This window comes from Oryzias latipes, chromosome 24 (assembly GCF_002234675.1).
Source record: "Oryzias latipes chromosome 24, ASM223467v1".
Taxonomy (NCBI): Eukaryota; Metazoa; Chordata; class Actinopteri; order Beloniformes; family Adrianichthyidae; genus Oryzias; species Oryzias latipes.
In genome coordinates, this window is record NC_019882.2 from 2,511,384 (window position 1) to 3,088,099 (window position 576,716).

Consider the following 576,716-nt stretch of genomic DNA (forward strand, 5'->3'; position numbering starts at 1 on the left):
ATCCACAGTTGTCCTTTTGCCTTTTTTTGTGAACTTGGCTGCTGTTGTTCTGCATCAACTAAAGGTAAAGATTTTTGCTTTGTTCTAAAATACTATATCTACTCTAACTACATTTTTTATTTTGCTTTTGCAAAATTCAAATATAGCGCTCAGCAACAAATGCCGGGAATGTGTTTAGTTTTTAACGAGGTGCTCAGTGTCAGTTTCAGGAAAAAAACAACGGCCTGTTGTAAAAAAAACTGCTGTTTTTTAAGGAACATAAACGTTTTGTTTTTTTGTTTTTTGTTACCGTCCATATCTGGTTATAAAGTAACACAATTAAAGAAAAACAGCATATGCCATTCAGATCACTTGGAAAATTCAAATCCTGCTCGTATAGAGAATAGGCCACCTTTTTTTTTGATCCTGCATTCATTTTGACCACTAGATAGAGCCAGAAACATACTTTTGGATATGAATAGCTTGACTTTAATGATGCCAAAGTCATTCAATTTATTCAACTGAATTATGAGAACAGCAGCATAACAAACATGCATATTATTAGAAAGCACATTCAACATTTTATTTTATCATAATTATACAAAAGAGGAATGTTTAAAGCTATCTGTTTTGACCGTCTTATAAGTAGTCTAGAACCACGTCTTTGCACATACAAATTTAAATAGGCAACAATTTAAATATCTATTTTTGTGAACACAAAACTTCGAAAATCCTTTTTCATGTTGAATGCCTCTGCCAATTCTGATTTGGGGCTTATAGGTAAAATTCAAAGCTGCAGTGATTTGGAAATTAACACTAAAACATTATCGAATTAATTTGAATAATTACTTATTTTTTTTATTTTCCAACAGAAAAACAAATGTGTATGTCGAAATTTTATTTATAAAGAAAAATTAGTGTTGCTTGTCATGTATTTGCACGCCATTTTTTTTTTAATTAAGAACACACTAACTACAGACTTTAATTTTTTAAAATACTGTTTTTAAGCGAAATTACACTGGGGAGAAATGGCCAAAACATGGCTGTATATTCATTTAAACTTTTAATTTGGCGTGGGCTTGATTTCTAGGCCAATCCGTCTGGTCCACGTTGGTTCAGCACGTTGCCATAATGTTTAGTTCGTCAAAGTGGAGGATCAAACCCTCCGTTTCAGAAAAAGCCTCCAGGCTTTTGTGCTGTTTGTCACGCAAACCTGTTTCCAAGAACGCAGCGAAACTGAACCGAGCCGCAGATCCGGCGCCGGCCGGTATGAACCGGTCTGAGGAGAGGGAAGCCGGAAGTCTGGATTCCAGACTGCACCAAAACACTACCAAAATAAAGTACACATAAATAATGTCTAAAAAAACGCTATACTTTTAAACAACCTTTTTCGTAAACCAACCAAACCAACTACCCCTGGCTGCAGCCTGCAGAATGGGTCATCATAGTGGAATGCTTTGATTGCAGAGGAATGTGAACACGCTGTGGAATGTTAGCCCCGCCCATGCTGAGGCCGTCTTCTTCTTTGGTGGTTTTACAAGTTTCCATGTGCAATATTGCCACCTACGGGTTTTTAAGGAGTTTTTCCTTACTGTGAAGGGGGGGTCTAAGGGCAGGAATATCAGTTTAGCTTAGTCTTTTTTGTTAAAGTTTAGTATTATCCTAATGCATTCTTTGTATTCATGATCCCTTTTTCATTGTATGTGCTAAAATAAAATACAAATATTTAATTGAATTAGGGAATTTCTACCATGATTCCTGCCTTCTTATGCCTTTTACAAGTTTCCATGTGCATGTATTAGGGAGTTAATAAATTCTGTCTGGCCTCACAGACTCAAAAAAATAACTCATTGGATGAACTCAATTTAATTGTTTTGTCAGGATTTACATCCAATAAATATGAGTAACCCCACCTCAAAGAAAATTCTTCCATGTAATGAAATATAATCGAGTTAGTCGAACTAAATTTTATCAAGAAAGGCAAAGGAAAAAAAACAAGCAACAGCGGTTTAATGCTAGATTCGAACTCAGAACCTCCGAATTGTTATCCCGCTATCTAAGCCACTGAGCTATCACTCCGGTGATGAAGCAAGGCCGCCGGTATAAATAAATAGATTCCATATTTTCATAAATGAGGCTCTTCGTGTATCGCCAAGTTGAAACGATTTCATGCCACAGTTTCGTTTTTTACGTGGAAAAAACGAACTAAAGTTTTCACTTTTGAAAAGTCGAAGGATTTGAAGGACTAATAGTCATACCAGGCATTACATTAGATGAAGGAGTTGAACATTTTAATAGTTCAATGGTTAAAATAGGTGAAAAATTGTAGCCGTGAGACGGCAAAAAGAATAAAGAGAAACAGGAAAACAGCATTCAACAGCATGCCCCTTACTTGAACTCAATTATTTTGGATTACTGGAGTTATAGGGGAAACTATTTATACATTTTGTGTCAGGTCAATTAAATGTAGATACATTCTTTTAAAATAAATATTTTTAAATAAAACAAACAGAATTTTATTGTGTTACATGAAAGAGGGGCTTGAATCATTTTTTGAGTTATACATAAAAAAATTGCACCATTCAAATTTTCCTCCTTCTGTTCTCTTTCTTCCTCATACAATTCACAATGTCACAAAATGTGCTCGCTGATTCTTCCCCTTTCCTGCAATCACAACTGCTGTGACAAAGGTGAATCAAATGCACGGGCTTAGCGTGGGCGGGGTTAACATTCCACAGCAGACGGGCTCAGCATGGGCGGGGTTAACATTCCACAGCGTGTTCACATTCCTCTGCGTTCAAAGCATTCCACTATGTTGACCCATTCTGCAGGCTGCAGCCAGGGCTTACTCAACCAAACTACGGTATGTGGGATTACAAAAACTACTGTTTTAACTGATTTTTTTTTTAGTTTACTATTAATTTCACTTTTTATGCTCTACATCACAATGATACTCATGTATCTGTCACTGTTAAAATTAGTAAATATAAAAATCATGAGTAAACAGATAAAAGCTCATTTATATAATATATTTATATGTAATAAACTATGGTTGTTATTGCAATAACGACGAAAAATATACACTTTAAATGCTTTATTCCGATAAAAACAAGTAACCTGCATAAAACTGTATCAGTAAATGTCATGACGTATTTATCTATTAGTAGGGTTTATAAACTAATTCGAACGTCATTGTTTTTTGATCGTGTGAAGAGGACCCACGTCAACAAAGAAATATTTTATTTTGAAGATATTTACCGGAAGCCAGACTAGCCCTTTGTTTGTGATTGGCAGTAAGATCTTTACAAAAGTACTTCGCGTCAGAGTCTCCGTTCCATCAAACGTTGTTGCGAGCCATCGCGTGTGAAAATTATTTTTATTCTATTTACTCTCTGGGGAAGATATATTTTCGTTGTATTTCCGGTGTTGTATTCTTTTTAATTGAACCCGGTATTGTTAGATGTTGATGTGTATATCACCAGATGGCTGTCGTTGAACACGAACAGACCGGTTTCTTTTGCTCGGAACGATCCTTCTCCGCGGGATAGTCGAGCCGGGATTGGCTTTAATTTGGAGCCTTGCTGCTGTGAATAACTGGATCAGGGTTTTCAACACTAAGGTAAAAGAAATATATAGTTTTTTCTTCTTTTCCGCCCTCTTGCTTGTATTTTTGTTAAATATGCAGTAGTTACCCATCATGCCACGAAAGCTCTCGTGCGGGTTTAGGTCACCGAGTTCATAAATTGTTTTTGCGCCGCTGGATGGCAGAATAAACAAGGGTCGTGTTGTGAGCAGCTTGAGCTGCAGCTGCCACCTGGTTGTTATCACCTGACAGATTGCTTAACCCTCCAGATACATTAAAGTTCACCAGAAATGTCAACACAGCCTTCCTCTCTCTCGTGTTTTTGCCTCCCCCAGTCTTTATTCGGTCGGGCCGGGGACCATGGAGACCACTCAGGTGTCCCTTACAGTCAGGGGGGAGACATCTCCAGGTATGTCCAAACCTAAACTGAGCTGCAGAGTTCCTGGAAAGTAGCTGCAACATGAACCTTGACTTAAATGTAGTAGCTCTGTGGGCGGTACCTTCTGGTTCCGAAAATACTGCTTCTTGTCTTTAGTACTTCATACTTTCTTAACTCAATTTTTTCAGCTATTAGTTGGGAAAATTCTGCAGCAATTTAGTTTCTAAATATATTAAAAGTAACTATATTTGGCTGTAATTTACAGTGTAAATGTACTTTTGAAGGTGATTTCCGTAAATGTTTCTCCACCCTCCTAGGTGAGGTGATTGCAGTTGTTGGCAGCTGTGAAACTTTGGGATGTTGGGGCTACCAACGCGCTGTCACCTTACATCCTCTTGGAGATGAAGCGTAAGGCAGTTTCAAAGACCCGCTCCGATGAAAAATGTTTTTGTCTCATCATGGAGGACCTTTTTTTAAGGAACCAAAACTCAAAACAAGCATGTCTGAGCAGATGAAAAAATGCAGTTGGAAAAAGCTTGTGGTTGATGTTGAAAACACGCCACAAGCTTCCTGCTCCGCCCATTCTGATTCATCCACTGTCAGACAAATAGATCCATGAACGTCTTTGTTTTCCTCGTCTGAGCTGGAATCTGGATCCAAACTGTACAGCTCGGATTTTTTTGTTGCGCCGCTAATTTCATGCTACATGCTGGGATTGTGAACGAGCTTTCAGTTTATGGTGTTCACACTGGACACGCTTCTCCATACCAGCGCATGTACTCCTACTTGGAAGAGGCTTTGTGCGACATGTCGAAGCGGTGCAAGTCCTGCAACTCTTGCTCCGACTTGCTCTTGACTTGGTGACGTAGAATTCCGTCCGGAAACAAACTGCAATTATTCATTTTTCCTCCATGATCAAGTACACCATCCATGTTTAAATGAACAAATCTTAGTCCTTGATTAGTGAAAGTTCAACCAGTTTAACTGTCAATGCACGTGCAGTGGTGGCGCGTTTTGTACACAGAGCCCGAACACGGACTTAAACTCGTGTAGCGACACGTGAAAGCTTAGAATGCAGAAGACTTGCATAGACTTTTATTTGAAAGTGGTCGCTTGAAGGTGCGCTTCCGTGCCTGGTGTGAACAACGCAGACGGTCGGGGTGTAAGGTGGCGGGAAAGTGCGTGAAAAGATGGTTGACGGGAAGTGAGGGCGGTGTTGCTCCACTCTTCTGCCGCTCTGCAGAGACTATGTCCTAGATTTTGTAATTAAAAGACCGCTGCTTTGAAAATGGATGAAAAGATGATCAGAGTGGGCCTGTAAATGTTGTTCCCATTCAAGCTGCAGGTAAAGGCTTGTTTCTGTCTTTGGTGAAAGCTAAACTTCTGGCTTTCCTCCGCAGACACACCTGGACCGGAACCGTCCCAATTCCTCATGGCGTCGAAACCAAATATCGTTATTTCAAAGGCTTCTTTTTGGAAGCGAAGGTACGTGGGGGTTTTTTTCTGACTTTCATGCCCAACCTTTTACAGATTCATGTGATGCTTTAACTCTAGTCTGCAGTGGATGGTCAGATAGTTTACTGCATGTTAAGGCTTGTAGGACTCCGCCTTAAGCTGACTGAAGTGTAGACTTACTACTCCATCTACTGTCACTGCTCTCTTGAGTCTCTGTTACATAAAGTATGGACATTTACGTCATTATTAACGTACACGTCAACCCTGCTCAGACCTGACGTCTCAGCACATTTGAAAACAATAACAGTGCTTTGCTGGATTGTGGGCCGTGCTTTTCTCAGATTTACTTTTAATTTGGAAAGATGTGACGACATTACTTCAGACGGACGTTAAAAGCAGAATTTGTGCTCATGCAGTCCGATCAGCCGTGGCACATTGATCCTCTTACCCCCCAACAAACTGTTCGCTTGTTGATTTGAATCCATCGCTGAGCTCCACGTGGGTCTGACCATTGACTTTTTATGAGAACTGGACTGAGTGACTCCTCCCCTTTGGTGCTCCAAACAGGAAGTGGCTCCAACAAGCCAAAATCCCATCTTCTATTGAGAAATAAACAGCTTTTACTTAGTTATGCTCTAATTCCTTTTTATGTTCTTGTTTTTTTCTGTAGTTCATGTTATAAATTGACTAATCAGGTGTCTCAATTAAAAGTGGGTGGAGCCCCGCGTCCGGTGTTTAAATCGATTGATGGACAGATTTTTATATAGCCTGCTTTTTTAAGTGGTGTGGGGGTGTGGTGCTCCAACAAGCTCACTGCTGATAGGCAATACAGGTTGCCATAGAAACATCGACTCAGACCAATCACTGCTTACTGACGTCGTCCCGCTCCAACTTGTGGCTCAAAAATTGAATTGCCTTCATTTGCTGGGAGCTTCATGGGTGACGTGACGCTCCCTGACTCCAGGTCCCAGATACAGTCAGTGGGTTTACTTAGTAAAACACAGAACTTTAGTGACTTTATTTTGATAGTCCTGCTCGTTCCTGTTTAAATCTGACTTCCTGCTGTTTGTTTTGATCGTTATTCCTTCTGATTGTATGAACTTTTGTGACAAATATCTGCATAACTAACTTTACTCCCTTTACCTTTCTTTTTTTTTTTTAAATTGATGTAAAAGTCATATTAAGTTTTCAAAATATTCAATTTTATATGCTTGAAAGAGGAATTTTGACGACGCTGAAGTTGGCTTCCAATTGGCGAGGGCACTAAAGGAACATTCCACTATATTCTTTGCACCTAAATAACCTAGAACCGGGTCCTGTTCAAAAACCACACGACCTGGACTGATCAAACCTGGACTAAATTATGATTTAGATACAAAAAGAACACATTAAACACAGTTTCTGATTTATGAAAACTCTCTCTGCTTTGTAAAAATGTGAAATAGGATGATTGTTGCTGCATTTTACGCAGCAATAACCCAGTCCAGGTTCAGTGGTTTTTGAACAGGACCTTGTCTAAGGTGGACCCGGTGTGTAAAATGCAATAAAAATTATCCTATTTCACATTTTCACAAATCAGAAACTGTTTAATGTGTTCTTTTGTATCTAAATCATAATTTAGTCCAGGTTTGAGCAGTCCAGGTCGTGTGGTTTTTGAACAGGACCCGGTTCTGGGTGATCTTAGTGCGAAGAATTCAGTTCCTTTAGTGCCCTCATGAATCGGAAGCCAACTTCAGCGTCGTGGAGTTTTGAGGGTTTTTTTCCCTTCATGAACAAATCCACATTGCAGATTCAACCTTGTTGGTGGCTGACTGTCCTCCTGGCAGTTTACGTCCTCTTAACTCCTTTCTCCCCCCCCCCCTTTAGTCCAAAGAAGTGTCCCGGGTCAGACTGAGTGGTAGCTCCTATAAATGATCTAACATTGTACCCAACATTGGAATTTCAGAGTGCAGGTGATCCCTGTCAGGTGATAGTCAATATGTGGGAGACCCATCATCGCCCCCGGACGATGAGGCCCACAGGTATAGAATCAGCGCACACAGATCTGCTGCCTTTTCCTGTTTTTGCTTGTTTTGGGCAGTAGACATGTTTAAAGCACGGCAGTGTTTCCTCCTCCGATCAGGTTTATCTCCTTTTTTCTCTCCTGGTTTTTTATTTGTATTTGTATTTAGGAGCGCTGTGTGAAATCTCAGGGAGGGGATGTATCTTGTGGGATAAACTGACAGTAAAAGAGGAAACATTGCAGTGGAGCTGACACAGCACCTATCATTGTCAGGACGCCATTGTGTTAGTTTTATGCAAACAAAGCCCTTTTTTCAGTTTGAGCCTGATGAGAAGAGTAGCTGCAGCTTAAAAAAAACTGCTTAATAATCTGTTTGATCCTGTAGTTCTGGGACTAAAGCTTTTTGAAAGGTAGAAATGCTTCAATCAGAGCCGCTTTCTGAAGTATCCCCATTGTCCTGCTAATACTTTACAAAACACTCGTAATGTTTAACCCAAAGTCAGATTTTAAGACGAAAGATTCCTCTTTTTTTTTCACAGTTTAAAACAAATACTTTGATTTTAACAGAATTTTTTTTTTTTTTTCTCATTTTAGCACCAAACCAGGAAATAGACGACGGCCAGTTTGGACTTCACAGTGAGTGTAGCTCTGTGCTCCGGTTCATCATCAGGGAACAATCCGCTCTCTGTTGTTGTAGCTGGCGCCTCCTCTGTGGGTCGCCATTCACGGCGGACTAACGGCACGCCGTCCTTTTCCCCCCCCACAACAGACGGGGACACTTGTGTCGACTCAGGGTGGCTGACGTGCCAGACGGACGTCCGCCTTCGTTTGCACTTTTCCAAGCACGCTCCCGTGTCCGTGACCAAGAAGAAATTCAAGAGGTCTCGCTTCAGGTAGGCGTTGGTATGGTGTAGAGCTTTATTTGTCACCGGTACAACCAAATTTGAAACCTGCTTTTTGGTCAAACCTGCTTTTTTTTACCTGCCCTCATTGGCTGAGTGGCTACACACCCCTCCTTCTTCCCCTCTGCCCCGCCACCCTGTACAGAGCTGCACATGACAAATGCTTTAACAACAAGAAACAACATCCCTTTTTTCTTTTAGCTTTATTGCCATAGCAACCATTTGATTTTTTGTTCTCCTTGACTTGATGAACAGGTCGACGTCATTTTTAGAAGAATCGGACGAAGTAAATTTTTGGATTTCCTTGGCAACGGAGGGTTTTTTTGTTAACCGCGCCCAGATTGCTAATGCAATCACATCCTTTGTCGTATCATTTTGTTCCGCTTGAGCCAACGATTCATGTGTTCAACTTTCACAATATCCCGCTAAAAAATGTGTGAGCAACAGGGAACGCCGCTTTAGCACGCCATGCTAATGCGGTTAAAAATCGACATAACATTGGCTTTGCAGTGATGCTCCAGGAGGTATGAGGTGATAGATCCAAATATTTAGGGGGGGGTTTACATTTATGGGAAGGTGGTTTATTTATTTTAAGTTTAAGATGATAGCCTCTTTCTTAGGTCAAAGGTCAAAAAAGCTTCTGAAAGACGGATTCAAACAAAATGTAGAGTGAGAGTTTAATTTGAAGGATTCGTGGGTATCAAATATGTCTCTTCTGTTTGTAATCTGCTCACACAGGATCAAGCTGACGTTGGAAGGCTTTGAGGAGGAAGAAGACGAGGATGAGGAGCAAAGTCCTTCTTGGCAGAAGATGACCACCATTCTGGGGATCAGCAAGATCAGCGCCAGCGGCTACAAATCCCGTCACTCCCAGCCGGAGTGCGGATACGGCCTGGATCCCTCCCAGTGGACCGAGTACAGCATCCACACCATGGATCCCGACAACCTGGAGCTCATGTTTGAGTTCTTTGAGGTAAGCGTCCGTTAACGAATGGGCGGCGAGCGGCGGTGGCGCCCTGTTACTCACGGAAAGCCTTGACCACAGGAGGACCTGAGCGAGCATGTGGTCCAGGGGGACGCCCATCCGGGCCACGTGGGGGCCGCTTGTCTGCTGTCCTCCTCGTTTTTGGAAAATGGGAAGGACAGCGGAGTGGTCACGCTTCCCATCATGGGCCGGAATTCCAGGCAAACCATCGGAAAAGTAAGAGGTAGGAGTTTTGGATTAAATAAAGTGAATGACCAATAATTCCCCTGAATAATCCCTGTTGTGCGTTTAGTGGATTACCTGGTAATCCGACCCATCCGGGGGCTGCAGTGTGACATGAGCTCCTCATACACCAAGTACTGGAGGAAGAGGAGCGCGGTGGATGTGGGCCACAGAGGAGCAGGCAGCACGCACGCAGCAAAGTGAGTCACGTGACCTTCTCCACGTCCACCACAGCTCCCAGTTTGGAGCAAAAACAAAAAAATCAGATCATGAGAGAGAGAGACATTTATTTTGGTTGTGTTAAACACACAAACTTAAAACATCAACACTGATACTGAACCACATTTACATAAACTTGAACAAAAATAACAGAAAACCCCAGATTACAAACATCACATCTACCTACACATTGATGGAACCAAAATTTAAAATAAAAAGAAGAAAAAACAAAAACACTTCAAAATTACTTCACAACCACCAGAGTCTCTCGGTCCAGAAGATAATTTGGATATATTTTGGCGTAAAGGAGACCATCTGATTGGTCAAATGCGTACAGGGATTCCTTTGATTTGTTAATGGGAATCATTTAAGTTTACCTTTCATCGCCTGTGGACTGCACAGCTTGAGGCCTAATGCCATTGATTAAATATGATAAATGAAAAAAGAAAAGAGTTTGAACAACAGATCTTCAGCAGCTTCGTCATCCTGTCTCCATTACCTTTCCACACAGACACCACAGAGTCAGAGAGAACACAATCGCCTCGTTCATGAGCGCAGCCAAACACGTGAGTGCGCCCCGACCTGCTGGTAAGCCCCGCCTCTCTGCACGTCTCTCCCTCAACCGCCCGTGTGTGTGTGTGCCCGCAGGGTGCAGCCTTTGTGGAGTTTGATGTCCACCTCTCCAAGGACGGCGTTCCCATCGTGTACCACGATCTGACCTGCTGCATTTCCACCAAGAAGGTCCGTTAAGGGCCTTTTTTATCTTATTTTTCTTTTTTAACACTCACACTGGCGCTCAGTCATTTCACCTCTGATTTAACAGAAGAAAAACGACAAGGAGCTGGAGCTGATCGAGGTCCCGGTGAAAGATCTGACGTTTGACCAGCTGCAGCTTCTGAAGGTGACGAGAGGAACCGTTTTCTAGCTCAGAGCTCATGCTGTAACAGATTTGAAGTTACCTTCACACTGAATGCACCTCAAATTCGCCGCTCGACGCTTTGCTAAACATGTGTAAATATATCTGACGCTCCTGATGGGTGTGGGAGGAGCTACTGTCTGTGTTTTTAGCCTCATTGGCTCTTTGTCTTATTTAAGGCTTGGAAGGAACGGAGGATGTTGAGAGATCAGGTTCATTTATTTAGAAGCACGTCGGTAATCACGTCTCCGGGTTCATGAGAGGTTCTTCCAGGGCGGCGACTTTACGGCCTACAGGAGGCGCTTTTGGCGCTACTTCCGTCCCTTTGTGACCCAGTTTGATGACTTGCTGTCCCGCATTAGACCAAGGAGGAGGAAACGAAAAACTAAGAATAAATTTACCCACCAAAACTAAGAATACAGCTTTCCTGTAAAGTGAACTAGAAGGAGCTGCATTTTTTCCAGGTTGGATGCTATATTGTGGAATGAAAATGAAACTTGGAGGGTAATAATTGGCAAAAAGAAGAAAGAAATGATCAAAGTTGACCTTAAATAAAGTGAAAACAGCACAATAACAAGAAAATATATTTTAAATACTATTTAATGGTTGAAATAGATGAAAAACTGCAGGAGTTAAGCGTCAAAAAATGGAGGAAGACACCACAAAGTGGGATACACTAAGGAATTGAACTTTTACAAAAAGTCTTCTGATTCGCAACGGTTTGAATGAACAAAACTCGTAATTTTGAGCAGAATTTCCTTTCAACATGCCCTCCATCTTCATCAGGACATGTTCATTTTCACTGAAAGACGTTTCCTCATCACTAAGTTGATCTTTTGTCTTTCTGAACAGCTGGCTCATGTGACGGCAATGACAGGAAGTGACCACAAAGGTATGCTTCTTTGTTTCTTCACACCTTTTCTTTTTGGATTAAAGTTTGAGGCAAAATTCCAAAGGATTATTGATCACATTTATATTATTTGCTATAAATGTGCAGACCATAACATTCCTGCAGAAGTGTGGTGAAGTCCAGACCCTTCTGGCTCAGGAATGTTCTGTGAGAGTCAGAAAAAGAACGCTCTTCTTGTGTTTGCAGATCTGGAGGACGAGGAGGAAATAGATGAACATCAGCCGTTCCCTTCGCTGTCTCAGGTAGAAGCGACACTCATCCGGGAATGAAATGTCATCTCCTGCTCTCCCGCTGCCCATCTGCTGACCGTCTGCCGCTCCACAGATCTTCCAAGCCGTCCCGGAAACCGTGGGCTTCAACATTGAGCTGAAATGGATCAGTCAGATGAAGGTTGAGGAGTGAAACTGAACTTTAAGGAAGAAAACATGGTCGGCGAATCAGCTGACGAGGGTTTGTGTTTTTGCAGGACGGATCGTGGGACGGAAACCTCTCCTCCTACTTCAACATGAACTCCTTCCTGGACACGATCCTGTCCTGTGTCCTGCAGAAAGCTGGAAAAAGACGCATCATCTTCTCCTGTTTTGACCCCGATATTTGCACCATGTGAGTTCGTCTGAACTAATCGTTGAAGGAATCTGTGTGCGACCAAAGAAAGGCTTCTTCTCGTCTTTCCACCAAGCAATAAACTGTAGAAAATTCCCTAAATCTCCCTCCAACGTTCCAGCCAGCTTTAGTGAGCCAAAGCTGAAGGATTGGAATGATCAGAGACGGCGTTTGCACATTGTGTTAGGCTTTTACTGAAAGAGAAATATATCCCACCTTTTTGTTGTCCTTCAGGGTGCGTCACAAGCAGAACAAGTATCCCATCCTCTTCCTGACTCAGGGCATCTCAGACAAATACCCCGAGCTGATGGACATTCGCTGTCAGAACACTGAAATCGCCATCAGCTTCGCAGAGAGCGAGAACATCCTGGTGAGCTGCTGGGGTTTTGTGACGAGCCTCTGATCTGTGGTTTTTCCTAAAGAGTGGCGCTTGCTCCTCCAGGGCATCAGCGCTCACACCGAGGAGCTCCTGAAGCACCTCAACTACATCGAAGAGGCCAAGTCCAAAGGCCTGGTGGTCTTCAGCTGGGGAGACGACAACAACGACCACAAGACCAGGAGGAAGCTGAGGGAGCAGGGCATCGATGGGCTCATCTATGACAGGTGGGTGGGTCACTTTGACCCCCATGTTCATGACGACGTGATGATGAGCGTCTGTTGTGTTATGCACGTGGATTGATAAAGAGCGATAAGATTATCTGGAGTTTGGTTTTAAGCGCTCTCAGAAAGTCCAAAGGTGTTTGCTGCCAAAACAATCTCCGTGGTTTTCATTAACTGTCTTAAGCTCCGCCTTCATCTTTCACTATTGCCGTCTGAAGTCAGTTTTGTTGTGAAGCCTTCCCAGACTCTGCAGAGCGTGGCGCTGAAGGCAGACGGCGCCGCTGCGGGAACCAGAAGCTGTGTGTTCAGCGCTTTCACTTCCACGCATGTCTGAGACTCCTGCTGAGCCGTCTGCAGTCAGGAAGTCACTGGCGTTTTATGACCCACAGGTGCCCGCGGCCCCCCCTGACCCTCTGACACGCCCTCAATGGGCTCCCCGCCCCTCTCCTCTTCTGCCCCTGCCAGACTGGCCCAAACGGCACGTGACCTATTAACGAAAATTAAGCAAATTATGGGGGAAAAAAATAAAAATTAAGGAAAACACTCCTTTTTGGTTTTATATCCTTAGCAACCATTTTATTTGTTGGTGGCCTGGGGGGCGTCGAGCAGATCTGAGGCTGTGTCCGAGTTCCCACCCTAACTACTAAAAAACTATATAGCGCTATGAAGAGCCCTGAATTTAAAGCACGCTCACTGCTTTTTTGTTTTTTTAAACAGCGCATATGATGTCATCGAATTCAAAGTTAAAATCTAATTAATATGAGCATTTAAAAAAATGATTCCCACGCAATGCATTGTGGTCTATATTTGCCGATCCAGTGAGCATTGATGCACACTGGTTTTTCGCAGAGACTTCTGGGAAATTTTTAGGGCACTGGATTTTGGAATGTAGATTCAGACTGAACTATAGAATGGAGAACGCACCATGTGAGGGTCAGGGGGGGGGATTCAGACTCAACCTTTGTCATTTTTGGAGAAATCTGCAAAAAACAAAATTTGAATTTCTTTGGCAATTGAAATTTTTGGTTAACCACGCCCACATTCCTAATATGTTCACGTCATTTTGTTTGCATAGAGCACAATATTCTGGTAAAGCGTGTGCGAGCAATAGGGGAAACGCCACTTTTGCCAGCTCGCCACGCTGACGCCGCTCAAGATCTACAAACGTTAAAATCCACAGCTTCCCGCTGACGCTCGAGGAGTCTGGAGGCGAAAGATCGGAATCCAGAGGAGTTTAAATCTGCAGCGGGGCGGCCTCCTCCTGGGTCAAAGATCAACAAAGCGGGCTACATGAAATCTGTTGCATTTTTGGAGCATTGGACGTGGGGGGCCAACAGGCTCCGCCTACTTTTATTAAGGCATCGCTTTATAACTTGAATAAAAAATGAAAAAATTAGGATCATTAAGAAGATTTTTAAAGAAAAAAGTATCAGATACAGAATGGTTCTTTCTCTATGGAGCCAGCAGGTACTTCCTGTTTGGAACGTCAGGGGGGAGGGGTCATTCAGTCCAGTTCTCAAATACAGTCGATGGTCACACTAATACTAACAAAAACCATTTGAGGGGGAACGTTTGTGAATCCGATGGTGGAAAAAGGTTGTTGTCCATAACTTTGCCTGTTCTTTTTTTTAACAGAGTTTGTGAAAACTTGGTTCCATTTTTTGACCCGACCTCATCAGGTTTCTGTGATCTCCCTCCTGTTTTATTTTACTCACCCCCCCCGCCTTGGGTTTGTTGCCTTCAGTCGCTGCCTGAATGCGATGCTGCAGGAGCAGCCATCCAGCTGGATCATGATACATGAGACAGTTGACTTCAGACTTTCTTGATGCCCCGGTCCTGTGGTCTCCAAACCTGTTCCAGGTGAACCACAGCCAGCCCCGGATCAGGTGTGTTCAGTCCATCACAAACTGGGCTCGCTCCATCCAGGTAGGCAGTAAGGGCTGGAGTGAGGGCAGCTACAAATCGAGCAGGGCAGTAGTTCACCTGGAACAGGGTTGGAGACGCCTTGGTCATATCCCGTACAGGTGCTGCGGGTTTTCGGGTCGTCCTTCCGTGTCACACAAGCGTTGACTATGACCTGCATGGAGCTTAGACCGCCTCAATAATCAGAAATGCTCACTACCTGTTTCACAAATACACACACTGATTCACAACTGTAATTCTATGCAATATGCACACGTGTTTCACAAATTCACAATAAGTGTTTCACAAATTCACAATAGATGCCTCACAAACAGGATTTTTAGCTACACTTGTATTATGAACTCACTGCGTGCCCCGTACAGGTTTGAGCCGCGGACGGCCCGTATCCACCCATAGGGCCAGCTGGGACTAGGGCTTTAGTTCCATCAGAGACGTGATTGGTCAACTGCCATGTTCATCATTCTGGAGGACCGTTTTGGCCCGAAACCAGCTTGTGTTTTCTGCCTGAGCTCTGGATGTTCTTGTTATTTAATGACTGACAAACGTGGCAGAAACAAAACAAACCAGTGAACGGATGTTTTTTGACTGCATGAGGATTTCTGCTAAAGTGTGGAGCTGCTAGGCTGCTGGTTCCGATGCTTCACGCTGGTCCGTGCAAACCCCCCAAACTCCCTCTACCGTCCGAAGCCTTCTCACGGGCCCAGCGCTGAAATATTTGGAACCTCCCCAACGATATTAGGAATCGCCTGCTTGTGTTTAGAGGCACCATCATTCCCCAAAGGTAAAAAACGCTGCTCATTCAAAACAGCTTGAGCCATCTTAGCTACAGCTCTGGTTCTGCCGCGGTTCTTCTAAAGACCCGCTCCGATCACCTTTAGATCTACTGTCAGAGCAGTGATCTTTGATGATGATGATGATGATGATGATGATTTTAGCCTGAATAGAAGAACGTGTCAGATTTTTTTGGGACATACAGTATTTTCTGAAGAGACGCAAGAGATCTTTACAAACTCACCTCCGAATTGTAGGTGGGGAGCAACCCCGCCCCCCCTTCCCGTCACAAATACGAGCTTTTTCAAACGGCTTTTTTTTGTCTGTTCCTGATTCACAGAGATCTGAATAAAGAAACATTTTGACATCTTAACACATTGAAAACACCAAAACCCCACTTACGTTTGTTTTGAAAGAACCCCCCCCCTCCCTTTTTTTTCACAGAGGGATTCAGAGCAAAGAAAGAAACTAATGGAACAAATCCATCTAAACGCCTTTTTTTTCCATCTAAAACAGATTTTTTGTTTGAAAAAAATTGTTTGTTTTTCCAGAAAACCCTTCAAAAAATCCTTGAGTTCAAATGTTTGATGAATTGACTTGAAACGGTCAAAGTAAAGGTCGATTCGACCGGGTTGATAACACACTTTCCAAATGAATGGCATGCTGCTTTGATGTTGAGCTTTTTAATTGGTTCTGGAGGCTTCAGAGCAGAACGGCGATGTGGGAGGAGCTTCCTGAGGCTGTGGAATAACACCTCTGTCCTTTTCTCTTCTAGCATCTGTGACGTCCAAGCCGAGCAGCCAAACATCTTCCAGGTAGAGGAGCAGCACTCCCTGCAGGAGGTGATCACGGAGGAGACCCTGAAGAGCTCCGCCTGCTCCTGCTACTCCATCCCGTGCCCGCCGGCGCCCTGCGCGTCCTGCGGGAGCGCCGAGTCCGACTCGGGCCTCAGCTCCTCCTGAACCGAGGTTGCGCATAAGTGACCTCCCCCAGACAAACTGAAGCATGTTCTTCCTCACGATAATCAACTGCACGCTGTCGCCACCCGTCCCACCCGAGGGGGGGGGGGGTTCCCTGTATTTATTCTCCACATTTGCAGGTTTTGGGCGGACGTGAAGTCTGGTAAACGCTGCACCTTATCGGTCAGGACGATGCAAGTCAAAGGATTACGCAACTAAAACATTTATCTCCTTGATTTAAAAAAAAAAAAAAAAAAACCTCAGGTAGATGATGCTGTCATTAATGTTTGACCAACTTCACGAGGAGAAAAAACATTTGAGCGCAACACAGATGCATGAAAACCAAAAAACAAAAGAAGCTTACAAGCTGAAGAGAAGCCATTTGTGAAACAAAGCAGTGTTGGTGCTAGTGTGGATGGTGGAGCGTCCCACCGGATCGTGAACCGGAACTCCGCTTCCTCTCTGCTGTCATTGCCATCGTTTTGTGTCTTACTGTGCTGACGGAGTGACTGTAGAACCTGATTCAAATGGGGGGGGGGGGGGGGGGGGGGGTAGAAGAGGACGATGCGTCTCCATGGAAACGGGAAGAGGTTTAGCTGAAAGCGCCTCCTTCCTCTTTTCACGCCTTCGAAGCGATGAATGTTTCCTTCAGCGGCCGCCTGCCTCCACAGCCTTTCGGAGGGAAATCGGCGGCGTCTCTCCTCCACGTTATCCGCCACCAGCTGTGTATCCTCCAAACATCCCACCGTGTTTGTGCCGTCGACGTCTCATCGCACAATCCCCGAGCGGACGATTGTAGTAGGCATGTTCTGTCCGGTGAACGGGGTTCTCATGTCGTGTAGATGAAATAAAAGATTATATTTGATCTGTTTTTGGGAGTGTTTCGACTTCATTAGGACTTTTCCATCGTTATAATTCCAATTTAAGTTACACTTTTGACCTTTACCTGTTTCCGCCTCTTAGTTGTTGTTTGTTTTAAACCCTTTTTGAGCTTGTAATGTCAGCGCAGCCTCGTTTGATTAAACGACCTTCACACAAATTTCTAAATATAAAATGGAGTTGAAATGATGAGTAAAAGGTTGTTTAGTCGTCCACAGTAGAAATTAGAGTAAAACCTCAATCACGTTGCCTTATTTGGGTCTATGATGGGTCATTTTTGACCCATAAGTCAAGGTGGGGGGTTAAACACAATCACAGAAATAACCACTTCTGAACATCAGGAGAACGAAATGAACTTTAAAACAATGAAAGCATCCAAGCCCTGTGTAGAAAAACCTGCTGTTTCATGGGTGCAAGTGTCCGGGTTGCCGGGTTCTTCTTTTACTTCTAGGAAGCTTTCCAGTTTGTTGAGATTAATGCAGGACTTTGTTTGCTCTAAAACATGGGAGCCAAATTCCATTTCAACGCCTCATTTACTGCTGCAGAGCTCCAGAGAGTTTATGACTTACAGGTTTCAACCTGAAACTTTGAAGGAAAATCCCCCATTAATTTATTAAATATGTAAGAGTTCTAGTCGGTACCTTTTCATTACTTTGACAGTAAAGCAGCTTATAGTAGTTTTCTAATCTAACAAAATTCGTTGTTAATTAAAGTAGTAAAAATACTACTTTTTTTTTTTACATAAAAAGCTTTTATTTACTGGCTTTACTATAAAAAGCATGCAGGTCAAGAGCAGCTTTGACATCATCACTACATGAATCATTAATTACAGTCAGCAGTGAACAAGAAGCAGAATCAGTTTCCTGTTCATGGAGTTGCTGTCTGTGCAATATCAGCATGAACTTTGGAACTTTTACTGTAATCTGTTCATTTCCTGCTGCTTTTTGCTGCTCATGTGAGAAAATGTTTGACATACGTACATGGAAAAAAGGTTTAACGTTCCTCTAATAGGATCCTCTTGTCTAAAAATACATGAAGAATTAAGTAAAATTTACAAAATACTGCTCGATTTTACTATGTCATTGTAGGGACAGAATTACAAAAAAATATTTAGAAAAATCCACAGTTTTGAGTATTTATTAGAGTGCTTGATTGGAGTTTTGGACTGACCGTCATCTGCCTTGACTATCAATATTTAAATATTTCATTATCCATAAAAAATGATTTCATTGTCCGTAAATAAAAAGTTGTCAGTTTCAGTTTTACAGGGACAGTGAAATTTAATCTGACTCAAAATCCAGCCATCTAGTTTTGCAGCTAGAGCGCCCTCTGGTGTGCAGACGAGCGACATGCACTGCATTTGCGTTTTTTTATTTTTTACTTATGGATGTGTTTTGTTTTTTCATAAACACATCTTAGAATAAAGTTGTAGTGCAGTACAGTATATCTAGTGTAACATACAAACATGTCAGAACATTTTCTTCAAACTAATGAAAAGATGAAACAGTTTAACTGAATAATTAACCGCACAAAACAATGAGGAAATTAAAATAAAAGCAGTGGTCTGCTATTTAGAAGTAATGAATTTAAACACTTTAAATATTTTAGTTGTTTTTTTATTTATTATGATTAGAAAATTTTAATTTTTCTGTTGGCCTAGAAGCCAAATATACTTTTTAAATCAGTTTCTTTAAAATTAATTAAGAGGGGCCTTTTCCTAACCAATTTCTCTGATGTATAAACAAATTTTGTTTGATATATAACTTTATGACGTTGCCCTTGTTGATAAACGCTTTTGTTTTGTTTTTGTAACTTGGGTTTATTTATTTTTTATTTATATGAAAAAATGTCATGATTGTTTTTAAAAGGATTGTCATTTAATATATAAGTTAAAACATGAGCAGTGTGATGTCCATCTGGTTTTAAAATGAACTTTGTTTAAATTAGAAAAGGATTTTTTCCTTGAAAATTTACATCTTCTTTAAGCATAAATGTACACATTTATTCTTGTGAATTTTATGATTTCATGACTTTATTCTAGTAAAATTGTGACTTTTTGTCTCACATAATTAAGTTAATTAATTCTTCTTTTTTATGTTGGACCTGATATCCCATCATAAGGAACAGAAAGAAATTTTTTAGAGGGAATTCCAAATGTTAAGAGTTTTTAAATTATGTAAAGATTTAAATGAACATCAAATAACATTAAGCTTCAAAAAATGTGTCCAAATTGACAAATATTTAAACATATATTATTTTATTATAGTAATAATATTTGTATTAGATAGTAAAAATATTTTATTCTAAAATACAAAAAAAGAATTAGTTTAAATGAACCCCGCTGAGAAAAACACAGGACTACCAAATTCTCTGGGAGTTGTAGTTTTATTGGACTGATGAGCGTTCCTGTTTGGGAACACGAAACTCAAACTCCCACAATCCCCCTGGATAGCTTTAAGTCTGCGGCTGGGTCACGCCTACGCTAAACCGACTGTAATCCTCACTGGACACAACAGAGTCCTCTGCGGGCGTTTTCTTCACTTTTCCAAGTTTCTTTTTTTCCTCCCCAAACACAAACCGGAAATGGACAATTCTGGGAAGGAGAAGGAGGCGATTCAGCTAATGGCGGATGCTGACAAAAAAGTCAAATCTTCTGGTTCCTTCCTGGGCGGGATGTTTGGAGGGTAAGACAGCAGCAATGCACCAAACAGGGCAGCTAGCTTAGCTAGCAGCAAAGCGATGTCAAAGTTACAACACAACACGTTTCTGATCAAACCCCGCTGGAAGCTTCCACTTTTACCTTTAGAAACCTTTCATGTTTGAAAAGTTTACCTTAGAAGTAGAAATAAAAAGGAAGATCAGATGTTATGAGGTCAGTTAGCTAAAATAGCTGTTTATCAGCTGTGTAAACAAAGATCCCATTTTTATCATTTAAATCAATGTCTATGTAAAAATGTTGTAGTTTTCTTTATTAAAGGGGTTTTAGTATCACTTATCATAGTAGAAAGGTGGAATATTTAAAAAAACACACATTTATAGATTTTTCCTATATAGTTGAAAGTCTACGGAGCCCCTAAAGGGCCATTGAAGAAAAAAAATTGAAGCAAAAAAAAAAACCAAAACGAACGAGTGCTCACCAGTTAGTAACGGGTGCAGTTAGTTTTTTTTTGGTTTGTTGCTTTTTCACCAGTTACTAACAGCCATTAATACAAATAACAAATGGCTGTAGTTTGTCGTAAGAATCCAAATGCCAACGGCATGCGTCATGCGGTTTGAAACAAACCGCATGACTTTAAAACTCGTTTAAAATGACGTTCAGAGATCATGTAATTGTGATGGTAAGCAAGCAAATCTGCATTCTATTTGTGGACAAAGTCAAAAAGCAAAGTAAAACTCAACTAGATCACGTAATGCCGTTTCCAGGTAACTTGGGAAAATTTCTCTGTGTGCAAATTATCTAGTAACAGGTGCGCACCTGTTAGTTTCTATTTTTTAACTTCAATTTTTTGTTTTTTTTACTTCTAAGTTTTTATTTTCATCAATTGTCCTTAAGGGGCTCTGTAAAATTCAGAGTAAAAATATGCATTTTTAATAATTTGATTTCAAATGTAAAAATAATCACATTTTGTGCATTTTGATACAGATTATTTGGCTTAGGATGAGTGAAGTGCATGAATTCATTTTGTTGAGCATCAGAGCAAGACGTGATTTAAAAATGACGTCATCATCATCACCATCATCATCATCATCATCCTCGAACAAGCCGGAGTACGTGAACGGTGGATTGTTGATTCTTCTTTGTGTCTGATTGCAGAGGACCACACAAAGTGGAGGAGGCGTGTGAGATGTACTGCAGGGCTGCTAACATGTTCAAGATGGCCAAGAACTGGAGCGGTGAGCAGATGCTCCAAAACAAATGGAGCAAACACTTCGTTTGATTTGAAATGATTTATTTTAAGCAATCAAAGCAAGAATAATGCACAAAACAATACAATCATACAAAGACGCATCACATTGCGATTTTATATAATAATGATACTTAATAATATTGAAGTATCAATAACATAATACTATACATGACAAAGATGCATTACTTAATTACTATTTAAAAAAACAGACAAAACTCTATTTTAGAAATCACCATAGCACATGCAGACCAGTTATCTAAAATATATGCAGGTTATATTCATTAGAAAAATCCTCACTATGATTACAAATAACACTATGCCAGAAAAATAGACATAACACTGTTTCTGAACTCTTCATTACATGTATTGATCAAGTATGAAAAGTTTCTAACTCTGTGCTCCTCACACCGACACGGTGTGGTCTTCAGCTGCCGGGAGCGCCTTCTGCAAGGCCGCGCGTCTCCACATGCAGATGCAGAACAAACACGACTGCGCCACCAGTTTCATCGACGCAGGAAACGCCTACAAGAAGTCTGACCCCAACGGTAGGACTTTCAAAATAAAGTCCCAAAAGGCTTTTCTCTGTTCTCGTTTTCTTGGTGTCTGAATTAAAATTTTGAAATGTAGTGGAAATTCTTATATTTTTATCTGAATACAAAGGAATCCACAGTAGTGTAACGTTTTGTGCTTTTATTTGTTTAACAGGCCTTTTTTTGAAAAACTAGATTTTTTTCGTATTTCTATCATTTTGAAAGATTATTCCTTTGGGATCCAATCATGCGAAAAGTTTGAAACTCAACAGTACACATTGTACACGTTAATAAAATATGGAAAAGCTCCTCTGATGTGGCAAAACAAAAAAAAAACAACCTAAAGATGAAATTAAACAAACAGCAACTGATTTGTAAGTTTTCGGATGTGTACTTTTGAGTCTAAAACTGCTTTTAAATCTGATTTCTCGTTGACTCTAAGGTGACCCTGATTGATCTGCTGCCATGAATTTCCCCCCAAACACGGTTCTGTGCAACAGTTTTTGTCTAACGTTTTTCCTCCTTTCCCCCTTTTTATGCTGCTAAAAGAGGCAATCAAGTGTTTAAATGCTGCCGTGGATATTTACACAGACATGGTAAGAGGCTCGGCTGATCCGGGTTCGGATCCTCGCAGACGTGGAAGTGGACACGACCGGAATGTCATGAACAGTGCATGAATGTTTCTTCTCCGTCAGCTGTTTGTCGACTTTCTGCACTTAGAAACTGAGAAAAACCCATAGAAATATGAAACGCAAAGAGAGTTTTGTTCCCACAATGCACCATTCCTCTTAATTAGAGCTCATCTTTATCTCATATTTACTTAAACATTTCAGGAGATATTTATGAGAATTATTGCAACGCATCAGTAATGATTTTCCCATAATCCCACAGGCTGCAATCGCCTTTGTGTTCAGTTTTATTCCTTTTTTTATATTTTAGTAAAAACCTTCATTCATCGACCAATGTTTATTTTCAAAACAAAACCTTCCAGTGGCTTCCCCCCCCCCATTTTCTTATTTCTGGAGCGCTTTGTTTGGCTTCAGTCGGTCATGGTTTCACCTCCTCCTCCTCCTCCTCCAGGGAAGATTCACCATCGCCGCCAAACACCACATCAGCATCGCAGAGATCTACGAGTCTGAGCTGGTCGACATCGAAAAGGTAGAAACGCTGGTTTGAAACCGCAAACTCTTGTCAGGATTGCTGATCGAAATCCTGACTTTTATTCTGAAAGGCTATTGCACATTATGAACAAGCAGCAGACTACTACAAAGGAGAAGAATCAAACAGGTACTGGACTTTGCTAAAACCTCTTTGAACTCTTTTAAATCTGCATTTTGCAGAATTTCATTTGGATTTAGAGTCGTTTGCTTTGCATTCAAGTTTTCCTGCTTTTCCTCTCAGCTCTGCTAACAAGTGTCTGCTGAAGGTTGGAGCTTACTGCGCTCAGCTGGAGCAGTACCAGAAAGCCATCGAGATCTACGAGCAGGTTCGTCATCCTCTCGTGCTCTCCCTCCTCCTCTAACCCCCTGAACAAAGCTAAAAGGAGGGGGGGTTCCTGGAATGTCTCTGCAGGTCGGAGCGACCACGATGGACAACCCGCTGCTGAAATACAGCGCCAAAGAATACTTCTTCAAAGCCTCCCTCTGCCATTTCATCGTCGATGAGCTCAATGCAAAGGTAAGGGTGCTCGTCTGCGGCGGCGGCGGATGTGGCGTTCACGCCTTCCTGTTTCCCGCAGATCGCTGTTGAGAAGTACGAGGAGATGTTTCCGGCTTTTTCCGACTCCAGAGAATGCAAACTGCTGAAGGTGAATGGGAGCAGATGTCTTCGGTTTCTGATTTATGTAGAAAAACATCGGCAGTGCTCACAACAACGTGTGTGTGTGTGTGTGTGTGTGTTTCCAGAAGCTTCTGGAGGCTCACGAGGAACAGAACAGCGAGGCGTTCACTGAGGCGGTAAGTTCTGATCCGGTTCTTCTGTGAACTCTTTAGGAATCCTCTGTGTGCGAAAAGTTCTCTCCTTTAAGATGTTTGCATTGAGAAATAATCGGACTTTACCTGCAAGTACAGTCTCGTAAATCAAATTAACTTTATTTATAAAAGCAAAACAAAAACTAAAGAAAGTTCATAGAAGATCATAAGACACTACAAAAATCAAAGATTTGATTATTCTAGCACATTAAACGGCACACCAGGGGGGGCATTTTACCTGCAATATGACACACCTGCTGACAGCTTATGGGCCTGAAGAACCAACCAATGACTGAATATTAGGGGGATTCATTCTCCATTAACCGGTTTATATTCCTACAATCAAGCAAGTTGTTCATCAAATCCAATTGAACTTTCCCAATAAAACAATGTTTCAGAATAAAATAAATCAATCATTATTGATCCTGGAATAAACCATTTGGATTGAGGCGGGTTGGTTTATTTTACTATAAAGTAGAAACCTGTGGCTGCAGAGCCCTAAACTAAAATACAAGGATGGAGTTCATTCAGTCTCACTAATCAGAAAAGCACACAACCTCTTTTACAAATGCACACGCTCGGATTCACAACTGTAATTTGATGCAAACGTGCAATATAAATTTGGAAACGCACACCGGGTGTTTTTCACAAATACACACTAAATGTTTCACACACATGTGTGTTATTTTTTTGTTCTTCTAAATGTTCATGCTGTGTTTTCAAAATTCATAAAAAATGTTTCACAAATGCACAATAGATGCTTTACAAAGATGATTTTTAGGTACACTTTGCTAATGGGTTTGATTGACAGATTCATTAGCCAATGACATTAGTTGACCTGCAGTGTCAGGAGAGTCTCAGAATTCCCCGCAGGGGTTTCTCTCACAAATGTGGGGAGATGCACAAATGAGAGCGAGTTTGTAAATGCACATTCTGCAATTCATATGATCTGCAAGTTCATAATATTTATGTTTGTGAATTATGTTTGTGAAGCATCTATTGTGCATTTGTGAAACATTCAGTGTGAATCTGTGAAACATTTATTGTGTTTTTGGGAAACATTTGTGAGAAACACTGATTGTGCACGTTTGAAACATAATGTGTGTCCTTGTGAAAAAGTCAGTGTGCGTTTCCAAATGTATATTGCACGTTTGCATCAAATTACAGTTGTGAATCAGAGTGTGTGCATCTGTGAAACAGGTTGTGTGCATTTCTGATTAGTGTGACTGAATGAACTCCATATATATCCATATAACTTGACTCTAATGTCCTCCTTTTGAAAAAAAACAGGAAGTGCGGTGTAAGAAAAAACTGTTTTCAGAACATCATCAGTTCCAAACTACAGAATAAATTAAAAGAAAAGATTTACCTGTCAGACATATTGTACTATACCGATAATGTGACCTGGCCCGTATCATACCCATGCCACCTCTGTGCTTGATAACTGATATTTGTCGCTCTTTGGATTTTCCCTTACCTATTGGGAACATTTTAGTGTCAAGCCTTGTTTTTGTTCTCCTCCTTTGACTTGACTTAAAGAGCAGAATACCTGAGCGCGCGTGGCTCACCTACATGTGTGTGGTGTGTGTTGAAGGTGAAGGAGTTTGACTCCATTTCCCGTCTGGATCAGTGGCACACCACTCTTTTGTTGCGCATCAAAAAGACCATCCAGGGCGACGAAGGCGATCTGAAGTAACGAGAAGAGTCGAGGCGGGGGAAGCGGCATGAAGGGAACACGCCATCATGCATGCTTTTACACACACACACACATGCAGAGTTTATTACACGAGCTACACACTGATCTTAATTTGCATTGGAGTGTTTGTTGGGAGCGTAAATCCTCTGGCCCTCACCTCTGATCAGGGGGTTGCTGCAGATTCTTATGTTGTGGACTGAACTAGCAGGAGCTGCATGTTTTTTACGGTTGATTCTTAGATCGGCCGGCGTTAATTCCAACGTAGTGTTCTCTTTTTTCTTTTCTTTTCAGAACCAGACGTTTTTTTTTCTTAGAGCTAAATAATTGACAGAAGCAATCAAGAATTTTGATTTTTTTTATGCATCGATTTCACTTTTCTCAGAAAAGGGCAATGCTATGTAGACTGTTAAATATTTGTATTCATACACGCTGTCTTGATTTGACTGCTGTTCCGCTCCTCCTTTAGTAAGGTTCTTAATGCTTGCATGTGCAAGCGGCAATCTCTGACCGTGTTCCTTTGTATGATGTGGAGCTCCTTCCTGTCCTCTTGGAGTGTGGTGTGCATTATTACTCTCATTTTGTGTTGTGGGTGTGTCACTGAAGGGCCATTTCTGCACCGCACCTTTTAAAACGGCCAGTTACCGATCATGTGTGTCGTTCCGTGTTGTGTTCATGCACTAGTTTTAGACCAAAGTTCCAGTTCTTTCCTGCTGCACAGACAGCAGGCTGTGGATCTGTATGCTTTTTCCCAGGTCATCACTAATAAAAGTATTATACCCAGAATGCAGTGCACTCTTTAAAGTCTCTCACAGGCTGTATTTTTTAATTAAACTGAACCGTTAACCCTTATGCTATTCTAGGCAGTTTAACATTGGGATTGGGGTCATCTGGACCCCACTCCCAATGTTCCTCCCACACGCCACGAAACCATCTACACATTTTTGGACGAGCACCGACAGAGGCCGCGGACACAAAAGGGTCAAAAAAGGGACAAGAATTTGAGTATAAGTCGCACTTTTGAGGGCGACTTATACTCAAGAGTGACTTGTATGCCATTTTTCTTCTTTATTTTGTCTCCGCTGACTTGTAGTCCGGAAAATGCAAGTATTCTAGTTGTCTTTTGGACGCAGCCTTCATCTCTTCATGCTCCGTATACACCGGCATGCGTGGTGCGACACTGGACTGTCGCTTCCTGACACTGGAGCATGGAAGCTTGGTGTGAAATATCAACATACGCACGCGTGTTTACATAAACCTTTCAGTGGAAGTGGAACGCCAGTTGCTGAGACGAGTGTGTACGTAGGGCTGTGGCACCTTTCGCAGCGCCACCTACTGGTCCAATTGGTAGCAAACTTGTTTAGTTTTAGATTATCAGGCTGTTGATTATTCACTGGTGCAGGTTTTCTCATTTAGATCCAGATCATTAAATCAACAAATGAACCCTCAAATGGAACAGTTTGACATCAATAAACCAGAATGAAAATTTGCTTGATAAATAATTTTTTTATTATTTTGAAGGTGGCTTCATAGATCAGCTTGTAAAATTATTCAGTCAGACCAGACTGAGCGTACAGTATTGTAGGGAATGCTGGATCACCGTCGTCTATCGGAATTTACTATAAAGGTCTGTCATCATGTTTATCACAATAAATACATCCTTCAGTCAGCCAAACATGGTGATTACAATTTAAATATAACATGATTCTGGAATGAGTTAAACTTTGGGACATTGATTTTTAAAATACTAATTATTGAAATAATAAAGAAAATGAGGCGACGAAAGGTTAAGAATAAACTCGTGATTACAGTTATGACTCAAAGCTGATGGAAATAACTGTCAGGGTTTTTTCTAAACATTAATGGGACCAAAGAATCATTTAATTCACTCACTAGGATTAGCGCTAAAGCTGGTGAGGCGTTCAGGGGCTTTGGGTTGATTTGGTGAACTGAAAACACGATTTGAACGTCTGTGATAAAAGGCCTGATCAGAGCGGCCTTCAAACCCTTTGGACGTCTCCGTTCAGAGTTCCTCGGCGTCACTCTGAACACCGGACTTTTCATTTCCACAAGCCTCGTCGCCGACGATCACGACCTGCACGTCGCTGCCCAAACTCGTGACGCTTGACCTGTGCTGGTTCCCCGCCGCTGCGGATGGAGCGGGGGGCGTAGAGTCCGGCGCAGACGACGTGGACCCGGTCTGGACGTCCGTGACCGACTGAAGCAGAGCTTCGGAAACGGGACCCGAGATCGTGGCGACAGACAGGGGGGCGGAAGGGGCGGTGGAGGTCAGAGACACGGGATGCTTCACGGACACTGGGATGGAGAAGGGCAGCGGGATGCCAGAACCCTCCAAGGAGATGAGGCTGCCTCCTGTGCCGTCACTCGTCACTATGGGCTGGAGTTGCATTCCCGCTGGAACGGCGGTGTGGATGACCGTGATGCCTTCCAGGTCCCCGTGGCTGACCAGAGCAATGGTTCCATGGCTGGTCCAATCAGAGGGGAGAGTGACCGGTTCCGCCGGAACTACGATGGAATCCAACTGCATTTTGTCAGCGCTGCTGGCAGAACTGGTGGAACCGGCGACAGGAGCAGGACTTGGAGCAGCGGGACTTTTCCTGGGCGTGCTCTTTTTCTCTCCGGGCTCAACCTTTTCTGCCTTCTCCCCTTTGAAAGATCTGGGCTTCCTCTCCTCCAGGTTTCCCTCCAGCTGCACCAGGTAGGTCTTCCACGGAGAGTCCGTATCGTGGACCTGGAGTTTGAACGGTATCCTTGTTATCGCCGCGTTCACAGACACAACTCAAGCATTCGTCATTTTTGTCTAAAAGGCAGCATCGACAATGACCAGAACAATTATCAAAAGATGTCCAATCTAAATGTACTATGGTTTACATTTGACAAAATATCTATTCCTAATTTTTTTAGGCTGAAGTTACGTCGTCTCTGTGAGTCTTTTTCAGGTTCCGATGTTAAACTTTACATGCTTTACAGCTTAGAAAAGCTAATGAGGGTCTGCAGAGGCCCAACAGATCAGGTTACAGACTTCACGTGGTTTCCATCAGTGAGCAAAGAATCAAGAAAAAAGGCCTGAAAATGGACCGTATGGAACCATCAGGAAATTGTGTCCTACGTCCTGATTGGCTGGAGACCTCGTCTTTCAATCTGCCGTGTGCCGTGTCTAATACCAGCACCTCTCTATCAGATCTTTTCTTTTCATTCCATCACCATGGACTTATTTCTTCTAGGAAGGTTTAAGTTTTGTGAGTTTAAAAAAAGAGAGAAAAGTGTGAAAATGTCCACGTCTGTCTGAGAAAAGGGGATAAAATGTAAAACGGTGAGGACTCTTGCAGCCTAAATACGCCCGTAATCCTATTTCGAGGATATTGACGGTTATTTTTAGAACGGGGAGACGCTATTTTTACCAAAGATGTTGAGGCTTCTCCCTCAAACATGGACTTTCTTGGTTGTGTGTTGGCGACTCACCAAAGTGTGTCTCCGAAAGGTGGATTTATCTGTGAAGGTGCGCTTACAGAGGCCGCACATATAGGGCTTCTCTCCCGTGTGGATGCGCTGGTGCCTTTGGAGCGCGTTCAGCTGGGTGAACTTTTTATCGCAGTCTTTACAGCAGTACGGTCGCTCACCTGCAACAACAGAAAGGTCGTTTTTCCTTCAGGAGAGTGAACCGTCCCCCCTCTCATCCGACATGTTACCTGTGTGTATTTTCAAATGCTGGTTGAGGGAGTTTCTCTGGGCGAAGCCTCGACCACAGTGCACACACTTGTAGGGTTTGAATCCCGTGTGGATGTTTGAATGGTGCTTCAGGTATTCTTTGGAAGCAAAGCTTTTACCGCAGGCCTCACACATGAAGGGTTTTTCTCCTAAAAGCAAAAGATGAGATTAAATAGAGACAGGAGTCAGCAGTCCTGATCACACAGGGGCTGATGGAAAAGGTCGCTCACCTGTGTGCGACCTCTTATGATAGGACAGCATGTGTTTCTGGGTGAAGCGGGCGTCGCATTCGTCACATGCATACGGTTTCTCTCCGGTGTGAGTCCTACACAAATGAATCATTTAATTTAAAAAGAAATAAAAGTATAATTCTTAACATAACAGGGGGGCTTCTATCATCTCTACCTGCGATGCATCTTCAAGGCCGAGTTCTGCGTAAATCTGGCCCCGCAGTCGGCGCACTCGTAGGGCCTCGAGCCCGTGTGCGTCCTTTCGTGCAGCAGCAAGGCCGCTTTGGAGCTGAGGGTCTTCCCGCAGTCGGGACACACGTGCTGCAGGTTCCGCTCGTGCACCTGGGAGCAAAGCCGGCGGTTAGCGTCACGGCTTTCACGTCAGGTCGCGGGAAACGGCGGCGACCCACACCTGTCTCTGGTGGCGGATGACGTCCTTCTTCCGCTTGAAGGTCTTGGAGCAGGAGTCGCAGGCGAACTGCCTCTCGTTGCTGTGGACGTGCTTTTCGTGGATCTTCAGGTTGCTGCGGTTGGCAAAGGTCTGCATGCAGATGTCGCAGCGGTGGACGATGTCGGCCTGGACTCCGTGGTACGTACTGACCAGTCGGGGAAACATAAAAGCAATTTGTTATTTCTGTGTCCAAAACCTCAAAAGAAACATCTTTTTGTTTACCTGATGTGCTTCAGGTAACTCCTCTCATAATGGAAGGTGCGTTGGCACTTGTTACACTGGAACTGTGCTTTGGAGGCTTTTTTTAATTCCTCCTTCGACTGCCCCTCGTCTGCCTCTTTCCCCTCCTCCTCCTCCAAGAAGAACAAGGGATCGTGAGGATCCTCACTTTCCTCATCCTCCTCACATTCCCAATCATCTCCATCCGAAGCAGCTTTCTCCAGGGACATGTCGTGCTCTTCTGTCCCCCGTTGATCTTCCTCCTCCGTTCTGTTCTCTTGCTCCCCTGCATCTTCATCTTGGTTTTCGTTATCCTCTTTTAAAGAAAAATACCAAGACTTTTGCATCACCTTGAGTCCATCCAGCTTCAATTTCAGCTTTTTCGCCGGCCTTTTTATATTCTTCTGTCTGTTTCTCTTCTTCAGCAGTTTTTTGGAGCCTTCTGTCTCTCCAGGAGAGAGTTCTTCCTCTCCTTCTGGTTTGTCAGCTTCCTGCAGTTCGTCTACAGCTTCAGCTGTCGCCGCGCACCTTTTTCTTCTGGGTTTCTGTAAAACTCCAGCACTCAAAGCCTCACTGCAAATGTTTGACAAACCCTCACAGTCCAGAAACTGTGCCATTGCCTGAACGTCGCCGATCTTCTTTCTGACGACCTCAACCTTGCCCGTGTAGGCAAAATCTAAGAACTTGGAGAAATCGTGACAGTGCATATTTGACAGCAGCAGTTTCTCCTCCGTGGCCCCAGGAGTCAGAAGAACCTTCCTGAAGTATCCACTGATGGCGGCCAGAACGACCTGGTGGGCCCGAAACTCCTGCACGTCCCCCATACCTTCCACCTGCACAGTGACATCACAGAGGTGCTCCTGCAGCTTCAGGTCGTGCAGCGAAGCCAGAAGGTTTTCATGGTGGGAACTCGAGGTGAGCTGCACCACTTTGACCCCCATAATGTAGCTGTGCTGCTGCAGATAAACACAGGAGACCACACGTGTTACATTTAAACCGATACGTGTTTTTATTAGGATTTTTTTTGCCGGGCTGATTTTGAGCGGAAACTTAAGAGGATCTCACACAGCAAAATACAAGACACTATAATAAGAAGAAAACCACACAATAACTGAGTCATTGCCCCAAATGATCTTTGAACGAATTTACTTCCAAACAAAATAAACTGGAAGTATTAATATTTAAAGACAGTGTATTAATACATGATCTATTGCTGCACTGATTTTTTTTTTCTTTTCTACATGAGCAACAAGACATTCTGTAATCTGCTACAGAAATAAATCAGTTGACATTTTCTTATCATAAACCTGTTAAATGTGTGCCTTAGGTTCAGCCAGACCTGAAGGAAGACTTATTATTCACTGCTGCAATACAGGAAGTCTTACAAAACAAGCCGTCATGGGTTCTGTAGTTAGTATCAATGAGAAAATCACACTCGAAAATAAAACCGCGCCTTCAAGCAGCGGGCTGCATTTAAGCTAAAATTGACTTTCTGGTGTAAACGCTTCAGTCCGTCCAGCAGCAGCGGAAGCGTTACATGTCCATGTTCTCAGAAAGTACACCCAACAGCTGACACTTTTTATCATTTATTTGGTCATTTTTAAAAGTCCTCTTTTGGACTTATTCCCAAGATTTGACAAAATCCATGCAGCTCAAATTCTAGTTTAACTGTAAACATTCACTTAACTTAAAAATGTCACTCACTGACAACAATATATCTACTTACTTATTTTATATATAATTATATATATATATTATAATATATAATTTATCAAAACATGGCCAATAAAATAGCATTAAACAGAAAAAACAATCACAAAAAATAATTTAATGCTAATTGTAAATGGGTTTGCTTGTTTTTAACTGCTTTAATGCGTCACTTCTCAAGAGATTTTGCTAAAATAACAGAAAATGAGGTTTATAGAAACGTTCTCAATAATGTTGGCACTACATTAGGAGCAAAACTTTTCAGAAACATTTCTTGGTCAGATAAAACTGTTCCCTGAGAGGATTAGTGGTTCCAAAATCGCTATAAACAGTTAGGTCACGCGCTAGCAAGGTCTATTACATCAAAAAATAATATTTATAAATAAAAAGAAACCCAGGCACAAACAGACACATTATGCTCTACATAAATTATTTATTATTTGCCTCCACATCTTCTTAAGCTGCTTGATGCTAACATTAGCTAACATACAATGCTAACGAGCTAAGTTGGATCAAATCAAATGCTTAAAGAAATGTCAATGACGGGTATTTACAGTATTACGAAATCAATGTACATTCCGCCACACCATACATGGTTTACTGTCCTGCAGTCTGCAAAACTACACCTCAACACGAAACTAGTTTTCTTACCGTAAGCTCGCTAAAATGGCAGCCCTGAACAAATGCTATAAGCTGGAGCAGCAGCGAAGCCCACTTCCTGTTGAGATCTAACTTCCGGTTTCGCTCCTGCTGATCTAGGATCAGCTTCTCCCTGTTTTGCGATGTTGCAACGCCCGATTATCGAGTAAGAAAACTGATTTCAGGTCGCTTCAATAAGCCTGTAAAACCCTGCGGGCGAACCACATTTTTAGTAGACAAAATTCCATTTTTTTTCCTTATCTTTTTTTTTGCAAGAAGTTGCGACATATGTGCTTCTATAGAAAAACAATCAGGCGATGCTGTTAACATTTGTTGCCTAAAACAAAATGTGGTTAAGTTGATCGAAGTGGACAGAGAAAACTCTATCAACTATAAAATGTTCCCAAATCAATCTAAAATTTTAAATATTCACCTGTTACCGTAACACAAATACCACAAAACGTATTTTAAGGCATTACTCACCTATGTCCACACGGGGGCGCTACTGCCAAACCATTTTTTGTGTTTAAGACATGACAATCCCAAATGTACTTTCTCCACTGAATTAATTTCCATCTTAGCTCTCTTGTTGACATGTTATTTGGTGGTCATTTGCATATTTCTTCCATTTTTTGCTGGCACAAAATGCAGAGTTTAAAAACAAGGTTTTGTTTTGATCCTGCAAGGAAATAGCAAAATGCAAAATATGTATATGAAAGCTAACCTGGATCCCCACAGGATTGCTGTTCTGCGAGGTTCTTTCTTTCTGAGGAAATTCATGCACCCTAACCCTGGTCTAAATGACTCAATCTTCATCATTGCTGTGAGACATCTTGCCTTTGGACCACCTTGCAGATTCCAGCTGTTCACCTGGCTTTTCTTTAAATCCCCCTCCATAGACAACATGAGTTACAGACCCAAATGTACGTTCACAGCGACCATTTAAGACGTGTAAAGTTTATAACATCCTGGAAAATCTTGCAGTGAATATATTCAGATTACTGGAATGCAGAATTAGCAGTTTCATAGAAAACCGTATAGAACATCGTTCTGCTTCAGGTTTGCTCTTCTATGGTAAACTCCTTTGCATGAGCAGAAACATCAGTGCAAAACTGTCCTGTTAAAATGAGCAACGTGGAAAAAGAAACCACTAAAACCAAACAGATGACAGTTTGTTGTTTTTTTTTTTAAAGGATGCACATCAAAATGTGAAACGGACCGATGTGACGCATAATGTTTGCTGTGTCAGATTGTGCATTGGAGCGTTACTGCCACTTTGAATGGAGTAGGGTTAGTCAGTCAGTCAGTGAGTGCCCTTACAGGACCCCTGCAGTCCCTGAACAGGGGTGAATCATACACCAACCAATAATGGTAAACACCAAAGCGTTGCATGGAAGTTTGGACAGTCATGATCCAAGAAAAGCCGCAAGAAAAAAAGCAATCCCTTTATGTTTGCCCAGATCACCGCACAGCGGATGCCAGACCGACACGACTCCTTCCAGCTCAGTATTCTGCGGTGTCTTAGCCTTCCTCTCCACTCAGTGAACTCTGGCTGAATTGTACACAGTTAGACTTGTACGGTACTTTTCTTTTTAGAGTGCCATAAAAAAAAACACAATGGGAGGATATATATTTGGTGTTCACTACTGCTCTCACCCTAGAAAAAAGCTCCTCTGCAGCACTTCACCAGACAAACCCATCGAAGAAAAGTGATTTGCATTATTACTCAATCACCAACCTGTTTTTTTTTAGAAAGAACACGGATCTCCACCCGTGTTGAAAGTTTCTGTACATTCCCCTAAAGGCTTGAGCTGCACTGCCAGAATATACGGCACGCTAAGCCCGCTCGTGCTTCTCTGTCCTCCGTCTTTGATTCTTTTTTCTTGACCTGGATTTCAGCCACACCACAGTCAACCCAGCCAGAGTAGTATCATGACTTCTAAAATCTCAATGTAACCAAAAGAATGCATTCATTCTGGAAAAAATGCAAAGAGGAGAACTGTTGTTAACCCCTCGCTTGTCTTTTCTCTGTTTGTAGGTTAAATAATTATTATTTTAAATTACTTATGCTTTTTGGAAAATGGGCAGAAACTATGACAAATTTTTTTTAGTAATTTTTGTGAGTTTAATCCATTGACTGTACATGAGAACTGGACTGAGTGACCCCTCCCCCTGGCATTCCAAACAGGAAGTACCTGGGGCTTGTAGTGGTCAGAATTACTATTCTTGCTCTGATACCTTTTTTTCTAATCTGTTCTTGATAATCCTCTCTTTTCATTATAGTTTTGTCTGTAGTTCAAGATATAAACTGACCAATCAGATGCCTCAAAAAAAGAAAAAAAAGCAGGTGTAGCCTGCTGGCCCTCACCTCCAAGGTTCAAAATGTTTGATTACCAGTTTTCCTATATACCTCTTTCAAGCGAAGGGGTGTGGCCCTCCTTCAACCTTACCCCTGATTCGCGAGAGTTGCCACAGAAACGATGACTCAGAGCTACACGGACCAATCACTGCTCACTCACGTTGTCTGGCTCCAATGTGGTGTAAAAAAAATGGCGACTGGATTGAGTTCATTTGGCTGGAGCTGGAAGTAAGCCATTTTCTGTGGATGATGTGTAACAAGCCCCCTGTGGTTACACAGTGAACTGCACTTTATTTCATCTTTAATCACTATCTCTGCATCAGCAGCAGTCGTTTCCTGTTGTTTCATGGATGTGGCATAGGCTTACTTGGGTTTTTATCATTTAGGTTAAATATTTCTTTCATAAAAGATATTTGGGCTTTTTTAGACATAAAAGAACGCAAGATTGTGGCCATTTAAATGGAAATAACGTACTTCCTGTTGACTCATATCAATATACTCATAGGTAAAAAAAAAAGTGCTCTTGCCCACATTTGTAACATATTTATTTCTCATTAGTACGTTGGGAGGTAAAGACTGTAAAAGTGAAGAGAAAGAACACAAAAATGCTTCGTTGAATTATTTACCAACACAGAGATTTATCTGTGGAAATGGAAGCGGGAGTAAAATTAGGAGAGTCAGCTTTCAGAGTCTGATAGCTTGTTACATGACACAACGACTGCTGCAGTGAATGGAGATGCTGGAGCGCTTATGCCAACACATTCAGAAAAAACCCACAGGTCATCCTCTGCGTCTCTCCATTTGTGGAAAGTGTGTTCTGTGAACATGACTAAACAGGAAGCTGAGAGCTCAGCCCACAATGGCTGCTGTCTGCTTTCTATTTGCTGTTGTGTACAATTTGGTTTAATGTCAAGCTACCAAAAAATAAAATAAAAATGGACGAGTTAGTCAAAAAGTAAAAAAAAAAAAAAAAAGATGAAAACATTTTGAACGATAGTGGAGTGAAACAATGTAATGTCTGGTAATCCTTTACTGCCCAAAGACATCTCAAAAGCAAACAGCAGCGCCATCTGGTTGGGAATTAAACCAAAAACCATTCAATAGAAACTTTTGGTCACTATATTGTCCACAAGTTTACACTTATTGACTTTTTTTGTTTAATCTTTTGGACCAATCCCAAAGGCCAACTCTTTGACTTCCTGTTTGAAGCAGGTTTAAAAACAACCAAGTCAATTCATTACGTGACCACTAGGCGACTTGTTAAAGACGTAAGTCAAATTCCATTCACTTTGATGTTTGACAGCCTAACTTAACACTTCATATATATTTACATAGATTAAAAACCTTTCCTGCGTGTCTTTTCTCAATTAGACAATAGTTTCGAGAGTATAATTTTATATAAAATTAATTTAAAACTGAAATATGCATTGATTATTGGGTCCTTAGCTCGGAAACGACCTCAATGAGTTCAGCTGTTGACCTTTTTTTGGATGTCGTACCCGTCCAAGTTGGTGATAATTACACAACTGGAAAATCAGTCCATGATAAATCAATGGATGATGTCATCACTTTCTTTAAAGACCCACCCATTGGAAACCGAGATATTTTGGAATCTGGCAGATCATTGCTTTGATTGATTGATTGGTTTATTTCAAGCAATTTTAGCATTAAAAGTAAATGAAAAACACGGAAAAGAAAATAAATGATACAAAGAAAAATTTAATGTGAAGATGTGAATTCAGAAAGTGATTAGAAAGTAAAAGAAATTTTGGCTTTTTAATTGCTCCTAAACATAAATGGGTATATTTGCACAAACAAGAAAAAGAAATGATTGTTAATTAGCTTAATTGTTTGATTTTATTGCCCAATTGTGTTGCAATTTGATGTTTATCTTGTGAGAATCGACGTGTTATGACAGAACTAACCCTGTAGAACCGCTTGAATGAATCCGGATGGATGAAGTCTCGTTTTACACATCGCAGTGACGCACAATTATAATTCTAATTACACAAATTAAATGTCAAAATAATACCAGTATAGTACGTCATAATAAACTAAACAAAATTATAAACACAACACTTTTGTTTTTGCTCCTATTTGTCACGAGACAAACTCAAAGTTCTGAAACATTTTTTACAAACACAGAATACAAAAGCACTTCTCTGCCATGATAATCCATCCCACCTCACAGGTGTGCTGTATCAAGATGCTGATTAGACAGCATGAATATTGCACAGGCGTGCCTTACACTGGTAGAGTATACAGTATCTGGTGTGATCACCATTAGCCTCATGCAGTGCCACACATCTCCTTAACATGGAGTTGTTCAGGTTGTCCCATCCAACAGGTGTGCCATATCAAAATGCTAATTTGACAGCTTGATTATTGCACAGGTGTGCTTTTAGACAGTTCTCCTTTGCATGGAGTTGATCAGGTTGTCCCACCTCACAGGTGTGCCATATCAAGATGCTGATTAGATGGCTGGATTATTGAACAGATGTGCCTTTGAGACATCTCCTCCGCATAGAGTTGGTGAAGTTTTTGGTTGTGGAAAGTTGGTCCAATCCTCTTCAGTGGCCAGGTCAAGTTGCTGGATGTTGGCAGGAACTGGAACACGCGTTGGATACGTCCGGTAAGTATGCTGGCTGCGCAAAGAACTGGTGTATTTTCAGCTTCCGGGAATTGTGTATAGATCCTTGCAGCATGGGGCCGTGCATTATCATGGTGCAACATGAGGCGATGTTCTTGGATTTATGGCACAACAACAGGCCTCAGGTTCGCGTCACGGTATCTCCGTGCACCCAAAATAGCATCATAAAGTGCACTTTTGTTCTTCGTCCATAACATACGACGGTCTAAGGCACACCTGTGCATTATTTATGCTGTCCAATCAGCATCTTGATATGGCACAACTGTGAGGTGGGATGGATTATCTCGGCAGAGAAGTGCTAATTGTCACAGATTTAGATATAATTGTGAACAACGTTTGAGAGAAATGCTTATTTTGTGTTTGTAGAGAATGTTTCAGATCTTTGAGTTCATCTCATGACAGATGGGAACAAAAACAAGTGTTGCATTTATGTTTTTGTTCAATATAGATTCTATTTATACAATTTGGAAAACATGTTCTTTGCAGTAACGAGAAGATTTCCAGCCTTCAGAGATGAAATTACCTTCCAAATGGCCTCTGACTCACCGTCCCCCTCACTCAGTGCCCTCTCATTCTCCTTCCTTCTTCATCCTTCCATCCAGCCTCCCCGTCTCACACCTTCACTTGTCCTTGTGGAAGTTCTGTCTATTGTAAGTGTATACAATAGACAGAACTTAGCACTCAACTCTACCGAGAGCAGACACATCCGCTGAGGGGCAGCTGCCCGATCTTGCCGAGCTCCTAACTTGCCTGTTTGTCCGGGCCTCACCGAGCGCCATTCCCAGCGTGGCTGTGTGTGGGTGCTTGTGAAATTGTGTGCAGAAATAGAAATTCATTACTTCTCTGTGAAGTTGGACTTCCAGTGAGAGAAACCAGTTCATGAAAGACACTAAAAGAAGGATGGCTGTGAGGCTGGAAATCATTTACAACCACTTAGAAACTCCTTTATAACAGAGGATTTCATCAGCAAACTAAGGCCGGTGTCACCTCTGTGGAGTTTCTGAGAAAGCAGCCGCCCTCCCTGACCGTGTAGGACATGGCCATCGGCACATTCCTGGAGAGCTGGATCCCCAGAAGCAACAATTCCTCCTTCCTCCCCTGCCTCCCTCCCTCGCTTCCTTCCTGCCGCCCTCGTGTCCTCTTTGCTTCCGTGGATTGCATCACTTGTCTGCCTCTTGGCCTTTCTCGCTTGGACCCTTTAATCACACAAGTAGTTCCTGCTCACACATCAACTTTGGGCTGAAGGCGCTCGCCCTCGTAGGTCCTCATCCTGGTTTTGTGGCTTTGGTTGGAATTTTATGGTTGGTTTGAGCCTAGGATTCTGGAGGTTTTCCAGCTGCCCTCCAAACTCCATATTTTTTATTTTTTTCTCTCCTCTTCTTAATTCCCTTCCTTGGGGTCAGAAATATCCTGCGGTTTCGGTTTGATCCCCCCGGATCGGCCTTCCCTCCCTCTGCCTCTCCCTTCCTTTTTGTCCCGTGCACAGACCCACACACATGCACGCTGACTGGAAGCATGCCGCGCATTCCCACACAGGAAACACATGGCGGGATCAGCATAGGCGGTTCTGTGCCTCGCGGCTTGTTGCATACACAGGCCTTCCCATCAGGGGTCAACAGGCTTTCCTGTTAGCAAAAGCGACGTTGTCATTCTCAGGGTGAGAAGTTATCGCTTAAAGCCAAAGTCATCATAATCCTGCTGCTGTTTAGTGACTGTAAAAATAAACAACATTGCTTCAGCGCCGGCCAGGTTACCTGTCTTCCTGTGCTTTCACCTTCTGCCTGAGTTGTGCAACATGGCAGAGGCCCAGTGCTTGTGTAATATCCGGGCCCCTGACTGATGGGTAGAACACAAGTTCAACTGGTTTGAGCTTATAATTGACTGACTATCCATCCATCCATCCACCCCCCATCTATCTATGCAAACATTACGATGGTGTATTAGGGCCACCACAAAAGAAGAAAAATTAAACGAATATATATGAGAAAAAGTGGTAAAATTATGAATAAAACTTTACAAACAGGAAGTTGTGCAATTATGCCTCATGAAGTTACAATTTTCAAGGAAAAGGTTGGGCTGTTTACCAAAATAAAATCTTACGTTTACCAGTTTAATCAGACCATTCAGAGAAATCTGTTGGATTTCACACTGCTCAAGAGTCTCACTGAATCGGCTTTATTTTTATTTATTTTATTTGCGACTTTATTTAAAAAAAATATCTTTACGCTCATATTTGTGTTTATCTCTATTCTTTAATTTCAACATGAAAACCTGCTGTCTAGTTTATTACATATAGAAACACTGCTTTTACCCGTGTTTGTGTTTGTATTTTCTACATCTTAAAATATGTTTTATTTCTTCATTAACATCGGCCTACATGGTGACTAAAGATGGACATTATTTTATGGCTAAAAACAGTCATATTTACATCAGTTTTTAATGGTAAGTAATATCCAATGTCCCTTTCCTAAAGACCCACTTGGTGTTTTTAACATGTTCTTGGCACATTTTTCTCATAATGGATGACAAAAGTCCTACCCACAGCTCGACTCCTGCCGCTCTGCAGAAACTATGTCCTACAAAATGACACAGGTTTTTGGATTTTGGCTAATAACGGCATCATCATCATTAAATGACCATTGGGAATACTTAGAAAATAGATAAAAAGATGACAGGATTGGGACTTCAAAAAATAGAGCCGTAAAAAGAACTGAAAACAAAAGAAAAAATTCTGCTAACTTTAATTTTAAGGCAATTCTTCTTCAAGACGAGCCCACCCCAGCAACGCCGCCAACTTCTCCTTTCACTGGCATATTTCTCCAAATGGGTTTTACATTTCGGAGGGCTTCCCAGCATGCCGCTGACATCTGAGCTTCAGCAGAGAGTTCTGCAGCGGTTGTCGAGGCGAGGGGTTCGAGAGGAGCTGGTACCTCCGATTGATGCTTTCAAAGGGAAGAGGAGAGACTCTCCCAGTAAAATAAACCACAGACCCTTCCCAGGAAAACCTGCGCCCCGCTGGAGGATTTCAGCTTGTTGACACAACTGCTTGAGGCCGATTGCTTTTCAAATATGTACGTGGTTGTCAAATATACAGTGTCAAATTAGCTCCAAGGCCACCTCCCAAAGGTTTGGGTTTTACACGTTAAATTTGTCCATTTTCCTTGGGTCGTGTCCCAGAAATGTAGGCATGAAAATACCTTAGTGAAGCAAATTCTAACCAAGCCGCCAACTGGATCTGTGAAGCATGTCTTCATCATCTGGTAATGTTTTGAGTCCAATCATATTTTGTTAATTTTTCTCCTGGGCTGTTGTCGATCACTTGGCTTCTGTCTGATTTGTGCCAGAAAGCAACAGCTGACCTTGAGCTGGGATGGAAACATTAGGGTATTTACTGCTGAACAGCCAAACCCTTCAAGTAAAGTCTGTAATTCCTTCATAGATCACCTCAAAGTCCAGATAAATCCAACAAGCACTGCTTTCCCCTCTATTGAAATCTTTCACACAAAATGACCAAAAAAGGAAACTAAAACAAGAGCTTGCGGTTGATGAAGCTGCGGCAGAGGTGATGTGATTGACACGTTTCTATAAAACGAGAACAGAAAGGACGAAACGTCCCGCTGCCCTGCACGTGCACATGCACACCAACTGAAACGGTTTATATCTGACAGCTAAGTGAGTTAACTGGACCGAAGCTTTGCTAATTTCCTGCAATGACACCAGCATGGCAGGAAGACTGCAGACTTTTTCTTTTCTATTCCTCTGACTGTAAGCCTTGCTGCAGACACTGATCTGTCACTTTTTCCGTAATGAGCGCTCATTTGATCTGCTGCCATCAAAATGGCCTTCCGTCTCAGACAACTGTCATTGTTTATCCGTTTTATGAAGATAACAGGGCCGTCTTGTGCGGTTTGGCTGTGTCAGATGAGCTGAGTGTGGAGGAGATTGTCAGAGGAGAGGAGAATGATTCATTGTGTTGCTCTATAATTGAATGAGCCGGCATTCATCGTGGGCATGATGGTGAGATCATCCTCCAGCATTAGACCTGCAGGTTTTTTGGAACTGAAAGTGCGGGACAGAAAAGGCCACACTGGTGGTTTTCCGTTTTTAGCCAATCCAGTCCAAAGAGCTTCTCTGCAAATGTTTCTCTCTAAAGCCAACTGCACGTGTTGGCTTCAGCGATGTGTTTCCATTTGTTTCCCTTTTTCTCTCATTTTTATTTTTCCAAATCCGTTATGTATTTAGAGCTCAATCTTTTGATGGTCCTGCATTTATCACAGGAAAGGACAACCTTTGAGTGTTGTTTCTCAGCTCTTTCATTCATGATAAAATCATGACGCTGTGCAATCTGAAGCCTTAGTCCTAACTGCTAACTGGAGTGTCTGTAGGAGAAGAATGCAAAAGGACAACAAGAGGGTCATTAGTGACGTTTGAAACAGAGGTGAGATATGTTATATTCTATCCTGAAAAGTGCCTTAAGCTTTTTCGTGTCGTATAAGTGTAGGCAAAAAAATGTGCATCAACATTTGTGCTCCCGCCGAGCGGCCTCCCACGCCACATTTCATGTGGGTCACCTGCGTACAGGTTTGACCATTTTTCCCCTGCAGACGGTCCGTATCTACCCGTAAGGGCAGTTGGGACTACAGCCTAAGAGGTACATTTAACCCCCCCCCACCTACATCAGAAAGTGCTAAAACTCAAATTTGATGTTGGTGAAATGTTCATAGTGTCCCCCACCCGTATGGTAGATTGTGATCAGTTTTATTGGAACCTAAAATGTGAAACTCCTCAATGTTTTTCCTGTGGCTGTTTGCCAGAGACGGTAGATCACGGAAGGGGCTAGACATCCCATCAGAAGGATGTGACACAAGCGCCTGCAGCACAGTTCTGTACACCACAGAAACTCCAGCAGCTCCGGAGGCAACAGTCAAATGAAATTTGCCCCCCTTTGAGGAAGCGTCCTAATTTTCGGCTTTTATGGGGAGCAGCGATGTCTCTGCTGCGGGAACGTGTGGTTCCAGTTAAACTGCGTTTAACTGAGTCAAGCTGTAGGTTCTGAAGGGGTCACCTTGATCTCGCCACTGCAGTAAAACCCTCCTCGACTCTGCAGGGTGGTGTAGAGTCTCAACAAAAGAAAGTTGGCTTATTAAAATAAATACCCCGGCTGCATTCATGACCTGCCCTCCTCGTCCTCATCTCTGTGTGAGAGGGGAACAAAACGAGCGCCGGGGAGGAAGACGGCCGGGTTGCACAGGTAAATGGAACAAAATGATCCGGTTTTGCCTCATTAGAGCGAAACGTTGTGTCCCCGCCCGGCGTTTCCGGCAGAACCTGGTTGTCATGGAAACCCAGCATCATTGTAATCCGGCTGCAGTTCGTTGTCTGTCGTTCCAGGTTTGTTCTCCACCATCGGGGAAGGGGGGGACACTCAGACGGCTGATATTCTACACCAAAAGGCTATGAGTCATACACACCATCCCTTTGCATCTGGAACCAAAAAAACAGGAGGGATGGGAGGAGGGGGGGGGCATAAAACACACAGAGACAAAGAATGCAGTCGGGTGTTCTTTAGGCTCAGAACTGGAGTGAAGTTCTGATGTCATGCTTGCTCATGTGCTTTTATTGCACCTCCTCAAACGTCAGCTGATCGCTATCGAAGACACCCGGTGTGGGACTGCACAGATGTGTGTGTGTGTGGGGAGGGGGGGGTTGAATGTCAAGCCCTTGTTCAAGGCATATCAGGACGCATGTGTTTGCAGGAGATGTCATGAATCACTGCATTTATTTTCACTCGAGCTCCAGGATAGGTCGGCCGCTGCAGAGCTTCAAAACAGGACAAGCACGCCGTCAGAGACGGGTGACCCACTGTCACGTCACTCTCCGGCTCTGCCTACAGCTATTTATTCAAAGTCTCTCATCTGGCAGCTACATGCTAAAGTGCTTACATGCACATACACTCGCGCGCGCACACCCACACACACACACATGTGCGCTTGTCTCATGGCCGTTTATCTACCCTGCCAGCTCTGTCTGGGCGCTTATCTCTTCAATCTTTTCCTAATTCAGATGGACACGCATGCACACTCCAGCCTCCTCTTCCTCCCCTTATCCTTCCCTCTCTTAGCTGTTGTTGCATACAGCCTCATATGCCTCACATATGGATGAGCATAAGAAAGATGAAACATATTTGAGACATTTAATGTGGTTCTTGTCTCTCGAGTCTCTCCGCTGAGGCGTTTTTTTAACAGATGCAGCGCCTCTGCAGATACGGACGATGCTCTTCCAATGCAAACGATTCAGAAGGCTTCATTTCTGGACATGTTGATCTCACCACCACTAATATGCACTCGTTGCTCAAATCAACTGATGCTGTTCTTAATCCTTGTGCTATCCTATGGGGTCCAGATGTGGAAAGTTTTCTTGTAATCCATGGACACCAGTGAAGATCACAAATCATTGAAGAAAAAAGGTTCAGAGCACTGTCTAGTGGGTCTAGATGACCCCACTCCCAATGTTAAAGTGCTTAGGATAGCACAAGGGTTAAGCTACATTCATTTGGGCTTGGAAACGCACGTACAAGCCACTACTTCCAACAAAAAGTCTAAGTAACGTGCGTTCTCGCTACGCAACGTTTTAAGTCCGTTTTTGGGCTCTACAGACAAAACGCCAGCCCATTGATCAAGCTTTGACCAATCAGAGACTCAGATTAGGCAGTGATGTTTGGGGAGTGTCCTTCTCAAAACACAGAAGAACTAACCAAATCTTTCATAGGTTGAAGCAGAGCTGTGAAAGAAAAACTCTGGAACAAGATTCACGAGACTTGCAACCCTTCGACACCCCTTCATAACAGTAGCATTACAGCTATACTGCAAAAGAAAATAAAAATAAAATAAGTAGCCTAGTGCTACGTGCACACCGGACACTAGTTGTGCGTTCATGAACGTGCTAAACGTTTGGGACGTGGTGTTTACACTGGACTGTCCCTATTCAATAATAATTCACTCTCAGTTGGAAGAGGCTTGGTGCAAATCTCGCGTATCAAACCACAATTATTAATTTCTCTTCCATGATCAATTTTGATCAATTTCAAAAGGTTAACACGTCCGTGTTTTAAAAAAGGACGCTGCCCATCCACCACTACCTTTTCCCGTCCCTGATTGGTTCAAGTTCAACTAGTTCAACCTTCAGTGTTTGTTCAATGGCTGCGTATTTTTTACATAGTTAAAAACTTCTGTAGTGACGCATGAACAAGAGAGTTTTGATTGCGAAGCTCGAAACCTGCATTTATGCACGTTTACACTGAAAGTGGTCGCTTGGACGCACGTTGTGAACGATGTGAACGTAGCATAAAAATAAGTAACCATACTTAACGAGACATTTTTAAATCTAGAAACAAATAAGTTCCACACAAGCCATCAAAAAAGGAAAAACTAAGCTGAAAAATCTGTCAGATAGAAATACTTCAAACTGGTTGTTAAGCTTAATGTGTATTTTTTGGTTCATTTTCAGTGTATTTTTTTATTTTTATAACCCTAATTGATATTTATTACAGTGTAATAAACTAGTGTAAGAAGTAGAAATGACTCATTTTGGAACAAAATGAAAATCTTAGTACAAGTTGATCCATCTTAAAATATCCTCGTAAAATCTAAAAAAAAGCACTCATTCCCAGCACATAAATCTACATTTTTGTTTCCAAAATAATGACAAGGAATTCTGTTAACATTTACAAACATTAAAATAACATCATTAACCCAAAAATACAGAGAAAATTGAGTCTTAATTTCACGTTTTTCTTTTGTCTGGAGTTTGGAGCAAAAGGATTTTTGAATTATTTTAATAAGAATCTCCTTATTTCTAGATCCTAGCTCTTAATGAGACAAAAAAGTCTGGATTTAGAGAAAAGCTTCTAGAAAAAGGTTTGAAATCTTTGCAAGGATCAATTGGTTTGCAGTGTGGAGAAGATCAAGGATAAATTTCTGCAATAACTAAAATAGCTTTCACTTTTTATCCTAGATTTGAAACCGAAGCTTTTGTCCATTTTTTATTTTGGTTTTAAAGAAAATTGCTTGTTGTTGCCCCCATTTATTTAGGAGTTTATTTCCACTCTTACTTTAATGGATTGTTTTGTTTGATTAAAAAAATGTAACTCTGAATACTAATCAACCTAAAAAAAAAACAGGGACGGCAGCGTCTGCATCCACACAGAATTCCCTCATGACGAGCGGTTTTCCTCTGCAGCCCTCCTCCAATGCATCGAACGGACTAACGGGGTGTGAAAACGGCTGTTAAAGTCCCTGATTGCAAAGAGCGTGGTGCATCAGAACAGCCTGCAACATGGAGGAGAAAGAGGGGCAGGAGGAGGAGGAGGAGGCTGTTTTTCTGCAGCCAACTGCCGATCAAACTCAGAGTAAAGTCTGGGAGTGTTGTGCCGTGTTTGATGGCGCATAGCTGATGAGTTTCCTGCCTAACTGCTTCCAACCAGTCAGCGAGCTGCTGGCTGGCAAATCAGCCTGCGTATGACTCATCACTTGGAGCATGTGATCACACACACACACACACACACATACAGTGGAGCTGTTGGGGGGCTTCCCTCCCAAAGATGCATAGACTGAAGGGAAACCTTGTGTATTTGTCCTTAAAGGGGGTATATTTTTCATGCATTCAGTGGAAATGTTAGCATTAATGGAATGGGTGGAGGATGTGTGATGCTTTTCCTTGCAGGCTGCTGTTTGATGAGGTATGAGTCATTGGGACAGAGACCCCGAGGCAGGCAGCCAGGCAGGCAGGCAGGCAGGCAGGCAGGCAGGCAGGCAGGCAGGCAGGCAGGCAGGTTGGTGATTCACCCTGCAAAATGAGCAGAATGGGGGGGGTCTTGTTACAATGGAGAACAGCTCAATGCATATGCAAGAAGCATGCATGAAGTGTGTGTAGAACGCCTGTTGTCGTTCATCTCCTGGCAGAGAGGAGAGCGGGTGTGTGCACACATCAGAGAAATGCCAGGAGGGCTCGTTGACTCCATTAATCCTGGATGCATGACACTGTTTCTCATTCCACACCCCTTAACTCTTATCAACTCACCGAAACAATATGAATGGCAAAAAACAACATGAGTGCAGGCATTTGTGATTCATGCGCAGATGCGGTTAAACTGATCTCATTATTTTCCTGTCAGATATCCTCAAAGCGGGAAAAAAAGAGGGGCTGCTGCAAATGCAGAGATTAGGGCGTCAAAATGATGTTGCTGGTATCCAGGCTTTAAAAATGCAAACATTGCAGTTTTTTCATGTTTTTTTCTGATGAAAATTGTGTTTTTAACTTGTTTTTTGTGGCAATTTGCTGAAGAAAGTTCATCTCAAAATTGCATTTGCGAGTATTCATGCTATTTAAACTAATTTGAATCGGGAACAGACGGAAAATAGCAGTTTGAAAGAGGTTGTATTCAGGACTCCTGCCACTCCGCAGAACCTACGACTTGCAAACGGGTCAACTTTGACCCAAACACCAAAATAAGGGTTCCGACGTCTTCGAGATTTCCTGGCTGTAATTTCTCCAGCCAAGGAGAATTTCTGCGAATGTCACAAAAGTGTCTGCGGTTGGAGCAGACAGACTCAGCCTCCTTGCATTAAGATGATTTATCAGCAAAGCAGGATGCTTGGTCGATGATGAGGCAGTTATCTGGAATGGACAACTCCAAGGTCATTAATCTTCCCCGGTGACGACGGTTTGTGTGCATCAGAATGTGTAGCTTTTACTTTCCCGTCGGCGAAAAGCTTCTTTCTCTGTGGGGCTTTTGAGGATTTGCTTTTATATTTCCTCGTTGGTCTGCAGAGTCAAAGGAGTTGTCAAATTATCTCTGCACTTCCTGTTTTTTTATTATGATCATTTTTTAGCTGTTCAGCTATTTTGTGCGGTGGCCCAAAAAAAGTAACTCTTAATTTTAAAGTTTCTAAATAAAAAGAAATAACAATGGTTATTCGGATGAATGGGCAGTAGGCTGTTAATTTGAAGTGTTTCTTTTAAATCGCAGTCTTTTCTTTTTATCTGCAGCAGTGTTTCTGTTTGTTTGAAGTATTTCTTTTTTGGTTTTTTAACTTGTGCTGTCCAACAGCTGAGCAAACAGATGAGAGCTGAAGGCCACAAGAGAAGTATATTTGAATAAACCCCACTCGCACGGTAGCAGATAGAGAACAACCGCCCGCCGGGCAATCACATCCGCCACCCAGCCCAGGGTCAGCAGGACCGCCACTGGGACCCCCAAACCCAGAGAGCGGGGAGGCACAGAGAGTGCAAGCCCCAGCCCCACCAGAGGAACAGCATTTCTTATATTTGTTACATTTAATTTCATTTGCAGCAGTGTTTTTTTTTTTTTTTACCTCCTTTCCTTTTTAAATAATAAACTATAAACACCGACTCTTTCAGAAGGTCAATAAATCAACGCTTGAAATATCATTTTCATATGAAACTAATCAATGTGACTGGGCGCGTTTGCTTGAGTGACGTACAAGAACTTTAGAAAAAGCTGTGAATGGACGCCGCAGTCACTGATGCTGAGGATTTCCTCATTTCCACCTGTTAGTGGAAATGTTGAGACTGAAGCTTCTCTGCAGACGATGGAGCATCAAAAGCATCACTTCAACCAGTGCTGGAGTGAAAAATATGATCATAATAGTACGGAACTCACTTTTAGCTGCTTCCGTTACAATGCTGGCTTTATTTAAGTGTTGGTTTACTGTGGAAACCTTTTTTAGAAAAAATGGGTAACATTCTCTCCACAATTTACCGTTTTTGAATCTTAGCATTGCTTCAGCTTGTGTCCCACCCAGCGTATTTTCTACGACACAAATACGATCTTTTGCAAGTGGCATTTTCTCGTCTGCTCCTGATTCACAGTGATTCAAATAAAGAAATACCCAGAAATTCAAGTTAAGCTTAATCGTCTTAGTATACGTCCTAAATCCTGAGATAAATTCAACCAGAAAATGTTTAAAACACCCAAAAGTCCATTTTCATTGGAGGGGGTCTTTGAAACGACACAAGCGTGTCTCGGCGTACGTGTTTCATTTTTTTTGTAAACTATATTTTTTGTTTTCTCAGGAAGCAAACAGGTTCAGCATATGTGATTGTTAATCAATCTCAGCCAATTTGACAGCAAGCCTTTGATCAATTTATCGTTTTTTGGTTATTTTTTCTTGAATAAATCTCAAATATCTAATTAAACTTCTGAATTACAAAAACTAAATTGCAGTTAAGTTTGCCTTAGACACTAGTTTAGCTTTTATAACTGAATTACTGTTCAAATCAACTGTCAACAACATTTATCATCAACATTAAAGGAAAAAGGATCCTATAAAACCATCCTATATTTTAAAATCTTTAAATCAGGGAGAAATAAAAAAAGGCTGATTTTAAGATTTCACAAAATTAAAGATTTTCCATTCAATTAAATATTCAAACTGTCAAAATTCACTTTTTTTCTTTTAATTTCCAGCTGAGTTTTCAGGATGTTAAGAAAGAAAACTGATGAGGATTCTAAAATTATTTTCTTTTTATGTCTCTTTTTCTGATTAAATTGCTTTTTTAAATACTTATCACTTTTGTAATGTATTGTTTACATTCTTTATGACAATTATTTATTTATTTTTTTCAAGTTTTTAACTTGTCTTAATACAAAACATGGTTCTTTCTATCTTTACATAATAATGTGTAGTTTTAAAGAAGAAGAAGCTCATTAAATAGACAAAAAAAAGGTTTACCTTCACAATGTTTTACGTCAGAGGAATTGAAAAACAGTGTTTCCGTGTGAATGTTGCTTTGGAGTTAACTTGCACAACAGGGTCGCATGAGAAAATCTGATGAAAAAGATCAGAAACAATTGTTCCGCAATGTTTTCTTTTCTCATGTCTCAATATTTCCATGGAGTTTCAGCACACACAGCAGACAACAGGCTAAAAAAAAAAAGAAAAGTGCCTCCCTTTGATCTCCACCAAGTGCGTCCTCATCTTTTGTCTTGCCACTGGCTGCGTTGGCATGGAAACCTCGACAGAGTAGCGAACGCTGTGGTCGATCAGCAAATGGGTCACATGCAGCGGAAAGTGAGCAAAGACCCACATAAACTGGAAGACAGATGCGGCGATGTGGGGAGGACACCCCTCCTCCATCACCCCCACATCCCCCCACCGCCTGCCGCTGCTTTGCATCCAGTTCATGGTCTCAACATCCAGAACCCTCGGACTCATTTCACCCCCAGCAGGTGCACGCATGCATGACAACGGCGTGCTTCTGAACAACAAAAGAACACTTTGAAATGACAGCACTTGGGGTTAGGTCAACCGGCTCCACCCCCTCAGCCCCACCAAAGGTGGGTTTCTTGCGGAAAAATGTTGAAATTAGAAGTTGAAAAACGGCGTTAGCCGGGCGAGTTTGCAAAAGTTGCGTCCCCCTGTTGAGTGTTGTGAAAATGTAATACATGAATCCCTGTCTCAAGCAGAATGCAAGAATTTGACACATGAAATGAACATATTAGGAATGTGGGTGTGGTTAACAAAAAAAACGCCGTTGCCAAGGAAATCCAAAAAATTACTTTTGCCGATTCTTCTAAAAGTTACATAGACCTGTCCGTCACCCCCAGGCGACCAAAAAATGTGATGGTCGCTATGGAGATAAAACCAACAGAAAAGCAGCCGTTTTGAAAAAAGCGTTTATTTCCATGATTTGGTCAGAATGGACCAACATGGAGCGACGCAGCCACTCAGTCAACGTGGGCAGGTAGAAAAGAGGCTTTAATTGGATTATTTCACTTGGAAGATTCACAGGGCTGAGCTGTCTTTTCCTTTTCTCAGATTCAGGTGACTTTTTTGTGATAATGAAGTCATCCAGGTGAGGATATTTGAAATAGTTGAAAAAGATGAAACAGCTGTCAGATATTTTCATCTCCCAAGAAAATCTCATCTCTGTGATTCTGCAGAGTGCATCCTTCCAAAATGCTGGTAATATTTTCTGTGAATAGAAAGACAGGAAGTGAAAAAAGACAGGAGGCAGCTGATGGCAGATCATTATTCAGATCTTTGATCACGTCCCAGCTCAGCACAGCGTGTGATTGGCTAAAGTTATGATCCATAGACTACTCAAAGAGAGGATTTATTTCACATTGGGGACTTTGATCAACTTTCTGATCAAATTTTAAGAAATACATTTGCAGTTTTCTTTAGTTCTCAATGTGAAGCAATTATTGGTAAACAGTAGGAAGGCGGATGTAAGGAGATGTAAGGAATGTACAGAGTTGTGCTCATTCCCGAGTGTCTGGCTGGTTCTGGCTCTCCTGCACGGTTCAGGGCTGGCATTCAGTTACATCACCCTCAAGAGAACCAAATCTCAGATTACAGGAAAAGCAAACATATGCCTCTGGGGTCTGTACGTGTGTGTGTGCGTGTGTGTGTGTGCGTTCCTCTCAAACCACCGATGAAAATGTTTGGTGCATTTCTCTAGATAGATTCAGTTTTGTCTGGGTTCAGATTTCGTCATCCGGAGCGGCACACTTTCAGGGCTGTTTGCATAGCGAAGAAGCCTCGCCTTCATGTGCGTCTACTTCACTTTCTGCTTGTCTGAGTCAGAAAACTCAACTCTAAAGGATCTCGACACTTCATCTAAAGATCTGTTCCGTTTTTCCTTCCCTACAGGATGTCAACTAGATAGCTAATGTACTAAACTAGATGTCTACTGGACATCCTCTGTGTTTTGGTACTCTATTAGAGATATTCCAATAGTTTTCTGAGAGATATCTCCATATAGACGTCTTCTTTAATCTTTGAACAATTTCAGATGTCTTTTAGTGTATTTTTACAAACATTTACTGAATATTAAAGTAAACTCTGCCATTTTACAGTGAGTTTTATCTGTCATTTTGTTTACAGAAACTAGTAATCACAAACTTTTACATTCCAAGAAGAATCAAACATGTCTACTGAAATTCAGAAGAGTAAAAAGGCCTCAGAGACTCGTATTAATAACAACAATCCGATAACTGTAATTCAACTTTATGTGTGAAGAGCACATTTATTCAGAAGAATCAGAACAGCACTTCTTCATTTTTAAACACCCAAAAAACTCTGAAATGACAATGCAGACAGAAACAGAAACAGGGAACAGCAACCTCTGCCAATATATTTTAATATATGTATATGACTAGTCTACTTTGAACAGTCACTTTCACAAAGTAATCGCGTTTTTAGACTCCATCAGATTGTCTTTTAGCTTTGTGGATCTTGTCTTTGTGATTACTGTCCTCTGTTTCACTATCAAAAGTTTGAAAGATGGCCTCCAAACCACACAAAACCACCATAAATGCACCTTTTATATTATGGTTCATTTTATTTAGTTAACCCTAACCTGCCTCGAGACAAATGGCAGCATCTTTCAAACGCGCAAGGCGTGCTGGGTGGCGGTTAGCTGTAGGAAAGTTGTCTGCTAGAGATGTAAATGGTGTTGTGCAATAGACCTGTATGAATCGATGTCCATGGGTTGCGTAATGCACATCTGTAGCAATAAAATTTAGAACAATAAACAATAAACATTTAGATATCTGAGAACTGGACTGCATGGCCCCTCCCCTCCTGCATTCTAAACAGGAAGTACCTGCTGGCTCCAGGAAGCCTATAGAGAAATGAATAGCTATGACTCAGTCATTCTATTGGTCAGACTAACCATTCTTACTCTGAAGTTATAAACTGACCAATCAGATGCCTCAATGAAAGTAGCCTGCTGGCTCCACATCCAACGTTTTAAAATGTTTGATTGAAAGATTTTGCGTGGCCCGCTTTTAATGACGTCCATTGAGCTCCCTTCTGGCTGGTGTGGTTGCTACAGAAACGCTAAAGTGCACCACCACTGCTTACTGACGTCATCTGTCTCCAACATGTCCAAATCCTAAGAAAATTGCAACGAAAAAATGATTTTATGTCGTTGTGGCCGGAAGTGAACCATTTTCCATTGATGGTGTCACACTCAAATATACAGCCAATGGGGTTGACCCGTACGGGTGCTTCAGGGTTTTGGGCTGTCTGGATCTGTGAAGGGTCGTAGAGAGGAGCGGATGCATCTGAAGGGGAGTGCAGGACGTCAAGAGACGCCATGAAAATGGAACGTACCATTGTCCTGCATGTGGAAAGTGTATCATTAGGTATTTGTTAGGATGATGAAAGTTGCACACACGGCGTCCTTACGTCACGCTTCAGTGGTTAGTGAGGTGTGAGCACTGGCTCCTTGCCGACTCTGCTTGAATGCTGCTGGCATGGGGTGTGCACGTGATACGCAGGTGTCCTTACACTGAAAAACAGGCGCAGTAAAAATATATCTTAAAATAGTCTGATCAATTTCTCAATGAATAAAACTCTCTCCAAAATATACAAACTTTTATGTAATTTAGATAACAATATTTCACTTCCGACAACAAAATGGGATGCGGATTTGAGCATCAGCACAGATGAAAGTTTTTGGTCAGAACTTTGTCTAAACACCTTTAAAATGACAAAAAGTCCAAATCTGCAGCTAATCCATTTCAAAACTCTTCACAGAATTTACTACACTGGACAGAGGATGTTCAAGATGGATCTCAGTAACTCAGACATTTGTCAGCACTGTGACGGTAATCTACCCGACAATTACATGCATGCACTATGGTTCTGCACGCCTGTCCAGGCTCTCTGGCAGCAGGTATGTGCCGATCTATCAGTCTGGCTTAAGGTTTCAATCACAGCTTCACCGTCACTTTGTGTGCTTGGTGACATGAGTGCCATCGATGTAGAAGGAGGATTAGGCTCTATCATTTTCATAACTCTTTGCATTGCTAAAAAAAACTATTTTAATAAATTGGAAAAGCAAAAAATATATAAATATAAGTCAACACAGAAATCTGCTGCTTGATCATATCAGCTTGGAAAAAATGTCAGCCCAAAGTTCAAGTAACTTTGAAAGAATTCGGTCTCTCTGGTCTCCCATAGCTAACTCCGTGACTTAGGGGGTGGGGGGGGCATGGTCGTCGCTGCTCCTTGCCCTTCTGCCGTGGGCCGGGGTGGGGGTCGGGGCCTCCGGTGACTGGCCGGGGGTGGTGGGGGCTCCGTTGGTCGGGGGGTCGGGTCCGGCGCCTGGGTGGGGCGGCCTGGGGCGCTGCGTGGTCCTCTGGGCTTGGGTGTGGGGGTGCGTGGTGGGGGGGTGGGGTGGTGGTCTGGCTTGGCTTGGGGGGGTGGTCCCTTTGCTTGTGCTGGGGGGGGTTGGCGGGGGGCGCTGCCCGGGGGGGGGGGCCCAGCGGCGCTGGATGGGCTTCCCATCTACACCTGGGGCTGGGATCGGCCCTTCCCTGGCTCTGGGGCGGGACGGGACAACCCTCTTGGGGCCCCCGGTCGCTCTGGGTGTCATCCGCTTCGGCTGCGGGGTCTGGGGGTGGGGTGGGGTGGGGGTCTTGTCGGCCCTGTCCTGTGGAGGGGCATTCTGGGGGAGGGGGGGGGGGCAGTATTGGTACGGGGCAGGGGGGGTTGACGGGTCGGGGTCTCCGCTGAGGCCATCGGCGGTTTCCCCGGCCGGTTGGCTGCCTCGGTCCCGTCGAGGCCTGACCAGAGCTCTTCGCCGCCCCCCCCCTTGCTCCGGGGGGGGGCGGCGCTTTCTGGCTCCCCTCTCTCTGTGTGGGGGTGGTGGTGCTGGGCCTGGGGTGTCTGCGCCTCCGGGGGTGGGGCCCCGGGGCTGGGTGGGCCTGGCCCCCTTGCTGGGGGGGGGGGGGGGCGGGGGACGGCTGTTTGACCACCGGGGGACAGTCTATCATCTGTCCCCAACTTACCCCCTTCCTCATATAACCTCATAATAGGGTGAGGGGGTGGGGGGCTTAGCCTGCGATGAGCCTTGGGGGGGGGTTTACTAGGCAGTGGCCCCCCTCCTGTGGTTGCCGTATGGAGTGGGCCCCCCCTCTTTCGGTTTTATTTGCACCTTAGACATCTAGGGCCCTTGGTAGGGGGGGTGCTTGGACATCACTGCCAGCAAGCAGCGGATGTCCTCCTAGCACCCTACCCGCCAATTTTAACCGCACCTTAGACATTTAGGGCCCCTTGGTGGGGAGGGTGAGGGGACGTCACTGTGAGTAATCAGGAGATGTCCCCTTAGTGCCCTACCCGCCAATTTTAACCGCACCCCCCTTAGTACAGACACCCCTCCCCCCTCAATATATACATCCCAACATAAACACACACACATGCACACACACACTCTCTCAAACACACATACACGCACACACATTTTGCAAGGAAGGTGGGACCTAGGACCATCTGTCCCCTGCCTCTTCCCTGGTGGGGGGTACGGGCCCCTTTGCAACGGCGGCTGTGTCCCCGGGGTGCCGGCTTCCTGGGCCCGGCGGTGCTCTCTCCGCGCGGTGGGGGAGTTCACATTACATCTGAGCCGGGGGTGTTCGTGTCCCTGGGGGGTGGGTTCTGGTCCTTGCTCCTGAGTGCTGGGCCCCGCCAAATTTCCAACTGTGGCCGAGCCTGGTCGGGCCATATTTACAACACCCCTTGTGGGCCCTCTTTTTTCCCCGGAGTTCCCCCCTCCTGGGCGGGGGCGGCGGGCCCCTGCCTCGCTCCTCCCTGGACCAACCGTCGGCCGGGCGGATGGCTGCCTGGAGTGCGGAGTGGGTCTCCCTTGGGGGGTCCTGGCTCGTACCTGGGGTTGGGGCGGGGGGATGCCCGGAACTCCTGGGTGGTGGTGGGGTGCTCGTCTGGGGCTGTGGGCGTCCTTCTCCGGTGGGGCCCTGCGTTGGGTTCTCCCGGCGCGGCGGGGGGGCTGCTCTCCTGGTTGGGCTGGGGCGGCGCCCTCTTTCCCTCCGTGCCTCCCTGCTCTCTGGCTCTGGGGGCCTTGCGGCGGCCCTGCTGGCCCCGGCCTGGGTGGCGGGCTTGGTCGCCCGGGCGGCGGTTGTTCCCTGCCGGTTCCCGTGTGGCGTTGGGGGGATTCCGGCTGCCGCTGCTGGTGCGGTGGGGGTCTTGGGGTGGGGATGGCTGGGCACTCTCCCTCCTTCTTTTCACGTTCCACCATCCATTTTAGAAGAACATAAACACTCACCTGAGCACAGGTGTTAGCTCAACAGACTGAATGACTGAAATATTTCACACTAGTTGGTTTTAAGGCATAAGTATGCGTGTGAACACTATCTGTTTTGTGTACATGTCGACAGGTGGACATTTTTGCAACTAACAGGTGTGTTTATAACATTTGAGTGTGTGTGTGGACAGGCTCCGCCCTTATTGTACTACACTTGAACCTTACCATAATGATTAACAACCAGTAAACTTGTTGCTTTATGCTGCTTCATGGTCTTATCCCCCTTCCCCTCCTATTATCACCCCCTACCCCCCCCTCTCTCTAACGTCCCTCTCTCTTCTTCCCCTCTTTCCTTTCAGACATACCTTTGGTTTGTCTGAAGATTAATAACCCCTCTTGTTAAAGTAAAATATGTCCAACCCAAGAGGCCCTCAGCTCTCATCTGACTGCCCAGCTGTTGGACAGGACAAGTTAAAAAAAAATATATATATATATATATATCTTAAAATTTGAACAATTATATTTTAAATAAATGACAAATAAATTTGCCAGTGGGGTAAAAAAATATTTTTTTTTTCCAGAAAATAAATCTCGTTATTATTTTCCTTTTGAGGAACTTTTTGAATAGGATTATGTTTCTTATACGACAGGAAAAAATGGTAATTTTTCTTAAAACGTGTTTTTTTTTTCTTTTCTTAAGATTCACTTTTTACAGTTTAGGTACAAAAAAATGAAAACTCTGTACGACACGCCTGCGTCTCGCCCACTTCACCCTTACGTGTTGTGTAAGTGTTCACTACGACCTGTCGACCGCAGCATACCTGCAGAAAACAAAGTGCATGACCATTCTGTCTCTACGGGTTCACGGAGTGATCAGTGACCTTGACATTTTGTGTAGGCCACCCACGTGTTCTGTACAGGTGTGAGCATCTCTCACCTGCAGACCGCCTGTGTCCACCTGAAAGGCCGGTTGGGACTGAGGCAAACAAAAACGATGACTGAAAAACACATTTGTTGTGTGTTTTTTAACTCGACGTGCCTAAGCGCTAAATTGTATCCCGCTGTATTTGAATAAGCAAACATTGGAGTAGTGTTTGCATGAAAGGCGGCACGATTACCAAGAAAGATCAATGAGAGCCGGACACGGAGCTCCACAGCTCAAAGCCTCTCCTCTCTTGTTTCTGCCAATAAGGTGTCAGAGGTAAATCAGTCTGTTTAATTAACCAGACAGAGGGGTCCACGGTTCCCCCTCTGCCAATTTCACATCGATGAGTCCGGTTGAGGTCGCTGACGTCTTGTCTGCTTAACTGGAGACTCTCCCTGCAGTCTGGCTTTCTGCAGTCAGTTTGAAGCAGCTGTTTCTGCCGCCGCCGTTTCTTTTCCGCAGCATCTCAGGAGCGGGGAAGGCTGTCGTCTGCCGCTCGCTGCCACGCCACGCTTTCACCTTCTCATCTCATCCATCTCCTTTCTGATCACCAGGACTGGAGCTTTTAGACAAACGCTTTGAATAATCCCATAATCTCACACCACTGTCAAGATGTGCCCGACAAAGATGAACATTCAGAAAAGTCCATTCTAGGTCAGGTTTCTGGTTGTTCTAAGCTCCTGCTTTGTTCCATAATCTGTTCTGGATGAGCAGAATAGAAATAATGCTGCTAAGGCACAGAACTCGTTCTCCAACTTTCTGATAAATTACATGAGGAAAAAAAACAACTTTTTTTTGCAGAAAACTTTCCCCAAGAAATGTTTTCTTAGTTTAAAAGTTTTACATCGGATGTTATTGGAAGGTGGAGGAAGAAAACAACTCCATCCTGGTCCTCCAGAGCTTCTACCCTTCTGGGTGTTTTTGTCACCAGAGTTCACCAATTTTTAAACATATTTACTTTATGATTTATTTAAAGAATTCCTTTATCAACTCTCTCAAAACTAAACAGCCACTTTGGGCTTTAAAACCCTCGAAACTCATATATGCAAAGTTTTCCATAAGGAAAGTATCATAAATATTATTTTGAAGCTTTTGTGTTGTTTAATAATTTAAAGAAAAGTAACAGCGTTGATTGTATTGCATTACTACTTTAATGTAGCTCAAAATATTTCATGTTAAAACAATAATTTTCACTGTATGACATTTGTCTGTCTCTGTGTCCAGGAGGTGTCTAATAAAGTGGAGTTTTTTTTGACAGTGGGTTCACAGACTGTTTAGCTGTAAACTTCTGCCATTCAATGCAATCCTCTTTGTTCGGTTTCTGTAGTCGCCTGGTTTTGGTTGTTATTTTTTGGTTACTTCCTGGTTCCTCCGGATCACTTCCTGGGTCATCCAGTTGACCCACATTTGGTTTGCTTTGAGTTGATTAAATGTCGTTTTTTTCCTGTTATACTGTCCCTAAATGGCTCATTTTTGTCGTGTTGCCTGAGAAAAGAGAGAAAGAAGAGAACCTTAACCTTTTTTATTGTGGACAGTAGTTTGCTCGTCTTCACCCTTTTAAGGCCGATGCAGGAAATTGTTTTCCACGTTTTCTTAGGAAAACAAAGAATCCCATTTCCTTTACTTTTGTTTTTCCTTCAAACTAAACTCTGATTTTCCAGAAGTAATGAGTTGAAATTAACATTTCAAGAAAATATTAAGGCTTTCATTCTGAAACTTACTTAAAAGTGTTACCTACTAAAATAATTAGTTGAGTTATGATGGTTTTTTAATATAATCTGATTTAATCTTTTTATTTTCTTTCGTCAAAATGTTCCACAAATTAAGCATTTTTGTTGAAATACTTTATTCCATCCCTTGACTGATTTTTGGTTTATTGAACACATTTTTGTGGGATTTTTCTGATGATGGAGGACATGTAAAAAGAAAGTCAAGATCAAAATTGCATTTCTGAGCTTTTCTATGTTAGAAATTAGAATCAAAATCGACATAGGTTTTTGATTTTAGCTAAAAATGACAAAATTATAAAATAAAAACCACGCTTTGAAAACAGATTAAAGAGACATATTTATTGGGTACTGCATGGTAAATCACAAATCAACAACCAAAAATCCAAACAAATCCAATTTTACAGGGTTAAAAATGTGAAATCAATTGAATCTTTTGAGTAGGTGGCAGATTGCAGAGAAATGTGGGGTATAAATATGGATGTATGTCGATTAAATGGAAGTTTTAAAGTTTTTGCTGCAAAGATGTCAATGAGAACTAAATCAGAGGTCCTCTGGAGTTGAGAAAATGATCAGCAGAGGACAAGAACAACCTGGTTTAGGCTGCTTTGGGTTAAACTGACACAACAGGAGGATGTGCTCCGTGCATCTTCGGATCAGGAGTGCCTGCAAGCTCAGGGCACATAGAGGGGGATTATGAAAAATTCTCACCTCACCGATTCTGAGCTATTTTGGCACAATTAAGGGGATCTAAGCCACATTCTGTACACATGGATTTAACTCTGTGACCGGTTGGGCCAGAATAGAAATCACACAAACGAATCAAGTCAACATTCTAGTTGTTCTCTGCCTTTTTTCTGCCTGCAGTTTCACAGCAGACGCTTCTGTGAGCCGGCGCTGTATGCAAATGACCGAAACTCTGCAGGGAAATGATTTCCGTGATTCTGGCTGGTTGCAATCTCTGCAGAAAGATGATGTTCAGCTTTTGATCTGCCCCCTGATGCTTCTCGTGTCGCTGATGAAACGCCAGTGTCCTTCGCTGTACTTGGCTCCTGGCCGCATCCTCAATTTTACGGCCTCCAGAAAAAGAAAAAGAAAAAAAGTCTGGGTCTTGCAGTTACACACAGATGTTGCTGACTTAATTTTGTCTAAACCAGGCAGAGATCCCGCATGCACTCCGAGGCTCAAACAGAAAAAAAAACATTTTTTTTTATCAGCTAGAAAACCATTACAGATTTTGACTAAAGCAGCAAGTTCTGTGCCAAATTACTTGAGGAAAACAGCCCACTGTTTGCCGTGAGGCTTTATTAGCAGTGAATCAGACTGAGCTGAGATTAATCTGCTCGGTGAAGCTGCATGTGCTGAAGTTTGAAGGGTAACACGACTCCCGCAGGAAAAAAACTGCCTCTTCCTCGTGTTTTTGGCCGGGCCGAATGTTTTCTCCGTGCAAAAGCTGCCGGCCGTATGCAAAAAGCTGAAGGGAGGGCAAATATTTAAAAACGTGTGAAGCAACAACACAAATATTTTAATGACGCTGAAATGCCTCAACAAAAATGGTTTCCAGTCAGGTAACAGTTGATAGACTTCTAACTCCTGGGTAGTGTGAGGTTTATCAGGAATGCAATAATTTGATAGGACAAACATTTATGCAGCAAGTCTGGGCAGACCTTTTATTCTGATGTCTAACAATATGTTCCAGAATCTTGAGGCAAAAACGATGCAGTGCAACCCAAACAATCAGCTTCTCTAAAGTAAAGTTACTTTTTATTCATATTTTCCAGAAGTAGGGGACGTTTATCCTCTTTTTTTGTCAATTTTCTGTTGAATTTTGTTTTAGGAAGTACACGACAAAAAGTCTGCAGAATTTAACCAACAACCAAAAAAGGAACTCTGATTCTTATTTTAAGTATATAATTCTAGTCAGTGAGACCTGTTTTTATGAATCTAAGATTGTTTTAAAAACTTTGTTGAAATGGTTATTTTTCTAGCAAAAAAGATAATAAGACAATTTTTCTTAAAATGATGGTCTTTTTACTTTAAGATTCAGCTTTTGCAGTAAAAACCTTGATTTTTAAAGATTTGTTGGCATAATTTCTCGCCTTGGTTTGGTAAAATGTTCATGCTCACACCAGCTCTGGTTGAAGAACAGAAGCAGCCACTTCTATATTTCACAGTTCTTGAATCAGCAGTGCGTTTTTTTTCCCTGCTCGGGAGACTGGAAGACTATAAGATTGCATCGCGTTGGCTAATCTTGTGACAAAGAAAAAAAATGCCGTATGGATTCTCAGCGACGTCAGAATTTCCCCCTGAGGTCCAGGACGTGATGGACAAACGACAGGATGACGTTTACTTTTATCATGTGGAATAGAAAAGTGGCTGCCAAAACTGAGCGGATGGAGGATTGTATCACAATGCATCAAAGTTCTGAGCTTCTTTTTTAGAGTTCAGAGCAAAAAAAAAAAAAAAAAGGCCAACTGGGAATCCATCAGCCTTATGTGTGGGAATCCAAAACCTTTTCCCTATTAGAGTTTCTTCTTTTAGCTAGTTGGGACGATCCTGCCCCTAATGCAAGTAAAAACATGACTAAAAAGGGTTTAATTAAAAAAATAACCACAGAATGAAACATTTCCACATTTTGTTTTTGAAAATCAATAAAGTTTGTCTGGAAAAGGCCTATAAATGAACCTTTTAAAACGACATTTTCTTATTATATGTCCACAATCATGAGGAAAATGCCACAAGAACATGTTAAAAACAGCATTTTCATCTCTCAGAGTTAGTAGATTGGCTTTGGACGGATCACAGAGGGCTCCCTGGACTGCTTCCTGTGTCCTTTCGGCCTCGTTTGATGTGTGAGCAGCCACCTGGAACGCTGAGAGGAAAGTTAAGCGGACAGAAAGGGAAATGTATTGACCTCCTGCAAACGCCCTCCAAACCTGTGCTTGTTCTTTCTGAGGTTATTCAAACACTGTTCTGCTCTCCTACCAAGTTACAAAAATATATCAAAGGTCAGACGAAGAGGCGATTCCAAAACGCGAATTCGGACCAAACTTCCAAAAGATAAACTTTTTGTAGGCTGAGTTATTGTTCTGTGATGGTTATCTTGTCTCTTTGTTTGTTTTTTATTTTTATTTTTTAATCGAATTAATGTAATTGTTTTTATTATTATTTTTATAAAAACATATTTAGATTACGGTCATATTTCCTAAAATGCCACTGCACGCCGACCTTAATGCAAGTTTTTCAGGAAATTTGGCAGGTTGGCAGGTGGGCCTACACCATGATATGCTTTAGAATTTATAGAGAAATACATAAAGTCATTTTACTTTTGGCACACAAAGGAATGCTTTTTAAAAAAATAAAATATAAGTTATTTTCACAGTTCATTTTCCAGTAAGATGACTCGACCTCTGAAGCCCCGCCTTTCAGTCCTTGTGGGTTCCGCCCTTTTCATGACATCATTCTAGAGTCTGCAGCGTCGGCAGCGTGTCTGCATTTCATCCACGAAAAACAAACAATATCCGAACTTTTTAGACAAGGAAAGCGTTTTAGCTGATCACCGCTAGCTCCCATTGTTTTCCCGTTTCTCTTTCTTTATTCTGGCATCTTCCGCCATTTTTTTGCCGCTTATCTCATTCTACTTTTTTTCATGTATTTCAACCATTCAACTATTCAAATGTTCAGCTCTTTCAGCTTTTTCCAGCTGTGACTTTTGGTCCTTCAAATCCTTGAACTTTTCCAGATATTCCAGGATTTATTAAAATCCATGGGGACTCCTTGGTGCAGAAACTCGCTGGTGAGGTACGAGCCAGGACCCCCCAAGGGAGACCCGCTCCGCACTCCAGGCAGCCACCCACCCGGCCCACGGTTGGTCCAGGTAGGAGCAAGGCAGGGGCCCGCCGCCCCCGCCCAGGAGGGGGGAACCCCGGGGAAAAAAGGGCGGCCCACAAGGGATGTTATAAATATGGCCCGACCAGGCTCGGCCATGTTGGAAGTTTGGCGGGACCCACCCCCCAGGGACACGAACACCCCCGGCTCAGGTGTAATATGAACCCCCCCACCGTGCGGAGAGAGCACCGCCGGGCCCAGGGAGCCGGCACCCAAGGGACACGGCCGCCATCGCCAAGGGGCCCGCACCCCCCACCAGGGAAGGGGTAGGGGACAGATGGACCCAGGTCCCACCTTCCTTGTAAAATGTGTGTGCGTGTATGGGTGTTTGAGAGGGTGTTTGTGTGCATGTGTGTGTGTTTATGTTTGAATGTATATATTGAAGGGGGAGGGGTGTGTGTACTAAGGGGAGTGCAGTTAAAATTGGCGAGTAGGGCACTAAGGGGACATCTCCTGATTACTCACAGTGATGTCCCCTCACCCTCCACACCAAGGGGCCCTAAATGTCTAAGGTGCGGTTAAAATTGGCGGGTAGGGTGCCAGGAGGACATCTGCTGCTTGCTTGCAGTGATGTCCAAGCACCCCCCCTACCAAGGACCCTACATGTCTAAGGTGCAAATAAAACCGAAAGAGGGGGGGCCCACTCCATACGGCAACCATAGGAGGGGGGCCACTCCCAAGTAGCCCCCCCCCAAGGCGCATCGCAGGCTAGACCCCCCACCCCCTCACCCTAATATGAGGTTATATAAGGAAGGGGGTAAGTTGGGGACAGCTGGTAGACTGTCCCCCGGTGGTCAAACAGCCGTCCCCCAGCCCACCCCAAGCAAAGGGGCCAGGGCCACCTAGCCCAGGGGCCCACCCCCGGAGGCGCCGACACCCCAGGCCCGGCACCACCCACCCCACACAGAGAGAGAGGAGCCAGAAAGCGTCGCCCCCCCCCGGAGCAAGCCCAGGCCCCCACCCCCAGACGCCGGCCCTAGAAGAGCTCTGGTCAGGCCTCGACGGGACCGAGGAGGCCAACCGGCCGAGGCAACCACTGATTGCCTCAGCGGAGACCCCGACCCGCTAGCCCCCCCGACCCGTACTAATAATGGGCCCCCCCTCCCCCCCAGAACGCCCCCCCACAGGACAGGGCCGACAAGCCCCCCACCCCACCCCACCCCAGACCCCGCAGCCGAAGCGGGTGACACCCAGAGTGACCGGGGGCCCCGAGAGGGTTGTCCCGTCCCGCCCCAGAGCCAGGGAAGGGCCGATCCCAGCCCCAGGTGCAGATGGGCAGCCCATCCGGCGCCGCTGGGCCCCCCCACCCGAGCAGGGCCCCCCGCCAACCCCCCCCAGCACAGGCAAAGGGACCACCCCCCCAAGCCAAGCCAGACCACCACCCCACCCCCCCACCACGCACCCCCACACCCAAGCCCAGAGGACCACGCAGCGCCCCAGCCCGCCCCACCCAGGCACCGGACCCGACCCCCCGACCAACGGAGCCCCCCACCGCCCCCGCCAGGCACCGGAAGCCCCGACCCCCACCCCATACCACGGCAGAAGGGCAAGGAGCAGCGACGACCAAGCCCCCCACCCCCTAAGTCATGGAGTCAACCACAGGAGACCAGAGAGACTGAATTCTTTCAAAGTTACTTGAGCTTTGGGCTGACATTTTTTCCAAGCTGATATGATCAAACAGCAGATTTCTGTGTTGACTTATGTTTATATTTTTCTTGTTTTTCCAATTTATTAAAATAGTTTTTTTGGCAATACAAAGAGTTATGAAAATGATAGATGCTAATCCTTCTTCTATATCGATGGCACTCATGTCACCAAGCACACAAAGTGACGGTGAGGCAGTGATTGAAACCTTAAGCCAGACTGATAAATCGGCACATACCTGCTGCCAGAGAGCCTGGACAGGAGTGCAGAACCACAGTGCGTGCAAGTAGCTGTCGGGTAGATTATTATCACAGTGCTCGCAAATGTCTGAGTTACTGAGACCCATCTTGAACATCCTCTGTCCAGTGTAGTAAATTCTGTGAAGAGTTTTGAGATGGATTAGCTGCAGATTTGGACTTTTTGTCAGTTTAAAGGTGTTTAGACAAAGTTCTGACCAGAAGCTTTCATCTGTGCTGATGCTCAAATCTGCATCCCATTTTTTTGTTGGAAGGGCAATATTGTTATCTAAATTACATAAAAGTTTGTATATTTTGAAGAGAGTTCTATTCATTGAAAAATTAATCAGAGTGGTAACTACATCTGGTAGCTTTAAATCGTCGTCTTTAATTTTATACTTTTTAGTAATACTTGATTTAAGTTGCTGATATTCCAAGAAGTTATTTATTCCATGTTTGTCTTGAAGTTCCTGGGGGGTTATGAATCTTCTATCAATAATTACGTGCTCTAGTTGTTTTATGCCCCCTGCTTGCCAAGCTGGGAAGTGAATCATTTTTTTGTTAATAAGGATGTCCGGGTTGTTCCAGATGGGTGTCATTTTGCACGGTTGAATTGATGATTTTGATATTTTGAGAAATTCCCACCAGGCTGTTAAGGTGGCATTTATATTAATGCTTTTGAAACAATCCTGTTTTTTAACTGTTTGGCTAATAAATGGTAGCTGTGACAGGTTGATCTTTCCACATAACGCCTGTTCCAAGTCTAACCATGAGTTGGTTTCTGGATTATTTTTTAACCATTTTAAGATGTATTGTAATCTATTTGCAAGAAAGTATTTGTGGAAGTTAGGTAATTCTAATCCTCCACAGTTTTTTGCAGATTTTAAAGTTTTTAGACTAATTCTTGCAGGTTTGTTGTTCCATAGAAAGCTTGATATGGGTGAGTCTAATGTTTTGAACCATTTTAATGGCGGTTGTGTGGGAATCATTGAGAAGAGATAATTAACCTTGGGTAAGATTTTCATTTTAACCGTGGCTACCTTGCCCATAAGGGACAAAGGCAGGTTGGTCCAGCGTGTTAGATCGTCCTGTATGCTTTTCAGTAATGGGGTGTGGTTTAGCTGCACCAGTTCTGATAGTTTGGGGGAAAAGTAGATACCCAGATATTTGATATTTCCTGTTTTAACTGGAATTGTGAGTCTTTGTTCCATATTCCTGTTGAGTGGTAATAAAACAGACTTATTCCAATTAATGGAATAGTCTGATATGGAGGAGAATTCATTTATGATCATTGCTGTTTCATTTACAGAATGTAAATTCCTTAAAAACAGTAATATGTCATCCGCATAAAGACTAATTTTATGATGGCTATGTTTGGTTTTTAATTCCTATAATGCTCTCATTCTGTCTTATTGCTGCAGCTAAAGGCTCAATGAATATAGCAAAAAGAGAAGGAGAGAGTGGGCAGCCCTGTCTGGTTCCTCTTCCAAGAAAAAACCTGTTTGAAGTCTGTTTATTAGTTCTAACTGATGCATTGGGGTTGTGATATAATATTTTGATCCAATTGATGAATGCTTCTCCAAAACCAAACTTCTGGAGGGCAGCAATAAGGAACTTCCAATTAACTCTGTCAAAGGCTTTTTCAGCATCCAGCGATAGTACCGTCATTTCCTGGTTTTTAATGGTGGCAAAGTCTATTATATTAACTAGTCTACGGACATTATCATCCGAGTGTCTGCCTTTGATGAATCCAGTCTGGTCGAAGTGAATTATGTGAGGAGTGATTTTTTCTATTCTCTGTGCTAGTGCTTTGCAGATAATTTTTACATCTGCATTGATTAGAGAAATAGGGCGATAGCTTGAAGGACTAGTGGGATCTTTGTCTGGTTTTAGAAGAAGAATTATGTTGGCTGAGTTCATGTTAGGTGGCATTGATTGGCTCTCATTAATAGATGTGACAGTTTTATAAAATGTTGGTGCCAGTTGTTCCCAGAATTCTTTATAAAACTCAGCAGGAAAGCCGTCAGGCCCTGGTGCTTTACCATTGGGCATAAGTAACAGAGCTTCATGAAGTTCAGACGGCGAGAGCGGAGAATCCAAGTTTTTGATTTGATCCTCATTTAGCCTGGGTAGGTTTACATTATTAAGAAATGAGTCAATACTTTGCTCTGACGGATTGATCTGCGGTGTGTACAGGTTTTTATAAAAGTTTTCAGATGCGTTATTAATTTTGACCGGGTCATGGGTGACATTTCCTGTTTGGTCCATAATAGAGGTGATTGATGATTTTTCTCTGTTAATTTTAAGCTGATTAGCCAGAAATTTGCCAGATTTATTAGAGTTTTCAAATCTTTCAAGTCGTAGCCTTTGTATTTGAAATTGTGTTCGTTTATTAATGATGTCATTTAACTGCAGCTTTAAATTTTTCAGATCTCCCAGAATGTGTTCCTGTGCAGAAGCAGCATAAGCAGTCTCCAGGGTTTTGATTTTATTTTCTAATTCTAATAAATCTGCTTTCTCTTTGCGTTTTTTGTGCGTTGAATAAGAAATGATTTTCCCTCTCATGACTGCCTTTGCTGTTTCCCAAAGAACGCACGGTGGGATGTCTGGAGTATTGTTGAAGTCTAAGAAGGTTGCCCACTCTTTTTTAAAGAATTCAATAAATTCCTGGTCTTTTAACAGAGATGTATTAAACCTCCAGGTTGAACCCGAGGGTCTGGATTTTTCCCTAGAAATGTTTACAGAGACTGGTGCATGATCACTGATAATAATTGGATGGATATTGGAGCTTTGAATATTTTTTAAAAGAGAGTTACTGATTAATAAATAGTCTAAACGGGAGTGTGAATAGTGAACTGGAGAAAAAAAGGTGAACCCTTTAGTGTTTGGGTGACATGAGCGCCACGCGTCGCAGAGACCCAGATCATTCATGTACTGCTTTAGAATACTTGCAGATCGCCATGTACGCTGGTTTGCTGCTGTGCTGAGTCTGTCAAGTTCAGGGTCCAAAACAAGGTTGAAGTCTCCTCCTATAATGATTGTGGAGTCAGAGTGAACTGAGAGTGAGGTGAAGAATCTGTGAAAGAAGGAAGAGTCGTCAACATTAGGACCATAAATACTCACTATACAAAAGTCCTTATTCTGAATGGATATATTAATGATTACAAATCTGCCTTCTGGGTCAGTAACTGTATCCTTATGAGTAAAATTAAGATTTTTATTAATTAAAACAGCAACTCCTCGTTGTTTGGAGTTGTAACTGGCAGAGTATATAACTGGAAATTGTAAGCAGCACATAAGGTGATTCAAAGAATTCGATAAATGGGTCTCCTGCAGTAGAGCTATATCTGCTTTTAGACCATCCAGGTGATTTAACACTTTCAGTCTCTTTGGCTCAGAGCCAAGTCCACGCACATTCCAGCTAACGATGTTAAGACTGTTCATAACTGCTCTGACTGAAAAGGTGTAAAGCTAAGTGGTGCTTGTGTACCAGTCCGTGTGCGCGTGCCCGCATTGAGAAGCGCTGTGCGCGTGAACGTGTTCTGGCTATGTGAGCTGCGTGTCGCGTGCGTCCTATGAGAGCCTGTGTGAGGTGATTGCAGTATGTCGGCGTGTGTGTGCGGGATCGCATGTGCACGCCCCTGTGTGCGCTTGTGTGTGCGCGCGCCCGCTCCGTGCATAAATAAATACTTACCGAGGATGAGTTGCTTCCAAGTGATTTACATATAATGAGGGGGGAGAGGGGGGGGGGAGAGTAAAGGAAAGAAAAAAAGAGATAGAAGGGAAAACGAAAACAACAACAAAACAACAATAGAAACATCAGTGGGACTGAGGTGACTGTTTTCCTGCGATCGAGGTGTGGATTATTGATGATCCGGTTTTCCATTCATTGAGGTAAATTTAGCGGGTTTCTTCTGGGCAGCGCAGATGTTCTCAGCGCGGGTCTGAAAGCCTTCAGCACAGCCAGGGGGTGATCTCCGGGTCCCGGAACAGCCGGCCGTCCACGTAAAGTTTGTCAACGGCCACAATCGCTCTCGAACCAGCAGCAAGATGCTTCCTCCTCAGCGGGAACAGGATCTTCCTTCTACGGAGGATTTCTGCCGGGAACTGGTCATTAACGCTGTAATGCGTGCCTCTCAGTTCCCGTCCGCGGCCCTTCACCAACTCCTTCTGTTTGAAATGTTCGAATTTAGCCACAATAGGACGCGGGCGCTGGTGGTCGGACCTTCTTCCTCCGAGGCGGTGAACCCTGTGGAAGGAGATCTTCTGCACCTCCTCCTTGGGGAGTTTCAGGTGGACCTCTAAAAAGGATCTAACGGTGGCCTCGGGGTCTTCTCCTACCTCCTCTGGAACCCCCGCGACCACTAGATTGTCCCTCATGCTCCTCGACTGAAGATCCAGGAGGGTTTCCTTGATGGATCGGTTCTCCTCGGAGAGACGGGCGGTGTCATTGCCCAGGGTCTTCACGGTCTCTCTGAGGGCCTGGTTCTCCGCTGCGAGCTCCCGCACCTGCTGCTGGCTGAATTCCAGAGACTCCCGCAGACCTTGAAATTCTCTATGGAGGATCTCCAGCAGATTGAGGCGGCCATCAAAGCTGGAGAGCTTTTTGTCAATCGAATCCAGGATATCGCTCATTCCGCTGCCTGGAGAGGACACAGCCCCGGGAGAGTCCTCAGGCCGTTCACGCTTGGCGGAGGGGGTGGTGGTGGCGGTTCTGGGCTTCACCATGTTGCAGGTATTAAAACACTCGTCAATGAATTTCTCCAGGTCCTCCAGGCTGACAGAAGCTTAATACTCTTAACAGGTTATGTTAGTTAGCAGGAAATATTTTAATATGGCGGAAAAATGAAACAAGATCGAAAATGTTTGTTCAAATGCTTACGCGCCGCCAAGTCGACTCACCACACTCGTCTCGCTGGGTCTCGCGATACTACAGCATCTCTGCTGTTTGTTTTTGTTTTTCAGTTCATGGCTGCAGTATGATTACAGAGGTCAGCAGTATGTAATCTTCCACTTTGTTTTCCTTCTCTGCTTCACTTCCTAGTTCCTCTGCCCTCAAATATGCAAAGGATGTGTTTCCTCTCGTGCTGTAATTAGGTCAAAAATATCTGCAAAGAAGATGAAGAGTTGGAATTTAACTCCTATTTCTAACGGGTTTTTCATTAATGCACCGTCTTCCCCCTCATGGCTGCATGTTTGTGAGTTTGCTCTAATTTAATTGCTGATCCCCGAGGCCGACCTTCAAACTATTTACATCGCTCCGACGTGGAAGCGGGTTCCTCACATTCCTCCAGTGACGGCGTGGAGGAGTCGGCGTTTAACCTTTCTGTGGCCCGACAGGTCTGCAACTCATGCTTTCAGTCTCCGACACCCACAACTTTTGAATTAGGTCTGAGAAGTCACACTCCCCCCCCCCACACCCCGGGGTGGTTTTCCCCCCACTGTTTACGATCTGCGTCTGCCTGCTGGTGAAAGTGTCTGCGAGCTTGTATGCACACGCATCTGAGCCTGAAATCCTGAGGAGTCACCATGAAGGCTCACTATTAACGTGAACCCGGCGGCACAACACATGAACTATAGGATGAGGGTTTCCCCTGGGAGAGGCGTTCCAGCCCGCTTTCTATTTCAAATTAAAAGTTATGAACTTACTACTGTCGCCTCACAGGGGTTTCATGTCGGCGAGCACAGAAAGGATGACCCCTATCAGACAACGTTTCCCGCTGATGGCAGGAAGTGGCCACAATGATAATTGCCTGGTGGAAAACAGGAGATGCTGCTGCCCGTCCGAGCAGGACAATGGGCTTCAAGGGGAGACGAAACAATAACCACTAAAGCTGCGAGCGGCGTTCTATGGCAAATTTTTCAATAGCTAAGGAATCTTAGATTCACACAATGTGTCTCAGTGATTAGAATTTAGCTCTTATAACAAGAATTCTTGAGAAGATCCATTAGATTTTTTATTTATTTAAAGGAAATGTTAAAAAAGTTAGATCAATTTTTGACTTATTTTTAGAGGGCTTGTTTTTCGAGACCCTCGCCGCCTCCCCTTTGACCCGCCCTCACACCTTAGTCTCCCCCTCTTCCCCAGCCACCATGGTCAGAGCTACACGCCACGAACTGAGGCTGCATTTCCATAGCAACCTTATTGTTTTGTATTGTGGTCGTCTGGGGTGACGAACAGGTCGATGTTATTTCTAGAAGTAAATTTTTGGATTTCCTTCAGCAACTGAGGTATTTTGTTAACCACACCCACATTCCCATTATGGTCATAACGTATGTTATATCGTTTTGTTCTGCTTTATACCATATTCCGGTAAAAAAAAATATGCGAGTGGCAGGGAAACACATCTTTGGCAACGTCGTCACGCTAAAACTGTTTAAACTTTAAAACCAACATTTGTAGCTGGACCCAAGTCTTTTTTTTTTTTTTTTTATTCAAGATGGCATCTTCTTGTTGAGGTCAAGGATTCTGGCAGCATGTGAGTGAGAGTTCGTGAAGAAACAAACATTTTCTTTTCCCATATTATAATTAAATGTGAAAATCGCCAAATATCACACTTTGCCACAAAATCGCCACCAAGCCAAAGGTCCTGTGGTCATCCCATAATAATTTCCTAACTACCGTTGGATACCCCCAAAACGTGTGTTTTGGTTTTGTTAGTGGACTTTAGAAAAAAAATTTTTTTGTTGCTATAACACATTCTGGCCCTATTTGTATATTTGATGGCTTCTTCTAGTGTGATGTCATCATTTTTGGGAGGGGGTCGTTTACCGGATTACTGGGTGTGTGTGATTTTTTGGGAAAAGAATGGGGGCAACATTTTGGGCATATTAACAAAGAATTGCAGAAACCATCAGTCCTCAACCGCTGCGGGACAGAATTCCTGGATTACCAAGATACTTTTAAATGAAACAAGCTTTTTAAAAAAGTGGGTTTTTTTAACCGTTGCTCTGCTCTCTGACGTGTTCACAGTCAAACTGAGAGCTCCATCCGGATCTTCATGACATCTGCGCTCTCGCTTGATGTCACTGTGGCAGCAATTTGTTGCGGAAAGTTGCACATGCAGCAGCAACCCCATAACGCTCTCTTGTTTCTTTTATGAGCCCGGACGCTCGGTGCCCCCCGGTCGAGTCGCTTCTCATCTGCGACCGTCAAGGTGAGGTCCTTCTGCTCGGGCTGGGATGAGCCAGCCACCGGCTGTTTCTTGCTCGCCGCCCCTCTTTGCATCAGACGGCCACAACAGCAGGCTTTGTTTGGGGGAGCCGCACAGCTTTTTTTCGGTGAGGCACAAACTGCCCAACTTTGCATCAGATATTTGTACCACAGTCCGGCATCGGTTTAAAGAGATTAGGACCCCTAATTGGAGGTGCATTGCAAGTTTTGCTTTTCCCCCCCTAATGTTCTCTATCATCCGCCGCCGTACTGGCTTGCAACAAGCTGCATCATACATCTGTCTGCTTTAAGTTTGCAAGCAGCTGTGATGAGTGCAAAACTGCCCCCCTGTGCACACACACACACCCACACATACACACAAACACAACAAGACAGGCTTTCCTGTGGCCCTGTCTGTTAATGCATTATAAATGAGCCCTCTTGCATCTTTCGAGAGACACGTGAGGCATGTGAGGCAGCACAGACCAGAGTTTCCTGTCTTCCAGTAAGGATCGCCATGTGACCTGGCGAGCAGGAAACCATGTGATGCAGCGGTCCAGACCACCGGCCCTAAACCTGCCCACCAAGTGGAAAGAAGCTGCCATCTTTTGTTTCCTCCTGATGAGACTGCATCTCCCCTTGTCCAAAATTCAAAACATTTTTGTGCAAAGGTGTTTTTTTTTTCTTTCTCATGAAGAGATTTTGCTGCTGACTGCAGAGGCCCAGATCATGGGGTTCATTCAGGATCTTTTCTCCTGACGTTAAGCAGGAAGGAGTATTCAGTCCTTCAGATCTGCAGCAAAGTTACAGTGATGCGGCGTTTGAAGTCGGAGCCAAAAAGTCTCAGTGAAAGCCGTCCTCTGAAGTTGCTCATCGCACAGGCACAGTTGAGGATTCATGCGATGTTCTGACGGTGGCAGCGTGTCACATCACGAATCGAGGGCTTGAAAGTCGACCGTCTGACAGGAAGGGAAGAAAGATCCCTTCTTTTTAAACGTGCGGCTCTTCTGCTCCTCCGTGCGCTTTGTGGTCGCCGCCAGCGATCCTTCGCAGCACACCCAGCAAAAATGGAGCGTGCAGAGTGTTGGTTTCACAAAGAGAGATGGCTGCGGCACGAACGCCCCGGCGAGGGCGCAGCAGCAGACATGCTATGCACACACCTGTGCACACGCACCGCAGGTTGCTATGGGAGAAGCTGGAGTCACAGTGGAAACTCTGAGTCACCAGCAGCCTCTCGCCGTTCTGAACCTAAAGCACTGTGGCGTTGAGTCACAACAGAGCTTCCTGTTTGCTTGTTTGTTTGTTGGGTTAACATGTAAATAGAAAAAAAAAAACTTTGTTTATGGCTTTGTTTGGATATTTAATAACTCAATGCACAAAGAGGCAGCCTAAAAATAGGAAAAATAATATTAACCTTAAGAAGAAAATCACCAGAAAGTTGTAAAATAATAATAAAAAAGAAATCACCTTTGGTACCTTCTACAAATTTAAACTCCTCCTAGTGATTTCGATCTATCGCCTCCCAACTCCTCCAGCATAAAAAACATTGGATTTAAAGTTTGTAGATTTTAAACAGCGTTAGCCTGGCGAGTTCGCAAAATCCGCTGTTGCTCGCACATTTTTCACCAGAATGTTGTGAAAATGTGTCACATGAATCGCAGACTCAAGCTGAATGAAATGATATGACATACGACATGACCATATTAGGAATGTGGGCGTGGTTAAGAAAAAACCTCAGTTGCCAAGGGAATCCCAAGATTTTACTTTTGCCGATTCTTTTAAAAAATACATAAATCTGTTTGTCACACCCAGATGGCTTAAAGTACAAATGGTTGCTATGGAGATAAAACCAACAGAGAGTCACCATTCTGAATTTCATTTCTTTTTTTAGAGTTAGAGTTAGGGGCATGTAGCAGGATCTCAGCCAGTGAGAGTGGGTCAAAATGGGACACATTTTCAATAGAAATTTCCTGTAATGCTGTAGAGTAAAGAGCTTTCAAGTTGGTGGAATATTTGTCTAAAAAACAAGGTTTGTAGTGCAGAAACGTACATGTATCTGCATTACTTCTATCTGTACACACTGTCCTTTGTCTACGCTGCAAAGTTCTTGTGATGTGGCACCAAAGAAAAGGAGAGAAACCAACATGTTCTCTTAAGAACAGCTCAACTCTGGTGGGCAGAGCGTCTCACAGATCCAGGGTGTAGGCAGGAAAGGATGCTGCAAATAGAAACAGCATGTGGGGACTTTTCTTTCTCTCTTATTAAGCAAGTCTCACATATTGTTCCTGCGCTTTTTCTTCAAACGCACTGAGGTTGACATGTCAACATGACTCTGGTGAGCAATCGCACTTTTTTTCCGAAAGGATAATGAGGGCTTTTGACAGACTTGCTGCATCAACAAGTTTGTGCAGTCGATGGCACATGCAGAAGGCATGATGACCTGTTGCAGCAAGGAGGTGCGCATGTTCTCCCCGTGATGAGAAGCAGGGAAATTAATTCATTGTACATTGTGTTCCGAGTGTCGCATAACACCAGCCAGCCAGCCTGCAGCCGTGGCAAAATGCTTACCACAGATTTAAAGATAGCCTTTATGGATAGCCGTCACCGCCCAGACACATTGCAGTTTGTGGAGACGAGGACAAAAAAAAAAAAAAAAAAAAGTCAGAACCTGAAGGAGAAACATAGTCCCAAAAAAAAAACAAGTGGGGTATGCAGTCTCACCATTATTAGGAAAACAGCAGTTGATGTGAGCAGAGGCCAAAGTGGATTTAAAAAAATAGTCTGCAGGAGTGATAATGAGAGAGGAAGGTGGGAGTATTTGAAACCGAAACCAGCCCAAATGGTATCAGATGCATGTTCAGTCAACCGCCATCAGCCCACTGCTGTCTGCAGAGGAGCTTCTGACCTTCGACAATTACACCGATATGAAAATAGTTGCTTAACAAGTTTTGGATGCTCAAAAAGTGGTGCGACACATGGTTTTCAAGCACTGCTCTGTAGTAGATGTTTAAAATATTATTACGCGCTCACCCTCGCAGGCATTATCCACCAGAGAGAGCCGACAGCTAGTGAACGCTTTGACTTTTCTCCTCTTCAGGCAGGCAGGCCAGGAGGAATGAAGCGGCTGGCTGCCTGGGATGACTCATCCCCATTGATGAGTTTAACAGCCATCAATTCCACTCAAGGGAGTAGGGTCAGGCACTTTCCCCCCACCCACTGCACTCCTGCCCGGGGTAGGCTTCCTCTGCTCTCCCACTCTCCGAGCAGAAAGCCTGGAGCTTAAATTAGAGCTCTGGCAGTGAGCCACTGGAGAGAGGAGCCATTCATTCCTCTGGAAGCCTCGGCCAGATTCACCGGAGCGGGGCTCAGATCGAGCCTGATCACTTCCTGGAGCTCGCAATCGTCCAGCTAAAGCCAGGAGAACTGACCGGCTGAGGGGTCAGAAGGAAGGAACAGACAATGGCCGCAGGAGGCAAATGTGCGGTGGCCAACAAATCATTCTATGAAAAAAAGATCTCAATTAAAAAACCAAAACAAAATTCAAAAAACCTGAGATGGAAAGTGAAAATGAAATATTTCAGAAAATGAAATGTTATAAAACACATCGGCTCCGTCCGAATCTACAATTCCAAAATCCAGTGCCCTAGAAATTTCTTGGAAGTCTCTCCGAAAAAACATCGAACATCGATTCTGATAGATTGGCAATTATCAACCACAATATAAGCCTTTCAGAGAAAACTACGTCCATATAGATGAACTTCGGCACACTAAAGAACTATTTTTTTGTTTTAATGATGGACAAACGTCTTCATCAGCGATGTCCCATATTTTCTGGTTTTTGAAAAGAAGATTAAAAAAATCAAAAAGAAACGCTAAAAAGTCAAACAAAAGTAGAAACCAGACAAAGGTACTATGGGACATTGCTGATTGGATGAGGACGTTAGTAGTAGATGTAGCAAATGTAGTGGAATGATGAGAAAAAAAGTTTATATTTTACGGTAATAAAGATATAATTTTATAAATTACCAGCTGAAAATCTACAAAATTTAAGTCATAAATTTATGAGGTAATACACGATCTACTTGGAAAAATAAGTAGTAGATTTTGGCAGGCATGCCATGCTTACGCTGCAGGGGTCCAAATACTTGATGGGACATAGATTCCTATAAATAAAAACCTTATTGAGGAATTAAGTCAGCATGTACAGTACTGTGGATGGCTTTATTGACATTGTTCTCTTTAATTTTTTGGACTTCCTTCTCAAAAATGTGTTTGTTTTTTATTTCTCAATACTCCGTCTCCACTGGTACTAATCATAAAACTCAAATGTCATCGTCCAATCAGCACCTTTTCTGGTTTCTTTTTGTGTCTATTTTGATTTATGAAAATCAAAAATATTTAGTCATTTGTTTTTATAATTGTGGTCTTTATAATGTTTTTGCGTTGTATGATTTGTCGTGTGATTTGGACTTCAGGGCCACCGTCCAAGTGAATTTTATGCATAAGGTTGGTAGTGAAGATGAGTTCATGCTTGCATTGTGTTTCGTGGACTTTCAAAGTCTTTTCTCAGACAAAAGTCCTCTCAAGCCTGGGAGCCAGACACATCCCAGTGCCCTTGTTTCTTTAATTCTGGACAAAAGCGTTTGGCGCTCCCTCCACTCCAACAGATTTCCAGTTGCATCATTTAAATTGGAGCTTCCTGATACAGCGGCACTGTGAAGTGGAGCCGAGGTATTTTTGCTCAAAGTAGGTTGCACGTTTTTTTGTTTTTTTTTCCCCCTCTCGTTCGATGCAGATCTATCCAGCTGCACCCAGAGGTCTTCTGTGTGTCACTGTCAGCAACCTCTGCAAATCAAAGAGGAACTGGGAGACTAAACTAATTTGCATTTGTGAATTTGTTTGAAGATGAGCAACATTTTTAGTCATGAAATTGATGTAAATTACATTTAAAATGGGTTTGAGCCACTCGAGGAAAGCAGTATGCTTTGTGTAAAGCATGGGTACACTGGACATGTCACTCAGGCACTATGTTCATTTTGCACAGAGGAAAATGTGTCATACGCTACTATAAAAAGTGTGAAAAGTTGTGGTGAAATGTTCACAGATGTATCACGACTGAACCACGTTAAAACCACGGACGAGGTACAAATAAACCACTCAAAGAACATGTAAACCAACGTGGAAAATGAACTGTAATTATTGTGCTGTTTGTATGCAATTCATTAGTGATTCGTGCATCAATTACACAATTTCAACATATGTGCGCCGTATACGCGATATAACAGTTAAACACCCGTGGTGCATGCGTGCAAAGTCTGTTGGACATGCATGGAATGGTCGTGGAAAGCCACAGATCTGCGTATGCTTCTCGTGGCAATTGCAAAAGATTTACATTACAATTGCGTATAAACGACGTAAAATACACATAAACCGAAATTCTCAACCAACCAAAACTTTGAACAGCTCAAACTGAATTCACATAAAGACCCTTTGACTGAAACCCTCAATGGACATCTGCGCACATCCACGAATGACAAACGCAAGAAACTGTTATGAATATATATCACGCATGTATCAAAAACGGCTGAATAATGCCCAAAGTGTATGTAGAGTCTGTGTGATGTTCTTGATATATTTCCATCATAATCTTGTTTTTGCTCTACATGTCAAGAACTGCAAATGAAAAACCTCTTTTAGATGTTTCTCCATGTTTAGGATCATTATTCAGCTGCAATCATCCAACGGCTTATTGCATCTGCAATGCTGTTGCTGCACAAGTCCCTTCTAAGCCCGTGTCTACTGTTTTCTCCTTCAAAACAAGATGTTATCTCCTTCTGAGAAGATTGCGTTTTTGTTCAGTGTCATTTCTCGAGCAGATATTACAGCAGTAATCAGCGGGGTCGCCACACAGGTTCTTGCAAGCCATCTGTTAGTTTTTTTCCTGTAATGCAGTTGCCTGCTAGCTCTCAGAGCAACAATACACCTCATCCAGACAGCGTGTTGTTGTAGCTCTGCCTTACTGATATTGCACCAGCACGCTCTTCACTAAATGAACCCAGGTGGTAAAGACACTTCTTTGCACCAGAAGACTCTTTTAGCAAAGGTAAATAAATGTCTTCAAAGGATGTACAGGCAGTTTTGATCCAAGGACCTTTTGCCGTGTGCGCAAAAACCCCAGCCCCACTTCCTGTCACCCATCTGTTTATACACTCTTCCACACTCAGAAATGCAACGCTGAGTTTACTTTTCTTTATAAATGTCCTCCGTCATCAGAAAAATGCCAAAAATACATGACATCTTACGTTCTTCTTTTATCAGACAGGGTTGTGTTTTTCACAAACTTTACATGTTTCGAAGGATGTCTTCCGTCGTCTTCCAATGGTAGTGATGGGACGTATATAAAAACAGATGGTTGTGACTCAGGCGGAGTCACCTGTCAAAGTTTGACAGGTGACTCCGCCCCTTGTTGTCCATTTTCTGCTGGATGTTACTCCAGGTATGACAGAGCAGGAAGGCCCCATCATCCCATTTCCATTAGTCCAATTTTTGTGAAAAAGCGATTTCAACAGAAAAAATAACAAGAATAAAGTAGAAAAATTGATTGAATACTAATTTCTTTAGTAAGTAACTATGGTACAAGCGGAATAATGGTCTTCGGGGTGGCCATTATCAGAACTGAATGGACAGTTCTGGCTTTTGCAATCGCTTTCAATGTAAACATTATGTGAACGTGCGTAAATGTGAGTTTCAGGCTTTCAGGTTCTAACCTCTCGCTTTTACATGTCACTATTCAAGTTTCTCCAACGGTTTTCCGGCTCTAGGTACAAAACGTGCAGCCAAGTTTGAATTTTTAACCAATCGGGGACGCGGATTTGGTAGTGACATATAAATGATGACCCTTTTAATGAATGGAAGTGTCAACCATTTGAAACTTGATCATGAATTGCAGAATTATATGACACCAAGTCTTTTATATGTCAGAATAGAGCTGTGAAAGAAACAGCCTGGAGTAAAATTTGCCAGATTTGCCCGTGTCAACACTTAACACCAAGCCTCTTGCAGCTGTGGGGACATGGGCTGATATCGAATAGCCACTGTGCAGTGACAAACACAATCAATAATACGCATCACATGTAGGCCTGCACAATATACCGCAAATTTATCGTTATCGCGACATCAAGCTGTGCAATATGCATACCGCAAAAGACGGCGAAAATCGCAATAAATGGTTACCTTGACCCTTGTGCTATCCTAGGCACTTTAACATTGGGAGTTGGGTCATCTAAACCCACTAGACAGTGCACTGAACAATTTTTCTTCAATGATTTGTGATCTTCACTGGTGTGCATGGATTACATGAAATCTTTCCACCTTTATCCACCTTTGTCATGGTAGGGAGAACACGTAAATGGAAGGGGGGGGGGTCATCTAAGATAGCACAAGGGTTAAATGTGCTAAAACAAACTCATGGCAGCTTGAAATATTGAATAAATGAAATAAATCCCTTTATGGATTTAACCAATCAGAAAGACCCATTTACGTTGATGATCAATCAGATGAGCCCTTTTATGTTTGATGTTTGCCTCCTATGTCGACAAGGGTCATTTGGAGTATAATTTTTATACTGTTGCATTGAAATGGAAATTATGTTTTTGGTTGGCTTGACATTTGTTTATATACCACAAATTATATCGTTATCGCAATATTAATCACCAATATCGCATATCGCGAGTTTTCCTCATATCGTGCAGCCCTAATCACATGCAAACGTGGCATTAGTCTTTAAGCATTTATTTTCCATCATTGTTCATGCTGTACACAACTGTGGTCAGATTAGGCTTTATTTTGGCGGGATGGACAGAACAATAAAGGAATTTCCTGTCTTTTATCGAGTTTTCCCAACCTCGGATCTGTCCTAAAAAGCCTCCCAACGAGCACTTTCTTTCCTAGACTAAAGGATTGCCCTTATTTTTGTCTTTAATTATACCACGCTTGCAGGTCACCTTTCAGCAGGAAATGGATCAAATGCTCCAATGTCGCAATCATTTCATCACATTCCTGCAATTTGTGCGCGACACGTGAACATGTGTAAACACGCATGTGTGCACAGAAAAGACGACAGCAAAAGGTAATGAGATTTGGTGAAACGAAAATGGAAGTGCATCAGTGTGAATCTGTGGCTGAATAACTCAGCGGGGAGGCTCTTGCATCATCTTTTTGCTTGCATCAGGAACGCTCTGTTTATTGTTGACAAAGCGCGGTGGATCTTGATGGGGGCTGTGTGTGATGACATTCAAAAGTAAAAGCAATCAGGTGGGAAAGCCTGCGTGCGGCACCCGCCTCAGTTTGGCTGCAAACACACAAAAAAAGGGGACAACATTAAAGCGGAGCACAGCATAAAAAAGGGGGCAGTTGGAGCGCCGTACTGAGAAAGTGGCTGGTGAGGCGTTCTCAGGTTTATCTGCTCATCTGAGTTTCACATGTCGACGTGTGCTGCTGCAGTGGCTGTCACGCTTTATGCAGAAAAAAACATCAAAGCAACAATCACTGAGAACTCAAAATGGGATAGCGCTCCACTGTGTTCGCACCCCATCTTCCTGCCACTTGTCTCGAAAAGGACTTCATGTGTGATACATTGCATGTTTGACCTGAAGGCTTGCAGCCTCCATCTGTGGGTTTCTCTGTAAACCACCATCATGAAAAGGCCAGGAAAAAGAGCGTAAGCATTTTTCTGAAATGGGTTTCCCAAATGTTTTGGTCAAGCCTACGGTTGCTTGACATGCAATGGGATGTTTGACTTGCCAGAAGCCTCGTTTAGACAAAATTAGCGGGAAAATCAGTTAAAAATGCCAACATTTGTTCTTTTTCTTTTCTGACTAAATTCGGACTAATCTTTTGTTAAATCTTTGCTGGTCTTGACGCTGGCAGTTGTAACCCTTACACACTAGAGAATTAGCTCCATTTTTGACATTCTTTCGACTACCGTAACTCTCCAACCGTTTACACAATTGGCATTATTCCAGTGGACTTTTCATTTAGGCACAAAGCCGCTTTTCTCTGCATCAAAATCTTCTGATTTACGGTGATCATTTAAACTAGGGGTGTCCAAACCTTTTGCAAAGAGGGCCGGATTTGGTGAGGTGGAAATGTGTGAAGGCCAACCATTTGGCCTGGCATTCTTTGACCCATTGTAATAGGTTAACCTTAATAAATGAACAATTTAATAAACATGTTATTGCAATGGCACACTTTTCATTTATTCACATAGAACATTTTAGATAGATTTTTACCAAAATCCATCAATTGGTCAAATTTAGCTTTAGCCCAGTTAGCTTGTCGTAGACAGCATGTTTCGTCTGGTGGTGCCCCTTCATGGTGAACAAACAAACGTAATTTCACCAACTACAATTAAACACACAGCTTTTGGAAAGTGCTGGGGAAAATATTATTGTTTTCATGGGCCATGACATTTTTAGGTGGGCCATATTTGGTCCATGGGCCGGTGTAGGTACCAAAAGCTTTCAGTCTGCAATAAGTGTTCAGGGGGCCTGCGACTAATGATGACGTCACACTATTTGATTGGTCTGTACGTTGGTGCGATGACGTGTAAGATTGGTCTGGATAAATTACGCTACAGCAGTAGAAGAAGAAATGGCAAGTTCCGTTCTAAACAAACAAAGCTGCGACATAAAGCGAGATGATCTTCCAAACAAGCTTTTATTATTGTTATGATTATTATAAAGTGCTTTACGCTCATAGTTTTTTTAATCCTTGCAGCCAGTCCTCTATTCTTGGCGGAAAGGAGCCGGAAGAAGGGTTCGGATTAGGCTAATACGTGCTAACAACATTTAAACGTGGATGAACTTTAACTGGAATAACATAAGCCTTTATTTTCGTCTGGAACCGACTGGAAACACAAATTCACATGATTGTTTGCACGGTACCTCAGGACTTAGGGGGTACTCCAGGTTTTTGGATTGTCTGGGTCCGTGGACGGTCATAGAGAGGAGCAGCTGCATCTTCAGGGGAGCACAGGTGTGTCTTGCAGTTCCCTTGAGGCTCGTACAGTCACCTCAAGGGACGTCATGAAACTGGAACGTACCATTGTCGTGTGTGTGGTAAGTGTAGCATGAGGTATTTGTAAGAATAATGGAAGGCATGCACTTATGATGTATGGGTGATGCTGTTGGAAGGGTGTGCTGATGCCACAGTCTAGTCCAGGGGTGTCCAAACTTTATGCTGAAAAGGCCAGTTTTGGTGAGGTGAGAAAGTTGTGAGGGCCAACCATTCAGCCTGACATTATTTGAACTATTTGACTAACATTTTATTGCAATCGCATACTTTTCACCTCTTCACATCAAAAATAAAGATATCTGAGTGGGTTTTTACCAAAATTACTGTGAATTTTTCAAATTTTTTTATCGTTCATTCCTAGTTAGCTTGTCATAGATAGTAAATTTTGTCTGGTAGTCCACTTTCAGTGGAAGGGGTGTAGCCTTCTAACATGCTCACTCCTGATTGGAGAGAGTAGTTGCCATAGAAATGTGGACGGACCAATCGGGGCTTACCTAAGATGTCTGGTTCTGTAATGGCGATTGAATTAACTTTGTTTGGAACTGGAAGCAAGGCATTTTCTCGCCTTCTGTCCAGCTATATATTAAACATTCAATGATTGGAACGCAGGAAGCATTGGGTATATTGGCCGGACTTTGGACGTGCATATTCTAGTCATTAGCAAGGTGTGAGTGATGGTTCTTCGCCAGTACTCGCCCACGTGATACCTAAGTCCCCATAGGACGTCCGTAGGATGTCCACACAATCTCCATCCACTCTGTCTAATGTGCTTGTTCTTAACAGGGTGCATGCGAGGAGCGTGCACAGATCACGTGAACAGCACTAATGAGTTCTATGCACACTCCACAGGATTTAGGGAGTGTTTAAAATCCGTATGACACTCCTGCGTCTCACCTACTTCACCCATATTCTTACCCTTACTAGTTTTATACGTGTTCCCCTTCGACCTGTTGCCTGCAGCATGCGCGTAGAAAAAAAGTGTGCATGAACATTTCCCCTTTATGGGTTCACCGAGCTCTCTGCGACCTTGAAATCTCAGCCTTCATGCCCCGTGTAGGTTTGCCCCTTTTTTCCGCCTGCAGACAGCCTGTGTCCACATCACCTGCCCTCCTCCTGCCATGCCCTAACTTCTCATTTACAGGACAGGAAGGTTCTTCTCTGTAGACCTGACCTTAAAGCAAGTTAACGATCCAGGCGGAGAACCCTTTTGAGTCATCTGTCAGGTTGCAGTCATCCCACATGTGTAGCATGAGCAATGAATAGGTGCATGCACCAAAGTGTCTGCAGTGCATCTCTGAACCTAGCACAGACTAGGTTTGTCACATGAGATCCAGATTAAGCAGGCAGAGAGTTGAGATAAGGAGACGGGGGGCAGCAGCATGTGACGTCCTCACCGGCAATTCTTCCATGCCTCCTGCGTCTTGAACCTGCCTGATATGAACTGATATTATTTTGTGAACTGTCTTTTTACTGTTGTTTGTCGTGTGTGGTTGTGTGTTTTGCTACCGGACACCTGAATTTCTCCTTTGGGAGATTAATAAAGTTTATATCTATCTATCTATCTTCCACGTGCAGGATGGAGAACCCCCCATAAATGTTATTGTTCTCCATGTGTAAAAGCTGAAAAATAATTGTAATAACCATATGCATCTTGTTTGTGTCTTGGTACCAAGAGATGAGAGAAAAGGAGGAAAAACACTGAAGATTTTGCAATGAATAAATAAATGAAGTCCAATGAAGATTTAGTTCAGTTTGGAGGATGGAACTGCTACAACTGCATTATCCAAATAATGCAAAAGAGGACTTGAATCATGACTTCCTGCCTTCATGTCCTTCTTTTTTAACAGGCATATAATGTTCATTTCTGGCACAAAATGTTCTTTCCCATGAGGTTGAAGCAGTCAGTCTTTGTGTGTGCTTCACTGAGTGTGTGTGTTAGCAAGTTTTGTGTCCTGTACCATTTCCCCATGGAGGATAAAAGCTGGTTGCCATGGCAGCAGCTTCAATGCTGCGCAAACCTAAATATGAGCATATATTCATAACTTGTTTTCCTGTGGTGGCCGGGCAAGGACAGTGTTTGGTCCTGGTCAATTAGAACTCATCACATGAATGTTTTTGTGTGTGTGTGACTAAAATGTACATCAGGCACACAAGGTGGTTGCATAGTAACAGACGTTACATAAAATTTGGGAAGTACATTCAGGTTTCATTTAGATTTGTATAAAGTCTGAGGGGACGTCAGAGCAGACGAAGGAACCGGGATGATTTGAGCTTGAGAATGTGCTAAAACTATCATCAGCTGAAGCCACAAGCACCAAAAGAGATCATGTGTCTTTGTAACTAGCTGGCGGTAACTCAAAGACCCCTCTTCATGGATCAATGTCCCTAAGCTAAACTGAACTCCATGCTGGTGCCTGACTCTCCTGCCACAGGCATGTTAATGCATTTATGGGAATCTGTGAATAACAGACATTGTAAAGTTAAAACATCAAAATAGTTCTTAGAAAAGTAAAGGCGGCTACTTTTTGCCAACAAAACTGATATTTTTGGTGAAAAATTCCCAAAAACTGCAAATATTTCATTCAGTTTCTGTAACACCGCCGGAATGATTAGTTCTCTGGACCCATTTGAGGTTTAAAACACGCATATAAAGGCTGCCTTTCACTTCATTTAACCAGTTCTTGATGCATTCAAAGAAACGGACTCACATGACATGACATTACAATAATTTGAAAAGGTTTTGAAACTTTTAGGACCTCTGCGCTAAAACTGAGAAAAAGAAAAAAACACTTGCGTCTTGCACCACACACACTTCAAGGTTTAAAGCCACACGAATATTTTCAAGTGAAATCCAGATTCCGCCTGCGCTACTATCCTCGACTGTACCCACAGACTACTGACAAGACTCCCCTCTATCCCTATTCCATCTAAATCGATTCCAGATTCCGTGCTCCTGTACTTGGCTGCGAACCTTACCTCTGGCTCGTCTGTGCCCTCGTACCTGACCATGCAGTATGCGCCAAATGTACGTAGTGGCTGTCGACCTTTAGCACCTTCTACCAATTTAAACTCCTCCTAGGGATTTCAAACTATGGCCTCCTGAACCCTCAAGCATTACTGGGAAGCTACTTGGGGAAACATTTTTGTTTCAGAAGCTGTAGATTTTGAGTGGCGTTAGCGTGGCGAGTTCACCTGTTGCTTGCTCGCACATTTTTTACTGGAATATTGTGGAAATGTCATATGGCTGACGCTGAACTAAAGGATGTGACACGTGCTATAAACATATTAGAAATATTGGCATAGTAAACAAAACAAAAAAAAAACCTCTGTTGCCAAGGAAATCCAAAAATGTATTTCGGCTGATTCTTCTAAAAAATGCCATAGACCCGTTTGTCACCCCCAGGTGACCAAAAACGAAAGTGGTTGCTATAGAGATAACAGGAAGGCCGCCATTTTGAAAGATGTGTTTTTTAAGACGTTGTCTCGTGCAGCTCTGACCAGGGTAGCAGGGGCAGAAGGTCTAGCAGCCGCTCAACCAGAGAGGGCATGTAGAAAGAGAATTTATAGCTAAACGGAAACTCCTTCTTTTAGCTTTAATTTCATGTCAATGTGTCTTTTTAGCATGACTCAGCTCCTTGGAAACTTTCACCAAGTCTTTGCTGAGTTGGTTTGTTTAATTCATAGTTATGATGAGACCATCTGAGCAATAAATATCTGTGTTTTTGCAAGATTAGCCCAAAAAATGGGTTTAGATTTCAAGTTATTTTGAGTCATAAAAATGGAAGTGTAGCTGTGTGTGGTCACATAAAGCAATGAAAAATATGAAAATTAAAACACCCGGTATTGAAGCTGCTGAAGCTGTGTGATTTAACTTTAGAGGCTCTAATGTACGGCTATTATTAACCTCGCCACTTCTGCCTGGAGTGAGTCACCGCGTCTAGTGACTGGGCTGCCACAAGTCCTCACTCAGCCGTCTGACTAGAGGAAGGAGAAATCCAAGCCAGTGACGCCAGTCCTGTCTACCCCTCAAGCCAAGATGCTTTCCCTCCAAATAAGGGAGGTCGGGCCTTCATGACCTGTCACTCAAAAGGCACTTACATTTCCTGTTGCCTCAGAGTGAAAAGCAGCAAAACTTCTTTGGGAAAATATTTCTTTGGAGTCTGTGTAGGCTGCTTGTGTTCTGATGGGGCTAAAAAAAGGTGTCAGAGTTTGTTTGCCCCCTGGGCTCGTTCTGCTCCTGACCGGATGCTTTTTCCAGTAGTGTGATCATTAATGCGCTCTTCTGCATTTCCTGCACTACTTAAACTGGGAAAAATGTGGAGGAAAGATAAATAAAAAAGTGCTGCAGTTCTGTTGCTTTGGAGGAACATTTTCAGATAATAATCACGTGTGGTTGGATTTTATTTAAAAACATTTAAATTGTGGTCTCAAGTAATCTGTTTATAGTTTAAGTGTATGATATATATGTTTAATATTTTATAATCAATTCTCTTTCCTTTAGCTTTTCAGTGGCCTGACATACATAAGAGCACGCTTTATATGGGTGTTGCGTATATATGTGGCCAATTTCATGACTCATCTGAGCTATAAAAGTAAACATTTTCTCAACTCAACTGATAAGACCACAGATAAAATGTTAAAGTTAGACCTATTTTCCTCTCTTCACTGATAGAGAATATTTTTCTGGGACTTTCTGTTCGATTTCCACATGTCATTTAAAAGTTGTCTGTGGTTTTTTTTTTGGTTTTTTTGTTTTTTCCTTTGGTAATTTTTACACATTTTCCTCTCACTGAAGCAGGTTTTTCCAATACTTCAGCCTCAAACTTCCCTCACAGCATTGAACTGCCTCCACAAGATGTTACCTAAAAACACTAGGAATTGGAGGCTCTGCGGTCAGAGCAATTTGCAGACTTTGTAAATTGGGGGATTTTTTTTTAGGCAGGATTTTTAGTAGGAATAACATCAGAGATGTTCCATTTGTGCTGCACTGCAGCCTGTTACATCAGAAGTAAAGCACATTATTCGAGACAAAAGTGAAGCCATTACACAGAAGGGAATGTTCCAGCTCTGAAACAGAGAACAAAGTGGGTGGCTCACAGAGATTATATTGCAAAAACTTGCATTCTCATATCATATGCCTGAAAAGCCATGTGGGTGCAGCCGCAATCTGCAACTGTGAGCTACTGTTTCTGAGATGGGAACCCACTGTGTGAAAAGGGCATGTCAATGTTGTGGTGGCAAAGGCGGGTGGAGTTTAAAACAAACAAAAAAAAAAGATGCACTTGGAGATGTGCTGATTTATGTGGCTTAAATAGATCTTCTGATCTGTTTTCAAGGCAGTGGTCTTCCAATTGTGATTATGCTGTTTAATCCACAATCAAAAAAAGTTGTGTCGTTTTCTTGGACATAGTTTCTGCAGAGCAGCAGGAGTTCATTAGAAATTCGCCTCTGAGTTGTGGATGGGACTATTAGCGTGGAGCAACCCCGTCACCCCTTCCCATCATCCCTTTGTTTACACTCTCACCCGCTAGCTTACAGCCCCTCCCACCCTCAACCTAATACTACTGCTGCAACAAAAATGACTAGCAATATCAGTTGTACAGTTTTGATGCAGATTCCAGACGTTCTCGGATCTATTTGTCTACCAGTGGATGCATCAGAATGGAGCAGAGCAGGGAGCTTTTCAACGTCACAAATTAGCTCTTTTTCAAATGGCATTTTTTTTTCATCTGTTCCTGAGTCTTTTGAATTAAGAAATACTAAGAAATGCAGCGATTGAGCTTAATTTTCTTTACATATGTCCTCATCGCCAGAAAAATTACGCAAGAACATGTTAAAAACACCCCTAAAACACATTTTTGTTTTTTACCAGAGCTGAGCTCTTGGCGATGCACGTTCAAGCAACCGCTTTTAATGTAAAGTCTATGTAAACGTGCATTTAACGGCCTCTCAGATTCGAAACGTCTGCCTTCCAGAGCCACTATGCAAGGTTTCTACGTTTGTTTTCAGGTTCTATGTTAAAAATTAAACCATGTTGAAATGGGAATGGTCATGTCATGACGAACGGGTGACGGCCTTTAATTCATGGATTAATCATCATAGTAGCTTCTACGTCACGCTTACAAGCTTTTTCCAAATGCATTTTCTTCATCTGCTACTGATTGTAAGTGATGATTAAAGCAATACTAAAAAAGCCATTTTGAGCCTAATTCTCTTCATATATGTCCTTCATCATGAGAAAATGTCACAAGAACGCATTTTTACCATTTTCATTGAAGTCAGTCTTTAAGAAAGTCGCCTATAAACCCTATAGACCTGGTTTTTGTAAAGCAGTATAACTATTTCATGTTTACCTCCTTTTAAATGGGATGATTATGCCTCGTTCCATAGTACAAAATAACATTAAAATGTGTTTTTTTGTCTCGATAACTTTCATGAACACACGTTTAATTGAATTTATTTATTTTTTTAACAATTAAATGCGTTTACAGACGTTTTTGTAGAGAGCAGTGAGCAGGGATCCCCCTGCTCTCCTTTGAGTGGCATTTCAGGAGGAAACACGTTCGCAGCACAGCACGTACAGCCGTAGTCGACTCCGTTTCACCACGCGCTGCATTTAGATTCCTGGGGGCGCGACCACAGCTTGTTGCTTCCACGTGACTTCAGGGGAGACTGGCAGCCAATCAGGAGGCGAGTTCTCCCTGACGTCAGTGGGCGGCCCCCAGAGCGCTCGCGTATGTGAGCTCGCAGAATCCCCCCTCCCCTCCCTCGTGCCCTCCTCCCCTCCCTTCGCCCGGTAGGAAGGCTGCTCGCTGGCTCCGTGCAGGCGCAGTGCGTGCAGTCCGATCCGCTCAGCTGGCTTCCTCTCCGCTCTGAGTGGACTCGATTCCCCGCCACGTAAGAAGCACAGCGGTGTCACGGGGGTGAGGATGTCCTGCTAAATCAAGGGATTGGCCTGGGAAATTCGCCGGCCGTCCCTTCATTCCTTCAAGCAGGAGACCCACCGAGAAAGACGGAACATTTCTCACCCGTTGGACGAACGGAGACTCGCTGAAAAGAACCAACCAGCAGCAGTGACTCTTTCCGGATGGGGGTTTCTCCTTTGCGGTCGATGATTTTCACCGTGCACGGATGCGAATCTGGAGAACAAGGCCGTGCAGTGAACCTGGTGGTACTCGTTAGCCGAACAAGCTAACTAGTTAGCTTTGTGTGTGTGTGTGTGTGTGTGTGTGTGTTTTTTGGCTAGCTTTCATTTGTTCGACAAAATATCAAAGCAACTCTAATTAGTCCACATGTTCTTTATTATAGCCATGTTCAGATAGTACATTTCCTCTGTTTTTTGGAGCCAAAGCTAACATATTGTTTCCGTTTTACGAAACGTGTCAGAACCGGCGAGATAAGCTAGCAGACGAGCGGTCTTCATTCATTTTGAAGGCTAACTTTTTGTAGCCTTTGTTGCAGCTTTGTCTCTTGCTCGTTCGTGACATTGCAGCACATTGCTGGGAATATTAGTCTCAATTTGCATTTTTTTTTGAGATTCAACTAAATTTTTTATTTTATTTTTTAAAAATTATTATTTTTATAATTTGTAGATTAAGAGAAGTGAATGAATTGTAGTGAAAATGCAGTTTTTGTTGTTGAATGAAATCGAAGGGTCTGTTTGAGTATAAGTGTTTTTTTGTTTGTTTTGTTTTTTATATTTAATTCAAACGGACCGGTTGAAAAATCGTGAATTATTGCTAACGACCCCCCTCCGTGCCCCCCTCCTCGTTGTACGGAAAAGCCCCCCCCCGGAATTCGCGGCTCCATCACACGCAGTTCCTCATGAACATACAGAGGTCAAATCCTATCAATATTTCACGCTATGGGAGGTCGCGACACAAATCCCACGATTTCGACAAGTTGACCTGCTTGAGGACCACTGAGTCTCACCAGAGCTTCAGCCCCAACCTCGGGTCCCCCAGCCCGCCGGAGACCCCGGCCTCGTCGCACTGCATCTCCCGCATCGGGGACTACCTTTTGTTGGAGCCGCTGGAGGGGGACCACGTTTTCAGGGCCGCCCACCTGCACAGCGGGGACGAGCTGGTGTGTAAGGTGAGTACCCCCCCCCCCATTATAATGCTTTAATTTTTCCCCCCTTCGTTACAAATGGGACGCAGATACTCTGCTCACGCGGGATGTTTCCATGTTCTGCTGCACATCCGCCAGCTTTTGAATAATTGCTTGGGCTGTAAATAGAGCTGACAGAGCAGCCGAATGGAAAAAGTGAATGGGGTGGGGGTGGGGGGGGTGAGCTTGTGTTGCATGATGTAACGTTGACAAAGGAATCCATAACCACACACACGCACGCATGCAGCCCTTTCCTCTTTCAGATTTCCCCCCTTACCTGTTAATCTGCTGGGATTATAACCTTGAATTTAGGACGGCTGTGCTCTCACAAACATTTCGTGAACATTTTATTTTTTTTCAGTGCAGCAGACATTGACTTTTGCATATTCCAGATTATGTCCCTTAATCTGGGTTACGTGACTTGATCATTTGCAGCGATGGTCGTTCTCATGACACGGCCTGCACCTTTTCTTTTTTTTTTTTTTTTTTTTTTTGCCTAAAAATGGCGTTTTATACCCATGTGGCGGAGTTGCGGCCTTTGGCACCGCCAGTGAGCTAACGGGCGCTTGACCCCGTCTGCTTAGCGCTGACCTCGATACGGCAGCCATCGATTCTTACTTCCGGGATTGATTTCTCAGCTTGGGATGAGCGGAGTGTCTTTGTATTGACTGAAGGGAGAGAGAAAAAAATGGTGGAGCCCTCTCACCTGGTCGTAGGGATAGTCAATTGTGCGTTGCCATGGAAACAGGAGACACTGCAACCCCGGGCTGCAGCAAAATGCCATCCCCTTATATCACTAACAGTCAAAAACAGTTGTCGGGGGGGGGGGGGGGGGGGGGAGGAAGCGAGGTCTAAATATCGACTGCCTGTTTTTAAATTTCCAGGTTTTCGACATCGGCCGGTACCAAGAGTCCCTGGCGGCCTACTTCGCCCTGGGCCAGCATCAGCACATAAACCAAATCCTGGAGATCTTGCTCGGGGAGACGCGAGCGTACGTCTTCTTTGAGCGGAGCCATGGCGACATGCACTCTTTTGTGCGCACCTGCAAGAAGCTACGGGAGGACGAGGCTGCCAGGCTCTTCTATCAGATAGCCTCCGCCGTGGCGCACTGCCACGACAACGGACTGGTGCTCCGCGACCTCAAACTGAGGAAGTTCGTCTTCAAAAACGAAGACAGGTGAGCGGCAGCTTTCATCCGCGTCATGTCTCCGCTTACACCGAGGACGGTGTAAGCGGAGACCGTGCACAGAAAGTGACACGCGTCTCCCAGATGGTTTTTGGGAATGTAAAACAAGATCTCCTGCCCCAGTCGACAGGGTTTATTAGCGCATACGTTACATGCACAAAAACAGATACCCGGTTGGTTCTGTAGGCCCGGCTTTGGTGAAGTTTAGCATGCAAAACGTGCTGGAAAGGGGAGCATTTTGCATGGCAGATTATCTGTCAAAGGCATGCCACTTTGTCAGGAGGTTGCAGAAAAATCACAGGGGTTGCAGCGACCTCTGGTGGCCGCATCTGATAACTGCAGCATTCAAACCAGCTCGCTGTAGATCCTAACCATTTTTCATACTTTTAGCTGCAATACTACATTAAAAAAGAGATGTTAAGTGGTTAATATGTCTGAAAATATTTTTTCAAACTTTATGACTGAGACTGAGTGCCGACCGCACTTTAATATTGGAGAGAGTGACGTTATGCTTTGGCACACGCTGTGGAAAAAGAAGTTGATCTCCTTCACATATTTACTGTGGGTCCAGTTCCCTTCAACGCTCATGGGTGGAGATGCACACCACCCTTTTTTTTTTTTTTTAAAGATTAATGTGGTGTGAGTTATAGGACTGATGGTGCCGGGCAGTTCAGGGCCACATTTATTTTATGGCTTGTCAAAAGTAGCCTTGCACCTTTTTTGTCTTCCTGAATCATTTACGGCACAGAAGTGACTGCTAGGAGAAAAGAGGACAAGGTTGCTCAGAGGAAAAGGCCTGCGCTGGCTTAAATCCAAGTCTGTGAGGAGATGTATGGAACGAGAAGCTGTTGGTCCATCTTTGTGCACCCGTGATGTCTGCACGTCTGCAGAGCGTTTGTGGGGAGCGCACAAAGAAAACGGCGTGCTACTTTGAAATTTCAGTTAAGCCCCTATTATTTTACCTTCCAGATCTCGGCTGTAATTACGGATTTGAACATCAACCAAATGAGCGGTTATCCAGATGATAGTTTGCCGTGTTTCAAAAGCTCTTAATCTTACAGACAAACGGTAGGGATTAAGCTCAGCTGCTTCTCCGAAAAGCTTGGCTGCATGTCATTCAAATCTGATTATTATTGCTCATAATTACTCAGTAAATGGGGTAAATAATTGGCTTTGCGTGTGACGCAGCAATAAATCTCTCTAAGCGGGAGTTGGGGCTTCCTGAACATCCCATAACTTAATAATTTCACACATTCTAAGCATTTTTTTTAGGACCCACCCTGAGGGGAAAAAGTGAGTTTTTAACATTTTTTGTTGCATTTTTTTTCTCTGGTAAAATTGTGGAGATTAAGCTCAAAGTTGCATTTCTGAGTATTTCTCTTCTTCAGATTCATGTGAATAAAGATTAGACCACCCAAAAAAACTGTTTGGAAAAGATTGCATTAGTGAGGTAGATGACACGCTGGGCGTGTCACAAGCTCCCTGCTCCATTCTGATCATCTACTTGCAGACTTTGTATTTCTTGCCCGAGCTGGCATCTGGCTCATAACTAAATTGTTTTTTTTTTTTTTTTTGGGATGTAAAAGTGTGAAAAATGGTATCTAAAGTGTGTGCCGGAGGCTTGAACGTTGCGTCTGTCTGCCTGCAGGAGCCTGGTAAAGCTGGAAAGCCTGGAGGACACTTATATCCTGGTTGGTCACGACGACTCCCTGTCAGACAAACATGGCTGCCCGGCGTACGTCAGCCCGGAGATCCTCAACGCCAACGGCAGCTATTCAGGGAAAGCGGCCGACGTGTGGAGCCTGGGTGTCATGCTCTACACCATCCTGGTGGGGCGCTACCCCTTCCACGATGTGGAGCCGGGCTCCCTGTTCAGCAAAATCCGCAGGGGCCACTTCAACGTCCCCGAGACGCTGTCGCCAAAGGCCAAATGCTTGATCCGCTCCGTTCTGCGCCGGGACCCGGCGGAGCGCCTGACCTCGCGGGAGATTCTGGAGCACCCCTGGTTTGCCTCGGTGGGGCTGCTGGGGGGCGCTCCGGTGCACAGTAGAGGGGAGAGGGAGCACGAGCAGGTTGTGCCCGAGGTGAACATGGAGGAGGAGCTGGAGCAGTTCTTCAGCTGAGCAAGCACAACGGCCGGCTCGCCGCGGTCGCCAGTAGTTTAGAGATCTATAGGTGAAGTTGTCGATCATCCTAGAAGGTGTTTCCATCCCGTCTCCTCTTCCAGCATTTCATGGGAAACCAGACGCTCGGCATGACAAATGGCATCTGGACACCACCCGGCGACGCACGCCCCACGCCAGGACGCGGCCGCCACACATGCAAGTTGCAAATAATGTAGCAAATGTTCATTTTTTTCCTTTTTTTTTTTTGGGATGTGTTTGTTTTACTGTGGTGCTCATAAAGTGAACACATTCACCGTGTTTTTTTTTTTTTTTTGACACTATGGAAAGCATGAAGGGACAGCAAGGATTTGACAAAGCACCGCACTTCTGTTCCCAAACGACCAGCCCTGACGGCGGCGGGGAGGGAGGAGGAGGATGGCCTTTTCCACATCCTTTTATCATTTACCCACAATGCCTCTGTGTTGGGACGATTGTTTTCCTGTTAGCATTACTCTGACGTTGTCACTAACCTCCTCAGTGGCCTTGTTTTCTGTTACGGCTCTAAGAGTTGACCGTTTACTCCTTTTTGTTTTTTCTGCATTAAAACCGTTTTCTTAAATAATATTCCCAACATCACATAAAGCACTTAGGCTTTTTGTTCATGTCGCCTGTTCAAGTTTAGCTTCCTCTTATTTAAAAGCATTTTCCTTAACAAAAATGTAACATTTATTTAAAGTGTAATGGCTATATAAGAATATATGAGTATAAATATATATTTAAAGCTAAATTTCAGGTTTTTTTTTGGTTTTGTAATCCAGAGATTCCTTTTTCATGTATAATGTAGGCAATATCTGACTGACACAGGACAGAACGGAGGGAAAACGCCGTCTGTCTGACGTTTGAGACGATGAAATGGTCTGTGCCAGTATTCCTCCCAGCCTCCATCACCTCTTTCCAAAAACGTGATCTCTTTAGTAGGAATGACAGCTTCCCGTCACGGCCTCCTGCCGGTTTAGGTTCTGTAAAACAATCATGCTCGGATTGGGTACCAGTGGTTTGTTGTGTCTCTGTTACTTGAAAACCCTTTTATTTTTATTATTTTGTGGCATGTGCCCCGTGACCTTCCTGTCGTGGGTTTGGGGGGTAAGGAGGATACTTTTTCCTTTTTTTTTTTAAAAGAAAAGCCAAAATAAGCAAAAAAAAATTAGTTTTTTTTTTTTTTTAGTTGCTTTACAATAAAAACGCCTTTCATTGTTTTTGTAGATCTTTTCATTTCAGTTGGTGCTAATGTTTAGTCCTTTTTTTGGAGGGGTTGGTGCATGGTGGGATATCTGCCTCACATGTTCTGATTGTATTGTAACAGATTCTGGTGTTTTGTCCAAATTTATTCAGTAAATAAATTGTGAACTGATGACCGTTTGTCACTGAAGTCATTCATCGGAGAGCATTTGAGTTTTTCGTGGCATGTTTGTGATGTCTGAGGACGTAAATTCAGATTTAACAATTGCTTTTCTTTGAGAATCGTCTGAACTGGATCAACTGTACGGCTGGCTTACCCGATGTTAAGCCAGGGGTTTGAGGTAGAACATGTAAACAGAGAGCTCTCACATTTAAAAGAGGGTGGAAGTGTGGGGCTTTAAATATTTACTGAAATGCCAAACATGATTTAAGTCAGTGTTTGGGTCTTTAAGCTCCTCGAGTCATTTGTGTTGCTGTTGCTTTTGTGGTGTTTTCTTGTTGCTGCAGGAAAACGGCGAGCTGTTTTTTTTTTTAACACTAAAAAGATGGATATCTAGCATTGCTACGTCCATCTTTTTAGTCCAACTCCAGCTACGTTTTGTTTTTCATTATATGACAATAATTCCAGAATAAACCTGCAACTGTTTTTAATGCAAACATTTTAAATGTAAACGTTTTTGGGGTTTTACAACAAACGATCAAATGTGTAGACACAAAATAAAAATGTATAAATCCGTAAAAAAAAAAAAGTGAAAAATGTCTATTTTAAACCAAAAATTTCAAAACTTATTTAACACGTTAATTCTTCAATGTAATCATTGTAAACAGCTGATGTGATTGACAAACTAGCTGCTCTCTCCAGACTCACCTGAACCAGGTGTGTTCAGTCAATCAGGATGCGGATCACCAGTCATTTTCAGAAAGGAACACTCTTTCTCCACGCCAGGTCTTGAAGGTATGGCAAATACACTTTATTTATGGCCATTTAGCTATTTGTTATGAATTGTAGCTTATAAACTGAATTGTCATTTTTCTATATATCACAATTCTAACTTGTACATAAAAGTTCCTTTCAAAATAAAATGCACTGAAAATGTTAAATAAGATTCTTCTGCTGCAGGAAGGAAAAAGCAAGAAAGCCAAATGAAACAAGCATTATGTCAGCCCCCTTTGCATATTGTTTGCTTTTACTATAGACTATAAACAGGACAACTTTGGTGTAAGATCATTGTTTTTATTAATATATTTTTGCTTTAAGCGTCTTCTAACAATAAGTCAATTTACCGTCATTTTTCTCAGCTATCTTGACATGTTAAAAATCTAATGGCATACCCTAATGGGGTTTGCCTTTAGGGTATGCCATAGCCAGACAGCCGAATGTCGGGATGAAGGAGCTGCACTCGGATCCGGAGCCTCAGGATGCAGACATCTGCAATCCTTCTCCTGTTTGCCAAATCTGAGGCTTCCAGAGCATCCAAGAGTCCAGCTCAGCTTCAGCTCAATAGATGATGAAAGTGTATCATCTAATCCAGTGTTTTTCAACCTTTTTTGAGCCACGGTGCACTTCAACCTCGACAAAAATCCCGCGGCACACCGGCATTCAAAAAAAAAGAAAAAAGGAGAAACTCGGTCTGTGTTGATCCACAGTCCCTTCATGATCTCACATGCATTTTTGTGCTAATTGTGGCAGAAAAAATTGTGGCAGCTGTTTTTTAAAGATGTAATAAAAGTTAAGTTAAAAGATTTAAAGACTGTTTGATTTGTGGTCGTTGTGGTTTCACGACGTTAAGAGGAGATAGTCGTGCACCCAGACGCTCACACTGTCACTTTAATAACCAAATGCATCATGGGAGATGTAGTTCAATAATCCGCCGAACGCAGACAGACTAGCGTCTCTGAGCTTCATTGTTTTGTTCACTTTTTCCACGGTTCGACACCGGATTCTGTGGAAAGCTACACCGCTAAAGACGAGCTTTAGCTGGTATTTTTCTTAGAACTGAGAGACTTTTTCAGCAGAATTCAGAACAAGGAAGTGAAGACTTTAACCACTTCTGATTGGTCAAACTGATGACATGTGATTAAGATCCCAAGAATGATTGGTGGAGACAGTTAAAGGGGCGGAACATTTCCTAACACAGCTAAAGCTGCGGCTAAATCGCGGTATCGTCATCCTTATCAAAATGTATTTAATAGAATCAAATAAACACAAAGAAAAAAGTATTTTATGATCTTTCATATTCCCAATTTCTTAGTGTTTTATTGGGGCCTGTTGGGATGAACAAAGAACTGAAATCCTGGAGATGGGAAATGTTTTTAGATCAGTTAATGAGGGCAATTTCCCAAGGCACACTTGACCATCTCCCACGGCACCCTAGTGTGCGCGGCACACTGGTTGAAAAACACTGATCTAATCTCCTCAAATTTGAGTTAAAATCAGAAAACAGAAGGTTGGTAGATGAATCTTTTCGTCTCAGTGAGTTGTGGCGTCGCAGTGACCTTCTGACCCGGAAAACCCTGCTGCCACAATATTCTCCTGTGTCAATCTGTTCTCTCTAACCTATATCACATCAGAATAATAAGAGCAGATGGGGATGTTTGAACAGGAATAAAACTCGTTCAAGGACAGAATGGAAAGAACCAGATCTTTTATTACCTAATTTTGACAGAATAGCAGGTTTCTGATGAGCAGAAACCAGAGGAAGGAAGAGCCTGGCGTGGATTCACGTTTCTTCCGGTGGTTTGTTCTGTCCAGCACCAAGCCAAAGACGGAGCTCTCACTGTTCAGCACAAGAGACGTTTTTTCTGCAAATAAAATTAATTCATCCCGTATGGACTTTTTGCATAACCCAGGGGAGTTTTTCTGTGTTAAACCAAGCTGCTCCAGTTAAGGTTAATAGCACCGTTGTGTAACGATCCTGTTTCAACAGGGCCCTCATTTTCTTTATTTAATTTTCCCACACTGCCCCTGTTGTGTCAAGACTTTGGCAGAATCCAGGAGTCCCCCAGCGGACCCAGTCAGCTATAAAGGTGTTCCAGAGGCCCGTTGGAGCTGCGCACTGCGCATGGGTGCTCCTCCTGGTTCTGGCAAGCAGAGTTGTGTGGTGGCAGGGCACCAAAGAAAACACGCAGACAACAGATGGCCTCTGTTGTTTTCCATCCAGCCATGAGGCTCTCGGCGGCTCAGGATTACAAAACCCACTGAGCAACAAAGACAGAGAGAAGCCCGGCACGACCATCACTGGGATTCCGACTCACATCTAAGCAGACGTTGTGTTTTTAATTACTAGAATTTAGTCCCACAACCGCTAAAGCGATATTTATTAACGTGCACCTGATTCCAGAAGTTTTTTTAGTAGAACAAAACTGCAGATACGAGTATTTAACACTAGATGGCGCTAACCTTTTATTATTCGGACTCAGTTTAAATGGGAATTCTGTTTTACCTATCCTTTGAATGGATAAGCAATCAAAAACACTTTTTTTTTTTTAAATTAACTTACTTGTGTTGTTGGGTCAGTTAATCCAAATTTCAACTAAAAGATCACACCTATCATTGCCCCTCAGAAACTTATTTTCCCCCCCGCTTATTAACTCCTAACACTCAATTTAGTGTCAAATAATACCCACAGAAGCATGAATGCCTCCCACACTTTAAAAGGGAGCACAGTCCAGTGATTAATAGTGCATTAAACATGGGAGGGCGAGTCAGGAGTCTTGTCAGGGCTTTGGAATCACTGCAGGAGACACGAAAGCACCATTTCAATTAAGCCCTCAGAACATTTCTATGCTGGTTCCTTGCATTTGCAGCTCCAAAATGTTTGTTTTTATCGAGCATCACACCAATTATATGGTCAGTAAGCAGCATAATCAGAGCCTGCAGATGACAGGCTAAACTGGAGAGTGGTCTTGCATGCTGTCTTTGCTTTTCACACTCTTTCGTCAATACCCAATTATCCTCTCTGTTGCTTTTCCAACAGATAGTGTCTGATTTTTTATTTTTTTAATTCAGAGCTTCATATAGATCCAAAGTGACTTCATTCACTAATCAATCATTAAAAGCTTTAAAGCTTTATAGACAGGGTCAGGCTGAGACACAATAGAGATCACGTCCCATTGTCACGTTGGGTCTGGACGCTCATTTCTTGGACTTGTTGTCGTTTATCTTGGGAATGGCGTCGCATAGAAGCGGCGGCAGACTCTTTTATTGGTCCTGACATCTGCGGCTTGTTTGGCCGAATCTATTGACAATAGTCATCAGATAAGGCATTGCTTTTTCTGTACGCCCCAAACCGCATACTGTAATTATTGGAAAGACATCCTCAGGGGATGGCATGCATGTAATTACCTCCACATCTGTCAAGGACACAGCCACTGTCTTGGTTCTGATCATTACGCAATAACTTATTTGAATTGATTTTGGTGGTTTTAAAAAACAATTTTTCAAGACTTCCTCGCTGTAAATCCTCTAGAACAATCACTTATTTGAAGGCCGTGTCACACGCACATTTTGCACGTTTTCCACCTGTGAAATCTCGGTCTTTCCTGATTCATGCGTGATATTCGTCATTCAGAAGTGTTTCCTGCGCTCTTAATTCGTCGATGTGCACAGTTGTCCGTCAACGGGTCTTTACGTGAATCCGGTTTTAAGCTGTTCAAGATTTTTGCTTGGTTGAGAATTACTCGGCTTATGTGTATTTTACATAGTTTATACGCATTATTTTTAACTGCGACAGACTGCCTTCGCCCACGAGTGGTCAGGATAGGCTCCAGCAGCCCCGTGACCCCGAAAGGGTAAAAGATTTTACATATTTATTACGTAAATCTTTTTGTGAGATGCCTCTGCAAATTTGTGTCTTTCCACGACCGTTACACGTATGTCTAACAAACTTTTCAATCACGCACGGCTCATGTTCTACGTTGCTTTATGTGTTCTCTGTGTGGTTCATTCGTACTTCTTCAGTTTGTTTTAACGTTGTTCATTCGTGACACGACCTCTAAAGACCCACTCTAAACAAAATGTGTTTTTCATGTTTTGGCGTTTTTCTTGATTTCTTTATTTAAATCGTTGTGAATCAGGAGAAGTTGAAAATCTGTTGTTGCAAAAAGATAGAAAAAAAGTACTTCCTGTCCAGGTGGGTGGGGAGCTGCCACCCTGAGTAGAGGAAGTGTCTTGTTCATGAGTGAAGGGAGATCAGCGGATGAGAGCGACAGGTAGATTGGTGCGGCGTTCTGAGCCGGTCTATCTTTGTTCCAAAGAATCCCAAAGAACAAGGTCCGGAATACGGACCCGAATGGGTTTCCTCTGCAGGGAGGCTGGTGTTCCACTAGGCAGAGGCCCTGGGAAGACCCATGACACACTGGAGAGACAACGTCTCTTGGCTGCCCTGGACACGTCTCGGGGCGCCCCCAGAGGAACTGGAGCAAGTGGCCAGGCAAGTCTGGGCCTCTTTGCTGAGACTTCTGCCTCCGCAACCCGGTCCTGGATGAGGGGACCAAGATGGAGGGAAAAGCTCCCTGCACCACTCCATTCCAATGTGTCCATTTGTTGGAGGGGGGGTTGCTCAGCGCCAATGGTCCTACCCGCAACAAATTTCTAATTAACCCCTGGCGCTTGGCAGAAACTATGTCCCACATACGACATTTTTTTTTTTTTAGAATTTGGCTTAAATTGGCATAATCATTATTAAAAGACCACTAGGAACACTCTGAAAATGGATAAAAAAAATGATCGGAGTGGGACTTTAAGGCAGATAAATCTGAACTTTCTCACCCTGAAGCAGCTGGAGCTCCTGATGTTCAGCAGTTTGAGTCCTGGTGGGCTGACATGCTCTCCCCGGAAGCTTCCCATCAACTGGCTCAGTGAAAAGACGTCCTAACTGAGCCAGATATCCTGACTGCGCCCTGTGGGAGAGATAATTGAGTGAAACAGGTTGTGTTTGTGCCGTACAGACGTACAAAAGTAGCAGCAGAAAGAGAAAACAAGGTAGGCTTCACACTTTAGATGAAGGCTCTGAAGCGTGCACTATCTATGTTTTTTTTTAGGTTGTGGTTTGCCAGAGTCCTTACATTGTTTGCTAGTTTAAAAATAAATATACACTTTTGCAATAATGAAAATACTTTCAAGGAGAGGTTTCAGTTCAACTAGTCTGCTTAATTAAAGTTGAAGACGATGACATGTATAATAACCTAATGTGAGAATTGATCACTTGCAGATTTAAGTAAAGACTATTGAGGTTTTGCAAAAAGAAAACTCCTAAAATCCTGAAACCTCAGTGAACTTGGTCAGATCACATAATGACACGATGACCTCTTTCTTTTGAAAATAAATCTAATCACAGCAGAAAAGTTCAGCTTGTCAGGGATAAAAAAAAAAATTTTTTGTAAATTCATGCATGAAAAGATGTGACTGTGAATCGGATTCTAAAACTTTCTTTCATCCTATAGATGTGATATAACATATATGATGCACAAAAACCAACTAAATAATAGTAACAATGAATGGCACTTTTATTAGTCTTCAAGACATCTTTACCGATCCAAACTAAATGTAGAACATTTCCTTCTAACCTCGTTGTTTCTCATTTGATTACCTGTTTAGAACACAACTACCTGAAAATAGTCTTCTGCTGTCTGATTTAGTTTCATTGATTGAAGTTTTTATCACAGATTCTTTAAGGAAACTTTGACCACTTTGTGTGTGAAGGTCTAAAGATAAATGTTATTTAATGCTTTAACGTCACATCACCTCCCGTAATGATGAAGTATACCCGTGACCAGCTGAACGAGGTTTTAATCCCGATGTGCTGTTTCTGAAATGACATATTTATGTTGTTATTTTTTAATAGAATCCTTTTCCTCTTCAGACACTTTAGATGCAGTTCTGGGTACTGTGTGGAAACTCTAAAGTACAAAAAACCAAGCAAAACAGCCAATTATGAAGCATTGCAGAGGCAAAGAAGACAGATTGAGCATTCGTGAGGTGTAAACCGTTTTTTTTAGCTGCTGTCATTTCATTGTAGACTCTATTTAGTTACTTTTTGTATTTTGTATTTGGTTTGTTAGGATTTTCTGTTCTGGTTCATTTTTGTGGTAAAATCTGTTTGAACTGGAGTTCCTCAGGGTTCTTAGCTGGGCCCCTTTCAGATTTGGCTAAATATATTCTTCCTTAGTGAATTTAGCCATGTGCCACTTTGTGATGTGAAGTCCCACTCCATTAATCTGTTAATCTATTGTCAAAGTGTTCCCAGTGGTCTTTTAATTATGATTATGCTGTTTTTAGCCGAGATAAAAAATGGTGTGTATGATATAGAACAATCAAGCTATGTGACTTGTCTAATTCTAGGACATAGTTTTTTGCAGAGCAGCAGGAGTTTGTTAGAAATTGAGGGTGGGACTGTTGATGTGGAGTAAGTCCACCCCTACTTTCCCTCATCCATCTGTTCACATGCTGTCCCGCAAGCTTTCAGTCCTTCATACCCCCAAACTAACATTACCGGTGCAACATAAATGGTGAGCAATATTGGAACTATCCAGCTGTACAGTTTGAAGATGTATATGGATATAGAAGCTAAGAACCACTCTGACCAATCACTGCTTACTGACGACGCCTGGCTCCAACATGGCGTCCTTTGTATCATGAAAAAGTGGCGACTGAATTGTCTTCATTTCGCTAGAGCCAAAAGTAAGCCATTTTAATGCTTTCAGTGGTTCAAAACATTTAACGTTGAACGTTTTTATGTTGTTTCTCTTTCAGCTTTTCCCATCAGGGGTCGCCACAGAGAATGAGTCGCATGGTAAACTTGGCAATGTTTTACGCCGGATGCCCTTCCTGACGCAAATTTCTCAAAGCAACCGGGCTTGGGACCGGCACAGACGTAGAGAAGGGAACAGGGAGCAGCCCTGAGTCGAACCCTGGTTTCACGGACGGAAGGCGCCGCAAACCAGCACGAGCTAAACTGGCTCCCGATTAATTGATTTTATACATTTTTAAAAAGCTTTTTTGTGTTTTCTCTCAGTACTCAAAAAAACAGAGATAGCCTTTTGTTTTTTGTTTTTTCAATTCAAAAATCTTAAGTTTCAAACTATGACCTTTTATCTTGTCTTTTAGATAAATGTATTTTTTTTAAACGTTTCCTCAAAGAGAACTTCTTCGTTGTCCTGCTGGAGACGTATGCTGAGTGAATGGACCTCACTCATTAGCCTGCTGAGTAATTTTCAAGCTAATTATCAAGCCAAGTTAGGAATTTCACAATGTCCCTTAATCCCACTGATCGTTTTGCTAAATTCCAGACCTCACACTCAGAGATGAAGAACTGTATACAAGCGCGCACAGAAAAACACCCAAACACAATCGATGGAGCACAACTCTGCAGAGCTGTGATGTAATTAGACTTGTTAATTGGAAAAGAGCCTTCGGCCACCTGCGGCAGTAGAGTGTGATAGTGTGTTTTTGTGTTGTCTCCTCTACAGAAATAGTGCTGACAATTGATTGGAGTCCAGACACCCACGGCGGGGGACGAATGTGACGCCAGAGTTTTTACAAAAAAGGCAGAACCTGCTGGCAGGAAGGAGCAAAGAAAAACGGTTTGCTGGGCCTGCATTCGCATTCCATCCGTGTAAAGCGGCCGCTCGCACGCCAAAGATGAATGACAGCCGTGCAGGACGCACCTGCTCCACCAGAGCAAGGATGAAAAATAGTTCAACACCTGACAGTCTCTCAAAGAAAGTCAGATGAGACGCGCTTTGATCACTTCAGAAGCAGAAACGTCACAATCAAACACAGACTCAACACTCAAACCCAAAACTCCTACTATTATGACAACTGAGCATCTGAAACAAAATTAGAATTTCAAATATACACTAATTACTCTATGAGGTGCACCTGTTTAACGGTTCAATGCAAATTTCTTATTAGCCAATCGCATGGCAGCAACTCAATGCATTTAGTAGACATGGTGAAGATGTTCTGCTGCAGCTCAAACTGCATCAGGAAAGAACGTGGCATGGTCTGAGGATTTCAGAAACTGCTGATCTACTGGGATTTTTACCCACAACCATCTCTAGGGTTTACAGAAATTGGTCTAAAAAAGAGAAAATATCCTTTGAGCGGCAGTTCTGTGGACAGAAATGCCTTGTTGATGCCGGAGGTCAGAGGAGAACGGCCAGACTGGTTCCAGCTGGTAGAAAAACAACAGGAACTCTACGAACCACTGGTTCCAGCCAGGGTCTGCAGAAGAATAACACGTCCAACCTAGAGGCAGATGAACTACAGCAGCTGAAGACCACACTGGGTAGCACTGCTGTCAGCTAAGAACAGAAAACTGAGGCTACAATTCACACAGACTCACCACAACTGGACAATAAAAAGATTGGAAAAGCGTTGTCTGGTCTGATGAGTCTCCATTTCTGCTGCCGCATTAAGATGGTAGGGTCTGAATTTGGATCCATCCTGCCTTATAAATGGTTCAGGCTGGTGGTGGTGGTATAATGATGTGGGGGTCACTTTGGCACACTCTGGAACCCTCAGCACCAATTGTGCATGGTTCCAACGCCACAGCCTACCTGAGTATTGTAGCTGACCATGTCCATCTCTTTCTGACCAGTGTACCATCTTCTGATGCTACTTCCAGCAGGACAATGGGTTCTCTGGACTCAAACGGCCTCCACAGTCACCAGATCTCAACCCAATAGATCTCCTTTGGGTTGTGGTGGAACGGGAGTTGGCATCATGGATGTGCAGCCGATCAATCTGCAGCAACTGAGTGATGCTGTCATGCCAACACGGGCCAAACCCTCTGAAGGTAAGAGGAGGTCCAACCCGGTACTGGCAAGGTGGGCCTAATAAAGTGGCCGCTGTGTCTACTCATTGACGGTCTGAATGCGCCCCAGTGGGGACTCTGGGATTTATTCACATTTTCTAATGCAGTTGATCAGACGTGACGCAGCTTATGAATCATTAAGCAGGTTCTTTCCTGCCCATGTTTTGAAGAGGATGATGTTCAGGGACTGATCCATTTCCAGCCAGATATGGATTTCATAATGGATAAACACAGACTCTCTGTCTCCTTGTTTCCTTGTAATGGGATAAATGTTTTGACCCCCCCCCCCCCCCCCCCCCCCGCCGTTTTCTGTTACCCTGGTCAAAGCAAAGTTGCCACCACGAGTTTCCCACATGTAAGCGGATGTTTGTTGTTTTTATTTTCCCATTTACAGCAGGAAAATAGACAATTATTTCACGGATTTGACAAAGTAACCAAGTGGCAACCAAAATGTCTCAGGGAGTAGGGAAAAGTGGCACCTGACGGATGAATGGGAAAAAAAAGAAGTTTACACTGTAAAAAAACAGAGGATAATACAAGAAAATTGCAAAAAACACTTTTTGTTGTTCCAAAACTGGCGTTTATTGTATAGAACATTTAGGCTATGTGACCGGAGCATCTTTTTATAGTTCTCCATTTTCACTTTTCAATGGACACCCTGCAGTCCATCAGAATATCGAGTATTTACCGAAACCACGGTAAAAATTATGCGTAAAATCAAAATATATTTGGCTTAATTTTGTTAAAGTCAGAAAACAGTCTCTAGCTGGAGTAACCTATTTTTGTTATTAAACGGTCTGTTTGGGACAATAAAGGTTTACCAGTTCAAACCAGTGACCTTAATATTGTATTTTGAGCATTTCAGAGGTGTATTTCCTTATTAGACAGGAGAATTAATGCTTAACACTTGAGTGTATTATTATTGTTATTATTATTATTATTATTATTATTATTATTACTACGTAACTATTGGGTCATTTCTTTAACTCTTGGGTTAGTCGTGTATTTTTGGGTTACTTTTTGGAGCAAAACTAATGTTTTTTGGGTTACAGTGATGTCATTCTCAATCCCAATTTTATGGTCTTTTTTCACTTTTTTTTTAACTGAACAAAAAAGTGAAACTCCTCAGAAACTATCTGTTCCAAAAACTAGTGTATTACATTACTTGACAGGAATTATGAAATTAAAAAAATTAAATGAGCTTCCTGCATTAATAATAATAATAATAATTTGAGGGTTTAATAATCTACTTTTTAGATGCATATGTGTTTTCAAAGAAAAATGTTTTGCAAAGTCAAATGAAATTAAAAATAAATTCTATCATGTTTCCATTTGAACAACATAAAAAAACATTGTTTTAAAACATGATTAATCTAATGTGTCACAATCAAAATCTGGTCAGAAAAGATTGTTTAAGTGTAAATATTCATTATTCATGTACTTTTTTATTTCTATATATATTTAGGCTAAACATCAGTTTCCATGAACACTTTCCTAAGAAGCTTCGTGCCTTTAGGTTTAACTCACAGGAGGCTTCACAGTAATTCACAGAAAATCCTCTGTTTACATCCACATTATGACTTTACTTTACTTTTTCAAACTAAAAAAGGGACTGCAGTTTTGTTTTTTCTTGTGTAATTGTTTTTTAAATCTGCGTCATGCAACAGAGAGCAAAGACTTTCCCAGGATAGTTCTGAACATAAAAACTGTTGGTTTCATATTTACTACACCACATTTCTCAATTTCAAGCCCACATGAGAACTTAATCAAATAAAAGGAGGCAACTCCTGTGGAGCTATTTTTTTTCTTTCGTTATTTCTTCTTTAATTGAAGATATTTGACTTCTGAGTTAAATGAATGAAATCTACCTCCCTTTTCCTTCTATCTCTTGAAATTATGCAGAAAAAAATATATAAATGCATGCAGGAAAGTGAAGGGAAACTCATATCCGCCATTTGTTTTTGTGTCCACTGCCCCCTGAGCCCAATTACCGCTGTTTACAGGTTGCAAACTCTGTCGGGCTCAGTAAAGGGCATGAATAACACAATGCTGTGCTGAATCTCAAGCGCTCTAGGTAAGAAGTTGCAGAAAAAGGAGAAAAAAAGGTAAAAGCAAAGCAGACATTAATGTCTACACAAAATTCCTTGTTTTGTTCAAGGTCAAATTGTTTTCCATATTTTCTCATGGATGGCCAGCTTAGATTTTATTAGAAGTGATGAGCTCTAATATTTTTTTGATGTTCGTTTACTCATTTTAACCCTTTAGTCTCCAAGTGCACGAATGAAGCTAAAGTTGTCCAACAAATTTGTTGATTGGCAACCATTGCTTCCTGCTTTTTTTGCACACCTTGTCAGTCGTTTTCACATCTCCTTTTTCTCCTCTTGACTTGAGTCAAGCTCCCGAGCAAACACCTATCATGACCAAATGTTCTCCAACACCTTGCCGCTTCACTGATCGCCACTTCCCTTTGGAAGTGTCGCTCCACAACACAAAGATCTCAGATTAAGGAGGTTTATTTGCGAAAAAAGCAAAAGCCCTTTGTCATAAATTCAATCTAATACGAGCAGGTTTGGTTTTGGCTCTGGAGGCTCTACAGCAAGTACATTTTCAGCATTGCGTGCCGTCTCACACCTTGCGGTGCCTGAAAGGCTTCAGAATTTACCTCCGAATAGAATTTGACCCTTGATGAGGCCTGCTATCTATTCAGCCAAGTGTGACATTTTGATGCAATGCCTGATGTCTCAGGAGTGGAGAGCAAGTATTTTACCCAAGCTGTTCGGAGTGCATGCGCTTAAACCAGTGAGCGGAACACCTATGGTGTGCTGCTCTATTTGTGAGCACAACCTGGCAATTTTGCATAAATGAGACTGTATGAATTCCTAATTAGTCTTCAGTGTTTGCAAAAATGTAGGTTTACTTATCTCTAATGCAGGGAAAATCCATTAAATCCAAACTGGAAGTGGATGTGCCCCACCCCCAGAAACAACTGCTGTTTAGTTATCGGTCCTAACCAAAAAAACTGTTTTCTGTTCTGGTTCTGTTCTTTCTTTTTCTGGCAATGCATGTATAGTGTTAATAATGAGAGATTTTAAAGTTTGTATAACTTTATTTTATTTTTCTTTCTCCTTGAAGTGTTTTGCACATTTCAATTTTTTCCCCTTTTTGCCCCGTCATCAAGATCTTATCCTGGAATAAGATTCTTGTATCTTCTCCTTTCTTGTTGCATCATATCTTTTTGTATTGTATTGTATCGTGACGTTTCATATCTTAAAATATCTTATCCTATCGTTTCCTCTCAACATTTCTCTTATCATATCATGTCGTGTCTCGTCTTATTATATCTTACCGTACCATATCGTACTGTATCTCACTGTAACTTATCTTACTGCATTTATTGTATCGTGTCTTATCGTAGGGTTTTTTTATGTATCATAACATATTGTATCACATAACATCCTATCGTGTGGTAATGTGTTGTGTCTTAGCATATCCTAACATATCTTATTATATCGTTTTTTTTTACCTTAGCCCATCATATCCCATGTTATGTCCCATCTTATCGCATCGTAGGTCGTGGGTTCAAATCCGCAGTCGAGAGACTCTATAAATGGGACCCAAAGCCTCTTGACGGTGTTGGTTGAACCACCAAAAATGGTTCCCAACTGTGCAACAAGGGTGTTCTAGAGGTTTAGAGCTATATTTAGGTAGTTATGAGATGGGACGTTTTGCTATGCCATGACCTGCATATTTGATTGACCAGGCTAGGTCAGGTTCTCCACTCAGCTTGGTTTGCCACTTGGTGAAGCGTTAATGTGTGAAAGATCTGTTTGTTCTTCAGTTTCGCGGCGCTGATATTTAGATGTTAAGTCAGTAACCGAATTCTAAAGCAATATCCAAGGTGAGCTGCCAGTGAAAGCTGGATTATTCACAGAAAGGGATCTGGTCTCTTCATTCCTGTGTTCTGACCATCATTCCGTGTAGTTCACTGCCAAAACCTAAAGATACGTATACACACCGGACATGTGTGGCGCGTTCAAGAATGCTCTTTGTGCGCACATTTAGCATAGGGTGTGCACACTGATGTGCCGACACCCGATACCAGCGCACAAACTCACAGTTGAAAAAGGCTTGGTGCAAATATTGTGACCCTTTTTCCAGACTCTTTCTTTCACAGTTCTATTCTAAAATATGAAAAACCACGACTGAGGTCTTGGTTCTTTATCAGACACGGGTTCTTTTTTAACATACCAATACATATATATAATTACATGCCTATACGTCACACGCTACCATCTGATGACGACTCTGACAAACATGGCCGTCAAACATGTCAGACATCTTAAAACACAACCCGTGTCTGATAACAAAAGAACCAAGAAGTCAGATAGTAATCACAGACACTTTAAAGTTTATTGCACAATGAAAGAGTATGTTTCATTTAATTGTCTGTACAATTCGCAGCTATTAATTTCTCTCGTTCATAGTCAATTTTCAAATGGTTGGCACTTCTGTGTTTTAAAAAGGACACTACCAACACGTCACTACCAAATCCCTGATTAGTGCAAAGTACAACTGGTTTAATTTTCAGAGCGCATTTAATTGCACAGTGTTTTTTTCGTAGAGCCCAATAATGGACTTAAAAACTTGCAAAGCGATGCATGATCATGAGAATTTTGTTCACGGAAGCCCAAAACATGCATGTATGTACCTTTACTTAAGGTACCTACACGCCGGCTGCATTTGGCGTTTTCAAGAATGCTTTGTGCGCGGTTACATGAACCTGCATTAATCCCGTGGTGTTCACACACGCAGCGAGCAGCAGGGAGGGAGATTCTTCTTCTTCTGCTTTTCTACTGTTTAATAGCGCTTGTCCGCCTCCTACAGTTGGTAGAGGCTTGGTACATAACGCCGAAGCGGTACAAACCCTGTTCAAGGTTTTTCATTTCACAGCTGTATTCTGTTATGTCCAAGATTGTGGTGACAGCCGAGCAGAAACCGCAATTATTAATTTCCGTGGTGCAGCGGTAGGGCAGTCGATCTGTGTTCGTAAGATTGCAGGTTTGATTCCTGCCTTGCACGCCATTAGTCGAAGTGTCCTTGGGCAAGACACTGAACCCCCACCTTGCCTCTGGTGGAAGGTTGGTGCAGTGTTCGGCAGCGTGTGAATGTGTGAGTGACTGGGACTGTGACTGTAAAGCACTTTGGGCCTTCAAGGAAGGTAGAAAAGCGCTATATGAGTATACGCCATTTACCATTCCCTTTGTCATCATGTTCACAATGGTTGGCCCTACTGTGCTTTGAAAAGGACCCTCCCTACATGTCAATCCCAAAACTGAGTCCCTTGTTGGTCAAATTTCAGCAATGTTGTGATTTAACAGCCAAAAACGGTTGAACTTCCAGCACGCTATCAATGAACCCTCGTTTTGTACATATAGCCGGCAAAAAACATGTGTACCGACGAGTGAACATGAGAGTTCTGGACGCAGAAGCCTGGAAAAAGGGTTGATGTGTGTTTACAGAGACTTTTCATTGGAAGTGTGGTTGTACCTTTAGACCCTCAATAGAAAGCGTCATTCGAACGCGCATTTCCAAGCCCGGTGTAACGGTATCATCAGACGAAACAATGCTACTTCCTTTTCCCTCCTGACAAGGACAAAGGTCAACCGCAGAGAACAAATTCTACACACCCAGGTGGGTGAAGACTAAGTGGACTTTAAGTGTAGAAATTGTGCATTTTGGGTTAAAGAAAATCACTAAAACACAAGCTCTGATTAGAAATCATTGCAGTACCATGGCTCAAGCTCAATGAAAATGGTTCCATCTGCAATAACTTCAAGGGTTTGACCATAGATATTATAACAATTTACCCTTTGGTGTATCACAAATATGGTCTCACCGTGTAACCAACACAAGAGCAAGTCAAAACCATGGCGGTAAAGCACAGGTCAGGTAAAACTGGAGCATAAACCAGCTGCTTCACAACATCCATTGGGTGAGCGCCACCAACTGGTTGAAATGTCTGCAAGGTTACAGTCTTCACAGAAGACCTCCTGCTGCTCCAAAGTTTCCTGTCTGACTTAATTGGAGGCAGGTTATCTCCAGAGCATGCAGAGATAAGGCTGAACCATCTGAATGTTAACACAAGAAAATCTGCTGCATTCATGCATAATTAACTGTTTACTCCAACAAACGTGAAAGTCCTCTGTGGAGGAGCCACATTCTCTTTACAGCTACATCAGCGTCTATCTTTTCTTTTTCTCCTTTTCTTAATGTCTTTGCTCTTCGGCATCCCACTGCTAGTGCTCATGGGAAAAAAGCAGGTCAAAGCAAAAGAGGCATTGATTTTGTGCTGCTTGTTTCTCGCCGGAGCCATGCTGATTTTCATTGCTGCCTAATCAGGCTTCATTTGCTGATGCAAATTAAATGTGATTACCAGCATTTGACCAGAAGGTAGAGGCTTTTGGTCTTTACATGGAGTCAGCAAACAATTATTTTCAAGATATTTATCAACAAATTAATGTAAAAATCTAACTTATTTGTAAATGTGCCTCCATTCTAATTTTTTCCAGCTGCTTATGAAAAAGTTGGAATAGTTTATTTAAATTTGTGAACTTCTCAACTCCTCTGATGGCTGCTATTGATCCAGACTCCCCCGGATAGGAAAGCTCCGTGGACTACAGTTCTGCAGGAGACTGCAGTTGCACTCCGTGACTGGTGGGAGGCGCTGTAGGGCTTGTCAGCAAAACAAAGTGAAAGGGGAGGAGCAGCATCGGGAGTAAAGTGGCCACACGGTGTGCCAGCCCTTCCGAACAGCCGGATCTGCCGCCGCGCGCCGAGCGCAGAAAGACGCGTCAGTCCCCCGGTCCGCAGCGTTTTGGTGACGTGCGGAGTCGCGCGCTGTCAGGCCACTCTCTGACCAAACGCACAGCCCTGCGCCACGCTCCCTGCTGTAAAATGCGTCTGCGGTCTTTGCGGGATAAAGACAGCATCCGGGCATAAGCAGCGCCGAGGCGAAACAAGGACAAACGCGGAGGGAACAGCGGCTGCGAGCGGCTGGAGAGGTAAGCGCGCGCACGCAGCGTCGCCGGACAGGAGTTCCGCCTCTGAATGAATGAGGATAAAGAGGATCAGTCCCAGTGCCAGTCCGGAGCGGAGTACCGGAGCGCACCGAACGGTTTGTGCGCAAGCGCTCCTGCGCTTCAAACTCTACGCTTTAACTCTCGGCTCTGACTGATGGCGCATTCCTGCAGCCTGAAAGAGGGCAAATCGTGTGATGATCAAAACTATGTTTGCACACTTTCTGTACAGTGTATGCATGATGCATTATTGAGAAAAAAAGACGCAAACAACTTTATTTGTCCTAAGTTTGACAGGTAAACGTGACACCTGACTGTCAGTTTAATCCCACCATCTTCATCCAGAGAAAGTTGGTAAATGGTAAATGGCGTATACTTATATAGCGCCTTTCTTCCTACAAGGACAAAGCGCTTTACAGTCACAGACCCATTCACCCAGTCACACACACATTCACACACACAGTCTCACACTGGTGGTCGCTCCGCTGCCAAACACAGGCGCCCGCCTACCACCAGAGGCAAGGTGGGGTTCAGTGTCTTGCCCAAGGACACTTCGACTCATGGGCATGCAAGGCGGGAATCGAACCTGCAACCTTACGATCATGGGACGACCGCCCTACCGCTGCACCACGGCCGCCCTGTTCACCTGCGTTTGTCTGCGCTCTGGTCTTGGCAGAGACGCCTGCTTACAGGCTCTGCCACCAGCGTGGGCTCCTCTGTATTAATAGATGTGCAGCCGGCTGACGCGGCTGCGTTTCCTCTCCTGAATGGATGCGCTCCCGGTGTTGTTTACTGAAACGGGCTGAGCATGTGCAGCAGGAGGCGGGCGCTCTCCTCCAGCAGGCTACCGTAAATGAGGGCTGGGATTAAGGGCTTTAGTCCTCCTTTCCGCGTGCAGACAGGGAGCTGTGCGGTCAGGGATGTAAGGCTTCATAGCTGGAGCCATTTGGAGGAGGGAGTCCTCTCCCCAATACCTGCGCTCTCCCTCTATATGTTTGGAGTAACCAGTCTGGATGGAGGCGGATGACCATCCAGCAGCAACAATGGCGCTCCAAACACCTGCTTTGCTCGGCAGATCTTCATGGGGATGGGTTGTAGTTTCTTAGGTTTTTGGAAAAGTCAATCAGGAATAATTATTAAATGTGGTTTTTGCAAGAACTGCTTTGGGCTGAGGAATTCATTTAGAAATTACCCAGAGGCCTTTATCCTATTAGCAAAGGCCACCCGAGAAATGACTCTTTTGTTATGGTCAGCAAATTGCAACCAGCTCAAGGCTGTTTTTATTTTATTTATTTATTTATTTTTCATGCTTGACCCCAGAAAGCAGAGGGATTCTGCAACCTAAGGAGTGTCTAATTTGACCACGGCGGCACCTTTTGAAACCACCTGATCCTAAAGGTGTGGGTCGCAGGTGAGGCCGGAGCAGCTCTGAGCAGTCAGCGGGTTGTTGCTGACTGCTTAAGGCTTGCTTGGGACTCTTCGCAAGCAGAAGCTGTGTGGGGCTCACAACAGCAATAAGCCAGGATCTTGTATTTTTAGTTTTTCCATTACGGCAAACAGAAATACTTCAGTTCACGACCACATCCATTCCTTTTCAATCTGAAGTACTTGCAATTCCTTATTTTTTTTGTTGCTTTAAACAAGAATATAAAAGTGGAGAGGCAATTACGTTGATTCTGTTGGAGCTGTGGGCATCAAAGTCAATCTGGACCAACACGCTCCAATCTAATAGAAATGGAAGAGCAGTTATGTCTGGGTTTTTTTCTTCTTCTTTTTGCGCCTTTGGTGGAAGATGAAATCCATTTTGCTCACAAGGTTAAAGTGTTTCCTTTCTGTAGGGGGGTTTTTAAATCTGCGCCTGAGCTCCTTCTTACCCAATTTTCCATATAATGATTGTCTGTTTCCCAGTTTATTTAAATGTGCCTCTGTATTTTTTTTAATTTTTTTAAAATCTTCCTCTGAAGGAGTTTGTCAGCAAAACAATCACAGGGATTCACAGAAAATGGGATTGGAAGCTGGTTAAAGAGTTGTGCAGGGGTTTGCTACAGAAGCACTGAAATGCGGCGGAGGGCCCAGATTTCCATGGCCGATGGGTTTGACAGCATTCTTCTCCAGATGATGGAGGAGGACCCCCCCCCCCCCCCCCAAAAAAAAAAAAAAAAAGAACACTGCTCCATCTCTGAGGTTTTTTCACCTGATTACAGAAAAGTGTTTCTGAGGCTTTTCTAATGGTATTTAGTGACACTACAGGTAACTAAAACCCCTTTGTCTTTGTTACCAGGCTGCCTATTAAAGGCTTTTCATACGCTTTCATTGGCTCATGCATTCAAGTCCTCAACGGCCCCTTAAATAAAATAAAAAAAAGCTTTTTAATCTGCAAATCAAATGTTCAAAAATTTAGAAAAAACAATTCAATAATTATTAATTTTCCTTTTTCTTATTATGAACCACAAAATCATCTGCCATCATCTTTTGTGGACAATAAACTCATCTTTTGCTTTGTGCACTTTTGCAGAATCAGAAATTGTGGCATTTGTGTTTCTATGAAATATAAAAGATCCTTTTGTAAGATTTAATTGCATATATATTTTAACCAGAAATGGAAAATAGCAGAAATTATCGTTAATAGTTCTACCGAGCTAAAAAAAAAAAATAGATAAAAATCTTTTTTAATCAAATACAATCATGACTGAAAGTGACGGCTACATATAGAAATTACGTTAATGATTTCTCGTGATTTTATTAATTTTTCAATATACTGCAGTTTGAAAGAGTCTGAATACTTTTGTAAAGAAACAACAAAAGAAAAAGCAAAGTATTTTAGAAAAGTTTATTCTATAGGATTGTGAAGAAACACTAGAAGTTTTCCTTGGTTTTAGCTGCATATGCTATTATTTTGCAATGTTTTAATTTTATAATCTGGACAATTTATATTGAAAAATATATGTCAGCTTTTCACTGTACAGTAAGACGATGGGGCTACGGAGGTCATAGATGACCTTTTATTTCATTTATTGTTGGTGTAATTTTTCCAGTTTTAAAAATGAGTAGAACTATTATATTTTATTTGTGTCGCTTTTTTTAACTTTTGCTGACTTTGCAAATACCTTTTCATTTTGAAATAGCTTTGAATCCATTAATATGATGTGTTTTTAATTCTTTCCATTATCTGCAAGGACAGATAGAAAAAAATGGCATTTTCATCCTCATTGTTCTGGCTTTCCTTCAGTTTATCCGCCATTTGAATTTTTCTCTGCGTTAGCGTAAATTAGAGCACGAGGGGCATCTGAAGGGCATCTGAGGGCATCTGAGGGCACAGCAGCCGTGGGGGCTGAGCTGAGGAGAAAATGATTGACAGACAGAAAAGCTGGACCGTCAGCATCTGCTGGAGACACCACTGAGAAGCAGCAGATGGTCCGTTTTTGTGAAGCTGTAACTGCTTTATTGGACAAGAATCAGTATTTATGTTGTGATGCTTTTATTTATTGATTTATTTTTAGAAAAAGTGCTTATTTAGAGTTTGAAATTGATGTTTGCAATGTAGAAGTAGGAAGCAGTGGTTTTCTTTTTCTACTTTTCACTGAAACACCATTCAATCCTTGCTGAAATGAAATCCTTGTTGCGGTTGGTTCAGCTTCTGCAGGTGTGGCTCCTTTTTCCCAGGAAGCACAGGTGGACGCAGGTCAAGAATTTCTCTGCAGCTTCGTCAGTCAGCGCCAGCGCGTCACCTGCACTTGCTGCCTTTTTGCTTCCTTCCTCTGGTTTCTTTCCTGCTATATCTCTGCTTGAAAACTCTCCTGAATAGTTTGCACCACTGGTTAATATAAGGAAAAATGTATTTGCTAAGACACGGGGCAAAAGGGCGCGAGCGAATGCAGCGCTTTCTAAGCTCCTTAGAAATCAGTGAACTATGAAAAGCGTTTTTTTTTTCTCAGCTGCCCTCTTGAACGCAGTCGCTGAAGGGATTCTGATGCAGGTATCATGTTTCTAAAAAAGCCTGCGGTTTCATTGTGCACAGAACCAAAAGCTCTCAAAAAACACTGAAGCCGTGAATCCCTCACATCCTCTGAGACGTGAGCGGCCAAGATCACCTTCAGGAAACACTTTGACTTCAAACTTTCAGGTCTGGTAATAGTTAAAAAATGGGTTTGACGATAAATAACTGCGTCCAGGAACGAAGTAGGTGCTGACTTTGCTGCGGACTCAGCCCTGTGAGGCCACATCTGCATGGGGAGGGCTCCACAGGGGGCAGGATAAGCCTGTTAGCCGCCTGCGTGGGGGGGTGGCCGCAGGGGCACGAGAAGGAGGTGGACACGGAAAATCTCTATCATCTTGTATCCCATCACAGGCGTAAACAAATCCACCGCTGCTTCCACTTTCCTTTATATCTCAAAGCTGCAGCTTTCCACCCAGCTTCTCTGCTCTTATTTTGAAATGAATTTCCTCCATAAAATAATATAAAAACCCATTCTGAGTAAGACGGAGTCACTGAAATACAGAACATGGCGTTTATTTAGTGAGACTATACTAATCGCATTAAAACACAGATCTATGAGGAAATAATTTATTACAAGTGGAGTAATTGAATCTGAATAATTTAGTCAGCCTTGAGGGGAAGCTGAGCTCAAATATTGTGGCTGGAACCGGGTCTCAGGTGGAACGTCAGACCCGGGTTTGACAGTGATGACGAAAACCTGAACTTCTGTTACTTTAAGGGGAAAACATTTCACCCCTATCTGATGAAAATTATGTTTTTAAAGTGTTTTTGAATCATTTTTCTGATGACAGAGGATATAAATTAAAAGAAATTAAGCTTAAAATTCCATTTTAGTTTTTCTTAGTGTTTTTTGTTCACTTAGTGTTTTTTTCTTAGTTCAAATTGTTGTGAACCAGGTGCAGATGAAAACATGCAGTTTGAAAAGGAGCGTATTTGTGACGTAGAAGGCTCTCTACTCCGAGCTCTCAGCATCAGGGAGGGGAAAGGGGGCGGGGTTGATCCACAACCGTGAATCCCGCCCACAACTCAGAGGCAGAAACTATGGCTATGTCCGAGTCCCCTTTATCATAAGGGCCTATATCATGCAAAATCCTCTTTTTTGAGCTTTTAATTTTATTATAGTTTTCATTCTTCCTGTTCCTCCTAATCCTTGAAAACAAGTGGGTCCCCACATTGTGACATCACAAATTGGGGAACCGCCCCTTCCAGGAAGTGTCTGCGCTGCCAGCTCCGCCCCTAGGATAACACACCCACTTTCTCTGTGGCGCTGGCGGTGAACGCTTTCCTTTTATGAGCTCAATATGTGCGTTCATCCTTGCAAAAGTTTGGATGTTGTTTGCTTTCCTGAGAGAAACGCAGACACGCTGCCTAGGCCGACTCTAGGTTAGCGTCATAAAATAGGCGGCAACCACAAGGAGCAAAAGAGTGAGCCTCAGAGATCGAGTTGTCGTACTTCCTGCTAGGAAAAGAACTCAGGAAAAAAACGAATATTTTATATAAAAATCACTCTTTAGTGTGCCAAAGGTTATATATGATCATATATATAGTATGGATATAGTTTACTCTGAAAGGGGTAAGAAAAGCAGGATATAGGCCTTATAAACCTCAAATATGACGTCACTGATTTGATGAAGTAAAAACTTTTAAATTTGAGCATTTTAGGAAGATTTATTTATGAATCCATTGTGTTCTGAGGATGATCAAAAACCTTAATTAAGAACATATTTATTTGCAAAAAATTGTTCGAACGCAATGCATTGTGGTCTATAGTTGCCACTCTATTGAGCATCGATGCACACTGGTTTTTCGCAGAGATTTCTGGGAAATTTCTAGGGCACTCAGTGTTGGAATTATATATTCAGACAGGACTATAAAATGGCAATTGCACTACATAGTGAGCAGTGAAGGAATCTGGACACAACCTTTATCCTAGAGAAAGACATTTTTATTTGAATTTTGGCTAAAATCCTAATTAAAAGACCACCGGGAAAAAATAGATCAAATTTCAAAATAGATCAAAATTTGAAAATAGATCAAAAGATGATGGGGGTGGGACTTTAAGTGCTCACCAAAGTGGGGTGGCTGTGGTGCAGGGGTAGAGCAGGTGATCAGTACATCGCAGGTTTGGCTCCCGCCCTGCCTGCCCGGTTGGCGCCAGAGTTGGACAGCGAAGCCGCCATCAGTGTGTGACCAGGACAGTCACTGTAAAGCCCTTTTGGCTTTCTTAGAAGGTGGTAAGGCGCTATATAAGTAAACGTCTTTTACCAAAGTCACTTCTCTTACAGAAAATGCAAATTTTTTGCTTTTGTTATCGCCAAACTGCGACTGCATAAAGGTTTATTTTAAATGATGTCCCGTAATGAAGGAGTCGTGAAAACTTGGTGAACGTTTTCATCCGTATCTGTCATCCAACCTGCTCTCCCAGTAATCTCCTGAAATCACTCCAACCTTTATGCAGAAATACGAAGCCGCCTGTGTTTGGCCTGCAAACACAAACATGGCTGCCCCCCCCCCCCCCCCCCCCCCCCCCCCCCTCCTTTTTCAGATACGTTCTGCATCAGTAAAAGCTGCATTCATCTCCAGTGATGGCTTCATATGTAAACAATTAATGAAAGCACACAGCGGGGGCTCGCAGCCACGTCTGATTTACATAGTCCAACAGTGCAGGTTGAAAGGTGGCTTTTGAATGAAGAGGATTCATAAATCTTGTGTTTGCAGAAGGTGTGATGTGCATCTGCAATAGACCCTGTTTACCGCCTCAGCTTGGATGTATTCTGCCCGGCACTAGAAAAGCCTATAAAATATTGGCTCCATGCTCTACAGTTTTGATTAATTTATGCTGGAAGTGGATTGTTCTGCAATGACAAGGATTATAAATGGAAGTTAGGAGTTACTGTGCAGCGCGTGGCAGCAAATCAACGAGAAAGGCCTGCTGATTGCTGAAACGCACTTAAGATATTTCACAGTGTTCGCATGTTATCTTTAATGCGCAGTGATTGATGGGAGATTTGCTCCAAACTACCTCACCAAACCTAACGCTATCAATGCTTACTTTAAAAAAAAGTGTTGATTAAAAACACAAGAAGGAGGTTAGGCCTCTGAAAAGCTTTTGATTTACTGTTTGCTCTGCAGGCGTGAATACAAAGATCTGGTTGACACAGACCAGTTAGACTCTGCTAATCAACCTGAAGACACCTGTTTGAACTAGTCACCAGTCCACAAAGACCCCAAACGTCCTGAATACTGAAGAGCTATCAGTGGATTAAAAGGGGGACGATCGTAGACCTGAACAAGACCGGAATGGACAACAAAACCAGCAGCAAGAAGCTGGAGGTTAGGTACCAAAATACAACAACGTGATCATCAATTCACCTTATAGGTCTGGGGCTCCAAACCAGATCTCACCTGCTGGAACCACAGGCACCAAAAATAACCATTGGGAATACATTACGCCACAATGGTTTCACATCTTGCAGAGTTCGCTAAGAAGCCCTGCTCAGGAAGGCACATGTGGAGGTCCGCCTGAAGTTAGCCAATGAAAACCTTCACGATTAGAGAGGGATTGGGAGAAGGCGTTGTGGTCACATGAAACCAAAATGGAGCTCTTAGGCATCAACTCAGCTGTTTGGATGGAGAGAAATGTAGCCTATGACCCCCACTGTCAATCATGGAGATGGAAACATTTTGATTTGGGGTGGGATGGGATGATGGGCGGAGCCACGTACTGTCAAATGCTGAGTCAGAACCTCCTTAATTGGGTCGTGGATGGGTCTTTCAACAGGATCATGACCCAAAGTTTACAGCCTATGGGAAACTGATGTTCACACTGAACAAACAGGGAGGGGCTTCTCCTTTTTCTTTTACTGCTGTTTATTATGTATTCAGTTGGTAGAGGTTTGGTGGGAAATGCTTTAGTGGTATAAATCTGGTGAATCTCGTTCCAGACTCTTTTTTTAATTATATATATATGACTTTGTGTCGTATAATTCCAGCTTGATACAAAATGTAATTATAATTTTTAACTCCATGATCAATTTTCAAAGTTCAAACTGGTTTAACCTGCAGTGCGTTCTCCGTGACCGCACTTTTTGTACGTAAAGCCGGTTGTAAAGAGTTGCGTATCGCTCCACCAAAGTGAGCGTTTTGAACGCACAAACGCACACGTTTCAGTAGATTTGTCAGTGGAAGTGGGCGAGGGCGATGTGAACACAGTTGCAAGGAGAAGTGGAAAACATTTTTCCAAATATGTGCACACGCTGGTCTTAAACGACAAGAAAACGTTGGACCTCTGTGCTTGATCAGAAGCATTTTGCCACAAACCGGGTCCAAATACTTATTCTTTTCCAATTAGAAATGCAAATAAATGTATATAAATTCTTTAAAGGGGGCTTTTTTATCTGGCTGTTCAAATGAACCGACTATTACGATGACAGACTGTCAATTTCTGTTTAAGTGGGCAAACCTACATACTTATTAACTCTCCGCTGTAGGTGGAGGTTTTCAAAAAAAGAAAAAGGAAAAAAGCATCAGTTTCTGATAAAAGAAGCAGCTTTAAACAGGAGTTTAAAGGAATCCAACGATTGCACAAATGCCTGCACTCAGATGCCCTCCCCCCTAATTACTTAACCTCTTCATACAGTTCATTGGAGTTGACTTTAAAGTCAGACAAAGAAAATGAAATAAATAATGACACTTGTATCTGCAGCCAAGGAGGAAGAGCCTTTAAACCCAGAGAGAGGTGAACTGCTGCTTGGAAAAACATAAAGGCCAAAGTTTCTGTCCGCTTTCTGCACATTTTATGACAGTTTTTTTTTTTTTTTGTACTGGAAGGCGTGCAGACTTTCTCCACAATAAAACTATCCATAATGTTAATAAGGCTGCCGCTGAAGGTGGCATTGTAAAGATACGGCTGAGGGCCTCTGGTTTTGTTGCTCTGCGGAGAGTCCTGGCATTTGTGAGTCAAGCGTCTCCCTTTGTCCCCTCTGGACAAAAATTAATCTACTCTGGTTTTTTATTAACACTCAGGACTTTTAAAAAGGTGATGCTTTTGTGAAGTTTCTCGTTGCGGCGACGGTGAGTTTTGTTTTGAATTACTTAATCCTAAAAATGATTAAAAAAAATCACTTCTGTCCTCCAGGAGAACGAAGGAAGCCAAGTTTGAATATTAATGCTTGCTGGGCCTCTATCTCTCAGACCCTAATTGGTCTCTGCTGATTGCTCAGCCTTCTGATTAAGAAACGCCATTAAAATTGATGTATAATGCCTCCAAGTGCTTTTCACAGTTAGATAGCTGCTTTCAATCAGTTGATAATAATACAGATGATTTGTAGCTGGGCTCCATTTTGACAAGTTTCACAATAGATGTCTGGATGGAACTCTTATTCTGTCTGCGGAGATAACGGACAGACCAATGCCTTTGATGCAGAAGTTGCTAAACATTCAGTGTTTCACCTTCCTCGTTCATAAAATGAGGATGTTTCAGGGTGTTTTCATGCTAATTCGTTGAAGGATGGCTGGTGTGACTGGAATTGAGAGCGCTCGCTTCTCCGTACGTCTGATATTAAGGAAACGGGACAAACTGGGAGTCGCAAACATTTTCCTTGACTTTAAATTCTTGGAAAAGAAGCCTTCCTCAGTTTCAGGTTAACTACTGTGTGGAAATTCATGAAAACAGCCGGATTATTGAGCATTCGGCTGAAGCAAACGGCAGCTTCCACGCTCAGCTGGACGGTTCGAACTCTTGATAAGACTCAACTCTGGATTATTTTAGCCCTCTTACATAAACAAGCATGTGTCAGGATTTTATTTTTGGACTGCAGCTTCACGAAGGAGCTGCTTTCATCATCCCTCCGAAGATGGTTTGGCAAGTCCCTGGTTTCCATTTTTGCACAATCATCACATTGGAAATTGCTTTTTTTCTTCCCCCTCTTCTTTTTCCAGAATAAAGGAACATGTCTACACATTCCATAGGCTATTAAGTCCAGGGTGATGTATATGACACCGAGGTAGTCGGCAGAACAAAGATAAATGAGCGTTGGGCACGTTTCACTTCTTAAAGAGTTGCCGTTGTGCTCTGCAGCCCCGTCCTGAGAACGTCCAGATCAGCAGAACGCTGCTTTGAAGGGGAGCAGATGCTTCAATTTTCTACCGCTTTAAAAAATAAAATAAAAAGGAGAAACATTTTGGCAGCTTACCTTAAGGAATGAGCCAGAGGAGAGATAAAAATGTACCTTCCCATCATAAATCGGCTGTGATTATTAGCTGCCCCGCACAGTGGGAGGTTGTCAGTGCCTTGTTCAAAGACAGCATGTTTTTTTCTGCGCTGCTTTGATCCAGAAAAATACAAAATAAAATGCCATCCTTTGACTTTCTGTTGTCCAAAAAGGGAGTTCCCATGAAGACAGTTTTTCTGTTTGACAAAATAAACCGGATCAAAGTCTTGTTTAGTTTAAAGAGTTACATTCTGAGGTTTGGAGCATTTGGGTCGAAAAGATTTCCATCCTAAAGAAAAACAAAATTCAGGCTATAAAAATTAATCCTCAATTTTCGTTTGGTGGTTTCCAGTTTTAACAAAGGAAAAAAATTTAACTTTAGAACGAAGTTCCAAAAAAAATACAAATTTTGGGGTCTTTTTCCTCCTTTTTAAGCAAATAACTTCTTTTTTAGACAAATTTCACATTTAATGGATTCAAATTTTCATATCTGGTTTGTACAAGGACAACTATACAGTATATTTTCATGGTTATTGTATAATCATAAGTATTTGCAATCAAAACACAAGAAAAACTAAGGAACACAAAAAAAAGAAATGTTATATAGGTTTATGTAAAGATATTTAAATTAGTTTGATTAGTCAAGAATTAATGTTAAAATTAAAAAGTGAAAAGTCACACATAAATGGTCAAATTTTTGTTTTATTTTTTAACACAACTTTTTGATTACTGAAAGTCTCCCTGTGCCGGTCCCCAGCCCGGGTAAAATACAGGGCAGTGTCAGGAAGGGCATCCGCTGTAAACATTTCTAAATCCCCGTGTGCGAATCAGCGACTGCTGATTTGCTGCGGCGGCGGTTGAGGGGGATATCACAAAAGGTCCCAAAAATTGGGACGTTTGTCCATCATTTCGACCAAAGGTTATTTGAAGCAATGATCTTAAACTTTGTGGACATTGAAGATGCATTCAAAAAAACTCAAACGTTAAAAGTCTGACGCCATCATCTGATCAGGGATGTCCCATAACATTTTTTCCATTTTCTTTTTTAAAACTTTATTTTTGGAAATTTCGTTATTTTTCCGTAATGTTTCCCTTTTATTTATTTATTTATTTTATTTTGTTTTTCTCTAAATCTTTCTTTAATCTGGTATCTTCCTCCATTTTTTCCCGCTTATCTCCTTCTACAATTTTTCATCTATTTTAACCATTCAACTATTCAAATGTTCAGCTCTTTCAGCTTTTTCCAGCTATGACTTTGTGGTCCTTCAAATCCTTGAACTTTTCCAGATATTCCAGGATTTCCAGGATTCTTGCCTCCATTGAAATCCATGGGGAATCCTTGGTGCAGAAGTTCGCTGGTTCTGCACAGTTTCTTCTGGAAACGCAGCTCCTTCTAATTGTGTTTTGGTTTCTGGAATTTTGCTTTGATTTCTAAAAAAGTAATGTTGTTATTTCATGATTTTATATTAGCTGTCGTCGTGATCTTGAATACGTTTTTGGGTGGACTGATTTGTCGGTGGGAATTGCACTTCAGGGCCACCGTAGTTTCCTCTCACCTCTACACAATAGGTCGTGTATGGAGGGCTGAAGGGACAATGCAGAGTGTTCAGTGATGAAGCCAGACTCAGACAAAGGAGGCCGAGGCGGCAGAGTCAGATGTCCCCTGTTTTTACCAACACCAGCATTGTTCGGCCCACAACGGAGCCTTTAAAGTGCCCCCCCCCTTCCTGTTTTGTCGTCATCTTAAATCAAGCTCCTCAGTCTTGTCGCCATAAAAAAAAACATTCATCTCGGCCTTTCATTTGCTGCAAGGCTTTGCAGCTGTTTGCCGTCAGCTTGACCTTACGTTATCTGAGTTTGACCTCTGATATCCACACTGGACAGGTGGTGCTGGTGGAGGTGGGGGGGTAATTGGCAGGTTCCTGTGTAGTTGTTTGTCTGTTCCGCAGACCCCTAAAATGACACGCGTGATCTGAAAGGAAAGGCATGCCTGATTTTTCATTAAGCGACGGCGCGCGCCAATACGCTCCTGCTGCATTTTTAATTTTCTCTGTTAAAGCCTCGCCGTGTTCACACTCTGTTATTGTTTCTGCAGGTGTAGACGGCAAAACTCAAAAGATCCAATTTGTCTGTGATGAGAATCCCCATCCACCAGAGACCAAAGGTGCGGTAAGATAAGGAAAAGCTCATTATCTCATATTCCAATAAACATCCCATTATGAGACTGACAAGACAGCGCGATGCAAAAACCCCACAATAAAACGCCAGTCATGCTTTCTCTGCTTCATCATTTTCACGACTGCTTTCCAGAATTTAATCAGAGCAATTTGATCAATCCTATTATTGAAGGGAAATTATTTTTGGTACATAAAAAAGGTTAATTTGATTGTAGTCTTGTAATTAAATTTGATTCCTTGATACAGAGGTGCACATGTGGCGTTGGCCCGCCGCGGCGGGGGGCTGATCGCCTCGTACGGCTTGAGATATGGCATCGTTAATTCTGCCCGACTTGCTCGCCGTCTAAATGAAAATGAGCTTTGTCTGTCTTTGTTTTGCCCACCCACGGAAGCATTTCTGTCGGCGAGCAAAGCCGAACTGGTCTTGGAGCAATTATGGACTCGGACTGGTCATTAGGAGATAGGATTACTCCTGGACCGCAGGAGCCCCGGAATGCGCGGGGCCCCTCTGCTGGTCTGCTTACAGCTGATGAAATAAAATTGAATTAATGGGGTTACCCGCTGTGAGGACTGATTAGAGCCACACACAGCCTTTGATCCCCAAGCGGGGTGACCAGTCGTGGGCGCTGCAGGCGTCGGTGGGGGTCGAGCTTTGTGTCTCGGCGAGTGCATCATCATGTGCCAGTCCTGGGTCAGTGCATCACTGATGAACACCACTCATTATGCATGCTCTCTGCTTCAGCTCCCACCGAAGGTGGTGGTGGTGGTGGTGGGGGCGTCAGGTGTGCTTTATCCTTTTTTTTGCACATACGTTTGAAAGCCGCATGTTTGAACCGTAAAGCAGTGGGTGGTTTGATTCGTTCTTTTATTCATCCATGTTTATGTGGTCAAGTGGAAAAATACAATTCATGAAGCTACAAGTGTTGCCGTTTACCTATGGTGGTTGCCACTTAGTGGGATTAAATATTATACAAGTTGATGAGGACCTCTTCAGTGTATCATTAGCCTGTTAGGTGCCGCGGCTTTGGACCACGGGGTGCCGCTTGTTCCTGCAGAAGCACTTGGTGGATGTAGAAGTTGTCTATGCACCCAGAATGCATTTGTTCACTTCAAGCAACTTGCTGTCTCTTCATTAAAGGAAATGTACTTTTAGCTTTTGTCAGAGCTGCAAAAAAATCACTAAATAAACTTTTTTTTGGTTTACAGTAGCGGGTAATGGGAGTTTAATTGTAATTAGTGGTGTGTATTGGCAAGAGTCTGGCGATACAATACGTATCCCGATATTGTACCGGAACACGTTTTCTTTCTTTTTTTTTTTTTAAATATGACTTAGAAAAACTCTACCTGAATTTCAATATGTCTTCCATTGTAATAAAATTGTAAAATTAATTTTATTTAATGACCCAATGTTAAGCACTGCAACTGTATCTCGTACATAAGTTGCTTTTACCCAGGCAAACTTGTGGTGCTTTTATTTTGGTAACTTAAAATATTGAAAGGGAAGAGTCAACAATGTCTGATTTCAACAACAAAATATATTTCAGTATAAGAAAAAAAATGAATGTGCTCAAACCAATAAGGTTCTAAAGTATGATATAATTTCTCATAAAGTTTAGCTTCTCCAGTACTTTCAAACGGAGCGTGAAACAGGAGCCTGAATGGTGCTTCAAAGATAAAGAAGGGGGGAAACACAAATTCTTTGCAGAAACAATAAAGTGTGATGATGATGCAGCAGCAGCAAGACAGGATGAAGGAGACGCTTAAATGTGGCAAAGATGCTTTGTTTACATATCAGCTCCACTTTCTCACACACACGGAAGTAGACTAACGCTTGTCGCCACGCCGTTGCCCTTTTTTCAGAGCGTTGTACACATGCCTCTGATCGATCTGGTCACTGAACTAGAATCCATTGCTGGGAGGTTCTGCAGAACCTTGGCCCGCTTTGCCAATAGCCGCTGTGAAGCTGCAGTGCTTCACTCATTCTCATTTGAGTCCGCTAAAAAGCACCGCAATCCGCGCTTTTATATGTTGCTGGCAGCAACTTGGCACAGAGTTTCAGTTCGGTACCCATCCAAAGTAAAAACTAAGTAGTAGACCTCTAGCTGAGGTCTTCCTGTTGTCTTGTGTGGTATAGAGCTGCTCAAAGAGGCTCCATGTGCTCTGCTGCCAACTAGTGGTCAGAGGGTGAAGTGGAAAACAAGAGTCAAACTCAGAAATAATTAAATAAATATCGTCCTGGCAGCATTTTGAATCCATACAAGTATTGCCAAATGAAATATCGCGATACATTGCAGAACCGATTTTTTTCTAACACCCCCTAATTGTAATGGATGCTTCAAAAAGAAGGAATTTCAGTGTGGAACAGAATAAAGAATGAAAAAAAACCCTATGATTTCCTACATTCTTTCATGGCCCACTCCAATCACTCTGATTACACATAGGACATAGTTTCTGCAGAGCAGCAGGAGTTCATCAGAAATTCACCTCTGAGTTGTGGGCAAGGGCGCCCTTCCCATCACCCATGACTAATAGTCGTTCACAACCCCAACCTAACGTATCGTGCAACAAAAATGGCGACCAGTATCAGTTTGGATCCAGATTTCAGCTCAGACATGGAAAACAAAGACGGACACGGATGCATCAGAATGGAGCAGAGCAGGGGGCTTATTTTGTATGAAAGAAATCATTTTCAAACTACTTTCTACTACAAAGAAATACTCAGAAATTCTTTGTTGATCCTAGTTTTCATTACATAACATAAATTCATTTTACACCGCAGTGGGTCTTTAAGAAATAATAATTTAAATAGATTAAATAAAATGTCTTAAACAATCTTTCTATTTTCATCCTGTTCAAATTGGAAAATATTCAGAAGAATTTTGTTTATTTTTTGGGAAGAAATTTACAAAAATGATCTGGATCTAAGTGGTCATCAAGTTCCGGAGAGCTGTTGACTCTGCAGTTCTTTTATCCTGGTCCTCCAGATCTTCCATCCTGTCTGTTTCCCAGCTCTCCTTGCACTTCTTGGTGCTCATGACCTGGATCAGGTGTGTTCAGCCAATCACAATGCACCGGAATCACCTAATCAGCAGAAAGCTGTGCAGAGAGAACTGTCAAACAGGTAGGATTGGGCAGCTCTGGATTACACTGTTAGTATTGTGGGTGGGGCCCACTACAACGCTGATCGTTGAGAAGAATCAAAAACACGTCGGAGTCTCCAGAAGTAATAAAAATCACAAGATTATGTGGTTTTGATGTTCTGAAGAACATCAAAAGTCAGTATGGCAACATTGCTGTTGCTGTCTGGTTGAGGAGGTCGGCCCTACATGACCCCCCCCTCTGGATTTCATTGGTCCTAATGTGGTCTTGAATAACCCTGGTTACTCAGACTAAATGTGGTCACCGCTACTTAACCACATGTTTATCCTAAGTGAACCAAACCTGCATCTTTCCTTATCAGGCACAACAAGTTGGACATCTGGGCCCCATCTGGTTTGAAAAGAACATTTTTATGTCTTAAAGAAGACCAGAAGCTGCATAATGTGCATTTTTATAATCAAGAGTATTAAAATAACCAACCCATGTGCAGTGGAAATGTTGATGACACAGCATTATGTGACCTACGCACCTGGAAGCAAAGAAAAGCAGGTGGAGCAGATCTGCGAAAACTATAATTATGTCTTATTTTGGTTCATTTGCATTTCCCAAACTGAAGGTATCTTCCTGAAGTGGAATGGGTTTTCATTTATTTGTTTTGTGTGCAACATCACAGTACGTTCAATATTGAAATAAAAAAGGTCTTAAAACTGTGGTTAAAAAAAAAAGAAGCTATTCTAAAAAAGAAAAAAGGCATGAAGCAGTTTGTGAAATTTCTCCCAATTGTTCCAGAGCCAAACACTTTTTATTATTTAGGTCCAGCTAGGCCATTATTTCTCTGAAACGCTGTTTGATTTAGACCCCTAAAAATGGAAGAATTTAAGACGGTCATTTATTCTTGATGTTAAATTGCCTTAAATAAAAGCAAAAACAAGAAGCAAGCTGCACTCTTTAAAACGTAATTCTGGTAGTCTGACCTGGAAGGCATTGATTTATTTTTGATTGTTTTGAAGCGTGCATCTTAGGGAGCAGCGGTCATCATTGCACCTATTTACCCATCAGTTGGCTGTTTATGTTGACGTCCCCTTACGGTGCGAGGGAAGCTGCCGGCCTGAGTCCCATTCAAGGCCGGCTCAAACAATGATGGATGACAAGCTTCTGCCAGGAGGAAAAGCGGGTCCCCTGGTGGCTCTACAAGCAGCCCCCTTCCCCTCCCGCCGCCGCGTTTTGAAAGAAGCAGGTAAACACACGGCTAGAGGAGACTCCGACAGTCACAGGTTTTTGTCAGCGCTGGATGGTAAACCCCAGAGGTGCGTTTGAACACGATGCTGTCACTGTCTGGATTTGTCTTTAGACAACTGATTCAGAGGTGGAACCGATTCTTTTATTCTTTACTCATGACAATCCCCACCTGTAAAAGGAATAATCTCTGGATTTGTTGGGTTTCAACCTTTTTATTCTTAACAGAGCGTCGTAGCTCACCTTTTGATAATGGCAGAGCATCATCGGTGTATTCTTTAAAGATGTAGTCATTAACTCTCTGACCCCATTTCATAATGGAGACGATGAAAGCTGTAAAAAGCTTAAACAAGGTCAGAAAAGTTGATCTGGAGTTTGGATTTGTCCTTTGAATCATCAAATCAGAGCTAAAATAAATGTATTTTTCTTAAACAAAGCAAAATATAATTTGTGTGCACTGAAGAACAAAATCTTCCATTATGTTCTACCCTAAGACACATTAGCAGCCTTAGGCCTCATGCTATGAACACAACAGGCTTTCAGGTTCTTGATCGCACTTTTAGCGTACGTTCTACCCGCTGCCCGAGCATGAACAGTTGGAAGAGGCTCGGTGCGAAATGTCGTAGCGGTGCAAATCTGTTGAGTTTTGCTCCAGACCTTTTCTTTCACTGCTCTATTACGATACATGAAAGACTTGGTGTCAGTTTATAATTTCTCATCCTTAACCATTATTTTCAAATGGTTGGCACTTCCGTGAACTAAAGTAGACATCATCCAGCCGTCACTACCAAATCAGAGTCTCTGATTGGTCAAAGTTCAACTGGTTTAACTTTCAATGCGTGTTGAATTTTTGCACAATTTTTATGTAAAAACCAAATACTGACTTGTGTATACATGTGTAAACATGTGTGTTGATGTGTTAACACGAGAGTTTTGAACACAGAAGCCTGAAACTGCATTTATATTTTCATTGGAAGCAGTTTGAACATGCATTACCAAGGGCGGTGTGAACTTGTCAACACATACCGTTTATATGGGGTTAAACCGTTAGGAGGCTGCAAGATTTTTTTTTTTATGGTCCTCAGAGGATCGTAAAAAGGAGCGTCTTTCTTAAGGGGAACGCAGGTTTGTCTTACAGTTCCCTTAAAGATCGTGCCACCACATTTTGCTCAATTTTGGTCTTTCATGATAAATGTACGTAATTCATAAATGTTTCATGCATTCGTCCTTCGTCGGTGTGCAAAGATATCCGTCACGGATCTCGGCCGATGGGTCTTCATGTAAATTGTTTTTTTAGAAGTTTTAAAGATTTAGTTGGCTTAGAAATACGCAGTTTACGTGGTATTTTATGTAGTTTATACGCAATTATTTCTTACGCAAATTTGTGTCTTTCCACGACTGTTCCACGTATGTCTAATGGACGTTTGCCGCTTGTACCACCGATATATAACCTTTATATCGCGTATACGATGCACATATTATGTCAAAGTAACGTAATTGATGCACAAATCAATAATGAATTGTATATAACACACCAGTAATCATACACATCATGTTCATGTTTATGTGGTGTGGTTTATTCCTACTTTTTCTGTGGTTTTTAACGTGGTTTATTCTTGATACATCGGTGAACATTTCATGTAAAGACCAAAACTTTTCTCACTGTTTCCACTCAAATTCATGTATGCCCCATTTAAATCTGCGCAATATGTACATAAAGTTTATCGTGGCTGTGTCACATGACCTTAAGGCTTATTCAGACACCTCAAGGAGCGTCATAAAAATAGAACACGCCATTGTCATTGGTGTGGTAAGTGTATTGTGAAGTATTTGTCAGGCTCATGGAAGTGTCATGCACTGTACTGTCGTGCGGTGTCCTTACGCTCCCGTAACGCGCCCGTAGGACGCTTGTAGGACGTCCACACAGACTCCGATTCAATTTTTATCGGACTAGATCATCATCTTTAAGAGATTTTAAAGAAACGCAGCTCCGACCAGAACCCTGTGTTTGCAGAAAAGCATCAAGCTAGAATAGTTTTTTTCTCTTTATGAGCATGATCACAGCTGGTTCTAATCACTGCCTCTGCCTAATGGACAGTACTCCTGTGAGGGGATAAAGGCATTCATTCAGAACTTTGTCATCTTTCCAGAACACCATTTTCAACGTGACTAAACACAACGGACACGGCTTTGCAGTGCAGGAAGTTCAAAACTCTTTTAAAGTTTGAAATTGGGCCCCCACCCACTCCATGCAAATGAGAGGGATGGAATGAAGTACAGACAGAAAACTAATGGGGTGTATTCAGGATCTGTCCCCTGACCCGGTTCTGACTCAGTCAGGTGCGCAAGACTTTTTAGCATTGATGGGACCTCCCGCCTTCCCCACATCGGCTAAAGATGGCATCCCATTCACATGCCGTTAACAGACCACGGCGAAGGCGGAACGTAAACGCACAATCATAAACAAGGAATGCGACCTGCATTGTCCTACGCACCCCCTTATATTCTTGTCACATAAACGTGAGGTATTGTCTCCCCCAGTGATTAGGATGTAAGGCACAGCAGGGGGCCGGCCCGTGGTTAAAGGAGCATAGAATTTGAAGAGGCTGACACACTCGCACACGCACAGCGGGGGTTTCAGCATGGCATCTTATTCGGGCCATTGAGGCTAATATCTGTGAACGGGCCATGCTGGCACTTTGAGCTGCACTATCAGCGCCGTCTCTTCTTTCTTAAAGAGTCCTCGGGGACACAACAGCTTGAACACGGCCTAACAGGAGAGGAAAAGTACGCAACAACTTTGCTAGTAAGGACTACTGAAACATTTTTCAACCAGGAAAACCAATCAAAACTAACAAAAACTATATTCTAGACCAGGGGGGTGCAAGCTTTTTGGCTTGTGGGCCACAAAGGGTTCTGAAATTTGACAAAATTTCCGGACAAGGAAGAATGGAGTGGAGTGTTTTGGTAACCCAACTCATCAGACAAAAACAAAAAACAAAAAAAAACATGGAATCTGAATGAAAAGCGAGCTTTAATTTTGATTAAAATCAAAATGTAGTTTAAAATAGATTCTGGAGTTTTTCTGTTTCTATTAATGTCATTTTAATGCCAATTCCACCGATGGGTTGATGTCCCTCTGGGAAAAACGCAAATTTAGAGGAATGCTGTGTTCGTGTGGTGTTTGATTGATCGGAAAAACACTTCTCCGACTCGGAAAACACGCATACATTTCAGAAAAACAACAAGTCTTCCAACCACCATTTGAATTCCAAACAACTTTCTGTACCTAATCAAAGGCCAATTTATTTGTGGAGCATCATCTAAGAGGAGACACCAGAACTACAGGGAAGATAAAACATTATTAAGTATCATCAATATTATTTATTCCAGTTTGGCGGGCCAGATCTAGACTTAGCCAAGGTGTCGAGGTAGAAGTGGTCAAGCCCTGATTGGACCTGGTTCCTGCCATGTATGGAAGTGTCCTTGGGCAACACACTGAACCCCACATTGCTGCTGGTGGTTATCGGTTGGCGTGAATCAAAGTGTGCACGATCAGCGCTTTGGGCCTTTAAAGGAAGTAGATAAGAGCTATAAAAGTATACATCATTTAACATTTAGCCATTTTAAAGTCTTGGCGATGCAGCGGGCGACATGTCTGAGTGAACACATATACAGAACGTAAGGAGGAAGTAGATGAGGCGCAGGCATGTTTTTCAAAGTCCTTCGAACTGCGCAAGGAGCCTGTTAGTGCTGTTCACGTGATACGTGTGCGCTCCCTTCATGCAACCTGACTGTTAGAAAATATGGTATTTGACCATCTCGGGTATCACGTGCACTGTGCGTGCAGCATTTGCCTGCTGTCAGTAGAGTGTGGCGTAAGGACACCGACCCACATTACATCCATTATTCTCACAAATACTTCAATTTCAATTTCATTTTCAATTTGATTTGCATAGCCCAAAATCACAACAACAGTCGTCTCGATGGGCTTTGGGCAGATAAATGTAGGGTAAAACATAAAACCAAAAGGATCATGAACACACAGAATTCAATAGAAAGATTCTAAACTGAACTAACTGGACATCCCTGCCCTTAGATCCTCCTTCTTGGTAAGGAAAAACTCCTAAATAAAATGGATTCCGGAAAAAACAAAGAAACCTCATTGGTGTCCACATGAAGGAGGGATCCTCCCCCAGGACGGAATGGCAATGCCAGAGCTTATAGAGAAGAATTAACTTATCTAACTCTACAACTACATATTTAAAGTCCAGCAGACGTGCTTCATCTAGATGGACTCAGGGGATGACTTGGGGGGCGAGACGAGCCAGACGCAGGATCCACAGCCAGGTGCAGGAGCAGTAGTAGTAATTCACGATACACTTACCACTCACACATGACGTCCCTTGAAGTAGCCGTACGAGCCTCAACCTGCGCTCCCCTGAAGATGCGCTCCTCTCCACAGACCCGGACAACCCAAAATCTAGTACCACCCATTCAGGTTCATGTGACTTCGGCTAAACATTGTCTAACTTTAGCAAATCTTTGTGACAGTAAGGTCAAACTTGTAAATAAAATAAAAAAACAGGACATTTTAAAAATGGGCTTTTTTTTTTTGCAGCGCCATCTGTTATTCATTTACAGAACCGGGAGCTGAAGAATTACAAAGATTTATAACAGCAGACATCAACACTCGCTGCATAACAGGTTGTAGTTACCCAATTCATTTCAAAATATCTCCTTCTTTGTCTGTTTTAAATTGGCAGTTGAAGGGAGGAATGTGGCGTTGTGATAAAAATCATCAATGAGGAAAAAAAAGCCTGTTCATTTCTTCTTCTCATCCTTCCTTAACCAGAGTATTCTAAAAAAGTGTCCGTTTTATTTACTTTCTTCTAAATATTCACATTTGAGTGTCTGTAGCTCAGCTTCCTTCAGAGACGCGACGTGATTCTGGGCGGCATGAACTTTTTAACGCCGTGTCATTAAGTGTCAGGATGCTCCTCACAGCCGCCGACGTCTGCTGTTTAGTTTCACGTCTGGAGGTGCACTCAGCTGGACAGAAAACAATGTTCTCTTCGGGAGGACAGTTAAAGGTAATTTCATCCTTGCAGATCATAAAACTGCATTATTAATGCTCTCCATCCTCCAGCGCAGTGTATATTCCTGTTATTTTTTTAAAGATTGGTTTACTTTAACAAGACTGCCAACTGGAAAACACCAGCTGCAGTTCCCTTAGCTGCTTGTAAAGTTTTCACATTGCCACGAACGCCCCAACGTTCTGAGACCCGGACGCCCCGCCGCTCGCCCGGGCCGCCTCAGCCTCTGTTAGATTTACAATGATGCATTTGAAAGGAAGCAGTTTCCACGCTTGTTATAGAAAAAACTCCTTTTTAACCTTAATTACATCCAACTCAGCAAGGGCCAAATGTTCTCTGCTAAAATTAATTTCCCACCAGGGGCTCCTATCAGAGAATTCACATGTACCCTCTTATCATCTGTGGTCAGCAGCACTGCGTGGAAATTTGCTCTGAATTAATTGCGAGTATCATCTGCCAAAGTTTCGTTTGGATATGTCCCTGGTGTTGACACAAGCTCTAACAGCCTTCAGCAGAGAGCACCTTATTATGGTACATATCTATATTACTGCATGCAGAAGGAGTCATTTTCCAGAGCTCCTCACAAACACGGCATTTCCCTGTGAAGTGGCTGCTTTCAGTCCTTCAGCAGAGATGAAGAGGCCGAACACAAACAGAGTAAAGCTATTGTTGGCTAACTACAGGGCATTTGCAGTTGTGCATATAGCTAAGCACTTGAAGATTTGTGCTTCTTTTTTTTTTTTCTGGAGATTGCGCCTGCAGGAATGAATGGATGGCACACATGCCATGCAGATGTTGCGGTTCTCCTCAGCAAAGGCCGTCGCGCTCATAAATGTGCATTCTTTTTTTCTCCATGTGTATTTCTCTTCATTTCTGCTTTTTTTTTTGTGTGTGTGTGGAGGAAAACAAATCCTCCCTCCATTTCTCTAAAACATCAGTTTACATCAGCTTCCATGGCGTCTCAAAGCCCCTTTTGTCCTCCAAAACAAACAAAAAAACCAAAAGTAATGCTCGTGGAATTGATTTGTCTGTGTGCTGATAAAAATACTTGACTCTGTGACTCTGTGGACGCTCTCCACTGATTTAGGTGTATGCAGGTGGTGCTTCTATACCTTCTGACCTTCTGTGGCAGATGAAAGACACGCATATGTGGTGGGAAAGAATGCTTTTGCAGGCGTTACATCAGAGAAACCACCTACCACAGTGGGGTTTAAAAGCTTCCAGCATGTTTTTCTCATCGAGTCTGTCACAGACCTTTTAGGCTCTCCGTGTCAACAATGGAGCTCTTTCGTGTCGTCTGCGCGTCCCTCTCGTCTGGATTTTGTCAAACCACCTTCTGAGATCATATTAAGACAGACCTGTCAAGTGCATGCTGGGAAAATGGAGTTGGCTCTGCAGCAGCGGGGATGGACGGTGATTTTTTTTTTGAAGTGGCGGTGTCCCCAGTAATTGCTGCAAATCCAATTTGCTTATGGTTTGTGTCGCAAGCCGATGCATCTGCACAGTAATCTGCCTTTTATGAGATTTTTTTTTAGTTTCTAATCTTGTTTTGTCTGCAATCAGTACGACACATCTGTCATTTTGTTTTTGATTTTTGTCATTTTGTGTGGAGATGAGGTTTCTCACACCTGGGATGGGAAAAAGTGAAATCCAGTGAAGCTTTTGATGAATTCAGAATCAGAACTAAAAGATAATAATGAGAGTCCATCAGTGCCAGCAGTTGGTTCAGCGTATGAAAGACAAAGTCACATTGGGGTTGTCTGCTTAATCCATGTCCCTATGTCGTCCAAATGTCTAACATATGAACATGAAGTAAAATTGATCATATCATTTTTTCCCACATAAATTTATCTGTTAAAGTTCCAAAATAAAGTGGTGATTTTGCTGTTTTGAACACGTCCTTGTGGGATTTTTCCCTTTAACTAAGGACATATATTAAGAAAATTACGCTTAAAGTTGCGTTTTTGAGTATTTCTTTATTCAACTGTGCTTTTAACCTGACATTCTAGAGCTTTAAGGTCTGTCGACCATTATTTGCTTCATGTGTCGATGTCACAACAGAAACACTGGGGTGACCGTGCTTTTTCCACTGCCAGTAATGGAATAATATTCCTGCAGAATTGTGCATGATATCAGACCTTAGCAGTTATAAATGTCAACTAAAAATGTACCTTTTTTAGAATTTAAAACTTTATTTGATGGTAAAGTAAAGGTACCCTGAAGAAATGCTATATAAATGGAGCTTCATTCATATCGCTGTGAATCAGGAGCAGACGAAAAAAGTGCAGTTTGAAAAAGCCCGTAGCTGTCTGTATCCCCTTGCAGACATATAGATCCACGTGTGTCTGATGTTGCTCGCCATTTTTGTTGCACCGCTAATGCCAGGTTGGGGCTGTAAGCTAGTGGAAGGGAGTGGAAACAAAGGGATGATGGTCAGTCAGGGCAGGTTTACGCCGCCCCAGAAGTCGTTTTTTGATGAACCCCTGCCGCTCTGCAGAAACTATGTCCTAGAAAATGACAAAAATGTTTTTTTTTGTCTAAAAACGGCATAATCGTAATTAAAAGGAGACTTGAAGAAAGATTAAAAAAATGATCAGTCGGACTTCAAAAACAGTTTTTTGTGATAGTGCTTGATGTCCATCTTTTTTAGTACAACCCCAGCTTCTTTCTTCAACTAATGTTTTTCATTATATTACACAAAAATTCCATAATGAACCTGAAAATGCTTAAAAAACTCCATTCCAAGGGGCAAATTTGGTCTTTATTTTTTTCTGCAAAAATCACAAAAATTTAGATCAAACTGCTGATCTTCATTATATGTTTTATAACAAACACAGAGACAAAATAAAAATGTATAAAGTCACAAACAAAGGTAAAAAAATGTGAAATTTGTTTAAATAACAGACGAAGCTCCATCGAACTACATACAAAGTTTCTAGGATTTATTCTTACGCCTTTGTAAACGGACTTATATGTAAATTCATTGTTGAGTGCAGAGACTACTGAGGTTGAAGGTGTAGAAGCAGTGAAATAAGCTTGGCAGAGCAAAGGTTAAGTCAACATTTTAGGACGTACTGTTGGAAATAAACCACATTGGCGTGCGGTAACAAGCCTCCGCTCTAGATGTGACATGAAGGAACAGGAAAGTGGTGTTTCTGGCAGAAGAGAATAATGGGAACCAAAAACCTAAAAGTCTCTTTAAATAATTAAATCCAAAACTGAAACTGATACATATTTAATGAAGCTAAAATAAAAAAAGTGACAATTTGGGGATGAAATACCCAAACGGCAAAGTAACTTTTGGTCATAAGAAAACTTTTTTGTCGTAGAATTTATATTTTTTTAGACATGAAAGTCCCGGTGTAATAAATGTCAGAAACTATGATGACTTTCTTTTTTTTCAAACATTTTTAAGGACCTTATTTTACAGCAGTATATAGCAGATGACATCCATGGAGGAGCGTCAGCCTGGGATTTGAGTCGACGTCCCTCTGCAGCACATGCTGCATGTTCTTAGCAGAGCCAAACACTGAACTAAGTTCCCTTTACGTGTCAGCTCTAAATATAGGACACGGAGCAGCAGGAGCAATAACATGATCTCCTCCAAAGTGCTTTGCATCCATCATTAGTACGCGTTTACTGCCATGACACATCAGATCTGCTGTGAAAACCCTTAATAATGAGCCATACCTTCTGGGAAACGGTGAACTGGAGTTACAAGACAGGAAGTGAAACTTTAAGAAAATTCTGTAGGGGAGAGTTTTTTTTTTTTTTAATATTAATGCCAAGCTAGTGGAAAGGAGCCAAGAAATAAAAAATGTAAAAAGTGGAAAATTGATGTCTCATTCCCAGCTATTTTAAAGATTGGTCTTTTAATTATATTAATGCCATTTTTACCCAAAATAATAATAAACAAAACTTTCTTGGACATAGTTTCTGCAGAGCGGCAGACGTTTATTAAAAATCCCCCCTTTGAGTTGTGGGCGGGACTGTTGGTGTGGAGCAACCACGCCCCCCTTCCTGCCACCCATCTGTTTATATGCTCTCCCGCTAGCTTACGCGACCCCAACCTAACATTAGCGGTGCAACAAAAACGGCGAGCAATATCGGAGCGATCCAGACGGACGGTTTAAATCCAGATTCCAGCTCGGACGAGGAAAACAAAGGTGTTCATGGATCTGTTTGTCTGCAAGTGGATGCATCAGAATCGGGCGGAGCAGGGAGCTCGTGGCCCCGCCCAGCGTATCTTCTATGTCACAGATACTATCTTTTTTGAACAGGATTTTTACGCTTGCTTCGGATTCACAAGTATTTTAATAAACACAGATTTCATCGGATATAACACTAGAACAAGAAAAAACGTATCGCATATAAATATATATATATATATATATATATATATATATATATATATATATATATATATATATATATATATATATATATATATATATATATATATATATATTTATGTGTATTTTTAAACATTCTGATTGCAATACCTGTTACTGCCATAAAGCCACAACTCAGAGCATCTTGTGTCTCAGAATGACGGTCGGAGCTCCACATCCAGAACAGGAGCGACCTGGTCCGGGGGGTAAGTGGGACGTCGACTACCAGATCTGGACTCAATTAATACCCCAAGAATCCAGAAAAAAGACAGCGTCCCATTACCATCAAGAAGAAGGTTCAGGAACATCAGGTGTAAAACACTCAGACTGAGGAACAGCTTCTTCCCCAGAGCTGTTAAAGCCTCAGTGCCGCCTGCAGGCCATTGCCCGAAACCCACAGCCATTGATAGACCCCACACACGTCAAAGTCCCCCAACTTTGTCCCTGCAGCCTATGTAATTTATTATTTATAAATGTGCCGAAGATTTTGGGGAAAAAATGTCATTATGTCGCATAAAATGTCAAATAATTGGTACTAGTTAAGTTAGCTTATGTGTATATGGTTAAGGATTTTGATTTTATGTTTGCGGCAGTTGATTATTGTCTAAAAGTAGTGGTAGTGTCACGTTTTGAAGAACCAATTAATCAGTTTATTTGCATAACACTAAATAAAAGCAGGAACAACCAAAAAATAGAGTAAAAGAAACAAAAATAATAAAATAAAAACATTAAAAGTTAACGGCCAAGCAAACTTCAGTTGAAATAAATACATAAACTGGAACCTCAGATTAGTTTTTCCTTTGGTATGCAGTGACTAGGAGAGATCTGGATCAACCTTCTCATCCTTTTTTTTAGTCATTCTTTGCGATTTCAAAGTAATAAAGCAGACAGGGTCACCGACCTTTAAGCTTCAGTCTATTCATTTCAAATTCCCATTATCGTCTCTCTGCTTTCTCCACACTTCTGTCTTGAAAACTTTATTATTTTAATCTTTTTACCAAATCGGCCAGCTCTGGGCAGATAGGACTTCTTGTTTAGTTGTGAGAAATCAATAGCCATTACGGGAGGGAGAGAAAAAGGAGAACATGCTCGGGGAGCGATGGAGACGGGCTGCTATCCCTGTCAGTCTGACCCTGCCTGACGGCTGTCATCTCCCTTAATTGCTTTGCTAATATCATCCCCACTCAGCCTGCATCTAGGTCAGCGGGGCCCCTCTGCTGGAGCTGACTCCAGGCTGTCCTCCTTCGTGATCTTTCAGTTTTTTCCCCTCTTCAGCACAATTTTAATAAGAATTAAAACACACAGTAAGAGCGGGAAGGAGATACACCATGTCTCTTTCTAAAATGACCCAGGGTTGGATTAATCCACTACCAGGGCCTTTTTTTTCCTGGTAGAAGATAATCATTTATGCAGACAACTCTATTCTTGGATGGAAAATGGGCTCGCCAAAATTAACCTTTTTCATTTCCCTCAGGTGATGCAGGAACGTGTCGTGTGTTGTCTTCCATCTTCCTGTTGTCGCCTTTCAGGTACAGATTACAAAAGCTCCCAGTAACGGAGGAGCTTAACGTTGATAACCTCAACAAGTAAGCTACTTGATGTTTGTTTTTCTGATTATGGAGGGAGGAGCCTTCAGGCAAGCTATAGTGCACTTAAAAAATGTTATTTTGTTTACAGAGAAGTTAAGAAAGTGACAAGAAATATATTTAACTGACTTATTTAAAGTGATTTGTCAACAAGTTCACAGGTAAATCTAACATTTATATTAAAATGTGTTATTGCTTTACGTTGTTGGTTTTACAATTTCTTTTTTATTCTATCCAGAATCTTTACCTTTGTAAAGGAATAAATCGGTTGTATTTAATAATCATATTTCAGAATTGCATTTGGGAGAAATTTCAGTTTCTTTGTGAATCTCTAAGCATTTTGTGTGTTTTCTACATAACTCTTTACCTGATCACCCATTACCAGATTTTGCTGATGCAGTTCATTATACTGCAGTTGGGCTTGATAAATGTTAAAAGGGCCTCAGGAAACTTCCATGCATTAGCCTTTACCTCAAAAGCTTTAGAAATAAATTGGATGTTTGGCAGCCAGGTGTGAGGGGGATGAAGTGTCAAACATGTTAAACTGACATCAAACCCATTTCTTTCCTCCGCACCAAAGGGAAACTATAAATGATGGACAGACGTCAATCATTGCTGTCACTCCCCTTTAAATCAAATCAGAATAGGATTTTCAATAAACCCATCATATGTATACTGCAGTATTACCTTTTTTGTGCATTACTGTGTCCTATTCGGGGGTTTGCATACAGTACAAGCAGTATTAATGCCTATTTTTGAGTCTTTTATGAGTCTTTTTTGTCTATTAGATGCACTTTGTGCATTTACATTTATTTCACAAGTGTTTCTTGCCTTCGTCATTCGTCGATGTGCTCAGAAGTTCATTGAGGGTTTAAGCCGACGGGTTTTCACGTGAATTTGGTTTGAGCTGTTTGAAATTTTTGGTTGGTTGAGAATTACACATTTTACATGTATTTTATGTCGATTTTACGCAATGAATACATACATTTTCACGCAAATGTGCGTGATTTTGGGCGAGACGCTTATGCAGATTTGTGGCCTTCAACGTATGTCCAACAGACTTTTCCACGCATGTATAACTTTTCTTTCGCAAATACGGCGCACATATTATGTCAGAATTGCGTATTTGACGCACAAATCTCTAATGAATTGCATATAAACAGCGCAATAATCACGCACGGTTCATGTTCTGCGTTGATTTATGTGTTCTTTGCGTGGTTTATTCGTGATACATCTGTGAAAATTTTACGTAAGGACCAAAACTTGTCTCACTTTTTCCACATGTACAAACATATGACCAATTCTCATCAGTGTAACATGCACAAAATGTTCGTAGTGGCTGTGTGACGCGGCTTAGGGAACAGTAGCCATTTCACTGGGTCAGGTCCTGCGAAGCGTCTGGCCTAACCCGCTTTGCCCCCTCCCAGGTCCACGTTTGCTCTTTTGTCCGGGACTCTTTCCCCAGCGCCGACCTTTGTTTTTGTTCCATAGAATTGTAAAGCAGAGTTCTGGTTTTACAGCTGAGCTGTATTTTATTGCGACTTTCAGTGGAGCGATTTAAAAATAAAAAGGAAGTCCAACTCCACAATCAAAGGAGGTGCAAATATTGCAGATGTTAGAGCAACATGAAATGCAGCATAAAAGAGAAACAGATGAGGGGGTATAGTTATGATTGCATAGGCATGATTTCCCGTTTGACTCCTTGTTGAGATAATCCTGCCGCCGAGCTGTATAATTTTCTCAGCATTGACATCTCCCCTCGCAGACAAAGACCGCTCTCGAGCGCGCCTCGAGTGCGCGTAAATGCTTATCAAATTGCACTGATGAGATCACAGTTTGTCGGCATAATGGCCACTGAGTTTTGAATAATCAGCACATAAGTATAACTATGATTTAAAGCAGAATTTCCGCCCCACTTCAAGCTGTGGCACTTGAATACAACACCCAATTTAATTAGTAATTGCAGTACATATATATATATATATATATTTTAGTTTTGTTTTGTAGTGGTTGAAAGCTCGGGTTTCTTGTCCGCAGCTTTGCTCTTGTTTATGTCCACATTCCTGGCTGCAGGGCAGCCATTTTAAACAAGGTAGCAAGGCACAGACGAGGGACAAGGGGCTAGTAATTTTGTCAGCAGCAGAGCCATGAGCCAGAAACTGTCAAGACCTCATACTTTCCCCCTGCTCCCTATTTAATGGAGCATGCGAGGGCCAAGGTGTGCTGCCCCGGCTTCAGTCTGCTCAAATGGCCTCCCGTCCTTCTCCGATAGGCACAGTGGAATAAAAAGCCTAAGGTAGAGCAGCCGGAGGCAGCCTTTAGTATAAGAACCATCCTGCTGTTTGGCAATTCAGCCTCGCCACGTTCCTTTCTGCTTTTGCTTCTCTTTTGACATTTTTTCAAATCGCTGGCCCTATTTTGTGCTTACTGGAATTGCTATAGTTTGGTATTAATTTGCAACGCCTCACATGGAAGTGAAAATGAGCATTTGTAAAAGGTGCCGCTACTGCTGTTTTCCGATCCCTCCCTGTGAGACCCAACAAAGATGTTCTTTTCACAATTTTCCATCCCCTGGTGGGCTGTAATATTGTATTTATTGGCCCACAGCTCCAGATTCCACCGAGAGTCCAAAACGAAGATTCCCTTCATGGTAGAGCGGAAGTCCAGCTGTCATCCGCCATGTTTGCTTTGGAGCTCTTTTTGAGATGTTCTCCAAGGAAACATTTTATTTTTTTAGGAACGGCTATTTATGGGACATGTGCCCAGATTGCACAGATCCATGGCATCCCCATCTGAACCACATAATGAGTTTTATTTTTCTGTATTCGCTGCTTGCTCTGTCTGTACCTGCTCTTTTTGTATTGGGTTTCATTGCTTCTTGTGTTGCTCCCAACATCTTGACTTAATTAGTCATATAAAACCTCTATTTAAATAGATTTGAGCTGCACTGCCACTTAAAAAAAAGAGTAGAACCACCATGTAGCCCAGAATCTTCTAGTTTGTCGGTTTTCCAGTCAGCCTTTCTTCTCCAAAAGCAATAAAGTAGAGGAGCCATGAACCGGAGCATTTTGTCCAAGGAACTGGTTGTGTTTCCTTATAGGGAAAGGTCATCTCCAGGATTTTCTAATCCTTTGGTGCAGATTTTGCTCCAAAAGCCTTTATTTTGAAATACAGTATTTGAGACTTTGAGAAGACGCTGAGAAAAAGTGTTTAAAGGGCTACCTTTATTTTGAAAAACCTGGGATTTATTTTGTTTTAATAAACTTTTGGTTCATACGACGGAGTTTTAGAGCCAGTTTACAAAAAAAAAGTTGTTTCTCAATTATGCCTTTAAAGTCGTACATTTATGAGGAAAAAAGTCACAACTGTTAAATTACAAGAATAAAGTCATAAATTTAAGACTTTAAATCTCATATTACTTTATTTTTCCTTTGGTGGCCGTAGAACTGTCGTAGGTTTATAATCGTTTCCTTCAAAGTATATTAGTAATGTCACTCTGCTAAATTACAGTATCCTAGCTCATTGCAGCACACAAACTACGCTAATCCATGTTGAATTTTCCCAAAGCTTGAACAGCCAGGCATAAAGAACAGTTTTCCATCAGTGCATAAAAAAATCTATGACTCATCATGGGAGACGTCGCTGTTGACAACTAGATTCAAACGCTACTGTAGCACCGAAACTTCTTGAACTTTTACGTTATTAACGTAAAACCTACAGATTCTGTCGCGGCTTTACGTATTTGCTTTCCTCCGTGACAGAATCTGTCGATTTATGCTGAATGCGTAAGCACTTCCCTACTGTCACGTGTTGCATGCCAGTGCAAAGAAAAGCTGCTTTTCTTTGCTTTGGAATCCACTAGATTTAGGTTAGTTGTGTAAACGGTTGAAGTGTTATGATAATAAAGCCGTGGTGTTAAAGAGTTTCATGTATTTTTACTATTATACGCACCATTTATGGAGCAGGAAATGTGGCACAACTTACAAATCACAACCATTCTAGTGCACTGTTTTCTATCCCACTGCTGACATCAGCGTAGCCGAGGATTCTCGTTGGCCATTCTTGCTCTCCATCTTTTTTTAACATTTAAATGTTTGTGTATTTTTAATGCAGCACAGGTTTTTAAAGTTATAATCGACCAATCAGATGCCTCAATAAAAGTAGGTGGAGCCTGCCTACCCCCACATCCAATGCTCAAAACGTTTGACACATTTCACTGGAAATAAGCCTTTTTTTATGACTTCACAGCTACTCAGTCCAATCATTGAGCTTTTTACCTGACATGGTTTGTTTATTCCTCAAGTCCATTTAAAAAAATCATACGTTTCCTCTTTTTACCCTTCAAAATAAAAGCGGTTCACAACAATAGTTGACTTTAAATCTCAGCATTTGCTGCTCCGTAAAACTCGCTTATGTTTTTTTTCTTAAACTGAACTCCAATACAGCAACTTAAAGTAAATTCCACATTCAGTTCAAGCTTTGTACTATTAAATGTCATCCTAACACAACAAATCTCCATTTTGCTCTTGTTTAAAAATTAAATGTAAGGTGTTGAGAAGTAGTCTATTCTAGGAAATATTGATGATGGTATTAGAGAAGAAAATGTAATTTTTAAAGCTGTCATATTTGCTTGATTTGGGTTTTAAACTTCAAAATTGCAAATGCCAAAAGGCCAGTCACATTTGACACCCGACACCTGACTGTTATCATGAGTGGATTGGATTTGCTTCACCAACAAGGATGCGGCAATAAAATATTCACTTTTAAAAAAAGAAATAACCAATTTAGCTGCTCCCTTTACAGAAAATTGTTGTTTATTCAGTTTTCATTGGATCACATCAGGCTCAGGGCCGTGTTGTGTTCAAAAATGCTCTTAGCAAAAGAGCAAATTGCCTCGGTCCGTTCTTGATTATTTCATATTGAGAGCTGTAGATAAAGCGCAGATGGAATTTCAGCACATGGAGCTTGTCTGAAATAAATCCCTCTCACAGAAAGGGACAGCAGTGTTAGCCTTTGGTACCTGCTGGGCTTTACTTCAAAAAGAAAATACATTCCAGGGTTTCACCGTCTCTGCTGACAGGGCCGTTTAAAAGGTTTAAACCCCCGTAAACTTTAGGATGTGGCAGGATACTAGTTAAAGCCGAATAATAGACTTAAATAGAAGATGCTATTTTTGGGTATATATCTGTGCAGTAAGACTTGACTTAAGTGTTCGTCACATATGTTTTAGGGTTGTCTGGGTTTGTGGAGGGTTGTAGAGAGGAGTGGCTGCATCTTAAAAGTCTTACAGTTTCTTTGTGGTGCCTTAAGGGACGTCATGAAAATGAAACATACCATTGTCGTGCGTGGAAAGTGTATCGTGAGAGTATTTGTAAGAATAATCAAAGTTCCGGGCATGGGTGAGGCTGTCATACGGTGTCCTTCTCTAGTTGTTCGTAAGTTGTGCATACTGTTCCCTTAGTGACTGCACAGGGTCGGCACGTGATACGATGTACACACAAATGCACCCTTACTTACCCCTACGTGTTGTATAAGTGTTCACTATGACCTGTCACTGTCCGTACAAAAATTGTGCATGAACATTTTCGCTGTACAGGTTCACTGAGCGCTCTATGAACTTGGTATTTAGTGAGATGTGCTGACATGTACCTGCGTACATGTTTGCTGATTTCTCGCCCGCAGACAGACCGCCCATTTCCACCGGTGAGGACAGTTGGGACTAAGACGTAAGACTCCAGTCGTGAAAAAAAACAAGGACTATTTGTATCCTTTAGCTGTTGCCGTGATGTAGCAGAAAATCTTGGTTTTGCAGTTTTCTGCCCTCTGAGCCAGAGTTGGTAACTTGACAAACAGAGATTTCAGACTTGACAACTGAAGACCTGAAGTTTGGAACTCGTGAACACCTTGAATGCCTCCACCAGATCTGTGGTTGAGAATTATGCAGTTTATGCGAAGTGGCACCTTGAATGCCTGCTACTTCTTTTACAGAGAGCTACATTATAAACTCCTGAATTACAGATATCTGCAGTGAAAATATTAAAGTGCAGCATAAACATACTGAGAAAAGTAGATAAAAATAACTGCATGAAAGACCTATTGGAGACACTCAGACTTTGCTTTCAGACGGCCTTGTCTGAGCGCACCTATGGAAGGATTTCTGTGAGCCGTCGGTGCTTTTTTTCAGTGGCTGCAGACATTTTTGAAGATTACTGTTATTTAACCTCAACGAAAAGTTTCTGGTGTGTGCGAACGTGCAGTTGTGTTTTTATTTATGGCCATGAGCTTTTCTGTAAGATAAACTTCTTTGTGCTGAAGCTCTTAGGGGAAGTCGCTGCTGCACGTGTTCACATTAGCCCTTGTGCTATCCTAGGCACGTTAACATTGGGAGTGGGGTCATCTAGACCCACTAGACAGTGCGCTGAACTTTTTTTCTTCAATGATTTGTGATCTTCACTGGTGTCCATGGATTACATGAAATCTTTCCACCTTTATCCACCTTTGTCATGCTAGGTGTAACACGGATCTAAGGATCGGGTCATCTAGACCCCATAGGATAGCACAAGGGTTAGAGGTGTTGATGGTTCCTGGTAGCATGGCTGGCTTTTTTTGGGTTTATCCGTGAACTATTTCACATTTACATCTTTACCTTCATCAGATAAACACTTTTTACAGTAGAGTCTTTCATTATTCTTTAAAAGTTGAATTTTTGGATACAGCATTTACTTTTATGAGTTTACCTATTTAGTTGAACTGGAATGGAAACACATTTATTTCGAATATATATAAATATTAAAAAAAACACACACACTAAAGAGAGAGAATATAAAGAAAACGTTCACGCTCAAGAAAAAAAAAATCACCGTTATAAACACAAACAGAAATTATTTTCTCTTTTTTTTCCTTTTTTCTTTTTATATATGAAAACATATATTATAAACAATTATACATATTCGAAAAGGAGTGAGAAGTATAAACTTATATAAACTCAACCCCTCTTCCTCATCAATATTAATTACATTAGCAAGCAGCTTCTTTATTTATATACAATATTTTATAATATAATCTATGTAGCTATAAAGTATAATAATTTTCATATAGAGTACTGTCATAAATACTGAGTATGAATTATTATTGAAAAATACTATGCGCATATTAAAATAAGAATAATACCTATTTTTACACATGTGTACTTACATACATATATACATCTAATATCCATGCGATATATTTGAATATCGTTTTAAAATCATATTTTTATATCTTATTTTAAACAGTTTTATGTTTGGACATTGCTTTATTTCATCTTCTATACTGTTTCACGGTTTTGCTCCACAAATAGAAACACTGAAACATCTTCTTGGGTGAATTAAAACTTTTAAAGAAATTAAAAACCTTTTTTGGTAATGGCTTTACATTTATATACACGATAAAAGGCGATGTAGTTATCTCCAATTTATACAACTTCGTTAAAATGAAAATAATTTACATTTTTGAAACATTACAACTAATAACAATTAAAAAATAGTTGAATTAAAACACGGCAAATCCAAATCCAGGGCAGAGAAAACATTTTTTTGTCTAAACAGCCTAAACTAAAACAGACTATTATTTTAATCTGATTATGTTATAATACAGTTTGGTTGGTAAACTATCATTCCTAAAAAACTACATATTATCAATTTCTGTCCGACGATACAGACCTGATTGTAAAGTGTTTCACCGCCATTGCTCTTCTCTGTCTTGTGATGATATATGTTTTTAACCCTTTGCAGGTATTGTCCCGGTTTGGGTTTCTTTGCCTTTGTTTCTATTTTGGTTCTATCATGTTTGGAGTTTCTGTTTCCTGTTTTATTTTGAAGGGTTCCTGTATTGTGTTAGTTCTAGTTTTACTTCCTGGTCCCAATCTGTCCTGATTGTTCTCACCTGTGTCTTGTCTTTGCTGGTCCGTACATCCTTATTCCCTGTTTGTTTTGCTAGTTCTAGTTGTTAGTTTGGCTTCCCTGCTCTGCAGCAGTTTTTGGTTATTTCGAGGATAAAAACAGTTTGGTTGACTTGGAACCTCCTGCCTCCTCATGTCTGCGTTTGGGTCATTCCTCAACCCCCACCACCACCAAAGTGACAGGTATATATTAGTCCTGTTTCATTTTTGACACACACTAATCTATAAAACATTTCTTTTTTAGCCAACATGGATTCAAGTCATTTTGGTTTCTGCATTTAGCTAAAACTTGAATTTTGTCATGCTCCTTGTAGAGCAATAAACTTTATAATAGTACTTTATAATAAAATCTGTTTCTTTAGAAGAATTTTGTCCAGAGGATCACTCAATAGTCTGATACCACAGTGCATTGTGGGCAGTTTCCCTAAAATAGTTTTTGTTTTGACTGAACACCTATATGATATAAAACCAGCAAAAACCCTTTTATTTTGCTGCTTATTCGTAAAGCCGTGCAGCTCAGGTGCTTTCATGGGTAAAAAGTCTCACAATGACAGTCTGTGGGCGTCAAAACTCTCCTGTTTTAAAACAAAATAAATGGAGTATTTTAAAGAGTTATAGTTAACATTTCAAAAAGTGCTGAAGTGGGTGACTCACTGCACATGTGGTCTATTTATCAAAAGAGTGGATATGCGGAGCACAGCCTCAGCTTTGTGTGCCGTATTTTAGACATAGACGCGATCTAACAATTCCACACTAATGCTCCTTCACAGTTTGACAGAAAATAGCCAGCTTCTATAAATGTTTCATCATCACCTTGGATTCATCAGACGTGAATTGGCGTGCGTGTTAAATAATAAAGCAATATCACCCATTCTATGACTTGTGATGTTTGAAACCCCCGTGACCCCTGTGGCCCAGGCAGAGCAGTTCAGCACATGTGATATTTAATGAATGAGCAACAGGATTATTCTTTCTCCCAAAGTCTGGAGGTCATGTTAGGTAGATGTGTTTCAAATTGTATTTTATGATCAGACTAATGAAAGTACCCACACTTTTTTTAATGTGTGCAGCTAAAAGCTTTATTATCTCCTTCCAGACCAATTTCAGCCGTTGTGGACGGACAAGTAGACTGACTCTATGAAGACTCTCATTCATCCAGGTTGGTTCCATTGTAGTAGGTGTAGGGGTTGTCATCTGGACTTGGTTATTAAAGTTAGAAGACGTTTCGCCTCTTATCCAAGAGGCTTTGTCAATTCTGAATTAGCTGGTCTAAGAGCTGGTATATATATGCGTCCATGGGGGAGGAGTCAGACCTGAAACTGGAGGTATTGTCCACTTAGCATACATGTTTTCTGGTCGTTAATAGTCCTTTGTCCTCAGCTGAGGGTTGGAGAGCCAGTGACTCGCTCTCCACATTGGTCCTCTCTTTCAGCGGTTAACGACTCAGGTGGAACTGCTTTGGTTTGTTTAGGTTTCAAGACACTGCCGTAGATGGATGGAAGAATAAACCTGAGACCACCGTTCTTATTAAGAGAAGGTTCATCCTTCTTGTCAAAGATGGCTTCTTTCACTCCTCGCTCAAACCATCCTTTCTCTCTGGCTAGAATTCGGACTTCACTGTCCTCGAATGAGTGGTTTGTGGCCTTCAGGTGGAGGTGCACTGCAGACCCAGGTCCACTTGGGTTGGCTCTGCGATGTTGGTAAAGCTGCTTGTGTAGAGGTTGTTTGGTTTCTCCTATATACTGTTCATTGCAGTTCTCTTTGCAGTGGATAGAGTACACAACATTACTCTGTTTGTAGCTGGGAATTTTGTCCTTTGGATGAACCAGTTTTTGTCTGAGGGTATTAACAGGTTTGAGATGAACTGGGATGTTATGTTGTCTGAAAATCATTTTAAGTTTTTCAGACAGACCTGTGATATACGGAATGGAAATACTGTTCCGTTTCGGCTCTTGTTCCTTCTTGTCTTGTTTTCCTGTATGTTGGGATCTGGTGAATGCCCACTTGGGATATCCACAGGTTCGGAGGGCTTGGTGGATATGTTGCTCTTCCTTCTTCTTTCCGTCAGAGCTTGTGGGCACCTCCTGGGCTCTGTGTTGTAACGTCCTGATAATGCCTAGTTTGTGCTGTAAAGGGTGGTTTGAATCAAATAACAGGTACTGATCTGTGTGAGTAGGCTTCCTGTACACTTCAACCTGGAGCTGTCTGTCCTCTCCAATGATCACTGCACAGTCTAGAAGGCTAAGGTGTTCTCCTTTGTGTCTTCCCTGGTGAACTTTATGTTCTTGTCTACTGCGTTGATATGATCTGTGAAAGTCTCCACTTCTTGGCTTTTGATCTTGACCCAAGTGTCGTCCACATATCTGAACCAGTGGCTTGGAGTGGTACCTGGGAAAGAGTCCAGGGCTCTTCTCTCGACTTCTTCCATGTACAAATTGGCCACAATGGGTGATATTGGGTGATATCTACTACAAGTAGACTGAGGTTTTTATCCGTCCCCTATCCGATTTGATTTTTAGTATCTACCAACGATCTGATACTTTTGTACAGCAATAATAATAAAAAACAGATTTTGGTTTCCCCCTATTTTCTATTTGTTTGACCTAAACACTTAAACAGAGAACTCCCAAAGTCCAAAGGTTTATTGTACTTTAATGTAAAAACGACATCACAGCGGACAGCACGTATGTGATGACAGCAAAAACAGATCATTCCAGTCCAATGTGTGTAAACACTTTGAATTTAGCAAAGTCATGTGACCATCCATTGTCTGGAATGTTCTAAGATTGTTCCCTTTGGATTCTTTGGATGTGGAAAAACAACAGTGGGCTGAACTTTAGGAAACTAAAATGTGAATGGATTTGACATTCATTCTAGTTTACTTTTTTGTTTGGACACATATTTAATTTACACTTGATTATCTTGAAGAAATAGAAGGAATCTGCACTTTCCAGTACCAAGTATCTCTCTCTGAGTCACTTTGGTTGAAGTTTTGCTTCTGGATTGATCTTAGGTTAGTAAATTGGATCCAATGGGATCATTTAAAATGAACCAAAATCAAAGGGAAATTTGTGGCAACGACAAATATTGAATTGAATCATTGCTGAAATAAATCGTTACACCTCTATCCAATACCGATCGAGTCTGAAGCTACATGATCGGGCCTGATTTCTGATTATGTGATCGGATCAGGACATCCCTAAGGACAAGTGCCTTGTCCCGGGTCCTCTGTCTGGTCTCATTTCTGTCTGATCAAACTTCCTGTTCTTGCCATTGACGACATCTGAGAACTGGACCAACTGAGTGTAGAGGCTGTGTCACATCCACTACGTACATTTTGTGCATTTTCCACAGATAAAATTTCGGTCTTTGGTGATACACGCGTGATTGCATTGCGTTCGTCATTCATCAATATGTGCAGGTGTCCGTCGAGTTTACACGTTCAAGTTGCGAATCACTGATGAATTGCATATAAACTTTGCAATAGTCACACACGGTTCATGTTCTACATTGATTTGCGTCTTCTTTGCCTGGTTTATTCGTACTACTTCCGTGGTTTTAACGTGGTTCATTCGTAATGTGTAAAAAATCACGTAAAGACCACAGCTTGTCTTAGTTTCTCCACGTATATTCACTTTTGACCAATTTTCATACGTGCAAATTGCACAATATGTGCGTAGTGGCTGTGCGACACGTCACACAAAAAAAATGGTTAAATTCCAACCAAGTGAAGTCAATCCAGTGGCCATTTTGTCTTGATATGGACGCTGCCAAGTTGGAACCAGGCGTCGTCAGGAAGCGGTTGTCTTATGGGTCCTGCTCAAACGTTTAAATAAACAAAAGCAGAGGACGACTGACGACTTACGGAGTCACCATAACAACTAATTAGTGCTCTGACTCAGAACAGGTTTGTTATGTGATTAATTATTAGCATCGTGTGATTGGTTGACTTGAGTGAAACGGCAGGTCTGTTTTCGCTCAGAGCAGCTGTTCGTCTTTAGTATCCTCATGGCTAAGATTTAATATGAGATTCACTCGGCAATTTCTAGTTTATTACTGTTGGGTGCCCGATAGTCCCTGATAAGATTAAGCAATGTCCATAAATCATTGCGGCGCCATGTGAGCGGCAGCGGTCAGTGGGCTGAGCGTCTACATCTGCAATTGCTCACCCTCGAGCGCTTCATATGAAAGTTTCCACCAACACTTGCTGTGTGTTTCCGGTTGTGTATGTCGTCAGTTTGTAATGCGATTGTGGGGGAAAACTATCACCTCCAATCGAGTTTTTGTTAAGAGACGCCAGAAAGGCATTTTTATGTGTATGAATTGCTTTTAAATCTCACCAGACTTCTAGTTTTTCCTGAGGAAGTCCTCCTTTTTTATTTATTTATTTTTACACATTTTCAAAATGTTTATAGTTTTTCAGCTCAAAATAGCAGAATTACATTAAAAACACTCTTAAATCGACATTAAGGGTAGTTTGGACCTGGCAGACTTTTCTTCTCCCACGCTTCGCACATATATGAGGAGCTGATGAATTATGCATGGTTTATGCTGGAAACAGTCAAATCAATAAAAAATGCTCAGCTTTAGCCCTGACCAGAAGTGCAGTGCAGATTTTGCAATATAGTGCAAGTATATGGAGGCTACCGTACGACACATAGGCTGAAAGGGTAAGAGCCCAATAGGGAGCATCTCTTCACACGCCAGCTTATTGTTAGTTTTCTCACGCTGAGTGGGAATGGACTAATGGACGGACTGCAGGTCCATGTGCCCATGTCCGCATCATGCTCGCCTCGTCTCCGGTGAGGATACACACACCAAAGCCTGACGGATGAAAATGTTACCCGTGTAATCTGTTTGGACTGGTGCTGTCAAGGTACAGATAAACTGGCTACGATCAATAAACTCCTTCTTCACTCCTGTTTGTGCAACCTTTCATGCGAAAAAGGTCAGATGTGGTCCAGTCTTTCACCTGCTAATTGTTCAGAGCGCCTCACTTCTGTTTCCGGGGACCGAGGAGTGCCGGGAGCGCCTCTTCATCGCCATCTACCTGGTTTCTGCTGCATGGTTTCTTTCTTTACAGTGCTGTCCTAACCTCCAGTTTCAAGTTTGATGTCAACCGATGACTGGAGACAGTTGAACACGCAGATTGGCACACAACTCTTTTTCTTCCTATTGAAGTCGGTGTCCTGTTTCTCTTTGACAAAGGCGCAAAGCTGGAGGAGGAGCAGGATCTGACTCAGCAAAAAACAAAGAGGACAAACTAAAAAGAAAAGTTGTTTCCAATCTTCCTACAATTCCATTTCATTGTTTTTGTCCCTAGAAAGCATCACAGGATGTTTAGAATCTTGAGTTATAAAAGAACAGCTTCCAAATCTGCTGGCAAACTCAGTTTATTTAGATTTAGAGGATATAAAGCTAGAAAAGGCTTTAGTCCTCTCGCCACCAAAGGAGATTTAGCATATTTAGAAAATGGATACAATTTAATAAAATGCTGTAATATAGATTTTGGAAAACAGTCTGTAATCCAAACAAACCCTGAGTTTAGCTCAAAGCATCGTCCCTTCAGTTAACCTCCCAGTCTGATCATATTTGATCAATTTTCAAAGCAGTGGTCTCTTAATTATGATGCTGTTTTTAGTCAAAATCAAACAACTGTGTCGTCTTCTAGGACATAGTTTCTGCAAAGTGGCAGGAATCCATTAAGCTTGGTTCACACAATTTGCAATTCAGTGACCATTTTCCATGAAAAGTTTTCCATGAAAAATGCACTTTAACTTGCGTTAAAGTGCATTTTTTGGCTTCTGCGTTCAAAATCTCTGCCGTTTGAGCGTTGCTATGCTAGTTACTACGACCATTTTCGGGCTCTACGAACAGAACGTGCTGCAATTTATCTGGCGTTGAAAGGTACACCCGTTAAAAGATCAAACAATCAGGGGCTCGGATTTGGTATTGACTTATGGATGGCGTCCCCCTTATATACACTGACGTGTCAACTTTTTAAAATTGATTATGAAGGAGAAATATGATAATTGCTTGACGCCAACTCTGTCACATCGGAATAGAGCTGTGAAAGAAAAAGCTTCCAACTGTAGGTGGTGGCCATGCGCTAGGAAACACTGGAAGAAGAAGAAGAAGCTCTTTTTTCTTGTCCAGCATGAACACCACATGCTAAACGTGTTTTCAAAGATACCCTAAAAGCGCATTACATGCCTGGTGCGAACGTGTCATTAGAAATTTTCCTCTGAGTTGTGGGCGAGACGTTAGCCCCCCATTACACACTTGACAGCTAGCTTACAGCCCATCAAAACCTAACATTACAGAAACAACCAAAAGGCGATTAAAAATTAACCCCGCCCCCCTTTCCCATCCCTGTCGGATCGGTGAGCTTGTGCCCCCCCCCCCCCCAGTGGTTTTTGTCACCTGGGGGGGGGGGGGGGGACTTAAATACATCACAAAGAAGCTCTTCTTCCGTCAGTATTTTTCCTGTTTTATTTGAGTAAAGAAATACTCAATTTTCCGCTTTTTTTTCTCTCTCAATGTCCTACACTATTCTCTCTGGAGTGAGTCTTTGAATAAAAAAGTTTTGCCATTTTTTTTCCTGCATCCACTTTTTTTTTTTAGTCGGGATGACTGATGGATGGATAAGAGTAACGGAGAGCAGGAGGAGAGTGACCTTGACATTCATGTCAGGATGTGTGGAAAAATAACCAGTGGTGGCGTGGCGTGCCTCTTCTGATGGAGAGCGATGAGAGTCATCGATGTGAGTGTTGAGGTTGTGCATCAGTCCTTTTTGTTCACATCCTTTTATTTGCTTTACTCCTGAGCGGCACAGTTTTAAAATGGCAGCCTTTTCAACGTGAACTAAACGCGACAAAAGCCTTTTGTTGGTTTACCGCCGTAAAGTTTTTGCATAAAAGTCGCTCCATTTTTGAAGAAACAAACTCAAAATTTTCAACCTGTAGCTCATGCAGAGTAAACATGCTTTTTTTTGTGACGTGGTGCTGCACAGCTGGACTACAGCAACCAATCACCTTTTTCTGTGTTTCTTATTTTATTTTTATTTATTGACATTGTGGCGCCTGGGGTTTTTCATTTGGGACCGAACCAGCAGCGACGCAGGGTATTAGCAGCAGGGATGCAGATGTCACAAAGCTTTGCAGTGTTAGCAGTCAACCCAACAGTCGCCGTGACATTCAGCAGTTTGGAAATGGCATTTGTGACATTCACTGAGTGAGAGTAATATATTCACCTCGCTCGGGCTCATCTAGACCTCACCAGAACAGACAGCTGCTATAAAGGCTACCTGCACCAAGAATTCTCGCGCTGTCAACAGCCTCCTGTCGCCGGGATGCGGGATTTTTATCACCCCCGGATGGAGTGAAATGCCACCGATACAAGGCTCCTGCTTCATTTTGAGCTGCTAGTATATGTGTTCTTCATGTTTATTTTAATGCCAACACGTGTGATGTACATAGATTTTTCACAGTGTGACATTTACGAGCTGTTTTTCCAGGCATCGCGGTGGAGCAAGGTAGATTCACTTTAACCTGCCCCTAAATGTGGCGAGATTTGACAGCAGGCTATTACTTTCTGACATATTGCAATGCCTGTGTCATATAGCATTTAATTCAAATGGAGGTGGGGGGGCATGCAGGCGTTTTTACATTCAGCTTGTCACAAAAGGGCACTTAACATCTTTTCCTTTCTTATTCTTTGTTAGTTGAGAAAATGGCGATCATTCCATTCTCAGAAAGGCGTGAGATGCTGAAGTGTTTATCACCTCTGTTTAGTGGAAGGAATCCGGCTGAACCTAAAGAACATGAACTGAAATGCAAATAACACGTATTTACTTTAGGGAAAAGTTGCACAAATGTGAAAATAACAAACAAATTCCAACTTCTTAAAGACCTAAAGACAGAGAGGTAGCATAAAAATAGGAAAAGAACACTAATCTTAAAAAAGAAATACCTAGAAAGTAGTAAAATTATCGGTCCATTTTTACTTAACAAGAAATCTAAGAATAAAATATCAAAATCTATACATCTCCACAGAAACATTTAAAAAGGGTGAAGCAAGCTAAAAAACTCAAACTGAATGTTTTACAGCTCAATAATTTTCTTTGCCACTTCTAAGCAAATAGTTTGAATGTTTTCAGTTTTTATGAACCTAATTGTTGTTTATTTTGATTAACAAAAAAACGTGCAATAAGTGGAAATGATTCATTGTGAACAAAATCTTAGTGCATCTTAAATCCTCATCAAAGTACAACCAGGACTTATCCTTAGAGCAGAAATCTACATTTTTCTTTCTAAAATAATGATCAAAAATTACAGAGAAATTTTGGTATTTTTATTTTTTTTGGAGTCTTAAATGAAAAGTTTCTATTATCAAGAGTTTGGAACAAAATGATTTGAACTCATTTTAATAGGAATTTAATTATTTTGAGATCCAAGCTCCTAATGAGATTCAAAATTGGGCCGATTTTGAGAAAAGCTTGAAAAAGGTGTAGAGCAAGCCTCAAAGCTCGTTTGCAGAGTTTGCAGTGTAAACTCAAGGATCTATGCATATAATGTACACATACTTACATTTTTTCAAAAACGGGTTACAATATATCTTTAAAGAACTCAAGTAGGGTAAGCAGCGTATACTATAAATCAAGTAGACGGTACCCAGACAGAAGAGATGGTGTTACCGAGTTCTTTAGACATGTTTCCGATGAAAATGGAACTTTTGGGATCTTTAACAAGTCCTTGTGGTATTCTTCTGATGATGGAGGACATTTATAAAGAAGATTTAGGCGAAAATTTCATGTCTGTGATGTAGAAAATATGCTGGGCGGGACTTTGATTTTTTTTCAATGAACTCCTGCTGTTTGGCAGAAACCATGTCTTTAAAAAACACAGGCTTTTTTTGGCTAGAAGGCATAATCCTAATTAAAAGACCACTAGGAACATACAGCAGATCAACAGATGATCAAAGTGGAAATTTAAGCCCTGCACCTTCTTTCGTCTTCCAGTTGTGTTCTTTTCTTACGTTTTTTTTTAAGGCAAGTGTTTTTCCAATAACTCTTCAGGAATCCTCTTTTGGTGCAAAAAGTAAATATTTTCTAGAATAAAGCAAAAAAACAAAATCATCTCTTTAAAGGTTGCATTGAAGCTTGACCCCTCAGAAGCAAAGTTTCAACTTTTCTTGAAGAAAAAAGCACACTTTTATTGGGTTTTAGTGTTTGTCAAAGTAGTTAAAACAGCATTATTCTGGTTTAGCAATTCTCCCCATTTACAGCTGCATCTCTGCCCAAGGAAACTGATCCATGTATTGATTGCTCAGCTTCACTCCGATATCTTATTACTCTGAAGTACAGGAGACAACTTTTTTCAGGTTTCCTTTATTAAATCATGCACATCCAAAGCGGCCACTTCTCTGGAGTTGGAGATTGTTTTTTTTTTATTCTTGCTGACAGCCATCAAGTCGGCAGTAATGTTAAGGCAAGGCAAGGCAAGTTTATTTGTATAGCACAATTCGTACACAAAGTAATTCAAGGTGCTTCACAAAACAGAAAAATGCATTAAAATCACAATACATCATAGAAATAATCAACGTAAAGCAGCTCTGTACCCGGTAGATTCTCAAATTTGAAATGTTTGCTATTAGGGCTATTAAAACCTACTTTTTGATGTAAAAACCCTCCATAATCCTCCTTTTTTTTAGCATCTAGTTGATATTTTCTCACTTGGATTGATTTTCTGACAACACACTCTGTGAATCAAGTGTTTTGCAGCATCCAAGTCTTTCAAATGTCAGATTTCTTGTATCCTTGACCATGTTGCAACAAATAGGAAATGTTCCTCCCCCCAGCTGCTTTATTACACGACAAGAGCAGAGCTGAAATAAAAAAATGTTGTGCAATGGGCGGATCATCACACGCATGTTTCTTTAAATGATGAATAAGTCATTTCACAGGAACAGGGCATAAACTGATGTGTAGGTGAAGCTGAGCATTGATTCAGTCCTTCAGGACTTCAAACGAGAGATGATGCACTCTTTTCCTCTTCGTTGCTAAGAAATGCTTCTCCTGCCGGAGATGTCCCGCTGTGCCCGAAGGACGTCTCTGTAACCCCGCCGAGTCCACCCTCCTCCCAGCCCCTCGCCCCCCGTGTGCGTGAATACCTTGTAATTAATGAACTCCCACATTTAATCAACTCAACAACAGTTAGGACTGAAACGGGAGGCAGGAAGCAGTCTGCTGTCTCTGGCTCCACCCCCCAAAACAATAAAATTATGGAAACTATTTCCATACAAATCAATGTTAATTTAGCCATAAATGTTATTGTCGGGAGACCAAAATGGAAATATTTTTGTGCGACAGGATTTATCGGCTATAAGGAGCCGTCTTACTTGATGTGTACATGTATGTAATGTGCTGCTGCTGCTGCTGCATCCCAACACTCTGCTCACCTGGCAGGTGAAGCCAATGCTCTTGATCATCACCTGCCAGGTATTTAAGTCAGGGAGGGAAGCAGAGAGAGCAGAGCAGGAGGCTGAGGAGCAGTTACTTTGAGTTGTGCTGGTTGGTTTGTTTCTCTTCTGATTCCTTCTTGGTCCTCAGCAGTCTTATACTGCTGGGTTTTGTTATTTTAGTTCGGGGTTGGACCTTGGTAGTCCTTATTTGTGGGCTTTGTTTATTTCTTTTCAATAGTTAGATTTTGTTGGGCAGCCTTAGCAGGGAGCTGTTGACTCTGACGGTCAACGTGGCTGGGTCAGTTGTCTCCCTGAATTATTTTCCGTTTGGCCAAGGCTCCAATCCCTCTGTTTTGTCTTTTGTTGGGACCAGCGCAGTAATTATTTATTTCTTTTTGTTTTACAGGACACAGGTTACAACATGTAACATGTAATGTAATGACCTGACTTGATCTTCAGGTCAGACCTGCTTTTTTGATGTTGTCCTAAAAAACATTTTTTTTTTTTTACAGTTTTTCCCGCACTTCCAACCTCATGTCAGATTTAAGGTGCACCAACTATAAGGCGCATTAAGCGAGACAAGACCGTTAGACATAAATCTGTCCGTGTATTAACTGTGTTCACGGTACGCTAAACACTTTAGCCTCGTTAACATATTCTCAACACCTGTAACTCCTAAACTTGTTTGCAACACGAAAAAACCGACCGATACAGCTATAACGCAAGTTACTGTGGCGATGCTAACTCCCAACATTATCGGCAACATTAAAAAAAAAAATTAAAAACAGTCTGACACCGCTACACCCTAGCTGCATTCGTGTGTACACCATGACACTCTACCTTGTTATCAACTGATAAAGAAAAACAGACTGACATTTTGACAGTGTGTCATGTACCTCTCAAACTTGCTTCGACATCAGTACGCACAGAGAATGAATCCAGCTGTAATGTGTTTTATTATTTTAAAAAAAGGAATTTAAGTGTGCCTTAGCTAAGGCACACTTACTTACTTACTTACCGTATTATCTGCATTCTAGAATGCAGATAATACGGTAAGTAAATTGTGCCATTGCATTTAAACTTTTGGTAGTACTGTCATGGCTACAATGGCTGGAGAGACACTAATGGGATGGAGCTAAGGCTCAACGAAGTTATCTAAGGTCACCGCCTTAAACCCCTCTGCAAGCAGGGTTTGGTTCTGACCCATGACTGTCCTGTAAAGGTTCCTAAGCGGTAAGACGAAACCGGCAACATCTAAACCAACACAACAGTTGTGCGATGTCACTTCTGTGCGGAACCCACTAGTCTCTGTTGGAAAGTAAAACCGAACAACCAAACATCACAACGGCCAGAAACAACAGAGCAGAAAGTACTACCCAAAAGGTCTATCGGTTATAATGTGTAAATGTTAAAACACAAATGATCAAAGTAAGTTCAACATGGTAGATTTAAGTTACCGTATTTTCCGCAGTATTGGACGCACCATCAACGAATGATCTATTTTTGAACTTCTGTCATATTTAAGGTGCATTAAAGAAGACAAGATAATCAGAGATAGGTCAGTCGGTCTTTAAGACTGAATTAACGGCCTGCACCGTAACAAATCTAGAACATGTTTGTAACACTCATGTTTGCACTCATGTTTGTACACGCATTCATGTTTTCACAATACCTGTAGCTCCCAAACTTGTTAGCAACACATAAAAAACAGACTGATACAGCTAAAACAAACGTTGCTGTGACTACTCTAACTCCCGACCTTATTAGTAACATGTAAAAAAAACAGTCTGACACTGCTACACGTTAACCGATTTAGCGCTTTCACAATGACACCCAACCAAACATTTTGACAGAACACTGTGGACCTCTCAAAACCAATGTAACAAATACCTAGTTTGCCTTTTTTTTGACTGCATCATGGTGCCGTAGAGCTGTGATTGACTTGGAAAAATCTAAATAGGGGCTCGTGAGGTGACTGAGTTGTGTAGAGTACAGTGGAGAGTATGAATGCGGGAAAAAAACTAAAAGCTCTGAAGAGAGGAGAGGATTCCGGCACGAGCGCATTGGCTGGTTTCAGCCTCTCCTCCACCCGAGGATCCAGAAGGCATGTAGCACACTGTCCGCAGAGGCTTCTCCACACCGCCGTGCTTTTTACCGCTTGTAAAGCAATCATTTCCATCTCCACTTCCCTTCTTGCCCTCCTCCCCCCTCGCCAACCCCCATTTCTGCTTCTAGGACTGCTGAGTCAGCTCGCCTTCATATGGAGAGTAGCTCCCTCAACCGAGACGTTATTGATTTGCCTCCGTTTGTAAGGGGGAAATGTTCCCAAACCTCTCAGGCCATTTTTGCTGTGCAGCCAGTAACAGGGGGGCAGTGAATCGAAAAGGGAGTTAAAAAAAACTTAGCACTATCCATCCATTTAAAAAAAGAAAAGAAAGCTTGTAAACGCGGTGTACACACCAGGGAAAAAACATACACAAACGCGCCTAAATATGAGCAGGAAGAGGACAAACTGTCTGGAATTCAGTTTAGTCCGACATCGTTAGGAGAAGATGGTTGGATGTTATTTAATGTTATATTTCTTATTCTATGACTTGATATGTTTATCTGTGTTTTGTGTGGTTCAGTTAGAGTATTCCTCCAGTTTGTAGAATAGTTGCTGTCAGAATGATGTTTTATTTGTTGCTTTGACTCTTTTACTGCAGTCTAAAAACATGTCAAGGTGAAAAAAAAAAAAAACTTCTCTGCCGTAAAAAGAATTCTATGAATCTGAGCAATGGAAGCCACAAATAACTATCTGCAGTTCAACATTTTTATTTTGATAAATCATGTCTTTGGTAGTTACCACTGTCACCTCACGTCGACAAAGCCCCGGATCGACGTGGCCGCGATCTTTCTGGATTTTTTTTGTTTCATAGGTTTGTTTTGTGACCTAAAATTGTCCTTTATAGTGACCTTCAGTTTATGAAATTAAATATGTGGCGCTTCCATAGAAGTTAAAATATGGCTGCTGTTTTTTTTTGTAATTTTAGTAATTTATTTACTTTTTTGCCGCCAATAACTGGGGCTTATGGAAGTGTGCTGTACTCTATAAAAAAGCAAGTTAGTGTTTTCCCGCTCACTGTTTGTGTTTCTCCATGCTAGTTCTTTTTTTTACGTGTTTTGTTTTTCGTTAATATTTTTCTTTTTATCGTGCTTATTCTTTGTTTTTTTGTGCAAATTTTTGTTTGTCGTGCGAAGTCTTTGCTTTTTCATGCTCATTTTTTGTGTTTTTCATGCAAAATTTATTTTTGTGTTTTTTTTTTCTTCTTGCTAATACTTTGCGTTTTTGCTACTCAAATTTTCCGTTTGTTTTGTGCTAATTTTTTTGTTTTTCGTCCTAATTCTTTGGGTTTTTCATGCTAATGTTTTTTTTGTGCTGATTTGTTTTTGTTTTTTTGTGCAAATTTTTTGTTTGTCGTGGTAATTCTTTGTGTTTTTCCTGCTCACATTTTTCCTCTTCATGCTCATTTTGAATTTCTACTAATATTTTGTTTTGTGCAAATCTGTTTTGTTTTTCTTGCTAATTCTTTGTTTTTCGTGCTAACTCTTTGTGTTTTTAATGCACATTTTTTGTCTTTTGCCTGCAAAATTTGTGTTGTTTTTTTTTCTGTGCTAAATTGTTTTTAAAGTGAAAAAGAACCTGGTCACGATCTGTTATAGTCTTCTGCACAGTGACTTTCCTTGGTAACATGAGGCATTTGGGGGGATTTGTAGAGGATTTTGGTTGTGTGTTTTCTAACCTTAAAAGGAATGAAAGTGCTGTTGGTTAGATTTTTTTCCTTGAAGTAATCGTTTTTACCTGGTTTTCCGTGTTCCATTGTTGTGGGGGCGCCCCGCAGTGCTCAGTTCCTGCAGGCGTTTACAGTCTGACTCCGCCGAACCGCATTTAACCGGCTCACACTTTGGCTTGAGTGTGGGCTCGGGCCAGTGAGCTACATCATTGCTTCATTTGGATCAAACCCGGGAGCTCAGGAGTCATTTATCTACATAGTGCGTGTGTGTCTAACCTTCAGGCTTCCCACTCTTTGCTACGAGCAGAAATCAATGCCAAGGTGTAGAACAAAGACAATCCCCACAAACACACACCACCACCTACATTCTGATGATTCGCCAAGGTAGAAATTTGAATAATTTATTTGTTTTTCTTCTGCTGTGGACAATTTGTCAATGGTGTACATTATATGCTTTCTTTACTGCTATTTTTAGTTAAACACTTCTTTTTTTAAATTCTGAATCCTTTTGTTTTAAGTTAAAACCTCGGAAACACTTGATATATGATTGCACAGATGGCATGCACTTGCAAAAAGAAGAGGATGGACTGTATATAGGATAAAAGGATCAACATCCTCTGTTGCTTAGAGGTTCAGCTGGACATAGAAGTCCTTCCCGCGAGAGAATTGATTCATTTTCAAGTGTTCTGACATTAAACCAGATCACACCAAACTCATTTTCTCCGCTGTATTTTTTACAGAAATTCAGAAGGCTGCAAAATTCACGATAGAGAAATCTGCCAACATCAGCCTGACTGAGCTCCTGAAGGGTTCCAGGTTCTGAAAACCCCGACCAGCTTCTGCACATCTTCTATGTGTTTGAGGCACATGATTGTGTTTAATGAAGGCACCCCTGGTGTCCTGCGGTTCTGTTTTTCCATCGAGGGGTTCTGCCTGAGGGGCTGCTCAGTTTGTATCCGTGGTTACTGCACAGAGTCCTGGGAACCGGACCTGTCAGCACTCCTGAGTGCTGAAACCAGAGATGGATGGCCAAAAGCCTCCTGCTCTGCTGATTCACTCCTTTTCTCTTCGTTTTTGGCCGAACATGGAGCCGCAAACGTTGTTACCTGCTTTGATTTCGGATAAGGTTTAAAAGAAATGAAAGGGAATGGCAAACAAGACAGTTTTAGCAGCTTAAGCTGCAAATCTTTGTTTTTTTGTATTTTTATGACAGCATGTGGACATTGCAAAAAATAGCAGAAGTCAAGTTTCAGTGTCTAGTAAGAGCACCTGGTTCTGTTGGTCTGGAATCTCATGCTAACAAGTCAGATCAACCTTCTCAAAGCGGAGCGCAGCTCACAACAGATCGGGTGTCCGTCCAGCTCCGGTGTCCAACTGCTCCTGCTGTGGACGACACATCTGACAGCTTCAGTCCCACCCATATAGCAGAACTGATAGGAAAATCAGGTGCACGATGCCAGCAGGGGAAGAAAGCTTCGGTGTTCAGGGTGAGGAGTTTGGGTTTCAGGCTGCGAAGTGACGTATCAGCGCCGCCGGAGCATGTGTGTGAGCTCTCAAGCAGCTAATGAGAATGTTCAGCATTCGCTGAGTCCACACTGCTGAAAGGTATTAATCACCCCACAGGTTCAGGTCTGTAGCTGAGTGTCGATGGTACACAGAAGGCTGCATTCAGGCCACAGGACGAGTCTGTGGTGCATTTAGTTCAAAGAAACCCTTCAGGGTTGTGCTCGGCGCTTCATGTAAACCAAAAGATCCGGCAAATGATAAAAACATCTGATGGCAGGTCAAAAAAACAAAGTATTTCCTTATAATAAAAAATTCTCAAGTGAAAGAAAAATGTGCCAAAGATGGTTCTGAGCCAGACAGAGCTGAAGGACGTCTGTCTTCCTGCACAATGAAACAGACATTTAAAATGGTATTTCTGACCAAATGTCACGCCGCCGTCCGTCCTGTCCCAGACTGGAATCGATAAAGTCAAACTCCTATGTGAAGAAATCATTTATAAAGAGAAAAAACGTTTATGAGAAGAGTCACAAAATGTATTTTTAGGCTCAATGTCCCTTAATGAAGGTTTGATTCATTGATGGGATTTAATTTATTGGTTTATTTCTTGATGGAATTATACAATAAGAAATTACAACACACAGACACATCAACCTATTTTAGATATTGGGTCATACATCGTTTAGTTTAATAACGAAAATAAATGATGATGACTTGACAGTGTAATTGCTCATAATCATAAATAGACTTGTCTGCATTAATGCATACAGTGCACACAAGTCACATTAGATTCATTAATGATTCATTATCATTATGAACTGATTTTATGTTTCGTATAATACCGGTGGGAAGCCTGTTGAGACAACTGGGTTATGATATTGAGCCATATAAATAAAATTAAATAAAATTAAACAAAGTCAGTTTGATCTGATGCTTAAAGGGCAAAAAGCAAATGTATATAACCCCTTGCTATTGTTCTTTTTATATATATTTCTATTTTTCTGTACTTTTTCTGGGTATTTTCAACTTTTTTGATTAAAATTTTCCTTTTTGAAATGATTTTATTACTTTTATATATTGTATATTTTTCTAAATTTGACCTAATTTGTCTTAAAGGATGCGGAACAGTGGTCGTATTCTCGCCGTCACTGCATAATTTAAACCTTGTCTTTCGTTTGTGAGTTTCTCTGGCAAAAATCATCTATTAAGCAGCTTCACCGTCTTGAGAACGTAGAGGCGCTAATCCTTTGTTGTAGAGGAAAAAACGCTCGTACTGCACTTTAATCAACCGATAAGCCGGCAGACGGCCTTCACAAAACCACTTTATAAACAGTTTCCGTATAAATATGTCTAAAAAGAAGCAGAGCAAAGGGAAAGCGCTTTAAAAACAGAGGTGCCCGTGTCGTCCGTGTCTGTGTGATGTGTTAAACCAGTCAGTGACCGTGAAGTGACCTTACTGGAAAGCAGACGGGGTCGCGGTGAGGTGAACGTGCACGTCTGCGCTGGCACTTTTTTTTTTTTTTTGGTGGGGGTGTGTGTGATGTCAGCAGTGATGTTTCTAGTGAACTGGTCGTGCAACCGAAGAGCTTCATCACACTCTACCTGACCCCGGCGGCGATGAGCAAGAAGGCAGAAGGAACCCAACCCAGTCTAGCCGGGCGCGGCGCCGCTCGGCACACAGGGCCATGACTATTTTATGACCGGTTCCAGGGCACGGGCCCGGACAAATGCCTCCCTCTTAGTGTTTTCTTTTCGTCTTAAGAGAGTAGACCCCACATGTCTGTAAGTGAACTGAGACGATGGTCGGCACCGACGCCACGGACACGTGACCACAAACTTAAGGGAAATGTGGCATTAGGCTGGAAAGCTGCTTCATGCATAAATAGAGGCATTAGGAATACGACAAACTCTCGGTGACCGCGGCCTTCATTCATTTTTCATGGAATGTAACAGCAGCAGATTCATTTTTTTAAAGGGCGTGCGCTCCAATGACATCTCTTTGTGAAGCCACATTCATGTGGATCACACCGGCGACAGACACTCAACCATAGGCTAAACGGCCACTGTGAGAAAAAAAAAATACTTTGATAAAACGTTTTCACAATCTTTATGCTTCACAAGATTCATGGGACTTTTTGGTTAAGAGGTGATCCATTTATGGATGTTTAGGAAAGTGACATTTTTTATTTATGTGGAAAAGTATGCATTTTTTATAGCTTTGGTTTATGAAATTAAAAAATCAGTTTGTGCATTTAGGTCGATGGCTTTCACTTTTTGCTACCATAGAACCTCTTCCCATTATCCCACCCAAACACATGCAATATCATTGGAAAGGTCAGGAAGACCTTAATTAAGCACACCAGGTCTCTGTAGAACATTTCTTATAAGTCAAAGGTCACAATCCAAAAACAGAGACAGAAATGGGTCTCAGGAGGATAGACCAACGATAAAGCCGAACAATAACAGTAAACAGGAGTTATTTCAGGAGACTTTTAATACATATTTATCAAGTAATTGGTTATTTCTGCCACTATTGATCAAAAAATGTAATTTTGGAATAGGAAAAGATGGCTTGTACTTGAAAAAAGTCATTGTTTTTCTTAATATATTGGTTTATTTGAGAGTCGATGTACATTAAAAGGTTGTCTCTGCAAATGCATACGAATTAGCCAAAAGGTGGGCGGGGCCGTTGGTGTGGAGCAGCCCTTTTCCTTCACCCATAACTGAGAGATCTTTATTTACAGCCACTCCAGCTAGCTTTAAACTCCTCACAACCCCAAGTTAAAATAACCGGTGCAGCAAAAACTGTAGGCTTCATTTTCGTTCTATATGTCCTCCGTCATCAGACGTAAGCCAGAATAAAAATGTTAAAAACAGTTTTCTTTAAACTCTGCACCAGCCGTGACTGCGGGTCACACGCGTTTTCTAGAAGGGCATTTGAAACTCAACAGAAGCTCACAAAATATGAGGAAATGACGCAGAGAATGTACTATAGTGCTGCGAAAGCACTTTTATATGAAAAAAACGGTTAATATCCAAATCCAGATGATCCAGATCTTTTAGATAAGATTTTCAGCTGTTAAAGTGTTTATAAAGGCAGAAAGATCCAAACTTTTCACCGTAGTAAGTTAGATCTATATTCAATTATGTCTTGTGTTTCAACCTGTGAATGTAAAAGCATCCTTCCACCTAATCCTGACATGCTTGTGATGCTTTAACCCACATGGTACAGTGAAGCAGACTGTTTGCTGTTAAGTTGGATCCTCCTCAACACAAAGGCTTAATTATCTACAAGGCTGTTTTTTCTTTAAAAAGTTTTCTTGTTATCACACCCTGGGTTTGTTACTTCTGTTTCTTTTTTTAACTGAAACTAGATAAAAATCAAATTAAAGAAAACTATATTTGATGGTTTCCTTTTCTAAGACCTTTAAGTAAAAAAAAGAAAAAGTATAACCAAAACAGAGAGGATCTCAATTTACTGCTGATTTTTGGACAAAAAAGCCTTAAAATCTTTGGAAAATGCGTTTGAGCGAGCAGGAAAGCTGCTTCTAATGGTAATTTTTGCTAATAAAAACTTGAAGGAGAAAGAAAAATACAAGAGCAAAGCCTTTTTTGTGTGTGTTTTTCAATGCACTAAATCGTTATAAGTACCTGAGTTAGAAACGCCACCTCTCTAAAACTGTAATAGGCCTAATCTTTCTGTGAGAAAATTGGAAAAATATCGACTTTCTTAAGAATCCTTCTTTCAGAAACTTCAGATGAGTTACTGCGCGCAACCTCCAAGAATATTGATCTATTAAGATTTCACCGAGTTTTTCAGGTCCCCTACTTTTGTGTTTCGCCAGTCACAGCCAAACTGACAAGTCATTGTCTTTTTCAAAGCTGCAGTAATTCATCAGCACTTGAGGCGGCTTTGGCTGATTGCATTTTTGACAGCGCAATCTCCGCCATGTCATCGAGAATTTGGCTTTCATGGTACGGCGCAGCTTTGAAGCCAAATACAAGGGACAGAGACGCGAACATGAAAAGTTCACCACACTGGATCGGGTTTTTAAAGTCCGGTGCGCCCCTCGGCGGGGCCCCTCGGAGTGCGAGGAGGAGTCCGTGTTTGGATTTGGATGTGGAGTTCCTCCATCTGCTGCCTCCTCCAGCCTCATTTCTTTCGCCTCCTGAGATGTATTCATAAACGGAGCCACCTTTTGTTAGACTGTCTCTTTTGTTTGCAGCACAAAACACCGGCTCTCGCCTTCATTTTTGGACGCCACAATAGTCGGTGTCCTGCCTCAGAGCAGTGGCTGTAACAGTCCTAATGAACACAAGAATCCATGTGCAGCTAAGCAGACAAGCAGGAAAAATGGTAGCATTTACTGGCATTTTAGGGTTTCCTTCTTTTTTTTTTTTTTTTTTTTGCTTACTTGTATAAACTGAGGTAAAATAATGAGCCGTGCTAAGATTTGCAGGTTTTAAATGTCAGATTTTTGCTCAAAAATGAGGGTTCTCCAGAAATGAACTGCAGAGGCTGACTGTAACTGTAAAAAGCTGATAAGAGCGCCGTAACTAGAGGTAACGTCAATCCCTGGGCGCCTGGTAATATTTCACTGTCATTTAGAGAAATGACCATGACAAGCCAGGTAGAAAAAAAAAAACTGTTGAACAGCCTCAGGGTATCCAACCTGTAAGTGGAGCCCAACACCTACTGTGCATTTTTCCAATTAGGATCAGTCTCTCAGAATTCGGTACTTTTGATTTTAAGAAATAAGGGGGCAAAAAATAACTTTGAACTTCTACTTTTGGCTTCGAAGGGAAAAAAAGACATTCAATTAAAATCATCAGCAGGATTCTGGAGTTTTAGACTTGACTGTGTCACTTGCCTCCATGCAAAGGCTCCTATGTTACAGTGTTGGATGTAACGCCATTCAAGTATAGTAAGACATTATCAGTGAGGTAACAGAGAAATCAAACTATTTGTTTTCATTCTCACTAAAACGGCCCTATAGTTACTTGGTTTAAATGATAGCCCGCTACTTCGCAGTTTATTGATGTGGTTTATTCAGCCTCAAGCCCTTTTTTTTTTTTGCCTGAAGCATGAGTGTATGTTGGGGTAGGGGGAAATGATTGGTTAAAGGGCTTATATCATGCTTTTCTTAAGCCTTTCAGAGTAAACTATATCCATATATATGATGACTAATTACCTTTGACACACTAAAGAACATTTTTTAATTAAAGATAAGTTATTTTCGCAGTGTATTTTCCTACCTTTTGCTTCTTGTGGGTACCGCCCACTTCATCATGTCAACAAAACAAACATCTGAACTTTTACAAAGATGGATGTTCTCATTGTGTACAGAGCATAAAAGCGTTTAGCCGATCACCCCTAGCTCCACTGAGAAAGTGGGCGTGTGTGTTATCCTGGGGGCGGAGCTGGCAGTGCAGACTCTTCTTGGAATGGGCTGTTCCTCACTTTGTGATGTCATAATGTGAGGACCCATTTGTTTATTTGGACTGGTAGGGGCTAATGCTCAGAGAGAAGGTTTTTAGAGGAATAATGCATGAAGAGATCAAAATACCACTTTGGGGGATTATTTTTTGTAAGAAATGATCACTATAATACACTGCAGAGCTCAAAACATTGATTTTTCCCATTATAAGAAGTCATGTGTGTCGGTGCATCGTGGCGCTGTCTCCATGTTGTGCAGCAGCATGAATCTAAACAACAGGAAGTAGCAGTGGTGGTGGTGGATCTCAGGACAGAGGTCACATTTTCAGGCTGGAAATATCAACACTATTTTACTTGAATTGAAATAAAAGGAACAAAATCTTCCTTTTAGCACCAACTAAAACAAGCCAGACTCAATTTTACAGCCCAGAAACGTGCAACTTACAAAGACATGAAGCAGTTACTGTATGTTGTACCTAAGTATGTTCCGTAAAACACGCTCCCGCAAAGCCAGACTTTCCCCTCAGCGCCGTAAAACTTTTACAAAGTACATAAATACTTGAAATGTGTTGATACCTAAAATTGAAGCTTTCCTTTTTATGCAAAGTTTATTTTTTTGTACGGATCAACGCCCCAAACTGAAGCTGCGTTTGCACCAAATGCAGTTAGCATGACAGGAGCGACCAGACATTTGAGCATTGGTTGCAGCCGTCTGGCACCAGCTGGTTTCAGCACATCCAGGGTCCAAAAATCTGCTAAAGAAAACGTCCACTCAGGGACTTTGGCCCAGCACATGCTGATGATGTAATCAGCTGGCGGAGTCCAGAACCTACTGGTGTGAAGATACGATCCTTCTGTTCCTGAACTTTATGTTTTTGTTTTTGTTTGATTCGAGACAATAATAGAAAGATTGGCTAATTTTCATTTTTTCCCTCCTCGGACTAATGCAGGACAGCAAGTCTTCAAACTGGGTCACTGGGAGACTGAAGTACCGCTGAAAGCAAGTGTCATTAAGACGCAGATCCTGCAGGACGCTCACCGCAACTTTTAACAGTAGCTCCTCTCACGTAGGGCGTCAAGTTCCTGAACACATTTTGGGTTTGCGTTTCGTAGCGAATTCGATCCTCAACACAAAATTGATGCCGCAAACGCAGCAAAGTCATTAGTGTTTCAGCCAGATATCTGCTAAGTTTAAATTCAGCACACTACAGTGCCCAACACTCTGCACTCATTACTAAGTCTTTTATTCTTTTCTAAGAAGACTTTCAGACTAAACACCTTGTGCAGCACTATAGTGCATTAGCAGGTTCTGCTTTTTGCAGTTCATAAACACAGCATGCTTTTATTTTATGTTTTTTTTTTTTTAAATCTCATTTGGATCTTAAGTTTTAAAAATAACCTGCTTTGGTGTCGGCCTCAGAGGTTTTGCTCAAAGCCTTTTTTCAGCCCTGGAAACGACGAGTGGCTCAAGTGGCCCCTGCAGAGCTGTTTGCTGTACAGGAATCAATACTTTTAAATTCATATTTACTCTGGTTCTGGGCTCAGTTTGGATTACTTTTGCTTGCTGGGCATGCTCCACGCAGAAGTCTGTATTTTCATCCGCAGTAATAAATTGGAAAAGAGTGCCGCTAAAATGCTCGTCCACCATATCAGATGAGTACAGCAATCATGCAGTCCACTCACTGCCCAGCCTGCTTATTGAATTTCCTCATTACTGCATTATTGCCTTGAAGATGGCTCTTGGCTATGTGATGTTCTGTGGGAGTGTGCACTCTATTTCTGCCCCCATCCAGCCCGACGTGGTCCTCCCCGCTGCTGGCCTCACCGTGTTCCGGCCTGTCTTAGCAATTTGGACTCAATTTATTGAATAAAAGAGTTGTGGTTTTTGGCGCCGCTCTGCCCCCCTCCTGCGGTCTGTGTTTGGTGCCGTCAGGAAGCGGATCAATCACACGTCGTATAGATTTATGATCTGAAATATTCCATTTGCCTATGCGGCCAGGAACCTGGCAGCTGATTGACACGTTAGCACGGCTATTATGGGTGTTTTCATTAGTTTGACTGACGGCTTTGGTGCACACTCTGCTGACTCAGAGTGTGCAAAACTGGTTTAAATTTAGCCACATGTCCCCCCCACGCTAAGGTGCTAATATATAGACAAGTTTGTGCTGCAAAAGTTAAGCAGGGCGGTGTGCAGATGTGCAAATTCATCTCAGGTGTATGATTAGGCCTGCAGGATTAATTCACAAGGCCTTCAGACAATTACGAAGTGAAGAAGAGTCTCTGCCCTTGAAGTGATGATCTCTCGTGTGCAGTCTGTCACGCGAGCTGACATGGAGGCAGTCTGGAATCCTCTGGAGAAACGGTGGCAAGCTCCGTGATGCCAAATTACTTGAAACACTGACTGCAGGTGTGCAGTTAGTCTAGAAGGCATGTTTTTCATTGCGACATTGACAAAACTCCCAGTTGTTGGTCTCCTTGATGCAAAGCTGTAGATGGAAAAACTCCAGAAAGAAGTGGTTTGTCAAGAGTGAATTGCAGGGGGAGGGCAGAGGTGCATGCAAAGACAGGAGGGGGGGCGACAACCTTTTTAATGCATGGTAATTAGAGTCCTTTGTGGTTCGGACAATGACCTCTTTGGACAATATTTCGACGGAGCGGAGCCCTTGGATGCAGATTAAGACGAGTCCAGTAAAGTTGCAGCAAACCAGACAATGGTTTATGATACCCCCCCACCCCCAACTTATTTATTTATGTTTTCTTATAGAGCTTAGAGAATTGCATTTAGCTCCAGGGGGAAAACAAAAGCAAGTCAATTTCTCCTTTGCTTTGATGGCACTTTGCTGGATGCATATATTAATAAATTTAGCACGCATTCGCGGCGGCGCAGGCCCTCTCGTCCAAATGCACAATGTTAATTTAGGAGATAAAACCAATTTCAGAAACGCTGATGGATTTTTCTAACAGACATCCTTGTTTATTTCTGTAATTTCCTTCCAGTGTTCAAAGTGCTGAGTCTGTTATTATTTTTGATTGTATTTAGGTATGATTGCACCAGTTATTCCAGCAGGGGGGTTTATTTGCTTTAAAAATTACTCATCCAGGATGGATTAAGTGTAACAGTCAGTGTCAAAAAAAATAAATAAAAACTTTTCCGATTGATGTTTTAAAAGTTTCCTGTAGAAAACGTGTTTTTCTGAATAGAGACTGAATGAGAACGCCTAAAAAATAAACACTTGTGCTCCCGCTTTAAGGAATGCAGTGGTTCAACCTCACCTCGAACCTTCGTATTAGATGGACATTATTAAGGTTTCCGTCCTGCTCAAGCGTTCATGGAAGTTCAATTACCCAGTCCAGGTGTTTTGTGGATTTGAAGATGGCGTTCGGACCCCATAATCTGTGAGTATGGGGCTTGGGGAACTTTACTGAGGGCTGTTTGGAGCTTGGTTTGTATAGCCGGCAGTAAGTCAGACCTGCTCCCGGTGCATGTTGGACTCAGGCAGGGCTGCCCTTTATCACCGGTTCTGTTCATAATCTTTCAGACAGAATTTTTAGGCGCCCCCAGGGGTTGGAGGGGGTCTGGTCTGCGGACCACAGGATTTGATCTCTGCTCTATGCAGATGATGATGTCCTGGTAGTTTCATTGAGCTGGGTCCTCCAGTGTGCATTGGGGCAGTTGAGGGTCAGTACCGCAAATTCTGAGGCCATGGTTCTTCAGCAGAGAAAGGTAGCTTGTCACTTTGTATATGAAAAAAATTATATCTCTAAATAAAATACCAAAGCAGTGAAACGCTGGGGGACAATCATGTCATCAGGCTTGAAAAGTATAGACGCCACACCGAAGTGTCTGGTCCGGATGCCTTCTGGACGCCTCTCTGGGGAGGTGTTCTGGGTATGTAACCTAGGACACACTGGAGAGACTCTTGGTTAGCCTGGGAAAGCCTCGGGGTCTCCCCAGAGGAGCTGAAGGAAGTGGGCGGGGAGAGGCATGCTGGGCATCTTTGGGGAGGAAAAGGGATAGATTATTAAGGCTCTGTATTGAAGTCTTTAAACATGTTTTATTTCCTTTTTTGTCCTATTTCTGTAGTGTTAAGCAGTGTTAAGTAAAGACTGTTTGCTTGGTTAATCCTAGTGTTCCTAACTTCAGCCATAACAATCAATAATTCACATAAATAAGCTGAATGGGTTTTCAATTGGAATTAGCTAATAGGTATTTATTCACCTCCTCCTTGCAGAACCTCTGTTGTTGTTGCTTTACGGGAACTGACACAATCAAACCATCATATACAGTCTTTTTTTTCAGTAAATAAACATTTTCAGCCATAAGGAATAAAAAAAAATCAAAATCTAACCATAAAAAATGAGACTGTGTGGTACAGAGTTGCAGTTTACAACCACACGTACATAGCTAGCATTTGGCCGACCTTTCCATCTAAAACAGCTTGGATTACTTTAGCGATGATGTGGGGATAGATGTTTTGCTCAAGGACATAATGATTTGGGGTCGGGGATGTTGAACCTTTGACCAACGGGTGGGCAGGCAGTTCAGCAAAAACACGTCTGCGCTGCATTGAGTCATAAACGGGTCCGTCGTGGAGCAAACCGCCCAGCGCTTGTTGTTCATGGAAGGAAGACCTTCATGACACAGAAGGCACCCATTTGTTCCCACTTGTTGTGGATTACAGCAATTTTACAAAACCAGAGGAAAAATGAAAAAATAAAAAACCTGCCGACCGCTCCTGCTCCTTCACCAGGAAATATTTAGCATGTCGATGCATTTTAACAGATTTTAGAATCCAACCTTCAAATTAAGCTTTTTTTTTCACCAGCCTGCACGTAAATGTCTTTCAAGGAAACCTAAAAAAACAACAAAAGAGGGAAACGGAGTCCCTGTGACGCTTTAAGTTGTGTTTCAGTGCTGATTAAAGATGATTCTGAGCCGTAGATGAGTTTTGGACTTTGTATTTCCCAACTTTGGTCCGCCTTTTTTTTGTTTTTGTTTTTTAACAACATTAAAATACTCAAAAAAAGGAGAATAAATGTTACCAACCCGGAAAACGTGGCGTGAATTTAAGATAGTTTTTATCAATCTGTGCACATTGCAGTTTCATCACAGTGTAACTTCTATTTACAATAAAATAGCAACACTTTAACAAAAAACTAAAATGGTAAAGAGCAGATATGAAGACTAACACATCTTGAACTCCCGTGGTGAGTTCAAGTACCGTCAGTCAGATGTTGACAAAACAACTATTAACAATAAATTTGGTGGCATTGAACCCCCCAAAACCCAACATTTGTCACAATTACACAAACAAACTTTTGAACAGAAGGTCATTTTTAAAGCACAAACATTTGTGATTTTGTAGATAAAATCATCATCTGATCAGCTGTAAACATGGACATGAACAGGCTAGAATTGGTTCTTTTAAAACTTCGTGAAACTTGGTACCAAAAAAAGAAAATAGTAAACGATGCAAAACCTGCCTTTGAAGAAACAGCAGTCCTTAAAAAACTGCTGTTGGAGTGAAAAGGTTTCCCACTGTGACGTTTTTTTACCTGAAGCAGTCACCGTGGCCGCTTTTTCCACATTTGAGGAGTTTATGTTGAACTTTGTTAAGTCGAGTCCAGCAGCAAAGGAAATGACATTGCACCAAATACCAGCATGGCATTGAAGAGCTTTCATGTGGAATAGTTGCTGAGGCAAAACGCTAAGTGTTTTCTGTTCCTTCAATGAAGAGGAGGGAAGACATTAAGGAGGAAGATGTAAACCAAAGAGAACAAAAGGAGGGTGTGTAGGTTAAGAGGGAAAAAGCGGATTTCTGCGTTGCGTGTAGGTTGTTTTTTACGCATGGGTGATGAGATAACACACAAACAGGCCAACACGTGCACACTTGAGTTCAGTGGAGCGCAGGGGTCCACAGCTGGGGTAATTTATTCTGCTTTATTTGTCATAGTTAATCAGGGTGGCCTAAAAAGTCATAAAATTGTTTAAAATTCTGATGAACAAGTCATACATTTTTCTTGTCATTGATGTGATTTCCTGCAACCAAATACCACATTTCCAGCACATGTTGTGTCATGAACTGGTCTTGAATTGTTTAACATCAGCTAGCTAATTGGTTCATCCGTACAGGAAAATGGGAAAGAGGCAATTCACGGAGTTATGACTTGAAAATAGGGATTCATTGTGATGGTTAAAACTGGCTATGAAGCAAACAGCAGGTGGCTGCGCTGTAGCATTTGTGATCGGGAATCGACAGCCGCATTTTTACTCGCCGCACGGCGCCTGCTGAGGTTTAAAAAAAGAAAAGTTTACATTTTTGCAAGTTTTTTTGACATCTACAGGCCTTGCGACAGACTGGCGACCTTTCCGCGTTATACCCCGCCTTCTCCCAGCTGTGTCCGGGTCAGGCTCTGACAACCCTGGGAGACCGTAAGGGAAAATATGGGTTCAGAAAATGGATGGATGGACATTGGTCAATGGCCGCCCGGGCACATTTGGAGGTTGTGTGCCGTCCCACTGCCACCGTCTGATTGTCAGAAATCGTACGCTCGCAGCGAGGACACTCGACGAGGGCTGTTGACATGTGCCGGGGGCCCGGTGATGACCCGGTGGCCGCCTGATGTTGTAATGGCGTCATTCCCGCCTGACTGACTGAAGCTTGATGGCTGCCGTCTACATTCATCACCACGTCAACGATTTTCCCAAAAGATCTGGGGGTTCCATCACGCGGTGGCAGTTGTACATGTGACTGTAGCATTTGCCAAAATACATTTAGACTTGGAACGAAGGGGATCATGGGGACCAAATTACATGTGTAGAGCAGGAAACAGCGGGCTATTTGTTTTATTTTCCTTATATGGTCTTAAATTGGTCTTCAAGTGTTTCCTAAAATGGCCTAAAAAACTCTTCCTTTTAACTTTTGTAATGGTAAATTTAGTCAAATCAATTTTTCTTTAGTGATGTTGCAGAAAGGCCCCCCACCTGCAGTGCAGTATGTTTTCCAAGACTGTATGTGCAACCATTTCCAAATGTTTACATAGTAACTTTGTTTTGTTAAATACTTGGGTACCATTTGTGGTTTTAGTGTTTTTTCTTCTTCCTGCTGCTGTTGTCGTGCTAAAGTGCGTGGTGCAGCGGGAGTTGAGTCAGAGTGCAGTGACAAAAGTGTGTCATCGGGGAGGAGGTGCCCTGGCCGCCAAGCTCAACAGCAGCACTCTCAGACTGATAACTGATGCAGAACCTCATTGACAAACTTCCCCGTGCACGCACGCCGGCAGGCGGCCATGCACGCTCTCTGTGCGTGTGGCAGAAACTAACATCCAGACGGCAGCGCAGCCAGTCTTTCGCAGTGTTTTGCGGGGTCACACGCAGCCGAGCACGGGATTCTTTTGTCACTTTAAGTCCCAAACTGCCTTTCACAGTCGCGACAGTCGAATGGGTTTTTACCAATTTGAATATATTTCCAGTGTTCTTCACAGGGAGGAGGTGTCCGGAGGAGGCAGGCATTGTAGTAAAACAAGTTGTGAACAAATCACAACTAAAATGCCAGTGAGTGTTGGTATTTCTATGGGAGAGAAGGATGTTCTGTCTGGAAAAGAATTATTTTCATTTTTATCTCAGAGAACAATCATAGTGTTGTTTTATCCATCAATTTATTTTTATAAAAATAATATAAATGTATTGTAAGATCCGGCCGGACCGTCACTTTAGTGGGGCAGCGAAAGCCAACTGCTCATGTAGAGGTTCTAATGGAGAGCTGTCCGTGCCCCATACACCGCACGACCCCGGACAGTCTCAGGTTGGAAGGAACGTAGAGAGAGGCAATATTAGCTTTTAAGCAACAAGCCTGTTTATTCCAGCACACATACAGCTCAAACAGCATGGAGGGTCACTTCAGCTTCCAGCCCTCTGACTCAAGGTTTCACCCTAAGCTCCCCACTTCCCATGAGCCTTAGGGGCTGACCCCCAGGTCGCTACACTGCCCCCACCTAAGAGGGTTAGTGTCCCCACAACCCTCACATAACTGCAGAACGGAACAACACAACACAGCAGCAAAATACTGGAACACACTGGCTGAAGACTCCGTTGCACAATCCTGGGTTTCATCCGCCACCGAGTACAGTCCTCCTCTTAACTAGCCGGGTTAGCACATCTGCAACTGACACAGTCCCATGTCAGTATGTGCCCAGCCAGGAGAATCAGTCCCCGCCTCCGTGGAAGCACCGCCATCAGGGTGCACGTCACCATGGGGGAGCAGACTCTCTCCGAGCGAAGAGCTGCACATCAGCAGTGAAGGTCCCCAGGCATTCCCAGGTGTTCGTCGTCGCTACAGCGGCGAGTTCCCAGCTGCTGTCGGGTCCGTTCCATCGAACCCTGCTCCCCAAAGCGAAGCTCTGCTGTCCGTGCTGACAGGTCTCGCAGCTCCGCAGGTGGGAGGTCCAGCAGTGCCAGGAGTGTGGCGCCCTCTAACGCCAGGCCTGGGTGTGTGACGAGTTTCCCTCAGCGTCCAGCCTGCATGGCCGGTCGCCATGTTGACCTGAGCCAGGTGTGGTTCCGGCGGTGTTAAGCCATTGCGTTGTGCGTTCAGCTGGGCTGCACACCGTCATCACAGTCTGGTCCAGATGGTCTAGCGCTGGCGTCGGGCAAAGCCAGGCTGCAGATGACGGTGGGTGCTCGATCCATCAGGGAGTTGATGTCGCCCTTTCTCCTTCCTTCTCCCGATCTGCCTCCAGAATGGCGTCAGTCCCCGCGGCGTAGCTCTCCATGGTGTGGCTCTCTGTGGAGTAGCAGCGGCTAAGGATCCCACTTCTGACACCAATGTAACAATCCGGCCGGACCGTCACTTTAGTGGGGTAGCGAAAGCCAACTGCTCATGTAGAGGTTCTAATGGAGAGCTGTCCGTGCCCCATACACCGCACGACCCCGGACAGTCTCAGGTTGGAAGGAACGTAGAGAGAGGCAATATTAGCTTTTAAGCAACAAGCCTGTTTATTCCAGCACACATACAGCTCAAACAGCATGGAGGGTCACTTCAGCTTCCAGCCCTCTGACTCAAGGTTTCACCCTAAGCTCCCCACTTCCCATGAGCCTTAGGGGCTGACCCCCAGGTCGCTACTGTATTAATTGTTGACGGATAGTACTTAAAGACTCACTCCGATCATTTTTTGAGTAATCTTTAAGACGTTTTTATTTATTTATTTTCCAACTTGTCCTGTCCAGCAGCAAACAGATTAGAGCTGAATGCCTCAAGAATCTTTTAGTGTTACAATGGAGGGCTATGAATCTACGCACACACAAGGTGCATATTTGGATAAACTCCTTTTGTATTTGAGGCTTAACTTTTTTACATGGATTATATTTGTATACATTTTGTATTTTGGACTGCACGGAATAAAAGGAGAGAACAAGAGGGTGTGTGACGTTAGAGATGGGGGATAAGGGCAAGGGGGGGGGGGGTAAGGAAGTTGGAGGGTATCTCTAGAAGTGATTGGGTTGGTGGGTGGGGCGGGAAGAAACACAAAGCAAAATGATTTATTGGGTTTTTAGCCAAACGTTTCTTGGAGCAGCAAAGGTTTATTACAAATTCACCTCTGAGTTGTGCATGGAGCAACCCCGCCCCCCCTTTCCCTCCCTGTTGTTGAGAGCTCGGAGCAGGGAGCTTGTCGGTCCGCCCAGCGTATTTTCTTCGTCACAAATACAATATTTTTCAAACTGCATTTTTCCTTCTGCTCCTAATTCATTTGAATAAAGAAAACTCAGAAATTCAAGTTTTCTTTATAAATATCCTCCAGCATCAGAAAAATGCCACAAGGACATGTTAAAAGCACAATTTTCATCGGCGTGAGTCTTTAACCTATAAGCTAACCATATATTTAGTTGCATTCCTGTATAAATAAGGGGTTAAAATACTCATTTTCTTCTAAGAAAATTCCTGAATCCCATATTTTTTGGGCCAAATTGAACTGTGCTCCGTAGACATGGTTCCTCTAATTCTGATGTTCTTCAGCTTTAAAGTTTTGACGTTTTTTTAGCGCGGCGGCCACATGGAAAGGGAAAATCTCTGGGGACATCTTTGACATTTTTGCGTGTCAACTGTTTGTGCCGGAGCAACTCTAGAATTGATTCCCCTTCACTTGGAGGCCACAGAGAAGAATGAAAGTCCCAACACCTTTTCATCCCTTAGCTTTTTGGAAACTTTCCCTTTTTCTCAGACTTTTTCAGAGGAATTTGCCAGATTTTCTTTCCTAAAACATCTTTTTATGTAAATTGAAAATAGTTTTTACATAACTGGTGATTTAAACTGAATAAAGGTGGAACTTTTATTTAAAAAAGAAAAAAAATTGAAATTCTTACATTAAAAACTACAGAATGAAACGACAAAAAAGGTATATTGGAAAATAGATTTGTTTAAACCCGGACATTACTACAATATTTAACTTTATCCTGTTTTAAAAAAGAAACTTTCACTCAACAATTAATTTTATTTTGCATTCAAACCGGCTCCTCCATGGAGCTCGTTTTGAACAGGACTCCTGCAAACCTGAGCTGTGTTCCTCTGTGGACCGTGACTCCTGGCTAATGTGGAGTTTAGGCGGATATTTCTGATGTGATTAAACCTGCAGTTTGTTTATTCTTGCAGATTAAAGTCTGACAGTCTGTTTAAGAACAGTTTTAGCTCATATTGACCGTCCAAATAACAGTTTCATGCATTCAAATCAGACTAATCAGCATCTTGCAAACAAAAAGTTCAGCAGCGGACTGATTCTCGATCATGCTGAGATGTATTGTTTTTATTTAATATTTTCTTTTTAAATCGGGGTAGAAAACAATATTTACACCAAAATGTGGCGTTTTTTTGTTTTGCATTTGTGCTGCTCCGTTAGTGTTTTATTAACATCCAGCAACGTCAAGTTGAAAGACGCAGATGGAATTCGCCCGATCTTCACACACTCGTGGCTGCGTGACGACTGTAGGGTTTGTTTGTTTGTGGCGAATGAGCCAGCCAGTGCGGCGTAGCGCTACAAATACAGTAAACAGGTTTCCAGCCGGGCGGGGAGGTTGAGCCGCCGTCCCCAGCTGTGCCGGCTGACTGAGCGTTTCGGGCCACGGTTCTGACAGGAACAGACCCGGGGAGAGGGAAACGTGCTGGAGATGTGCATTTTCAGGAGGATGCTTAAGGGTTTTATTTGGAAAAGACGGAGGCTAAAGGACACGGGGAGAGAATTTGACACTTGATTAGCTTTTGTTCTGTGAAGTCTTCCAGCAGCGTGGGATGGCGAGGCTTTCTCTGCAGCGGGCACGTTTGATGGGATGCTTAAAAAGACAGAATTGATTTCCTGGTTTCTGCCTGGCAGATGTTGCTTCCGAGGGCTACTGCAGCTCTCTATGTTTCGCAGGGAGGAAGCAGAGACTTTGCAGAGAAGCTCTTTAGAGCTCCCCTGGTGACTTGGCTGACAGCTTGTTTGCTGGTGGAGGAGCGGCGGCCGGTGGAGGTGTGGAGCGATGGCGATAAGCCCCTTCAGAGGCAGACAATAGACGCTGTAATGCAGTTGAAATTAACAACGGGCATCGCATCGTTTCTCATCTGATTAAGACCCAGTGACAATCTTCCAGCCACAGTCTCTACTTGTCACCAGCTATGACTAATGAACTGTGATATCCCGCTTCTCCTTCTCCATGTCTCACTCTCTTCAATTCACGCTCTATTGATTATTGAAATACCCTCCCATTCGTAACACCCCCTCCCCTCATTCGGCTCCTTTTCATTCGCCCGTCTGCCGGGCTCGCCCCCCCCCTTGCCATCCTCTATCTTGTACCATTCATTTGGCTAATTTGATATTTGGAGTTGATAGGGCTCTGAATAGAGGCCCGTGTTTTCACACACATTTGTTTCAATCTCCCCATCTCTCATTTCTGTCTTCCAGCTTCTCTCTTTTTTTTCTCCTCCCAAAAGTCTCGGTAATGAAATCAGACTCCAGCCCTTCATCTGTATTAGCAACGTTTGCAGGTCTGAAAGAGACTCGGATTTGTTAAACATTTGCATCACTGGGATGCCCGCCCTTCTCCTGCCTGCAGATGCTTATAGTTGGAAAGTTGGTTGATCAGTGCTAAGATCCTGGAATGGTGACGCCCCATTGCCATTGATTTGAAAGGAAATAAATGGATCCTTTTGTGCAGGAAGCTAAATGTTTGTCTCGTGACAAGTTAACCTAATTCTTTTCAGTTTCTTGATCCTCTCTGATTCAGCTCACCTTCAGGGCATACAGTATTCGCATGCTCTCTTATTTTTCCCCCCGGAGTGAGCTGCTGTTGAAAGCAGAAGGGTTTCATCTCGCTCTGTGATGCAGACAGATGTGAGTCGGGCCTTTTTCTTTAACCAGCTTCTTTTTCTTTTTGAGCTACTCTCTTTCAAAGCTCGCTGTTCTTTCAGTGAATAATGTACACATGCCGCAGCCACACGAGTCTGCAAAAAAAAACCTTTAAAGAATAGAGAAATTCCTCTGATTAGCTACAATGGAGTCGAGCCACCATAAAAATGACAAATAAGTACATTTACAAGAATAAGGTCAAACATTTATGAGGAAAAACGGTGGTAATTTTCTGAGAATAAAGTCTGGACTTTATGAAAAAAAAGTTGTACTCTTATGAGAATAATGTCAGAAACATGTGCGAAAAACGTTTTAATTTTATGTTAAGGAAGTCGTTAAATGATAAAAAGTTTACAGAATAAAGCTGTAAAATTATGAGAAAAAATGTCAGATTCTTACGAGAATAATGTGAGAAATAAAAAAAATCGTACATTTACGATAATAAAGTCCTACATTTATGAAAAAAGTGCTAAGTTTACATGACTGAAGACCCAAAATAATAACAAAAAAGTTACAATTTTTCTTTAATTGGGTCACAACAGTTATGAGAAAAAAAATAGTAATTTTATGAGAATTTATTGTGAATTTATTTCAAAAATTGTGTAATTAAACATGAAGTTATAAAAATGATAACACTGAAACACAATAGATATATATATATTTTATTGTTTTCTATTCTTCTTAGTAAACAGACTTTTGCCTTAAATGTTTTACCTTAATATCCTAAAATAGACTGACAGTTCGAGGAGTTAATCCTCGTAAAATGACTACATTTTACTCATAAGATGACACCTTAATTCTAGTAAATTTACGACTTTTTCCTCATGATTTGATGACTTTGATCTTGTTTATGTGTTTATATCTGTCACCTTCTGTATTGTTCTCTTCCACAGCTTGCATACAGGTGTTAACCTTGCAGACCGACGCGTCTCCAGGTAGCGTCATTATGGGGGATAATTAGCTTACAGCGGGCTGTTGCTTGGAGAACCTGCATGCTCACTAAGCACCTTCCCTCGCTCCTTACCCGCCATTGTCAGAAGGTGGATTCATGCTTTTTTTTATGACTTAAACTTTATTCATTTTTAAAGACAAAATTACAATATTACTCAAAAAGACAGAATACAGAACTGAGATGCAGTTCATTGTGAAAAACAAGAACAACCCCATAATTTTTGAATAACAAAATAAAAACCAAATAAAATTAGAAAAGACATATCAAAAACAAAAGAAACCAGCTAAACCAAAAAGACAAATAGATGAAAGTGGAGTCATGCTTAATCAGAAGTGTGGCTTCATGAGAACCCCCCCCCCCCCGCATGGACGCAATAATACAGAGATGTAGTGGCAGGTGCCCTCTGAGAAATAGATGGCGAGGGAACCTAAAGAAGAAGGAGAGGAGGCGGGGCTGATAATGCATCTTGGCATTTTTAGCAGCCTCTTTTTCCTTGGATTATTCAGCCGACACGCCGTGTCACGGCCAACTGCGCTGCAGAAAGGGGGGCCGCGCTCAAGGAGGTGTGGTGTTGTTCAGAAGGAAGAGAAACCTTAATAACCAAAATGAAGGGCCTGTCTGTGTTTAGGGCTTTAACACAGCCTAAACTTTAGGCTGAGGGCAAAGGAGGCCTCCAAGATAACAAACACTGCTCTAGCATGTTGTAACTGGCTGGACTCACCTAGGCCAGGTAATTATGCAGACACACCGGCCCTCAAAGCTCAGAATTACCCATCCCTCTTAAGCCATTTGACAGATTTTCCACTTTTGTCATCCATGCATGATATATTCACAAGTGTTTCTTGTCTGTCATTTATCGATGTGACAGATGTCCGTCGAGAGTTTCTACCGTTTATACATGAGTTACATATACATTATGTAACTTGTGTTACGTAATGTATATAAGACAAGGTAGATTAGTTTATACATAATTATGACGTAAATCTTTTGCAAGTCTGCATGGTTTTTGCGAGATGCATAAACTAGTTTGTGGCTTTTCCATGACTTTTCATGCACGTACCACCAATGTTTAACTCTTGTATCGGTGCACATGTCGCGTTCAAATTACGTAACTGACACACAAATCACTTCTGATTGGCATATGAACACAGAGTTCATGTTCTATGTCAATTTACGTGTTCTTTGAATGATTTATTTGAACTTTTTCCGTTGTTTTAACATGGTTCATTCCTTAAATATCTGAAGATTTCACGTAAAGACACAACCTTTCTCAAATTTTTTCACGTATGAACAGTTTTCATCTGTGCAATATGTGCAAAATGGATGTAGTGGCTGTGTGACACGGTCTGTAGGGAAACACGCCAGGCTGTCTTCCGGTGTCCTCTGATGAAAACACACCCTGAGAACTTTGGTGTTTTGTTTTACTGACGCTCCTGTCATCTCTGCTTTAACAATAACCACAAATAGCATTCAAGCTGTGCCTCATCTCCCTTTTTCCCCTCCGTGCTGTCTCTGTCAATTTTTTTGTTTTTCTTTCCCAAATCTCCCTGCAGAAATTCAAAATCCTCCAGCAGCATTAGCATTTAATTGTACAGTCTCCAATCAAATTAGACATCAGACGGCGTGTTCTTCATGCTTTAGTTCCTTCCTCCGTGTTGTTGCAGCCGTATCTCCAGTCGCATGTTGGTGTGTGCCGCGCACACAAACACTCACCATCTTCTCCATTTCTGGCTCATCTGCTTTGGTAGCCCTTAGAGAACCCGGGGCCGACCCTTCAAGCATATCAAATTCTACATTTCACATCTTTTTTTTTTTTTTACCAGCACTGCTGACTATGCTGAATACTACCCACGTGTCGTGCTCTTCCTTTTCACTCTGGATTTCGCTACATTTAGTGGTGAGTTTTTTGCCACTCGCGGTCAAAAGGGCACAGACCTGTCCCCATTACCTTTGCATGCCTGCCATTACCATCGATCCTTCCATTCTGTGTGAAAACGACAGTTAATACCAGGCGGGCAGCTGCGCGTGTTTTATTTATGAATGTGTGCCCAAGGAGACATCTATTACCTTCAGCGGTTACAAAGATCCAGTGTAAGAACCGGCGGGGGAGTGTTGCACGGAATTCCAACCCCTTTTCCTCCATAAGGCCATCGGATTTAAGCGCATGGCTTTATGAAGGGTCCCTGGGGGGGCATTGCAGATTACACCCTGAGTACACCACAGCTCATATTCTTGCCATGAAGAATGAAGGAAGTATGATTCAAACAGTTCCTATCTGGCATTGAAATGAGAAGCAGCGGGATGAAAGGTGGCTTATGAGGAAGGGCTGATGCACCCCGCGCCGTCCACATGGGCTCCTGCGATGCCAATCAGACGACTGGAAGCTGAGCGAAGCAGCAAGTCTCCCGTGTCATGGGTTTGTCGCGGGCTAAACGTCAACACAGGTCATTAGGCCCACATTTCATTAAGATGTTTGGTGGGAAATTTGAGAAAATGGCTTTTGAAGAGGGAACCAGATGCCAGAAGAGGAAGATGCCTCGTCTTCATCGACTATAAAGTGCAGATCTTCACGGCTGGTAAATGAAGATTAAAGGGACGTAAAGGGAAATGAGTTTTTTGTCAGGTATTTATGCTGCATGAACAGAAAGGAATAAATGCAGCTAAAGTCTTGTAAAACAAGAAAATGACAGATAGTCATTGAGAGACAAAACTCTCTTTCGAGTAGATCCATAAATGGAATCTCAAACCAGACGATGTGTTTGTCAACTTTTGTTGTCAACCAAGTTTCATTAGAAAGCATAGAAAGATGCATTTGCCACCATGTCTAAAAGGTGACGGTTAGTATAAATCCAGCAGCGCTAAAGTTTGGTTTGGTGACAAACTGTTCCATTTGAAGCAATAAAGTGTTAAGCCGATTTCTAAAATGGTCTGTACTACATCATAACTTCTCACTGTGGTAATAAAAACAGACAATAGACAATAGAAGATGTAAAACGTGACAAACTCTGCTCCACGTTGATCCACTGTCGGCTACTGTGATGGTAACAAAAGAGCAAATATTGCAAATACATGTCCTGATTTGGCCAAGATCTTCATTTTCTTCTTGTTCCTGTTCTTAGACACCATCAGTGGTTCTACATTGGGAGGTTTTTGGCCTGTCCTTTGGTCTGTTGTGTTTAAAAAGATAAAAACTGGGACTGATAAATGAAAAAAAAAAGTTCAAACTCTGTATTTTGATTATAAACCCTAAGAATTTCCTTTAAGAAAAAGCTGTGGAAACATGTTAGAAGGGTAAACGCATCAGTGCTTGGAGGTGCTTGGCCATCAGCCGTGTTCTCCAACATGACTGTGGAGGACCGGGTGGTTAGGAACGAGACAGAAGTTGAAAAATTATGAAAAAAGTGGATTTTTTATTCACCCACAAATGTAATTATCTTTAAAAAACAACAAATGTGGGTGCATGAAACTTGAAATAAGTTAAATGAAGAGACTTGTTGGCAAACACAAAACACATCAGGGGGTTATATTGTGGCTGATCAGACCATTGACACAAACAGGGGGGGAGCTAGACAATACATCAATGTCTAACATAAACATAACTAAATATTAGTTTATCAAAGCTTATTGGTACTCAAAATTAATTTAACAAATTTTTACTTGAGGTTCAGTTTAGTAAATTAACTTAAAATGGACAATCCCAGTTCCCCCTCTTCCCCTGTCTCTGGTGGTTGGGTCCGCCCAACCACCAGTTTAGCAAAACTAAATCTGCGCGATGCATAAAGTTAAACTTGCTTTGTTGAATAAACAAAATAAAAAAAAATAAAGAAAACAAAAACCTGGCATAATTATAATTAAAAGACAACTCTTTTAAAATCGCTCAAAACATGATCAGAGTGCGTCTTAAATCACCAAATCTGGACATGGTAGAGGTTATGCAGAGCATCAATGCATCATGTTTGTTTAAAATTTGATAATGAACCAAATCCAGAGATTAACTTGACAAAGATTCATTTAAACATTTTTCGTTTCTTTTGTTTGGGGACAACAATCATTCCCTCCGAAAAAAATCTGTATTTTAGCAGATGTTGTTTCAAAAAGTTGTTGTAAATTCAAAAAAAGTAGACTTGACTGGTTTACATATGAAGATCAAAGTCTAAAAAACCTTTTTAACTACAAATACACAAAAAAGTGCTAAATCAATTTAAAAAAAAGTAATTTGGTGTCTGTTGTAATTTTTTGTTGTTGTTTTGAGATTAGTTTTACTTGTGTAAGCCTTATGTTTATGGGTCTGGATGGCGAACATTGAAGGTTTTCCAGCTATGCCTCAATCCTGGAGGCTGTGAGTCTCCACAGAGGTCATGGTTCCTTCACTTTCCCCCATTGGGTCATCCATTAATCTCCTTCCAGTGTAACCCGGGCTAGTCATTCCGGAAGAGAACCACCCCCCCATTACTTATTTAGCACCACTTTAGGGGGAACTTTAGTGGATTCAGGAGCTGATCTCTTGTAGGGTAACATCATTTACCCGAGTGATCCCAAACATAGTGGGCAAAGATGAGATGGAATAAGAGGAAATCGAGTTAATAAAAAAACATGGTGGGTAATGTGCGCCGTGGTCAGACACTAAAGTGAAGGTCAACCTGGCGGGGCAGTGTGTAATCTTCTGGCTCTCTCTGGGCGGTGACAGGCAGACAAATACGTAAGGCCGAGATAGAAAAGTTGCCGGCCTTCAAGATCCCCTTAAATTGATGTGACCAGCAGAGGACGAGGAGGAGGAATTTTCTTTCTTCCTCTTCTTTTTTTTTCTCATAATGACATTTTTTTTTTTCATTTTACAGTAGATCCTTGTTTTTTAGGATGGCAAGTTTTGATGCATTGAGTGCTCATGTGAAATGACACATTAGAAGAGGATGTTATTGGAGAAAGAGGACAGATTTTCCAGCCAGCGATGGCTCTTCTCTTTTGTTTAAAGTGTGCGAGTGGGTGGAGGTGTGTGTGTGTGTGTGTGTGTGTGCAGACGCGGAGAGTTTGGCGGCAGCAGTTTTCCGTAATCATGATCACCCCCCCCCCCCCCCCCCTTTTCGCTTGATTGCTGACCAACTGCTTAAAGCTACACATCACAGCAACATGATACACACAAAAACACCACAATCTGTCCTGTCGTTTACCTTTTGTCAAGCCATATATTACCATGTATCACCCACTGACACTTTGGCAGCATATTTCACTGGAGGATAGTGGCTGTTGTCTGTTATTGCCAGGAAATTGATTTACCACGGACCACATTCCCACCGTATTGATTAAAGAACACGCATGTGTGCTTCGTCCCACCTTATTTTTCCTTTCTCATCGCTCATTCTCCTCCTCCATCTTTTCCTTTTCCACCTTTTTATCGCTCATTTCAGCCGGTCTCTGATGTTGCCTAAAATCTGCCCCTCTTCTCTGCACACGCCTCCCTTCTCCTTGGAGTCGGCCACAGACTCATGTTGCAGATTGTGTGTGAGAGCCCGGCCGAGGCGAAGGGAAGGAGGGAGGGGAGGGGAGGGATGGGAAAGTAGAAATGAGAGACAAAGAGCCCAGTAGGAAAGAAAAAAAGGAAAAAATCTCATTTTTGTACTATTGTTTTTATCTGCTGTAGCTGCATCATATTGCATTCACATTCAGACAATGCTGAACCACGGAAATGATGGTGACGCCCCCCACTACTGCACGTTGTTTTGGTAAAATGCTCTAAGATGGTTGCATGAATAGTAGTGGTGTAGGAAAAAATATAGATTCTGTGAAATATCGTGATATCTGATTTGTCAGTACTGGTAGGGATTTTAAATGCTGCCATGACAAGTTTTTAAATAAAGATGCTAGCGGCATTGGATGACCCTCATGCACTACCACCCCACCCCCGCCCCCGCCCCTTTTGACCCACCCTCACTGGTCTGCTACATGCACTCCCCTGCATAGGACAAATTCATTCTCCGTGTTTTTTTTTTTTAATTGGATATAATTAATTAACTAATAATTAATCGACTAATAAAAAATAGTCAATTAAATAAATGCAAATGCAAACATTCTTTAACTTTAAATAGTCAAATTTACAAGTACATAAACACTAGTGCATATAAAAAAAAGACTTCTGTTTGGAATTATTCACTTTTACTATTGAATGATTGGTGTTTTTCAAATGTGAAATTCTTCAAAAGCCTCAGCAGCAGTTGGTTATATCCGTTTCAATGTTGCACAAACGAAGGTTTTCTGCATCAGGTATCTGTTGTAGCATTTTATTTTGAAAACCAAGTATCTGCTGTGATTCCTAATCGGCAGTCCAGCCATCCTTTTTTCTGTTGAAGGTCCTCTGTGTCCTTCAACAGGGTCTCCAAAGAGGCTCTCGACCTGCAGGCCCTCTCTGACTCCAGCGCTGTGCACGGCTGACGGAGAGTTCTCAGGGTGATCACTGTAACCGAGAGGCTTAATCCAACTAAAGCTTCGGAGAATAACAAAGACTAAGGCAATAATTTCAAGATAGGATTAGTGTTGGAAAGCCTTTTCAACGTACAAATGATTCATTTCCTCCAGCTATGAACGAAAGGTTCGTCCGAGTTACCATCTGAACGGACCAGGAAACCACCAACGCAGCATATGCGGATATAGGTTTGCCCCCCCAAATCTGATGGCCCGCAAAAATCTAAATAAGAAAAAAAGAAAAACATCGTATTTATAACACAATAAATTTCTTCAGGGCTTTTAAAGTTAATTAAACAAATTTGGTTTTTGTTTGCTCATTTTGGTAAAAAATAAAGCAGCAATAAACAGAATAATGAAAAACAAAAATATATTTTAAAAATAGCATTAAAAACAAGAAGAAAAAAATTTGACCCTGTGGAAAACCCATGGGGTCAAATTTGGCCCTCATTTTTATATTTGTTGCTTTTGTTTTTTTGTTTTAATTAATTAATTTCATTTTTTTTTTTTTTTTGCTTTTGGTTTTTGCCTTTTCCCAAAATGAATAAACAAAAACCAAATGTGTTTGATCAATTTTAAAAGCCCTGAAGGGGTTGCAGGATTAGACAATAAAAAGTACAAAAAACCTCACAATAGATAAATAAATAAAAGTCAAAGACAAAAGAAAAACACAAGGATGGACAGACAGACAGATGGACAAATAGACCAAAAAAATAAAAAAATGCAGCCTCAACAGGCCACAAGCAGTAGATTGTCCCAAGCCTGGTAGAGGATAGTGTTAGGAAGACCTTTCAAAATAAAACTTGTAAGACATATCAAATAGAAAACAGGAGAAGATACATCTGAGAAGATGAACTGATATGATAGTAGGCAAGGCAAGGCAAGTTTATTTGTATAGCAGAATTCGTACACAAAGTAATTCAAGGTGCTTCACAAAACAGAAAAGTGCATTAAAATCACAATACATCATAGAAATAATCAACATAAAATTTACTTTAAAAGAAAAGGAAGAAAAAAAAAAAGATTTAAAAAGAAAGGAAGGAAAGAAAGGTGCAGATAGGACCTTTCAGCCATATACACGGCTAAACAGAAATGTTTTAAGTCTAGATTTGAACATGAACACAGAAGAGGCCTGTCTTACGCCTTCAGGGAGGCTGTTCCAGATTTTAGCTGCAGAATATTGAAACGCTGATTCCCCTTGTTTAGTTCTGACTCTGGGAATCAACAGGAGGCCGGCCCCTGTGGTCCTCAGAGTACGAGATGGTTCATATGGCACTAACATGTCAGAGGTGTACTTTGGTGCTCGGCCATGGAGAGACTTGTACACAAGCAGAGCTGCTTTGAAGTCTATTCTTTGAGGTACAGGGAGCCAGTGCATAGACCTGAGCACAGGACTAATGTGATCATACTTCCTGGTTTTGGTCAGGACTCGAGCAGCAGCATTCTGGATGTACTGAAGCTGTTTTACAGCTCGTTTGGACAGGCCGGTGAGCAGGCCGTTACAGTAGTCTAACCTACTGGAGACAAATGCATGGATAAGTATCTCCAGGTCTCGCTTTGAGATTATGTTTTTGATTTTGGCAATGTTTTTCAGGTGGTAAAATGCCGCTGATGTTACTGACTTGATATGGCTGTTAAAGTTCAGGTCAGAGTCCATGATTACCCCTAGATTTCTGACTTGATTTGAGGGTTTGAGAGACAGAGAATGAAGGTAGCTGCTGACAATTTCTCTTTGTTTCTGTGGGCCAAAAACAATAACTTCGGTCTTGTCTGAGTTTAGCTGGAGAAAGTTGTTCTGCATCCACGCGCTGATCTGTTGGAGGCAGTGGTTGAGAGAATCCACCGGCCCATATTCACCTGTTGTCAGTGACACATAGATCTGAGTATCATCTGCATAGTTGTGATAAGATATGTTATTACTGCGTATTAACTGCCCTAGTGGCAGCATGTAGAGGTTGAACAGAAGGGGTCCCAGGATCGATCCCTGGGGCACACCACAATTCAAGCCCATGTAGTCTGAGACACAACTCCCAATTTCAACAAAATATTTCCTGTCTTCTAGATAAGACTTGAGCCAACTTAGGGCAGATCCAGAGATGCCAACCCAGTCTTGGAGTCTGTGCAAAAGGATCCCATGATCAACAGTATCAAAGGCAGCGCTCAGGTCTAGCAGGATTAAGACAGAGACTTTTCCATCATCAGTGTTCAGGCGGATGTCATTGGTTACCTTGATAAGAGCAGTTTCTGTGCTATGATGGGGTCTAAAACCTGACTGGAAAACATCAAACGAATTGTTTAATAAGAGAAAGTCAGTGAGCTGTTGGTAGACAACTTTTTCAAGGACTTTTCCTAAAAATGGCAGATTAGAGATAGGTCTGTAATTATTCAGTACAGTGGGATCAAGACCGCTCTTTTTCAGGAGGGGTTTAATGACTGCAGTTTTTAAGGCCTCTGGAAATATTCCAGATTGAAGAGACATGTTAACTATTTGAGTAATTGATGGCAACACACTGTTCAAGACAGACTTTAGAAATCTAGTGGGTAACACATCAAGGCAGCATGTAGACGAGCTCAGACGGGTGATGGTCTCTTGGACAGTTTGGTCAGTGACAGGTATAAAGTGAGTCAGCTTAGAGTGAGTAGGTGGCCGTTCGATAGTTATATGTGTTGTGGAGTTGATGGCTTTTTTAATGCCCTGAACCTTGTCATTGAAAAATACAGCAAACTCATTACATTTAGGTGTACAAACCAATTCTATTGGTAGCTGGGTTGGAGGGTTAGTTAATCTGTTAACTGTTGTGAACAGGATACGAGAGTTGCTGCTGCAACTTCCAATTATTTCAGAGAAGTACCTTTCCCTTGTTCTGCATAAGATCTGGTTATAAGCGTACAACTCCGCCTTATATATTCCATAATGAACCTGGAGTTTTGACTTGCGCCACTTTCGCTCGGCTCTGCGGCACTGTTGTTTCTGTGCCCTGACTAGATCATCATTCCTCCAGGGAGCTTTCTGTCTGTTTTCTCAATTGAACTTTCATAGGGGCAATGGCATCCAGAACATTCAAGATGCTAGAAGTAACAGAATTCAGCATTTCATCAACATTGGCACCAGAGACGTTTTCAGGGTTTATCATTTCTACAAACTGTGCCCTAGTGCTCTCATTTATTTGTCTCCTTTGGACAACTGCAGGGCCAGGCGGTGGTTTGGGAGCAACAGACAGGTCAAAGAATACACAGAAATGATCAGAGAGGGCGACATCAACCACACTGACATTGTAAATAGTAACCCCCCTTGTGATGAGCAGGTCCAGAGTGTGCCCTCTGCTGTGGGTGGGGCAACTCACATGCTGAATTAGACCAAAGGTTTCAAGGACAGCATTGAGCTCTTTTGCATTTCTGTCATTGACATTATCAACATGAACATTAAAATCACCTGTAATGACTAGACCATCAAAGTCTGTGCACACAACTGAGAGCATTTCAGTGAAATCATCAATGAAACTTTGGCTGTGCTGAGGAGGTTTGTACATAACTATGCAGAGTAAGGGAGGAGTTTGTTTTAACTCAATCTTAAAGGACACATACTCAAATGATGAAAACACACCAAATGATAGTCTGCGGGTTGCAATATTATCTCTAAACAGTGCAGAAACGCCTCCACCCTTTTTATTTTCTCGATAGTAGGTTATTTTTGCATTTTAGGGCCTCAGAGTGAGCACAGCCAGATTTGCCCCCTCCTTATTTTTATCTGCCCCCCATGGTGGGGCTGGCTAAATCCAGATCTACAAGAGCAGAGGTGTCCGTCTTTGCATCAACTCCTCTTTCTGAACTCCTGGTCTGTAGCATCGCACTGTTCTTTCCAAAGTGCTCCGATACGAAGAGCTACAGAAAATGTCGATATACGTAATGATCAGGGACGATTCATTGAAATGGATGAAGGCTGAAGGCAACAATAAACACAAAAGATTCATGATTGCAAATAACATTTCTCAGTAAAGGAACATGATCCATAACAAAGAGCCATACGCTCACCTGCATCGATGACCTCCATGAAGTACTCCATGCTCTTATATTCCTGCAAATGGATTTATAATTGACCAAATGTAATTGTGTTCCTGATAAACCTGATGTGTCCTTTAACAAAGAAAACCATATTCAGCAATTCTGCAAGTGGATGAGATGCGTAGAGGTTTTTTTTTTTCTTCTGGTAAGGATTGGAAAATTGGAGACTAAGAGTATGTGCATAAAACATGATCTAGAAGGTCAGTCTGTGGAGTTTATGCATTCCAAAGACGGCGTTTGTGCGAGTGAGACGTAACTTTTTTACAATTTATTCACGAGAATGCTGACCACACGTGGGAGGTATTTGCATTATATGACAGCCTGAAGCTGCATTATGTTTGACTAAAGCAAAGGAAGACCGTAAATGATGTTAACTCTGACATTGACGAGCTGTTGGGAAAATGATATGGCATCAAATAACAAACGACTTACCAGTTTGTTGAACTTTGCGAGTCAACTACGTGAGACGGTCTTGTTGCTTAATTGCTTCAGTGATTAACAGCTTTGTCGATTCATTACTGTCCATTGACTGAACACCCAGTTGTGGCGCCCATCACATTTTTATAGATGCTGGAGCTTCAACTTGCTGTTTCCCTGCTTTTTCTCTTTTCAGTCACTTTTTTTCTGGACAAGTTGAGAAATAAATGTTTTTAAAAGACATTTTGGCTGTAGCAGGTTTATTTTCTGTTCCGGCCATGCTTTATTATCGCTGTTGCACTAGATAGAAGCACATTCCTTAAATCAGCACTCCCCCCTACAATTTAGCGAACACCTCATTCTCTTTATCTTCACCCGCCTTTCTGTTTTTGCTTCTTTATGACCATCTCAGTAGCCTCTCTATTTGTTCATTCCACTTGCCCTAGGCTGTCTCCCAGGCCATTAATCTATCCCGCTCCAACCACTCCTCTGGGCCAGGACATGCCGCGCTGCCATTTACCATGCACTCTGAAATGCCACTGTCTTCATACAGATATGAAACGACGGACACTGACAGAGAATGGCTTTTAGAGAAAGCACCTAGAGACATATATAAAGTGGAGACAGAAACCTTCCACGCTTTCCCACCTTCTTCCTTACTTCTCTTTTTCTCCTAAAACCAAAGTAAATCATGCCGCGCGTAAGAGTTTGATGATGCCTCCCTTAACAAATGCACTAAGGATGCTACAGTGCCTGCCCTTTTGAAAAGGTTGAGATTTAAGGAGATTAATTTGCTATTGGATCACATAGAAGGGATTTCAGGCTCGCCTGGATCCTGCCTGGACAGGCAGCAGTCAGTGGTGGTGAGGGATTCTAGCAGACGGCCCGCTTTAATCTGTTTGAATGCTGCCTCGATCCCGATCTGTGTGAACCTGGATTAGAGAAACGAGAAACGTACCTTAATTGGTGACCTTTTTGTTTCCCATTCTTGGTGAAAATGCTTGTTTTATTTAAGTTAGTGGCAACAGATTGAAATTGTTTTGTATCACAAATTTGGAGATTTAAAATGGTAAATGTGCTTTTCTGTCTTCCAAGGTCCAAAGAAAATACTTATGGACAGTACAAAAAAGCAATAAAATAAGCAAGTATTATAAACTTAAAAAAAGACTAAACTACTGCTGACTAAAAAGCTTAAAAGTTGAAAAAAGGTGACCGTACCAAAACTTCCAAATAGGGGATTGGTATCTAACAGCGCTGAACCTTACATTGCTGAGAGTTGAGATGATTTTGTTATTTGAAGCATGTTATTTAAAGCACATAGTGCCTTGGGGTGTTTTTTTTTGTTTTTTTTTGTGAGGACTGAACAATCAAACACACTTAAAAGCTCAAAAAAGTTGAGTTTGCATTAGAAAGGCCCTTTAAGTTGGCTGCACAAGTCTCAAGTCCTGTGCTCCCCTTAAGACGCAGTCGCTCTTCTCTACAACCCGCCACGGACCCGGACAACCCAAAAAAACTCCCAGCACCCGTACGGGTCAACCCCCCTCGTATTAGCATACATGCCACTGGAAATGTCCTGCAGGAAGTTTTGCAGATGAAAGTGCATCTAAACTTGTTGAACTGAAACTTTCAGGACAGGCTGTCATGGCAGCATTGCAGCGATGCGTGCTCACCTCACATAAATAAACACCCTGGAGCTGTCGTGTCAACATTTATTCTTGGACAGTAGCAAACTAATTGTGCATAAGGCATTTGTAAATGTTAAAATAGCATAGTTTAAACACACATCTGGAGGTTTTTTGCATTGCCGTCAGGGTTATTAGAGTGGTCAATGGAATTGACGTGTGTGACACAAACAATACTATCTTTGCTGCCTTGAAAACCTCCTGTAGAAGTCCACAGACAACGGCTCTCACTCTTTTTCAGTTTTTCGCAGGGTCACTGTGGCCGCTCCTCATCCTCCTTGACGTGGTTCCCATCCCTTCCTTTCATTTAGTTCTCTTGATCTGTTTTCCCTGCTGGCCTCTTATTGATGCCTTGTAGTCCTTTTCTGCACATTCTAAGCAAGTTGTGTTGAAAGAGATGGACGCCTGCTGCTCACTGTAATCTCCACAGCAGCCATCTAGATAATTAAGTCGCAGTTCTTTCATTTTTACCTTATGTCCTGCGCTCAAACCCCCCCCCCCCCCCCCCCACACACACACAAGGCTGCAGTACCCACAGCAATAGAGCAATCTATGGAAAGCCTCCGTATTTCATGCATTCCAGCTGCCATGTGTGTGCGTCTGATGTGTGGCAGCCATAATGAGAGCTGTTTGTTTTGACGCCATTGTTGGTTTTTGTTTGAAGAACAGAGAAATTTGTGAAAAGGATGCAGCGGGGAGAGAAAAGACGACAGCTGCCATGGGCCACAGAGGATACACACAAACACACGTAATCACATGCAAAAAAAAAAAATGAAAAAAAATAAAGGATGTGATTGGCATTTGGAATTACTGAAAAGGAAAAGCTTGCAGTTTGACTGCATGGGAAAGCGTGCCGATCGGCCTCAGGGTGCCAGCGTTGTTATAATGCAGCGTTTTGTTAATGTCGGTGTTTGAATTAACTGCATGACAGCATTCAGTGGTGGACACTGCACTTCCCCAGTGCCCCTTTAGGCTAAAGACGTACACGGGAAATTTGATCTGTTCCCGGAACTTCAAGTACAAACATTTGTGACCTCTGAGATAGCTGATGTGCAAATGTATGAGAGTAAAAACGACACATCACGTGTTGTTTTAACGCTCTAAAAGGCAGAATAATGTTGTACATTATCTGGTCTTTTAATTCTTATGATGCTGTTTTTTGGTAAACTCTAAAAACCTGTGTTGTTTTCTAGGACATAGTTTCCACAGAGCGGCAGGAGTTCATTAGAAATTCACCTCTAAGTTGTGGGTGGGACTGTCGGCACAGAGTACGCCTTATAATCTAAAATGAATCTTAGGCTGAATCCCAATCCTTCCCCTACCCTTTCGGCTTCTCCCTATCCCTACGATTAGCCATCCAAGCAGAGAGATATGGAAAAATAGTGTCTTCAAATCTGGACATTACTACTACTCCATGATGTCCTCAGCGTAGCTTCCAGCGCACGGAAAATCCCCAACGTCACTTTTATCATTTTAAGAAGTCATGCAGAAGCATAAGTGGATGCATACATTTAAATGTAAACCTCTGTGCTTTAGGGCACATCCACATAAAGTAGTGCGTTCTTTCTCTGCATCATAGCGGGGCGTCTACCAGCAGACGGTTACCCAGCTCCAAGTCACTACCACTCCCCCTTTTAAGAAAATAGTTTCAGACACCACTACTGCTCCCAATGCCCCTACAATTGGAGTAATAGTGAGGAGCTAGAGGGGTAGGGCATATATTTGGATGATGCCTTAATCTGAACTTTTTTTATACATGTTCTCCATCATGAGAAAAATGCCACAAACACATGGTAAAAATACCGAAGACACGGTTTTCTGAGTGGGTCTTTAACAGAATTAAGAAAATTTAGTGGTTAATTACGTGACGTCATGTGACTGTCTGCTAGCATGATGTAGAAGCTGTACCGGAACACTTCTGTAAAATGTTCATTTAAGGTTTTGGGAGTTTTACGGTATTTCCCCTAAAGATGAAAAAAGTTGGTTTATAGGATATGTAATTTTGAAATGATCCAGAACAACAGTGATTTTTTTTTTTTGTGTTTTTTTTTACCACTGGAGTTAACCAGGAAGTTGACAGAAAAAACGTTTGAGTCAGACATCGTTTGTTTCATCTTCGTGTTTTTATCTTTTCTGTTTTGTTGATTTTGATTTTTTGTCTTAAATAAAGGATTAACTGATGGTGATCAAATGCATATTTTATTTTTCATGCGTGCAGTGCAAAGACATACATAGACAACCATTTAAACATAATATATTTATAGTATAAAGCCAAACAATGAGGGTTATCTTTTGTTGCCTTCATCATTAACTCCCAGAAGTTTTTTTCTGATCCACACTGAGCTGAAAATTTCCTGCCATGTGCAATATTTGTCGATCTGTAGACAGAATAACCCTTAGCCTTGCTTCTTTTATTATTTTTTATTTTTTCTCTGTCTGAATACAAGAGAACCATTTTTATCCACTTTGAATAATCTGGCCTCTGCCCGCATGCTTAATGAAAGAGGAATATTATCAAAGAGCGTCTGGTCGTGGCAAATTGAGGCGGCGTGCACAAATCAACCACCGCCGTTTCATCAATCAAGGTGTCGGTTTGATGTTCTGCTTGCCATCCCTCACTATGATCTCTGAACCAGTGGGACAATCCTAACCAGGAGATGATATAAGAATCTGTGAGGTACAGGAGTCAGATTAGCTCCAGGTCTGCTCTGAATTCATCATCAGTGATTATTATAGGACTCACTTATTGGCTGAATTCTTTTATTTCGAAAGAACTCACAATGTGCAATTTTAAAGGAGATAACCCCATTTCTGTGACTTACAGGTAACTCTATTTAGCCCCACCACTCCAATCAGAGCTATAATTGGGTTTGCTGATGGCTGTAAAGCTCTAGTTCCCCTCCAGCTATTGGGATTAATACAACTCACTAATGCAAAGAATCGCTCCCAACAACAAGCGTTTTGGTTTCCATGCCAGCAGGTGGTCTCATTTCTATGCACTTCCCAGAGATTAAAGATGTTGCTTCCCCACGCTCTTTTTGAGCTAATAAAAATAAACCTAGAGCTATTTTTTAAAACTCTGTACTTTATTTCTCTCTCAATGTTTTCAACTCCTATTCCATGTGTGCAGAAAATTCAAAGCTGCTGAATTTTGAGGATGAAGTTCATGACATTGTCTGTGGGTCTGATATTTAAGAAAGAAATGAAACAAAGGTATGCGTTGGGAACAAATTATAAACTACATGTGATAATTTCCCAACAAAAAACCCAAAGAAGACTGAATAATGCATGTTTTAACTTCTTTTGACTTTTTAATTTTTTTGCAATTCGTTGCAAACAATCCTAGTTTGATATATCTATGCATCGAGTTTGTCTATTTCTTATTTTGATCTCTTAAAAAAAACAAAACAATTCCAACTTGGTGGAAATAAGAAAGTAGGGTGTTAAATAAGTTTCTGTGCTGTAGTTTTGCGTTCAAGTGATACCACACTGAATTTAACAGTCACTCTATTTTTTATGTATTTTTTCAATATTTCATGTCTAAATCCTGTCCTATGTTGAAAAAACATTTGCAGGAAATCACATTGGAAAAAAATTGTCAGTACAGAGCAAGGACTCTCACCTTACTAATGTCTCGAATGCGGTGTAAGGTCAACGTACAACAGTATCCCCCGTAGGTACGTTGAACTACCATAAGCTTTACCAATACTTCCCCATACACTTACCACACACATGACAATGGTGCGTTCCATTTTCATGAAGAGAGAACTGCAGGACACATGTGCTCCCCTTTGTGATGTCCTCTCTACGACCCTTCAGGGGCCTAGACGACCCTGCATGGGTCAAACCCCGTGACTAAAGCCTAACAGGAGGACTACATATAGAAGAACGGGGTTCCTTCATCTTCTCTGGGTTTTGGCTCTGCAGTGAATCACACTAAAGGTTACTTCAGACCTGCCTGGCCGATGCATAATGTATGAGACAAGTGAATACTGTGGCAATAAACACATAGCTGAGAAGGAACTCGTCCTGGAACATTGTGTTAGGCTCTTATGCTGCATCCTTGGAGTTTACTTGTGAGCAGAGTGCATGCTCTGCTGGCCTTATACTGTGTGCGCTAATGGCAGTGTACCCCCCCCCCCCCCCCCCCCAGGGCCACTCATTTACAGAATTACTGTCCACACACACTAATAGCCTTACCATCCCCAGCCCACATGTGTACCTTCTAGACTTGCTGACAGACAAATTGATCATTGGTACAGGCGTGTGTGTTGTAGCATGTTGCTGTTTGCGCGCTGGCATGCAGAAAGCTGGGCTGTCGCTGGGTCAATAGCAGTAAACAGTACTACAGATTGGAAATGGAGCTCTTCCTCTTGGGGAGTATCAGTAATGTGTGGACTTAAAGGCAGCATTAGGCGCCGAGAAGAATGTGCCAGCAAAGCTAACCTTACACCCAGATCAAAGGAGTAACACCCCACAACCAACTCCGCTCTGATCCCATCCTTAGCGCTCCTTCTCTGCTTCCGCCTGCACACAGGCATTCTGCCGCTGTCATTTCTCATGTGCTCATTTGCTGGCTGTCTCTCTAGTGCTGCCGCGCTCTGTCCATCTGTTGCACACCCTCTTTCTTCACGTCTCTCTGAGGCTCCCCGTGTATTCCCACATGGCTTTGTTAACGCAGCTCTGTCACACACACCCAACACTCTGCATGCCGCCTCGGAGTGACAGATGCTGTTCTAAAAGGTGCAGGCCTCACATTCCCACCTGCCAGATAACTTTTCATTTCAGCTAATCACTCCATCATTGCTCGGGTGCTTGAGTTAGTCTCCTGATGTGCTCTGTTGGAGTTTGGAAGTCACTCAAACCGCAAAGGGCTTCAACATGGTGCTAGCACTCCGGACGAAGGGGAATCAGGCGCTAGAAACCTTAGACTGCTGCAGATATTGGCATTTGTCCACACAAGGAACCCTCCCACTTGACTGTTATCGCTTAACCTTGTATTGAGAACAAAAATGTCACTAGAATTGCATCCTTTGCAGCCCATTGAGCAGAAACCATGTCTCCACCGCGTGTCATGACATGCAAGGGAGATGCCAGCTGCTTGGACTACTGATATAGTTTTTCCCAGGTTCTTTGCCAACACCCTTGTTGCTGTTGGAAGCCAAAGCTCTTTCCTTATCATTTGTGTTTTGCAGGATAAGTAATCATAATTTTTGGTTTGGTTTCTTATCTCTCAGCAAGATTCTTAGTCATCAGTTTTATCAGAAATCCTGTCACACACTCGGCTACGGATATTAGCATGCAGACGGGGTTGTGGGAGCTGCAGGAGCTCATTAATTGTTGATGGGCATGATTGAAATGCTGTCATTGTTTTTTTTTAATTAAAGAGAGCCTTTGATTGACTTAGATTGGGCACCTCGCAGCAAAGATGATCATCTCTGTGCGGAAAGAGTGTTGCCTCGTCCGCAGCTGACAAGAACTTCCGTTAACACAAAAGAAAGTGACCAAATCTTCATTGGCGGCGTCTCCCAGGAGCACGGCAGCTCCGAGCAAAGTGTCATTGGAGATGTGAAGTATTTAAGTGTTTATCTAGTCTGGCAGAGACCACAGGTGTGCGAGGTGTTGGTTTCCACAGGCAACTCTGAGCGAGCTTTCCTTTATCACCGTCTCATACCTCACCCAACAAACGCACACTCTCATCCTGGAGGTGAGCGCGAGCACAAATGTGCTTTCCAGGAGTAAAAGAAACGTATCTGTAAGGGAAGTTTAAGTTTAATTAGCATAATAAATCCTTCTGTTTCATGCAGGACCATAAATGGTCCTGCATGATAAGTGGGATTTGTCTTGGTCATACTTGCTCTCCAGGGATCGGTTTCCATCCCGCAGTTACCCGGTACATACTGACAGTGCAAACCACGGCAGGAATGTGCTTGGAGGACTATGCACACATTAAAAAGGAAGCCGAGATTCTGGAAATACCATATGGGTAACTGAGTGACAGAATGTAAGGCATGGAAATCCGAGTACCGTCCCTACTTTAAACCAACAGCAAACATCTGTTATACACGCTCCCCTCCACAGACCCCCACCATAACTTACTTTATGAGTTGACACAAGAAAAACCACAACACCAGTTTGGAAACTTTGATTCATTTCTTCATTTTTTTTCTTTTTGCCCACTGCCCATATTAATCACCCAATGTATGCAGAAATATAGGGAGCAATGTTGCATATCTGAAGGGAACATTTTATTACTAACTTACCACTTTAACAATCTAAATGTAATGAGGCATAACCACTATATTGCACAGAAATTAGTTTTTCAGATTCCTGATTTGATTTCCCTTAAATATATATAAGGGGACATATTATAGCGTGCAGCGACTCGGACCTAAATCAACAATCTTTCCATCCCTGCAGGTTATTCTGGTGCGGTTTTTCTTACTCCTGCAGGTCTTAGATGTGTTTTTTTTTGCGTTAAATGTTTCTGCTTCTTCACCCCTGTTCACTATTTAGGATCTTTGGCTATTATAAATGGAATCAGCATCTGTGCAATGTGTCCTTTGTTGTGTTTAAAGGTTCAGATGCCTATTTGCAAACCAAAGCATCCTGTGTGAACATAGTAGTACTCCAAACTACTTTAAAATACTGACTTCTACCTCGTACATGTACAATGAGTACAATAAGGCCACCTTGAAAGAAAAAATTAAAATAAAAACAAATGAGAATAAAGTTGTAAAATTATGAGAAAAAGTCAGAAATTTACAAGAATAAAGTTAGATGGATGGATATTTATTGTCATTGTCACAGGTACAATAAAATTCAAAAAGTGTATGCATTAAGTGCATACATTAAGATAAAAAAAAAATAATACATTGAAATTCTTTAAAAGTGCATTATACGGTCACTAAAAACAGAAAATTAAAATGTATTTGTCGCCAAATAGAAGTGCATTAATGTAGTCATTAAAAAAAGGATACACAATTGATAGGTTTTAAAATTGTTAAAACATGAAAAAATAATAATAAATATGAAGAAAACACTACATGACTATGTAACTGTGAAGGAAAAAAAAGTTTTAAAATCTTGAGAAAAAGGGGTAATTTTACAAAGAAAAAGCCATTCTTTTTCAAAAATAAAGCTGGTGGTGAAAGTTTCCACCCACATTATGTGCCGACTAAACCCATCCCTGCAGGTATTCATGGCGATGCCATAAGGCTGCAGTTTATCATAGGAATCTATCTGCTAAAATGCATTAAGACGTATGCAACTATACTGCCGACGGCGTATCACTTATCAAGTCTCTACTCGTGGGTCAAGAATCTTTACCACCAGTGTCAAAGTCTCCAGGGAAACCACAGAACTCCTCTGAATTGCTCCATGACGTAACCAGTGAAATCCGGCCGTCTCCAAACTTTGTCCTCCACGAAAGTCGCAATTTCCTCATATGTGACATTTTCTTCTAAAAGTAACCCAGTTTCCTGCAATTTCTTTCCAATGTCTTTATGATTACAAAATTAGTCGCCAAAAGACTTTTTTTCCCTGTTTGTAAAACTGATAAAGTAACCGATTACAATGCACTCAACTCACACTCAAACACAATATTGGTTGTTTTCTTACTGTTTTTGTAGTAAACAGCCTTTTGACTCATAAATGTATGACTCTAATCTTGTACATTTTATTTATTTAGGTACATTTTTAACTTTATTCTCATATATTTTTTTATTCTTTATTTTTATGCTTGCCCTAATGCTTTATAGTATACATGTGTGCCTTGTAAAAGTTATAAAATGTGTTTTTACAAAACAGCAAACCTTTCAGAACTGCAAGGTTGAATTATGCTCTGGAATGGTTTAAGCGTTCTTTGAAGTTACAGGCACCTGCCTGTACCTTTGACACCTGCTGTGCTCGAATAAAGCTGGATATGAAATGGTGGAAAACTCCGGTGGCAGTCCAGTTTATTTATTAACATTGACTTCCTTTTATCTCCAGCAAAAATGCAAAAAAGGAGCCCAAAAACAGGAACTAAAAGTCATATTGTAAAACAAGTCACTTAAAATGCATTTCATTTACGTCCCCAAGTGGAAGCTAAACAATCGGATGCCAACTTCAGTCTTGTAAAACTTTCCATGGTCACAAACGGTCACTAGAACTGTCATTTTATAATTTTGAGAAACTTTATTAGCAGGATTAGACAGCTGGTTGCTGAGTATTATACATCATTATTATTACGGTGTGTGGGGACAACTGTCACAATAATCCATGTTTGGAGTAAAATGCAGCTTTTTTATTTTGAGGTCAAAGTCAAAGTCAACTTTATTGTCAATTCTTCACATGTGCATCACATACAATGAATCGAAAATCCGTTTCTGGTTGAGGGCTCTTCTGTTTCCTCTCTGCAAAAATAAACTTTCCAACTTGGTCCGTTTTCTGTTACCTTTGCTGGCTCGGGACCTTTGCCACTTTGAGATAGTAGCTGATAGATTTGCATCACACGACTGAGCAGCTGGAAATGTGTAAATAATGTGTCGGATGTGGTGGAGAGAGTCCAGTCGTTTTTCCAACATAAAACTTCCTTCAGAATCAAGTTATAAATAAAATGAAAAGAATTTAGGTCAACTTTGTTATTTATCTGTTTTATAAACCGGTACCAATCCACATCCCAGGGTTTTGGGGAACACTGGTCTAAACGATTAATTCTAATATTATATTATATCTATAGAATAGAATATATATTCAATTTTGAATAAATATTCAAAAATGAAAATTAATTTTAGACAGTGATTGTCCAAAGCATGTTTTTATCCCCTCTTATAGTCAGTTAACCAAATATTTTGTTGTTGTTGTTTGAAGATCTAAATATTTCCTTGTGACGTGGTCGGCTGATTTTTCCAGGAACTTTACAGCAAAACTGGAAGATTTGTATGACTTTTAATAAATTACAGTCTTCACTATAAATCCCAGTAGGTTCACCATGACATGTCTGCACTCCACATTGTTACAGGATGGATAAAAGGGAGAAATTGTGAGGAATTATCAAAGCAGCGGCAAACAATTCTTCATCTTGTGCATGGCCGGCTATTTTCTTCCTTTTAATGTTCTTATATGGAGAAATGCTCTTTTTTTAGCAACAACATGGACCTTAAGAGGTTACCTTTTACCAACTCTGTTATTGTTCCACCCACCTTGTTTCTCTTTCTGCACAATTTTGGGGAGAAAATGTAGGTTATTACAGTGGGTTACTATGGAATGGAGAGAACGTTATTGCAGAGGAGCCCAGGAGAAGTTCCTGGAGCTTTTGGTCGCCCTGGCCAGCCGTGTTTGCTTTGTTCGCACAGAGCGGATCCCCCCAAAAAAAGGTAATGAAATGAGGACGAAGGGAAGCACAGAATGCGGGATGAAAAAGACGGTGAAAGGATGTTAAAGAGGCCGACACAAGAAGGGAGAAGCAGAGAGTTTAGCAGCAAAAGAAGGGAGACGCTTCCAGCAGTGCCGGTGCTCCCACCACAGGCTGTCTGGTGCATCACCAGCATCAAAACATTTCCAGTTTGCTTTAAGACGCTCGCTGTTGTGCAGTTTTTTTGCGTCCGTCTTAATAGTGCATGCACAGTCATTCTGCTGCCGTTGTCGTGTAGTGCACCATCACACACACACACAGATGCACACAGGGAAGCTGGCATTTCAAGGCGTTCCCTCCTCTGTGAGGCAGAGAAGCAGCGCGACAGACCCCAGCGTGCAGAATAAAGACTTATCATCCACTGTCATTCTCTCCTTACACACTAAGGGATTTTGCATGGGGCTTGCTAAACCGGGTTTTGAGGTTGTTATTTATTTATTTCCCCCCACCGTTATCTGGGGGGCTCTGGAAGCATAACGTGCCTTTTAGGTGAGCACAAAGCTCTTGATGATGGATTTTACTCCTCAGATCCGCTGCATCTTTGATTTATGATATAATATGAGAGTGATGCGGTGCTCATCCACTACAATAGCCCCGTGCTCTGTTCTGATGTGATTCTGGCTCACTGTCGCCTCTTAGCCTGTCACAGCCTGCTGTGCCTGAAAAGGGGGGAATGCTCAGACGCTCTTCAAGGGCAGCGTGATTGAATTAACCCGCCATTAGATGTACCAGATGAGCTGTAATTGCAGGGTGTATTTATCAGTTCAGATGAATGAGTTTTGACCACGAGGTCATGTTGTCACTATACTACCCCCCTCTAAAAGCTGTGTACCTGTTTGCATGCAGCCCAGCTGTAGCGTTTAAACATTTCGTTGCGCTCCTCACGCCGTTTACCACTAATGATGTTTTATTTTAGGCCTTGCAGCAGCCCTCGTCTCTCTCCCAGCATTCACTAATGACTGGCAGAATGGGATTAATACGACAAATGAGCTGCGGTGTGCTCATGTGAGCGTGGCGTTGACACCCTCCTGCCTCCGTCTGTGAAAGCTGTCCCTTTGACCGAGTTCTCCCTCTTCCAAAAAACAGGACAAATGTCACGCTGACCTCTCTCTCTGCTTGTCACACAGGCTTGTCCCTTCTGAGAGGAAGTGATGTCACGCCACCACCACCGCTTCGAGAGGGACTACCGGGCACCTTGGGAGCGCAGAGACATCCGTCCTTCTGTCCTCCACAATGGAGGAGCCAACCATAGCTGTGCCTCTGCCGTTGTCAATGGCAACAACCGTCCAGGGCTTCTTCCCCTCCCGGTGATCCCTTCCCTCCTCCCCACCCCGGCTACAGTTGCCGTGACAACATCGAGCAGTGACATAGCGGTCAAGCGAGGCATCACGGGAACAGGATCCATGGCTTCGGCAACAGCAAAGGTAGGAAAGCTGCTTCCTCTGACTCATCAGTGACAATCTGTCTTCCTGCTCAACTTTGTTTAGAGTTTCTCCTTTGGCTGTCAGCTTTTAAATCAGATTGTGATGACCTCCCCAGCCTGACATGGTATCAAACTTTTGTCTTTGTTTTCCTTTTTTATTTTTTCCCTCCCATTTTTCTCTTTCCTCCCACATTCTCCGAACATCTCAGCACCGACATGCCTGTCTTCATGGTTCAGCTGCCTCCGCTCTTCCAGCCCCTCCGCCTTCTCATGCTTCTGCTGCTTCCTCCACTTTCCACTTTTATCCCTCATCCCAGTATCTGCTCTCTCCGCACATTCTCACTCCACTGACCCTTTCTTGGCAAATCATTTACTTTCCATCTTCATTTTCAGTTTCTGCCAAATGGCAGAATCGTCCTGACTTTGCCCCTTCAATGATTCTCCTCTTTTGCTTCTTTCATTAGAAAATTAACATCTGACAGTAACTCAGATGGATGCTTCTGTCAACAGTGGAAGTTCACAAATGTGTTTTTGTTTTTTTACTTTAAGTGCTTTAGTTTATTCCATATTGTCGAGGAAAGGTCTGCTGTGAGTGACATGCACCCTCCTCTTCATCGTTTGCATCCCCTTCAATGTCAGATCATTTGCTCTACCCTCACCAAACTCTCAGAAACCTTCTGTGTCTCCAGCTCCTGGTTGGTCTGCATTAGTAAAAACATCAGCATGATAATTAAGCCCCCTAAGTGCACTTGATTAAACGTCCCCGCAGAACGCGTTGACCACAGGCACAGTAAATCTGCTCCGACACCGTGTGGCCCCCTCTTTCACGCTGAATAATTGCTCACATTCATACAAAGTCTCACCAAGTTGCACTGAGGGGTGTTGTCATCGTTCAAGAGCTGCCAGAGCAATTAGGTGCTTTGCTTGCACACCTCCCTATAGTTACAGTATGTGTGAGAAGTCTGTCTGCACCGTAGATGTACGCAGATTTTTTCAAAAGGCCTCACGTGTCTTTTCTTTGGGGAATTACGGCTCCGCTTCTTCTCATCTAATCATTTGCAATGTTGGTGATTCACATACCTTAAATGCACAACTGCCCCTACGGGTGGATACAGGCTGTCTGAAAAGGGGCAAGAAGCCCGTTAGCGCTGTTCACGTGATGAGTGCGCTTCTTCGGTGTAACCTTAATGCTAGTGGGGAAAGTAGTTATTTAGAATGGGCATCCTACAGGCTTTACAAATCACATTTGCAGCATTTGCACGTGGTCAGTAAGGAGCCAGAACTCGCACCTTAGTAACCACGAGAATGTGGTGTAAAGGCATCGTAAAACAGCATCACCAAAACGTGCAACTTCCATGAGCCTCAAGAACACTTCACGATACGCTGACCACGCTCACGACAATGGTACGTTCAAGGTGGCCACACAAGCCACATCGGAATGCCATGTTCACCACTTCCAATGAAAAGGCTAAGTAGGCACGCGCATATGTGCGTTTGGGCTTTCACAGTCAAAACTCTCGTGTTCACGCTTCGCTATGCAACTTCTTAAGCCCATTTTCGGGCTCTACATACAAAACCAGCATTTATTAGACACGTGTTGAATGTTTGACCCGTTGAACTTTGACCAATTCGGATTAGGTAGCATGAATAGCGTCCATTTTATTCAACGGGAGTGCCGACCATTTGAAAATTGATCATGAAGGAGAAATTTGATAATGGCGCTTTATGCCTAGTTGGTCATTTATTGGAATAGAGCTGTGAGGAAAGTGGAGATTCTAAACAGGACTGTAAAATAGGTAAATTAGGTTGGTTCGTTCCCCTTCAGATTCCTGCACACAGAAATGAATGAATAATGACTCGGAGACAGTTACTTATCTTTAGTGGTAGTTGTACTCCGCACAAGAAGCACAGATTTGTACGAAGGGTTACAGACAGATGAACAGGTTGCTGCATCAAAGTCCGAACAAAGAAAACAGGGAATGGGCTTGGTATATAAATCCTGTATTTGCTTATTCAGAAGATCATCCGATGGAACCTGATGTGAAAATCACACCCACAGGTTGCTGCTGGAGAGAAGCTCCAAGGTCAGGGAGCTTCAAGTGTCAGATCTCTCTGAGGTTTTAACAGACATTTGCCAGAGCACAAACACCAGCACACACAAAGTTGAAAAGGGAGGATGAGGAATGTTATGAGACAATAGTCTTGGTTGTGCTTTCTTCAAATGTAACATAATTTTGAGATCATAATACATAGTGAATCAAGTTTAAACCATTAGTGTAATAAAAAGTAAAAGTTAGCGTAATAAAAGTAAAAGGGAGTTTCTAACTATTCTGTTTCTAATTATTCCTAACAAGAGCTGTGGGGGAAAAACAAAACCTGGAGCAGGATTTGCCACATACCAACTGTAGGTACATGCGCTAGTATCAGGCAGCGATAGTTCAGTGAAAACATCGTGTACTAAAAGCCTGCGCTGAACGCAGGTTCTTGAATGCACCCCACGTGCCCAGTGTGGACGCAGCGTCAGACACACCTGCACTCCCCTTACGATGCGGCTGCTCCTCTCCAACCCAGCGCACATGAAACGGCATGTTCTTTTGAATGCCTTGACATGTCAGGGAAACCCCCGGATGGGTGCATGTGACTTAGGCAACAGCTCTGGAAAGATTGAGACGTTTACAGAAGGATCTGAAATCACAGGAGCTTTTCGGCGCTCTTAGCTGCTCTCCCGTGATCTTTCTCTTTCTGTCATCTCTGATCAGTCGTTGGTGGCCGCAGACAGCGTGATGGACGACTGCAGCCCTCCCTTCATGGTCTCCGTGTCTCTGCTCTGTCCATGGCTACACTAAAAAGCTGACAGCTCGTATCGATTTTCACTGTTTGGGGACTCCTTCTTCATAAACACACCAGCCCATCTGGGGAGGGAGAGTCCAGCAGGCAAACCTGCATGGTCTGAAAGTGATCGGGCTCCACAGAACGGAGCGGAGCGGGGGGCTGTTGGCTAAGATAACCTTCGGTTTACCTCGGCTTTAGCGATAAACTAAAAACTAATCAGGGGGATTTAGATGAACATAATTGTGGAGTGGAACAAATGCTGAAACTTGAAAAGGACCATCTGGCTGCATCATCCACAGGGATGTAAAGCTGACCACACGGAAGAGTGAACTGCAGTTAATTTAGAGTTGCATGTTGCTCGCCAAAACATTGATTCAGTTTAGAGGAACTTCATGTAACTGTGTGCTTTCGTCAACCCCGTGCAGTTAATGTCTACATCTCATTCTGTCTTCTGAGAGGAATAATAAACATGTGCTGAACAGGGCAGGTTAATGTCCTATATCTTTTCTTCTCCCTGCTGGATGTTTTATTGAGTCTGTTGTAGATTCCAATTGCTTAACAATCAGGGGAAAATGATTGTTTTTCATCATACATGCAGCCACTAAGGCTGAATAAGATATGAATGCAAAGACTTTGAGATGTGATCTGACTTCATGCATCAACTCGACACACAGTGTTGCCTTTTTCAAGCAGGATTAATGCAGTGTCATCTGTTTCTTGTTGAAATTACTGGCTTCCTTCTGTTCTTGTCAAACCCACAGGTGCTTTGTTGCAGAAGCAACATTATTTGCAGCTCGCTTATTAATTCATATACTTTACGAGCAAGGAGATCGGGTCGTCCATAAGGCATGCAAGGAACTCGGCGTGATGTTATTGGGTTTCAGGACATCAGCCGTGGTATTGACTGACATGCAAACTTCTACCCAATGAAAGACGTGTGGCGATGCGAGCCGCCCTCTGAGTGCCGGGAATAATGTTCCCAGAGAATCTTGGTACCAAATTAAGAAACCCGAATATGCAAGTGAAGCTGTGAGCCAATCCTCATTATAAGTTCTTCGATGGCACCCGTGATAAATGACAGAAGGTAATCAAATCCTTTTTGCAATCAATAGAATTATTTATTTCAGCTTGTATACCTCATTGATTACTGTTATCCCCAAGTCCATTAGAGATTATTAAAGCCACTACAGACATGATGGCTCTGCACTGTAAGAGCCAGTGCCGCTACTTTATGTTATTGCAGGGCTTGATTTAATGGCTAATATAAGTAAATTATGGATGCGCTGCTTTGGCTTGATGGACATTTTTTCTAATCACCTAAATCCGAAGATTAAAAGCTACGCCTATTTGATTTATTGTCGTATCCTGATTGGTTTGTACGGTGGCCCTGAAGGACAAAGCATGTGCAGGTAAGGTTTGCCAGATTTCTTGCTGATAAGATAACAAAGTGTCAATTAAATATGTGCACAAACAAACAAGTAAACAATAATTATTGCCCAATCCTTTTGCATTTTACAGGTCGATTTGATTTTTATTAACAACTTACCGAAGACAGATGGATTGTAGGAATAAAAATCGATTCGTCAACCAATTGATTCATCGTTACACCTCTAATAATCAACATTACATTTTAGAAATCAAAACAAAATTTAAAATGAAAAAGAAGCAAAATGAATTCAAAATGAAATGTTATTAAACGAAACACAATAAGAAACCAGATACTAAGAACAACAACATTTGAGTTTTGTCGTCTGAGTTTTTTCAAATGTCCAGATCCTAATGAAAGTTGGATGACCTGTAATGATCTGTGGTGAGTTTTGCTGCCACTCCCCACCTGGTTTTGCCTAATCCTTGTCATTCCTCCCACCTGTGAGCGACAGTATTTAGGACTGACCGTTCCTCACACACTCTTCCAGTTCTCTGTTTTTTGTAACCTATTTCTTTCCCCGGTTAGAATTTAGTCCGTCCCCTTGGCATCGATTTGCCTTTTCTGCCTCGTAGATCTGCCTCTGGAGTACAGATTGGTTGGATTTGTTTGCCTTCCCTGACTGGATTTCTCCTCGTTTCAAGCGTGCTCCTTCTCCATCTTTGTTACTGTGAAGTTTCAGCGCTCTCCTGTGCTACTGGCTATGCCTTTAACTTGAATTTAAATGAATATATTAATTAAATGAATATATTTATTCCTGTGAGTGCTCCTATTTTGGGTTATCCTACTCGGATCATTACACCATCAGTACAGAGCAGATCCAGTATCGATCGCTTCATGCCAAATAACTTTTGGTTGAAATGATGGACAAACATCATCAGCGATGTCGAAGTATCTACCTTTCTTCTTTTGTTTCAATTTTTTAACATTTTGCTTTCACTGCAAAATCTTGACAAAAGTAAAACGACTGGCTTGCTAAAAAAAATCTTATTAAGGTTTTTAATAGTAAAATAATCGTAATTTTCGAAAATATGTCTTAGTTACTAGACTTTTTTTTTTAAAATTAGAATTCTTAGTAAGACCATTTGACATTTTATCCTGGTAGGAGATTTTTTCTTGTTTTTTTAAACATTTCTTTTTCCAAATTCTAGAATTTTGGCCTATTTCTGGGGGCCTGTTTTTTGCTACGTGGAAAATACTTTTGTTTTTCCGAAACGTTTCATTTTTATTTTTTATTTTTGTTTTTGATTGATTTGATGGTGTGATTTGCACTTCAGGGCCACCGTAGATCTAAAAAATAAAATCACCTCTGGATTTCTTTGTGAAAAATGTTTACAGTGTGTCATGAAGTTGTGTTAGCACACATTAATGGGTACTTTTAGGTTAATGGGGCTGAAGCTGGAAGTCTTATCTGGTAATATATTATTGAGGAAGCATCTTCCTATGAAAAGCCTGCTGGACTGTGGATTTTCCTGCATGCCCTAATCCCTTAATGCTAAAGATTTTAGTTCATCTTCCCTTGATATTTAATAGCAGCATATTTGGAATGTGTTAAGCGGCTGCCTTTTTGAGCTAATGCTGGCTGATATGAAATAGGTGCAGACTGATCTAAAGAACTAATAAAGGGGACTTTACCTGTAGGTTTATGTTGATTCTCCATAGAAACCTGCTTTTTGAATCACATCAGTTATTTCTCAGATGAAAAGTTTGGTAATAGAATTGTGTTTGTGGTGTGCACGGCAGGCTCCAATTGGGACTTGTGTGCTCGGCCTGTGGCAGTCTCATTAGTTAAATGCTGAAGAGTTTGTTTTCATCTTTGCCGCTGTGATGGTCAGATATCGGTGGAACGGCATGACACTGCCGTCTTTTAGGCTGAATATTTTAGGCTGAAAAAGCACATTTTTCTCTCGTTTGTCAGACCAGGCTGGGGAAAACAATTGACAGCAGAGTCCTGGTGATTGGTGGTACAACCTGAACAGGATGCCAGTCTGGCACCAACACAGGGACATGACAGCTACATGTACGGTCAGTTTAGCAGCACCAATTAACCTAACATCCACATTGGGGTTAATTGATCGGAGACTACGCCAGCTGTCATCGTGCAGCAGGTGGAGTTCTTCCTGCTGAAGTATCGCTGAACTACAAAAGAGATGAACAATAAAAAAAACAGTCAATTCAAGTGGTATTAAACAAAAAAAACAAAAAAAAAGTTTAATCTTAGTTAGTTGGATTAAATCCATGAATGTCCCGTCCCTAGTATCAATAAAACATTTTGACATTTAAGAGCTTGATTTTTATTTTATTCTTTTGTGTGTGTGACTGGTTGTAGGTTCTTCCTGTATGACGGACCGACAACACGGTAATGGCTAATTTTTTTTCTAGTAATCCTCAATGCGAAAACATAAATCTCCTTTTGGTAAAATGGGCACAGAGGAAAAAGTTGTCCCTCTCATCATCATTCTTCCTCCACCATACTTGACGATTGTTTGAGGTTTGAAGGAGAGTCATCAACGCTCTGTCAGCTCAGATGCTTCCTCCGCCATGTTTTCCAGAGCAACAAAACAAGTTACTACATCAGTCAGGCTTCCACCATCAGGTTTTGGGGTTCTTTCATGGGTACCTTATAGTAAAACTCGACTGAGTGACCCCGAGGGTTCCTTCAGGGGTCACCACAGCAAATCAGCTTTCTGGTTCGCACAACAGTTTTTACGGCGGTTAGTAAAAACTGTTAGTAGGTTAGTACTTCAGGAAATCTGTGATGTCATATATAAAAATGAAAAAAGGGGGAAATTATTTCCTTTTTAAAATCCACGGCGTTGGATGGTCGGACACAGCTAAAACTGTCCAAGCAATCACGTTTTCTTGATTCCACTATGTGGAAAAGAAACAGAACCCAAAGTCCCTATAAATCTGCATAACCATGAAATCACACGTCATCGAAATACGCCATATACTTTCGTATTTCACAAGGAGATCGATGGAATGCATTTTTTGGGAGCCGTCCTTCTTGCTGAGTTTCACATCGTCAAAAAAAAAAAAAGCCCATTTTGATGCGTTGCCAACAACAATCAATGCAGACTGTCACAGAATAAAATGAAAATCACACTTTCTGTATTGTTGGTCATTGATTTCAGACAGGTCAATTAGTCAGCGGATTGAAGCAAACCCTCTGCTGAGAACAACACAACACCAAACAGCAGGAATAAGAGCTTCACTGTTGAGGCACAGAAAACTGGCAGAAAGCATGCCACATCCCATTTTCACCCCATGCCATGTGACGACGAGTTGTATATTTTAGACAGCTTAAAAGCATTTTTTTCAGAAACAATGTTTCAACTGCTAGAGCCTCATCAGTAGTTTTATTTTTATTTTTTTGGCTTTCATAGGAAGATGAAGAAACTCCTTTTGAGTAGAAGTTAGTTTTTGTCAAGAGTCTTGCAACAAAAGATCCTAGAATTTCAGATTCTCAACTGTCTGCAGCTGAAAGGAGGGGAAACGTCGTTTGAAAAGTGGGGTAACCTTGTGAGGAGTTGCTGTGAAAGATATTGAATGTGAATAGATTAAAGTTTGAGAAGGAGGCGCATGTGGGGAAGCTTGATGAGGGAGACAATAGAGGACGGGAATGAGGCGGTGCAGCAGGAGAGAGTTTTTTTGCATTAGCTTCAGATAGGAATGGGAACACTGTTGAGCAACTCTATCATCCAGATAAGATGAAACTTCAGATTTCAGAGGCTCTCGAACTCACCATGGGGTCTTAAACTAGCTCTATTTAGTTAGGAGGAAAGCCAATAAAAGCAAACATCAAAGGAAGACAAATGATTGGGTTACAGGATGAAACAAATTGCATGAACAAATTGGAACGTATATGAACCCTCTTAATATGAATGGTTTTAACCAAAGTCATGTTGTCTGGAGAATTTTTTTTTCTATACTGTGCTGCAGCATACAGATCCAAATTTTATTTTCATTTTTTTGTGGGGAGTCTATTTCTCAGAGAGTCAATTTAAGTCTTATGCAAGTTTAAGTATGCAGAGCCAGAAGTCTGTTGCATCTTTTTTTTTTTTTTTTCACTCCTTAAGTGGTTAAGTGGTTCATGTGTCAGAGTATATTTAAGTGCTGAAAGTCAGTTTGGATGACAATGAGCTAAGATGAACTTGTCAGCTCTCTCTGCCTTGTCGATTCTGTTTAAATGCCAGTTTAAAGACCAGCCGTCAGCGAGTCCACCAAAAGCTGCTGAAGCATCTTTTTTTTCCAACTTTCTCTGATTAGATTCTTCCTTAATTCCTAATCCATAAAACACAATTCCCAGATTATTTATTAGTTTTCCTCAGTTGATATATAGAAAGTGGACCCACTCCAGTGAAAATGGTGTTTTTAACATGTATTTCTGGTATTTTTCTGGTGATATATTTAAGAAAATGAAGCTAGCATTTCTTTGATTGGTTTTAAATGTGTGTATTTCTCCATTCTGGCATCCACTTGCAGACAAATAAATCCATGAACGTCTGTTGTTTTCCTCGTCTGAGCTGGAATATACGGCTGGATAGCTCCAATATGGCTATTCATTTTTTGTTGCACCGCTAATGTCAGATTGGGGTTGTGAGGAACTGTAAGATATTGGGAGAGCATGTAAGCAGATGGGTGACGGGAAGTGGGGGTGGGGTTGCTTCGTGCCAACAGTCCCACCCTCAAGTTTCTAATAAACTCCTGCCGCTCTGCAGAAACAATGTCCTAGAAAACAACACAGTTTTTACATTTTTGGCCAAAAAGGGAATAATCATAAACAAAATACCACTGGGATTGATTTGAAAACAGATTAACAGATGATCAGAGTGGTACTTTAACAAGAAGCAGTACAAAACACCTAAATGCAATTTATTCCAGGTTTGGATGCCTTTTCACCGCTGGATGAGACCCGGCAGTGCTGCAGTGATTGCTAATCAAAGACAGGAGAAGCTATACGGGGAGACGGGGCAGATAGCCAGACAAACTGAAAGACACCTCAGTGGTGAAGACTGCCTGCTGTCAGGCTGTCAGAAAAGGAGGATTGTTTATAAAAAAAAAGGGAACTGTCAAACCTTTTTTTCTTATCTGCATTCAAAAACAGATAAAAAGTGAGATCAGGAATTTGACAGATTTATCAGAAAGCCAGTGTCCTCCTCAGGCAGTCGGGACATTGCCACCTTTTACAGTCAAAAGAAAATATTGATAGTGATCTTTCTTATTTAAGGGGGTAAAAAAAAGACATATAATGATAAAATAGCAGGAAGACGTGGGAGGATAATGAAACGGGTCAAAGAAAAGCCAAACGCATCTTATCTTCTGTCCTGTCAGTCTCACTGTGACAAGATGGTCCAAAGACTTTCTTCCAGTTCCATCCTCTCATAGAGCTTTGCTTTCTGTTGAGTATTCCCAGTCGTTTTTATATTTATTTTTATAATATCTTTAGGTTTTCCATATTTCATGGATGTTTTATCTCAATGGAGATTTAAGAGAAATAAGTTACTGAAAATAACTATCCACCCTGTTGAGGGGGGGATAAGCTCCTGGCCGTACACTGGTCTCCTAATATGGTTTCAGCTCATAGAAACCAAAACAGAGAACCGAGTACCCGGTCTATGAAGTCTCAATAAGTCCACCTATTTGAGATTCTGTTGATTTAACTGGGAGACTTAAACGCCCACATGGGCAATTTGGATGGAGCTTGGGAGGTCGCAATCGTCTTGAATGGCCTCTTTGGGATATGAACCCCAGCTCTACTCTGCTACTGCTCTTCTGCACCGGTTGCAGTTTGTCTTTAGCAAACTCCATGGTGCCATCAGTGCATCCTAAGCAGGAGGTCATTGAGCAGCTTTGTAGTTGTGTCCAACCTTTTGGCTGTGTGTCTCTTAGCTTTAGTGAACAGACAAAGTAACTGAGGAAGTAAGTAATAAAGCTCCTTCGTGGTCCTGATTTGTTTTGTGATTTAGAAATTTGGGGTCTAGGGCCCCCTGCCAAGGGCCATGTGTACAATCAGAGCAGAAGCTTGATTTGCTTTGCTGGCAATAAGACAAACTTGTTCTTGTGTATGTTGGACTTCGGTAGGGTTGTCACTTGTTCTGTTTATCTATTAACACAACTGGTCCTGGTAGGGGTTGGAGGAAGTCTACTTCAGGGACAGCTCTCCTCTCAGTTTTTTGCAGATGACTGACTTCAGTTATTCAGGAACATCTGTGTGAACGGCTGCAATGAAAAATAGCTCCTATGTTTTTGGACCTAAAAAAGGAGGTTTACCCTGTCCGGATAAATGTAGAGCTCTTGACCCAAGTGGAGGAGTTTGGGGTATTGAAAACAAGTGATGGGTGAATGAGATTGACAGACAGATCAGTATTAATGCGGTCGCTGGATCAATCGCTTGTAGGGAAGAAGGAGCTGAGCCAAAAGGCAAAGCTCTAGAGTCATTGATCAGTCGGCGTTTCTGCTCTCACTTATGGCCTTGATATTTGGGATTTCAATTTTAAAACAAAAGATCCCGAATATGGAGTTCTGTCACCCAAGAGGAGGTTGAAGCAGAGTCGCTGCTCTGCCCCACTGAGAGATGCCAGTGGATCCCAGTGGAGGTATTCTAGGCATCTCCCACCGGGAGGAACCCCCGGAGGACCCAGGACACATTAAGGTGACTACGTCTCTCGGCTAGCATGGGAACAACTTGGGACTCCTCTGGCAGAACAGGAGGAAGTTTCTATGCAGAGGGAGGTCCAGGCACTTCTGCTAAGACTGCTGCCCCGGCTCCAGATAAATGGTAGAAGATGGATGCATGGGAAAAATCTGATTTTTGAAGGTGTGTGAAACCTGTACAGCTCAGTGTCTGAAAGGATGATTGATCACTGGAAGCCTGTTCCTCTCCTTTTCTCCTGTGTTTCTGTATTTTATCTGTTAGTGTGGGTGGGAATGGGCAGCGGCCCTCTAAACACTCCGGCTTATATGAGTCTGGCTCCAAACTGGCGGCCTGGTGGCTCAATCTAATAAGCAGTCACTAGATTCCTGATTCACATCTCTTTCTGCTGCGTGAAACATGAGATGCAGGTCCCTTCTCCATTTATGTTGCTGTGACTGTGCAAGAGAACATGCTTTTGGAAAAGTCGAGGAGGTGTGCTGTCACCTAATACCGTAGTCCGCCTCTCCCACAAGAACACAGACGTCAGTGTTGCACTGGTTTTGCTCAAGGAAAAAAAACATGTTTTTCTTTGTTCTTGTCATTCTGCTCCTGATGCTTCTATTTAAAAAAGTTGCATATCTGTTCTAAAGTTTAGAAATCCCTGCTCTCAAGAGGGACCGGCTGACAATCCCACTTCTTCTGCAAGAAATAAACCCAAAATCCAATTATTAGATGGCAAAGGTTTGCATAAAAATGATTTAAGACAGATTATGTCGACTTATTGCCTTAAACTAGTACAACTTAGATGCAGGCTGTATAAAGGTGCTTTGTCTAATTTAGTATTTGTTTAGTCAATACCACCGGATTATTTAACAGAAATGGGGATTTTCTTGGCTTTTCATAATTCTGTGCTGATGTCCAATGAAAATAGTGGAAAATCCTAAAGCCGGTATTAAATTATGTTCCACTTTAAAAGCAATAGTCCACTGGCACCAAATGGTAGCATTTTACACACTCAAATAAGGAGCTCTAAACATATTTTCCTGCGTCCCCACTTTGTTTACCTTCCATTAGAAGCCATAAAGTTCAGAAGAAGAAGAAGAAGAAGAAGAACCCTAAAGAAGGAATAAACAGCTGGTGATTGGCAGATGTTAGATGTAATAAAATACTCCACCATTTTACAAATTAATGAGATGCCGCAGCTTTGTACAAAACAAAGTGGTAACCCTTTGACTTCCTGGACTGAAGCTGTTTTGAAGCTGGAAAAAATTGGCCTCTGCTTTCCTGCCTGGAAATGTTTCAGCACCTGTCAACGGTTTGCATGTTTGCCAGTTTTTAGTTCACAAAAAGATGCCAATGACATTAAAAAAAAACTTTAAAAGAGCTCCATAGAAACCCAGGTGTGACCACACCTTTCCTTTATTTTTTAGTCAGTTTTGATTTTCACAGACAAATATCTGGACCCTTTTGATATGTCATGAAAGTGTAATCAGGATTTTTTTCAACTAAAACGAATTAAGTACTGCCTAATATAAATAGTAGTTTTACTAAATAACATATCAAAATGTCCAGTAATTCTTACTCCCAGTCTGGCCATTAGTTTTAGTTAACAGTAGGTCAAACCTTTCACATTATATAATTGCGCCTACTGCTAATTGCCTAACATCTTATAAAATCTGATATAAATGGCCTTTTTGGTGTTTTTAACATGTTCTTGTAGCATTTTTTCTGACGATGGAGGACATATGTAAAGAAAATTAAGCTTAAAATTGCCTTTCTGAGTATATCTTTATTGAAATCGTTGTGAATCAGGTTAATATGCTGTTGGAAAAAGATCATATTTGTGACGTCGAAAAATTTCAAAACTGCACGGCTGGATGGCTCCAATGATGCTCGCCATTTTTGCTGCACGGCTAATATTTGCCTCCATAAACCCCCTCCTCTCGCTGAAGAGGAGAGGTCTGTCTGGCTATTTGTGTGCACGGAGCTGTTGTTCAGACAGTATGCGGCACGCGTGTAAAATTAATAAAATCTGCGCCAGAGCGCCCCGACTATGGTGTCAACCTGCTGCTGTGATGACCGTATTTTGGGCTCTCTGTGTAGAACACACTGGAGGGGCGAGGAAAAAACGACTCGCTGCTGCAGGGGATGTGAACAGGTGAACAGGTAGAGAGGAAAAGCAGGTAGAGAGGCGAGGGAGGGGCTTTGGCTTCAGATGGAAACAAGGGCGTGAGATTTAGAAGCAGTTTTTACTGCAGGAGTTGAAGCAGAGACTTTCTCTGGGAAGATCTCATGAACTCTAACATTTATTTAATTTGTTTTATATTTGCATCATGACAGCAATATGTCAAAACATTGCTGTTTATTTTTCTTCTTTCTTATTTTTTCAAGTGTTTTACTTTTCAAGTTGGAAAATGTATAAAGTAAGATGTTTTGTTAAAAAAAACAATGTTGCATAATGAGGAAATAATTTGTTCTTAATTTGTTATTTATTTATTTTTTATCCTCAAAAAGTATCGCTAAGAGTATTGTTAAAATACTGGATCAATAAGCAGTATCAATAAGAGTAGTAGTACCGTTAAAACCTTAACGATACCTATCCCTAGGTGTGAGGGTCTGTAAGCTAGCGGGAAAGCGCATAACGGATAGGTGATGGAAAGTGGGGGTGGGACTTTAAATATGAATAACTCCTAAAAATTGACTATAAATCGTATTCAAATTTCTTAGGTTTAACATCAACATTTATAAATATATGAGTTTGTTTCTCTATTAAAGATAGATGGTAGTGCAGTTGTTGCTTTGTGGAAAAATGCAAAGCAGTCTGTGCTCATTTTTTTTTCCTGCATTGATGGTGGCACTTTAAATACCTCCTTGTCCTTGTTGACAGAAAGATCCTCATTCCTACATCAGCTGCGGCTGCCTCTGTGCACGCCTGTGTGAAATTGGATTGCTGATCTGCTGGTTGTGAGTGGCAGAGATGTAATATAGGATAGCGGCGAACGTGTGCTCTGATGGGGGAGACAGCTGTTTCGGGACACCCAAGGATCAGAGATGACACTTGACTTGTGGGCCAGATCTCTTCAAGACTCAAAAATGCTCTTGGCAAGTCTAAAGACAACACAAAAGAGAACACTGCTGAAAGTGTTGGCAGTGCCCAGCATGCACTCCACTGCCCTTTGTGATGAATTCACTTAAGTGTCAAGAGGTCATCGCCGTTTCCCCAGCAACTTGAAGCTGCCGTCATTTTGGATTAGCTGTTATCATTTGTCTTTGGTTCTACCGCTGCTTTTCCCTCTTCATCCTCATCAGAGGGGGTTAGAGCTTCATGAAAGCCACAAGTTAACATTAATCTTTTGATTAACGCGTTCAGTCTGAATCAGTTTTTGGCAGGTTTTGATCCTTTTCCCTTCAGATTAACCACTAATTAAAGGTATAACAGAAAAAAACCCGAAAAACACAGACCTGAGACAAAAATATACCCTATAGACTTTATATTACTCATGATGTGGTTGAAAATAATAGGAGGAATGAACTGTTTTACTCTTTAGAAAAAGCCACCATTTGCCTTTTAAGCTACAAATCTGGTAGAATCCATTTTGTAGCTAACAAAAGAATCCGGTTCTTTCGTTATCCTTTTTTTTTTAGAATTGCGTTTTAAATTTCTCACATGTAAAAGATAAAAATCACATGTGATAAGGCTCAAGTCCTTTTAGTTGGATGTCAAAAAATGTTTATGCGGTGGTTAGGGCTGTGGATGGTTACTTAAGGTCGTGTCACAAAGCCACGATGTACATTTTGCATATATTCCACGTATGAAATTTTGGTCTTTCGTGATGACTTACACACATCACGCATGTATAAGTGTTTCTTGTGTTTGTCATTCGTCAATGTGCGCAGATGTCTGTCCAGGGTTTCAGCAGACGGGTCTTTACGTTAATTCGGTTTTGAGCTGTTCGATTGGAAAATAATGCGGATTACGTGTTTTTTTTTACATAGTCTATAGGCAATTATTACCTAAATATTATGCAATCTTGCGAGATTTTTGCGAGATGCATACACCAGTTTTTTGCCTTTTCATTCCCGTTCCACGTTTGTCTAACAGACTTTTCCGAACGCACCACTGATGTATAACTTTTATATGGCGTATCCGGCACACACATCACGTTCAAATTATGTAACTGAAGCACGAATCACTTACATTACTTTTATACACATTGCAAATCAGTGATGCCATACTCGCATCATAAACATCCGAGTATTTGGATTTTTTTTTCTGTTTTGGCACATAGTGCTGTTGTGGCTTTTCAATGCATCCTGGATCTGTGAGTTTGTTCACATAAACCAATAACTTGATGTAATCGGATTCTTGCAAATTGACTTTGGAAATGCGATTTTGTAGATCTTTTAATCAATTCTCAGATTTGTTTTGGAGAAATTAATGTTTTAAACTTCCTGTTGTTTTTTAAAACTTCCACAGGTCTGCTCTTTGTAGACATGGTGGTGCTGACGGCTGTGCATAAACTTTGCGAGGACTAACATGTCTGCTAGATAAACAGCAGTTTGCTGTGCATGTGAATGGGCTCTTTGTAAATGAATGAATCAGCCCCTCAAAGACCCACTCCTGGTATCTGTATGCCCCCCTGCTGAGTCCAGCTGAATGTATGCCACTCGGTTTTTGTGCAGAGCAGGAAAGACCCTGTCATCCGCCACCCTCCACATCTTTGTCTGTCCAGTTCCAGAATAGAGAGGGATGGCATTTAAAAAGGTCCGCATGTGGAGGGGCTGACATTCAAAGGGCCGCCAACTTAAGGTTAACCCAACACGAATGCAGGTGAAGGCAGGCTTTTAAAACATCAACCGCGTCTGATGGACTATCGGGTATCAGCGAGGCGGCAGACAGAGCAGCGTTTGAGATGCCCAGGTAGACAACACATCTTTCTTCAGCAAATCTGGCACTTGACTCAGCTTTGTCTACCACCTGCGCTTTAAAAGTCTGAGAGCATATCAGTGAGGTGCAGCACAAAGCAACAAGGTGTTTTGCTGCCAAAGTTTTATTTAGTGCAAATGAATGTGCTTACAGCAGGAGTGATTACAGTCTTGGCCTCAGATGCAGCCTTAGGCTGGTACTTTAAAGGTAGTCTCCAAGTGCATCTTTATTTCCCTGGAAATAGACACTGACAGTCTGTGCTTTGAAAATTCTTTACTTGACTTGGTGTGGTTTATACTTGGCTGAACAAAGGAGACAATAATCAAAGCTTGAAAAAGCCTTCTTGAGCAGAAGGTGAAACAAAATCCCTATCCAACTGCTGCTTTTGACTTCCAAAGCTGGTATCTAAGAAGAGTCTTTCCCACGTTTTGTTTGCGACAAAGCCTTATGTCAACATTCATGACAGCAAAAAGGTTTTATCTACAGTTTAAAAAAGTTTTAAGATATATTTATATCTTACTATATTAAGTAAACTGCACTTATGGGTGGATACGGGTGAAACCTGCACAAAATAACAATAACTGCTTGGTTCAAATGTCTGACTTATTTTTTGATTTTTTGATTGATTTATTTATTTAAGTGTCATGCACTAATGTGCCCAGCCCACACGGGCTTATATGACACTGAAAAACAAAACACAATACATAAAGATACATCCCCATCACAAAAAAAAAAAAAAAAAAAAAATGCGTGGCATAAGGGCACCGTATGACAGCCGTACCTGTACATCTTCAGTGCATTTGCCTGACGACTACTTCACAATACACTTACCACACGCACCACGTTCCATTTTAATGACATCCCTTAAAGTGACTCCTCTCTACGACCCTCCATGGGCCCAGACAACCCAAAACCCTGCAGCGCACACACTGGTCAACCCTCGTACGAGAGCATGTGACCCGGGCTTTATTCATGCCAACATAACCATGCTTTTCAAAATAAAACGAGCTATGAACAACAGGAGTCAGACAGAAGAAAATCATCTTTTTAGATACACAACAACATAACAATCTGAGATCACCTAATTGCTCTCCATCATCATGGTGTTTCCACACAATGTTTGATCCTTTTTTTATTTAACTGTGTTTCTGCATCGTTTAAATGTTATTTCCAACGGGTTCCACAATGTACTATTGCAGATTCATCCCATTTAGTTAGTGATATATTCTAATTATCCCTGCAGGACTTATGACTTGAAGTTATAATAAACATAAAAAAATCAGTTTTTTTACAGCCCAAACCTGCAGGGTATTTTTTTTATATAGTGTGACTTTTACAGAACTTTTTACAGAATTTTTATTCAAATGCATTTTTGCACTAACGTAGCACAGTTCTGTTGTCGTTTAGCACATTTATGCTACAAATGGGCAGCAGCGAGGGTTAAAGCGGTGGCGCTTCCTGTAGTAAGAACTGTGATCCGTCACAGCAATCCTACTCCACCCGGTGGTCCGCTTGGCGCTACCAGTCCTTCTTTCATTTTCTAAACAATCACTGTGGTTTGAAATTGTTTTAGGGCACTGATTACTCCATAGGATTGGAGGCTACGGCGAGTTTCAGAAGTAGGTCAAGCAGCCCTGAACGCCCCTCCACTTTAAGCTTTTAAAATCAGCGCTGAAACGTGCGGCACATCCGTTCCACTGCGTTTGGTTCGACTGGGGGTTTTAATGTTAAATATGTGTGTGTTGTATCATAGCTGCAGAGTTTGCATTTCTCACAGGGACCAAGCAACAAAATTTCACTAACAAGGGGTAGCTACTTTCTGTACTCTCTGTCGCCAACATTAATCAAGGGGCTTTGCATTGGTGTCGTTTATTAGCCTAAACTGGCCTCATAACACACAAATAATTAGAAATGAGATATTTGATATACTTACAAATGTGTGAAAAACTGAATTGGGGTTGGAGTTGGTTTTTGGAATACTGTATCATTGCCCCAATTTATCTGGGAAGTTATTCCATTTTTATTTATTTTTGTTAAAGATGCTTAGAAATGAAAACCAAAAGAGCTAAACTACTGTTTTAATGGAATACCAAACCACTAATGCCTAACATAAATGCTATAAATCAGAGGTGTCCAATAGATGCATCTAAATCTTTTCCCCCCAAAAATTAGAGTCAATTTGTCCATTTTCAAAATGTTTCCCAGTTAGTTTGTCCTGTCTTGTCTGGTAGTTCCTCTAGTGCAGGGGTGGCTAACCCTGCTCCTCAAGAGCCTCAACCCTGCCTGTTTTCCAGCCCTCCCTAACCAGCTTGCTGTTGATTAGCTGACTCAAGTGATTTCACATCCTGATTGACTGAACACACCTGATTTCGGTTGTGAGAATCAAGCAGTCCAGGGTGGGCTGGAAAACAAACAGGGTTGGGGCTCTGGAGGACCAGGGTTACCCACCCCCGCTCTAGTGGTTTACCATGGCTTAAAACGTAACCCCAATCAAGAAATGGTGCACGCAATTTTTAGAAAAAGCAGGAGCCGTATAGTATTGAGTCTTATGAAAGGTGGAAGTTCATAAGACTTCGGGCCAGACTTTGGACATGCCTGTTACAAATGAAATGCACAAAGAGTTTTAAAGTTAAAGAACTTGAGAAGAAAACGGCAAAAAACTGAATCATAAGAAAGTAAAAAGACTCTTGTTTGTCTTATTGTCTGTCTTGCAAGAAAATAAATGTATCAATAAAGTTTTTCAATAGCAAAATAATTAGTTTCAGAAACGGTCTAAGTGACTAGAATCTTTTTCTGCCAATGGGATGAGAATGCTTGACTTATTTGTAAGTCAAGTCTGTTTTTGCTGTGAAACAATGACAGAAGTTAGATAATTGATAGGAAACAACAATAAAAATAAAAAAGAGAGATTTTGCTGTAAAATAACAGGATCCTCCATCTGCGTAAAGTTTGGATTTCGTTTTTGGCTCATTAAATATGATGATTTGATGCAAACATCTGCCACGGTTCCAGTGAAATGCTATACATAAATTGACCAGGTGTAAAACCGAAAACCTAATCTTCCAGTAAACACTTTTTTTTTTTTTTTTGCATTTACATCCGACCATTGCTGTTGCTTTTTTGCCCTGACGTCTGCTGCAGTCTCGCAGGTTTAGTCCAGGTCTTCCCTGTTCAAAAGCCTGAGTGTCTTTCACACACGTTTAATTGAACATCAAATGCCAGCTTCATCAGCATTCTCAATGGCTAGGAGGAAGTGAGGAGAGAAGCCCCCCAGGCCAGGATTCCTTCATTTGACCTCTTATTGCTTTAAGTAAAAACAAACAAACAACAACTTTCAATTATGAATGATATATACTCACTGCACTTACAAATATCACTGGGCACACAGGGACCAATACAATTATGTATTTTATTTATAAAAAGGGAGGCATTGTAGGGCTGTGTGTTGTTTGGTTAGTCAGAAGGAAATCTTTAATTCAGGTGCAATAAATAAATAAAAAGTCTTTATTTTTAAAGACTCTGCGTGTGGAATCACTATAATCTGAAGCTCGAGGTGCAACAAACTCCCTTCATCCGAGCAAGAAGCATCATGATTCCAATTCCAGCGTGTTGTTTGTGTGCGGAGCATCAAGCTTCTCTCCATGCCTGTGTGGGTTTTCTAATTAGGTGTTATAATTGAGCGTCCAATTTTTTTTTACAAAGCTGGCTGCAGCAGATGTGCACTTTCCCTTTTGCCTGATGACAGCTGGGACAGACTCCAGCCCCCAGCCAGCCTGAAATCAAAAAGATCTAAGACATTAATAGCTAGCCATGAGAGCAGAGTTAATGGAAAGTTGACAGAAAGGCAGTTAAGAATCCTGTTAATAACTTAAGATAAATAAACCATGTATATTTAGCAAATCCAAGGTACAAAAAGCCCCCCCCCCAAACAAAACACCTTTCTCAGCAGAGCGAATAAGCTGCAGTCTGTGCACCATGGCCGTTATTGACAGTCATGATATTGTGGGTCATTAAAGTCCTTATCGGATGTGGCGCCAAACCAAAGTAAATGCTTTTATTTTGTACACTTAAAGCACTTCCTGGGTGTTATAAAGTGTCAGGAAGTTGCAGTATAGGACCCAAAGTGCAGGAGATTTAAGGCTTTATGGTGAAGGTATCCAAATTCCCTCACCAGTCCTTAATCCACTAAAAGACCATAGGTTGTAGTGTGGGAATATCCAATGTCCGAATTACCTTTAATGTCATTCACACCCACACTGATGACTTTTTTCCTTTTTTTTCAAATTGCAAATATGATATCACCCCTTTGCCGAAGTATGAAGACTATTTATGTATCTATCCTCTATAACTTGAATACATTTACATATTGTGGTCTATATATGTAATCTAGTAAGCACTGGTGCCCACAATTTTTTTGAAGAGACTTCTGGGAATTTGGACAACAAAAGTGGCGAATGCCTTAGTGCACCAAGTCGTGAATAGTTAAGGACACAGCCGTAGACATAACACAACCAATGGAGCAACGACAACAGATGACCTGAAAATGAAGAACTGGAAACCCATGAATACATTTTAATACACTGGGGGTCCTTAACACAAATGAAGACAGGTGTGGATGATTTACGACCTAAACCTGGTGTGACGGACACAAAAACCGAAGAAACCAAGTGCACAATCGTCAATTACTCTTAGTTTTTACAAGAATCACTTGCTTCTATTTACGTACCATTAAATGAAACACACAATAAAATTACTGTAAAAATGGCAACTAAACAGTTTCAAAGAATATTTTTTTATTCATTTTAGTTTATGCTGAAAAAAAACCTCTTCATAACTACTGTATGCAAAAACAAATTTCCAATCCTATATTTTCTCTGGTTGCATCCACTGATTTTATATGACAACTGGACAGAATAACCCCGCCCCCCCTGGCGTTTCAAACAGGAAGTATCAGCTGGCTCCAGGAAGCCAAAATCCCACTGACTTGTACAGAGAAATAAGTATTTCCAGTGAGAACATTTTTTTTTTTAAATGTTCTAAATATGATGAAAAAAAGGTGAGTAGTAGCACCAAATGTTAAAAACATTGTGATATGAACCATTGTGCAAAAGACATTTAAAGCACACTTTTCACTTCTTTCATTTACAAAGACATCTGTGAGATTTTTTAATTTAAACGCAATTCCTGAATTTTGTCTGCCTGTGCTGTTTAGTAACTCGTTAACAGATTTGTCTTTTCGTTGTTTGTTTGTCTTTTTATTTTACTGTTGCAAGAGCATTCATTGTGTTCCACACGTTTGAAGGGAAAACAACAACGAAGCATAACTCCACGTTAAGTCCTTTCTCCCATTCATTCAGCAGTCCTCTGCCTAAAACGAAATAATCTAACAGGACTTTTTTATCTGCCTCTCATTATTCTTTAATTTCGTTCATTCCATTATTCGATTGGCGACCTTCAGCATTGTGGTCCGGTTCCAGTGGTCATTCCCTGTGCAGCATCCTCAGGGGATCTAAAGCTGGTGGTTTTAATAATGCACGTATAAATAATAGATATATTTTAAATGCAAATTGTAAAAGGGACTTTGGGAGGGGACTCAATCAGGCAGTATTTGCGGTTTGACCTTAGCAGAGGCTAACAAATTACGGAGTGCTCAGTGTTTCTCATTAAGTTCTCCACGCATCATCACACTGTCTAGCTGCTGTCGGCAATGACCACAACTGCTGTACACAGCGTGTGAATGTGTCATCTTCGTGGGTTTTACCCCAAGGGTTCCACTATTACCACGCTATTCTCTACGTGTTGTGTTCAAAGGTGACACGTTGGGCCGACATCACAAGCCAAAGGTAGAGGCTAAAGCCTGGTCGACGATGCGTCTCTGTTGTGTTGACTCAAAAAATAGAAAGCTTGTTAATCCATCAGAATGTTTACATCATGTCTGCGTCTGACGTCTGTCCCTCTTCAACGCAAGCTTTACACAGGAGTTCTATTTCCAACCCGTCATTGCATCGATTTTGCAGCAAAAAGCCAGAAAAACACAAAAGAAGCCCATGGGTTCCAAATAAAAACTACCTTGGTACTTTCAATTATTCAACGCAACATTGTTGATGATACCTGCGCCCATTATCACCAAGGACAACGCAAGTTTAATTTTGGAGGTACAAAAACATGACATCATTTGTGTCACAAAAATGCCTTTTAAGGCCGGTCAATACTTCACAGCGAGTCTAGTTCATGTTGACTGGTTTTGCCTCTGACTGTCTGCGAGAACTGCAATGAACTTCTGAGTGCCGTCTTTACTTTTCAAGTTACGCGATCGTCTCCAGCGTTTCTTTTTAACATGAAGGACATCACGCACTTGCTTCATCTGTGAATGTGCAGAGACACGAAGTAGTGTGATATAGATGCGCAAAAAATGTAAAAACGAGCCGAATCGCATTCAGTAGTGCTGCAAGATATGAGATATAGGATCTATATTTCCAGTAACTTGCTCTGTTTCCTATCTAGTTGTCCGCTCTCTCTCTCTGTCTCCCTCTCTGTGTGAGGTATTTTGTTTAGATTATGTTTCAAATTGCTCAAAACAAATTCGGGTTGAATGACGTGACTTTCACCCAATTGCACTGCGTGCGTAAAATCCCAGTTGCAGATGATGTCACAAACCGGTGTGGCGTCTCTCAGTGATTGGGGCGACACCGCTCTGATGGCTAAGCGACCACAAACCGCTTCTTAGTGCATACCGGGCCTTACAAGGAGAAAAGGGAGAGGGCCTGATTGTTAAAGTTTGGGATGTTGATGACACAGGAGTTGCAGGACAAACGGACGGCGGACGGACAGGAGGCACAACTGAGAGATTGTAATTTCACTGACGGACTCCCTACGCAACGTAATCTAGACCGCAGACGTGATCAGGTGAAATGTAGCAGTTATTGGCTGGAACATAAGCATCATGACAATAAAAAAAAAAACACATTTCTATATAAAGGTGGTGTGAAATAAGACCTGCTTTGAGTTGGAATAGGAGCAACTGAGCTGTGATGTCGTAAATCTGAAAGCTACTGAAAGAAATCTAGAAGATCAGACCTTATACTGTTTTATGCATGGGACGTCATTGATACTGCCTCCGTGTGTCTCAGCCGCTTCCTTCACTTCACCCAAGGATTTGTAGGCCAATCAGATCATTTGGGGATGCTACTGCATGATTTATAACATGTAATCCCCCCAAAGCACCTAAGCCTTTTGCACACCAGCGCTGTCCCTGTTTCTTATAAGCGCTGGATTTCGGAGGAAATGATGGTGCTAAAGTTTGATCTTGCTTCGCCGGCAGATATTTGCAGCTTCTCTGCGGTTTGAATGTTTTAAAGGCTAACAAAACATTTCAGTCTCATAATCCCGTCTTTCACTTATCTTTTCTTTCGTCTGCCCTTACTTAATGCAGGAAGAGGTGGAAGCAGAGAAGGAAAGATAAAAGGTTCTCCGTGAAAATAGACTTGTCAGGGTCTGGGGTTGTAATACAATAATGGTTTTTTTAAACTTATCACTTATTTACGTAAAACCGGACAAACTTTAATAGAAAAATGCAATCAGGACCTTTGAGTTTAATGAGAAACAAAAGTGAAATGTTCTTCAGAGCAAAGGTGCCTGATTTTCTCCATCTGACAAAGGTTAATGGTTCACCTTTCAAGCTCAAGACTTGATTAATGAAATTCAGATTTTTTTTTTGTTTGTTTTATCTTTTTTTTACTATTGGTGTAAATCAGTTATACATTTTAATTAAGGACTTTTTAAACTTGTGTATTTTTTTGCCATCATTTGTAAAAGTTTGTTTGTTTCTTTTCCATATATTTCACTGTCAAATATGTGATATGCTGAAAATATGTGCAAAAAAAACTAAAAACATTCACTTTAATAAATGTTTTTGTATGTGTCGTAGATGAAATCTGAATTTAATTCATAAAATGAATATTTTAGAAGTGTGAATTACTAATTAAAGTATGGAGTTCAACGTTAAACACTGAATACGAATTATTAGAATTAAACGCAGGAAACCTCACAATGAAATTCATAATCAGTGTTTGTAATCCAAAGTCTAAAGTTTTTACCCATTTTGTCTTTCATAACAAGATATAGAATTAATTTGTCTGAGAGTCAAATACTAAAGACAGAAGACTGCCGATAAAAAAAATGTTTTTTATTTGGGATTTCTGGGAGGATCGTCTCGGTTTCATGGATTCTGACTTCTGTCTAATTATAACTCACAAAAATAACCTACATTTTTTTAGTAAGTGAAATTATGTTTATGGTTGAAAGCGTTAACCAATCATCACCAGCGTTTTGGGACCTCCTATTTTCAGCACACCGAAATAGGATGAGTTGGACTCAGAGCGTCAGTGTGTCAGGCGGAAGGGGGGGGGGTCCCTCCATTACTTCCATATATGATGAGTTGGGGTGAGAACGTGTTGAAAAACAAGAAAGACGTCTCTGCAAAAAATGAATGCCCACTAATTAGGCAATTATAGACCACAATGCATTGCATTTGAAGGATTTTCATTTGAAAAAAAATGTATGTACATTTATTTTAGGTCTTCATCATCAGAACACAGATTTACGTCATAGTTTTCACACGTTTATTACGTAAATCCACTAGATAGTCCTGCACAATTTAGTCATTTTACATAAAAATGTATAATCACTGCACACATTTGTAGATGCATACATATGCATACAAGAAAGTGTTTTACGAAATCATTCTTTTCTAAAGAAAGAGAAAACTTGACAGATTTTTATGGACATTTCCTCAAAATAAACTTTTTGAAGACTCAATTCTTTATACCTATTGCATCAGATTAGCCTCCTAGTATCATAATAATTTCCCCGCCGCGCATTGTGTGGAGCTGCTACACCTCTAGCTGCTGATACAAAGATCCCGCTACAGAGGTATTTACAAGTCTAAGTCTCTCCTAATCCATGACCCATATTTTGAAAACTTGTGCTTCCACCAAATGCACAAACGTGGATCCACAAGGGCCACGCAGTCGGTGCTGCAGTGCATTTCTGCTCTAATAACAGCACTGCCAACCATAATCAGATTAGATACTTCTGGGAAATAAGAACTGATAATGTTTGAAGAGGGGGGATAATATCCTTATTCAAATTAGTCTACAAATTGGAATGGAATAAATTGTCCAACATAATATTTCACTGAGTCTAGAGACAAAGCAATCCAAAAGTAATTGAAAGCAATTAGATTCTGATTATAAAATTTGATTAACCTGATGAATTACAATACATGTCAGTTTTAGATTTTCCATAGCTTTCAAATCCCTTAACAAAGAACACTTTTCAGAGAAATGTTTGTTTAGGCAGTTCTTTATTTTAAAGATGAGGGTAAATTTCCTGAGGATGAAATTATATTAATTCAAATTAAATTATCTTTTTTACACAAAACAAGATCTTTTGCCCTTCATTTTTGCTTATAATCTGCTCTGGAGTGACTCTGGCTGTTAGGTTAGCTCTTAAAAAATAAACAATTGAAGTCAAATCTCATTCATGATCTCTATAAAAGCTTCATTACCAATGACACGCCTTCAGCAAAATATATCTTAAATTAATCTACTTTTCCTATTGATTTTTATAGTTTTATAACATAGTCCGGTTGAATACTCGATTCTGATTGGCTGCTGGGTATGCATTAAAACCTGATAACCGCATGATGAAAGGAGTTCCGGTCAGCTAGCTTAAATGTTCTGTATCACTGCGCCGGCTTCTTTAAAACAACCTTTTGCTTCATCATCTGGACAAAAACAAGCGGTAAGAGATGAACTTTCTCTCTGAACTGATGCTTTATTCAACCCATCGGGACGATCAGCATATATATATCGCCGAATCTTGACTGCAGCGGTGGTGCTGAGCGACGCGGACTATATATAACGTGATGCGGCGCGATATAGTCCGCTTTTTGTGAGAAAAGCGATCCAAATCGGAAAAAAACAAGAATTAAGGACTAAAACCTGGTTAATATGTATTGCTTTTGTAACTGACCATGGTATAAACGGGTTAATGGCCTTCGAAGTGTGCGTTTATTACTTTTTAACGCACTTCGCGGAAGCAACCGTCCGACGCTCAGGCTTCCACAGCGTGCGTTAAAAAGTAATAAACGCACACTTCGTCGGCCATTAACCCTTACTTAATGCACACCCAGCAGCCAATCAGAATCGAGTATTCACCCGGACCATGGTATAAAATGAAATGTTATACAACACACTTTAACTGTTCCCAATCAAATTGTGAATTAGCTACTCTGTAGTCGAAGTGATGACATGTGCCTCGCCAGCCGCATACTTCACCGTCACTGGCTCTAATGACTTCCTAAAATACATTTCAATTTGCTGCACCATAATAACGCAACAGTGAATTTTCTAAATATGAGTTTGAAAGGTTTCTCTGTTGGGAATCATGACAGGAGCTGATAAAAAACGATGCAGCGTTTTGTTACAAAATATTTCAATTGGCCTTCAGATGTAAAAATTCCTCCGATCTGGTCCGACGCCATTGCTGTGAACGGTATTCATATATCGTAGGGGTTTGTTTTTCCAAGCAAACGCTAGTTAGAAAACTAAATAAATCATAGTCCCCTCAACCCGGCTCTGTTTGAATCTTTTTTTTTTTTCTGGAAAGTTCTGTCCACCGTTATAAATACCAGAGGACTGTTTTGCACGACTCTGCAACACTGAGTGTGTCTCCTGATGACTCGCAGAATGTCAGCGCCGCTCGTGAGGAGAGCGCTCTCAAGGTCAGATCGAAATTGGAACCATTTCATCATGAGTCATTATGGAAAGTGCTGTGCATCTGAGGGAGCAATAAATATTGTCAAACACAAGCCAAGCCCAGCATGCAGACACCGTTCAGCACGCCGTGCTTGCAGGGTGTTGTTTTGGCGTCCATAGTTTCATGCAAATGCGGCGCTGTTTAAGAGAACGTCTTACTTTCTTTGAATTTATGGGCCAATTTTCTGATTAAATGAGCTTTTTAAAAGCTCTGAAACAGACATTTCCTGCAGAAAGTCCGGACAGCGTCCACCTTTAAGCCTAAGAGGTCAAACCCAGATAAAAGAAATATTGTGTCCTTCTCCTTCTTTGACAAGAACATGGTCTTTGATAGCCCTGTATGCTCCTTAAACTATTGTATGCACTCATTTAGTTGAGAGATTGGAAAAGGGTCAGAGTTTCGAATCCTTGCTGGGTATGGACTTTCCGAGTTTGACGTGGGTTTCAATCACCGGACAAAAGTTCAATTTAAGCGACATTTTAGCACAAAGGCAATGTCAGGAAGCACTTGACAAAAGAGCGGTGGCGGCGGGCTTCTTACCCGATCTGGAGCGACCACTTGCTATGTTTTTGTAGCTGGCACTTTGTCAAGTCAAAGTCACTCAGGAAATTCTTTTTCTTTTACCAATTTCTACTAAAACTTTGTTGAAGGACACCTTCAAATCCCAAACAACTTAACGGAAAATCCATGAATTATTGTTTAGAAAACTTTAAAAGAAATACATGGTAAAATTTATAAAGTAATATTTTACTTAGAAATAAGAAAAAAATAAAAAATAAAATAAATAATAAAGCAGGGGCCTCCTATGTTTTTAGGCCTTGGACCGGTTTAACGTTAGGCAATCTTTTCACCGAGCCTTCTTTTTTCAATATATAAATTTTTTACAGATGATGAAGATTCACTAAAATAAAGTTGATTTGTAAAAGTTGTAAAAAATCAATAAAGGTAACATTACAATACTTTTTGCATGAAATGGCATTTTAACACATTTTAACTCAATTCAAGCTCGGATTATCTTTTAAGGGGAAAAGATTCATCCTATTTTTTTTTTTTTATTAAATTTTGAGTCATTGTTTATTTGTCTTTAACACAGATAAGCATGATCTGTGACAACATTTCTTAACATGTGCCTAATGTAGCTTTGCTGTTGGAAAACACTTAAATATCCTCTTGGCAAGTTTTCCACAAATCCGAAATTGAATCTTCAATACTCTCTAAACTTTCTTTTGTGTAGGACTTATTAAAATGTGATTGATTTTCCCTTAACTGGCAAAATAGAGTTCAGCCGCATCTGACGTTTAAGGTGTAACGGATAAAAACTTAAAAATAAAGTAATGCAACCGTCATAAAACTGGTATTTTCAATATTAAATGTGAATCCACCACATATGCAGGTTAATTAGTCGCATCTTTGTAACATTACTGTCAGTTGTCGCACGTTATTCAGAATGTCTTAAAAACAACTGTCTCAGTTAATCTGTATTTTAAAGAAAAACTCTTGATATTTATCTGTAAATTGGAGATTTGTTTTTTTTTTTTTATGTTAAAGACTCATATCACCAAAGAAAGTTTGTGTTTTTATTTTTCTGTCATATCTTTGAGCTTTTAGTTTAGCAGTCGGAGAAGTCGCTTTATGCCATGGTCCCAGATGCATCTGCCACAGCGAGATGGAGGGGCATCGGTAGAGTCAGATGTCATGCCGCCACCTGACATTTTGAAAGTCATTGTCGTGGTCATCGATGTAGATGGTGGCAGTCATCACAAAATGGGGCAACAGCTGGGTGGCCGCGTGTCGCTATCAGCCGGATCAGCGGCCGGCATCAGCTCCCATTGGACGATGCGAAAATGTCTCTGGATGGCGGCCGTCCATATCATGCGCCCGATATAGAAAGCAACACACATTATAATTTTCTTAGCATCGACCACAGTTCGTCAATACGTAGGTCTCTGAGCCGCTGTGGTGCTATTAGCGCCATGAGACTTGTACAGCATCAGAGTTGTCCCGCCATTTATTTGCAGGACCGGGATCTCGCTGTCGCCTTCCTTCCACTGGACTGCACCCAAACGGCCACTGACCAATTTTTCCGGTCGCAGTGAAACTTTTTTTTTTAAACCTCCACGGCCACCTGCCGAATTTGCTGAAAAATGTGCATTTAGGTTGCAACGTGGTGGAATTTTGGGATGTGTGACCGTGGTCTTAAGGTAGGAAAAGGAAATGTGTTTAAGACACATGACGGCGGTGAATGATTCGATATGCGTCAAGAGTACGTCATACGGTACTAAGCAACGCAAGCCTTTGGGTTGGGGAGCAAAAAAGAAGTGCTGTTGGATTGAAGTCCTAACAGCTGCTGGTTTCACCCCTGATGGCATGAGAGGATCAACAGAAAATCCAACTTTTGCAAGGTCACAGTCACTTTGAGAACTACTTTCTCTGCAGCGCTGATGGATTCAAGAAGCAAATTGCTCCTCAAAACGAGTGTTAAAGTAATCCCTATTCTCAGTATTTGCACGCGTACACGAACGCACACAAAGGTAACATGATCATCTGGACTCAAGTGATTGCCTTGAACTGCATGAGATGCTGAGCTAAAGAGAATTTCGCTGGTAAAGTACGTTAGTTTATAGCTGAAAAGACAACCTCTAAAAACACAATTTGAAGACAAAACAAAGGAAGTCAAAAACAAAAGAAAAAATACAGTTATTCAATTCCAAGGTTTTATATAGTGAAAAAATAGGAAAACTGTTGGTTAAAATGAGACAAAAAAAAAACATTATTTTACAAAAGCCCTAAATAAATCAATTAGTGTTGTTTGTTTAACAGAAAACTGAGCCACAAGCAATGTTTAAATAATCTATGTCCCCTCAACTCTTTTCAAAGTAGCAGACAGATGCACTTGACTAATTTATAATCAGCCGAATGGAAGCAGCTCCATAAACCAGCATCCTGTCGGTTTGGAACATTTGGTTCACAAGTAAACTCTGACAAACATCGTAACGTGTTTGTTGCACCTCTGTTTTGCAACCCTGTGCAATGTGGATTGCATCATAATGGGATTACACAACATTCCTGTCTTTTCTGTTACAACTCCGTGCCGTCTTGTGAAGCAGTAAAGAGGTGGAAAGAGGTCTGTGTGAAGTGGTATACTGGAAAGACGCAACGTGCCGCTTTTAAAAACAAGGCAGCTGTCGGCTCATTCTGGGATGCCAGCTCACTGTGTGTAGTTACACAGTGATAGGACACAACAACATATTGAAATCTGCTAAAACACAACAGCAGCGATCTACAAGGGTTTTATTGCCCAGAAAAGTATTGAATATGAATGTTGTTCTAAAAATATGCATTTAGTGCTGTATGGCAAATTTGAAAATAATTTCTGAATCAGTTCTCCCAGGTATTGTGGTGGTTGGAGGAACCAAAACGTACAAAATAAACCCCAACTGGATAAAAAAAAAAACAGGAGACAATGTAAAGATCTACATTTAATGATCACAGTTAAGTTATCTAGGAAACTACTTGCAGGCTTTGCTTCTTTGAAAGAAACGTATGCTTCATAGTCTGGACAAAAACAAGCGGTAAGAAGTGAACTTTCCCTCTAAAATGATGCTTTGGATCACTCAACATGACCCTTAGCAAGCAAACCATTAACATAACAACGCGTCACACTGACTATCAGAAAGTCTACTTTTTGTGACAAACATTTTGAGTGTAAAAAATGATGAGATTAAAGTACTAATTTTGATATGTATTTATGTCATAAGTGACCCTGTTATAAGCAGTGTAAAGCCCTTTGAGGTGAACATTTCTGATTATAGACACCTCCTCGGGCATTATCCCCTACATAATAGACATCTAAAGAGGACGTTTTAGTCACATATATCCTTAATGTTCTATTTCATTGTGCTGGCCTTAGCATCAGTTGATGGCTGGAACCTGTGACCTTTTACACTTCCCATATTTTCAAACAGAAATAAGCTTAAATGCTTCCGGTTATATAGTTACTGTAAATAAGATAACTGGTTTAAAACAAATATATAAATAAATCATATTTAGAAATGGACATATTTCGCAAAACTGGGATAGAAACACAGACTGTGCGCCACATGGTTCATGCCTCTGCATCAGATAATTTATTAAATATTTCTTTCTTACTGTAGTAGAAGCAGGATAATGCCTTTGAGGTGTAAATTTCAGATAATGGACACCTAAAAAACAAGTTTATGTATGGCATGAATGTTCCACATTATTGGACTGGTCTAAACACCAGTTAATAACTGGAACAACAGAAAGTTAGAACACATATTTATAAATAATTGTATTATTACCGTAAATTCCGGACTACAAAGCGCACCCGATTACAAGCCGCACCCACCCATTTTCACGTGTTTAAGTGCTTTTAATCATACACAAGCCGCGTCGGAGTAAAAGCCGCATGCATTAGGCAACATAGTACACCTGACCAATCACGTCCTGACTCTCAAACTACATGAGATTTAAAACCACACTGTGGGAGGAATCAGCCTTGCCTCGGGCACATGCATTTTTGAGTATACCCACACCTGCTAAAAAGCATGGAGCTCTATTCTGTTCACAAGTTCCTCAGTTATTGTTTTTTTATTTATTTATTTTTTTAGTTTTTTTTACTTATTGACAATCTAGGTATCATACATAAAATTACAAACAGTAACCATATAATCAACATTACATCCCTCAGTTATGATGAGGAAATTTACATCCGCGATCCCCCATTTCCCATGAGTCTTAGGGGCTAAAGGCGGGGCCTCGCCACACTGTTGTACGTGTTTAAGAATGAGCTAGTATCAGCAGTGCATGGAGGGGTGAACGGGAAAAGCTCTCCTTCCGCTTGTGTCGCGGCAGCGTTATGGGAGTAACAGGGCTGGTTAAAAACACGCTAGTAAAATAAAGCAGCGGCGACTGAAATTTCCTTCCACAACAAACACTGTTGCGCTGCGGACGCCTCTATGCGCTCCGCGCCCGCCCCGCGCGCTCCCCTTCCTATCTTCTCCGACACCTCTGGCCAGGGCGGCTCCAGGGAGGAACAAATCGTGTCTGTGCAGAGCAATCAGACTTAATGCTGTACGTTTTGTGGATGAGGGGCGGATGCGTTGTTACGTGTGGGAGCCATCCGACTGCCATCGACCCCGCAGCTCTATGTGATGAGCAGCAGCCAGGAGAACATGTCTCCAGCTCACACGGAGGCTGTCAGCTTTTCAATGCAAAATCCCGCTCAGTCCTTAGAAACCGTAAAAACGATCACGTGGATTTGTGTTTCCAGTCGTGTCCCGACAAAATAAAGGCTGATGTTATTCCCACATATTTACGTTCAGCCAGCCGAGTCACTATGACTCTGAGGTAAATTCACTCCATGCGCTGTTCTCTCCGTCACGCAGCAGACCAGCTTTTCCAAACCCGTTGGTGATGGTGGATTTTTACACGCTGCTTTTAACTGTTGCTTTTAACTTGAAAGCTTCATCATATCGTGGCGGCGATCACATGCACGTTGGGTCTAATGGCACCAAAGGATTCTGGGATGCGGCCGGGCATGCGTGTTTCGTTTCGTTGAACCATGACTGAAGTGTCTAAGACTTGAAGTGAGGTCCATGCTGTTTGGCTGCTTAATGTGTTAAAAAACAAATGACTTGTGCTTGGTGTCAGATAGAGAATTCAATCCATTCACTGAGTCCGAAAGTACGTACATGGCGGCCGCCAATTAAATCCATAAATTAGCCGCGTCACTGAATAAGCCGCAGGGCTGTAAGCGCAGGAAAAAAGTAGCGGCTTATAGTCCGGGAATTACGGTAGTTATAGAACACACAAAAACAATATTAATAATAATTGTGTCATCCACTAATTACTGATAATGGACACCTCCTCAGGCATTATCCCTTCTGTAAACATCAGGTTGAGAAAAAAACAAAAAGTAAAGCAAAAAAGTAAAACAAAAAAGCGCTCAGTTTGACATTATTAAAAGATTTGAAGTCCTTTTATTTAGTTTTTGACAATTGGAGAAAGATTTAGAATATTCTAAGCCTCTTCCAAGACATGTGCACCCATGCAGCTTCTGTGCATCATACAAACACTAAAAGCTGAATGAGAATGATGACACTGAACAGAAATGTGAAAAGTAACACAGCCTCATGTATGACTGCACACATCAATTACCGTAATTATGAGGAAGCAGTAGGTTTTTCAAGGAAAATGCTTAATAATTTGCTTGATTTTGAAAATACTAAAGGTGTAGTGACTCAGCATGCTTTCTGTGGGTAGAATGTCAAGAGTCCCCCTGAATGGAGATTGCTCAGACCGGCTTTGCTTCTGAAACGCATCTGGTTGAACTTGAACTTGTGCTGATGATAAATCCTCCATTTGCAAGATTAATAGGTAAGTAGATTCAGAAAAACACACTTTGGGATTGGCTGGTTTAATGTATGAGTGGGATGTGCATTTTTCTGTGAACTATTATAGGGTCAAATCTTCGACCATCGCAAAAAAACACACATTAGTTAGAAAAAGTAAAAATCCACACCTTAATCTGTCAATTTGCATTTTTTCTAAGCTTTGACGATCTCAGGCAGCGATTCAAAAGTCCATCAAAGCAAATTAAATACTAACATCACTCAGAAAGTAATACTATTAGCTTAGTTTTAGTTTCTTTTCTGTCTTAACTTAAGATTTCAAGGTTTGTTTGTTCTGTTAAACTTTTCTTTTAGCTGGTTTAAAGGCTTAAATACCCACTCCTATCATATTTTGATCTACTGTCAAAGTGTTCCCAGTGGTGTTTTAATTATGATTGTGATGTTTTTAGCCCCAAATTAAAAGTAAAAAATACTGTGTTGTTTTCTAGGACATAGTTTCTACCAGAGCAACCCCGCCCCCCTTCCTCTCTTTGTGACTGAGGCATCAGACCAGGAAGCTTATTTTCTATGTCACAAATACGATCATTTTCCAACGACATTTTTTCATCTGCTTCTGATTCACAATGGTTTGGAAATCCTCAAAAATGCCATTTTGAGCAACATTTTTAAATATATGGGATCAGAAAAATGCTACGGGAACACGTCAAAACACATTTTCCATCGGAGTCGGTCATTTATTTAGAATAAAAAGTCATATTTGAATACAAATGTTTAAATACTGAAAATTTGAAAACAATGATGCAATGCAAGGTGACATTTGACAGTAAAAGTATTCCGTTTTGGAAAGGTGCGTCCTAAAATAATGCTTGTTATCCAGTTAGCATTAGTCATCTGTGACACAGAAGTAACCCACCTTTTTTATTTGTTTCTCTTATTTTATAATGTTGAGTTTTAAAGCATGAAATGGGATCTCTTTTTCCATCGCAGTTTTTTTTTGTTTCTCATTCTGCTAAAAGCACTTTTATAAGTGATAAAATACCAAAAGAAAAATAAAACAACATGAAGTGAAAGCACAGGAAAGAGCCGACCTTTAATATCTGCCCTAATTCAAATCTTATAAATTTGCAACAAGCATGGTAAGGATGTGCCCGGAAATCTCCTGGAGTATGACCTGCATATTTCCTCGGTAAATGAGACATGTTAAATGGTGTGCCAGAGGGAAAATGGGTCTTTTCAAGCGACACACTGTTCCGATCATCGCAGATATCCAAGCTGGAAGGCCAGGGACTTAATTTAAGGGCTATTTACCATATGCCAGGTTTTCAGTGGAGCTTCACCCAGCTGCAGAAATCTAGGGGGAAAATAAATAAATAAATGGTAAACCTGTGAGAGGAAGAGAAAGCAAAAAAGATGTCGCGATGTTTGAGCTAACAGTCAGTCTGTTGGTGGAAACCAAGATTTAAAAACATTTTTTTTTATATATTTAGTCAATTACCAAGTCAGAATTTTGGTTCTTTTTACCCTGAAATCATATATCAGACGTAAGCAACTAAAGTCGCCGTTTGTCTCTATTTACACTGAGTTTCAGATTTTACATTATTATTTTTCGGTGAAATTTCTCAATTTAAATTTTTTTTTTCATTTTTGGAGGGAAAAAATGTAACTTGAAATAAATATGTGTTCCAAACTTCACTTTATTTAGTTTCTTTGACAGCAAACCAAGTGCTGCTTCCTGTTTTGCTGAATGTGTTGTCGACTTTTCTTTAAAGAGTCATCATGTAAACATCACATTCTGCAGCCCAATATGTTGACAGACTTCATTTGAATGTATCCTAGATGTGACAAACACTTGATGAACATGCAAAAAGTCTTAGTTACATGCACTAATGCGGGTGTAGCTGGATTTTGGGTTGTACGGCTCTGTAGAGGGTCGTAGGGGAGCACAGTCTTGCAGCCACCTTAAGGGATGTCATGAAAATGGAACGTACCATTGTCCTGCTTGTGGTAAGTGTATCACAAAGTATTCATAGGGCTCATGGAAGCTCTACACACCTTTGACGGTGATGCTGTTGTACAGGTTCCACAAATCAAGTACCCCTAGAACAGCTTGCACCTGTATTGTTTCAGTTCATTTTGTTGTACGCCAGAATTGCCAAAAAATGGACATTAGAACTTGCCCAAAAGCATTAATGAAACCATTGAAACTACGTCAGCATCAGCGAGGCAAGTGTAGCCAAGCACTGCACATCGGCTCCGCCTCTTCCCTTCGCCGTTTCGGAGTGTCCCCCTCTACAGCCGCACTCCAATTCAAGCCAAACAAGTGTGCCTCGAAAATGGTGCAGTACTTCTGTAGAAAGAGATGCCGTTGCTCTAGTTCATGGTACCAAAACAGATCCTGGTTAGAGTATTCAGTAAAAACACAAAATGAAACCTGGGCTCCTTGCACAGTCCAGTAGATTTGAGGGGTTTAAAAAAAGGAAAATCAGTGCGACACACCTTGCATGTTGGATTGTGTTGACTACGACCTGTCGCTTGCTGCGTGCCTGTAGAAAACATGTGGATGACCATTTTTGATCTTCAAGTTCTCCGGGCGGCCTACGACCTTGACCAGCATCTTCTGTGCTGGTCAAGGTCAAGGTTTGCCCATTTTTCACCCGGATCCACCCGTAAGGGCAGTTGAGACAAAGGTTTAGGTACTGATTCGTGTAAACCTCCCAGCTCTGTGGATATTTTAGACTGTCTGACGTTGGGAGCATTTGGCCTCATAAACTGCCCCCAAAAGCAAAAGTTATTGCTTGACTTTGAGAAGCTGTAACAATGCAAAGAAGGAGAGCCTCTTTCTTTGTTTCTGCACTCAGATATGAGGCCTCATTTCATCGGCTTAACATCCTCATTTAAATGAACTTAATGACTCTCGCTAATGTCCGGGCACAGTCGAGAGATTGCGTCTGCTGTTGCACGCAGCGAACGCTGTAGATTTCTGTTATGAGGCCCGGTCTCAGCGGAAAACACATTTGTTCGTTGCTTGGTAATTATTTTGGTATTAAAAACCCACACTTATAATATGTTCATTTCCCAGCCTACGTATTTTATTTTTAAAACTGTATCTTATTTTTTTCTTCTTTTTTTTTAAAGCTAAAGAGGGAAAAAGTTGAAACCACCTTGTGATTCCCACTTCTAAAAGCAAAACAGATGCAGAAGGAAAATATGCAAATGAGTCTGCAGTTAAAAGGTAGAGCCTGCAGACCTTTTACAAGCTATTGCACCTTCATGAATGACAGATAACATGGCCTCGACAATAGAGCTGTCAGTGGAGATCAAGAAAATAGTTATACGACTCTTTCAAGATGGTTATCCAACACTGATTGTGGCTAAAGACGGTAGTTTCCTCCCATCATCCTGGTAGAAAATCTGAAGACAAAACAAAAAAAGAAAAAAAGCACATAAATGTGGATCTAGAAGAAGGTCAAAGTTCCACCAAAAGGGTTCAAACTAAGTTTTGTGATGGTAAAAATTATTTAATTAAGGTGGTATTTGATGAAGAATCGCTCATTTGTTCTTTGTTAGCTGAGATTTAAGGTCTGATATTATTCATGGAGAATTTGAATCATATTAAAAACTGACACAGTAAAAAGAGGTTGCATAAAAATAGGAAAAAACACATTTAAATTAAAAAATCACTAGAAAGTAGTAAAAATATGTCTCAATTTTTACTCGACAAGAAATATTATGATAAATATGGAAATGCAGAGTTCCACAAACGCATTAAAAATGGAAATATTACCTTAAAAGCTATCTGTGTGATAGAATGACTTTATATTAAATGTTCTACAGACAATATTAAAAATATTTTTTGCTGGTTCTAAGGGAGTAGTTTGTTTAATTGTTTTATTTTTATAAACCTAGTTGTAGTTTATTTTGGTTACAGTGACAAAAAACTAGTATAATAAGCGGAAATGACTCATTTTAGAACAAAATTTGAATAAAACACAAGCACAAGTTGGTCCATGTTAATAAATCCCAATGAAATGTAAAACTACAGCTTGTTCTTAGAACAGCAATGTAATTGAACTTTGAAATGATCCTGTGTCAAAAAGTACAGTGAAATTTGAGGTTTTTTTCTATTGTCAAGACTTGGGAGCAAAAACATTTGGACTCATTTGAACAAGATCTTAGCTCTTAATGAGACAGAAAAATTCTGGACTCTTCTGACTTTCGGAAAACTATTAAAAGATGTAAAGCGAAGACAGGTTCAAACAAAATATTTGCATTGTCTAAAAACAAGGTTTTAAATTGTCGCCAGCTTGTTTTTGCTTTTATTCACTATAAAAACAAAAATGTATTAATTTTTTTGTGCAAAAGTTAAATAAAAACTTTAAAAACATTTCTTGTTAAACTGTTAAATCATAGTTTTTGATCTTTAAAATTAGGTTAAAAGCATAAAGTAGCATTCAAACTATTATTCAGTGCGATGAAATCATCTCAGATAACCGGTCGCCATGTGAAGCCTAATAAACGCTCGCAAACATCCATTTCTAGCAGTTTTTCTTTCAGCTTTTGACAGATGAACGTTGTTCTGTAGAGCTCGCTGATGCAAAAATGCATATATTACCACTGGGAATCATTAATTCTCCCTAAATCTAAAGTACCTATCTTTGTGTGTCGTTTGTGATGCTAAAGTTTGCAGAAGCGTCCTGTTTTTTTAGGATCAGTCTGAAACCAAAGTGATGTGCGGCTGCTCTGTTGTGGATCGATGAAAAGAAAGGGCTTTGCGTGGCGTCAACACACATGTATTGATGGACTTCCTGATGCGGTCCAAAGCGCCAAAGCTTCACGGCGGCTGTTAGAACGAGCGTTAAAGCGCGCACACACCTGCAACAGGAGAGCCGACGGCTCCATAAGCTTCCAGGAGCTGATTCTCTCCCGGTCGTCCTGTTGCATCAAAGGAGCTCGACCCGGCAGGCTATTTCAGATTCCAAGCTCTTGTCCACAAGTGTGCAGTTTGGGGACAGGTGCTGCAGCAGGAACAGGGCTTTAATGTCTTCCTCGAGGGGTGTCATTAGCTCGTTCAGTTACAGTAAAGAGCAGAGCGTGTCCCATCCAGGTCAAGAGGACCAACCTTTGGATGAAAAACCAGCTGAATCAGCAGCATCAGGGGGGGGTTCAGATGTAAAAGTCTTTATTTCACGTCAGTTTTAAGCACAGCCCAGAGCCGAAGCTGCCGGCGCTCTCGGTGGGTGAACGTTATTGATGGGTACATCTGACAGGGAGCCTCTTCAGGTTTGAAGCTCCTCCTCCACACACTCTTCCAATTTTATTTTTGGCAGCAAGAGGAGTTTTAAATAGCGTGCCTCGTCTATGTTAGTGATTAATCATGGCACTCATACATATTAATGTTGTCTCTCTGTGTCCAGCAAGATACTTTCTCATCGTACTTATTATCACACACCGAATTAGCCAACTAGATGACAAAATGAAATCATTTTGAGGGAAATCTGGAGAGATTAAACGGAGCTGTTAGGGTATTTTTTTCTCAGCAGAACAAGCTGTCACACGCGTGACTTGTGTGTGCACAGTAAATGTTTGTACAGCCGCCTGTTTTACTGACGACACGACACTTCAATGAGGTATGAAACTGGAAGACCACCAGATATTAGGAGGGAAATGACGGCTAGTATTTATTTTGGATACTTTTTTAATTTCATTTTTCTACAAATAACTTAGTCCGAAGTGACCAGAAATAAACCTAAAGAGCAAATGACTCCTAATGCAAAAATGTATTAAAAATCACAACAATATAAAAAGAAAAACAAGTTGTTAAGGAAAAATTAAAGAAAAATCAAAACATAATTCCTGAAACCAGAATGTAATTCTAAAAACAGTTATTTGGCATGGCAATGATAGAGTAAACTATATCCATATATATGAAAATATGTTACCTTTGACACACTAAAGAACATTTTTTTGTGAAATATGTGAGTTATTTTCACAGTACGTTTTCCTACCCGGATGTAAGATGACTCGATCTCTGAGGCTCCACCTTTCGCTCCTTGCAGGTGCCGCCCATTTTATGATGTCTGTCTAGAGCCGGCCTCGGCAGCGTGTCTGCATTTTGCCCACAAAAACAAACAACATCCTAACTTTTGCAAAGATGGACATGCATATTATTGATACAAAGTGAAAGCGTTTAGCTGCTAGCTCCACGCAGAAAGTGGGCGTGTCTGTTAGCCTGGGGGCGGTGCTGGCGGCTCAGACTCTTCCTGGAAGGGGCTGTTCCTCACTTTGTGATGTCACAATGTGACGACCGTTTTTGGGGATTGGGAAGGGCTGATGATAAGAGAGCAGGTTTTAGAGAAATGCTCTGTAGTTCATGAATGTTTACACATTTCGGGTCGATTTTGTGACAAATAAAAATTATAATACGCTGAAAAACTCAAAAAAGTTAATTTTGCATGATATAGGCCCTTTGAGCTTCTGGCCACACCCACTGCAAAAAGTTCAGTTATTGTTCAGTTACAGTTCAATCAAAGCAGACAAAAAAGCAGTTAGAAAAATACAGTTTTTGCTAGGCGAGCCACAATCTTCATGCTTCTAGTTCTCAGCAACAGGGAGGGGAAAGGGGGGGGGTAGGGTTTCTCTGGGCTAATGGCCTAAGTAGTGAATTTCTTATGAACTATTGCCGCTCTCCAGAAACTATGACCTGAAAATGACACGTTTGGCTAAAACAGAGTGGGAACTTTCAACGTTTTTCATTTTGATTTCTGGCATTTTGTTTTGTTTTTTAAATAAGTTATTAATTATTCGCTTTCCTTTTTTTTTGAATTACCGTTGTGAATTTTAATTTGTTTTTGCCTTGAGTGATTTGTTGATGGAATTTATACTTCAAGGCCACCGTACAGAAGAGAGTTAAACACAAGAAAACAAGCGAAAGCAAAATCAGAATCAGAGACTTTCACTTTGCAGACTCGGCTTTTTTCGTCCTTTGTTTGGAGGAGAATAAAGTTTTTACGAACCAATTACTGATATGATGATCTGGAACCCAAATCAAGCATATAAACAACAGAGCTTTTATTTGTAGCGACAGTATTTTTCACATTAACAGGTTGTGTAAAAGCTCGGTCTGGAACGACTCAAGCATGGAGACATCAACCGAGTCTAAAAAAAAACAAAAAAACACCCTCATGTTTTTTGTCAATAGTAACTTTCGACACAGGAAAAATGGGAGATGGACCTTGAAATTACTTTTGCCATCTGTATAGAACAGCATTAGCATTAGAAAACCCAACATTACGGCAAATCAAGAGAAGCTCATTCACAGCCACTTGAAAGGTGTCTCCAAACAGAAGAGTCTTCTGCGTAAAGAGAGAAATCCTCCGGATTCAAACAAAGCCGTGTTTATCCACCTGCTGCAGCACAGTTCATGGCTATTTTCCTGGTTTGTTGAGGAGAATCGGGTCTCTGATGGTGACAGCATGCCTCCCCAGTGTATGTCTTACCCCAAGCGGTGCACTGTGGGAACTCCCTCCAGTGCTTGCAGGGGTGCAAAGCTGCACTGACCACTTCATCTTGTGGGATAAAACCGGCCCTTTCAGTTCTCTTAAAAGTGCTGGCTGGAGTTCTGAGAATGACGTCTCTGAGGCTGGAAAACAGCCACAGCTCTCATGGCGACGGCGCTCGCTGTGTTTTTTAAGGCTGAAGCCGTCTCCCATAAAGCACCGAAGAAAGAAAACACTTTACATGTGTGTGATAATCGACATTATTATCCTAAATGAAGTGCATTGGAGTTGAGTTGCAAATGCATTCCAGGGTGCAAAGAGGCAGCAGAAACTGGAAGTTGTTAGCCGCTGCCATAACAACCCTTATTGTAGTCAAGGGGGGGGGGCATGTGTTTGACAGCTTTAATGCTGATTCTGCTGCATCTCAATTAACGCTTTACTTCTAGAAAGTTCTTTCATTTCTGCTGCACTTTCTGTGGTTTAATGGTGAAGACACAGTCATGTCAGCTCACACAAAATGGGATTTTTGTGACGGTTAAGGTGTGGAAGTATTATTTTCCCTAATTGAGAAGAATTGTTTTAAACGAAAAAGCTCACGTGTTTGTTGCTGGTGAACGTTGCGTCGTTTAGAATGACCTTCGCCTAGCGGGTTGGACTTCTATAGTCATACTTGCTGAATGGAGAAATGTTCCAGCTCTGCTCAAGTTTTCATTCAGACTAAAATGCAGGATTTAAAGGAATGTGTAATGTTCTTTTCAAGCTCAGTCTTTAGATTTTTCTCCCCAGCCCCTTTAATGATTGTTTTGAAAATACGTAGGTTTCAATTTTATGAACGTTTGACAGTTTTCCTTTGACATCTTGTTTTTTTTTTAACTGCAAACATTGGAGCACAAAAACAGCAATCCTAGTTTATTGAAGAGATATTTGAGGTTTTCTTCCACCTTTTTTTTATTGTCTTCCTGTCTGAATCCCAGCTGATCACCTGGATCAGGTGGGAAAGTTCTACATCTCATTGATCAATAAGTTCCAGTGTAGCTCTGGGTTCAGGTTCTGTGACTTTGGAAGACAAAAATTCTAAATCAATGAAAATTTCAAAGCAGCTAAGAAATTGTTCCTCTGGATTTTTTTTTAAATATTTATCATCAAATGTCAGTTACAGCTTCAGCTCAGATCTAGTCAGAGGAAGAGCAAAAACCAGGAATAAATAAAATACAGAAATAAGGGACTTTTTCTACGAACCTCCAACCAACGGGGACCCAAAAATTATATGGTTTGGTCCAGCTTTTTATAATGGAAGCACTCAAAATACCGGACCAGACTGTACCACTCAGTGGAAACGAAGCTCAAATGTAGCCATTCCTGCTTTAACTGAAATAGGCAGGTTCCCCATGTTATTCATGTGAGAGGTGTATTACTTAAGTTTTTTTTATTGTCGATTTATTGTCTCTGTTACAGTCTTAGGATGTATCCAGACCCTTACCGATACACAGCCCAACTATTTAGTATCATATCATTTACTACCTAAAGATGAGGAGGCACAGGTAAATAAAGTATGATAGGTACTTCTAAGTACTAGTGCTAGTTTTTCTAGCTTGGGATTTTGGTCATTGCAAACAGTCGCAGCAGTAATTATGCACACTTAAATGCCTCCCTTTGGCAGTGGCAGTGCTTAATTACTTGCATAACATTTGTGAGTTGGACCCCTGGGTGTTGCAGTAAAATTGTTATTTACATTTATATAAACTGCACCATATATGAGGTGAAACAGACTTTCCTCTTTCTATGCAGAAATGTTTTCTGAGTTTATGTTTGACAAACTGTAATGGGTGATGGACTGAGCTCTTTACTACTCAGTGAATCTACTCACTGAAGATTTTTTTTTCCCTTTTCTTTCTCAATTTCTTTCTCAACTGCTCCTAGCAAAAGTCAATAGGACGCTCCATGGGATCCATCTGCCTGCCTGACAGTTCTGCCTGTTTTATAAGCTGCATGCATTCACGGCATTGCAGAATGAATATCAAATTTTCAGTTTAACTCATCAAACTGGATCAAGTTTTCTCTTGACCCTAAATACTGCTTTTCTTTTTCTTTCTTTTTAAAAAAAAATCCTCTTAGTGCAAACCAACGGAATTCCAATAAAGACGCTCGGCACAGCATTTAGTTGCTGTTAGCACTGGGTGACGGAAGTCGGTTCTGGTACAATTAAATCTCTGCATGCTGTGTAGTGAATGCCTCTCAGGAGCAACATGCTCTGCGTTCCCATCTTTTGTCAGTGGCTGTGATAAAGAAATAGGTGAGTGCTGGGGCATGCCAGGTTACGGCCAAGCCATCAGAATCCAGGGCAGCGGATGAGATAACGCGTCTGTAGCTTTTTAGCTCTATCGATTCAGCAAATAACTTATCACTGATGACAAGGAGTCTGAGTTTGTTACTTAATAGAAAAATTCTTCTTATCTAAACCCACTCTGCAATGTGTAGCTCAACCTGACATATTGCCTCATTTGTTTAAGTCACGAAAGCGGCAGTCATGGAGCGTTATACCAACCAAGCCAACACCGAAGCACAGAATTATGCTGCAGAGCTATAAAATATAGACCATATATGCATGGAAGTAATGCAGTTCTTCAGCTCAGACAATGGGCTAGTTTGTTCCCTAGAGTGAAATATGTGCAGAGAATTTTCTCCAGACAGCTTTGCCATTTGCCCGTTTGTGCCGTATCTACCCAAATATCCTGTATTTTGCTTCCAGATTGCCTCCATTGTAACATGTATTCAATGACTCCTCAAACACTATTGAAAACGCAGATATAGTGCAATATCACTGAAAATCCACTGTATTATTTAGTACAAAATAGCTGTTTGTCCAGTCAACTCATTTATTACTGACAAAAGGATGCAGAGGGTTGCCAGGAGTTGGAGCAGTTGGTGTGTGGGTCCCTGATGCTGCTGCTGTGACAGGCGCTGGGTGTGTTGCTCCCTAAACACTCGCCACACATCAGGCGGGGTCATGGCTGCCTGAAGACCTGTGTCTCTAACTGCCCCCCCCCAAATTCCAAGGGAGGTGGATGTGTGTCCCCTGCACATTTCCTCTGGGAGAGGTTGCCACGGCATCAGCAAGCCACCACAGCAAAGGCGTCCAAGCACCAGAGCTTTCCAGAGCTTCACTGCACTCTGGACATGTTCATGGTGCTGCTTTAAATGTCTTTAAAGACCCACTCGCATCATCTATTTAAAAGCTGTATTATTCTTTTAAACAGCAGTGCGGCGTATAGATGGATTGATGCGGGTTGTGTTTACTGATTTCAAAGTGTTTGTTAGACTTACACGCGCTCTGTCAACATGTTTGTCTGTTTATTTAAGTTCCAAATAAGGTTGGGTGTTATTGCAAATAGGCTAACGTGGCTAACGTGTAGCTGTGTCAGGCCTACAATGTTTGGAGTCAGCATAGTTACAGAGAGTAACACAAAAAATGTGTTTGTGTTATCAGTCAGTTTTTTGTGTTTGGGTGTTGCAAACAAGGTTGGGAGTTACAGGTGCTGGGAATACGTTAACGGGGCTAATGTGCAGCTTGTCACAAGCTCCAATGAAAAGCCTATGGGAACACACACAGACACATATGCACGCTAAGCAAGTTTGAAGTCCTCTCTTCGTACAAAAACACAGTCATTGAACTCATTTTGAAATTTAAACCAGGTCATACTTTGACCAATCAGATTTGGTAGCTACAGTATGGCGTCCCTTTTAATTCACATAAAATCCAACTGATCATGGAGGAGAAATTAATAATTGTGGTTTGTGCCTGACCGGATTTACGTGACACCAAGTCTGTCGTATCTCGGAATAGAGCTGTGAAAGAAAACGCCTGGTGCTAGATTTGCACCGCATCGACGTTTCGCGCCTAGCCTCTTCCAACTGTAGGTACATGCACTAGTATTGGGTAGCGAGAGTCCAGTGTAAACACCATTTGATGAAAGCGCCTTCAAGAACCTACAATAAAAAACCTGCAATCAAGAACCTGTGTTGCCCAGTATGTATGTAGCACTTTAGTGCACCTCACATATGACACACATTGGAAAATAGACGGTGTGCCTTATAACCTGGCGTGCCCTATAGTGGGGGAAATTTTGTATGATGTTTTTAGCCAAAAAAAAAAAAAAAAACTGTCGCTTTCTTCGACATAGTTTCTGCAGAGTGGCAGGACTTCATTAGAAATACTTGTCTGAGTTGTTGTCATGGAACAAGCCCGTCCCCTCCCCATTAATGAGAGCTCTCCGTTTATTTCCTTTTCTGTTAACTTACATCCACAAATTCAATCTTCTTCAAACAAGGTTTTTTTTTGTCTGCTCCTGATTCACAATGAAAGAAATGCTCAAATATTCCATTTTTATGCCGAATTTTCTTAGTATATGTCAGCCATCTTGAGAAAAATGCCACAAAAGCACGATTTACACCAGAGTGTGTTTTTAAATGCAAGACCATTGAAGAAAGCAGAAGCACTGGCTTCAGAGGGTTAAAGTTGCACCTCTGTAGCACTTGTGGGATATTAGGCGAGCTGGCAGTCCTGCTTCTCCACTGAAGCTTATCGGCCTCCCCCTCGTGCAATCGCGCCTGTGCTCTTCTGGAAGCATGTCCGCCGAGCCAGGAGCTGTCAGAGCTGGTAGTTCAGTGAGAGTAAAGGCCAGCATCCCTCGCTTGTCCGGCCCGCGGCATGAAATTATACAGCCAGTATCCACACCTCTTTCCGCGGTACATCAGTAGCATATATACCCAGCAGGCACTTGTGTGTTTTTAATGTGTTTGAGGGTCAGTGTTAAATGTCAGTGCCTGGAAGTAGTGACTTTTTTTTGTTGTTGTTGTTTATTTTTTTCAAATTTAGTGTACTGGCAGTTATGAACAGTCAACTGCCAGTAACAGCTGACATTTGTTTTGTATAAAGGGATCTCGCCTCAATCCAGATGGAGACAGCGGATATGACATTTCAGTAAACTGCTCTCTTTCTTCAATGAAGAGCCAGGCTTTATAGGTTTTGGCATTATCAAGATAAACTCCGGAAAACCACTGCAGACACACCACTTCCTCATGGAATGTTTTTGGGATTTGGTGTAGGGTTCAGTTTATCTTCTCCATGTTAATACTAATAAAATAACACCATATTTTCTTTAGGTAGTGTGACTTCCAGAAGGCGTGTCTCTCTCTAATGTGGTTTCATGATGCGTCTCTGTGTCCTGAACATTATTTTTAGCTATCAAGTCTTTAAAAACCGACTCTGATCATCTTTTGATCTATTTTCAAAGTTTTCCCGTTGGTGTTTTATTTATGATTGATTATGCAGTTTCTAGTCAAAATTAAAAGTCGGGGCGTTTTCAAGGACATAGTTTCTGCAGAGCGGCGGATGTAGAAAAATTCACCTCTGAATTGCAGGCGGGACTGTTGGAGCGAAGCAGCTTGCCCCCTTTTCCTCTCCAGGTTGCTGAGAGCTCTCTGTTTACATATTTTCCCGCTAGCTTACAGCCTTACATGGTGAGGAATATCGGAGGTATCCAGTCGTACAGGTTTGAGCCAGATTTCAGGCTTGCACGAGGAAGACCGACACGATACGTACATGAATCGATTCGATCCTGGAGAGGAAAATGGGGCGGGGTTGCTCTGTTCTAACAGTCCCCCCTGCAATTCACAGGGGTAAATTTCTACTTCCGAGGATGCTGCCATTGGAACTAGTTGTGTATTGGTGGATGCATCAAAATGGAGTGGAGCAGGGAGCTTTTGGTACTCTCTGTGTATTTTCTATGTCACAAATACAATCTTTATCCTACTGCATTTTTCTTTTAATCGGCCCCCAATAAAGAAATACTCTTAAATGCAATTTTAAGTTGACTTTTCTTTGTCCATGTCCTCCACCATCAGAAACATGCCACAAGAACATGTCAAAGAAAAAAACATTTTCATCCTAGTCTGTCTTCAAAAAGTGCTTTCATGCCCAACAGATGCGGCGGCTTCCAAGTATTATTCCTTTCTGCCTCTTTGGTTTGCATAATTTTTGTGAATACGCACCTTCGTCTGCCTGTGGCGCCTCGCCGTTGGATTTTTAAGATGGCTGCCAAACATGGCGCAGCAGATTCTTTGTTTACCAGCGAGATGCTCTGCCATGCTCCAGTCTAATAGATTGGACACAGCTCCCCAGCATTCGGCAGCATTATGGAGGAAGTCCAGAACGAATCCTCTCCACATTTAGGTGTCAGCGAGCTGTCATGGAGAGGAGATACCTCTATACAGTAAGTGAATAATGTCCGATGGAAAATAGGTTGCGCGCTTTTGTGCTCTCCTCAACACTCGTGGTCAGTTTCCAGGCCAGCTCCGTCTGAGTTTTGGTGTGTTGGAGAGAAAAAAGGACATTTTCTTATTTTCCTTTTTTCTTTCTTTCTGCACTTTGTCTTTAAAAAGCTAAAAATGATCTGTCATTGGCAATGATACAAGCCGATGTGATGGATGGGTTTGTCTTAGTCTGCCTTGTCAATCTTACACTTCTTTCTCAGCTGCCGTTCTTTCTTTCGTTTCTAAAGAAAGCCATTATTTCTATCACACTTCAGCCAAATTTACAGCATCAGTCCACGCCTGCCCACAGGGAAGAAAAAGCCATTCTGTTAAAGTAAAATTCAATTTTCTTTTTGTCAGAATAGGCCTTTTTTTTTTTTTTTTTTAGTTTTTCTTTCACTACAGTGTGAAATTATAGAATGACATTAGTTAGCAGCCAATATGGCAAGGCATGACTGTAACTAAAATTTCTTTACGTTTTATTTTGTGCACATGCACTGTGATTGGCCGGTTCGGCGGCTGCATATTGTCAAAAGCATTTCAATAAAGCTACATCCAGCGCTTCATGCCGGACCACCAGCAGTCCAACAACATCCCAGCTCAACCCTCTGGAAAAAAAAGAAGAAAATATGAAAAGCTATCAGGAAGAAGAATTTTCATTAACTGGTTTGCCTGATTACCACATAGCAGCTGAGTGGCGTTGCGAAACGGTTCCACCGGGATCTCAGACGGTTGCAAACCGGCGGTGTAACACCGTGGCAATTGGCACACGTTCAGCTGTTCTGTCTTTTCGACCGTCTCTGTAGGTTATTTTATTATTTTAGCACATTTCTTACTGACCCTCCTGTTTTAGTTTTTCTCCCCCCTCCCTCCAAACTGCTGTTTTTTCCCCGCCCACGTGCAGATCGCTTATTAAATCACGACACAGTTAGTTGATTTCATCAGTGGGTGCCGTAATGTTGTTTACACCAGTGGGATACGGGTATTATAGACAAACTCATCCCTTTCACTCGTTTCTGCTCTCCAATTTTACTCCCCCTAGATAAAAAAAAAAACAACTTAAAACAAACCATTAATGTAGGAACGCATGAACTGAATTATTTCAGTTATTGCCCTTTGGTTTTTGCAGGAAGTACACTGCAGAGAAAGGTGCCCTTAACGTCAGAAAGGAACACTCATTTTAATAAAAGGGTAAAATTATCTGTCCATCTTTACTTCACAAGAAATCTTAAAATACGGTTTTCAAATCTAGAAACAAGGAGTTCCACAAAAGCATTCAAAAAGGGAAAAATAATATGAAAAGGTCACTGTTAGAATCCTTATATTTAAAATAAAAACTATATTTTGCTAGTTTTAATTAAATACTTTGTTTTTGAGTTTTTGTTAACCTAACTGCAGTTTATTTTGATTACATTGGCGAAACACTAGTGTAAAAAGTGGAAATGACTCATTTTAGAACAAAATGAGAACATAATCTTAGTACAAGTTAGTCCATCTTGATACATCCTCATAAAATCTAAAGGACTTAATAGAAATGTATATATTTTTTTCCCACAATAAAAAATGAACGCCAATCTAACTCTAAAATAACTTCCTTATACAAAGATTTGAGTGCAATTTTTGTCTTAAATCAAGTTTTTCCATTGTCAAGTTTGAACCATTTTAATCACAATTTCCTTATTTCTAGATCCTGGCTCTGAATGAGACAAACAATTCTGTGATTTTGATAAAAAAGCTTGGAAAAGTGAAAAGCAAAGAGAAGATCTGGTCAAATCTTGAATGTCTAAAACATAGGTTTTAAAAGTAATAGTTTGCAGGGAATTTAGCACAAAAGACCAGCGACGTTCTTTCTGTTTATCCGGATGTGGGAAACTGACTGCAGTCACAGCCCTGAGTCCCAGACTCACCATATACGGATGGTGGCAAGTGGCAAACAGCTCCCTGTGTGCGATCACGCTGCCTGCTTCTGCACACACGCCGACGTCAGCTTTTTTGTTTTTGTCTGCAGAAATAACTGACAGGTTCAGACTGTCGCACGGGCCGTGCTAAAGGAGGAGCGGCTTATTTTAGTTCAAGATCTGTCTGCATTTCATCGCCCGACCTTCAATTCACGAGGCGGACATCTCAACATTGTAGATAAAGAAAAGATTGATTGGACAGTGATGATCACGTCTGAGACTATTTTTAAACTACGGTGGCCCTGAAGTGCAAATCAAATTTAAAAAATCACTCAAGGCAAAAATGTCACAATGAACTATTTTAAAATGTCATTCCCAAACATAGAAAACACAAATATGAATAAAAATGAAACAAAATAAAAATGCAAAAAAAAAAAAAAGAAACTATAAGAAACCAGAAAAGGTAGGTACTATGGGAAATTGATGATTGGATGATGACGTTTGTTTGTCTACAGAAAGTTTTTTGGTACTCTCTTCCGACAGAGGACATTTCTTTGATCTTCTGGCCACGCCCACCGCAAGCGTTGGTGATTGATCAATCAACTCTGTACCACAGTTCAGTCAAAATAATCATCTGCTTCAAAACTCATCATCCAGTCAGTAATGTCCCATAATGCCTGCCTCTTTCAGTTTATTTTTTTGTTTCAGTTTTTTAACATATCCTTTTGATTTCTGTAAAAATACTTTTTTTCTGAAAGTTTTTTTTTTATTGTTTTGCTTTTTCAATTGTTGTTCTTTGATATGTTTCTTCATCGAGAGATTTGCGAATGTGATTTGGACTTCAAGGCCACCGTAACAAACAAAGGGGGATTTTTATGAATTACAAATACTGTTTTTTTTCTTTTCCTTAATTGACTTTTTCATTTTTATTTCGTATTTGGATAAAACTAATAACGTCACACAAACTGGCCTTTTGGATTAAAAAGATTAAATTATATAAAAAAACAGGAAACTTGCAGATTCCTCTCAGTTTTTATAAAATATTAAAACATTTTGTTTTGCATTACTCCATTGAATGATGACACAGCATGCAAATAAATGCAACATCCAATGGGAACTCTGTCTGGCCAATCGCTATGCAGCTTAAAATTTTCCCATCACAAGAAGTTTGCGTCAAATGAAGCGCAACAAAAGCACAAATCAGCGCATTTATTGTAGAAACTGCAACAGCTACTCATGAAATGTTCTATTTTGTTGTTAATGCACAAAAAAAATAAAGCAGTTTCCTGTTATTTAAGTAATTCTTAAATTAATGTTTGAACGGCAAGTGTTTTGTTAAATACTGGATCAAAAACATAGCCAAATAAAAAAAAAAAGCGCCAATGCAGCTTCCCAACACTGTTTTTGAAAGATTTGGAGGGAAATCCCATTTTATATTAGGTATGCATGTTATATAGGCGACAAATGTGGTCGCAACTGAGAAAAAATCCAGCTAAGCAACCAACACCGAGCAGCTTGGCTCAAGTCAGAAAAGATTTCTCTGGCTCCCCTCCTTGTTTCCAGCACGGTTTTTGTCAAGTGAGAGGAAACCATCTGCTGCCCGGTGATAATGGGCGGCCAGGGAAGAGCCGACTGGAAACAGGGAGAGAAAATCAAATGGAGAGAAAATGGCAGCCGCTGTCCCAGAACCTACCGTACCTTTCAGCCTGCCTGCCTGCTGCAAGCCTGCCGTCTTAATAAACACCCCAGTAATATTTTCTGCCGTCTACGGGTGTGCGCACGCATGCATGCGTTTGGATAGAATGTGTGTTCATGCACGTCTGTGTTTCCCGTGTGTATGTGCCTTTCTTATCTAACCTTGATCATTTCCACGTCAGGATTGTTCCAGAGCCCGGCAGATAGGGTGTCAGTTTGATGGTGTAGACAAAAAAGATTCTTTTTTTATTTATTTTTTTACCGTCTCTCTTTTTACCCGATGCATAGATCAGTGACAGATGGACCGCCTTTTAGGATGAGATCTATTTTTCTGGCTGTTTTCAGGGCAAAAATAGGAAGGCAAGTTAATGAGAGAGCGCCTGTGCGGAGAATTTAAGGAAACTTCACGAGCAATAAAGTGAAAGAACATTAACCAAAACAAATAAACGGGCTATAAAAAGCACCTCGTCACCTCCTGAGTTTTCTCCTTCCGAGTCTTCAGGGCTCTTGAATGCAATTGGGCGCTTTGGGCTTTCTCTGAGTAAAACATTTCAGTTTTCTGGCGTCTGAAGTTGACAGGTTGAGCTGAACAAAAAGGCCTGACAGTCTGTCTCCACCTCAGCCCGACGTCATGCTCTCACTCCATCACTCTGTTTTCTACTTTGCCTTGACATGTTTCCTTTAGCTGCTCCCCCCTCCCCTCTTTTAGCCCCCAGCACTTACAAACTGTCAGATGACTTTAAGTATAGAAACATCAACAAAGTGTTGGATTTGAATGCTTTTTGGAGATTGCTGATTAGACGGCAGATGTTGCTTTTTATCAATATCTGCAGGTGCAGACCCCCCCACCCCCTCCATAAAAACCCATAATACTCCAGATCCATAATAATCATAATTGTACAGTTTTAGGCAAAATCAACAAACCTCTGTTGTTTTCTAGGACATAGTTTCTACAGAGTGGCAGTAGTTTATTAAAAATGTTCCCTTAACTTTCTCGTCGCCCATCTGCGAACAAGTTCTCCCACTATCTTACGGTCCCTCACCACACCAAAGCGAACAAGAATGGCGAGCAATATTGACGAGAAATGGGAACTGGACTGAGTGACTCTAAACAGGAAATGGTCCCAAAAAGCCAAAGTCCAAAAATATGTCTTTAGAGAAATAAACAGCTGTTACTCAGTCAATCTATTGGTCAGAAGAACCATTTTTGCTCTTTTTTTAAACTTGTTCTTGCTAATCCTCTTTTCTTTTCATGATATTTTTTTCTGTATTTATAGTTATTTAAATTTTACTCTGATCAATCAGATGCCTCAATAAAAGTAGGTGGTCTCACGACCAACGTTGGACTCACAGACTTTGTGTAGCCTGCTTTCAAATGTTAGGGGAGGGAATTCCAACAAGCCCACTCCTGATTGGCCAAAGTGGTTGCCATAGAAACATTGACTTGGGCCGACTCAGACGAATCACTACTTACTGAAGTCGTCTGGCTCCAACATGGCGGCACAAAAAATGGCGACTGAATTGACTTCATTTGAAATTCTTTTCTCATACAGTCAATGGTTCTGATCCAGATTCCAGATCGCAAATCCAAGACGTACATGGGTGTAGTTGGCTACAAGTGGATGCATCATAAAGGGGCGGAGCAAGGATCTTGTGGCATATGTTCTGCATCACAAATACGCTCTTTTACAAAAAGGTTTTATTTCGCCTACTGCTGAATACAATTTTGCGCTTAAATGTCTTTATTGATGTCCTCCATCATCAGAAAAATGCTACAAGAACATGTTCAAATCACCATTTTTATCTGAGTGGACGTCTAAAGCTTGAAAGGATGTTTTCCAGAAAGAGCATTGATCCGGCGTGCATACATTTACATGGATTTTTGGCGGCGAGTCCGACAGACTTTGTCCACACAGTTGTTGGCCTGCGATGTGCGGCGGCCTGCCTGATGAAGCAGATGACTGTTTCGGGGCGGGTTAATAGAACTGAGGGATGGATGGACCTTAGGACAGAGGCACGCAGGAGAGGCCCAACGCCTGGGTCTTTTCTATTAACTCGAGATGCCGGCTGGGGTCACGCGGGGCAAAAAAGGCTCGCCTCTGCCCTCTCCCTGCCCAGTTTGTGGGCCGAGCATCCAAACTTCAGATAGGGAGAATATTGCTCAGGGGTCCCGCAGTGATTGACCCTGTGTTTTCATCAGCCTGCGCCTGCCTGATAACATTCCTCACCGCCTTACTTGAGTGAAAATATTACAGGAGTGGATGCCAAGAAAGGCTTAGCAAACTTAGTTTAGTCTACTTCGTGCACACCGTGCACCTTGGAAACCCTTTCTATTACAGAAATTGCATTTTTTTCACAGCCTGCACAAGATTGTCTCCTTATTTACTTTCTTTAGGCTCAGATTGGTCTCAAAAGATCTGCAAACTCTCCGGGGAGGAATCACAACTCGAATGCAGCCCACACTAGAAAGTTAATCGTTATTAACATATAAAAGTGAAATATTGCACCGTCTGCAGAGGTGGTGAGCAGGACTATTTCCCTCATTACACATAAGGTGTGATCTTCACTCACTCACTGCTAATTATACTCCACACTCCATCATCTGAAAACCTTTCTGATAGATTTGTTTTTCATCCAAATATAGTGTGTTTTAATGAAAAATCCTTTTGATGCTCACATTTTTAAATTCTTCTTTTGTTGTCTCTGCTGCAGGTCTCAGGACTGTCGCCCGGAGACGGCCAGGCACCAGGACTGCTGCTGGCCCCGGGGGTGAGGTGGGGTCAGACGCCCATCAACCAGCTCACACCATGGGATACAGATGAGCCCCCCACCAAGCAGCACAGAGACGGTGACCCATCAGGTATTTAATTACTCTTGACATTTCCAGCGACGGGGTCAGAGCCTGGCAAAGTTTAACATGCGTTGTGTTTGTGCGCGCAGCATTCCTGCTTCAGTACAGACGGATCCGGCCAGCTACACAATGCTAATGAGACATCTTGACTGCCTTGCCCTACATAAGATACATCCTTACCGCCAGAGCACGCAGCCTTACAAATGCAATCACGCATAATATACATCCATAAATATCAACTTTGCATAAACCGACTTAATCATGCATAAAATTATTTTAAAAAAATGTCGGTTTGATGTCAGGAAGCTGGGGAGAAAAAACTGAAGTTTAATAACTTTTCCTGACTCCTCTTCTTTTTACTAAAGTAATACTGTTTTGACCCAAACCAAACCTGACAGAGTCTTGCAGTCTTTACCAGACCTTGTGTCCTCAGGTTGAAGGGGAGCATGTGGGGTGAAAACTCTTCCAAAACCTTGCAAGCGAACCCTGATCCGTCTGAAAACGAGGGTCTCAGTGCTCTTACAAACAAACCACAGTGTGGTTCCACAAGTTTGGGAGTTCTGGTGGACTTACCAGCTGAAGAAATGACATCGGAGAAAAAAAATATATATATATATTTTTTAAAATAAGGCCGCAAGTAGCGTTGTATGTTTTTTTTTTTCAAAATACCGGCTTTTTCTGTTGGCCATCAATTCATGTAATACATTTCTATAATATTCTGATAAAAATGTGCGACCAATAAAGGAACGCCACTTTTGCAAGTTCGCCATAGTAACTCTTCAAAATTTACAACTTTTAATTCAATTTTTGTTTTCGCAAGTAGCTTTCCGAAGATGCTGGAGGAGTTTGGAGAAAAGGGATGAAAATCCTTCGGAGTTTAAATTTGTAGCTTCCACTTAAGGTGTTTTGTTTTTTTGGGGAATTCAAGATTGCGGCACCTTCTTGAGGTCAAAGGTTAACACTTTACTTTAGTGTGTGAAATTTCGTGAAGATCGGTCGAGCTAAATTTTCTTTTCCAAACCAAATCGCCTAATTTCACGCCTTTCCACAAAGTGGCCGCCAAACTGTAGGTCCTGTGACCATCCCATAACAATTTCCAAACTTTCTTTGGATGTCCCCGGCGTGTGTGTTTTTGTTTCGTTCCGGAATTTTGAAATATTTTTTTAACCCTGTTAGAGATTTTCACCCTATTCTATTTTATGGTGTCTCCCGCTCCCGCTGTGATGTCATAATGATTTAGGAGGGGGTCGTCGACAATGCCCAAAATTCATTTTCACCATGGCGGGGGCAAAGTTTTTGCTTGAACACGCAGTAAGACAGAAGAATTGCACACAAAAAAAAGCCAAAAACACGAATCGGAATGTGCGTAAAACAATGAGAAGATTGTAAAACGTCTTTTTTGGTTGGATCCTCCAACAATATGCTTTAAGTTTTCAAGCAAAGTTACAAAATAAAGACGGAATTGTTATCGTTTGATTCTGCTTTTCCTTCCTGATCAAAAGAAGGGCTATGAAAGCACTGTAAAAAAAAATGGTGCGGTTCAAATGTAAATTCTGTTTCGAGCGCCCACAAAAGGATCTAATGTTAAAGAGTTAAGCTAAGATTGACGTTTTTATTTTTTTTGTTTTGTCTTTTTAAACATGCGCTGTAATGAAGTTAGCCAGACTGGCTCTGCCCTAGAGCTGTTCATTTCCTTCCTTTGCTCTGCTGGCCTCTGCCTCCTGCTTATCACAAATGAGTCTCATTTAAGGGTAATGCTGGCGCCAAGCTCGCTCCAGCGGAAACTCTGGTTCAACCAGTCCTCATCAGAGACAGCTGCTACTCTGTAGTGGCAAATATCGTCACAAAACGGGAAAAAAGAAAAGGACTTCTGCCCCAGCTGCTTCCTTTTTCTTGGGCTGCGTAATTATAGTTTGCATATTTTGCATTAATTCATTTAACAATCTGATCAAAGAACCTTTTTTTTTGGCTGTTGAAATGGCGGAACAATGTCTTGCTTCCTCCCTGAAACAGCAGCAAACACGCACCAAAAAACGGGAGCAGAGTGAGATGTCACCAACCCGGAACACCGGCGCACATGACACTCAAACTCCAGCATATGCATATTGATTTGTGTTCTTGCTGTTTCAAACTGTGATTGCAGTTCGCGACCGGGCCAGCTCCTCTCCACACTTTTGCGAACTGTGTGTTACCGCAGAGTCCTCTGCGAACTGCTCCAGAATTAGACCACGCTTTCGCTCAACACAAACTTGACTGGTGTGACTTCAGAAAATAAAGTTTCTTTGTTGGAAACGTTCATCTTTGAAGTTGTATTAGAGGGCAGAAGGATGAAATACAGCTGAGAGGAAGACAGTTATTTCAACAAATCGAATTGGTCTTTTTTTTAATCAAGAATTTCTTGTCACACAGTTTTTAAAGACAAAAAAATCACATTTTTTTGTTGTTTTTGTAGCATTTATAAAGAAAATTAGCCTTAAGAATGCATTTCTGAGTATTTTTTTGTTCATAATGTTGTGAGTTAGGAGCAGACCAAAAGATGTAATTTGATTTGTCCAATATTGCTCGCCAGTTTCGAGGGGCTGTTATCTAGCCAGAGAGAGTGTAAACAGGTGGATGACGGGAAGTAGGGGCAGGGTTACTGTGTGGCAACTGCCCACAACTCAGAGATGAATTTCTAATGAACACCTGCTGCTCTGCAGAAACTATCTCCTATAAAACGATACAGGTTTTTGGATTTTGGCTAAAGATGATCAGAGTGGCTCTTTACGTAAAAGTGCAAGGCTAGAAAACAGCGTGGGTATATATGTACAATATGGTTTAACCTTTAGTAGTCCAGGGATTTTTTTTATACCTTTCTACTCGTTTATTAATTTATCTCTAAAACTTTTTTTTGCGGCAATGCATGCCTTCTTTTGTTTTCTAAGTACAGTACAGACCAAACGTTTGGACAGACCTTTTTTGGTTTACATTTTTGATTACACTGAACTGAATTTTAGTAAAGACTCTATCCATCTATCTATTTTACACAATAATGAACTTAAATTGTACAGTCTCAACTCTGAGGGGTAAAATTTCTTATGTTTTTCCTCAGAAAAAATCCCAAAAATTAAGATAAACTAGTTTTTATGTTTTGAAGACCAAATGTGCAGAGACCGAATAAAAATGTATAAAATCCACAAACAAAGCAAAGACAAAGTCAGAACAATGTAAAAAATGAAAAAAATTAAAAAAAAACAGGCGAGGATTCTCTTAATGTTCCAAGGATTTTATTTCAAGAAGTGTCATAAATTTTGTCATGTTGGTATTAAACCCCAAAATGTTAAAGCTAAAAACGGTTTGAAACATGAACTTCTAATTTTAAACTTTCTATAGAGGCGGTCATTGTATCGCTACAGCTGATGTGTTCGGTAAACTCCCCGGTGAGTTCTGGGGGCTAAATTGGTTTATTTATTGATGCATCTGTTCTGATTGTTATCCTTCGTGGAGAAGAGCTACAACACAGAGGAAATGAAATGCAGTGTTGGTGGCATTACCTCACTGACATGAGATTATGAACTGAGCTGACATCTACAGCTTTCTGATCCTCCCTTCTTTGGTTTTTACCTCCCTTCATGTCTGTCCTCTCCATCCATCTCTACCCAGATTATTAGACCAGCAGGGATAGTGTCATAAATAATCGGAACCTTATTTTTTCCCCAGCTTTTTTGCAAGCTGCCACTGAGCCTTTGGTGCCCAAACAGACTATTTTTGGAACTCGGACAATTGCAGGAGGAGTCAAAGATGGAGTGAGTGAATAAAGAAAGAAAGGAAGGAGCATCCAGGTCCAGTGGAGCCAGCACACCCTCAGCATCAATCGCCTCGGGGTAGAGAAATGATTGGATCAGAATGTCTGGGTACACACAGACTCCTGAGCCGATAACAATGCCAAACGCTGCAAGCATTAGGCATATATACCTTCACATACAGAAAAGCATTTCCTCCACCTGTAGCAAAACACGTTTTGTTGTGTGATGAAGGTTTCAGGAGCAAATCCTCTCCTCAAATTTGTTCTTTGAGCAAGTATCCAATCTAAATGAAGCTAAACTGCTTTAGGAAGTGGCAGTCTCTTCCTGGTGTACGTCTCCTGCAGTTTTCTGTTTGATCATCCAGTATCAGACCTAAAATCAGCTTTCTGCCCATTTTCCTGGCTTTTGCTGCATCTTTGAGTCTGTAGCAGACTACATGTATTTTGGTTCTCATCTTATTTGTTGATAAAGTTTTATTTGATCTTTTTAAGAATGATTAGCTAATTAAAAACCTCAAAACTTACTTTCCAAATTCACCAAATGTAATATGATGTGCATTAATAACCCTTTAATCCCTGAATTTATTTTACATTTTATTAAAAAAATAATCTTCAGTGTTTTTTCCATCCAAGGTGATGCTAATACCTTACTCACCCTTATAGGTGAAAATGGGCTGTCTATGGAGGAAAAATGGTCAAACCTGTACGTGACATGCTAATGGCTCTGTATCCCCCTCTGTTCATGGGCGGGAACCATCTCCAGAGTTCTGAACACACTACATCCCCCAGCAACCCCAGCGCACAATTTCTGGATGCCACACACCTGAATTTAATTTGCAATCACTCACAGCATACCTAAGCACTGTACTGGGCCTCAGGTGTGAAGCTTGTGCCACTCTGCCTGCATTACTGAGCATCCAGAACTGACCTTCTGATATTCTGACCCTGTTTTCGCCTGCCCTGAATCTCGCCTGGATTGTGACTACCCCAGTCTCTTCTCTGATGCTCCCACGCTCGTTATTGACCCCTGCCTGCCTGGCCCTGATTTAGCTTTGTGGACTTTTAGCTAAGCTAATAAACCTGCTGCAATTTAAACCAGTCTTCTGCCTGTTTTAGTGACAGGCACTCAGAAAATATCAACCTCATAAACAGCTCATTAAGCCCGTAGTGCAAAAATGTTCATGCACATCATTTCTACAGGCAACAGGTCGTAGGGAACACTTTGCCTTTCTCTGTTCACAATCCGCTGGAAATACGATGATTGTGTTGACGCTTTAAGAGGCGCAATGGTCTAGAAAAAGTCTAGGCCTAAAAGCGTTAAACAACACGTAAGGGTGAAGTAGGTGTGATGCAGGTGTGTCATGCCAATTTTTCGTTCTTTCAATCATATCACGTGCACACACTGTGGATGCAGCTTTTGCGCATGGTCACTAAGGAGCCAGAACTCCTGGAGTGTACGACAGCATCACCTGTACCTCAGTGGTAACTTAGCCTTAGCCTTACAAATACGTCATGACACACTTGATCCACACACACGCACAACAATGGTATGTTCCATTTTTATGCCATCCATTAAGACACACCTGAGCTTACCTTATCCTGCAAATCTCGCTTCAGGCTTTTTTTTTCACAGCTCTATTCCGATATGTGAAAGGCTTGTTGTCATATAATTCTGGCTGGGCAACAAAAGGCAAATATAAAATTCATTTTCCGTTGGTACTTCTGCTACCTGATCGGTCACAATTCAATATTTCCCGCTTGATTAGCAGTCAAGAAGTTCAGCTGGTTGAACTACCAGCGTGTGATCAATGAACGCCCGTTATGTAAGTAGACCAGAGACTGGACTTAAAAACTTGTGTAGCGAGGTGTGAAAGTGGAAGTTCTGGATGCGGAATTCAGAAATTCAGGGTTGTGTTTACATAGACTTTTTATTGAAAGTGGCCGCTTGTACGCGATTTGACGCGTCCGGTGTGTACGTGTCTTAAGATGTCCCCTTTACTACTCTACATAGACCCAGACAACCAAAAGAACTGCAGCTCAGCACTTGTTAATGTGCATGTGACTAAGGCATACATTAAGTGGAGTCCTGAATTAATTGGTACTTTGCAAGTTAGCATCATATGGCGTTAAAGAAGGTACATGAATTCCTTTCTCTGTTTGCCTGCCTTTCCCTCAGGTCCCAGCTGGGCTGCTCAGGTAGCAGCGGTCAGCCAGTCCAGTCTACTGCCCCATACTTACGCCCTCCCACAGCCGCCATCTTTCAACCACAGCGTGACTGCACAGTCACCCATAATTGGGGTCACCCCATCCATCCAGACGCCGGTGCACCCCACCGGCCACCCTCTGATGACCGCCCACTTCCAACTGACGCCGCAGTCAACCCAGCAGCCGCCCTCCATGGTTCTGAGCATGCCGAGCCAACCTCCGTTCGCCACAGCCCAGCCAACAGTCACGCCGTCCGCGCTCGCCGGCCAAGCCAACCAAGTGATTCATCCAAACCATCACAGCATTATGGGCAATGGTCACTTAACCTCTCACCCCAGTCTCCTCCAGCACCCCGCCCTACCACTCACCAACGGACAAGCTGCAGCGCAGCCCACCTGCGCAGACAGTATAGACGGTGCAAATGGGCTGCAAATGCTGAGAACTGTGGGGAGCGGAAAGTATGAGTTCAGTGACCCAGGACATCCTAAAGGTAAGCGCCAACGTGTCAGTGAGTGCCCACTGTTTCAGCACTTACATATTTCTTCATTTCTTTTGGGTCTACCACTTGTTTTTTCCATCAAATGCGTTTTGTATTTGCTGACAGTCCTAGCCCAGAGTTTGAACCTTTTTGCACTACCCTCGGCCCGCTGCTCGCGACCCCAGCTTATGTGACTAAATCAAACTGTTTGTATACCAGAGCACATCAAACGCTGATGATGATAAACAAGACTTTAAAGCACCAGCAATGGATTGCCAAGATACAATTTACAGTCACAGCCAGCTGACCTCAAAGCTGCTCCAAGGTTGTTGGGAATATAGAAGTACGCCTAAAAAAGGAGACTTAGTGGTGCGGCTAAAACCCCGTAAACAGCCTCACACCCCCACGCTCAGACCATTCTTTCCAGAAAGAACATGTTGTACTGATCCTAAATTGCTACACCACAGCAAACATCTGTAGTGTCGTGCTCTGGAATTGGTTTTCACTGTGTCAAGCTAATCTTTCCTGTGCACTCACTTGCAATCCACACAAGTCCTACTAAACACGAGGCGGGAACAGCTTTCAGTCCCTGCCCTCACATCTCTCCTGAAATCTTTTGAAGCCTTGTTGACTTGCACAGCATTTCTGAAGTAGACTCACAGCTCTACCTCACGCCTGAGTCTGCAAAAGCCAGAAATTTGTGTTTGCTTTAACCTTGAAGTTGTTTATGATGCTTGAAACAGATGGATCCAAATCCTCGACCAATTGTCGAAGTGAAGACCCTCTCTCATGAAAATCGCGTTTTCAATGTTCCTGTGACATTTTTCTGAAGATAGAGAACAAATGTAATGAAAATTAAGCCTAAAATTGCATTTCTGAGTTTTTCTTTATTCAAGTCATTGCAAATCAGAAGCAGATAGAAAAAAATGCTGTTTGACAAAGATCGCATTTGTGACGTGGAAAATACTCTGCTCCGCTCCATTCCAATCCACCTGAAGATGACTAGATCCTACATCACTATATGATGCCTTTCAGAGTAAACTATATTCATATAAATAATAATATATTACCTTCGGCAAACTAAAGATGCCCAGAGGTACGATGAATCGATCTTGGAGGCATCGCCTTTCGCTCCTTGTGAGTACCGCCCATTTTATGACTTCAACCTAGAGTCGGCCTCTGCAGCGTAGCCTGCGTCTTGCCCACGAAAACAAACATCCGAGCTTTTGCAAAGATGGACGTGCATGTTGTGCATGTAAAAGTAAATCACAGCTAGCTCCGTGGAGAAAGCGTGTGTGAGTTTTAGCCTGGGGGGGATGCTGGCAGTGCAGAGTCTTCCTAGAAGGGGCTGTTCTTCACTTTGTGACATCACAATGTGAGAAACGCACTCGATTTGTGGTTAGGGAGGGGCTGATGCTCAGAGCGCAGGTTTTTAGAGGAATACACGGAGATGCTTGAATGGATAAAAATACCACTTTGGAATTGTTTTTTGTGAAGAATGAGGATTTTAATAAACTTAAAATCGGATTTACGTGATATAGGCACTTTGATGTCTTTGTTGTCCTGGTCTAAGCTGGAATCTGGCTCCCAAATGTACGGCTCCCACATTGATTCAAATTTTTGTTTCTGGGTTCGGGTCGTAAGCTAGCGGGAAAAGATAGCTCAATTATGGGTGACGGGAAGAGGAGTTGGGGTTGCTCTGCACCAACAGTCCCCCCCACAACTCAGAGGTGAATTCCTAATGAACTCTTGCCACTCTGCAGGACTGTCTTAGAAAACAACTCAAGGTTTCTTTTGTTTGTTTTTGTGATTACTGGGAACGCTTTTATAATAAAAAGATGATCGTAGTGGGTCTTTAAACCCAGCTTTAAAATTAGTTTTAGATTGTTTGTCCCCTACCTGACCTATTTCTATATCAGCAAATGTTTTGTGACAAAAGGAAAAACTATTAGTTTTGGTGGCTGCCTGAAATGAGTCTACTAGCCTCATCTGCTTGGTCATGGTGAATATGGGATTATTCTGTGGTGTTAGACAGATTGTTGCACTGAGTCTGATTTGACATAAAAAGCACTGCAAGCTTGTTACAATGGGGGGCTGAGTCTGGTTTCTGAGGTAAAAAAATATTTGAGAAAAACAGCTTGAAGGTCAAAAAAAGAACATTTGAGTTGTGCTACTTACTGTTGTTCTCAAAATAACACTTTTGTTCGAATTTTATTTACCCACCGTCAGAAAACCGGAGGAGAAAAAGAAAAATGTTGCACACCAGTGAGTTAGTGGCTGATGGGAATACTTCATTTTGCTGCTGGAATTGCATGAGCTGCCTCGACAGCGAGGGCCCCCAAGGCCTGTCCGCTGCTGGACTCCCTTTTGCATTCGTCTGTTTATGTGACACTTTCTGTCATTTCCCTTTTTTTGATAGCATTCCCAACCTCATAGTGGTGTTATGTAGTGTGCTGTAAATCAATTAACGCCGCATATTAATGCTGCACAGACGCCTTTTGCCCTGCCATCGTCACATAGTGTTAAAATATGGAGGGCAATCTCTACAGACCTCCACACCGCCTCTTTTTTTTTCTGTTCATATTTTGGTAAAAGCATCTATCTGCTGTTTCTGCTTAAGAATTGAATTCTTTCTTTTTGTTAAAAAAAGAGAACTTTATTATTGTATTATTAAATGTTTTGTGAAGCCTTATAATGTTTCCAAAATAAGCTTGTTTTTTTTGTTTGCAAACTAAGACATTTATTTTTATAGCCAAATTTATAGAAGAAGCCGACTAATTAAAAGCTTTGTGACAAAAACAGCCAATAAACTCACAAAACGAAAAAAAAAATGCTTTGAAATAAAATTAGAAGAGAAAAGTGCCGACAAAGCATTAACAAAACGGCTCTTTAAGAGAAGCCCCTATTGTACATTTACCTGATCAATTTCCTCTGTTTTGTTGTTGGATAGCCAGCTGACTGCTTAGCACCAACTTCTTTATCAGAGTATGCAGACAAAAGTATTCAAACGGAGACTCATACCTTGATACACAATGTAAGCGCTTTGAGTGTCTTGAAAAGCGCAGATAAATCCAATCCATTATTATTATTATTATTATTATTGATATAATGGAGTGGAAACACTAAGAACAGTCAGACTTGCATTTGTTTTAATTTGCACGTTCTCATCCTCGGACAATCTTATGATAGATAGACATCCTAAAAAATTTTTTTTTGAGTTATAGCATTTTCTGATAACCTAATGTTAACAATTTTTGGATATATTTGATTAGAAATAAGATGTTTCGTACATGCAAATGAAAGTTTATTTTAATCAAACGACTCCAGCTCCAGCATCAAAGAGCGTCTAGTTTGGATTTACCAACCCCTAGTGAACATTTAAAATCTCCAGAAAGTGAACATTTTTACAAATGGGATGTTCAGCTCACCTTATTATCGTTCAGATAAGCACCTGTTTTATATAAAGGTGTCTTTTTTGTGCACATTTAAGACACATATTACACAGATATCATGTGTACTCCTCATGAATTCCCAAATCTGCCTTTTGAACTAAATCCAGGCTCACGTAAATCTGTGTGTGGAAGGATCGGCTGCTTTTTTGGGTGTGTAACCGCGTGGACGTTTTGTCAGATGTCAGCCTTACAGCCCTGAAGCCAAACGCCACAGTGGCAGAAATCACAGTTCACATTTGATTTGGCCTGGTCTTCAAAGGGAGCAATTTGTCTTTGGTCTGCATCAGTGGGCACATCCACATCTGCCTGCGTCTCTCTCCGAGTCCTCTGTTTGCCCACGGACGAGCGGTATGCTTTTTGTGTGTTTATGGATGCACACTAAGCAGCTGGAAGGCAGCTCTAACTCAGTCACCCACTGAGATGTGCCAGTAACCTGGCTGCGATCTGCTTACCTGGTTCCTCCATCCGCAGCAGGGCTTTGTATAATACCTGCCAGTCATGGCGCATGAATCCTCGTTGGCAGTTGTTAATTTCCTTCCCACCTCTTCTCCTTGCTTATTTCACAGCATCACCTTTTTGTTTCCTTCAAACCCCAATTTTACCAGAATAAAAACAAAATCTTGTCAAGCATCTCCCTTTAATAAGCAGTCGCTGCAGCGTGCCTCAACTGACAGCACATTTGCTGAACCGTGGGATTCCAAAGTGACTGACATTGTTGTTGTAAAAGGACGGTTAAAACAGGGCCAGAACGCAGGAGGGGGGGGCGAGAGTAGGAGATGGAAATAGAAAGAGCTGGAGATAGAGAGGGAGAAGAAGTTGTTGAAAGTGGAGTCCGCGTGTGTCTATTGACCGAGTCATTAAAATCAATGGCCGTCCTGATGAATATCAGCCTGGGGAAGCTAATGCCCAGCTCAACGGGGACAAGTTTGGTTCCATGCAAATTTGCCTGAGCGCCATTTAGAGGCAGCACACGCCTCAAAGAGACATTTACATTGAAAACGACTTCTTATTCCTGCTGCAGTTTCTCGGCTGCATAAAAGATGGTTTTTATGTTGTTATTCAGTCTTAACGTGTGGCGAGCTGCGCCTGCTGTTCGGAGCGGATTGTGGTTAAGCCTCACGTTGTCACATGCGAGGCTACACTCTTTTTCCGCTCTCTTTCAACTGGCGTAATGCAAGAAACTTTACATGACATGGAGTTGTTTTCTCAGATCTGCTGGGCCACCTGCTGCACTACTGAGCATGTGCAGCACCGCTATTATAATGTCAGGCGTTGATTTAAAGTTTCTCCTCGCCCTTGTTTGCAGGCACGCACACTCATATGAATAGCTTCAGCTCACACAAAGGCGTAGACACACAAACACAGTTTCCTCTGGTGCACATACAGCAGCCCTCTCTGCCCAGTAAGTTCATCTTCCAGTCAGCTCACATCAGCCTTCATCTGGGGACCAGGCCGCTCTGGAACCGCTAGTGAATGCAATTAAGATGTCTTGCTGAGTTAAGATCAGAGTTTTACTTTGCTATGGCGAGATTGGCTGAGCCTCACATTCAGCTCCGACTCATCCCGGCACTGCTGTGACCGTTTCATTTCTTCTGTGGGCCCTAGTCATCCTTTGGCCTCTGGAAAGTTTGAATTGCTTATTCTCATTTGTTTACATGAAGACTGAACCTGCTGCATCTCTGGTCTCCTGCATCTTGGAGGTCATTATTTTGGTAATATTGAAGAAAAGTCGGAATTATGACGCTTTTTATTTGAGGATTTTGTCAATAAAACCTCACGCTAAGTTCACATTGGGCTCAGAAATGCGCGTTCAAGTGGCCATTTCCAATGAAAAGTCTATGAAACACGTACTTCGGACTTCCGCGCTCACAACATGCATGACTACGTAAGTCTGTTTTCAAGCTCAACGTAAAAAATTTAAATTAAACCAGTTGACCAATGAGGGACTTGGATTTGGTAGTGACGTATGGGTGGCGTCACTTTCAATTTGCGAAATTACCAACCGCTTGAAATCTTCATAATAAATTGGGAATTAATATTTCATATGACACCAATTCTTTCATATATTGGAAGATTATCGAGATTTTCACTTTTTGAAATTTCGCATCAAGCCTCTTCCGACTTTGAGTACATCAGAGGTCCTGCGGCGTGACGATCTGGTGCACACACTTAGCCAAAATTTGGCCATGAAGAATGCGTGTTGCTTCAACCAATCAGAAACTCGGCTTTGGCCTGTGACATCTTGATGACGTCATCAGTGGGTGGAGTCCAAACCCAACATGGAGGAGAATCTGATCGTTCTCCTCCTCAACATCATGATATTTTTGATGATAATACAAAAATATATCCTCTAATTTTGTTCTTGTTTTTATTTTTGCCCTCCTCGGACTAATGCGGGGCAGCCAGTCGTCAAACTGGGTCACAGAGAGACGGAAGTACCGCTGAAAGCGCCGTCGTTCAGACGCAGTTCCTGCAGTAGGCGGTAAAGCTCTCCGTACTGGGAGAGTCTCTGAATGATGTCATGAACCCAAACATGGAGACGTGATTACTGACGCTTTTGTAGAGCTCTTTCAAATGAATAAACCTCAACATCATACGCTGGATTTTGGGGGTCTTACGTACTTCACCCTACTTAACCTTACGTGTTGTATAAGTGTTCACTACAACCTGTCGCCCTCAGCATAAAAAAAAGCCTGTATAAACCTTTTAGCTCTATCGCACTGAGTGGTCTACAACCTCAGTCAGTTGTGACTAAGGTTTTATGTTGGCATCAACAGGCGTTTCCTGTCCCCTCCTTTTAACCTTTCTGTGAATAGATGCTGGTCACCAAGGGGACTTCAGACTATTTGGAGTCTAACCCGTATTATTAGTGACGGGTAAATATTTATTTTGATTCAGGCGCGAGAGTGTTTTGGTTGCGCGACAGGGCAGTTATTAAAAACACAGCCAGTTTGTGATAGCCGCACTGAGACCATTAATCACAGCCGGCACATTAATTAAACGCTCCCCTCTCCTTCCTCTGCCTCTTCTCTCTGTCTCTTTCTCCTCTGCTGAAGCACACATCCTCTTTGCCCCATCCTCACGACAAATGTACCACTTTTGCAAAGGCAAATATCAAACCATATGTGTTGTGAGAACCCCCTCCACCCTAATTTCATTTCCAAGCGAAAAAGAAAGCATTCATGAATTAATTAACCGCTCTGTAGGGCCGCTCTGAGCGATCATCTTAAAGCCATCTACATCAGGATTTGGGAGAATCACAGGAAAGAGTTTGATTCTTTCTTTTTTTTCCCCCCTCTTTAGTGCATTCCACTAATCTGAGGGAGCTTTAGTCGAAGCTGAAATGGGATTCACAACAGCTTGGAAGGTTGCAAATTATTAATGAGGCTGGAATTTATTCCAATCACTGAGTGCTCTGAATGTGCAGGTAATTCTGCCGCTCATGAGTAACCTTGACACACGTGTTTGAATGGGACCTCTGTGTTAATGACCCCCCTGTCAAACATCTTATTTTGGGGCTTCAGTGTGGTTATGATGCCGCCTCTAAAGCTTTGAAGGCATCCATTGAGATAACTGTTTTAGTACAAAACAGTAGGGGGGGGGGGGCACGTCCTATCTCCTTATCCTATTTTAAAGAGAAGCATTGCCTACAGCACCCCCCCCCTCCCCCACAGTTAATACAGGGACAGCAGATAGCTCATTAAGATTGATCATTCCTCGCTCACCTACTCCATGCAGAACGTGGCACCGGCTTCATTAATCACCGGGATTTCAAGATAAAGCTCCGTGGCAGTGCTGTGAAAGGGACCTGGAGCCTGACAGCGCCGCTGCTCCTCGCATAATCATCCAGCAGCTGAGGAGCAGCCGCTCTGCCACGCCGGAGAGGGTGCCACATCGCCCCCCATTCTCCAATGACCCTGTCACTCCCACCTGACCTCAAACTATCCAAACACCCAACTATTTCCTTTACCCATACACTCACCGGCAACTTTATTAGGTCCGCCTAGCTGGGACTGGATTGGACCAGCTTTTGCCTTCAGAACTGCATTAATCCTTGGAGGCAAAGATTTGATTTAAATAGATTAGATGCGAACCGCCTAGTAGGCCACTTTTGGTAAGCAGAACTGGCGCTGCGGGATGAACCGAAATCCCTTGTACTGGAACTGGAAACATTCCTCAGAGAGTTTGGTACATATTGACATGATAGCATCAGTTGCTGCAAACTTGTCGGCTGCACATCCATGATGCCAATCTCCCGTAAACCCAATAGATAACCCAAAGGTTATCTATTGGGTTCTGGTGAGTGTGGGGGCCATTGGAGTCCAGAAAGCTCATTGTCATGTTCAAGAAACCAGTCTGAGATGATTCCAGCTTTATAACAGGGTGCCTTAAAGAAGATGGGTACACTGTTGTCATAAAGAGATGGACGTTGTCAGCAACAATACTCAGATAGGCTGTGGCGTTATAAACCTGCTCAGTTGGTACACCACCCCCACCAGCCTGAACTGTTCATACCAGGCAGGATAGATCCATGTTTTCAAGTTGTTCTGACCCTACCATCCGAATGTGGCAGCAGAAATGGAGACTCATCATACTAGACAACACTTTTCCAATCTTTTATTGTCCAGTTTTGGTGAGGCTTTGTGAATTGTAGACTCAGTTTCCTTTTCTTAGCTGACAGGATTGGCTCGCGGTGTGATCTTCTCCTACTGTAGTCCATCTGCCTCCAGGTTGGACATGTTGTGCGTTCAGAGATGCTTTTCTGCAGACCATGGTTGGAACCACGGGTTCTTTGAGTTGCTGTTGGAATCAGTCTGGCTATTCTCTGGCATCCACAAGGGATTTCCACCCACAGAACTGCCGCTCAATGGGTATTTTCTCTTTTTTGGACCATTCTCTGTAAACCCTAGAGATGGTTGTCGGGGGAAATTCCTGTACTTGGTCAGTTTCTGAAATCCTCTGGCCAGGGTGTCTGGCACCAACAACCATGCCACGTTCAAAGTCACCTTTCTTCCCCATTCTGATGCTCGGTTTGAACTGCAGGATACTGTCTTGACTTTGTCTACATGCCTTAACCCATTGAGTTGCTGCCAGAAATTTGCATTAACGAGTTTTTCACTCCTCGGTTGATGTAGAAACAGTGGAAGATTCTGGACAAAGTGGATTAAACTGGGGGATGAAAAAAAACTCCTGATTCCTGAATTGCCTCCCGGCTTGTGCCATTGGTTATTTTTATCTGTCTCCGTTGCCTTATTACTTTTACATAAAAAAAGTTTTGCAAGCACCCAGAGCATCAGTTACCATGTTGAAAATTACGACTATTTAATTTGCAATCTCGATGAGAGTTATTACGAGATTAAGGCGCTCCACAAACTGAGACTCAAGTTACTTATGAAAATGTGTTTTAGCTCCGAAATGTTGCATGATTAATGGCTTCTGTGTGATTAACAGCAAAGATGGGTTTCATTTCCTCTCTTTAGTCATCAAATCCAATGTTTTTTACATTGCTGTGAAAGCAGGAGGCTGGATGAAGATCTCTTCACCGTAATTCTGTCAAAAGACTTATTGTTTGCCCCAAAGTAGTTTTAATTTTTTTTAAAAAGTTCAACGCTTTTTATTTAGAAGGCCATGTTTTCGAGCCACAAGTGGTTCATCACTCAAAGAAAACTGTTACATTTACTGTAAATAATTTAGCTGATGCTTTTATCCAAATTGATTTACACATTTGGAACAACTGAAGGTGATATGGGCTTGAGTGTTTCCCAAGGGCACAATAATTGTCGAGCCTTGAATTCAACTAAAAAAAGAAAATACGAATATACTAATATTATAAAATTATTTGATTAAGAGTTTCTGTGTTGCACAACAGTCAAAACTTAGAAAAAAGTTATTAAAAAGTTTCAGGAAACACTTTTAAAGTTCAATTTTATATAAAGTCTGGTAGCATGAAGGTGCAGATGTTGTTTTTGTATTTCTCTCATTGCAATTCAAGTGTTAATGAATATTTAATCAAGCAAATCAAAATAAAGCTGTTTTCTCTGTGAAATATGAAGTTTAGTTGTCCTAATGCTGCAGTAAAAGCTTGTTGTTCTATTGCAAATAGATCAGATTGTAGCTGTACAGACTCTTCAGCTCGCTCATAAGTTTCTAGAAGGTAAGTACATCCTGTGCTCAAACTTCTCCTAAGGCTGTGCATGTCCCATGCTAGTGGGTGATGCAGCAAATCAGTATTCTCTTTGTGGTTCCTCTGTAGATGTTTGCAGGAACTTGGCCTACGTTGGGTTTTTATTTATTTATTTTTTGACAAACACCACTCAGGTTAAAATCACTTCAAAAGAAAAAAGGTCCTGAATATATTAAGTGAAGTACCGGTTGTCCTCTATCTGCTGGCAACGCTGTCTTGGAGTGTGCAAGGTTTGTTGCCAGGCCTAGACAGTTCAGCAAGCAATTGCAGCTTTGCACATAAAGGCAGTGAGCCATTTATAGTGACAGTTACACCCACAGAGAGTTTAGTCACCAATTAACCTTCAGTGCCTTTGGACTGTTGGAAGCAGTCAAGTCATAGTCACAGAAAAACCTTGAAAAAGACAAATTAGAAAGTAATGACTTTATCTGTACCACTATTTTCATAATGGAAATCTCTGTTTTATGGATCTCAGGAGCCAATTTTTGGACCCCAGAATTAGATCATAAAGCTGGTAACCCCACTAGAGGGGAAACCATGGAGCTCATTAAGCCTGAGCCTGATTCAACAGCTTTCAACAGCCCGTATCCACCCATAAGTGTGGATGCGGGCTGTTGAAAGATGGGCAAACCTGTACGGGACACGCAGATGAAACACCAAAGTCGTAGACCGGTTGGTGACCCGAGTGTGGACATCCTATGGGCATTCTATTGGGACTAGTGTATCACATGGACACCCCGCGTTCATACGGTCAGTCGGGGGCGAGTAGTTGCATCTTACTTACGACTAGAGTTTGGCATATGGGCAGCGTACGATAGCATCATGATACACTTACAACAGGCATGACAATATCATAAATGACGTATACTTGCATAGTATATGTATAATAGTACAATAGTACGTTCCATTTTCATGACTCCATTTTCCATTATAGGTATGTCTTGCAGTTTCCCGCAGCCGCTCCTCTCTACGGCCCTTCACGGGCCCGGGCAACCCAAAAACCTGCAGTACCCGACCACTTCCCATACAGGTGCATGTGACTATGCATGATTTCTAGATATCCAACTACTGATTACCTGGTTCAGGTGTGTCCAGCAAATTAGACCATGCCAGAGTAGGGTACACTGGAAAACATGCAGGAATGCAGCCTTTCGAGGCCTGGAGTTGCCCTTTCCTGGACTAAGGCATAATGCAATATTGACAGAGGCCCTGACTGAGAAAGTTTTATGGATAGAATGCCCCCTAACACCTTCCTAAAGAGACAAACATGTCCAACTGGGAGCAGGTTTAGAGATCCTTCAACTATTATTCAAATAAACTAAATTGATTGCAAGTTTAAAGAATAGAATAATTGAATTTCCCTCCTCCGATGCATTTCTGTAACCCTCAGACGTACAAAACTACGACCATCTTATCTGACATTAAAAGTACAGAAGGAAACTATAAATAGCTTGTTGCATTAATGATATTCAGAGCCAGAGAAAGTGTGCTTTAAATAAGGTTTGACCACATTTCAGGTTTTCTTAAAGCCACTTGTCTCTCTGACAAACAAAATAGGAGGACTAACAAAGATATAGACTGTTGTGATGCGTGGGATAGCTGATATCCCCACACCCAAACCCCAGTTTGACCCACACGGTCTCAGCTGTGACGGGTCATCTCACACAGGCGAGCGCTGCTGCTGTGAGAGAACGCTAGTATGCAGCCCGGCTTCTCTTACACCTTGCTTGCGTTTACGAGTTTGGTTTGTGGCGTTTCTTATGAGCTTTGCAGAGGGGTGGGGTGCTACATTTCCTCCAGGTCTCATCATCGTATTTGCAAAACCCGAATAATTAAAACTAAAAATTCCCTTATCAACAGACTGCTTGAGTTAAATGTCATTTTTTTTCTCCCCCTGAGGATGGAGGATACGTGTTTACGGGGTAACTTTGTGAAAGTCACAGCAACTCAAGCAGAAAGGTTAGTGGCAGGGTTAGGCTCTGTGTGGGAGTCATCGCGGCACACTGCACTGCCAGGGATGAGCTTCCATGGCCTCCAGAGTGGAATCAGGCGAATAATCTTTGCATTTCATCACTTTTTTCATTCCTTCTTTTTGTTTACACCTCCCTGCTTTCAATGTCTCCAGGGGGAGCCAACAATTCTTAGGTGACTGAAAGGCCTCAAAAATTCTGATAGTGCCCACCATGCTCCAGTGCTTATGGATTGCTGGTCTGTCCTTGTAAATTTCTACTCCCAAGTTAAAATCTGAAAGACCCACTCAGATGAAAATCATGTTTTTGGTATTTATAATATCTTCTTGTGGCATTTTCTCATGATATAAAGAAAATTAGGCTTAAAACTGCATTTCTGAGCATTTTTTTATTCCAATTGTTGTGAATCAGGGGCAGACTAGTTTCATTCTGATGCATCCACTTGTAGACGACTGGATCCATGAATGTCTTTGATTTCCTTGTCTGAGCTGGCATATGACTGACACTGTACGGCTGCATAGCTGCGATATCGCTTGCCATTTTTGTTTTGTTTAGGGGTTTGGGGGAGCTACGGTTGGGGGGGATCTGCGAGAGGGGCCTGGCACGCACCCAGAGTTGCATCCGCGCCCACCGTACCAGCCCACCTTCCACAAAGGCGTCTGAGTACCTCTCGAGAAACCTGGCTCGGCATAGACTGCTGGAGGGACGGAAGATCGGCCGATTTTATTATAGCATCACACAATTTGGCAATCGTGCATGAACCGTGCATGAATATTGCGCTGTTTATATACAATTCATTGATTTGTGCGTCAATCAATGTTATATATGCGGATATATAAAAGTTATACATCTTTGGCACATATGTGAAACGTCGGTTAGACATACGGTCATGGAAGGCCACAAATTTGCGTATGCATCTAGCTAGAATCACGCGCAAATGCCTTATGGTGTGCGTAATAATTATGGATGGACAACATAAACAACGCACAAACTGTGTAAGTCTCAACCAACCAAAAATTTGGAACAACTCAAAACCAAAGTTCACGTAAAGACCCGACGGCCAAAACCCTCGACGAACAACTGTGCACATCGACGAATGACGAACGCAACACTGATGAATTACGTTTGTCACGAAAGACCGAAATTTCAAACCTGGAAAATGCAGATTTTTGAAGTAGCGGCTGTGTGCCACAGCCTTAGTGAGCTCCTGTGGATCTGCAGAAACTATGCCCTAGAAAATGACAAATGCTTTGGGCTAAAGTCGGCACAATCATAATTAAAAGACCACTGGGAACAGTTTGAAAAAGATCAAAAGATGATCAGAGAAGGACTTTAAAGAGTATTTTCTACAATGTCAGAGTTGTATGACACGACTCCCTTTTTAGCGAGAGTGGATAAACACCTTTAAACCTGAAAAAAAGGCTGATATTTTCCTATTTTGGAGTCATATCCTTCCAAAAGGAACCTGCTTAGCTTAGTTTTCAGATCACTTGATTGCAATCTAAGCCATTATCATTTGTCCAAGTCACAGGAGAATTATTTCTTTTCGAATGCTGAGCTGGTGTCAACCCAGTGGAATAATGAGTTGGAGAGGGCAGCAATTCTTGCTAATGTCCTGTCATGTCATTAGTACTTATTACACTCCTCGCATGCATTATCAAACCCATTTAAAAGTTTGAGGGTAAAGAAGAAAAGTTTGTCTTTCAACCTTAAGCATAAGCATGCAAATGGCGAAATGTTGGAGGCGATCTACTGCTTTGGATAGCTTCTCTCTGTTGCAATTATAGAATCTCATTAGCAAAAAACATTAGTTACTAACTGACTTTTTGGTGGCATCTGCTGCGCTACCGCCTGCTGTAGCGCTTTTACGCAGTTTCAAGTGGACCTCTGAGATACAATGGTATTTGTGACCTCTGTCATTTAGACATCCGACGGCAGATCACCTCTAAACTCAATGCTTTCTTCCAGGTCCATTGGATGTAGAGGTTCAAGTAAATAGTATAGCCCCCAATCCAACCACCTTAGAAATTAATAAAAGGGAGCGAGGTAGAGAATGATTTGAATAGGTTATTATTTTAAGCTGTGCAACAATTATACCAGATCTGCTGAGACGACAAATATTACATCAAAAGTGAAATTCTGACACAAAGATGAGCGGAAGATGTCTGTCCATCAATTGACTATGGGTTAGGAGGGGGGATGAAGCAGACAGGGAGCAGTGTGGCAGTGTGCACGTGCACGTGGGGGTGGAGATACATGCACGCTGCCAAAGTGCACCGTGTGTTCATAAGGGGAACCAGATCCTCCCCAGCCAGACCAGGAGACCAGCATATTTAACTTTCTAATGCAAGTATAACTTACGTCAGTGGCAGAGATGGAACATTTTATATGGGTGGGGGCAGAGGCCAATGATGGGGTGGCAAATGAGAACAGCAGAGTGGACAGCCAAGGTGATGAGAGATGATTGTTTGAGCAGTAAAATCTGCATGTTGGACAACGAGAAAGCACCAACTTAGGTTTATTGCAAGTTATGCTCTCCTGTTTTAGCCTTTTTACTCATTAATGCTACTGAAAAAACATAAAGCTTAAAAAAAGTGTATTGTTTTTGTAGATCTTGTCTTTATGCAGCAAATGCATCAGGCAGTAATCGTTCGATTAACAGGAAGGGTCGATTGGTCTAATAAGACGATGTTATCTAAAGAAAGTGTAGCAAACATAAAATCCAGCGTCGGGGTCTTTTTTATTTTATTTTTTTACCCTCATTCCGCTTCAGAATCGAAGCACAGCTGGATGTTCACGTCAAGCGCACGAGAGATGAGTTTCAAGCCTCAGGCTTCATCTGAGGAGAAACTATTACAAGGAACTAGAATCCAAAAGGAATTATAACTTAAAGTAAAAAAAAAAAAAAAAAAAAAAACATTTTTAAGTACCAATCGACTTCTTATGGATAAATTGAAAAAATTGAGCTTTTTAGAAGTACATTTTCCATACGTCCACATACATATGGCTATGTTAGAAAATAAACATTTTTATTTTACCATACAATAAATATTTATTGTAAAAACTCATAAAGAATATTTCTAGTCTCCAGCCCAAAAAAAGCTTAAATTTTACTAAAATGTATTTTAAAATAATTTACACAAGTCCTGATAAATGTTGTTTAAATTTAAAGTTTCTCCTTCTGGCAGAATTTTGGGGAGGTAAAATAAGAGTTTAACAACTTTGTTTTTTTTTTATTATCCCCTGAATAAAATAAAAACCCAGTAAAAGTTGGATATGCTGAGTTGTTTTTTTTTACGTGTTTCTCTTTTTATATTTTTTACTGTAAATTTAGAATTAAGTGTATAAACCTCAAATTAAAAACTTTTAGACTTTATTTGCGTTCTATCAGGTCCCACTCCTTTTCACACAATTAATTACTTTTTTTTAAACTTAACATGTAAGTGATTGAATGTGCTGTGTATTGTATGTAAAAGAACAAATATGTCTATTCTTTATTAGGAATAGTTATAACGTGCATATGGACATATATGGACATGAATCTGCTTTATTCTTTTAAGTTTTAAATAAAGTCACGATTAATCCTCCAGTCGATCAATTTGTCTGTTTTCGTTGCCTAAAATAAATCAATTCGAAATCTGAATCATTTCTATCTGCTCTACTATTTTTTTCTAATTTTCCACACATGCAGACATTTAAATTTGCAGCGCTGCTTATTTTTACTGGTTTGCAAAGGCAGATGTAGAGCCACAAACTGTGAGCGCCGCTTTGCAAGCTTTAAATGTTTGGGAACCTAATTGCAGCCGTGGCTGCTGCTGCTGCTGCGGCATTTGCAATGTTTTCTCACAGTGCTGGAGGTGGGAAAAGTTCCACTGCGTTAAAAAAACTCAGGCTGTGAACGACGAAACAGCAGTGGACGAATCCACCTGGATAACAACCTCTTCATGACTTAAATGTTTCAACGTGGGTCTGAAAAAGTCTCTGAAACTGAAGGTTTCTTTTGATTTTAAATCCTCTTTTTATGAGCGGGATAGCAGCTGGTTCCCAGCACAGCTGGATTTTCCAGATGGACCTAAATGCTCAGTGAACCATGTCAAGGTGAAGCACATATGATACACAGTTTGAACAGCTTCCACTCATGGAAGAACACCAGACCTGTGTCCAGATGATTCATTTCACTCAATTAGCCCCGTTTGTTCCTCCAGGCTTCACGACACGTCATGGACAAACTCTTGTCCCTCTCAGGCTTCCTTACAGTTCTGATCAAGCCCTCGCCAAGCATACATTATGTTATCTGCAGCAGCCAGAAACTCCTGATAGGCACAGTGTTATTAGTGTTATTCTGGCTCCTCTGGTGGAGTCGAGTGTGTGATGGCGCATTTGCATAGCCTGCATCTGCATGGCTGCACGTGTGCATCTGCATCAACGCTCGTGTGCGTTTGCACAATGACAATGTCATCTGCCACGAGGAGGAAGATGGAGTTTGACAATGACGTCCTCAATAGTACTCGGGCTGGAAGTGTACTCATCTGTGATACTGTAGTCCTTTTTTTATTTATTTATTTATTTATTTTATTTCAAGTTGCAAAAAGTTCATGAAAATGTGCAGACTGGCTTTTTTTCCCTCTAATTCTTAAGTTGAATTTTCTTCTTTGACATAAATTCCTACATTTTACTCTTTTTGTTCCTGTCAGCTCATCCAACTGTCCCACATATTTTCAGAACCGCGTGCCTTAATTTCGAAGCGCAATTTTCACACGTTTTGGAGCGATGGAAGGAATAAATCAGCCAGTAAGGCAAAGAACCATTTGGGCTGCTTTTCTCCATATAAATGTAAATACTTCCAAAAACATTCATAAATATCCTGGATGGAAAGGATGTATTTTTTCTAGCAACACAGAGAACATATGAGTATTTTGTTAAACTTCATCCTTTTTTCTCTAGTCTGATTGGTTGGTTTTATTTCTCACCCTCTCTGCACACCTCAGTGATCACTTTGCTCTGATCAGCAGAACTCTTAATTTATGTAATTACTTTATAATTATTAACTAATTCGCTAGTACCACAGCTCATTACTTCACCTTCCTGCCCCACTCATTTTATCTTAAGAGATGATTTTTCTGATGAAAATTGTTTATTGACCATAAAATGTAAATCAGTAAGATGTTGAGGGTTTGAACAGAAAACCGTAGAGGAAAAGCGGAGTCCTTGACGCCGATTGTGATGTTAAAGCTTCAGTGAGAAAAGTGACCATTGTCATAAACTAAACATCGTCTTCAAGGACGGCAAGCGAGAAGGATCTCTCACGGTCATCCACTGCTTATTTTTTACAGACCCACTTCGATTCAAACGGTGTTTTTGGTGTTTTTAACATGATCTTTGGGCAATTTCTGAAATACATTAAGAAAATTAAACTTTAGTGAGTATTATTTCAATGCATCAGAAGCAGATGTTTAAAACTAAACTGTGTGTGACACCATTAAACAGAAATTGTTCAAAGATGTCAAACAAATGTCCTAACTTGTTTTTTTCGTTTTATGACATCACACCAGGCTTAGGAGAAGCAACCAAAAGGTTTTTCTTCACTGTTATTTGCTTATTATCTGATTATAAACATGATTTTTTTTATACTTTTTATTTTTATTGGTTGGTGTTTTGTAAACACGAATCTTATATCAAACCCAAAAAAAAAACTGTGACCCAAAAACAGATCTGAATCAAATCGTGGAGAAAGTGAGTCGCTGCATCCCTACATCAACATCTAGTAATACAGTCATAAAAAAGCAGTAAATTGTAACTATTTTCACATTATTGGATGTATATTGGCTTAATGGATTAATTTTGTTCCTACTTAGGATAAATATTCTAAAAGATCAAATCAAATAAAAGAAATCTGCATGCTTTTATTAACTTGTGTAATTCCTGATGACATAGTTATTAGGATTATTGAATTTTTTATTAAAAAACATGCATAAAGTGTAACTCATAAAGCAGAACATTTACTAAAAAAAGTTGAATTATTGGAGGAGCAGTTTTGTAGAAAGTCTAAACTGTACATTTCCTCTCCTCATAATAAAACTAAAGGCCGTGTCACACAGCCATTATGTACATTGTGCACATTTTCTGCGTGTGACATTTTGCTCTGTTGTGATTTATGCATGATTAAAGTCATTCATGAGTGTTTCTTGCCTTCGTCATTCGTCAACATGCAGATGCATGTCGAGGGTTTGGAGCGATGGGTCTTCACGTAAATCTGGTTTTGAGCAGTTCCAAATTTTTTAACTTGATTTACGTAGTTTATGCGTATTTTACATTGTTTAAACGCGATAATTACATAAGTTTTACGCAATTTTGCGTTATTTACAAGATGCATTTGTACATTTTTGTTTTACCCCGATGGTTCCGTGTATGTCTAACAGAGCTTGCACGCACGGACCGATGTATAACTTTTATATCGCGCATACGGTGGACATACATTACATAATTGACGCACTAATCTTGGGCCATATTTGGCTTTTACGTTGATTTTCTTTGCATGGTTTATTCGTACACCTTCCATTGTTTTAATGTGGTTCATTCCCGATACATCTATGAAAGGTTTCGCGTAAGGACCACAACTTCTCTCACTTTCTTCACGTATATTTACCAATTTTCATCGGTGTACCTAATGTACATAGTGGCTATGTGACATGGCCTTCCCTCACTGTCAGTATGGATGCAGTAAATGCCTCTACTTCCTGCCCTCAACTTATTTTTGTGTCTTGTGAAAAGTTTCCAGGTTTGTTTTCATTCAAACCCCCAGAGGCATTGGGGCGGGTTGGTGGCCATACACAGGAGTTTTCCAATGTTAAAACTTAACTACAACGACTTGACAGATGCTGGATCTCCTACCAGCTTAACAAGGAACCCACTACACCAGCTGGGACCTGAGATTTTTCTCATCCCCTTCCGGCACATGAAGAACAGGAGCACATTGTCTGACATCCTGTCGTGCTCCTCTGCAGGCCGGTGGATGCTCCAAGGGCTGCTTTTTTGTTGTTTTTATTCAAGTCTTTTGCCAATTTTGGCCTCTTTTTTCATGCACGCCTTAAACAGCAGGATATGCACTTTTTTTTTTGGTATACAGTACAGGCCAGAACAACTCTGTGCTTTTCTTTCTTTCATTTTTTTTTTTTTTTTTGTGCTAGTCCAAGTCCTTTCTGAGCCCATTGTTGGAGGAAACAAAGGGCCAAGCGGTGTCTTTGAGGGACACAAGTTCCTTTTCTCTTAGTGTCCCTGTTGCTTGGTCCAGCCTGGTTGACAGCAGAGCTGAGGCTCCAGCAGAGCAGCTCAGAAGATTTAAGCAAAAGCGGGAGGAAAAAAAAAAAAAAAACACTAAAGCGCTCTCATCATGGACTATTCTCTGAGGCTACACGCTTCCTTCACTGCCTCGCAGACTGAAATCAGGACAGCTGGAGACTTGAGGGGTCTTGAGGATTTCTCATGCCTTACAAGAGCTGTTTTGCTGGGAGTAGGCACAGATTGGTGAGACGTCTCCAGAAATGAATGTGGCGTTGATTGTTAGAGATACGTTCCAGAAACTGTTGAAAGTGATTGCTCTTTAACAGAGACCTGTAGATTGGGACGTGCATGAGATCTGATGGCTTTCATGAAGGAGCTGTTTGTTCCAGCAGATGGCATCTGCACGATGGGGCCTGATGGCGTTGGTGATATTTTGCACCTGTCAAAGCCTGACATTTAGCCACCGAGGCTTTTCAAGTGATTTTTTTTTTTTTAAGTATTTATCATGGCGTTGAAAACCGTTGGGTTTCATTTAAATGGTGATTTCCTAAATATAATTTACAACAAAAATCCAAGATTACTGCTTACATAAATAGAAAACGTGTTGCTTATATGAAGGAAAAACTACATTTAAAGCATGAAAGAAATTTTGCATTTCATGTTTTTAAGCTGTTTTCCATTCCATAAAAAATTCCTTATTTTTTAATTTGTTTTGGTTTGCGGAACATCTATTGTAAAAGTCACATTTAAAGATTCTAATATTCTAATATAATCTAATATAATTCTAATATTGAAGCCAACCACGTCATTACAGGGCGCTAGTTTAGCAGAATTAACTATTTTTGTAAAATAACCCAAAATGTGATGATGGCAGGTTTTTGTGGCACATTTGTATTTCATTGCACAAGAGGAAAAATTTGATTTGTTTGCACGTTTTTTTGAGTTTCAAGTACATTTTGCTGTTTCAAGGGCAAACTAATTTCTGGAGCACACAAACAGTGAGTGTTGAGTTTGAAATAACGGCACAAAAATCCCTCCATAGACGCCAGGTCTAATGAACAAAATATTTAAAACATCATCAATTATCTTGACTCACAGTAAAAGCTGATTCGGGATCATTTTAGTCATTTTTAAGCTTAAAAATATTAGTTCAACATTTTTTCTTTAGTTTAAAATTAACTCTAAAACTAATAGAAAATATGAAACTCCTTAAAAATTAATTAGGGTTAAATTTATGCTTAATATTTTTACAACTTTCACAAAAAAAGGCACTTTTACCTTATGTGTTTTTGTTCTAATCACAGACTTATTTAAATCATTAATCCTATATTTGTCTCAATATTATTATAGTTATTTATTATCATTTATTTATATTACTGAAACAATGTCCAAATGTACATAAAAAACAGTATATAGAACCAAATCACAAGTAAAACTAACATAAAAATAAGGGAATACTAAGAGCAAAGAAAGTGATAAAGATGCAAAGTATATATATATATATATATATATATATATATATATATATATATATATATATATATATATATATATATATATATATACACACATATATACATATATTTATTTATTTAGTATTTTAGTATTAGTATTTAGTAAATGTAGTAACATTTTTAAAAGTTTATAGTTTATAGTTTATTTTAAAAGTTCATATTTAACCTTTTTTTTTGTTGGAAAAATTTTAATTTTTAATTTTTATTTCTAAAGGCAAAGTTGAAGAATTCACAGGAATATACATACAATAAAATAGAAAACATTCAGATAAAAAGTAAGTCCTTGATGTAAAGAAGATCCAAAGGTTTTTTTGCCGCTGTTGTCTGGGTGATCAGAGGCGTAGAATAGCCAGATTGTTGCATTCAGCTTGGACCAACAGTGAACCTTTGACTCTTCCTCTGCCTGTGAAGGCTGGATGTGGGTGTATTCACTGTTTGCTCAAGAGTTACTTAAATTATTTGAAAAATTTGTATCTAAAACGTTTCTACTTTGTAAATTTTTTATTTTTACTAAACATTTGTGTTGGACGTTTGTTCAACTTTCATTTGCTCTCTGTCCTTCTGACATTTATTATTTGTTTATGATTAAAATGTAATTAAAGTACGAAATTCAATAATTTTGCTTTTTTATTTAAAATTAAATATTATTACAAATTAAAATGCAGTCGATTGCCTAAAAAAATCAAAGCTCTTTATTTTATACTAAGTATTATTTTTATATCAAATACCCAACAAAATCTTTTAAAACTGTTATCTAAAAAATTGCAACATGTGTTTTTTATTTGTCCTCTAGGACCTTTGGATCTAAATGTGTGTTTCCTCAGTGTAAAAAAAAAAGATTCCCACATGAATGACTGGTACACTTTTATCTTTGCACGCTAAAGCCAGTCTTCATGTCAGAGCTGGACATTCTCTTATTGATCAGATGGAATAGTTTGTTCTGGGTAATTAAACTGAGGGTCCTGGAGCCGATTGATTTGTGAAAGTTTAAAAGAGAAGCAAAAAGGTCAGAATGAACACGTCAGGCTCCTGCTGCACTTTTAGCGACGTAGAACCCAAAGAAAACGAAGAGAAACAAAAAGAAAATCACAATTTTTGTTAAACAAAAAAAATGTAGCTTAGTAAAAAAATGAGAGATAATGCAAATTGATTATATAAAGATGACAAATTATAAGTGGTTTTATTAGTTTGTCTGTTTTTTTCTGTTTAACCCTTTAACCAATAAAATATGATTAGAAATGTTTTTTCTATTGCTTTTTGACCTTGGTTGAGTTATCTAAACATTCTTTGATATTAAAAATATGCTTTCAAAATGTTTTGATCCGACAGTTATTTCAATTTTGCTTTATTTTCCTAAATCTAAGACAGCATTAAAAAGCACAATTTATTCTACAATTTTTACTTTTTTCTACTTTTAACAGCTTTTTTTTAATAATAAATAATAGCAATAATAGAGGCTTTTTATTTTGCTAAATGTTGTACCTTTTCCTTTGAACAAAAGTGTCTTTTTATCCACTGAAACTCTATGTAAGTATCAGGATTTCTGGGGAAGGAAACAAAATGGTGGATGTAAAATACACGAGTAACCCTAAAATGGCTTCAAGCTTGGTAACCAATGACTGACATGCTGAGTCGCCGTCTTCCAGCAGCCAATCAGGAGGTCAGAGGCTGGCTTGCTGCACCTCAGAAGCTGGGAGCACGCTCATAGGTTCCTCAGAATCGCATACCAACGCCCAATTGGCCATCGCGCATAGAGATATTTACCCCTGTGTTACGGTGCTAAACTGCAGAGATGCAATGGTGTTGGTGAAGCCCGACCAATGCGCCAACCAATCACAGACAGCAGATTCAGGACGGTGGTGGCGTTGAGAGAAAGGGCGTCTTCAGCATTTCCCTGAAATACTCAACATCTGTACTTCTGATACTTCAACACTTACTGTGTCTTCCAAATCCCCGTCCCAAGCGTTCCCTCCCTTGGAGTATTGAGACGTTTGGTGTTTTCAAAGCTGCCGTGGTTTCATTGAGCATGGCATTTCCCTTAGAATGGGGCTGCCATGTGCAGTTTCATGCTCTGTGGTGGGGATGAGTTGTTCTGGGGGTCCAACTCTACAAAGCCGTAATTAGCTTTGCTACCACGCATTCAGGTGTGTCCGCATGGCTTCCAGGGGGCGCGGCCATTGTTTGCTGACAAGCGGAGTTTTCTCACCCCCCCTCGCGTCCTCTACGAGGTGTGCCAGATTGGACGTGAGAGCCATAGCCGCCTCTACTAATGTGTGTTCACTATTCACATTCCCCACCCACACAGCAGTCAGATAGTACTGATGGTACTGAGTGGAAGGGGGGGTTCACAGAGGTGAATGAAAGACGAGGCAGGCTTTGCATCGACTCAAAACATGCAGATCGCCCTGAAACCAATGCTGCAAGTCTCTATATTTCTTCTCTTATTTGGTATTCAGCATGTCTAATGTCCAGATCATTTTCTTTTTTGGCCATTAAGTCCAGATGCCAGATAACCAAACATTCTCAGCTCAGAGAAAAAGGCTTTTATCCTGATTCTGCTCTTATTTGTCTTGCGTCTTTATTCTGTACCATTTTGGCAGCTGAATTAATTCAAACTGAGCTCCTGGAGTCAGAGGGAAGAATGGAAGAAGGAGCTAAACGAGTCGAACAGAATAGCCACTGTCATTTCAGGTTAATTAAATCTCAGCTTTGAGTCCAGCTTGATGATAACATGAACAAAGAAAATGCTCCTTTATGTCCGTTTGGACGTCCAAACTATTGTGTTTGAAAGCTTGATGGCTTCACCTGAGACTCGCCATTATTCCTAATCACCCATCGTGTTGCGCATGAGAGAACTGTCAAGAAACTCTGTGGTTTTTTTGGGAATCCTCAGGCTGCCATGTTTGCTGTGGACCTGTGAAATAATGTGCAGATTAGCTTCTGGAAAAGAAACCCGGTGTGCTGATTACAGAGGGATTTGCCACAGTTTTTATCCAAATGATCCTGTGTCTCACGCTGTGCCTCCCTCTGTAAGGATGTATCTGCATACCTAACAGTCTAAACTGTGCTAACCATCCCTCACAGCATCCAAGCTAACGCCTAGACGACCGTATGGAAGGCGTCTCCCCCCGTAGTTTATTATTTCAGTCTCTTAGTGCTCTCCTCTGCTTGTACTCGCGGTTGGAGATTAACAAAGCCTTAGTGTTGAATCTCCCTCCCTAAGCTGGAGAAAAAGTTGCCAGTGTCCTGCTGGTTTTCCCTCTCAGCATCCCGTCATGGTGCCTCATTAAGATGCAGACAAACAAGCTCCTCCGACCTAACGCTACAGTAAGGCCAGGCTTAACGTAGCACTACTACATGTATTGTGGCCTTCAGATGCATATTGCTGTTGCTCAAAGCAAGTTTTTTTTTTTTCTCAGAATATGTTGTCCTTGTTTTTTTCTCTTCATTTTATTTATTTATTTTGGTTTCCACAGAGAAAGATAAGCGTGCGGATGTGTAGTTTTTTTTGTTTCTGAGATAATGTGCGTTGAATGGATGGTGGGGTTTGGAGAAAGCGTCTGAAGGTCAGCTCTGTGCTGGGTATGGCATTAGCGAGAGGGCACTGATTTTTGTTTCCGTTTAAATAATACAATGACAGCATCTCTGCTTTCAGCTGTCGTCTCTTTAAGATGCCTCGGCATTTCGTTCCTCAATGTTCTGGTGCTGCCGTGTCAAGTTTCTCATGCTACGTTCACACTGGGCATGTGACGCGTTGACAAAGGAGAGCTCTTGCATATGGACTGTCGCTAGGCGATACTAGGACACATACGCCACCTACAGTTGGAAGAGGTTAGGTGAGAAATGTTGGAATGGTGCACTTTTTGGGAATCTTGCTTTAGGCTTTCCCTTTGCAGCTCCTCTCCGATATGTGAAAGATTTAGTGTCATAAAATTCCATCTGGGCACAAAGCGCAATCATTCACTTCTCCTTCATGATTAATTTTCAAACAGTTGGTATCTCCGCGAATTAAAAATGACCTCATTCATATGTCACTACCTAATCCATGTCTCTCATTGGTCAAGATCTGACCTTTCACTCGAGTCCACTAAACGTAGCCTTTAGTAACAGTGATGCGAGGCTTCAGAACGCGGAAGCCCAAAACGCACATTTACATGGACTTGTCATTGGAATTGCTTGAATGCACGTTCCTGAGGGTGGCGTGAACATAGCTTCATAATGTACTAGTTTCTTTTATAATTTTGCACCAACTTTGAGTATTCTACAATCTAAGGGTCACTATCTGATTTATTTTTTGCTATATGCATTGATTTTCTGAAAAACATGTCATCATTTGTGTCCAAACCTGAATTGTTTGTGGTCAGAAGTGCTTTATGGTGGGTCATTTTGCTTCTCTTGTCATCTCTATGTCTGTATGCATGTCTGTTTGGAAAAAGAGCGAATTCTAAACCCAAACCTGGCATTGTCTGTTTCTTTTTCTTGTTCTACAGAGATGTTGAAGGAGTTGAACCAACAGCGCAGAGCGAAAGAGTTTACAGACCTGAAAATAATTGTTGAAGGCAAAGAGTTTGAAGTCCACCAAAATGTTCTAGCTTCCTGCAGCTTGTATTTCAAGGACCTGGTGAAAAGGTTTGCCTTCGTTCCCCTCTCCCACCAGCTGTTGATCCAATCTGTTCTTTTCATAGGGCGCATTTGTGTCGCTTCTTTTTTTATTTTTTATTTTCCCTTCCCCTGTCTCTCTTGCAGGTGTGTGAAGACTTTGGTTCCTAACACAGGGCCAGCAGCCATTCCTTCCTCCTCCTCCTCCTACTCAAATGAATGTATCTAAAAGTGAAGAAGAAAAAAAAAAGGTCAACATTACCTTTCCTCCCATTGTAGGGCAATTTAACCACATTTCCATTTTAATGAGCAGTGAAATGTTCCATGACTGGGGATGTTTTGAAATCCACCAAAGGGCCAAAACAAAAGACTCGTACACATTAGATGCAAATTTGTCAAAGTCATACTGTTGTGGGCCGAAGCCTTTTGGTCATACTCCACATTTTGATTATTTTCTTTTTCAAAAAATAGACTTTTCGGACTTAAACAAACACATTCGTTATCTGTGTGAAGACTTTTGCAGGTTTATGGCACTTTTAACGGATGTAGTTGTTGGATTTGGATCCAGTTAATTCTCCGTTTTACATTGTTTTTGTTTTAGCTGTTTTTTTTTCTTTGTTGTTATTTTAGTTTGAGTTTGTGCATCAGTCACAGTGCCTCTGAATGCTGTCCATTGTCTGATAGCACAAGTATGTCCTTTTTTTTGTTTTTTCAACGAGAAAATGCCATAAATCCTTAATGCCCTCATCCTTACTTCCAGTCCCTGCAGGTGTTTTCGGCTTGATTGAAAGTCCCCAGGACTTAGAGGTTTTTTTTATTTTTTCCTTACATGTTTTTGTGTGAGTCCTCCTCTTTAGGAAGGAAGCAGGGAAGTGCTCAGCAAGGACAAAGACTAAGAAAAAAAAAACAACGCACGTGCAAGTGATAGCTGGAATACTGTGGGGACGCGTAGCACTTCGCCCCGCAGCCGTGCTGCCTCCATGGCGAGCGCATCAGAGAACGGCTGCTTATCAGCTCCGGCGGCTTCCTCGCTTGCTACTGATACACTTGTTTCTTCTGAAGGGGAAGAGCGAAAACGAGAAGAGAGGTGGAAAAACAGCAGAGCATTGACCGTACAAGGACCACTCAGCTCTATGACAGCTGCACATGCCATGAATAAAACCCAAGACAGGCTCTGGCTTTAACCTTGACGAAAACAGCCTTCCTGAGAGATCGAAGGATCTCTGGATGAAAACGGAGACCCCATGCTGGTCATCCTGTCTATCGAGTTGTCTCGTCTGCTCCTCTTATCAGGGACAGGGTCGCTGAAAGGCACCCGGGGCTCCCAGAGGAGTGGGGCTGAATTTAATCAAGCTCATCTTCATTCTTTGTGCTGCCCACATTTTACAGCTCCTTTTCTTTGAACTGACAGCATAAGAAGAATAAATTGTTGTTAATTGGTTAATTACATCTAATGGGATTTGTCAACTTTTCAAATGTTTTTCTCAATCTAAAAATTCCAACTAGTTTGGTATTACTACTGGTATTAATTTTTTACAGCCGTCTTTACAATGATATACTGAAATCATGACCATTAGCATTGTGCCAACACCGTTAGCTGTGACGGATGCATTGAGAATGAGGCGGCAGTGAAAAGTTGACACCAAGCAGAGTGACTGAAGAGCATCCAAAAGCAGCCGCAGAGACAAGACTTTCAGTTTTAGCTGCATTTGCAGCCCAGCTGGCAGTTTCATGTTTCCACAGTGTGACTTAAAGAGGGGCCAAAGGCCTGCTTGTCCCTGAATTAGGGGCCACCCGTGTGCTGTTGGGGTCATTTTTCCAGCCTGGATGGACCTGTGCTTGCACACCACTCACCACTGTCATCGTTTTTATGAAGTCGAGAAACGAAGGCAGGAAGGCAGCAGCTCCATTCTACTGCATGCTTTGTAACCCACGCCTTCTCACTCCACTCCTTCAACAGGGAAATGCTGACACTCAGACCCCCTTCACACACACACACACACACATAAATGGGACTGAAATGAAGTGTTTCTGGCTGCTGTACAGCATGCAAGCTTTTGTTTGTGAGGAAATGTGTGTGCGTGAAATCCAGGTTTCCAGTATTAGTCAGAACAGGCAAGGTGTGATTCTGAGAGGAGTACACATACACACTCCAACAGACATATCCTGGGTTTTGTGTTTTCTGGGGATTCATTAATTTATCCATCAATTTTGGGGACCATCCTTTCTGAAAGGTCCAAATCCCTGCGCCAAAGACCTGTACCGGTCCATTGTAGAGTTGGAACCAGGTCAAGTATAGAAAAAACATCCACTGCATTGAAACCGCCAAGCTCGCAAAGTTAATAAAAAAAATAAGAAAAACCGTATTTGGAAAGTTATTTTAAATTTTTTGGGATAATAATAATAATAATGTATAATAGTACGCAATCGGACGTCTAATGTTAAGAGGACCTGCTCAAACGGTGGATTCATGATTATTATCATAACCAGAAAGTATTAGTTTTAGTGATTGTCTTATTATATGGCATCCAATTGATATCAGTTGGTGACCAATTTTTTTTAGCTTCTTTATCCAGATCTATATCACATTTTAATGGATCCTACACAAAATCTAGTGTACAAAGAAAGTTTAAAGCAGGTCAGGATATATTATAGAGGAGGAAGATTATATTTTCTCTCAAAAGTTAATGGAAACTAAAAGCTAAAAAAAAAATCAGACGCCCACTTCAGCCTTGTACAGACCGGTCCGTGAGAAAATTGCTTGATATTAAACTGGTACATGGCCTGGAAAAGGGTAGGAACCTCTTGAAGTCTGAAAAAAATATCAGTAAAACACAGTCAGAGAGCTCAAATTGACTTTGAAATGCTTACAATTCTCATCTTTCTTATCCCATATACAATTTTAATATTTCACACAATTCATTTGATTTCTGGGGACCTAATGGTAACTGGTAAGATTATTGCAGTGGATATTTTATATGTGTGTGACACACACATATACACACAAGCCAAGCACTTTTTTGGATGATTAAAACTATTTCACAGTGTTGCTTGCAGGCTTTGCAGAAATTTTAAATGGAAAATGTCAAAAATAAAACACAGATTCTAGATATCGAATGAACCCCAATTCCCAGTTGCTCATTTACAGCCCCCACCTTAAGATTGGGGGCTCCTTTACTGTATGGACCCAGCCCCGAGTCTTACCCCACGACACCTGAAGGATGTAATGCTGTTCCTAAATGTACGCACACGTTTGCCCCCAGTCCCTCCCAAAAAACCTATTACCTTCCCTTTTAAAGGGCCAATGCACAGACCGAGGAGACAGATCATCTCTGGTAATTCCATTTTACCCCTCGGGATTTTCCAATAAGTGTGCTCGCAGGCGTTTAATTTATGGCTACTGAACTCCGCACCACAGTAATGTAAAAAGCTCCAGAATCTTTGAGCAGTCGTGACACGTGCCTTTCTGCCATTTGTGCCCCAGCACCCCCTCTCCTCTGTCTGTGTCGACCCGTGAGTCTTCTACGCTTGTGATTCAGACAGTGTTATGACCATGAGATGTGTAGTGAGCTGTTCTAAAGCCCATTACAGCTTCGCCCCTTTCTGAATGCCGCTGTCCTCAGTGCACCGTTGAGCCCCTTCTGCATGACTCAGCCTGGGAGAGGACTTGGTGCTGTATGTGCTCTGTGGTGTCTCTCTTACTGTACCCCATCGTTGTATTAGGTAATCCACTAAATAGTAATAAAATTACAAAACTTGAGATCAACCAACTTGTACAACACCCTCCTGAGTACAAAACACTATTTCTAAGTCAAAATAATACAATTACCTTTAAAAATAGGAAAGTCTAAACAAAGAAATAATAGCACCTATTGGTGAAAGATCATATTTCTATCCACTAAATTCTCAAGGGCTGCATGGTGGCGCAGTGGTTAGCCTACCTCACAGAAAGTCCCGGCTGGGGTACACCATTGGGGCACCTTTCTGTGTGGAGTCTGCGTGTTCTCCCCATACATCCGTGGGTGTTCTCCGGGGACTCCGGCTTCCTCCCACCATCCAAAAACATGCTTCATAGGTTCATTGGTTATCCTAAATTGTCCCTAGGTGTGAATGTGAGTGTGTGGTTCCTTACCTTCGCCCACGAGTGGCCGGGATAGACTACGGCAGCCCGTGACCCAAAAAGGGATAAAACGGGTTTAGAAGTTGAATAAATGAATGAACAAATTCTCAAGGATTATCTTGAGATTCTGTAAATATTTGAAATTCAGTGCAGTTGATGAAACAATTAACAAATTTTATTGTAAATAAATGATAAAATGTAGAATATCAAGTAAAATAAGGACACATTTAGTAGAACAGAGCTTCAAAGAAAACTTTATCATTTTGAGGCATTCAAAAAAATAGTTTCATTTTTGCCCTGAACACTTCCACAGATTTGAATGTTGTACTTTTCACACTATAGGTCGCACCGAATTACGAGACGCACCGGATAATGTGGTGCATCGTCATTGAAGTTTTTAAATTAATGTCATAACTATAAGGCACATCAAGCCAGACAAAAGAGTCAAGAATAAGTCAGTCAGCCATTCAAACTTTAATAACTTTGTTTACAGTAACTCTAGTTTGTAACACGCTACCCATTAACCGCGTTACAAGTGTTAGCTGCATTAGCTTATTTACGATACCTGTAACTACTAACCTTGTTTGCAACACATAAATAAATACAAAATTGATTTATAATGTTAAAACAAACATTACTCTGGCCACAACTATCGTTATCGTTAAAAAAATAAAAAATCACAGTCTGACGCCGCTACACGTTACCTGGTTTTGCTTATTGACAATAACCTTGTTTGAAACGTGTCTCAAATTCACTTTGACGTCAGTAAGCACAACTGAAGTTAATCTATACTTGACAGTCCAGATTATAAGGCTCACTGTCTTTTTGTTTTTGTTTTGTATCTTTTTGAACTAAAGGTTTAAGTGCACCTAAATAGGGCAGAAGATACAGTGCATTAGCTTTCTTTGCATCACCATTATAGAAGCTGAAGTGGTCAAATGCTTATAGAGCAATGTCCAGCCCCTTGTTTAAGGAAAATAGTAGAACAGTCAATTAAAAAACCTTTAGTAGCATCTTAAACTATTTTATCTGTTGCTACTGTCATCTCTTAAGGTATCGTTTAAAGCTAAATTTGAGCATCCAAACTGGCTAAAAATCTAACATTCTTGCCTCAAAATGGAAAAGGGGAGAATAACCACAAAAACAAATGCCAAACCTTAAAAAAGGTGCAACATTACAGTCATTTGTTTTGTTCCTTCCTGATTTATGTTGTAAATGCAACATAATTTTATAGTCAGACATTTTTTGCGCTTTGCATCTTTCAGTGTCTTAACATGTTTCAGTATGTGCTTGGTCTTGTTAGTGCGAGGTAAATGCATTCCCTCTAATTGGGCCTTCTTTTTATAGGTTGAAAGATGTACTAGCAAGCAAATGTGTGTGAGTGTAATTCTTCACCCCTGTTCCCTGCTATTTTGGCAGTCTCGTCGGCCTCCTCTTGAATAAGAGGGGCATTTTTCACAAACAAATTTCTTTGCCTGTCTGTGCCCCCCTCTCCCCCCTTATCTTTATCTCCTCTCCTCATCCATCCTCCCTGCTTCCCTTTCCCACTATTCTGATTCCATTCTGCAATCAAACGCAGCATAAATATGCACCTATTTTAGCGATTCCCGGAAAAGGCATTTACATAAATGTGCAGACAAAACAAACTGCCACTCAAGCTGGCTCTTTTTGCACTAATTGACCAGGATGATGAGCATGATCTTGTTTTATTTTTAGTTCCTCCCTTCTTCTTTCTCACCTCCCTCCATCATTTTAACCCTAAACACTCCCTTTTCCTTCTGTTTTTCTTCGACTTGCCCCCACTACAGGGCTTTGTGTGGAAAAAAAAGGGAGGGGGGAGGCAATAACATTGTGTGGCTTTTTGCTTTGCAGGAGGAATAAAAATATAACTGCTTTGGTTTTTTCAGCCAATGTCCATCCAGAGAAAATGCACTTCATTTAATTTGGATGTCCTTCTCCCCCTTCTCGTATTGAGTTCGCCTCATAAATGACGACTAATGTCTCAGTTCATACACCACAGGCTACTGATGATTATGGCAGCGGGGACAAAGGCTCTGCTTAGGTGTGATGGTGTTTTTTTTTTCTTTTTTCGGGGGTGGAGGGGAATATCTTTTATCTAAAAAATTAAGGTACAGTCATGGAACAACCCAAACCCTCCCCAGGAAGGATGGCTGCTGGCTCCCTGTGGAAGAACCGTCTCACCCTGCTTCTCCTTTCTTTTTGCTTCCTCCTCATTGACCACCAACACCCCCCGCCACCCCAGCTCCTCAGTTTCTCATCTCTTGCCTTCACTGCTGTTGTTTGTTCTGTCTCATCTTGATGTTTTTGGTGTCCACCTCTCACCACAAAGTGACTCTTTATCATGATTTCTAACCCAACAAACGGGATTCCATTTAAAAGAAAGGAGGTGGCAGGAAAGACACAGGTGTACCCACACACCCGCCAAGAAAAAAGACGGAGCATTATCATTGTGCTGCCATGAGTGGCAGGAGCAAACAGCCTCCATCCATCTTAATGTAGACTACTTTTTATATTGTTGATATCCGTATCCGCGGGGAGTGAGACATAGTAGTTGGGGCATGCAGTCTGCGGCACTTTGATTCCATTTATTTTGCCCTTGAGTGGATTATTGTTTCACATGGGACATTAAACATGGGTGGTGAGGTGTTATTTAACGCTCTCATACCTCCCCAAGGGGATCCAGCATGAGAACTAATCTCGGCCATTTGATCCCGATGAAGTCACGATCTGGAAGCAGCCCTCCTCCTCCTGTACATTTCAGGATCTGCATTAAGAAGGGATATCATATTCCATTTAATTTGCTCATTCAAGCCCACCGTGGCACCATTCGCATCATACCAGCCGGAGTGGATGCGCCTCTTTGTTCTCCTTCATGCAAGCAGACAGCAAGCAATCTCAGATACGACATGCATTAACTCCAACACTTCAGCCGACATTGACATCCCTTTCTCTCCTTTTTTTTTTTTTTGTCTTTGACCTCGTATGTACCCCGACATGTATGCATATTACCCACCGTGACCATGCATACATGGAGACACATGTCAAGCATGTCTGTTAAACAAAGCAATAACTTTTGTTTGCCTAATCTTTGTTTAGGGGAAATATTTCATTTCAGATGCAGCACTATTTTTGCTAATCTGCTATCCTTCATAAGAAATTAGAAACCATTCAAAGTTGAGTTTGTGTCCCTTTTTTCCTTTACATTGTTCTACTGTTAATAATTCTCTTTGTTTCCCACCCACCCCTCCTTCATACTGGTACCCAGGTGTGTTTCAGGTGTTGTGTGTCGCATACATGTATTTGTGTTCCCACTCTATTTAATTTTAGTCTTTGGCCTTTCTCTGAGGGTAATTCTAACTTCTTCTCTGTGTGCCGTGATTGGTTGGCCAGGTCGTCGGGCGAAACTAGGAATGGGGAAATGCTGGAGCTAACCATGAGCAACATCGGCGCCGACGTCCTGGAGCTGCTACTCGAGTTCGTCTACACAGGCTCGCTGGTCATTGATTCGGCCAACGCCAAGACATTGTTGGAGGCTGCCAACAAGTTCCAGTTCAACACTTTCTGCAAAGTCTGTGTCTCATTCTTAGGTAGGAACTGCTGCAGTTGATATTGCAGTGCTTGCCTCTTCTGTGATAAAAAGAAAACATTATTGCCATTTGTATAAGTTAAAAACAAGTAAAAGCTCTCAAGTCAGGCAACAAAACATCAACATACAACCAACCACATAGCAGTAATTTATCTAACAAATAAAGTATCAGTAACGCAAACAGCCACTAAATTAGACAGAGTGATACGCAAAACACAGCAAAATGCCATTATTGCACATAAAGATCAAATATCAGGACACGCTGGTTTATTGGTTGTCCAACCATGTAGAGATGGGTTGTAGAGACGGTTAGGGATGTCATGAAAATGGAACATACTATTGTCATGCATGTGGTAAGTGTGTCATGAAGTAAAGTTTATGTAAGTTGTACACGCTTAAGGGTAATGCTGTTGTATGGTGACCTTACACCACACTCTAGTTGTTCATAAGTTGCAAGCTCTGATCCCCAATTGGTCACAATTACAGTGTGCATGTAGTATGTGCACAGAAAAACAATGCTCTGATTTTTTTCCCCTAAATTCTCACAGACGACAAAAATAATAATTTTGTTCAACGGGTTCACTAAGCGGTCTACGACCTTGATATTTCATGCGATGCACCTGCATATCTCGTGCAGGTTTGCCCAATTTTCAACTTCAGACAGCTTGAATCCATCCGAAATGGCATTTTGCACATATTGCACAGAGGAAAATTGGTAATATGTGAATATATGTGGAAAAAGGGAGAGAAGTTGTCTCAGCTGTATCACTCATGAACCACGTAAATCAATGTAGAACATTAACTGTGCTCAATTATTGCGCTGTTTATATGCAATTCATTAGTGATTCGTGCATCAAAATTGTAATTTTAACATGATATGTGTGCCGTATACGTGATATGAAAGTTTTACATTGGTGGTACATGCGTGAAAGGTCTGTTAGACATGCATGGAACGGTCGTGGAAAGCCACAAATTTGCGAATGGATCTAGCAAAAATCACGCACAATCGCGTAAGATTTTCTGTAACAATTTCGAATAAACTACGTCAAGTAAATTTTCAATGGACCAAAAATGTTGAACAGCTCAAAACCAAATTCATGTCAAGACTCGTCGGCCGAAACCCTCAACGGACATCTGCAAACATTGCTAACGAATTACTTATGTAACGCATGGATCACGAAAGAGCAAAAATTTCATTCGTGCAAAATGTAAGTCGTGGCTGTGTGACATGGCCTTAAGGCTTTACACTTCTCTGCAGTCATATCTGCCCCATATTTTTATGCATTTTGATGCTTGGAGCACACGGCACAAACTCTTTTGGGCACTGCGCTCCTGATTTCCTCCCAGTGGGAAGGGCAAAGCATGGGTACAGATTTCCAAAAAGGTCATTCAGCAATTGTCACTTAAATGTCAAATCCTGTCATGGAGTCAAAAAATCCGATTGATGCTTGCTGTAGGTGTGGACAGTGATGCGCTGGAATGGAGGAGTTTTCAAGGGCCCAAAGGGTCTGCGAAAGGCAAAGAGCATGTTGCAAATTTCAAAAAGTCAGGCAATCCCCCCCAAAAATGAAAAAAAAAATAAAACTGCAAATGTCAGCTTTTGCATTCCATTTAATAAATTGCTTTGGGTTTCAGTAAAACAAAGGAAGTGTGTGTTGGCAAAAAGGTCAGAAAGCAGTGAAAAGAAAGTAAAATGGAACCTGAAACTCACGTTATCGATTTGCTTTGCTTGATTCAAAAGGGAAAAAAACAAAGCAACATTGAACCGAGATGCCATTTGTAGCTTTCATTGCCAGTGAGACGTCAATCCATTTTTCCTGGACAAGATTCATGATATTTCGACGCAGGGGAGAAACACGGGCTTAAGCAAGCGCGTGTCCTTGTACGGAGAGAAATGGATACTGTGTCAGAAATTATTGAAGTTTGTAACAAATACTCTGAGGCAAAATGGCAAACATTTCCTTGACCTATTTTCACTGCAACTCTTTGACTTTCATTTACACATCTTTGGATTCAAGCACATACACTTATTGCCTGCTGCTCTGAAGGATGAATCTGTAGAAAGCTGCAGACAACCCCACAAAACGTGCTTCAGTCCTGACCTTCTTGCATGAAAGGAGTTTATAAAAAAGAGAATATTTAAAAACATATGAGCATCCACTTTAAAATAGCTTTATTACAGACGTACTTCCAGCAAGATTTTTTCTCATCGCTCCTGACCTTTGAGATGGCATTAAAGCTGCTTTTATTTGGTATTTAATTTATTTGTTGGTGATTACCCAGACATTTACGGGTCTTTATTTGCTGATATCAGTGGTTTCTGACTTATTTGATTAATGATTTGCCCCTGTCTGGTTGTACACACACAGACATGTCACAGTTTTAGAAAGATGGGGACGTCTGTTTTTTATTTGTTTGTATTGTAGCACCTCTAAAGCCTCTAAAAAGGACGACAGAAGGTAGCGCTCTACCCAAAGGCCTGGCTATCAGGATTTTATTTTTTATTTTTTGCTGTGTGTGTTTGGGTGTAGTAGACCCTGACATCTGACAGGACTTCTTTAAAGTGGTCCAGCTAATCCCACATCCCGCTCCCTGATATCTTCCACCTCATGCTTGGGCTGTGAGCGATCGATTCCCCTCGTTGTTTGTCCCCGGAGCTGTTTTGAGTTATTATACTTGTTCTCCCTCAAGTCTAAGGCAAACACAGAGCCCACTAGGCTATGATTTTGTGCTTCCTGGAGCTGCTTTGTCTGTTTTTGTGCCTCACTATATCCTTTTATGAATGTGTGAACCACTTTTCTTTGTTCTGGTTTTAATCAATCTGTCGGATTTCTTCTTGTTTTTTTGTTCTCCTCTCCTCATCATGAACTCCAGAGAAACAGCTGACTGCAGCTAACTGTCTGGGAGTGCTGGCAATGGCCGAGGCAATGCGTTGCACGGAGCTTCACAACATGGCCAAAGCATTTGCTCTGCAGAACTTCCCTGAGGTGAGTGCCTATCATAATGACATTTGCATATAAAATCAATCAAAAATGCTTTTGATTTGGGTTTAACTTCTCAAAGTAACGTAAAACTGCTATTCTTGGGCAAGTATGGAGACATCATTTATAGGAGTGAGGTCTGATGTTCTAAATCTTGCAGTTAAAATTAGAGATCCGCTGCTTTAAATGATCACTAGTGTACCTTATTAGGCATTTATTAGGCATTTATTAGGCATTTACCACAAAATGTAACTCTCAAATTCAAGTCTACGCTTCTGATCCACATTAAAATATGCAAAATATGCACTCTATTCTTTAAAAGAAATGCTTTGGACAACTTTACAGAGAAATATAAATACCAGCAGCATCTTTGAGAAGTTTTCTTGTGGCTAAAATCACAGTAATTTACATAGGATAAAAAATGAAAGCATCAAAGCATAGCATCAGAAAATGTCTTCTAACAGCACCATCATAGAGAAGAAAATACACAGTTTTAACCCTCAGCTGTTTATTATTCATCCAAGACCATTTATGGAGTTATAAGGGAATATATTTGGCAAAAAAAATATATAATAATCTCCCATAAGTTGCTGACAATTTAGGAGGTTTTGGCTTGTTGGATCTATAGATTGTCAGAAAATGCAAAAGGAAACTTTCTGGTGGAAAAAAGGCTAAATAGACTACAAGGTGGAAGAAGTAGATCCTCATTTGTTGCTTAGTTTTCAGAGGAAACTTGCTGAAAGTCTGAGCATCACGGCAGGCAATTTTCACTGGTTGGTTGCTGTAATCTCTGTCCACACTGTTGGAGGAGCTCTTTCAAAATGGGTTGTGTTTGAGTGACTGAGGTAAACAATAGAAAACTTACGGCAGAAAGAATGGACTATGTGCACGTCAGTTCCACGTTCGATGTCAGACCGCTCAGTCATTTCCGATTCGGAGAGTGGAGAGGGAAACGGGGTTGTTTACATGAAAAGCTGAGTCTTCAGAGTTTACTACATGTCTTCTGGAGCTTTCTAAAGTCAGAATAAAGGAAATCTGGCCCTATAAGGACATCAGGTGGGCAGAACCTGCAAACCTGTGTTGAATGTGGTATTCATGTGAGCCACAGTGTTGTAAATAAACATGTACATAACAATATCATCTGAAAGACTTCAAAATCTAGGTAAAAAAACTAACTACGTCATTTTATACTGCTATTCTTACTCTTCCAAGACTATTTTCCGTTTATTTTTGCCATTGGATCCTCTTAGCAGTTACCACACCGTGCCAATATCGATTTGTTTGTGTTTCTGTATATTTAAACACTTGCAGATAAATAGCTGACCTTGTGTAAAATCTAATGTCGTCATCATGACAAAAGACGTTAACCGCTCCAAAGCAAACTCGTAGCTGATGCCATCTTCTCCTTTTTAGTCCTGGAGCCTTGCCTGTTCAGATTGCAGATCTTCATTTTCGCTCAAGCTAAATCCAAACTCTGTAGGAGAGCAGTAGGCGGAGTCAGAACAAGCGCCATCTGTAGTCATCGCGGGATTTACGGCAGGAAGCATCAAATCTGTTTGACGGCTGCATCAGGTCATCAGGAAATATATGAAAAGGAAAGCGGTCCGCTGAATTTTAATGATCGCACACTTCTTCCATCTTTTGGGAAAGTGTGGAAACCCAATAAGGAGTAACATTTAGGTGATTCAGGAACACAGTAGCAATGGTAGCTGTTGTTCTTTGTCTTTTTGATGTCATTGTGTAAAGCACACAACAAACGAACATACAATGCAAACAAAAATTAATGTATTTCCGCACATACTCGTTTTGAAATGGCCGTATGCAGCGACCTGCAAACAGAAACAACTCAGTGTTTTTTTATTTTATTTTCTATTTTACCTGAAATAGTCCATTGTCTTCTTTAAAGCGCAATTAAAGCTATGTTTTTGGGATAAAACATTTTGAACGTTTCAGTCAAGGTCCTAAAGGTGCCGCATGGCGCTGATGAAGATTGCAAACACGTTTTCCTGAGTTCCTTGGTTCAATTATTTCATATCTGTTTCCAAATCTTAGGTTGTGTTCAGATTCCTTTTCTACTCACCACTTTCTCTGGCGTTCTCCCATTTTGTTGTTCTGTCCGACTCTACAATTCCAAAATCCAGTGGCCTAGAAAATTTCCCAGAGGTCTGTGTTAAAAACCATTGTGCATCAATGTTCATTAAATTGGCGAATATAGACCACAATGCATTGCATTTGAATGATTTTGCATTTGGGAATAAATGTATTTTATTTTTTTCAAATAAAGAATTTAAATATTCATAATTGGAACACATTGATTCGATTCATAAATAATCTTCATAAAATGTTCATATTTATTAGGTGGTTACTTTGGGAAATCTGTGACGTCTTATTTAAAATAAAAAAAAGTAGTGAGCATGTTTCCGAATTACTTTTAGAATCCAGGATACTGGACAGTCCCATAGTTTACCTATTTATTGCATCACAATCTGTGAACTAATGCCTCAGGTGTGCTTGAAAAAGAATTTTCTTTGATTTTCTCGTTCCGAGTTGCTCCAAATGAGAAGGTCCAAACTTCCCTCACATTTGTTTTCCAAATCAGAGGCTGCGACTCGGTGTAGAAGCTGGACACAGGAGGGTAAACGGCCTTACTCCCTCTAAATATCAAAAGAGTTATGTATTATAAATCAGCTTTGCCGTGCAGCTTCCAGGGAGAAGAGACCGCAGGAAGTCGGAGTGTCTGCCTAAACTCACAGAGAAATCGGCGTTATCTGAAATCACTTTCCATCGACCGCTCCTGGTGTGATATTTGCTTGTGTGCTTCTGCATGAATGTCTGATTTTAGACAGGAGAAGACTTTGTTTTCAGGTAGATGGATTTAAAATTCAGAATTTTACATGTAATCTTTTTGCTTTGATTCTTTTGCATTTAGAATTATTATGAGATTTAAAAAAATAAAATAAAAAAAACAGATCATTACAACAACAATGATGCTAGTGCAGAAAAGCCTTTCTTTGATTTTTTTAATATGATTCCTTTGAAGCCATCTTAAATGATTTGGGTGAGTCAGAACTGCAAACTAGATTAAAACCGGTCCAACAGGCAGATTAAACAGGTCTGCAGCAGGTTGGGTTAGTAAAAAACCATACATTTTGATGTTTGACCTCCAATAGGTGGCCGGTCAGGAGGAGATTCTGAGCGTTTCTGAGGAGGACCTGGTGGCCTATCTGTCCAACGACAGTCTAAACACAAAGGCGGAGGAGCTGGTCTATGAGACCGTCATCAAGTGGATCAAACGGGACCCCAACGCCAGAGTGCAGGTAAAAAAAGAAAAAACGTGTTGTGTCAATATTGAAAAGAGGATGCACTTTCACAACACGACAGAAAACACCGACAGCCCTGCAGGCCTGTAGAGAAGAATCAGAAGAGTTCTGCAGAAGTTCCCTGCCTCCTTAGAGGGTGCACAGCATGAAAACAACACAAGTGACTCCTTGTACTCTCCTGGTAGTGTTCATCAACTGTGTGCATCAGACGCTTCCTAACCCAGCGGTTGTTCATCATCCCAGGGAGTGCTTTGCCCTCAGACTGCACTCTCTTCTCAGATACTGTACTCTTCAAGTCTTCACGAGACACAGACAGCCAGAGTCCTTTTTTTTTCTGTCTGTCAGTCAAACAGCTGCCTGCTTTATTCCTCCAAGCTGTTAATCATAATCAAAGTTCATATCCCTGAGATTGACATTGTGACAGGGAGGAACAGCGGGTCAAATTTGAACGGGCGCACAATCGATGGGCTTCAAGGTGAGGCCGTCGGCCCCCGGCCGGCGTGCACGAAAAGGTAAAAGGATCCGAGCGCTGTGGACGTGTATCAATCTAGCTGGGGAAAAACCTCGTGTTGTGGGGTATTTATGGGTCCATGAATTTCAAACGGATGATTTTAAAGTATTTTATAGCTGTTTAAAATGGAGGTGGGGTTGTTATCAGATAAATTACAGCCATCCATCACGGTGAGAATCATTCCTTCATAGTAATGTCTGCTCATCAAACGGAAGACGAGGAGCTGCCTCATATCGTGGGGATCAGATTTGCCGCAGACCTTGACGATCAATGTTGCTTTATTGGCTCCAGCTTTTATGAGGCACATACGTCAATATATGAATTTCTCACCTTGTGGATTAAACATTTAGCATTTATCCTTTGATATGTGGTACTGAGAGTTAGGGTGGGACAATCCTAAGGACTTTACAGAATAGCATTTTCTGTGGTTTTAACATTACACAGAAAATATGCTGGATGGGCCTCAAGCTGCCTGCATATTGGATAGCACCTATATTGCTCGCCATTTTTGTTTTTTGGGGATGTGAGCTAGCGGTAGAGCATGTAAACAGAGAGCTCTCAGCAGTGGGGAGGAGAAGTACAGTCCCGCCCATAACTTAGAGGCAATGTCCTAGAAAACAACACTTTTTAAAAAATTTAATCAAAATTGAAAAGCAATTTTTTGAGTTATTGACTTACTATGACCTGTAATCAATTAATCTATTTTTGATCTAATCTGATACTGTAAAAAGCCACATTTTTCGGTATTTTCATTTAAATTTGTGACAAGAGCCTGGCTTTATGACATTTTTTTCCAGTGTAACAGGCTTCCAACCTTCACTTTTACACGACCAAGAGGGATTTTTTTTTTAAATCTCAAACAATTTAGAAAACCACAAAGAACATCCAGTCCAGATATAAGGAGGACATGAGACACACGGAGGAAACTAGAGGAACTGAATGGTCGAAACTTTGGATTTCTTGTTTTGGAAACAAACTTTTGCTTTTTGATTTTGAAATCAAGCGAAAAAGGGGGAACTTTGTTTATCGTAACATATACACCATCTTCCTCCACTGCTGCAGAGCGCCGTCGGTGCAGGTTACAGCGCATTGCACCTCGTTTCAAATAGTCCGCTACTTGTCAAAAAGAATTTAAACGTAAAAGATAACGATCAAAGCATAATTATTTCGTAATTGACCATGGTATAGGCGGGATAATGCCCCTTCAGAAATTAATAGACTAAAAGAAAGCAACCGTTTAACATGATCATGCCTCCTTTAAAGGGCGTATATGATGCTAAGCCTTTCGGAGTAAACCATATGTATTTATATGATCATATATTACCTTTGGCACACTAAAAAACATGTTTTTTTATGAAATTTTAGTTACTTTCACAGTTCATTTTGCTACTCCAAAGGAAGACGACTTGATCTCTGAGGCTCCGCCTTTCTTTCCTTGTGGGTGCCACGCATTTCATGATGTCAACCTAGAGCCGGCCCCAGCAGCGGTTCTGTGTTTCACCCATGAAACAAACAACATCCAGATGTGCGAATTGTGAATATAAAAGAAAAGCGTTTAGCCGATTACCGCTAGCTCCAAAGAGAAAGTGTTTTGGGGGGCGGAGTTGGCTGCGCAGACTCTTCCTGGAAGGGGCGGTTCCTCACTTTCATACATACGACTGTGAGAACCCACTTGTTTTAGCAGATTGGGAGGGGCTGATGCTCAGACAGCAGAATTTTAGAGGAATGCGTGAATAGAGTTGTTTATAGTGAGGAATAAGCATTAAATGTATACATATATAAATGCATATATAAAGCTCAAAAAGTTGATTGTGCATGGTATAGGCCCTATATTTCTGATAACGGACACCTCGTCTGACATCGTCCCTTGCATAAAAGATAATAGTCGTAGAATGAAAATGAGAATAATGTGATTAAAAAATGTTTTGGCATCCCTGTTCAAAATATCTCTAAAGATGATAAGTGGGTCTTTAACTGAAACAGATAATAGGAAAATAATGTCAGCTAACTTTCTGATTTAAAAATTAGAATAAAAGGTTTGTTTACAAAGAAGCTGTTGAACATCTCAGTATTTTACAAAGGAACCTAAAGTTGCCCCCGACTCTTGGTGGTTCAGTCCATCGGCCTCCTCCAATCTCACACTCTATTGGAGAGGGTCAGAGGTCAGTTAGCTAGATGAAGTAGAAGAAATTGTCCCGGTTGTCTGAACAACCCCCAGCACTGGTCCCTGAGACAAGATACCAGGGTCACCTCGTCTTTAGGGAGAAAATAAGAAGAGGTTGAAAGAGAGTTGGAGCGGAAGAAGGTATCCGTGCGAGGCAGAGAGACTGAGGAGGCTGGTTGGGAACAGAGATGGTGAGAAATGAAAAAGGGCCCCGTTTTCTAATCTGATATCCAGCGGTTTGTGGCTCTGCACACTGCCTTGACATCCAGGGAGCAGAGATGTGATTGAGCTCGCGGTCAAGCTCCAATCCTCTGCCCATGTGTGACCGAAAAAACAACTATCAAACTCGCCGCCTGAAGAGACGACAAGACAGGAGGCAAGACAGAGTGGGCTGCCTCCCTAATGCCACAGGAGAAGCGGATCTGACCCTGAAGGCTGGCTTTATACACTTGGTCCAACTTCAGCTCATCATTCCCTTCCTCCCTCGCCGGCGCAGAGTGTGGAAGAAATCACTCCCCCAGAACCCGTGACACTTCTTAATGACATGTCAGGGCCGAAAGTCACAGCTGAAAAAAAAAACCCGGCAGCACCGAAAAGTTGCTGTGCGTTTGCATTCATCTGAGGATCCTCCTTTGTGCATCTGTGCATGTTCTGCGGGCTGTCGGCTGTAAGCTATAGAGTGGAAAAGTGGCATATTGAAGGCGCAGGGTAAATAATATGCAATTTTCCATCGCTGCCGTGCTGTCAGTGACAACAGATGGCCACAGGAAGCGGGGCCTGGACAGCGCTTTGAGGCAGCCAGAGCATCTGAGCATCACTAATGCTGCTCTGTGAGCAGCAGCACAAAGGAATAAAGTACAGAGCAATATCTGTGTTCATCTGAATGTGTGCCTTCCTGCAGGTGTCTGTGAGGAAAGTTAAGACGTCTTCTAAGAATCTTAAAAGTGCTGCCAATGTATTGGAACACTCAGATGATTCATGTTTATTTTGACTTACTCAAAGATGATAAAAACTGCGCTGTTGTTTAGTTTATTTTTTAAATAAGACATAAGCTGCAAAAACAAACAGTAAAACACACGTTTAATATATGCAATCATTGTTTGAACTGTCATCACAAACATATTTAAAAACACTTTTCAAATGGATCCTAATTGAAAGAATCACAAGTTCATTAAAACATTTTTAGTTGAGTTTTGCAACAAATTAAGACTTTAAATTATGTCCAAGTTTATCTAAAGCAAACAGATCTTTAGGTTTCAGGATGTAAATGCAAACCTCTTTAGTTCATGTTGTTCTATGTATTTTGAGGCAGTTCAGTCGTTTCTAAAGGACATTTACAGATTGCTCATATTTACTAAAAATGTTAAAAAAAATGTATTTCTTTTTTATTGCTTTTTTATTTATTGTGAATTATGCTTAGTTATCCATTTGAGTGAATCTTAGTTCTGCTATCAAATCTTTTGTTCTGGTGCTATAGTTTTTGACTCAAACCTTTATGTTTGTTTATTTTATATATAATTGAACAAAACTATAGAGCTAAAAGTTAAAATTGATTGATTTGATATAAATCTTATCGTTATAGGGTAGGGATGCAATGATTCACTTTCCCACGATTCAGTTCCAACCTTGATTCTTGCGTCAAATTCAGAAAAATCCTTTTTTTAAATGTACTAATAAGAAAAACGAAGATAAATCTTTCAGCTGGCTTATGCTAAAGGCTAATGTTCACTGGTTTGTTTGTGGTGCGTCTCCGTTGCATTGACCTAAAAAAAAATTTAAAAAATTGAACATTCATCAATAAATGGAAATGTTTGCAACGCTTCCGTCACTTCTGTGTCTCACATCCGTCTCTCCGCACCGAAACACAAGTTTTACTCAGGAGTTCTACTTTAATCCATTGAAGCCAAAAAGCCGGACAAACGGTAAACAGGTCCTGGTTGCGAAATAATAAATCTTGTTGAACTCTCAAAATAAAACTTTAGCAAATTCTATTTTATATTTAAGATGGCGGGCCCATGCGAGAACACACGTTAACACCGGCGTCCAGTTTTCGCCATGGACGATGATGGTTAATTTTGACATTTTTAAAAGCATGCCATCATTTATGACACAAAACATGAATTTTACAAGGACTCTATAAGGAAGGAGCGGGATGACCTACTCGACACGGGGGAGGCAGGACAAATCAAACCACTTTCAACGTAAATAGTAGAAAGCAATACCGAGTTTACCCACAATTCAGTTCAACACATGGTTCAATTTTAACCAATAACTGTGGCATCCCTAGTAAACAAAACTATAAAACTGTTTTTTTGTAGTCCTGAGATTCCAGAGGAACCCCTTTTTTACCCTGAGATGACACAGTACCCTGAGATATACTGTCGAATTGAGCTACTCATCCACTCTATTAAATACAAGTTAAGCAGTATGCTGTGTAAATATTTAGTATCAAGAATAGAGTGAACAATAGAACAAAAACCAGGCAGTAAAATGAAGAAAGAACAACTGAGAATCTAAATCGCCTTTTCCATGTTCTGTATCATGTATATTTTGTTGTATAGAAATTAAAAACAAAAACCCAGGGGGCAGAAATAACATGCCTCTAAAAGTGTTGACAGTGGGACCCGGTCTTCTTTTCAATCAGCCACTTTTTTGTGGGACAATCACAGACACATGACTCCAATTATAACTGACCCTTTTTCTGGCAAATCCCTGAAAAGGACCTCCATTACGCCTTGCTTTAACATTTTTCATAAAGGCAACTATCTTGCCAGGTGACTCAACCCGACAAAAGAGGCCGATTAATTATTGTCTCTTTGGAAGCCGGCCAATAATGAAACAGCTCAAAAAGACAGTTAATGGTGTATTTTGTGATATTTAAAAAAAGAAGGAAAAAAAAGCTATTCTTCCTATTAGAGGACCTGCTGTTCATTTCATAAAAACGGCGATGGCTCCTGCTGACGCCAGGCCAAACGAATACAGTTAAAGGTATTGCTTTTTATAATTTGCTGCTTATTATTTTGGGGATTTTTACACAATTGACTGGCAAGGCACTGTAGAGATATTATGGTGGTACCCATTATTGAGAAAAAAATCATTTTCCCAGAACAAATGATGGCATCATTATGTAGTTAGTGTATAAAATTATCAAAGAGGAAAAATGCTTTGAGGCTGAGCATGGATATATGCTGAGTTTCCCTCACTGTTTCACAATTCATTTGCTTTCAACACTACCAATGACTCAAGCATCACTTTTAATTTTCCAACTCCCCTTTTAGGCTCCAAGTTTAAATTGGAAACTTTTTATCATCTTGAACTCCTCAGGGGTGATGCATTTTCACTTGGATAACAGTGACTTGATGTCACAACAATCATCTGCAGAGGAGAAACCAAAGCCCTGTTCAATTGAACTGAGATGAATAGAGCACAGGCCACTGGCCCTCTGATTGCTTTTGTCAGACAAGCTTAGAAAATCAAGATCAATACAGCAGATAAGTGTATTTCCTTCATGTTCTGCGTCAGACAAACGCATGAAAGATTAAACTTTTATATTCATAGTGTGCGCTTAAACCTAACCTTAGTCCCAACTGTCCTTACAGTAAGATACAGGTTCATGGACAAACCGGTACGGGTGTCACAAGAACAGGCAGATGGCTGGTTCCAATGACAGCAGGTTTATTAGCTCAGCTAAAAGTCCACAAAGCTAAATCAGGGTCAGGCAGGCAGGGGTCAATAGCAGGCATGAGATCATCAGAAGAGAGAAGGAGTAGTCAGGATCCAGGCAAGAGTCGGGGCAGGCAGCAGGCAAACAGAGTCAGAGTCAGAGACAGGGTCAGGAGACAGTAGATCAGATCCAAATGTAACGCTCTCAAATGTAACGAAGGCAGAGTGGCACAAACAATACCTCACACTGAGCTTGACTCAGTGCAGTGCTTAAGTATTCTGTTGTTGATTGAATGAATGAGAGTCAGGTGTGTGGCATCCAGGAAGTGTGTGCTGGGGTTGCTGGGAGATGTAGTGTGGCCAGAACTCTGGGGACGGCTCCCGCCGGTGACCAGAGGGGGAGATAGAGTTACAACTTATGACAACAGGGCAGGCAAATGGACACAATATCAAGGTCGTGGACTGCTCCGTGAGCCTGATTAGTGAAAATGTTCATGAACATTTACTTCATGGGTATACCTGTACTATGGGTGTCAGGTCGTAGCAACCATAGACTCCTCATTAAAAGTGACGACTGACTGGAGTCGACGCGGCTGGTGTGTAGGTACCTTCATGATGACATGCTTATGTTCACGCATGCATATGTGCGTTTCAGGCTGCCGCTTTCAAAACTCTCACCTTTGCAGGTTTTTAAGTCAGTTTTCAGGCTCTACGTATAAAACGCACGGCCATTGAACACTAAAAGTTGAACTAGGTGAGCTTTGACCATTTGGATTTGGTAGTGACGTATGAGTAGCATCCTTTTCAATGCACAGAAATACAGTTAAAAAGTGATGATGAAGGCGAAGATAAAAATTTCTGTTTGTGCCCAGCTGGAATTCCATGACACCAAGTCTTTCATTTATTGGAATAAAGTTGTAAAAAAAAGCCTGGAGCAAAATTTTGCACCAAACGTCGTCAACCAACTGCTAGTACGTGCGCTATATGGGGTAGCGACCATCCAGTGTTAACACCACATGCTAAAATCGATTTTAGGAACCTGCGTTCAGCGCTGCATCACATGCCCACTGTGAACTCAGCTTAAGGCATGCAAAACACACTTGCTTAAGACGGATCTGATAGAACCCAAGAACCTCGGGACATCTAACCACATCTGTGTTGTCTATCGTCCCAAAGAGTCCCTGCTTGCATGTGTGAACCGTGACCAGAGGCATTTCATCTCCTTTAGAATCTAAAACAAGCGCACAGATCTTCCGGAGTTCTAATTTACATAAAAGTAATTAACCAACCAACCCTCTGTTTTTATTCAGAAGTTCACTGTACTGTGTCGTCAGGTAGAAGATACAGTAATTGTAATTAAAAAGATAGACTTTTCCCCCAAAACATAAACTGTAATAAATCGGTTGTTTTTTATCGGAATGAAGTCATGCTGAAATCGCTCCAGAGCAGAGCACAGCATGTCGCACCTGTCAGTCGTTGCTCAGGGACTCCTCCAAGTCCGCCTGTCTCCTCTGTTTCGTCTTACTCCATCTTGGATCCATCCTTCTGTCAGATGACAGCAGACATGGTCATGGAGTCACAGGAGGACACAGACCGGCTCAGTAAAGCATCACTTGGATTGCAATGAATAGCCACTTGTGGCAGCATATTTCACTCCTCTACAATGCGATGGCAGGAGAAAAGACATTTTCCTCACTGTCAAAAGGGCGCAAACACACGCTCTCCACGGCTAAGTGGGGTTTTTGGGGATGTTCAAGCAAACGTGCTGCGGCGGATTTACACTTAAGTCTTTTATTTTGTTATTATTTTTCATGTGAGGGTTTTTTTAGGTTTCAATTTGTCTGTTTGTCCCTCTGAAGCAGACCTGTACTTCTACCTGCTCAGAGCAAAGCAAAAAGATAGAAACACTCGTGTGCCATTTATTTGATCCTGCTATGGCACTGAGTCACTCCTCGCACACAGACAGAGTAATAGGCGTTAGTCCTCGCTGACAGTAGCGGAATGGAAAATGTTCATTGGACATTTGTCATCTATGTTAGAGGATGGTCGCCTCCTGGCTGCCTCTCTGCTGCTCCTGACAGATCTGAGAGGCTCCCTGTTAGACACATTATCCCTGCCTTTCACCAGGCTCAACCTATTCACATCAGCTGTCTACCTGCTTGGGTATTTGTATGTCTGCGCGTGTCAGTGAAGCACGAAGGGGGAAAAAAAAGTTCAAACTGAACAAATTTTTCATTCAATGTGTAAGGAGCGGCCACAATTAGAGGTGGCTGCAGAGCGATGACCTCTGTTGGTGCTGGGAACGTTGCTTCTGCTCCTAGTCAGTGTTATTTGAGATGAAAAGCATTAAAGTGGGGGAGTTGCGTTATGTCATTGGTGCTGGATGTGCTAACAGAAAGAAAAGAGAGGATTAAATACTAATTTGTTTACCATAATACACTCCGATAGCCCAAAATCTCACCACGTTTCTAGTTTAAATATCTCACCAAATTTGATGTAAGAGGAAACTTACTTACTAGTAACTTTTCAGTAAGGTACAACTGTTTGTTTTAAGACAATGAAATAGCTTGCCACCTCATTTCATTTAAAAAACAACCTATTTTAAGCAATTGAAGGGACTTCTTCTTATGTTCTCCATAAAAATATGAAAAATAGCACAAAATTTAGGAGGAGATCGATCAGATTCTGTTCCATGTTGGTTTAGGCTAAAGCTGAGTTCCTGATTGGTTGGCAAACATGCAAATTCTTTGCCAAAGTTAAGATATTTGAACTTGGGAAACATTGCGCCGAATTTTCACCATCTGACATTGTGACAGCTCCCAAAACGAGCTGCAGCCTGACCACTCCACCCCATCTGACGCTCAAAATGTACTGCTGATTATGTGTGTGCATTGACTTAACATGAAAACTGGACATTCCTGCCACACATCCTGTGTGTCACTTTTATCCTGTGTGAAACAAAAAATTGAACTCAAGCTACACTACATTTATTTATTTAAGCTTTATTTAATAGGGACAGTGCACATGAATGAACATCTACCAAACAATGATAGGCGTAAACATGCTGGATTATAGCAATGATGCTAATTTGCATCCATAGTCCCTAGGCAGGAAACATAAAACAGGACAAAACAAAAGACAGAATCACAGATACAATAAGAACACAAAGAAGCTGACATAGAAGCTACATGCATTAGATTTTCAAAAATCTCCAAAGATTACTTAAGATGAATAGACGCACTGATCAAAATGACGGCCGCACCGCTCATCTGCTGCTTACTTTCCTTTAGCGTGCTTGTGCATTGGAGTGATTGCTGGAGAGCTTATTGGAAATGGAGAGAAAATTGAGATGGATAAACGCCGCCTCCTTTCAGCCGCTGAGAGTGTGTCACTCAATGGCCTGAGTGTCATGAGTACTCCCATGTAGCTGGTTCATGCCACATGCGTGCACGCTGACAAAATGAGCATCAAAGCCTTTCAGCACACCTCTCACAAAACAAGCATTCAGCATTTGCACGGTAAAAACCGGCACACCAGTGATGCCATCAACATTTACCAGATCCATATTTTTAAAGTAAAAATGACCTTTTTGTGATACTAAAACTGTAACTTTTAAGATATTATTTATACTTAAGGATCAAGACATCTTTATGGTCCAAGAGGGCTTGTTTTTTTAAGTAAGGGCTGATTGGTAGTTGGCGCCTAAATAAATCCCACAGTGAAGGAGCATTATTCCAGAGCATTATTATTTTTGATGGTAAGGTCAAGAAGTGGCTTTCTTTGATAGGTTGTTTTTTGTTTTGTTTTTTTGCAATCTTATAGTGGTAGATTAAAATAAACTAACTACCTTTAAACTAGTGATCTTAAACTCAAAGCAAGAACAGAAAACAGCTAAAAACTACGAATAAGAAGGTAACAGGAGCAACGAAGAGAGAAAAAAGTCTCAGAACCAATAAAGAAAGAAGTCTATAATAAACAAATAAAAAGCAATAACAAAACCTAATGTCTGCTGTATAAAAGTAAAAACAGAAAGTCTATGTTGTACCCTGACAGATAAAACGTTTTAAGTTTTTTTGACATTTTCTCTCATTATTGGAAGTTGTCTAAATCACAGGTGTCAAACTCCAGGCCTTGAGGTCCAACACATTGTCCAGTTAACCTACGGCTTGTCATTGACAAAACACTGTGGGGGGAAAAAGAAAGGGTAATTAGAATTTTCTATTTAGAAAGTAAAACAAACACCCGCTTGACCCTAGGAATAATGGAGTATTGGAGGTTTGTTGGTTAGACTTTAATAGCGATTTTCCCAGCCAGGAGAGATGCTGAATAAGCTGAACAATGAATTCGGAGGCTCCTTCGGCAGATCCTTCTAGATTTGGCCCCCAAATCCTCGGCAGGTCCTCCAAATGGATTCGCTGCGCGTTTGCCCGCTGGGGTCAATAATTCCAGAGCCTGTTGTCGGACATTGCCGCTTTCAAATCAGTAAGCGATCAGTGCTCTGTTTCTGTCGGGTTCTTCGTCGTATTCTAGTCACACTGTGAGGTTTTGGAGGGAAAGCTCAAAGCGAGGAAGATTCAGCTCATCGGGGGAATCTGGCGTAGACTGGAAAAGCAAAGAGAATGCCAACAGCATCAGTTTCTTCATTGATTTTGTTGTCAAATCTTTGGTGTTTTGTGGGATTTCCTTTCATGTTCATTGTTTGTGAAGAAGATGGATGTATAGATTACTCTAAAGTGTTTCTTGGTCCATTCCATCTATTAATCTTATTTCCATTCCAAACTTTTGTGTCAGACCCAAAAGCGTTGAACCGTTTCTCAATCCGTTTCTGTGTGAGGCAAAAGGCTGGACACTTGTGTTTTTGGGTTTTTTTCCGTGTCCAACACATTGAATCTGGAAATAAGATGAGGTGTAGGACTTTTCCTCATTTACATGCCAATATATGCGTGAGTGGGAGGAAAACCGAGGAGGTGGAGAAAGAAGAAACCTAAAGTATGAAAGGAGTGGGAGATATTGTGACTTTGCCTGATGCAGAGACAGAGAACCATTTCTACTTTGTTTAGTTTCCTTTGAGGAAGGGGCAGAGTGTGGGGCAAACAAACAAAACCAAAGTCAAGATGTAGAAAAACAGTTGGGTATGTTTCTGCAAATGAATGACATTTAGTTTTATTACATTGTAATGGTTAAAAATTTAGAAAAATACATTAGTTTTCCCTTTTTATTTAGGAAGCCTGAAAGTTTTCAAAAGATTTAAAACAAAATTTTCCTTTTTTCAAACCGAGTCTGTCAGCATTTCCACATTATGTCTATTCAAGTATAACCATGTGTTTCTGTTGTTGCTACAAATGCTGTTGTTGGTTGCAACCATCTGTCACTTTCACACATCCATGGGTGTCTTGAACTGTTTGTGGTTAATTTATATATTTTTTTCTGCACATGTTTTTAACTTTATGAGGAAGCGCGTGGCGTCGTTACCTTTCTGCGTGGTCCACAGCTCGCCGTGAGGTATTTTTACGGCGCTTAAATGCTTTCTGGCATGCGGAGAGACGACGCAGCAGATGTGGGTTTGACTGCAATGTGCAGATGGTAAAGTGGGATTCTTGATCTGAGCGTTTTCTCAGTCAAGTGAAAATAAAGTGTGTCCGACGCAACCCGTGTGGTTTTGTGAGCATCTGAATGTCGTCATAGGACTTTTTGTCCTTATAAAATGTTTAAGAAAAATTTTTTTTTCCAGAATTTTGAAGTTTTATGAAGCTTGTTAATTTGTTAAATTCACCAAATGCCAACTTTTATAAATACTTTAAATCTTATAAGCAATAGCAAATAATAGCAAAGAAATTTGACTTTTTTTGACATTTCCCCAAAGCTTTTATAGAAGTTGTACCCTAATTCCTTAGTCAAAATCCCTAAAAAGACATATATCTCGATAGCCAAAGCTGCTAATGGTCATAAAACTGTTACAGATGGAATCTAATTCAAGAGAATCTTCTGGAAATCTTGGGAAAAACATTACAAGACATTTGGAAATATTTGGGGATTCATGGTAACTGCAGCTACAGGCGATTTAAGCTGGAGACATGCTGCACACCTCATAGAGTCTGAAAAGATTCAGGAAACTCCCGGAGTAAACACTAACAGGCTGGTTTCTGCAGATTTTTGAATGGCAGCCAAAGCACCAAGGATTACACACTGCACCTGATGTGGGATTAGAGGACTGGAGCTCATTGGGTTGAGCAGCGCCTGCCAGTCGGTTCATAAAAATTGCGTCCTTGGGTGAGAAACCTAAACCCAAATGCCTAAAACTAATGCAACACATTAAACACCTGCACAAACTCTCACAAGGGCAAATGCTTAAACTGTTAATCTCTCTTGATCAATTTCTTTTTCATATCTGATCCAGGATCCTCTTCTTCTTTTGTCACCATTCAGCATCAGTTTTGATATTTCTGCTACTTCCTGTTATACTGATGTCATTTCTTGTGTCTCTTTATCATTTGTTTTTTGCTTTGGCTATTCGGTTAGCAAAGCAGGTCAGAATACATAAATGGTTCAAGTTTTAATAAAGAAAATGTGAAGATAATTGATTGGTTGAGTGTCTGCTGGCTCTAAAAAGCTAAAATCCCATAGACTTCAATAGCTGTTACTCAATTCTTCTATTGGTCAGAACAACCATTCTTGCTCTGATACCTTCTTTTAATATCTTCCTCATTTTTTTCATGATTTTTTTTCTATAGTGCAAGTCAATCACATTATTAACTGACCAATCAGATGCCTCAATAAAAGTAGGTGGAGCCTGCTTGCCCGCACATGTAACGTTCCAAACCTTTGACAAGCTCAATCCTGATTGATTAGAAATGTTTTTCCATCATAGTGACTTGGACCAATCATTCCTTACTGACGTCATCTAACACCAACATAGCGGCGTCCGTTAAACCATTTTCTATGGATGACGTCACACTCCCTCTGTCTAGTTCTCAGATACAGTCAATGGGGGCGACACTCGCACTTCCTGTTTCACCGTTTCAAGCCAATGTGAATACATAATGTTCATGGAACCAGTTCAGCTAAAAAAGAACATGAATTCCAATGTAAAATACCTAACAAAAATAAACTTAATGACTCTGTGGTTATATTTATTTCTTATTCTGATATCTGACGGATTGAATTTTTAATGTATCCCCAAGGCGGCCCAAGCACGGGTCTCATTGTGTGGATAAATTCAGAGGGTTGTGTCAGGAAGGGTATCTGACGAAAAGTCTTTGTGAATCCCTCCTATGATATCCACACCGGATCAGTCGAGGCCTGGGTAGAACGTAGACATAAAGGGGGATGGACATTAGGCTCCAATGTGTTGAGTGGTCTTTTGATTTTTATGTGTGATGATTGAATCCTGATTTCTGCTTCTGTAAGTCTGATAAAGATGGTAAAATACTGCAAAACAAACAAATCCATATTTATGCAATCATTGGTGCAGCCTGATGCAGACTTTACCCGTCTGGGGATCCATGTAAAGTTTGGCAAAGCTGCTATTGAGATTTTAGGTCCAACATTTGTCCACAGGCCTGTAAGGTCCAAACTCATTTCTGTCCATACTCCCAGCTGCTGGTGCGGAGTCGGAGCGTGCCTCTCAGGTAACCACCTGGCTGAAATAAAGCTTTAATTAAGCTTTAATTTAGCCTTAGGGCTAAAGTAATTCTACTCCTTTATACGTCTCATTTAATAAACCGAAATTAACTTTGAAAGGTGCTTTCTTTAATTTGCCAACTTCCCATTAATATTAATAACATCCTATAACTTCTGAATAACTGAGGAAGGTGAGGCTGTAGCAGACCTGGTGAGACATGGCTTGTAACAGGAGTTCAGTGCATAAGCCTAAAGCTTAAGTCCTCAATCGGAGTGTGACGTGTATAGAAAAAAAAACGGCCGGGCAAATTTTCCACCATGCTGTTTAATTGAAAGGTCTTGCTTATCTTTAGCTCAGACCTCTTCCTGAAGGGCTTTTCCTTCAATTTGTGTTTTGAGCGGCAGCAAGTGTTTATTCAAGAGGATTTCTTGAAGCTTTGTGTGTTCAGGAACAGGGATGCAGGACATTGTTTGGCTGTACGTGTGCCCTTGGAAATATCAGCAGCAGATTGCTTTGCTTCCTGTGGAGCCATCAAATCTTCTCTTTTTTTTGTCTTTTTCACAGAAAAATGTTTTCTTCTCCACCTCTTGGGTCCATCTTGACTCTGTTGTTTCTCTCATTGTGGTCAGATGAGCCCTGGACATCATAAGCCAACAAATGGGACAGGCGGTGTAGCGAAAAGGGGCCTCAGGTGTGAGGAAGAAGTGCCCGGGTGGAGTGTCAGTGTAATATTTATGCTCCCCCGGCTGTGTTTTCTCAGACTCTGCTGTTTTTGTCGCTCTCTCTGCATGGCTCGGTCGCCTCTCTCAGAACTGAGGGGTCAGCGGGGTCAGTGTCCACCCAGCTCTCTGTCGCACTGCCCAGGCTTGTTTACGGCTTTACTGTAGACACGGATGAGACTCCCATGGGGCACACACATACACTTGTAAACACATAATGGGGGGAGAAAAAAAGCACTCAATTCTCAGAGCTATAAACAAGGTTGCCTAGGCAACAGCCATTCCGGGTTCCCTGTTTGAACACCTATATGCTACTACACACATAAATGTGTACACAACTAAAAAGGGGGCAAATGAACACCATCCAAACACAAATATTTGTGCTGCAATAGTTAAGGGTTATTACCATCTGAGCTCAAAACCTCAGTCAGTTCCTCACACTGTGTAATTGTAGGCCCCAATGTGAAGTCAAATTTGCATCAAATTAGTCTTTTTTTTCTTCCCCGGTTTGATAGGAAAGGGAAGAAATGTGCTGACAGCTTATTTGGCTTGAATGGATTGTGATTAGCAGGAACCAAGTCCTAAATTAGACGCAAGAAGAACATTTGCTGTTTTGATGAAACATTTCATTTAGAAATAATCTGTGGCAGAAGGTAAAGATAAGAAACCCCCTGCTGCTTCACCCGAGCCCTTCCAGAAAATTCACATATGAAAGATAAACTGGGTCTCGCCTAAAACTTTTCAAAATGTGCAGCTTCCAGTCTGGATTGGTGCATCCCCCATGATGGCAGCATACCAGCAGTTAGACTATAAAAACTGTTTACATTCTGACTGTATTTTCTCTTTTGAATATTTTCTCTTGCTGTAATTGGGAAATACAAAAAAAAACCAAACATGCAAATTTACCTGAAGCTTTGACACCAACAAGAACTGAAATACTGCAGCTACTATTTCTGACACTAACAGTCTGCAAGAAATGTCAAATATGATGGTTCCTTTCCGGTTTTTTATAAAGATGTAAATTGGTTTCCACGTGACAAATTCATGAAAAAAACAACACTTTTTTCTACTTGTTGTCTTTTCTGATGGTTTTATCTCCATAGCAACCGTATCATATTTTGGTCACCTTGGGGTGACGAACAAGTCAATGTGATTTTTAGGATGATTGGCAAAAGTACATTTTTGGATTTCCTTGGCAACTGACGTTTTTTGTTAACCACGCCCATATTCCTAATAAAGTCATATCGTATGACATATAATTTCGTTCAGCTTTCGCCAGGAATTCATACATTAAATTTTCTTAATGTTTTGGTAAAAAAGTGAGAGCAGCAGGAAAACATTTCTTGGTGAGCCTGACACATTAATGCTCATTTTTTCCAGAATAGCTTCCAAATGATGCTCAGGGAGTTAGGAGAAGATAGATCCAATAGGACGAGATAACGTTTGTAGCTGGTACTAAAGGAAAATTCAATAATCACTTGTTCTTCTGTGGTTCTCTAAGCATCTCTCTTCTCTTCTCTCCACCATCCGTCTGTCTCTTTAGCATCTGTCAGAGCTGTTGGCGGTGGTGCGTCTTCCCTTCATCCACCCGTCCTATCTGCTCAACGTCGTCGACAACGAGGAACTGATCAAATCCTCGGAGGCGTGCCGAGATCTGGTCAACGAAGCCAAGCGATACCACATGTTGCCCCACGCCAGGCAAGAAATGCAGACGCCCCGGACCCGGCCGAGACTCTCCGCAGGTACAGACAAACACACACGATGTGGCCCTGAACTTGACCCCAGTGATCTGCTTTTCCTACAACTGATAACTGACCCGCAACACACCACCAGCACCTGTGTCCACAATTTATGTTTTACAGCTGCCGAGTGGCAGAGGGGTTAGGTCTCCACAAGGAGGACTCTGCTTTTTCAGAGCTTTGTATTGATTTAACGCCCAAGCAGATGCAGTGATTTAGAACTCCATAATGTTTGTGCCCTCTGAGTTCCTTTTCTTCCTTCTGTCAGACAAACAGCCTGAGAAAGACTACTGTGAGACTCAGAGGCCGTTCTTCTGTTTGAAAGAGCTCAGTCGGCATATAAACATTTGTTACTAACTCCTTGAATGTCGGGTAGGATCAAGCAGGTGCCCTGCTTTGTAAAACAGCTGACTTATATCTGTCAAACCATTTGAAGACCGTGTTTGTTTACTTTGTTAAAATCAAAGAATAAATCATGGAAATTGAATGGCGCCGGCAAATTGCTTTCGGCTGATATTTTTTCCCCTCTGGGTTGTCCAGGACCGCATTTTTCCCCCTTGTAAAGAGCTGCCTAATTGCAGTGTCTGCATGGTATTATGAGTTTCGCACCAGCACACCTTACCATTCAGCACAAGTTATTTTCTGCTTGGTAGAATAAAGATAATTGCCTAACAAATGCCACTTTATGGAGAGGTCGGTTTACCAGCCAACTCTACTGTCCAGCTGGTGTGTTTATATGCTAGTAGATAAACACAGTGAAAATTGCGTTAGGTCAATATTTTCTGTGTATTTAATCGCCTGTAATGCAGTTGCATAAGGCTGTATAAAGAATCATCTGTCTCCTGAGAGGAGACATTAGGAGCATTACATGCGCTTGGCGTCATCCACGAGTTTATCTTTGCTCTCTGCACTTTCTTGAAGCATTTCCTGTCAAGGCCCATTTTATCTTGTTTGGTATGTGCATATCTTATATCTTTTGCATCCCCATTATGCAGGAAAATGCCTTTACGGATTCAAACCGGCTTACGACCCTGCAGAACATTATATAAATGCATAAATTCTGCAAGGATGAATACATTCACAAAGTATTGTGTGCAAATGGCTCATTGGATGAACGGTACACACAAGTTTTCTGGATCAAGTGTCAATGTTTCTGTTGGGTTCACAAAGCTGAGTTTGTTCTACAGACGCAAAAAAAAAGGGAGTTTATTCTATGGATTCTGCTGGAGGGTGTCTGAGCCGGCAGTCGCGATTATTTGTGCTCCTCGACCATCTGCTGCATTCGACAGGGTGGGCTCTGCACAGCAGGGTGCATAGTCACAGGGACTGGTAGCCTGTGGGTGCAAAGAAAACGACTGGAAGTAGAGTTCGAGGTTGTAAAGGAAGATATAGACATAAAAGGACAGGAAATGTCATGATGTGGTCAGAGAGGAGAGCATGAAGGCACAAAAACCCCATCAAATGAAATTTAATGGGCAGACGTTTGATTAAGTTTATTCCTTGAGCATGTGTCGTCTTGTGTAAGCAGTAAGCGAGTGCATGTGTGTGGATTTTAAATGTACGCAAGCAGATGGAGCGCCACCTGAGCTGGTAGATAAGTCTGTCAAGCGGAAAAAAGAAAGGAAAACTGCCGTCCATGAAGTACTTCTTGCTGAGCACAGTCAATCTGTGAACCCGTAAGTCCAGTGGCTTTAAGTGTGTGTTTGTGCAGCGACACATGACTGAGGGCCGCACACAATCGTTCTTTTGACTTCAGATGAACTTGGCTTGAAATGGAGCCTTTTCAGCCCTGAAATTTAAGTTACTCTGGTGAGACGGAATGTTAATTACCTTTTTCAAACTTAAATGATAACACAGTACCTGAACTGTGCGATGTTCCTACTTAATGATCATGTCAGGAGGTGCTGTAGTGTCACCAGCGCCATCATTAGAAACTAAGTTAAAGCAAGCATGAAAAAAATTGTGTCTTCTTTTTCCAAATTAGATGCTCATTGTTGCACTTTGAACTGGAAACTGTCAAAGCTACTGGCAGGGGTTAGGGGGGGCTGACAGAGGGCATGGCGTGGCTGTTCCTTCCCTGTGACTTAAGGGAATTGTTAGGGTTGAGTGATGAGGAGAAAGAGACTCAGCAAAGGAAAAACCTGGCTGCAAAGTCACCATCAGGGTGACCTACTCGAAAAGAAACCTCTCTCCTGAAAAAGTGGGGTTTTCTATGGCCTCCTTGCAAACGACACGCTGGTGCTTTGGCCTTAGTCACAACTGTCTCTTCAGGCGGATACAGACAGTGCTGTTCACGTGATGAGTGTGCGCTCCTTGCCTGACTGTTCAAAATGAGGTAACTAGTAAATGGCCGACAATTCAAATTCATTCCCTACACCTCTGGTTTCTCCCCATTGCTCCAATTGGATTGGCTGTATTGGTATTTGGAGTCCCTACAATTGGAGGCATTCCACAGGTGTTCTTCAGCAGTGGTCCCCAACCTTTTTGTCGCCGCGGACCGGTAAGACTGGCAAGACACGTTTGCCGCGGACCAGTGGGGGTGGGGGGGTGGGGGTTTGAGGTGGATCACGTGATGTTTGGTGTCGCGACTTTGACGTGCGTTAAGTGTGACGGATGTAACAGAGAGAATCCGGTCACTTTTCAAAATAAAACGTTTTTTTCGAAGAAAAAAAAACCAATAAAATGGAAATTATTTTTTCTTTCTGTGCATCCCGGTGTCAAGTGTCCCGCGGCTCGGTACCGGTCCGCGGCCCGGTGGTTGGGGACCACTGTTCTACAGGCACTTAGGCATCACGTGCACACCCTGTTCGTGCACAATGTTCATGTGGTCTGCAAGGAGCCAGTACTCGCACCTTATTAACAACTGACGTGAGGTCACCATACAACGGCATCACTTGTTTGTGCAACTGCTCGTAGCCTAACAAATACTTAATGATACACTTACCACACGTACGACAATGGTACATTCCATTTTGATGATGTCCCTCAAGGGAACTGTAACAGACACCTGTGCTCCCCCAATGATGAGGCCACTCCACGGGCCGGGACAACCTAAAAACCTACTTTCTCCTGCACAGGTCAACCCCCCCATATGGGTGAATGTGGCTAAGGCCTTTCACGCTTTAGAGCACAAGAACTCCTTCATAGTTTTGTGACAAGAAGTACAGTCAGTTTAGTTCCTTTGCACATTCTCACATACATGATTTTTTAATGAACATTTTCGGGCTTGTAACAGTTAAAGCTCTGAAGTTTTACCAGCCATAGTGCAGAAATGTACCCATCTTCCAAACTCGTTCAATCCCTTTTGGGGTCACGGGTTTGCCTATCGCAGAGACTGATGGGTGACGGTGGGGTAGACACTTCACCCAGTCTGTCACAGGGCTTCCAGGAATAATTTTACATGAAAATTTTTGTTTATCAACCCACCATTTAAAGTTATGACTTTGCCCTGTACAGCATCATGTTCCGTGAGCCCACCGCCACCGGCATACAAGCAATACCCCTGACAGAGCTCCAGTCCATCCCAGAATTTTTTAATGTGTTTTAAAACTTCATCTTGGGATACAAACAAACAAATAAACTTGATGCAGCCTATGAGGATGTCCGGAAGGCCCCACAGGTCCCAGGCAATTGATTTTAAAAAAGCACTAAAATGGTTTGCATCGTGAAACACGTGTGGATTATTGGATGGGGAATATCTAATCTCTGAAAGAGTGGAGCCAACCCCTCAGGCAAAGCCTCACCGGCTTTTTCCCCAGTTTCACTCTTTCCTCAAGATAAGCTTATGGGCATCTGCACCACTAAGGGTCCTGCATAAAAGATGGATGATAGGTTTCAGAACTGGTTAATAACTCAAGCCAACACTACTTAAACGCGCTGTCACTCATAGAACTGGATAGAACAATTTTTATAAGGCAGCCCTGTAAACACGTCTTAGGTGACCTAACAATAATATCCAAGATAGCTTAACTCAATACCTCTGTAGGTATTATTACTACTCTATCAGGTTTTTTCTGTGGCTTTCTTGGTGGAGATACCTGGTACCTGATCAGAGGGGGTTTCAACTGTGTGGAGACTATATTTAAAATCCCACTCTAATCGTCTATTGATGTATTTTTTTGGATCTTTTCATTATAATCTTGCTGTTTTTAGAGAAAACCAAAAAACGTTTTCTAGGACTTAGTTACTGCCAATCACGTTGGCCATTACTGAGAGCTCTTTGCTTACACGCTCTCCCACTAACTTACAGCCACTCCAAACCTAATAGTAGCGGTGCCACAAAAATGTCGAACAATATTGGAATTATCCAGTTGTATAGTTTTGGCTTCGGACGAGGACAACCAAAACGTACATGCATCTAGTCGTCTACTAGTGGATGCATCAGAAAGGAGCGGAGCAGGGGGGCAACTCCCAAAACACAATTTCATGAAAGTTTACATTTGAGGGTGTGTCAATCACTGAGCAATCAAAAGAGCACACCTATATGTTGACACTTTTTTACTAGAAAACAATCAAATCCAGGCAAACTCTGAATAGGAAAAAGCCAAAATATGTATTTTTTAATGTTCTTGGAAACAAAACTGGTGTTTTGGAGCAAATAATAATCCTATTTGCTGCCTTTTTAGAGTGAATTTCTTTAAAATTCCTTTTAGAGACCAAGCAGACTTTGGCCCAGACAGGAGCAGAACACCCATAAAATAGAACGTCTTACATTACACGAGTCCTTTGCACATTATACAGCTCCCATTATTTGAAGTGAAATGAAAGAGGCCAAAAGGACATTTTCAGTGTTTCAGTGTTTTCTTCCACATCATCTGACGTATACAACAGCACCAGCACATCCGTGACGAGCTGTAAGTGCCGGCTAACGAGAACCTTCCGAGAGCACAACTGACATCATTAAAGCCGTGTTTCTGCCCAGTTTACAAGTGTTTGTCCGGTGCTCACTCCCCTGTGAACTCTCGTTCTTTGTCGGACTATTCCTTAGGGGAGTCCTGGAGATTCCTGCTGCTAAAAACTGATTTTAAAAAGTCGGATTGTACTAACTAGTAAAGTATAAGCTAAGTGTAACTAGCTTATAGCTATTTTTGTCTGTCCTGCAGGGTTCTGGGAAGGAACCGAAGAGTGATCAGCATGAATAAATATTGAATGTGAAGTGAGATGATATTAACTCTCACCAATTGCTAGAAAGTCACTAAACGTTCGACAGTGCTGAGAAATACCATCATTACTTTTTTTTAGTAGAGGCCACACCATATTTTAGTGAGACAATGTTAAAAAAAATTTAAATGTTGGGAAACCCGATCATTTTTTCCCTCAATGACACGTTACATTTGGGCATTTTTATGTCCCGCATCAGTTGTGGACCACAAGGACTGGATTGCGATTCTTTCAATTTCGTCCTGCCTCATATTTAAAAACTCACTAGAACCCGACGCACTTAGTACCCGGTAAAAAGGAACTTTTGACATATGGTGAATGACCCCACCCCCCAACTAAAAATGATGACATCACAGCAGGAGAAACTTTAAAAAAATGAATGGGGCCAAGATCTCCCTAATGGGGCTCAAAAAATAAATATTTCAAAATCCACTAACAAAAAAATGTGTAGGGGAAATCCAGAGGAAGCGTTGAAATTATTATGGGATGGTCACAGGACCTACAACTTGGTGGCTAGTTTGCATTTTGCCACAATATGGTAAAAAAAAAACTTTTGTCCCACTGATCTTTACAAAACTTCTATTCTATTCTACTAGGTTAAGTTTGCAACCACGCCCGCAGTTTCGTTGACCTTTGACCTTTGGTTGAGACTGTCATCCTGAGTTTAAAAACAGAAATCAACAGCAACATTGGGAAGGTACTTGGGGGGGTGGGGGGGGAGTCAAGTTATAAAATTTGTGGTTCTAAAATTTGTGGATATTTACCAACGTTCAGGTGGCGAGCACCAAAAGTGGCCTTTTCCCTGTTGCTCACATATTTTTACCATAGTATTGTAGAAACGTAACACATGAATCATTGGCTCAAGCTGAAGGAAACAATATAACTTACAATATGAGCGTATTAGGAATGTGGGCATGGTTAATAAAAAACCTCATTAGCCAAGAAAATCAAAAAATTTACTTTTACCCATTCTTTTTAAACTCTCGTAGACCTGTCCGTCACCCCCGGGCAACCAAAACATGAAATGGTTGCTATGGAGATAAAACTACTCAGCCAGTGAAGGTGGGTCAAAAAGGAGCAGCAAGGGCAGGTAGCGACTGCGGGCCATCCAAGCTTTAATCCTTTTTTCATTTGCAATAACACTTTGGCTGGGAAATAGCTAGATTTGCTATGAATTGCGCTATGAATAGAGTTCTGCATTTAACTTTAAAACTTCTTTACTGTGCTAAAGTGGATGATCCTGTTTTCCTAATTTTGTTTTTTTAAAGTTTCATTCTATATGCAATGCTTTTTTTTCTATCACATCTTCTGCTGATTATACATTTTGTAGTATTTGTGGATTTTCTTCCTTCACTACATCGTGGCATTTTACCCGATTGCTTCACTTTCTTATTCTCTGCCCAGGTAGGATTTTCTTTTTCTTTCCTCCACCTCACATCAAGTTCGGAGTGGAAATATCTCAGAAGCGCCATGACTTCAGGTTTATTTTTGAGCAGCACTGCTGGCTTAAAATGAGGCACTTTTTTTTCCCATTTATGTTCCGACGCTTTTCATTGAGTGAGTCTTCTGCCCGTTAATGTGGCGAGACGCTAATTAGGGATCCAAACAAAATATCGAACTGAGAAATTGGCAGCGTCAGATCCTAAAGCTTCAGTGCAATTTTGGATTGAAAACTGAATATCTTTTGGGTTTTACGTCAGATGGTTGTGCTGAAAATCTCTTTCTGCATGCAGCACTAACCTTTCATCTCTGTTGAGTCTAGAAGTCCTCTTGGAAAGCAGGAGATTGAAATTTTTTTTTGTTTTGGGAGTCAGCTGTCAGCCTCATTTGGTCTGATAGAGTTTTGGGTAAAGTAAAGTATCTCCCAATGAATCCACGGTATTTTGCGTGGTGTTTGTGTATCCATTAGCTGGTAATTGGTTAATTAGACTGTGAATGTGCATCTGATTAGCTGTCATTAGACTTTCCAGGGATTTTTGGAGGGAAAAGGATTTAACAGCCATCAGTGGAGGGGGGGAAGGGGGTTTATTCATGTTTTTGTGTCTGAAGTCAGCGGATGCGCCCGTATACGTGATTGACTGCTATTAAGAGAGGGCGGCTAGACTGTGCATCGTGCATTATGTTCCCATTTCCGCTTCTCCACATGTGTCGCTGTGCTCGGCTCAGAGGAGGCTGGAGAGCGCCGGGGCAAACTGTTAACTCAACCCAGCCAAGTGGAATAGCACTCAGACAAATGAGCTGTAATGACTAGAAGACGCAGGGGTCCAGCTTGGCTCACACTGGTTCTCTGTCTTGCTCTCACACACTGCTCAGGCTTTAAATGCATGCGCCGAGGAGGAATTTGTCGTCTTTCTTCTCGTCCACCGTTCATAATCCAGCCTTCCAGGTTTAACAATACTTACACACGGCGACAATAGGATGAGATTTGACGTTGGCGGGTTTACCCACAAATGTCTGCCTGGAACCAAACTGCGATCAGAAACACAACAAATCTCACTGACTGTTTTACAAGAATGTAAAAGGCTGGTTTTACATGGTTGAATTTCATTAGATCTGCCCGCACAATGGAGCAGCCTGTATTCTCGTTAAAAATAGGCCATCCTGCATGGTCCAGTGCCTGGAGGCATGACATTCATCTACTCATTTGCACCTCTGCCAGCCTGCAGCTCCTTGGAGATTAGTTACAATGCGTTGCCACCAGAAAGGAAGAAGAGAAATTCTCACACCTAGTAAGGAGAGCAAAAAAGATCATCAGATGACTTTCTTCTGAAGTCTGTCACCTCCTGCTTTTAGCTTAAGTGTATTTCTCCCTGATTCCCCAAAAGCTCCAATGAGGCTGCTGGTTACTCTTCTTTTTTGGTTAAATAATTATATCTATTTTCCATTTGTTTTCCTCACAACAGATGACAAGCTTTTAAAGACCCGCTCCGATAAAAATGGTGTTTTAAAGCTACGATCACAAATATTTGATGCCTTTGCAAAATCGGGCGACAGCTGGGCGGTTCGCACCTCTGATTGCATAATGTGTTAATGTCTCCGTCCATACCAAGTGCCGCCGGCCGCCCAGGGGTAGATAAAAACAAAAGGCACACATTATGCTATTTAGAAAAACATGGTTCCCAAGAAACCCAGCAAGGGCAAAGCTCCAGCACCCAAAACGAAGGCCCAAGCGGTCTAACCACAATAGGATTCACATTCAGGACTCATGGTGGATGCTGCATATGAATATCAGCACGGGGCAGGGGGGTGGCTTTAGAGTGGCAGTCTGACGTCGGCGACCTTGGAGACCCTCCTATCAGTCAAATACCACTCTCCTGCCGTCCTGCTGCCGCCTGTCACTGGACTGCCACCACTCCATCTCCAAATGTGCCAGAGCGGTCAAAAACGCATCTGGTCACCGTGAACTTGAAAACCTCTGCAGGCACCCCGGTGTGTACAACTGCCACCTCCCAGTTACAAATGCCGCCGCGCAGCCACCTGCCAATTTTGAGGAAAAACTTGCACTTAGGTTGCGGCGCAGTGGCATTTTGGGATATGTAACTGTAGTCTAACATGATCTTTGACATTTTAAAAACTCCAATCAACCTTTGATCTACTTTAAAAATGCCCACAACTCAGAGGGGAATTGCTGATAAACTCCTTCCACTCTGCAGAAACCATGTCCTAAAAAACCACAGTGATTTTGCCTAATAAAGGCATAATTATAATTACAAGACCACTTTCAAAACAGCTCAGAAGTTGACTGGGTCGTGACTTTAACACTAAAATGCAGATTTTGTATTTCTAAATAATGGATTACTGTTCTGCTCTCCTATTGGCATTTCAAATCCAATGCATTGTGAGAGTACCCAGTTTCACCTTTAACACCAGGATACAGGACAATGCACCAGAAATGTCCTAATTGCTCTTTGTGAAAAGCGCCCTTTAGCGGCTCCTCTCTCCATCTTTATTTCTGGAGGCTGAGATATTTTTTGAGGGTATTTGATACACAGAGCAAGCGAGTGAAAGAGGGATTGCTCGACACAGCTATTCACCAGAGGATTGGAGCACAGGCTTTTTGATATTCATTCAGCTTATCTGTGAAATCTCAGGCAAACACGTCTTCCTCAGCTCATAAATGCAACACGGAAACGATAAATCAGGATTAGCTAACCTCTGGTCTGTGTGTCTTTGGGGACTACAGCAAAAATAAAGGTTCTGTCAGCTTGACCTTTTGTCCACTGAGGTATGGTCAACCCGAGCATAGGAAATGTTGCACCGTGGTGAAGGGAGGTGGTCGGCAGTGGCGCGGGGCTCGACTGCTTCGTGTTCCTGAGCTGCGGTCCGTGCTCAGACTGGCGGTGAACAGCATTTACAGAGGCAGGGATCAGTCTGAGCGCATGGAACTTTGACCCGCTGTGCCTGCTGCAAAGCTTGCAGACCGCTTCAGCCGCATGCAGCATTCAGGGTGAACTGAGGGTGAGCTGGATCATTACATGTGCTGACAGCGCATGTCTAGACACTTTGGGTTCATGTGTTTGCCTGCGTCCCATCATCTCATTTGTTTCGTCTGGACTGTACAAAGTTCCTGTTTTTTTTACAGCTGTAATTGTCTTTTTAATGACTTAAAGACCCATTCTGATTGAAATTGTGGCATTTTTCTAATGATGGAGGACCTATTTTAAGAAAATCAAGCTTAAAATTGTATTTCTTAGTATTTATTTCTTGTACATCAGGAGCAGACGAAAAGATGCTGTTTAAAAAAGATCGTATTATGATCTAAAACATATGATGGATTGGGGCGGGCCTCTCCACTTGTCGACGACTAGATCTATCCACAGTACTTCTTGGTTTTCCTCGTCTAAGATGACAAACTGTAGGTTGGGATTGTGACGGGCTGTAAGCTAGCTGGAGTGTAAACAGAAAGGGTGTCAGGAACAGGGGGCGGGGTTACTCCACCCACAATTCTAAGGTGAATTCAATGAACTCCTACCGCTCTGCAGAAACTACATCCTATAAACGACACAGCCCTTGTGCTGTCTTGTGGGGTCCAGATGACCCCTCTCGCAACGTTGGGAGTTGGGTCATCTTGACCCCACAAGACTGTTCGCTGAACCTTTTTTCTCCAATGATTTGTGATCTTCACTGGTGTCCAAATGAAATCCTCTCCACCTTTATCCACCTTTGTCATGGTAGGGAGAACACATCAATGTAAGGGTGGGGGTCATAGGATAGCATAAGAAATTACTTTAAACTGCAATTAAGAATAAACAAAAGGCATTAAACCAATAAAATTGTTCTTTTGTGATATGCATGCACTTTACACCCTCCTGACATGATTTAGAAGGTTTTTGCCTTCCAATCCAGCAGCAAATTAACTGCAGAGGGTTTGATGTTGTTGCATTAGACAAAGCAAAAAAAAAAAAAAAAAAGAAGAGAAGAGAAGCAGCAGAGATGGAAGGTTGTGGACCACACGCGGGGAATAAATGATCCTGAGTGCTGAGAGAAAGACTGCTGGTGTCACCGTGACTCTGATACCAAGAAAAGAAAAGTCTTGCTTCCCTTCATTCTTACTCTTCTTGTACAGCACACCAATATAATCATGCATACTGTCTATATTTATGCATGTTACCCCACTGTCACATTCATTTTCTCTTTTTCTCTAGTCAAGCTGCGTACTTTGTCACTGTCACCACTGTAGTCCTGTGATTTATGCATCTGATGCTTGGCTGGAAAACAAATAGGTTTTATTGAGCATAATACTGAAGTGAAAAACGGAATTCAAATGATCATATAGTATCCTTTCATAAAATAAATGAAGTTATATGCCTTCCATATCCTCCAGTTTAAATATGCTATATTTCAAGGATGAAAATGCGAAGGCATTAAAGATGGACTCCCGCTCTCTTTCAGGGGGAGATTTTAATTCTGTCCTCTGACTGGAACGTACAGCATGGTGGGTGGTGTGCAAAAGATAGATTATCTTTTTAACTCTTACATTTTATATTTAAAAAAAAAAGTAATCAGACAAAAGCTGAAATCTTGTTATGCAAATGCCACCTCAGATAAATAATATTTGCCTTTATTACCAATAGCTGTCATGTGCCCAAGGTAACTGTGGAAAATGTAATGCAAATATGTACAGTGTGTACATCTGTGATTTATTATTTTTATGCACCTTTTTGTAGGTAGCAATAAACTAAAGGTATTATTTTCCACGAGATTTTCAGTTTCTAACATCCATCCATTCATCCTGCTGAGTCCCTTTCGAGGTGCTGGAGCCTATCCCACCTTCTGTCGGGTGAAGACGGGGTTCACCCAGGTTACCAGTCTGTTGCAGGGACACACTCATTTACACACGCACACCTATTGCATCACCAATTAACCTGTGAAACATGTTTTTGGACTGAGGAAACCAGAAAGAACCCAGCCAGGATTTGAATTAGTACCTTCTCACTTAGTAAGCAGTTTTTTATGGTAATTTGTTTTGTTTTGCTGGCTGGGTTGTATATAAATTGAATTCATGGATAACTGAGTGGCATCAAATCATCAACCCTCCACCTCTGTGCTTTACCCAAAAGGGATTTTCTCATTTTTTATCATGTCAGGGGTATTTAGAAAACTCAGGGTGGAGGATGCAACTTCAGTTGTTTAAGAATTTGATTTATTTGTTGCACTTTAAGTTGTGTTTTTGGGATTTGACAAAAATGCTTTGCAACTTGTAGAAAATCCATCTTGTACTATATTTACTGTAATTTCTTTGTATGTGGGTTTAGTTCTGACTAGTGTTTTTTTCTCATTAAAATGATCTTCCCTTGTCTCAAATGCTTTGAACAAAATAATAGAATTTGGTAGAAGCTCACTACTACTGGAAATTATTAAAAACAGTAAAATATGTTTATTATGTTTCTTAACATTTAGGAGGTTTATGCAACTTTATGTACAAAAATGATGTAAATCTGGGATAAACTGGAGTTATCTAAAGTAGCAGATAATGTGTGAAAATAGTAGAGGATTAAACATTTGTGGTTTTTGCCTTTATAACTTGAAAATGAGTGTGGACCTTGTGAAGAAGCTGCAAAGCCTTCACTGTATTTATTTTATCGTAAATTAAAAAATGTTGCTGAGTAGAACCGAGCCTCGTTGTAGTATCAGATGGACGTATAGGGTACCGGTTTAGTTTTTGGATGTGTGGCTGTCCCAGGGTGGTTCTGAAAATGTACATCTTTTGTGTTCCCGTATTGATCGTTTAAAAAAGACAAGAAGACACGAGGTTGTCTCAGTGCTGCTGGTTCTGACAGTATGTCTATTAGGCATTATAGTATTTAATCGTAGTCCTTGTTCTCCATCGTGTAGCCCAGTTCAACGCTCTGTAAACGCTACAGTCCATAACATGTCGAAAAAGAAGGCCGGAAAAAAGCGCCGGAGCCAAAAGGTTTGTTTGGTGAAGAAACAGGAAGCGGTGAAGGAAGATGAAACGGAGATTATATTTGAAGAAGATCGAAGAGTCCTGAGGTTGACAAAGAGAAAGATGAAGAGAATGAGCTAGAGGGGCAGATGGAGATCAAGGGGAAGGTGTTTACCAAAGGGCAGAAACAAGGGGGCAGGTGGGAAGCAAAGCGTGAAAACACCCACTGTGGTGGAGGAAACATCCTGTCCGTTTTGTCTTTGTCTTTCCCTCAGACTGTCTATTTGCGTCCACAGTGGTTGTGATGCTCCAGCTTCAGCCCACTTCACAAGCAGGTTCATTCAGTCAAAGAAAGCCAGTGATTTTGCATGCTTGTAGGCTACATGTGTGCCTTCATCGTCACGCTCTGTGGGAAAGGCATCATCTTTAATTTGAGAGCTGGCTCCAACATAAGACGGTCCAGAACACAGACCTTTTTGGAGTTATTTATATCCGCACAGGCAGAAATGTCCCTCTGGGGGCTCTGCTATATAACACTGCACATTTCTTTCTTCGTGTTTTTGCTTTGCATTCGGGCAGAAACAGGAGAATTCATCAGAATACAATTAAACGTTTTGTCATTGGAGGCATTTAAGAGCAAAGGATCTTGGGTTGAGAGGGGTAGAAAACATAATCGTGTGCGCATTTGTCTTCCCAGCAACCAGCGTCCGCACACATGGGAGCCACCGTCTATTTCACCACAATTAACAGCAAGCAACGGCTGCAATGACTGGCCTTTTAAAGCAACACAAACACTGTGATTTACAGTGCTGTTAGTAAATGAATGCATGCAGACGCTCTGAACTGAGAGGAAAAAAATGATAATGACAAGTGCAGCCTCTGTGAAATTGGCTGCATTTTATATCACGCCTTTTTTTTTTTCATTTTCACTTCACGTCGACGAGCTTGATCTGCCCCAAGTCAGAACTCCCAACGCTCCCTGTATCTGAAGGAGAAAGCACCTTAGAGCTGCTGAGCAGCACATTCGGAACAGCAGAGAAACTCTAAAATGTTGTTTCTAAATGGGACGCTAAATGGAGAAAACGCTCAGCTGTCAGCTCCACGTGCGTCGGATGTGACTTCCTCCCAAGCCACATTGCAAGCGTTCACACCTAGATTCGGGTGACCGTGCGTCACCACTGAGAGGGCAAATGCCTCAGTGATGGAAGCTACCTGCACGGCGTTTTGACGGGTCAGTGGCTGCACCTGCATGGACGTCCATTTCAGGTGATGGGGGGGTGAAAATGCTAAAAAAAGAACCACCTTCCCTCTTTACCGTGACCTTTATGGATGGTATGCATGTGGTGTGGAGAATGCAGAAGGTACACTCGCTCCCAGAACTTATTCTTCTTCTATAAAGGTCAAATATTTTCCCATTCATTCACTATAAGCTTCATGTTAAGCTGCTCTTTCTGGTTTTAACAGAACATATGGGTGCTTATTGAGATCCATCCTGATCTCAATTAGTTTTAACTAATCATCTTGCTGTAATTGGTAAATAATTACAAGTAAATCCGCAAAATATGTTGTATGGCCTGCTCTGCCCTTGCCGGCCCCTCTTGACCTGCCCTCTTTGGCTGCATGTGACAAATGCATTGAAAATAAACAACAACTTTTTTTCAAAATGGCAGCTTTCTGTTGGTTTCATCTCCATAGCAACCATTTAATTTTTTGGTCGCCTTGGAGTGACGGGCAGGTCTATATCATTTTTAGAAAAATTGGTAAAAGTAAATTTTGGGATTTCCTTAGGAACAACGTTTTTCGAGGAGTTATGAGGCAATAGTTGTAGTTTATGTTTGTAGAAGATACCGAAGCTAATCTTTTTAAAGGAAATTTTTTAGAAATTTTTTATGTTTTTAAATGGATTTTGAAATATTTGTTTTTGCCCCATAAGAGATTCTGGCCCTATTCCTTATTTTTTATGGTTACTCCTGCTGTGATGTCATCATTATTTGTGTGTGTGTGTGTGTGTGGGGGGGGGGGGGTGTTCACTGCCCCCAAAAATTCATTTTAACCGGGTATTAGGCATGTGGAAATTTTGATGAGTTTTTGAGTATGGGGAGAAATTTACGCACAGTAAGAAAGAATTGTGAGAAAAATCGCTGCCGTCCAGGACTGCTGCAGGACATAAATATGCTCTAGATTTCAAAATAAAGGTTTCTGACTTGTACTTAATATTTACAACCCCCGCCCCGATTGACTGATTTTTATTTTTGGCACAATTCTTCTCAAGGGCGTCCATAAAAAACTAAATTTAACTAATGTCTCAGACTCTCAGCAAAGAAAAGAGCAAAACTCCAAAATAAAAGCTTTTGCAGTCCTCCTTGTTGCAAATAAAGCAGTGTGTTAAACCTGGGTAGATTTTTTTTTTCTTTGAACAAATTTAAAATATTTTCACAAGATTGGAAAAGGTCAGTAACAATGAGATGGAGAAAATCTCCCCAAACTGCCCTGGGTATAAACTGTCAGGAAAAAGAAAAGAAAAGAGCTGTCAGGATTTTGTTATCTGTTCATCCCCAAACGCTCTTCTCCATCCTTCGATCCTGCATCCCTCCATCCCCGTACCTAACTCCCATCAAGCCTCACGCTTACTGACAGTCGTCCCTCCGAGGCCTCGTTGTCCAAGAACAACACTCGTGCACATGCTCCCACCCATCCGTCCGACGCGATGGCGTGGCTCGCCGTCAGCGGTGCCCTCCTCGTGTTTGGCGGTGCTCTGACAGGCCGGCGCCGGCTCGCGTTAGCTTGTGAATGCGTCCGGGGCTTCAGGGGTCAGAGCCGCCCGGCAGCCGGAGCACCCAGATGTGGAGTCTAGCTGACGTGTCCGGTCAAGCAGAAAGCACAGGGCGCAGCCGTGCATGTGTGCACTAGGTGATGATAAGGACCTGCGTGTGCGCAGACACGCTCAGCACGCCGGAGCGGCGCGTGGAGGAATCGTCAGCTTAATTAGATACTGTGGGGATTGAGCAAACAACCAGGAAAAAAAAAACTGTCTTTGAAAATCACGCTGGCTTCTTCTGCGATCACAAACAAACACATCCCATCAGGAAGTGCATTTTCAACAACAATATTTTTAGAAACGATCAGTTTGTTCACCAACTTACTGATGTGGAGATGAGAGGAAAGGTTTTGCCTTGATTGGCTCAGATTGGAGCAGAAACTTTGCTTACTTACCTGGGGGACAACAACAAAAAAACTCAAAAGCAAGATGAGAAGAAAAACGGCGTCCTGAAAAGGAGAAGACAACACTTTGAGAATCCTGTAGCAAAATGGCATGAAGAAAAGAAATAAAGGACAAACATCTGATGCTACGTTTACATGCACGCTCTTTAATTCACGTTCTTGAATGCATGATCGCTTTTAATTGGTCGGCACTTCCATAAATAAAAGGGGACGTCATCCATATGGCCCTACCAAATGTAGGTTCCTGATTGGTCAAAGTTTAACCTGCTGAGCGCCTCTTAGTCTCCCATTCATGCCACTCTGGTTAGTTCTGCTTTTGACAAACTCTTTAATAAAACAAAAAGTCGCCTAATCTGTTGGTTTTATCACCATAGCAACCATTTCATTGTTGGGTTGCCTGGGGGTGACAAACAGGTCTATGTCGATTTTGGAAGTATTGACAAAAGTACATGTTTGGATTTCCCTGGCCGTAGAGGTTTTAGTTAACCACGCCCACAATCCTGATGTGCTCTTATGATATGTCATATCGATCCAATCAGTCTGAGTTCATGAAGAACAGGGGAACGCCACTTTTGCTAGCTCACCATGCTAATTCCGGGCAAAATCTACACATTTTAACGGGAACATTTAACTAAGTAGCTTCCCAATGGTGCTTGAGGAAGGAGGAGTTCCAGTCTGTAGCTGATACATTTTTTTCCTTTGAATTCAAGTTGGCGGCCTCTTCACCATGTCAAATGTCAGGAAAACTGTGGTTGTGGTTGTAGACTTAACCTGGTGGCATCTGTGTGAACTTTTGTGGAGATAGCTTGAACAAAAGTGTTCTTATTATGACCTGAACTGACTTTCACTTGTGCAGCTAAGGAATTCGGTCTTCAGAGATCATTTTGTGATGCTCCAGAACACCTTCCCGCTGATGAATTGTCACTTTATCACCGTCTTTTATTTGGAATAAAACCTACGGGGTTCAACAAGACATCCTGGCCTAAATTCCCTCCAGGATCTTTCCAGAGGATCTGCATAAAACCCTCCCGAGTTTCCTTTATCTTTTGCTGTGACCCAGCCACAAATCCTCCCTCAGCCATCTTTGTTTTGTTAGTTTGTTTTTCCCACATAAAGAAAGAGTCAAATCTCTCAAAAGAAAAACACAACAAAAAAAATTCTGGCTAGCTTTAAGCCGTCCACTAAGTCTAAGCTCTTTGTCCACGATATGTCCAAGGAAGCGCTTACCGCGCTTTCTTTTGGCTTCGCTTCGGCAAAGCTCATTGTAGTTTTCTGTTTCACCGGCTTTGAGAGAAAAAACAATAGTGGGGAAAAAAGGTAAATGTTGTAATCATATGTAAAATATGTCAGCTTGGGTGTTTACCCAATTGTGTGAGGGAATATCGATCCAAAGAGGTGAACCAGCGGATTTATGACGATTCTCCACCTTCTCTTCTCACTTCTTTTTCTTCCACTCTTCCTCTCCTCATCCTCTCCCTCCTTGGCGTGCCTCCCTCTGTCCGCCTGCCTGCTGCTTTCTAACACAGCTCATCTTTGTCTGCTCGCCTCGCCTGCTGCTGCTGCAGACGGAGAAGACCTGAGGACACACATGTGGCCGCCTGCCAATCTGTGTGTGTGTGTGTTTTGAATCACTGGTGTCTTTATTCCTCCAGCTACGTGTGCGTGCATGCGCCTCCCCGTCTCAGAGCAGTGAACCAAACGTGTTTTCAAGTATCCCCTTAATCTCACAAGTCCACCTTCACATACAGATGTACACAAATTGATTTGCCTATTGATTTTGCGATTCTCTTATACCATGCTCTAATGGTGCATGTTTCGCTGAGTGTGCCCAAGTAAATTTGTAGGTTAGCGCTTGTAGTGCGTGTTGAGGACATATGGCAGCCTCAATAGTCTTGCTAATTGAGTTATACTTTCTCATTTAATGTTGTCGTTTCTTCCAGGCCAGAGAAAAGTTTGCTTTTTGGGATTTTGTGGAGCGTTTCTCAGAAAACCTCTTTTTTTTTTTTCTGCCTCGTTTGTCCTCCAGGTGTTGCAGAGGTGATAGTTCTGGTGGGAGGGCGTCAGACCATCGGCATGAGCCAGCGCTCTTTGACAGCAGTCACCTGTTTTAACCCCCAGAACAGTAAGTGGTACCCGCTGGCCAGCCTGCCCTTCTACGACCGTGAGTTCTTCAGTGTCATCTCTGCGGGAGACAACATCTACCTGTCAGGTGAGCTGAACCGTCCACCCAGACTGCACCACAACAGTAAAGACCTCAGAATTAAAGTTCATCTGTTTGTCCAAACGCTTTGAAATGAGGCACAAAACCTTTACTTTGGCATTAAAGTTCCACTACCATCATTATTTCATCCATTTTTCAAAGTCGTGTCGTGCCATTTTTAGCCAAAATCCAAAAAGCCTGCGTAGTTTTCTAGGATGTAGTTTCTGCAGAGCTGCAGTAGATCGTTAGAAATTCACCTCTCAGCGCCCCACCCGCCAATTTAACTGCACCCCTTAAAACACACACCCTATAACCCTCAAAATATACACTCCAACACAAACACACACACGTGCACACACACACACCCTCACAAACACACACACACATTTCACAAGGATGGTGGGACCTAAGATCTGTCCCCTACCCCATCCCTGGTAGTGGGTATTGGGCCCTTGGCAATGGCAGCCGTGTTCCCTGGGTGATGGCTTCCTGGGCCCAGCAGTCCTCTCTCCATGCAGGGAGAGGGATCCCTGAGTTCTCTGGCAAGACCAAGAGCCGGGGATCACATCACATCTGAGCCGGGGGGTGTCCGTGTCCCTGTGGTGTGGGTTCTGATCCTTGCCCCTGAGCGCTGGGCCTCGCCAAATTTCCAACTGTGGGCGAGCCTGTTTGGGACATGTTTACAACACTCCTTTTAGACCCCCTCTTCCCCTGGGGGTCCTCCTACTGGGCGGGGTCGGCTGGCCCCTGCCTTGCTCTGTCCTGGACCAACCGTGGGCCGGCTGGGTGGCTGCCTGGAGCGCAGGGCGAGTCTCCCTTGGGGAGGGTCCTGGCTCGGACGTGGGGTTGGGGGGGGGGGGGGGGGATGCCCAGAACTCCTGGGTGGTGATGGGGTGCTCGTATGGGGCTCTGGGGGCTCTTCCAACACAAAAATATTTTCAAATATGATTGAAATAAATAAAGTTTGGCCTCGATTACAAAGGGGTTTATTCAGACATACCTCTGGTTTGTCAGAAGATTCTTAACCCCTGTTGTTAAAGTAAAATATGTCCAACACAAGAAGCCATCAGCTCTCATCTGTCTGCCCAGCTGTTGGAAAGGACAAGTTAAAAAAAAAAAAAACTTCACCTCTGAGTTGTGGATGGCACCGTTGGCAACCCCACCCCCCATTCTCCTGCCCGTCGCGGAGCAGGAAGCTTGTGGCCCGCCCACCGTATTTTCTACACCCTTTTTTCTATTGCGTGTCATCATCTCCTGATTCATTTGAATAAATAAATACTCAAAAATGCTATTCTTTTCTTTTCCTTTATCAATGTCCTCCGTCACCAGAAAAATGCCACTAGAACTTCCTTTTCATTAGAGTGTATTTTTAGATAATCATTACTAAACCAAAAAACTCTTTTTTTTCTTCAGTAAATTTAAGTTTATCATATTAAAGTTCGTGTTTGCTGTCTCGCTAATCTTTTAAATTGGTCCAGACTGAACTTACAAAATTACATTTAAACCAATTTTCTTTGTTAGGGAAGAAACACTTTTCATATTTCTATTAAAATTACTGAACAAAGGAAGAGTTTTTGTTGATAAACTGTAAATTATTACATAAGCAATTAACAGAAAAACATGTTTTTATCTTAAAAACTATTTCTTTAAGTTTTTTTTAATAGATTTCTTAAGCTAAAATAGTTTTTTCTAAATAAAGTTTTTTAGAATAGAATAAAATTGACTTTATTGTCATTGTGTTATGGAGAGAAATTAGACTCAGTCGGATTTGTGCGTGCGTAATTCTTGATTTGTGCGTAAATTAGGATTTGTGTGTGCGTGCGTAATTCTTGATTTGTGCGTAAATTAGGATTTGTGTATGCATATTCTTGCTTTGTGCGTGCGTAAATTAGGATTTGTGCATAAATTTGGATTTGTGCGTGATTTGTTACTCACATAATACGTTTTGTGTATAAGTTAAAAAAATATAAAATGAAAAAAATACAAAATGCAATTTACGTATGCACAAATTAAGATTACAACAGCTTGAAACTACTTACACACACACATCTTTAAAAACATGCACGAATCCCTTGTTACGCACACACAAAGCCAAAGTTACGCACGGATCTACCGTGAGACCAGTGTTGCCAGATCTGAGCGACAGTTTCCAGCCCAAACTCATCGTAAAACCCGCCCACCTCAATAAAAACCAGCCCAAATCTCAACCTAGCAAAAACCTAATGTTGAACGTAAAAGTATAGCCGTAGCCTAATAAAAAATGACGCAATAATAATAAATTATTATATAATAAGTCTGTTATAATAATTTTTTTTATAAAATAAGTACAGAAAATCCAGTTATAGGTTTCTCGTATCGTGTACTCTAGATGGCTTTTGATGGCGCCCCCCTCTTTCTGCCACTGCCAGGTGCTGGACCACAGCGTATGTCAATCAGCGGTGGGCTGGTGACTGGTGGATTAGAGGGGGCGGGGCCTACCTGGGTGCGCGTTGGCTGAACGTTCTCCTCCGGCTGAGTGTATAAGCAGGCTGCGCTATTTTTGTTCGAGCTGTAACCATTCTGACAAGGTTAATAAAAGCCAATAAAAGCCCTGCAGCATCTCCATCTTTTGGAAATGAACCCAAACGGCAGAAAAGGGTTCTGACTCTGCAGAGGCTCTGGGAGTTTTAAAACAGCGTCAATTATTCGCTGATTTTTGTTATTCACGGGGGGATTACTGTAATGTTTCATATATTCACAATGCTTTTTTTAGGCTATATATTAATTAGTATACTTTTACTTAATATTTTAAATAATAAGAAAAATAATAATAATGACAATAAAACCGCTAAATATTTTGAAAAGCAGCCCAAATTTTATAGACCCGCCCAATGCCAATTTTACCCGCCCAACATAACCAAAAGAAGCCCAATTGGGCGGAAACCCGCCCAATCTGGCAACACTGCGTGAGACTGTTTTCACGTCTCACAATTTCGTCCGTAAGTGCTGCGTTTAAATACCAGTGGAATGCTCGGTCATTAGAATTTTCCTATCAGCCTTCCCTTCTAAACGTATTTCCTTCAGTGGGTGTAGCAGGGCTTAAAAAAACTTTAAAGGAAAATAAAAATTATTATCTGAGAATATGACGTTCACTTTTAAACGCTAATATATATATTAAAAGTATATTATTCTCAGAGACACCAAATTGATACAAAATGCGTAACAGGAACGACCAGTAGGGGGCACTGTTTTTTTCTTCCGGAAAAATCAAAGGCAGTCAGACTAAGAGAGTCACGGGAAGAATGGCGGCCCATCTCGGTGGTCAACGCCCCGAAGTAAGTAGCCTCTATGTTCAAAACTAACATCTACTGTCTTCATGTATTGATTTAGTCATTGTCTGGATACGTTTAGAAGGGAAGGCTGATAGGAAAATTCTAATGACCGAGCATTCCACTGGTATTTAAACGCAGCACTTACGGACGGATTTGTGAGACGTGAAAACAGTCTCACTGTAGATCCGTGCGTAACTTTGGCTTTGTGTGTGCGTAACAAGGGATTCGTGCGTGTTTTTTAAAGATGTGTGTTTGTAAGTAGTTTCAAGCTGTTGTAATCTTAATTTGTACATACGTAAATTGCATTTTGTATTTTTTTCATTTTATATTTTTTTAACTTATACACAAAACGTATTATGTGAGTAACAAATCACGCACAAATCCAAATTTATGCACAAATCCTAATTTACGCACACACACAGCAAGAATATGCATACACAAATCCTAATTTACGCACAAATCAAGAATTACGCACGCACAAATCCGACTGAGTCTAATTTCTCTCCATATTGTGTCAACAAAATTCCAGAGATTGTTATTCAGTCGTATATTCAGAAAAGTAAACAACACAACAAAGTATTATAATCTAAACTTTAAATACTAATAACCCAGCTCTAATTTTAGTACACAGAAGTCAAAAGTTAGAAAGCGTTTAAGTTAACTTTTGTCAGGGATTCATATTAAAATGGTTAACAACCTTCAACTGTATAAAAGAACTATACTGAGTGACCGTTAAAGTTCAAGTCATAAACTGCCCAATCAGATGCCTTAATAAAAGTAGGTGGAGCCTGCTGGTCCCCACGTCCAACGTTCCGGCATAGTTCAGGGAGCGCTTGCAAGTGAAAGAGGTGTGGCCTTCGAACAAATTCACTTCTGATTGGTGAGAGCGGTTGGAATAGAAACGCTGACTCAGCCCAAGTCGGACCAATCACTGCTTATTGACGACATCTGGCTCCGTCAGACCTAACGATGAACATTTTACAAAGACTATGTATGAATTCATTGAAAATGTAGATAATTTCTAACAAAATCAAATTTAAATATACTTTTTAAAGACAAATTTTTAAAACAGAATGGATTGAGCACTGATGCACACTTCTGGGAAATTTCTGGACAAATGGTGGATGCCTATATGTTGAATACAGTGCCTTAAGTTGTGAAAGAATTTAGACTTTTAATCGATTTTGCAGTAGATTTCGCTTCTAGTTTCTACTAGAATTACTTTTTTCAGATCTTCTGCATCCCATTCTTTCATCAGAGTTTTTCTGTTTGTTTTCACAAGACTTTTGCATCAAACGTGTGTGTAAGAAAGAAAGATCGATAAAAGCGATCCAAAATGTCTCAACGCTCTCATTACAAGATGTTATTTCCTTCTGATGAATTATGCATTCTTCAGGTAGAAAAGAACTTTATGTCCTCTCAGAATTTTCTCACTGGAAACATAGCTGCGTCTGATATTGCATTAAAAAATAACCGCCTTCTGTTCTGAGCTGTATCTGACCTTTTGTTCCACTTTTGGTTTGTAAAGTTTGTTGCTTTCCTCTTATCCATATTTTGAATTAAGAATGATCAAAAGTTACATTACGTTGTTTTCAGTCATGACTCACAGTCAAAGATGAAGATTCATGTTTTCCTTTGTACCTTGAGATGCTTTTGTTTTGGGTTTTTTTCTATTTCACCACCTTCTTCAATTATTTAATTGATCAGAAGGTGCCACAGTTTTATATTCATCAAGGTAAAAATTGATTAGCTTGTTTTCTTTGTCAAGTTTGATGTCTGACATTTCTAAAACTATTACTGTAGAGATGCTTTTCCTTTGTTGTAACATCGATTCAACAAAATAAACCTTTCCAGGCTGTTGCTTTCTTCCCCTGACCTTTACGAAACATTTAAAGAGTTTTCAAAAGCAGGCAAACTCTAAATTCACTCATGTTCAAAAAGCTTCAGTTTCCACAATTACCTTTCATGTTTCGTTTTGTCTAGTTTCTTGGCTGGCGCTATAGTTGCTGCAATTTTCCGCTCCTAATTTGGTTCACAACTGTAATTCCTTTAAGTCACTCCTTTAGAGCTAAACCGAATTCCTTCCACCGCCGGCCACGCTTCCCAGAACCTTGCGCGTAAACCTTCACGCCGCGCTGTGGAAATGCAACAGGATTCCTCTTGCTTGTACCTGTCTTTTCCCGCTTCTTTCATATAAATGTAAATTTGTGTTTGGGCATCGGAACAGATCCGCATGTGTCCCGGGAGAGACACGGAGCCGGTGAGGAAATCAAGCTAGCCAGTCAACAGGTGCCCAGCTGAAACCCTCCTTACAGGCTGCTCGGGGTCACCGAGCCACGGCTGGTGTTGTATGTCAACTGCAGAGCTAACGGGTTTGGTTTGAAGAGCGCTGAAACAGGCAGAGGGGTGCTGGATGCCTGTTTGAGGGGTCAGCCCGGCAGTAAACACCTCTACGGTTCTCCAAACCTATCTTTGTTGACAGAAAATAAAATGTTACCTCTCTTAGAAGAGGTTTTGTTTGGATTATGCAAAAGCCTCAACCTAATACTTTAATGATTAGCCTATTAATTCAATTCAATTTTATTTATATAACCCTATTTTACAACAATAGTTGTCTCAATGGGATTCATTACTGTTTAATTTAGACTCAAAGAAAGAGTCCTAACTCATTCCACCAGAGGCACGGTGGGGCTCAGCGTGTTGCCCAAGGGCACTTCGACACAGCCGCCTCAACAAAACTATCATTTTACTCACAGAGACATCCTAACACTACTGGCAGATCAACAACACAATTAGAGAGCAAACAGCCGTTGTATAAACAAAAAGACAGGCAGGGCTGTGGGCTTCATATGAATCAAAACAGACGAACTTCAGGCACTGATGCTAAAGAAAAACATTAAGATAAGGATTTTTTCAGAGCTGGTATCAATGCTGAACACGTTGTGTACAAAGCCCTGGACACGCCATCAAAAAAAAATAAAAAATTATTCCTTCAGCTTGATCATTTGTGTGCAAAAATTCATATTTTTGTATCTTCAATTCTCACTACTAATTTGTGCGTACAAAATGTTTAATTGTGCACACAAAAGACTCATTTTTTTGCACAAATTTATTCTTTAGTATCTTTAATTCCTAATGCTAAATTGTGCCCGCAAAATCCTACTTTGTGCACACAAAATGCCAATTTATGTGCATTAAATTTTAGTTTTATGCACACAAAAACACTAAATTTTGCACATAAATTAATATTTTCTTATCTCTAATTCATAATTCTAAATTGTGCCCACAAAATCCGACTTTGTGAGCACAAATTCTAATTACACTACATGTTGCACAAATTACTATTTTAGCATTACCAATTCCTGCCTATCTCTAAATCCTACTACTGATCTGTGCACACAAAATCCTAAATTGTTCACACAAAATACACATTTTTGGGCTATTGAATATATTAGTATCTTTAATTTATACCACAATTTTTTATGCGCAAAATAAAAATTTGTGCACATAAAATGCTATATCCTGCGCATAAAATGAATACCTTGATATCTTCAATTCCTACTATAAATAATTTGTGTGCGCAAAGTACTAATTTGTGACAACAAATTACTTTACCCACAATGCGCTAATTTTTTTCACACAAAATACTAGATTGTGACCAAAAGACGCTAATTTGTGCACACAAAATACTACTCATGGCAAATGATTAATTTGAAATGTAAGTTTGGAATGTCATGTCCAGGCCTCCGTAGTTATGGACTGAAATTTGACAAATTTTCTTATTTTTTGTTTAAGTAAAGCATCAAAATTCTATCAAACTTATTTTTAAAACTTTGCTGCAAAAAAAGACTTATATTTTATTAACTACCATAATTATAAGACACTAGTTTTGTCACACGCTTTCAGCCCTGCGGCTTATTCAATGATGCGGCTGATTTATGCATTTTTTCCTGACGGCCGCTAGGTGCTCTCGAGCTGAAAAGGTAAGCGTGTGACAGGGGGCATACAGCACTTGCTGTCAGTCATCTGAGACGTCAATCTAATAACTGGCTGCACTGGAGAACTATGTATGTATGTATGTTATATACACTGCTGGATGCCAAACAGCCTCAGAGAGGAGGAAGCAGTGAGAGAAGCTGTATGTGTGATCTCATTTCCGGCATCAAGCCCATTTATTTTGACACACCAACAAGCAGCCAAACAGCATGGGAGCATGTTCTGCTCTTAGACCCCTCACTCATGGTGCAACAAAAAAAACCACCCATGCTCAGCCCTATTTTGGCCGTATCGCACAATCCCTTGCTGCCTTAAGACCCAACGTGTTTGTGTACTACAATATGACGCAGCTTTCAAGTTAAAAGCAGTGTGAAAAAAATCCACCATCACCAACAGGTTTGGAAAAGCCAGCCTGTTGCGTGACGGAGAGGACAGCGCAAGTTCAGGAGGGAATTTACCTCAGAGTGACACTGAGGACAACGAAGGAGACACTGAGAGAGAGTGTGACCAAGAATGTATGACGCTATTCCAATCCGAGATCGAGGAGGAAGACTTCCATGGTTTCGGTGCACAGGAGCAAGATAGGAAGATAAAGAAAGCTCTCAGTGACTTTTACGTTCATGTTTTATAAACCAGTCCTGTTACTACTATATTGCTGCTGTGTTACTGCCGCATCACAGGCCCTGTTTGGAAAGAAAAGCTCAGGTATAATATTAAAACTCTGAAAATTCTTTCTGTGTACCGTCGTTCTTTGTAAATATATCATGTGTTGAACCTTTCCTGCGATTACTTTTCTTCTTTCTTTCCTCTCCACTGAAGGCGGATCTTCTTTCGGGGTTCACTTCCCCTCAGATAAAGGAATATATAATAAATAAGGAATCATTCATCTTTCTCTGGGGGAAACCTTATTTTATAACAGTTTTCTTTCACTCTGTATAACAAACATAAACACACACCCCCAACACACTTTCGCTGCTCTCGCTCCATCTTGCGCTGCACGCACGCTCTCCCCTCCTTCTGCTGCAGCTCCCTCCTCCTTCTTACACACACACATCCACATCCACACACACATCCACATCCACAATCTACAACACAGTGTGGCTACCCGGGGGTTAGCCCCGCCTTCAGCCCCTAAGTCTCATGGGAAGTGGGGAATCATTGGTGTAAAGTTCCTCACCAAGAGTGAGGGGGCTGTGAGCAGAAGTGACGTCCATGCTGTTTGGCTGTATGTGGGTCTGTTCAAAAAGGCTTTAATGCCGGAAAGGAGATTACGTAATCTACATCTGTGTTAGCTTCTCCCTCTCTGAGACCGTTCATAGACGTGCATTGCGTCATCATCACATTGTTCAATACCACTTATACCCAGGTGCAGCTCATGTATGAACAATTCCGTTAATCCTTTAAAAATGTGATGGGTGCGGCTCTGTAGCCCAGAAATTATGGTACTCAAAAGCTTTTGAATTGACTCCATGTGATCAATCTCTTCAGGCTGTTCGTATCTTTGTGTCCCTCCAGGTGGAACAGAGTCGGGGGTGATGGTGGCTGATGTTTGGTGCTACATGTCTCTGCTGGACAACTGGAATCTAGTGTCTCGTATGACTGTTGCTCGCTGCAGGCACAACAGCTTGGTTTACGACGGCAAACTGTACACCATCGGAGGACTGGGCGTGTCGGGTAACCTGGACCACGTGGAGAGGTGAGAAGCAGCCTTTTTCTGGAACCAGCTTGGTTGGATGTTTGGTGCTGAGCAATGCAGTTATGAATAAATAAATATTCGCTCCACGTTGCAAAAAAAAAAAAAAAAAAAAGCAACAGATGGCGTAGCGGACTGCAGTGCGGTGCAGCATATTGCAAAAGTGGTCGGACAGGTTTGTTAGCATTTTCAGGGAAAAACAAGCCAACCGCACTGGAATATATTAAATGGTCACTGCTGGGAGGATTCTCTCTCATAGATCAGAGTCTGATTCCATCAATTCAATAGAAACAATTCACCTAGAGGCTGAACACAGCAGCCGATTCAGCCGCCGCCTTTTTTTCTGAAATGATTAAAAGTCTTTCAGCTGGAAGCTCCACACAGCCAGTGTTCTCTGGAGCTAATGAATTCCTAGTTGCGTAAAAAGTGAAGAAGGATTATCCAGATTTAATATTTTGGTTCATGTTGCTCTCCACCCCCCCCCCCCCCCCTTCTCTCCTCTAACCTGGGTTGATGAGTGGGTTTCTGCAGAGGGGAGGGGTCTACCTCCGCTTGCATGGCAGAGCAAGATTAACCAAAGCAATCAAAAGAACATTACTGAGTATATTAGAGCAGGCCTCTGCCGCTCATTACCTAGCAGCTCAATTGATCTCCAAAGCTGTTCACAATGCACAACAGTCCTCCAAATGAAACAGCCTAATTTGATATTCCTATAATACTGCTATTTGCTGTCGTTATGGCTGCATGTCGATGGAATATTTGCCCCTTAATGGAAACGCATTTGATTCATCCGTCTCCGAGCCGCACCGTTTGAAGGCTCGCCTGTGCATCCAGGGCATTGGGGTGTTTATAGGTGTTTCTCTGTCTTTGCCCCCCCCCTGAACATTTTCGTGTAATCACCTAGCTTCTCCGGGGCCCCCGGTTACTGAATCAGTTACAAGCGCCAGTAAAACTGCTCTCCAAGAACCGCTTTGCTGGCGTAAGGGGAAAAACTCCCCACTCAGGTTCAGAGCTGATGTGTCTTGAGATCTTTGGGAAAAGCCTGAGTCATAGCATCAAGTTATTATCAATCTGCGATCAGATTTCTGCAGAAATGTGAACTTTATGGAAGTCAAACATAAAAATGTGTTGAGTTTCTTTCAGGTTTTCCTATGATAAGCATTTCAAATGTATTATTCATGATGCACATTTCCATTTAGAATGTGTCGTTAGTGAGATTTCGTTTTTGTTTTTCACCGACCGGATGTGTGTTGACCTGCTGTAAACGCCTTTAACATTACCCCACTGATGAAATATTGATTAAGCGTGTGGCTGACGCGGGAGCCGCAGGAGCTTTCACGGAGATCAGAAATATTTGGTGCATTTTAAGCAAGTGTCACAAAGGCTGTAAATAGTTTGCAGATTAAAACCCCGTTCATATCCTGAGGACTCCCTATCACCAGAATTTGTAATGCTCCATTTTTGCATTTGTGCCTGTAGCTAGCATAGATATCAGCTGATATTTTGGGGTGGAATGACAATGCTACAATGTGCTCCATCCACAATTTAAACATCTAATTTGTAACTTTTGGCTAAAAACTGCTGTTCGTTTTGCGGCAGATGTGCTATTATTTGAGGGATCTGGGCATCTAAATTCAACTTTTGTAAGACTTTATTTTAAAGTTTTTAGCTGAGCATCTGTCTGTACTGAAAAGAAATCTCCCTTAGCGATAAATACATCCTTATTGATTGCACTGCAGTTTTGCGGCTTTATTTGCTTTTCTCGTAGCAGCCAATTTTATTTTATTTTTTTGTGGCTGACCATCAATGTCTTTTTTTTTCCTGCTCTTACCATAGTCCATGCCTTCCAGTTGCATCCTGAAGAAGCATGTGCTACCGTCACCAATCCTTCCAAAGTAAAATGCATAAAAAAGGAGCAAAAATCCGTGCTGGGCAAAGCTTTCGCAGCATCATGCATAATGCAGGTTTGTTTTTGCTGAGAACAACGAGCAGTTTTGAAGATTAAGGAGGATTTGGGAACAACAGGCAGCCAGTCGGTCAAGTCTGCTTGAAAGACAGGTGCTATAAATTATGCACAATCTCAGCAGCAGCCTGGTGAGGAGCTTTCCTAATTTCCTAAGACTCTTTAATCAGGGTTTATTCCCCTCAAAAATCGGATTTGTTTTATGCAAAAAAAAAAAAACAATCAGTTGCCAAATCTAAAACTATTGAAATGATGAATCATATACGTCCCAATCTTTATGATCTGGACAATTTGATATGGACTTTTCAATATTACTTGACCACAATGTGCTGTCACAAGAAATTCTGAAATATGTTAGAGCTCAAAAAACTAAGAATACAAATATCAATTTCACGATGTTTCAAGGCACTTGGATAGCTGAATAAACAAATCCGATTCAATTGGTTTTAAAGTAAGAAAATGTTGTGAAGTTGGGATTAAATCCTGGCCTGGAGACTGAAGGAACCCTCCTGTCTTTGGCACGCCAAGGAGGCGGCAGCCACATCTGAAGAGCAGTTGTAATATGGAAAATGAATAACATTCACAAATCATTAATCAGCGCGTGCCAATGGCTGCCTTGTTTGATAAGCAGAAGGCTGGTGGGGATTGTATCTGAACGGCATGAAATGATGCGACAGCAGGAGTTGATTTGTTCCATTAATGCATTGATTGATTTTCATTCTGCGTGTGTTTGCATTTCTGTCCACGCTTGTGTGTTCTCATTGTTTGCAGAGTATAGAGTACATTCATGTCACATTAGAGCTTCTGTACGCCTTCTACATTTTTTCATGCTTACATCTTGAAATAGGATAAAATAAAATGTTTGCTTTGTCTGTGATTAGTCTCCTGCGAGTTTTAAGCTACGTGAACATCGCCCTCGACAACACACGTTCAAGCGACCGCTTCCAAAGAAAACTGAAGGTAAATGTACATAAACGCTCGTTTCGACCTTCCGCGTTCAAAAGTCTCATGCTATGTACACACCGGGCCTGAACATGTTGAAGAACGCGCTAAAAGCACTTTCTTAAATTAGCATACGGTGTTCACACTGGACTGTCGCTACCCGATATTTGCTGAAAGTTGGAAGGGTCTTTGTGTGAAATGTCGAGGAGCTGCAAATCTCACTTGATTTATTCTTTCACAGATCTATTCTGATGCACGAAAGACTCCATGTCTGTATTTCCATCCGGGCACAAACCGCAAATACGTGAATGTGTGAATGCGAGAGAATAGCCCAATATATGCACATAAACATACGTTTTCATAGATTTTTCTTTGAAAGTGGTCACATGAACGCGCGTTTACGAACTCGGTGTGAACTTAGCATCATGTTCTAAGTTTCTTTTACCATTTTTAGCCTAAACGTGTGGCCATTGGACCAGCGTTTAAAGTTAAACTAGATCAAACTTTGACCAATCAGGGACTTGGATTTGGTAGTGATGTATGGATGACGCACCAATGAATTCACTGAAGTACGTTTGAAAATTGATCACAGAGGAGACATTATTAATTGCAGTTTGTGTCCCGCTGGAATTATGCGACACCAAGTCTTTTGTATATCAGAATAGAGCTTATTCAACTGTAGGTGGCAGAAATGTGCTAGTAAATGGCAGAATAAGAAGAAGATTCCCTTTCCTGTTTTTGAACATCATGGGCTATTCTCGCATTCAAGAACCCACATTTAGCACATTCTTTCGGAAGTAATGGGAGCAAATACGGAGAAAGGTTATGAAGTTTAAATATTAATTTAGCATTTTTATAAAGAACCACCGAGCTCAACTACAATATATCTATTGTTGATATTTACTGGACATCTCTGCTTTGTTACAAAACAATTTAAAGTAACACTTTCATAACCAGTTTGGGTCAAAAAGGAGAGAAGAAAGACTGATGGACAAAAATGAAAAGAGGAATGACATCTGCAGGCATTTGGTTGTTTGTGTTTTCCTCCTGGAATAACCTGGACTTTGTGTCCAGAGGCCTTCGTTCATGTTTATAAAGTACAACCGAGCTCATCTCAGTGTGCCACACAAAGATGGAATAAAAAGAATCAACCAGCTAAAAAATAGAATACTTTCATTTAAACTCCATCCCGAGTTCTGATAAGAACAAATGTTCTTAACTTGATTTAATCATGACCAACAGGTTGCTTACGGAGATTTCTGTTCTGAAAACTCCTAAAGGCAGGAAAATGTAGAGAAATCAGATTTAAAAAATGAGTGTTTTAGGATAAAAGTCTAGCAAAACCATTTAAAATAACAGATTTAGAACCGGTTTGGGTCAAAAGGGTTAGAAAGAGAGATTGACGCACAAAAATGAGCGACCTTGGGAGCCTTTCAGGCAGATTACTCTAGCAGGATTTTACTCAGTTACTCCCCTAGGGCGGTCCAATTAATCAACTCACCTGTCCAGCGTCCTATTTAAGTCCAGGTGTGCAGTTGTTGACTCTGCTTTCGCCGACCCACCCTCCTCCCCGGCTTCCACCTGTGAGCTCCGTTAGGGGTAGTTATTACCCAAAAGTTTTATGGAAATCTTATCTCGTGGAATTGTACGGAGCCTAATGCCAAACGAAAAGAATGTGAAAATAAATCCTTTTTACTGCATGAGTTGTCTGACTGAAATGAAGAAAGGACTCAAACGTTAGATTAGAAAGGGTGTTTTTGTTGTTGTCGTGTTTGTGTCGCTCCAATCGTTTTTCGAGCACATTCTTCCATGGCCTTTTGAAGGACTGCTAAGTGGAACGGAACTTTTTCATCACCTTTCTAAACCTTCATCACTTCTTTCTGTTGTGTATCTTCTCCGTAAACACACATCTGCGCTGGCTGACAGCAGCCAAGGTCTCTCACCTCCAACTTCTGGCTCTGAGCACCTTGACACCTAATTTGCAGTGCTCCCCACTTCTGGAGCATCCTATCTCTCCATCCATCTCACTGAGGGTTTCATGCTTCTGAGCATGAAATTCACACACAATTACAATTATGTCTTCAATCAGAGCCATCGGTGGGCTTGTAGGATGGGGGCCCTTTCTTTGGGAACGGCAGGGGGTCCGAATCAGCACTCGGAGGACGGAGCGGGCTGGTTCCCATCACTGCTCTCTGATCTGATGACTGACACTTTTTCCGGGAAAAGGGGAAGCTTTGAGCTTGCAATCAGGTGCCCTGAGCCTGAACACCCTTCAGCATGTTGATCCTCTGGCAAACCAGTATGATAGCAAATGCTGAATAATTCATGAATGTTTAATGATATGTCAATCACAACAGTTTTGTTTTATTTATTGCCATCCTTGCATACTCCAAGCTCTGTTGCCAGTTAATAATACATGAAGTTTGTTAGCAACATGACACTGGATGCAGCTACTAGCTTTACTCATCAGGGATGTCGTGCTGTTTTGGCTAACAAGGCCGCTGGAGAAAGGCAGGAATTTGTTTTTACTGCATTTTATACCAAAATGACCTTTTCAAAAGTTCCCAAAATCTGTTGAGAGAAAAGCCAGAGTGGGATATAAGTTAATTACCATATATTCTGCACATTGCTAGGATAACTATTCAAGAGACGGTCATTAAGAGCTGAGCATTTGGACGTCTATTCTATCCTTGTGAAGGCTCCTCTTCTCCAGCAAATCATCCTTGGATGGATTCAGCCGATGCTTTTATGTCCAAAAAACAGCGTTCGGCTGTTTTACAAGTCCTGGAACAGGAACCTCGAAAGGCTTGCAGGGAAGTTCGCGTGAGATCCTGGCTTCGAACGTGAAGCTGAATGCAGCTGAAAGTCTTCTGTGAGCTGCTCGTTGTAAACCTCGGAGGCATTAAGCACTTGATGTCAGCAGGTGGTACATAAACACCCACAGAGCAGACCCACAGAGTCTCGGATCACACTAGAGGTTAGAGCTTGAGCTGGTTTGAAGTCATAGTTGGGGAGGTTTTGCTTGAATGAGAGAAAATAAAGAATAGTAGATCACAGAAAATCTGATCCATTGACTCAACCTACTAAGAACCTGTCAAAGTTTTCTCCTTAAACATAAAGTAAAGACATGGTTTTAATTTCATACAGCTGAGGAGCTCCTCTTGTCTGCCTCGGCTCTCTGCCCAACAGCACTCTCTTTTGGAGGTGCTGGGTAAATGACCACCAGGGCAATGGTAATACTGGGGCATTCCATAGCTCTGGGGTCCCTGGAGGCCAGAATCGTGCACCAAAGATGGTGCAGAAAGAGAGACAGAGAACAGCAGGAGGCCAACATGAATTCTGCAATGGATGGCCGGCTCTGAGAGATGAAAGGGGAAGTGTGTGTAGCAGCACCGTGCCGGCCGACGAGCGCCATGACTCACAACTGCAACCGATGGACTCGTGTAAAGATGCCCCCGCTTTTCTCTCCCGTCCCCTCCACTGCAATTAAAAGCTGCTGGTCTAAACTTTTCAGTGTCTTTTTTTTCTTCTTGCGTGTGCGCGCTCACACATGGTTCATGTTCGGCGGTTGGAAGAATGGACTGGGAGGGAACCGTGTGGTTGGTTTACAACAGAGCCCCCCCTAGATGAGCCCCCCTCCCCCCCTAATCCTTGCTCCCCAGGATTAACTGACTTCATAGCGCTAACCCCTGCTGCGCTGTCAGTGCATCGCTGCACCCTCCCAGTCCTCCCCAGCCTGCCTCGCTCACCCCGCCTCTACTTCTGATCATCGCCAAGACTGTGTGGAATTTTAAGGACTTCAGTTGAGAGACTGAAACATCTTTGCATTCAGCTTTTACAAATTACAATTAAACATAATGTAATGTAAATGTAAACCAAACCAACCTAAATTAAAGCCTCACCTGTACAGATGCTGCAGGTTATTGGGTTGCTGGGGCTGTGGAGGATCGTAAAGAGGAGCGGCTGCATCTTGGCACAGGTGTGTCTTTCAGTTCCCTTGAGGCCACCTTAAGCGGCGCCATGAAAATGGAACGTACCATTGCCATGCGTGCAAACGTATCATGAAGTATTTATACATGGCTTATCACTTACTGGTGATGCTGTTGTATGGTGTCCTCACGCTAAATTTTGGGTGTGGGTACTGAGTGCGTAAGTGCCCGTAGGATGTCCACACAAACTGCACTCTGATTGTCATATTACCTCAATTCTAGTAGCCAGTCTGCATAAAAGGAGCGCAGACTTATCACATGACCAGCGATAACGGCATCCGTGCCTAGTGCGGAGGATTTTGGGACATCCCGCCTGCATCTCACCGACTTCACCCACCCATATGGTTTAAAGTCCCACCCTGATCATCTTTTGATGATTATGCAGTTTTTAACAAAGATGTAAAAACCTGTTTTGTTTTTGGGACATAGTTTCATCAGAAATTCACCTCTGAGTTGTGGGCGGGACTGTTGACGCACAATATTTACACTATTTTCACATGCTTCACAACCCTGACCTGACATTAGCGGAGCAACAACATTGGTAAGCAATTGGAATTGGAGCTATCCAGCCGTATAGTTTAGAGCCAGAAGCCGCCTCGACCCCAGCATATTTTTGACGATACGCCAACAAGCTTTTTCAAACTGCATTTTAGGTCAGCTCCTGATTCACAGTGATTTGAGTAAAGAAATATTCAGAAATACAAGCTTGAAACCTGTTTTCTTCTTTTCCATCACAAGAAAACTGCCACAAGGAGATGTTAAAAACACCAAAAACTCAATTTTCATCAGAGTGGGGCTTTAAAGGGCCAATATCGTACTTTTCTTAAGCCTTTCAGAGTAAACCGTATCCATATATATGATAATATATTAGCTTTGAACATTATAAAACACTTAAAAGCTTAAAAACCTTCTTTTTTTCATGATATAGCCCCTTTAGGTGCTTGTGTATGAACTGCTATGACCAAGCGGTCTACCATTTGATATTTCCGCCTGCCTGCCCCCATACAGGTTTGCCGATTTTTCACCACCCGGAAGGGCAGTAGTGACAAAGACTTACCATCTCCACCTATAGCTTCTTCTCATCTCACTCAGGTTTCCCTTTTTAAGTCTGCATCACTGCTCCCTCCGTCTCTGCATGGAGCTGGTGTGAAGGGCAGGAAAACGATGGGTGAACTCGGGGCCTGCCGGGCCTGCGTCGTCGCATCCATCTGACATGCTCAGGGGGCAAAAACAACAACTACCCAACTCTGTCTTCTGTTCCAGCCCTGTGGTTGACTTTGGCGGTAGACGTTTATCGTCACTGTTGCCTAAAGGGGTGGTGACATATGTTCAGTTAGTCGGGGCGCCTGAGGACAGTGTTAAGGAAATCAGGTGACAAACAAATTCCCTTCGCTTTGCTTCCGTTGTTCCCTCTCGCACGTGTAAACGTATAGCCCCCCTAACCACCCTCACGGCGTCTTCTCTCTCGTCCGCCAGTTGTCCACTTGGTGAGGTTGCAGCAGATTCCTGCGGGCTAATTATGAGTGGTTGGGATGTGACAGATGCCACAGACGGGGTTGGCAGACAGTGCGATGCATAGTCCTGGCAACCCTTTGCACTATCCCGACACCGCAGCTCTGCTGCACCAAGGGAGAGATCAACACCGGAGATGGGAGGGCTGGTAGTTATATATAGATTTGTCCTGTGTGGGTGTAAGCCAAGGTGAGGGTGTTCACATCCATGAAGGATGAGTGCAAACACACCACCTTAGTAGTGTGTGGAGTGTATACAAATATTAGTTGCATGTCATTTTCTCTCCAATTCTGGCAAATTTCTCAATGAATTTGGTACAAAAAATTCCCTATTAAATCACTCACACGGTCGTGCGACTGTGCACACCAGCAGGCTATCTTGACACAGCGGTCTCAGTTTTTAGACACTATAATAAAGAGAAAAGATCATGCTTGACACCCCACGCCTTCGTCATCCTCCTCCCAGCACACACACAGCGATGTCCCACTTGGCTGCTATCAACACACAGTCTCGCTTTGGTAATGAAGTGAGGTCTCGGCCTTCCATCTCCCATCTAGTTTTGAAGAGTGAAGGAGCAGTAATTGGTGTACGACCTACACCACCGGCAGCACTCATGTCCCCTGTCCTACGTGACATTCCCATCCAATTAAATCTCTCGTCTGCGCACACACACACACACACACAGGCGCTGGCGAGGCATGGAGGAGGCGCACACTCTCGCTGTTATGGTGGCTCCCTAACTTCTTCTGCTGATAGTCTTTCAAGGTGCCCTTTCAAGTTTGCACACGTGTGGTACAGGATATCTAAAATTGAACTACATGCAAAGCGTGTCTGTGTGTTCACGGGGAGATTGTGCACCGAAGCACAGGAGGAGACTGCTGCTCTGAATGAGTTCATTTTCAGGGATTATGGGTAGATCTGTGGAGCCATTGGATGGATTGCTCTCTGTCTCCCAGGGATTATGTGAAGGGGACGCTGAAGGTGGCAGGTCTGTGTCGGCCTGTGGTTCTTTGTGTGTGTCTGGACCGAAATGTGCTGTGATCCATCAGAGTTAATGAGTTGTGTGGGCACTCTCCAGCATCCGTGGCAGGGGAAGCATGTTCCTTGCGTGTCTTCTGACTGACCTTGACTTCAGCCCGTCAGATCGGTGCACTTTGGGGCCGTCCTTACACGGAGCAAGACTCCACCAGATCTCCAGATGTAAACGCACACAGTCTGTCAAATGTGTGTGGCATGAGCACATAACAAGCACAACTGTGCTGCCCTTGAGAGGATTTGGGTTAAATGTAGGCGTTTATGACTGAGAAAATGTTTCTGCTGCCACCAACCTGATGGACAATGAAGTCTTCCAAAAAGAAATCTGATGTTTTGATTGTTTAGATGTAGTTTTGTGCTAAAAGTACCACAGAACCGTTTAAATGAACAACGAGCAGATCAACAATCGGCATAACCCACCTATCTCGATCGGAAAGAAATTTTGATCCGAACAAGTCTGATCGGGGCGGACTATTCTGAACGCCGTGTTTACATGACGCATTTTTCTTCCGATCAGGCGTTCTTTCCGATTACTTTTGTTCATGTAAACGCAGCTGTTGATTCAATTCTTTTATTGAGACTTCCCCCTAGCAGGAGGCCCTAACCTTAACCCTACGGCCCCTGACTAATAGCCCTGAACTCAACCCCTAACCCCAACCCAGGGGGGAGGGCCCTAACCTTAGGTAACCTCTCCCTGCATTGATTTAATCATTAATTGGAACCTGTCTCTCAGAAAACCCTAACCCACGGAAAACCAAAAACTGAGGTGGCCTAATCCGATTGCAGATGTATGCACTTTCAACAGTTGCCCACTTGGGGGCGCTATTTCCTGAAACAAGCTCCAACAACAGTAAAAATAAGCACAAAGAAGAAAAGTGGCTGGTCCCTGGGTCTCTTTGACCTTTACTCCCCCTCCTCGCTCCACTTTTGAGCCTTTTTTTGTGATTCAGCCTCATCAACACATTGAGAGTTTAGGTTTCATGGTAGCCAAACAAAGCAGACGATCCGACGTGGCTCAAACCTGCATCCGAATGCGCAGACAGAAAACTATTCTGGGGTGGATTTCTATGAAATGTTATGTTTAACATCAAAACTGAGCTACCTTTCGTTTAACAGACTGTCCAGCGTCAATATTTATCATCTTTTAGATGCTATCGGGCTCACCCGTCTGGCCTTTTTGCACATTTTAAGAAAGGCCAGAGTTTGGTAACATCCAGGTAAGATACAGAAAAGTAACAAATCATATCAGCAGCTTCAAAACGACTCTGACTATCACAGTTCATCTCTAAAGTGATGCTTTAGATCAGTTCATTGAAGGATTTTGTTTAAACTGCTTCTTTTCAGCTTCCTTCTAGTTCAGGAAGTGTATCATTTTATTTTGTGCCGTTGTTGCTTATATCTGAGATTTTCAGAAAGAAACTTCCTCATTCGTAATACATATATTAATGACTAAAAAGCAGAACCGTTAGGAGAACAATAGCAGCTTTATTTTTGGTGATCCAGAATTTTTTGTTTGTCTCGGTTCGCCATATTAACATTACAATTTAAATGATACCAAATCAATTTAGCATCTATGTTCAAAAGGACAATATTAGTTGCCAGCAGACTCTCTTGATATTTTTCTTAATAAATCACATTTTAAAGATCAGAAATTTACAATAAAATGGATTTAAACTCAACTGTTTTTCTTATTGCCATTTTTTTTAATTTCATTTTGAATTTTAAGGTTACTCACTGTTTAGTGCACTATATAGGACGTTCGCCATTTTCTTTGGAGTGTCCAAATCTACAATCCCAAAATCCAGTGCCCTTGAAATTTCCCATAAGTCTCTGAGAAAAACAGTGTTGCCACTCTATCCTATAACGGAGACCAGATCCGTCCACGGATGAGTGAAAACGCATCGACTTGGGTTAAATCATTTTACGGCACTTACTGAGCATCCCTTGAGATGTTAATACCAATAAAAACCTCTTAAATATTGATTTTGATATTGACAAACAAAAGAAAAATGCTAATTTAAGGATCAGAACTCTACTATCGTGTGCAAAGTCGGCCCGCACGGCCGGCTCTACCCGATCCGTATGGTGCATGTGCGAATGTTGTCTTCTTCTACTGCTTCTTGGATGGCAGTTTACTCCTCAGGTTCACGAGGACAGCGTCACCTTTCGGCACTTAATTAACTCTGTTAAGACGGACACGCTATTAACGTTTATTTTGATTGCAGAAGTGGCTGCACTAGCCAGGGGGGGGGGGGGGGGGCATGGTGGTGTGGTTTTCATGATGTCGTGCATTGTTGAGATTTTCAATGTTTTAACAATAGGATACGATTAACAGCGTTGCGTCTAGGCGATGCTCCTTTGTATTATTGAGCTGTAATTTTTCTCTCCGTTGGTGAGAAAAGTGTAAATTCAGTTGCTTAAGTGCAGGACTGACACGTGGAAAATCAGGGTTCGATTCCCTGGGGGGGAGCAATGGGTTTCATCCAGTTTAGGTCCTTGGGCAAAGCCCTTCATGCTACTGCCTAACTGTGTCCAGGTCCCCCTGTGCCGGTCCCCAGCCTGGATGAAATACAGGGTTGTGTCAGGAAGGGCATCATGTGCGTTTCAGTAAACAACACCACAATCACTTACAATCTTGGAACATTAAACGTACAAAAAATGTACACACTTGCTAAAGCTGCTTTCAAATATGCACTTTAGATTCAAGTTTTCAGTTTTTCTTTAGATCTCTACTTTGATTTAACTTTTTATTTGAGTTTTTGGTATTTCTCACAAAATTCACTTTTTTAAAATGTATTGGGTAGAAATCCTAGGTTTATAGTAAGGGTTATTTTATTACATTTAAAACATTTACTATTTTTTCAAATTTAATGTTCATTTATTTTGTTTCAGTTTTAGGTTTAGACTTTTTTATTTAAGTTTTCAGTATTAATTAAAATCTACAACCTTGTTACAAATTTCACATTTTTAATTTGAAATTTGAATTCTGCACTTTACAATTTAGAGTTTCTAATAATCCCTTCAATTTATCCTTTTTTTTCAAATGTATGCCCTAAAAACAGTTTTATATACAGCTTTTCAGTATTTCTGTCCTTTTTAATTTTTTTTCAAACTCAAAACTTCAGTTTTTCAAGTTTTTATCATTTTTTTCAAGTTTATGATGTCTACTTTTGAGTTTAAAACACACTTTTTTAAAATTTCGCTTTATTTAACTTATTATTTTTTATTTACAATCTGATTTATCATCCAAAAAAAACATCCAAAATGTATTGCATATTGTTACAGCAAAAAATAAACTACCAAACTCAAATGTTCTGACTTTAAGTGCTAAGGTGGTTTTATCTGTAAAAAAAAGAGTGACAACAGTGGAGGCATCTTCTCTATTTGTCTGATGAAGCTTCAGGCGTGACACCAAAATTATACGCTCCCTATATCAAGCATTTGCATTTCTGTGCTGAATCATCCATGCACGAGGCAAGTAGAGTTGATTTCGCCCCCAGACGTTGATTAGCCACCTAAGGAGAGGTAACACGGGGACGCCCAGCTGTCACACATGCAGGGAACGGAGACGGATGCAAACGAGTTCAAATTAGATGTCGCAAAGCCGCTGGTTTTGTTTTCATCTCCGACAATGTGCGTGGAGCGTGACAAAATGCGCATTTGTGACACGTATGAGGGCATTTTTACGTACCAAAACCTGGAAGACGCACTCTCAGCTTGTACGTTTAAAATAAAGACGCTGGAAACAAAGTAATTAGCTCATCCTGAGTGGAGGGGAAAATGCAAACAATGTGTGCAAAGTAATGAGTCCAATTTGCCCGGATGATTCATGTTCATTTACTCATACTTTATTAATCCCTGAAGGAAAACCATGTAATTGCTGAGAAGAGATAAATAACAAAGAGGGTGCAAAACTTTTGGAAAGTTGGAGCAAACAAAAGGTGAGAAATGTTTTTGAGCACATTGGGATGTGTTTGCAGCCAGGCAACACCTGAGCTGACGATGTCACATGCAGGTTTATCACAGGTGACCTGTCAGGCTAGGTAACATCAATCTGTCATTCTATTCCTTTTTTTTTAGCAACATATTTGTGCCTTTGTCTTTTTTTCTTTTTTTTTCTTTTTTGGATAATTTTGGGGGTAAACAGCTCAGTCTGCTGTCCCTGTATGTAAAGTGTCTTGTTGCCATGGCAACTCATCACGTGAAACTTCAAAAAAGTGGCACAATTACTGGCAGAAAGCACAACACTCCAGCCTGGAAAAACATTTGACTCAAAAAACAGAAATGCCATGCACAACCAAAGAAATGTCGTCATGTGATCAGAGCTGGGACAACAGGCTTGGTAGTTGGGGGGGGGGGGGGGGGGGGGGGCATGTTTTTGGGTGTTGCACAGAAAGGGGAGTTATGGTGGAGTTGTGGGTGCAGGTCTCACACTTTCTGTCATGTGCTCTGACACACGGATGGCAGCTGACACAACACGCTCCCCCTCTCCAAAATGGATGTCCTGTCTCATGTTCAGTCGCACAAGGCCGCCGTCTGACTTGACAGATCGCCAGATCAATGCGATACAATTTCCTCGCCGGCCTCATTTGCGGGATTTCCCTCCCCTGTCTTCTCTTGCCCGTCATTCCCCCCTCACCTACTATCTTTGTACTGCTTAGGTGGGAGAAGGAAGAAGGAAAATAACAGATAAAAGGGGATGAGTGTCCACAGCCACCATCAGTAACAAATGAGCCGGTTGGACATGAAAGTTTGCCACTTCCTTTCACCTCCTGCCTCCATATTGAGGTTTTTCCCCACTTCGCTGCTAATTAGCATTCTGGACAAACGTGAAAAACGTTAATGCGAGCAAATGAAGTTTATATCTGAGTGCAAATTGTTTTGAACGAGCTCCAGGCTGGCGCTGATTCACACAGAAGTCCTGTTTTCCTCCAGCCAAATCACGAGCTCTCAGTTCATTACTTCTGACAGGACACAGAGGGCTTTGAGGGATCGATGCGCTTCCATACCAATGCCGCTCCTCGCCTCTCGGACCCGTTCCAGTGGCGTTCTAGCGGCTGAATTAACTGGTGCCGAGCGTGGGACTGCATATGGATGACTTGGAATTGAGGTCTATTCCTGCTTTGAGCTAAATGCTAATGCCTGGAGGAAGACAGGAACAACGGCTTTTGCACTTGTCACATGCACCCGTGCGGGCTCCTGCATCTTACAGAGAGGGCAGGTTCCTTTGAGGTCGTACAGCCTCCTCAAACGGAGCGTACCATTGTCGTGCGTGTGGGATGCGTTACGTGATTCCAGTATTTGTTACACACACTTATGACGTAGGGGTGATGTGGTCGTACGGCGCCCTCACGCCGTACTCTAGTCCAGTTCTTTTCAGCCTGTTTTTAGCCAAGCTCCACTTTGTCTTAGACAAAAGTCCCAACCAAAAATACATTTAAGAACAAAAACAAAATACACAGTCCCTCCAGGATCTCATGTGCATTTTTTGTATTTCTTGCTATAGTTTTATTTGATTTTCTTTTCTCTAAATCAAAAATGTTTAAGAAAAATCTTCTTCCTCTTTCGGCTTCTCCCATCAGGGGTCGCCACAGCGAACAAGTCGCATGGTAAACTTGGCAATGTTTTTTACGCCGGATGCCCTTCCTGACGAAACCTTCTCAAACCGGGCTTGGGACCGGCACAGAGGTAGGAAAGGGAACAGGGAGCAAAAGTGCTTAAAGTCAGATGTTATTAGAAAGCATAAAATACACACTTTTTTGCCAACATGCTGCAGCACCAACTGTGACGTAGCTGCTGTAGATGGAAGTCCGTAGTCGTGAAAACATTTCTGCACAATCTCTCCTTTTTTTAACACAACACTTTGATCTACAAGCTTGCAGTTTTTTGTAGAACAAAAAAAGCGTGTTTCCTGCCAATATTCACAGTTTTATTTTTTTTTTGTGATGCTCTTTGAAGTTTTGTCAGCAGAAAGGGAACACCAAAGGAACAAAGTGAAGGTTCTGGTTCCAGAGACCTACAGAGATTTTCAGTTAGTGTAGCTCCTGGTTTCATCAGTGTTTGGATGTGCAGAGCCTTCATGCTTTTGTGACGGGTTTTTTTCAGTCTTTAAATGATATCGTGTCAATGACGGACAGAGAATCCATTGGGAAGTTATTACACATGATGAGGACAGAAAGCAGCTTCATCGTCGTCCTCTGAGTTGCCTCAGGTGCTTCTTTTCCTGATTAGACCGTATCTCATTTGTGTGTTTTGGATCTTCAATCTTTGTAGTGGAAGGCAGAGGCCAGACAGTCAGCTGGAACGTGTTGAATTTAGTATCCGATGCTTCATTCTGCTCCGCAATTAAGGATCACACTGACTCCAAATGCCATTCAGAAAATCTGATCCATTCATTTTCATGATCTGTGACGGAGAATCTATGTTTTCTGGTTAATGTTACAAAGCTGTGGCCTGCGGGGAAAATGTCTCCAAATGGGCCACATTGTCTCCACCCGCTGGTTTCCAGTCACAGTAAAAATAGAAGTGCAGACTGAAGGTGCTTCAGACGGACGCCGATGATGTCTTTGTACCCGGACACATTTTTAGCGTTGGTATTCCCAGCCTGAAAATCGCCAGATTCCCCACACAGCGTGCACTTGACTCCTTAAAGTTCTACTCCAACTATAAGTATTTTTTCTATATTCAAAGCGTTCTCAGTGGTTTTTCAATTATGACCCTGCGATTTTTAGCCCAAAGTATGACATGGTTTCTGCAGAGCGGCAGGAGTTTGGTAGAAATTCACCTCTGTATTGTGGGCGGGAACTGTTGCCGCAGATGTTAGCCTCGGCTAATTTCCCATCAACCCTTTGTCTACGCTCTTTCCCGCTAGCCACCATTAGCGTAGTAAATGATAGCTTCCAGCTGCACAGCTTTGATCCCGATGGCGACTCAGACGAGGAAAACGAAGACGTTCGGCTTTTTTTGTGGATGCATCCGAATTGGAGCAGGGAGACTTTGACCCGCCCACGGCAGTTACTGCGTCACAAACCCGAGTATTTTCAAACCACGGGTTTTCATCTGCTGATCCATCACGATTTGAATAAAGAAAAACTCAGAGACGCCGTTTTGATCTTAAATTCTTCTTAATCTATGTCCTCCATTATGAGAAAAATGCTAAAAACACCACTTTAACCAAACATCATACTGAATGTGACTTTTCCTTGCGTCACAGAAGACATTTGTGGTTGAGAAGGGATTAAACCACGTCAATAAACGTGTCTATGAAGACTATCATTCATCCAGGTTGGTTCCATTGTAGTAGGTTTAGGGGATGTCATCTGGACTTTGATTTAAAGTTAGAAGACGTTTCACCTCTTATCCAAGAGGCTTTGTCAATTCTGAATTGGCTGGTATATATGCGCTCATGGGGGAGGAGTCAGACCTGAAACTGGATGGTATTGTTCAACTGAGACCACCATTCTTATTAAGAGAAGGATAAACCTTCTCTTAATAAGAATGGTGGTCTCATGTTTATTCTTCCATCCATCTACGGCAGTGTTTTGAAACCTAAACAAACCAAACCAGTTCCACCTAGGTTGTTAACAGCTGAAAGAGATGACCAGTTGGGGAGGGAGTCACTGGCTCCCCAACCCCCAGCTGAGATCAAAGGACTCTAAACGACCCGAAACCATGGAGGCTAAGTTGGACAATACCATCCAGTTTCAGGTCTGACTCCCCCACGAGCGCATATATACCAGCTCTTCGACCAGCTAATTCAGAATTGACAAAGCCTCTTGGATAAAAGGTGAAACATCTTCTAACTTTAAATCCAAGTCAAAATGACAACCCCTAAACCTACTACCACGTCAATAAACCTTTAAGTAACACGCCACAATGTATACTAGGTAACTGTGGCGAGGATAAAAATAGTTAGATTACTCTGTTCCTTCTTTTTATAAAGCATATTTATTTAATTGATGCTCAGTCAAACTCAAGTTTTTATGGAGGAGACCCAAAAAAGTCTCACAATCCAGGTGTACCGAGTTCCAGTTGATGATCGACAGATTAAGTGCTGCTCCCATCATGCCTTGTGTCTACCGTTTGGTCTGTGATCTTCAAGTGCTCGGGTATCGATTTATCAATATGTTCCAGAAATCTGAAGCCTGCTTTGATTAGAGGGGTCAAATGGTAAAAGGACGACCCAAAGTCCAAACGTCATCATCGATGAAGGGAACTCTGCCGTTGCAGGAAACTCAAAGATTACATGCATTTAAATAGCAGTTCTTTGTTTTGGTTTTTCTTTTTCTTGGCTGTGTTTTTTGGTTTGTGAGCTGAAAATGGATCCAATTCCTGATTAGTATTATGCAGATGAGCCAGACAGGTGCAGAAACGGCAAATCCTATCTGCTGTCAACATAAACAAGCGTGGCAGGTGCAACTGCGTCCCTGCCGCAGCAACAGGCCAACTGCACCTGCAGTTTTCAAACATTATGGCTCTTATCCAGTTTGGTCACGGAAGAACAAAGGCCGGAGAGATGTTAGTTGGCGCTCTCATCCACACGCCATTGCCCTGCGTGGGTTTCCGTCCACCTGTCTGATTGGGAATTATAATTCTGAATTGTCCACGAGTCGGTCGCAGCCCCCGCTGAAAGAGTTAATGGGATTTTTTATCAGTTTTGCATATTTAGACAAACTCAAGTGGGGAGTTTGGCCGTTTCCCTTTGATTCACAACTTCTTGTTGTCGCTCCATCTTTGTGGGTTTTTTGGACGTCCCACTCAGCATCCAAGCTCCCAATCCTGCGTTGTTTGTTCTGCTCTAATCCCTCAGCTGCATTTCAGGGATGATTGTAGCTGCTGTGATGAAAGGAGCCCCGTCAGGAGCGGCAGACAATTACATCGCCTTAAACGCTGATGGCTCTTTAGGTCCTTGGACCTAGACGATGGAAAGAAACTTTGTGTTTTTGTATTTACCTTCCTCCATCCTTTCCTCCTCCAATCAAATTGCACACTCAGTCTTCATAGTGCCAGTCTCAATGTCACAGTTCATCTGCAGTGCTTGATGGTGAATCAGTCGTGTAATGAATTCAATCAGCCCGCTGACCTCGGCGACGGTCTGAGCCATCGAGTATCTCCTGACCCGCACGTGTCCCTCTTTATCGAAACTCCCAACCGGCTTTCATGAAAGCCGTGTGTTTACATAAATGACCTGTTAAAACCCGTTTTCCAAAATACGCTGGGAGTTTCTCCCAACCACGCAATGTTCAGGTATCTGTGCGCGCCTTCTCTGGTTTTCAAAAAGGTCACGCAGATACGCGGCAGAATCGAAAAAGATCAAAAAACGGAAGTGGAGCAGAGCTATTGTCAAGCATCTGTTCGTCTTGCGTTTTTAAAGTTCATTTTTCCTGTTTAGCTGGATTAAAGGTGCATTAGATATGACTCTACACCCTCTCCCCCTCTTTAGTATGCACAGATCTGTGGGTATGCAAATGAGGCCTGGGTAAAACTCCACCGCCGCCCTGCTGCAGCTGCTCCCACTCCACTCTCCAGCTCACATTATCAAACAGCTAATAATGTGTTGCTAATGTTAGAAAAAGCATGTTCCTGCTCTGACAGGTTCAGTGGATTTGGTTCTGCGAGCTTAAGCATGGTGCCCTGCTTTCATTAAAGACCCACTCCCATGAAAATGGAGTTTAATATGTTCTTGTGGCTTTTTTTTCTAACAGTGGATGACATATATTATGAAAATTAGGCTCAAAATTGTATTTCTGAGTATTTCGTTATTCAAGTCGTGAATCAGGAGCAGATTTTTAAAAAAAAGCCGTTTAAAAAACATCGTATTTGTGACGTAGAAAATACGCTGGGGGGGCCACAAGCTCCCTGCTCCGCTCCATTCTGATGCATCCATGTTTCCGCACTACAAGGCAAACTTAAGAGCCTATATTTTTTTTCAAAAACAAAGTTTTGCCTCATATGTGGATTTATCCTGGTTGTTTACTTGTGCCAAAGTGATTTGAGAGGTGCACGGCGCTCTGTCAGAATGTCAGTATGTCTTTTTTGATGAGTTGTTAAAAGGGTTGGGTGCTTTGTTAGGTTCACCGGGCGTGTGACGCACATTCAAAAAAGTGTTGATCGCAGGTTATTGTCCCGTGTTCACACAGGTCTGTCGCTAATCAATGCTAGAGCATTTACTGACAGAAACTCTCGCTCCAGGCTTTTGTCTTTCACAGCTCTTTTCCGATTCTTCGAATCACTTGGTGTCGTCTAATTCTAGCCGGACACAAACCGCAATTGGTAATTCCTCCTCCATGATTAATTTTCAAACGATTGGAACGTCGGCTGAAGCGTCCAAGCGATCACTTTTCATTGGAAGTGGTGGCTTGGACGCATGTTGCCAAGGGTGATGTAAGCGTATAGCATTATTGTAAATACGCTAACACAGCTAAAGTGGAGTGGTGGCAGACGGTGTTTTTATTTTATTTTTTTAACTTGTCGCAAACAAGGTTGAGAGTTGCAGGAGATACACGCTTCTCACGTGGCTAAAATGTTGTGTGGTAACCCTTGTGCTATCTTAGGCACTTTAACAGTGGGAGTTGGGTCATCTAGACCCACTAGACAATGCGCTGAACCTTTTTTCTTCAATGATTTGTGATCTTCACTGGTGTCCATGGATTACATGAAATCTTTCCACCTTTATCCACCTTTGTCATGGTAGGGAGAACACGTCAATGCAAGGATCGGGTCATCTGGACCCCATAGGATAGCACAAGGGATAAAAAACAATGTTCTGGGTTTCTATGAACACTTTTAATAAAGTGTGAGTGACTGATGGACTTATCTCTGACTCTTTTTGTCTCACTAAACTCACCTTATAGTTCCGTGTGCCTTATAGATGACATAGGTTCAAAAACAGATCATTCATTGACCCAACGGTCAATCGGTATCGATGACTGGATCCGTGTACGTCTTTGTCTTCCTCGTCCGAGCTGGCATCTGGCTTCAAACTGTACGGCTGGATAGCTCCAATATTGCTCGCCATTTTTTGGTGCACCGCTAATGTTAGATTGGGGGGCTGTAAGATAGCGGTAGAGTATGTAAACGGAGAGCTCTGATCTACCTTGAGGTGAATTTCCAAGGAACTGCTGCCGCTCTGCAGAAACTATGTCCTAGAAATTTAATTTTGTGTAAAAGCAGAATAATTCTAATTAAAAGGCCACTTGGAGCGCTTTGAAAATAATTAAAAAGATGATAGGATTAGGCCTTTGTTCCACTCACACTGATAAACTGGCAGAATTCAGGGCTCTGTTCATAAGATCGAAGCGAGCTCGGTTTTTGTCTCTTTGAAGAAAGGCGGGTTTCTTTGCCAAAACCTGCTGTCGGCATCTGGTTTTGTCAATCAGCATCACTCAGCGGGGTCTGATCCCTAAATCTAGGAACCTTCCCCACAATGGAGTCCGAGGGTTAATTACATCTGCGCTGGTCCCTCCGCCTCAGCAGGGCCCGGCTACTCAATCTACCGGCGCTTTGTGTGCATCTTTAAACAGCGCTAATTGGAACTCCTGAGTATTTGCATTCCAGCTCCTCCACAGCGGCTCCGGTGTCGCCTCCTCCTCCTCCTCTTCCTCTTCTTCTTTGGGCTGACAGGTGATTTAAAGCTATTGCCTCTGGGTTGGTTGCCAAGGATTTATCAGGCCCCCTCAAGAGAACATTCCCAAGGGCTAATTCGCCCATCTCTTTTACACACTTTATCTTACAGCCTGTTATATGAAGGAGAATGCAGCGAGGTGCCAGGAGTCATTTAAATTCACCTTGACTTCGCAATAAATGCGGACTCCTGTTTTGGGTGAGCAGAAAAAAGCAGAAAAAACACCTGTGTCCTAATGAAGGTGGTTGATCCCGGTGGAGAATTTTGATTTAGAAACAGCTTCTACCTGCGAGTCTTCTACCCCCCTCCCCCTCTTCAGGTGTTTTAAGTGTTAGCTTTGTTTTACCCAGGATGCCCTCGACACATTTTCACAAAAAGGTGTTTTCCTTTCACAACAAAGACACATCCTTGATTAAGGAGGATTGCTTTGGTGTCACTGGATGTGTGTGTTTTTAATCACGGATCTTGGATCATTTGTGTGGTTTTTTTTGTGTTTTTTAATGAGGCTGGCTCCAGCTGGAGAGCTGTCGGTGGGGCCGCTTTGATCAGCGGCCCGCGGACGCTGGATTACGCCGATAACCCGCTGCGCTAATGGAACCCCGAGTCAAGCAGCACTCGAGACAACACGTTTTTTTTTTTTTAAAGCATGCACCATCCAGACCAAACACCAGAACATAAATGAGCACAGGCACAGTTACCCCAGACAAGGGCACAGGCCTGTAAGTAGGTGTCAGCCCTTTGTGTCAGGCCTTTCATCTCAGCTTTGAGCTTTAGGCTCGGCGTTGAAGTCTTTGCCAAAGAGGACTCAGTGAAAAAGGTCCAAAAGCTCAGCACTGACACGCAGCCCAACTCAAGAGACTAATGGCTCGTAGCTCCAACATATGTTGTTTTGTGTAATTGCTTTAATTGCTGTCATTCTACATAATGGTTGAGCTTTTTCATCTTCTCTGGTGGTGGAGGCATTCTACTAATTATATCTGTCAGCCTAAATGAGTGTTTTGCCTTGAATTCTGAACTTTTCAGATCGCCGTGTTCTACATTTCTGGAGTATATAAGTCGCAGCGGAGTATAAGTCACAGGAGACGAAAAATAAGAGTAAAAAAAAAGACAAAAACATTCAGTATATAAGTCGCACTGGAGTATAAGTTGCAGGAGTCAAAAAAGGCATTATAAAGAAGAAAAAAACATAAATATGTCGCCTTGGAGTATAAGTCGCACTTTTAGAAGAAGAGTGCAACAATACGCCAGGCAGTATTCTGCCTTCATACCGAACACAATTCAAGTTTTTTATGCTCTGTCTTTTTTAACGTGCATCTAATTTGATGCTCAACGTTTATCCAAAAATGTGTTACACTGGACGTTCCCATCGCATGTGGAGAAGCTACCGTAAAGTTTTTAACTCTCACCTCTACATTGAAAGCATTTCGTGTTTTTCTCATTTACAATGAAGATACGGATGATGTTGAGAGATCAGGTTTATTTATTTTGAAGAGCTCTACAAAAGCATCAGTAAATAATTCTCCATGTTTGGGTTCATGAGATCATTTTTAGTTTTTTGTTGTTGTTTTTTTACGGCAATCGTTAACATCTATTGTAGATGAGTGACGGCGCTTCCGTCTCTGTGACCCAGTTTGATGACTGGCTGCCCATAGCAAAGCAAAACTGAAGATGAGATCTCGTTTCTGTCACATTTACGTCTCCTAGACATAAATGAGAACTGTTTGAGACTAAACTGCTTTTCTCATTATTCTCAAACATTTCTCCTGAGAAATAAGTCTCACAGTGAGCACTGTTTGAGATCTCAAAATTCTCTCACAACTGTCTCTTCTCCAGATCTCAATTGAGAGAAAAATGAGCCATATTATGTTGCGCTCAAGTATGTCTCAATTTGATATCCTTACTTCAAATTCCTATCTCAGTTATGTCTCAGTGAAAGACATCAATGGTTCTGTCTCTCGTTGCTCAATAATTTAGATCTTGTTTTAGCCTTTTTTTTATTGTCTCAGCAAAAAGAAAAATTAGAGTAGTACAAGCCCTAAAATGAGTCTCATGATGACACCATTACAGTTCATCTCTAGAAAATAATATATTTTATTTTATTTATGTTCAACTTAAAAAAGTTGTTTATTGCTTACATATTTATATAACTTAATTACAATTTCAAGAAAAAAAAGTTAAATCATTAAGACGGTCATGTCCTCAAAAGACATATTTTTGAAACTTTTTAAAAAACATGAAATTTCAAGACAACGTTGCAGTGTCGATTTAATAAACTTTTTTTTTGACTGCTTAGATAAACATAAATGAACAAGAATGTATGTTGGGTTAATGATGCTAGGTTTAGTTAAACACAAACACACGCATGCACTGGCACACATGCATACACGCACAAGTGCATATACGCACACTTATATGTTGGTGGGTATAAAACATTTAACACATTGATGTCTGAACTAAATAAAGGACATTTGGGATCATATTTGGATCACCTTAAAGTGAACAAAAAATAGATTTTACATTTGAAACAAACAAATAAAATACACAAATAAAAATAATCAAATTAATAAATCAACTTTAGGGCGGTACAGATTTATGGGGTTCAGTTTGAGTTAATTTATCTTTGTCTTTAAAAATCACCCTTCATGCAGCCTTACAAGCTGAAAGTTTTCTTGATTTTAGTCTGCATCATATTGAACAAACAGAAGCCTGGAGGAACCCGATTTGAATTTTAAACTGTATCACAGCCTCACTTGACACAGATTTCTGATTGGCTGATCACGGTGGGAGGGAAAACTCTGTGGTTGACGTCACCAACGGGCCGGAATCTGCAAGCGGGAGAAGTGCAGAGAACGAGAGACTTTTGACGACCGTTTGTCGTATTTTTTCTGCGTTTTAACAATCCGTGTGATGAATCTCCAACATTTTTTTTGCTTGTCTGGAAAAGATTCAAGTAAAATCTTTGAAGTTTGCACGGTAAGTTTGCGATTTCTTCCCTCCAACTCTGAACTCAGTTGAATGCTAAAGCTGTTTTAAGCTAGCTCCGCCAGTAATGCAGACGTCTGGGCTACTCGCGGTGGCTTTGGCTGTATAAGTAATTATTACTTTTTACAAAGGTTTACTTGTGCTTTTTGTAATAAAAAATAGAGACATTGAAGAGTTATTTGCAGTGCAGAGTTTACAGAATGAGACTCGATATTTTTCCAAACGCGTGAGTGCTAAGTAACTGTTGGAAGACATTTTGCTCTTCAGTTAAGGGTCTGCAGGGTTCATCCCATTCACAGTGTGACGACACCACAGTCCATTATTCCAAACTTCAAAATGTGCAGTTTCACTGTATGTTCAATTTTTACGCTGTAAAAAGCTTTTATCTTGTTTAAAAGATCATCTTGCAGACGTTTGGCCTGGCATGCCATCTTTTGAAACTGGTTATGGACATGTGTTTAAAGTAAAGTCATCATTAACTGCTCACATGTCTAGAAAGCATAATCTGAAAATGTAAGTATGCAAATTAGGGAAGTTAGGTTAAGTTAGGTTAGTTAGATTAGGGATGTTCTCAGCCCTCTGTCAGTGGTGAAGATGTTTAGAGAGCACAGATGTAGCTAAGCCAACAAATGTCAACACTGATATGTACGAGGATTTTAGTGAATCATAAATCATATTTAAAAACCTTTCCAGATCTTACTTTGTGCTGTATAAAATGTGTGTACATGATGTTTTTTTTCCCCTCTCTGATTCAAGGTGATCTAAATACACGTGAAAATGAGTGAATCAGAACCCATGTTCCTCCACACTGCCATTATGGAGGTCCTACCAGAGCCACAAAAGACATCCTGGAAGAACACTTGCAGTCCATTGGAATAAATGGAGTTGTATGAGGATCTACGATTCATAGAAGAGGCTGACTTGCTGCCAGCTTTGAGACCTCTTCAAGCCCGGAAACGTCTTGCTCTTTGGAAATTGAAATGTGAGTCTCAAACATTACAAATGAGTTTTTGTAATGCACAGAAGTGGATATGAATATGAATGGGTAACACACTGACAGTACAGTGTAAACTTAATACACTTATACTGTTTGTTTGTTTTTTGTTGCAGACCAAACGCCAGAGAACAGCACATCATCATCTGTTGAGACCTCACCAACACAATCATCATCACTTTTGTTATAGTCACCGAGGAGTTCGTCATCCACATCTTCCAGAAGCCGAGGACTGTACATACATTGACTGGGAGGACAGCTTTGAAATTCCATGGAGTAAGTTTTCTGAGGAATTTGTGCAGTCTTTGGAAAGAGACCTGGCCCAAGACTAAGGAAAGAAATGGTTTGCACTCTTGTTGCAGAAATGATGAAAGCAAGACGTTTTTCCAAACTCTAAAAGGCTGCAGATGATGTGGGGAGAGCAGAGTGGCTGCTCAGAAGAGATGAGATGTTAAAGAGATGCTCTTTCTTCTGCTCTGCTACTTTGAGGAGGATGCCATGTTCTTGTAGAAGATGCAGACGAGGTCCAGCTGCAGCAGGTGCCGTTGACTCCAACTGTTATTGTATGTGGTAAGTAAAGTTTCCAGTGTTAAATTATTCTAAAGGTTTTGTCTTTGTACACTGTACATGAGTGACATGTTTACTTTATCCATTGTTCTGTCTTTAGGACAGTCTTGCTTTTCCCCAAGGAGGTTCATGCTGAGTTGGGACCGCTCCATCGTACACAACAACATTGCAGCACTGTGACTGATGTTCAGAAGCTACTTCTGCTTTAACCGTCATTATCCAACTGAGCTGGCTTCAACCCTGGAGTTTCTGCAAAGGTACATATTCATGAGTGCTGTCATGCGATTCATTTTTGGGTGTGTTAGTTAATCATGACCTGCAGTTAATTATTCTTATTAATCTTGTATTAATCTAACTCAGGGCTGCTCATCCCTGGTCCTTGAGATCTACCAGCCTGCCTGATTTCCAGCTGATTACCTGGACCAGGTGTGTTCATTCAGTCAGAATGTGGAGACATCTGGTTGAGCTGATCAACAGCTAGCAGGGCTTGGGGATCTGGAAAACAGTCAGGGTGATGGATCCCAAGGACCAGGAATGAGCAGCCCTGGCTAACCTAAAATTTAGCTTTGAAAATCCTTATTTTGGGGTAATTTGATTTAAATAGTAAGATTGTGTCACATTAAAAGAAATAAAATACAATTTAAAGGGTGGCTTTATGAAGTTTTCCAAGTATAACAGACTTTTTTCCAATCTTTACTTTTGTACCACTAAGGGATAATTCTTCAGTCTCAAACAGAACAAAGACCTAAGCCAAAGTGCTCTAATTTAAAACACTAATGGAAATATTCTGAACAATCCAAAAAATATTGACCACAAAATTCTTAATGATACCATAATATATATTCGTTGAAATATCTTATTCCACAGTTTGCTGTCTGACACGATCAGCCCTCAGCGTCCCAATTAAGACATGGTTATTATTTTTCCCTTGTTAAGAGCCAACCATGCAAAATGTGACTTGATCATTTCTTAAATGTTTGATCTGGACTGTATCATAAAAAATGAAATGAAACAGATTTGAACCTTATTTGTTAAATATTTAATGCCCATAGAATGCTGCATTTCAATTCTTTTAACTGAAACAGATGTCCTCTCAGGCGACGTGTGGCTGCTTTTAGGGATGACAGAAACGTAATCTTGTGGTAGCATTATGCAGCTGCTTTTATAAAACTACAGTTTGCTTCTAGCTTGAAGTGTTATCTTTGTTTGTTATGTGTGGTCTATTATCAATTTACTCATGCCAGATTTTAATGTTCTTGTCTTACAGCTTATGTCCTGAGATGTGCCACTCTACCTGGTTGGGAACAAATTGAAGAGGCCAAGCTCAAGAAAGCCGTTGTCAACAAATGTAGGGCAGAGCAGGTTCTAAGACCACTGCTATGATCGGACTGGTTTCTCTTCCATCTTTTTTCTTATTTTTTATCTTAATCTGGTTCTCAAATTGGTCCATGGATTTGGTAGGCTGCAAGTTTAGGAGAATGTTTTTATCAGGTACTTTTTTATGTGGTTACATAATCTTGTTTTTTTCCTTGTACCTCAGCAGTGATGTCAGTGTGTTTGTTGTTTAAAATATGGAAGTTTTCTTTACCATCATGTCAGCCACATTGAGTACGCCACAGTTCATGTACTTAATGCATTTAATATTTTAAAAAGTGTTTAATACTGCTACCACAATTCAAATGCTGTACTGATGATGGTGCTGCCCAAATAAAGTGTAAAGCATTTCCATTTCTAGTATTGTTTTTACTGTTACTGTATATCAGTGGTCTCCCATCCTGGTCCTTGAAGGTCACTGTTATGGATGTTTTAGCTGTTTTCCTGCTCCAACAGATCTGCTGCAGTGGTTGAATTGCCTCCTCAAGTTCTGCAGGAGGTGGTTAATCACCTGTTGATTCACATCTGGGGAGCAAAGAAACATCTAAACCCTACTGGATGGTGGCCCTGAGGACCAGGATTGGCTACCACTGCTATAAAAATAACTTCTCTTTTCTTTCTCAAATACATCTCAAATATCATTCTCATTAACGGCTTTGGTAAGACATTTAAGAGAAATGATTAAGACATGAAAGAGACATCAGACAGACAATGATGAGATCTCTTTTAGGACTCATTCTTCTCAGATTTGTCTCATGAACGTCTTAGGTTCGTCTCTCCCACTTCTTAATTATTGCTCTAACAGTTGTCTCAACTCAACCTCATTTGTCTCAGTGATGTCTTTTCTCATTATAGCTTAACTCTTGCTCCTAAGGGACCCTTAGGAGCAAGAGTTAAGAAGCAAATGATCACAGAATGATACGAATATGAGACGCTCAAACTGATCTCAAGAGACGAGATCAAGCAACATATGAGCAACAGATTTTTCCTATGGGTGTCCTGCATTAGTCTGAGGAGGAAAAACTAAAAACAAAAAATAATAATAACGTCCTGATAGAAATAAGAAAAATATCATAAAGTTCAGGAGAACGATCAGACTCCTTTACGTTTGTTTCTTCTCTCTTCTTCTTCTGCGTTGCTGTTAGTACTAAATACACACACCTACAGCGCCCTCTAGCGGTTTTCAGCAGGAAATAACCACTGTTGTTGGTACGAAAATACAGAATATTTGAACCAATATTACTATTTTTAAATCACATATAAGTCATTCCTGAGTATAAGTCGCCCCTCTGGCCAAACTATGCAAAACATGTGACTTATACTCCGAAAAACAAAGTTAGTCCTTCTGGCTGTAATTCATCATGGACCTGGTTAGTAAAGACAAGGGTTGTTGCTTTATTTGTATTCTGAGTCCTCTGTGGTTTTGTGGTGCAGGTACGACACTATCACAAACACCTGGGAGACGGTGTCTCCTCTCCCAAAGCCGGTCCACTCTGCAGCAGCCACGGTGTGCGGAGGGAAGATCTTCGTGTTCGGGGGAGTGAATGAGGCAGGCCGCTCGGCGGGGGTCCTCCAGTCCTACGAACCTCAGCGCAACAGCTGGAGCTTCATCGAGTCACCCATGATAGGTGAGAAAAGCCAGCCATCACAACAGATCAACTCTCCTTTTTCACAGTTTTTGATTCTTTATATATTCACCAAAGCTGAAACATGAGTCTGCAACCTAAGGCCCTGGAGCCACATGTGACCCTTTGACTCCTCTATTGTGGTTCTCTAGTTCAGAAAAAATAAAACTTTTTTAATTTTGAAAGGTATTTTCGGACTAAACGGTGCGTTGAGCAAAACAAAACAGTCGGAAAAGTCAACCTTTATGCAACTCTTTGAGGTACAGTACACATCACTCCACCAGGATGCTGACTACAGTACCCATAATGCCCCAGCAATCCATCATCGTGGTTTACAACAACTCAAACATTTAGACAGATTTTTGAGCGTCGTTTACCACAGAGGTCAATAATCACAACCAGAATTCATGCTTAACCCTTGTGCTATCCTAGACACTTTAACGTTGGAAGTTGGGTCATCTAGACCCACTAGACAGTGCTCTTAACCTTTTTTCTTCAATGATTTGTGATCTTCACTGGTGTCCATGGATTACATGAAATCTTTCCACCTTTATCCACCTTTGTCATGGTAGGGAGAACACGTCAATGTAAGGGGGGGGTCATCTAAGATAGCACAAGGGTTAAGGTGGACCGGATGATAAGGCGGTCTGTCTAGTTTTACGTAATGGTCCAAAAAATAGAGTAAGGGTCACTTAATTAGCTCTGATTTAATTTTAGTCAGTTGGATTTATACATTTCTGGCTGAGATGCAGCACAAACTGTGAAAGTAACTGGATTATTGTTATTTTTTTAAGGAACCAGACGTTGAATAAAACCAAAAAAAAAAATTTCCTAAAAGAGTTTGGAGATGTCGCCGACCCCCTGTGTTCTTTTTAATAAAATCCTGGGGGCATCATTATACTGTATGTCACCTGCAGCCTCTGCATCAAGCACGCAGGATGCCTTTTATTTTGAAAGGAACTCATATTAACCTATCTACAGCTATAAACTATTTTAGATTCTAAAAGCGGTTATTTTCTCTTTAAGTTTCTGTTTTATTTTTACTAAAAAAGATAGAAACACGTCCTGTATATTTATCCTAATAATAGCAATAGCATAAATACAAAGCAGTATTTTATTTTCCTTGGGTTCAGTGGGAAATCAACCCAAATGGCTCCTTAAATGCTGGAGGTTGCAGACCCCTGTGTTGGTGGATTTGACATTAGGCCTAATTCGCTCTCTAGATGCAGACGAACAGCTTATTTTACATTTATGCTCCTTTTTCCTCCTCCCTCCATCATTTCCTTCATGCTCCTCTCTGTTTTTCTCATGATTTCTCCTCTTCCAGCGTTATTGCTCTCTCCAAAATAATGAAAAGACCATTTTACCGACATGATTGCCAAGCCAGACCCCTGCTCCGGACTTGTTATTGTCCAAACCTGGAGCCGTTTCCCACTTTGAGTCATCAGAGACCTGTGAAAGATAGAAAAGCTTTAAAGGAACTGGATGAGTTAAAAACTCTGTCAGATGGCTTTTTTTTCCGAGCGTGCATCACAACGCTTGGAGTTTTTATTTTATTTTACAGTTCAGTGTCAGGGAAAGTGCCATGCACTGTTGATTTTTATTGATTTGCACAAATTTCGTGAGCTTTTTTATTTTTGTTTTTTGCTTTTTACATTCAGACCACGACTGATCGCTTATCCTGCCAAATTCCAACAAGAGTTTGATAGTTTGGGAGCATTTTACATTTTACAAAGACTCCATCATGACTTCTTTTTGTTTTTTATTTTTTTTTAGAAAACTGTAGATGAAGACTTGTTCTCCTGGCAATATTAAAAAAAAAACTATAAACCTTTTCAAATTACAGCCCATCTGTTTAAAGTTCAACCAAAAAGTCTCCAGTTTATGAGGAATAAAAGTGCTGCAGTTTAAAGAAAATTCAAGTTTACATCAATTTCCCCCAAAATGTTAAGTCTATAATTCTAAAGTTGGAGTGACATTTACCTAATAAAGTAAATGACTCATATTATGATGAATGACTTAACTTACTCTGACAAAAGCTGTAGTAGTATAAAAAAAAACATTTTTGATAAATTCTATGAATCTAAATTAAGAGAATCATTTTCTCTTATATCTGGCGTTTCTGATGCTTGTTTCCCAGCCGTTAAATCAGTTCACATCCTGAATCTTTGACTCGTTTTGTTCATTTTAACCGTATTTCTTTAGGGACAGTTTCTAAACTGTTCAAGTCCTGCATCTTTGTGTAATTTCAACCACTTTGACTTTTCTGATGATCACCTCTTCCGTTCTAATGATGGCAACAGTTTTGAAAAACAGGCCCATATGATCATCTCTCCACCACCATGCCTGTATGATGTATTTGTGCAGGTGTTATTTTTTCTGTTTCTACAAATTCATGCTTCATATCTTGACTTCTATGCTGATGTCTGATGTTTCTAAAGGAAAGTTGTCTTAGGTTTTGTCTAGATGCCAGATAGATGCAGATAAAATGGAGTATTTTGATTTACTTGAGTGTGATAAATTTGAATTTTTCCTAAAAAGAAGCTGTGGTGAACTTTTTATGTTAACTTATGACTTAGGATTGGGAGTTTTAAGACCCACTCTGATGGATGAAAATTGTGTTTTTCCACAATTTTAAATTACATTTAAAATTCAATTTCTGAGTATTTCTTTCTAAAAAGGCCATACAATTTTACATTTTTGACGTAAAAAAATATCCACATGCTCCCAGTTCTGCCTTATTCTGATTGTTACGACCCCGGGGTGTGGGAGGGAAAAGGGAATCAGCAATACAACAAATCCGTATTAACTGATTTATTCGGAGCAATAAGCTACAACTGGTTTTGTCACACAGATATCCTCCCACATGGGATCACAACGTGATGTAGACACTGTTAACAATAATCAAAGAACATATGCCCGTAAAAAGAAGCATTTAAACATGGCGATGATAAGTAGAAATCATTCTAATGTGCCAAGAACCGAAACGAAACACAAATAAGTGCACAGAACACAAATGGCGAGCTGAAGAGTCAGCCGCCCTGGTGCTTGGGCCACGTCAGCTTATGTGTCCGTGCCTCCAGCGCAGAGGGGCGGGGCCGACGCTGTAGATGGAGTGACAGGCCAACCAGGACGACGAGGCAATGACGTCCAACCTAGAAGAAAGGAGATGGGCCGATCGCCTCCCAGATACCACTGCGTTCAATTAACATAACTAATAATCCAAAGCAAGAAGAAAGCTCATCCACCCCCGAAAGACTCTGCACGTAACACTGATGCATCCACTGGCACGCAAATAGATCCACGAACGTCTTTGTTTCCCTGGTCTAAACTGGTATCTGGGTCTAAAGGGTGATGGGAAAATAGCTGCTTGATGTGAACAATCCCGCCCACAATTTAATGGCAAATTTCGAATGAGCTACTGCCGCTCTGCAGAAACTATGTCCTAAAATATGACCTATTTCTTTTATTTTGGCTAAAAAGGATCAAAAGATGGTCAAATTGTGTCTTTAATGGTAAAAAAAAATAACTTTCTAGAACATTTAAAGATTGTTTTTAACTATTTGAAATTAGATATTAGTTTGAATATTGAATATTATAACTAATAGGGACGACTTTCGATTTAAGAGCCCTCTGGAAAGTTTTCACCCACTTTTCCCTCTACGAAGAGACTTCAACCTTCACTCCAAAACTTTATTGTCTGTGAGACAAAAGAATGATTATGTAACATCAACGTTTAGGTGAGAAACGTCATTATGAAGCTGGCAGAACAGAAACGCACATAAATACATACAGAACTACAGCAGAGCTCCTATTAGCCTAGAGGCAACGCACACAGAGCATGAATATGGAAAAAGGCAAGTGTGGCAGCAGCTGCAGACAGACAGACAGACAGACAGACAGACAGACAGACAGACAGACAGACAGACAGCTGGATCTCTTCAGGTGACACTGACAGCCAGCGAACTCACGGATAATGGACAGGTTCTGTGGTTCCTGTGAAACCAGGCCAGCGACATGAACCTGACTGAAATATTACCGACGTCAAAAACAGTTGCTTCATCCGGTCAATTAAGATCCACGGCGTCTTTGGTTTATCCGCCTGCGTGGATCCAGAGCGCGCACGCCGCCGCCGCTAAGCTACTTATGGAGTCTAAATGCTTCATTCTTAACAGGTCAGCTCCCTCAAATTACTAAAATGCCAAGGTTTTAAGATATCAGTCTCTGAAATTCTGCTTCCAACTCAACCCAGCGGAGGTGAAGTGAGTCTGTTTGTGGCGCTTTCTCCACAGAAAGATGACATTTAAAAAATTCAGGACGCATCAAGGCCTTCAGAAGGTCATTGGAGCCCCGGTTTATAGAAAAAGGCGCCTTTTTGCTCGCCCTTGATAAAATGGAGTTGAAAATGCTGCGGTAGATTTGCTGAGTGATTCAAATCTCCTCTTTGATATGGGTTTGGTTTTCAAGAACTCCACTTCTGCAAACGAACGTCTTTTCGAGCCGCATTTCTCAATCTAGTAGAAATTATGTGAAGACTTTATTGATCACGGTCTAAACGTATTTCACACTCGTGTTTTTTTATTAAATATTCAAGCAAAGTCCTTCATGTGATTTTATGTCTTACTAAACCTTGGCCTTTGGAAAACTTTCAGGACTCTCGTATAAAATTTGTAGTGATGGTTCAAATGTTAAATAACCACAACCTGGCGTTCCAAACAGGAAGTGGCTCCAGGAAGCCAACATCCCATAGACTTCTATAGAGAAATAAACAGCTGTTACTCAGTCACGTGTGGTTAGAAGAACCATACCTTTTCTTTAACATCTTCTTGATCATCCTCTTTTTATTCATGATATTTTTTCCTGTAGTTCAAGTTATCAGGTTATAAACTGACCAATCAGATGCTTCAATAAAAGTAGGTGGGGCCTGCTGGCCCCCAGTTCTAACATTCAAAATGTTTGATTGACAGATTCTCCTAAGCCCTCTTTCAACCGGTACAAGTGCGGACTTACAACAAGCCCACCCCTGATTGGTGAGACTTGTTGCCATAGAAACTCCAACTGACTATCACTGCTTACAGATGTTGTCTGGCTCCAACATGGCGGCGTCTGTATCGTGAAAAAATGGCGAGTGAGAAGAAGGAAACCGTTTTCGGTGGTTGACGTCACACTCACTCGATCCAGTTCTGAGATAGTCAATGATTCATCCCAGACTAGATATCCGGGTTAACTCATGTCGGCAGTGGAGATGCGAATGTTGAAAAAGAGCTCACCCACGCCGAGGTACATTGTGTTTTTAACAGGTTTGTATTTGTGATGTAGAAAACATACGCTGGGTGGGCCACCAGCTCCCTGCTCCGCTCCATTCTGATGCTTCCACCTGTAGACAAACAGATCCATGAACGTCTTTGTTTTCCTGGTCTGAGCCGGAATCTGGATCTAAACTAATAGATCTGGATAGCTCTGACATTTATCACCATGTTTGTTGCACGGGTAACGTCAGGTTGGGGTTGCTAGCGGGACAGAGTGTACACAAAAGGATGATGGGAAATGAGCACACTTCTGCCCACATCTCAGAGGGGAATTTCTAATGAAGTCCTTCCGCTCTTCAGAAACTATGTTCTAGAAAACTACAGATTATTTGGACTTTGGCTAAAAACAGCATCATCATAATTAGAAGACCACTGCTTTGAAATTATATATCAAAACATGATCGGAGGGGGTCTTGAAGCCCCAAATGTATCTTTTGACTTCCGAATTGAAGCACAGTTGAAATTGAAAACTGCTAAAGTCATGGGGCACGAGAAGCTTTTTAGTTTTATTCACTGAAATGGAAAATCATCCAACTTTACAACCAAAGCTAAACACCCGGGCTTCAATCGATTAGACTTTTGTGTTTAGTAAATCCTCACAACCAGCAACAGGGATAAGGTTTCTCAAACATTCAGGATTTTATGCCCAATTTAGTCTTCCGTAAAGGTTTTGGATCTATTTTGGAGCCCCCCCCCCCTCTGTTAATTTTTTTTTGTTTGTTTAAACTAATATTTTAAAGCATTTAATTTACTGAATTCATAAAAGATTTGATATTAACACAGTTAAGAAACTGTTTACTTGTTTGTTTTTAACTTTTTTGTTTTTTAAGCTCTGAAGAAATCAATCAAAAAAATCATTTGACATGAATTTATAGAAGCTGGGACAAAAAGAGGAGTGAGGTTACCCTTTAAAACCAGTAGAAACTGGTTCAGCGTCACACATCATGGTAAGAATCAGCCATGCTTTCCTTTCAGCAACCCCCCCCCCCCCCCCCCCACTCCAGCACCCAAGCTATATATATCTACTTGAACTATATTCACGTTACTGGTTACTATCGGGAAATTAAGGCGCGCATCAATTACTCCCAAATGACGTAGCACGGCGGGCGCGGCCACCGACGAAGTTGGAGCAAAAACAAAGGGAAAAGGCCGAGAACAGAAGCAGTGGACTGTTTCCATGGCGACCTAATTGGACATGTCCCCATCAGGTTAAATGAAAGCGCGTCATTCTCTTTCAGTCACTTTGGCTCATCATTTCAAAAGCTGCTCTTATTCCGCCGACGCCGCATAAAAAGAAGACTGTGTGTTTTTGCTGCTCCAATTACCTTGTTGTAATCTTATCTAAGCGTCTGGCGGCGAGGACTGCGGCGTCTTTGTCCTCGCCCCTCTTCAACAACAGGACTTCATCTTCTTTTGGAGGGGCAGCGTTTATCCCTTTCGTGCGCCTCCCCCTCCTCCCTCGACTGACCCCACAGTTCCAGGTCCACGTACGACTCTGGCTGCACCATGACAACCACCACCGTTTGGGGGGGGTGTATCAGAAAATCTCGCCTTGTTCTGCCGCGGTTTGACGGCGTTGGGGTTTCGCAGCATCAGATACGCACTGTGTTGATGCAGGGCTGAGATAGGGACCGATGCGAGGAGACAAAGAGGCGTTTGTTCAGCAGCAGAACTCGGCAGCTCTGAGTGTTTTTCATTTTGTTGGGTGTCGTGACCTCCGCCTGAGGGGTCCCAGGCTTTGGCAACTAACTTGTTTTATGAGAGTGCGGGAGTCTGCATTGACCAGTGTAGCCCTGCAGGCACAGCTGCATTTCTATCACTCTTTTTTTTGCTCATTTTTTATGAACCCCCTCGCACCTTCTTGCTCATCTTCCTCTTGGATCATATTTTGATGGTGTGTCATCATGGTGTCTATAGGCAGCATCCCAGGTATCAGATTATCCAACCGATGAGGTCAGTTTTATAACGAAGCACAAAAGGAGCTCCTTCTTATGGAAGGCCAGGAGATGAGACTGTCCTCTGAGCCTTTACCTGCCTTGTTTCCCCCACCTGAGCTCCCCACCCCACCGCTCACCGCCGGTCCACGTTTGAGACGGGCAGGAAGCTGTGTTTAAAAAAAAAAGAAAAAGTTTTCCCTTTGAGAGCACCCTGTTATTATTCTCCTCCAGGCAGCAAATGGTGAGAAATGAGTGTTGTGTGTCTGTGTTGTGTTGTGTGTGTGTGTGTGTGTGTAGGGGGGGCCTAACACACCATGGGCACATGCCTCTCTGCTGGCAAACACACATGTGCTTAGAAAGACTGACAGCTGGGTATCATTGAGATGAAGGAGGGAAAAGAGGAAAATAAACCCGTCTGGCAGAATGTGAGGAGGACCAATCAGTGACAACTTGTTTCTGGAGGGTAGAAATTGAAGCTGACGCCTCGGATTGTCGTGGCGACAGTTTAGATTGCATTTTACTGTGTGGGAACGATGGCAGCCCCCTCTCACCGGGTGTTTATTTTATTTTAAACGGGAAATCTGCCTGTTTGACAAAACACGTCAGTCAGGCTCCCGAGCTGAAACACTTTTGAACGGATTTCCATTAAGAGAATGAAGCGCAGATCGCCGGGCTTAGCTATCCTACGTTTCCACTGAAAAGGTAGCCTTAAATAAAACAAACTCTTCGCTGATGCCTCGTCTTCATCACATCCACAAATAGGCAGTGCCGATAAACGAATCTGACCTTTCTGAGCCCTCTGCATGATGTCATTGCAAATGGATTTGATTCGTTCTCCTCTCGTCAATCTGAACCCAATCTTTCGCCATGGCAACGCACGTTAAATGTATTTAAAATCTATTTATAGATGAGCTGAAGTATCTCCCATTCAAAACCCTTCACTCAATATTTGGTTTAGGCACTTTCAGCAGCCTTAAATGACTTTTGCGTCGTTGCTTGGCTCCTTCCCTCGTCAATCCTAACCTGCTCGGACGGGTAGCATCAGCGCAGAGACATCTTTGCGTCTGTCTGATAACTGTGCCTGCACTCTGGGGCTTTCAAAGTTTTCTGCTGTTTTCTGTTTGCCCCACTCAAACGTCAGCCTTCACCTTACCCCCAGAGACCTAACAGATCCAAGGACCTCTCAGAGAACGTCCTCCTGGGAGGATCCTTTCGTCGTCGTCGTCGCCGCCACCGCAGCTTGGCTGAAGTTCAGAGCTCGCTCTGCTACGTGCATCTGTTCCATTTTTCAGCACATGGGCTGCCACCTTAAACGATGACGCAAAGCTTCCGACCTGCGACAGGAGCCTAATTATGTCCACACTTCTTCTTCTTTGGCTTTCAGCTGCTCCCTTTCGGGGTCACCACAGCCAATCATCTGTCTCCATCTGACCACATCCTCTGTGACACCATCCACCCACCCACACGCACGTCGTCCTTCACTATGTCCATAAACCTCCTCTTTCCTCAACATCCTTTGACCTCATTTGACCTCTGTTCCTCCTCTCAAACGTCTCCATCTGCTGCCCTGCATTCATCATCTACCATGAACGGGATTCATTCCTGATCCGTCCTGGTCTCTCCCAAAGAGAACCTGGACATCTTCATCTCTGCCTTCTGTCTCTTTCTGAAGCTACGTTCACGCCGGCCTTCAAGCAGACGTAGAGTCAATGTGAACGCACCGGGTTCTAAACTCAAAGAATGTCCTGATCCGGATCTTTTGGCCCCGATCCGATTTATCCGAGTCATTTGATCTGGAGTCTCTGCGGCGACACCAGGTCTTGATCCAAGAACATACAAATGCAAAATAAACAGGTCCAGTTTGGTCCGTATTTTGATTTTTTTGACTAAAAGTACTAGTTAACTGTTAAGTAGTAAAAACAAAGACAGTTTGGAGCTTCAGAACATTTTTTATATTTGATTCAAATCTCCACTTCAAATGAAAAACAATAACTTTCATCCAAAAACGTTGTTGTAGCATAAATGTGATGATGAGTAGTCATGACTAGATCAAATCAATGTGACCATTTTGGATGTTTTTGTGAGAGAATGGGATCTTTAAAATGTATTTAAGTATTTTTATCACCTTTTCTCTGAGCCTGTCTCACAGCAGAAACAAATCTATTTATAGAAACAAAATCGGATCGTAATTCTGTTGAAAAAGAGAAATATTGAGCCTGAAAGTTCGAATCTGTGAATGTCTTGCTAATTTTACTGAACCGTTTTTGTGCGCCTCCTGCTCGAGCTAGTGTTGTATTCTGTTGCGTTTACGACAATAAAATGTCGTAATCCGTTCACGACATGTTGACTTCTAATCTGTATAATTAGCTTGAATTAGCTGATCGAAATAAATAAAATAAATACCCAATCCCTAGATGGCGTCCCTTTTATTACCTGGAAGTGTCAACCGTTTGATAATTGATTATGGAGGAGAAACGAATAATTGCAGTTTGTGGAACCAAATCTAATATTTATCAGAATAGAGCTGTGAAAGAAAAATCCGGGAGCAAGGTGCACCAGATTTGCCCCGCAAGCCTCTTCCAACTGTGGATGGTGGACATGCGCTAGTAAACAGTAGTAGAAGAAGATGAAGAAGAAGCCCCTCCCTGCTTTTCCAGTGTGAACACCAAGAGCTATGTTAAATGGTAAATGGTAAATGGCGTATACTTATATAGCGCTTTCTACCTTCTTACAAAGGCCCAAAGCGCTTTACAGTCACAGTCCCATTCACCCATGCACACACACATTCACACACTGACGGCGGTTCAAGAACATCCGTTATTCTCTTCCTCATTTCTGCGTCTACTACTCTTTTCTCATAACTTCCTCGCCAGAGCACAGCCCATAATGTTATGTAATGTTATGGAACGCCGCTATAAGGTTAGCAGCGTCATAAAATCAGCTTGTTGTTGTCGTTCGTGGTCAGTGGATGACCATTTCTCTTCCTAAATCTGATGACATAGTACCGTAAAGAAACCAGGTTAACTCTCAGTTTGTTCTGAGGCGGTGGATGTGTTGTTGACGTCGCTGCACGTCTCAGCAGAAATGAGTGGCAGCATCCTTCTACTGCCCCTTGTGGAATGATGATGCACCACAGGGCAGAAAACATGGACTAAGTTCTATTCAATGGGTCCTTAAGGAAAGTTTGGATCATGCTTATGAGATGGCGGTCTCAAAAATGATACGAATAGCGGTCAGAAAAAATATTTTATGAACTTTTTTTTTTGCCTTTCAGGCATCATTTACTTTTGTTAAACTTTTTTTTTTTTTTTTTGTTTGACGTTTTTGGTATTAAGTCCAGAGCATCGCTTCATGCAGCTGCCGTGCAGTAATCAGAAAGGCAGCAGCGGCGCCTCCGACCTCAGGGCTGACCCGTTAATTAAAAAAACGTCAGACTCCTCAGCAGGAAGAGGAGGACCGCCGATTAAACTCCACCTGCCGCCTGCTTCCACATGACGGATGACCATCCACCGTATCACAACTGCTTTTTTAAGTGTGGGAGTTCTTATGTTTGTGCTTGGTGAAGGAAACTTTATTTCAACGTTTTTCTGGATTCACGACGGCATTGTTGGACTCAAAGTGCAGTTTTGTTTCCTATCATCTGTGACTCTCCTCAGGTGTGCCATACCGGATTATACGAAAAGCCCAGAATGCATTATTCCACCTGTTCATTCATGTATTGCCAGCGTGTGCCTTGTGCTTTTTCTTTTTCTGGATAAATCTATGAAAGTGCCAACCGGCTTAATGCAATTGTGAATTATTGGGACTTGGGTAACTGTTTTATATCGCTTCCAAGCCCAAACAGATTTTGAAGTGGAACCCAATAAAGCCTCCGTGATTTATGAACTGTTCTTTTTCTCGGGCGCAGGTATCCATTCCCTCCTTTCTTCTCCGTCTCTTTCAAAGCATCTGGAGACTGGCGTCTCTGCGAAGTGATAAGGAGAATGTTGATGATGATTGTTTTGTTTTTTTTGTTTTTTTCATGCAGCAGAAGAGGAAGAAATGGAACATATTGAAGCCGTTAAAGTGTGAAAGACTCAGACAATAGCTATGTTTTCTCATTTTTTCCCCCTCTTCTCTTTCTTTCTCTGTCTCCTCATATCTTTAGATAACAAATATGCCCCTGCAGTGAGTTTAAACGGTTTTATATTCATCCTGGGAGGAGCCTACGCTCGAGCTACTACCATCTATGACCCAGACAAAGGCAACATCAAGGCTGGTCCCAACATGAATCACTCACGGCAGTTCTGCAGGTAAGAGATAATTAATGGAGCAGCAGCGGAGGCAGGAGAAAAGTCCTCAAAAAGCTTCTGCTAAAGCTCCGGCTGCAGGTTTGTCTTCAAAAAAAATTCAAGCTCATTAGTAATCCGTCAGTCTTTGTGTGGTGGTGCACAGTGAAGCCAAAGTTTGGCCAATTCATCCAAACTACAACAAAATCTGATCAAACTTTATTTCAAACTTTACTTCATGCAGAGGTAATGTGCTTTACAGGCATTAAACACCTGAGTGGCCACTGCTACATGCAATTCAGTTTCCCCTTTTGCCCCTGCACCCCTACCTAGTTGTAGCTGCATAGAAATATTGTTTTTTTTAAATGCCGGCTTTTCTGCCAGTTTATCTCCATAGCAACCAGTTATTTTTTTGGTTGCCTGGTGGTGACGAACATATCATATTATCCTTTGTGCTATCTTAGGCACTTTACCATTGGGAGTTGGGTCATCTAGACCCACTAGACAGTGCGCTGAACCTTTTTTCTTCAATGATTTGTGATCTTCACTGGTGTCCATGGATTACATGAAATCTTTCCACCTTTATCCACCTTTGTCATGGTAGGGAGAACACGTCAATGTAAGGGTGGGGTCATCTAAGATAGCCCAAGGGTTATATCATTTCGTTCAGCTTGAGCTGAGGGAAAAGACACTGTTGTGAGCTCGCCATGCTAACTCCGTTTCAAATCTACAAACATTAAATCGACATCTCGAGTTACGTCGTGTTGTCGACCTGTTTAGAAACATTTTTGTGGTCTTAGGCTGTCATTTATCTGATCAAATCGATCATTTCTGGACACAAATTAGCATTTTGTACTCATGAATTATCATTTTGTGGATACGATTTAGGATTTTCTTCGCAGAAATTAGCGTTTTTTGTGAAACAAATTATTTTGCGTGCTTGAATTAACACTTTGTTGGCACAAATTCAGTTATTGTGGGCACAAACAAACATCTGCTATTTTTTTAAAGTGACATTCTTTCTAATCCTAATTTTTTTCTGATATTTTTTATGTAGTTTAAGTTATAAACTGACCAATCAGATGCCTCTATTACAAGTAAGTGGTCTCACTGCGAACATGTAAACTCCTGATTGGCAGAGAGTGGTCGCCATGGAAACTAAGACTCACTCAAACCAGTGACTTAAATTCAGTCGGTGCAGTTCTCTGATTAGAGGACCTCAAGGTCTCATAACGTAAAGTCAAATCAGATAAATGACGGCCTAAGACCATATAAATGTTTCTAAACAGGTCGCCAACATGACTTAACTCCAAAAAATGCTAAATTAACTTTCTGAGTTTACTGAAAGGAGGCAAAACAAATGGGCAGATTTAATCAAGCATGAATCTAGTTTGAATAATTACAAAGCTGTTTGCTTCATTTCTTAATTTGGGGAGGCGTTGGCTTCACTGGCTCACTCAGGGGGTTGGTGTTTTTGTCTGCGTTTAAAATAAAATAAAAAAGAATCTGCTACTTTCAGTTGTGGACACATCATAGCCGTTGAAGGGAGCTAAATGAAAACGAGCAGCAGTGGGATCAGTCAGCTCCAGCTACTGAGGTGTGCAGTTTCCTCCGTAATGAACTCGGATTTCTGGCTTGTTTTTAATTTCGTTTTGCAGACAACAAATAAATAAATAAAAAAGAAAAAGCGGGAGCATGCATGAAATACATTTGGGAGGCAATTACATACGGCGATCTTGTGTGCAGAACGCACGGCATAAATCATGTTGTCAGAGTTATTGATAAGCTGCAGCAGCTCATGCCGGGCAGCTGTTCTGCTACATTTAACTAAGTCTGACACTAGAGAGGCGGAGATGCAAGAAAGCCCGGAGAACAAGGACCAAATGGATGCTCAGGCACTTCCACGTGTCTGCAGTGGAGGGCTCCTGTACAGAGGATGGAGTCTGGCAGGTCATTGTGCAGGAGAGCAGATATTCTGCCCCTGTGAAGGGCCGCACCTGCCCCCCTGTTTATCTGAAGGAGCAGCCTCCAGGCTTTTGCCCTCTCCACTTTGGATCAGCTGTGTTTTTCTTTTTCTCCCCGAGTAGAATCGGGCTTTATGTAATAATCTTTCCGAGTCCCCGCGGTGTTGTGGGTTTGTGCACGCCGGGTATGTGTGCGAGCGTGCACCTTATGTAAATGCAGACCGTTCCAAAGCCCAACAGGAGGACAAAGCCCTAATCAGCTTACAGCCTAAGTTTTAATCCTTCCTGCACACAAACTCCTGCTTCTGTTTCTCATAGAAAACGTGGATATTTGTACAGATATTTGCTTTTTCATCAGCTTTCCTCACGTGCCCTCCAGAAAGAACGCGCACGTTTACCTGAGCCTCGTTAGGGAGCGTCAGAAAAGCGCCGTCGCACAGCCGCTGCCTCCAGCGCCGCAGTGTTAGCAGAGGCTTCGTGCGGCTCTGTTGGTAGGGCGTGATCAAAAAGATGGATTCCTCTTCAAAGTCCTGGCTATCATTTAAGCTTTAAAAAGAAGTTGTCTGAAAACAAAGCTGTTTCTTCTGACAACCATAAACATCTGAAGGATGAAGTCTTTTGTTTTTTCTACCTACAATGAATAGAAACATGAATTTCTGCTTATTACGGAGTCCTGAACATGCAATTAAAAATAACAAAAAGAAATTGTTCATTAAATTGATCATTTCTGGACACAAATTATCCTTCTGTGAGCAAGAACTATCATTTTGTATGAACAAATTAGTATAGTGTGTCCACAAATTAACATTTTCTGCAAATGAGTTACAATTTTTTTGGGCACAAATTAGTATTTTGCGCAAACAAATTATTATAAGGCACAGATTCACATTTTGCATGCACAATTTAGCATTTTGTGAAACAAAAATTGGCAGTTTGTGTGTGTGTGCACAAATTAGCATTTTTTCCCCCCACAAATTAACTTTTTGTGCACATGAATTATCATTTTGTGGCTGCGATTTAAGATTTTCTTCACAGGAATTAGCATTTTGTGTGAAACAAATTATTTTGCGTGCATGAATTAACATTTTGTGGGCACAAATTTGAATTTTGCGTGCATTCATTAGCATTTTTTGCAGACAAATTGTCATTTTCCTCACATGAATGATCATTTTGCGGTAGTGAATTTGAATTTTCTGTTCATGAATTAACATTTTGTGGGCACAAATTAGTGGTAGGATTTTTTTAAGCTTAGATACTAACAATATTTAGACAGATGGAGCTCAGGTGCTCACGAGGACCACCTGGGATGTCATCTCTTTCTATTTGGCACTGAAAGCTTTAAATCCCAAAAAATGATGATTTTCTTTTTGGGTTTTTTTAGCGCTGTTGTCCTGGACGGGAAAATCTACGCCACAGGAGGCATCGTCAGCAGCGAGGGTCCCGCCCTGAGCAACATGGAGACGTTTGACCCTTGCACCAACTCTTGGACACTCCTGCAGTCGCTGCCCTGTCCGCTCTTCAGACACGGCTGCGTGGTCATCAAGAAGTACATCCAGAGCGGCTGAGGCGGCGTGCACCGGGCCGATGGCTTAGCCCCGCCCACCCATTCAAACAAAAGCCTGTGCAGAATGTACTCATGTTCCGCCAATGCCGTGTGACGATGCCTGTGGTTGTAGGTCATCCGTTCATCCAGCAGGGGCACTCTTAGTAATTCCGAAGCTCTTTGGAATCTGATTTTTGTTGTTTTCGTCTCAAACGAGAGCCATAGCGGATCCACAGCTCGCGTTAGCTAAAAAAAAAAAAAAAAAAGTCTGTAGCTTCCATAGATGTGGGTCAGCAGGATCTACTTTTTTTTTTTTGACAAACCTGCAACTGTTTTCCTTTTCATCCCTGATGAGGTTCTTCCCTGTTCTCCGTCGGGAAGCTAAATTCCTGAGGTGAGGATTTATGAGGTAATGTCAGAAGCAGGTTTTGAACCGTGCGACCCCAACGCTGGAAAAGCTCAGCAGATCTGGGTCAGATAGAGAGGAGTTTTTTTCTTTTGTTTCCTTAAGATTTCATCAGGAAAACTGGTTCTCCTGCAGGGTGACGTTCACCTTTTCTTCTTTCTGGAACCAAGAACATTCAGAGAGAAGGATTTCTGCCGTCCTCTCATGTTTGATTACAATTTGGGAAACTCCCTTTCAGAAAAAACAAAAGCACAATATTCATTTGTTCTCCTGGTGATCATCTTTTTCTTTCCCTTTTGTTTTCTACAACTGTTTCGTTATTCTGTAAATACAGGAAGGAAATATGTATATTTTAAAACTTGAATCAATTCTGTATAAATGTTTTTAGAAAAAAAGAAACCCTGATAGACTGGATTAAAAAAAACTGTCTGTAAATCTGTACCCCCCCCCCAAAAAAAAGAAGTTATTATTGAACCCTAATAGATATACCTGAACATGAACGGACTGACGAGTTTTTTTGTACATTAAAATCTACTGATTTCCACTGAAAACAAGCGCTTCAATCTGCAGTTTGCACCTTTATTCAAGTATATCACAGCAGTTTATTTAGAAATACAGTAAATTCCAAATATAAGTTACACTAAAGTAACAATGCAAACAGCCTTGTCAAATACACAAAACTGACAAAAGAAAGATGAACATGACTGGAACACAAAAGGAGAAGAGAACCCACCTTTCCCTCCCAGCGCTCCGGATTAAATCCTCAACTACCGGACAAAAACTGGCGGTTAGTCCAAACTGGCTACAATTTAAAAGAATAAAAAAATAAAAAAAATAGGGGGATCACAATGTGTGACATCAACTATCCACATCTTACATCCAGGTGTGTGTTTTTTTTCTTTTTTAATTCTTTTTGGCAAAAAAAAAAAAAGTGGAGATGACATGACAGCAAGTCTGGTCCTGTTCTCAATCTTCTCTTTTCTTCCAGTTCATCTGTAACCACTGAATGAAGGAAAAAAATACAAAAAAAAAAAAAATACAAATCCTGGTAAACCTGAGAGACCTGTAAACCCCCCCACCAAATCAAGCTGCTACACAAACGCTACACAAGTTGACAAAACGGAAAAGACGGACGTTTAGAATCTTCCAATTCTGTCAAATTTCATAACAAAAAAAGGTGGAAATCATTTGCAATAAATAAAAAAAACATGAGATGACAGACAGGTAAGCGGGGGGGGGGGGGGGGGGGCAGGTGTGTGCAGAGTTCTCAGTGTCCAAATACAGAAAAGAATTTTCATAAACTGATAAATTAATGCTAGAAATCAATCATCACCTGGCTCAAATGCAAACATGCGTCCATCAACTCTTGGATTACTGCAGCGGCGGCGCTCGCACTGATCTGGTACCCGCCGCCGTACGGTGGATGTCACAACAGTATTTTCTTTAAAAAGGAGGAACAAAGAAACAAAATACTGCTTTTGTACCCAGTAAACAGATTTCGCAATAGAATAAATTACGCTGAGGTAGCATTGGTTTCCTCCTCTCTGCAGTAGTCCAAGTGCTAACCTGTAGTCGCCAGTTTGCATACGCTCTTATCACCTGGAGCTGAGGGGGGCGGGGCAAAGAAGGCAGAGGTGAGCTTCAAGGAGAGGGGAGCCACAGAAACACAGGGAGAAGGCGAACGCTTGGCCACAGGTGAGAACCCACTTCCCCTTCCGTCAGGTGTGGAAGGAAGAGAGCAGAGAAGATGAGCACTGCCTAGAATGGCCTCCATCCGTCACAAAGAAGACAGCGTAACAGAAAGGTAGAAACAAACGTCTAGATGTTTTCTCAAAACACTTCAGCACCTTTAGGGGGAGAACGCTTGGCACCCTTTCCTCGCATTGTTCCTTTTTTTTTTTTTTGCATATGAAGCACAGAGGAGGCCGCTCCACCACATGCACGATCTGTAACATTTGAAGAACCTCAGATTTCTGTTACCGGGCCTAATGGCTTCAACGATTTCATTGGTTGGAACCCGACCCGCATCAAATATTCCACCAAATCCATTCGTCTCAAAGAGGTTGTGTTTTTTTTTTGTTGTTTTAAATAAGGCACACGCTAGGCAGTGCAAACTACAGACGCCTTCCGATTTGTACCGCTTCCAGTTCCCTCCGCCCAGGGGGGGGGGGTTTGCGGATGAAGACCCGACTGTGGGCCCAGCTTCCTCCTGCTTGTTCTACGGATCGTCCCGACATCCGCGGTGATGGCGAGGATGCGGATGGTCCCGCTGTGCTGACCTCCTGGAGGATGTGCTGGCGGTCAAGCGCCTTTTGTTCAGGGCGAGGGGAGGGGGGGGGGGGGCCTCGTTGGCGGCTCAAGTACGTAAAGAGTCAAGTAGATCGAAATGGCAGAGAGAATGAGCTGCGCGATGGCGAGGAATCCGGTGGAGGGTCGGTGTGGATTCAGACGTCTGCTGGTGGAGGTCTGAGCGTTTCTGGAGAGCTGCCTGCTGTGTGGCGGATAAAAGGTTAGCACCCGGGTTTAGCACCTCTGGTGGTTGTGGAGTGTGCGTGCACACTGGGAGGGGGGTGGTGGTTTGGTTGTGTAGGATGGATCTGGATCCGGCCAGGTTCCTGAGTCGTTAGCACCGTGGAAAGTCGCCGCCCTGCTTTACCGAGCCACAGCAGGACGCGTCAATGTCTTTAGTGTGACGGGCCGGACTCGCGGCGGCCCGGCACAGTCTTTGTGGTCCCCGGCGGTTTTGGCGTCTCCGTCTCACAGGAATGTATGGAAATGCTGGGTTTTCTCCTCCATCTCCTGCGCAACAAAAACAAGCACATCATGTCAACACAATCTCCGCTAACACCCCAAAACCGTGCGTGCATGTGAGGCGTCTGCTCGCCGTGCCTTAAATATGACTTGGAAATTTCCCACAGCAAACAGCTTTCACCGTGATAAATGATGTAAAACGCCAAGCGAAGCTGTGCTAAAGTACGGCGGGCAATTTTTCTCAGCATGAAAACAGCAGAATTTGACTGAATCTGAGCAGCATCAGAGGAAGAGATGGATGATCGACTGCAGCAGACCGTGATTAATGCCTCCAAGATGTTTCCTCATCTGAATGGCTGATCGGGGTCTCCCACACCCCCCTGCATGATAGCAATTTCTGCAAAAGTAACAACTATCAACTTTGGCAAAAAGCTATTTTACACTTCTGAGCTGTTTGTGATAAAGCGCAGCGTCGCACAGGATTATGTGGCACCACCGGAGATAAAAACAGTCAACGTCTTTTAGGGAGGCCATTAGAGTGAGATTGACCTGAAACTAACCAACTCTGAACAGTACTCTACGTTATTTTCAGCTCTTTATTTAAAAAATATTCACTCGCCAGCCTTAAGCGTGAAGCCTGACTATTAGAAATGAGGGAATCGGACAACCAGAGTGTAGTTTGTGCGGTCGTCCTACAGGCACTTGTGTATTTTTGTGCGGTCAGTAAGGAGGAGTACACGCACCTCGCCAACGCCTCTACAAGGACACAGCGTACGCCAGAAGAGCCTACAGCTTTCATTATTCCGTGTAAGTGCGTGTTAATGTGCGCAAACTTTGGGCTCCTGCATTCAAATCTCTCTTCCAGTTTTTGAGCTCTACGTACAAAACGCACAACCGTTGGATTAACTTTGACCAATCGGGGTCTCCCGTCATGAGTGACATCCCCGTTTGATTTGCCGAAGTGCCAACCGTTTGTAAATTGATCGTGGAGAAGGAATAAATAATTGCGGTTTGTTACGGCGTGTTCGGAGCTTCTGAGACGGCAACAACAATGGTACGGTCCATTTACACGACATCCCCAATCTGATAAAAGTGGTGTTTTGGGTGTTTTTTAACATGCTCTTGTGGCATAATTAAAGAAAAGTAAGCTCCAAATTGCACTTCTGAGTATTTCTTTACTGAAATCCTGGATAATCAGGAGCAGACATAAAAAATGCTGTTTGAAAAAGATCCTATTTGTGCCTTTTTGGCTTCATTTTCCATGAATGAAGCCATTTTCCGAGCTAGCATCTGGCCGAAAAACCCCACAGCTGGAGAGCTCCAATGTCATTTTAGGTTCTGTACGCTAGCAGGAGGGAGGGTAAACAGAGAACTCTCAGCAGCAGGAGGATATAAGCCTAACATTCTCGCCCACAACTTTATAATGACCTGTTGGCGCTCTGCAGAAACAGGTTTTTAAGATTTTGGCTAAAAACGGCAGAATCCTAATTAAAAGGCCGCTTTGAAAATAGATCAGAAGGTGATCGGTGTAAATCCCCCCAAAACTCTCAATGCACGGCGGTTCAAACCCCCCACACAGGTGCAGGCAACGTAGCACTGGGAGTTTAATTTGCTCAGATGTTTGAAAAAACTGACAACTCCTCCAGCAGAAAGTGTCGCCGGCAAATGTCAAATGTTTTGCTGAAGTCTGCTCGGGCAGCAGAAGGCCCGAGACGCCGTTCACTCCACCTGCTGAAAGGTCATCTCTGCAGGATGAGCCGCTCCCAGGGGAGGACGAACGTGCGGCTCCATGTCACTCCATCTCAGACTCCAATACCCACACTGCACCAGTGCACCAACAACTGCTCAAAAATATGAACCGCATCCAGACTCCTCCACTCCACCATCTGACCCAACGCCGCACCACCTGGCTGACCGTCAATCCCTCCCCACGCCGCCATCCGACGCACCAAGGTGCGGCAGCAGATGGGGCGCCGCTACGGCGCTCATTCTGCCATGTACTGCTGTCAAAACCTCTTGAAGGTAAACTAGAAAAGTCATGAGGGCGAAGGTCACTTGCCGCCAAAGACTTTAACACAGAAGAAAGCAGATTCTAGCCAATTAATGAAGCTCTACCAGTACTTTAAACACAAAAAACCTCCATCTTTGTCGGCTGTATTGAGGGAAACTAGTCAGAGAAATCCAGAAAGCTCCTCCCTGTCATTGATTGCTTTGAGGTCCACATCCATTTCCTGTTCCTGTCAAGATCTCGTCCTCAGAGTACAAAGACGTCTTTATTCCCACCAGAGAGATTCGTCTCCTCAGATACGAGCTCCTCTTTTCACGGTAAAACCATTCAAGCAGCCGTATAACAACTTCTGCCGCCTTGTTCTCCCGCAGGAAATTCAAATCTGAAAAATGACTCCCCTCCCTCGCCGGAATAAGATAAACACACCTGCCTTTTGCACCGCAGCAAGTGACAGATTTGGCTCCGACGTCTTTCATAACTGCTGTTGAGGAAGTTTCAACCTCTTTGGGTAAGAAAACCAAACACTCTGCCAACGGTCTGATCAAATTGGAGTTAGAAAACGGAAATGAAAAAAAGCTGTTAGGAAGCAGAACGTCCAAAAACATCAGAAAGCGGATAAATATTCAGAAGTGAGTGATGATCACTGAATAACGCCTGTGAAGAAAAACTCAATCGTAAAGGTTGATTGTCTTCTAAATTGCTGCAGCTGGAACAACAACCGATAGTTTTGGTGATTTGATTCGGACATTTTGACAGATTTCTTGCAAATAAACAAAAAGGTTCAACGTGTTTGTTACTGCAAAACAGAATAAACGTGTTTTCCTTAGACATTTTCATAGGAAAGGAGCAAACTTTTTTTATTAAAGAAATGACATTTTCAGAAGTGATTATTATCCGTCGCACCTTAAAAGTCGGATGAGGCTAAAGTTAGCGTCCAGTTTGACGGCGTTGGGTCACGGAAGCATCTGTATCGCGTGATGATGGCGTGCAAATACACCTTAAAGCAGCTGCAAATATTTTACAGAGGTTAACGTTTCCCTTAAAAGTTAAGGGAAACTGGAAGCTGAACCCACCGTGAAAACATTGTCTGACATTACGGCCGGGAAAAAGGTGGGTAAAGACCACGGCTCCAGAGTACAAGTGTCATCAGGACGTGTGATGTGTGCCTCTAACCTCCAGTAGCCGGGTCTTGTCGTACTCCCTGCGATGGTGGTAGACGCACTGGCTCAGGAGAGAGTAGAGCCTCTCCAGCTGTTCCACGCTGAAGCCCTCGCTCTTCTTCACCACCTTGTCCAGCAGAGCCTGCAAGGCAACAGTCCAACACATGAGAAACACTGTACAGGAAGAGAAGTCCTTGTGTAAGGATACAATCATGAATTTGATCAATCAAATCTGCCAAACAGGTTCTAACGATCACGTGGTGAAAGCCAGTCATGAACGGAACCAGAATCCGGTTTAAAACTGAGTGAGGAACATCCAAACGGTGCTACCAAGGTGGAAGATCTTTTAATGAAGCAACAGCACTGTCTCTACCGGACCAGGATCTCAAATCAAATGGCGATTCCCGACGTTCCAGCTGGAAGGATCGTGGTCTGCCACGGGAAAAAGCCACATGCCAGACACAAATATACCCATCTACTGACCTCAGACGTCTGGACAGTAGAGATTTCCTCTTTTGTTCATTTCTAATCAAACTTTAGTTCTAAAACACTTCTCATCCATTGGTAGCACAAAGAGCTAGTTTTCTTCCCCAACCAAAGCATTTACTGCTGTCTGTTGATGAACAATGAACTTTTCCGTCTTTCAAGGCTTCTATTTACAGCATTTCTTCTCACCTAACTAAAACTTCTGCACATGATTCCTCTATTAACGTAATGTTTAGACATTCAAACAAAAAGCCACAAATAGACCTGCAGCACGGAGAGCCGGGCAAACAAAGCACCAAGGTGGATGCTGGGAAATGCAGCGGTTGGAGGTCAGCTTTGTTCAAAAGCAATTAAGATCAGAGTGACAGCTAATTAAAGGTAATCATAATTAGAAGCCAGTTTACATTTCACTGCAACTTTAATTAAAACATTGGGAACAGTGGAAGGCCTTTCCGTTGACCCGCCCCTCACATTTTTACCCAAGCCGGGGCTCATCAGAAATCAGGGGGCCGGGACGCCACAGCTCAGGTAATTATGGGGATAATCAGAGGGATGTCGTGTGCAGGTGTGTACAGTGCAGGGCTTTGTGTTTGTTAGAAACACCAGACAATATGGGGAAAATTCATCTTTTTAATTCCATGTTTGCAAACCAGACACATTTTTATTTTATTTTGTTTTATTTAAAATAAATGCAGAATGTATTTATTATAATTGGAATCTTTGTATTTTTCAATTATTTTTTTAAATAAACAAAAAAATATCTATAATTATTTAAATTGATTTATAATTATGTCATTAGTATTTAATTATTTATTACCATTTTAATTATTTTTATTTGAATGCATTTAAAAATGTATGTATTCATTTATTTATTTATATATAATAGTATGCATTTAATTTTTTTATTTAAATACATTTTTTTAAATACTTTTTTCTTTTTTTAAATGTATTTATGATTGTATTCTTTATTAATGGATTTTTATTATTTTTCATTACTATTTATTATTATGTATGTATGTACGTCTGGGATAAATGAGCTATTCTGATTTTCAACATTAAACGTCTCGTCATCTGTGGTTGGATGCAGACGAAGGCCTTGCAGCTTTTTGTTGTTTTGCGTCACTTTCTTTTTTTTCTGCTCGGTTCATTGATATTGAACTTTAATAACCTGGAAAAATACAGCCTTTGAAAAACTCACACTTGCACAAGTTTATCAGGAGGAAGGAGAAAATTCAGAGGCGATAAGGCTTTCATTTGAAAAACCTCCACATGGCCGACCTAATAAGCGCCTGCTTTGATAAATAATAGGTGTACAGCCGGAAAAAAACAGACATTTCTCCAGCAGGAGCTGCAGAACTCATTTTCTTTTTTTCTTTTTTACACTCTACCATCAAGACACTTTCATGACTTCAATCCAACAATAAAACTCATAAAAAAGCCCAAATGGAGCACATCCTGGTTAGTTGCCCATTTCCACAACTCATGCACAAAAGCTCTAATTAGCATCGATAAAACGCCATGTCTGCGTGGGGGGGGGGGGGGGGGGGGGGGGCGGGCGTCCTGCAGCCCATTCTGGCCTTTATGGAGCATCTCTTCTCATCAGAGCCTTTCCTCCCCTGGTTCTCCATCCCAAACAACACTTGGACGCGGTAACCTCAGCTTGCTGCGCCTCCTCCCTCCATCTTCTGCTCCCCCTGAACTGATTGTGGCGGCCTAACCCCCCCCCCCCCCCTTTGTCAGCTTGATCAGGATGTCGTCGTCTGTGTGGACTGAATGCTGTGTCTTACATGGGCTCAGTGACTGAGCGCGCTCACAAAAGGCCAGTAATCCCTTCCATTAAAGACCACCACCGACATGGGCCATTTAACCTCACCCCGCTCCATCTTGCCCTCCCCATCTTCACCCCCCATCCTCTCACTTCAACTCACATCTCTATCTCCAGGCGCTCCGAAACCACAGACAGAGGGCGCACGACACATGAATCTTATTTAATTAAGATTTTGGTTTTCTCTCACAAAATTTGACAAAACAGATTTTTTTTTTTTCAATGTTGCAATGCAAACTGTCAGAGGTTTGCGCTTTAATCTCTCTCTCATCATAGCTGGAAAAAAATGTATACATTAAAAAAAATAGATATATAAAAAGGTTCAATCGTGGAAGTTCTTCATCATTAAAGCCAAAGTTTTCTCTTCTCTTTCTATAGTAAAAATACGACAAACTGGAGATCCAAACAGAGCCGTTTCCCCCGCCTGTCTAAAGACCCACTTTGACTAAAACTGCACAACAAATCACAGTTTCACGTTATCGCAAAAGTCTGCGAAAAATGCAATAAAGGGATTCCTTAAAAAACAATCTTGAAGTATTTAACTAATGAAATCCCTTCCTTTATGCATTAACCAATCGGATTGACTCCTTTACATCACTGACCAATCAGATGGAGCCCTTTTATAAGTTAGATGTTCGCCTCCTATGTAGACCAGGGTCATTTGGAGTATAATTAAAGGTATGTTGACTTTTATTTAAATGAAACTGTTGCAGAAAAATGCAAATGAAGTATTTAGTTGTTTTGCTGTTGGCTCATGTACTTCCAGTCCCTAGTTTATGGTGTTTTTTTTAACATCTTGTAGGTTTTTTCCGATGATGGAAAATTAGGCTCAAAATTGAATTTGTAAACATTTCTTTATTCAAACAGATGTGAATCAGGAGTGGATGAAAAAAATGGTGGAAAAATACTGAGAGTTCTCAGCAACGTGGTGGGGAAGGGGGGCGGGGTTGTTCTCTGCCAACAACCCACCAACAACTCAGAGGGGAATTTCTAACAAACTACTGCCGCTCTGCAGAAACGTATCTCTAAGAAAACAACGCAGGTTTTTAGCTAAAAACGGCATAATCCTACTTAAAAGCCCACTGCTTTGAAAATTGATCAGAGGAAGACGGACTTAAAGCTCACAGGACAACGTAAGTTTGGACACAAATCCTGAAAAACCGACAGACTCACCCAAGAACAAGTTCAACCCGATCCAAAGGACTTTCCAGAGTTAGTTTTCCAATAAAGGAAAGTCAAAGAAACACAGCTCTGGTAATGAAACCGCGCTCAAGGGGAACGGTGGAAAATATAATAACGTTTCCTTCCCTTGGATCGGGTCATCCTGAACACCGCCACGCTCGCTTCCATGTCAGCAGGTGGCTTTGTTGAAGCCTTCTTTTTCTACCGCTTAAGAAATGACGGCGTTCTGCGACTTCTGCTGCACACAAACAAGCCGTGAGCGACGGAACACGCCGGCTGCAGCTCCCAGCATGCGGCGGCGTCTCTGATCAGTGAATGTTTTTCCAGCCGCACGCTCCGGTGTGCGTCAGAGGGGAAGCCGCCGTTCAGTGGAGGACCGGGATGCATCACCAGGCATCCACAACGGCTCTACTTACTCATCACAACAAACATTTAACTGAGCATCATGGAAAACAGACTTTCAAACAGACGACACATAATCTTATTTATTAAAACAAACAAAAAAAAGTGCTGCAAAAGTATGTGATCAGAGGGGAATACGGTTTTTTACAGAGGTGCCCAAGGTGAGAAAAATGAAGCTCCAGTCTTTAGTTTATATTCCTGGAAAACCATTTAGATTTGGAAATGGTTTATTTCAGCGAAACAATGACGCATAAACAATACAACCAATAGAGTGTTATATCTATTCGAAGATGCATCAAACACAAGATAATTAGTCATAAAATGTATTGGGAAATACTCACATTCTCCAGGTAATTAATACTCTTATTCATAAATAAACGTATTTGAACGAGACATGAAGAAAATCTTAACTATAAAGATTGCCACAAGAAGTTCAATAGATTGCTTGAAAAGGGCGTGGGAGACCCCCGTTGGTTATGGTTAGGGGCGGAGCTACTGTCGTCACACCATGAAATCCGTTGGCCAAACCAGCAAAGCCAATTTTTTTGGCTGCATTCCTCTACGCCGCCCGCAACCTCCCCTTAAACAACATGAAATTACTTTTGTGTATCAAAAACCAACAAAAATGAGCTGCTGGATGACCCCCAGTGTTGTTGATGGCTTCACCTTATCTGTAGTCGCACAACAATCCGTCTACAACTCGCATTTGCCGCAACTTGGAGTGAAAACGCTCACATGAATGGCCTGAAGCGTTCTAAACCGGACCGTTCCGCCCAGTGGAAATAAGACATCTAGGACATCTAGTGATGTCCTAGATTTAATAATCTAGGACTTTGTTGAGTCACAAAAAACCAGCTTGGTCAATACAAGGTCATAAGATGAAAGAACAACCCAACCAATTCTGTCGACGGGCTTTCCTCCAACAGGAAGTCCTGACTGGCTGAAAAAGGGAAGCATCAAACCGTCATAAAAAAGAAAAAGGTGGAAATGTGTCTGAAATGGGGAGCAAAAAATACACAGCTAGATTGGATTTCTGGTTTTACTTCAGGAGGCTCAGCATCACTTCTTTGGGTTCATCTCTGAACTTCATGGAAAAGGGAAAATGCTTTGATCCAAACACCGTTTCAGTGTAACTAACAACAACTAGGCAAATATCTGCAAACACTGAAATAAAACAGGGTTTGACTGGAAGGTCTGTGTACAAACCACGGCCTCCTCCATCAAGTTCAAATTCAGACAACTCTTTAATAATCAGGAGTACAACAGTAAAAAAATAAAAAGAAAGGAGGAAGGAGCGCCGCTCGCCACGCACCAACACAAACCCGGCGGCGTGCCAGCTTCAGCACTGCCAGCAAAGATCTGCATAAACGGTGACTCTCATCCTGCGTACCGGAAATTCAATTTGTTCCGTAAGCTTGGGAAGAAAAAGCAATTATTCACAGTCCCCACTTTGCACAATCTGCTTCTTTAAGATATACCCCCTCTTTCCTGTAGTAACAAAAAAAAAAAGCCCAGATTAGAGCCGCGTGTGGCTGCTCACAGGCGCACAAAGTGCAAAGATTAATCGAGCTAAAAAGCCTGTCAGTCAGACTGAAAGGTGTGGGGGGGGGAAACCCACACATGTACCCCTGCTTTTTCCCATCATCCCTCTGGGATGTGTCAGGCTACTAGATAGCAGCTTGATAGCAGGACTTTACTTCCAAACATGCGAGGGGAGAAGTAAGCGAACATCAGAGGAACACTTCCTTTAAACCAATTACACTTCACAGAAGAAGAGGAAAAACGACGACTTCTCCACCCAATCTGATCAGAGCAAAGCGCCGTCAGGGGAGCCCACTGAGCCGAGGCTCCAATTTCCACTTGGGGTATTAGGTGGGACCGTAGCAAGACGGTGCAAAGTCCCACAGAAATGCATCAGACGCTCTGCGGTTCTGTTTTGTTTTACAAATACTGCCACATCTGGGGCAAAGAGCAGCTCATGTTTGAGCCATAAGCTTGTTTTCTTTAGCCTCAAGTAGAAAAGAGACAAACCGTTGATGGAGAAGTGTGAGGACACGCTAATTGGCTGCCTTTAAACTCAAAGAGCGGCAGGAAGTAGATGGATAGAACGGAATCACATACGGCGGAATAAAAACAGGAGAATGAATGAAGAAAGAGGATAAGCTTAAGAATTCTGGAAGCCGCTCGGCTGAGAAGGGCAGTGTGACAGCATCAGACGCAGAACAGACCTATGGATGTGGAGGAGGCTTAAGACGGGTCATGGGTGAGAGCTCCTCCACTTTCTCCACCTCACAAAAAAACAAAGAAGAAATTCTGCTTTGTGGGCCCGGATAACAGATTCTCTTCTTCAAGCTCGTGTGTTCGACAAATGAGAAACCTGATCCCACATGCAGAAAAGTTCTGAGATGGACTGTGCAGATTTTCTCCGGGCTCAGACAGATGGCCAGAAAGTCTGCACCGTATCATATATACCATGAAAACAATTGAGCGGATTCTTACTCGACACAAAAACCTCATGCAACAATAATAAGTACATTGTTCTGGATGAGGTGCAACAAAGCAGTACGACAGTTTACATCCACCAACAAGAGGTAAAAAAGTAAAAAAAATGCTTTGATAACAACGTCAAGGTTTCTAAAATGACTGCCCTTTGTGTCCAAAAGGTTTACTCATCGACTGTATCTGAGACCTGGATAATAAACAGCTGTTACTCAGAATGACCAGTCTTGATCCGATACCTTGTTGTTCCTGCTAATCCCCTTTCATTTCATGGCATATTTTATGTAGTTTAAGTTATTCAAGTTATAAACTGACTGATCAGATGCTTTAATCAAAGTAGGTGGAGCCTGTTGGCGGCCACGTCCAATGTTCAAAACATTAATCAAGCAAAATGTCGTCACAATAAGCTGTATTACACAAGGGACAAACATTTGCCTCATCATCTGGTCAAAATCAGATGTAAGAGGTGAACTTTCTCTCTGAAATTTAGCATATAAACCACTTAACTCCGCTGGTTAAGTCCTCATACAGCCGCTGCACGAGAACGAGGTCGCTGTAGGCTCAATAGCCGCTACCATGACAACGCATCACACTCCCTATCAAATCATCCGCTTCTTCTGACAAACTATTTAAAGCCTAAAAAGTACTAATAATTGATGTAATATTTATTTCTTTGGTAAACTACCATGGTATAAGCAGGACGGTGCCCTTGGAGGTGTCCGTTATCAGAGATTGTTGGCAACCGCTTCACGTCGGACAGTTCATGCCTCCACATTAGTTTCTGATAATGGGCACTTTCTGATGATTTGGGGAACTTCATGCCTAAAGGCCGTGTCACAAGGATGACATGTTGGTCTTTGGTGACACATGCATGATATATTCATACGTTTTTGTCATTCGCCGATGTCCGGGCCAGACATCGGCCAGCGGGTCTTCGTGTGAATTTGGTTTTGAGCAAATCAAAAGTTTTGGTCAGTTGAGAATTACACACTTAATGTAGTCTACGCAATTATAATGTAAATCTTACGCAATTGAATAGGATTTTTGCAAGATGAACACGCACATCTGTGGCTTTCTATGACCATTCCACCTATGTCTAACGGACGCATGTACCACTGCCTTATAACTTTTCTATCACGTTTACGGCGCACATATCATGCTAAAATTAGATAATTGACGCAGGAATCCCTAACGAATTGCAAAAAAAAAACAGCGCAATATTCCCGCACGGTTCTACGCTGATTTATGTTTATTCCTGCTTCTTCCATGGTTTTAACGTGGTTTATACACTGATACATCCGTGTAAATTTCACCTGAAAACCACAACTTTACCCCATTTTTCCATGTATATTCAAGTATTATTGATTTTCATCCGTGCAACATGCGTGTAGTGTACATTGTGGCCGTATGACACCACCTTTAGGCGGGAAAATGAATTTTCTCAGAGGTTCAAATCAGATGTAAAGTTCAGAGACACTTTTTTTGTGGTTCATTTTGCAGAAACCGAATTAAATTGTGAAACTTGTGCAAATTAGCAGAGGTTATAGTAAACCCAATACAAATGCATTCAAAAGGCTGCAAAGTCCAGAAACTGTAACAGACTGGCTGCTTTGCAGAACTTTTTTCTCGGTCTTTCTTCAATTCTGAACAAAAAAAAGAGAACCAGCAGGTCATTGGATACAAGAGCAACCAATCAAGAACCTTTAAATAAATAAAAGCGCAGCTATTACTTTTAAGAGGAGTAGAAAGTAAGCGGACATTACTCCCAAGTGCCTAATTAGCCATTTCCAAAATGTTTCTACGAGTTTTTAATTTTGGCTGATTGGATTTGAGGATTTCCATCTAAGATTTTGTGCAAACTTTAAAGTAATCAGCATTTGTAATTTAAGAGAAAAAACCTTTGCCATCTCTCCCAATCAGAACCATCTGTTACACACATTTATTCATTAAAATGCATCACATGGACGCATAACTGCTGCAATAACTGAAAAAAATCAGGAGATCAAGACCATAAAAAGCTTCAAAACTTTGTGTTATTTTTTGTTTTGATCATTTTTGTGTAACAGTTTCATCTACACTGCTCACACAGATTGTTAAATATTAAAATACTTTTGGGGCCCAAACCTTTGCAGCACCTTTTAGATATAGAGCAATAAGAAATCAAGTATAGCGAGCTGAAAGCATCTGATGTGGGGCTAATTCCAAACGAGGCGTTGCTTTCGAAAACACAGATGTACAATTGGAAAAGTCTAAACAGCCTCATTTGTAAGTTTTTAAATGACTTAACTATATTTTATTGATACTGACATTAAAAACCAACATTTCCTTTACGATTGCATGTTAAAGTCTTTGAATAGCAACTAAAATCCAACCGAATGATGGGTCTTTTTGTCCCACATTTCTGTCATACTGAAGAATTCATCGGAACTGAATAAAAGAAGAAGAAATGTACTTGAAAGCGCACATTCCACCAAAATCAATACAACTTGCAGTAAATTTACACTTGAAACGGAGCTTAAATCCCCTAAACATTGTCCTGCGTCAAATATCTACAAATGTTTAAATAACTCTGGACTTTCTCTCCAAGTCTACCTTCTCCAGTGTGCAGCTATTTAAACAAAAACTGAAAAAGAGGTTTACCAGGAGCCGCTGGTGATCAACCACGACTGGAGGAAGAGGAGGGGCTGAGTGTGGCTCTTCCTCTGCTCCTCCAGCAGGTCTCTGCAGCTGCTCTGATGAACTCTGATGAATTCTACTGGACATCAGGTTGGATCCATCTGTGACAAAAATCGAGGCTTAGGAACAGATACAGGAAGGAGAACAAACACCAGGGTCCAGTTTTCAAATCACAATTGTTCTCATTTAAAGGCCCATTCTGACAAAAAAGGTTCTTTTTGGCGTTTTTAACATGTTCTTGTTGCATTTTACTGATGTTTATAGAAAATGAAGTGTAAAATTACATTTCTGGGTATTTAATCATTCAAATAAATCAGAAGTAGACAAATAAATGCAGTTTGAAAGAGCTTATTTGTGACATGCGCTCGTCGGGATACAAGCTCCCTGCTCCAAGCTCTATGTAAGGGGGAGGGGTAAAGGGGCGGGGTTGCTCTGTGCCAACTCTGACTCCTAAACTCCTGCTGCTCTGCAGAAACTATGTCCTAGAAAATCGACTGATTTGGGCTAAAAATGGCGTCCTGATTCAAAGACCACTGGGAATGCTTTTAAATAGATCAAAAGCTGATCAGAGTGGGACAACCTGGACAATTAACAGCAGCTACTGTTACTCATATTTGGTTCGTTTAGGCTTTTTTTCTATATATGGATTAAAAGAAGTTCTGGTGGACCAACTGGAGCCCGAATTAAAAGTTGAAGAGAGAAGAACTGCAATCAGTGAGTACCGTCTTTGTGTTCGTCTTCCTCAGTGGTTTCTGTTGGCCGGCCTCCATCCAGCGGACGCTGCTCCTGAGTCCATTTGCTCTCGTCTTTGTGCTCTTCCTGCTCCGGCTTGTTAATGCTCTCAGCTGCGCTCTGAGGAGTCCTTGTGTTCGCCTCGTCGCCGCTCTTCAGGCTCTGCGAGTCCAGGCTGTCCATTGACTCGGTTCCATTCACGTGGCCCACTTGTGAGGTGAAGAGACCCTCAGAGTAATGAGGCTGAATCTGAGCATCCGAAGACTCCGGTCGTTGCATCAAAGGCTGGAAGTCGGCCATTTTGGCGCGGCTGTCTCCATCCGCTGTCGACAAGCACCATGGGTCCACGTTTTTCTCAGCGTTCACAACCTCGACCTCGTTGGCTGGCGGCCCCTTCGCTCCCCCCTCAGGTTCTGGTCCCTGTCGTGCATCGCTGGCATCTGGGGCGTTGGCGTGAGCCTCGTCGGGGGGCTCGTTGGAGCTCTCCTCTTCCGTGGAAGGAACATGAGGGTGATGGCCGTTGGGCTGAGGATCGGCCGCATCACAAGACGATTCCTCATCCTGAGTCAAGCAGGAGTCACTGGGTGCCGCACCTTCCACCTCCGCTTCTGGCTCCTCCTCTTCCTCCTCTATTTCTTTCTTGTAGATCTTCTTCTTGCGTATAATGCCACGCCCCCAGGATGGCCGCCGACGAATTTTCCTCTTGATATGATCTGGAACGAAACAAAAGGAAGCAGAAAGCACTCAGTTTAAGACATATATAAGAAACGTGCAGGTAAAAGGAGTAAAACCATTCAAAGGTGGAGACAAAGGAGGAGACTGCAGTCCCTCTAAATAGATCCTAAACACTAATGACAACAGATGCGGCTTGGAGTTTTAAGTAGAAGAAGAAAGAGCAGAATCCGCCCTGGAAGGGAGGTAAAAGAGTCAAAGCCAGGAGGAGTAAATCCTACATGAAAGGCAGTCAGAAAGCGTTTGGCATCATTCACTGTTTTTACCAGGCCGGCGGACGGAGAGTAGATGTAAGGACAGAGAGCAAACCAATGCAAGACACTTAAACGCTTATTAAAGGAGGTCCTTCACCAGACCCACAAAAAAACATTCTGTTCAAATTCAAAACCTGAATCCAGGGAGGAAAATAAAACAGAAACTCTTCCAGCAGTCAACCAACGGCAAAAAGGAAACGGACCGATAACTAAGACCCTCTATATTCACACGCATGTCTGTCATGTGTGTGAATACAAATGACGCCCTGGACAGGAACAGGAGAATTCATCAGGATCCATCAAGTCCTGTCCTTAAATACTGTCCAGGGACTGTAATGATCCAAATCTGCCAAACGCTAAATCAATCACAGTGGAGAATCATTACCAAAAAAAACACAAACTGTAGCTGAAAGCTGCCAATCAAGGCTTAAAGGTACTACGCTGTCTCATGACTTTATGGCTTTTTTATGAGCAGGTTTGTTTTAATGACCCAGAATCATGTTTTAAAAATGCTCCCGTAGCATTTTCCTAAAGATGGAGGACATAAACTGAGATTAAAAAAAGCATTTTTTGAGTATTTGTTAATTTAAATGAATCATGATCAGACGGATAAATGTCGTTTGAAAAAGTCAGCTTTTTTTTGGGGGGGGGGGGGGGGGGGGGTAAACTGAGAGCTCTCAGAAACAGGGAGGGATGAGGGTACGGGATTGCCAACAGTCCCGCCCACAAGTCGGATGTGAATTTCTAATGAACCCCTGCCGCTCTGCAGAAACTATGTCCTAAAAAAAAACAGGTTTTTTGAGTTTGGCTAAAACAACATAATCATAATTAAAAATTAGAAAATCAATATTGGTTCATCAAAGTTCAAATTTTACATTTCTTTCGAGGTAATTGTGACATTTTTGTGGAATAAAATAAGGTTTTTAGTTACAAAATATTCAGCGGAATCATAAACATGTGGACCAATTCAGGATTTTAGCAGTTGTCACCAACAGCTTTGGATGCTTTTCTTCCACCTTGAAACTTAAACAAAGGAACTAATTTCCTGCAATCCAAAATACCTAATCAGAATTATAAAGAGCTGCCTGATAAATTCATTGTTTTCCACTCATTATTATATAAAAGGGCATTTAAAAAAAAGATGAAGAGAAAACTATGAGGGTCTTCCGCCAGTATCATAAAATCTACATAAACACGTCTTGATATTAACAATTGTTTTAAAAAAAACATTTTTTGTTATTGATCATCACATGCTGCTCATCTTCCTATTGGCTTCTTTGTGAACCTTAAGGTGTTTTTTTTTTTCTATCTGCCGTTGCGTCTTTGTTTCAACCCTCCGCTGCTTTACTTTAACTCCAACAGCTGTCAGTAGGAATCAAATTCTCGTGTTGCATCTGCCCGACTCCAAAAGTGAAATCCATCTTCTCCTTCCTATTCAAATACTCGCTATAATGCGGCTGTAGTGGCTTGAAACTTTTACTACATTCTCCATTTATAATACAAAAGCAGCAGTGACTGCATGAGCTAGGAGCGCCATCTCTTTGGAGAGCTGATAGATGGCTTCCAGTTGTGTTTTCCAAGCACAAAAAAGGCACTTTACAAAAAAAAAAAAGAAAGAAAAAGAAAAAGAGGGGTTGCAGAGTCCAGAGACTTTGAAAGAATTGGGGGAGGCCTGGCCAGCTGGATGCTCAAAGGCTATCGGGAAGCCAGTTTGAGTAAGAGCCGCTCTCAAAAGGGAACAGGGACTGCAGCCAGAGATTATTTTAAGGTAGGAAGTAGCTTTCATTTTTTATTCCTCCAGATCTTATCTGAAGGTTGCAGACAGTGGGGCATCCTGTGCAAGAGACGGCCAGATCTCAGGTGTGACTCCAACGTGGATAGTTGCTCGGCTATACTCGCGATTTAGGTGGAAAAGGAGCAAAAACAAAGCTCCAGAAACCAGGCCAGGCATCATGGGTATTTCAGTGGCATCATATTTTGTGAGGCAAAAAGCTCACGTGATCAAAAACGTTGGTCTGAATCCGTGGTTGCAGTCGTCGTCGTCGAGGCAGAACCAGGTTTTTAGTCCTGCCGTTGCTCAATTTCATCACAGAAGCTTTTATTAATGAAGGTTTTCCAGAGAAGTCTTCATTAAAACAGCTTGTTTTTCCTCAAACACCAAGTCATATGCATAAAAAGACTTAAAATGCAAACCTTCCACGATCGGACATTCCGATCACACAAATCAAAACAATCAATCAACAGTGCAAGAAAAAAGGTCTTCCCGGGGTCAGCTATCAGCACTGAAGCTATAAAGTGTGCTCCTGGGGGAGGGAAAGGTGAGTCGGAATGGCAGCAAATGACTCGTCATAGTCAGCTCTTAAATAATGCATGAGGAGTGTTGGAGCATGAAGAGGCAGACAAGAGATATGCTGATGGGGATGGGAGGAAGCAAGAGAGAATACCACTGCACTTTGTTATAATTAGAAGAACTCCTCAACTTCTACAAGATTAATGCAGAGGCAGGCATTTCCCAGCTTCAACCGCACACTCCTGTCAGAGCGCCGCACAAAAAGAATCAAACGCTTCTCAGCCCCAAGCCTCAGGAGCTCGCTATCCAAATGGAGAAAAGTATTAAATAAATAAATCAGACCTGTGACATCTATGGACAATTTTGCAGTAACACGAAATCCCTGCTGTCATCTCCGTCGCACAAAACTGTGAGTACAGATGCAATCGTCAGTGCTTTAACACTAAACCCCGAATGAATCTTTAATTCAGACTGCATTTTACTGTGAAAAAAAAACTAACTTCTGTTAAAGATCAGGTCTTAGCATGCCTCTTTTACAGGAGATCTCAGAATTTGTGGCTGAAATGCAACTATTGGTCTTCTACAAACAAAATAGTCTGTATTTAAGGGAGGGAAAATGCAAAGGAGGAACAATAATGTATCTTTGCTTCAGAAAACATAAGCAACAAAAAGGTTATCCTGAACTTCCATCAGCCCCTGTGGGGCTTTCAGCCGTTTCTAAACCACTGAAGGAGAAATAACACAAAACTATTACACACACAATGACCACTAATGTTCTCAGAAAGGACGTGCAGATGTGAGGAAACTAAAAGAGACTTTGAAACAGATTATTCACAGGATCGAAATGAGGAACACCTATTTAGTACTTTGCATTCAAATCCCCAGCATAGATGAAAGAAAAATGAAGAGCCTTTATTTATTTTTTTTAGCACTGAACTTCAAATAGCTTCTTGAGCTGTAAAACTGCATTTATCCTGTTTTAATTTGTATCAAAGCTCCCGACTCTCCCTTTAATGGTGGAATCTCATGTCTACATCCATGCAGGCCTGAGGGATACTGTGTCTGCAGGAGTGCAGGAGGTTGACTCCTCTTTAACTAATCATTTTAGATCATAAACCTCCCGTTTCCTCCTCGCTTTCATCCTGCTGGAACATCACTGACTCAGTTATCTAATGTGACGGACACACGTGGAGGTTTGGTTCATTCTCCTGTACATCCCCCACCATGTCTACCCAAAGTATAAACCGTTGACTGGATGTGAGAACTGGACGTTCTTGATAATCAATATTTTTTTCTGAAAGTTATTCAGGTTATGAGCAGACCAATTAGATGATCCAGCTGGCCCCCACGTCCACAGTTCTAAATGTTTGATGGATTTTGTGTACAGTGTTGCCTCGTTTTCGCGGGGGACGCGTTCCCTAAATAACCGGTGATATGTGAAATTCACAAAGTAGGATTACAGATGTTTTAAGGCTGTAAAAGCCCTGACTACCACTTTATAGACTTTATTTTCAAAGTTCCAAAATTTTATAGAATGAAAACAAAGATTTGATCGCGATCAGAAATGCAAATTTAGTAAACTGAAAGCATTCTTGACTGAAAATGTGTGAGGATACAAAAAATAAACCGCAGCATAGCAAGGAAACGCTGTATTAGTCAGTGCTCTGCTACCTTGTTAACATGTTCTTGCTGATCCTGTTTTCTTCCCCTGTAGTTTAAGTTCTTCAAGTTATAAACTGACCAATCAGAGGCCTCAATAAAAGTCGGGGGAGCCTGCTGGCCTCTGACAGATTCCGTGTAGCCCGTTTACAAGTGGTAGGGGTGTGGCCTTCCAACTAACTCACTCCTGATTGGGGAGAGTGGCTGCCATAGAAACGACAACTCAGACCAACTCGGGCCAATCACTGCTAACTTCTGGCACCAACATGGCAGCGGCTGTATCGCTAAAAAAAGAAGCGACTGAACTGACTTTATTTGGTTGGAGCCATTTTCTATGGATGACGTCCCCCTCACTCAGTCTAGTTCCTCAGATACTGTTGATGGCGTAAACTACATTTATACGTGATCAAACACTTCAGGAGAGCGGTCACGGTGCACCACCATGACGTCCGGTCCACATCTTTCAGTCGTGAAAGGACGGCGGCCGTTTGTCATCCTCACGACACACTTTGCAGACTTGATGAGATGTCCAGATCAATAAAACATCCCATCTGTGCCTCCTGAAATTAAGGAGATCAGTCACTTTCTCCGATTTCTATATCCCCGTCTTTCCGTTTCACTGACAAAACTCTGTTTTTTCTGCACATTGAAAACAAAACAGAGGCTGGGAACCAGTCGGTTCATGTAGCGTAAAGCGTTAGAGGATACCGTTAGTGACGTTACCGTCTTCACTGGTGTCAGACAGAAAAGGAAAAAAAAACAAATACAACCTAAACATGCTTCAGTAGTAAAATCACACGTTTGCAAGATTATTCAGTGTTTCCACCTCTGCTGCAGAGGAAATGGCCGGTGGGATGACAGTACCTGCGGTGCCCTCTTCACAGAAGACAGACATGCCCTAATGCACCAGCAGCTCCAGGAACTGTTGAATATGTCAGCCTGCGTTCGCTCCTACAGTCACAGGGGGCCATGAAGGCTTTCTGGGGAAAATATCTGCTGCCCCAGCACACGCCTGCAGAGGCGTGTGCTGGGGAGAGGCGCAGTAATGCGATCCGCAGCGGTCGGCTACTTTTGAATAATGCCAGTGAACGCCGTCCTTGCCGAAAGATGAAAATATAGCCGGGCGCCTGGCGAGGATCTAGCGAAGCATGTTCATCTGCCAGATTGTGACAGTCCTGACTGTCAGAAACTCTGACAGCGCTAGGAAAATGAGGAAAAACTGAGGATCAGCGTCAGTGTGAATAAACCCTCTTTAGGCCACATCCTCAGAACTTGCATTTTCATTCATTTACCGCTATGATCCACTTCTTTACTATGAGCAGATGTTATAAAGGTGGATGGAAATTTCTGTATTTTAAGCTTCGCCATCAACTGTACTTGCAGTTTGTTTTTTTTCAAACAAATTTATGACACAATTCCAGTGAAACTTGGCGTAAAGTCGGATCTTACAGGCATTCCATATTCTGTCCATGTAGACCAAGTAGTGTTAAAACATCCAGTTGTATTTGTAGAGAAAGAGACATTATGTCCATTTTATGAATTCTTTGTACAACGTCTTACCAGTCCTCTGTCGTTGGTTGTACAGGTTTAAGCCATTTTCTGGCTGCCAGTACAATGTACAGCAATTTCTTATGGGTCTTCTGTTTTGTGAGGCCATATAGGACACGTTTACCCAAAAATAGACTTTCAAAGGACAAAGGGAAGTCAATAGAACACACATTGTGCAAGGTTCATGAATCTCAGACCAGAATTTCTTGATGGTTCCACAAAATGTGGAAGTAATTGGCTTGATTATTACCGCACCTCGAACATGTGCTACCTGTTCCTATAGGTGTTTTGTCTGAGAAGGAGTAGCAAAAAACATCATCATGCTCTTCCAACAGAATTCACACCAAATGTTTGATATCCTGTTTGTTCCTGACATACATGACAATAGTGAGCCCTCCTTCTCGCTCCCATTTATCCTCTACATAAGACGTGTTCTCCCCTTTATGCGCCACGATAAGATTGTATCATTTTGAAATTATTTGTGGGGGGCATTTTGATTTTATTAACATTTTACATGTTTGAATAAAACCTCGGGTCAACAGCGGGTATTTGAATTTTTGGATTGAAATAGTGCCTGACCTGTAAACATCACACTTCCTTGTGCAAAAATGACTTGTAATCAGTTGATCCTTTTGCAATCCATAATTTAAATCTACCATCATACTTGTTAAGGGTAAACTCGGAGTCATACGCACTAACGCACACCATCTGAGAATTTTGGAGTCCTCCACTAAGTTGCATTTTTGAATTGTATCATTCAAGTTTTTAATAATGCTACTTAATAAGGGATCACCCTGAAAAGAAATTTGTAACTTGACATCAGCTAATTAAGCTTCCAATGGTTTTAGAACCTTTCAGCTCTAGATCTTTCCATCCTGCAGTGTTTGCTGGAGGCCTCAGCTGGGCAGCACAGAGGCATTCTTGTAAGCAAGAGAGATTTCTACCACTTTCAGTTTGTGATTTTATTTCAGAATTGCAACTAATTGCTCTGTATATCAGTTTAAACAAAGTATTCCTAATGTGAGGCTACAAAAGATGATTTAAGTTCAAACAAACTAAACAAAATTCTATTGCTAATGTTCCTTTTATTTTGAAAAAGAATAAGCTGTTAAAGGTTGGTCATAGTGTGCAATGATATTGAAGAACCCATGTATGATAAATATACACCGTTTACAGAAGAACATTTTATCCATAAAATGGATTTTCTTCAATCAAATTTCAATATGTTTTGGCTGCTGCAAACAAACAAAACACTATGGATCTCCAATCAACTGCTTCTCAGAGGGAAACCTAAACAATAATCTACATTTCTGGTCCTTTACTGAATCAGAATCACAGAGTTTACGAGATGCAATTCCTAACATGATTCAAGCTTGTGATATTAATACAACTGACATAAAAACATGTAAAAATGCAAGAAGTTACTCAATATACTATATATACTAAAAAATAGGGGTGCTCCGATCAGGATTTTTGGGGCCGATCACCGATCCCCGATTGCTGGAAGCTGTATCACCCGATACCGATACCGATCACCGATTACAGGGTCTATTTGAAGCCTTCTATTTATCATGTAGCATAATTTTTTAAACAATATTTAACAACAATGCACATTAAGTATTACAATTAAGAGAAGACAACGCATCATGAATTGACAACTGTGTATTTATTTGGAAGCAACATTTCCAACAAATAAACTTAGCAGCATGTGTTTGGTTATTAGGAACAACTTAGGACTTAACTAATACAACTTTCCTGGAGAATATATAAATAAAATAAGATAAGACATAACATCTGAGTCTTTAAATTTAGCTTTAGGCTACTTTTAAAACTGCAACAAAAAAGGCTATAGCCAAAATATTGTTTTAAGTCAGTCAGACATTGGTTATTGAAATATTTACGCCCTGGCAGAGTGTAACGTGAATCTAAATAGGACATGAGTCGCTGGAACCCTTCGTATTCCACAACAGACAGAGGCTGGTGATCTAGGCAAATGAATTCCATTATTTTGTCTGATATCTCTTTATGCTTCTTACTGTCCCTGCTGTAGGGTTGCTTTCTTTGAAATGTCTCTGTTACTGACAGCTGAGTGAGTGGCGCTTGAGTTGCTGAACTGTCTCGCTCTCTCTTTGCGCTAGCTAACTTTGAAAACTGCTCATATTCCTTTACGTGACTAACCTTCAAATGTCTGATGAGGTTGGTGGTGTTAAAATGTTTTGCGTGCTTTCCGCCTCGTGGGATTTGCTTGGTACACACGTTGCAGATTGCTAATGTATTATCTTTTTCGCACACCACGTAGAATTGCCAGACCGGTGAAGCCATTTTTAGCAGCGCGTTAAAAAATCGTCTCGCGAGTTTTGCGTCATCTGATCGGCTTTTCTGGATCGGCCTTTATAGAGACGGCCGATCAAACATCCCAAAGCTATAATCGGCCGATTATGATCGGCGACCGATCAATCGGAGCACCCTTACTAAAAAATAATTAAAATACAAATATTTCAATTCGGAAATAAATGATTTCGATCTGCTGTTAACTTGACCCCAATTTCTAAGGGTTATGACATCATCTGTTTTATGACATCATCTTTTATTCAGGTTTTACTACAAACTGAAATCTACAAACTGGATCTTTTCTTAAAGTCATATTTGCTGGGAAAAATAAAAACAATATAACGGGAAGTGCAGAATAACAAACAATAATCAGACTTCTGGAAAGTTACTGGCTCGTATTTACAGTGTGGGAAAATGCCTTCTGTGAAAAAAACTAAACAATCTTAAATACAATTCTTTAGTATCCCGGCTGCTCTTTGTAATTGCATTTAACTTATTTAAAAAAAAAGGCTGATTTCATCATTCTGGGGTTTTTTTTGTTTTGTTTTTTAAAATCACAGGTTTTTAAAACCAGAGTTCAATTCCCCCCAAAAAGCTAAATGTTAGCATTTTCGTTAAGAAATAACACAGACTTTAGGATTTCTAATCAAAATAAAACAATTATGGCCCCTTTAGTTTAAAAGAAATTGGTATTAGGCAGAAATGTTTGTTCCCTTCATTAAAGCAGCATCACCTAAAGCAGAACTCATGTCTCTATGCTCACTTATATTCCAAAAAAAGTCTAACACATACAGATGGTCAAACAGTAAAGCGGCTGATTAGTCTCAGAAATTTACATTACAATCTAAAAACTTTGTAGCTGGCGTGCAGACGCATTTCTGTATTTGTTGCCACTAATTCTCATGCATTATGCTCCATAATTAACCCACTTTTGATGTCATTTGGAGGAAATTGCATTTTCTTCCCGTTTTGTTCTGCTGTCAAAATTAACAGTACAACACTGATCCCGTTTGGCCGCTAAATTAAAGTTGTACATTTCCTCATTTTACATTTTAATCCAAAGGAAAGTATTTCCTTAAAGCAAAAGTCTGGTCATTTTAGAAATTTAAGGCAAAAAAAAAAAAGAGTTTTATTCAACTTTGAAGGAAATTAACAGTCAAAGAAACACTTTTCTTATGTGTATTTCTAGAAACCTCTAGTTAAAGTGAATCTGACTCATCCCATTAAGAGTATTATGGGATGTAAGCATGCATTGGTGCAACCACATCATCTCGCCTTTGCCGGATTCCGGAAAATTCTTTGTTTCACGCGAGGAAGGTTTTCAAAATCTGTTAGAAGGCAATAAATTCCAAATGTCAAGTTGTGAGCTTGAAAGTAATTTACATGCAGACCATAACACACCAGGCTGGTGACTTAATGAGAAAACAGATACCGCATCGCTCCGTATCAAGTAGTTTTAGTCCGTCCGATAGATAGTTTGGGGCCCGCAAAACAAATCCATAAGTCATTTGAGCTAATCAAGCACTAATGCATCATGTTTGGGCAATTGTTCCAGTCAATTACAACTTATCAGAATGAGGAAAAGAGAGAAAGCAGCCCATTAGGCTGCTTGGCGTTCGCTGGCGTATGATGTTTGCTGAAGCTGACTAATCGACTGCATTATGGCAAAAAAACAATGAGAATAAAACCCCAGGAGGCCAGAAAAGTTTTTTTTTGTTGTGGTCTGTTTGTAGTCCAGAGTAAATGAGTTATTCTGTGGTGCTGAAAAAAGATTTGAAATGCAAACTAATTGGAAAGAAGCAATGACTTCAAGAAAATCTAAGCTGTCAGTTATTTGCACACGGGTCCCTGAATAATGGAGATATATTTGAAGACAAAACAAACCGTCAAAACAAAAGTGATGCATTTGATTAAGAGGCCCATCAGCAGAGGTGTCACTGTTTGTTTGCTGTGGGGAAAAAGCAGAGGAATTTTGGGGGATTTATTCTCATTCTAACAAAAACAAAACAAAGAACTGCTTGTCGGAAAAGACACAAAATACCCCGTCGATCCGGCATCTGGAGAAGCTCGTTCTCCGCTAGAGTGTGCACACCCGTCTGTTAATATGCAAAGAATCGCGAAATAAATCTGACATTTTTAGAATGCGTCGATACCTTCATCATCGGAACACAGTGTTTTCAAAATTAGTCCTCGTAAAATGCAGTGATTGTGTCGAGTCGGTCTGAGTCAACGGTTTCATGGCAACCACTCTGCCCTATCAGGAGCGAGCTTGTTGGGAGTCGAAGCCACTTAAAAGCGGCGTTTAGGAACTCTGTCGAGGACTTTGAACATTAGATGTGGTGGGCCAGCAGGCTCCACCTACTTTTATTGAGGCATCTGATTTATAACTTAAACTTGCAACAGCAAAGATTTGGGTGGAAAGAATAGAATAACTGAGTTTTAGCGTTTTATTTCTCTATAGGAGGATTTTGGCTTCCTGGAGCCAGCGGGTCCTTCCTGTATGGAGTCACTCTGTCCAGGTCTCATATACAGTCAATTATCCAAATTGCATTAACATTTCTGGGAACTGGATAGTCCCGTACTATTTAGTCTTTTTGATGGAGGGAATTTGGAGCTCAATTTTCCTCTGCCAGCTACCAGTGTTTTCTCATTCTGCCCCCTTAGAGGCAGAACTGAATCCTCAAAAAGAGATGATTCATCACTTCCTGTTTGTGCTTGATGCCTTTAACAACATATTTCAGTATGTTTTTTTATATTGAAAACCATTGAAAGAAATACTTTGGGTGGATTTAAGCGTGATGACACGCTTACATAGCAGCCAGAGACACAGAATGTATAGAAAAGGCAGGACTCCTGCAGGTCAGGAAGAACAAAAACTCACATTTAATCTAAATAATATAAGTATTAAAGGGAAAAAAAGCTATTTGTAAGCTTCTGATGATTGAATGTTGGCTTAAAGTCCCACTCCGATCATCTTTTGATCTAGTGTAAACAATTGTGCTGATTTAATAATGACTATGCCGTTTTTAGCCAAAACCCAAAAATTCCAGGACAAAAGTTGTGTCCAAATTCGAGGGCTGTGTCCTTCAATGGCCGCGGCCTTGCCGGTAAACGTTGGCCGGGTCCTTCGTCGAGTGGGTAGGTCGGACGTTCACCGTTACATCGGTGAATGTCCTGTCGCCTAGCAACCGTGAGTCCCGAACAGAGAGGAGTAGTGAACCAGTCATGGGGCTCAAAATTTTCCTGCCTTATTTGATCCAACTTTGAATCTTGGAGGTGCAATTATAAAAAGGTGTAATTATTTCCAACTACGGGTCTCGCTTCACAGTCCGCCATTGTCAGAAAATCTCCGGGTTAGGCCGCAATGCATCGTGGGATATGGACAGCATAGGAGGATCCACCGGACCAATCCTTGAAATCAGAAAAATAAGTTTCTGCAGCAGCAGAAATTCCTTACATACTCACCTCTGAGTTGTGAGTGGAGCATCCCCGCCCCCCTTCCTGTTGCTAAGAGCCTCTCCCGCTAGCTAACAGCCCTTCGTGGTCCCACCCAGCGTATTTTCTACGTCACAACTCAGACACATTTTTCGGTCTGCTTCCAATTCTCAACAGTTTGAATATAGAAATAGATATTCAGATTTGAGCTCAACTTTCTTTTATATATGCCCACCAGGATAAGAAAAATGTCACAACAATACAATAAAAACGCAAAGAACGAAAGTTACGCTACCCACTCTGCTTCTATGAATCAACCAGAGGCGGAGCTTCAAGCTCTGAAGTACCGCCCCTGGCGGTCAGGAAGGGATAAAATAAAACGCCATAATCATCAAGGGCTTGGTTTTTATTTTATTCTTAGTATGATAAGCGCTGCACATTGTAAACCTTTTATTCCAGTTAAAACCTTTACTAGAAGTCTCTGGATCTCTGGGATCAATAACCTTTTTAATAAACGCTTTAAAGAAGTAATAATGGCTTGTCTCATTGCAGAAAATGGCCTACGAAGGCATTTACAAAAATAAATAAAACGATAAATCCTTACATCGATATGAGCTAGTCGTGAAAATGCAGCATATTCATGCCACAACAGATTTTGCCCCCAAGTCTTTTTAATGGAGATATGAATCACCTATGATCAAAAACGTTCTTAAGATCCTAAAGCTACTGTCACCAAACTATCTCACATGGCTAATTATCGCCTATTTTTATTATTTTTACTCAACTGTTCAAGCTATTTCACAGAAGATCTCTGTTTAGGTGATTTTTTTATGCGTTATGTGGGACTCTGATTGGGCGGATTCGAAAAAAAATCGAACAAAACCAGATCAGAGCTTCCCTAGTAGAAATGACTTCAGCTTAAAAAATAAAACATAGGTTTTTGTAGACTTTAGGTATTACAGTGAAGTCTTGACGTGGGAAATGGGCGTGAAGGAGTGAAGCGTGATGTGGCGAACACGACAGTGGGGGGAGGAGGAGCGCAGCGGCTCGGTGGTCTTTGCCTCAGGCGAGCTACCCAGCAAATTCTGAGGACGCGTCGTTCAGGCCGGTAACATCTCCTGCTCTCAAAGCTCAGCAGACGACGACAGACTTTTACTTTGACACCGTAGAAACAGCGCTGACCTAAATCAAACTAAATTTCTTTTCGCACCCAACGGAAATAAAAGCGAGAACCAGAAAACAAAAGCATTTGAAGGGCCTGCCGAGCATCATAAACGACACCTGAGATGGCTTAATTATGAATGAAAAGAAGGCACTCTGCCTGAACCAGATCCTCGTGGCTGTGCACTACAAGTGAACCTGGGCCTGAGGCTCATTGTAATGGGCTTTTCTGGTTCTCCAGGGAGGGAGTGGCAGAGATGGGGAAGGATTGCAAAAAAAAAAAAACTAAAAAATAAATAAAGACTGTGACAGTGCTCTCCACCACGCTAATGGAAGCCCGCCCTTCCTGTTTTTCTGAGCATTAACAGCTGTAAGCTCTGCCACCCTCCCCACCCTGAGTGACCTGGCAGCAGCATCTGGCCCAGCCATCTGCATCGCCACGGCTGGGCTCATCCCGGGCTTTTAACACCTGATTCGGAAAACACCTCGACGCTTCGAAAGCCGTAGAAGTGCATATCACAGGCACTTTTCAACTCTGCCTGCCCAGAGCTGAGGAGAAGGGGGGGGGGGGGGGGGGGGGGGGGGCAAAGGGTAGGTCAGCTGAAAGCTCAGTAAAGCTGCAGGTAACTAAACGGCTCAGAACCGGCTCCCACCTGCAGGAAAAGCGGAGGGAAACCGTGACCTTCAGGTGTGCCGACCTTCCAGAAAAGAAAAAAAAAGGGGGGGGGGGGGGGGGGCTCGGAGTGACCCGACTGCGAAGGCCACCATTCTCTATTTACTTCTTCAAAACCAGCACATAAAAACACCTTTTGCGTTCAGACTTATGATCAATCGGCCACCTTTCTCGCTGGACACGAGAAAGAAGTTAAACTAATTCATAAATGACAGCATCAAAACCCCTAATGGTCATAACCCTGACAAAAAGCTGCTTTTTCAAAGTAAAAGTCTATCAGGGTGTATTCAGACTCGAAAACTCCTTTGTTCCGTATCAAGTCCCGAACCCTGCGTTTAGTCTGTATTCACACCGGCATCAAGCGGACTGTTCTGTTCCGCACCAAAGCTTGTAAACTAAACCACATGACTAAAAATCTCCTCAGTCGCTGGCCAGGAACTCTGAGGGCGGCTCAAAACAAAAAGGGAAAGACGGATTGCTGCGCTCTGTAACCCTCATCAGGACAGTTAACTTATCCAAACGTCGCATTTCCATTACCAGTTTTGAACGTCGGGAACAAAACCTTTTACTTGTTACTTGGGCACGGCGAGGCGTGCTGCAAGGCGGTTACCGTGTTAACTCAGAGGATGCCAGCAACAGCAGTGATGCGGAGACGTCGAGTATGAAGGGATAAGTGTTTATGGCACATCGATTGTCTGGAAAACAGCGAGAGAAGTCGTCTTGACGAGTCTGCATTCATCCGACCACATTTCAGTGAGTGGCTGTGTCTCATGGTTGTGGTGTTATGGCGCCGTTTTGAGAGAATTCTGTTAAGGAAGCTACAAGGTAGCTTGAAGGGTGATGTCACAGCAGCGCACGGCGCGTAACGAGACACAGAAAAGCGAATGAAATGCGTTTTCAGCAGTGTTTAAATAAAAGTAACGAGTAAGTAGCTGGACTCTTTTCCTTCTCCTTGTGGTGATAACACGACAATCGTTGCTTCATTTGTCCACGGCTCACCTGCTGCCACATTCTGACTGTGTTTACGTCGGCTACGGTGGCCGTTTTGGTCCAGCTGATCCGCTCTGACGACGGATTGTACTCAGACGGAGGAGTCTCAGAGCAAATTGGAGAAGGAACCTCCAAAGATGGGTCAGATTGGTCCGTTTGGGTGTATTCAGACTGAATATTGGTTCCGTGTTATCGTCTGGTTCACTTTAGCCTAACCAAAAGTGTCCAGTCTGAATACACCCCTAAGTATTGACCAAAGCTGCATAATAGAACTGACTTATGAACTCCAAAGAAGTCAAAATGACTTTATGTTAATTTAAGAAAAACAAAAGGACAAAATTCTGTCAAAATAAGTTATCCCATCAACTTCATTCTGATTTAATGACGCATTGCTAAAACGTTACATCAAAACCACTAAATGATGATAATAAGCAGCCTTGAGGGGAACGAAAGGAGAAAAGTCAGAAATCAATTTACAAGCAAAGGTCCAGCTTTGCATGAACAGAATTGCTCTTTCAAAATAGTGTAACCTGGTTTGGAAAAAAGAAAAGAAAAAAAAAGGTCCATACACCAAAAAACGGGCTTCACTCAAGATATTCTAATGGGAGAATAGCACCATCTAGTGGTCGTCTGTAAAACTACATAAACACAATCTCCAACTCCATCGTTTAATTACATTTGTTAATCGTGTACCTTTACCGTCTAGTCCATTATTTATAAATACTTTTCAAAATAAAAGCAACATGTTTTTAATGTCATTTAACAAACTGGTTCATGCTAAATTCTCTTTCTCAAGACACAGATCTTAATCTCCTGTGCCCACATCAAAAGAACAAAGTCCTTCTTACTTCTCATTTGTTCAGCTGGTAATCTCATTAGTTTGCCCCCTGCCTGTCCTTTGCCCATCCCTTCACCCCAAGACGCATGTTGTTTACCTCAGGCGGCGTGTAATTGCTGTGTTGCGCGCTCACGTTCTGAATGGTTGAAGCAGAAGGCTTCATTAACACGGCTGCTCGCTGTTCTCTAGAGCGTTTGTGAGGGAGCCGGCAGGTGCGTAAACATCACCTTGAAGGGTGCAGAAACTTTGAGGAATCCTTACTTGTGGTGCAGGATTTCTGTGTCACTTCCCCCTGAGTGCTGCTCCTGGTCCGCTCCTCTCCGGTGTCGTGGTTCTTTCGAGCCGGCGGTGCGCCTGCAGAAGCTGCCGGCTCAACGGGCGCCTGGAAGTCTGCAGAGGAGAACTGCCATCAATGCAAGGCAACACTGGTTCTGCATTGTGTGCACGTAAAACACTGTGTGTGCAAAGTGAGAAACAAACGGTGGCTGCGTCTTACATGAGTAGAGTTTGATGCAAAGTGGGGGGCAGGGGGTGCATTGACACCGACTGACAGTCTCTACTCTCAAAAGTTTCTCTTTAACGATAGAGAAACAGTGAAAAGTGACGTATTTTTGGTTCCAAATAAAGACTTTTTGAAGAATGTGTGGAACGACAAAACAAATGTGTTTGATAGAACCACACATGAAGATAAACTTTGATAAGAACATGAAAAAAGCTTTGAATTACAGTAGAATTTAGGCTACATTGCAGCAGAAAACCAGATCTGCCGTGATGCTAGCACACGTGGATTGCTGAATTACCTTAAAGAGCAAATGCATTGAAATGCCAGAAAGAAAGCACGTCTCTTTCCAAATATGTGCGGCAAGTGCGGAACCTTTTTTTTGCCCGCACGGACCCAGACGAAGGGTTAAGTTTAGGATTACGGGTTACGGTCAAGCTGCGTTATCACCGAACGCAAAGACAGACGCTTTCAATGTTAAGTCAATGTTACAGAGGTGATCTGAGGTCCAGCGGCGTGATTTGAGCGACGGAGTGTGGGTACCCCTCTGAACCAGATGGCCCATTGATTCCCGTCCTGACTACTGTTGTCAGAAGGCGGGTACACCTGGACAGTCTGACGCGGGGCGGATGAGGCTCCCGGGAGGCGAACTGGCGGCCAGACAGAACCCCACTGCGGGATGAGGAGTCAGCCTCTTCATTTGTGTTAAGTTTTATTTTAAATACGAGCGTCTAGAAACAAAATCCAGCCTTGGACGCAGTTAAAATATGTCCGGGCAACGCAGCAATGTGCCATCTTCTCTTCTGCCCCACCTGAGCTTGAGCCACTGGACGGGGCAGACGCCCATGCACTACTGCTCCGGTGTGACATCCCAAAAGCTCATTCATTCTGACTGAACGTCTTTGCAACAGTTGGACTGACAGCCATTCAAAAGGAAAAATACTCAGAAATGCATCAATGAAATGATTTTTTTTTAATCACATTTGTTCAAAAACATGGCCGACCCTGCAGCAACAGCTGTGTCGCTCCAAAATGAAGTATTTAGGAAACATCCCTCATCACATTGCACAATTCCACACTGTATTAAAAGATGATGTTCAGTAGGTACTATTTATTTTATTAGACTTGAGTTGGAGAGCATCCTGTTAAGACTGATTTATGGAATCGTCGCCTCCTGATTCGCAGAACGAATGGCGTTGTGAGATTTCCACCTCTACTGATGCAACATGTGCCAAAAATACAGATATATTTATGGAATTATACGCTTCATAACGAGACTAAAGCAAAAGGAGCTCAAAAAATAAATTCATAGTCAAAACTTGAGGTTTAAGTCACAGCATTTTTCATCAGAAAGACGCCCTGCCTTCATATTTTGCCTATTTCACTGCAAAAGAAAACTGCAGAGGTTTACATGCATCCACGCAGCTCTTTCAAATGACATAAAATAGTCAAACAAAAACATTTAAATTGAAAATAAATGTGAATACTACAGGGTTGTGTTCTTGTGTCTTTATGAACCCTACATTGTGTCTTACAGGACCGCGCCGCAGGCATCCCCCTCACAAACTCTACACAGACTTAATGCTTTCAAGACCTGTGGACTAAACCACTGGTTTTTGTTTTTTTGGGGGGGGGTATCAGGTTTTGTATTGTGTGAAACAAAAGACTAAAATCAAACGGTCAGAGAAGGTGGGCTGGAAACCGCAGTCAGCATAAACTAGGATTCATTTTCCCAGCACACTGAAACATCCAGAAACTATTTCTCAGCAGTCTGCTGGTGAAGAGACACGCTGTACATCTCAAAAGTGGAGCCCTTACCCCTCTTTTTGCGCGCCTCCTTTATCTCCTCACACATGCGGTCAAACTCCGGGTCCAGCTCAGCGGCAAATATGGCGTGGGCCGTGTCCTTCAGACTGCAAGCTCTGTGCCGGATCACCTTGTCTGAGGAAGGAAGCGACGGAGAAACGTAGCGTTAATGCTGCGCGGATCAACGCGTGTTCTGGTCATGTTATGCCTGTAGGAGAAGCATCGTGTTAGGAAGGAGGCGGCGGGGTTTTCTCACAGCTTCAGAACGGTCAGACACATGTGGGGTCAAATCTGGATCCGCTTAAAGTAAATTCAAACACACAAAAAAACTGGAAACAGCTGGAAAAGTATTGAACATAAACTTGAACTTGATATAAAAAAAAAAAATGAAAATTTAAACGCTCGCCCAAAGTTTAGTACATCAGAGGAGGAATGACACCATTAATAGCCAACATTAACTGTGTGTGAGAACTGGACAGAGTGACTCCTCCCCACTGGCGTTCCAAGTCCAAGAAGTCAAAATCCCATAGACTTCCATAGGGAAACAAACAGCTGGTACTCAGTCGTTCTATTAGTCAGAAGAACCGTTCCTTTTTACCTTGTTCTTGATAATCGTCTCTTTTTATATGTTTTCTCTGTAGTTCCAGGTATTCATGTTATAAACTGACCAATCACATGCCTCAATGAAAGTAGGTGGAGCCTGCTGGTCCCCCAACATTTTGAATATTGGACGGATTTCGCCCAATTTCAAGTGGTCGGGGCTGTGGACGTCCAACAAGCTCACTTCTGATTGGTGAGAGTGGTTGCTATAGAAACTCAGAATGACCAATCGCCGCTTACTGGCGACGTCTGGCTCCAACATGGCAGTAGCTGCGTTACCGTTGACTGTGAAGTTGCGCAAATTGGATTTGCGATAATAAATTTGTCTAATAAGCACACAACAATTTCAATAAATAAACCATTATCTATGGGTGACGTCACTCACTCGCTCCAGTTCACAGATACAGTCAATGGTAGCCAATGGGCTTTTCCAGTTCACAATGTTTATTTTTCTTATTTAAAGCCACGTTTTTACTCACTGTAAGCTGACCCTGACTGGACCCCATAGATAGATTCGCTGCAGGACAGAACCACACAGCCATGAGAGAAAAGGCTGCAGCCATAGAAATCAACATGCATCATTTCTTGACCGCTTTGCATCTTTAATACCTTTAATGCAGCTTCCTTCATACATGTACCAACGCCTAAAACAACATTTCCTTCCTGAGGCTCTGCAGAAGCTGTAAACACTTTTTATTTCTTCACTCCAGTGCCGGCATAGCGGGGGCCGAGGGGTCACAATCTGTCATCTTCAGCGCTCTAATTGGCCGGCCGCTGCTTAATTTCCGTGGTTCGAACGCGTGCGCGCCCTTTTCCAAATGCCCAAGTGTTTCGGAGTGTGTGGAGACGTTTGTCAGCCGAAGAGGGGTTAGAGGTCAGAGCAGATCTTTCTTCCCCACGCTCACCAACAACCAATAAACATCCCTTCTGTTTGTGCCCTTCAAAGTAAAAGCCTGTCACTGCTGGGTTCCTCCTCCAGATAAGTAGTAATTGTGACATTGAGACACACAGCTTTGACTGGAGACACGGCGTTTTTCCCGCCTGAAGTTATAGTTAGGAAGTAAAAAAGAAACTGAACTTTTAATTGACTGAGCATGTACAATGAGAAATGGACCGTTGAGGGATAATGAGGTTTTCTTTTTTCTTCTTCTTCTCACATTTGGGTCCAGCATTATAATTGTGGAGCGTCTGCGACCGGCCTCAGCGCCGAGCCGAGCCGTGAAGAAGCTTCGTTAGCCTTCATTTTTTTTTAATCCTCCTAATTGCCTTTTTACCCTTTCGTGTATCGTTTGTAGACTCTGCATTCCAACAAATGATCCGGCGCCACGCCTGCTGAGGCCGAGATACGACTTTTTCACTCTGGGCGGAAGAAATGTTCTCACAAGTTCATTGAATGAGCTCAACACAAACCGCCACAGGTTTTTAGATTTCGTCTAAAAGCGGCATAATCATAATGGAAAGACCACTGGGAAGACATCAAAAGATGACGGGAGCGGGTCTTTACAGGTCTGAAGGCCAAAAACTGGAATTAAAATCATCGTTTTACATCAATTTTCTGGTTTTCAACCTACAAATTCCTGTCCTCCACGTGCCAGAATGGTTCCCGTCATGCAAACAAGTCCAGTATTTACAGCGCTGACATATACCGAATGCATTTGTAAGCTAGTGCATGTTTGTTTCACTTCTCATTAAGGAGCCAACTTTATCCAAATAGAAAGTGCTCCAAAGGAAATGGGAAAAAAAATCTGTTTAGCATTCAAGATGTGCAATTAAACTTTCATGAATATGCAACCTTCTAGAGGGAATGCTATTTTAAGACGGGAGGGCTGCTTTTTGACACAGACAGGAGCCGTCAGCAGGAGTTTAATGGTTCCACTTCATGTGGTTTTGCTTTTTTTTTGGCTAGAAAAAACATATTCTGGTTTTAATCTGGATGGTCAACAGATTATCAAGAACCTGCAGTACGCAGCAAAAGTGTTTCCTACGAAAGGATCACATGAAACCATTTCCATAAAAATGCAACGTTTGTGGATCTCACAGAGAAAAACCCCTGAGTGATCTTGAGTGCAGAGAGGAGCACATCAGAAAATAGGAATCTCACCTCCAGGATCCTTGTCGGGATTGTACTCTAAAGCGTTGCTGCAAATGAGGTCGACGTCGACGAGGAAGTCCTTGACTGTTAAATACCGGTGGGTGTCGATCTTAGTCATGATGGTAGATAGGTCCATTGGCTGTCGAATCACTTCCAGATAATCGGAAACCTGGAAAACGTTATTTAATTAACGATCATTGCGAATGGGATTCGTGCGGCGAGGGCGTCCAGTTTCAGTCAAAACGGCGTGTTTTGAGCGTTGCATTGCAGCGCATCGCCATGTAATCAGAGTTCAAACATCTGAACTTCGGTGAAGAATTCGTGTCAACCAATCAGGAACTCATCATTGGCCCGTGACGCGTTAAGGACACGATGATGGAGTCCTAAACCAACATGGAGGAGGAGAATCTGATCGTTCTGCTTCGGAACTTTATGAAATTGTTTTTATGTGTCATCAAATTGGGTCACAGAGAGACGGGAGTACAGCTAAAAGCGTCGTCAGTTAGCTGCAGCTCCTGCAGCAGATGGTGAAGCTCACCGTAGTGGGAGAGTTTCTGAATGATCTCCTGAACCCAGACATACAGACGTGATTAGAGGTCCTCTTGTAGAGCTTTTTACAAGAAATAGACCCGATCTAGTAACTCAGGTTTTCTGGACAAAAGTGGAGCTGCCGCGTCTAAACAGAGGCAGCAGAGTTTGACGTGCAAATCGCATAAAACGTAGCATAAAAACTATGAACTCTTTACCTCTTCTATGTCAACCGGCTTGCTGAAGATGCTGAAACGCTTGTCAGTGGCCAGGCGCTTGGTAACGTCCCTGAGGAAGAGTCTCAGCTCCCGTAACGTGTTCTCCTCCTGCTCAGCCAGGCGGCGCTGTTCTTCTGCTGATAGGACTCTCTGGCCTGGAGCCTCGGCCGCCTGAAGAACCTCGCTGCACCTTTCTGCTGGGAAAAGCAAAAGAGCACTGCAGTGAAAATGGAGTAAAAACCCACTCCCATCATCTTCTGATCTATTGTCAGAGTAATTATGCTTATGCCATTTTTAGCTAGAAGGTTTTTATAAAAATCCATTTCTAGGACGTAGATTCAGCCGCAGCAGTTCGTTAGAAATTCACGTCTGAGTTGTGGGCGGGACTTTTGGCGTGGAACAACCCCGTCCCGCTTTTCCGACGAGGAAAAAGGATGGATCTATTTGTCTGCAGGTGGATCCATCAGAATGGAGCGAAGAGCTTGTGGTCCAGTCCGCCCAGAACGTTTTTTTCTGTTCCTAATTCAAACAAAATATCATAACCTTAACCTTCTTCCGGGTCAGAGCGACCCAGAAACAAGTTCACCACTGACTGCATGTATTTAGAAAATGAAAGAAAGGAAAGTAAGAAACTCTTTAATGTGCTCGGGGGAGGGGGCTATCAGGTTTCCCTAAATGTTCCCCTGCTTTCTAGCCCGGTCAACGTCACGCCCCCAAGAGTCATATACCCCACTGTGATTGGTTGGTTCGTCAGCGCAACACACAACACTGAAAAAGTGTCACTCATACAAACTGGCGGGACACATCAACATTAAACTTTCATATTAAGGCGGGGGCCGCAAAATATCATCTTGGGGGCCGCGAGTTTGAGACCCCTGATCTAGAGTCTACTCAAGCAGCAAAGCATTCTGGGACTGACAGCAGTCACAATCCTCACAGCCTCATCCTGCGGGAGAAAGAAAGCAGAGCAAGCACCTGTACTCCTGAGGCGTGGAGGCGGTCGGGCAGCTTGAACCAGCAGGAGGTCAGAGAAGAAGTTCCTCCTCTCCTCTTCTCCCAGAGGGCACAGTACGACGACCTCACCGTAAACCTTCTGAAACATGCTTCTCACCTGAGTTTTAAAGGAGAAAAACAACAACATGCGTTCGGATGACTTCTCCTTTTTCAGTTCTGGTTCAGCATCACATCATGCAGAACACATCCTGACTGATTGATTGCTTTTCAAAGTTAAGGCAGAAAGACAGAAAAATACGAGGAAGCTGCTGACAGGAAACACAGCGGAGAAGATGAATGTTTCTCTCCGAAAACAAAAGTGGAAACAGCTGGAAAAAGCTGAAACTACATGTGGTTCAAAGCAAACCACACTTTAAAGACTCCATGAAGGCAAACATCTGGGAGGCAAAGCACAGAATGACGCCTGGAAACAAAAAAACCATGAAGCTGTTAGACGTTCATGTCACAACCTGAATCAAAGCACCATCTGACAGTTGGATGTGACAGGATCAAGACCATAGACCTTTGCAGACTCTATCAGCATCCATTCTCTAAATAAAGGACTTCATTTTATGGACGTTACACTCAACTCTCAGAGTTTAACTTCCAAAAAGCTGCTTCCTTCCCCACAAACTGCTGTAAACTTCCTAAATTCATTAACTTGCTTCCGCTGAAATTAAAGAGGTTTTGGTTTGGTAAAGACGAGCCGAATTAAATGGACATTTTTTTGTGGAAATTGGATTAATTTGGATTAGAAGTGTTTGGGATGTTCCACTCAATTAGGAAAATTGTCTCCTAAAGACTTTGGTTTCCGACCACGCTAAGTAGAATACTTAAACTTTCAGCCTTTACCAAGAATAACTAAGCTGCTTCTCCTCTACTTCTGTGCTTGTTCGCCTCACAGAAAACATGAAAGAAAATGTATGAAGACAAGGAAAAGGCAAGAAGCAGCTAAAGCCCATTCAGGACACGGCAGGTTCAGCATTTTCCACACTAGAAGATGTTTCTACAGTCCTCCAAAAGGGAAAAAAAACGGAGGAAATGTGCTGAAAATGACAGGTTAGACGGGCAGAACACGCTCTGCTCGCCTGCAACAACCAAAATTACCAAAGTGCACGCCTTTGTAACCAATAGAAACGACCATAAAAAAACATTTCTAGTGTAAACAAAAGGAGAAAATACAGAAATAGTTAAATATTTACATCCAAAGCACAGTGGTTTTGTCTAAAATATAAATATTGGACACATAAACAGTCACATATTTATAATAAATTACATGTTGTGTGTCCTTGGCACAGTGTCGACAGCTTATGACACTTCAACTACAGCTATTTTGCTTTTCGTTAGTCTAAAACGGAAAAGAGTCGATCTATAGCAGAAGGCAGCCGCCGCTAAAGGAGAAGCTCTGAAGCTGGACCCGAGCCGGCGGTGTCGGTGTGAGTGGAGATGCTGCCTCTTCCCCGCTGAGGTTTGGAGCTGAGGCAGCAGCTGTCGTGGGGCTTCTCAGAGCCAGAGCACCGACGGGGAGACCACACTGCCCGCAGGACACCCGGGCCTCGAGAGATCCCCCCCTCCACAACCAGCAATGCGGGCACCATCACACGCTGAACCGCTAGAAATGCACTCAGCCCCCATCACAGTCTGGAGCGGAAGTTTGGAGACTTTCCAAAAGCAGAGCCCCCACATTTAAATACCTCCATCAAAAAGAGCCCCTCAATAATCATAGACTCATTTTTAACCCGATACAGTTTTCACATCATCCTCCAGAAAAAGCTGGAATCGCCTTAATGTCCAATTGGACAGCGCAACAGATCTTGTTTGTTTTTTCCGGTGTTCAGGGCCTCCGGGGGCCCAAACTATTGAGAGGAAAAGGGAGATGATTGCACCAAATTATCATCTGGATGACAAATACATACATGTATATTTGAACACCAGGAAATCGGTGATGTCACTAAAACTGGTCATTTCTAAACATAATCGTTAAAACAAATCCACTGTCTGAACAACTTCCTCGTAACATCAGACAGCCGGCTGCTGAATGTTCTGCATTACTATTATTATGGTCTGTGGGAACAACACATTTTTTGGGTATACCATCCTATATATCTATATATCTATATCTATATCTATATCTATATCTATATCTATATATATATATATATATATCTATATCTATATATATATATGTTTTTTTTTTTTAAATGAAGCTTTTCTTTTATTTTGAAGGCGAAGGCTCTTTTTCCGTTTCCTCTCTGGCTTGTTTCTTTCAAAAGAAACTTCCCAAATATGTTTTCTGTTAACTTTTCTCGCTTTGGGGGTTCAATTTAACGGTCGGCGAACTGGACAGGCAACTTGAAACGCGACCAGAATGAGTCGGCTGTGGTGGAGAGATTCCAGCAGTTTTTCAAAATAAAACTTCCTTTGGAATCTGACTATAAAGAAAACAAATGTAGGTGGTGTTTTTGTTTTTTCCTCTGTGGCTTAGTGGGAACTGTTCCACGGATCGGTACCGGTCCACGGCCTGACGGATGGCTACATACCTCATCAGAGAGCTTCGAGTAAGGCGTCTCCGCAGTAGCAAGGAACAGAACTGGGCTGAAAGAGGGCACATCCTGCAGCAGCGTGATGAAGGTGCTCCTCACGGTGTCGCCAACTGTGTCCCACCACTCGGAGATATGAGGCATGTACACCACACTGGGCGTGCTCCGGCGGGCCTCGCGGAAAACCTTAAAAAAACCCACAACAATCCAGTTGACCAGAGGATTTTTCCTTCCGAGTTAACCACAAACGGGAAAGCGTCGGAAAATTCCCCCCAGTCAGCTTCTCACCTGAGCGCAGGACTCCTCCGGCGTCTTGGCGCTGATGGAGTACAGAGTGGGCAAGTCCAGGCGGTGCACTGGCAGCTTGTCCAGGTGGTGCAGCAAGGCAGGGGCCAAATGGGAGCTCTGTCCGGAGCCGGGGGCCCCTGCCAGCAGCAGTCGGGGGCGATAAGACGTGGGCTGCTGAAGGGCAGAGCTGGAAGCAGAGAAGTTTCCGGTTAATCTGGAATCCTCTAGAAGAACGCAGAAAAGCCAAATGCACCTTTCAAGGCCCACTCCGATCATCTTTTGACCCATTTAGCTCCCCTGGTCTTCAAATATGGTCACGCCGTTTTTAGCAAAAAGAGTGGATGCATCAGAATGAGGCGGAACATGAAGCTAGTTGCTCGCCCAGCGTTTTCTCAACGTCACAAATGCGATTTTCAAACTGCTTTCATTTTTGTCGGCTCCGGACTCAAAATTCGAATAAAGAAATACCGGTACTACATTTTTCAGAGTATAAGTCGCAATATTTTGCATAGTTTGACATTAGGTGCGACTTGTGTTGAATAACAACCACTAGGGGGCACTATAGATGTTTCTGCTACAGAGAGCAGAAGAAGAATTTAGTGATTTGAAGAGTTGAATGGACTTGTTAGCGGTTTCTTTAGGCTATAGTTATTTAAATAACTGTTTGTGTGAGGCGTTATTAAACTAGATTCCTCCTATGTTGCAAGAAGCTAAAAAACGTTACGGTATTATTGTCATTAATTCTGTTTTTATGATTTGCTGTTCCAAATGAAATGTCCGCAGAGTGAAGAAACTCATGAGTTTTTTCCTCTTTACTATGAATTTTTGAAACTTTTACTCCAGAGAGAAATGTAGGTCAGAAAAATAAGACACTCAGAGATGCAATGTTAAGCTTAATTCTCTTTACACGTGTCAACCATCATCCCAAAAACGCCACAAGAACATGTTAAAAACACATCCTCATTGGAGTGGGTCTTTAAACTTTTCGGTTTTCAGAAGTAATTAAATCAAAATCCGTTCAATGAAGCAGAAGTTTCCTTTCACTAAGTAAACAGAGCCGTGTTTTTAAGGATGTGTGAAAAACCTACGAGGAGAAGTGGAGGAAGGTTCTGTGCATTGCAGAAGAGCAGGGCTGACTCTTTGGGGATGCAGCTGGCTGGACTTCGTAAATGGAGGCAGAGCCATCCTCATTGTCGTCGCTGTACAAATCTTCTTCCAACGGATGATTGTCATCGCCTTAAAACAACAAAAAACAAAGAAAACAGCAGGTTACATCACAAACTGTCCAGAAGGATTCATGGGGAGGAGAACAAAATGAGGCAAATGCTACAGATTAGACACAAAAACCAGAGGAAAGGGTAAAAAACAAAAAATAAAATGCATCAGCCAGCAACAGCAGAAAAACATGGCTGCCTCTGTGGGCTCCCAGATCTAACCTTGTATGTAGTCCCCGTCAGCGGGCTGAGCATGGGGGAAGACTCGGAGCAGAGCCTTCAGCACCAAGGACAGAGAGCTGTCCAGCAGAGGCCGGAGGACGGGGGACAGGGCTCGACCCGGCGGAGCCAGGGCCCTCTGGGAGGCTGGGACAATGGTCCTCATGGCCTTGCTGAAGTCGCCGGGCCCCAGGACGATAGAAGCGACGTCCAGCTTGAGTTTGACGCTGCTGCCGTAGATCTGGGGATAGCGGCGGCGCAGCGCCATTAAGGCCGCCTCCGTGCAAAGTGCTTTGATGTCGGCGCCGCAGTAGCCTGTGCGAGGCCGAGAAAGTTTACTCAATAATCTGAAAAATTCATTTTAAATTCATCAAGAAGAGTCAGTCGATACAAAACAGTCCCTCTGCAGCTTGATGAAGCCGTGTGCTATTGCCCTGTAGGTCTACATGAATAACTGGGGTTTAGGCGTGAAGCCCGACAGGAAAGGCGGCGAGCGCCCGCCTGTTCATCACTCTTACCAACACATTTTTCTGCAAGTTCATCTAGAAATGGCTCGGACAATTTGGGGTTCCAGTCTCTCGTGTGAATCTTCAAAATTTGCTTTCTGGCCTTCAAAGAAAAGACAGAAAAACAAAACCAATGATGCAAAGCGACCTGTCAGGAAAGAGTCCCACCCACTCGGAGCGGTTTATTCTGATCAATGCAGGAAAAGTAAACATATTTAATATTCCAAGAATCATCTAACAATCTTTTTGATCCGTTCCAAGAACAACAAGTGCTTCCTGAAGGAAGTCCGTGTCGTGGCGTTCAGGTCTGACCTTTTTGTCGGGCAGCCTGAACAGAAACTCCCGGTCAAAGCGTCCAGGCCTCCTGAGTGCCGGGTCGATAGAGTCAAGTCTGTTTGTAGCACCGATGACCACTATCTCCCCTCGACAGTCCAAACCGTCCATCAGAGCCAGAAGAGTGGACACAATAGAACTGGAAACCGGGAGAGGAGGGGAAAAAAAAAAAGGCTGAGACCAGCAGGGCAGCGATGTTCATGCAAAACCTTTAAATCAACAAAATAAGATCCACGATTCACACATCAAACCACCATTCCATATATCATTGTTTTATTTCATATTCATTCTATGTTTTATTCAAATTGTCTATATTTAAAAAAAAATACATTTTTAATATCTTATTTAAGTAAAATGACCGGTTAATTTTGTTCCACGGCAAAAACAAAAAAAAATGAGAACCTTCACCGACACTTTACTTTGTTTTTTTTTTACTTCCTGACGCATTCGGTTTGTAAAATTCATTATCATTCTGCAATTTTACAGCCTTAATTTCACCAACCCACATGTATTTTTTCCATAATTTAGCCTCTTTATGAAGATCGTGAATCAGGAAACTCTGACATCATGCTAGATTTTTAGGGAACATGTCACGAGTATCCGAGTATTTGGATACTAGAGCATGCAGTGTGGAACAGGTGACCCCAGCATTAAGCTACCTGTGTATCTGGTCTTGTCTACTGGACCGAACCGGAGCCAAACCGTCAATCTCATCAAAGAAAATGATGGAGGGTCTCATCAGGTAAGCCTGAGCAAAAACGCAGGAAAAAGAGTGATGCTTGGAGAGTTTGGCCTCTGCACAGAATATCAGGCCGTTTATACATTTTTACAACCGATGCTTGTTTATATTCAAACCCCTCCCACGTCACCCACCTGGTCAAAGAGCAGGCGTAGCTGCCTTTCTGATTCCCCGACCCACTTGCTGAGACAGTCGGCTCCTTTCCTCATGAAGAATGAAACCTTCCGGTTCCCCTGACTGCACTCGTTAGCCAGCGCTCGCGCCACCAGGGTCTTCCCGGTCCCCGGCGGGCCATAAAACAAACAGCCTCTACAAAGGAAGGAGCACAAACGTGAGTACTTAGCATAAAAGTCCAATTAGAAAACGATCTGAGGACAATGTCGGGGGCGGGGTTTCACCTGGGAGGTTGGATCTTAAACCTCTCAAAGACTTCCGGATAGAGAAGAGGGAACACGACCATCTCCTTTAGTGACTGGATGTGGTAACTGAGGCCTCCCACACTGTCAAATCTCACCTACACGGGACAAACGACGCATCATTTTTTCATAATCACATGACGGAGGAAGCTGATAGACTTCCCACTTACCGAATTATCGAGGTTCATGGGGTCCACGTCAGCCAAGCTGGCACCCACTTTCACTCTGTCACGAAGCACACCGCTAGCCAGGTCCTCTGCTGTCAGGTTCACGGGCAAACATCTGAGGAGGCAAATGACCTCCGATGAGGAAATCTCCAGAAGGAGCAGAAACTCAGAGTGTGGAACGGTTAGAAACATCCGGGAAGAGGATGGAAGTGACTACAACTAACTTCAGGTGGAACAGATCCATTACAGCAGCATCTGCTTAATGAGGATGGAATAAAACCCGCAGCCATCACCTGTTTCTGGCCCGGGTCATGCTCTTGCTTTTCCTCCGCTCAAATCGCTCTTCATCGGAGGAAGAGGTCGTGTCACTGCTGTGAATGGCGTGTTTCTTCACTCTGCACGGCAGATGGTTATTCTGATAAAGTTAGAAGAACTTGGTGAGTTCGGTGGTCGTGATGAGCAACTCTCGTTACCTTATATGGCTTCTTCGCGCTGGCGATCGGTGTGTGTCAAAAAGGGAAGGATTGCTTTGTTTTCTGTTGACGGGCTCTGTGACAGAGAGGGTAGTGGTTACAAGCTGACAAAAAAATACATCACTTCAATAAAGTCCCACTCCGATCGTCTTTTGGTCTATTTTTAAAGTTAAAAATTAGAAGTATGCCGGGTTTTTTTTAGCCAAAAATCCAAAAACATGTTGTTTTCTTGGACATAGTTTCTGCAGAGAAAATTTGCCTCCGAGTTGTGGGCGGGACCGCTGACGTGGAGCAAACCCCCGCCCCCCTTCCCCTCCCCGTTGCTGAGAGCTCAACGCAGGGAGATTTTTTTCTACTTCACAAATAAGCTTTTTTTATTTAAAACATAATAATTTTGCCTGCTCCTTAAATTTCTTTAGATACTTCCTTCATCTGCAGAGATATGCCACAAAAATATGTTAAGAACAGCAAAAAAAAATGAAAAAAAGGTTAGGGCAAAGAGTGTTCACCTATAGGAGGCGCCTCGTATCTCTGCACCGTCTTGCGCTGCCTCAGATTATAAGGCCTGTCGTTTTCTTCTGCTTCCTCAGCTTCATCCCCTTCATCATCTTCATCGTCCTCCTCTGCATCTTCCTCTTCTTCTTCACCATGAGACTCTTAAAGTTAAAAGATGCTGTTAAAAATTAATTTACAAAGAAACAAAAGCAGCTATATCTTGGCTGCAGTTACCATAAGCGCCACTAGAGGTCGTCACATCAACACATAGGATCTTGAAAGATAAAAATGTTCACAGCTATGATTTAAGAAGAATGTAGTAATAAAAGAAGACCTTCTGTCCCTTCCTCTTCTTCCTCCTCCTCCGTTTTCCCCATGACTTTGTGGTGTGCGGGCATGTTGAACGTGCACCGCCGCATAGACTTCCTGCGCTTCACCCGGGAGTACATATCCATGTTTTCCTGCAAGAAGGGGACTTTGATGCCATCGCCCATGTTCACCCGACCACATCAGGCGGCGGTGCGTTTCCAGCAGCGGCACTGCGCTCACCTCCTCCGTGTCTCTGGTCCACATCCGCAGGCGCTCCACTTCCCGACTCTGCCTGATGCTGGTGATGTTGTCCATCTCCTGGAGAACCGCCTCAGCCGTGCTGCGTTCACACAAGGCCAGGCAGAATGTCAAAATAAAAGCATCTTAAATGTTAACTGTCAGCTCCTGTTTTATATATATATGCAAAGTTAGTGGGAGCAGATCAGACATGAAGTCCTTCGGAGGAGTGGAATTGGTGGAGTGTACCTGTTCACCAGCTGGTCAAACAGCAGGCTCTGATTGAGGTGTTCAAACTGGCTCTTCTTCACCCGGCAGCTCCTCTTCAGCTCCACATGGCCGTTTATATGCGAGTGATCTCCACCTCCGCTGTCCTCACTCCTGCGACTTCTAAGAGCTGTGGCATCAGAGACGATGTTTTAACGGCATTCTATCCAAATTGGCATAAATGAAAATAATAACATGCTGAGAAAACTGCATTACCGTGCCCATTTTGCATTATGCGAGAGGATAGCCTGGAAGAAACCAGAGAAAACTATTTTACTGCAACTTCATTTACGCCCTTAAATAAAGAAGGCAGGGGACGTAAAAGTGCAAATCAATATACAGCAGCCTAAAAAGTTTAAAAGCGTTCCGATAAAACGTGAAAGGCCGACCTGGTGCGGTACGTGGGAATGTCCCAGCTGACCCTCTGGCCCTTTGCCTGCGGCGACGGCGAAGTGTCGCTTGAGCTTCGCTCGGAGGCCGTCTGCCGACGCGTCCGTTTGGAAGGCGGCCCCAACCGCGGGCTGCTGGGACTGCTCGCATCGCTGCCGGGTTCCTTCTGCACAAAGACCAGCAGCAATCAGGAGAGGAAAGACAGAACTCTGCATAAATCAGCAGAAAATGTCTGCATGTTTAGGAGGAAATTCACAAGATAATTACTAAATGTGACCAAATAACCAGTTTAGGTCTGCAAACGGATGCTCTGGAGACACATGTGGCTTCTTTATCTCTCTAATCCTTTGAATAAATAAAACATTACTTCAGTTTTGTCATTTATGTTTACATTTTAAATTTGAGGTGGTGCTACATTAGTACATTAACGTGCGTTTTGCTAACATTACACTAAAATCCAGCGATTATCTGTGCTTGATAACTCCTCTTAAATTCAAACATGATGGTAAAAAGCTGAATGTACAGTCAGAACTGTTCATTAAGGAAATATCTTCTGCTACACAAACGTGTCTAGCTGCTGCTCAGAGACAAAGTTTTTATAAAAATGCATTTAAATGTATTGATTTTTTTTTTTTTTACTAGGTTCCTCACCACTGCTGTTTTGTTTATATTCAATTGTAAAAGGCGAAAAAGGATGAAGGTGCATCAAAGACATGAGAGAAACTTCCATGTTTAGCTTTCTTGCATGTTTATTCAAATAAATCTGCTGCAGAAAGAAAGTAACTTGTAAGTACCAGTACTGCTGTCTAAAGTAAAATAAATTAAATTAGTTTGATACAGACCAATATGACCCTGCTACAATTACATTAAATATTTAAAAGCTTAAAAGCCACAACAACAAAGTGTGTTTTTCTGAACCGCAAAGTGGAGTCCTGTGGCTCTCGCTGGGGTTTTTCACCACAAAGAAACCGGACCAAACAGCTCCTTTAGCCAAAAAACCTGCAGACCACTGGTTCAAGGGGATATGGGAGTTGAAATAAATAAAATAAACCTTATGTTGGTGCAATACAGGTTACCACCAGTCTGAAAGAGGTGTTTTAAGTTAAAGTCCCGTCAGCTGTCATGCACCAGCTGCAGGCACAGGAACCATTTGATATGTTAGCCCTTCCTTCAGAAAAAAGTCCAGCACTGGCCACACGTATTCAGAAAATGTCAAGCAAATAGACACTTTCTTTTAAGGGATTCACCTTTTTAGCTTAGCCCACATTATTGCAGTATTGGCTGACTGATTTTGTGCGGTGTGAATGGGGTGGGGGAGTTTATATTATTTATTTGTTTATGTAAATACTTGGAGATGTTCTGCAGCAGGAAAAACGGGCATATAAATAAAGTTGCATTTGAATTTTCCCAATGAAAACTGCATTATTGTTGCTGGTGCCATCCTAGATCAGCAGTTGTCTTTGAGAATCCATGCTAAAACTGACAAACTATCATTTTCCATGAAACTATGCACATGTTGTGGGTTTTTATTCACTTCTTTGTGTCATCCATAGCCTCCCTTGGGGTCCTCAGTGTTAGCCCTGAAGCGTTGGAAACTTCTCAAAAAGCAAAAACAAAAACTTGTCCAACTTGTTACTGTGTTGGCTAATCAACAGCAGCTCCTGTTAGTGGAATCTGTGCAAAATTGTGATTTTAATCGGATTGGTGGCGAAAATGTGCAGGCGCAGCAGACGCTTCTGTCTTTCATAATCTCGGTGTTTACATTCTGAAACAAAGACTGACATCGTGCAGGTCAGACGACTTCAAAACAAAAGCTTTCAGGAACAGACTAACTAAACGAGTCCTCCGCGAGTTTGAAGCGCATGATTATGGGTCAAAGAAAATAAAAATAACTATTTGTTGACTTTTAGTAGATTTACAACAGAAAAGTTCACCAAGTTCAGACTTGCTGAATGCGGGACTCGAGCCAGCCAACTGTTGTGAACCTCGGACTCCCTTCCCCCACAGTTAGACAAGCTAATGGTCGAGCTAGCAGCTGTCCAGAAAGCCCGTTTAAGTTCCCGTTTCTCCATTATTCATGGTTGGAAAAACGGTGGTGCTCAAACATCTAAGTGTTGCTAAATACGGTTCGTCGTTTGGTTTTATTTCACGGGCTAATTTAGGAGACATCGGTGAAACAAATCAGCTGGGGGAAATTGCCAAACACAAAGGGAACTCAACTTGGGGTTAGCCAAGAAGAGTTATAATAGCTAGCTTGCATTTTTGACAGCTGGACAACAAGTGACACCCCCGAAACTGGACCGCCCCGGGTCTTTAAACGTCTACCTGCGTGACTGCGCGGGTGTCAGTGTGACTTCTGCTCGAATTTGCCCGTAAATGAGCCGATAGTTGAAGCTGCTGGAGGCCAGCGCTGCATTCAAGCTAGCCGGCTAGCAAGCTAGCTCGCCGGCAAAAAAAAGAGAGGAGAGAACCCGGCTTACATGATCCTCGGAGTTTCGCTCGGCTCTCGACGACGACCTCGTCCTGGAGGAGATAAACGGGTCGCATCTCACCCGAGAGTTTTTCCTCGTATTGACCATGTTTGCCCCCGTGGACGGTTCTCTCTGAATCTGTCCAAACGCCGCTTCACTGAGCGCAGCATCGAGGCGCCATTTCTTCCTGCTAGTATCTCTGCCTATCTCTCTTCCCAACTCGTTGAGTCTTTCGGCAGGTGCTTTTATTTTGATGATCTTCAGTTTACAAACTTCAATTAAAAAAAAAAAGATTCAAATCAGTCTGATGGACTCTCCTGTGAATCATTTTATTTCTTTAAAAAGGAGCTCATTTGAAAAGTTTTCAAAGGGGCTAAAATGTTCAAAATACATTTCAGAACACATACTTTTATTTTGTAAAAAACAAAAACAAACACACAAAGTAAAACATTAAAACTGACAATAAAGATTAAATTAATTTAGAAACATTTTAATAGACATTCAGAAAGATGAAAACCCATTCTGATGTTGACACAAATTAGAAAACACTTTAAAATGTGCAGGAACAAAATACATTTGTTATTTTAATGACACGCCTGAATATTAATTAAGTCAAATAAAAATTAGCTCCAAATAAAGCGTTTTTTACTGAATTACTTTCATAGTGAGCGTTTCCGGGTCAAATGAATAAATATTCACATATTACACCGGGTATTTACATTTAGATAGATTTGTCTTTTTACAGAATAAATGCAAACTAAGAAAAAACAAAGAAGAGAAAAAAAATGGAATCAGTTTATTCCAAGTCCCAAGAAATAATACAAAAAAACATTTTCATAATCAGTAACTTGTTCAAAATTACATCATTCCCAACCTAAACTTGGAAGAGATTAAAAAAGAGAGATATTAGCAAAATATACAATAATCAAACCTTTAAACGACAAACAGATTAATATGGTTATAAATTATGTTAGCATAATTTAATAAAAGAAAATAAATGCATCAGATTTGGTCTTGCGTCTTCAGGTACAACTCGTTATTAAACAATGACTACATTTTATTTTTATTTTGAAAATGACATTTCAAATGACAATAACTACCAAAATATAGCCACCAAGTATAATATTCACAAATCTGTTGTTGTTCTTAAATAATTTAATTTAGACAATTAGCTAAAATCTTACTGACATAATTTTCCCAATTCAAGCCTGGAGAACCAACAGGGTCAAAGTTTGCTGCTATTTATTTTCAGTTTTTATTTCTTCTATTTTATAAATTATTTTTATTTTTGAAAACAATCAACAATGGGGGGAAAAAGGTAATATTAAGTTTAAAAGCCTAGAAAAACAGTATGATTGGGTTTATGTAGATTTATAGATTTTTTAATAAAGGGGAACAAAATTAAGGAACAGATATATGTTTGCGCAAAGTCTCTGTTTGTAAACAAAACCCAGAACAAATTCCAAATATCAATGCAAGCATTAATATAAATCAACATTTTTGTGAAGAGTCTTTTTTTTCCTCTATATTAGATTTGCAGTCAGCTAAGACAGAACAGCAGCTGATCAGACTTCGCTCTCTGCAGTGTGCAGCCAGTGTTGCCAGATAGAGTCACAGTTTTCCAGCCCAAAAGTCATCTAAAAACCGCCAGACCCCGCAAAAACCCGCCCAACGGGGGGGAGGGGGGGGGAAATAAGATCAATATACAGCTTTTGTAGATTTTTTCCCCTACTGGACTGATTAAGTATCCGATGCGGTGATTTTTCAAAATAAAACATTTCTTAAAATCAAAGATAGTTCAGACTATTAATAAAAGGAGTACAGTATTGCGTATTTCTTCAGCGGACCGGCCTTCTTCCATTCATTTTCTTAACCCGCTATAACCTATGTATAACCTCTTCCATCCTTGTGCTGCGCTTGCGCCAAAGCGCCCCGACTACTACCGTGTCAACCTGCTGCTATGATGACCGTATTTTGCGCTCTCTGTGTTGGACACACTGGAGGAGCGCGGGGAAAACAACTCTGAGCTACAGAGGATGTGAACAGGTGAACAGGTAGAGAGGAAAAGCAGGCAGAGGGGCGGGGGAGGGGCTTTAGCTTCAAACTGTCAGAGAGATGGAAACAAACACGGGCGTCAGATTCACACGTAGCTTTCTCTGCGGGAGTTGAAGCAGAGACTTTCTGGGACGATCTCATGAACTCAAACATGGAAACATGATTACCAAGTAGAACTCTCCAAAATATTAAACCTGATCTCTCCACATTCTCCGTGTCTACCATGCATCGATACACACAGACATCCAGCCATCAGACCATAACGTTAGCTCGTAGCTCCGCCCACACGCGACCGCGGTGTCAGCTTTAATGAACGCAACATCTAAGAGGAGGGGCGGGGCGGCAAACCCCCAACAACAGGTTAGATGACAGAACCCATTAAGCGTCTCTACCTGGTGCGTTCACGGAGCTTCAGAACATAAGACTTCAACAGCCACCCAGCCTAAAGTAGTCCGTTATTATGTATTCATGAGTGTAAAAAACCCGCCGAACAGACCCTAAAACCGCCAAAATTATGCATACCCGCCCAAAGCTATTTTTACCCGCAAATTTAGAACAAAAACCGCCCAATTGGGCGGAAAACCGCCCAATCTGGCAACACTGTGTGCAGCCTCTCTCTGACTATCATCTGTTTCTGAAGTGCTGAGCTCAGCCTGCGCGCTGCCGGTTTCACGACAACTTGGCCCAGTTTCCGGCTCTCTGACGTCACAGGTCTTGCTCAGCAGAAGAGCAGCTGGTCGTAACTTGTGGCTGCGGATGTGCAGCCCGGGATTAACCTCGAAACTGGTAAATCGGAATGCGGCTTCAGTGTGGTAGAAAAACCTCCGCTGCGTTATTTAATCATTTATTTTTATTTATTTTTTTTATTTCTTAAAGCCGTGCTTTTATTGGGATCTGCGTCTGCGTGCTTGTCAATGTCAGTGACAAATAAAACGCCAGAATGATGAATGAGCGCGCGGCCAATTTCTTTAAAATTATCCTCGGTGACTTAATGTCACTCAGTGTGCAACATGCGAGATATTAGTAGTAATGTAATAATTATAATAATAAAAATAAAGGGCATCCCATAATACGCAGCGTGTTGTTTGTAGCTATAGGCCTCGTTCATTCCTGCATGTTTTATCTTCAGATGGTAAACGAACACCGTCATGAAAGAGAATGACACGGATGACAAAGATGATCAATGGTAAGTGTTTTCCTTAAAAAAAATCCACCACCCCCCCCCCATAAATAAATAAAGAATCAGTAAAAATAAATAAAAATGTAATTTTCCCATTTGCATGTGTGCGCTTGAACGTTTTGGATCATTAAACCTATCAAAATAGACTGCAGTTACACAATAATGTGGTATTAAGTGGAAGATCCACACTTGTAACTAATATTACAATAACACCATTTTCCACAGCCTCAGCCCTCTGATTACAAGTTACCCTTTAGGATACTTGCAGCTCATTATTCCACCTCTCCATTTGTTGAAGGGCTGCCGGTAAAGACGATGAGGAGGACGTCCCCATGAGCCGCAGTTTCTCGGTTGAAGACCTCCTCGATGAGGTGGAGAAGATCTGTTATGATGCTTCAGGGAATACCAAGGTCAGACTTTGTTCCCAGTTCTTTATTATGGGAGAAATGTTTGAAAAGTATAAGAGACGCTGCTGGATTTTCCACAAACATGCGTGGAGTGTCTTCACTTAGACATGTGTAGCTCAGTCATGTCCACAGAAAATATTATTTATTTATTTTCATCGTAATAAATGCATACATTGTAATTTTTTTAAGCATCATCTTCTGATCTGTTTTCTCCGTGCTCTTTCATTTATGATGATGTCGATTTTAGCCAAAATCAAAAATCCCGTGTCTTTTACTAGGACATAGTTACTGCAGAGCTACAGCACTTCATTAAAAATACTCCCCCGAGGTGTGGACCATCGATGTGGAGCAACCCCGGCCCCCTCTTCCCATCACCCGTTTGTTTACACACTCTCCTGCTGGCGTACAGCCCCAACACTAAAGGCCCGTACACACCGGGACGAATATTCGCCAGCGTTTTTCGCCACGTTTTTTGTGTTCACACCCAGGCGATTTTCGCTGACGATGAGCCGAGCGCTTAATGTAAACAGAAATACTCCTGTACACAAGGTGGCGCTGCGCAACTTTACGCTTCTTAAAGTCGCTTTTCGCTCAGAAGAAGAGAGCAAGTATTTACGCGCTTGTCAGAATCAAACAAAGAAAACATGAATATTTCAAGCATCAGTAGCTCCAACTGCTGCTTGGTTCGGGGATATTATAGAATGTCCGTCATTATTTCTTCGCGGCAGTGTAGACGCTACTTGACGTCTATCTTCTTCGCTGGTATGTGTGCTCAGCAAGGCAGTTTTGTGTTTGAGCGCCCCCAAGTTGTGTTTTACAGTAACTTCAGAAGCTCCAGACACGTGTGCAAAAGCGCCATTCTCATTGGTCGAATAGATTTCGACGCGACGCGTCGGAAAAAAAAAACGAACCCGAGGCGTTTTTTTTTTGACGCTTTGACGCGTGGCGTTTTTTCGCGTCGGTGTGCACACTCACATTGGTGCCCTTGGTTTAGTCACGAGGCGTTAAACGTCGGCGAAAATCGCGCGCGAAATTCGTCCCGGTGTGAACAGGCCTTAACATTACCGCTGCAGCAGAGCAGCGTTGGAGCTCTGCGGCGGTACAGTTTTTAAGACAGAAGTCAGCTCAAGACGTTCATGGATCTATTTGTCTGAAAGCGGATGCATTAGAACAAATCCAGGAACTTGTGGCCCCGCCCATGCAGCGTATTCTCTACGTCACCAATACAATCATTTTGAAACATTTTTTGTTGTTTGCTCCTGATTTACATTTATTTGAATTAAGAAATACTCAGAAAGGCAATTTTGAGCTTAATTGACTTTACACATCATCAAATAGCCAGAAAAAAATGTTAAAAATACAATTGTCATCAGAGTGGGTCTTTCATGTAGCATATGGTTTTGAATGGAAAGTGTGGAGTAATGCTTGTAGACTAATTTAGTCACACACAATTTCCATTTTTATGATTTATTCATCTAAATCTTTTGGGAAACGCTGAGCTCTCCCCGTCTACTCATAGCAGGACACCCGACCGCGTTACTCTGGATCCCCCATCCCTGGTCTTTTTCAGCTCTATCTGCTGCTGATCCACTGGATCAGGTCTGGGCAGGATCTAGAACCCCCTGATCCACATAATCTGCAGGGCGGAACTAAAAACACAGAATTCAGCAGTCCTGGCTTCTAACTTCTGCAGCGTAGAAGTTCTTGAAGTGAGGGCCATCTGGGTTTTTTTATTGATAAAAAATGCTATGGAGACTGTTGTGCATGCACCAAATACTCCTATTTATAGCTCCTGGAGTTCAACTCTTTGCAGCTTTTGTTTTTTGTCAACTAAATGTTGGAAAATGGTATCTCCAGAAAGAAAAAAAGCATCCGGGTGGTTTGGTTTAATCCAGAACCCAGCAGCGCACACCTTTGCACATGGCGAGGGCTGCTTCTACTGTTGCTCTAAGCTGAGCTCTGTTGAAGTGCCTTGAAGGAAAGCAGTGTCTAGTGTTTGATGGGTTTGAGCGACACCCGCTAACATCCGCCTCTCGCAGGCGGAGATGGTGGTCAGACTGTGGAAGGACGGCTTCACCGTCAACGATGGGGACTTTCGCAGTTACTCTGTACCGGAAAATCAACTTTTTTTGGATGCTATTAAAAGAGGGTAAGATCTCCAAAAATCTACGCCGTTTATATTTGTTTTAGCTCATATCGGGGTTTTTTTTCTAGTGATACTTTTGTATAAACTGATTTTGTGCTAAAGTGTGAGAATTTAAAGGCGTAATTTTATTACTAAAACTACTAAGTCAGCTAAATCTTTCTATTCATCCTAAGAAACACAAAGAAATGATCTTTATATTACACATTTCATCAGGTAAAACTAATTGGTTGGATGCTAGAAAGCGTTCAACCCATTGCTTTCCTGTTTCTCTTTATTCTGGTATCATCCACCATTTTCTGGTGCTAAACTCCTACAATCTTTCAGCTATTTTAACCGTTCAACTATTCAAATGTTCAGCTATGACTTTTGGGCCTTCAAATCCTTAAACTTTACAACATATTCTAGGATTTTTGGCTCAGTTGAAATCCATGGGGAATCCTTGGGGCAGAAGCTCGTTGGTTCGATACCCGGCTCTGGCATTTTAGAAATTATTGTGCTGTTTTCAGTTAATTTATGGTCAACTTTGATCATTTCTTTCTTTCTTTATCTTGCCAATAATTGCCCTTTGATTTTTTGATTCGATTTGGAATGGTTTATTTCAAGCAATCAAATGAGAAGAATACACACAAAAAAACAATACAATCAGCAGTTATACATTCATACAATGACGTATTAAACTTAGGATAAGTAGACATAAAATTAAATATTGCTTGAAAGGGATTGGAAGGAAGCAAATTCATATAATCCCACCCTGTTCTACCGTAACCATTTTATTACATGATTTATATTTATCCGCTTCCTAACTGTTATCAGACAGAATTAAGAATCCTTAGGTATCACCAATTAAGTTTCATTCAGCAATATAGCATTCAACCTTGCATTTCCTTCTGGAAATGCGGCTCCGTCTAGTTACGTTTTATGGTTTATTATGTGGTCTAAGTTTATTATAGTTCAAGTAAATCTGCTGCAGCAGGAGGGTCTTCTTTCAAACAAGCTGCATTTTATTTTGAAAGCAGTGCTGCTGTCAAAAGTTATAAGTTCTATACAGAAATATTAGTTGCTCTATATTAAAACATATAAGATTGTTGTAATTGAAATGTCATAAATCACTAACATAAATAAATATTGTATGTTTCCTGCCAGAATGGTGAAACGTTGTGGTTCTAACTTGTTTTTGGTGATCAAGAAGATAAAAGATCTCTGAGTTAAGTGCACAACATTTTTTTTTAAGGCAAATCAGTCCACTTTAACTCTAGAAGGTCATGTTTGTTTTTTTTTTTTTTTTTTTTTTTTTTTTTAACTTGTCCTGTCCAACAGCTAGGCAGACAGATGAGAGCTGAGGGCCTCTTGGGTTGGACATATTTTACTTTAACAAGAGGGGTTATTAATCTTCAGACAAACCAAAGGTATGTCTGAATAAACCCCTTTTGTAATTGAGGCCAAACTTTATTAATTTCAAACATGTCTGAAAATCTTTGGTGTTGGACCGGACGGAAAAGGAAAGAGGGGAAGAAGAGAGAGGGACGCTAGAGAGAGGGGGGGTAGGGGGTGATAATAGGAGGGGAAGGGGGATAAGACCATGAAGCAGCATAGAGCAGACAGACTTACTGGTTGTTAATCATTATGGTAAGGTTCAAATGTAAAAAAAAAAAAAAAAAAAAAAGGGCGGAGCCTGTCCACACACACACTCAAATGTTATAAACACACCTGTTAGTTGCAAAAATGTCCACCTGTCGACATGTACACAAAACAGATAGTGTTCACACGCATACTTATGCCTTAAAACCAACTAGTGTGAAATATTTCAGTCATTCAGTCTGTTGAGCTAACACCAGTGCTCAGGTGAGTGTTTATGTTCTTCTAAAATGGATGGTGGAACGTGAAAAGAAGGAGGGAGAGTGCCCAGCCATCCCCACCCCAAGACCCCCACCGCACCAGCAGCGGCAGCCGGAATCCCCCCAACGCCACACGGGAACCGGCAGGGAACAACCGCCGCCCGGGCGACCAAGCCCGCCACCCAGGCCAGGGCCAGCAGGGCCGCCGCAAGGCCCCCAGAGCCAGAGAGCAGAGAGGCACGGAGGGAAAGAGGGCGCCGCCCCAGCCCAACCAGGAGAGCAGCCCCCCCGCCGCGCCGGGAGAACCCAACGCAGGGCCCCACCGGAGAAGGACGCCCACAGCCCCAGACGAGCACCCCACCACCACCCAGGAGTTCCGGGCATCCCCCCGCCCCAACCCCAGGTACGAGCCAGGACCCCCCAAGGGAGACCCACTCCGCACTCCAGGCAGCCACCCGCCCGGCCCACGGTTGGTCCAGGGAGGAGCGAGGCAGGGGCCCGCCGCCCCCACCCAGAAGGGGGGAACCCCGGGGAAAAAAGAGGGCCCACAAGGGGTGTTGTAAATATGGCCCGACCAGGCTCGGCCACAGTTGGAAATTTGGCGGGGCCCAGCACTCAGGAGCAAGGACCAGAACCCACCCCCCAGGGACACGAACACCCCCGGCTCAGATGTAATGTGAACCCCCCCACCGCGCGGAGAGAGCACCGCCGGGCCCAGGAAGCCGGCACCCCGGGGACACAGCCGCCGTTGCAAAGGGGCCCGTACCCCCCACCAGGGAAGAGGCAGGGGACAGATGGTCCTAGGTCCCACCTTCCTTGCAAAATGTGTGTGCGTGTATGTGTGTTTGAGAGAGTGTGTGTGTGCATGTGTGTGTGTTTATGTTGGGATGTATATATTGAGGGGGGAGGGGTGTGTGTACTAAGGGGGGTGCGGTTAAAATTGGCGGGTAGGGCACTAAGGGGACGTCTCCTGATTACTCACAGTGACGTCCCCTCACCCTCCCCACCAAGGGGCCCTAAATGTCTAAGGTGCGGTTAAAATTGGCGGGTAGGGTGCTAGGAGGACATCCGCTGCTTGCTGGCAGTGATGTCCAAGCACCCCCCCTACCAAGGGCCCTACATGTCTAAGGTGCAAATAAAACCGAAAGAGGGGGGGCCCACTCCATACGGCAACCACAGGAGGGGGGTCACTGCCTAGTAAACCCCCCCCCCCCCAAGGCTCATCGCAGGCTAAGCCCCCCACCCCCTCACCCTATTATGAGGTTATATGAGGAAGGGGGTAAGTTGGGGACAGATGATAGACTGTCCCCCGGTGGTCAAACAGCCGTCCCCCGCCCCCCCCCCCAGCAAGGGGGCCAGGCCCACCCAGCCCCGGGGCCCCACCCCCGGAGGCGCAGACACCCCAGGCCCAGCACCACCACCCCCACACAGAGAGAGGGGAGCCAGAAAGCGCTGGCCCCCCCCGGAGCAAGCCCAGGCCCCCACCCCCAAACGCCGGCCCTAGAAGAGCTCTGGTCAGGCCTCGACGGGACCGAGGCAGCCAACCGGCCGGGGAAACCGCCGATGGCCTCAGCGGAGACCCCGACCCGTCAACCCCCCCTGCCCCGTACCAATAGTGGCCCCCCCCCTCCCCCAGAATGCCCCCCCACAGGACAGGGCCGACAAGACCCCCACCCCACCCCACCCCCAGACCCCGCAGCCGAAGCGGATGACACCCAGAGCGACCGGGGGCCCCAAGAGGGTTGTCCCGTCCCGCCCCAGAGCCAGGGAAGGGCCGATCCCAGCCCCAGGTGTAGACGGGAAGCCCATCCAGCGCCGCTGGGCCCCCCCCCCGAGCAGCGCCCCCCGCCAACCCCCCCCAGCACAGGCAAAGGGACCACCCCCCCAAGCCAAGCCAGACCACCACCCCACCCCCCCACCACGCACCCCCACACCCAAGCCCAGAGGACCACGCAGCGCCCCAGGCCGCCCCACCCAGGCGCCGGACCCGACCCCCCGACCAACGGAGCCCCCACCACCCCCGGCCAGGCACCGGAGGCCCCGACCCCCACCCCGGCCCACGGCAGAAGGGCAAGGAGCAGCGACGACCATGCCCCCCCCACCCCCTAAGTCACGGAGTTAGCTATGGGAGACCAGAGAGACCGAATTCTTTCAAAGTTACTTGAACTTTGGGCTGACATTTTTTCCAAGCTGATATGATCAAGCAGCAGATTTCTGTGTTGACTTATATTTATATTTTTTTTGCTTTTCCAATTTATTAAAATAGTTTTTTTAGCAATGCAAAGAGTTATGAAAATGATAGAGCCTAATCCTCCTTCTACATCGATGGCACTCATGTCACCAAGCACACAAAGTGACGGTGAAGCTGTGATTGAAACCTTAAGCCAGACTGATAGATCGGCACATACCTGCTGCCAGAGAGCCTGGACAGGCGTGCAGAACCATAGTGCATGCAGGTAATTGTCGGGTAGATTACTGTCACAGTGCTGACAAATGTCTGAGTTACTGAGACCCATCTTGAACATCCTCTGTCCAGTGTAGTAAATTCTGTGAAGAGTTTTGAAATGGATTAGCTGCAGATTTGGATTTTTTGTCATTTTAAAGGTGTTTAGACAAAGTTCTGACCAAAAACTTTCATCTGTGGTGATGCTCAAATCCGCATCCCATTTTGTTGTCGGAAGTGAAATATTGTTATCTAAATTACATAAAAGTTTGTATATTTTGGAGAGAGTTTTATTCATTGAGAAATTGATCAGAGTGGTAACTACATCTGGTAGCTTTAAATCGTTGTCTCTGTATTTAAACTTTTTAGTAATAATTGATTTAAGTTGCTGATATTCCAAGAAGTTATATATTCCATGTTTGTCTTGAAGTTCCTGGGGAGTTATGAATCTTCTATCAATAATTATGTGCTCTAGTTGTTTTATGCCCCCTGCTTGCCAAGCTGGGAAGTGGATAATTTTTTTGTTTATGAGGATGTCTGGGTTGTTCCAGATGGGTGTCATTTTGCACGGTTGAATTGATGATTTTGATATTTTGAGAAATTCCCACCAGGCTGTTAAAGTGGCATTTATATTAATACTTTTGAAACAATCCTGTTTTTTAACTATTTGACTAATAAATGGAAGATCTGACAGGTTGATCTTTCCACATAACGCCTGTTCCAAGTCTAACCATGAGTTGGTTTCTGGATTATTTTTTAACCATTTTAAGATGTATTGTAATCTATTTGCAAGAAAGTAATTGTGGAAGTTAGGTAATTCTAATCCTCCACAGCTTTTTGCAGATTTTAAAGTTTTTAGACTAATTCTTGCAGGTTTATTGTTCCATAGAAAGCTTGATATGGATGAGTCTAATGTTTTGAACCATTTTAATGGCGGTTGTGTGGGAATCATTGAGAAGAGATAATTAACTTTGGGTAAGATTTTCATTTTAACCGTGGCTACCTTGCCCATAAGGGACAAAGGCAGGTTGGTCCAGCGTGTTAGATCGTCCTGTATGTTTTTCAGTAATGGGGTGTAGTTTAGCAGCACCAGTTCTGATATTTTGGGGGAAAAATAAATACCTAGATATTTTATATTGCCTGATTTAACTGGTATTGTGAGTCCTTGCTCCGCATTACTGTTCAGTGGTAATAAAACAGATTTATTCCAATTAATGGAATAGTCTGATATAGAAGAGAATTCATTAATGATTGTTGCCGTTTCATTTACAGAATGTATATTACTTAAAAACAGTAATATGTCATCTGCATAGAGACTAATTTTATGATGGCTGTGTTTGGTTTTAATTCCTTTAATACTCTCATTCTGTCTTATTGCTGCAGCTAGAGGCTCGATAAATATTGCAAAAAGAGAGGGGGAGAGTGGGCAACCCTGTCTAGTTCCTCTTCCAAGAAAAAACCTGTTGGAAGTCTGTTTATTAGTTCTAACTGATGCATTGGGGTTGTGATATAATATTTTGATCCAATTGATGAATGATTCTCCAAACCCAAACTTATGGAGGGCAGCAATGAGGAACTTCCAATTTACTCTATCAAAGGCTTTTTCAGCATCCAGTGATAGTATAGTCATTTCCTGGTTTTTGATGGTGGCAAAGTCTATTATGTTAACGAGTCTGCGGACATTGTCATCCGAGTGTCTGCCTTTGATGAATCCAGTTTGATCAAAGTCAATTATGTGAGGAGTGACTTTTTCTATTCTCTGTGCTAGTGCTTTGCAGATAATTTTTACATCTGCATTAATTAAAGAAATGGGGCGATAGCTTGAAGGACTCGTGGGGTCTTTGTCTGGTTTTAGAAGAAGGATAATGTTGGCGGAGTTCATGTTAGGTGGTAGAGATTGGCTTTCATTGATAAATTTTACCGTTTTATAAAACGTTGGTGCCAGTTGTTCCCAGAATTCCTTATAAAACTCTGCAGGAAAGCCGTCAGGCCCTGGTGCTTTACCATTGGGCATAAGTAACAGAGCTTCATGAAGTTCAGACGGCGAGAGCGGAGAATCTAAGTTTGTGATTTGATCTTCGTTTAACTTGGGCAGGTTTATATTGTTGAGAAATGAGTTGATGCTTTGTTCTGATGGATTGATCTGTGGAGTGTATAAGTTTTGATAAAAGTCTTTAAACGCATTATTAATTTTTACCGGGTCATGGGTGACATTCCCTGTTTGGTCCATAATAGAAGTGATTGTTGATTTTTCTTTATTAATTTTAAGCTGATTAGCTAGAAATTTGCCAGATTTATTTGAGTTTTCATATCTTTCCAGTCGAAGCCTTTGTATCTGGAATTGTGTTTGTTTATTGATGATGTCATTTAACTGCAGCTTTAAATTTTTCAGGTCCCCCAGTATGTGTTCCTGTGCAGAAGCAGTATAAGCAGTCTCCAGAGTTTTTATTTTATTTCCTAATTCTAATAAATCTGCTTTCTCCTTGCGTTTTTTATGCGTTGAATAAGAGATGATTTTCCCTCTCATGACTGCCTTTGCTGCTTCCCAAAGAATACTTGGTGATATTTCAGAAGTATCGTTGAATTCTAAGAAGGTTGCCCACTCTTTTTTAAAGAATTCAATAAATTCCTGGTCTTTTAACAGAGACGTATTAAACCTCCAGGTTGAACCCGAGGGTCTGGGTACTTCCCTTGAAATAGTAACAGAAACTGGTGCATGGTCACTGATAATAATTGGATGAATGTTGGAACTTTTAATTTCTTTCAAAAGGGAGTTACTGACTAATAAATAATCTAAACGAGATTGTGAATGGTGAACTGGAGAAAAAAAGGTGAACCCCTTAGTGTTTGGATGACATGAGCGCCAAGCGTCGCAGAGACCCAGATCATTCATGTACTGCTTTAGAATACTTGCAGACTGCCATGTACGCTGGTTTGCTGCTGTGCTGAGTCTGTCAAGTTCAGGGTCCAAAACAAGGTTGACGTCTCCTCCTATAATGATTGTGGAGTCAGAGTGAACTGAGAGTGAGGTGAAGAATCTGTGAAAGAAGGAAGAGTCGTCAACATTAGGACCATAGATGCTGGCTATGCAAAAGTCTTTATTCTGAATGGATATATTAATGATTACAAATCTGCCTTCTGGGTCAGTAACTGTATCCTTATGAGTAAATGTGACATTTTTATTAATCAAAACTGCAACCCCTCTTTGTTTGGAGTTGAAACTGGCAGAATACATAGCTGGATACTGGGAACAGCACAGGAGATGACCAGCTGATAAAGATAAATGGGTCTCCTGCAGCAGAGCTATATCTGCTTTAAGATCATTCAGGTGATTTAACACTTTCAATCTCTTTGGCCCAGAACCAAGTCCACGCACATTCCAGCTAACGATGTTAAGACTGTTCATAGCTGTTCTAACCGGGAGAGTGCAAGGCTAAATAGTGCGTGTGCCCGTCCGTGTGCGCGTGCCCGCTGTGCGTACCTGCTACACTGACAAGCGCTGTGCGTTGTGGGTGAACGTGTCTTGGCTATGAGCTGCATGTTGCGTGCGTCCTGTGTGAGCCTAAGTGAGGTTTTTGCAGTTTATCAACGTGTGTGTGCGGGATCGCGTGTGCATGCTCTTATGCGCGCTAGTATGCGCGCGCGCCCGTTCCGTGCATAAATAAATACTCACCGTGGTTGCGTTGACTTTACCTGATTCACATATGAGGACATGGTAAGGGGGGGGACAAGAGAAAAGAGAGAGGGAAAGAGAAAGCACAAAAAACAAAAACAACGAAACAACAACAGAAACATGAATGTGAGAGAAAGAGAAAACACTTTTCCTGAGAGGTGTGGATTATTGATGATCCGATTATTTCCTAGTTAAATAAGTTTGCGGGTTTCTTCTGGGCAGCGCAGATGTCAGTGTGCCTCTGAAAGCCTTCAGCACAGCCAGGGTGTTACCTCTGGGTCCCGGAACAGCTTGCCATTCACAAAAAGTTTATCAACAGCAACCACCGCGCGTGCTCCAGCAGACAGGTGCTTCCTCCTCAGCGGGAAGAGGATTTTCCACCGGCGGAGGATCTCGCCTGGAAACTGATCATTCACGCTGTAATGTGTGTCTTTCAGCTCTCGTCCTCTGCTTTTTACCTGCATCTTTTGTTTATAATGTTCAAATTTAGCAACAATAGGACGGGGACGCTGATTGTCCGGCCTTTTTCCTCCGAGCTGGTGAACCCTGTGGAAGGAGATCTTCTGGACTTCTTCCTTGGGGAGTTTCAGGTGGACCTCTATAAAGGACTTAACAATGTTCTCCGGGACTTCCCCTGCCTCTTCTGGAATCCCTGCGAACACTAGATTGTCCCTCATGCTCCTCGCCTGAAGATCCAGGAGGGTTTCCTTGATGGATCGGTTTTCCTCAGAGAGACGGGCGGTGTCGTGGCCCAAGATCTTCACGGTCTCTCTGAGGGCCTGGTTCTCCGCTGCGAGCTCCTGCACCTGCTGTTGGCTGAACTCCAGAGACTCTCGCAGACCTTGGAATTCCTTATGGAGGATCTCCAGCAGATTTAAACGGCAATCAAGGCTGGAGAGCCTTTTATCAATTGAATCCAGGATATCACTCATGTTGCTGCCTGGGGAGGAGGCAGCCCCCGGGGAGTCTTCGGGACGGTTGCGTTTGGTGGACGGAGTGGCGGTGTTGGATTTCTTCATGAGGCAGGTATTGAAACACTCGTCGATGTAATTCTCCAGATCCTCCAGGTCCTCCAGGTCATCCAGGCTGGCAAATGCTTGACAAACTTTTTCAGATTTTTATTTTTTAAACTTTCTGGATTATTTAAATATGGCGGTGTAATTAAATAAATCAAAAATGTTTGTTCACAACTTACGCGCCGCCAAGTAAACTCACCACACTCCTCTCGTTGGCTCTCGCGATACTACAGCATCACGTTGGGACCTAGAAGGTCATGTTTGACAAAATTAAGTTAAAATCCATGTTGATTTTCTTAGGAGACTAAGTCATTTTTACATTAAAAGCTTCTTTTATCGTAAAAATAAAAGCAAAAATAGCTTATTTTTAGGTGCAATCAAAAGCGTTAAAAATAATTCAAAAGAACAAGTTAACACTTTATTTGCGTTTTTAATGATCCCTTCTAAAAGTTTAGCCAAATTTACTTATTTGTCATCATTCGATAAAGATTTTTGTTTGAAATCTATAACAGTTGCTTGCCTGACCAACTTCAATAAAAGTTTGTGGCAAAAGTATCAAAAAAAGCATTTTCTGGTCAGTGTTAACTCAAAAAGTAAGGTTTTTGATTAAAATAAAAAGGTCCAATAGGGATGGCCCGATTTTTTCTGTCTGTTACCGATAACCAATAATTCCCCTGCAACTGTGGCCGATATTTACAGATACTTGCGTGTCTACAGTAACACAAAGTTTAGATTTCCTTTTTGTTTCTTTATTTAAAATGCACTTTTTTTTCCCTTTTACTGGACAATCACATTGTACTTGACCTTTTCAACATACAGCAAAGGATCTCACAGGAAGTATCACTTTCAAACTTTCATATAAATATATCTGTAAACATTCAGCAAATAGTCAATTACTGACTAACTGTTAACATAAGCCTCCCGATCTATTAGGAACAAGCACACAATCGAAAATAAAGAGTTTCTGAGAACAGTCTGAAGATATTGGTTGATTTTGTTTTTTCATATCGGACCGATACAGACACTAGCAGCGATGAATCGGTCCAAGACGGTGAACATTTGAGGTCTAAACATTGAAGATGCTAAATCCATTCAGAACAGCTGGAATTAATTTCAAAAGACTGTCTAAATTGTATACATTTCTCCTTATTTTGTTGGAAGCAAAGGTTAATTTTAATTTTTTAGAATTGTTTTTTGGTTTGTTCTTTAATCCAGGAGAATAATCCCAAAACCACAGATTACATCAAACACGAGAGTTGATTTAAATATTCTTTGTGGGGTTTTTTAAAATCAAATTTTTAAAGTTTTCCTAAACCAAACCAATATTAAAACAACTAATGTGTTTCTATGAGATTAATCAGACTTTCTACGTATGGTAGCCTTTGGATTTAATCAGATTCTTTAGAAAGGAATTAGCATCAGATGTGGCCCACCAGCCGCAGGACCAGCAGCAGCCGCCGCCGCCGCAGCAGCAGCGCCCCTGAAAATAGATGAGACCAAATCTGTGCAGCTCATTTCTAATATTGATGAATCTGCCGGCCGGTCGGTCTTGAATTTGTCTCAGGGAGCTTCCGGCAGAATGGGAAAGCAGAGCGGAGGAGGAGGAGCTGGAGATCAGCATGGAGGACTTCACGGAGGAGAACTACGTTCCGAAGAAGAAGGTTTTCCATCCCTTCAGCGGCCGAGGATACAGACTGGGCAGGTGGGAGAAAGCGGTCAGCGTTGGTGTTAATGATGACTTGCAGTCCACGCTTTTGTAAGATTTCACCACTAGGTGTCCCTCTAGACAACATTTAAAAGCAAATCTGAGCCTGTCATCTTGATGAAACCAGATGCTCATTGATTTCCCTGCACAGGATTACTTTGCAGGCCTCCCCCCCCCTGCAGCAGATAATAAACTCCCACCCTGTTGGTTGGCATCAGTCTGGTGATCGGTCTGCTCTTTTGCACTCTGTCCCTTTTTCCAGTGTTGCACCCAGAGTTGTGGCCAGGTCACCATCTGTGCACGAGGATGGAGAATCTCCTCCTATTCCCATGGTAACGCTCAACCACTCCCTTCCCGTCACCTCTCTGCAGATCTGGTTGGTGGACGGCAGGAGATTGGTGCAGCGGTTCAACCTATCGCATCGGTGCGTATGGCAGAGTTCAAACACAGCGCAGGGGAAAAACGTGGTTACGCTTTTCTCCCCGACACTTTATCAGCTGGGAAATCCCATAATCTCTGAAACTCAAATCACTTTCAGGGAGGGCTAACAGATTTTTGGCCTGTTGCAGCTGCAGAACTGCTTTGTTTTGGGGATTATCTAAGGCGTTGCTCTCGTACGCTTACGTTCCAAGGCTGAAGGTGATGTGCATGAGGCTGCAGAAAACATAATCTGGGCTGTAGCGTTGGTTGGGATCCATTAAATCCCCTGTGTGGTATTGCATAACTTGCATGCAGCATTTATATAACAGGCTAAGGGATGGAGAGGACCAAACCCCTTCAACCTAAAGCTGGCCTGGGCGCGTGCGAGGCGGGCGGCCATACGGTTGCCTGTATATGCTGGGTTTGTTATCAATAATTCATCATGTTATGATCTGACTTCCGCAGAGAGAGAGAGGCTGTGCCACTATAGGAAGGATTTGCAAGGGAGAGCGATTTGGAAGGGTTCATTTTAAACTGTTTTCATTTGTAATCTAAATGACTGTTTAATAAGAAACTATATCAATTCATAAAATCTAGTAGTTTTTCTTCAGTCCCATTTCTTGTGTTTTTTGCATCAGCAGCTTCAATGATAAACTTTCACCTTTGAGAAAGAAAAGAAAAAAAACATTGTAAACAAAGAAATTAAATAAAATTCTGAACTGATATTTATGACATAAGGGTCACCATAAGAAAATTAAAAAAAAAATTGAGAAAAGTAAACATTTTATCAGATTAAAGTTGTATAATTATTACAAAAAATTTAACATTTACAAGAATAAAGTCTTAAAATATGACAAGTTCATCTATGAGAATATAGAAAAAACAATTGAGAAAAAAAATGTGAATAAATGTAAAAACATTGTCAGAATTTTACAAGAATAAAGACATGAAAACATGAGAAAAAGTTTAGAATTATGAAAAAAGTTTACATTTGTGTCAAAGTTGTACAATTATTTTTATAACGTCTTTTGGGAGAATAATGTCCTTAGAAAAAAAAAAAAGGTGAGAAAGTAAGTCAAAAATTGTACAAGAAAAAAAAGCTATGAAAATATGAAAAACTATAACAGTCAGTTTTCCAGATTTAAAGTTGTACAATTATATGAAAAGTAATTTTATTAGATCAAAGTCATAGAAGTATAAGAAAAAAGTAAACATTTCATCAGAAATCTTTAATGTATGATTCAAAACTTTATAATTTTACGAGGAAAAACCTGTGCTATTTTTTCTAAATAAAGTTTTAAATCAAATATATTTGTACATCTACAAAAACAGTGACGTCCGTTTGATTTCTCTGAAGTGTCCCCGACAACAAAAATTATACGGGTTATGTTCGATTATCTTTGAAGCATTTTAAAAGCTAAATTTTATTTTTGAAAAAGGTCGACTTCTTAGAAAAATTGCAACTTTGAGGCATTCATTTACGACTATTCCTTTAGATTGCTGAATTTTTTAAATGATTGCACAACTTCTCATAATGTTGCTACTTTACTGTCAAAACTTTGACTTAAAAATACATTAATAAAACAATTTTGCCTTTTTTTTCCTCATAATTCCATTACTTCATCCTCCCATATTTGTTTAGTTTTTCCCCCTTGAATGGTGCTTTTCATGCTCCATCATTGATGCGAATTGGAATTTTATGAAATATTGATATTTCAGGAAAACTGGCGGTGAGATTCTGATCTAGTAGTTGCGTCTCTGTTTCAGGATCCTTGATGTTTACGACTTTGTGGCGCGCTGCCAGAGGAACTGCCCCCCGTTTACCCTGACCACATCACTCCCCGCTCAAGAGCTCAGCGACAGAGATTTGACCCTGGAAGAGGCGGATTTGGCGCACGCCGTCATCGTCCAGAGACCCCTGAACACAGAGCATCCGTTTGGACACTCGTGACCACGTGCCACGCTTTCGGCGTTGCTCTGCAGTCCCTGCTGCGGCGGATTGGTCACTAAGGTGCCTCTGAGGAGTTCACGCTGCCGTCGTTCCCTGGAAGATGAAGTTATTCTGCCAAAAAGAATGCAAAGCAGTGATGTCAACCAGCGCACGATGGACTTTAGTCTGCATCATCTCCTCCCCTTAGCACAATTCTGAAGTCTTCCCAAAATGCGATCAAAACGCTTCTGCACCGTTTGCAGTAAGAAAGAATTTGCAGTTAAAAACTGTTGGTTTTTTTGCACGATGTTTCAGATCAGACTTCTGTACTGTCTGTATGCAGACCAGCATTTTGAAACGCGATTTTATTTCTTTTGTAAATGTTGAGGAATGGTGACGTTTGGTTTACTTTATCTGCAAATCACTGGATAATGCAATAAAACTCAAATCTGCTTGGAGGAGATCCTTGTTCTGTGTTCTGTCAGTGTTAATCAGCTTGTAGTTTTACTTTAAGCCTTAAAGAAATCTTCATTTAGATGTAAATTCATGTTACAGTTTAGTTTAAATGGAAAGCACCAAATCATTTCAGATTTTTTTTTTTTTACATAGCTACTTCAAAAACTGCTAATATAAAGTAAAAACTATTTTAAAGTGGATCTTATTTGAATTAGACATGTTTATGAAAGGTGGCTTGGGGGTGTAGTGGTTAGCACTTTTATGAGAAGGCTCTAGTTTGAACCCCAGCTGGGACATTTGTGTGTAGAGTTTCGTGCTTGTGTGGGTTTTTGTCAGTCAAAAATCCTGCTTTATGAGTTCATTGGTGATTCTAAATTGTCCTTCAGGTGTTTCGATGAACATGTGAACTGTTTAGTAGCGAAAAGAGGCTCCTATGACCCTGGACAGGAATAAGAGAGTTCAAGAAATAAAAATAAAAAATAGGACGAGAGATATCGCCTAGTACCGAGAGAAACATTATCGGTTCAAAACCAGGTAAAAGATGTTGGTAAACTGTTTCTCTTTCTGTTGTGTCTTTGTCTGTAAACGTGATGCAAACAGACATCCAATAACAAGCTTTCTTCGACCAAGTTGGATCAATTTCAACTCAGGGTGAACCACAGTGACGGGTGTGTGTTGTGTTCATCAAACATAACCCCTTTTCTTCACAGCACTTCAAGCAATACCTGAATAAAATGACACTTTATTTTTAACCACAAAGAATAGGGTCTTTATGTTCGAAGCTATTTTGTCCTTTAGATATTTGTTTTGTTGCTTAAAGACTGTTAAGACATTTTCATTTAGAAGCATAAATGACAAATACAGATCTAGATTGCATCCATTCTTTTGGGTAAAAGAATTAGATCGCATCGTCAAAGTTGGGGGATTTTTTGTTTCATTTATAGAGCATGTATGGAGATGTGCATCCTAAAAAATAAGATACACATACATACATCCTTACTAATACATACCATTTCACCAGTACTGACCAATTATTTGGCATTTTAACAATAATTCACATTTTATAACTAACTTGAGATCTTTATCCATGTCACAAGAACCGGCAGACAACTGGATCCAAATGTAGCAGGTTTATTAGCTCACCTGAAAGTCCACAAAGGCTCAGGTAGGCAGGGGTCGATAACAGGCATAAGACCATCAGAGGAGTGACGGGGTCATCTGGACCCAGGTGAGAGTCGGGGCAGGCAGAGTCAGAGACAAAACAGAACCAGAAGATCAGGTCCAACTGTAACACTCCAGCATGCCTGCAGAGTGGCACAAACAATACTTCACACTGAGTGAGGCTCAGTGTGTTGCTTAAGTAGTTGTTGATTGATTTAGTGAATGAGAGTCAGGTGTGTGGCATCCAGGAAATCCAAGCTGGGGTTGCTGGGAGATGGAGTGCATTTTGTACTCTGGAGATGGTGACCATAGGGGGAGACAGAGTTGTGACTTCTGACAATCCTAGTTTTGTTCCATAAATAGAAGGGCATCTCCATGCTGCATTTGTTCGTCCCCTGCATGATTCAAGCTTAAAAATAATACTTCTCAAACTATAATGTTCCTTATTTCTTTTCAAATAAACGACTGCACTCTCTGGGGTAAACTACATTTAAAAACACAAAACAAGATTTCCAAAAGTCTTAGATACACAGTAACTACAAATTTGAATGTATTTGGGTTTTTTTAATAGTGCCTTTGTGCAGCAGATTCACAAAAAACAACTTTATGTATGACTTTAATCGCTAAAAAAAATAAAAACAATTAAGCGAGGAAAGGTGGATGACGGGACATCCTCAAATACTAGAATTCACACTAATTTTTATGATATTAGTGTTTGCACTTTAACTTTTAGCTGCTCCTAAACAGAAGACAGATGAAAGCTGAGCTGACAGAAGAAAAACCTATATTTGCTGTGAATATGGAGGCAAAATTTTTAGCAAAAAAAATATATATATATGTATATATCCTGTCAAATCTGCCACCTTTCATGAACTTTAAAAAAAAAAAAATTCTGCATCATCTCAGTTTATTCCAAGTTTGTACACACTTGTTTATTTCCACATGAGTGCGCGTTTTACCGTCTGATTCCTGGTTTTCCTGCCTGCCTGCCTGGCCTCAGAAGGACGGCCAACGCCATTAGGCGTCTTCAATATTTAAAAGGGAACGAGGCGGAATCTCATGGCTGAGGAAGATGAGCTGACACACACAGGATATTGAAGGTCAGAGAAGGAAATGTCTCCATACAAACCCAGTCCTGGATGGATGCTGCAGACGCCGTCTTGTCCCCAAACCTCAGGGCCGACCGAAACAAACACATTTCTTTTGTACCTAATAATCCTAAGCATGCAGAAAATCACTCTCCCTTTTACTTCCCCATTTCCCTTCTCTTTGCTTAAGCGGGCAGCCGACCTTTCATTTTCCACATTCCTCTTCACGGGTTATCAAAAACATACCCGCTGTAATGCAGGTCAGATGCCTGACTCTTTGTCAGCAGTAATGTACGCGTGCAGGGCTTTCTGGAAATTACAGAGGCGTCTGGCTTCAGCGGTGCACGTTTTCATGACTTGTTTGTCGTCACGCTTGGAGGAGAAGCTTACTTACTTTACAGGAGAGGCAAAGGCCAAACACACCATAAATCCCCTGACACACCAGTATAAAACAACGTTGAAACGGTGGAGTTCTGCAAACAGACAAGACTCTTTGTTCTGGGCTTTAATGGAAGTGTCATGAAAATGTAAAATAACGGTAAAGTTCTTCCAATGGAATGCAAAGATTTAAGATGCAAAGCCACATGAAAGAGACTCCGCCTGCTTCAGTCACCGTGCAAGACACAAATGAAAAAAGTACCTAATGCGGTCCATCTGATGAATGTGGGAACATCGTACTAATGTAAATCCATTTTTGTAAATGTCCTTATGTCATCAGCAGCACAAATAGCAAGAAGAATAAAGTAAATAAAGAGTGCAGATTTTTAAACAAAGGTGACAACAAGCATGATTTTTAAAGAAAATAACTGTTGCATTTCCTTTTTTTTAATCTTTACAACAATCTTGTACCCAAAGAAGAAGAAGAAGAAGAAAAAAAGATGACAGTACAGAGGGGTAAACCGTCAATGATATACATTAAAATGTAGCGAAGGTTAACAAAAAAAAAACACTGTTGCCAAGGAAATCCAATAATTTACAGTTTTTGATTGTTCTAAAACTTACATAGACCTGTTCGTCATCCCCAGACGACCAAAAAATAAAATGGTTGCTATGGAGATAAATCCAACAGAAAAGCCGCCATTTTTTAAAAAAGTTTTTTTTTCCCCCATCAATTTGTCACGTGCAGCTCTGACCAGAGAGGCTGGAGCAGGAGGGGAGAATAAGACACATGACTTTTCTTGTAAATTATTTACAAATCATGGAACTATAACACAACAACTTGGATATTGCCTCCCAACCCAAACAATTTTTGGGTTCAATATTTGTCTCCAAATAATAAAAGTCAACTTATTCATTTGAAACATGATCTAATCATTAGCAGCTGAAATGTAAAGCTTTTGATTATTAATAAAAGTTGATCTGAATTGTAGCTTAATTAATTGGAATATCTAAAGACTGCAGGGGTGTAACAAATGAATCGATCAATCCAAAAAGATTGATCCGTCTAAAGCAAGTTGTTAATTGAATCAACCTAAACCATTCCAATTGTTTTAAAGTGAAATAAATCAATTTTTTGATATTGGAAAATACCATTTGGATTGAGGTACGTTATTGTACAGTAATGTTAAATAAACTATCACAGCGGACAACCATTCAATTCACTTCAATGCCTTCATTTCCAAATTAAGACAGGAACAGATTGCTGCCTAATCTTAACTCTAGTTTGGAGAACTTTGACAGATAGGTGGATAATTCAAAGCTATTGTTTTTTTTTCCAGCTTTTATTAAAAACTAAGGTAAGTATAGTCAAATCTCAGGAATTTGTAATGATGCAATCATTTATTTCCTCACAAACCTTCAGAATCCACTAATTTTATTCTTCTAAACAAAAACACAAAGAAAATGTCTCTCCACATTCCACTTTTTCCCACTTTCTCCAGAAAGCAGGTGTGCAGGAAGTAGAAATTAAGCCTACATTTGAAGTTTTCCTGCCACAAACTTTCCCTCCAGCTCTGCAGGAATGTGGGGAATGTTTGGGACCACAGATGGGCTGGCTCTATCGGAGCATCCTTTCATGCCCTCCCTCGGCCGCTGCAGGGCGCAGTTCCGTGTCTGGATGATGCTGAAGGCAGGAGTGGAGCCTCAGAGCGTCTCCATCCTCCGCAGTCTCCATCCTGACGCGCTGACAGAGCCCACGGAGCAGCTGCTGCTTCCCCATCACAGCCAGGAGGTGAGATGATCTCCTTTCTCCATCTCAGCGAGGATGTGCACGCAGGAGGTGGAGGCGCTAGATAAAGGAGGACAGACACTCCTGCGCGGGACGCTGCGGGTTTGGTGGGAACCCGTAAGAACAAGCTCTGCGTGGATTTCTTTCAGATCTGCATCGCTCTTGATTTGCTCAATTTTTGCGCGCTCATTTGCATCTGAGGAGATGTGCGTGTAGGTCTGGTGCACTCCTTGAGTGACAGTGCTTGACGTTGCCCTTCCCACTGGCTTCATTCCAGAGCAGAGCGGCGCGTGAATGGCGGCATACAGCAGCAGAGTTTTGACAGAGGAGCAGGAGGAGCTCCGCGCGTCCACAGCTGGCGTTCACGCAGCGCGGAGCCACATCCACTTCCAGCCTCTGGCGCGCACCGCGCAGTGGCAGGTCACTCTCACGCACACGGGGAGCCACAGCCACGCGCACTTCATCACTCCCTCACACAGACAGGCGCACGCGTACAGCTGCCGCCTCACACACGGCGTCTCTGCCATGAGCAAAGGGGAGAAGGGAGCGCACGGCTCCCCCGGGAAGATCAGCAAACCCAGTGAACCATTGTTCCCCAAACCCTCCCACCAGGTGAGTTCATCATCTTTTCTTCCACAGGTTCCTGGTTTAGAACCCCTAACAGAGAGGTTTTCTTGTGTCTCTTGTTTTGGATAAAACTGAATCGTGCATTCACTTCTACTTGTATGATTAATCTGTTTTAATTTGGGTTGAATCCTCTGAGATTAGAGATTAAAAATTCCTTGTTTGCCCTGTGGATTGGCTTTATCCCTTGGCAGCAAAAAGAGAGCAAACAAACATCACTGGATTGGATTTATTTCCATTTTTATCGAAAATTAGTTTAAAAAAAGCTGCAGTTCAACAATGAAAATGAGAGACAATCGTTGCCCCATAAACCCAGACCAATAGACCAATCCTTCCACAGTACAATGCCACAGCTATTAGTCATTTATCTTCCACTTTTAATGGCTCAGGTTGGCTGTGAAGCAGCGTTACATCACAGCTTTGGGATGTCTGTGAAGGTGACCAATGCAGTTTAAACCAGAGTTATTGGTGATAATGGATTTAATCCATCAGGTTGAGGAAGTAGGCTACAACATAATGGCTGCTTATATATGACCCTTAGAAAAAAACGAAATTAGGTTTTAGATATTATATAATTTAAAACAGAAGCACAAAAAACACACAGATTGTGACTTAACTCGATGCACACCATCCCAAGTGTTAAATCTTAACTATTTTTCTCACCTTTTTCTTAAATTGGTTTGGAGTCATTGATCCATGTCCAACGCTCCCATTTATCATCCAGCTTGAAGCAGGTCAAATAATAAAAGTTCTCCTCTGCCACTTCTGTAGGGGGCATTTGAGAAAATTCCCATGAGTCCCCCATGTTTGTTTGTTTTGCCAATGCTTTAGAGTTTAAAAAAGGTAAAATATGACTAAAGTTTAAAATAGCATGTTCAAATCTATAGAAATTGCCATCAGCATTGTGAACTTGCCCATCAAAATAAAACCACAGAGCTATAAAAGAAAGATAAACAATGGAAACAAACAATAAATGGATCCCAGAGAAACTTCAAAAACCTCTAAGCCAAAAGTTAATCAACATATGTAATAAAAATGTTTACAAAAAAAGGAAATTAAAGGTACAGCGAGACTCGGTTTTAAGTTGTTCAGGAAGGGTCCCCTTTCTGACAGGGGGCCCCCCAAGCATTTCCAACAAGCAGCTCCTCTGCAGGCAGAGCAGCAAACATGCACTCCTTCAGGAAACTAACCCGCTTTTTTTTTTAAACATCATTATAAATTACCCCAATAATACAAAAAAAACATATTTCCTTCATTTCAAATTACAGTTGCAACCAAAAGTTGCTTTCAATGTCCTTTTAGTTTGGTGATTATCGATCACATAGATTATGTTTTTGGATCTTAAAATTGCTCATTTAGCAAAATAACTTTTCAAAAGAAAATCTTTTCATCGAAATACTTTTTTGGAAGCTTCAGAGGTGTGTTTCAAAATAAAAGAAAATCATTAAGTGTTTTTATTTTTTTTATGGGTTAGACTAAGCCCATAAAATACGGAGCCCCTAAAGGGCCATTGATAGAAAAAAAAATGGAGGAAAAAAAATTTTTTTTGAAGTAAAAAATTTTTTTTGAAGTTAAAAGGAAAAAAAAAAAACTAACTGGTGCGCACCAGTTAGTATCAGAAGATATCAGATAGTTGACCTGCTTGCTCATTGTGCACCAAGTAGCTACAGTTGTCTTGAAAATGGCTAAAGTTGAGGATATGGTGCGCACCTGAAACTAACTGGTGCGCACCAGTTTTTTTTTTTTTTTCCTTTTTACTTCAAAAAAAATATTTTTTACTCCAAAAAAATTTTTTTTTTACTCCAAAAAAATTTTTTTTTCACTTCAAAAATTTTTTTTTCCCCTCCAGTTTCTTTTTTTCATCAATGGCCCTTTAGGGGCTCCGTAATAAAAGGCTGTCAAAACAGATGATTAATCAATTATTTTCATTGAATAATTCCCTTTTCTGCAAGATTAAAAGGACTTTTTAGAAAGAATGTTTGTATTTTTTCCCCAAGATGCGTAATCTATTTACAATAAAGTTGTCCAATTAGCAGACTTGATGCATAGAAGATGCACCAAATGATTAAACGTGAGAAAACCCAGTTTTTTAACGGAGAATAACATTCTTATAGTGACATGAAAACAATCTTAAACATGTTGCAACCTGAACTCTTGAACTCTTAAGACTTTGTTTTATTATCCTCTCAAGTGCAGCTTTTATTTGGAAAGCAAAGGGAGGTGGATACAGACCAGCCTCTCTTCTAAGCAGAGAGATTCATAAAAAATATTTCAAATAGCAGATTTTTGTCAAAATGTTAATGCAAATCTGAATAGAGATTTTACTAAAATGCAAAACGGTGATTTTTAAACAGGTGATTTTTTTCAGTTATGCCGCTAAATCCTCTGAATCATATTCGTAAACATTTGTGCGTTTTTTCTTTAAGAGCAAGGCTCGCTGGAATTTGACTAATCCTTGCTCCTAAGGTGTGAATATTAAACTTCTGTAAGTGGATTCTGTGGTATGAAGTTATAATCATGTCACCAAATCCCTCATTTCATTAATGACACTAAAGTGTTTAAATGTGTTTTTTTTCCTCCCGCGTCTGTTATTACCCTCCGTGGCTTTAGAGCATCATCTGCCTTATCAGTCCCTGCTTTTGTTCCACTCATCCTTCTGCACATCTGCAGATAGCATCTCAGACAACAGCAGAGGGGAAATCCTGTTTACCCCCCTTTGATGATGAGAAGTCGGTGATGAAAGATGGAGTGTTAAGATTTTGGTGGGAAGTGTTTAGAGCAGAGCAGGGAGAGTATTTTTGCTCATCGACAGTTAAGCTGCTCTCTCCAGACACCAGAGACTTTGATTTTTTTTTCTCTCTCTCCAATTAGGGATAATTGCAGTGAGAGTGGAAGCAGAGAGAGGCTTGAAGTCCGAACCGCAACGCAGCCTTTACTTACCTCCGTCTTGTGATTGAATAATTACAGTCCTCCCTCCTGGTAATTGTCGTTCCCCAACCTTTTCTTGTTTTGAAGAAGCAAAGATGGAGGAGGAGAAAACCTGAGTTGGGTAATAACAGTCCGCTCTGGCTGTGGTTTTGGTTACTTTGTTGATTTCTTTCTTTCGCATAGCTGTGAGGGGAGGACCTGTCAAACAGCCCTGCGAGCGCAGACATCAAAATGTGACAGGGAGCAGGGAAAAGTCATAAATATGGGTCTCTGCAGACTGTGGTGTGTCATCTCACTGCTACGGAGAGATGAAAGTGCGGCACACATGGTGATGTCCGATGGTTTCAGCAGAGCACCGCGAGGGGAAGCTTTGGTTAGCTGGGCCATTTCTGTTTGTCGTACAGACATGAGGACGGGAACCGTTGGCCGGTTTATCCCTCAACGCCTCGCTGTCTGCCTCCGCTGACCACAATGCAAACAGCGGGGGGTCTCCTCCTGATCCATTTTTAATACAGACATCCACTCTGAGAAGGGAACATCTGTCCGGCCTGCTGGACTTACTTAAACAGAACCACAGCCCAGAGAAATCTGTGGATTTAAGACTTTATTTGAGGCAGAATATTTGTTATTTGCTGTATTTTTATTGCTTTCCACAAACAAACAGTCAAAGCTGAGAATTCCTGCCACCTGCAGCGTAAATATATGGAGCTATTTTTAATATGTGGAAGTTTTCTCAAGTCGAAACCCTTTTTATAGTTTGTTTGGTGACAATCCTATATTTTAAAAATCAATTTGCATTACAGCTTCTAACGAGCTTTGATTTCATATTCAACCTGCTAAAGTCTAAAAAAATGAATTTGTGTAGTTTGTCTATCATGAAGGCTCTTAATTTTATTATTATTATTATTATTTTGCTTTTGTAGTGCTTTTGATCCCATTTCATTTCGGAGAAATGTCAACATTTCTTTAGCTGTTTGTTCATTTAGCACAAAAATATCTTCATGGCATTAAATAAAATCACATAACAGAAAAGAAACTATAATAACATAACATAGAAACAGTTAAACGAGCAGAGGTGGAAAAGCCACCCTCAGATAGACAAGCGATAGAGAATTAAAAGAAAAGAAAAAAGGTAAACTAACAGAAGAAGTAAAATAACAGATTTCTTGTTAGCAGAGTTGTTTTCACGCTTTGGTCCTGGCGTGTGTACCCAGTATCCGACTCAAGAACGGGAGAAAAAATAAAGAGACTTTTCCACGTTAGTTGAACTCCAACTTTTCACACAACTTTATTTCTCAACTGCTTCCTCTTACAGGTCACGTGATCAACAACAGAACCACTCATTGGCAAACGTCACAACACATCACTCATCACTTGTGACTGATTATTACAACTGAGAGCAAAACATATGAATATGTTAACACCCCCACTTGTTCTCAAGTTGTCATATTATTATACTAACTTAACTATAGTAACAAAACTTCTGTCATCTTATCATACTTTAAGTACATAAGATTAAACTCCAAACATAAAACTCGCAAACTTATGCAACTTAAATTTTGTTGCAGGCTTCGTCATCACATCTGCCACCATCTGGTCAGTTGGACAATATTCCAAAATGATTTTTCCTTCATTCAGAGTTGACCTTACAAAATGGTATTTGATGTCAACATGTTTACATCGTTGCATGCTTACAGGGTTCTTTGCTAGCTTTATAGCCCCTTGGTTGTCTTCATAGACTTTGGGTAAGGTGTAATTGTACCCATCCATGCCCTGTAGCAGTTGTACTAGGTACATACATTCCTGAGTAGTTGCAGCTAGTGCCATATACTCAGCCTCACAAGTGGATAAAGCGACTGTAGGTTGCCTTTTTGTCTTCCAAGAGATCAAAGGACCATTCTCACTTAAACTGACACAATAACCGGTTGTGCTTCGTCTGTCACTTATGTCTGTTGCCCAGTCTGCATCACTGTATGCATGTAATCCCAGTTTTGTATTTTCACATCCCCTGTAACACAGTTCCTGATTGATTGTACCTTTCAGGTATCTTAGAACATGTCTCACAGTAGTCCAATGTTCTTCTGTTGGTTCATTAAAATACTGAGACAGTTTACTTACTACAAAACTCAAATCTGGTCGTGTACATGTAGCAAGATAAATAAGGCCCCCAACTGCCTCTCTGTATTTACTGACGTCAGCCATTTTTTCTGCAACATTTGTGTAAGTCAGTTTCTGCTCACATGGGGTTGATCTAGGTTTACAATCCTGCATGTCAAACCTTTTCAGTATCTTTTTCACATACTCTTGCTGTGTCATTTTTACAATGCCATTAGTCTGATCAAAATCAATGCCAAGAAAATGCTTCAGTCTTCCTAAATCTTTCATTTTGAATCTCTCAGTCAGTTTTTCTTTCACAGTTTTCAGCGCATGTTCACTGTTACCTGCAAGGATCAAGTCATCAACCCATATAATGATGATCACTTTTTCATTTTCTGTTTCTTTTGTGTAAACACAATGATCAGCTGGGTTTTGGACAAAATTACTTTCAGTCAGATATTCATGCAATGTCCTGTTCCAATTTCTGCCTGACTGTTTAAGTCCATATAGCGACTTCTCAAGTTTGTACACCAACTTTTTATGATCTGTAGTCGATTTAACCTCATAACCTTCTGGTTGTTCTACATAGATCTCGCAATCTATTGGTGCATTCAAATAAGCAGTTTTAACATCCATCTGATGTAAAATTAGGTTTTCCTCTGCTGCTTTTTGCATCAACACTCTTATACTCGTCATGTTAGCTGTAGGGGAAAATGTTTCCTCATAATCAATACCTTTCCTCTGGCTAAACCCTTTGGCTACATATCGTGCCTTGTATTTCTTGGATCCATCCATGTTCTTTTTGATGGCGTACACCCATTTGCCCCCCACTGCTTTCTTATCCTCTGGTAGGGTTGTAAGTGTAAATGTGTCATTGTCCTTCAGTGCTTGAATCTCATCATCCATTGCACTTGTCCATTCCTTCGACCTGGATGAAGTAACAGCATCTCTAAATGTTAGAGGTATGTCACACACAAGTCTGTAACAATAATCAATGTTTGTCAACACTTGGTCCTCCTCCACTCCGGTTACGTAGTCACTCAGGTAACTTGGTTTTTTTCTATTTCTGGAGGGGTATCTTTTAGACTCGTTTTCTGTCTCACAGTTAGGCTGCGTTTTACCATGAGCCTCTGGTGTGGTAGTAGGTGCTGGACTACGTGCACGCGTCTGTCCCACATCAGATCGTGTTTCCTTGTCAATAGCCCTGCTCCTCACGTCACTGTCGTCGTCAAGTGGGATATCCGTTTGTGTTTGGTGTTCAGTCGTACTTTTTCTTACAAACTTCAAAAGTCTGTGTTTCTGCACTTTCCCCTTCTCTGGGAAGTAAACCATGTACGCTGGACTATTTTTGTCGTACCCAACAAAAATTCCTTTCTCTCCCCTTGAATCTAGTTTTCCTTTGTTTTGTTTGTAAACAAAACATTCAGTTCCAAATTCTTCCATCTTGGAGAGGTTTGGCCTTCGCCCTGTCAACATGTAGTACGGTGTTTGTTCTGTGCGATTATTGTAGCATCTGTTCCTTACCACAGCTGCTGTCTGCACTGCATAAGGCCATAGTGCTTTAGATAAACCCCTTTTTGTCAGCATGCATCTGGCCATGTCGAAAAGTGTTCGCCAGTTTCTCTCAGCTGTGCCGTTTTGGTGGGGCGAATATGGAGCTGATGTCTCGTGTCTGATGCCATTTTGGCTAAGAAGTGACTGATACTGTTTCCCTGTAAATTCTGTACCATTGTCAGATCTTACACATTTGATCTTGCCATACGGTGCCGTATCTGCAATAAACTTCTCAGTTGCTTGCACTGTGTCGCTCTTATGTTTCAGAAAATACACAAAGACAACACTGGAATAATCATCAGTGAATGACAGTGCAAACCTGTACCCTTCTTTAGACTCTGGGTCTATTGGTCCTGCTAAATCAGTGTGAACTAACTCTAGGGCAGCTTTTGCTCTTCTGTCAGGTGCTCTGTTCCTTGTTTGAACAAACTTTCCCTGTATGCAAACTTCACACTGTTTCTCTGCTTTACCCTTGACAGTCATCCCATCAACAACATTCTGCAATTTATAAATGTCTTCATAATTACAGTGACCAAGAATCTCGTGCCATGTTTGAATATCGAAACAACCTTTGGAATGATCATCACATTCATCCTCTGTCTTTAGAAAGTACAGTCTTTTCTGCTCATAGATGTGGAATTTTGTACCATCACTATGTTTCAGGAAGTCTTTTCCTTGCTTAAAGACCACTGTTGCTCCATTTGTGGTTGCAGCTCTCACAGAGAAAATATCCTGTGGGTATGAAGGGATGTACAACGCCTGTCTTAGCGTTGCCTTCTTCCGTCCCCCTTCGCTGTCGACCAAACATACCTCAGCATCTCCTCTGCGTTCTGCCACCCCATTGCATCGTGTGCCGTCAGCTAGCTCCACGCAATGTGTCTCTGGCTGGAAGCTGTCGTCAAACTTTGTGAACCGTGTAATATCCGTGATTATATGCGACGTAGCTCCTGTGTCAACCATCAAGCTGCTCCTTCTTGCGGTGTCTTCTTCTGCCTTATCCAAATCGGTGACTTTAAATGCGTATTCCTTACTGCTGCTGGTGTCCTCAGAGGTTTTTCTTGCATCATCTCGTCGTTGTTGTCGCCTGCATGTTGAGTCTCGATGTGTGCCACTCTTACACAGACTGCACCACTGTTTTCGGTGACATGTTTTAGCCTTGTGTCCTTTCTGTCCGCATCTGAAGCATGTTATATCCACACAGTCGGCACCGGCATCATTTGAATTTGCTCTCGCAGGCCTCCTCCCCGCCTGCACTCTCACCTTCATGACATTGTCTTCCGTTGCTGCAACTCTCATTTTTTCTGTGTCTTCATAGCTCCGTAGTTTGGTTTTAAATTCTGCAAATGTCACTGTAGTTTCACTCTGTGTTATGTGAATAATGAAGGGTTTAAATGAGTCTGGCAGTCCCTTCAAAACCATTGCTATAAGCAGCCCGTCACTCAAAGTCTCTCCAGCATTTCTCAGTGCTGTGATGGCAGTCTCCGCACGGATGACGTATTCTGTCACACTCTCGCTGTTGGATTTCTTAAGCGAGGTCAGTTCAGTATACAGGCTTATGATCCGGGGTTTACCTTTTCCGGCATAATAATTCCTCAAAATCTGAAGAGCCTTTCGTCCATCATCTGTTGCCTCCCGCATCACCAGTGATAGACTTTTATCATCCAAAAATTGGATTAATTCAGCGTAGGCCTCCTCATTTTTCGAATCTCCGTCTTCTTGCTCGTCGTCGGATTCCAAAATTATTTCCTTTAGACCCAACAGTCGAAGATGGCCAAGGAATTTTGTCTCCCACAGCTCATAGTTCTTTTCATCTCCGTCAAAAACTAGTCGAGACCAGCGAGCAGCGGATTCTGCAGCTCTTCTGCTCATGTTGCTACCGCTAAAAACAATGCTAATGCTCACCGGGACACGCGGTGCGTTGCGTCTTTTCACTCGGTGGAAAAACGTCGGGTAGACTCAGACTGGGCCCATAACCTGTTAGCAGAGTTGTTTTCACGCTTTGGTCCTGGCGTGTGTACCCAGTATCCGACTCAAGAACGGGAGAAAAAATAAAGAGACTTTTCCACGTTAGTTGAACTCCAACTTTTCACACAACTTTATTTCTCAACTGCTTCCTCTTACAGGTCACGTGATCAACAACAGAACCACTCATTGGCAAACGTCACAACACATCACTCATCACTTGTGACTGATTATTACAACTGAGAGCAAAACATATGAATATGTTAACATTTCTTTTTATTTTCATTCAGTATATCCAAATGTAGTTTGATTTGGGCGGTGGCTGAGACCAGCCATCGCTGCATAAAGACAGTGTAAACAAAACAAAAAAACTGCAAATGAAAACGAAATTCTGCAAATAAAATGGGTAACACGAAAAATGAACAAGAAAGTGTGTCAATATGTTAGTGTTCAATGTCAGTCTGTGTACTTTTTAACGTGTAACTTGTTTCGGCCATGAAGCCCGGGTTTTGAAGGTAAAAGGGAGGATTCCGGACTGGTTTAGTGTTAGCTTCGATTAACATGGAAAAATGTGCAGACACTAAAGAGAAGAGAATCAAGTTCTGCAGCTTTCCTCCAACATGCAGCAAAACACAGCTGCATGAAGCACCGCACACAGCCTCACTCTAGACCAGAGTCCACCTCAGACAAACACGACTAACAACAGAGACTGAGAGTCTGGAACAGAAACACATCCGAGTGGAAAGAACTGACGGCTCAATACTTCTAGCAGCCTACTGTGGATGTTGTTGTTTTTATCATTATCGTTATATGGATGAATGTGAAGTTGGTGTTATTTTATTTGCAGAAGTGTGTCTTTTATTTGTAATGTAATTTATTTTTATTTGCAGCGTTTCTTATTTTGTTTGCACGGTGGCTTTTGTTTACTGTGATGGCGGGTCTTGGCCACTGTAGATTTGCAATTAAGTCTCAACAAATATTTGGTTGAGTCTTTTTTTATTTTGTTTTATACATTGTCAAGGATTTGCATTGTACAGAAGATCAGTGTGAGTACTCCATGAATTGGGTCCATGGTATCTCATAGATAACTGTTCTTGGCTTATTGTGTATAAAGGCTGGTGTAGGAGCCTGTCTTGTTGGACTTGTTGTGAATTTGGTGATCATAGGTAAAGAAATTTACTAACTGGGATCATTAAGTGCACTAAATTAAGTGCACTAAAACCAATAAAAGTTAACAGAGTGTTGATATCCTGACTGTTTAGTAACGTTAACTTGTGGAATAGTGGTGCAGGTTGGAGAAAGTTGCAATCCTCACAAGTTTTTAGGTAGTATAAAAAATGTATTTAAGTAAATAGCATCTCCAAGTAATATTGAAATATAAGCAATAATTGATCAGTTTTAAAATGTAATCCAATTGTTTTTGTTATTTTCCTACATACATGCTCAGTGTGTTCTTTCCACCTCAAATTAAAATCAATCAATTCTTCAGAAAAAAAAGAGACTCTTAATATGTTAATTTTATTTTTATAACCTCACTATTATATGTTTTACCTTCAGCAAATAGCATGAACTATTACTTACTTGGATTAGGTGAAAACATTTATTTTGTATCCTTTACAAAAGATCTGTAGGTCATAATTTAATTTGTCTTTTGGAATATTGATGATTCTGTCAGAAATAAAGAGATTGGTGTCATCAGCAAAGAGCAGAAGAGATGTTGCAGCAGAAATCTTTGTAAATTCATTTGTGTAAACATTGTAAAGTAACGGCCCCAGAATTGACCCTTAAGGAACACCGTACTCCATACATTATTTAAAGAGATACGTTGTTTTCTGTTAGACGTATAATTGTATATCCAGTTTTTACACCAATTCAGAACAGCCGATTTCTGCCCATTAAGTCATCTCCTCCATCAGTTTTTGTTTCCAAAAAAGTGTTTTATATCATAATTGCAGCTCCAACTCCTTTTATTTATTTTCTTAAAGAAATGTCAACATATAAAACGGATTATTATTAAGACATAAAATACACACACACACACACACACACATATATATATATATATATATATATATAAACACATAAGTTTATTTATACCAAAAGAAAAAAAAGTGAAAGTTGAAACTATTTTTTTCTTCTTGTAGTTTTTTAAATACATACATATCTAAACATACAATAACACTGACTGATACATTATGAACAAATCTATGCGTCACATCTGGAGATCAAATCTTTTTTCAAGTCTTTTTTCTCCTAAATGCTGCTGAGTTTGTCAAATGACCAAATTCCTTTAACAATTTTTTCCCACAATACTGCAAAGAAAGCTGGACCTATGTTTTATTAAAAAAAAAAAAAAAAATTAAAGGGAGTAGAAATATTTGACTTTTTCTGGTGGTAAAGGAGTGAACGTGATCTTTATTTATGAAATAAACTGAGTGGACCTTTACCATGAATTATCATGACAGCTTTTATGTTTTTATGCTGGAATCTTTTAGGTCCCTCTTTTGAATTGATCCTTTTTTAGATTGAAATTTATAGAATTATTTTCCTTTAAGATTCTTTAAGAATCTTACGGTGACAGATCAATTAGGTCAAGACGGAAAATGTTTGTGGAGGAAGAGGCTCAAGCTAAGGAGGAATTTGGGAAGTGACAGAAATGCACAAAGAGGTTCTGAAAAAGATGTTCAAGTTAAATAAAAAAAACATTCAAGAAGGAACAAAAAACAAATTACCTCTTTATGTTCTGTTTAACTTTAGGAAGTTTTATCTTAAAAAAATAAACAGACAAAAAGGATGATCCGGGTAATCATTGCTATAGTACAGCAGGCTATCGCAACATAATCTGTAAATAAATCAAGTGGTCCAGTTAAAATGATGGCTCCGCCTCATAATTGAGCCAATCATGGGAGTCTCGACATTTTCAGACCATTTACTCTATCTAGTTGGTTGAGTTTTAAACGTTTGAATCGATTTTTTGTGATGTCAGTGTGATCATCGATTAAGTTGAAAGCTGTTTTTGATGCTCCATTCATGATAAAATAATCCGTTTTAGTTTAATTACCATCTCTTTAAGGTGTTAGTAATGAGACTTGCCAGGAATGGCGGCTCTTTGGACTTAATTATGGCGTGCAGTGTGATGGAGAGAGGAGCAATGTTTGGATTTTTAGGCAAAATGGCAATAAACAGATGTGCTTTTTTCACGAGTTTAACTTTACCTTTAGAAACTCAACTTGTCTGGAAAAATATTGCTCACAGTAAATGTTCTCAGTGCCCACCATATGTGTGTTATATAGATTATGTGATTGCATTTCAGACAATACACATTTTTATAGTACTTATGGTGAAGAAATTATTATTTTTCAAGCTGGTATTTGATTTTTGTTCATTCAAATGTGAAATTTATGGTAGTAGACTTGTAGGAATTCCTGCAATTGAAAAAAGCGTGTTTTCTCTTGACTCGTATTTATTGAAACTTGTTCTAAACGTAAATATCTTCTCTGTTAACAGACAGACTTGAGCCAGAAGTTGTCGATATGCAGCAAACTGTGTTTTGCAATTGGCGGCGCCCCCAAGGAGGTCGCTGCCAGCGCCACAGCCTTCTTCCTGCAGATCTACCTACTTGATGTCGCTCAGGTTGGTTCTTCCAAAACAAACAGGATAAAGTGAAAACAGTCATTTCTGCTCGCTGAGTTTCCCTGAGCCCCAACTTGCCCCTGTTTGCAGATCAACGCCTTCCAGGCCTCCATGGTGTTGTTCATCGGTAAAGTCTGGGGTGCGGTGAACGACCCTGTTGTGGGTTTCTTCATCACAAAGAGCAGATGGACAAAGATCGGCAGACTCATGCCATGGTAGGCCACGGTTTATCCCGCAGCAGAAACTATGAAAATGACTCAAATCTGTCATCTATTTATAGGGAATTTTGAATCACGCCTCCAACAAAAAAGAATTCCTTTTTCATTGGAAATCTTACTTTATCTTGCGAGACAAAAAAATAAGACATTTATTTCTTCAAAAAAAGAATCTTTTTATGTTTCTTAAGATTCAGTTTTTGCAGGAATACATATCAATATACCTTAAAAACAGTCTAAAGATGCAAGAATAACTATTTGGTTTGCAAAAATCATCAGGTTCTTTGCAGAAAATGTAAAAAAAAAATTACAGCCAAGTGATCACTAATCTGTTGATGAATTTTGAATTTGGTTGTCCAAATAAAATATATTCTCCAAAAGTGCAATCAAAATGCGATACCCACCTGAAGATTGCAAACAGTAACTACATTTCTTAAGCAGCAGCTGCAGCGTTCCTTTATGACCTGCATGCTTTGTTGCTTCTTGATATGAAACATTGAGCTTTGCAATTTTCATGCAGTCTTGAGTGCTTTCCCTAATCCATATTTTCTGGCGCTAATGCCTTGTGTGCAGTTTTTCAAACGCACAGGCATGGCATTCTCTGTAGAGCAGCACTGGCTGCAAAACCGCGGATCACACAGGAGCTGGCAGCGACAGAGGAGGACCAAATCTGCCGCTTCCAGCAGGCAGGCAGGCAGGCAGATGTTGATGTTAAATCAGCCTTCACGGCCCCCGCAGGACCCTGCCTGCGTTTGTCATGAGAGAGCAAACACTTCCACGGTTGAAAATCCCCCTCTGCCCTTTCAGCAGGAAGCTGAGACATCAACAGACACATTTACAGTGATGTCTATCTCAGCTTCTGAGTCCGCGAGGACGAAGACTTCAGGCCCTGAGACGCCTGCTGCTGTGTTTATTATTATTTGTGACTGCAGCAAACGGCAGTTAGCAGGAGCAGCAAAACCTCCCCGAGAGTGGTTTTTCCAGAATGTCTGCGGCAGAGGAAGACAGAGGAGGACATGTTAGTGGCTGCACAAGAATGTGGATGTTTTGGCTGCCATTTAAAAAAAGCCATCTGAATGTGGGTGGTGAGTTTTTGGTTGATGAGGAAATCAGAATGTCTCGCCTAAAATGACAATCACTGCAAAAACGGAATCTTAACAAAGTAAAAAGACCCATGTTCCAGAAGACAAAAAAGTCTTATCTAATAAAAAACGTTTACAGGATCGTTAAATTCTCTTTCCACCTCATAATCACCAATGGCAACTTTTCCTTCCAGATCTGCAGAATTAGGCGAATTTCCAAAAATCATGACTTTAGTTTTGTTAACATTGAGGGAGAGTTTATTTATGTCGAACTATTGTTTTAGTGTCCCTAACTTCCCTGAGATTCTTCCTTGTACATTGTGTACTTGTGTCGTTGGCAAATACAAAGTATTTGAGTGTATTTGACACCAGGTGTGTGTCATTTAGAAATAGGATGAACAGTTTGGGGCCCAATATTGACCCTTGTGGTACGCCACAGGTTACATTTTGTAGGGATGATTTGAAATTTCCCAGTTGTATAAACTGCTGCCTGTTTTTAATGTAACTGTTTAACCAATTTAATATCTTATTCCATATCTTTCCACTTTATTTAATTAAATTTTTATGATCAATAGTGTCAAAAGCCTTTTTCAGATCGATGAACACTCCTCCCGTTATTATCTGTGCCATTTGTAATTTCTTTTGTTAATTGTGTATGTTGATCATCATAGAAGTTGAAAGGTTTTATATCTTCTTTTAATTTATGGCTCAGTCGTACAACTTCACTTTCTGACTGATGCAAAAACAGAATCTTGAGAAAATGATAAAAATAATTCTGTCTTGCAAGAAAAATAATCTTTTTATTAGCAAAATACTCTTTGTTTTAGAAAACATGTCTCAGGGACCATTTTTCTTACCTCATTGGCAGTTTTCTTTGGTCAAATAAAGGATATTTTTCATATATGAGTAACTTTTGATCTATTTCTAGGGGTCCTGTTTTTCCAGATATGGAGAAACTTCAACAGATTATGGCTGTCTGTCGTCATTTTGTAATTCACATTCACATTCATCAATCTTTTCATCCATTTTCTGCTCTCAGTCCACAATTCAAAGAAATGTTTCCACTTATTCATAAACCAATTCAATAACATTAAATGTGGAAACTCCAAATCGATTAACCCCTTAACACCTTCTGATGCATCAAACCTCATTAGCTCCAAAATGACCTTAATTTAGCATCAACTTGAAAGCAAAAACTTAAGTGATTTTTTTTCATAGCTTGAAATAGATTCAGGTGTCAAAGGGTTAAAAGTGTGAAGACAAAGCTAAAAAATGAACAAATGAATTTGTTTTTTTTTTTGGTCATCACAGTTTAATGTCTTCGTTTAATTTATGGCTTTTAGGTGCATCGTCTCCTAACTTTCCACTTCTCACATGAGAAAGTCAGATTGTCTGCAGCAATGAATAACATGCATTGGAAGAGCAAATGTAGTTAATTACTGATATGTTAAGCCTGCTTTAAATTGCCAAAATTCAGAAAGAAGAAACTAAAGAAAAATGTCAAAATACCTTTAAATCCCAAAAAAGTTCTGTTGGGTCAAAAAGGGAAGTAGTATATTTGGGCTAAATGCACGATTTGAACGTTTTTTTAATCAAACTTTTCCTTTCTCTAGTCTTGTGATTAAAGTAGTTAGTGAGAAAAACAAAAAGGAAAGATCTCTCAGGAAAAAAAAGACAAGCTTGAGAGACGTGACCTGCAGAGCCTGACGTTGAAGAACACATCCTGCAAAACCTCATTCCGTTCCTTCGCCACAATTATAGCTGCTCAACGTCTAATGCATACTTGGGCACAGGTGTGACAGAGCAGCTCGTGGGAAAGTACGCCAGCGTTTGTCTTCACCTGGCATCACTGCCGTTTCCCGATCAGCGAGGCCTCATCAGCGCTCCAATGACAGGCCGCTCATTACTGCAGCCCCCGGCGCTGGCAACTGTCTTTAGGCAAACGATTGGGAGGAGGCCGGATGATGCCCGAAAAGCCACCAGACCTCCTCCACCTCCTCCTGACACCCTCTCCCAGATCACATTGAGATTTTTCCCAGTCCATTCCACTCTTTAGACATGTCATAAACAAACTCAAAGGTTGCTGAAAAGTCATTTTTGTGACACACACCTGCCGCCCATAATGATAGAGAACTATTGTATATATTTATGAATGAGACATAACCCACACACTTCAACTTCTGTGAAAAGCATTGCTTTTTTTTCTCCCCCAAATCCAAGCAGCATTTTCCACTTCTTCAAAACACTATAATTTTCCCAAAAAAAAGGCAGGTTTTTAGCAGCCCTGTGCGTCCATCTGTTACGGTTGACTGGTAAAAAGAAAAACAGGAAGAACTCGAACAAAATCAGAACCTTCAAAAGCTTTAATGTCAAGAATTGTCAAAGCGTTTAAAGAACAGATATTCGGAATAATGCAGAAAAAGATTATGGAAAGTACAAAAAAAGAGGCTCGCACGGTGAAAACCGGAAATGTATGGAAAGGCCCGTAGGACAAAATTAGTCATGTAATTCCAGCTCAAAGTGCAATTATTAATTTCTCCTCCATGATCAGTTTTTAAATGGTTGGCCGTGAATTAAAAAAAGGTTTAACTTGCAGTGCACGGCTATGTGTTTTGTGCGTAGATTCCAAAAATGGTCTCAAAATCTGCATAACTACACATAGCTGAACGTGAGAGTTTTGAACATAGAAGCCCAAAAGGGTTTTATGCGCATTAACATAGACTTTTGATTGGAAGTGGCTGCTTGAATGTGCATTGCAGATAGAAGCCAATCAAAAGTAAACACACCTGTCCGGGTGCTTTGTCGCGTAGGATGCTGGGCTGCACTCCATTCCTGGTGGTCTCGTACGTCTGCCTCTGGTTTGTTCCTCCGTTCATCAGTGGCAGGTTCGTCTGGTACCTGGGCTTCTACTGCCTCTATCAAACCCTCATCACTGTGAGTATGGACACCACTCAATCTCCACACATTTGTGCTGCGATGCAACTTTGTTCACCTGTTAGGTGAAATAGATAGAAAGATATGCCTTTATTGTCACTGTTCACTGGACAAGGAAATAGAAAGCAGTCCCCAGTGTAAAAAAAAGTAAATCTAACAATAGGAACAATATGTACAGAGTGTACCAAGGGATGATGTATCTGGCAGTCCACAAAACATAAAATCCCAAAAATTCCTTCTTTTGATCTGATTTAATTTATTTCAACCATTGAAAATAGTGGACACTCCAATAAATAGATTGTGACATTATTTGTTTTAATTGATAATTCTATACTGACTGAGTAAAGTTACCAAAATACATTACTTTTGGTATAAGTTCAAAAAATAATTTGTTGTGATCCATTCATTTTTTTTTATTTATTTAGCACCAATTGTCTGTAGAGTATACCCAACAAATGTATTCCATAAAATACATTTGTATCATCAGCAAAAAATGACAGAAAAATGACAGTTTTGAAACACTGAATACACCATTTATGTACTGGTAAATGTTGAATAGCAAAAGGCCCAGAATTGAACCTTGTGGGACACCACAACTACCGGTAATCTCCTTAGCCTCTGATTTTGCAATTGAAGTGGACTGACAACACTAAGTAACACAATTCATCATCTGATCATCTTCTCCGTCCTCTTCATTTCGCTCTCTGCTCTGCCTTTAACCCATCTTCCCATGTGCCACAGACAATTTAGACTTCTGCAACCACACTGCGGTGAGCTGCAACAGCATCTAATTCTAACTATATGATAAGTGTACAGTCAGCCCTGCCAGGAAGTTCTGGCTGTGTAAATGCTGGTTTCCACTTTTAGCTGCCATCATTGTGTTTGGGTGAAGTTTGGACAGAATTCAGAAGGACTGCAAGCTCTGAACTGTCATCTTGTGTGCAATCCACTCGTAATGGCTTTCCACTGGATTCTCCACACCTCCATGTGTGTCTGACAGCAGCAGGTTCATGTCAGTAAATGTTTGCGTTCGGCCTCGGCGCTGAGGCGTGCTGCACAGAGGCAGCGATTGAAAAATCCCCCTCGCGCCGCATTTATTTCGGTTGCGGTTGTGCATGCTCGTTTGGCCGCAGTGCTGACTGAGCCCTTGTGTAAATTACAAAGTGATGCCGGAGTTGTTCTCTGGGAGAAGTGGGGGGAGGATGGGGGTAGATCCAAGGCTTGCCAGGATGGAAACTGCTAAGATTTCCTTTCTGAATCCGATCTTTTGGCCAAAAGCTTGAAGTCAAGAGTGCTTCTATTTTAGGGCGCCCCGAATCCAAACACAAATCAGCAACAAGGATTCAGTAACTTTAGGTTTGTCTTTGCTGATATGAGCAAGAAATGGCAATACAGAGAGTGCTAAGAAGGAGAGTTAGATAAATGGACGAGGAATAAAACGAATTATTGGTGAGAAATAATCCGATTTCTTGATTGGGATGAGAAAATGCATAGATTGTCCTTTAAAAACCAGCCATAAAGAGGGACACACGCCGGCAATTCATTCTATGAATCAAAAGGCTACGGCTATAATATAATACAGTGCAATTTCAGGAAAGAGAAGGAAAATATTAACTAAGAAAAGAAAAAGATATTAAACCAGCTTCTGTAAAGACAACCCAAAAGAGTGCATCTCAGTCTGTGGAGTGAGAATGTAGAACAACAGGGAGGAAAATATAGAAAAAAAGAGTAAAATCTTATACAAATTTAAAAAATACAAACGGAAAAATTTGGAGAGGCTTTAATGAGAAGCCTAACGGGACAATCTGTCAGATGTAGGACCTACCATGCAGGAGCTGGGTGACAGCAACCAAAATATTTCATAAATAAACTAAGGTTGTGTCTCAGTTCCTACTTAGTGCACTAAATACTGTGTTCGAAGCTACAATTCCAACACAGAGTGCCTTAGAGATTTCCCAGAAGTCTCTGCAAAAAACCAGTGTGCATTAACTTGGCTAGATTGGTGGACTATTGACCACAATGCATTGCATTTGAACAATTTATAAATAGTCATCATAAAAGGTTCGTTTTGATTAAGTTTTTACTTTGTGAAATCTTTGACGTCACATTTGCTGTTTACAATAAAGAAAGTAGTGAGAATGGTGTCGGAATTGCTTTTGAGATCCAAGGCGCTAGATGGACAGTCCAACACCACATCGTTTTTTAGTAGTTAGGAAGTTTGGACGTGGACTGCAACACGACAAACCCATGGGAGCAACAAAAAACAAAAAAGGTGACAAAGTAGAGCAGAAGACCTGACACTAAGGAACGGAAAAACCAGACAGACTGAGGCTGACTAACGAAAAGACAAATTAAACCACAGAATACTCACACAATCATGACTAGAGACATTGTTTTGGTATCTTTATGCTTTTTTTCTTTATGTCTTTAAACGTGAATGTTGTTCACATGTCAGGCGTTGCCACCGTGAATCAGCTTCGAGTGATTTTTATGCCGGAGACCCTTCCTGACACAACCCTGTGTTATATCCGGGCTGGGGACAGGCACAGGGAAACCTAGACCTGGACCCCCTGGTGGCTGCATAGCATGAAGGGTCTTGGCCAAAAACCCACAAAGGATGAAGCCCTGTCTTTAAATGAGAAAAGTTATTTTATGTTTAATATGTAGAACTGTTTGCTTAAGTATCGTAAAATTAGAGGTAATTCATAAGATTTTATTCTACCCACTCCTCCCTTTTTGTTTGTTTATTTTGTGTTTGAAAATAAAAGGAAAACAATCCAAATCAATCCATCAAAAAGAATTGGAAGAGTGGACGGAATAAAGAGGAGAGAGGGATGGATGAAGGGAGGAAGATGAATGGAAGAGAGGATGTGGAGTTAGTGGGAAAATAAATGAATGGATGATGAATGCGGTGAGAGGACGGAATAGATGAGGGGCCGTTCAGAGGTGGAGCCGTTTCTCATACCGTGGAAAATAAATGGATCCTAAAAATAGGAAAAGAACACTAATCCTAAGAAGAAAATCGCAGGAAGGTAGTCAAATGATCTGCCCTCTTTAACTTTATGAGTAAAACTGGACAGAAATCTTACAATCTTACAACAAAAAAGGAAAAAAAAATACTGTTTAAAAGAGTTACTTCAAATTGAATATTCTACTGCCCAATAATAAGTTTCGTTTGGCTACTTCTAAGCAAATGTTTGTGTTTTTTGACAATTTATGAGCGTCATTGTAGTTTTGTTTTGATTACAGTGACAAAAAACTAGTGTAATGAGTGGAAAATAAGGAAAACGAATGCCAGTCTAACTTTAAAATAACATTCTTAACCAAAAATGTAACGGTCTTAAATCTAGTTTTTCTTCTCTTAAGACCTGGGAGCAAAAGGATTTGGACTAATTTAAAAAAATATTTTCATTATTTCTGGACCAGCTGATTTTGGAAAAAACTCAAATAACTCAAATGTCCAAAGAAGCAAGGCATGATATCTGTGCAAGAATCAAACGGAAGTCCAAATTTCGGGCTTAGACCAGGGACGGGCAAACCTTTGGGCTTGTGGGCCTCAAAGGGTTCTAACCTTTGATCAGGAGCAGATGCACGGCGTGATTTGGTAATAGAAGAAAGAAAAAACGTGGAATCTGGACAAAGACATGCTTTCATTTTGATAGAAGATATATATATACATTTTAAAACAGAACATTTTGGGAGTTCTTATTTCTAAACTGATGTTTGGCTGGAAAAATGCAAACCTAGAGAAAGGCTGTGGTTTTGGAATGATCGGAAAAAAGCACGCGTGAACGTCAGGAATCCAATCAATCAATCTTCCGACACCCTTAGACCCTCCCTCTTTACTTTCGGACAGGGCCTGTTTCTGCAGTCACACGTCTATCACAACCGTGAGGCTGACCCAAAGACAGCCCAGATCCTCGTGGGGAGGAGTTTTCTGTTGCAGCCGACCCAGAAGAGCCTCAGATCTTTCTCCCCCAAACCCACAGATGTCTTTCTGCTCTCTTGCAGTGCTTCCACGTGCCTTATTCTGCCCTCACCATGTTCCTAAGCACAGACCAGAAGGAGAGGGACTCAGCCACTGCCTACAGTGAGGACTGTTCCCGTTCAAAACGTCGACTTTTTGTTTCTTCCCGCCGCATCTGAAGTGTTCTGGTGTGATGACAGGAATGACAATGGAGGTGCTGGGGACTCTGCTCGGCGCTGCCATCCAAGGTCAGATCGTGGCGAGCGCTCACACTCTGAAGCACTGCCCCACTCACAACGTGTCTGCCGGTTACCTTGGAAACAGCAGCGGGGCAGAGGTCGTCGAGAGCGTGGTGCGCGTCCAGGCCTACCTGTCACAAGCCGTAAGTGTCTGGGCGCCGGGCTGGCAGCTCAGGTGTGCTTGGAAGGAGGGAAGATTTAAAAAAAAAAAAAGAAAAGCTGTCATTTTCTGTGAATTTAACGTATAAAAAAGGAAAAACGGAAAGAATAAAGGAGCAATTGTTAAAGTGATTCCATATTTGGTGGCACTCTAGAGGGTTGGAGTTTAAAAAAGCGTGTAAATGTCGTTGGGATTGAAAGGAGAGGCTGCTGTTTATCATCTGAACCCTGAGTCTGCTCCCAATTTATAACCACAAGGGGGGTGGGGGGGTTCTTCTCTTAGATCAGGCTCCAAAAAGTGGCCCCAAAACAAAGAGGGGTCTCTGCAGTCCGCAAGTCATTAGGCTTATTTATATCCCAGCCTGAACTTCTGGAAGATTTGCAGCGTTTTGGCTTGGAGGTGGCTACTGCCTGAAGGGAAAATAAACATTCACGTCCACACGTCAGTTTGCAGAGCCGTGAAAAAAAATAAAAAATAAATAAAACGCCACCGCTGCTGTGAGGCTGAGGACGAAAGCGTCCTGCAGCGTGGATCTGGGCCGCACCGCAGCTATGTGGACTTCAGACGGTGGATTCTGGGTGAACCCCGTCACCAAACCCTCCGCAGCTCCTTCCTAAATTCCCCCCGCGGTCGACGGCGAGGCCGGTGTGGTGTCTCGGTAAACTCAGTCTACCCTGGGAAAGGCCGAGCGATTGATGTGCTCAAATAATAATGAAGCTCTGGGCTGAACCGCTTCGGAAAATAGCAAACAAACACAAACTGTTTAAGGCAGAGCACTTCCTGTCCAGCACCGAAAAACGAAATCAGATTTTTTTACATATACTTGTGGTTTTTTTCTTCTTGTTTGTGCTTCGGCGTGCCGCTTCTAAAAGCAGTTATGAACATATATTAGAACAGTGGGCAGAGCTGCAGTTTGTCTGCAGAATAGAGATTCCTAACAAGTTGAAAGTGAGAGTGTGAACTTTTCGGGGCTTTGAGAACACAATGAATTAAAGATTGTGGAACCAGACTGGGCTGTGCTGCCTCCGTGGGAGGAGATGGATGGATGTAGGCCACTCTGCATCTTTGTTCTTCGTCTCTGCAGAAGGAGCTGTACATGATAGCGGCGGGTGTGATTGGAGGAGTCTTCCTCATCTGCACCTTTGTGATGTTCCTGGGTGTCAAAGAGAGAGACGGTGAGATCTTACTTCTTCTGAATTTTAATGAATTCTGATCTTTTTCCTGCTTTAGGAAAACCCAAAAAAAAATTCCCAAATTTTCCATTCCATTTGAGATTTAGTCAGCAAAACAATATGGCTCCTTCTACAAAATAAAAGGTTAAAGACCCACTCCGATAAAAATGGGGATTTGGGTGTTTTTAAAGTTTAATTTAGGCATTTTTTGATGATGGAGGACATACATAAAGAAAACAAGAAGGAAAAATGACGTTTTTGTGACGTAGAAAACATCCTACATTCTAATTTGCAGATGACTGGTATTGCTCGCTGTTTTTGCTGCAGTGGAAATGTTAGAATGGGGGCTGTGAGGCATGTAAACAGAGAGCTCTCAGAAAAAGACAGATTTCTTACATTTGGGCTAAAAACGACACAATCGTAATTAAAAGATAACAAGAATGCTTTGAAAATAGATAATCAGAGTGGGACTTAAAAAAAGAGTTATTTATTATTGATTTAATTATTATTATTTATTAATACGGCGGCCTTAAAATGACAGCAGTTAAACAAGATGCTGCACATGAAAAATTCAGAAACAACAAAAACAACACTAAGAGTTTAATAGAATTGGTAGAAATGATAAGATAAAAGGCAAAAGCAAAACACTAAAAAACAGAGAGTCAAAAACGTGGCGATAAAAAACTGAGACGTTTTTTAAAAATGGACTGTGAGGATGCTTGCCGAAGGCTCGCCTCGGTACCTCCAGGAGCAGCTGATCACCTGATCTAAGGCACCAAGATGACTTTCTCTAGTTATAAGTGAAAAATCTGCTGGTGGAGCTAGTATAAGCTTTGTTTTTTATTAGAGAAAAAGGAAGTCCTGCCCTTTTCAGACAAAATCCTGGAATGCGTTGGGGGCATTTGCCACCAAAAATATCCTGTTACATGAGTCCAGCTTATTTAAAAAAAAAAAAATCTTAAATAAGACAGTAAGACAAGAATTTTATAGTTTGAAAGGCCTTAAAAATTATATACAACTGCATGTTTACTTTCAATTTTTCGAAAGTTTCCCTAAATCAAGAAAATCTGTTTTCTGAAACAAGAAAAGTTAAAATTTACGAAAAAAACTTTGGTGAAAAATTTCATGCAAGCTAAAAACAACACGGAGATAGTAATAAGACTAAAATAATCTACTGCTTTAATAACTTAATTTAAGATATATCGTCTCAAAACGAGTCGCATTGTTTCAAATAAAGTTCATTTGACCTCAAAAAAGAGAAATTTGACAAAAATACTGGTTAGACTTTGTATTTTTGTTGTGCATTTGCAGCTTCACAACAATCATTTTTCATTGTTTGACTACGTTGTTGATTTGAAACTGACTTTTAACAAAAAAATAGAAAGGATGACTATATTTTTTCTTTTTATTCATTTGGGAGCAGCACACGCTTGCAGGCTAAGCTGCTGTCATTTTGGCATCGACTAAGTGAAGCACATGTTTCTGTAAAGCCTTCATCCCAATCAGCATTAAAGTCATCATCAGAAATAATCCCCCCGTGTTCTATAGATTGTCCCCGGACCACGTGACATCATTATGTTTTCTCTGTCATGCCTGCAGCTATACAAAAAAAAAAGCTTTTATTTCGCTTAAGAATCACATATTTTGATCCCTCAGAGCTCAGACTCATCGTAAAGTTCAATGCAGGGGGGGAGTTTTAAGTTTCTTTATATTTGTTAAGAACATTTTGCAACAAAAGTCAATTAGAAATACACAAAAAAGCTACATTTACTTTTTTTATTTACTTTTTTACAAAGCCTAGTTTTTCATTTTAAATGTGATAAACTTACTGAGACATTATTTTACTACTATAATTGAATTTCCAACATTTATTTTTACTTTATTTCTTACATGGCAGCTTCACAATATTGTTAGATTTATGACTATTTTTTTTTCTGTATTTGACAAGATTTCCCGTAAGGTGATTGTGTTTCGACCAGCATTAAAAAAAAAACAACAACCTGACAACATGTTTTCCTCTGTGCTTCTCAAATAGACCGACACATTGCCTGATATCATGTTTTCTCTGAACCGTTGTACGGTTAACGGATGCCTCTAAAAGGATCAAACATTAACTGCGTGCCGAGGCGATTCCAGCGGAGCCGGAGAGAAAATCTATCCCTTTCACCATCCGACATCTGACACGCCTCATGCCTTTTTTTTTTCCACATTTCAGATCCATACGCCCCAAAGACGGAGAAACAAATCCCTTTCCGGCAAGCTTTCGTCCTGGTGATGAGGCACGGGCCGTACTTCACCCTGACTGCTGCCTTCCTCTTCATCACTGTTGCGGTTCAGGTGCGTTATAGAAGCAGATCTGAGGTCAATGCAAAAGGAAAGCTGGGTGATCTGCAGTGTGGTGATGGAGGAAGATCTGGCCCTTTTGCTTTGGGCTGCTGCCGTGGTTTCGCCCGTTTCCATGCCTGGTGGTGTTGGGCGTCATCTCTGGTAAAAAAGGCCGGCGTTCTGATCTGTCTGCATCTCTGAATGGGTTCTCTCTCGTTTCTGCAGCTGATCCAAAGCAACTTCGTCCTCTTCTGCACCTACGCCGCCGACCTGAAAGACCACTTCCAGAACATCGTGCTGACAATCCTTGTGGGTCATCATCATCTGTCAATCAAATGGTTTCATTTACAGCAGATTAGAAAAGAAAACTTAAAAATGGACTGCAAGGACCAGATTGTTTTCGCTATTCCCCTTCTTACTGTGCCCCCCTGCATACTAAATAACTGGCTAAAATGTTCACACGCCTGTGACCCGGTGAAAAAATGAACTTTAATGCCCCCCCCATGCCCCCACAAAATTTCCCGCCAACGCTGACAACCAACGTTTTGTTGACCTTTGACCCTGGGAAGAGGCCGCCTTCTTGAATTTTTTTACAAAGTCACCTGCTCCTAGGGATTTAGATCCATCGCCTCCCAATGAGCTGCATTGGAAAGCTACTAGGGGAAAAACATTTTGGTTTTAAATTTTGCGTGGCGAGCTCACAAAAGTGCGTTTTCTCGCACATTTTTTACTTTAATATTGCGAAAATGTAACATTGGAAAGCTGTAACATTGGAAACCTCATCCTTTCCAATGTAACATTGGAAAGGATGAGGTTAGGAAGGCTCTGAAAAGGATGAAGAGCGGAAAGGCCGTTGGTCCTGATGACGTTCCTGTGGAGGTATGGAAGTGCTTAGGAGAGACAGCAGTGGAATTTCTAACAAGGTTGTTCAATAGGATTTTAGAGAGTGAGAAGATGCCTGAGGAATGGAGGAGAAGCGTTCTGGTTCCGATCTTTAAGAACAAGGGTGACACGCAGAACTGCAGCAACTATAGAGGAATAAAGTTGATGAGCCACACAATGAAGCTGTGGGAAAGAGTAGTGGAAGCCAGGCTTAGGAAGAAGGTGGAGATTTGTGAGCAGCAGTATGGTTTCATGCCCCGTAAGAGCACCACTGATGCCATTTTTGCTTTGAGAATGTTGATGGAAAAGTACAGAGAAGGTCAGAAGGAGCTGCATTGTGTGTTCGTAGATTTAGAGAAGGCGTATGACAGGGTGCCAAGGGAGGAGCTGTGGTACTGTATGAGGTCGTCTGGAGTGGCAGAGAAGTATGTCAGAGTAGTTCAGGACATGTATGAGAGAAGTATGACGGTGGTGAGATGTGCTGTAGGTCAGACAGAGGAGTTCAAGGTGGAGGTGGGACTACACCAAGGATCAGCTTTGAGTCCTTTTTTGTTTGCAATGCTGATGGACAGGCTGACAGACGAGGTAAGACAGGAATCTCCCTGGACAATGATGTTTGCGGATGACATCGTAATTTGCAGTGAGAGTAGAGAGCAGGTGGAGGAACAGCTAGAGAGGTGGAGGTTTGCTCTGGAAAGAAGAGGTATGAAGGTCAGTCGTAGTAAGACAGAATACATGTGTCTGAACGAGAGGGATCAAGGTAGAAGCGTTAGGTTACAGGGGGCTGAGGTGAAGAAGGTGCAGGAGTTTAAGTACTTGGGGTCAACAGTTCAGTGTGATGGGGATTGTGGAAAAGAGGTGAAGAGGCGAGTGCAGGCAGGTTGGAGCGGTTGGAGGAAAGTGTCAGGAGTGTTGTGTGACAGAAGAGTGCCAGCAAGACTCAAAGGAAAGGTGTACAAGACAGTGGTGAGACCAGCTCTGCTCTATGGGTTAGAGACGGTAGCAGTGAGACAGAGACAAGAGGCTGAGATGGAGGTAGCAGAGATGAAGATGTTGAGGTTCTCCTTAGGAGTGACCAGGTTAGACAGGATAAGGAACGAGTACATCAGAGGGACGGCTCATGTTGCCTGTGTTGGCGACAAAGTCAGAGAAGCCAGACTGAGATGGTTTGGACATGTTCAGAGGAGGGATAGTGGATATATTGGTAGAAGGATGTTGGAGATGGAGCTGCCTGGCCGGAGGGCAAGAGGACGGCCAAAGAGGAGATATATGGATGTCTTAACAGAGGACATGAAGTTGGCTAACGTTAGGGTAGAAGATGTTCATGATAGAGTGAGGTGGAAAAGGATGATTCGCTGTGGCGACCCCTGATGGGAAAAGCCGAAAGAGAAGTAGATTGCGAAAATGTAACAATCTTTCACTTAAGCTGAACAAACAACATACAATATGAACACATTGTGAATGTGGCCGTGGTTAATAAAAAACCTCAGTTGCCAAGGAAATCCAAAAAGGTACTTCTGCCGATTCTTCTAAAAGTTACAAAGACCTGTTTGTCACCCCCAAATGACCAACAAATGAAACGGTTGCTATGGAGATAGAACAACAGAAAAGCCACCATCTTGAAAAAAGGATTTTATTTCCAACCAGCGAGGCAGAAGCAAAGCGGGTAGTGATCGCTGTGCAGCAGCTGCTCAGCAGTGACGAGGGTTTGGGGAGGGGGCAATCAACAGTTTTCATTTTTACTTTTTTATTTTTATCTTTCACACCTATTTAATTTGTTGTGTCAGTTTAAAGCCGCTGCGGTCGTGAATAAAGTGTGTTGCACCTCACAGGTTTCTGCAGTGGTAAGCATCCCGCTGTGGCAGTGGTTTCTGGAGAGATTTGGAAAGAAGACAGCGGCTTTTTGTGGCATTACAGTGAGCATTTCATCTCTGTTTTGGCAGATTTTCACTCTGAATGTGTGTTTTTCTGCCTCCTCATGGCTGAAGTCACAATTATCACATTATTGAGACAGAATTTGACGTTTTAGCCTATTTTTTTTGTTTTTCTTTTCAGTGGATCATGCCCTTCACCATGATGCTGGTGTTCATCCCAAACGTGGTGGTGGCCTACGTTGTTGCTGTCTCCTCCGGCCTCAGTGTGGCTGCTTCATTGCTGCTGCCATGGTGAGAAATCCCATTTCTCTCATCCGCTCTCATGTCCGAAGCCTCAACCCTGAGACGGTTTAATCAGTTCTGTCAGTGGTGGTTTGGTGCAGCCGTCAAGCCAGACCCTGACATGAAAGTCAATGCATTTTGAATAATGAGAGGTGTCGCAGCAGAAATCTTTACATCTGTTTTTTACAGTGGTTGCCATGGTAATCCTGGCTCTCCACTGGTCTCTCGTCCCCTTCCCTTTGAACCCAAACCACAGCCTTCCACAGGGGCGCGTTTATTTTGGAAGGGGCCGCCTTCATATCCTGTCTGTGGGCCGGGCTGGTGGTTCCACCCGCTGGTCATCATCTAATCATACTATTAGTCCTGAAGTTTTCGGTCCAGTTCAATCTGCAGACATCTTTAGGGGCTCTGAGAGAATTCAAATACAGAGCATGAAGGAGGAATGAGACAGTCTAACATCTGTACTTTGGACGGACGGATGTATGAAAGGTGTGGGTTTTGTCTCATGTTTACCTAAGAGTCTACAGAGAAATTCAGAGAACATCTCACTTTATTTCAGGATCCGCCACAGTTAAGGACACGCTCACGCGATGAATTAGGCAGATTATTTGGAATAGATATCAGGACCAGAAACTAATATAGGAGTGTTTCTTTCATTTCTGTGTACATGAAAAAATTGCATTTGGAGTACCCGCTGAATCCCATTTGGGGGGGTCACAGGGTTGCCGGAGCTTATCCCAGCTACTGTTGGGCAAAGGTGAGGTACACCCTGATCAGGGGTGCCCGCCTGTACCAGGGCCACACACTTGCATTCACACCAATTTTAGACACCAATTTACCTACAACACACGTTTTCCATCCAGTGACAGGATTGCCCAGCTACCGTTGGGCAAAGGCGGCGTTCACCCAGAACAGGTTGCCAGTCCACTAGAAGAGCTTTGGTTTCATGCTTGGTTGGGGGAACCCCCACACACAGGACTTCTGAAACTCCAATGGCATCTTCATGACTGTGTACTTTGTGGCTTCCGTTCAGGTCCATGTTGCCAGACGTGGTGGACGATTTCCGACTGGCCAACCCCTACTGCAAAGGCCACGAAGCCATTTTCTACTCATTCTACGTCTTCTTCACCAAGTTTGCGGCTGGCATCTCTTTGGGGGTGTCCACCCTCTGTTTGGAGTGAGTCCATATCGCCAGCATCTGTGGCTTTCTGGATCGGCGTCTTCACGAAGCAACTTTTTGGTTCTCCGTTGCAGGTTTGCTGGTTATGACACGGGTGCTTGCAAGCAGCCCGCGCCGGTGGTGTACACCCTGAAGCTGCTGATGGGTGCCACGCCGGTGGCCTTCATCATCGTAGGGTTACTGATCCTCCTCCTGTATCCCATCAGCGAAGACGTAAGGCGCAGGAACAAACTCTGCCTGGAGGAGCTACGGTGTGTAGAAATCATTAATCGGCATCTGCGGGAAAAACTTTAATCCTTCGACTCTGCTGGACTAACATCACAATCTAACATCTTCTCTAACTCTGGAGGACATTGTAAGCCTTTGTAAAATACTGGTGTAGTGGTTTAAAGTGGTAGAAAATGTAAATGCTTCAGGAACAGATGAGAATGTCAAGGAGGTGTTTTGTTAATTCTGGCTTATTCGCATAAATATTCAAACCGAACTCAGATTCCCGTTTCCATGGGAGCAGCGCACCAAATCCCACCTTTCCTGTCGGAGCCTCCACCCATGGATCCATGGAAATGTTAGCTTCTATCCCACTATGAGATCTGGAGCCCTCTCAATAAAATCTGCAGCTTCAGTCACCTGCTGCTGGTTTTTGGGTCGTCCCGTCAGGGAGGGTCGTAGAGAAGAGCGGCAGCATCTTAAGGAGAGCACAGGCGTGTCTTGCAGTTCACCTTGAGGATTGTACAGCCCTTTCTAGAAATATCATGAAAATGGAACGTACCATTGTCCTACGTGTGGAAACCGTATCGTCAGGTATTTGTTAGGATAACAGTTGTTAGTAAGCTACTGGCCCCTTCCTACACGTGATAACATAGTGGCTGTAAGATGACCACACAAACTACACTTTGATTGTCTAATTTCCTTAATTGTGACAATCAGGCTGCAGGCATGTGTCACATGAACAGCCCTAACGTACTTCTTGCATAGTCTGGAGGATTTTAGGTTAAAAAACATGAATTATCCGTAGTCTTGGCTACTTTACTCTTGTGTTTGTTTAAGTGTTCGCTACGACTTGTCACCCCCAGCAGAAAAAATGTGCATCAACAATTCTGCTCTACGCTGATTCGTGCAGGTCACATGGGTCCCCCGTAAAGGTTTGCCCATTTTTTGTAGCCCGCATCCACCTGTGGGGGCAGATGTGACTAAGCAGCCCCACATTATGTTGCTACCACCACCATGCTTGACCAGTGTCTCCCTAGTGTAAAAAAAATTGAGTTGTGAGGATTTGCGATGGCTCCAGGTCTTTTCTAGTGGAGAACAGTTTGGAAGCAATATTATTTATGACATCATCTGCTCTTCATCCAATCAAATTCAAGTTTCTTTGACCCGCCAAAGGTTTGAATACCTACGTTTCACTGAACGCTACAACTAAAAACAATTAACAAAGCCCTTTGGAACGCTGCTTTACGTATGGCATTTGTCAAGACCTGTATGTAAAGTGGTGACGGTGTGAAGAAAACCTCCTGTTTTGAATGTAGGCCATCACTAATACCGGTGTTTCTCACAGGAAGCAAAGCTCCAGAACAATGGTGGAGGATTTGAATCTGGCGTGAGCTGGAGCAAATGCACAACGCCACGGATTCCAGTGTTGCCACTGGAAGGTTGTTCCTTAGTGTATATTACACTGAAATCAACAGATTTAATGTAAACGTTTTTGTTTAATTTTCACATGTACTGTATAGTCATCTTGGAAATACGAACCTATAAGATCAGCTAATTTAAATGAATGAAGGTGCATTGGTATTTGCTGTGCTTACCTCTACAACACATTAATTTATTTGTTTTTCCAAGAGCTTCTTGGTATGAGATGAATAAACGTCGTAGAGACCTGAGCGGCATTAAAAAAAAAAAAAAATCTGTGTGGCGCTTCTTTGAACACGCACTACACACAGCAGAAACAGTTATGCAAGTTTCATTCTCAGAATTTCTTTCTACAAGGGCATGACCGAAACACCAGATTTCTGTTGAGTGTTGCCCCCTCTTGTGGTCAAAAGTGACACCAACCTCTTTTCTTATTCATTTCTTAGATTTTATTATCAAACGACAGTAAAATATGACATTTAGCTTCAACGTAAAATCCTAAAAATACAAAACCGGGTGTTTTTGTAAGAAACTGCTGTGGTGCAGTGACTGACCTCTATCCAGTCAGAACACAAGAACATTTGATAGATTTAAAAAAAAAAAAAAAAAACATTCATGAAACGTGTTCTGGTTTTTGTTAAGGGCAAATTTACTGCATGACATTTTTCATAAAAACACTGTTCTTTCCTTTAGTCCCAAGCAACAACATGTGAAGCTTCCACCTGAAAAAGGGGGCTCGTCTCCTGATTATTTGGGGCTTCAAAGTTCTTGGCGGAGTTCTGAGTGGCGGCTCCCTACGTGGAGATCTCTGAGGCTGCGGCGGGGCTTTGGTGGGGCGCGGGACTGGAGGGGCACGAGTTCTCCGGACTCCCCGGAGGTCGCAGAGCTGCTTTTCTCTTCCCGTTTCTCACCGTCAGTTCATCTTTGGGTTTGAACGTCAGAGGCACAAAGCCATCTGCATCGGCCACCAGGACAACCCACAGCGGACCTGCAGAAAACACACCATTATCTCTTTGATAAAACACCATATAAGGAAGGAATGGCAGCAGGGGGGAGTGTCTACTGTCAAAACACTACGCTTGTTAAGAGTGATAAGCTGCTTGTATTTTAAACCTTGTAATCTGGCCTCTAGGCTCTTGAGCACTTCCAATTTTAACCCCTAATGGGAGAACCAAGCCTCGGCACGCCGCTGAAGACAAGTTATTAGTCCTAACGGCAGAGTGGCGTCTACACGCCCCTCGCTCTACCCCTCTGCCCGCTTTTTTTTTTTTTTAAATGACGGCTTTTCTGTCATTTTATCTCCATAGCAACCATTTCATTCTTGGGTCGACGTAATTTTTAGAAGAATCGGCCAAAGTAAATTTTTGGATTTCCTCGCCAATGGAGGTTTTTTTTTTTTTTTTTTGTTAACCCCGCCCATATTTTTAATATGTTCCTAGATGCGTGATGTTGCATCATTTTGCTCAGCTTGAGCCAACGATTCGTGCGTTACATTTTAACAATATTCCGGGGGGAAATGCGCGAGCAATAGGCGAAACATATTTTTACGAGCCCGTCATGCTAACGCTGTTCAAAATCTACAAACTTTAAGCCCCCCCCCCCATTTATGCTCCAGAAGTTAGAAGGTGATAATGTAAACACAATCTGCAAATTTCACACTTTGGCACAAAATGACCACCAAAGTGCAGGTCCTCTGGCCATCCCATAATAATTTAAAATCTTCCTTTGGGTTTTCCCAACATGTGTATTGTAACTTTTGGGGTTTTAACATTTTTTATTTCCTTTTTTTAATCGGTTTCTCACGCTGTGACGTCATCATTTTTGGGGGACAGCGTTGTTGTTTTTTTCTCCATTTTCGTGCAACTTTTGGTGAGTTTTTTGTGAAAAACCGAATTCGTTTGTGTAGTCCGGGACCGAATGAGAGACAAAACAATGGCGCTTCGCCACCGATTGCTTTACGAGCTTCCTGAAAATAGACCCAAAGAAGGGAGTTTCTACGAGAACACCGACAGCCACGACACGACCACACGCGGGGGGGGGGGGGGGGGGGGGGGGGGGGGGCTTTCTGCACGTACCATACATCATCTCCACCACAGCCAGGTTGAAAAGGTCCTGGAGGACGCGCAGGCTCAGCTTCCCGTCGCACAGCAGCACGGGCCGCCTCTCGTCGATGAACACGTTTTCTGAGAGCTGCTTCTGCAGGAGAGCACAGACGGCGGTCAGAGAGAGCACGCTCCTACGCTTGTCTGCGCAGACGGGTGAAGCAGACGAACAGCGGTTCTGTCGGACGGTACCTGACACGTAACGTTGAGATACGGGGGTTCGTTGGCGCCGGGGTAGACGCTCGGGCTCTTCTTTCCATTCTGCGTGGAATCTCTGATATCCGTCAGGCACTGCTGCACATCTGCAAAGCGTGTAAAAAGCCTCTCCATGTTGAGAACCAGCTGGTCCAGCCCGCGCTCCCTGGCCGGGTTCGCCGCCGCCTTCTCGGGCAGGGGCGGAGCCGGTTCCGTCTGTCTCTTGTCGGGCGGCTCGAAGCGAGGAGAGCTGGCCCGGCTGGAGTCTCTGCTGGCCTGGCCGGCCACAGCCAGGCTGGCCATGTGGTTGACGGGGTCCATGTCAAAACTGTCCACAGCGAAGGAGGCGCTGGACGGGGCTCTGTCTGGGCGGTCGGAAAAGTCCACGGAGCTGGTGACGGGGCTGGCCTCGCTGCTCCTCACCTCCTCCACCAGCCTGCGCCTGTTGCCCGGTGAACAAACTACCCCCCTTCCTGGTAACACCAAGTCCTTTATCCCCGGACGCTCCCTGTCATCCTTTGGCAGGTGCTCCGAGTGTCTCCTAATCCCTGCGCAGAAATTAGAGGAAGGCTCGTTGTTGTGAGCGGGGGAGGACGGCGTCATGGCCCTCCCTCCTTCGTTCATCAACTCTTTTGCAATAATACGAAGGATGTATTTATCGGTATTGGAGGACGGGAGAAAAGCGGGATCGTTGGACTTCTGCCTGCCCACCATCAGCAGCAGCACCTTGTCGCTGAGGAAGCAGACCCCTTTGGGCCGGTCGTTTTGCTGCAGGGAGATCTGCTGGATGTTGGGCATGGCAGAGGCAGTGATGGAGTACACCAGCACCATGTTGCAGCTGTTGGACGCCACCGCCACGGTGGAGGCGCGCGGATCGAAAGCAACGATGTCGGGGACCAAGATGCCGGGAATGCTGACTTTGCGCGTGGTGGTGACCTTTCGCTCGAAGGTCACCAGTACGAGGTGGGAGCAGTCCTGACCAGAGCCGGTCACGGTGTCCCGGCGACGCAGGTGGATGAGCGGGCTGGGGTCAGATCGACGGTGCCTCGCCAGGAGGTGGGTGAGGTCCAGGGCGCTCGAACTGGGGATGTAGGATCTCTCCGACTCAAAAGATCTCCTCCGAGAGTCCAAAACGCCGTCGTCGTCGGACATGAGCACATGTGAGCCCTGGCTCTGCAGGGGCTCTGCATCAGTGGGCAGGTCAAAAGCTATTCCGGCATTGAACCCACATATTTTATCAAGAGGCAGCTCTGTGGCCACTGCCACCTGAGCCTCTCCTGTGGCTTCAATCGCACAGATGTAGCCCCCAATGTCAAAGACGGGGCAAAAGGAGCACGCCGCCAGACTCTTCTGGATGTCATTCCAAATGTAGGAATGCAGAGCACTGCCGATGGCCACCACCAGCCGCGTCCCGTCCTTGGTCCAGCAAGCGCAGTGAATGAGTCCGCCGCCTCTGACGTCCGCTTTGATCCGCCTGTTGTCCACCCGCACCGAAAACAAAACCGAAGCGTCTTTCTTGGTCAGAACGGCCAGAATGTCCAGTTTGGGATGCCAGACGCAGCCCTGGGACAGCAGAGGGAAAGGTTCGCTCATCTCGCAGGTCTGTGTGCACAGCAGCTTGTTCTGCTCAAGGGCACTGAGCTGCAGCTGCCACACTGTAATGTGCTTCTTGTGCTGCACGGCCAACAGCGCGGGGGAGTCCGAGCAGCAGAGGGGGCCCCAGAACAGCCCGAAGACGTGCTCAAACTGCCCGATAACGTTGGTGTCGCCAAACTTCACCTCACCGTTGACGAAGTACAGCGCCGTCAGGCAGACCTGCTTGCCGTCTGTCCATGCGATTCCGTGCACGGGGTGGATGGCTTGGTGCAGAGTGTTGAGACCGGTCCTGAGCAGCTTTGCCTTCCCAAGATCCATCCCGGCAGGGGTGCAGACGCTACTTCAGTGAACAAAAGACAAAAGACGTGTCTGAAAAAGCATGCATTGATGACAGAAACCCGCATCTGATCCCATCCAAAGTGGGTTCGCACACGAGCGGCTATGCAGATTAAGAACAGTAAAAGCCTCTCCTGCGTCTCCTTCCAAGTACCTGCTTTAATCCCCCCCCCCGCCTGAGCTGAGGCTGTGGTGACGAACACCTATAGCTGCTTATGCCGGATGACCTTAACAAAACACAATTAGGAACTGATGGCATTACCTTTTTGTTGAGTGGGTCAAGGCGGCATTTACCACTTTTAGCCATCAAGACTTTAGGTCGTCCCTCAGCAAAACAAAAGTGCCACACTTGAAGTTTATTTGACTAAGTACACGTGAGTATAATCATAGCAAGTGTACTATCTGTGTACACGTAGTGTAATAAGTATATCACATGTACATAGTCTATATGCAATGTTTAAGTAAAATTCAAGTGTTTATACCCAAGAATACCAATGAAGTAAAATTCAAGTGTACTACGTTTAGCCAGGTCATCCCTTAAAAGTAGTACACTTGAAGTTCATTTAGTAAGTATACTTGAGTATCATAGAGGTATAGCAAGTATTCTGTTGACTACATACGTGTAGTGTTGGAAGTATACTATACTACACGTTCTATCAAGTATTATTAAAATATAAAAATTAAAAGGTGAACTTTAAGTTTACTACTTTTAGCTATTGTGACATAAGGTCTTCAGTCTAAATTGAAATATTTTAAGTTTACAATGTAGTATATAAAATTAAACTTCAAGTGTACTGCCTCACTTAGTATTGCCTGAGTATACTTTTAGTACTTATGAATGAACTTTTGCTAAGGGGTCACCCTAACCAAATATATTTTCTTTACTTCTAAGCTACAAAAAAATAAAATAAAATAAAATAAAAATAAAAAAAGGGAGGTACTTCAAATTAGGGAAATACAAAGGAAATGTATTAAAAAAACAGTTTATACTACAGTAAATACTACTATATTAAGTTTTTGTTAAATAAATTTTATGAACAGAAGACATTAGGCTAGCTAACACAAGCTACTAACGGGGGGAAGAAACATTAAAAAGATAGAATTTCCGCGATTTCTTACCTTAAAATATCATCTCAGCTGCACCAACAAACCCGGAATATAACTAAAAAGTTTAATTCCCATCATCTTCTCTGAGTTTCCCTCATAAAAATGTGTCGTTCTTATGGGAATGACCCGGTAACAAAACTCACATGTTGTTTTGGTGCATCATGGGATATGTAGTTGAAAGTACGCCTTATTTTCTCTCTCTCTCCCTTATAAAAATATAAAAATTTAAAAAAGCATAAAAGGGGGTAACTGTGTAGCTGTAGGTTTCCAATACAAATATAATAGTAATAATAAAAAACTTTAAAAAAAAATTGACTGTATTTTACGGATGTCTAAAATCACGGTGAAGCAGTTGTAGTCAATTCATAATCTCGCGATAAAAATAACTCGGCTGCCTGAAGCTGCGGCTCGGTGGTCTGTGAATGCATGGTTTCCATCCATAAATCCCGACTTGAAGCGGGTAACTGTCTATAGAAGGAGTCTTTCAACCTGTTTTGCTATTACATTTTTTTTTTTGTACTTTTGAAATTATGGGCGTGGTCGTGGAAACAATATCCCCCGGCGATGGTGAGTGAATGTGCCCGCTTGGTTGTGGTTTGATGCGGGGTGGAAGCGCTGCGGAGGGCGGTGTTGGGGCTCAGCGGTTCCTCAGGAATGTGATTCAGAGTTCACAAGAGGATTTCAGAGTAAAAATACTGCAGATAAATCTTTATTTACAGCCATTTTTGGGTAAATATCGCAACTCCCATAATGCTCAGCGAGAGAATTTGATTAAACTTTATTCAAAAAGCTTCTTTTTTCCAACATTTCTGCACACATGTTCACTTTCAACATTAAAATGTATAGACCTTTTGTTATCTGTTAAAACAGCAGTTTATTTAGTTGAAAACACAAAACATGTTCCAATCTGAGAATATAAAAAAACCTATTGTTTTATTTTGACTAAAGGCTTAAAAACAGGATTTGTGCTTTGAAATTCAGAAACATTCAAACAATAACTTTTGTTATTTTTTTTCTTTTAACAGGACGAACATTTCCAAAGAAAGGCCAAACATGCGTGGTTCATTACATAGGTAACTGCTTGCTCCTTTTCTCTCTCTTCATCTTCTAGCCATCCTGAATTCAGACATCCTTCCTGTCTCCACGCTGGAGGAGGGAAATCTGATTTCATTTTGCCCTCCTTAGAATAATATCTGCAGCACAACCTCGCTGTAGTCTGCTCTCACAATGAGTCCAGACTTTTCCAGCAGCATGGGTCTATTTAGACATATTTAAATGTAACGCCTGTTGGAAACACCTGCATTGGAAATTGCAACTGGATGCGTGTCAAATACTCCTGTGGTTTCACGAAATGTTACCATATTTACATAAAAAGATGTTGAGAATTTTTATTAGCAATACAATAGTTAAAAAAATGGTTTCATTTGCACCTTAAGGGCATCTAATCCGACATAGATAGTCTGTCCCCTATAGGGTTAGGCAGCGCAGGCAACTAGGTCAGACTGAAAGTAAACAAAACCCAGTTTGCAGGACATGTGTCAACCATCTGATCATTTAGGTAAGACTTTCTGTTTTGGGGATGCAAATGCTTTCTGCATGTCTGGTATGTTTAGGAGCTGATTTGGATCGGTAAAACTTTTTTCTTATGGCTTGAAAATCAGCTGATGTGACCACAGAAATGAGCTGGGATTGAGCGGCTGCAGTAAGAAACTGTTATAACATCTCAGATTATGTCAGCATTTAATCCGTTTGTCTCTCTGGGCCTTGTTTTTAGGATTCACATGATCTTCATCATTTGTTTTTTTTGTTCTAGACTGGGAGTTGAGAGTAGTAATCGACTAGAGTGAACATCAGGTCAGAAAAGGTCTCAGCGGTTATAGGACTGAAAGGATTAAGCCTTTCTGTTTCACTTTTTTTTTGGTGCATTTTTTTATTTGATTCTAAGGGAAAACATAAAATAAAAGTTTTTTTTGGTCGTATTTTTAGGGGTCTGTTTTAAGCGGTCTCTTGTTTTATTTTTTTAGGGGTAATAATAGCAAAATTCAGAATTAGGCTGAAGAAATTGTTAAAATATATTCTGTAAAAATAATTGGAAAGTAAAGGGTTAGCTAAAGAATTCAATGATCTCTTGTTTGAAATCGGATGTGGAAAAACCGTTGTTTCAGTTGTGTAGCTCTTTTTGTTTGTTGTCGTATTGGGATGGATGGAACGGGGGCATCCGCCTTTTTGGTCCATTGTTGGGGAATTTCAATTAAAAACAAGCAACCAAGCACACAAAAATGGATCAGTTTTTATATAACACAGAAAACTCATAGAATTTAAAATTTGCATGACGACATTTTTGTTCAAAACAAGCATATTCGTATAAATTAGGAATGGAAACAAGCATGTATTCTGATTTATATCCACATTTTCTGCAAAAAGTTTTTAAATCAGTAGCTAGAAAAAACCAATTTATAGAAGCATCAAACTGCAGGGAATGCTGGGAAATGAGCGGGCCTCCATTAGCTTGCTTCAGTTAAACTGAAATCCTGTAGGATTTGAATGTCTTTAATCCTAATCTCTTGGATTTGATAGATTCCCCCCATAGTTTGGGGTTGCTGCAGGACTTGTGCGCAGCTCCTGGGCTCGTCGTCTGCATGCGTTGGCTGAGTGGCAGCTCTGACAGCTGCACTTCTGCCGTCTCAAGCTGCTCGCCGCGGACCGGCGCTCCGAAGTTCAACAGGAAACATGCTGAAGTTGAGGCCTCTAGATGTGTGACCCAGAAATAGAAGCACCGAATGTCAGGACTTGACGGGTTTCTTTTCCTGTCGCTGGTGTTCGCTGCATGGTTCTGCTTCAGGATTAGAGTTAAACTGATGCAAAACCCCAAACCGGGATTAGGGCTCCTCAACAGGCTCTTTGGGGGTTTCTCCATGCAGCCTGGCAGATAAGATACAAAATCAAATTTTTTATTACACAATTATTAGATGAGCCTCAGATTATTTTAGTTTTTCTGGATTATTGACAGACTAGGATTATTTTTGTGGTTTCCCAAACACTTCTTCTCCCACTTAGCCTTAAATCCAGACTGATTAGGACCTGCTTTCTGCAGCTGTGAGACGCAGCATCACACACAAGCCTGGCAGAAAGATGACTTTCCCTAGATCCCATTTCCTTCACGCTCATGCCTGGGGGGGAATCTGCTGGCAGACGAGGAGCAGAAGGGAATACAGTAGACAAGGAGGTAAAAATAACCCAGCGTGGCGAAGCGTTGCTCCCGCCCTACGGCAAATCCTCAGAGGAGGAGGAGGAAGTCTGGGAGCCTGGATGGGGAAGGCCTTGTTAGGGCTTCCACCCACGATTCTGCAGAACTCTAGAACACTTCCTTCATGTGCTAAAGGGGGTTAGAGCTTTGTTATGTGAGGATGATGCTACTTGTGTTAATGAATGCAGATTATAATCCAGTACAGATTAAAGAAGACCAGGTGTCCAAACTCATCCATTTAGCAATGACTCCCCCTCCCCAATAGTTTAGTTATTATTCTATATTAATGTGAAAGTTTCAAAAAGGTATTTTGCTTTGAAATTTTTGGTTTAAAACCAACGCAACAAGAGTTCCGACTCATTTTCCTTGAAATACGAAGCTTTTTTAGACTTTATTCACACTGTTTTGACCATGTCTTTGTTATTAACATTTTCATTTAGTCTATACATGTTTAATATTTTGTTATAAAACATAAACACCGTTTGATATCTAATATTTTCTTTTACATTTGCAATAAAAAAAGACAAAGTTAACTACTCAGAATGGAGTTTTTTGGTCAATTTCTGGTTGATTTTAAAAAAGAATTGAGGAATTTAATGAAATGCATCTGGAAAGTAGAAAAAAAAAAGGAGCTGGACCCTGGACTGTGAAGGCTTTTTTCCGTATTTAACTTCTGTGCAAAACCACGCAGGGATGCTCCTTTTAGCAAACCAAAAATGGACTGAGTGCAGCGTCTGACTCCTGCTGCTGCTGTGTCAACAGTCCAGCAGAAGATTCTCTGTGTGTTCAACATTTGGGGCTTTGGAGGCGGGTTTTGAGCGTCTTTACAGGAACTAAACCCGACTTTCCGTGATCATTCTGACTCCACGATCGGGGATAAATGCGCCCAAGAGGTTCTTGGACTTATAACAGGAATAAAGAAGAAGAATATATATCAACAACAGTGTTGATATAAATAACACTGAAAAAGACGGAGCCTAAAAATAGGAAAAAGAACATTAATCTGAAGAGGAAAATCACTAGAAAGTTGTCAGATACATTTTAACCTTACAAGAAAATTTATAATCTGATATTAAAATCTAGAAAAGAGGAGTTTGACACAAGCATTCAAAAAAGTGAAAAGTAAAATGGAATTATACGAATTGAATGTTCTATAGCCCAATAATACGGTAGGTATTTTTTTGTTACTTCTAAGCAAATGGTTTGTATTGTTTGAGGTTTATTAACTTAATTGTAGTTTATTATGATGACAGAGAAAACAGTGTAATATGTGGAAATGACTCTTTTTAGAACAAAATGTGAACAAAATCTTTGCACAAGTTGGTTCATCCTAATAAATCCTCATCAGATTTTAAACTAGGACTCATTCTAACCCCAAATTACGGCGTAAAATTCGTTTTTTGAGGCTTAAATTGAATTTTTCTATTGTTAAGAATTTGGAATAAATTTCTGGATCCTAGCTCTGATTTTAAGACAGTCCTGGAACGGTGTAAAACACCGAGAAGTTCAAACCTGATTAAATATCTTGAATGTTTAAAAACATTCAAGTTTGAAATCGTTGCAAGGATCAAATCCTTTGCAGGGAAGTTATTCCTTTATGAGCTGCCATTGAAAATAGCTTAACAGTGAATTTAATAAAGGACTGTGTGACAGCTTTCAAATGAAGGGGGATTTTATTATTATTTTTTATTTCCCTTTTATTGATTAACTTCTAAACAGGACAAAAATCAAATATATAGTCTTAAAAATGAACTAAAAAACCCGCTGCCGTCTTCTATCAGGGGCGAGTCCTGCAGTGCTTCTCCTTTTTTCCGTGTGGTCTAGACGCGTCCTGACAATGGCCTAGTTCACTGTTAAAAATAAAGCTCTGAATCAGGCCAGTGCTTCCTGATTTGACTTGTTCATCCCAGTAATTCAAGGAAACTGATGAAGACACCTCTCCAGAAGAACTCGCTGTGCGTTTGCAGCAAAGAATCTGGTAAATAAAATAGTAAAAGTGTTTATCGTTTATTTTTGCAGGCATGTTACAGAACGGAAAAAAGTTCGACTCCTCCCGGGACAGGAACAAGCCTTTTAAGTTCAAGATTGGACGGATGGAGGTCATAAAAGGCTGGGAGGAAGGAGTTGCACAAGTAAGAGTTTGATCTTTAGATTCCTAAAGTTTCTGGGGCGTTTTTACTCTTTTTGTGTATTTTCATAGCAACACTTGCAGGGAAACTGAGAACCTCTTCTCCTAAGTTATTGCTCTGTGTTCTTTTCCCATTCCCTGCCCTCAGATGAGCCTCGGTCAAAGAGCCAAAATCACCTGCACACCTGATATGGCGTACGGCGCCACCGGCCATCCCGGGGTCATCCCACCAAACGCCACCCTCGTTTTTGACGTGGAGCTGCTCAAGCTGGAGTGAAGCCTGCAACAGAAAAACGCTAAAGGTTGTTTCAGTGAGGGGGCCACACCTGGTTGCCACCTCCTTTATTTTGATCTCTACGGTCCTCTAACTCAGCATTTACATGTGTCCTGTGCTGCTTTGTTGCCATCCTGTCCTTATAGATTTTGCTACAAAGAAACCCCAAGACTTTTACACCATTTTTGATTTCTTCATCTTAATCGAAACAAACTGCCTTACCAAATGATGAATGGAAGAGGACATGTATTCAAGATACAACATCTCTGCTCTGTATATTACCTGGGCATTATACACACAACTGTTTGCATTGTCACTTTGATAAAGTGTTGTCCTGCTGAATGCTCTGAATGACCTTTAGTTTATTTTATAAATTTTATGCACATTTGCGGCAAGTGTACCCGATCAACTTCAACCCAATACTGTACAGCACTCAAGCCAATATGACCTAAATAAAAGTGGGGTGTACTGTGTTGAGAAGTCTGGGTCCTGTTTTTATTTTAAGATGAATCAAATCGCATTTCCAGTACATATATTCTCCAAAAGTATAACTTAAAACATGAAGGAAAATATCAAAACGATACAAACTTAGGTTTTGGAAATTAAGATTTAGAAAATGAGAAGCCTAATGGGACAATGTATAGACTATTATGACTTTGTTGTTTTGGTGCCTTAAAGCTTTTATTCTTTGATTCTTTTGTGATTATGTGAATAATTATAATATGTAATAATCTATGCATATAATATAGTAAGTTTAGTGGTGGGAAAAAAAATACAATTTGTCTTCTACCTACTCCTTTTTGAGCAATTTATCAACCATTTTATTTAAGTTTTTGATTTTTTTGCTTGAAAGTAAAAGGAAAATAGAAGGCAGTTTAATAGACACAGTATTATTGAACTTTAATCACAAACAGCAGTTTAGAATCAATATACTTTTTTCTAAGTTATAAAAAGTTCTTCCTTTATTTGTTTTTGCACATTAATTACCTTCTCTTGTTCAAATTTCTAATGATATGGTATCAACTCATATCTATGATGTCACTGGAGGTTAAAAAAAAGGCAATTCAAACAATAAAAAACAATAAAATAAAAGCTAAAATAAAGATGAAAAATATAAAATATAGAAATAAAATAGGGATCTGCCTATTAGAAGAAATAAATAAATAAAAAACTAAATAGCCTTATTGCTATCATATAATTAAAGACCCAATATATATATATTTTAGTTTCTTTAAAAACATTTATTGAAAGGGATTTTACTCATTTCTTTTTCTACCTCTTATGCTTATAATGTTTATCAAATGTGTAATTAGCTTTATGTATTAGAAAAATAAACTTCTGTAAAACGGAAGTAGTTCTTTACTTCCGGTGACGCAGGTCAAAGGTGATGCCGTGTGACCACAGCACGGGATTGGTCGATCGCAGTGTGCTTACAGTTCATTGGACAGGAAAACGCACGCCTTCTACCAACTCGAATAAGAAAAAAACAAAACAAGCTACAAGGTCAGAATATTGTTATATATTTTTTTATTTTAAAGCGATGTTTTGCAAATAAGAAATTTATTAGTTTGCGTACTGGTTTTTGTGTTGTTTTTTAAGCTAAACTACGGTTCTTGTTGACTAAAGTAAGTAGAGTTAGCAGACTAGCTTTAGCCCTCACGGGTTAGTTTTTCTTATTGCTTGTCTTTTATTTTTTTGTCTTTTAGTTTTTGTGTCATTTCTTTTATAGCCAAGTCTCTAAATGTATTACTGTTGGTAATGTTGTCACATGTTGTTGTATTTTTTGGACGCAGTTTGTCATAATGTTGTATATTCGGGGAGCAAACGCTTCACAAATCATGATAATACACTTCTTTGCAAGCTACATTTTTATTGTTAGCACATTTTAAGCATCTAAAATTATTTAGGTAGCTTTGTAATATTATTATTTCGATTTTTCATTAAAATATACAAAATACAACACCATCTCTGGAAAATGTAAGCAGATATTCCTATTTGTAACAATCAAAAACAGGAAGTGTATAAATATTCCAACCAATGTTTTATAAATAGTAGTAATGATGTCTTTTTGAGCAGAAATGATGGCTCGTTCACTTGAATGGTGGGATGACCTTATGGGTCATGTCCCTATGTCATGACCTTATGACCCTCCCTGTAATTTCAGGTCATCTCTGAGCCGGCAGTAAGTATGCTGTCTGCACACAAAGCATGTGCAGCACTAGCCGCCCGCCGCCTGCTTCAAGCCTCCGCCTCCTCGTCCCACACACGCCACCGTCTCATCCACACGTCCTCGTCGCATCGGGACAGATCCCAGCTGCATCCGGAGTGGGCCAGCCTGGCTAAGAAACAGCTGAAAGGAAAGAACCCAGAGGATCTAATATGGCGCACACCTGAGGGAATCAGCATCAAGCCGGTGTACACTCAGGCTGACTCAGAGGGACGTGCTGATGAACTGCCGGGAACGTTTCCCTACACTAGAGGGCCCTATCCCACAATGTACACATACAGACCATGGACAATCAGGCAGTATGCTGGCTTTAGCACCGTGGAGGAGAGCAACAAATTCTATAAAGATAACATTAAAGGTATATTGTTTTCATATAACACAAATATTGGAATTAGATATTTTAATCTGCATTTTGGGTCCCATTGTTGTGTCTAAAATATGAATTGTATGATTCTAGTTTGTTTCTTAAAGGTATTTAAATAGTCTTCACTTAAAGGATGGGCATTGTATAATTTTTTTTTAAAGTAAATAAAATATTCATAGTAAGTGCAAACTGCCCTGTTTCGGGGGTATTAATCTCAATAATTGTGTGTCTACTTTCATGTTTTATTTAACGAAACCTTAAAAATAGAAGAAATATTTCTAAATATTCCCATATTTTGAAGATTGTATTTAAAGTAAAGCAGTCCAAATTAAATTGACATCTTTTGGTTTTGTCGTTTCAGCCGGCCAGCAGGGCCTCTCCGTGGCTTTTGACCTCCCAACTCACCGTGGTTACGACTCGGACAACCCCAGAGTCCACGGGGATGTGGGCATGGCCGGAGTAGCCATAGACTCGGTGGAGGACATGAAGCTGCTCTTTGATGAAATCCCTCTGGAGAAGATGTCCGTGTCGATGACCATGAACGGCGCCGTCATCCCAGTTCTGGCCATGTTTATCGTGACTGGAGAGGAGCAGGGCGTTCCCAAAGAGAAGCTAACCGGCACTATTCAAAATGACATTTTAAAAGAATTCATGGTACGCAACACGTATATCTTCCCTCCGGAACCTTCCATGCATGCCATAGCCGACATCTTTGCTTATACCTCCAAGGTAAGCAGCACTTTTGATTTTGTACCTTTTATAATGTTATCATAAATGTAAAAAACGATGTTTCTTGATCCAAGAACATGCCCAAGTTCAACTCCATCTCCATCAGTGGCTACCACCTTCAGGAGGCCGGGGCGGATGCCATCCTGGAGCTGGCCTACACTATCGCCAACGGGCTGGAGTATTGCCGGACGGGACTGAAAGCAGGTTTAACCATCGACGAATTTGCCCCAAGGTACCAAAAATTAAGCAAAACGCCAATGAGTGCAAACATATGCTTAGAAGTGGATGTATGTTGAATCATCAAATATACAGACCAGTTTTTTTCAACCTTTTTGAACCAAGTTACACTTTTTCCTTCATAAAAATATCTCCAACTGAGACTATTAAAAGACCCACTTCAATAAAAAAAAATGTGTTTTTGGTTTTTGTGGCATTCTCCTCATGATGGAGGACATTCATAAAGAACATCAAGCGTAAAATTGCATCTCTGAGGATTTCTTTTTATTCAAATTGTTGTGAATCAGGAGCAGACGATCAGCAGAGCCGATCTGTCTGCTTCTCAGACCAGTTGGACTTTTTTTCTTTAACACTGATCGTCTCAGATTGCTCTTGTGAAATGTTTCAGTCAAAAGGTTTTTGGTTTTAACACAGACATGTCTGCTATGAATATGTGTCCAGATGATGCAACGCACTGGCAGTGGTATAACATTTTATAGTTATGAAAAATGCTGAAAAAGTCATGCGTTTTCAGTGATTTTCCACTGCCAATTTTGCTTTTACTCACCGTTAATCTGCCAAGCTCTTTTATTCGAATTTGCTCCACATCACACAGAGCATCTAAGGAAATAGCATCTGAGTTGGTAGAAAACATGCGACTCCACAAAAACAGCAGCTTTTAATGCATCAGGGTTCTCAAACTTAAACCTCAGGACCATCGCTTCAGTCCTTGACCTTTCCCTGCTGATCAGGACTCGCATACACTTATTATCTTCCTAATAATTGGTTTCTTAGACTTTGTTCAGCCTGACTCTGATCTGACCTTTACATTTACGTGGGAGAAACTCCTTTTTATCATATAAAATTAAATAAAATCACAAACAATATGACTGAATGAAGAAACAATAGCAATAAAACGTAAAAGCAATAAAATAATAAAACTAACAAGCTGGCCCACTAGATCCGCTCACTGGAGTTCAAAGCCTTAGTAAGAAGTTGAGTTTATAAAAGTGTCTTCATATTCCTGATGGTTCTGGCAGACCTCACAGAAAAGGAGAGAGCGTTCCAGAGTTTAGGAGCTGCAACTGAAAAGTCCCCGTCGATTTTACTCATTTTAGAACTTTTTGTTGTGGATTCTTTTTCACATATATACTAGATTAGTTCCTATTACTCTTTGCAATATTTAATGTCGTTTTTGATATAAAGTTAAAAGCTTTTCCATGTTGAAACTGAGGATATGTTCTAAATACTTTATGTTTTAACGTTAAACTAAAAAGTAAGTGAAGTGCTGTTATATATTTATGCAGCTGTTGGGTAACAGCTTTACTCAGATCATCTTTGGATCCATTTATAGTATTCCTGGTGGTCTTTTATTTAGGGGTATTTTAAATTTTCTAGGACATAGTTTCTGCAGAGCGGCAGGAGTTCATTAGAAATTCACCTGTGAGTTGTGGGCGGGACCAATGTGCATATTTTTTCACAAAAACTGCTTTTTCCCCCTCTGCTGCTGATTCACTATGATTTGAATAAAGAAATACAAATTTAAGCTTAATTTTCTTTATACATCATGAGAAAAATGCCTCAAAAAGACAGTTTTCATTAGAGTGGGTCTTTGAAAGATTCCCATAAGGGTTTACATTTTATGTTAATTCATAAATACAATTATTACTATAAGGATGTTTAAAAAAGGATGTATTTTTGAATTTTTCTGTCAGATTGTCGTTCTTCTGGGGCATCGGGATGAATTTCTACATGGAAATAGCCAAGCTGAGAGCCGCCCGGAGGCTGTGGGCCACACTCCTTAAAGAAAACTTCCAGCCCAAGATTTCCAAGTCCCTCCTCCTGCGAACACACTGCCAGACGTCGGGCTGGTCGCTGACAGAGCAGGTAAATGCTAATCCGCACATCAAGTCCGACAGGAAGACGACAGAAGCCCTCAGGACTCCGCCTTTTTCACCGTAGGATCCGTACAACAATGTAATCCGCACAGTGATCGAGGGCATGGCCGCCGTGTTCGGGGGCACGCAGTCCCTCCACACCAACTCCTTTGACGAGGCGCTGGGCCTTCCGACGGTGAAGAGCGCTCGCATCGCCAGGAACACCCAGATTATCATCCAGGAGGAGTCGGGAATCCCCAAAGTGGCCGACCCCTGGGGGGGCTCGCACATGATGGAAACTCTCACCGATGACGTTTATGATGCAGCGCTCAAGGTTTGTCCTTTCCCAAAGCATGATGGGAGATTTAGTGTCTGTACGAGAAAGAAATTCTACCGATGACATCACAGCAGGCAAAACAACAAAAAAAAAATCAAAAGAAATCTCTTATGGGGTTAAAAAAAATATATTTCCAAACCCACTAACAAAACCACAACACATGGGTCAGGGAGAAATTTTGAAATTATTATGGGATGGCCACAGGACCTGTAGGTTGGCAGCCGATTTGTGGCAATTTTTCCATTTTCCCACAATATGCAAAAGAAAACTTGTGTTTGAGTGATTTTCACTAAATATCTCTCACATGCCGACAGGTTAAGTCTACAGCCAAAGTTTTGTTGACCTTTGACCTTGTGGAGAGGTCGCCAACCTAGATTTTCTGGAAGAAGAAAAAAGAATCACGTTTTAGTACCTTCTACAAATTTAATCTTCACTTTGTGTTTTTTGATCTATCGCCTCCTGACTCCTCCAGCATCTTTGGGAAGCTAATTCCATAAAAAGGTTGGCTTTAGTTTGTAGATTTTAAAACCGCGTAAGAGACCGCTTAATACCTTTCTTTTTAAATCTTTTTTTTTTTTTTTTTTTTCTTCCTTTTCTTTTAAAGTAAATTTTATGTTGATTATTTCTATGATGTATTGTGATTTTAATGCACTTTTCTGTTTTGTGAAGCACCTTGAATTACTTTGTGTACGAATTGTGCTATACAAATAAACTTGCCTTGCCTTGCCTAATACATAAATCCCTGGCACAAGCTGAACAAAAAGATCTGAGTACATTAGGAATGTGGTTGACAAAATCTTTTCATTCCAAAAGTTTACTTTTGCATATTATTGCTCATACAACGCCGCTCACAGCTTTAATGATCCCTTCTCTGAAAAACATTCTCTCGTCTTGTTACCCTGTCCTTGGAAAAAGTCCCACAAAAGCCTTTTTTGGTGTAAAGTGAGGTGAATTTCTCTCTTTCTGAATGTTGTTTTCCATAGTTCATTAAAGAGATCGAGGAGATGGGGGGCATGGCCAAAGCCGTGGCAGAGGGCATTCCTAAACTCCGCATTGAGGAGTGTGCTGCACGAAGACAGGCCCGCATCGACTCAGGTACCACCGAAAACTAGATGTGCCTCTTTTCCATCTCTAGTCTTCTCATTTTCTAGATCTAGGTCATCTCATTCAGCATCCGGGAGTCTCCTCCATTTATTTTCCCTCAGAAACACAGTCTGAGTGAGGGATTCGTGCTGCAGAAACAGTTCAAACAGACAGCGGTTTGATGGAAATGTAATTTTAAAATGCTCTTTTTCCTGCAGACTCTGATTAAGTTACTTTTTAATGTTTTAAAATGACGGGCGCAGACGAGGCCTAAAGCAAATTTGGCATCACAGCCCATAAAGCTGTTATTAATTAATATTTGCTTTTGCAAGCCCAAGGCTTTTTTTGTACGACATCTGGATCCATTATGGTTTCCATTACTCGCTTGACTTTTGCAAAAGACGCTTTATTTTAAATATTTTCACTTCAAACTGTAATAATTTCAAATCTTTCCGCAGTTTTTCTTTTGTGAAAACAGGAAGCTTTTACTGCAACGTATACTTTTTATGTGTAATATAAATGTAAAGCCTACTTAGATGTATAATATTTCTATATTTTTTTGTTTTTGCAACACTAAAGATAATAGTTAAATGCTTAAAAGGAGCTGCTTTTTTTTTACCCTTTTATCATGAAAACTTCCTTAAATATTAAATATTTACTCCCTCTGGTGGTCACGATGGAAAGTGCAGCTATAAAAGCTTTCCAAGTACACAAACGTGTTTCTGGTGCTTCATACAAGCCTTTCACACAAAACATGAAATGCATTTAAGGAATGGTTTTTCCAACAGCAACGACGTTCAGTACACGACTACATTCATTTGAAGGAAGCCTGAACCTGCTGTCGAGCACGGAGGTGGAGGAATGATTGTTGGGGCTTTGCAGCTTGATGTCATTTCTCCCCCCAAAACCCTGATATGTCATTACATTTAATAAGTAATATGAAAACTAATTTTCTTCTGAAACATGATTATGATTTGGCACGTCCAGAATCTGTCCCTCGAGCTACGTTTTTTTCCCTTTAAATGTAGTTTGACTCTTTTTTTTTTTTTGTTAGGAAGTGAAGTCATTGTCGGAGTGAACAAGTACCGTCTGGAGAAAGAGGAGACGGTGGAGGTGCTGGCGATAGATAACACGGTCGTACGTCAGAAACAGATTGAGAAGCTCAAAAAGGTCAGTGCCGCTTTTGCCTGTAGGTCTCTGCAAGTTTAAAAAGGTTATGGTACTCGAACAAGATCTTCTAGATCTTTGTAAAATAATTAGATTAAAAAAAAATGTAATTAGATTTTATTATTTAAAAGATTCTTGGAACCAGCTGGCATCAGATATGAGGCTCCATCATGTAGTTTTTTTTTAAACCAGAACAAACTAACTTGTGTACTAAGATTTCTGTAAGTTGTTCATAATTTCTGGTTCTTTAAGGTCCAAAAATATAAAGTGTCAGCAAGTTTTAATGCTGCTTCTGTCTGATTTCCTTCAGGTGAGGGAAAGTCGAGACCCGGAGGCTGCGAGGAGCTGTCTGGCGGCCATCGAGGAGTGCGCTCGGACCAGGGAGGGGAACCTTTTGGCCCTGGCTGTGGAGGCGGCTCGAGCCAGGTCAGAACGGCGCTCTCTAAATGTTGAGTTTAACTCCAAAGATTGTCCTTCATTCACTCTTTTTAGCACACAGACAGACCTTTTTCTATTTGAAAAGATTGAAATGCTCTTTTAGTTTGGAGCCAAATCCTTATTTTATATACTGGTATAACATTTCTGTTAGTAACCTAACATAAATAATTAGCTTAGTTGGAAATTTATATTTTTTGGTTGCTTAAATATTTATGCAATCAATATATTATCTAGTAAATTGTTCATTTAGTCACAAACTAGTTCATTACGGCCTTGTTTCTTCAAAGGTTGCTACCATAATTTTGGGTGATTACTTGATTCTGATTGGCTGCAAGGTTTCCATTAAAAGTGATGAATAAAAAACAAGTTCAGGTCAAATACCCAGAATGTTCTTTATTTTTGCACTGGCCTAAACACCATTTATACATACATTTATGAATAATTTTATGATTAATTAATAAAATAAATAATGTTTCTTTCTTTGAGTCACATCCCTGGCCAAACTATGCTAAATACTGCAACGTATACACTTCACTAATTGATTTAATTTAATAATATTTATGTAATACTTGTTTCTGTTGTAAGTGACCATGGTAGAGGCGGGAAAATGTCCGACGAGGCGTCCGTTAACAGAAATAAATGGACGCCGGTTCACGCTTCCAAGTCGTCCAATCACTTTACTTAAATCCCTCTAAGCTGGAATGACTCGAACCCGTCCATCTTCTTTCTGTTGAAGATGCTCTGTTGGAGAAATCACTGATGCCATGAAGAGAGTGTTTGGGGAACACAAGGCCAGCACACGGATGGTGAGCGGAGCGTATCGCAGCGAGTTCGGAGAACACGAAGAGATCGCCGTGGTCCACAACAGGTACAAAGGCCGAGCGCCAGGCGCTTTGGCGAATCTCATACTGAAGAGGCTTTGAACCGTCGCTTTTGCATCCGTAGAGTCGTAGAGTTCAAGAGGCACGAGGGCAGGAACCCTCGACTACTCGTGGCAAAAATGGGGCAGGACGGTCACGACCGGGGAGCAAAGGTCATCGCTACGGGTTTTGCAGACCTGGGGTTTGACGTGGACATCGGACCGCTCTTTCAGGTCAGAGTTTCTGCTCTTTTCTTATTACATTTCAGAATGTTGTAGGATTGAGCAGAGTGCATTAGGTTACACCAATATTTAACTGCTTGACTGGTTCAGCAGGAGCCCCAGACTCCACATCTCTGTGTCGCTGGTTTTCCTAGAAAATGTTGCCTTTCAGCGAGTGAGCAGTTGTGTTTATTTTACACATTAAAGAGTTTGCAAAATGAAATCACCTCCAGACACAAGTTCATCTTCAATGTGCTGTTGATGCTTACAGCCATGGATTGTTTGGGGGGAAAAAAAAGCTGTCAGCCTCTGGTGAGGAGAAAATAGAACAACAAAAAAAGCTAGCGAGGTTTATCAAGTGTATTTTAGTGGAACTACTTCTGCTTCCAGTCAGCCTCCAGGTAAATGCACTGAAAAATAGAGGAAGTGCGACAGATTTTCTTGCAGAAATGGGATGTTTCCTCCTTTTCATGTGGGGTTTTCGATCCGGCAGACCCCTCTTGAGGTTGCCCAGCAGGCCGTTGATGCGGACGTCCACTGTGTCGGCATCAGCACGCTGGCTGCCGGACACAAAACTCTGGTCCCGGAGCTCATCAAGGAGCTGCGGAAGCTCAACAGACCCGATATCCTCGTCATATGTGGAGGTGTCATCCCGCCACAGGTAACCGTGACGCGTGTTCCAGCAACCACCTCCAAGGAAAAGTCTATGCAAACGCACGTTTCAGGGTTGTGAATTCAAGACTCGTGTTCTACGCAGGATTTTCAGGCTCCACGTACAAAACATGCTTTTTTTCTGCCTGCCGAACCTCTTCCAACTGTAGGGACGTGCGCTAGAATCCAAGCATGTTCTTGAATGCACAGCGCATGCATGGTGTATACACAACCACGCCCTGGTACTACGTCTGTACCTAAAAAATGACTGCTCCTAGCTTTTTAAAGAACTGTTTTATTTTAAATTTGCAATTTAGGCAGAAAATGAGAATAAATGAGTCTAATTCAAATAGTTACATTTAGAAATCCTCTTTTTTTTCGGTCTAAACTTGAACTCTTTTTCTTGAACGTGATGACTGAGGCCTTTCGGGGGTAAAAAGCATGGATCTAACCCGCTTCTCCTCACCAACGCAGGACTACGAGTTCCTGTATCGGAGCGGCGTGTGCGCCATCTTCGGTCCGGGAACCAGAATCCCACAAGCTGCCGTTGAGGTCATAGACAGCATCGAGAAAAGCCTGGAAAGCATGCGGCAAGCCATGTGAAAACCAACCAGAGGGGAAAAAGTCAAGTCTGGACAAAACGTTTCCTCATTCTTTGTTTTCTTTAAAAAAAACAAAACCTTATAATGTTAATATTTTTAGCAACAATATCCCTAGCTTTGATCATGACGTGGGTTTTCTGTTATACTGTCATGTCTCAGACATTTTGGGTTTACTTTAATGCTAGAAATATCTACTGAACTGAATAATCGCATTGATCTAATGTTTGCCGATCAGCACTTCCCCACGAGCTCTGAATGTGTCTTTTTCTAATCCACCATTTCATGTAAGTGTCTTTAATGAAAAATTGTTACATAAATCAAAACTTATGTGAGCAAAAATCCTCACCTCTTGTTTGTGTGTCTTTCAGTCGACGACCTTGTCTTTTTTTCCCCCCTAGTACCCAGTGAAAATGAATTTTGTGCATAGCAAACCTTGACCTTTGACCTCGGTAAGAAGCAGCCACCTTGAATTTTCTAAAGAAAAAGAAAAAACATTTACCTTTAGTACCTTCTGCTAATTCAAAGCCCTCAGTTTCAACCTATTGCGTCATGGCTCCTCGATCGTTACAAGGAAGAAATTCAGAAGATTTTGAATGGTGTTAGCGTGGCGTGCTAGCAAAAGTGGTGTTCCCCGTATTGCTCGCACGTTTATTTTTTTTCTTACCGGAATATTGTGAAACTTTGATCCACAAAATACTTAACTCAAGCTGAACAAAACGATAGAACACATGATGTGAACATATTAGGAATGTGGGCGGGGTTAACAGAAAACCTTTGTTGCCAAGGAAATCCAAAAATATACTTTTTCAGATTCTTATAAAAATTGCTCAGATTAATTTGTCACCCCAAGGCGACCAAGAAATACAATGGTTGCTATGGAGATAAAACCAACAGAAAAGCCGCCATTCAAAAAATAAATAGTGTTTTTTTTGTGACATGCAGCTCTGACCGGGGGTAGAAGGGGAGAGCGTGGGGCACGTATCCGCCGCTCATCAGCCTATAAGGGGCGAGTAGCAGCTACAACGGTTTCGATTATAATTTTTGACCGTCCGCATAAAGATGTGTGTGAATGTGCATTTTTCAGCAACAGTTTTCCCGTATGCAGGACTTTATTCAGTCTTGAAACATGACAAATAAATTGTGCAGTTAAACATGCTCTTATTTTAAGAGCGCTACATTCACACAAAAAAAAAAAATACTGCCAGTTATTGAACCTTTTATATGACATTTTCTCAATTTAAATACAAACAATTTACATTTTACCATAAAAAAACAATGGTTCATTTGGTGTAAAACATCAAGAGTTAGACTTTCAAGCATCACAACAGGCAATGACATCAACGATCAAAGCGGAGCCTCCAGTTTTCTTCTCCTGGGGGGGTAAATTTAAGGAAAATTGACCTGCAATTCTTATTTATCTAGCAGATTTTATTCCTTTTTGTTAAACCAAAGAAAAGGAATTAAAAACATGCCTGCTTTGTGGATCCGTAGGAGGTGTGTGTGTCCAATTTTCACAGGTTTAAGTATCACTAGGGTTCAAAAGGTCACACAGCCCAGCAGTTCACTCAAAAACAACACTCAACATGCTGACCTTAAACCGACGACAAGCATTAGATGACAGCGATCGACAAGGACATTTGATGACAAACCTGTGACAGAAGCAATAAGGCCACTTATTGACAAAACTAAACACTCGTTTCCAACATGCCATTTTAGACCAAAAGCAATCCGAGTGTTTGTTCTTAACGTCTGAAAGAAAAACGTAGGTTCTGCCGACCAGACGCACTCGAAGAAGTCTTCTGATGGCAGGATGGATGAAAAGCAGCGTGTTAAATGCGTAACAATGTGGAAATAGAGCAGGACACGGCAACAGGATATAAGACCGCTTGTGAAAGTCATTTCGCATGCTGGACGTATTCATATGAGCCAGGGGGAAAGCACAAAAGCCATTTTTACCATCAAATGATTCTGAAGAGACGCTTACTTGACCTTTAAAGTCATCAGTCGAAAGGTAGGACAAGCAGAAAAACCCAACTGGAATACAGAACTGTTTTTCTCCGCTCACATAAAAACTACACAGTGACGGCTTAGATGTTTTTCCAGTTTCTTTTTACCTCAAATATATCTTTCAGCCTCCTTTTGATTTTGTTTTAAGATTTAACTAATGGTAATAAAAAAGAAATGGTCACACTTGTTAACACTCAACATCAAGTGTTTCTCCTTTCCAGGGGTGCAGGGATGTACAGGTGCTGTCGACTCCACGCATGAATGCTTCTCACTATTTTTGTTGTGCAGTCTTGACATTCACCACAATAATGGCGTGCTTCTGCACTCTCCTGACCTTCCATTGAAACCACACATCGCTTTAAACTAATAGTCATTTGACCCAAAGTCAGTTCTTGAAAAATATACCGTACTCTCTAGGGAGTAAAGTGTGTCACTGTCTCGACTCTGTGATCTCCTGCAAAGTTTCCCGCCGCGTTTCCTTGGATTTGACGTTCACGCTGACCATGTAGATGTTGTTGTCGTTCACGCTGTTGGAGACGTGGCACGGGTTGGAGCCGACGCACAGCCACGACAGCTGCTTCACTTCCCTTTGGAAGCTCTTGCTGAAGAAGTAGTAGATCATGGGATTGTACACAGTGGAGCTCTTTGCGAACATGCAGGGCAGCAGACTGACCTCAGGTGGGATTTTGCTACTGTCATTGAAAATGGACCAAAGGCTTACCAACCCGTATGGCGTCCAGCAGCCTATGAAACCTATGCTGATCAAAATGGCAATCTGTAAGAGAACAAGAAAACAGGGCATAAAGAGCTCCAAAGAAAACTAAATTCAGTTGTGTAACATAAACAGAAAAATACTTCTCAGACAGCTCCTAAATAAATATCAGTGGCTGGTCATACACATAAATGTTGCCGTTTTCAAAATATAACAGCAGTTTAAGCCAAAATTGATTTGTAAATGGTCCCAGAATAGAACCCTGAGGGAAAAAATGTACAAACAAGGAAGGTCAAAGCTACGAAACACATGTCTGTAAATCTCAATGAAATGGAAAGTAAAGGAACATTTGACATCAATTCACAGAAGCTAAGAGAAGCTAAATCATTTGCATTTCTAACTATTTTTACCCTGAAATATGCATATTTTTTTTCTATGCTAAATTAAAATGAAAAAGGTGTGGACAGACGGCTAATATTCTTAGCTGAAAGCTCATTTATGCTGAAAAAAAATTAATATTTACGGGTACAACATATTTTAACCCTATATAACGTTTCGTACCATATCTGATCTACGCAATGATTAAAACTTTTCTTCAAAACCCATTGGATATAACGTGGTCCATATATTTCACCTTGTAGTTCATCATCATTCCACTAGAGGCAGTAGAAGCTCTTTTCCTGTTTATTCTAAAAAGTCCAAGAGGACTACAAGATGGCGCCCAGACATCATTGACTGGAACTGGAAGTTCACATTCTCTCTCTGAGTTGTGGGCGGGACCGTTGACGCAGAGCAACCCCACCCCCCTTCCCATCACCCATTATACCAAAGATGTCCAAATCCAGGCCTCAAGTGCCGGTGTCCTACATGTTTTCCAACCAACCTATCATTGAAGCTTCTTATTGCTAAACTCACCTGATCCAGGGAAACAGCAGTCGATAAGGCAGGATTTCTGGAAAACTAGCTGGAGGTCGGCCCTCGAGGCCTGGAGTTTGACACCCCTGAATTATACTCTCTCCCGCTAGCTTACAGCCCCTTACACCCCCAACCAAACATTACCAGTTTAACAAAAATGGCGGGTAATATTGGAGCTATCCAGTCGTACAGTTCTGATCCAGGTTCCAGCTCAGGCGAGGAAAACAAAGACGTTCATGAATCCATTTGTCTGCAGGTGGATGCATCAGAATGGGGCGGGGGAGAGAGCCTGTGGCGTATTTCCCACATTATAAATACAAGCTTTATCAAACAGCAATTTCTAGTCTAGTCCGCTCCAGATTTACAACGATTTGAATGAAGAAATTCTCAGAAATGCAATTTTGAGCTCACATTTCTTTACATATGTCCTCTGGTTAAAAACACCAAAAACACTATTTTTATCTGAAATGGTCTTTAATTAAAAGAAGAAATGTAATTTTTTTTAATTCTTTGATGTAGTGGCCTTCACACAAGGTTGTTTGAAAAGAGAATAAATCCAAGGATTTTTTTTCTCCATAAAAACTGTTTGAGGTACTGAGATTGTCTGTTCAAAAATAAAAAAAATATATTTTTAGATCTTTTTTTTTTTTTTTTTAAGATCAGTAGTTTTTCCGTGTTTGCATTTGGCTGCTTTTACTTTAAAGTCATCCTAAAGCTCAGAATTTGATTTACAGATTCTGTTTTCCTTCATGATGATGAGATCAGGCCCTCTTTGACAGTAAACAGTGTTTGACTAGATTACCGTCGTTTTACGCTTCACCTCCTAAGGCTCTAGACAATAAAAGACACACTTAAATACATGTCCTGACACAATCTTCCATCTTTAAGGCCTCGGGTTATTATTCATGATCGTGCTGGTTGTTTGTCTGAATCCACACATGAACCACAACAAAGGCGCCTGAAGGCTACAATGTCAATGTCTGCATGTGACTACAGTCCAACCTCACAGTGATCACAGAAAACAATGGGTTAAGGACTGTAATGGGAACAAACAGACCTCGTAGTAGAAGAACTTAATTCATCCGGTGAATGAAATCACTTACGATCAACAGCCGCCGGTGGAGTTTGATGATATTGGGGACGTGGTTGCTGTTGGCCGACTTTTTGTAGGTGAAGTAAAGCTTCATGGCGATGCCAAAGTAGCAACAGATGATGACCACGCTGGGCAGGACCAGGTTGAAGGAAAAGAGGGAAATGACGAAAGAGGGGCCTTCTTGTTTCATCTCCCCCCAGGCCAGAGAGCAGGACAGCCCGAAGGGCTCCGGGCCGTACCGCCCCCAGCCCAGGATAGGAAACAGGGCCCATATGAGGGCGTACAGCCAGGACCACAGGCACAGGATCTTCACCTTCCTCCAACTGACTTTCTCCTCTGCAAACGAAAACGCACACCTTTATGTATTTAGACAACATAAGCCAAATACGTTACAATATTTGGTGAAGCATTTATCAATCAAGTATCAATTCTTTGGCTTCATGTAAACGTTTTAGCCACATGCATGCATACAAATGTAACTAGACTATTTTGATTTAGTGGTACAGTCCACAAATGTTTAGTTCTGCAGGTTGTACAAAGAAGACGTTGATTTATCGGACTTCTTTTATCAGACATGCTGGGTGTTGGTGGAAGAAAAATATGATTAGGAAACTTGAAAATAATCTCCTAAATGTTGCATTCTTATGGGTTAAAAGCGTAAAATGAGAAACAATTATTCCACATGAGGTTGTTTTGTAGAAATTACGGTAACCTTTATTGCGTTTCACAAATTGCTTTTGGTAAACTATTACATTACATAAACAACTAATTTCCTTCTTCTTGTCATCCATATGTCCCCTCTTTGCCCCCCCCCCTCCCCCCCTCATATTTGTCTCTATGTGGTTTTCTGGATTTATTGTCTGTCTGGGGCGTTTTTCTACACACCTCATCATTTCTTTTTTGGGGGGGGGGGGGTTCTCCAGTCGAGTGTTTAAATTGTGCATGCTGTTTATTCTTCCTTTTTTTGTTTTCACACAGCTGCAGTTTTAGCTCTTTATGTGAGAAAATCAAGTTTATATTATATTAGAGAACATAGTTGGGGATCATATGAGCAATCATGACCTTTAGTTATCGACTGTTTTGCTCTTTTTGTTAGCAATTTTTTTATATATTTAGGTTGGGACAGTCCTTTGTGCTGCGACTTTACAATTACACTTTATTTTATTTTATGTGATAAAAATGACAAAAGCCAAAGGCAGAGCAGGCTCTGGTCAGACGCAATCCTTTCAAGCCTCTTTTTATTCAGGAGAGCTTTTAGTTGACTTTAGTGATAGTTTCATCATGTTCTAACTTTTATTTGTATTTTACTACATGTTTGTCTTTTGGTGGGACTTTGTCGTCTTTTTATTTAAAGAACTTTGTGATTTCTCTGAAAAGTGCCTTAGAAATAAAGGTACTGTATTATAGTCTGGTCGGAATCAAATTTTAAATCCCTTTAACATTTTAAAAATTTCTTTAAGAAGTCACTTTTTATTGTTCTTAGTTGGAAATGTATCTTAAGAAATGAAACTAGCTCAGAAAAAAATGTCTATATTTCAACACAGATATCTAGCTACAACAACAAGCATATTTAAAAAAAGTCAATTAAAGCCACAAGCAGCATTGTATATATAGTCCACAATGAGCCGTCCTCATTGGCTGAATGGTTGCTGCACCCCCCCCCCCCCCCCTCTCCCCCTTTGCCTCTGCCACCCTTGTTAGAGCTGCATAAAAATAAACCGTTCTTTTTCGATAATGGCGGCTTTTCTATTGGTTTTGTCTCCATAGCAACCTTTTAATTTTTTGGTCGTCTGGGGGTGACGAACGGCATTTTAAAAAGAATCGGCAAAAGTAAATTTTTGGATTGCCTTAGCAACCGAGATTTTTATTAACCACACCCACCTAAAATGTTTATATTTTATGTCATATTGGTTTTTTTTTCAGCTTGAGCCAGAGATTCATTTCATGAGTTTTCACAATATTCCAGTAAATAAATATGCGAGAATCTTTTTGAGCTTGCCAGGCGAAAGCCATTCTTGATGGTTTCTCCCGCTGTGATGTCATCATTTTTTTTGGAAGGGGACATTCACTATGCTCTAAATTCCTTTTTTTACTATTGGTGCGTGCACATTTTGGTGAGTATTTGGGCACATGGTGGGATCAAAATGTTTACTCAAAGGCGCAGTGAGAAATAATTGTGAAATCCATCTGGTCCTTACAATCCGGGACTGCTGGAAGACATACAAATAATTAAAATTTTTTAGTTTTTTAGTTTAACCCTTGTGCTATCTTAGATGACCCCCCCTTACATTGACGTGTTCTCCCTACCATGACAAAAGTGGATAAAGGTGGAAAGATTTCATGTAATCCATGGACACCAGTGAAGATCACAAATCATTGAAGAAAAAAGGTTCAGCGCACTGTCTAGTGGGTCCAGATGACCCATTCCCAATAGTAAAGTGTCTAGGATAGCACAAGGGTTACGGTTTTTAGTCTTTTTTTTTTTATTTTTATCATCATGTGTCTCTGAAATATCACAGGGATTTCAATGTATTTTTGGAAAGAAAAATCTCTAAATAAATATTGAAATGAACATTTTCCTGTTAGTCCTTGGGGAAAAAAAGACGCACTCTTACTGGGAGAGTGCAGGTTGAGCGACACGATGAAGCGCACCACGGCCAAAGCGGTGAGGTTCATGACGCTCGCACTACCGAAGAAGAAGCCGGCTAAGCCGTAGTAAATGCAGGAAACGTCGCCGCCCAACCAGTGGTGACTCCAGGCAGAAGCCACAGCCAGAGGGTACATGAAGACAGCCGCTCCCAGGTCAGTCAGAGCCAGATTCACGCTGAGCAGCTCCGGTGGCTTCATCCTCGACGACCTTTTGAAGGCCATGATGACAACGAGCAGGTTTCCTATGATGGACAAAACAGCTGCGGAGAAAACCAGAAATTATTTTAAAATGACAGCACAAGAAAAAGGTTTAGGTTTAATTTGTGAAGCCCTTTCATGTCTGCATTCCTCAAATGGAGAAACAGTTGTAAACAAAAGACCTGGCATGGAAACTTACAAAAAGACTGAGTTATCCTCGAGCATCGCCTCCTACTGGAGCTTAATTCATGACCCCCATCTGGACGTAATTCCTGGCCAGCGTTGGCATCGTCACACATAGGTGTTCAGTGCTGTCAGGAACTTAGCAAAGCCTTACTAGAAGTAGCAGCAATTAACCTACAGTTTGTGTTGCAAGCGCTGGTCACTACAAATTCTGACCCCACATTACTATATTGCTCTTTAATCGTGGTTCGCCCAAAACGAGTGCAGCAAATCAGGCCGTCTAATCATTACATGCCAGTAGTAGTGGAGGGATTCTCTCTAGTTATTTATTTATTTGCTCTGAAACAGATGCTGTTGGGTTTATAGATGGACGGTCTTCAGCTTCTTCTCTTCTTGTTATTTTCAAAGCTTTACCAAAGGTCTTTTGACTACGTTTTTTAGCCAAAATCGAACCAAAAAAAAAAGTTTTCTAGGACGTAGTTTCTGCAGAGCGGCAGGAGTTTGGTAGAGATTCACCGTGGGTGGAACTGTTGTTGTGGAGAAAGCCTGCCCCCTTTACCATCATCCATCTTTTACACAGTTTTTTTAAATAAAGAAATACTCAGAAATGCAAATCTTAATTTTCTTTATTTATGTGAGAAAAATGCCACAAGAACATGTTAAAACAGCAAAACAATGTTTATTGGAGTGGGACTTTTAAGAAATGTATTAAATCTCTTAAAAATGTAAAGGTAATTGAATTATTAAGGATGGGGGGACATGACTAGATCCAAGTAGAGGTTAAAATCTATACTGTGTCACTCAAAAGTGCTGTTTCAAATCACGTACATGATTAAAAGTCTCAGTAAAGGGAGTTATTTTTTATTAATTATTTTTCTTGTTTTATATGTGCAACCAAACTTTATTTTCCTTTTGCTTGTTCAGTGAGGACATTACAAACACAAAAAGATCATTTTCTCATCTGAACTAACTTGAATTGCAGCAACTAGAATGAGAACTGATCTGAAACCATATAGTATTTTAATCCAGATTAGTAGGAATATTTCTGTAAAATCAGACCTTTTGCACATCTGGAATAATTGTTAGATCTTTGAGTTCAGCTCTGGATTATTCAGGACAATCTCGTGACCGTTGAAGGTCATGGCGTGGCTCCAGACACTGACTGTTCACCCCGAACAGTTCTTAGTTCATAAGCAATAGTCATTTTTCTACAACCTGGGTTAAGGGAGCACTGGTCAGTCATGTGTGTAATCTGGATGAAGTGAGAGAAAATGTAAAACAAAGAGTTTGAAGCTCCAAATGCACGACCTTGGCTTTTAACGGTCTCCAGAGCCAAGCGGGTGTTACTGGAAGAAACAAGAACTGTTGTGCAGTCTCCTAGATGTGTAACAGCTGCTAATAAACCGATGGAAAACAAAAAAATTGAACCATTTAGCTCAGAAACGGCACATAACATTATACTATTACTAATACTTATTTCAGTGGCACAAAAGTGAATAAAATCGGCACAATTTTTTATAGACAGTTTTTCAACACTTAAAAAAAAAATTTAAAGCTAAAGCAAACGTATTTGGAATGCACTTTTTTAAAAGAAAGATTTCAAATAGGATTTATTTCTTAAAAGAAAAACATCCAAATTTGCAATGTTTCTTATAAATTTGGCCTTTTGAAAAAGGCCAAACTGTCTACTCCTCTCCATAAAGGATCAATTTATGAAGATATGGACACCTTACCTCCGCTTCAGGCTCAATAAAGCCTCTATACTAAAAACTTTTATCATTTACTAACATTATGTGGGTTATTTCACTTTTTACAAAAGGAATTTTGTTTTGGTTAGCATTACTGCAAGAATCTTTGTGAATGTGGATCAGTGTTGTGCTGAGCTATGTCTATGTTTGTTAAAAATGTGTTTATAAGGCATTAAAAACGATTTAATAAAAAGGATTCTTCACAGCAGGCGAGTGGCCTAAAGGCACCAAATCTAAAGTACTTCCTACCCAACATGGTTTCCCAGTAAAAACAAACACAGAGTAGAAACAAAAAAACAAACCCTCTGTTCTGAAACCTCCAGAAAAACCGGTTCAACCATCTTTGTTCTGACTCTCCAGCCCCCCAATGAACCTTGGACCTCACAGAGGATCCTCTATGGGGTTTGCCAGAACACAAAACTCAGTGACCCCATGAGCTTCCAGTTCACTGAAAATTACTTTCAAGGAGGTATTCTCGAGTGGGCATCCGTCACTGTGCAAGAACAAAAGTGAATCAATGGGACAATCTTCTGAGATGTTTAGATCCACAAGTGAAGCGGATCTAAAGGCTTTCACACCATGACCAGAAATGTACACCTGTGATTCACAAGTGTCAAGGTTTCCCTCTCACTTTTTTATTTTTTTATTTTTTTGCTGGATAAAGAAAAAAACAAAACCTACAATTCTGTTTAGGCTTTTATGTAGTCATGAAAATGAGCTTTAGTTGAGTTTTCTTTTTTAAATCCACTGTCCAACAAACCAACAGATCTCAATGTAATCAGTCCTTCAGGTTTGATTCATACAGATTCTCTTTCATCCCTGTGATCAGAGCTCAGTTAAGCTCTAATAGTCCATCACTGATTGGGAGCAGATGAGTGGAGAAGAAGCAAAAAAACGGAAAATCAAGGATATTTTATTCACTATAGACATTTCTGCACTTGGAAATTCATCTTTGATTGGACTGAGCTGGAATTGAGCAGATCAAACCTTGTGCTTTGTTTGCTGTGTGAAGCCATTCAGCACTGAAACACTATTTTCCTGTAAGACACGCTCTGCTTGGTTTCGCGACAGTAGCCTTGGTCACGACTGCCCTTTCGGGTGGATACGGATAAAAAACAAAAAAAAAAGGTCTTAACCGTACGAGGTAAGCAGGTGGTCAACACGAAATATCAAGGTCGTAGACCGCTCGGTGGGCTGTAGAGAGAAAATGTTCATGCACAGGTTTTCTACGGGGTGCGGACGACAGGTTGTAGTGGACACATAAGGGTTCAAACCCCCATAATCCTGCAGACTCAGCCCGTTAGGGCTGATTATGTGATACATGTGCGCTCTTTGGAGGCTCATTCCAGTGCAGTCTGGCTGATCGGAATGACGAATCTATACAGAGTTGGGTAGACATCCTAACTGCACTTACGTGTCACGTGCACACCACGTGCATGCGGCATTTTCCACAGCCAGTACTCGCACCTTACTAACGACTATTGTTGGGTAAGGACACCGTATGACAGCATCACCTGTACAACTTACATTGGCCTTGCCAATACTTCATGATAAACTTACCACGACAATGGTACGTTCTATTTTCATGACATCCCTTGAGCGCTCCCCTCAAGATGCAGCCACCCCTCTCTACGACCCCAACGTTAGACCCAAACCAACTCAAAAACAACCCAGCGCAGACAAAAAACAAAAAACACATTACCTTGTGCTGAGTTCAGCACTTGCTCAGTTTACAGCAAGCGAGCACAAGTGTTATTGCCACACACACAAATATAAAGAATCAATTAAATGTATAGTCAAAGAGCATAAACATAGAATGGAATCACCTCCACAGGCAGCAGCTGGAACCACCACCATCAACCAGTTCTATACTTCCCTAAAGATGCTTCATACTCTTATGTTGCATCATAGACTTCCTCTATGTACCAAAGTAATCAATGAGTTTTTAGGAGCATCTGAGACTACTATTATACTACAGGTCTGCTGATCTGTCATTGATATTCATTTATACAGTTTTATGACACTAAAACACAATTTAAAAAGAAGCAAATTTGTGTTTCTTCATTTAATCTCTCTGCTATTTATGAATTTCATAACTATTAAAAATAAAACATAAATATATACAAATAAAACAATGATTAGAACCAACGTTTAATGTGTGATGTTTCGTTTTTTTTTTTTTTTTTTTTTTTGCCACAAATAAACCTAAATAGCATCCATTTAAGTAAATAAATGCATTTCAATTTCTTAACACAAACATCCAGTGAGTTTTAAAGGTAATCAATTGCAATACTTTTTCTTAAAAAATTGTTTGTTAACCTCCTTCATATGTAAAAGATATAAAATATTGTACACTTTTTTGTGATTTTTATTTTCTTTAATAATCCTACACAGAAAGTTCTCTTCATCTTTAAGTATGTGAACTGTGTTTTTTTAAAATATATATAAATATTACTTTAGACAGAACATTTAAATGACTTACAGTAAAGAACAAAGAACAATAAATTGTACACCAGTTTAAAAAAAATCCCAGGGGGATTAAAAAAGTAAAAAGAAATAAAATAAAAGTGACATAATTTTATTCTGTAAAGATGAGACAGATTATAGGTTTTAATTGTTTTTGTTGGTCCTGGCAAATGTTACGTTTTATAGCCAAATTCAGTTTTATGAATTTAATATTTTGTTACACAAATAAAAAGTCAGGCCTGCTTTAAAACATACCACAAAGCCACACATCGCTTGAAATATCATATCATCAAGAATAAATGACAGTAAAATGTTTACTGAAGTAAAGCTCCTGAATTGGAACATTAGCTAACATTTAGGTTGACCTTTTTTGGAGGATTATACATATGCATCTGCAGCATTTTTAATGCCCTTATCAAGATGTGAAAACAGCCTCGAATTGTCAATAACATGAATAGAAGCAGTCATATCTGCACGGACAGCCGTTGGAGGTAATGATGGTATTTTGGGAACCTGATGGAGAAGACTTACTGTCATTGAAAGAAAGAAATGAAGTGACTGAGTCATTTCCTTCACTGCCATTTTCTCCAATTCATTTTCTTAGATTTGATCTTTGTGTCGTGTCCATGAATTATTCATGGCGACAGGCAGGAGCAGCAGATTTCTTTTGATGACAGGAAAGTTGCTGAATCTACAAATGGGACGTTTGTTTCCTAAACAGAGTTGAAATGAATAATTCATTTAAGAGAAATGTCTCCTTTTCTTCCGCCCCGTTTGGCCACAACGCTCGTCCACGGTGCCGCATGCATGTGTCCGTTTATCTTTTGTTGTTCTGACAAGGCTGCAGGCAGATGTTATGTGTGAAACAGTGGGGGGGTGTAGTGTCTATCATCTAACTCCTATTACTCCTGGAGCCTTGTAAGATGACAGGAATCCAATGTAGAAGGACGTGAGCGAGCCCTGCTGTGCAGATAAGAGCCTCCAAAGATTACTCTTGGTTTTGTTTTCAGAAATACAGGATTGTAATGAATCTAACTGTGACATAACTAAGAGAAGTGCCGGCGTTTCTCACAGCATGTGTGTATTTTAGTCAATATTGGCGTTCCTGCTGTCAAAGTGCATTTAGTGATTGCTTTCCCGTGTCTTGATTTCACAGCCCCTTAACCTCCCCGTGAACGAGAAATAAAAAAAAACAGTTCTTATTGCCACACTCCTAGGAAAATTGTGTTTCAACATTCTTTTGGCATATTTCTGATATTGGAGGACATTTATGAAGAAACCAAAGCTCAAAATTCTATTTCGGAGTTTTTATTTATTCAAATGGTCTATTTATGATTATGAGTAATTACACTGTCAAGAAGATGGCATTATTTTCTAAGATCTCTGTTTATTTTCTTCATCTGGAATAGGTTTTATATATATATTAAAAAATAAATCAAATCATTGTAAAGGAGGAGCAGACAAAAAATGCTGTTTGAAAATGAGCGTGTTACGTGGAAAATATGCAGGACAAAATGTTGCAAGGACAAAATGTTGCAAGCTGCAATGTTTTATATATTTTATATATGAAAGTAACTAAAAAAGAATGTTTTTAGATAATTCATTTCATTTGATTACCTTTAAAACTTAGATTCTGACATGAAAATTGAGTCTTTGGTGATTTTAACGTCTTTTTGTGGCTTTTTTTCTGGGGATGGAGGCCATAAAGTAGGAAAATTAAGCTTAAAATAGCATTTCTGCATATTTCTTTATTCAAATCATTCAAGATGGTATTTGTGATGTAGAAAATACGCTGGGCAGGCCACAAGCTCTATTCTGAGACAACCACTTGCAGACTAACAGATCCATGAACGTCTCAGTTTTCCTCGTCTGAGCTGGAATCTGTATCCAAACTGAACGGCTGGATAGCTTCAATACTGCTGCCGTTTTTGCTGCACTGCAACAGTTAGGTTGGGGGTGTGAGGGGAGTAGATGGGAAGTAGGGGCGGACTTGCTCTGCAGGAACAGTCCCACTCGCAACTGGGAGGTGAATTTATGATGAACTGCTACTCTGCAGAAACTATGTCCTAGAAACAACAAGTTTTTTTTTTTTTAAATTTGGCTAAAAACGACATAATAATAATGAAAAAAAAAATAACAGACCACTTGGGACGCTTTAAAAGTAGATCAAAGATGATGGGAGTGCATGGGTCTTTAAATACGAGTGAAACTGGAACCACTAAAGTTTCAGATGTTTTCACTATTCCTTAAATTTTAGATATAATTGCCGTGGATTGTTGTACATTGAGGGTTGCGTTACAAGCAAAAGTTCTGTCAGCAGGCGTCACTTCAAAGAAACCTCAGAACGGACAGTTGCATGAAAATTCACTCGTGCATCTTATTATTGAAATTCAGTTACAGGAGAATTTTAATTTGTAATTCATTGATGATAAAAATATATAAAAATTCAAAAAGAACTGACTAACAACAGCAAACTTCAGTTTTTGACTGGTTTAATGCTTCTCAGCATCCTCGCTGTGGTGCATAAAGACAGGGTTGGCTGTGAGACGACACTCTACAAATAGAAAGGCCAAACGAAATGTACTGTTATTTCCTAACTTAAATTACCAATAGTATTTGACATAAATTAAAATGTAGCTTTTTACAAAGAAAGAAGTCCTATTCTTTCTGTAAAAACAGAGACACAGGAAGCAGAGCTGGAGCCAGTGGGAATGAACCCACCAGAGGAACGGCTCATGGTAGAGGTTTTGTAGATAAATGCAGGGAAGCGGATGAAGATGTTTGAGAGGAGGAAGAGTGATGATGATGGTAGAAGGAGGCTGAGGTTGGAGCGACCAGGAAAGAGGAGGTTTATGGGAGTAGAGAAAGAGGAGATCAAGGCGGATCGTGTGAGGGAGGAGCTGAAGTGCAAAGAAGAAAAACAGTTATAAATAGCTGCTTATCAAGGTTAAGAAAATAATCGTTTTTTCTTCAGTGAAAGCATTGCATTGAAATGCAATTATCAATTTCCTCACCAATTGCTCAACATCTTCAGATCATTCAGCAGCAATGTTTAGCTAGAAGAAAAGCTCTCAGTATGATGCAGTTTAATTAACTTTGTTGGTCTTCAGTAATGTGTATTTCATGATTTTCTGCTTAAATCATCCCTGGATCATGAATTTCTGCTGCTCAACTGATTCATGTGTGTTGCATTTGGCTTCACAGACTAGTTAATCACCGTTAACACAATTAACCAGCTGATTTTCTCCATTTGAAATGGTCGTTTAACAAAACTTCATGTATAAAGAAACAGGGAATGATCAGGGTCAACTGTGAGGCGCAAAGCACACTGTAAAACCTTTCTGAATGAACCGATTGTTGGTAATAAGCAGAAATTCTCGCTACACTCTGCATTAACTCCATGATTAGACCATCACGACTGGCGTATTAGTTCAGGAGAACTTGAAGAAATGATTTTGAGCCCTTAGTGAAAGTTTATGTAGGAGTTTTTAAAGCCTCTAAACTCCAAATCCTGACCACAAAATGCGCACAAAACAGTTTTACGCATCCACAGTCAGCCAGGATGCTCTCGTTTGGAAATGGACAGGAACTAGAACCTAAATCATGAAATTCACATGATTTATCAAAGCATTTGCGTAATAACCAGTTGGCTGCATGGATCACAAACGCACTGATCCTCCTGGATGAAGGAAACTCGTCATTCCGTTGGAAAGCAGGAGATCACAGACTCATTTCGTTCAATCCAGTTGTCAAAGAAGCTGTGCGCAATCAGGACTACAATCAAAATCACTGTATCGTCTCACAAACGCATCAGATTATGTGACCAAACTATAGTTGAGGTCTTTTTGAGGTGCACTTGCAGCTTACTTAACACCAGAAGGTAGCAGCCGGTTCCGATGTCCAGCGCCGGTGACAAAGCAGATGCGTAAATATCCATTGGAATGACGACAAGCAACCGCGAAAAAAACAAAAAAGAAAAAAAAAGAACTCCAGAAACCGATCCTCACGCGAGCTTCTCAGCTTCTTTAGATGAAAAAGTGTGAGTCAAAGCTAGCGGCGGACGCACTCTTTTCTTCCATCCATCTTTGCGCAAGCCACGAACGGACACGCAAGAGACTGCGGCTGTGCGCCTACAGCGTGCCGTCACGGAGCTCATGCGTAAAGGGCAGTGCCCAGCATCCTTACCGCCGCCGTGTGACTTTACGCGGGACTCCAGCCTTCAGAAAACCACGCTTCAAGTTTTCAGAATATTACTTTCTCCCTTCCGACTGAAAAGAGTTGGACTAAACCTTTAAACTTAGACGTGAGGGAGGAGTTAGGTGAAATAGCCTATGAGATCCTTACCGTTAGGACAAAGCCATCAGGTAACGCAGGCAGTATTTATGGATTACTCTCCTGTGTGCTTTGGTGGATAATCATCTTATTTAGGCCACTGCAGCACCAGAAAACAACTTTGTGGAAAGCTTCCACTTTCTCTCAAAGGAAAGGGTTTTTCCTTTAACCTTCAGATTTTGTTCAAAATACTCTGAAAAAACGGTTAAAATGCCCACTGAAGCTCACTTTCCACAGTTCTTTAATCCTTATGTGGTTTTAACATTCTGGTTTCTCCCCTTGTCATATGGGTCAAAACTGACCCATCCTAAAAAAAAAAAACTCAAAATAAATCAACTTAATAATTTTTTTTTAAATCTGACATCTATTGTGCATGGTGAAACAACCTGTTATTTATTCATTAAACTATATTTTATTCACTTCTAATTCATATTTTTGTTACACAAAAAAACCCCAACAGTAAACCCCAACATGTTTGCACTTGTTTACCAAACCAACTGTGGTAACAGTTTTCTATTGTAACACAGTAAAGGTTTATTATTGCTATCATTTAAATGTGAAGTAACTGTTACTGACTTAACTGAGTTGAAAAGAAAAAAGAGTCAACAATTGGAAATTTTGTGTGAAAGAAGGTGTGCGTGTGTGTAGATATGTGTGTGCAGGTGTAGGTAAAGGTTTTTTATAGCTGTGTAAGGGTGCAGGTTTGTGTGTAGGTGTGTGTGTGCGTCTGAAGGTGTAAGTGTAGATGTGCAAATACAGGTATAGGTGTCTGTGTCAATGTGAATGTTTGTCAATGTAAATTTAGTTGAAAAAAATCAACAATATTTATTATTATTTTGGATTTTTTTCTCACAGTACACCAGTTTGACCCAACTGATTTGTTTTTCCTCATCATTATTTGCTTAACATCTAATTGAAAAAACGTTTTCATGATTTTTTGTTGTTTAAAACGCAAATGCTAAATTGAACCGTAGCAAAACGGTTGCATCTCTGGTGTGTAGGTGTATGTGTGTAACACAGAATCAAGTTATTGTGTAGCTTTTATAATTCATGGGTCAAAACGACCCATAAGACGACCTTTTTTTTATTGTAGACCGCAAAGAAAGTTACTTTTTCTTATGATGGAAAAGTCCTAAAAATTTCAAGTTGGAATATGATAGATTAAAGATATTTTTTTTTTACAAGTAAACATGCTAGAGGGTCAATTTCTACCCGCAAGATGACACAAGCATTACATAAAGAAAAAATGTGATTTTTTTTTTTCGCTCTCTTAATGAGCTTCCTGCAGATGTTTGGACCATAATAAAGCCCTTCACCTCTGTACTATTCTGCTATGGAGTCACGGAGCAGAACATTGTTGTCATAAATGTGCAACTCGTTACTTTCAGGTGACTTGACTAAATACATGGAGCTGACATGTCTTGGAAAGGCTTCAGCAGCTTGGGGGCTCTCAGCTTGCCTCTACCCCCATTTCTCCACGCAGCCTAACCGGATCGAGCGAGTTCACAGTTGCCCCAGCACATTGGTGTCCAAATTAATTAGACTTCAGCGACTTTCACATCAACACAGGCCATTTTTATGACAGCGATGCATTTATGAGGACGGCTTTCTTTTTTTGAAAGCACCTTGGCTGAAAGAAAAAAGAAAAGAAAAAAATCAGTCAACATGACAGCCATAAAGACGACAAATGCCAAACGGAAGGCTTCATCCGAGTCCGAACGTCTGATAACAAGTCTCCGTTCTTTTGTCGTTACCTTCTGGAGATTTCTCATTTATGAACACTCAGTGAACCCCTCAGCTCGCCTGAAAGAACGATAACAGCTTCAGAAATGTAGAAAAAGTCATGAAGAGAATGGTAAAAATAGGCAGCAAGTGTTTTTCTGATAACTGTGGATGACAGGTGATAATTGGAGTGATACTTTTCTAATAAGAAAGCAAAGGAATTATCTACCTTAAGGGAAAGGTGCTCAAACTCCGAGGTGGTTTTGGAACTACAATGATTCCTTCATGCAGAATGATCAGATTTTGTGTATATTTATGTGCGTGTATCCATGTCTGTAGATAAATCTATGTGAGTGGGTCAGGAGTGACATGGGACCCAAAACGCACAAGTCTGTCTGGGCTCGGTGGTAGAAATTTCAATAAACTCCAAACAAGACAAAACCATGAAAACATGGAGGAAAAGGAGATGACCTGAAAACCAGACGTACACCAAAGACGAACCTGGTGTAAGTGTGACTGGTGGGAATATGATTAAAACATTATTCTCACAGTGCATTTCTCCACAGACAATGTTTGTTTTTATCATCGTCCTGTCTTATTGTGTGTGAAAATGGCTTTAAAAAAATTATTTTGCTCTCAACTATATTCATATATTTGATTCAAACAGTGTTAATGAGCACAAATGTTCATAAAGCTTTTGATTTGTTTATCTCTTTAACAATAAAGAGCAGGTTTTTCTTCACTAACAGCGATTTTGGGAATGCTAATATAGGGGTTGCCCATATTTTTTACATTTTATTTATTGTACCCGGCTGAAGATGTTTTTAATCTTAATCGGATCTCTTTATTCAAACTTGACTTCTGGTCCAGTTCCCTCCATTATAAGATTCACCTGGTGTTCCGCACTTGGAATGGTAAGGTATAAATAACTCTAAAAAGAAGAACTGAATTATGGTCACTTTGTTAAAAGTAAAAGTTTAGTAAAACACAATAGAGAGGGATTTTATAAGTTCCCTTTGTCCCTTCTCCCTTTCAAGCTAAGATATGTAAAATTATGAGATATATCAATTGTGGGATCAATTATTGATCCATCTATCAATGTGTGAATAAACCTTGACTTTATTTCCTATAATATAAAACATTTTCTTTTACGTTTTTCTGTTCAAGGTGATGCTGAATTCAGTGGAATCCTGGATTAAATGGTATGTCAGCGATTTAGGGCCTAAAAAGGTGAATTGTTTTGTTCATCTGTCTAGATTTCTTTTGTTTTGGTTTTGTTTACTCGAAATAAACCAATTCCAAAAGCAAAAAATAAAACTTTGAAAATAAATCTCTTTTTAAAAAGCATGACAGTACAGAGTACACAGCAAGGCTGTGGTTCAAATCCCAGCTGGGTCCCTTTCAGTAGGAGTTTGCATGTTCCCCTCATGCATGCGTGGGTTTTTGCTCCAGCTTCCTTCCACTGTCCAAAAATGGTATTTTATTGGTAGATTTATGACCCTGTGACCCTGGGATGGACTGGTGACCCGTCCAGAATGTACCCTGCTGGATGGATGGATGCATAGATCTCTTCTGTCTTGACCAAGCTTGTAAATTCATCTTTTCTCTTTTAGGTCTCCATTTACAAAAAGATCGGTTCTGATCCTCATATCTCGTACGTCCCGCAGAGCTTAATGCTGACTGAATATCTTGTAATGCAGGAGGAGAAAGTTCAAGGTGTTTAAGGACAAACAGCTGAAGAAGTGCCCTGGAAAAGCTGCAGAGCGTCGTAGCTAAAATAAGACACAACATCTTGGAGGAGAAGAAACGTAAATGAAAGTGTTTGAAGGTTTTTGTGCTCTTTGCTGTGTTTGGTCACCCTAATATTTAATGATCATCCACATCTGTCTCCGGTTCAGTCCATCGTCCTCAGTGTGTTTGTATATTTTCCTCCTTTGTCTTCACTTTGGTCATGTTTGAAGTTTGTTCATTAAAGGTTCATGGTGTCCAGATTTTTGAGTCTTTTGCCCTTCCTGGAAAGGTTTGCCCAATTCTTCTGCCTGTTTGTGCCTTTCAGCTACATTTTCACGCTCGCCACATTCTGAAATACTCACAAGTTTGCACGTACTTAGTACTTTGTGAAAATACATTTTAGGCATAGTAAACAGCCCCGCCCCCCAAAAATGATGACATCACAGCGGGAAAAACAATCAAAAAACAAAAAAAATGAATGGGGCCAAAATATCTAATGAGGTTCAAACAATATATTTTAGAATCCACCAATGAAACCAAAACACACGTGTTGGGGATATCCAAAGGAAGTATTGCAAGTATTATGGGATGGCCAAAGGACCTACACCTTGGTGGTCATTTTGTGCCAAAGTGTGAAATTTGCCAATTTTCGTACAAAATGGGAAAAGAAAACTTTTGCTCTATAGGAAAACTCACACAAACGCCACCAGAATAAGTCTATAACCACAACCCCAGTTTCATTGACCTTTGACCTTTGGAAGAGGACGCCATCTTTAATTTTTTGAAAAAAACCCTTCAGTTCCTTTAACAAATTTAAACTCCTCCAAGGGACGTCAATTTTTCGCCTATTGACTCTTCAAAGATCATTGGGAAGCTATTTGGGAAAAACAAATGTTGGAGTTAGAAGTTTGTAGATCTTGAATGGCGTTAGCCCTGTTGTTCTCACATCATTTACCAGAATATTGTGAAAACTTAGTATATGACTCCCTGGCTCCAGCTGAACAAAAAAATATGACACACGATAGGAACATATTAGGAATGTGGGCGTGGTTATTAAAAAATTCCTTTGTTGCCTTGAAAATACAAAAAAATAACTTTTGCAGATTCTTCTAAAACTTTCATAGACCTGTTTGTCACCTCCAGACATCCAAAACTTAAAACGGTTGCTATGGAGATGAAACTGTTTAACCAGACGGTTAAAAGCGGTTGATGTGGTCGGCGAGGGCGAGCAGCACCTGCACGCCATCCAACGCTACTCATGGCTTTAGTTATATTTACACTTGCTTTTGGTGATGTAAACATAAATGTGTTGTTTCCGTTCTAACGTAGATTACTGCAGTTTGCAATAATTGGATTATACACCTGACTTTACCAAATGCTGCACTGTTCAAAGCAAGAATTTCCTGCTTTGACGCATAAGAAAAAAAGAACTGAAGGATAAAAAAAACTCCATTTGTTTGTGCAATCCTAAGAATCTGACCACTAGTTAAGCTTTTCTAATGTAAATAAATGGGTTTTTCTTATTTTCTTCATTTGAACACAGAGTTTCGCCCCTGGGGGCCTGCGTCTGAAGCACGTCATAAAGTATTTTTAACTCCTTTGCTAAGCATAAATGAATTCAGAGCATGAACACGTTTTCTCTGCCTGCTTCCTGCATCAAAAGGGGGTTATGTTTTCTCTGGTGCTGTCTCAAATCTTGGCAGATTTTGCAGCACATTTAACATTTTTTCTCAAGGAGTGAAAGTTAATAAAACAAAAAAACAACCAAAAATATCTGATGTTCTGCAGCGTTTTGACTGTTCAGCCTCTCACAGGCGGGTCTCCGGGGTTCTGATGTTTCCCCAGCAGTACGGGCCACAGAATAATTAGATTACAATTGAAGGGAATTTCTTCAAATGAAAAAGGAAATGAGGATCGGAGTGTTGGACTTATCAGGCTGTCCTGCATTATTTAAATGATTGACTCCACAGTTTTTGCTCAAAGCTATCAGACACTAAATTCCCCGTATCAGTGCTGCTTGTCTTTCATTGCCTTTTTATGCGAAAAGACACGTTTTTCCCCTTAAAGCAGCGGAAAATGCACACTCCTGTTGTTTTTTTGGCATTTCTGCAGCAGACGCTGCGTCTTTCTCAGTCCCCTTTATTAAAGGTTTGATGGGTTTCCTTTGTTCGGACTCTGTAGCTCTTCTTTTGTAATGCGAAAACCACTTCATCTCACTCTTTATAGAGTCCAGTCATCCTGAAAAACCGAACCAGCAGCGGTTTGATCCCCGACTGTCTCCTGGCTGTGAGACGAGGTGATCTCCAGCGGGAGGATGAATGTGCCGCTGAGTCACAGGCGTTTTGTTTCTGTCCTCTGTTCTGCCTCCCCGTCTGCAACACTTCAAAGCTAATAGCACTGTAAACAAATTCAATATTAAATAAATCAAGTTATGTTTGCTTTCAGGTTGTCTGACCTTTTGGCCCTTCTTTGCACGTCGCCCATCGACTCCTTGTTTTCCACCGATTTCCCAAAGGTTTCAAAACCGGTAGTGCCCCAGAACTATGGATCCCCAAGAGGAAACACTGGAGTGAGAAACCGCATCAGAATATAAACAATAATAAAAAAAACAAATCATCTTTCAACTACCGTATGTCCTAGAAAACAACTCAGGTTCTTTAATTTTGTCAAAAAACAACATTCAGATTTAAAAGATTGAAAGATGATCGGACTGGGACTTATGACTTTGCTGAAACAGCACAAAGTAAAACCACTAAAAGGTCGTTGGGTTGAAATAGCACAGAAACTTCTAGACTTTAATCTAATCCATAGGATTGCCGCTGTCCTTGGTTTAAAACCCCACCATGTGTGACACCATTGAACCAATTAGTGGGGAAAGTGAATCGTCGCATCCCTGCAGAGCAGCACGTTTAGGTTGAACGTCTCAAAGGACTGAGCTAAATTTAAGGAGGATTTAGCATTTAATGTTTTATGATCTTAGTGTGAGCAACCTGAAAGGTTTTTCCTCATTGTTTCTTTTTTAGCAAATAAAAATAGGATTTTTCTAAATTTTTTGAGCTTTTGCTATTGTGTGGTAATAAACAAACCCTATGTTGAAACAAAACCCAAAACTGGAGGTTTGAACTGAAGCGCAATGACAATGAATTGCTGCATCCCCTCATAATCATGATTTATTTTTTCCTTATACCACTGAAACAAAAAGAAGACTGGAGAAGTTTGGAAAGCCAAGTCACTACTTACGCTGCATAAATCTTCCTCAACATGATCTTGAGCTCCTAAACTGAACAGCCTGAAATTGTTTCTTGCAGGTTCTTTTTTAGTGACATCCAAACCAGCCAGGCTGGCATTGAAGGACGACCAAAGCACCAGCTTCCAATCATCTCCACTCAGCGAAGGCGTCATCTCCAAAATCACAAGCCCCCCAGCAGGTCTTCCTAACCTGTGAGGAAACATGCCGTTCATCCAATCAATGCTGGAAAACATGAACTTAATATGGCTTTATGGGAGAAAAGATTTAACTTTCTATAGTTCAATTCATTCCATTGCTGATCGTCTTGCTTTTAGCCTGCAATTTCCAGTATCACTGATCATTTTTGAAAAAGATTCAACAAACTTCTTTGACTTTTTGTAATTTTCCAATCAATTTATGACTAAAGTATAGATCTATGGATATTTATGTATTTCTTTTGTTTGTCTTCTTCAATTCTTTTTTTTTGTTTGAAAACAAAGTAAGAAACCAAAAACCCTATTGTTAAAAAACAATTTAATAAAAAAATCATTTATTTGCAGTAATCCCCGTAAAAAAAGGAAAAGGTGGGAGTTTTGTGATTTTAAGGTCATCTCCAACCGCAACAGGATCCAAAACATTTTTGTGCCGCATTTTCTTAAAGAATGTTGTGGTTTTAAACTGATAAACAGTTGTTGAATAAGTAGGATTTTATATTCAATTTGTGAAAACAATCAGACTTCTTCAGGGAACCTGGTTTGCTAGTTTAACATTCTTTTCCCCCCAACAAGGTCAACCTTAAGAGAAAAGAAAAGGTTTTTTTAAACAACGATTTTGTTTAAAACCTTAAATGTTCATCAAATTGAGAGAAAACAGATTTTCATAATGTAAAATGATGAAATTTAACCTTAAATGAAACGATAATCTAAAAAATCTTTTTAGCTACTCGTGAAACTTCATTCATTTGCATTTCTTGAGTTATTGACGATGACACATTTGGTTTAAAACAGCCGCTCAGGAGCTGTCATTTTGAACCACTGTCAATTAAACATGAAGTGTGGCACAGCTGCATCATTACTAATTTACATGTTTTTATACATTTCTTTGTTCCAGCCTTAGAGTATTATTTTATACTGTCGGATGGCTTTCTGCTCATTCAATTACAATGTGCTGCTAAAAACGGATCCGCTTTCTCTCATTCTTAGCTATTCCTGCTCGATGCACTGTAAAAACGTGACATCATTCTTTACAAACACGCCCCAAAACGATATTTGAGAGGACAGACGCACTATAGGCAAATGGTGGACATAAAGGACACAGCTGTGCACCGCACATCTTTTAATTGAGGTTGCTTTAAAGTGGCAGCTCTGCGGCAAAGATGTCTCGCTCTGTTAAGAGGCTTTTTGCTCCCACTGCTCTGCCCGTCTGCTCCTTATTTTTCCTCCACATAGGCTGCACTAAAAAAAACAAAAAAAACAGGATAAACAGGAACAAATCCCCCCAAAAAGTGAAACAAGGATTTCTAAGTGATTGCTTCATACTCCTAAAATAAAAAAAGTAGCAAATCCTTCTTTATAAAGACTCCAAACCATCGATTCTCTATTGAATTAAAGTAAATTTAACCTAAATATGGGGATTTTGCAACCTCTCTTCCACCTGAAAAAGGACCAGCAATTAGCCTTTGGGGGTCTGTTGTGCAAAGGTAAAGTGTTGACAGGCTGAAGGTGGTGCTGCCTTTAAAAAAAGGAAAGAAAATAGGCCTTAATGACTGAATGTTGTCCCTTTTCTAGGATCAAGCGGGGACAGTGTGTGACTAAACTGATGGAAAGTCATCAATAAAATGTGTTTTCATCTGAGATTTGAACTTATTTGCTGTTTTAGAATTTATTGAAATCACTTCTCTAAACGGTAAATGTAAAACAAAAAAGTTCTTATCCATTCCAGTGAGAACATCTGATCAGACGGATTAGAAGAAGAGTCACCTTTAATGCGCGTCTTCATCATGATCGGGGTGTTAAGTGCCACAGCGGGGCAGTTAGGCCGTGTTTTTCCTCTGTCACTTTTCATACAAGGAAACGCTTTCAGGGTTGACATAATGACATGGCCGTTTTAGGTTTTCTCAGCTGTCAGAGGTGAGATATCCATTTGGAGAGCTTTCCTGAGCAAGAACTCCCCGATCTATTGGGACAATGTACGGTACAAAACACTTTTGTGTGGCTTTGCTGGATAACTGAGGTTTTAGGATACAGAGGATTTTTTTGATTGTTTATTATTCTATGATTATTATTCTATGATTGTCATTTAAGGTGGTTTACATGTGTAAAAAAAAGCTGAACAATAACATAAATTGTTAATTGTGTTAAGTGTGAGACTCGACCCCCACCTCTCCTCCACCCGCACACTGAGCATCGGCGCCCCACAGGGCTGTGTGTTAAGCCCCCTGCTGTACTGCCTCTACACACATGACTGCAGTCCAGCCCACAACAACAACAGCATCGTCAAGTTTGCCGACGACACCACGGTGGTCGGACTCATCACCAGGGGTGATAAATCTGCCTATAGGGACGAGGTCCTGAAGCTGACAATGTGGTCCACAGAGAACAACCTCGCCCTGAACCCCAGCAAAACCAGGGAGATCATCGTCGACTTCAGGAAGCATGGCGCTGACCCAACCCCCCTCACTATTAATGTGGAGAGGGTCCACACCTTCAGGTTCCTTGGCATCGTTATCTCTGCCGACCTCTCTTGGACAACCAACACCACTGCCATCCTCAAAAGGGCTCAGCAGCGTCTGCACGTCCTGAGGGTCCACAGGAAGAACAACATCAGCACCAACCTGCTGCTGACCTCCTACCAGTCATCCATCCAGAGCCTGCTCACATGCCGCATAACAGTTTGGTTCTGTAGCTGCACTGCACCGTCGCGGTTGAGGAGAGACTGCAGAGAGTTGTAGAGACGGCTCAGAAGATCATTAGGTGCCCTCTCCCCACCCTGACGGACATCTACTCCACACGCTGCATCACTAGGGCCCAGAGCATCACCAAGGACAGTTCACAACCTCTGGGAGGCATCAGAAGAGAAATGAACAAACTCAAATATAGCTTCTTTCCCAAGGCAATAACCATCCTCAATTCTAAAATGCACAGATAAAATCTGCAATAGCACATATGTACATGTATATATATATATATATATATATATATATATATATGTATACATGCTTATACACACTTCTGTCCACTAGAGTATCTACATGACATGTTTGCACACTATTTTGTACGCAATTTTGCACACAAATTTTGGACCTAATATATATCACTTTTTATATGTGTACACTTGCACATGTTGTACATACTGATTTATTTACTTTTATATATCGATATTCTTTTTTGTTATTTTTGCAATGAAAAATGAAAAATCTGTACAACACGCCTGCGTCTCACATACATCCCTCTTATGTGTTGTATATGTGTTCATTATGACCCGTCACCTGCAGCATGCACATAGATAAAATGTGCATGAACATTTCCGCTCTGTGGGTGACCCATACAGATTTGCCTGTAAGAATTTAGGCTTTGACGTGCTCGCTTTCCTGTCCAAAGTATTTTCTTATGGATGCAGAACAAATTCCTTTTGTAGAAAAAAAAACATGTTTTCTTTTTACACATTTTTTTACAAGAAAGTAGGGCATCATAATTTTTCATTTAGTTTATTATGCAACATTGAGTCCTTATCAGTTTGCTGCGGCTCCACAGAAATTGATTTCTTCAGTGGAATTGGATTAATTTTCTGCTGTTTGAACTCTCTCTCTATATTCAAACTACTGAAAAAACATCAAAAAACAAAAACAAAATCTACTTAATAGTCCAGTTTTGATAGAAAAGTAATTGTAATTTGCCCGGTTTCAGGAGCATCTCTCTCTTTAAAACTAACTTATTACTTTAAGCTTTCTGAACTTTAACACAAACGAGTAAAATATTTCCTAAAAAACAGCATTTATAGTGACCTAAGAGGGGATTTTTTCATGAAGGTTTTTATTAGTTTTAATATCCAGTAGATACAGCTGCACTTAGAAACCAAACATTCTCTTTATAACCATTAGATTTACGCAAATTCTTCTCTGCCACAGTATAATTTAAAAGTGTAAAAGGTCAATTTTCCTAAAAGAAGGGAGATTCTGTTTCCTGGTGTCTTTTAAAGGCCTGACCTGATGATGAAGCCCTGACCGAGTGTTGTCCCTCTGGCTGGTCATCTGCTGCTTTCAGACCATTAGTGACCCATCTGTGTTCCTGTGTTGTTAGCCTTTCACCATTTTGCCTTTCAGCTTTGGCAACAAAACAGCGGTTTAAAGATGGAGGGATGGTGCTGAGAGGTTCCTCAGAAGTTCAAATCTACGGCAGATAAGCGGTTCCAAACAAAGCAGAAAGCCATGGTGGCCTTTAGAGATAGTTCCTCGTATTTATGCAACACTTATTTTGAAAATCACGCGTTCTCTTATCTTAGAGGAAGGCATGGGGCTTGCACACTGGAGAGAATGTAAAGAGCCTGAATAGCTCAAACAACATCAAAACCTAATCCAAACGCAATCAGAACATCATTCATTTGTGTCCAAAGATCCTCAACGTCATCCTGATTCGACTGACAGGAGAATGTACATTTCTAAATGTTTGAGTATGGAGAGGAAATAGACTCAATGGATTTTATATGTGTACGGTTTTGATAGAGTGTATATATGCATACACAATTGCAAGAACAGAGTTACGCACAAAGTGTATTGTAGGAGTTAAAAATCAAGAATTGCACACAAACAAATGCATTGAGTCTATTTTCTCTTTATATTATTTTGGTTTCCACCTCCCTACTTTTATAATCCTCTCTTGAATGTTTTCCATCACTTCAAGCTTTACCCATCACTGCTCCTATCACTCCATCTGTACCAAAATGAACCACCACGTAGCTACACCCTGAACATCAAGCAAGAAATAAAATTAATAGTAATATTATTAATAAATAAAATAAAATCTAAGCATCATCTAGACATCATCCGCATGTCGTTAAGACAGACAAATTTCCAATGTCTTCTAAAGATCAGAACATCACCAATTATTAAACCCGGAGGGTTTAATAATTGGTTATGTTGTGTAATTTATGTTGTGTAACTTTGTTTGTCCACTTCTCCGTAAAAAGAAATACTTCACTGATGAATCCAACACCATTTTCAAAGCATTTTAATTATGATTATGCCATTTCTAGCCCAAATCAAAAAACCCTGTTGTTTTGTAGGACATAGTTTCTGCAGAGCGACAGGAGTTCATTAAAAAAGAGACCAAAATTCAGACAAAGCAGCATTCAAAGTCATTAAATGATTTTTCGTATTTGTGTTCAAAGCTTGAAAAGGTTTAATTAATTTGATGAGGAAGCCTAAAACAATTTGAGATTATTGGGAGAAGTCAACATCATGTTAGTATTTCAACAGTAAAATCTTTATTGACATGAGTTATGGACAAAAGGACCAGCTTGTTTGTCCTCTGCTGTTTTTTCATGCCATGGCAGTCCTTTAAATTCCATTTTGTGAATTTCGAGTGAGCTGTCACAAAGCATCTCCTCAACAGTGGCTTCTGTCTCGCCGGTGTGCCATGGCGGCCTGGATGAACAGCCGCCTAAGCTGTCGTCATGCCATCTTTGCAGCACCGTTCTCCTGACACGCGCAGAACTGAATTAACCTCAGAAATGAACCGTACAGCCAAAGATCTTTTCGTTTAGAGCACCTATTGTTAGTACATGCTCCTCCTTTCCGCTCATTAATTCATGTACAGTTATCCAGGTAAACCGCAAGTGTCTTTTAGACAATTACAGCGCAGCAAAAACATCTGGGGTGTTGTCAGGTGAGAAAAGGAAATGCAAAAGATGATTGTAAAAACTGTAAACGTTGACAATCAGATGTGGGTTACACAGCATTTATTCACCAGTCTAACCATGCAGGAATCCTAAAAAAGATATGCATAGTCTGAATGTAGGACATCTGATTGGTGCAACATTAAACTAAAAGAACAGAAAACTGCCAAGAGAAACAGATAACATTAGAATCCTCTCCAAGAGTCAGAAGTGTGCCAACTGCCTGAAGAGGTCCAGCTGGAAGCAGGAAGACAGATTTTGGCCGGGATAGACGTGCTGTGAGCCTGCAGGGGCCGTCGACTGGATGATAGTTGAGCGCGGCATTGGCCTGTTTATGTATAAACATCTTAAAGTTGAAAGGCCAGGCAACTGAGCTAATGATTGTGAAGGATGAACTAAAGAGCTAACATGAGCCGCTGATGTGAGATGATCCTGGTTCTCTGTGTGGAAATTATTCCCGAGGCTTCAGTGGAGAAATGTGACAGAAAAATGATTGTTAATGAATGATCACGTGAATTAATCCGTTTGGCTTTTGTTTGGTGTTCATTACAAATCTTTATTCTGCGTACTTTTTGCAGCAAAACTGACAATTATTTAGGAGGACAAACAATTTGTTCTTTTTGTTTCTATAAAGCTTTAAAAACATTTATTTTAACAGAGAACTATCTTACAAAGTCATCTTTTGGTTGGTCCAATCCCCTTGCAAACTGACTTAATTTATCAGGAGCTAAAAACATAAATTATGAAACTATGTATTTGTTACAAAATAACTACTGAATTCTTTAACTTATAAAGCATTTAGTGTGTAATTGTGAGTACATAAACTTTTCCAAAAGGCTCTTTTTATGTGTGTTTTAAAAAAAAAGAAATCCTAGACAAAAAAATAATGTACAATTTTTAAGACACATGCTGTTATTGCCCCTTCTTATGTCTGTCCCTGGCTTTAAGTTAACAAAAACACCAAAAGATTCTCTATTTTTAATTTCCAAGTTCTTCCTTGTGCCATATTTATAAGAAAAGGGCAGAATGTTTAGTTTGTTTTTCAGATTAAAAGACTTTGGGAGACTTTTCGGAGTCCATTTATGAATAATTTCTCCTGAAATCCGTTTTCTGCATTTTCCACATTCTGTGTTCATTGTACAGTTAGTCACACCCATAGTTCTTGGAATTTGTTGGGACAATTTTGGGAAAAAGGTTAAGCAGATAAAGAATCTGTAGGACAAGTTGTTCTCAAAAGATTTAGAGAATATGGAGAAATCTCTGTGGGCAAGAAGAGTAAACTGAGCTGCATTGGATGGTGACTTGGAGCAGCTTTACATTAAAAACAGATATTGTTGAAATTGATTCGTTGGAAGGCTTCAGAAAATTAACCTAAGATCATCATCTGCTGAAATATCCACAACCCCTCTGGAGTAACAAAGTAAACAAAGTGCTGTATGTGTGTGTGTGTGTGTGTGTGTGTGTGTGCGTGTGTGTGTAGGACTGAGAAACTGTCTTTTCTTGGAAAAAGCCAATTTAAGCAAAACTCGGTCTAAACGGAAAAGTGTCTTGTGGTCAGGACATATGAAGTCCATATGCAAAAGTCTCTAAGGAAAGGCTGCTGCCACCGTGAAACCAAATCAACAGCAGCTGATAACGGCAGCAAGTTCTCCAAGAAGGAAAATAATGCTTAAGCAGTTTTTTGTCACTGAATTCAAGCGTCAGTCTTTTGTTGTGACACCAAGTGACACCAAGTCTGACACGTTTAAAGCAGCCTGAAAGACGTTTCAATTGTTGAAACAATCAAAAAGATCAACATTTTAGGTAGTAAAACTTCATCGTACCAATTTTGATGATGATGTGACACACTAATAATCAGTCTTTTCTCTCTGAGATGTTTACCATATGTACCAACAGAGCTCAAGTTTTCCCAAAAGTTGGTCAAACATGGACTCTACCCTAATTTCTGGAGATAGTCACGGGTCAGGGCAGGCGTCTGTGGGCTATACACTGCTGCTCGCCGCTTTAATATTTACAATGGTCCTTTGTTTTGTGATTACACTTACAAGTATAGATAACCAGAGGTGTAATCAATAATATAACCCTTAATAAATACACGATTTATGAGGATTTACTGGACGTTAAATCTTTGCCTTGCTCACGTATTTTAACTCATGATTCTTGGCTAATGATAGAGGAAGACTATTTCTGGGACATTGTCATCTTAATTTCCAATCAGGGCATCTACAGAACAAAATTTGCATCTTAGTACTTAAAATAAAAGAAACCTTTTTTTTCTTGTAAAAAAGGGAACCAAAATGCAAAAAGATGATTCACAAAGACATATTTGGATTTTTTACGGTTTTAAACGTCATATCTCCAATACTCCAAATCCAACCTCCGTTTTAAGCCCAAATCCTGCTGTCCTTTTAAGCCTCAATCCAATTGTCCTTTGCAAAGATGATCAGCTTCTATTTATTCTCCATAAACCTCATGAAACTAATAAACCTTTGATACCAGTGAGCAGTAAAATGCAAATTTAGTCTACACTCCGACAGATTTAGGAGAAACTTTATTTTACGTGAAAAGTAGAATCATAGAAGACACGAATAATGTATAGATAAATACATTCAGTGGGAAACGGCCAGCAAACAAAAACCTTAGCGTTTTTATTAGCATTATTAATAAGCTCAATCAACATTGGTTTAAACATGGAAAAGACCTAGATTGCATTCTCTGTTTTTTGTATTTTCCATTGAATGTAGCAGCAAAGGGCAAAGAAACCATTTCAAATCCAGAAGTTGTCAGTAAAATAACGTGATTTTTCAAACATTTTAGAGCTTAGAGTTGGGCATTCATGAAACAGATTTGTTCGCGGTCCTCGTCTATTATGGTCTGGATGAGATAAGCAGTCATATGGATTATCCATCATTTCATTAGTGGACTCACTAAATCCTCGTTGAGACGATCACAACTGGCATGCATTTGACATATAAACATCATTAGCTGCTGTAAAGTAAAGATACATGTATTCTGGGTTTGAGCAAATGAAAGCTAACATACGGTAACTCTGACCAAACAAAGCTTGGATCCAGAATTTTGTCTTTACGTACAACGACATGGTCGAGTGCAGAGAAACTCCAGGATTATGCGATTTTAGTGCAAGCAAAAACTAAAATCAAATGTGCAATATTTGATTATATGACCGGCTTCAGAATTTTGGATTATTTAAATGCTTTCATGGATGTCCTGTGAGGATATCAGGCCCTCTGGTGTTTCCGGTGAGCAAATGACCAAGTTGTCATTGAACTCATCTTTCAGAAATTCGGAGAAGCAAGTTGTCATATTGCTTTGGCAAGGAATAAATATTTAAATAAACCCAGAACAGCAGAACAAGATCGTGATTTAAATAAGACGGACCTTAATAATTCAAGACGAGGGGCTAGACTTGATATTCTCAGTGTCTCTAAGAAAACGTCACTGGATGACTACTCAATCAGCAGAAGCATCTATTATTTATTCATCTCATTTTGAGGCTGGTAGAAGGCGTCCAAAGTCAGGAGGGGTCTGGAGATCTGCGCAGTTGATTTTTTTTTTTTAATTGTCTCAGTTTAAAAAAACTACAAACTTGGATTTATTATGAAAAACAAATCCTTTGACAATTATAGTTTTGTGAAGTAAGAAAATTAACCAATCACCCTTACAAGATGTGAGGAAACCAAAAAAACTCAAGACATTTAATAAGTGTCATTATTGACATTGCATCTGTTTTCAAGTAAATATGTAGGGAGCAAATAGTATACAGATGCATTTAGACAATAATTGTGAATTATTTCACTTTTGTTCAATTTGATCTCACTTTGTAGAATAACTGCAGTACTTTAAAGAGAAAAAAAATCAATTTTCATTCATTTTGATAGAGTTGTAGCAAAGCTTTGTTTATTTTGCACTTTGGTGAACCTTGTTCTGTTTAAAGTGCTTTATAAATAAAGTTGAGTTGAGTTGAGTTGAATTTTTTAACGTGACCTCTTTTTATCTTATTTTCTCAACATGAAAAAAAATTATTAAGTCTGTTTTATTAACACGGTTTGATGATAAATCCAATATTTACAGACTGGAGTAAAAAAAACTATTGATAACCCAGATTAGACAATAAAAAACTTAAATTAAACGATTTATAGTAAAAAATTATATATTTATTCGGTTGAAGAGGTTTGTCATTTCAGTTGATGTCTGTGTCGTTTAATTGTGCAAATTATGAATTAAATCCCAAAAGGTTGTCGAAATGTCACATTTTGCCCACTAGAGGGCAGACTTGCTCAATTCAAGTCTTTGGTCACATTTTGACAAATAGAATTTTAAATGCACACGTCAAAAACATGCAGGTTTTTCTTAGCATCTTCATTTACTCAAGCATAAAGTGACATCAAGTCATTGTAATAAAAATAAAAAAGGGCGTTTGTCTTCCTTTGATTTTCCAAAACCTTTAGTTTAAAAAAAAAGCTTCTTTTATCAGCAGATTATAAATAGCCTCCTGCAGAAAAGTATCAGTGTCAGCAATCTGTGACTGCCAAAGCAGATAAAGTTTCAATGTTTATTTTTCACAAAAATAATTCGGCTCATTCCCGGTTTTTAAAAACAACCCGTTCAGCAGAGGTATGATAAATGTCGCCGTCCTGGCAGACACTTAAAACAAGTTTGAAGGGAAGCCTGCTTGAACAAGACGAGTGAACCCTGGCACCAGCAGAGGCACTTTCCTGCACGTCTTTGACACAGGGGTTCACTCAGCTCAGCTCAATCAGGCCAGCCGTCCACAAAGGGGCTATTTGTTTAATCATTTCGGCCCTGACGGCGATGTGTGCCGACAACCTCACAGCCGCAGCTTGTGTCATGTCACATGTATGTGCCTGTGAACATGTGTGCAGCTGCATTTCACTTGTTTATTATCTTAGATTTTATTTCACCTGCTCTGGAGGAGTGTTTGCAGTGCAGCGGGAGTCATTTGGGAGTTGATTTTTATGTCCCGCAGCCGTCCTGGATTGTTTTTGCAATTCCTTCTTACTACGCCTTTAAGCAAAAATGTCGAAACTCATTAAAATTTGGACTCAATTTTCTGTTAAATATGAATTTCAGGTACAGTGACCGCAACCCAAAAAGGCTAAAATGGCTAAAAAACAATATTTCAAAATCTACTAACGAGACTAAAACATAGGCGTCAGGGGTGTGGGATGGGATACAAGACCTACAGCATGGAGGCAGTTTTGTGGTAAATATGTGATTTTCACATTTTCCCGCAAAACGGCAAAATAAAACTTGAGTTTGTGTGAAATAATCGTGAAATTTCATACACACACGCCAGCAGATAAAGTCTACAACCACAACCAAAGATTTGTTGACCTTTGACCCTAAGAGGCTGCCATCTTAAACTCTCAAACAAATATTACTTTTAGTAAATAATTCCTAAAGAAAGAAAGGAAAGTAAATTTAAAAAAAAGTGAAAAGTTTGATTTTTTTTCAGGGGATTAGCGTGGCGAACTCGCCAAATTGGCGTTCCTCTGTTGCTTCCACTTTTGTTTCTACCAGAACATTTACTACATGAATTCCTAGCACAAGCTGAATGAAACAATATAAGCAAAAATAATAATGAACATATCAGGAAGTGTGGTTAACAAAAAATAACGCAGTTGCCAAGGAAATGAAAAAATTTTCTTAAGCCGATTCTTCAAAAAAATTACATAGACCTGTTCGTCTCCCTCAGGCGACCAAAAAATAAAATGGTTGCTATGGAGATAAACCAACAGGAAAGGCGCCATTTTTTAAAAGAAGTTTCATGAATGCCATGTGGAGCTCTGAATAGGCAGAGGGGGAGAGGGGGGGGCCAGTTAGGGGAGTTAAAGAGAGGGGTAATGGGGGAGTGGTGAGGGCAAGTAGCGGCTTTAATTTTTGTAGTTTTTGCAACTGAATCTGACTTTTTAAGCTGTCAGAAATGGAGAGCTTCATGAGCTGAATCCGACATGTGTTCACTGCCTGAGGCTCACCGACAGTGATGTGTCCATTTTGACTGCAAACATTAAAAACAAAAACAAAAAAGAAAACCAGGAACCTGATCCCTGTTGACACAAAGTTTAAATGACAGTGTACCATAAACACAGAGGCGGTGGGCCCTCCTCTTGGGATTTGTATGAGCCTTCAGCTCCTGTGTACAGTTAAAATAGCTTGTAGATGATTAGAGGGGATCATATGGCCGAGGGATGAAACCACAGAGGGGTGCTCTGGTTCGTGTGAAAACGTTAAGGTGCTCATTATGATTACTTACGACCTGTTGACTCACTGAAATTGCTGTGAAATTGGGCATACTGTTGAGGAATGCCGTGCCCAGACAGACAGTAATTGCATTTCCTGTTAGTCTCTAACTTCTCCATGGTGGTGTATATAGAGAGTACCGACACTCAGAAGGGATGAAGTTCAGCTGCACACAGAAATCATGGATTCAGCTCTGACCAGTTTTTTTTTTTTTTTTACTGTTTGGCTATTATAAAAATCTCTTTCTAAAGTGGAACGCATCTCTAGACAATATCCGGGCCTCCGAACGAGGAGAACAAAACAAGCTCCCCCCCTCCATGTCTTCCTGTCTGATCAAACCAAGCCTCTGGGCCTTTGCCATCGCTGGAGGCTTAGCAGGATGCAATGACTGGCAAAGGTCTGAAACCCCATTAAAAAACTGCCACTTTATTCTAAGCAGCTGCCACACTCTCAAGCCCCACATCCTTCTGGAAAATGAATCAGAGCTCCAGAGCTGTGTCCCGGAGACAGTCGCAGTGCGAATGTCTGAGCTGCTCCTTCCAGATGGCTTATGGGTAAGAAAGACTTTCGCATCCACTGAATAAAACTCATGTAGGAAGTCAAGAGTCATGTACTCGGGTTGAGACAAGGAAAACTTCACAAAAATATGTGCAGAAAGAGAAAACCACATCATTTTATTTGGAAATCCTCTGTTACACTTAAAAGTGAAGTACCTTGTTTACAGCTCTTTTCGGAAAGTCCTACATCTTAAAAACTACAGAAGAAAACAGGCCAAAAAGAAAATTCAGATTATAATCCAGGTCAGGACTTCAATCTGGATTATAAACCTGACTGGTGGAGAAGCTGGAGTAACGCATTTCTGTTCAGTTTTTCCTGTTTCTGCAGCATTTTGCTCTGTTTAAGGATGATGAAGAACAGGTTTGTTAAAACAAGTGAAACAGCTTTTAGAAAACGAAAACGTTGAAATACGAGCCTAAATAGTCTCTAGGCAATAAAAAAAAAAGAGAAGTATAATAAAGATGAATTTATCATGAATTCATCAAACCGACGTGGTTCCAAAGGCTCGACTGGAACAAAGAGACCAGAGAACAAAGATGCAGTTTAGTTTATCCTGAAATCATGTTCTGAACACAACTTTTTCAATTTGAATTGAAGCTTCATCATTTCTGTTTACTTTGTTGTATAAACCGAGTTAAGTCAAGTAGAATCCATCGACACTGAACTTAATTTTTGCAGGCGTTTGTCTCGAACAACTAAATCCTTCGCCACGATAAACTGTTAGCGTAATTTACTGCACTATGAGGCAGTTTAAAAATAGATCATCAACATATAGATTAATCTAATGGGAATTACATACTAACGTGAAGCAGTGTTGGACTATTTTTTTTTAATACGTTAGCGTAGTCACAATAATGCTTGTTTTAGCGGCATGAGTCTGGTTTTTTTCCTGAGTAGAAGATACTTTATTAATTGTTCAGTTCAAATTCAGTTGTCTGTTTAGCGCACAATCACACGTACCACACTCAGAGGGAAACAAAAATAAATTATACAAGAAAAAAGGTCAAGGTACTTTATCTGTACTTGCCTTGTTCTTAAATGTGGTAAGTACCACAAAAGACACCGTTGCACAACATGTAAATACCCAGTAAGTATATTAAAGATACCCAGTATGTACCACATAGGTATGAACCAAATAGTACCACATAAATAGACAGCAAGTACCATGTAAGTACAGAGTAGACACAAAAAAAAGTACCATGTAACTACCATAAAAAGTACCATTTAAACACACTGAAAGTACCCAGTAGATTCCATAAAGAGTACCATGTACATACCCTGAAAGTACCCAGTAGTTGCACAATAAGTACCATGTAAATACCACTTTAGTACACTGTAAGTACTGTACTGTAAAAGAAAGTGTTACCAAAAAAAATGTGGGGCTGGTGCTCAGAGAGCAGGGTTTTAGAAAATTGAGCAAACCACTGTTATGGGGCTGTTTTTCGTGAAGAATTAACATTATAATACACTTCTAAGCTCAAAAAGTTGATTTAGCATGATATAGATAGACCCCATCAAGGTATTACGTGTAGCATTTTACTGTGAATTCAAAGTGACGGTTTTATCTTTGACTGTTGTCTGTCAGTTTGATAATTGGCCGTTCATTGATGGCAAGCTTTCTAGTGCATAAAATATTGTTCATGTTTAATCAATAATTACATTGTAAATGTGAAACTGCAGGACATTAAACAGTTCATTTTTATGAAGCTGCCAATAAATGTTCAGAAATGTCCACAACTGTCTGCTTCTCCTCCACTTCTGTATTTATGTCTGCGTCTAGCTTCTTTTACACCCCCCCTCCCCTGCCCCCCAAGAGACAGATATCCAAAGTCACACAAACAAACCTGTCTCCATGTACGTGGAGAGGTTCAATTTTGCATGCCTGAAATCAAGCTGGCAATTTGGTCCTTATAGCATGCAGATGGTTGATGTCCGTCCAAGGTAAACTCCAGCGCTGCCAGGGTGAGTGCGCGGTACCTGCCAGCGGCCTCCGCTCCACCATGGTCTAGTAGTGTCCACCAATCCTGTGCCTCACAGTGGGCGTCTGCCGAGCAAATCCATACACACACACACACACGCAGCCTTGTTCCTGTTGTGCTTCTGTCCTCATGCGCTTAGGGATGAGGATAAACAAGCCAAGAAACCCAGCTGTTTATTGTTCCAGGTATCTGCAGCCAAGGCGGAGTGATGGGCCCAAAACATGGCTGTTTATTTTAGATCCAGTTCTGAAGTGTGCCTGGAGACACATGACCAATAACACATTATGGAGGGAAGGGAAGAAAAAAAATAATAAGAGACAAAAAGCAAAATAATCAACACTCAAGCAGAAAGACGGAAAGGGGGAGGAATTTTACTAGAATTTTGCAAGAGAAGCATAAAATCAGAGTTGAAATGTGTCTTCTCAATGCTGTGTAAAAATATTTTAGTAGTGGAAGAAATGAGGGGAAAGAAAGACGAGGCGGCTTTGTTTTTGTCTGTAAGAGTTAAAATGTTTGGCTGGGCTGAGAGCCAGCATGGAGGACAGCCCGCCTCAGTTCCCCAGTTCTCAAGGACCATAAAGCAGGTCAGTGAAGTCTGTTGAAATCAAATGAGCGTCTCCCACCCACAAGAACAGCGTGGCAGAAAGGCCCCGTGGGTAATGACATGATTATCTTTTTCGTTTGGGTTAAATCAAATGAGTTGGAGCACCGTCTGCTGCACGTTTTTGGATTCCAAAGAGGATGCAAGTCGGCACAATTAGCGAAACCTCAACTCTGGTTAGTCTTCGAGTCTGAACTAGACCTCCGATTCGCTTTCATGCACGAGACTTTTTCAGCTTTTATGTCAAACAGTCTAGCGGCACCCAGACCTGATGATAAAAACAGAAACACACACTTTCCTAAACGATTCTGATCCCCCTGTTGCAGCAAAATCCAGATAAAACAAAACAAAATCCATCTCAGACTTGATACAAATCTGCTGGGTGGAACAGGAATCTACACAGAATCCACATTTCAGAAAAAAGAAAAAGATGTGCAGCACTTTGATGGATGTAGAAGCCATTTGAAATGCTAGACCGCTACACGATCCTGCTTAATCAGAATGAGCCATGGTTTTCAGATGGTGTTTAGATATCTAATGCTAACAAATGAGGCTTTTCTTTTACACCAACAGGCCCTTGTGCTGTTTTTCCAGCAGCCTGTTTGCAGAGAAGCTTTGTTTCCTGAAACATGGAGCATGTTTGGTTATTATCATTTCCCTCTTAGCATGTAATTGCACCGTTATTGCCATGAAATAGCAAACCACCAGAATGCAGAGTTCACGAATTCAGGGTTTGGCATCTTTGATGTGCTGCTGAACCGGCGAGGTGCTTGGTGGAAAGAAATCTGTTATCGCTGTTCAGATTTAGTCGATCTCAAACAGCATTTTAAACAAACAGATTAAATCCACTCAACAGCTGGATTGCTATTTTTTCCCCCTCTTTTAACTCATTTATGCCCCGCCCACCTCACCGCTCCACATCAAGGGCTGGGCTTTTTTGGGGTCGTGCCTCTGAGTTTTCTGACAGGTTGCATGAGAGCACAGCTTGTCCTGCTGAGTTATGCAGGCTGCAGGGGCTCGTGTTTATCTTGGATATCAATGCATAACATTGTATGAGGAGAGGAAATTAAAAATGCAAGGTTATAATTTACAGCAGAGGGGAACTGATTTAAAAAGATTTGAGTTTTTCTTCACGCTGCTTTGCTCAAAGTTTTCCCAAATATGCCACAGCTGAGTGTGAACTGAGCTTCGTTGTGTCGGTAATAACAACCGGGGCCTTGCTGCCAGCTCTCTGTACCTTGCCCCCTCGTACTGTTACTTCTTGGCAAAGGCAGAGCCGCGCCAAGGCAGGTCTTCATGAAATCCAAATGCTAAACATGCCTAACTGATTATACATGTTGAGAAAAATGCGGCTCTGTGTGATCAGAAGAGCGTGAAGGTTTTTCTCCCTTCTCCAGGAGCTTTCTGGAGAGATGATGGATGTCATGGGGAACTTTTTGCGACCTGTGGACGGCTCCCCTGTTGGGATGCAGGTAACCTCCGATTATTGGTGTCATGAATCCAACTTTAAAATCCAACCATGATGAGGATGCTCGTCTGGCAGCATGCAGAGAGAGCCCTCAACTGTGTAAAGACATTGAATCATGCATTAGGACGGCTACCTCAAGCTAGCTGAGTTAAAAGAAACTCCACTTGCATTTTTTTATATATTTTTTTTTTACAACCTTCTCCCTTCATAAACCTCAAATTTGCTGCTGTGTAACTTGACCACTTCCTCCCTTCCTGTGAGATCAGGGAGGCCGAGCAACGCCGACGCCGCTGTGGGCTGCAAACAGCTGGCACCACAGTCGCTGCGCCTTTGGCACCTGTGGGCGGGAGTCAACACGGCCGGCTAAACAAACACATTAACCAGCTCTTGCCGTGGTAGCCAGAGGTTTCACCTGCAGCACAGGAAGCAGTGAGATATGTACACTGACTTTAGGTTACAGGTATCAGGAAGCGTAAGCTTACTTGCCATTTGTGGTTCTTTAATTGATTTGGCTGCTTAAGCTTTTTTGTGACCTTTGCTTTCCTGTAGATGGCGATGTTGCCTTGATTTAAGTCCTGGCAATGGTTCTGCTCTGTGTGAGGCCCTTTTTGTCTAATATTGATGACATTTAAAGAAAAAGGTTCGCGTTCATCTCACCTAATATCTGACGCTTTGCCAGGACTGCATGAAAACAGGGTAGAGCTTGAGAGGAGGAGGAGGCGACCAGCAGCAGGCGTGTGGCCGAACACCCAAGTCAAGGATGGAAAGGTCAAGTAAATGGATGAAGTGGCAGAAAAAGGCCTGTTTGCCCAACAAACTGGAGTCTCAGTGATGGCAAGAGGTACACAAAGTTAGAACCGGGCGGGGGGAATTTTCCAAAAATAAGGCAGGAAAGTCACGGGCCGGCTTCACAGTAATAACACCAAGGAGAGGAGAAACGGACCCTCCAGAGAGGAGGGGAACTTTCCACAGGCTCAGGATTTTCATGGGCCTGGCAAAGCCCTCTAATGAGGAAACGATGCTGAGGGGATCTGACACGTTGCTAAACAAGCTCGACTTTCCCCGATCCGCTCACTGGCGGCCCTGGTTGTCTGGTTGCACTCGTTCACTGTTCTCACCCCGAAGATGTGCTGATGTCCAGGAAACAAGAGGGAGCCTCAGGAGCAGCCAGATCTCCCACTTTAATGATGACAAAGTCTTTTTTTCCCTTCCCCTTGATGGCAGCCCAGAACAATAAAACCCAAAGCTGAATCACAGACTTTTCTTCATTTGTTGAGGTTTTAGCGTTGAAATGAGGAGAAGCATACTGTGCAGTTGTTGAAATAGATCAGCGTGCACAAATAAACATGTCACGCAGGTTTGTCAGATTTATTTTCCTTTTTAGGGCGCAAAACATCCCAATTCTAACAACAATCTGGAGAATATATTCAATTTACATTGAGAGGCCATTCTAAAAGAGCAACAAACTCTTCTCAGACAAAGGCCACAGTGTAGCCCGCGTCCCCATCGCTTCATCTCCATCAGCACACAGACGTTTACTTTTCAGCCCTTCAGTCTCCGGGATGACAGGCACACTGGGGAATTTTGTATATGATAAACTATGTGATAGGTAACCTTCGCTGACCTCTCCTCCACCTTTTCCCTCACAGCCCTAGCTTTTCACATGCCCCCCCTCTCTCTTTCTACTTAATAAATCCATCTCTCAGATTTCCTTTCCCCCTTCCTGATACTTGGCCTCAGCTGCTGGCTCTCTGCCCACAGCTGAGGATGCGAGTGCCCAGCGACGCTGTGGGATCCCACTGGGGACGGTGGAGAGGTGGGAGTTGGGTGGTCAGCATCCGAACGAGGCTGCAGGGGAAATCGTCTGCTGTGAGATTCTGTGAAGCCAAATCCCAGGAGTTCACATCCTCAGATCGGACGATGGACGGAGACGTTCTCGTTCACGTGTTTTATGCTGTTTAAATGTTCAGAAGGCTGGAGAATCTAAAAAAGAAAAAATAAACAAAAATGAAATGTCAACCTTCACTTCACTTTATATTTTGTTTGAAAATATGGTGCCGCTCCACAGAAAAGACATTTTCTGTCCTGCATGCTCCTGGCGCTGCGACGATTTATGCTTTCCCATTAAATTTCATGCCGTGTCTCACTGTGCCTTACTTTCTTAGATCGCTGGAGGCTGGTTTGCCTCCGTGGATTTATCTGAGAGTAACCTGCTTTCTAAAATATCCTCAAAGATTAAAAACTGTTTGTGTAACAAGGTCAGGGGTTAATGTAAACCTGGATTTGAACCATGGAAACCTGTTGACCTTTAGTCACAACTTTCCTTACCGGTGAATATGAGCTGGGCTAATCTGCACGAGTGATAAAGGTGGCCAGCAGGAAATAAAGAGAAAACATCACCTGTATGCCATTACAGCGTGCTACTTTTAAGCTGTAGTGGTGTCAGAAAGAGTTTTTGTTTTTTTATTAGGAGAAGCCGCAGTGACTTAGGGCTGGCTACCCCTCCGCAGGCAGGGTGATCCTTGTCACACTTGTGGCGCAAAAGGAGAAACGCATTTCTTCAGGTGGTTGTGCTCTAAGCACAGAAGTTTACATTTACATAGGAGCATTGAGTTTTTACAAGACCTTTTGAAGTTTTAAAACCAATGCACTCTCAGAGCGCTGGCAGTTGTGCTCTGAAGGCCTTGTCACCTACCTTCAATTTGTGCACATTTTTCATGTATGAAATTTAGGTTTTTCGTGGTTCATGCGTGATATGTTCACGCATTTCTTGTGTTCGTCGATGCGCGAAGATGTCCGTTGAGGGTTTCAGCCGACGGTTCTTTACGTGAATTTCGAGCCATTCAAAATTTTTGGGCGGTTGAGAATTACACATATTAGTCATATTTTACGTAGTTTACAGGCAAATATTACATAAATCGTATGCATTGTGCATGATTATTGCAAGATGCATACACAATTTTGAGGCTTTCCACGACTACGTTCCATGTATGTCTAATGGACTTCATGCATGTAACACCGTTGTATATCTTTTATATTGCGTATATATCATATATATTAGTAATTGTTGCAAGAATCACTAACAAATTGCAGATAAACAGCGCAGTAATCATGAACGGGTCATGGTCTACGTTGATTTACGTGTTCTATACATGGTTTATTTGTATTCATCCGTGGATACATCTGTAAAAATTTCACACCAGAACTTCTCACTTTTTATATTCACGTGCGAACATTTTTTATCCGTGCAATATGGGCAAATTGTACGTAGCAGCTGTGTGACACGGCCTTTAAGTAGACGACCGGTGACTAATGATGTCTATGATGTAGTAACATCGGGATTTGAAGAGACTATTTTTTTCCATTCCTCTCTGCTTCGAGGGATGACAGCAAACTCTGATCTGGTCTTACGTCAACCCCATCTCTATCTCGACACTTGGTCTGCACCACGTCCACCCCTCTCGTGAGGGAAAAAAAATGTTTTTTATTATCAGAGGTTGACATAAATTTGACTTTGTTTGGTTGAGAAGTTGTGGAATCTAAAGTATTTTAAGATTATTCAACAACATTTGCCTTCCTGCCTTTTTGCTGATTGTCAAACGCTTTCATGCAAGATGGTTTAATCGATGTGAGCTTCCAACGATTACAGTAGATTTCACTGGAAATCTGGCCGTGGTTCCCAACACCAAGTTTTGACAGAACAAATGGGTGTCTCAGCGGCTCACGTGGGATTTCCCTTCCTCTCTTTAGAGTCAGAAATGGTTCATCTTAGTTTGACAGTAATCAAAGGCAAACGCAGTCACTCTCTCCTCCTGTGTCAACACCCTCATGTGGATGGAGGCGGTGGAGGACTAGCGACTGTGGTCTGACCTGTCATTGTATTAGTCCTGACAGGTCTTAACAGGATTAGAACCCCAGCCTGCCCTGAAAGAACAACAGAGGAAAGCGAAAGAAATGGGGACACGGCGAGGGTTTGCGGTTGTCATAATACACACGTGGGTGTGAAGAGGACTGGATTAAAGTCTGACACATGCTAGGCCCGTTAGGTGTCTGCATATGTGGAGTCTGAACATACATGGCCCCAGAATGTGGTGAACGTCACCTCCCGCCCCTCTTCACGCAGTTACACGCTGTTTGTTTTTACAGTTGCATTGTGGGACACCAGTGCCGAGTGGCCCCTGCTCCTAACTGTCAAACATGATTATTGGGGTTGCCCCCCGTCTTCACACGGCACGGAGGACTTCTCAAAGACTACACCTATGGCTTTGTCAGAACACGAAGAACTTTGGCGGTGGAGACGCTTTTCTCCAAACTCTTCTGCAGAACTTCAGACATAACAAACGCAAAGCTTTTTTAAAACAAAGCACAGAAAAAATCCACTACTTTTAGAACAAACAAAACTTTCTTTCAAAACTCCAAGGTTTTGAATTGCACAACAAAAACTGGATTCAGGTTCAAAGTGAGCTCAGTGAAGGTCTTCGCTATTTAAGAAGAACCATGAGAAACAGCATTTATAGCCTGAGGTGAGAAAACATGAGGTGTTAGACTGGTTACTAAGGAAAAACTAGCATGGATGGCGGATCTGAGGGGGTTTAATCTCAGCTCGAACCTTAAACATCGCAGGTTAAAGCCTCTCAAATATCAAGTGTGGAGCTGATCTGGAAAGAGCATCAGGAGCTTTCAGGTGGCCCATGTACCACTCGGCCTGAAAGCAGATAAGCTCCACCCAGAAAGAAGCCATTCCCCACATTTCAAGGAGCTGCAGGTTTATGTTGTTTTACTGCCGTCCAAACTCTGCATTGTGGCAGGTTTGAAAAATTTCACAGAAGAATTTCCAGCCCCAGAGAGTTGACCTGTCACAATGCCCCCAGTCAACCATAAATGATGTCACATCTCATTTGCTCTCTGTGAGAGCAGAGCCCCCCCCCCCCCCCCCAGTGTTGTTTGGCTGTGGCGCTAAGTCAGAGCGCAGACACCTGGAGAGGAAGGAGCAAAGTGGGGCAGTTGAGAGGGGAGGAGGGCATTAAATACAGGGAGGAGAAGTCTACAGGAGGAAGTGACTGTAAATCAGACAGCAGAGAAGGTCAAAACCCAAATTGAGATCTGCAGGTGAAGCTGGTTGTTGCTCCTTTATTTATTAAAACAAAAAGTTGGGAAAAAAAATGCCTTGAGATAGACGCAGACTTGTGACAAAACGTTGAAATCAAACAACAGCCTTCAAACATGACAACACTAATCAACAACACGCTAAAAACAAAAGGGCTGGTAACTCAGAGAGCAACTGGCTTAAATAGACTGAGGAGCAATTAGGTGGACCAGGAGCAGCTGTGGATGATTAAAACAATCACCTGTTGTGACTCTAACTAAGAAAAAACCTAAAACACAACCTCACTTGTGCAGTTTCATAAAAAAGTAACAAATTTGTAAGTGACACAACATAAACAAATGTATAATTATGACATTTTCCTTTCCTTTCCTTTCAAATGACCAAAAACAAAAAGTTACAGTCATAAGAATGATTAAAATCACAATATATATATATATATATATATATATATATATATATATATATATATATATATATATATATATATATATATATATATATATATATGTATATATGTATATATCTATTAAAATATATATTTTTACTCTTAGAAATAAACATTAGGGTTGATGTCTTTTTTTATTATAGTTTTCCAGGAAACATAAATGAAAACATAACATAAACATAAATCTTGAGAATAAATTTGGCTAATTTGATTGAGTTTTGGGCATCAAATATATATTTATGCTTAACTTCAATCATGGGATTTCTCCTTAAGGTTGAACAAAAGGGGTAAATTCCTGGGGTATTTGATTTTGCCCTCATAGTTTTTTATCTTTTAAAAAAGCGTAGTATTCAATTGGCTTCACAACAAACTGTTGACATGTTCAGGATTTACCTCCCTTTTGTCCAACAGGGGACAGGATAGGCTTCAGCAACCCCACGACCCTGAAAAAGATTTAGCAGGTTCAGAGGTTGGTTGAAATATTAAGTGGGTTTAACATGTTGAGTTGACTGCAGAAAACTGAATCTTAATAAAATCAATAGCAATAGCAAAATAATTGAGGAAAGTTAGAATTATTGTCTAAAAAAATAATTCTTGGAGACATTTTTTTTCCTATTTAAAGAAAGTCAGCAATGGTGCAAGAATTTGAACCTATTTCTACAGTGTCAATTTTTTCAGTATATTATATATATATATATATATATATATATATATGTGTGTGTGTGTGTGTGTGTGTGTGTGTGCATGCATATGTATACATATGTGTATTTGTACATACATGTATGTATACATATGTATATGTACCTATATGTATACATATGTGTATTTGTACATACATATATAATATATATATAGACCCAATGCGGCTGGGTAGCTCACTTGGTAAAGACTGCAGGACTGTCACGCAGGAAAACAGGGTTCGATTCCCAGGGGCGGAATGAACAACTAATGGTAAGGGGGCTAATTATCATTACAATGGTGACCTGGTGGTTACCCAGGGAGGGTCCTTGGGCAAGACCCTTGACGCTACTGCCTACCTCACAACATGAGAGACATTGGACCACATGTCATGCTGGCTCAGCCGTCGCCTGATCCTGGGAGATTACAATACCCACCATGGAAACAACGGTTAGAGGCCAATATCAAGGCAACCCAGAGGGATGTGAGTAGGCTGACAGAGGCTCAAAGAGGTACAATTAGAAAGCAAGTACCTAAGATGCCAAACAAGACTGCCAAACAAAGGCTCCTAGCCTTGAGCAGCCGCCTAAAGAGGTACACAAGAGATAATGAAGCCAGACGGATAAACAGGCTGTTCACAACTCAACCTGCGAAAGTGTTCGCTCAGTGGCAGGGTCAAAACAGCCGAGGAGACCCACCAAGGCTAGAAACTGAACAGTAATGGAAACGTATATGGGAGAAAGAGACAGCACATAACAGCAATGCCCAGTGGCTGGTCTCTATGAGAAAAGAACATAGCACCTCCCTGAACAGAATCCAGTAACCATCACAGTGGCAGACATCCAAGAAAGAGTCTCAGGTATGAAGAACTGGACAGCACCGGCACTGACATGATACATGCCTATACTGGCTAAAGAAGCTTACCGCACTCCACGAGCGCCTGGCAGCACAAATGAACCAGCTGCTAAGAGATGGGACTCACCCCGAATGGCTAACGGAAGGGCGAACGATCCTGATCCAGAAGGATCCCTCAAAGGGTGCAGTCCCATCCAACTACCAGCCAATAACCTGTCTGTCCACAACATGGAAGCTCATGTCAGGCATCATTGTTTTGGAAGAACCAAAAAACACACAGAAGGGCATTGGTAGAGACTCCAGAGGAGCCAAACACCAACTCCTGGTTGACAGAACAGTCGCTCAAGACTGCAGGTCACGACACACTAACCTGTGCACAGACTGGATTGATTACAAGAAGGCCTATGACTCAATGCCACACAGGTGGATCACTGAGTACTTGGAGCTGTACAACATCAACAGGACTCTGAGAGCCTTCATAGGAAACTCAATGAAGCTGTGGAAAACCACCCCTTGAAGCCAATGGGAAGCCACTTGCACAAGTGTCCATCAAATGTGGGATATACCAAGGTGATGCTCTGTCCCCACTGCTGTTCTGCATAGGTCTGAACCCCCTCAGTCAAATAATCAACAAGACTGGCTATGGATACCGACTCAGAAATGGGGCCAACATCAGTCACCTCCTCTACATGGATGACATCAAGCTATATGCTAAGAGCGAGCGTGACATTGACTCCCTGATCCACACCACCAGGATCTACAGTACTGACATTGGGATGTCATTCGGGCTCGAGAAATGCAACCGGATGGTGACAAAGAGAGGCAAGGTAGTCCACACAGGAGGGGTCTCACCCCCAGAAGGAACAATAGCAGACATCGAGGACAGTTACAAGTACCCTGGAATTCCGCAGGCAAATGGCAACCTGGAGCAGGCAACAAGGAAAGCTGCAACGGCTAAATACCTCCAACGAGTAAGGCAAGTCCTGAGAAGCCAGCTCAATGGCAAAAATAAGACCCGGGCAATAAACAGCTACGCACTGCCAGTTATCAGATACCCTGCAGGAATAATAAGATGGCCAAAGGAAAAGATACAGACCACGGAAGCTGGAAAACAGCTTGTTGGGTGGTTTGCTGCTGCACACGGAAGCCGTACAAAAGTGAGGAGTCAACCTAACCGTTCATTCGTGAAAAAAAACTCCCATCAAATTAAACGCAGCCCGATTCTAGTGATTGGACTTTGAAAAATGTTGAAAGCTTCTTGTTTTTAAAAATGTCGTTAAATCTTTTTTTCTAATTTTCGGTTTAATGTGCACCAAAAGGTGGTTTTGACCTGGAGAGATGCTCACAACTGGCTTTGATGTTGCCTCCATAGATGGAGCTGGAGGGGGCCACCTATGCAGCTCATGAAAAAATAAATAAAATAGGCTCCTTTCCAGTTTGAAAACGATGGATGTGATTTATGAAGCCTTTGCAGTGGAGGGAGATGGTGTTACAAATGGAGACGCATTAACATCTACCTGCAGCTGTCAGACTGATACAGAGGAGAAACACCGTCTAATGCTGAGCACTGTGCTTTTGGACAAGCTGCATGTTTTCTGTGTGATCAGTGGTGGGAAAAGAAAAAAAAGACACATCAGCTTCTCTCTTCTCACACATGTGGAGCTTTTTTTTTCCTTTAAAAGGCGCAGGTTATTCACATCTTTCAACCTGGTCCATTTCATGCAGCAGGGAGTAGAAATCCTTATGAAAATGAAACATTTCTGCTGCAAAGGCAGTCTGTGTGTTCTACATGATGAAATGAGCCGATGGAGTAACACCAACAAAAGTGAAAGTGATAAATTTGACAGGCTCGCAGTGAAAACACGTCAAACTGAGTATCCCTTTTCCAAACATTCCTGGCTCGTTGGAGCACCTCTGCATTTATTTGTTTTTTGATTCGCTCTCGTGCATTTTAATAGATCTATTACCTATAAATATCCAGGCACACAGAAAGACGTATCCTTCGCAGCGACCAAGAATAACAAGCCCAGGAAAGTCCAGATAAAGGGGGCTGTGTGTTCATTATGATATGCAGCATTCAGATGCCACATTAGTTAAGCAGCTACAGGCAGCAGCAGCAGCAGCTAAATGACAGACAGGCCTAGTCACAGGAGGCACGTCTGACACTCCGCCAACTGCAAGCCTCCTTGCAGATTTATGGCTGCAGGCGGAGTTGGGAAAAGTATCCAGGAGTCATATTTTTAGTGGGTGGTAGTGCCTCACACATGTGCAGGGGCTTAAGCCGGCCCGGCGGGATGCCATTCATCTCTCATCATTGCCATGTTGATAACATCCTCCTCCACGCGACACACATACACACACACACACACACACACACACACACATCCCATTCAGCTCAGCCACACTCATGCATGGGGGTGGGAGGACCAGGTGGTGGTCAGCTTCCTACAAGAGGGATTAAATAAATACACAGCCAGCATGGAGATGCTCCCTGTTTGCTCTGGTTTGTAATCCTTTTGTGAGTTTTGTGATTTGCGGATGTTAAACAGGAAGTTATTGAGGAGTGTGTACAGACCGGCTTCCTTCCTGCTCAGACTGCAGCGTTTGGTTTAATTTGGTTTTAACAGCTCCACAGCTCCCTCTGCTACTGCCTCCCCCTTCCTTCGAAACCTTTCCCGTCTCCTCCAGCCCCACATGCTTGCATTTTATTTCTAGTTTCTTTTTTTTTCTTTATAAAAAAACGTTTGCGGCAGCTGTCCATTGACGGTCATCAGCTGCACGTGTGCATGGAAATGCATGTTTTCTTAAAGCTCATTTGAATATCAGGACGGTTGATTAGGAGCTGGAGATGCGTGAGCACAACTCTGCAGGGTCAGGGAGCAGAAACAGAAAGGCCAGAAAGATGAAAGGACGTCTGAGTGTGCAGCAACTGAAATAAGAACATCTGAGGGGACTCAGCCTCAGAGAACAGTTTAGACTTCATAACCACTGGCCTGTAATTTAACTTTAGTCCAAATGTTTCCATGACATAAATATGTTTATATATTTTATTACTTAAAGTTTAGTTGACTCTATCTCCTGCTCTAGTGCTTAAAAGTTGTTGTTTCTTCATAAAACCTGTCTTCCACTGTGAACATATTAACATCAAATCTAGAGCGACATTGAACAAACAAAAAACCAAAAGTCTTGAATTTGGTCAACAACAAATGCCTGTTTGGTGCCCTAAACCCTGTATATGCTGACAAAACATTTTAATCTTGCTAAAATTAAGCAAGATGATGCTAGTTTGATTTAAAATTACAGGGAAATACCATTGTTGCTATTTACATCAAAGGAAACAACTGCGCAGCATCTTTAGAAGAAGTCGTAAAACGTTGGATAGCCAGATTTTTCAGTATTTTGGTGCAAATTTCAATACACAATTATAAGACATAAGCTATAAAGCCTACTTGACAAAGACATTCCAATAAAAAGCTTGAAAATGTGTAAAAGATGCTATTAATAATCAGGTGTCGGGGAAAAATTGCAAATAACTTCAGTGAGGCACTCTGAAGCCAAAAACTCTATTTTTTAAAATTATATCACAACTTGCTCCAACTTAACGCAATTTCCCCCCCCCCCCCCAAACTTGGACTAAATCAGGGGTTTTCTAACTTTTTGCTCCTTTATTATCATGATTTGATGATGTGAAAATGTGAGGGCCAACCATTTGACCTTGGAGGATCTAGCTGCAGAAAAGCACATGGCGCCCAGACACCATTGGCCGGAAGCGGAAGTCTGGAACCAAACGTTCCCCCCTCCCCACTATGGTAAAAAAATACTCTTTTTTTTTTAAATCTTTTTTTTTAGGTCCAAAAAGAATAATTCAACTGGTGACCCTAATAGTTACGGTTACAACTATCCAATTTAGCCAATCACAACCAAGAAATCGTACACATAGAAAGCTATTACTGATGTTGTGAACATTGGAACGACCACAGGCCAGACTTTGGACGTGCCTGGTCTAAAAGCAGCTCTTAAACATAAAGGGGAAGAATGATTCATAAAAATAACATGTAAACCTATCTGCTAAAAAGAAATAGTTTTAAAAGAAAAGGTTTATTTTACCACTCAATAACTGAGGAGATATTTGGGGAGGTTCTCTTCTAACACTGCATTTGTCTCCAATTATTTTAAATTTAAAACGTAAGCTTATGGCTTTTTCAAACTTTTTTTCTTAATCGTTGCCTTTTGTATTCAGGTGTCCTGCACATGCTCACTAACAGTTAATTTAAAGCACAAAAAAACAACATTCGTATTAAAAAAGTTCATCAACAGAAATGAACAGTAGCTATCGACCTGGGGCTAAAAGAGGGAGAGGAAAACAACCACATTTAATGTCACATTAAAACTCTGTGTGACAATGGGTTCATGATTGTGGTTCAGACATAATTACCTAAAACCCAACTTGTCAAATGAATCATAAAATAGCTTCAAATATGTATTTTGGGAGCAAAATTTCACAGTATGGCCCTCCAGCTCTGTTTATACCATCATAAACAGCTCGCTTTTACAGTTTTTGACTTCAAACTGAAAGCTACTTATTCTCCAATTACCTCCATACTCCAAGTGTGTGCCACATGTCACAGATCTATGATGAATAATGAAGGTATAACCACTCTAGTAGATTCAATCCATCTTTCAAGATCAACACTTGTGAGGCATCTATGGAGAAAACTGAATGGTAATGGTATGGTGATTGCAAGGTGCTGGTACGCGACGGGAGTCTGGAAAGTGGCAGGAGCGGCTGGCTCTAAAGAACACGTGAAATGGATTTATGTATGTTGATCTCCTGCTGGTTCTGCTCACAATGTGTCACAAACCAGATGCTTCCAGCTTGGAGTTCAACTCCTCCAAAAGGCCGGAAAAGTTCAGAAATAAATTCAATTTCAGAGAAGCTGCACAAACACACACAGTCTTTGCAATATAAAAAGTCATTACTTTCGCATAAGAAGCACCCAAAGCCCAGTTGTAATGAAATTATTTTACCCTGAACAATTTAAATAAATCATTCTTAACTTTTATCAGCCAAATCAGTAATTGGACACAGATTCTGTAGTAACAAATGGGGGGAAAACAGGAATCTGATTTCATTTTATTTGCTACTGGGATGCTGCCTCTGTCTCCGTAACGTACGGATAAAAACCACAAATTGGTCTCAACAATCTCTATACCTCTGCAGCTGACCGCTTTAAAATTGGCCCGTTAGAAGATTATAAATATGGCTATTTGATGGCTCTGTTATTACATTGGGGGGGGGGGGGGGGGGGATTGGAAATGTGTTTGTGAGTGTGTGTGAGTGTGTGTGTGGGGGGGGGGGGGGCACAGCTGTATAGGCCGGATGGTTTCTCTTGATGTGGGCAAGCGAGAGCTTTGAGCTTCCACACCGCACGTGCAACAGGAAAACACAAGGCCTCCAAATGAAAGCGCGCGTGCACACGCTGTACACCCAATGGGGAAAAGTGATCAACAAAATAAACAGCTCCTTCATCCATCATTCAACTCCCCAAGTGTCGGCGATTACTCGGGTTCATAAATTATTTATTTGTGAATGTTTTTTACGAGGTTTCGCTTTGTCTCATTCATCTGCGGTTTCATGTGTTTTTTTATTGTGTACCTCCTCATTAAGCACCCTACCTTTATTTTGAAATGAGGCTTATTCCTTCATGTGTTTTTGCGTACATGCACATGTGGGCATGGAAGCAGCACTCGACCACAACGTTGGCTGGAGCCCTGAATGCATCATAAGTCTTTATGGCCCCTGGTGAGCTGCACTTCCAGTAAACAGGGCCATTCTGAAGGCCGTGTTCTCCAACTATGTTTGCCTACTATCGGGGTCAACGCTGGAACAATGGAGTCAGATGGTGAATGGTAAAAAAAGCACATCCCACAACACCCATCCCATTTTAACAAAAATCTTGGTTTGTTTTCTCTTTTTTTTTTCTTCTTGCAAGCACACACACACACATTTCCTTCTTCTCCTTGCTGCGGGTAGCTCCTACTGGGCTGAGTCAGCCCTATGCACTATATTTGGGTCTTCACATACTGTGTTGATGTAGACTGTCTGGTGGCAACACGCCACCGACGGATCTTTGTTCTCTACTTGTGCTGAGCCACCGAGCCTTCACGACGGCCAACCCATCGATGAAGCCTATTTAAACTGCTCTGCATCAACAAAAGGAGTTTGTCTTTCGGTGATTGAGAGGGGCCAATGCAGTGAAATGTGATGCCGCAACTACTGCAGCAGCAAAGGACGAAAATACAAATCACAGCAAGAATTCCAATGTATTCCCATGGCTTTAAGGGTCAAGAGGCAGAGAGAATATCATCGGCTACATGTGAAGTTTTGTTACTAAATTTGCTCTTCCGCTTTCACCATATCCCATCAGGGGTCGCCACAGCGGATCAGCCTTCACTGAGTCCCACGTTTGGTTTTTGGCAGAGATTTTTTCCTGACACAACCCTGTATTTTTTTCTGGACTGGGGGCCGATGATATATGAATCCTACTTGTTAAATTTTACCATCCACACTCACTGCGTATGTGCAAACAGAAATCACGCCATTGTTTTCAGCCTTGGGAGACCTCCGAAAACCTATTTTCTTTTTTATTTAGCAGTTTTTGTGACTTTAGTTATCATTTAATTATATGCTTAATGCAAGAAATGCAATGCCACACTTGTCAGCTCTGAACTTTTAGGCTATCTTACTACTTACACCCATGTGAATCTTTCCTACCCAGCCTTATTTATGACTTAACATGAAAATGGTGGATTTGTTTACAAGCCTAAGATAATCTGATAAGATTGGACCACTGGGTGGCTACAGCTATCATGTTGCGGTACGGTAGGACAATCTAACAAGGTAAGATAGATCTATTGAGCATCGCCACAGGAAGATGCAGCCTCGTTGGCTAAATAGTTAGGTTATCACTCCTGTTTAGCTCCAGTGTTGACACTCTTTTGACTCCTATAACTTTTCAACGGTTAACGTAATTAATGTAATTATTAAGTAAAGAAAGGAAGCCTTCTGCTGAGACACAAGACTTGACAGTTGTGAAGTGTTTACACTGGACATAGCTGGTCTGGAGGACATGGCTGCTCTGTTGACCAAGTTGAAACCTTCTACTTGTCCATCTGATGTCATTCCTTCCAAACTCTTCCTAAAGGTGTTTGACATCGGCCAAAGTGTAACTGAAATGATAAACCTTTCACTTTCTACTGGTGAAAAGTTGAGGAATAGTCCAGTTGAGGAATATTTCTAAACTACGGAAAATGGTGTCATATGAAGATCTAGAACTTCTTATTCATGCCTTTGTTTCTACATGGTTAGACTACTGTAACAGTCTGTTTTCCTGTCTGAATAAGAAGGAGCTGTTTCGCCAGCAGCTAATCCATACCTCTGCTGCGAGGATCTTGATCCGCACCAAGAAAAGAGATCACATCTCCCCAATCCTCAAAGCTCTTCATTGGCTCCCGGTTGCTTACCGTTATCAGTACAAAATCTCAGTTTTGACTTTTAAGGCCCTTCATTCTCAAGCTCCTCCATTTGTTTCTGATTTGATCGCCCCCTACAGACCATCTTGTGCACTGAGGTCTGCGGATCAGAACCTGTTGATGGTCCCGCACACACGTTTCCGAACTAGAGGAGACAGATCCTTCCAGGCTGTCGCTCCCAAACTCTGGAATGAGCTTCCATTGTCCCTGTGTTCCCTGGACTCTGTGAATTTATTTAAAAGTCAACCGAAAGCTTTTTGTTTTTGCAAAGCATTTTAACTGAAACTGCTTTTATTGGGCTTGAGATGATTGTTTTACGTGGTTTATGCTTTTGATCCTTTGTTTTTATGTTTTTATATGTATATATACATTTTTTAACCTGTGAAGCACCTTGTGACTTCTGTCTGTGAAAGGTGCTATACAAATAAAAATTACTTGCTTGCTTACTTACTTATACAGTCAGTGTAAATCAGCGGATCCTGTCGTAGAGAAAAGCGGCTTTGCGCTGTTATGCAACACTTTATTGATTCATGGAGGTTGCGTAAAGGAGTTACAGTATGCCAAAGAGTGTGTTTTATCCAGTGATAACACAATTCTGTCTACAAGGTCCCCGAAACCGTCTGACGGTCACCCAATTTAAGACTGCCAACCCCCTACCCCGTCCCATTTCCCCGTCTTATTGTTAGAAATTATACAATAGCAGGGCGGGCAATTGACTAGGGCTGTTGACATGGGCCAGGGACCCGGCTATGTTTGGACGTCTGGTGATCCCGGTCTCCATGGGTCCAAATAGGGAGACGGTGTTGATGCTGCACAAAACACATCATGGCTTTAGCACCAATGCGACTCTGAGACCTGCGTCTTGACGAATAGCAGTTAATGCTGAGAAGAATACAGAAAGCACAGAACATTGTGTTTTTGGCACAAGTCATAGTAGAAGAGCAATGCGCACAAGATGGGCGAAGAAGAAGAATCTTAGTTGCAAATGACCAGTGGCGCAGAATGGTTTGCGTTTTAAATGCCAGGTGGCTGGCGGCCGGTGGCAATTGATTGGGATGACCGCTATCCAGAGACACACCGTCCAATCAGAGCTACTGATGGCCGGCGACCCAGCTGCCACCTATGGCCTCTCATCTGTCGCAATTTCGTAATGGCACCATCCCCACCGTGTACATTAATGACCACGCCAACGGTTTTAAAAAATTGGGCGGCATGAGATCTTCAAGATTGTGTCGATACTTCCCCATCCTGCAGTGGTAGTCGTATATGTATCAGTTGCTCCAAAGCTTCAGGACAGCAGAACAAACATGTGACTTTTACATGGTAGATAAAAAAAATCTATATCAGAAGCAGATCAGTATAACAACATTTCTGAAATTTGTATTTAAAGTATTTAAGTTCAGGAAAATTGTGCAAAACTGGGACGACTGCATTTTATCTGAGAGATAAAAATCATTGATTTCCTCAAAGTTAAACTGCTTGGTAACACTTTATATTAAGATTCCTTAATATAAAGTGTTACCAAATGTTTTTGTGTTATTAGACAAAAAAAAAATAACAGTGATAAAGCAGTGTGGCCCCCACTAACAAAAAAAACCTAATCATCCAGTTTTAGTATGCAAGGCAATGACTGCATGTTTGTGGTTGCTGTGTTATGTAATGGCATTTAATATCAGACAAACATGCACTTGACAGCTCTTCTGACCGCAGTCTTAACAGTTAAAAACACGGCCGTTCATTGTGCCTGTCTCACTCTGTCCGCCTCTTTCTGGCGGGGGCCTGCGTTCCTCAAATCCAGTCAAATAAATATGGTAATAAACAGAGAGCAGGAAGAACGGCACGGCAGTTTGAAACCTACCCGTCTGCACCCATCGCCCATTAAGATGTGAGATGAATTAAAAGCACGTCTGATATTAGCGAATGGCGGCGGGGCTCAAACTCAAACCATCTGTCTGCGTGAAATCGTGGCGTGCACAAAGAGAAGAGCTAAACCAGCACTGCAGATGGCACGCTTATTAGAGAAGATAGGGTCCCTGAAAGCAGCGTAACCATCATCAGATTATCACATTTGAAATGATATTTCTGCTGCACGTAAAGGGACAAAAAGACTTTCAAACAGGTGAAGCTCTGCCTGAAAAATGACTGACGGAGTGCCTCGGGACACAGAAGAGGTGGCGAGGATAAAGAGATGCTGACAGGCCTCTGATCTGACGGCAAAAACATCAGGAGGCGTGCACTCTGCCGTCTCCGTGACCCACATCCCATGAAAGGAAAAAGAGCGCAGAGATCTGGCGTTCGTCGCTCATCAATCGCCTCCATAAGCAGTCTCTGCTTTTCGATAGCTGACATGGCTGCCATCAGTCGGTTCGGAAAAATCGACTGAAATCCTAGAAAAGGAACTTCAGCGGATTGTGTGGAATGTTTGAAGAGGAATTGAATCCTCCGAATAAGAGCCGCAGACTACTTTTATCGGTTACATAAGGCTTAACAGATGCCAGCCGCAAATCTAATGATGAATATCGACTGTAGACTTTGTCAAAAGCTTTTACATTGAAGGTGTTGTGATTTCAAAAAATATCTAGATCACTTTACAGCCTGAAATTGAAGGAGCTCGGATAGTTGGCCATAATAAGTTATGTCACACAAATCAATCTGCAACAAAAAAAAAAAAACTTTTCATGATGGGAAGAATGAATGCATTGTCTGAGCTGCGCTGTACAGAGCAAATCAACCCTTTGCCTTCATGACTAAAGCATAGTGGGAGGCCAAGATGGATCCCCATCACTGTTTCCCTCTCAGCAATTAAAAGTTCCGCTTAGAAGCAAAGCTAGAAGGAGCCAGCAGCTCAGTGAGACCACAGCCTCTGCTGTAATTGAAACAGGGCCTAGAGTCGAGCAGCAATACCCACATTTATTTATTTTCAGCCATTTAACATGTCTGAGATCTTTGTCTCGCGCGGCTAATTGCTCCTTCCGACAGGAAGACGGAGAGTCAATGGCCAGTTTATGTACAAAGAGATTTTGATAGGACTCCCGGCCCCTCTTGTTCTCGTCGAATCGGTTGAAAATATGGAAAGAATGAGGCTTTTTTTTCTACGTTTCAACAATACACCACAATCCCTGGCTGTTTAACTGAGACTTGTAAATATTTTAAATGTTCGGCGGCTTGTAAACGTGTGGTTATTTCTTGAGAAAAAACAACAAAGTTCGTTTTGTTGAGATCGCATCTGTGCAGCTGATTATGTAATGAGATCATTTGTTTGAGAGTTTGATTATCCACTGCAGAAAAAGAGTAGCCTAAAAGCGGGAAAAGAAGATCTTTATAGAGCAAAAGTCGTAAAATCATCTGTCTAATTTTTATTTAACAAGAACTCCTTCATTAAAATATCAAAATCTAGAAACAAGCATTTAAAAAGTGAAAATAAGTGAAAAAAGTTAACAGTTCGATAGAATCATTTTTAATAGAATGTTCTGCCGCCCAATAAATAGCATTTTTTTGCAAATGGTTTGTATTTTTGAGTTTTTTATGAACTTAATTGAAGCTTTTTTTGGTTACAGTAAGAAAAACACAAGTGTAAAAAGTGATAATGACTCCTTTAGAACAAAATGACATTATGACAAGTTGGCCAATTTAAATAAATCCTCATAAAATCTGCATTTTTTTTTTTACAAAATAATGACACTGTATTTATTTATAACTTGTCAAGATTTTTTTTTAACTTTAGAGGAACATCCTTAACCAAAAATTAGGGTGGAAAGTCAAATTTTTCCATTGTCAAGAGTTTGGAGCTAAAGAATTTGGACTCCTTATAAAGGGCCTTTCCCATGCAAATTCTACTTTATTGACCTTTTAAGATTATTATGATGTTCATTTCTCATGATAAACAACCCCAAAGTGGTTTTCCGATCTTTTCACGCATTTCTGAGCATTCCTATAAAAACCAGCACTATGAGCACCAGACGAGGATTGGGAGGGGCTGGCCGGATTGTGACAATCTCACATTGTGACATCATAAAGTGAGGAACAGCCCCTTCCAGGAAAAGTCTGCCAGCCCCGCTCCCAGGCTAACAGACACACCCACTTTCTCAGTGGAGGTAGCGGTGACATTTTGAATACACAGAGATACCGTGACGAGATCCTGGGGCCCATTGTCGTGCCGTACGTCCAACAACATCACCTCATGTTGCAGCATGATAATGCACGGCCCCATGTTGCAAGGATCTGTACACAATTCTTGGAAGCTGAAAACATCCCAGTTCTTGCATGGCCAGCATGCTCACTGGACATGTCACCCATTGAGCATGTTTGGGATGCTCTGGATCGGCATCTACGACAGCGTGTTCCAGTTCCTGCCAATCTCCAGCAACTTCGCACAGCCATTGAAGAAGAGTGGACCAACATTCCACAGGCCACAATAGACTACCTGATCAACTCTATGCGAAGGAGATGTGTCGCACCTTATGAGGCAAATTGTGGTCACACCAGATACTGACTGGTTATCTGAGTCCCCTGACCCCCTCAATAAAACAAAACTGAAGATTTCAGAGTGGCGTTTTCTTGTGGCCAATCTAAGGCACACCTGTGCAATAATCATGCTGTCTAATCAGCATCTTGATATGGCACACCTGTGAGGTGGAATGGATTGTCTTGGCATAGGAGAAGTGCTCACTATCACAGATTTAGACAGATTTGTGAACAATAGTTCAGAGAACTGATTATTTTGTGTATGTGGAAAATGTTTCACATCTTTGAGTTCATACCATAAAAGATGGGAGCAATAACAAAAGTGTTGCGTTTACATTTTTGGTCAGTGTAAAAGTTCAGATGTTGTTTGTTTTCGTGGGGGAAACGCAGACACGGTGCCGAGGCCGTCTCTAAGTTGATGTCATAAAATTGGCGGCACAGGAGCGAAAGGCGGGGCCTCAGAGATCAAGTCGTCTTACTTCCAGGTAGGAAAATGAACAGTGAAAATAACTCAAATTTTATTTGAAAAAAAATCATTCTTTAGTGTGCCAAAGGTAATTTATTATCATATGTATGGATATGATTTACTCTGAAAGGTTTAAGAAAAGCAGGATATAGACCCTTTAAGTACTCATCTCTGTATTCTCAGATCCTAGCTCTCAATGAAATAAAAACATGACTGTACTGATTTAGAGTAAAGCTTGGAAAGGTTTGGTGCAAGGAGAAGTTAAAATAACTTTAAACCTGATAAAATATCTTACATTTCTAAAAGCAAGGTTTGAAATCAGGCACGTCCAAAGTCTGGCCCATGGGCCTTCATATTTTTACCAGCCCTCAGGTTGCTGGCATAAAATCAATAATATGCATCTCCCAGTATTTTCAAAAAACGCGTACGATTTCCTTCATGCTGTTGGCTAAATTCCAGCATAAGCCGTCCTAAATCTGTGGCAGCGCTGTCCCGCGACCCTGCAAAATAAGATGTTATTTTCCTGTTCACATGATCTACATTTAAAAGTTTAATATTTATTAGTATGTAACATTTCATCTGAACCCAGATTTAATACTGATGAAAGTTTTTTTTCTCTCCAAACTTTTTGTGGTCTTCAAATACAAGATTCACAGTAATTTTGGTAAAAAAAATGTATGGCAATGTATTTCTGTTCTATGACATTCTATTTCATTCTATTGTACATCTTCAAATGTATTAACCTCAGTTACCCAGAATATCTCAAACAATCTCTAATTCCTTTTCAGTCTTCTTATAATTTACGTCATGCAGATCAAATCTTTTTTGTTGTTCCAAGAATCAAAAAGGAAATTGGAAAATATTCATTTTATTACAAAGCACCCTCTGACTGGAACTATCTTCCTCCATCTATTCATTCTTTAACCTCATTCTTTGCATTTAAAAATGCCTGTTTAGAACATCATCTTCACCACTCATGTGACTGTTTTTGATTTAATTTCATTTCTTTCCTGCTTTTTTATTCCTTCACCTTAAAACTAACTGCTAAGAGGTGCAATAAATGTCCGTGTTTGTGTGTGTGTGTGTGTGTGCCTGCTGGTTGCCTTGTATATTTTAAGTTCTTCATTGTTTTGACATATGTAAAGTTTGCTCAACTGTATCTATCTGTATTTGTTTGTTTTGTTGTATGTTGAGGACCCCCTTGAAAACGAGATGACACATCTCAAGGGGCTTATCCTTCAAACCAATACAATGAAATTGAGATTTAATAGTTCATTTGTATTTAATGTAATTATAAGAGTTCATAGAGACTGTTTGG

At 41.5% G+C, this 576,716-nt stretch overlaps 12 protein-coding genes and 2 long non-coding RNA genes across 29 annotated transcripts; 9 read left to right on the forward strand and 5 right to left on the reverse strand.

The window, feature by feature from the left end:
* The first annotated feature begins 3,260 nt into the window (after nt 1-3,260).
* On the forward strand, nt 3,261-17,273 carry gpcpd1 (glycerophosphocholine phosphodiesterase 1). Of its 3 annotated transcripts, XM_004083336.4 has the most exons (20): nt 3,261-3,598; nt 3,898-3,971; nt 4,259-4,349; nt 5,342-5,426; nt 7,342-7,417; nt 7,993-8,034; nt 8,168-8,291; nt 9,039-9,273; nt 9,346-9,508; nt 9,578-9,707; nt 10,238-10,292; nt 10,375-10,467; nt 10,550-10,627; nt 11,495-11,534; nt 11,739-11,794; nt 11,877-11,942; nt 12,019-12,155; nt 12,390-12,525; nt 12,598-12,758; nt 16,225-17,273. In XM_004083336.4, exons 2-20 carry the CDS (start codon nt 3,923-3,925, stop codon nt 16,409-16,411), a joined length of 2,004 nt encoding a protein of 667 aa, XP_004083384.1. In that variant the 5' UTR covers nt 3,261-3,598; nt 3,898-3,922; the 3' UTR covers nt 16,412-17,273. The 3 variants fall into 3 exon arrangements, with proteins under 3 accessions (XP_004083384.1, XP_011489735.1, XP_011489736.1); XM_011491433.3 differs by lacking the exon at nt 4,259-4,349 and having other exon boundaries at nt 3,482-3,598; XM_011491434.3 differs by lacking the exons at nt 3,261-3,598; nt 3,898-3,971; nt 4,259-4,349; nt 7,342-7,417 and having other exon boundaries at nt 5,344-5,426.
* A 2,461-nt stretch (nt 17,274-19,734) lies between these two features.
* LOC101161022 (beta-soluble NSF attachment protein) lies at nt 19,735-26,174 on the forward strand. Of its 2 annotated transcripts, XM_004083337.4 has the most exons (11): nt 19,735-19,971; nt 21,102-21,181; nt 21,624-21,740; nt 22,275-22,321; nt 22,806-22,883; nt 22,957-23,012; nt 23,127-23,211; nt 23,298-23,402; nt 23,464-23,532; nt 23,630-23,680; nt 25,290-26,174. In XM_004083337.4, the coding sequence occupies exons 1-11, from the start codon at nt 19,871-19,873 to the stop codon at nt 25,389-25,391; spliced, it is 891 nt and encodes a 296-aa protein (XP_004083385.1). In that variant the 5' UTR covers nt 19,735-19,870; the 3' UTR covers nt 25,392-26,174. The 2 variants fall into 2 exon arrangements, with proteins under 2 accessions (XP_004083385.1, XP_011489737.1); XM_011491435.3 differs by lacking the exon at nt 22,275-22,321 and having other exon boundaries at nt 19,736-19,971.
* Nucleotides 26,175-26,874: 700 nt separating this feature from the next.
* On the reverse strand, nt 26,875-32,474 carry LOC101173426 (GDNF-inducible zinc finger protein 1). Of its 3 annotated transcripts, none has more exons than XM_011491436.3 (8): nt 32,376-32,474; nt 30,021-30,973; nt 29,760-29,943; nt 29,523-29,689; nt 29,348-29,442; nt 29,099-29,266; nt 28,872-29,029; nt 26,875-28,140 (listed from the first exon to the last, which is right to left on the reverse strand). In XM_011491436.3, the coding sequence occupies exons 2-8, from the start codon at nt 30,956-30,958 to the stop codon at nt 27,412-27,414; spliced, it is 2,439 nt and encodes an 812-aa protein (XP_011489738.1). In that variant the 5' UTR covers nt 30,959-30,973; nt 32,376-32,474; the 3' UTR covers nt 26,875-27,411. The 3 variants fall into 3 exon arrangements, with proteins under 3 accessions (XP_011489738.1, XP_004083434.1, XP_020570157.1); XM_004083386.4 differs by having other exon boundaries at nt 30,021-30,970; nt 32,376-32,396; XM_020714498.2 differs by lacking the exon at nt 32,376-32,474 and adding an exon at nt 32,279-32,295.
* Nucleotides 32,475-58,386: 25,912 nt separating this feature from the next.
* On the reverse strand, nt 58,387-74,731 carry LOC105357136. Its single transcript, XR_002293234.2, has 4 exons — nt 74,048-74,731; nt 73,739-73,922; nt 73,586-73,603; nt 58,387-59,173 (listed from the first exon to the last, which is right to left on the reverse strand). It is a non-coding gene; the product is annotated as an uncharacterized LOC105357136 (long non-coding RNA).
* A 13,125-nt stretch (nt 74,732-87,856) lies between these two features.
* On the forward strand, nt 87,857-93,905 carry trib2 (tribbles pseudokinase 2). The gene is made up of 3 exons (XM_004083338.4): nt 87,857-89,185; nt 90,085-90,377; nt 92,035-93,905. Exons 1-3 carry the CDS (start codon nt 88,916-88,918, stop codon nt 92,507-92,509), a joined length of 1,038 nt encoding a protein of 345 aa, XP_004083386.1. The 5' UTR covers nt 87,857-88,915; the 3' UTR covers nt 92,510-93,905.
* Nucleotides 93,906-110,326: 16,421 nt separating this feature from the next.
* klhl29 (kelch like family member 29) lies at nt 110,327-391,406 on the forward strand. Of its 5 annotated transcripts, XM_011491437.3 has the most exons (15): nt 110,329-110,609; nt 122,929-122,997; nt 203,997-204,293; nt 257,423-257,570; nt 263,522-264,040; nt 288,920-289,058; nt 296,560-296,756; nt 299,630-299,742; nt 302,907-303,053; nt 319,278-319,476; nt 337,269-337,451; nt 346,265-346,445; nt 374,858-375,051; nt 386,442-386,586; nt 389,908-391,406. In XM_011491437.3, the coding sequence occupies exons 3-15, from the start codon at nt 204,021-204,023 to the stop codon at nt 390,089-390,091; spliced, it is 2,622 nt and encodes an 873-aa protein (XP_011489739.1). In that variant the 5' UTR covers nt 110,329-110,609; nt 122,929-122,997; nt 203,997-204,020; the 3' UTR covers nt 390,092-391,406. The 5 variants fall into 5 exon arrangements, with proteins under 5 accessions (XP_023808863.1, XP_011489739.1, XP_004083435.1 ...); XM_004083387.4 differs by lacking the exon at nt 122,929-122,997; XM_020714692.2 differs by lacking the exons at nt 110,329-110,609; nt 122,929-122,997 and adding an exon at nt 146,390-146,540.
* On the forward strand, nt 370,086-373,774 carry LOC101161525. 2 transcript variants are annotated; one of them, XR_002872886.1, is made up of 7 exons: nt 370,086-370,479; nt 371,245-371,470; nt 371,599-371,758; nt 371,972-372,052; nt 372,150-372,306; nt 372,410-372,475; nt 373,317-373,774. It is a non-coding gene; the product is annotated as an uncharacterized LOC101161525 (long non-coding RNA). The 2 variants fall into 2 exon arrangements; XR_002872885.1 differs by lacking the exon at nt 372,410-372,475 and having other exon boundaries at nt 370,093-370,479.
* Nucleotides 391,058-440,127, reverse strand: atad2b (ATPase family, AAA domain containing 2B). Of its 2 annotated transcripts, none has more exons than XM_023953093.1 (28): nt 439,917-440,127; nt 437,436-437,602; nt 437,263-437,294; nt 437,029-437,176; nt 436,783-436,882; nt 436,568-436,694; nt 436,248-436,394; nt 435,739-435,814; nt 435,559-435,660; nt 435,269-435,380; nt 435,081-435,196; nt 434,817-434,991; nt 434,603-434,691; nt 433,923-434,082; nt 433,623-433,713; nt 433,108-433,419; nt 432,760-432,907; nt 431,672-431,858; nt 431,384-431,569; nt 428,826-428,961; nt 427,851-428,044; nt 427,114-427,273; nt 424,425-424,547; nt 422,369-422,497; nt 406,187-406,909; nt 405,429-405,565; nt 396,408-396,536; nt 391,058-393,274 (listed from the first exon to the last, which is right to left on the reverse strand). In XM_023953093.1, the coding sequence occupies exons 1-28, from the start codon at nt 440,013-440,015 to the stop codon at nt 393,233-393,235; spliced, it is 4,347 nt and encodes a 1,448-aa protein (XP_023808861.1). In that variant the 5' UTR covers nt 440,016-440,127; the 3' UTR covers nt 391,058-393,232. The 2 variants fall into 2 exon arrangements, with proteins under 2 accessions (XP_023808861.1, XP_023808860.1); XM_023953092.1 differs by having other exon boundaries at nt 427,851-428,047.
* Nucleotides 440,128-442,623: 2,496 nt separating this feature from the next.
* On the forward strand, nt 442,624-459,178 carry ubxn2a (UBX domain protein 2A). Its single transcript, XM_004083339.4, has 7 exons — nt 442,624-442,748; nt 443,092-443,148; nt 443,441-443,552; nt 445,589-445,698; nt 456,227-456,364; nt 456,630-456,791; nt 458,555-459,178. Exons 2-7 carry the CDS (start codon nt 443,111-443,113, stop codon nt 458,736-458,738), a joined length of 744 nt encoding a protein of 247 aa, XP_004083387.1. The 5' UTR covers nt 442,624-442,748; nt 443,092-443,110; the 3' UTR covers nt 458,739-459,178.
* A 3,928-nt stretch (nt 459,179-463,106) lies between these two features.
* LOC101174149 (major facilitator superfamily domain-containing protein 2B) lies at nt 463,107-494,602 on the forward strand. Of its 2 annotated transcripts, XM_011491442.3 has the most exons (15): nt 463,107-463,592; nt 463,867-464,201; nt 476,262-476,387; nt 476,478-476,602; nt 480,495-480,618; nt 484,630-484,708; nt 484,786-484,967; nt 486,069-486,159; nt 488,372-488,493; nt 488,707-488,790; nt 491,196-491,279; nt 491,419-491,528; nt 492,553-492,696; nt 492,774-492,950; nt 494,255-494,602. In XM_011491442.3, exons 2-15 carry the CDS (start codon nt 463,884-463,886, stop codon nt 494,298-494,300), a joined length of 1,812 nt encoding a protein of 603 aa, XP_011489744.1. In that variant the 5' UTR covers nt 463,107-463,592; nt 463,867-463,883; the 3' UTR covers nt 494,301-494,602. The 2 variants fall into 2 exon arrangements, with proteins under 2 accessions (XP_011489744.1, XP_011489742.1); XM_011491440.3 differs by having other exon boundaries at nt 463,108-464,201.
* A 157-nt stretch (nt 494,603-494,759) lies between these two features.
* wdcp (WD repeat and coiled coil containing) lies at nt 494,760-499,910 on the reverse strand. Of its 2 annotated transcripts, none has more exons than XM_023952983.1 (4): nt 499,677-499,910; nt 496,623-498,558; nt 496,404-496,524; nt 494,760-495,316 (listed from the first exon to the last, which is right to left on the reverse strand). In XM_023952983.1, exons 2-4 carry the CDS (start codon nt 498,537-498,539, stop codon nt 495,123-495,125), a joined length of 2,232 nt encoding a protein of 743 aa, XP_023808751.1. In that variant the 5' UTR covers nt 498,540-498,558; nt 499,677-499,910; the 3' UTR covers nt 494,760-495,122. The 2 variants fall into 2 exon arrangements, with proteins under 2 accessions (XP_023808751.1, XP_023808750.1); XM_023952982.1 differs by having other exon boundaries at nt 496,623-498,561.
* A 137-nt stretch (nt 499,911-500,047) lies between these two features.
* On the forward strand, nt 500,048-505,793 carry fkbp1b (FK506 binding protein 1B). Of its 2 annotated transcripts, XM_023952985.1 has the most exons (5): nt 500,065-500,231; nt 500,690-500,737; nt 504,931-505,043; nt 505,188-505,341; nt 505,460-505,793. In XM_023952985.1, exons 1-4 carry the CDS (start codon nt 500,195-500,197, stop codon nt 505,314-505,316), a joined length of 327 nt encoding a protein of 108 aa, XP_023808753.1. In that variant the 5' UTR covers nt 500,065-500,194; the 3' UTR covers nt 505,317-505,341; nt 505,460-505,793. The 2 variants fall into 2 exon arrangements, with proteins under 2 accessions (XP_004083389.1, XP_023808753.1); XM_004083341.4 differs by having other exon boundaries at nt 500,048-500,231; nt 505,188-505,793.
* An 896-nt stretch (nt 505,794-506,689) lies between these two features.
* Nucleotides 506,690-516,430, forward strand: mut (methylmalonyl-CoA mutase). Of its 2 annotated transcripts, none has more exons than XM_004083340.4 (13): nt 506,690-506,816; nt 507,478-507,898; nt 508,266-508,633; nt 508,708-508,865; nt 510,565-510,736; nt 510,812-511,060; nt 512,047-512,158; nt 513,201-513,316; nt 513,624-513,739; nt 514,488-514,619; nt 514,697-514,844; nt 515,326-515,493; nt 515,958-516,430. In XM_004083340.4, the coding sequence occupies exons 2-13, from the start codon at nt 507,502-507,504 to the stop codon at nt 516,084-516,086; spliced, it is 2,265 nt and encodes a 754-aa protein (XP_004083388.1). In that variant the 5' UTR covers nt 506,690-506,816; nt 507,478-507,501; the 3' UTR covers nt 516,087-516,430. The 2 variants fall into 2 exon arrangements, with proteins under 2 accessions (XP_004083388.1, XP_011489746.1); XM_011491444.2 differs by lacking the exon at nt 506,690-506,816 and adding an exon at nt 506,823-506,938.
* An 859-nt stretch (nt 516,431-517,289) lies between these two features.
* LOC101174635 (opsin-5-like) lies at nt 517,290-532,694 on the reverse strand. Its single transcript, XM_020714730.2, has 4 exons — nt 531,924-532,694; nt 523,428-523,721; nt 520,823-521,148; nt 517,290-518,867 (listed from the first exon to the last, which is right to left on the reverse strand). The coding sequence occupies exons 1-4, from the start codon at nt 531,991-531,993 to the stop codon at nt 518,523-518,525; spliced, it is 1,035 nt and encodes a 344-aa protein (XP_020570389.1). The 5' UTR covers nt 531,994-532,694; the 3' UTR covers nt 517,290-518,522.
* Nucleotides 532,695-576,716: the final 44,022 nt, after the last annotated feature.

Coding starts and splice junctions, on each gene's coding strand:
- gpcpd1 (XM_004083336.4), top strand. CDS start 3,923: ATGGAGACCACTCAGGTGTCCCTTACAGTCAGGGGGGAGACATCTCCA. Junction 5,427..7,341: donor GCTTCTTTTTGGAAGCGAAG/GTACGTGGGGGT, acceptor TTGGAATTTCAG/AGTGCAGGTGATCCCTGTCA. Junction 11,535..11,738: donor GACAGGAAGTGACCACAAAG/GTATGCTTCTTT, acceptor TTGTGTTTGCAG/ATCTGGAGGACGAGGAGGAA.
- LOC101161022 (XM_004083337.4), top strand. CDS start 19,871: ATGGACAATTCTGGGAAGGAGAAGGAGGCGATTCAGCTAATGGCGGAT. Junction 22,884..22,956: donor AGCTGGTCGACATCGAAAAG/GTAGAAACGCTG, acceptor TTATTCTGAAAG/GCTATTGCACATTATGAACA. Junction 23,212..23,297: donor CCATCGAGATCTACGAGCAG/GTTCGTCATCCT, acceptor ATGTCTCTGCAG/GTCGGAGCGACCACGATGGA.
- LOC101173426 (XM_011491436.3), bottom strand. CDS start 30,958: ATGGGGGTCAAAGTGGTGCAGCTCACCTCGAGTTCCCACCATGAAAAC. Junction 29,443..29,522: donor GCCTTGAAGATGCATCGCAG/GTAGAGATGATA, acceptor TCATTTGTGTAG/GACTCACACCGGAGAGAAAC. Junction 29,267..29,347: donor TCATAAGAGGTCGCACACAG/GTGAGCGACCTT, acceptor TTTTGCTTTTAG/GAGAAAAACCCTTCATGTGT.
- trib2 (XM_004083338.4), top strand. CDS start 88,916: ATGAACATACAGAGGTCAAATCCTATCAATATTTCACGCTATGGGAGG. Junction 89,186..90,084: donor GGGACGAGCTGGTGTGTAAG/GTGAGTACCCCC, acceptor TTAAATTTCCAG/GTTTTCGACATCGGCCGGTA. Junction 90,378..92,034: donor GTCTTCAAAAACGAAGACAG/GTGAGCGGCAGC, acceptor GTCTGCCTGCAG/GAGCCTGGTAAAGCTGGAAA.
- klhl29 (XM_011491437.3), top strand. CDS start 204,021: ATGTCACGCCACCACCACCGCTTCGAGAGGGACTACCGGGCACCTTGG. Junction 299,743..302,906: donor CTCTGCAGAACTTCCCTGAG/GTGAGTGCCTAT, acceptor GACCTCCAATAG/GTGGCCGGTCAGGAGGAGAT. Junction 319,477..337,268: donor CCGGCCGAGACTCTCCGCAG/GTACAGACAAAC, acceptor TTTGTCCTCCAG/GTGTTGCAGAGGTGATAGTT.
- atad2b (XM_023953092.1), bottom strand. CDS start 440,015: ATGGTCAATACGAGGAAAAACTCTCGGGTGAGATGCGACCCGTTTATC. Junction 436,883..437,028: donor TTTGACCAGCTGGTGAACAG/GTACACTCCACC, acceptor GTGTGAACGCAG/CACGGCTGAGGCGGTTCTCC. Junction 424,548..427,113: donor TCCCGACAAGGATCCTGGAG/GTGAGATTCCTA, acceptor TTCCTTCCTCAG/ACAAGGTGATCCGGCACAGA.
- ubxn2a (XM_004083339.4), top strand. CDS start 443,111: ATGAAAGAGAATGACACGGATGACAAAGATGATCAATG. Junction 456,365..456,629: donor CGAGGATACAGACTGGGCAG/GTGGGAGAAAGC, acceptor CCCTTTTTCCAG/TGTTGCACCCAGAGTTGTGG. Junction 456,792..458,554: donor CGGTTCAACCTATCGCATCG/GTGCGTATGGCA, acceptor TCTCTGTTTCAG/GATCCTTGATGTTTACGACT.
- LOC101174149 (XM_011491442.3), top strand. CDS start 463,884: ATGGCGGCATACAGCAGCAGAGTTTTGACAGAGGAGCAGGAGGAGCTC. Junction 484,709..484,785: donor GGACTCAGCCACTGCCTACA/GTGAGGACTGTT, acceptor GTGTGATGACAG/GAATGACAATGGAGGTGCTG. Junction 492,697..492,773: donor GTGTCCACCCTCTGTTTGGA/GTGAGTCCATAT, acceptor TCTCCGTTGCAG/GTTTGCTGGTTATGACACGG.
- wdcp (XM_023952983.1), bottom strand. CDS start 498,539: ATGGATCTTGGGAAGGCAAAGCTGCTCAGGACCGGTCTCAACACTCTG. Junction 496,525..496,622: donor ATCTCAACGTTACGTGTCAG/GTACCGTCCGAC, acceptor GCTCTCCTGCAG/AAGCAGCTCTCAGAAAACGT. Junction 495,317..496,403: donor TGTGGTGGAGATGATGTATG/GTACGTGCAGAA, acceptor TGTTTTCTGCAG/GTCCGCTGTGGGTTGTCCTG.
- fkbp1b (XM_004083341.4), top strand. CDS start 500,195: ATGGGCGTGGTCGTGGAAACAATATCCCCCGGCGATG. Junction 500,232..500,689: donor AACAATATCCCCCGGCGATG/GTGAGTGAATGT, acceptor TTCTTTTAACAG/GACGAACATTTCCAAAGAAA. Junction 505,044..505,187: donor GGGAGGAAGGAGTTGCACAA/GTAAGAGTTTGA, acceptor CCCTGCCCTCAG/ATGAGCCTCGGTCAAAGAGC.
- mut (XM_004083340.4), top strand. CDS start 507,502: ATGCTGTCTGCACACAAAGCATGTGCAGCACTAGCCGCCCGCCGCCTG. Junction 512,159..513,200: donor ACAGGCCCGCATCGACTCAG/GTACCACCGAAA, acceptor TTTTTTTGTTAG/GAAGTGAAGTCATTGTCGGA. Junction 513,740..514,487: donor GTGGAGGCGGCTCGAGCCAG/GTCAGAACGGCG, acceptor TTTCTGTTGAAG/ATGCTCTGTTGGAGAAATCA.
- LOC101174635 (XM_020714730.2), bottom strand. CDS start 531,993: ATGGATATTTACGCATCTGCTTTGTCACCGGCGCTGGACATCGGAACC. Junction 523,722..531,923: donor CTGCTACCTTCTGGTGTTAA/GTAAGCTGCAAG, acceptor TTTTCTCCGCAG/CTGTTTTGTCCATCATAGGA. Junction 518,868..520,822: donor TCCACCGGCGGCTGTTGATC/GTAAGTGATTTC, acceptor GTTCTCTTACAG/ATTGCCATTTTGATCAGCAT.